At 45.9% G+C, this 526,286-nt stretch overlaps 5 protein-coding genes and 1 long non-coding RNA gene across 18 annotated transcripts; 5 read left to right on the forward strand and 1 right to left on the reverse strand.

The window, feature by feature from the left end:
* Positions 1-23,648: 23,648 nt before the first annotated feature.
* Positions 23,649-90,831, forward strand: LOC142585965 (uncharacterized). Of its 4 annotated transcripts, XM_075697103.1 has the most exons (15): positions 23,649-23,834; positions 36,569-36,712; positions 37,599-37,813; positions 38,626-38,809; positions 48,119-48,217; positions 48,426-48,536; positions 49,478-49,765; positions 51,936-55,724; positions 67,583-67,783; positions 73,036-77,289; positions 78,198-78,406; positions 87,155-87,338; positions 88,011-88,106; positions 90,015-90,125; positions 90,633-90,831. In XM_075697103.1, exons 1-15 carry the CDS (start codon positions 23,750-23,752, stop codon positions 90,719-90,721), a joined length of 10,059 nt encoding a protein of 3,352 aa, XP_075553218.1. In that variant the 5' UTR covers positions 23,649-23,749; the 3' UTR covers positions 90,722-90,831. The 4 variants fall into 4 exon arrangements, with proteins under 4 accessions (XP_075553218.1, XP_075553219.1, XP_075553220.1 ...); XM_075697104.1 differs by lacking the exons at positions 23,649-23,834; positions 36,569-36,712; positions 37,599-37,813; ... (2 more) ...; positions 48,426-48,536; positions 49,478-49,765 and adding an exon at positions 49,797-51,001 and having other exon boundaries at positions 51,936-54,368; positions 54,405-55,724; XM_075697105.1 differs by lacking the exons at positions 23,649-23,834; positions 36,569-36,712; positions 37,599-37,813; ... (2 more) ...; positions 48,426-48,536; positions 49,478-49,765 and adding an exon at positions 49,797-51,001 and having other exon boundaries at positions 51,936-54,089; positions 54,126-55,724.
* LOC142585966 (uncharacterized) lies at positions 64,892-284,238 on the reverse strand. 2 transcript variants are annotated; one of them, XM_075697107.1, is made up of 3 exons: positions 283,601-284,238; positions 69,055-69,152; positions 64,892-65,397 (listed from the first exon to the last, which is right to left on the reverse strand). In XM_075697107.1, the coding sequence occupies exons 1-2, from the start codon at positions 283,974-283,976 to the stop codon at positions 69,100-69,102; spliced, it is 429 nt and encodes a 142-aa protein (XP_075553222.1). In that variant the 5' UTR covers positions 283,977-284,238; the 3' UTR covers positions 64,892-65,397; positions 69,055-69,099. The 2 variants fall into 2 exon arrangements, with proteins under 2 accessions (XP_075553222.1, XP_075553221.1); XM_075697106.1 differs by lacking the exons at positions 64,892-65,397; positions 69,055-69,152 and adding an exon at positions 150,943-151,750.
* LOC142585963 (uncharacterized) lies at positions 176,120-177,797 on the forward strand. The gene is made up of 2 exons (XR_012829164.1): positions 176,120-177,349; positions 177,418-177,797. It is a non-coding gene; the product is annotated as an uncharacterized LOC142585963 (long non-coding RNA).
* Positions 216,464-237,870, forward strand: Hey (Hairy/E(spl)-related with YRPW motif). The gene is made up of 4 exons (XM_075697100.1): positions 216,464-216,623; positions 217,478-217,561; positions 219,086-219,158; positions 236,575-237,870. Exons 1-4 carry the CDS (start codon positions 216,546-216,548, stop codon positions 237,168-237,170), a joined length of 831 nt encoding a protein of 276 aa, XP_075553215.1. The 5' UTR covers positions 216,464-216,545; the 3' UTR covers positions 237,171-237,870.
* Positions 284,239-286,046: 1,808 nt separating the features above from the next.
* On the forward strand, positions 286,047-353,610 carry LOC142585967 (aspartyl/asparaginyl beta-hydroxylase-like). 6 transcript variants are annotated; one of them, XM_075697109.1, is made up of 14 exons: positions 286,049-286,319; positions 286,788-286,990; positions 287,465-287,568; positions 287,750-287,822; positions 291,441-291,701; positions 293,919-294,073; positions 296,707-296,941; positions 299,940-300,076; positions 307,326-307,520; positions 321,498-321,635; positions 332,101-332,230; positions 338,243-338,334; positions 349,097-349,227; positions 352,725-353,610. In XM_075697109.1, exons 2-14 carry the CDS (start codon positions 286,951-286,953, stop codon positions 352,873-352,875), a joined length of 1,842 nt encoding a protein of 613 aa, XP_075553224.1. In that variant the 5' UTR covers positions 286,049-286,319; positions 286,788-286,950; the 3' UTR covers positions 352,876-353,610. The 6 variants fall into 6 exon arrangements, with proteins under 6 accessions (XP_075553226.1, XP_075553227.1, XP_075553228.1 ...); XM_075697108.1 differs by having other exon boundaries at positions 286,811-286,990; XM_075697110.1 differs by lacking the exon at positions 286,049-286,319 and adding an exon at positions 286,373-286,506 and having other exon boundaries at positions 286,811-286,990.
* Positions 353,611-370,474: 16,864 nt separating this feature from the next.
* woc (zinc finger protein without children) lies at positions 370,475-502,648 on the forward strand. 4 transcript variants are annotated; one of them, XM_075697114.1, is made up of 19 exons: positions 370,475-370,611; positions 374,952-375,583; positions 378,007-378,070; positions 378,755-378,846; positions 397,542-397,772; positions 398,524-398,790; positions 404,642-404,839; positions 406,800-407,036; positions 411,374-411,668; positions 412,626-412,798; positions 438,055-438,385; positions 440,021-440,226; positions 457,085-457,178; positions 468,606-468,769; positions 469,568-469,790; positions 473,801-473,923; positions 487,091-487,315; positions 492,464-492,560; positions 501,542-502,648. In XM_075697114.1, exons 1-19 carry the CDS (start codon positions 370,506-370,508, stop codon positions 501,726-501,728), a joined length of 3,945 nt encoding a protein of 1,314 aa, XP_075553229.1. In that variant the 5' UTR covers positions 370,475-370,505; the 3' UTR covers positions 501,729-502,648. The 4 variants fall into 4 exon arrangements, with proteins under 4 accessions (XP_075553229.1, XP_075553230.1, XP_075553233.1 ...); XM_075697115.1 differs by lacking the exon at positions 370,475-370,611 and adding an exon at positions 373,577-373,905; XM_075697118.1 differs by lacking the exon at positions 370,475-370,611 and adding an exon at positions 373,912-373,984.
* The last annotated feature ends 23,638 nt before the right edge of the window (positions 502,649-526,286 follow it).

Raw genomic sequence — 526,286 nt, forward strand, 5'->3', positions numbered from 1 at the left:
GCCTCTTCTGTAAGTGGAACCTGCCAATAACCCCTGACAAGATCTAGGGTGGAAATAAACTGAGCGCTACTAACTTTCTCAAGGCGCTCCTCGATGTTAGGGATCGGATAAATTTGATCCTTAGTGATGGAATTAAGCCTGCGGTAGTCGACGCAAGGACGAGGTTCCTTGCCCGGTACCTCAACTAAAATCAAAGGGGAGGTATAATCACTCTCACCTGCCTCAATAACACCGAGCTGTAGCATTTTCTTTACCTCAGCCTCCATAATATCGCTCTGGCGGGGTGACACCCGATACGCCTTGGATCGTACTGGCTCCGGGGAGGTAAGTTCTATGTCATGAGTAAGGACAGAAGTCCTACCAGGCCTCTCAGAGAACAGACCTTGAAACTCTTGTAAGAGCTGGTGTAGTTCGGTTTTCTGCTCAGGCGACAGCGGTGATCCACTGACTAAGTCACTAATGACTTGGTCAGTGTCTTCCCTGTTCGTCACTGAGCCTAGTCCCGGAAGCTCGACCGGAAGCTCTTCAGGAACGTTTACCATCATGCTCACTACTGCTTCCCTTTGTCTATAAGGTTTGAGCAGATTACAGTGGTAAACTTGCTGTGCTTTCCGCTTTCCTGGCAGACTCACCACGTAGTTAACGTCCGACAGTTTCTGAACAATTCGTGCTGGGCCCTCCCACTGCACGTCTAGTTTGTTGTTTAGCGATGTACGCAATATCATGACCTCATCGCCCACCTCAAAACGACGGGTCCTGGCGGTCCGATCATAATCAACCTTGGCCCTCTGCTGGGCCTTTGCCATTGCTTCACCTGAGAACTCCTGTGCCCTTCTTAAGCGTTCGAGGAGCTTAAGCACGTACTCCACCACGACTGGGTCGTCGCCCCTGCCTTCCCACGATTCTCGAAGCATGCGAAGCGGAGATCGCAGCGAGCGACCGTACACCAGTTCAGCTGGCGAAAACCCCGTAGCCGCATGCGGCGCGGTCCGTAATGCAAACATCACCCCAGGCAGACACAGCTCCCAGTCAGTTTGATGTTCAAAACACAATGCTCTCAACACGCGCTTCATGACGGAGTGGAGCTTCTCAACGGAGTTCGACTGTGGGTGGTACACTGAGCTGTGTAACAGCTTTACCCCACACCTTTCGAGAAAAGTTGTCGTCAAAGCGCTAGTAAACACTGTGCCCTGATCTGATTGGATTTCCGCCGGAAAACCAATTCGCGCAAATATGGACAGTAGTGCATTGACTATCTCAACTGAGCTGAGTTCTTTAAGCGGCACTGCTTCAGGGAACTTTGTCGCTGGGCAGATCACAGTCAAAATGTGTCTGTACCCCGTGGCTGTTACCGGCAGAGGTCCCACTGTATCAATAACGAGCCGTCTAAAAGGCTCCGTAATGATAGGTACCAATCTCAACGGCGCCCTCGATTTGTCCCCTGGTTTGCCCACCCGCTGACAGGTGTCACATGACCTCACGAAGTGGTCTGCGTCCCGAAAACACCCTGGCCAATAGTACTCTTGCAAGAGACGGTCCTTAGTTTTCTTAACTCCTAGGTGTCCGGACCACGAATCCCCGTGCGACAAGCGCAACAGATCCTGACGATAGCATTGAGGCACGATCAGCTGATCGAACTCCACTCCTCTGCGGTCTAGATACTTCCGGTACAGGACTCCACCTCTTTCCACAATACGCGCATTTTTCCTGGCGATACCTTCCTTGACAATGCAGCGTATGTTTTCTAGGCTGCCGTCCTTTTTTTCCTCGGCTATCAAAGCCGACCGGCTGACTTTTAGCAACCTATCAAGTCCGTCTGACGTAGGCGCGATGAGCAAATCTGCAGATAGCTCTTCTAACTTTCCCGCATCGGGAATTTCCTCTCCAGTATCTGGTGCCTTTAACGTTACAGACTCAATTTTATTCAGTTCAGGCGTGCTCTGAATATCAGCTTGCTGCGCCTCTGACCCTTTTTCATTGTTTGATAACGTCGGCCCCGCAACTACCGCCTTTGCAGCGAGCTCCCGAACCTTCGATCTGGTTAAGGCCTGAACGCTAGCCTCACCAAACAAAAGCCCCTTCTCGCGCAGGAGGTGATCGTACCTGTTTGAAAATAGGTACGGGTACTGGGGGGGGCAGCATAGATGACACTGCCGCCTCCGTTTCAAGTGCTCCGAAAGGTCCTTCAATAAGCACTTTTGCTACGGGCAGACACACACTATGAGCTTCCACGGCTTGCTTGATCCATGCGCACTCGCCCGTGAACATATCTGGTTCTACGTAGGAGGGGTGAACTACATCCATCGTAGCTGCGGAATCGCGAAGCACTCGGCACTCTTTCCCGTTCACGAGGAGGTCTCGCATGTAAGGCTCGAGAAGCTTCATGTTCTCGTCAGTGCTGCATATTGACAAAAACACAACTTTTGGTTTTGTTTCCGGACACTGCGCCGAAAAGTGACCCGGCTTCTGGCACGTATAACACAAGCGCGCTTGCCTCATCTCGAACCGTTTTCTGCGTTCGGCTTCGGCTGCCGTTTCCTTTCGTTCGTTTTGCCGCCGTCTCCGCCGTCTCCTTTCATCCGCACTACGTGTGTCGCCCCTTTCTCTCATGGGTGTGAACTTCGGCCTCTCAAACTTCGAGCCAAATTCACCCTTTTGACCGTCCTTAGCTCCGCGAGCCCGACGCGTCACAAACTCCTCGGCTAGCTCAGCGGCTTTAGCCACCGTACAAACGTCTGCCTATCCAAGACCCAGTACCGCACGTTCTCAGGTAACCGACTATAAAACTGTTCCAGCCCGAAGCACTGCAGAACTTTATCGTGGTCACCAAACGCTTTCTCTTCTTTGAGCCACTCCTGCATGTTTGACATAAGCCTGTACGCAAACTCTGTATATGACTCACTTTTGCCTTTCTCATTTTCCCGAAACTTCCGACGGAAAGCCTCCGCTGACAGCCTGTGCTTTTTTAGCAGACTCGATTTCACTTTGTCGAAATCCTCTGCCTCCTCTCTATCCAAGCGAGCGACTACGTCGGCCGCCTCGCCGGGTAACAAAGTGAGCAAGCGCTGTGGCCACGTTTCCCGAGAGAACCCCTGCTTCTCGCACGTTCGCTCAAAGTTAACCAGGAACAAACCAATGTGCTCTCCAAGCTTAAACGGCCGCATCAGGTCAGTCATTTTGAGCAATACTCGTTCTCCTGCACCGTGTGCCTGACTTCCATTACGAGCGCGTTCCATCTCTACCTCAAGACGCTTCATTTCCAAAGCGTGTTGACGGTCACGCTCTTGTTGCTCTCGCTCTTTCTGTTCTTTACGTTCACGCTCTTCTTTTTCTTTCTGTTCTTTTCGTTCACGCTCATCTTTCTCTTTCTGTTCTTTAAGTTCGCGCTCCTGTCTTTTTGACCTCTCCTCAATAGTCTCAAGGCATTCCGACAGCTCGTCATCCTCAGCCTCTAACTCAAGAATAGCCTTTAGCAATTCTGGTTTTCTGAGTTTGTCCGAGACATCCAGACCCAACTCTCTTGCAAGCTCCAACAATTTCGGTTTGCGCAACGACTTCAAATCCATGGCTGCTCTGAATGCTGCTTTCTCTACTGCCTATTATTGTCTTGCCGCAAACTAACCCGGCAGCAACGACAACCACAATTACCAGCTCTGTTTCTGACACTAACAAAAGCCTGGCAAAGCTCAGAAGAAGAAAGTCCCGCACTCACCAAACCTCGCAGCCAAGAATTCAGCGCAGTCGTTCCGCTGCAGGCAACCAGTCATCACACAGGGCTCGTTGCACTGCTCCCGGATGGTCGTTGAGCTGCTCAGCATACAGTCAACTGCATCTCTTCGCTGCTGGCCTCCGTTGTCGCGATCCCACCGCTGCCACCAGTTGTAATCGCACCGCTGGCGCGAGTTGTTGGGAACTCGGCGCTGACGCCCGTTGTTGCACCTGGGTCGCAAGCCCCAAGGGTAGCGTTGGCCTGGCGGCCTGGGGTACAACTGGAAGCATCCGAAGGTCCCGGCAAAGCATGAGTCGACTGGTAACAACAAAACAACTTGTTTATTCTAACATCGCAAAGAGTTGGCGGTCAGGTTGACCGAAGTAGAGAGACGGGAGTGCACGTTACTCAACAGAAGAAATCGGAGCCCTCCTTGGTGTCCGGGGGCAGCTGCTTTTATACTCTCGCAGTTGAGGGCAAGAAGGAACCCCTCTATAGACGAGCACGTGACTGTGCCGCTCGGGCACAATGGGATAAGGTGGCGCAGCGTCGTGTCGGCGCCACTCGGGCACAGTGGGAAGAGAAGGTGGAGCAGCCGTCGTGTCGGCGCCTGTCAGACCCCCTTGCTTCACAGTTGTTGGGAGCTCCTCTCCCCGGCTGCCGCGCTTCGACAAGCGTGGGCACCAATATGCACATACACTCACACACGCACATGAAGACACGTGGCATTGGAACATGCCTGGACGCGCTTGGCAGGGAGGCGTAGCGGCGGCGCCGAACGGGCCAAAATGTCTGCCGCTTTGAACGAAGCCCCGGCGTCCGTTGCATCCGCGCCGGCTATACCGCGCGTCGTAGGCGAAACGTAACAATGTGTTCTTATGAATTTGTGCTCGAAATCAATTCACTAATGTGACCTTATAGTAGTAGTTTCTTTCAGTACTAAGCTGCTGTTTAGGAGCAATCAAACATACGCGACGATCGTAACAGTGTGGGTACTGTTCTGCTACGGTTGAAGTTGTGCTGTTATACTTTGACAACTGTTCAAAGTGTCAGCTGTAGATTATATTGCGTGACTACTTGGTTCAGTGGACGTGGTTTCCACCCATGAATAGAATAGTTTTGGTTAGCAATAACAACATACCTTACACTGTGAATTACATTTGTCTAGCCATGCAACCGTTTACGAACTGCGCGAGCGTCCGAAGCAGTCCGCAGGGTAGATGCTGGATTACAGATATATTTGCTCTATATAGCGCATGGTCCAAGCCTGCGGCATCAACCTTTATAGATCTATAAACGTTGTGCGCCATGACCATGCGAGGTATTATTGCGGCGTTACCCCGTTATCTCTTCTTCTTTCCAAAAAAAAAAGGATGATAACCAATTTTTTTTGTCCGGTTTTGTTCGTCCCGTTCTCGACGACGCACTCATCCGTATTACGGAAATTTTGTCTTGTCAAACAGTCGTCGAATTCTTTTTATGCGATCCTTGCCGGATATTACGGCTTTACAGGGTAGAAAAGGCAATACCCAAGCACATAGCTTACATATGTATCATGCTGATTCACCAACCGCAGTGATCGCCGTGTTGAGCAGCGCCATCGGCCTAAGGAGGCTAGCGTACACATATCATAGTGATTTCAAGTCTACTAGACTTGAAATGCTTGAGAACGATGCCGATGTATCACAAATATTTGACAGTGCCTGGCGCTTAGAAGTTTCGGGGTTGTATCGTATCTTGGGCGCCGAGCGCCACACGTGTCCCGCGCAGGTGCATCGTATGTCAAAACGCATGCACCATGTGCATGCTGTGCAAACAACTTATCCGTTCTTGATAAAAAGACACACCCCTTTCTAAATCCTATATATGTACACATGCGCAATAAATCGGGGTTCTTTCCCCCACTGCCCCGGCCCAGCATGTTTGGTTTCCTAGACGCCACGATACATGGTGTCAGAAGTGAGATTTGGTGGAATCCAGAGTTAGCGTCTAAGCGGGAGAATACAGTTGCACCAGCTAACTCAGCTTCTATATCTTCTCGTTGCGGCATCATGTAGCTCTTTATGCTCTCATTGATTTTGCTAGGGTCAATGCAGAGACGAATTTTCCCGTTCTTTTTTCTAACAATCACCATGGTACTCACCCAGTCAGTAGGCTCGGTGACTTTTGTGATGATTCCGGCGTGCTCCATCCTCTCAAGTTCACCCCGTAATGGTTCTGTCAGGACCAACCGTGGTACCGTGTCGGCATTGGCATTTCTTTAATACGGCAGGAGGTCGTACTTGTGCGTTTACGACGCCCTGCCAAACTTTCCCGAAGTGTTTCTGCTCAAAGACACCACGGCCAAAACAGTGGTTGACGCAACAAGTTCGATCGTTGCTAGACACGGCATTCCCATAGAAGTTTGTTCTGACGACGGCCCTCAATTTTCATGTCGCGAATTCGCGTTGTTCTCACAATTGTACGATTTTAGGCATGTCACGTCTAGCCCGGGATACCCACGTTCTAATGGGTTGGCAGAAAAAGGTGTTCAGATAACTAAGCGTATCCTCAAGAAAACGGCTGAAGCGAAACAAAATTTCTGGTTGGGACTGCTCGCTTTCAGGACCATTCCACTCGAGTGCGGCGCATCGCCCGCTGAGCTGCTGATGGGACGAAGGCTCCGCACAACAATTCCCGACGTTCAAGGCAACCCCAGTCACGAGGTGATCCGGCGCCTTCAGACAGACCACTCTAGGGGATCAATGGCACGCCTGAGCCCTGGAGATACGGTCCGGAACAAGAAAGGTGCATGGGACACGAAAGCGAAGCTTCTCCAGCCTACTGGTTACCCGAGGTCGTATACAGTCGTCGCAGAAGACGGCACTGTTGAGGCGCAACCGGCAGCCCCTGCTACTGACCCGAGAGTCCTTCCGACGCAGCCTACAGGAAGGCGACGACGATGACTTCGAGGGAAACTCGGGCCAAAGAAATTAGTCGGCACCTAGCTACACAGAATGTACAGCCCCGTCTATTCCCTCTGAGCCCTGTGCCCCAATAAGTGTCTCCTCCACACCAGCCCCACGAAGGTCGCTCAGACAACGTCGACTGCCTCAACGTCTGGCCTACGACCAGAACTTCGCGCAAGTGCCTTGAACTAAAGTGCCTGACAATCTTCATTAATGTTCTTTTCCCATTTCTTGTTTTACGAACAAAGGAAGATGTATCGTATCTCAGGCGCCGAGTGCCACACGTGTTCCGCGCAGGCGCATCGTATGTCAAAACGCATGCACCATGTGCATGCTGCGCAAACAACTTATCTGTTCTTGATAAAAAGACACACCCCTTTCTAAATCCTATATGCAATATGTGTGCAATAAATCGGGGTTCTTTCCCCCACTGCCCCGGCCCAGCATGTTTGGCTTCCTAGACGCCACGATACAGGGATTGCCTTAGGTTGGCCGTACACGCGCATGCGCTCTCATGTTTCAGTTCCTACGCGAAGCGATCAGATAGTGAGCGCATTTTCCATTGCCTGGCAATATACAGACACCGGTTCTCTTCGTTGAACTAAAACCGGTGCACCCAAAATAGTTCAGAACACATACAGACACCTCAACTGATGATGCGCGTCACATATTTGCACCCCTAAGAGATATTTCTTCATACTGTAGTTACCGACGCACGACCCTGTATGAACGGACATTGCGTAAATTTCACAAAGTACAAGGTAAAACATCTCCAACCCGTTCCGCAGCAAGCGACAGCAATACAATTTCAAGCAGCGCCGCGCCGGATGGCACAAGCCAGAGAGGAGGAAAGGCTCGCCGCGCGTCCTTTCCTCCTCGCCCGATGAAAAGGATTGTACAGTGGACCCAGAAGTAAAATTTACACTTTCGCTTAACTTACCGGGAGACGTGGAAACATTGTTTCATCTACTCCGGCTAGGTGTTGCCTTCACCAACCGCTTTCTATGTAACACCGGAAATGCAAAATTGTTATGGGCTTGTCGTGAACCACATGATAACATCTCCCACGTGTTATGAATCGTCTGATTTTCGACCAGTAGAGACGAGAACTGCGCGTCAGGGTTAGAGCGCTGGGGAATTGTACGCATTCTCTAGGAACTAACCATGAACTATGGCCTTCAAATCGCAAGGAGGGAATTATGCGGGACGTTAACAAATTGTTACGTTGCCAGAATTTGAAAGGCGAAGGAAATTTTACCTGAGGCTCACTTCATTAATTTTTACTGGGCCGAGCTTATCATGAACAGGGTGCACTCTTCTCACGGACAGGTCCCGTCTTTGAAGGATGCGAGTTCCCTGTTCTTTTGAGTACACTTTAGTCTTCTCAGACGCGTATTCGCAACGCTCAGCGCACACATTTTGGCACCATTTCGTGAAGCTGTGCGGAAGAACAGACGAGAGGAACAAAAGTGGCAGCTTCATGGGACCAATGGCTCTAAGGACCCCAAAGGAAGAATAATGATGGAGGTGCAACATAACCACGCTGCTAGTAACTTAATGAACAGGTTAAATTAGTTTTCTGCACAATTTTCATTAAGCCTTCCGTGATGGTAAGCTGAAATGGCAAACTTTTCATCGCCTTTCGCTATGGTCTTTTCCTGCCAGTGACCGGTGTTAAGTAGATGTTTTATTTTCTCAAGTCACATGAGCAGGCGGCTTAGAATACGAAGAGGCACGAGACGTTCTGACTCGAAAAATAAAAATAAAAAAATAAAGAAAGCAAAACTAGAAGGAAAGCGTGACTTAACCAAAAGGATGCGAACTAGGGATGGTCGCTCTCGTGACATAGTAGGAGGATGCTCGCGAGAAAAACCGCTTCCCACACGGGAACGACACGCGCGAAGACAGAAGTCCATGGGACCGATGCGGGCTTGTAAAAGAAAGCCAAGCACGCACGTACCCGCACCGGTGCTCTGTCCACTCGCGCCGCTAAAGCGAAGCCTCTAAGGGTCCGGCGTCACGATCAGCTTTGGCTAGCGCTTTTTTTTTCTGGTCTTTGCAAACGTGTCGGGCCTGCCGAACGGCGAGTTATGCTTGGCGCGGGGCATGCTCGCATCGGGCCTTTCAGACTCGGGCGATTGAGCACGCCGCATCGCCGTCGCGTCGTCTTCACCGTCTTTCCCAGCGGCGGCAAACCAGTTCATTCCCGGAGTTCCTGTACGCCAAGGACGTGGAAGATTCACCGGCGGCGCGTACTGCGGACGCGCGCCAGCACGTGCGGGCGAGGGAGTCAGTATCGAGATCACGAACACCTTGTAAGAGGGCCGCTCCGTTGGTCTGTCCGCTGGCCACTTTCCAAAAGGGGAGGAGGGGGGGCGCTCGTTTACCTTCTCCGTGTCCGGACTTTTGCCTCTTCTTCGCAAGCTGTTTCTGCTCTTTGTTCGTTCATTGCGTATATCTCCATTCACTCCGTGTACTTATACTACTGGTGACCCCCGCATCATGTCGACGGGACGAAATGTTCACGATTGGTGTTCACGCTGCAGAGCATGTAGCATATTGAATTTTTCTTGGGCATATGTTTGTGTGTGCGGAGGGCACGCACGTTAAGGCAGTGTCTTGTGCAAGTTTGCTTAGAATTTTCAAAGATTAACTCGTAACAAGGCGTGGACTAAATAAAATCACGAAGATACACAAGAAACAGCTTCCGGTCAGTGAGTTCGAAACAGCGTCCTCCGTGCCTGGAGGCCGGATTCCCAAAGCTTATTGTTATTAACGTTGGTTTACCGTCATTGTTGGCGCATTGGCCGTTTAGAACTTGTAGCATGCACACACGTCGTCTAAAACTTGTGAAAAAAGGAGTTCCTGATTTGAATACAGCAAGCGGACTTGCTAACCACTGAGCTATCATGCAACCTGCAAACTCGATAGTTCGTGCGGGGTATGTGGCGTTGCGCAACGCATACTAGGAGAATTACAGCGTCAGGGCATGTACTTCCTATGAAATTGCTGACAGTGCACTCACAGAACCCAAAAATCGGACTTCATGACATGCTGCCCGCTACGGAGTTCCAAGTTGTGCAAAGTGGGGAGCACTTAGGAGTATCCCCCCCCCCCATACACGTCCCAAAGCCACGGGTGTCAAAGTAGCATGAATATGAGCGAAGTAATGATGGCCTTTGAGAACCAGATAGTCCGTTGAGTAAAAGTCACAGAACCGTTCAAACATAAGTCGGCAGGGATCAGCTAACGAGGAGGGCAGTTAACCGTGGCGGATATCAATCACCGCGAAGTTAAAGATAACTACCCAAATTGTCTCAGAATGGTCACAAGTGCTGCCCATGGTGTGTCCATGAACACTGCGTTTTACGCCATAGACGACGGTTAAATTAAATTTAGGGGTATTGCATGCCAAAACCATGACAAGATTATGAGGCGCGACACCGGGCAAAATTTTGACTGTGACAAATTTCTTGTTGGGAATGCTCGTGCAGAGCATACGGCACTTACCATACTTAGCTGAAAAGAGAGAGCGTATTTTAATTTAAACTAACGTTTGATTAAAAGAGGGAACGCTGTCCAAGAAATAAAACATTTAGGAAAAAAAATAAAAGACGTTTCGGCTCCCACACGGGAGCCTTGTTCGCAATCTCTCAGTCTCACAATCTTTTTTAATGTCTCTTCCCGAACAGACGGCATTCGGTCAAACCCTGCATTTCATAAAAAGCGTGATTTCAGCGAAGAAGCTCGGACGGCGTAGTTGGCGTTTTTTCTCTGATGTCTTGACTTACTTAAAAGAACCCCAGCTGAGTTTAATGTGAAGCTTTAACAGCGCGAAACCGTCACGTAATCAGCAGCAGAGACATTTCGACCACTCGCTGCCATAAACCCGTTAGCCACAAATGTCAAGACTATACAACATAATAGGCATGACTTGACGTCAGTGTCCTGTAATGCACTGATAGTGCCTGGCTAGTTTTAGTTGTCCACGACGACACCTCCGGAACGGGAAGCGGACTTCCGGGAAGCGTGGGAACTTCACCTTGAGTGCGTTTATCCTTTAAATGACTGCATCTGCCAGTGTTCCCGCCCTTTACTCAGAACCATCCTTTGAGAAATTTGAATAGATTTATGGAGTTTAACGCCCCACAGAAACGAGTGGGCTGTGGGTGAAGGTATGGGTGAAAACGTATAGTGCAGCTCAGTCCGAGTTAATTCTCCTGTGTGTTTTGGCGTGCGCTTAACACTGGTTATACATGAGCGTTTCTGCCTCCCGCTCGCGTCACCTTTTCTCAGAACGTTCCCGTGATGCAGTTCTTTTGCTGTGTGATGTTACAGCGCCGCGTTTGGTGCCACTAGGAGCACTCAAAAACTTTAGATACGCGTGTTTGCCCTGGAAAAACTAAATTATTCACCGAGGTCATATTTTCTTTTTCTTTATTTCTAACGATTCGCTTCATTGAATTATGAAAAAAGCAGCCCATCGGGCTTGGTGAGTACATGGGAGCAAGTGCATATTCATCTAATTAATTAGCTTATCGAGATATTCGTGGAACAGAACGTAGCAATATATATATTGTTTTACAGATTGCAAAAGTATACGCTCAAATCAGCCGCAACGCCGGCAGGAAATGTTGAAGTTATTGCGTAATAAAGACATAGAGGAAGTCTAGGTGAAGGCAGGGACACACATTCTCTGCGCGGTTATTTGCTGCATGTGTGCAGGAAGTATTAAAAGATGCTAAAAATGTGTGATCAGAGGTCAAAAATAACACGGCGCGTGTCAGACACCTGCCATGTGCATATGACATAATCCCGTTAAGGAACATGATAGATGGCTTAAAACAGACGATCGAGGGCCTGAATCTGCAATATTTATTGGTACATGTTGGAAGATCACTACGCAGCAAATATATTGTTACGGTTAAAACAGTCAGACGTATATTTACAAGATATTTACAATAATTGTAGCAGCTAACAACATGGTAGACAACGCGCGAAGTTCAGAGCGTCGTCTTCTTCCGACCAGGATTAAAACATCTTTTTCGTCAGCGTGTCACATGACCCCCGGCGGTTGAAGCACCGGCTCGGTGCTTGTTAGGCGGTGGGCGAATGATACAATTTAAGATGCGCGACGTGGACCACGTAGGAGCGTTGCTGAGACACGTTTGGCTCAAGAGGGGCGATTTCGTACGCGACGTCAGTTGCTTGACGCAAGACACGGTAACAGCCAGAGTAGCGTGAAAGTGATTTCTCCGAGACGCGAACGCGTCGCGACGGCGATTAAAGGAGAACCAGGGCGCCCGGTGTGTAATGGACGTCACGATGGCGGGCGTCATATAAGCGTCGCTGATTGTCCTGCGACTCCACAAGTCGACGTCGAGCAATATGGCGTGCTTCTTGTGCTTTGAGCATGGCTTCATGGGCGTACTCGGATGTGGAATTCAGACTAGCAGGCAGAACGGTGTCGAAAGGTAGCGTAGGGTCGCGGCCGAACAAGAGGAAGAATGGAGAGAAGCCTGCGGTATCATTCGACCGTTCGTTTGTAGATGGTAAGCAGTCGCAAGTTTGTGTTTAGTCGCGCACGAGTGTAGAATGTCATTGACAACATTAGAAAGAAAGTAACGGCCTCGGTCGGTGAAGAGCTGTCGAGGGGCGCCGTGGTGAAGGATGAAGTTCTCTAGGAGAAAGTCCGCGACATCGGTTGCACAGCTTGTCGGAAGAGCCCGTGTGATTGCATATCGGGTGGCGTAGTCTGTTGCTACAGCAATCCACTTGTTTCCTGAAGCAGACGTAGGAAAAGGGCCTGAAAGATCAACACCTACACGCAAGAATGGTTCTGATGGCACGTCAAGTGGTTGAAGGCGACCAGCAGGGAGTGTGGTCGGCTTTTTGCGTCGTTGACAAAGGTCACACGCAGCGACATAACGGCAGACGTCACGGTATAGACCAGGCCAAAAGAAGCGCCGACGAACGCGGTCATAAGTCCGTGACACGCCAAGGTGACCTGCAGTCGGTGCATCATGAAGCTGGGCGAGAACAGTCTGACGGAGATGCCCAGGCACAACGAAGAGTCGGGCAGGGCCGTCCGGGCGCATGTTAGAGCGGTACAATATACCATCTTGGAGTTCGAACATGCGAAGGGAAGGATCGGGCGTCGTTGAAGTGAGCCGTTGAATAAGGTCTTGTAAGGAGGCGTCCCGACGATGTTCCGCTCCAGTATCGTGAAACGCAGCCAGAGAGAGAACGGTGACAGGTATGCCGGCCGCAGAAACGTCAGGAGGGTCGACAGGATGGCGCGACAAGCAGTCCGCATCTTGATGTAAGCGACCGGTCTTGTATACGACTGAATAGTTTTATTCTTGAAGGCGCAGAGCCCAGCGGCCAAGGCGCCCTGAAGGATCTTTGAGGGACGAAAACCAACACAGAGCGTGGTGATCAGTGATGACTGTGAATTGGCGGCCGTACAAATAGGGGCGGAGTTTACCCACTGCCCAAACGAGAGGCAGACACTCGCGTTCAGTGATGGAATAATTGCGCTCAGCAGAGGAAAGAAGGCGGCTGGCGTAGGCAATAACACGTTCTCGCCCTTGTTGTTTCTGTGCCAAGATAGCGCCAATACCTTGGCCACTGGCATCGGTACGGACTTCTGTTGGGGCTGACGCATCAAAGTGAGCAAGGATGGGCGGGGACGTAAGCAGCCCATCAGCTCGGTGAAAGCACCAGCTTGCTCAGGGCCCCAAATGAATGCAGCGTCTTTCTTTAGGAGCTGACTGAGAGAGCGCGCAACTTTTGCAAAATTTTGGACAAACCGACGGAAGTAGGAGCAAAGGCACAAGAAGCTGTGAACATCCTTGGCACATGTTGGCACGGGAAAGTCTTTCACTGCTCGTATTTTATCGTGATCAGGGCGTACAACAGAAGAATCGACAAGATGCCCGAGCACAGAAATTTCCCGACTACCGAAGTGGAACTTGGACGAACTTAGTTGTAGTCCCGCCTGACGGAAAACAGATAGGATCGTCGATAGGCGTTCGAGGAGTGTCGCAAAAGTCGGCGAAAAAACGATCACGTCGTCCAGGTAACAGAGGCAGATGGACCATTTGAAACCGTGTAGGAGGGCGTCCATCATTCGTTCAAATGTGGGGGGCATTACATAAACCGAAAGGCATCACTTTGAACTGATACCGGCTATCGGGAGTAATAATAGCTGTCTTCTCGCGGTCCATGTCATCGACGGCAATTTGCCAGTAGCCGGAGCGAAAGTCGGTGGACGAAAAATATTGTGCTCCATGCAGGCAATCCAGGGCATCGCCAATGCGTGGTAGCGGATAGACGTCTTTCTTTGTTACCTTTTTGAGGTGTCGATAATCGACACAATATCACCAACTCTTGTCCTTCGTTTTAACTAGTACAACAGGCTATGCCCATAGGCTGCAAGAAGGTTCGATGATGTCTCGAGAAAGCATCTTGTCAACTTCATGTTGGCTGATATGTCGCTCAGTAGGCGAGACGCGGTAGGGTCGCCGATGGATCGGGCTCGCATCACCGCTGTTTATTCGATGTTTTACGAGAGATGTTTGTCCTAGAGGGCGCTCTCCAAGGTTGAATATGTCCCAGTATGAGGCAAGGAGGCAACGTAGTTCTTGAGCACGCTAGGGCGGAAGATCAGGAGCAATCATTTTCGTTAGGGTATTCAAGTCTGAAGGGGCAGGGGGCGAAGCAAGAGTTGAACACGAGGAGCTGTTACAAGTTAAAGGGAAGCTGAAAGGTTTTCCAAAAAAAATGAGTGAAGAGCAGTACGCCGTGGTTTTCAACCTTCTGCATTCGAATATCGTATCGAAATTGAGTGAAAGAAAGCGCAAACATATTTTATTTCGACGAAAAGTGCAGCAGCAGACACGCCAGCTCGCGCGCCTCGTTTCCGCCTCTGATTGGTCGGGCGCCTCGTGACGTCAACAATGGTGTTCATCCGGACCGACTGCTGCCGCTACACACGAAGCACGGTGCAAAGTAGTTTGGTGGTGTTTTGCTGAGACGGTCATGGAAATTTTCGAGAGCTTGCGTTTCTCTGAGGAGTTAGGCGTTAAGTCCAAACTATGCGAGAGCGATCTTGCGCGCGACGGTGATGGGCGATGGTTTCGAGCGACAAAACAGGCCGTCTCTTGAACAAATCGCTCGGTGTTGTCGCTCGTCGCCCGGAAATGCTATGAGCGACTAGCCAATTCTGCGAAACCAAAACTGGATGTACATAACTCAAATACTGCAGTTTGTCGCACGGAACGAGCAACCTATTGAATTTTACACGTGCAAGAATAAGAACCTAGTGCAAGACCTTCAGGAATATTTTATGCTCCTTCTTCAGTAAAATACATCAACTTAAATTGATAAAGCATGCGTCACGCCAGTTTCGGCGCGTATATTGCTGCCCTCATACCGGGAAGTCGTCGCTCAAAGCCGTCGCTCGCGTGGAGTTTGGCTTGCAGACCACGAGTGAACACGACAGCCATCGCCTCGCTTGTAGCGCTGTCGCGTGCAAGATCACTTGTAAGGGGTTTATACTTGTACATACTACGCGTACGTACATACTTGTACATACTACATGTACGAGCCGATTGCGAAGAGCCGGCCTCTCCAAGAAGCAAAAAATGCTGGTGCAAGCACTGCTTTCCACGCGAACGAAGGCGAAGTGTTAGCATCTTCTTGTGTTGGAAATGTTCTTTGGCGAGTATGTTTTTTGCTAAGCTGCATTCAGCGTTCCAGTGAGTACGTTTCCGGGCAAACAACTGTAGTGTAATGTTCCTACATGCCTCCTCGTAGAACGTACGCGGTGATGCGATCTTCAGCATTTGTGCGCTGCCCCAAAGCTGTCGGCAATCTACACAGACGGTTTAAGCGCGGGAGAAGTTTACCGGCTGTTGTAGCACGTGTAGTATAGAACCTTCATCAGCGCGCCATCCGCACGCTACTCGTAACCGGCGAATTCCGTCGGCTACGTGAGATGGTCGGTTTCTTATGCGTGCGAGAGAAGGGGGAGTGCAGCGTCTTGGCGTGAGCAGGCTTTCCAACACATGCAAACTTTACGCTTGCACTGCGTTATGGTAGCTGCATGCAGGCTGTTTCACAACACACGTGCGAATAGAAAATTCGCGGCGCTTGGCGATGAAACCTGCGTCAAGGGTGGGCGATAAACATGCACCTTCCGTTCGGCGTGCTATTTTTTTAGGAGAAACCAAAGCACGCATTATTGATAAACTCCAGTAGTAATCGTCACGGAAGTGGTTAGAGCACGACACTTATTCTTGAGCGCTTGAAGTTGTTTCGCTTCACAGCAGCCTCCCACTTAGCTGAAAGCTTCTTGCCTTGCAGGAACAAATGGAACATCGGAACATTGTCGCGGCCGCTGGTGTTCGTGCAAGCGTAGGCTGCACAGAACGCCGGCATGATCGGCCTACAAGTTCAACTGATGCTGCGCACGTCAACTACCACTCCTATATACACACAAATAAAGGAATGTAGGGTGGAGCGAAGCAGATTAGGACGGCACGCACGCAGAAATAAGCCCGGTCAGGCATGGTCGTGGAGACTGCGAAGGAGCGGAACACCAGTGTTGACGTCACTAAGCCGCGGTTTCCGGTCTCCGCTCGCATCGTCAACGTCAGCAGCAGCGCGCGGCCTTCGACGGGGGGGGCGGAGCTACAGCGCAATTTTAACCGACGATTGCGTCGCTCCTAAGTGAAAAATCCCCCCCCCCCAAATTTTACCTTCATGGTTTATAAGGTTCCCGCATCTGTATATGAGCGTCTTATTGAATTCGACAGACTCTTCAGCTTCCCTTTAAAGCCGAAATGTGGTAGTCTCTGGCTGGCGTTATTTGCGCCAGCGATATTCCGCGCGGGAGTACTTGTGTACAGAGTCCAAAGTTCACAAGCGGAAGGCAAGACGTGTTGTCCGAGATGGTAATGACGGTGTGAGGAAAAGCGAAGTTATGCGAGAGCAGGACATCCGGATTAGGGGATACAATGTAGTCACCGTCTGGTACAGGTGGAACGGGGGAGACACTTATGTAGGTAACGGCACGGTGAGGGAGGCGAATGTGCTCTGTGGAACATAGCCGTATCGGAGCACTATCGGGAGGGTCAATAGCAGCAGGTAGAGCCAGTTGCACAACACCAGCAGAACAGTCTATTAAAGCGGAATGTGTAGACAGAAAGTCAAGGCCCAGGATGAAGTCGTGAGGGCAGTGCTCTAGAACATAAAATAAAACAGAAGTATGATGTCCGGCGACACTCACGCGAGCCGGACACATGCCAATAACGGCTGTTGTTCCAACATCGGCTAATTGGACCACAGGCGACGGGTCAGGAGTGAGGACTTTCTTGAGGCGATTCCGAAACTGAGCATTCTCCACAGATACGTGCGCGCCAGTGTCAATCAGAGCCGTAACAGGTACACCATCTACGTTCACTTTAATGAGGTTCCGATGTGTGGGCAAGGTCAGAAGAGGATTTTTGCCTCGGGTCGGTTTTGCAGCATCACCTCCAGGTGCTGCACCCGTTAGTTTTCCGGAAGGGTGCTCCGGAAGGATCTAGGGGACGGTGATCGGCGATATGGGGGCGATCGGGAGAAGCGGCGACGTGGCGAAGGAGAGCGGCTAGAGCGGGTAGAAAGAAAAGTGTTGCCAGAACTTGCTGGCTGCGTTTACGTGGCGCACCGAGGAGTAGCATGAGGGCCGTGGGATGGGTGGTAGGACCAGGGGGTCGAATTCCACGAAGACCGGCAGTGACGTGAAATATGGCCAATACGGCCACAAGTGAAGCATATGGTCCTGTCGTCTGGAGTACGCCATTCGGCCGGGTTGCGATACCGCGTTGGGGCATTCAGGTTGCGGGTGCGTATGACACTGCTAAACGGAGTGTAGTCAGGCCGATTAACTGAGCAGACGTTGGTCAAGCCAATGTTGGCCAATTCTTGGCGCACGACGGACTGTATCAATGAGATGGTCGCCTGGTAATTGTCGGGGCCATGGGTTGGGGTCGTGACATGAGATGTGGCTTCTATTTCACGTCGGATGACACGGAGGATGTCATCAGATTGAGTGGGTGTGGGCGGACTGCGGGGGTCTTCGCAGGTGGACGTAGCAGCCGTGTTGGAAAGGCGGGGAAATGGCTGTACAATGCGGCGACTCTTGGCTTCTTCAAACCGCCGGCATTCGGTAATGATGGCTTGCACGGTGGAAGAATTCTTGAAAACAAGGAGATGGAAAGCATCATCTGCTATGCCCTTAATGACATGTGCAACCTTATCAGGTTCGGACATCTTCGGATCCGCTTTGCGGCACAGAGCGAGCACGTCCTGAATGTAAGTGAGGTAGGATTCAGTGCCCGTCTGGACACGCGAAGCGAGATCTTTTTGGGCGGCACGCTGACGTCCAACAGGCTTGCCAAACAAATCTTTGAACTTCTGTTTACAAATGTCCCAGCTAGTAAGTTCCTCCTCGCTTGTCTGAAACCAGACGCGTGCCGTGCCCACGAGGTAAAATATCACATTAGCGAGCATGATGGTGTGGTCCCAGTGGTTGCTGGCGCTCACCCGCTCATATAGTTGAAGCCAGTCTTCAACATCAGTGTCGTCGGTGCCAGAAAAGGTTCCTGAGTCGCGGGGTTGTGCTAGAATGACGGTGGGCGTGGGTGCCGACGGGCCCGAAGCATCCTCGCCTTGAGCTGGCATTGTAAATGCAGCCAAGGAGCGCCCGCTTCGTAAATCCGTCTTGATAACGATCCCACAACCTCCACCAAAAATGTTACGGGGTTAAAACAGTCAGACGTATATTTACAAAATATTTACAATAATTGTAGCAGCTGAGAACATGGTAGACAGCGCGCGAAGTTCAGAGCGTCGTCTTCTTCCGACCAGGATTAAAACATCTTCGTCAGCGTGTCACAATATTTAAGTCCCATACAGCCCAACAGGCACGCATCCAGGATATTATTTCGGGGAGACGGGGGACGGGGGAGGGGGGGGGGTCCACTTATGGTAACTCGGTACCTTTACTAGTACAAATGTGAATAATGCCCAACATTCGCCATGAAGACGCGCAAACCCGCAAAATAGAAATGAAGCAAGGTGTATCTCACAGGTACGCCTGTGAGATACACCTCTCCTTTACTTGGCAAACAAGGAACCACATCAGTTGGACTCGCGCAGGAAAGAAGCGCGGGAAGAACACTGTCAAGAACAAGTAAAAAAGCGAAAGTGTAAAATAAAGTTTTCTAGTAGCCTTTCTTGAATTAGCTCTGACAGAATTATAGAGAAATATATATTGTGGAACAATCACAGTTCTTTTGGATCCGTCGTTTACTCTACCAAGTGCCAAAACGGACTCATATTGTTATTTGGAACGTTGCGTAACAATGCGGGGCCGCCAGTCCCGTACAACCGCGTAGAGCGCAGGACGATGCGTGTCTAGACGCACTGTGCCCACCGCGGGAAGTTAGAAAAACACCCACACAAGCACGGCAGAGATGTGGTTACGTCAGGTGGCCCGACTGATAACTTTAGAAGCGTCATTCAGAATACACGGAATTATTCTTCACATCCGGCGGCGTTTTCTCTACTTCCTTTTTAAATAAAAAGACGTTGATCCATAAATACTTTCACAAACGACGGCTAAATTTGTTAATTTTCGCTTTCTATTGCTATTTGGTTGTCTCCTTGGCTCTCTCCCTTAGTTGATCGCTTAATTTCTCAACTCCTTGGACTCTTGATTCCAGTTGCCAATTTTGCACGAAAAGTGCTGTACAATTAGGAAAGAACCAGACGAGGTAACGGGTGACAGTCATATTGCTTATTGGTTTAACGGTTATTGCAGGGTTTGATGATGAACGCTGTTTCGCATAGTTTTATTTTCCACTTTATATCTAACCCATATCACGGGTATATGGTTCCGAGGATCTGCCAGCGTCGCGGCAAGCCGTCACCCGAGGAAATAATGAAGCAAAAGGAAAGTTAAGTTTCGGAGAGGGGTGCGGAACGCCTCCCCCCCCCCCCCCCCTGGATAGGTGCCTGCAGCTCGACCACCATGAGAGGCTTATTATTCGACAGCTTGGTCCAATTGTTGACACCTAGTAGCGGTACATGAAGAGACCTTGTCGCATGATTCATTTTTGCAAATATTGCCTTGTTCACTGTAAACCAAGCAAGTGCATCAATAAATAATAACATCTGTACCACACCTCAGCCACTGTACGGGTCGACGACTAAGCAGTCCACGCAGACTGAAATATTTAGTGGTGTTATAGGCGAAGTCTTGAGCAGTTGCCACGAAATGTACAATGTTTTTCATAAAGGAAAGCTGCAATTTTTAAATGCATGCAATGCGGTGGAGACAATCTGTTTCACCAGAAACACATAAATGGTGGCGGCGGACATGACTGAATGTGTGATAATCACTGTTAAGTAATTAGGCTACCAAAATTTGAAAAAATACTTCTTGGACTACTCTTTTAGTGGCCTCTCGCTATTGCGGAATTGAGGCCGGTCAATGGTCGAGGTATGTACGCTTAGTAGAGATCCTGAAAACCAGCACGACTTTCGAGATTCGTGCTCAAATTCTGTCGCAGAAAACGCTGGGGTTCCGCTCAGCTTTGTTCGGCATTGTTCGAAGGAGGCGTAATGGGCAAATACAAGCTTAAACGCCAGTGCATTTCTCCGCAAGCTTGGGTAGCAATATCTCGTCACTTCTGACATCCTTTAGCATTCTTAATAAGTGTACATACACTCAGCATGGACCTTTGTGAGTTACGCCATTGCATAGCATGCCCTAAAGTAAATAATTAAATGCTTATTAGTCATTTTCAGCATTAAAAATGTAATGAGTGGCTTTTACACATTTACTCAATCCGCAGCTGCTGGTAATCCACTGTCGTAATTAGGTACTTTGCATTATTTCAATTGACCTGTCTTAACAAAATTGCCTTTTTCCTTCTATGCAAGGTTAACAATGATTTCATATGTTCATATAGGTAGCGAAGGACGCGAATTGCCTAATTCACTCTACTGACTGTACTTATGTGATGGGAACGTTAAACTCTTCGGTCTATCAGATTACCCATGAAACAGTAGGCCAACACCAATAGGCGTTAGCTGAAGAATAATCTGAAACTTTTCAGGTCTGTTTGCAGAAATGGCAAAATTATTGCGCCCACTGCTACTGGAACATGCCCGACTGGTTTATCCGAAGCTGCAGTACTATATCTGTGGTATTCTTTTGGGTTTCTTGTGCCATTGTCAACTAGGTTCAGAATATGGCCGGCGCTATTTGGCGCCAATAAAACCCACTAATCAATCATCAACGTTGGGTTTCTTTAATAGCGGTCAACGGCAAACATTTGGTCCGGTCATTGTATGACTGTGGCTGCTTGGTCATTTGAAGGGGCATGTTAGTGGAGCTGCTCAGCGTAGTCATTGAACCGAGGCTGCCAACTTCGTATCGTTTATTTCATTCTTTTATGTTTCTTGAATAAGTGAGAGCGGCGCACCAGGGTCCCCGTTCTGTATTGATTGTTGTGCGCAACACGACTTACAGCGGACAATGATTGGCTCAGACAGGGCGTAGGACGCCCGTCGCTCCAAGGAAGCATTACACCATAGACACCACTCTAAGCAAAATTACAAGTTTTCTCGAATTTCATAACTACTGTAGTGCCAGGTGCTGTTCGGAAGCTGCTCCCTCAGACGGTGTCAGGCTTCTTTCTGTCCCTTGTATGTGTCGCAACAATCAAAAGGCCAAGGTCTGGCTACGCTCTGAGAGAGCGTGGGTGAACGGGGGAATATTAACCCGCTAGGAAGCTTGAAATTATCAAATTGACGGACGATCAGCGATTCCAACATTGATACATCCGAGGCTGCCCTGCCGCCAGTCACCACCATTGAGAGCTGAATCCAAAACCCTCATATTGGGCTCCTGCAGGTAGCAAGTTTTCTTTTTTCCCACTTTCACTTCATTTTTCATAATATATATACATTAAAATTTTTAAAAAGCGCAGTTAATTTCCTCTTGCTTTCCTTCGCCTGTTAGCTTCGTTTGATTCGTACATTTGGTTGATACCAACAAAAAATCGCAAGCCCCTCTGTTTTTCTCGTTCGTTAAATGTCGCGATATGAGCCGCGAATTTTATTCGTAGTGGCGCGACTTGTGCGATCATATTAAGGTGCCTCGATAGCAAACTCGGCGCTGTTATCGAGGCACTCTATATCAGATAACTGACTGCCAGCTCAAGATTACACAGTCCTTCAGTTGGAAAAGTTTGAAATATTTAGTTTACATATGACGGCATCTGTCTTTATATTTCTACAGCACTTGTTATTCAGGTATTTAAGTCGTTTTCTGCAAGATTACATCGCGTCTCTTCAAAGAAACAACGCGATAGCAACTGAGGCTTCGTTCTGTGAGAAAAATGCCGATATAGACATTTTCTCTCGATATCCTTATTCGTCTTTCAACACTTTCTAAATTTCAGACCGGTTTATCGAGCAAAATAATTGACGTGCGTGGAATTCACCTTCCTGTCTTTGCTATATCTCTCTTCTTCCGGTGGTGTCGAAGTCCACCTCCGCATGAAGCGTCACCCTCAGAGTTGTCTGTCCTTCCATTCCATCTTTTTGCCGCTACCACCTCTGTAGGGTAGCAAACTGGAATCCCGTCTGGTTCGTCTTTCTTGTTTATCTCCTCCTCCCCCTCCTTATTAATTGTCACACGCTGCGCAAATCGCCCCGAACACATCAACAGCAGTTACTGTCATATACCTTCTATATTAATTCCAGCGTGTAATGTGCATAAGCACTCACCACTTCTCTTATCACCATCCCTCTTACCCAGTGCAAAGTAGCAGACTATAGAGCGCACTAGCTAAGTTCGACCTCTCTTTCTTTTATATCAATAATTTGTCTACTACTGCAGTATTCTCAGGTACGAGTTACGCGGCCGCACCGGCATTATGTAACCCACGTCTAGTTCGCTTACTGTAAGTACCCATCCATCAGGAGTTATATTCAAGCAAAATGGCCGCTCCCTAGCACAAACGCGTCTCAACGGGCCTGTGATCTATTTCCTGTCATATTCATCGGAGATGAAAGCGTGGCTGGATACACAAAATTTTATTCGGTAATTCGGGGAAATCATCACCGGCAGGCTCATCAGGTGCGCTTATACGGATGTGCTGGAAATTCTTCTGCGATATGCAACACGTCCATTTCCGTGGAATAATCGGCGTTCAGGAACCTCAATCTTCAAGTCCGACCACACGGTCGCTTCGCGTGTGAAACTTCCATCGTGAGCAACGCAAAGGTCCCTCCACCTTATACCCCCTTCCCCAAGAAGGCCTAAATCTTCATATATATATATATATATATATATATATATATATATATATATATATATATATATATATATATATATTATTTTTATTATTATCTCTTTCTTCAGGTTTTCAGCCCCTTAGATAATGTATGTGCCGTGGTTGAGGAACGGGAACAAGAAGCCTGTGAGCATTATTGGATGGCCGCAAGCCTGGCGCCAGCGTTCGTCTCCCAAAACAAGGGGGCCAAGTTCGTCTGGATGTCAGCCTCCGCGTGTGATGGTGGCTTTCAAGCACCCATGTCACTGCATAATTGCATCAGGCAATCCAAGCGCTGTCACCGTCCCTTCGGACAGTGAGAGCCTGCAGGAAGGAATACCGAAGCACCGGCTGGTGCAGCAGCTAAAGGCACCGAGATAGCTGCACCAAACGCCATTTTGCTACCTCGCGCGCTATACGGGCGTTTCGGTGTTGAGACGCGGCAGGTCGCGGAGGACTGGCGAGCGTCGTCCGCGGTTGACGTAACGGCAGCCTTCTTCACCGCCGCGGGGGCCAAGGTCGCGAGCCGAGGAAAGGAGGCGCTTCGCCGCCGGCGTGCTAGCGTTCGTCGCCTATAAAAGCTTAGCGTCCGGCGCGAGCGGGTGCACTGCCGTTTGAAGCCGGGTAGTTCACTCGAGGAGCGGAGGCCTTCCTCAAGACCCACGGGACCAGCGACGAGGAGGACAGGCGCCGCAATGGCGACCGCCAGCGCGGGACTCCGGCCCGCGCTCCGGCTCGGACTATTGCTGCTGCTCTTCTGCTGCCACGCGCACGCCGAAGGTAGGGGCTCGTCCTCAACGACGAACCGGGACCGCCGCCGCTGTACGCCGCTCCACGTGTGGTGCTATGGTTGTGCACGAGTATGGGGCGAAACACAGGCTCGGGCGATCTGAAGATGCGCGTCGACCGAACCCCCTGGTGTGACCCGAAAGTGGAAGCGCGCTTATTCGCTTCTCCTATCGTGAATAACCTGCGTGGCAACGCTTTAATCTGATTAGATTAGGCCAATAGTTATCACTTTCAAATCATCCCAGGCTGAGTCCAGAAGGCACACCGTCTGCTGCGAGGATCGCCGCAGTGGACAGGGCCAGGCTGTTAACATTATCGACGTGAGTCGTGGTTCGTTAGCGCGTGTGGTAATTTTCGCCGACGGGCCGTTTATTTAGGCCACACAAGTGGATAGTTACTTATTTTCATGAGTACACATACATTACAATGCCGTCAGATGGGCTATGCGCCTGTAGCATTCTTTCGAAGTGGCGGCGTTGCAGTGCAGATATGACCAGTAATGGAAAAGGGCTGGAAAGAGAGTAATGTGGACTTGGAACTTATCTTCCAGCACCTAAGATGAGGCGCGAATATGGTCCGCAGCAGAGCCAAGAAATCCTATGGATGTCTTCTCCTGTGCTCCTCAGGTAGTTGGTTTGTGAAGCAATAAGGATTGATTCATAACACAATCGATTCATTGAGAGGAAATCTTAACTAACGGTTAAGTTTGCACACTGCCATCTTCGCTCCGGGCTGCTGCAGGAAGCGAACCCTGCGCACCTACAGCTAGGGTGCTCCTATATAAATACGCGTAAAAGGAGAATTCGTTTTTCTCGGCAACCACGGCACCAAATTTGGCGAGGTTTGTTGGATTTAAAAGAAAAACTTAGTCTAGTGACTGTTTTTCTCGTATTTTTTATCTAAGTCGTAATTTTTTTATTAAATATTGGCAAAAATAAAAAATTTTCCGAAAACGAAACTATCAAGTTTACAAATCTGTAATTAAACAATGAAAAATGATACCGCAATTCTGTGTATTGTATCTAATAGTACATCTAAAGCGGACAAAACTGATATGTTACACATGAATCTCGAGAAATTGAGTAATATGGAAATGCAGCTTTTGCAGAACCCTTGTATGACTTATCGAATTTTTCCGCTTTCAATGGTCTAATGGCTGCCGTTTACAGAACCGCGATATCTGTTCTTGGTGCAGAGCTATTAATTTGTAAACTTCCTGCTTCTATTCTTTTCAAACTTTCGAATTTCTGAAAATTCTTGTAACAAAATTCAATTACTAAATCGAAATTCCGCTTCCAACAGTCACTAGAATTTAACTTTCTCTCTCAAATGCTACAAGTTTCATCAAAATCAGTCAAGGGGTTTTCTCAGAAAAACGTTTTTGCGTTTTACATATATTTGAATAGGCCGCGTCAGAGTTGGGCCCTAGCTAAAGCTTCCTCTTAACGGCCATGCGTAGCGTTTAGTGTATCCAACTTACTAGTGCTAACCATAAGCGTTTTGGACCGCTTTGAAAATAAGCCATATGTGTCATTATGTTAAGTTACATTGCTTTATGTGCGCTTTATAAGCGATGCGTCCGCGTTGATTTCTTTAGGTAGAGACAGAATGACTTGTGAATTGGAGATTTTGGATTCACTCATACCAATGCCCTACAAAAGTGTTAATAAGTGGACGCTTTCTCTTTTTCTCACACAAAATTGAAGCCACGGACTGTCCAACCAGTGAAGACTGTGTATTTCCGTTCACTGCGTGCATAGGCGAGCTAATGTGAAAAGCCCCTCGCTCTTCTCTTTATGTTTCTTCGTGTACGAAGCCACGTTATTACAAGAGAGTAGTTCTGCTAACTACATCGTCAGTAACTGTTCTGAATTTTAGAAGGAACCCGCCGCTGTGGCGCATAAAGTCGGGGATGTGATTACCGCCCGCGGCGGCCGCGATTTGATAAGGTTTCAATGCAAAAAGGGCTCGTGTACTGAGATTAAGACACATGTTAAAGAAACCCTGGTGACCGAAATTAATTTGGAGCCCCCTCTACTACGGCGTCTCTCACAGGCCCAGTCTTACTTTACGACGTTAAATGCCTTGAATAAGTCTACGAACCAACCAACCAATAAATAAATAATAAATAAATAAATTTTAATGGCAATAAATGGAGAGCACAAGTAATCACGGCGCCGCATACGCTGTAAAACGTAAACATAAATGCAGTTGTTCCTTTTTTGTTGTTGTTGTTGTTACTCGCAGCACAACTAATGATAGCAGTGGGCCTGGTAAGATACCCGTATAGAGTGAAATGCAATTGTACGGGTGTAGCGTAACAGCTACTACTGTGCGTATAAAACGGTTCGCTACGTTACACCTGTATAACTATTACGCTCTTTCAACGCTAATTTTCGCATCACTATTAGCTGCAAGTCACTGCACTCAATCATGTCGCACTCGCTTTCGTCTTTACTTCAACGCGCCGTGAAAAATTTGCGAATTCGGGGAACGCGAAAGCGTCGTCAGGTAATTCGGGGCACTTAGGATATCGCTGCGTCACTAACAAGACAACAGCAAGGAATCATTTATGGGCTTTTACCTAAATAAAACGACGGTAATCGGTTTCCGTTGCACTTGTTAGAACGAGGATGAAGATTGCCTAAAGTCCTCCCGCTAGGAATGACATCGCCGTGGGCGGCCGCAAGGCATCGCGCATAAGTGCCCGGTGAGAGTCTAGCTGGTGATGCTGCTTTACCCGAAGTCCATAATGCATGTGACAAACGACAGGCGGGTGAGCGCTGACGAAGAGGCAAAGGACGACGCTGAATGATGAGTTAGAGGCACAATCACGCGCCACGCATTAGCAGAGTAAACAAGGCGGGGCCTATTAAGAAAAGTCGAGCCAATCTGTGCCAGCGCGCGAGGACGAGAGGAAAATGGACGTGAACTCTTCCTTTGGCCTTCTCTGGTCATTGCTGCGCGACGATACGCCGGCCAGTTCTTCTCACTCTTTTTGCGCCGATACCGGGCTTGGGGACGCTGCGTGCCATAACGAAATCGTGCCGCCCGCGCGTCGCTGCGATCGCGCGCGCGAGCTCTGTGGCTGCGAACAGCTCGCGAGAGGATGGATGGGAGCGCGCGCGCGGTGCAAGAGCGGCGTGTGCTTCCGGCGCTCGAGGACGGCCGGTTGCCCCTCTCCGTGTTCGTGCTCCTGCTTCTTTGACCGGCGAAAATAGCCGCGCAAGTAAACTGCAAGACCGAGCGGTGGAGAGAGATAAGCAGCGACCGCCGTATAGCGCGCATCATCGCGCATCCCTGGCACGTCGTCGAGTGTCGCCAAGAGTCTACGGTGGCTGGATCCCGAGCGCCCTTTCGGCGCCAAAATGCAAGCGATGGCGTTAATGCTCGTCCCAGTGAAGGTGCCGCGCGAAAAAATGCCGAGCGAGTCGGGCCTGCCCGTAGCGTATAGGGGGCGTTCTTGCTTAGACTTGGTCGTGTTTTCGTTTTCAACAGGCGCTGTGTGCTAACAGAACTGAACGACAAGAAAAAAAAAAAACGCGTCTCATCCTTCTGCCCAGAAAGTAACCAGATCCGGTTGTCGATATATTTGAACGCGCGCGCAGGCATGTCGGGTCGCAAAGCGCGGTTGCGTGGCGCGCACGATGCGCCTCGTGAAGTCTTTTCATCGCTCGCTTCGCGGGGACATAAAGAAAGCTACGCGAAAGGGATTGCGCAGATAACGTAGTGTGCGCGCCGTAATCCCGCATGGGCGTGAAAAACAAGCCACGACCGCGCGTGCTAAGGGGCAAACCTCGGCGCTTTTCAGCCTGTGCGAGCACGAAGTTGTCCTGCGATATGTATACGACAGGTTGATAAACGACAACGATTACTCGCGATCCCATGTACGCAAACTTCTCTGGAACTAAAAGGTTTAGTATGCTGTATTAGGGTGTAGCGGCGGCTTTGTAGCGTAAAAAAGTATATAGTGGGTACACATTGCGCATACATGAATGCCAAGCAGGCTCGATCTTTTGCTATGGCATCGCTTTGTCGGGAATCTGTTGGGCAGCGTAGAAATACCGCAACGTCTCTATGCGCGACGCGCGTGAGATGGCAGAAAGCTACAGCTGTTAAAACTGTCTTTCTTAGCAGTGTCTACTACGTAGGCAACACTGATTGCAACGGCCTGTTCTTATTCCTGTCAGTTTTTTGCATGACGCCTGTAAGGAAAAAGAAAAATTTCACAGTAATTCCGGCCTCTGATTATGCTATACAGAGTGTGAAGTTGCAAAAGTTGCGGGATACCTTAGCAGGGGGCACCTGATAAGTGCTTAGCGAACCGTTGACCTTCACGAATTAACCTTCACGGAACTTGTTTTACGGAACTTATCAGAACTTATCGCATGAGTGCGTGCGAAGAAAATACTGGTCCTTACAGATTATCTGTCCCGCACTTTACAACTATACCGAGCTAGTCATTGCTTCTCTTTACAAACTTTAAAGCCGTTTACATATTGGAAGAGGACTGCCAGTTGAAAGCCGCCTCATATATACAGCGACTAAGCATGACAAGTGTTTGGCGACGCGTGTTCCTGCCTGTCACTTTATTTAGAACAGTCAAGTTCACAAACTTCGCAAGTGGCAGCTCAGTAAGTGAGCTTTTCGAGTGCAGTCACCCGTAGACTTCGTCACTGCAATACACAGCGCACCCTTCGTGTGTTTTATTTTAGCGTAATCGGGACTATAAGCTTAGTTATTAGTTATTTTATGTTGGTAGCACGCAAAGAATACCGCCGGCTTTTCCACACCATTAAATTGTTGTATACGAATGGGGGATGATGATTGCTGAATGCGTTCAGCTATTTCGAGTTCTCTACCAAACGTATAGCAGTCGCTCATACATAAAAAAGTAATACATCACTTTCCGCATTGTCTGTGATACCTTACAAAAGTCTTGTAGCATTCACATGCACTTTCGCACACGCTTTACGGATGCATATGCGAGGCAATATATTGTGCTTAGAAAAATAAAACTTGGAGCTCCAAGCTTATTGGAAAATTTCGATACGCGATATCCCTGAATGGTAGGCTACTTGCTTGCTTGTCGCTCGCTCGTGCGGCGGGTTCGGATTCGTCTCTCGCACTTCCGTGCTGCGGCAAAAATCACAGCCGACGGCAAATGCAAAAGAAACACAACGCGAACACCAACAGGAAGAGCCAGCCAAAGTCAAACAGCGTAAAGAGCACGGTGATCGGTCCAAACACTGCAGAACCAGTACCGCACGAGACCTTCCACGACGACACAGCATCCGTAATTTCTGTTGTTTCTTCACCGCCCCCCCCCCCGTCACCTTCCTGCGAAGCGTGGCTTGTTCGCGCTAGCGGCGGGTTTGTCGGGTCGGGTCAGCGAGGTCAGAAGTGGGCATTGATGGAGCGTTTATTTCCAGCCCCGACGGTGGTGTTCCCACGCGTCGAGCAGGTAAAACAAGTGTTTGCGTAGAGCTTTGCGCACCATATGCTTGCTCATTTTGTTTTTGTACAGTTTTCTTGTCCCCCTTATCAGGAGCCAGGTGTCTCCGACTAAGTCTGTGGATACGTCCGGCGTTGATGGAAAAGCGTGCTAATTGTGAATGCCATACTCGCGCCCCGCACGTTTCCCGGATAGACAGACTGGCTGTGTGTGCTTCAGCGCGTTCCTGTGGTAGCGCACGACTTATAGTGCATTGGTGCGACACCAGAAAGCACGATTAGCTGCTGAACGACAGAATGCCTGGCACTGGAGATAATGGTGTGGTCTGAATGACTGTGGTTTTCATACAGGTCTGCGTCGCCATAGAAAAAAAAAGGTAGTTCGAGGGGACGCAAATTTTTACTTCTACGGTAAATTGGGCGAGAAATGGTTTAATACCTCGTTTTATTCTTCGATAACTTGATTACGTATTAGTTCATCTGCACCAACTGCAAGCTGGCAAAGTCTTAACGGATTTATTTTCAGAAAGGCGCAAAAATCAAATGAACCAAGCAGGAAAAGACAAACACCTAGAGCTCTTATTACTAAAGAAATATTTGTTTCAGTGCAACCACCTTCGTATATACACTGTAAAGAACAACACAATATTGCTCAATAGGTGATACAAGGCACCTGCTGACATCTCGCACCAGCGTCATCACAAAACTTTTCTTTTGCCCTTGCGTGGCACTTCGTTCTTTCTCTTCTGCGTGCAAATTTTTGTCTGAATTATACGTGCCTAGCCTTTCCATTGACTGGTTCACTGATTGATCGATTGACTGATTGATTGATTCATTGATTGATTTTTGTTTGACGCCCCGAATTATTACATGAGCTGTGAGACACGTTACAGTGGATGGCTACGAATTAATATTGACAATTTGTGCTCCCTATAAATGCACTCAAAATGAAGTGCACGGATGTATTGCATTGCATGCCATCCGGAATATGGCCACCGCCGCAGCAGAGAATCGAACACGTGATCTTCGGGCTCAGCAGCAAAACGCCACAGCCACTGAGAAGGCACTGCTTTGTTCGCACGTAAGACAAACGTCACTCTCACAGCATATGCCTCCAGAATTGCAGCGCACAGCTATCCGCCACAACACCACAACGCGGGCACTATCTGGAAAGCTGTAGCTGGCATCTCAGTTCTCCTTTAAAGCGCCCCTCATCAGATCCTATCGGAAAATTTCATTGTGCATTGACGTTGTAAAGTGCCATCCGTGGTGCGTTCTATCGCAAGAATTGTTCAAAGTTGTTTAGCAATCGCGGAGATAGACGCAAGAGGCTAGCAATCCCCCTAGAAGCACAGCCTCTCTTCCACGAGCCTCGACATCTCTCAATTGCCTTCGTTCATATCGAAGACGAGAGCCCACATCGCGTTTACGTCGGAGCCCCATCTTCTGCTGCTTTTTTGCTCTCTCATTTTTGCTGCGCTACGCATTTCCGCAGGCGATTTTCCGCGCTGCCTGTTTGACGGCTATCCTCACGCTAGGCTGGCGGGGCACGTTCCGCTCAGGCGAGACCGACGACATCGCTTCTGCTAGAGCTCGAGGCTGGATTCTTCGATAACAAGGGCACGCGAGCTTTAAGTTTGCATTTGCAGCAGTTCTTGCGGCGGAAACGCGGTTCTTCCACGGCCAGCCCTCACCGTCTATAGTTTCCACTCCGACAGAGACAGGGAAACAAAGAAAAGGACATGTCCACACGGCAGCAATCTTTCGCGCCTCTGCATTTTATTAAATAAATAGCGAATTCTGCACCAACCAGGTCGAGTCAGATGGATGCGTGGTCACAACCCGCGCATACGCCAGAACCTGAAGTCATCGAACACGGCGTTGTCGTCTTGATGTGATTCCGTATGAGAAGATTCCACATGATCGCGGGTTAGCTTTCGCGGCGGCCGCATTACGACGCAGGCAGCATGCGATAACGTGCGCGCACCGAGATTAGGGAGCACGCTCGAGAACCACTGGCAGCCACCTTAGAGTGAGTTTCCAAAAAAACTATAGGGAACTCTGGCGCTGCGATCGTTGAGCCACCATGGGAATGAGGGGTAATATAGATGGATTTATTTGTTTTTCGTGCTTGGGTCTCCCGACGTTCTTGTGGCTTCGTTTATTGTGTTTTATCTGTGCCGAAATTAGCCTAAATTTGAAAGCAATTAATACTTTTTTAATGCAGAGGGTGATAAGACTCTGCAAGCATGCATAATCGCTGCTAATTTCAGTGGTTCCGCCTGTGCATGCATCATTGGCGTAATGGTTTCAGCATGGCCTCTGTGCTAGAGATCCCGTGCTCGAATCGTGCCGTCGGACAATATTAATAATGTTTACTTTATTGTTCATAATGCATTACTTTCTTAAAAATGATCACTATGAAAAGTCACGGAGCCAGTTAAAGCCCCATGGACGAACTAAGGTAAATCCATTTGCTACCCCTCATTCCCATGCTTTCTGAACTGCCCTGCTTGCAGCTACCGTAGAAACTAGCGTTACATTTCCCTATAATGACTGTATGAAACTCTAAGCAGCCACGGCACCACGGCACCACGGCACCCCGCCACCACAATATCCTTCGAAGGCTTAGCATGACCTTGAGACGCCTAAGTGAATCAATCGTATTGGTTTAAGCAGCATCCTTTTTTGAAGTAAACACGCTTTATCCCTGCTATCGTATGCTTTGAAAACAAGCCAGCATTTTTTAACTGTACCGCTTAGCAACTCAAATTTCGTTTCGAGACCAGATCATCTCGGACAGCGAACGTCTAGTAACTAGCAGACGTAAGTGCCTACTTTTTAAGAGCAGGAAGTGAGACACAGGCGCTCTAATTAAAGAGCCCAACTTTCTCGCATTTTACATAATGTGTATTAAGGCCCATGAGGCCTATCTGAAAGCATGGAGAGGTTATCGTACTTCTAAAATTACGAAGCACTCGTAATTTTTTCATTAGGCATCGCTGAAGTGTTGAGAGCATTATAAATCTGAATCTCGTCTTGAAGTGTATTTAAGCAAATTCGCATTGAGCGTGCAGACATTCCGTTACTGCCTCGCGACAGCGCCTAAATGTAACGGGTTTGATTCCTTATAAGAAAGCTCCCATTTCTTCCGACGAGGCCAAGCTAGCCCCAGCTATTTGAGACGGCGTTTCCATTTCGATGAGCGCACGTCTGGGGTGAGGCGCTGCACGACAGATGTGATCCGTGCCCGTTACGTGCCCTTGAATGCGAATCGTTCGAAGACGTCCTTGACTCAATGAATTGGAACACGTTGATTAGGTCCGAGCAACATTCGAAACATACACGGTCGACCAGGAAAAAAAGAAGAGAAATATAGGGAGCCCCACTAATCCTGCACACTCTGCTGCGGTTGTCCCTCATTGGTAGTCCAGCGGGGTCGAACTCTTGCACAAGCCTGTCGTCCACTCCTAGGCGCTCGCGTCGGCTGGCAAGGTCCAAAGCATGTGAAGATGCTCGACGAGGCGAAGTGAAGAGGACGCATCGAAAAGCACCGTTAGTCTCAGCTCACCGACTGGTCCGACCGCTTTCTTTTTTTGTTCATCGCGCGTTCCCTTCGCCCATCAAGGTCTTCGTGCGGTGCCGGCTATCGCAGGCCAGTGGCGACATTGGGGAGCGTGCCAGCAGGATCCACTGAAGGGGTAATGGAAAAGCCATAATTCTTGCGACGCGCGCCTCTCTCGCGGATGCGCTCGAGCGCCGTCCAAAGGTCAGATTAAGCCGCTGCAGTAATCCAACCTCAAGCCATCCGGAACGAAGCCACGCAATGCTGTGAGAGCGCTACCGGAAGAGCACTTTCCGTGCGTCTCCCCTCGTGCAGCACGATTTCAATCTGGGCATACTTTCAGTTCAAGGAGGACTCTTGTCGGACCGTACCTGTCAGATACTGGGTCTCTTTCTTTTTTCCTGCTTACCTCCTGTCAACTCGTTGCGTGAGGGTCACTTTCTCGGCCTCTTGGAACGTGACACGAAAGTTTCCCACGTTGCGCCTGCTCATCGACATCGCGCCGGTTGTGCGTGCTTGCAAGCTTGCTAGGCGTCAGTAACGTTCGAAGGAAGGCTATAGCATCGGTGTGCATAGGAAGGCGCTGCGCCTCGCACGAGCAGCGTCCACTAGGCGAACGTCTCTAGCACGTTTCAGAGGTGCGCGTAGAAACACTGAGACAGAGGAATAGACTTTCGCGCACTGAAACTTTCTAGCGGCCATCTTCCTTGCGATAATTCTTTAATTCCAACAAACGTCAGGTTCCCAAGCACAGAACACAGGAAATAAGTGATGAAGGGGCAGCTGCATCGGCAGAGTGCAAGGGAACAAATATAAGCCAAGTTCTGTGTGCCTTATTCGCGGTTCTGTTAATATTCAGGCGCCATAAAAGATGGTCCACGAAATGTGCGCCGAGTATTTTCCCATGCTGTAAAATTACATAGTTTATCAGCTAGAAACTGGCTGAGTGTAATATTTTTGGGGAAATTCTTGGTGTATCATTAATGAAGATTAGAAGCACCGGGGTCCTAACACATCGTTATGTTGACTAATATCTTCAACCATTGGCTGTGGTATGTTGTCCGTGACGGGTAAGACAGTTCTCCAACCATCTGCGTACTTTCACAGGGAGATGAAAGTTCCATATTACATACGTTAAACAAAAGTGACCGACCTCATCGAATTCTTTTCGAAACTTTAGCACACAGTCGGTCTCTATGCCGTTGTCGACAGTGTTAGCAATGCCAAAGAGGAGTTTGAGCAGTTTTGTGTCAAAGGGGATACTTGGGGCTTGTTTATGAAACCAAGAAATATTGTTCTCGATACAATGCTTTGCAATATAACTACAAAAATTTGTTCTGATAGTTAGGATGCTCCACGCAAAATAGAATTTATTCGTAAATGTTCTACTTTGTTTTCACATGTTTACGGACTGGTACTACATAGGCAACTTTGCCATTCCATCGTAATTACTTTTATTTCTTATGAACGTGTGAAAAATCGACAGGAAGAGTGACTCATTCAACGTGTGTATTCTTCTAGAACACGTATCGTATCAGGACTTTTTGCTCTGCTGGGATTTAGCTCCCTCAATTCTAATAGCTGGAAGATGTCCTTTCCTTTATGGTCAAATAGCTTCCGAAGGCTTCGTTGTCTGCTGGCAGTCGGAAAACGCCGCAGCACTACTGCTGAGTGAATATTCTAAAAACATTGATTTGAAATATTCATTTAACACGACAGATATATGCGCATCTTCTGAAAAGGTCCAGTCTTTCGTCTTGTGAAGTTTGCCTAAAGTTTGTTTTAAATCTTGTTTACGATTACTCTGAATTTACAAATTGTAGTGCTATCATTTCTAACTTACTATGCCTTATTACCCACCCTTTAAGAAGAAATAATGAAAAAAAGAAGAGTTCGTTTTGTTTTTGTATGAAGACTCAAGGACGGACATTTAATCTATGATTGCTGCACATTTACTGGAAGCAAGAAAATAAGCGCCGTCAGTTCTTAATTATTCCACAAATGTTACACGTAACTCATGGCTCATTTCTTCGGCACTTTGAACCAAACATTGTTTTATAATATAAACTAACAGGCTACGAGCGCATTCCAGTTCAAATGCGGGGCAGAAAAGCACAAATTACGTTGTAACTACGCTGATTATGTACCTATACTTTCCTTCGAAACAGACAAAGACGATTCAGTGGTCAGTAATACCAGGTACACTTACTCCTCAGCCTGTAGTCCCAGCATATATCGAGAAAGCTGGATTTTTCGGAGTCTACCCTTGTCGACTGTAACAAACACTGTGCTAGGTTTAGGACACTAACGGAGCTCAATAAAGTGCTGTGTAATGATGATCGTGTGGAAAACGTGGGCTCCCCACAAATCCATGCCACATCTGAAGGGTTAAAGTCCCCTCATAGCAATGCATTTTCATTTAGTTACACGCACACGTGTTCTCGATTTCAGCATCTATCTGTTTATGCACCTATCTAATTTTGAAGATCTACCGGCGCTGCCCACTGAGCGTCGATGGACGTGCGTATTGTCATGATCGGCGCGCCAGTCGAGTCCGGAGCGTAGCGTGTTCTCTCCGTCCGTGCACTTGGTCGCACGCAATGCCGGGCACCGTGGTGCTCAGCTTGGATGAAAAGCGGCAATGTTGCTGCAAATGCGGCCCTGGCTGCAATGTTAAGAAAAACGAAGCGGAAGTGCATGTTGTTCCTGTACGCACCGAATTCCCAAGGGTAACCAGGGACTGGGTAATACGACAGAGTAATCGTAGCGGGCATCGAGTGGAGGGATTTAGTTGGTCCATCAGTGCACCTTTAGGTTTATTCATACGAGATGCTGGTAGCAGACTTAATAGAGCTGTTTACCGCAGTAAGAGCGCTGTGAAAGCGACTCGGGCCGCAGTCGTTTCCGACGCAGCTACATCGAATGCACGAGCGTCTTTGTTCTGGGCTCCGCACGCAGACTTGTACCACATATATTTGTCCCTGATATCTCACACGCAACAAGAGGGACTATTTATGCAAAAATAACAAATTATGAAAAAACGAATTCCAGTCAAAGTTTGGTCTTCATTTTCTCCAATTAAGATAAATATTTTTCCACCAAATTACAGGAAACAAAGTTTTTGGCAGAACACTTTACCCGTGTAAAGCGACCTCGCGCTGCTCTTTAGTGACTCATTCAATTGTTCGAAAAGTTTTTGGCACAGCCGTATAGATCGATGGATATAAAAGGGAAAAAGGAATTTATTTATTTATTTATTTATTTATTAACTTACTTATTTATTCAGTTTTTGTTTGTTTGTTTGTTTGTTTGTTTGTTTGTTTGTTTGTTTGTTTGTTTGTTTGTTTGTTTATAGATACGGGCGCATCTAAATTCAGCGGCTCCCATGGCTACACCAAAAAATAGCTATAGGGAAGCGCTGATAGGCGTTAGCGTAACCGACCTCGGTTGTCAGGGGACCTGGGAGCTTGAGAGTGGCGAGGGACAGTTGTACGTTTACCCACCAGGTATCTTCAGCAAACGATGCGCTATCGTAGCGTTTGTGGTCGAACTTCTTCTGTCCTGCAGTGTTTCTCCACCTAAACTTCCCTTGCCTTTCCTTGGTCAAGAATTAATGACATTACATGTTTGAGAGCAGCGACAATGTTCTTTGCGTGGATGCTAAAAGCTAAACAAATCTTACCAACGCCCCTTTCTTGCTATGCAGAGCAAGCTGGCGATGCCCTGGTCCGCGAGACCCGAGCTGCAGGCCCATTCCGCGGACTGTACGAGTTCCTTCAGCAACGCGACTCCACCGTCTTCTGCAAGTACCTGCGCAGAGCACAAGTCGAGGATGTCCTCGCGTCGTTACGTGAGTATCGAACTACGCCATCATTATAGATTTCATTGTCATAAATATCAATAATGAAGATAGTTGTTGACGCTCTTCTTGCTGATATCTTGTGAAGGAAACACTGCGAAGAGTTGAAGTTGAAGTTGAAATCGTAGTTGAAATTTATTTGCATCATCACAATGCGGGAATGCTCGAGCAAAAAGTGAAAATCAATTCACTTGAGAAGTGCCCGAGCCCCCAATATACAAGGCATACAAAAAAGGCCGACAATATACATTAACAAGGCATTTTAACTGTTTACCATTGCAGGTCAACCTCTAATGTTATACAATGTAATATAATACGAACAGCTTGACAGTAATTACAAATAAATAAAAATACTAACAGCAGTGGAAAAAAAGTAATGACATCATGGAATGAAGAACCCTCGTATGTTACGTATGCTGCACACCTCCACATGAATGTCCTGGAAAATTAGTCTGTTCAACAGAACTTCAAGTGCATGACGTAACATTGGCCACCCATGCTCAGTACGACAAAATGGCACGTGCCAATATTCTTTACTGCGGAATGGATATACAATGGTTATATATACAATACAATACAATGCAATACAGTACATTATATATATATATATATATATATATATATATATATATATATATATATATATATATATATATATATATATATATATATAATGGTTATATACAAAACAATGGAGTTAGCACGTACGAGCTTGAACGCTTAATAAGCCTGCTTGAATGCCCTGGCATGCAGATCAGGAAATCACTCAGAAAGTAGAGATATTAATAGCGAGAAGTGACGTCAGGCGCACGTTTACTAAACTATGATATGCATAGGCACAGACAGCCATGTTGAAATTCATAATATGCTCATGCAGCGTCGCTCACCATCATTGCACCCAATGACCTGGCGTTCGCTGCGCTGCCACCCAGCGTCATCAAGATGCTGGAGACGGACAGCCGATTCCTTAGGAAGTTCGTGCTTCATCACATAGTGGGCGACTCGGTCCCGAGCCGCAGTCTACGCGGCGACCTCGAGATCACCACTGCGGGCGGCGACAACATCCTCGTGAAGGTCTACGACAATGGAAGGGTTAGTTGAAACGTGAGGGCCAACACTGGCATTCTAATGACGGCAAGAGCCTCGCCAATTCCCAGCCCACAGGTCGCCCCGGCAGCCTGGCTTGTCTAACGACAGAAACGTATTTCCGCCTAATTGATCACTTATGGCATCACACCGGCGCATCTACTTCGCTCGGTGCTCGACGGCTGAAAACCACTACCCGGAAAGTATTTACAACGTACTTTAGGTGTCATGGCCATTTCACGTTGTGGAATAACCAGGATGTTATAATGGCCGATGTCTCTACAGAAGGGGTACTCACTTTAATTAGTTATCAGTGCGGATGCCGTGTGTCGAAAATACAGCGCAATCATAGCGTAGTGAAGGCGCCAACGCAGGACCCCACCACGATGAACATGCTTTAAAAGCGGGTTTAGTAGTTTCCGCTTAAGCGAGAACCACATGGGATCAATAGTGGTCGGGAAGGAATGTCTCAGACTGCAACCAACGTCAGAACTTGCCTTTGTAATTTTTGTAAAGGCGATGAAAAATTGCCCCCTTGTAGGGGAACGTTTGCTCCACCGACATACCTTGGTCAACTACTGTTGATCACATCTAGTATAGTAGTAGTTCATTTAGTATCAGCGAGAAATTTGTTACCTTTGTAGATTTTTTTTCATATGCTGATCACTCATAAGGGATGTAGATACCAGCCCTGCCGCACCATGCAAAGTACCAATCGATGAGAATAAAGCTAATTTTTTTTCGGTTCAAGATGGCAGTAACTGTGCAGAGAAATAAGGTAGCCGGCTTGAATAACGGCTACTTCGCTGTTGCCGCAGACGATTTCCATTGGAGGCGCCAACATCCTGGTGGGCGACGCCTCGTACGAGAACGTCATTGTCCACATCGTGGACCGCGTGCTGTATCCCATTGCCGAGAGCATGCTCGCGCAGACCATTCAGGCTAAGTTTGGATACTTCTACCGCCTGCTCCAGAACAGCGGCTTCACCAGCGTCTTGAACAGTGAGTCCTCATTGCTCAAAACTTTTGATAGGTAGGTTCATGGATTTGGATAGAAATGGAAATGAAAATAAAGGGCTTGCTGCAGGTGCGCACTTGGTACTGCCACGACTGATGGAGATGTTAGCCGTGAACATTCCAGCCACGAACTGAAGCGTCGTGGTTGAGTGTGCGCCTTGGCTTCTAGCCTGCGGTTGCTTTCCAATTTCCTTTATTTTATTCCTCAATATCTCCTATGAAATAACACGCCAATATGACTTCTTGGGCACTTTGTGTTTACATGAAAACATTATCTTTGTAGCGCAAAATTTCCGAAAAGGAGAAACCAGTAAAATGGAAAGACAGACAGAAATACAAGCATCTGTCTCTCTTTCTGTTCTTTCCTTCCACTGATGTTTTCTTTTCAGAATATTTGTGCTATAAAAAAATGGTGCCTTATAGCACACGTTTTTCGCAGGGTTCACCTCACCAAACAGAACTGAACTTTCTCTCTCCCTCCTCCGTTAGCTGGAATGCAGGTAAAGCCGGTTAGTTAATTTCCTTTCCCTTTGTCCTCTTGTAGCTTCAACGCTAGTCAAGGAGGGAAGGTGTTGAAGGTAATGAGAGCAGCATTCCGGGCAAGTTGGTAATCCATTGCTTAAATGATATTGCGCGACATAAAAACGACACGGACGTGAAAGAAGACGACACACCAAGCGCAAACTTTCAACTAAGTTTATTGTGCCACTGCGTCATTTTATACATGGCAGGCAACGTAGATCGCGCATGCGCTGACAAGGAAATGAAGTGCGAAGTCATGTAACATGGTTACGTGTCATGTGACGCCGCGTCCAAGTAACGTAATTCTTTTTCTGTGAGAGCCAGAGACGGGAAGCTTCTCAAAGGATTTCTCAAAGACACGTGCCACCTCCCTCTCCCCTACGTTGGGCGGCGAGTATCGGCCCCTGATGTCTTCCCTCTTTTCACCTGCAAACGGCCGCCATGCAAGCTGCCGAGAATGTTCCGTGAAATCGCGGATTATTGACTGCATATCCGCCGGACAGCGGGCTATATACCCTGCCAGTACTGAGAAATTTGTCTCCCGTGCAGCTGTGTGCCGGTTCGCTTGAAATACAAACACCATAGTGGGACCCGATGGCAATCGCACACAAAAGCATTTCTCGGCCATAGCCGGCTAAGTGGTTTAAAGCTACCGCCATCCTCACGGGCATTCTTAGCAGGCGCACGCGGATGCCAAACATCAAACCGGCTGGGCAGCGTCGCGTCGCCCAATTTCCGTGACCGAGACCGTCGACGGGACATTTTGGAAGTGCATGGGCATTAGAGGTGGCGTTGACCTCAAGCACCCCCCAACTTTCATCTTCCCGCTCGAGTGTTGCCCGCGTCCCCTCTTCGCGGAACCCACATGCGTGCCTCATTTCCGGTTATTGGCCGATACAGCAGGTGTGAGCTCGCCCTGCGCTTTGCTGTAGTCGCCTAAACTGGGCCACAAAATAACAGCAAGGTCAAGTCCCTAATCTCAAACTGACTCAGTTGCTGGACAGCACAAATAAAACTAAAAACGCGATCAGCCTCGGCACTTGGCTATGTCGCAGCTACACGTCTTGAGAGAAATATGCACCTTCAAACTCTCGTCGAACGCCGCGAGCACGCACAGCCTCGAATGCATTACACAAATCGGCTTTTCTACAACGCTGCAGCGCTACAGATGGACATGAGGTGAAGCGAGTCCAACATAATGCGAGTGCAGTGACCCGGCCATACGTGATGGAACGCCCTGATTAAAACAAGAAAATTTAGCATGAGATGCAAAATATCTGATAGAAATACTGCGAAGCTCAATGAAGACGTCAACGGGTGAAGTGTTATACCAAATGCCAGGATCATGGAAACCTCTGCGCGCAAAGGCAAATAACAGAGAAAGCGCAAAAGAAATTCAAGTGCGGAAAAACATCAGTATAAAAATGAAAGCTAACGTGAAAACTCATCTACACCTCGACTCCAAACATAGTATCGCTGCCTTTCACGACCAATATTCACGATGTCATGATAGGTTCTAGTGCTAGTGTCCAGTTACGTAACCCATAATTGTAGCCACAGGCTGTCATTACTCGCAGAGAAGATGCATCGTCGCTCTAGGGCCATGTAGCAACAATATGAACTAGGCTCATGAAAATTTTTATTTTCCTGGTGCATTGAACTGCTAGAAAGTTATACATTTATATATAGCGAAGGGTCATCAGAATGGTACAAGCGCAAATTATCACCTGCTTTCAGAGTTTTGTTAAGGCTGGAACGCTAACCTTGGTGACCTTTTGCATTAGGTTTGGTCAACAAACGGACTTTCAAAACATTAAACTGAGCCGTTTGCTGTTTGCATACGAGTGCCAGCAGCGGAGGAGTGCTATGGATGGCACAGTAGGTACGACATTAATGCTGACCATCAACCGCAAGTTTGGTTGACTGAGATTCGTTTGATAGGTTTTTCTTGAGTAAAAATTTCTGTGAACTGCCCGCACTCGTGCCTTTGTTTTCGGGTTGTCTTTTAGCCTTCATTTGTGACTCTCCAGCGGTTGCTGTGGAACAATTACTTTAACAGAATTCACTGTCCTGGACTCCCATATAACTGTAACTGTAGAAGCATCCAATATCTGCTGATGCTTATGGTGTCAGGACACTTAAAATTGCAAATAAATCACGTCCATGTTCGCGAATGTCAGTGCCGATTCACAGGCCCACTTCTCTTGACTTACAGCATCTACCGGCTAGTCAATACCCAGTACGACAACGGTACCTTTCCAGCTCATACAACTAATTTGTACAATAAAGCTCCCAGTTTTCGATAAAAGCTACACCATAGTGTAAAAAATGTATTCAAATTCCCCGCATTGTCCGAATCGGTGTACGCGAAGCATTGATGCGCCAATACGGCAAAATGGCGCATTGCGACTGCACACGCTGCAGGTTTCAGTGACGCATGCGTATCTTATCCACCCTGGTGGACCTTGCAGAGAAAGCGGAGCATTTGTTCAGCATTGACACCTGTTGAACCACAAGTCACGATGGGCTTGACCTTGTAAAACACGACACCAAACCACAGTACGATGCCAAACGCGCAGCGAATTTCGTAGAAGAACGCGTCCCGCATTTCTATCTTGATTGTCAGCTAAACAAGCGCACGCTCATATTTCATAAGTTGTTGCTATGCGACGCACCTAATGAGCAAAGTGTATCAAAGCACTGCCTTTAACGAGAGAAAACTGTAAAGGTGTTTTCATCATCATTATCACCAGCCTATGTTTATGTCTACTGCAGGACGAAGGCCTCTCCCAGCGATATCCAATTACCCATGGCTGGCGCGAGCTGATCCCAGTTTGCGCCTTCGAATTTCCTAATTTCATCACTCCACGTAATTTTCTACCATTCTCGATTTTGCTCCCCTTCCCTTCGCACCCATTCTGTAACTGTAATGGTCCGCTGGTTATCTGCCCTACGCATTACGTGGCCTTCCCAGCTCCATTTTTACTGCGAAAGCCTCAGGTGGCTCATACTCTCGATGACCTTGAAAAAAACCAGTCCAATTATACAAATCTTTCATCATCGGAAATTGTTCATAACCCTCTAAGCAGGCAAAAAATATAGTGGCTCATACTTCTCGCAATGTAGAGGCTACAAGAACTTATCAAAGTAAAGCGCACGGTGCATATATTTATTGTAATCACGCATACAGTGTACAGAACCGCGGCGTCTAGTCGAGTTTTACAAAAAAAAAACACGTGAGATTCTCAATTGCTCGTACCACCTAAGCAACGCCTCGTACACCCGTAAGCAAACAATAAATGCAATAGCTCATACCCCCGTAAAGCTGAGGCTACAAACGCTCAGCAAAGTGAAGCGAACGGTGCATACATCCATTGTGAACGGTACAGCGGCCCGCGGCCTCCTAGAGCACATTAACGAAGCCTGGGAGAGCTCGCAGTTGCCGAAGGAATGGAAGGACGCCCAGGTCCGCTTGATTCCAAAGCCCGGCAAGGCCCTCACGATAGACAACCATGCGGTCCATCTCCCTCACATCCTGCGTGGGGAAGGTGATGGAGCGCATGGTCCTTCGACGGCTGCAGAAGCACCTTGAAGAAACGGATCAGATGCCAGAGACGATGTACAGCTTCAGACATCTCAGCACCCAAGACGTGATGATCCTACTCCCCGAACTGGTCGTCAAGCCGGCAACGAGGCACGCGCCGCGTGTGATACTCGCCTTCGACCTGAAGGGAGCGTTTGACAACGTGTCCCACGCGAGCGTGTTGCAGAATCTAAACAAAACCCGGTTTGGCCGAAAGACATTCGGCTACATAAAACATTTTCTGTCAAACTGAATGGCGACCATCAGGATAGGGGAGGAGAAGTCGGACCCTGTCGAGCTCGGCGATAGGGGCACCCCTCAGGGATCGGTCTTGTCGCCCCTGCTCTTCAATCTGGCCCTGCTGCCCCTGCCCGATCTACTCAAGCAAACCGAAGGCGTGGACCACGCGTTCTACGCCGACGATATTACGGTGTGGACGGCCCGAGCCAGATCCGGTGCCTGGATAGAGGAAGTCTTGCAGCGGGCGGCAACGACCGTGCACGAGTACGCAAAGTCGTGTGGACTGAGCTGCGCTCCCCAGAAATCAGAGCTGCTCATGATCCAACCGGGAAAATCCAAGAAGGAGCTGCCGCCGAACGTGGTTATCACGATCGCCGGAACGACCATCAAGCCAACACAGCAGATTAGAATTTTCGGCATACTACTTCAGAGCGACGGAAAGGCACAGGCCGCCATCACAAAGATCAAGACTACAACCGAGCAGATACTTGGTATGATTCGGAGGGTATCCAACAGAAACCGAGGCCTTAAAGAAGACGGTGCCATGCGCCTGGTACCCGCGTTCGTCGTGTCGCGGGTTACCTACTCCGCCCCGTATCTCCAGCTGACGAAGGCGAATAGGGACACCCTAAACACGATGCTTCGTAAGGCAACGAAACAAGCACTGGACATGCCCATATACTCGTCCACGCAAAAACTGCTAGACATGGGCGCCCACAACACGGTGGAGGAGCTCATCGAAGCCCACCTGTCTAATCAGAGAATCCGGCTCAGTCACACGGAACATGGACGAGCCGTCCTACGCAAGATAGGATGGCAGATCGAGCCAGTACCCATCAAGACGGCCCTTCCGGAAGACTGGAAAACGATCATTCAGACAAAACCCCTTCCCCGGAACATAACGCCGGGCAAGGACGACGAGAGGCGCACCGCGTGAGCCGAAGCCCTAGCCCGGAAGCTGGAAGAGAACCCCAGGGTCCTCTACACGGACGCCTCGCTCCGAAAACACACTCACTGTGCAGCGGCCGTGGCCCTCGCACTCGCACAGCCGAGCGTGGACACCGCAGTCACCGACTCAAAGACAGCCTACAGAGGCTTCCGCAGGGGGGTAATCTCCTCCGCGACCCGAGCCATTCTAGCCAAGCGCAAGCCTCCGGGAAGAGCCATAGAGCTCGTGTGGGTCCCGGCTCACTCGCAGGTAGCAGGCAACACCATCGCCGACTACCATGCCCGAGAAATGTCAATCCGGGCCGAGCACGAGCCGGAAGAGCTACCGCACCCGGTTACCAGCTTTCGGAACATTACCCGGATGTACCGAGAGGAAAGGTACAGACTTCCAGAACCGCACCCCAAACTCACCCGGCAACAACAGACGATCCTGCGTTGAGCGCAGGCGGGATCGCTTGCGCGTCCCGTACAGATGAACCGCATGTACCCTGCGGAATACGATATGCTCTGTCCTTTTTGCAGGAGAGAAAAGGGCACCCTGCCGCACGTCTTGGCAGAGTCCACAGAACTCAAGACCCCCCTCCTCCCCTTCCCACCAACACCCCCAATCCCCAACCCCTTGAGCGATGGGAGACCTTGTTATCCAGCCCCGCCCTACCGATCCAGCTCGCACTGACAGACAGGGGCCAGGAGGTGCTGGAAACATATGGGTCCCTTAACTAGGGAACCACCCCATCTGGTGCCTGCGTGCACCACGGATTTATTTCGGGCCCAGTAAATGTTGCTTCATCATCATCATCCATTGAAATCCCCCATACAGCACACAGAACAGCATACGTTTCAATCCCCTGTTGAGAGGATGCAACGTAAAGTCGAAGGGAAACGGCTTTGGCGCGAGTCTGACAACGCTATACGAGCCAAAGAAGCTGCACTGCGAAAGCAGCAACGCGACAATGCGAGATGGCTCATTATCAAGTCGGTGCAGCAGTCTACCGCCTTCAGGTGTTACAGGAGTGTAACATGCTGCCGAACTTCCCTTAATGTCAACTAAAATATCGGCTCTCCCCGTTTGCTCTCTGATCCACCACCTCTCTTCCTTTCTCTTAACGTTACGCGTAACATTTTTCATTCCATCGCTCCTTGCGCAGTCCTTGTTCTCGAACTTTGTTAACCTCCCTGTATCTACGCATATGTTAGCACCGGTAGAATGCAATGGTTTGTACCCTTTTCTGTTCAACCACAGTGGTGAGCTCCCTGTCAGGATTCCGTAATCTCTGCGGTATGCGCTACACTCCATTTTTATTGCGATAGTAATTACATGGACACTTCAAGCGCATTTCTGCCGTCGGCGCCGGCGTCACCGTGTGGTTCCATATAAAGTCCACGGGCGACAATACCGTTGCCGGGCGCTACGCTGTGTGGGCAAGTGAAAGCGTGCGAGGGGATCCGACGATCGTAAAGCCCCTTAAACTTCGTAAACTACTGCCACGCTTTAAAGAATGCCGCCTCCTCCTCGCGCGCTCTGGCCGAGGCCGACGCCGCGTCGCTATTGGCCTAATAGCATCACGTGGGCCCTCGCGCCGTGCATCAGCGCCATTTTTGCTCGAGAAGCGTCTACGGAATGGCGAGAAGCGCATGTTGGCGCCGTTGCTATGCTCGAGCAGCGTAGGCGGCGCCACGGTCGAGGAAGGAGCGTGAAAGAGAGAAGAAACGAGGAGTAGTGAAAGCGGAGGAGGAGAGTGTCGTTACTTTACGAACGATCGCGGTTCAATCTCTCCCGAACGAAAGGGACGAATGCGAAGAGGAAGCGCGCTGTGTTGCGCGCGAGGCCGGTGGGAGGGGAGGGAGGGGGGCGGAGTTGTCTCCGGCTGCGCGTCCTTATCTTCAGAGCGATCTGCGTTGCGGGCAGAGTCTAGGTACATCGCCGGCTCGCAGCTTCGTGCGTGCTGTGTGTCGTCGGCGCTTGCTTTGCGTCGAATCGATAGACAGCACGAATGTCACTTCGCTGGCTGTAGATGCCGCGTTTCCTCACGCCAGCGTTTTGACAGCGAGTGTCTGCAGTCATCGAGTGTCATGTGTTCATGTTTGCTGTGCGCGCTGACACCATGCACCATGCTTATTAATTTAGTTAGCAAGCGAATGTTTTAACTTGATACGGCCGATAAAAGTGCTATTCTTGCTTCTGTATTGCTGTCGGCTAATTTTCTATCGCAATCAATGCTTCACCTATCGGGCGAAACTGCGTCTTTTTATTCTTCTGCAAAGTTTTCTGGTCATGATCAGGGTCCTCTTCGACTAATTGGCGTAGATAAACGTACTATGCACACTTTATAGGCTGATTGTCGATCAAAAAATTCTTGCTCCCTTGACGGGCTATTCAACATAACCCTAGTTTTATGCATTTTAATCTCCAACCCTACTATTGCACTTTCTCCGTTAAGAGCCTTAATTATTTGTTGCAATACATCCCCAGTGAAGCTAAACAGGACAATGTCATCTGCAAACCGAAGGTTGTTGAAATATGCACCGTTAATCCTCACGCCTAAGACTTCCCAGTTTAATAGCTTGAAGACTTATAAGCATGCAGTGAATATCATTGGAGAGATTGTGTCTCCTTGCTGGATGCCTTTCTTGATAAGCAATTTTCTACTTTTCTTGTGTAGCAGCAGTATAACTCTGGAAATGGTGTTTTATTCTGCCCTGTTAGGCATGCGTCACACAATCAGGTTCCTCTTGACAGTGTATATGTGCCACTGTAATTGTTGCTACCGTGTCGTGATTACAAGCTTGATTTAATTTAGGGAATAACGTTATAACCTGGTGGTGACATTTAGGGGTTTCATGTGTTTAACATACATTTCTATAGTGCCATCATCATCACTGTATCGTTCAATCTCAGTTTAACATAAAACAATAAATAACATTCGTTAGCCCATCGGATTCTGTACTGGAGCAACCGTGTTTGTTCGAAAGCAACCTTCGGAAATGTCATTTATACATAATCCGGAGTCGGGCCTTCATCAAGAGTAACCGTTGATCACGCTTGATGCAGGCCGGACCTCGGCCGAAACGTCAGTAAAGTCGTCTTATTTTTCTTACGTGCTTCTATTTTTTGAACCATTTCTATGCCGGATTCTGTGAGTGTATGTATCACTGATATATATATATATATATATATATATATATATATATATATATATATATATATATATATATATATATATATATATATATATGCGCTGGCAGTCTCCCCACAGTCGCCGCCTGGGTCCTAAAAAGGGAAAGTGGCACCCCCTGTTCGTCTGCTACGTGTCTGGCGCGGAAGCCACGGCCTTCAGCCCAATATACGGGGTGGCCATTTTACGGCATTTTTCCATATCGCCTATACCATGTGGCATAATTCTTGTCTTTGAGCTGTATTATTCAAAGAGGTGGCCATTGCTAGCAGAATAAGTTGAAACACGTATTTAAATGATTAACGAACGTTCAGTAATTAAAATTATTAATTATTCACTTTACGGCACATATTGTAATTTACAAATGGTAGCTGGTGAGATTGCAAGACGAATCCACTTGAATTGAATTTCCAGGATGACGCCAGTTTTGATATATTATTTCTCGTATATATTGTGGGACAAAATACATGGGCGTTCTAGTTACTCTTATGCTTCAATACATAAAAGAACATTTTGTTAAATAATCAAGTGGAACAACAGTGCATTTTTACTGCGAGTTTGATGGCGCTGGTCTCCAAAATGGTGTCATTCTGGAAATTCATTCCAAGCGAATACGCCTTGCAAGCTTCGAGGATTTATCGATTCAGCGAGGCGCGTCTTGCTCTGACCTATAATTTTGTAACATTTGTTAGGCAATCAGAAAACTTTCGCCGGAAAAGGATAAATAAGTGCGCGTGCCAATATACCCTTCGTGGAAAGCGTGCTATATTGATACATGAAGAGCATATGCTAAACTCTGTGGCTCATTTTTTTTTCTTTTTTTAGGTGACCTGTACACTGTCTTCATTCCAACTCAAGACGCTATCAACAACCTACCAGCGGAAACTTCACAGAAGATCCTATCAAACAATGAGCTTCTGAAGCGTACGTAACAATTTGTGCCAAAAGGCCAACGAGCACTGCCACAGTAGCATCTTTCGCCTTCTTTCATTGATCTTTTGCGATCGCACCGCTAATCTAGAAGTGTTTCTCTTATATTGAGAGGTGCTTAAGTATTCTGTTGTAGCTCACGTTTAATTTATGATGCCCGTGACATGTACGTGACCTGCAATTTCAATATTTGCTTTTGCAGGCGTTCTTTCCCATCATATCGTTCCCGGCCTTCAGTTCAGCGCTGTTCTTAAGGACGGCGCTACACTCACACCACTTGACGGCGAAGTTCTCCGTGTCACTACTCAAGCTGGTGAGACAGTGTCGCTATCGAACTACTGTATACAACGTAAATTGTCACTTTACTATTGTAAAGCGAATGCGCACCGTGAAAGTAAAGCGTTCAACTTTATCAGGATGACCTGAAATAATCCACGAAGAATTTGCTTTTTCAAGTGCTTACGACATTTTGCAATGACCTGCGAACTGTCACGCGCCGAAACAGGTTACTGCTCTGAAACTTCTCGATGTCGCTATTTATCTAATGATAACAGATAAATACAAATGCTACATACACGTGGCCTCCTTCCTCCAAACATAAACGTTGCGTGCTGCAGACTCCTGGAAACCTAGTTATCAGAAGAGGGGTGCAAATTAACAAATACACAGAGCGATGACGCATACTCACGAGGCGCTCATCTTCTTTATAATTCATCTGCGTATGCGTGTCAATTCGCCCCACTCTTCCAACAGTTATATTGCGCCAATTAGCCCAAAAGAAGTACTCCTACAAGCAATGAATCTTGCATATGCTAACTTATCTAATGGCCAATACATATCGTTATTGAGGTAAGAACGTTAACGAGCGTATTATTCTTTCATTCCTACTGAAAAATATGCAAGTGCGTAGAAAGTGCATCTCCATCCAACCCATTTTTTATAGTGTTACTGAAAATTCTGATTGTAAAAATAATGTCGCTGCTTCTCCTTTGAATCTGAATAGCTGACACTTATTCCAGAGAGAACTAGAAACATTGGAATTGTCCTGCGCAAATCCAGGATGAGGGGAGTGAGAAGGGATAAGGGAAAGACAGGGAGACTAACCAGGTTGAGCCCTGTTGAATAATTTGGCAGTACTAAAGGGACCGCAGTGCTAACTACAGAATGTGCTCTGACAAGCACCTTCGCAGCAGTACTTTATTTGAACACGCATATTAGTGTTAGGCGCATACATATATTTTTCTCTTCGCGCAGGACAACTGTTCATCGACGGCGTTCCGTTTGTCAGCAAGGATGACGGTGCCACCAATGGTGTCATTCACATTGTTAACCGGCTGCTGGTGCCACAGAGCGTAATCGAGGACTGTGGTTGCATCGCATCGCATGGCGGAGGAGATGCCCTTTTCACTGGCGGAAAGATCGGCTTCCAGGGACCTACCATCGTCGGCCAGCAGCTTCCGGGTCTCGTCCAGCACGTCGTGGTACCCGGCACAGTGACGCAGACTACGCACATCGTGTCCCCACCCAAGACGGTTGTCCTAGGTCAGCAGCAGCTAGGTGTCTTGGTTAGGCCAGTAACACCCGCGGTACTCTCCCCAAAAGTGCCGCCCTTCGCGTCCGCAGGATTTCATGGGATGCTCTTTCTGCCCAAATTGGGCATTGGCCAGCCCACTAGATCCGGCGCTGAGAAGTTTCCCAGTATTCCGCAGGTATCGTCGCGTTTTTCTCCACCTGCACAGCCACTTAGCCCAGTGCTTCCCCCGGCTGTGCCGTCGCTTACCTTCAATGTAGGCACCGTGCAACCAGGCAAACCCGCTCATTCATTAACTACATCAGGCATCGCTAAACTACCTATTTCGTCGGCTGTATCAAAACTATCGCTTAGTCCGCCGATAGCCGATCGTACTGGTCCTAACGTGCCCAAAGTCGTGCCCGACATTGCTAACGCGCAGCTATCTCAGTCGCGCTCAAGAAATGACGCTGAAGCACCTCGCTTTACATATCAGCCAGGAAAAAAGGTTATCCATGGTGAGAGCATAGGAGAGCCCCTGTTGCACGGAACGACGCTGCCGGTTGCTGCTCCTCCACTCGGAGTCATTCACAGGGTGCCTCCTACACTTCATATCCTTAACCTTCCACCACTCAGACATGCACCACCGATGTTACCAAAGGAGGGCACAGCACTTTTCACAACATCTTTCCAACGCATTAAACCCCTGAGGCACAAGACATCACAGAAAAAAGACGAAATGCCCGGTTCCGTACAAAAGTCTCTAGCCGGAGTTTCAAGAACCAGGGAGTTCCCTGAACACCTCTTAAAGTTGAAGACACCGTTACAAGACCCCCGTGAGGCCCCACCGCTTTCGCCTATATTTAAGACATTCCCACCTTGTGATGACAACTCTTTTTACGACCTCATTCGCCAAGCGCTTCCTCCTACGCATCCCCTGAGAAAACAGGATGTTCCTGAAAGCGTGAATATAGGTCGCGAAAGAGCAAAAGTGCTTTCTATACCACTCGGCATGCCAGAATTCCAAGGAAGTACGCTTTTGGGTGGACCAACCTCAGACATTTCACGATCCAAACAGCCACCACTTGCACCAAGTGCTCAGTACCCATCACCAAGGACACCAGCCCGAACGCCGTACACCCGCGCAGATGATACACAGAGGCCACCAGACACTTTCTCACCAAAGGCACCAGTACTGGAACCTTTTGGAACAAGAAAGACATCCAGCGAAGACTCTAAAGTGTCATCAAGCGCCTCACCTAGCACTGGTGGGTTCACATCAGGCGAAGCTTAAAAACCTCGCTATCTGCAATTCAGCACATAGTATATTACAACCACACTACCATGATATGAAATTTTCGTAACATTATCAAATGCAAAGATGTCATTGCTAGTCAAATTAGGACTGTCATGTCTTCTTGACTACTATAATATAAATATGAATGAAGTAGCTTATTTCCTACCATTATATATTCGACAGCAATCGAATTAACACATAACAGTATCCCTGTCTTTGAAGTAAACAAACAACACTTATTTGGAAATTGCAGTAGTTTGAGAACGTACTGGTTTAGCAAAAAGTATAAATAAGGCACTCACCATACGAGGTGGTACAGACTCTAGCTCAATGCGTGTGCTAGTAACTAAAGATTTGGGCGCTATACAGCGATAGGAAATGGCACATAGAAGAGCATAGAATGGCACTTCACATAGCGCGTGAAGAATCTGCTTTTGGTACTGCAGAGCATTTGTGTCTAAGCTCAGCAGTTTGAAGACATGCACTGATTGCGATAAAAGATTACAAGAGTATCTGATTTTATCTAATTTTGTTGACAATAAGATACACAGGAAATTCCTGCCCGCACATTCCTTTTGGTTTGTTACATGGCTTGGCAGTCATAGAAGTTTCAAACATATAAGTTTTTAGACAAAGACCTAAAATTCACTATATGCAGAAAACACAAGCGAGTTGGTGAAAAAGATCTTCAGAAGATTATTTTGCATATAGCTGGTGCAATCAATAAAACTACACATTAAAACTGTTAATATACAAGGGAAATAATGTAATGCAATAATACAAATTAGGCGATTAATAACAAAATTGCTAACAAATACAAGCATGAACAATATAGTTCTTAGCTTACTTGAATGTCCAACAAAATATTTCGTAATGTGTATCAAACATAATGTGTATCATTTCAGGACCTGGGACTCTTCAAGCACTCCTGCCTGGTCAAGCACCACAGATATCATTCCAAGTTGGAATCCCAGGAGCTCCAAAACAGCCTGGTGTTCCATCATTGCAAGCTGGCCCAAAAGGACCTGGTGGACCTTCTGGCCCCAGTGGGCCGTCTGGACCTTATCGTCCCAGTGGGCCGACTAGGCTAGGAGGACCTAGTGGAGCAACAGGAACAAGTGGTCCATTTGGTCCTAGTGGACCAAGTGGACCTGGAGGACCTAGTGGACCATTAGGCCCAAGTACCCCAGGAGGACCTAAAGGACCAAGTGCACCATTTAGACCTAGTGGATTTGGTGGGCCAAAAACACCAAGTGGGCCATTCGGGCCTAGTGGACCATCCGGCCCAGGAGGACCTAAAGGACCAAGTGGACCATTCGAACCCAGTGGACCTAGAGGCCCGAGTGGACCATATGGGCCTAGTGGACCTAGGGGACCATTGGGCCCAAGTGGCCCAGGGGGACCTAAAGGACCAAGTGCACCATTTGGACCCAGCGGACCAAGTGCATCTGGTAGTCCATTCGGGCCAAGTATTCCTGGTGGGCCAAGTCGGCCAGTTGGACCTACTGGACCAAGTAGACCTGGTGGACCTAATGCACAATTGGGCTTAAGTGGACCAGGAACACCTAAACAACCAAGTGGGCCATTCGGACCCAGTGGACCAGGAGGACCTAAAGGACCTGGTGGACCTAGTGGACCATTCGGACCAAGTGGGCCTAGAGGACCAAGTGGGCCATTCGGACCCAGTGGTCCAGGAGGACCTAAAGGACCTGGTGGGCCTAGTGGACCATACGGACCAAGTGGGCCTAGGGGACCAAGTGTGCCATTCGGACCCAGTGGCTCAAGAGGACCTAAAGGACCTGGTGGACCTAGTGGATCATTCGGACCAAGTGGGCCTAGGGGACCAAGTGGGCCATTCGGACCCAGTGGACCAGGAGGACCTAAAGTACCTGGTGGACCTAGTGGACCTTCCGGACCAAGTGGGCCAGGGGGACCTAGGGGACCAAGTGGGCCATTCGGACCCAGTAGCCCCGGAGGATCTAAAGGACCTGGTGGACCATTCGGACCAAGTGGGCCTAGGGGACCAAGTGGGCCATTCGGACCCAGTGGACCAGGAGGACCTAAAGGACCTGGTGGACCTAGTGGACCATTCGGACCAAGTGGGCCATTCGGACCCAGTGGCCCAGGAGGACCTAAAGGACCTGGTGGGCCTAGTGGACCATTCGGACCAAGTGGGCCTAGGGGACCAAGTGCGCCATTCGGACCCAGTGGCCCAGGTGGACCTAAAGGACCTGGTGGACCTAGTGGATCATTCGGACCAAGTGGGCCAAGGGGCCCAAGTGAGCCATTCGGACCCAGTGGACCAGGAGGACCTAAAGGACCTGGTGGACCTAGTGGACCTTCCGGACCAAGTGGACCAGGGGGACCTAGGGGACCAAGTGGGCCATTCGGACCCAGTAGCCCCGGAGGATCTAAAGGACCTGGTGGACCATTCGGACCAAGTGGGCCAGGGGGACCTAGCGGACCAAGAGGACCAAGTGGGCCATTCGGACCGAGTGGCCTAGGAGGACTTAAAGGACCTGGTGCACCTATTGCACCATTCAAACCAAGCAGCCCAGGGGGTCCTAGCAGACCAAGTGGATCATATGGACCAGGGGGACCTAGTGGACCAAGCGGACCATTTGGACCTAGTGGACCAAGGGGACCAAGTGGGCCATCTGGACCCAGTGTCCCAGGAGGACCTAAAGGACCTGGTGCTCCTAGTGGACCATTCGGACCAATTGGCCCAGGGGGACCTAGTGGACCAAGGGGACCAAGTGGGCCATTCGGACCCAGTGGCCCAGGAGGACCTAAAGGACCTGGTGGTCCTAGTGGACCATTCGGACCAAGTGGCCCAGGGGGACCTAGTGGACCAAGCGGACCTAGTGGACCAAGGGGACCAAGTGGGCCATTCGGACCCAGTGGCCCAGGAGGACCTAAAGGACCTGGTGGTCCTAGTGGACCATTCGGACCAAGTGGCCCAGGGGGACCTAGTGGACCAAGCGGACCTAGTGGACCAAGGGGACCAAGTGGGCCATTCGGACCCAGTGCCCCAGGAGGACCTAAAGGACCTGGTGGTCCTAGTGGACCATTCGGAGCAAGTGGCCCAGGGGGACCTAGTGGACCAAGCGGACCATTTGGACCTAGTGGACCAAGGGGACCAAGTGGGCCTTTCGGACCCAGTGGCCCAGGAGGACCTAAAGGACCTGGTGCTCCTAGTGGACCATTCGGACCCAGTGGCCCAGGAGGACCTAGAGGACCTGGTGGTCCTAGTGGACCAAGCGGACCATTTGGACCAAGGGGACCAACTGGGCCATTCGGACCCAGCGCCCCAGGAGGACCTAAAGGACCTGGTGGTCCTAGTGGACCATTCGGAGTAAGTGGCCCAGGGGGACCTAGTGGACCAAGCGGACCATTTGGACCTAGTGGACCAAGGGGACCAAGTGGGCCTTTCGGGGCCAGTGGCCCAGGAGGACCTAAAGGACCTGGTGGTCCTAGTGGACCATTCGGACCAAGTGGCCCAGGAGGCCCTAGAGGACCAAGTGGACCATTTGGGCCCAGCGGACCAAGTGGGCCATTCGGACCCAGTGGCCCAGGAGGACCTAAAGGACCCGGTGGACCCGTTGGACCAAGTGGGCCAGGGGGACCTAGTGGTCCAGGAGGACCTAGAGGACCTGGTGGGCCTAGTGGACCGGTGGGACCAAGTGCGCCAGGGGGACCTAGTGGACCAAGTGGGCCTAGTGGACCAAGGGGTCCAAGTGGGCCATTCAGACCTAGTGGCCCAGGAGGAGCTAGAGGACCTGGTGAACCTAGAGGACCAAGCCGGCCAGGGGGACCTAGCGGACCATCTAGGCCATTAGGACCTAGTGGACCAAGTGGGCCCTTCCCGAGCGGTCCATCAGGACCCAGAGGCCCAGGTGGACCTAAAGGACCCGGTGGACCCTTTGGACCCAGCGGGCCAGGGGGACCTAGCGGACCAAGTGGGCCCTTCGGACCCAGTAGTCCAGGAGGACCTAAAGGACCTGGTGGACCATTCGGACCAAGTGGGCCAGGGGGACCTACTGGACCAAGAGGACCAAGTGAACCATTTGGGCCTAGTGGCCCTGCAGGACCTAAAGGACCAAGTGGACCATCCGGGCCTGGTGGACCGAAAGGCCCTACAGCTACATTCACCTTTGGATCCAGATTACCTACAGGACCAGCTGGACCTAGCAAACCAAGTTCACCAGGAGGTCTTGGTGGACCAAGTGGGCCATCTGGCTTTGATGGTCCAAAAGGGCCAAGTAAATTAGGGGGACCAGCTATACCAAATGATTTTCTTTTTGGTGGTCCAACTATACCAGGCCTTCCCAAGGTACCGGGCCTCCCGTTACCAAGTGGGCCAAAGGGGCCCTCTGGCCTATCAGGGTCAACAGGTCCTAGTGGGCCAAAGGCTCCAAGTGGATCTAGACCCTCCACAAGGAGACCACCCAGCTATCTGCCACCTCCAGGGGCTGTCCCAGCTGCACCTAGCATTCTGAACGTGCCTCGAGGTCCAACACTTCCTGGTACTACAGGTGTTACCGGTGCACCAAGGTTGCCTTTTGGGACAGGTGCTCCCAGTACTCCACCTCTTCCAGGTGCATCTAAGGGTCCGACATTTGGCTTCTCACGTGGCCCCGCTGGTGTTGGAAAGCTGACTGTTATAAGTGGACTACCTCTTCCAAAGTCACCAGGTGAGTATACGCATAACACTTATAAGTTCATGCGTCCACTCAAGCCTTACACACGTTATAAAATCGTGATTTAAAGGACCTGATGCTTTAGTTAAAGTTAGCACAGCTGCAAAATGATGAACCATAAAACAAATTACAGGGAAGATGTGACAATGAAATATGCGATATTTTTCAGGACAGACCTGGCTTCCTACCGAACATTACAATATTTCGAACTCCAATTACAGTTGTTCAATATTTCAAAAGCTGCTATAATTTCCAAACTTACATAGTGTGTTTCAAATTTTCTTTTAAAAGAAACATCCAAGATTTTTTTTGATGATGTACTTTCTCGAGCACAAAATGCGTTGACTGTGTGACTATTTCGAAACCCCACAACTTCAGTAACACTTTGATTTCCTTAAAGTTGCCCTGGGAAACTTATTTATCAACATCGAGAAATGCATATGACATTAAAGTAAACTTGTTCAGAAATTCTTTGAATCAGAAACTACTTCAGTGCATTGTTATTTGCAATCAAAGGTTGCTTTTGATCCCCTTCACGGTACTCGATCCTCTCAGATATATTCTGGGGTCTACTTGCCAAAACTTCCATCTGATTGTGAGGCACGCCGTAGTAGGGGACTTCCGCTCATTCTTCAATGTCTGGCACTGCGAAGGCAGGTGAAGACTACGGTCGTAGAGTGGTGGCCACAACACTCATCCTATGGAACGTTACTGCGGCGCGCAGTTCCGATTTAATTTTGGATGTTCACGTACATGCTGCTTCCGATTTAGCGCCTACGATGTGCCAAAGTCGGAGGCTATCCTTCAACTTTGGGATAAGTTCACGGTCTCTCATCCGTTGGCTGTGCTACAGTGTGCTAGACAGCTACGCACGGCTGTGTCGCTGCTTCTCTTCTTTTTTGCACCGAGTGACATAACTAGCACATTCGCTTTTGCATTTTTTGTACGACAATCACACAATTTCTGAGGTTCGAACGAAGCGTCGTCATTGTGATCGCTTTTGCGAGTACTTATGCAGTGTGCACATCGGTTAAGCGATGGATGCCGCTCTCCAGACTCGAGTAGAAAATGTTCATAATGTAACGAGCTTCGACCATGATGGCGACACACCTTGAAAGTGTGCAGCTCGGCACCCGGACATTCCAGTCAGATGTTGGCGTTCGGGCCGGCTCGCCATGTACCCAGAGCCACGTCAGCCAAAAACCAATCAAAGCACGTGGTTGTCCTCAGCCAGCTGCAGCAAGCTCAGCTAGCGGGATCGTCCCGGCATCTAGCGGTGGCTGCGGTATCTGCATTACACAGCAGAAGCAGCGCCATGCAGCTGTAGTGGCTAACTGTAGTGCGCAACAGGCTAGGAGTGTGCGCTCGCACTCATGTACTCCAGTGTGGCTACGGTGATCTTGCCCTGCTGGTTGCGGACCGGACTTGTCCTGCACCAGCTTGGTCGACAGATAGTAGCCACATCCAAATTGCGCATTTCGAATTTCTAGCAATACGATACGATGTCTGTGAAGGCATCTAGGCAGGAGAGACGAGGAGTTCATGAGCGCGCACCTTTAAGCGTACGTGGCGTCTGACAAGTTTCGCGAGATTCGAGGCTAATTCAGTGTTTAAACTAGTCGAAATTAGCGGGACCCTACAACTACGACGCCGATAAGCAGTGTGGTCAAAGTTTCATTCTTACGCAGGAGGGGTTGCGGGCGAGTGTGAGAAGACGATAGTCAACTTCTTCCAGGAGTATGTTTTTCCTATCGAAATTTGAAACGCAGATTTATCTTACTTTAGCCACTTAAGTAAACTGCCTCAATAAATACACACAGTAACAGTAGGAAGAAGCGCACTGATCCAAACACGCTTCTTGATTGATATTAGCTATCGGCCAATATGATCGGCCAATATCGGCAATATCGGCTATCGGCCAATATCGGCAGTATGAGAATCGGTCCGATGACGTAAAGGAACAGCCGCCGGCAGCTCCGAAACAAGTGAGCAGAAGGCCTCTACCGAAAAGAGTGTGTTTGAGAAAAGGATGACTGCGCGCTCCACTTTGAGCCCCACGCGTTGCACACAGGTTGAAAATTTGGCACAGATGTTCTCAGCAGTGTATGCTCTTTACAGAATGTGTTTTGCACCATGGCCGACGGGTGGTTGAGGCCTCTTTTAAGTGAAGTTTAGTGAAAAGCAGTTACGAGCCCACTTAGCAGACAGTGCAACTTTTTCAGTATTACTGGAAAAATTCCTGTGAAGCCAACATGTTTTCCTCACAAAAGAATCGGATTATTTATTTGTGCTTGTTAGTAGAAAGGGAGGCAAATTCTGCTGGCATCAGTGCAATTCCTTGCCTCCGCAGTCCAAGCGTGAGTCGTCGTGCTAAAGCCTATGGCATGTATTTAGTAATTGTGGCCACCCACTGCTAATGCGAGTTTGAGGCAGCCCCGCAGGATGTCATTGCGTCAGAAACCGCCCCAATGGCTGACAGATTATCTCCTAAGCGAAGGTTAGATCCTTCAAGTAGTATCCATATTAGTGTACGGTCTGGGCCCTGTTCAACCGCTTCTATCTCTGTCTTTCTTGAATCCTCTGCGGCCGCGGAGTTCACTGCACTCTCAACACTTTGTTAACAAAAGCTATATTTCGTAGCGCAGCCTACAAAACCCACTTTCGATTATATCGTTGAGCCTTATCTGTTTTAGTTTTAGCTTGCGATATTTATTGCCGCTTTTACAATATTACTTTAGTTAACTTTCACCCTTTTGTAAGGTGTCTTTTATTGGTCCTCCATTAGTTAATAAACTATCCCCCGTGGTTGCTTAGTGGCTATGGTGTTGGGCTGCTGAGCACGAGGTCGCGTGATTGAATCCCGGCCACGGCGGCCGCATTTCAATGGGGGCAAAATGCGAAAACACCCGTGTACTTAGATTTAGGTGCAAATTAAAGAACCCGAGGTGGAGTCCCCCACTGCGGCGTGCCTCATAATCAGAAAGTGGTTTTGGCACGTAAAACCTCATAATTTAATTTTTTTAATTAAAACTTATTGTGTATTTCTCCACCCCTACATCACCCCAGGCATTCAGTCCTCATCCTAGATTGGTTGGCTTGTTCTGCATATCCTTGCAAAATTTGGAATCGCACAGATTTTTATTTATACGCGGTTATTGCCTGAGTCACTCCATGATCTCTGTAGGGCGCTGAAATTTTTGCGCTTTTGACAATTTAAAATAAATTATGTGGTTTTACGTTCCAAAGCCACGATTTCATTACGAGGCAGGCCGTAGTGGAGGACACTGTAATGATTTGGATCACAAGGGTTTGTTTAACGTGCGCCTATATCTAAGTACACGGCATTTTTCGCATTTCGCCCTCATAGAAATGCGACTGTCGTGGCCGGGATCCGACCCCACAGCCTCGTGCTTAGCAATTCGACACCATAGCCACTAAGCAACCACGGCGGCTTTCTTTTATTTAAAAACAGTGCAGCTCGTATTTTGACAGGGACAAGGAGGGAGACACGACATGGACGAGCGCTGACTTGCAACTGAAGTTTATTGCTTTTAACGTTTTAACGAGTTTCTTTGTATGCCGTGAGACTCTACCAGTTGCACATCTTCGTATCCCTTACGGTATAGTTTGCCCACAATGTCCTGCACCTGCACTCTCCTATGATCGTGGTGCGGTGAAGTTCAGCCGCCGCTCAGTGTTGGAGAGCCTGGTGCTTACTGTCTCTATCAAGTGACCATAAGCATTCAGCACAATCCAGGACACAGGAGGCTGCTAGTATGCACACGTGGATACAATTAATTAAAAACATATATTTTACTAACATATAAGATTTGAGCCGCTATAAAAATAAGATTATAAGATATATAAAAATAAGATTTGTTGGTACCAACATATACATACATACATACATACATACATACATACATACATACATACATACATACATACATACATACATACATACATACATACATACATACATACATACATACATACATACATACATACATACATACATACATACATACATACATACATACATACATACATACATACATACATACATACATACATACATACATACATACATACATACATACATACATACATACATACATACATACATACATACATACATACATACATACATACATACATACATACATACATACATACATACATACATACATACATACATACATATTCTCTTCCAGTAAAATTCAATGTGGTATTCGTGCCCGCTGAAGCGTATCTTATGCGCGCAGGACATGGAAATTGCTGTAATGTCTACTCAGCACATATACAAGTTATGAAAGAGAGAAGAAAGACGTAGAATTATAAACAAAATAGCATACAATAATAAAAAATACACATGCATGACTCTGATAACACAAGCTATTTCATAAAGTAAGAAATTCGAAAATAATCTGAAGTGAAAAATACGAAGAAACACAATTAAGACAAAGCACAAGAAGCAATAACATTAATGACGCGTCGTTACAGAGTAAAAAGTAGCAAAGCGCAATTATTACACTTCTAATAGACAATAAAGATATCACAGCGTATTTCAATTCTTTTATAGACTTATAAGACAACATTAAAGGCAACTAATTAAAGTGAAAGCGGGCATAAAGATACTTAATTAAGTATGTATTTTAGGAAGCTTGTAATGGCGCATGCTTCTTAAAATTCGCGGTTTAATCTCTACGTGTTTGAATTTACAGGAGAAATAATTTCTTACAACTACTACTAGTATAAATAAATGATGTTGAAAAGGAATTTCAGCAGCCACCATTTTTAAATGGTACTTAAGCACAGTTTTGTAGCATAGAATACGTTTGCCAATAGTTTATGTAAAACTTTGTCAGTTTGTTCAGCTCGTGACTGCGAGTAAGAACCATACACAGTAATAGCGTACCGCAGGATAGATTAACCCAAGGCTCAGTTGACCCAATAAAGTATTACAAAGATTATCGGAGCTGTTGCTTAATTCTATATAATTAAACAAAAGCAGTCGGACATTCTTAAAGCGGGGTGATCACTTGAAAGGTGGTATGCAATAATTGCAGTTAGAGAAGTGATGAACGTGGTTGGGTTCTTTTAGTTCTTCATATGGTATCACATGCACTAGGCTTGTCAATAACGCAGGAAACATTTTAAAAATCCAATTTCAGTTTTCTTGTTACTTTGTTTTTGTTTTTCTTCACAAAGGTATCTTTTTGTAATCACTACTAGCCACAGAGCTTACAAATTTCGCAGATCCAAGGACAATGGTATCGTATGTAAGAATAACATTGTAAATACATGAAAAAATTAGGGTAACACTTTTTTCTGTTTTCACATAGTGCTACTGCCACTATGGCATTCTTTTATTGTGATAGCAATTATATGGACACTCCTGCGCATTTCTGTCGTCGCCGTCGCCGTTAGGTCCTGTCACGGAGCAAGAAACATTTAGGAGTGGAAACTCCGCTGTTTGCGGCGACCAGAAAAAAGTCACAAGCCCGCGGAGCCGTTATCGTGCTGGCGGCGCCTGGCGGCCTGGAAAGAAATTACCGCCGTTGAGAGCGCGCCGAAGCCGCCTGCCCGGGCGCTGCATTTTTTTTTTCGCTGCGGCTTCTGCGACGCGCCGCATGGCACCGCCACTGTATATGGTCCCGTCGGCGCATACAACAATTGTGACCTTATCTGGTCGCCCGCGCTCGCTCGCGCTGACGGGAGTTTCACCTCCTAAATGTCTTACTCCGTGGGTCCTGCGTCCAAGGACGATAAAATCTTCGCCGTATGCTCTATGTGCGAGTGAAAGCGTGCCAGGGTGAGCCGGCGAATCTCGCGCACGCAAGGGAGGAAATCGGGGAGAAAGCTCGCCCTCTTCCGCTGCGCACAAGGCTCCGGGGGTTGGGTAGAGAGGGTTCTACTTCAGGCGAACCGGGCGGACGCGCGCGCCCGCCCGGGCCGCTGTATCTTGAAAGCCTTCTGCAACGGGTACAGAGCCCCCCGCGAGCTGTGTTTTCATGGTTTATTTCGCGTTGATGCCAAACGCAACACGATTTTCTAGTCGCGCGCTGCTGCTTCCTCGCAGTAGCGTTTTGACAGTGAGTTTCCGCCGTCATCTAGTGAGATGTGTTCATCTTTGCTTGTGCGTGCCCGACACCTTGCTTGTTAATTTAGTTAGTGGACCCATGTCTAGATGTTTATACTGACGATAAAACTACTACCCTTACTTCGTATAGCTGTCCACTAATTTGCGATCGCAATCGAGGCTTCTCCTTTCGGGAGAAACTGCGAATTTTTAGTTGATTACTAAACTCCAATTTGCTTATGGATACTTATTGCAGGTCCAAAGATGTAAAAGGCACTAACTGACCTATTCCAAAACTTTAGTTCACATACACTCAGCAGTGTTCAGAAAAACGTACAAATGTGACCTAGGATCGTGTTCTGAGAAAAAATTAAATAAAGTAGTCTCCAGCTGCTTGATTTATGAAAACATCCCAGTATTGCAGTATTTTTCGTGGCAAATATGACTGAAGTCTTTTTATCTCTTTCTGGGGTCATTTCATTACTGTTTTTCTTCGGCTTTCAGTTTGAAGTAGCTTTTTTTACCCTCCGCGAGTCTATCGATAACGTGCACATGGAAACACAAATGACCAGGAGTGACTCCTAGGCGCTGTAGCACGCTTACACTGTAGCAGTTCAATAAAGCTTTTGCTTTCTAGTGTCTTCGCATTATCGTCATGAGGAACACCGAAAACGGTACGAAATAGGTCCTTCACAGACGCGACGTATTATTCGAAGAGCGCGTGCCGCCATAAACGAACAAAACAGCGGCGCACAAGAGCCAGAGAGACCTTCCTAATTACTGTAAAATACACTACATAGAAATAAAAAAAGTCGCAAAACCAAAACTAAAACTTCTGTTAAACACATGTTATTTTTATGTGAGAAAAGCTTGATACCAAGTCCAGGCTTTACGACCGGGCATGCCCACTTTCCGATCGACGCGACAACTAAAACGAATAAAATACGTATTTCCAGTGTTTCGCAAGAACTCATGCACTTATTTCGCTCTCTGGCGCTTATTTCGGGGCACGCTGCGCCATCTAGAGTTGCTGTCGAGAAGCTCGCGCGTGTTCTGCGGGGCGGTACGTGTGGCGCGCCAGTCCGTACGAACACTGAGAGTGGTTTCCTCGTCTGCCGCACACTCAGTATCATGCACCGCTCGGCGACCCAAGTTGGCGACAGGTTTGTTGAAGGGCGGCACATGGCCGCATGCTCAGCCACCCAAGTTCGTCCAACAGTTGGTTTCGAACCCTGTGCAACAGCAGCCCGATGCGCTGCCCGTTCGACCACGGACCACCCAGTGACACAGGTTGGCGGGATTACTGTTAGAGAGAAACATACGTAGCCGCCCAGAACCTCTCGACGCGATACTGTGACATGATGTGCTTCTCGCAAACGAAATGTCTAGCGCTATAGGCAACATGTTTTAGCCGTGTTTACGGAACAGCTGCCCAAAGAATGATGTCCATGAGCTTGCGCAGTGGATCGAAGAGCGTCCGTGGTACAGCCGTTGCTCGTGGATATCTTAGTGAGTAGCATGCTGAAATGGAAACCGTGAACGATCCATTGATTGACTTTAGCCAACCAAAGATGGCGAACCACGACCCTTGATCGCAGAACAGTTTGCTGTTGTTGCTGAGGTAGGCTAGATGGTACTTGTAGCCGTAGCGAAAGATTGCACAGACGTGACGCTGACGTACCGACTCTCGGTTTAGGCACAATGTTTCAGATGAGAACTTCAGTAAATTGAGTATGTTTCTGTGTGCGCACTCTTTCGAACAACGCGACAGAAACATACACAATAATACGCCCACACTAGCCTTGTTTATATTTTCTTGTGAATGTCTCCTTTGCGTCGTTTGAAAGATGCAAACTACCCTTCACTTTTTATTCAATCAACCAATCAACCAACCTTTATTTTCCAAATAAGGGAAACAACTCTTGAAAGAATACTTCATCAGTCACAACTTATTTATTGTTGCTCTTCGATGTCCTTAGTTTACGAGAAGGCATTACTTAGAGGTCACCTCCATTTCCCTATTTCAATACTTCTGAAAAGTTGAAACATTTTAATTCCAGAACCGATGAATGGATTTTAATTACATTTGCTGAGCTTCAGTAAAAAAATAATTATATTGACTGCAGGGATAAACATTTCTATTAAGGGTCTCTTCCCTACAGCAGACGTTTCTGAAAATCGGCATGCTTAAAAAAATTGAAAAGCGTAGTTCACAAATCTAACTCTAGGTAAGCCAGATATCGCAAGTCTGGCAAACTGCATCTGTTAAACGACCTGAAGCGTAGAAATCTGCTAAATAGGAGATTACAACTTACGTGAAATTATTGCAAGGTTTGCGAGAACGTTTCGAAAACCTCAGTCCGAAATTACTAGTATTTTTCGAGGTGAATAATACTTCAATTTTGTTTGCCTTAGATCTCGTAAAAGGTACAGTTTACAATATTGTGACAATTTTTCGAGCTACAGGGTAGTGAACTTGGTGCTCCAGTTGTTTTAATTGCGCAGTTTTCAAAACATTGATTGCCGAAATAAAGTAGTGCTTCCTAGAAATCGGCACATTTTAACTTTTTATAGAATCAAATGCGATGCTGGTGGTGCTCAGAAAAACAATTTCTCTTTTACAAGGTATTTAGGTAGGAGCTCCTGAGCAAAGCTTCCTTAACGCCATAGAAAAAGCTCATTTGGACCAGGCCTGGCCAGGTGTATGGTGGCCAACCTAACATTGGTTGTGCAAAGCTCAGCAATATGTAGTTTGGCGGGGCTTGCAAGTTGACGTCGATCTCGCGTCGATCGACTGCAATGTGCCTGTGTTGCGAAACCTGGTACGGCGAATCCGGCCAGTTTTTTTCGCTTGCATGGCACGAGAAATCTTTGGATGGCTTTGGTTTGTTGAAAATCAGGAGCTTTTGGCCAGAGACCTGGACATTTCGTTTTGATACGCATTTATTCCTAGCGTGGTTACAGACACCGCAGCATGCAATAGCCATTATTATTATTATTATTATTATTATTATTATTATTATTATTATTATTATTATTATTATTATTATTATTATTATACCCTAATGTTAGCCGCGGCACTTAGATCTTCACCAATCTCAAGATCTCAGTGACGGTTCTGGGCTCCAGTTGACGCCATCTGAACTGGAAATACATATTCTATATGCGTGCATAATATGTATGCCGCCAGTGTAGCAAACACACATGAAGGGAGGGAAAATAGGAAGGAGCATGACGCCAGACAGCCAGCCTCGTCAATCCAACCTCCTCCTCTTTGGGCAGGCGCGTCTCCTCTCGTGGTCCGGGTGTTGCTGCGGCAAATGGCGCGGCTGAGCGCAGCTCCGCGCGCCCTATCTTGGAGGTAGTCTGCAGCGGGTGCAAATGTTTTCCGAGCCAAGATGGCTGGTGGCTTCGTGTCAGTGTGTTCTCGCGCGCCTCGTGTTGAAGGGCTGGTAATCAAGTTTCGGAGGCACGTTGAAGCGAGAGTTAGCACAAAGCGTTCGTTCGCCGCTGCTGCCGCTCTTCATAACGTCGGTGTTGTGACAGCGAGTGTCCATGGTCATCGAGCGAGATCTGTCCGTCTGCCTGCGCGCGTGAAAGCGCGTTGGTTAATGTAATTACTTGACGATCATTAGCCGTTCGTTCATTAGCCTTACACATTGCTATCGCTATCAATGCTCTGCCTTTCGGGAGAAACAGCAACTTATTTAAGGATCTATGCAAGGGGGTACATGGACATATTAAATGAGGCATTTGAAAAACTACGTTGATTTATTCTTCAACAAAAGGGCAAGAACTGCATCCAGCGTCATCCCTGCCCTGTTCTATATTATTATCTCAATTTTACTGTTTCTTCGAAGACTTGGAAATGCATCAAATGACAAAAATTGGGAAGCTTGTGGGTATTTGTGTCCATAAATGTGCAAGAAGAATTGAGTGAAAAGAGAGGATTAGCATCACCAATTGAAATATTTGAAAAGCTTTTATATATCATATGAACACAAACACATACGTATTTGTGAAGACACTATAAATTTATTATTCGTAGGTAAATATTTATGCAGTTAATTTACCGCATTCTTTCTCAGAAAATGGGTGTTATGGCTATAGCTACTATAGCTGCTACTACTTATGAGATGCTTCTGACTTTCATCAGTCAAGCCTTAGAACCATGACTTAAAGGGGTCGTCGCTGTGTTCAAAGTAGTTCTAGACAATTTCACGTGTTCAAGAACAATTCCGGATTCGTTTAACCCGGGAAGCCACAACATTCGTGATAAGTATTTGATTAGATGTGAGCGTGCCTTTCGTCATCTCTTATGTTTCATGAAATACACATCTACATACCCGCGTTGTTTTCCTGTATTTCCTACGACACATATTAGGAATGTTGTAAGCCGACGCTGCACAGGATGACAGGATGTCATGAATCAAGTGGTGGGGTTTACTTTGCACAGTAAACTACGTCACTAAGTTCGTGACATCCTGGATATTTTTGTGTTGATTGAACACTTAGAGAATCAGTATAACCTTATTTCAAAATAGCACATATACTGTGCAAGTTAATGAGGAACACAAGATGGAAATGATACATATACAGGGTGATTTATTCTATCGCTAACAGAATTTTTAACCACTCATGACATAAAGCACAATCCTATTTCTTGAGTTAGATTACTCTCAGAGGCAGACACTATTCGCATAAAAAAATGGAAGTCACGTTTTGGCTAATCAATAATTTACGCCAAATATTTCAATTTACAAATAGTAGCCAGTGAGTTTTAAAGACATACTCATCTGGAACAAATTGTTTGGGTGACACCAGTTTCGTGATTGCGTTAGGGAAGTTTGTGACAAAATGCATGTGTTCCGATCTCACCCGCCATGGTTGCTTAGTAGCTATGGTGTTGGGTTGCTAAGCACAAGGTCGCACGATCGAATCCTGGCCACAGCGGCCGCATTTTGATGGGCGCTAAATGCGAACACACCCGCATACTTATTTAGGTGCACCTTAAATAACCCTAGGTGGTCTAATTTATTCCGGAGCCCAGCGCCCCGCCCCCCCCCCCCCCACCGCTACGGCGTGCCTCATAATGAAATGGTAGTTTTGGCACGTAAGACCCCATTATCTTGTGTTCCAATCTCTTTTGTGCTTCAATATATGAAAACATTTTGTTAAAGAAAGTAAGCGGAGCAATTGTGCATTTTTATGGCATGTTTGACTGCGCTTATCTAAAGTCTGGTACTAGTTTCAAAATTATTTCCAAGTAGATGTGCCTTATGAAATCACTGGCTTTATCCGTACGTTGCAACACTTGCAGCAAAAACAATTAGTTGAAAATGTAATGAGTAAAGCTCGTTGCTTAATCAGTCATGCGTATTGATTTACACTGTAGGTAATATATAGTTCTTCAAGTGTTCCAGCTGAATAAGTAGACTTGCGCTAAATACCACAAGAATTTTAAGAAATTCTGCTAACATTAAAATAAAACACCCTGTATAATGTTGTTCCAATATTTTGCTAACATAATAAAAAGAAAAAGAAGTGTCTTTGTATAATGCCGATATTTTACTATTGTTTCAAATACGAAATGAAATATCACATTTGTGTTTGCTTACAAATCACATCATGGATAAAAAAGCAGGATTGTCAATTTTGAAAATTTAGGACTTTAACCATCTGAAACTTCGTTTCAGAGTACATTTTTCTAAATACATTGGAGCTTCGGCAGTAAAACAATATAATTTTGCTTTTCTCCGTCTGTTTGCAGGAGGGACATCTTTGACAATTTTCCCTGGATTACCAGCAGTCACCACTTTTACCAGTGGAGTGACAGGATTCATGCTAGGTGGGCCGGTTGGACCATCCACACCCGGAGGATTTTCATTTGCATTCCCTGCACTGCCAAAAGGACCAAAAGGACCAAGTGGGCCAAGAGGACCAAGTGGACCCGGCGGACCAAGTGGGCCAGGTAATAAGTTAGACTATGTATAATGGTTCACCCCATTATGCATTATACCCAACCATCGCAAGCGTTAATGGTACTACAAGAACTGACACGAGTACCAGGCTTTGTAAACAACCTAGAATACGTGAGATGCGATTGAGGAGGAAGCTTTACTTCAAGAGTTTCTGCCTAGACACACACAGAGAAGAATTAAAAATTGAATTCAGAAACCAGTCTAAAGCTTCTGCGCCCAGTGTAAATACCCGATTTGTTCTATTTTTTCATGACAGAATAATTAAACTTTGAAGAAGCTAAAGCCCACCCAAGATACATTCAGATTTTTTTATGTAGACCGTAATTTCATTATAATAATTGTTGAAAATCGCGAGAATACGAAAACTGAACGATCAAGTGTACAGCTGTTACTCTTCATTAAACAAAGATAGCGCAATCATGTACACTGCAGCTATTTAGACATATAAAGCTGACAATATTGTTGCATTAAACACCATTTTGTAGTATACCATTTATTTTCTGTAACGATTTTGTAAAACACTCGTACACATAACAATTCGTACCCACTTGTGCACATAAGTATTGTTCATGCATCAGATAAGTTAACTGGTGTAGCTTACAGAACTGATATCTGTTTTCGATTCAGATGTGTACACTGAATACCTTAATTTGCTTTAAACTTACCCATTCTCGCCAACTATTGTGAAACGAGACCCTAAATAAAAATTCTTCATACTGTAGGTCCAAAATCAAAATGGGGGGGGGGAGAGGGGCGACAGATGAAGTAGCAGACTTTGGTACAGAAAGTAACAGAGACAAAGCGCAATTTGCCTAGAGCAGCAGCCAGCCACTTCAATAAACGTGCATATATTAAATGAAGCAAGGCTATATATACCACAAACAAATTTCTGTTCATTGCTCTGGAGTAAATATATGGAATGGTGCCTGATACAGTTTAAATGTCTACACCCGAAGGGAATCATTTTGGCACACGGTAACTTAGAATCGCTACAAGCTGTAACTTAACTCCTGAAATGTTCGTATTATTAAGAAATGCACAAAATCTTGTTACGCCACCGTCTAACCTCGATCATTAAGCTCCATTGTCCATCATTTGTCCTTTTCCAGTCCCTGCCCCATTCCTACCACTGAATGTAATACTTTCTTTCCATGCTTCTACGCACATACTATAAACCATACGAGCCCTCTCCCGCTTCTTGAGCTGTTTTCTTATTCTTTTATTCTTATTTTCACTATATTATTGAAAAACTGCCACTTACCCGTCCCAAAGTCGCAAACGTCAGCATGTCTCTTCGACGCCTCCACTACACAGGGTCATGCCACTTCTCTATACGGCAGCGACGACGCCGGCGCCAATCTGCAAAGTTTAACGCCTTTTAAAGGACCGACCCACTTTTATCCACCGCGTCGGCTTCCCACCAACTCGTGTTTTTTCCCAGACTCCATGTCACCATCTCAATACCTTCAAGAAGTTGAGTCACTTTAGCATAAGCTAACGAGGATGAAGGCAAAGGCCTGCACGCACACGAGACATTCATTACGTTACTTGATATTTTCATTCGACTGCCTTGTTACTTCGTATTACTTGTTTTCTCCCACCAAAAATCGTGGGTTCGAGCGCCTTAGTTAAATATACATTAATTAACTGTGCTTCACCCTAATTAACACCAAAGGTCATGGGTTCGACTCATGCCTAAGGTTGAGGGTTCGCCTCCTACCAAAGGTCGTGCGTTCGAGCGCCTTAATGAAGTCTATCTTACTTACTCTGCATTAATTAACTTCTCCTTAATTAACAGCAAAGATAGTGGGTTCGACTCGACCTTGACGATGGCAATTGGCATTCAACTTGGATATATGGCCGCTTTGCCAATATCTCCATGGGTCGTGGGTTTCCAGTGCCTGAATTAAGTTCTCCTTAACACCAAATGCCGTGCGTTCGACTCCCACTAAACGGCATGAATACGATTGCCTTAAATAAGTGTACCTTATTTAACTGTACCTTGATTCACTTCGCCTTAACACATAATGTAGTGGATTCGATTGTCGACCTAACCGATGTAAATTGGAATCTAACTTGAAGATATTGCCGGTTCGCCCATATTCCCAAGTTGGGTCGTGGCTTCGAGTGCCTTAATGAACTTCGCCTTAATTAACACCAAAGCTCGTGAGTTTGACTCCCGCCAAAGGTATAAAGTTCGACTCCCAGGAATGGCCTAGGTTCGACCCGACCTTCACTATGTCAATTGGAACAGAACTTGAATATTTGCAAACTTAACTTACAGCACATACATAGATATAGGGACCAAACGAACGACGTACACAGTGCTTGTCTTCGTCGTTCTTTAGGTCCTTTTGTCCATGTACGCGCTGTAAGTCAAGTTTGCAATAGAATGCCAAATAGCTCCTACCCAAACCCTGCTTGGAGATATTGTCGGTTTGCCCGTATGTCCAAGTTGGTTCGCTTAAACTTTGGTGTCATAACACGGATTATTCGACCCATTAACCATCTAATGCTTGCGCCTTAAAAATGTCACGGCGCACTGCTACTAGGCCACTATAGTCATTCTTTCGACTCATGTCCCTTGGGTTGCTCCCGTGCTGATTGGCTGACCAGACCATTCTTCTAAGCCTACAGACGCACACCGCCTGCGACACCTACTGTTTCTGTCCTTTTTTCTGAAGGCTTCCAGTCCTCTGCCTCCCCAAAAACCTTCGCCCTGCTCTCTCTCTTTTATTCGCCCCCCTCACCGGCTCTCTTCCCCTCGTCATCCAACCCCGTCCTTTCTGAAATGACGCCTAGAAACACGGAATGACAGCGATCATTTTTCTTTCAATCGTTTCCTTTACAGCCAGCCACCGTAGACAACGACTACATTTGACATCACCCTATTAACCCATTAAAGCTAACCCGCCAAAGATGACAAGGCCGCATTTGAGAAAATATATTATCAAATTGAAACGTTGTCCATCCCTCGTGAGGCACTTCATCCATGTAACTCCACAGTGTCACATAGTAGTGACTGTGAATAATACAGCTGTAAAAGTGTGAATGACAAAACTAACTTCTTCTTGGGCGAACTTGTGCCCACAAAAGCAAGTTACACTGCATGCACAGCAATAGCGGCGAACACGGTAGGCGATCGTCGAAATCTGTTCTGCTGGTCAAGCGCGTTGGCTTTTGTACACGAGTCATCGAATGTTCCAGAGTAAAGGCGGAACCGCATGGCGCGATTTCAGGCGCGATTGACGCGCGGATGGTGGGACGCGCGCGTCATTTTGACGCGTGCCCAGTATGTTCCGTCACGAAATCGCGCCGCCGTGTGCTGCTGCTCGGAGTAGAAAAAAAACGCGTCGTGCGGCGCGTCCACCAATCAGAGTTCAGGTAAGTCACGTGGCATTTGGTCACGTGGCATTTTGGTTCTTTTTTTGCCACCAGATGGCCCTGCTCTCTGCGCATCTCGACGGAACCTCCTTGGCGGAATTTTTTTTTTCTCGGCAGAACTAGCGCGCGTCAAGGAAAACGTGTGCTACCGTGATTTCGTTCGCGCATCGTGTTGGTTCGCGCATCGTGTTCACCTAAAATGAACAAAGCAACCTTCAACGAGGCCCTAATAACTAAAGTGGAGAAGCGTCGCGTCTCATCGCTAATACTGGCAAGACAATTTGCTAATAATATTACCAGTGTATGGTGCTCGCTCTCTTCTCAAGCAGGCAGGCCGCACCCACATGTACCTCCTGACCCGCATTTTTTCTTGCTTCAGTATCAGCATCCCCCTTAATAGTAGCAATCGCCTCGGTAGTAAGCGGCCGACCCTCCTTTCTATATGTGAAGTTGTAAACAAGCAGCGGCTCCTCAGCATGCGGAAGGTACATAGTCGCAGTTTCGCACACGATGTTGCTGCTTGAAATTAAGCTTCATAAATACACTTCGGAAAAAAATGTCGCTGTCTAATTACAGTCAGATTATTTTTATTGTTGTGTTCTGTAAGTTTAAGGGCATAATATATATGCGGTAACAGAGACAATGCATGTCGTTGAGAGTTATGTTGTCTGGCAACCCGGAAAACGCGGCGCGAAAGCGCCGCTCCTTTTTTTTCGTACGGGTGCTAGCGCGTCGGCGGCAACGCGGGCGTTTGCCGCCCGTCGCGTTTTTCGCTCGCGAAAAACGCGCCATGCAGTTCAGCGGGGGCTACATGGGGGGTTTTTCTCCTGCGATTATCGCGCGCCAAAAAAGAAACGTGCTGGCGGGACGCCGGCCAGGCTACATGAGGCGTACGAGCGGCGAACGCCGCCGCAGTGTGGCCAGACAAGGCAAAAATATTTTGGCTACCACTAAAGGAACGAACAATGCTTATATGTTGTTTGTTTGTGTTATAATTAATGAATTATGCAATAAATACCCCACTAATATGTCTATACACATTACCAGGTATGTTTAGTATTGTATCGATATTTTTGTGGATGTTCAGCGGAGAGAGTTGGCCGGGAATGTTTCGTCTGGCGACCTTGTGCGACTGAAACGGGTGTGCGGATTGCGCAGAGTTTCAGCGCACGCGCGTGAAGTGTTCAAGGGATGGCAAGGAACGGTGAGACGGCTGGCCGCTCCCGCCGAAAACAGACGGAAGTGACTCCGACAGGCACTTCCGGTAGCGTCAGACGCGTGCGCGCCGCGTCAAAATCTAGCCGGTCCTGATCGGCGGCGGCGGGCGTTTTTCTCGACGCCGGGCGTCAAATCGGCGCCGTGAGGCGAAAATCGCCTCAAAAACGCTCCATGTATTCCGGGCTTTCCAGCTTAATGGGCGGTGCACGCGCGTCTTCCAGAAAGTTCTACACAATTCGCGTCACACATGCAATGATATTACACAAGCTTCGGTGACACCAGAACCACCGATAACATTCGAGAAACTTCTGATACATGCGCGCGCGTCCCGCGCTGAGCGGTAAGCCGTGAAAAGCGCTCGCCCGTAAAAGCCCACGTGTCAATACAGTTGATAGAATTCAACTTTCTCATTTAAATGCAACAATTTTCATTCAAGTCGGTTCAACAGTTGTCTAAGGAGAGCATTTCTGAATTCACATGTGTTTGAATAGGAAAATTTTAGTTAGGCCAGAGGTAAAGCTTCCTAAGACATTTATATCCTTCACATTTTTCAACCTCCATCGTACATGTCTGAATCAACTAAGACTGTAGAATACCTAACATGACATTTTTCTCACTATATATAATATCTCTATTAAAGGTGGACCAAGGGGACCCAGTGGCCCATTCCCAAGTGGGCCATCTGGACCAGGAGGACCAGGCGGACCTGGAGGACCATTTGGGCCTGGTGGATTAAGTCGTCCAAGAGGGCCATCTGGACCAAGTGGGCCATCTGGACCAGGAGGGCCTGAAGGACCTAGTGGGCCAAGAGGACCAGCTGGGCCATTTGGGCCTAGTGGACCAAGACCACCAACTGGACCATTCGGACCTAGTGGATCTGCAGGACCAAGTGGCCGATTCCCCAGTGGGCCGGCTAGACCAACAGGACCTAAAGGACCTGGTGGGCCATCTGGGCCTAGTGTGCCAGGAGGACCATCTGGCCCATCCGGACCTCGAGGACCAAGTGGCCCGTACCCTCCTGGACCTGCAGGACCAAGTGGACCATTCCCGAGTGGGCTATCTGGACCAGGTGGGCCTAAAGGACCAAGTGGCCCAAGAGGACCAACTGGCCCATTTGGGCCTAGTGGACCAAGAGGACCAAGTAGTTCATACCCTGCTGGACCGGCAGGACCAAGTGGGCCATTCCCAAGTGGGCCATCTGGACCAGGAGGGCCTAAAGGACCTAGTGGGCCAGGAGGACCAGCTGGACCATCTGGGCCTAGTGGACCAAGAGGACCAACTGGCCCATTTGGACCTAGTGGACCAAGAGGACCAAGTGGTTCATACCCTGCTGGACCTGCAGGACCAAGTGGGCCATTCCCAAGTGGGCCATCTGGACCAGGAGGGCCTAAAGGACCTAGTGGGCCAAGAGGACCAGCTGGGCCATTTGGGCCTAGTGGCCCAAGAGGACCAACTGGCCCATTTGGGCCTAGTGGACCAAGAGGACCAAGTAGTTCATACCCTGCTGGACCGGCAGGACCAAGTGGGCCATCTGGACCAGGAGGGCCTAAAGGACCTAGTGGGCCAAGAGGACCAGCTGGACCATCTGGGCCTAGTGGACCAAGAGGACCAACTGGCCCATTTGGACCTAGTGGACCAAGAGGACCAAGTGCTTCATACCCTGCTGGACCTGCAGGACCAAGTGGGCCATTCCCAAGTGGGCCATCTGGACCAGGAGGGCCTAAAGGACCTAGTGGGCCAAGAGGACCAGCTGGGCCATTTGGGCCTAGTGGACCAAGAGGACCAACTGGCCCATTTGGACCTAGTGGACCTGCAGGACCAAGTGGCCGATTCCCCAGTGGGCCGGCTGGACTAACAGGACCTAAAGGATCTGGTGGACCATCTGGGCCTAGTGTGCCAGGAGGACCATCTGGCCCATCCGGACCTCGAGGACCAAGTGGTCCATACCCTTCCGGACCTGCAGGACCAAGTGGACCATTCCCGAGTGGTCCTTCTGGACCAGGCGGGCCTAAAGGACCTAGTGGACCAAGAGGACCAAGTAGTTCATACCCTGCTGGACCGGCAGGACCAAGTGGGCCATTCCCAAGTGGGCCATCTGGACCAGGGGGACCTCGAGGACCTAGTGGGCCAAGAGGACCAGCTGGACCATTTGGGCCTAGTGGACCAAGAGGGCCAACTGGGCCATTTGGACCGAGTGGACCAAAAGGACCAAGTGCTTCATATCCTACTGGACCTGCAGGACCAAGTGGCCGATTCCCCAGCGGACCGGTTGGACTAGGAGGACCTAAAGGGCCTGGTGGACCATCTGGGCCACCCGGACCAAGAGGACCAAGTGGACCATTCCCGAGTGGCTTATCTGGACCAGGAGGACTTAGTGGTCCAAGTGGACCAGCTGGGCTATCTGGACCAAGTGGGCCAAGAGGGCCAAGTAGCCCATTCACAAGTGGGACATCTAGACTGGGAGGGCCTAAAGGACCTGGAGGGCCATTCGGACCTAGTACGCCGAGGGGACCAACAGGGCCATCTGGACCAAGTGGTCCATACCCTACTGGATCTGCCGGACCACGTGGACCAGTCCCAGGAGGGCCATCTGGACCAGGAAGACCTAGTGGACCCAGAGGGCCATTTGGGCCTAGCGGATCAAGAGGACCAGCAGGACCAAGTGGGCCATCTGGACTAGGAGGAGCTGGAGGACCAAGAGGACCATCTGGGCCAAGCGGGCCGAAAGGCCCGGGTGGTCCATACCCTACTGGATCTGCAGGACCAAGTGGGCCATTCCCGAGTGGACCAACTGGACCAGGAGGACCTAGTGGACTAAGAGGACCACCTGGCCCATCTGGACAAGGTGGACCGAGAGGACCTGGAGGGCCATACGGTCCTAGTGGGCCAAGAGGACCATCTGGACCAAGTGGGCCAAGAGGACCAGCTGGACCATACCCTACTGGACCTGCAGGACCAAGTGGGCCATTCCCAAGTGGCCCATCTGGACCAAGTGGCCCAAGAGGCCCAGGCGGGCCATCTGGTCCAAGTGGACCAAGAGGACCAGCTGGACCAAGTGGGCCATCGGGACTAGGAGGGCCTGGAGGACCTGGAGGGCCATTCGGTCCTAGCGGGCCGAAAGGACCATCTGGACCAACCGGACCAAGTAGGCCAGGAGGACCAGGTGGTCCATATCCCACTGGACCTGCAGGACCAAGTGGACCATTCCCGAGTGGGCCATCTGGACCAGGAGGCCCTAGTGGTCCTGTAGGGCTGTCCGGACCTAGTGGGACAAGTGGCCCAAGAGGACCAGGTGGGCCATCTGGTCCAAGTGGACCACGAGGGCCAGCTGGACCATCTGGACCAAGTGGGCCATCGGGACTAGGAGGACCTAGAAGACCTGGAGGGCCATTCGGTCCCAGTGGGCCAAAAGCACCATCTGGACCATCCGGACCCAGTGGGCCAAGAGGACCAGGTGGTCCATACCCTACTGGAGCTGCAGGACCAAGTGGGCCATTCCCAAGTGGGCCATCTGGACCTAGTGGTCCAAGAGGACCAGGTGGGCTATCTGGACCAGGTGGGCCAAGAGGACCAGCTGGCTCATCTGGACCAATCGGCCCATCGGGACTTGGAGGACCTAGAGGACCTGGAGGGCCATTTGGTCCTAGTGGGCCAAGAGCACCATCTGGACCATCCGGACCAAGTGGGCCAAGAGGACCAGGTGGTCTATACCCTACAGGAGCTGCAGGACCAGGTGGACCATTCCCAAGTGGGCCATCTGGACCTAGTAGTCCAAGAGGACCAGGTGGGCTATCTGGTCCAAGTGGACCAAGAGGACCAGCTGGGCCAAATGGGCCATCGGGACTAGGAGGACCTAGAGGACCTGGAGGGCCATTCGGTCCTAGTGGGCCAGGAGGACCATCTGGACCATCCGGACCAAGTAGGCCAAGAGGACCAGGAGGTCCATACCCCACTGGACCTGCAGGACCAAGTGTACCATTCCCAAGTGGGCTATCTGGACCTAGTGGTCCAAGAGGACCAGGTGGGCTATCTGGCCCAAGTGGACCAAGAGGACCAGCTGGACCATCTGGACCAGGTGGGCCTTTGGGACTAGGAGGACCTAGAGGACCTGGAGGGCCATTCGGTACTAGTGGGCCAAAAGCACCATCTGGACCTTCCGGACCAAGTGGGCCAAGAGGACCAGGTGGTCCATATCCTACTGGACCTGCAGGACCATTCCTGAGTGGGCCATCTGGACCAGGAGGCCCTAGTGGTCCTGCAGGTCTATTCGGACCTAGTGTACCAAGTGGCCCAGGAGGACCAGCTGGACCATCTGGACCATCTGGACTAGGAGGACCTAGAGGACCTGGAGGCCCATTCGGTCCTAGTATTCCACTTGGACCTAGTGGACCAAGGGGACCAGGAGGTCTTAGTGGACCATTCGGACCAAGTCGACCAAGGGGCCCTGGTGCACCAAGTGGGCCACGAGGGCCTGGTGGTGAAAAGAAACCATCTGCTCCTGTATTGCCACTGACACCGAGCGGCGTTCTACCTGGCACCTCTGGTGTTACAAGCATCCAGTTTGGTGGAAGGTTGGTTGGTATCCCTAAGGTTACTATCGGCCAGCCTCAGACATCTGTTTTGCTTCAACCTGGAGGCCAGGTCACATATGGAAAGACTGAACTTCATATTCAACCTCCTACCACATACGTTATTCCTGGTCAAGTTCTTACACACACAATCGGAACAATCAAGACAGGAGCCATTCCGTCCACTGTGTACAGCATTTCTGGTACTGGGCTTCAACTTCAAGGCAAGCCATTGGACTTCACACTTGTGCTGAAGGAGCTTAAGGCTACACGATACCTGTCTTGGCTGCAGAAAACTGGTGTTCTACAGCTGATCAGTGATGGAGGTAGGGTCGCATTGTTGTGATTGATCTAAGCTTTTAAGAAACAACGCGGAAGTTCCTCGTTATTAGCAGAGGCGTTGCGTTTAGACGCCTCTTTGTGTATTTTAAGCACATCATTTTTATCAAGCATTATTGTATTGCCCTCTCCCCTGTCTTTTCTTTATTTTCATTTCTTAGCCCATTCCCCAGCTTATGGTAGCGAACAGGACACACATCTCCTTTCCTTTCTCTCGTCCTCCTCCTCTTCCCACTCTATATTTGGCAATAACTGTTAAGCGAATTAAAGATGATACACTACAAGATGCTCTATTTTTATTTTTTAGCTTCTTGCTGTAATTAATTTAGATCAGCTGTATAAGTTTTGTATAACAGTTTTTTAATATTCCCTTGGTTTTCATGGTGCACAAGCTAGAGGCTTCACCTCTGAAACGAACATCATTATCAGGCAGAAATGGGTTATTTAGCCATTATATAATGGTCAGTTACTTATAGCTGTGTCCTTTCTCTACCGATGCACTGCCATACCGCTTCTGGATTCGGTGAACTTTCCCATGTGTTAGTCGCAGGTAGGATATGGATGTGACGTAAAATCGTAGCGCTAGCAACGTATGGCTCAAAACGAGGTGCACAGAAAGCACTATTTGTAGATATTGTGTACTCGCTTCGTTTGCACTGTGATGAGTTGTGAACCATGGAGAAAAAAAAACGGCGCAGATCTCATATGAGGTCATATATGTTCCTCTAGTATCTTGGAATTGACGTTCACTTGTAGCGATAACAAATACAACGAGCTGACCTCTCTTAATAGTGAAGTCTGCAGACAGCAGAAAAGTTGAATTTTAGTTGCTTGTGTATAGTAACCACAAATTTGATTATTTTACCCGCATGACCAAATTTCTGTACTGTTGCAGCTGCCTACACGATCTTCGTGCCAAGTGATGATGCCATCGCTCAGATTCGAGGACAGCTACTCTCGAAGCTGGAAGGAGACACTCAGCTTCTTAAGCAGCTTGTCCTGTACCACATTGTTCCTGGCCAGGTCACCATCGACAACGATAGGACCTACACCACGCTTGATGAAGGAAACTTGCTGCGATTTAACAAGTACTTCAATGGAAGGGTAAGTTTTCTATCGAGTAGGTTAGGTCTATGGGTGTGTTATTTGAACCATCGTAATGACTATAAATCCACGCTAAAATCAAGTTGCAGTTCAATTAAATTAAACAGAAAATTACTAGCGATGCATTGAAAGCAACAGCAATGTTTAGTGCTGCGCTCGAGCTCCTCGCATGGTGTTCTAACAATACGCCGAGGCTACATAGCACGACGCAGCACACGAGACAACTGCTGCTGCGCAGCAGGAACAGCTGTCTGTACAACTTTCTGTGGCAATGAAGGGAAAGCTACGGGTGCGTGGCTGCTGCTCATGTTTTACGGCGCCAAGTAGTCCGCCAGTGTTTGACAGTGCTTTTGGTTGCTCGGAACAGACGCTGAATCGACGCAGCGTCACATGCGACGGTTTTGCTTTTGCCCAGGCGCGAAAGGGAGAAGCCGCAAAATAAGTCAACCTTTACACCCAGTGGTGTGTTCTGTCTTATTTAACTGTTCCTAATAAGGCGTTTATGTTTTCTCTTCCCCAGCTTAAGCTCACGTGTATGAAAACACTGGACTCTTTTCAGAAGCGCTCTCACTTGTGCGCGCTTTGCCTCCGTAGCTTTCTCTTCATTGCCTGAGAAGGTTGTCCGCGAGTATTGGCGGCGAGGAGTTACGGAGTCGCCATCTATCGGAAGCGCCTCGCTGGCGTAGTATGAGGGATCACGTGGCGCGCTCCTCATAGGTTTTGATGTCAGCGCTCACTGAAGACACCATGCGCGAGCTCTCCCGGACATTTCTGTAAGTACTTTCGAAACGAGAGAAGTTTTTTACTGTCTAAATAATAATCCTGGCAAAACTGAAATCACAGACTCGTTTACAGACGCTATCTCTTTACCGAATACGTACTAGTGAACGCCACTGCGCGCGGTCGCCGCGATGGAGACTTCCGAACCGGCTTTCTTACGTGAAAGGTGGGTAAACGCTGAGAACAAACTATGTGAAATATGTTCTTATAGTGTTTGAATAACTAAATGCAGCGTAATAGAATGAAGCCTCAATGCAGCAGTCGCACAGATTCGCAGCGACCGACTGCGCGTCTGCATGCTTGTCCGCGCACTGTTTTGCTTTCGCCGCGTGCGCGCTTTCGCACCGTGCCATGAGCTTTAGGCCGCAGAATATGAGCATTTGACAGTATACAAGCAACCATTGTTGCGTGGGCGCTATCAGAGCTGCTCAAAAATAATTTCATTGTAGAGACTTCAACGTGATGTGCCGTCATGATGATTCAATCTTTTTTTTTTCTTCTAAATTCTTGGACGCTTCAATATTATTTCTCGAGTTGAGTCGCACTGTATGTTTATTGGTGTTTTCAGCGTGCGATTTCCCGCTGCTTCTTTTTTGTAATCCAGTGCACAGAATTCCAAACACAAACATGACCATATGCCATGCTTTTTTAATGTGCTTCTTACCGCTCCCTTTCCACTCCAGTGAACTTGTCAGTATATATAGCATCGACAAGTTCATAAACCAAACCGTCATGACATTAGTTGGGCAGCGGATTCGGGCGAGCATCTCAGTGCGCGTTTTCTGAACATCGCAGACCTGGCGCCGTAGCAGAAGTCTTCCTCGCGTCTGTGCTTGCTGCATACCCGAGTTGTAGCCGATTACTATTTGCCGGTTTTATGTTTCGCTAGCCAAGCTTCACGCAGCTTCTTATCCAGCGGCTACGTGTGAATAAGGCTGACACCGGGCTCCGTTGCGTACGTCCGGCACTGCGGCACCGAGCAGTATGCCTACCATGTTGCGCGCCTTCAAAGGCAGCCACTACCTACTGTAGTGCTTTCCAGCGTTGTAAAGGAGACACTCGAAGCGGGAATATCTCGCCACTAAATGAGGACCGCAGCGTACTAGGGAATTTAAACTTGTTTTCAGCTCGCTTCGGCGCTCCCGAAGCAGCCGACGCGTCCGCTATGTCCACGTGATCCCTCCTAGCACGTCACGCCGACGGTGGCGCCAGCTTTTCCAGTGGTGGAGCTCCAGGCCAATAGTCGTGTCACTCTATTAGCGCAATGAGGAACGCCGGCAGCGACGTTACAGGTGTCGCACCTCGAAGGTGCGCGATATGATACCGATAGGACAGCGCTGGCGTTTGTCAGCGCCGAATGAAAGTATTATATTTTGCTTGACGTTTAATGTTCGTTACCCTCCTACCATAGCAACACAACGGTACTCTGTGCAAACACCTCTTTAGGAGGAATGCTAATCTGTGCGCGCGAAACGCTCATGCCAACAGCGGAATCCTGAACGCTGCCCTTGTTCCGACAGTGCTGACTGAGCGTGAAAGTGCGTCCGCTCGGATTAATCATATTTGTAGCCAAACTCACTATGCGTCTCTGGAGGTCTTAAAGGGACACCAGAAGCAACTACTAAGTCGACGTGGACTGTTTAAATACCATTTCAGAATCCTCGCAACGCTTGAAATGACTTAGTTTACGATAAAATTGCATCTGAAGGGTCTGAATGCTTTTTTTCGAAATTCAAATCTCCCGCCGCCCAACAGGAGGAGCGGTGACGTTTCACACGCCATCACCAAGGTCGATTCAAATAGGTCGCGAAGCTTCGGGCGAAAAGCGGTTCAGTACAGATTGTCACCGACATCAGCATGAGGGGTTATGGGAGCAGCGATTGAAGCGCGACTATGTTTGGAGGGAACAAACATTGGGAAAGAAAAACGCGTTTTTTAATTCAAACGAGACACAGTTAGATTCATTCAACGAAAATAAAATTCCTAGTCATTTTTATATATTCGTGACGAGTTAAGAAAATACAAGTTTAATTTTAATATTATTAATAAATGCATTTCTTTTCAGCGCCCATCGCTACAGGGGGCGTTGACGCCACTATCACTCGCAATGCAATGCACGTCTTGAAATGGGCAGAAAGGCGCACTCGTAAAGTTCACCTGTTGAAATACGCCCCCCTCACAGTTTGTGCTTTCTTGCTTGTCGAAGTTTGTCTGAATTTGGTGACGTGGGTAGCTTCATCGCTTCTTAATCTGTTCAGTTAAAAGGAGTGAGTTACGACCGCCAGATAATTGTGTAGTTGTTTTCGTGAGACTGCGCTGGCCGACGGGCTTGGCATCCGACAATAGGATCAACACTATACACCTAAAGCTTTCGTCGGCCTCCAAAGAAAGTATGCTCTGTGCAGGGATGCGATTTCGACAACCGTACGGCTGGCCTCTTCCTGCATCGCTTTCCACGCTGAAAGCTCGAAACGCCCATCAAGTCGAATGGCGGGGCATTTGAATATATAGCTCCAAAGGAAGGACAACAAAACAAATTTCGCGCCTGCGAAAACAAAATGACGTCACTTCTGCTTTTAACGGACATGGCGTCACATTATTTTTTCGTCCGCCGGAAGTGTTCCCACCACATACAGATGGCGCTAAGCCCCATGAACCGCCGATGGACCGCCATGTTTTGAACGTATGGGCTCCTATGAAAGCTTCGCTACCAGGTATATTTACCTTGCCATCACCACCATTTGCTACCGTCGGTGAGTAAAACTCCGCCCGACAGACGTAGCTACCGAGCCAAGACCGAGTGATGACTCAAAGGGAAGCTCATTACTTTTCCAAGCGAGATCAGGATGCCTTATAGAACGCGCCTATAAAGCGAGATATAAGAAGGAAGAACCATGTGCTTGCTGCGGTAAATCTATAGAGGGAAACGATGGACCACGTTTTATTAGAATGTGAAAATATCTGCCCAGCGGTATATTTAGGCACCACTGGCCTCCTTGAAGCCCTTGGGTTCAGCAAGAGCAGGGGGAAAGTAAACATGTCCGCAATAGAGATTAGGCGATCGGAAGATTGGTGGAATAAAAGTAGGGCAACGACAAAAAAAAAACGGAGAAGTAGAAAAACAAAGTTCACAATAGGGGGTCAGAAAATTTGGTTTAGGGAATTCATCGTGCGGTTCTTTTTCTTTTTTTTTTCTTTTTCAACCTAGGTGGGACATTAGGCAGTATAATAGCAAGAGCTGGGTGGCACAACGCACCGCCCCCTTCCAAAGGGGACGCTCATAACATCCATCCATTCGAGTGGTGCACTCGCCGATGCCGATGCTTTTTGGTCAAGTGGCGTAGACCGTTCGCGCTAAGAAACCTCCTCCGTAGTGCCTAGGCAGAGTCATATATTCAAGGAGCAAAAGCCCCCAGATTTCCTCTCTCGCGCCCGCTCTTACTCGCGCCTGCGCACAAACGGCTGGCAATCCCTCAAATGAACGTCTCGTTAGACCGTTCGGGCATCCCGCGACATCACATTGAAGTTGGATTCTCCGTTACTTGCATTTTGTGCGAGTTTTGCGAACCAGAAAAACCAGCGCAGCACTAGGCGATAGCGAAGCTAGTGAAACGCGAAAGCGTAGGCTGCGTGGAGTCGAGCGAAATGAAACCTTTCGACCGCCCGCGTCGTTGTCAAAGGTAACTTCAAGGAGCTTTTTTCTAAAAATATGAAATGGAACTGGACAAGTAGCATTTTATTTCGTCTTATAATACAATACAAGCATGCTCTTTTGCAGCGAATGGCTGAGTACTAGTGACAGAATTTAACTGAGGAGTGCTTTCGTCATCGAGCAAGGGCTTGAATGTCGCGGGGGAGTCTATCCATGTCCTGCATCTTCTTCAATTTCTCGATTATTAAGGCTCTGTTCGCTATAATATTGACGCCTTAGAGATTCTCGAGCACTAGTCTATCACTTTAGCTTGGCTTAATATTTGCCTTCAGTCTCCCTTTAAAACTACTACGCATGCGCCTTTAATGCTATAACAGCACAATGGTGACGGAGCAAACGCGCCTCGAGTGCCCATATAATTGCTATCGCAACAACAACGGAGTAAATATAAATAGAAAAGAACCAACAAAAAAAGTAAATAAGAAGCCATATGCACGCAGCTGACCACCACACAAAGAGATGCGTTCTCACAACAATGTTCTCGTTAAAAACGATTAAGCTTTCCTGGTAAGAAAAATTCAAACGTCACACTATTGTTTATAGCTACACAGGCCCTCAAACGATATTACATCACAAGCGAATTAGCTTTTACATACAACTGCTATGCAAAGCATATCATACACAAATTTATGGAGCATACAAAACTATCATAACTTCATAAGATACCTGTTTCTATTCATTATTATTTTAAAGCGGATTGTAAAATATTGTTTAACGAAGAAATTCCGCGCGTGGCATCGGCCGTGAGTCAATCCTAGACGGTAAAGGCGGTACTTTATCAGAAGAAGCGGCAGCCCAATTACCTTCACGCAATGGCAACTGTCATTTCCAGAGATCGCCAGTCAGCCGTTTCGGAGTGAATTCAGCTCAACTATTATAGAGAGACCCAGGGGGCGACATAGATACTTGGGTAGAATATATCGACTCTGTGTAGTTCAGATGTAAGCAAGTGAAGTGAAAAATATAAGAACATAATAAAACTCCGAATGACATGTGCACTTTTACCCCAAAAAAGTACCATAAAAATCGGCAGTTTCTTTCTGCGAGGAAATGGTAAAGCAACGACATTGGTGCAGAAGTTAACCGTACAATTTGAACAGATCCCTGCAATGATGCGTAGAATAAATGGACAAAAAAGAGGAATGAAAGTGCACTAACTACGTAAGGTTATAGAAGCCCTTATCTCTTCCAGGAATATGTACTATGTACCATACGCTAAGGTAATCAACACGCAACACTAGAAGATAAACATCATAATTAGAAAGTGTGCTAGACTTGCCGTGCGAGTTCTTAAGTTCGCACCAAACCATAAAATTCAAACAACCCGCCTTTTTAACTCACTATAAGACAAAATAGACATGGACAATCAAGCACAAATGCAGAGACTTCGGTCATCTCATCGCAGTCAACGAATACTAAACAGGCTGGGACACGAAACTGCAAAGTTACCCCCACTTCCGCCGACAATACCACCGTCGTATCATTTGCCAAATATAAGAGTAGACCCCATTCCGAAAAACAGGCAACCGGAAAAAATAATTATGGGGTTTTACGTGCCAAAACCGCTTTCTTAATTATGAGGCACGCCGTAATGGAGGACTCCGGAAATTTCGACCACCTGGGGTTCTTTAACGTGCACCTAAACCTAAGTACACGGGTGTTTTCGCATTTCGCTCCCATCGAAATGCGGCTGCCGTGGCCGGGATTCGATCCCGCGACCTCGTGCTCAGCAGCCTAACACCACATTCACTGAGCCACCACGGTGGGTTCAACCGGAAAAGAAACGAACGTGGTGATCAAAAATAAATGTGATGGAGCAGACAGACGATGAAAACATACTACGCAGATGCCAGTCATAACACCGAAGGCAGCAAAGCATTAGTAAGATCTTGATGAGGGCTAGTTGGTTCATACTTAGAACTGAGGTGAAACAGCGCGAAGAAGACGAGTACACAAGGAAACAAATACCACAGACAAGCGCTGTGGAGCATACAGCGCTTGTCTGTGGTATTTGTTTCCTTGTGTCCTCGTCTTTTTCGCGCTGTTTCACCTCAGTTCTAAGCAGCAAAGCAGTGGTAGCGGGTCACGACTCGACGCTTCTTAAAAGTTACTTGAGAGTCCCAACGCCTCAAAATGCGGAATCGCTGGCGACAATGCTGACCATAACGGAAATGGCACATACATTTGACACGATTATGATCCGAACAGACCGCCAAGGCGCTTGCAGAGACATTCAAAATGAGGACCTGCCTCTACACATACGCACAAAGCTTCGCATGTACACGCATGCTCACCCCCTTCTAGACGTACGTATGCAATGCATTTCAGACCATCAAGAATTGTGAGGAACATGAGAGAGCCGAAGATGCAGCGCAAAAAAGAACGCACGCACGCACACAAACACACACACGCGCACACACGCACACACACACACACACACACACACACACACACACACAAATTACTTACACCGTACTATGTGCATTATATTAAGACGGACCCAGACTTTCCCACCTGTAGGCACTGCGAGGACGATCCATCAAATGAGCACAGCTTGTGGGAGTGCCCCACGAACTCCACCTTCAGAAAAACAATACTTTCAAAACAACAAATAGACTACTGTCAGAGTAGCTGGAAAGAGTGGACCACTCCCCTACGAAAGTTCGAAAAATTATGATGGCCGCTTCCGGTGCAGCTCGTCAAGAATGTGCTGGGCTAGGAGGCATGAGCCTACCAGAAGGCCCGGACTGGGGCCTTAGTTCGTTTGGGGATAATGTTATTGCTCTCTTTCTCTCTCTTTCTCTCTCCCTATATCCATGAATTTCGGCATCTCGTCATTCCTTAATGCCATGTGCCTAAGCTGATTCACTTTCTTTACTAGACGAATGGTTGTTCATACTATCCTGAGAGACATTCCTTCTCTTTATTTTGTGGGAGCTGTTCGGGCTATTGAAGCGCTGAATTTGATCGATATGCCAGCTGTCATCAAAAGAAGACGACCCGGTGTGGATTAATAAGCCTGTGCTTGGCGCTGCAGTGGGAAACGAACCCGCTTCACAGGGCACAGATTAAACGCAACCAAGGCTTTTTATTGCTTTAGCAATAATATGGACACGACCCGCAAATTTCCGCCATCGCATTGATGTTACGTTTAACGTACAAGTGCGATAAACCTAATCCCGCGCGCTGTACTTTGGAGGTGTGAGGGAAAGCCTGCGAGGGTGTGCCGAGAAAGAACCGGAACAAGATAAAGTGCACCGCAAAATATGCGTAATTGCCACAAGGCTAAACTTTACAGTTAAAGCCATTGCTCGCTCCTCCAGTGGCAGTGGCCATGTTATGTCGCCCATTTGTCAACATAAATAGGAGACATGGTGGCTTGATGCCCGCCGTTCTCCCGTGCGCCCAATATTTGAAGAAACGTGATGAAGTGCGTGGAAAGGGGGTTAAGCGAGCGGTGACATGTTCGAGAGCGTGCTGCGGCTGGGCGTATAGCGACTTTAGCGCATACGCGGCTCGCGCGCCCTATGTTGCAGCTAATCTGCGGCGGGTGCACAGACAGGCGGGCCGAAATGGCTCGTGGCTTCATGGGCGCCAGCTTTCCGCGCGCCTAGGGTTGGAGGTCGCGTAATCACGCAATTCGGTCATGCGTCGACGCGAGAGGCAGCAGAGAGCGTTCGCTTCTCGCTGCCGACGCTGTTCATCACGCCAGCGTTGTGACAGCGATCGAGTTTTCGTGGTCATTGAGTGTTACGTGCTCATATACGCCTCCGTGTGTGACATCATGCTTATTTATTAATTAATTATCCTTTACTGCAATGTATAGGGCCGATAAAATTCTGAACTTTGGGAGTTGTCTACTACGTTGCTATCGCTATCAATGCTTCGCCTTTCGGGCAGAATTGCGACTTTCTTTCAGACCCTTAAATTGGCGTCTTCGAAACGTTTATTGTCTATCGTTACTGCTTAGAACAGACTTGAGACATCGTTCACTAGCACGATAAAGACATCGGACGAAAGAAAGAATCACACGGGACAGAACGCGAGACTTCAACTCTTAGTTGAAGTCTAGCGTTCTCTCCCGTGTGATTCTTTCTGTCGTTCGATGTATTTTTCGCGCTAGTGAACGATGTCTCAAGTCTGTAATAAGCACCAACTGGCCCAACTGTCTTCTCTCAATATGTTTAGAAACAGTGGTGATGGACCGTAAAGGTTGTTACTTCCAGCGTACAACCAATCATTTACTTCCACTACAGGTTGTAACCGCTTCTGGTGGCGTCATTGGGCCGAAAAAGCAGCAAGGCAACTTCGTGTTCTACACCGTAGACCGTGTTCTTCACCGGCCAGGAGGCAGCATTTTGGACGTTATTCACCAGTCCATTCTGCTCCCGAAGCTGGACGAGGCCATTAAGTTTGCCGGACTCGAGGAGTACCTTTCTGGTAAGTGGGAACTTTTCTAATTCACTGATGCCTGCAATTAAGTTTATGTTGGCCTGTCGAGTCACAAAAGTAATTGAAACAGTCCACGTGTATCTGCAAATTTATACATGTTCTTATAGCGCAGTGTACTTCAATATCTCGCAGCCTTCCAGGTTACTTACCAGCCCGCTACCAGACAGGAACCTTAGCTAAGGAAACCAAACTTAAAGCAAGAACACAATAAGAACAACAGAGACTTCCCTTCAAAAGCTTGCTATGCATAACTAATTTTGTATCATCAGGACGCTAAGTCAGCAGTGCCATCTGTCGTCACTTCTGTTCACCTTAATGAAAACGTTCGTCATATCAGTCGATACCGCAGGCGTCGACCATGGTGTCGACCATCACTGGGAAATCAGGGCCTGGGCAACTTTATCATTTCGCAGCTGAAACACTACCATTGGTAACAAAGTCATGTAGGACACAAAAGAAACGGCGTCCCTCCTGTGTGTTTCAGGCATTCTCCTCCGTTGTTGATATTTGCGAGTATGATGTAACTATGCAGTATACACTTTGACGCCTTCACATTTGCGATGAAGTCTGCGTAAAGTAGCAAGCTTGCGTCTGCTGTGCAGAATATTTCATTGCAGGCATTTAATCTGGCAACCTGTCGTTTTTTTTCTCTTTTCGCAGGCGTCGGACCATACACAATTTTTGCGCCCAGCGATCAGGCTTTTAAGAACGCCGTCGGCATGGAAAACGTGCTGCGCGACAGGGAGGCGCTCAAAGGTACGTGCACCCAGCCCGTCTCACTTTTAACGCTGTGACATGTGTCGCTGATTGCGCCGCCCATTCGCAGTAATGACCGGTAGCGTTAGGCCTATCCATCCACTCCCTTATTTGCATTCGCAAAGTATAGCGAAATTTTCTAATCCATCAATATGCCGTTTCAACCGTCTAACACGTCCTGCCTCCTTCTCTTTACTTTCCTGCATTTCTCTACAAGCTAATGAAAGAATTTTAGTGATCTTTTTACATTTACTACTCTATGCAGGCAAAACCTTCATGATGTTATTGTATTTACTGTTGTTAATTTTATTGCTCTTGATATTGTATTTGCCAATACCGCATTAATGTTCCATATTGCTACGTTGGGCCAATATTCCTTTTATTGTACTGAATGATTTTTTTTCTTCCTACTTCTTTACGAATATGCTAACGTATTTCCTCCCTTACACAATGCATTCTCGAAGGCCTGTGAGGTAGTTGTAAATAAATAAATAAATAAAAATATCATTTTGATTCCACGTACGGTGAGAGTGTGTGGACGCGAAGGTTTCTAGACGTAATGTTCGTGTTAATGATAAATGTGTTAACGTTATGTGATGTCACATTAGTGTAAGCAGAAGAAGATAGATTGTGTTGATAGGAAAGACAGAGAGGTCGACCTGAGCTAGTGCGCTCTAGTATGCTATTCTGTACTGGGGAAGAGGGAATGGGAGTGAAAGTACTGGGATGTGATGCGATGTTAATGTCTTCCATGTGATGACATTGCTTGTGAAATCAGTGCAAGACAATGAATTGGGATGACTTCTGGATATCTCGAACGAAATGAATGACCGTCACTGCTTGACATGTTCGTGCCCACAACAGCTCTCATAATACTCTCGATACGGAAATGCTTTTTGTCTCGCAGTATAGGTAGAATTTCATGCAGGGGTGTGTGTGCCGAAGAGTACGAAATGTAACACTTGACGTACATAACGTGCCTACATCCATTGCAAAGACATGACCAACTGCTCCCATTCTACATGCTCGTAAACGTTATTCGAGGTCTCTCTTTCTCTTTGTTTTTGTCTTTGTTAGATTCCTTCGATTGCAAACCCCTTAATATAGGCAAACATTGGTTAGACTCATGGCCATTGGCTAGTAGGGATTCTAGACTAAAACGTTTAGTTACAGGCAACAAATTTTGTTTACAAAGCGAACAGTCGCACTGAACCACGTGACATCATTTGTGACGTTTACATAAACCAGACACACTACGCAAGTTCTTCCTCTCCAGAATCCTCAACCCTAACGTCACAGTGTTGTTCGGGCAAACGCGCTACGACGTCGTTTCTCTCTCTCCACACCAATGCCTGTACCGCAACTCAAGTATTACGCGACCGCCCCATGGCTGCTGCGTGCACTCAGCGAGGCTCAAACGCCAAATGCGGAGAAAGAGGCAAACTAACTGGATGCACATGCTGCGCCTAAACGACTGTTTTGTAACATTGTCAGCATCGGCCCACTCATGCTTTTAACTGCAGTGCGTCCAAGGTTGACGTTGCTAGCCAGATTACAACCCTTGCGAGACGGAGGCCAAACACAGCGTAATCAGGAAAACAAAACTTCGTTTTAAAAAGGCATTCGTTCTTCATCCTGATCATCACCAAATAAGAGAAATGTGGACCGCGAATTTGTACGCTTTACGACATGGTTGAAGAAAGTAGCAGAAGTTCTAGTTCAATTTTCTTGCTATCGCGCTATTTGACCATTCTACTCGGCTTTAGTGGCAATCCCTTGCAGCACAGGCTCATCCTACCGAAGCACATCTGACAGGCATCGAAGAATGTAGAAAGTGTTGAAAATGAAAATGACGTTTCGAACAGTGCGATTGCAGTACCAGACGTTTGGCAATGCTCCAACTCGCAGCCCTGCTACTCCGACACATTGTGCTGGGAAGCGTGTACAGTGCCGGGGTCCAGGAAAACCAGGTCCTCAAGACGGTCGGAGGCCTCGAGCTCAGGATGAGCATCATCCCAGGTACTTGTTCTCACCCACGCCACTCTCATTTGTTGTACACTTTCTCCTTTGTTATCGTAAGGGCGCCTGAGTTGAGTTCTTAAAACTTTGCCTTTAGACCTGCTTGCTTGAGTTCTTCCTCTGTAGCCACCGCGTTCCAGAAAAGGAATGACCTAACTGCGAAGCCAGCTTTGTGTAGAATGATTTACGTAAACCGCATTTGAAAGAGACGAGTAAGGACCAAGCTACTAGATTCGCATTTCAAATTTCGAATCTGTCAATGTTCACTAATCATGATACACATAAAGCTACTATTTAGAGACAGACCTCGGTATTCAAAGATGCCTGGATAACAGCTCTATTCTGAACTATCTGCTTTGCCCTTGAGTGAAGTCCTTGATTATGATCAGTCCTGGTAATTTACTTACGAGAATCAAATAGAAAAATCCTCATAATCCAGTAACATCGTTGCCCTCCCTTTAGTAGAGATAGAAAATCAATCATTATTTCTTCTTTCTACCTTTTCAGAGTGTATCACAGTGAACGGGGTCAAGGTCAACAATCCGGACAACGTCGCGTCGAATGGTGTCATCCACGTGATTGACCATTTCCTCTAGGCACATCACTTCACCTTAGGGCGACACATGTTTCTGTGTAAAGCTTTCTCTCTCAACTCTGTTGTTAAAATGTTGAATAAATTGTGTGTCGTCGCATGTGTCAGCCACTCTCCACGACTCATGTGTTCTCAATGATCACTTGCTCTCCGTGTCGGGCGTTTACGAACGATTTTTTTCTTCCCGTGAGTTGCCACGATGACATTGTGGGAATGAAATTGTATGCGTAAGCACGGGAGGCCCGCATCACGCAAATACTGCAACAACAAATTATTATTTATTTATTTATTTATTTATTTATTTATTTATTTATTTATTTATTTATTTATTTATACTTTGCCTAGCGGACCACTAAAAAATGCGCCATACTTAGTAAAAAACTTCCGACTTCATGAGTATTCATAGTTGAATGCAGTCTTCCAAATAACACAAAATTAAAGTACGTCCAAATATTTATCCGTAATAAGGAGGACCTGTGGGCCTTACCTATTAAAAATAAGTTACAAACAACTACAAAAGCACCCAGGTCCAGTGCGTTGACGCTACTGAATTCATGCTGAGTGCAGTCAAGTTGAAGTAACACTAGCTTTTGCGTCAACAGGAGCGACAGAAGTTCTTGTGGTACGCGGTGGTGATGCTAAAGGAAAACAGTCGCACTTCCACTGCGCCGAAGCGGCACGAGTGTCTGCGCAGCTCTGACGCCGCAGGACGCGGTAAGCGCTCGAGTCAGTCGCGCAGCGGCCGTCGGGATCCAACGGCAGTGGCTCGCATGGCTCGGAGCCTGGCCTTCCTGTACCTAAACATAGCGCTGTGGTCGCAAATTAATCCCTCCTTCTTACGGCGTCCCAAATATCTCATCGTGCAGTTTCAGGACGTTAACCTTGCCCCCCCCCCCAAAAAAAAAAGTTTTTTTTTAATGAAATATGATAAAAATGAGAGTCCCCCATAGCATTCATGTTCAGTGTGCCGCGGATCTATTAAACAACCATCAAAACGATGGCGCCGGCGAATACGTCCATTGTGCTTCCGAAGTGGTGGCATCGTTCACGATTTTTCCAATCCAGCAAGCGCGTTTTGAGCGAGAGTGATAGCATGACGGAAGTGACAACTCTGTCGAAACCATCTGCTGCACTGAGCACATTTGACATCATGAATGACGTGAGTGCGTTTGTTCAATCCTCGATTGCGGTGTTTCTATTCTCTTTAACTTTTGCCCCCGTTATCATGCGCGCTTCATTGTTCGAGTCATAAGAGCGCCGTTCTCTATGTGCTTACCATACACATTCTTCCAATGACGCAAGCGGTAATCCGGGTACAAGGCACCTATGTCTGTCTCATTTTCCCTTAATAAACACGAAGGAAAAAAAAGTACCTTTTCCAAGAATTGATAGAACTTGTTTAAAGAAAGCTAGTCCGTTTCTCCTGGTTTTGTTGTCTTCAATTTTTGCTGGTGTTATAGGATAGTTATTAGTGACTTTGATGTGCGACGACACATATGTATATGGCCTGAGACATGCATATTTCCCATCTTGCTTCAGCCTGTCAAATGAAGACGATGCGTAATTGTTTGGCGACCTTCTTTGTTTTATTTGCCCTGTAGCGTGCTATAAGAAGAAGAGGCGCTCGAACTTTTTTGTTGCACTTCAAATTTGAGCTTACGGCCAGTTGATGTTCGAGCATAAGCTCAGTATACGCCAGAACTATGCCGTGTCTGCACCATCCCGTTAATCAAAACGGGCAGACAGAAATAATTTCGTTTTGTTCAGAATTTAGAAGAAGCATTCGCATATGGAACAGACGCAGCACCAATCGTGAAATGACACTGTCCTGTACGTAAAAGCTGTAGCCGAGTTTCCCAAGCCTGTTACGAGGGCCTGCCAGAAGGGTGGGATTGCGCATTGTTATCTGAGTGAACAAAGCCTGTTGCAAGCCAAGGTGCACAGGTGTCATGGTGGTCTTCCTCCTCGCTGGAAATAGCATGGCTAAAGCTTCGCCGAAGTCTAACTCTTCCAACTCACGAGGCAAGCCGTGAACATAGCTAATGGCGCGTCTTGAAAAGCTTGCGCTTCAAGGACGCGCGGAAAGCGCACCAAGGTCGCAGGTGTGTACTCTTATACTCCGTCGCATAGTAGAAATAAAATACTGATCACGACATCAGATACATTTCACGACGTCGTTTGTAACATGTTATAAAAGACGCAGGAAGTTCTTTCACCCGAAAACCATGAGAAAACATGAAACGGACTCCCACACACAAAAAAAGCTTAACAAGCAATAAAATTATCACTTCATTTATATTGCGTCTAGAAACGCGGTTTCAGACTTATAAGTCTCAAACATCAGCAGAGACAAAAAAATTGCACTTGGATTTATAGAATTCAGTGGTAGTATGCCTCCCAAAGCTTAGCGTAATTTTTAATGAACCTAATTAAACATAAATTTACGGCTCTCTCAGTTTGTGGTGCTGCTTGTATTCAATAAATATATATTTTTTCTATATATATATGCAGATCCAACGCACACGTTGCAATATATGTATAGGGGAAGCGTTCGTAAGATGGTATGCGGTGCATTAATTGTCGCTACGATTGTCGCAAAATTGGTCACGCAGCGCTCCGCGGAGATCGACGCACCGGGGGCCCGCACTGCGCGCCCTCCGACAGCTGTTCCGCGAGTCTCTGCCAGGAGACTGGGCGCCTCTGACAGAAAAGAACCGCGCCGAAACGAGCCGCGATTCCCGGTCTCAAAGCACGCCCCATTTGGGCTAGGGTCAGAACCCCGTGATTTATACGGTGGGCCATTGGTTCACTTGACCAGAGCGAGGTGGCGCGCTGGGGAAGCAGGAGCGGCACATTCGCCGGAGCCAGGTCGTAGGGGCGGCGCGCACGGGCGAGGAGCGGGCGGACGATGCTAGTCGCAATGCGTGGAGGAATCGCTGTGTACACGGTGCGACATGGACAGAGAAAGAAGGTGCACAGCCCTCTAACATAGTGGCGGAGTTTGTCATGAAAATGCCTTTAAAAATTCACACTTACGAAGTGTGCAACATGATAGACGTATCACTAACGCAATCGAACCATTCCCTTTCTCATATGAAACGTTCCATCGCAGCTTGTTCTTTGATACTCTAAGGTTCTTAAATTGACCAGTACAAATTTTTTTTATAGGCAGGCTTTACAGAGCGTTAGAGAATATAAGCGCCGTCGCTTTTTAATCGCACTCTCAGTTCGTCTTCTGCATCTGTTTCACGTTGCTTACGTGGCGCAAGGTATCATAACGCAGAGTGAACTTAAACACAAAATTCGCCAAGGATGGGCTCCTTCGGTGTGTTCTGCGTCCGATGATGTTTCTACTGGAGCCTGACGCCATACGACAAGGAAGGAAACGAGGCCGCGAAGGTTAAGCCGATGTAGGTGGCCGGACTCCTTGCTACATGTTACGTGACGCCTCAGTCACACGCTGTCATTCCATCTTTCCTGCAGCGGAATGAAATCAACAGATAACCAGTGGTCTATTAGCAATAGCTGGATAAGTATAAGAGGAAGGGAAACGCAGACAGTAGGCGAAGAGATAGCTTGTAATAATTTTGTTTATTTTACCCTCTAGCCAAAGGCATTACAGAAAGAAGTGGGTAAGAAGTAATACAAATAGCACACATCGCCGTCATCAATAATAACGATGAAACATTCGAGTAATGCGTACAATGCTGCCTAGTGCATCGCGAAAACGTTGGCCATCTTTCTTTTTCTTTCTTTCTTTCTTTCTTTTTACGCGCCAAAACCAACTTCTGATTATGAGACACGCCGTAGTGAAGGACTCCGGAAATTTCGACCACCTAGGGTTGTGTAACGTGCACCTAAATCTAAGTACACGGATGGTTTCGCATTTCGCTTCTATCGAAATGCGGCCGCCGTGGCGGGGATTCGATCCCACGACCTCGGCCTTCGCAGCCCAACACCACAGCCACTAAGCAACCACGGTGGGGGTTGACCATCGCAAATATGTCAACGGGAACATTCTTCCACTGATCAGTTGACGTGCGCGGTAGAGGAGAACCGGTACATGCTTTTGTTTCACAGGACGGGACGCCTACGTTATACCGATGATTAATGCGATACGACATGTAATACGGTGATAGAATAAATTCGCTGCGAAGAACATTATGGTGATGTTCTTTATTAAATAAATTCAGGCGGCAACATTTTGGTCGAGCTTCTAAGGACATAAAAAGAAAGGGTGGCTTTCGTGACTTTTATGCTCGCAGTGCGATTATCGTTAGGATAAAAGGAGCAGTTATAATAATAACGAAGTAGTTCTACAGACAGCAGGCCTCTAAAGCGACGCTGCACACCTTTGAGTGACCTCGTAAGCGCGCACCATGGGTGACGAGAATGCACGCGACGGGCAACTGACCCCTCGAACAAGCACCCGTGAACCAATCGTAGCACCGCATATTCTTCCTTGCACCCTATTATCTAAAGCCAATCACTGCACATGATGTCATAACTAATTATCTCTGATGCCGCTGCGCTGCACAAATCCCTGTTGTCACTGATATAGGTTAATGCAAAAGCAGGGCACACGTTAAGTCCACGTCAAGGGCCAATTAAACACGTTTGTACAAAGTGTGGTGACCGCTATACAGCCGCTCCATGGGCGCGCGTGCGCCCTGTCAACACAGCGTTCCGACTTGGGCGGGTCCAGCTTGCCATTTGTCTCCGGAAGAGGGCGCGACAAACGCGCGGAAAACGCGCGCCCTCAGATTCGGCTGTTGGTCCCAACAAGCAGCCAATTCCGCGTCCAATTTTTGGGGCAAAGGGCAGAATAATAGGGCCATTCTACGGGACCCCATACGCGCACTCACCGGGTGCGATAAGTGCACGTTGCGGCCCATAAAGCGGCTCAATCGAATGCTCCGCGGAAGGCGGGGCTATTCAACGACGCCGATCTTTTGTGGTCGCGTAGAGTGCCCACGACTCTTTACCTCAGCTGTTGTGCGCGGCAGCAGATTTACAACAGCTTCACCGAGTAGCTCGTAGAGGACATTTGTGGGGGCATTATGCTCTGTATTTTCACATGTCGTAACTCGACGAAACCAACTGTGGCTGCAAATCGGCAAATAATGCATAGAAAAGAAGAACCCATTTTCATTCCTGGAAGCAAGATATTGGTTTATTTCTGTTTGAACATATCGCCGACGTAACGGCAGCTTGTGTCAACCCGACGTGCAGCAAGGTATCGAGACGCAGATTACCGGCGTCTGAAGAGCCACGGGGTGACAGGAGCATGGCTTTCCTGCACTGTCGCTCTTCTTGCAGGAAAGCCCACTCGCATGCATGGCAAAACAAGAGTTACGCTGCGCTCAGCTTCCTTGAAAGAAATATATTGTGATCGCCGCAAAATAGACGCAAGGTGTGAGGAATGCAATGTGTATAGATGGCAATGTGCGTTGCGAAAGTTTAACATCGAGCCGCGTGCGATTGTCACAATACCGTTTTACATTGCTTGCTTGCTGAATATTTCACACGATAGACACGGGGAATATTTTCGTACCATGAACTTTATTGGCAATGGCAAGCTTATCTCCGAGATGTTTCGGTCAAAAGGGGCAAAGCCGAAACAAATGCTTTATTTGCTAAATTTGGTGCCCAGAAAACCGAGAAAAGAATTTTCCAGATCCAACGCACATGTTGGAACCATGTGAAGCGAAGGGTTTGTGAAACGATTATTATAATGCTACATAACTTAATACGATGCATGCAGTTGTGTTTGTGTTAATCCAATGTAGCGTGTAATCTCGTGCAGTGTTCTCCGCCGCCGCTGCTGCTGCTGCTGCCGCTGGAGCCAACGTTTCGACAAATCCACTTGTCAAAACGTTGGCTCCCGCTTTTGCCCTGTTCTCGTTTTGTTTGTGGCCTAACTACAGTGCAAATTCGCGCTGGTTGGTTGCTTTTGATCATCTAATAACAGCGCGTAAAGCGAAAGACGAACATATAAAAGACATACACAGCGCTGACTACGCACTACGGACACACAGCATGACATTGCAAAGTAACCCTCACCGGAAAGGTTGTGCTGGATATTTGCCAACAGAAGGATCGGATTGTTTCATGGGTGTCTGTGAAGTGAGCCAATGCGGCCAAGACTATGTGTTGATAAATGACGGAGCTACGTGAGAGAGCCATGGTTGCGTGACAGGGTTTTGAGTTCGTGAGTCAAAATGCAGTGTTCCAGTGAAAGGTATTCACTGTAATCTGTTAATTATCGCCTACCGTGAAGACCTTACATGTAATGGAGCTATAAGAAGAAAATTGGCCATCGGCTTCATGGAAAGTGGGGGTGGGAGATTGTGGCGAAGATACCACAGGATTGCGAAGCGTTTTTTCTGAAGAATTTTTTTATCCAGTATAATAGACTACTCTGGCCCGACACAAGTAGGACACAAGCAACTATTGCTAAGCAACGTGCCCAACAATAGCTTGCATCGAAAAATGGTGTCACTGTGGAGTACGTGAGTACTTTCCGAAAGTTTCTGACCCGTATTTATAGCTGGCTTTCTTTATTCGATGACCGGTGGGCTGAACGGGTGTAATTTGTTGGTGTGTTTACTTTTTGGAAGTCACGCCTATAGCTCGAGCTATTCAGTTTGTCTTTTTAAAGGTGCGGCAGGTCCATAAGCAGAAAGCACTTCCTCAACCGCATTTCGCGAAGTTTCGAAATACCTTCGGAGTACAGCGGTCAGAAATACATGCATTGCTTATCATAGACGCATGCACTCCCGTCATCAACTACGCTAGGTGGGATCGGGCGCAAACAAGAGGGAGAATCTACGAGCTGTAGTTCATATTGACGCCAATCTATGCCAGTGCGGCTCCTTATGAGCTTACCTCGTAGCGGCCAATTGCATTAGCCAGCTGTGTTGGAAAAATTATGGAACAAATGGCGCTGGCGAGGCTCGAATGGTTTCTGGAGCAACCTTTAACAACACCTATATGGTCCAGCAGTTTAAACAAGCAGTTTCCGCTTTGCGTTTAGTTTTCCGCTTTTCGCATTTTCCGCCCCCACTGCATCGTGGCCGCAGAGGAAATCGAACCCCGCGACCTTGTACGCAGGATGCCACTGAGCGCCACAGCTGCTCCGGCCGCAAGCCAAACGGTGCACGGAAGGATTTGCCATTTATATGGTACCAAGCCCGCTGGCTCTTAATGAAGCCCTTCGGCTTGGGAACGACGACAAGTTACTCAGTGCTAGGACGCACCTGTCCCAGCTGGCCAGTCTTCGTCAAATTTTCATCAGTCTCTGGGCGGTTTCCGCGTCCTGGCTTGAGGCGATGGGCGCGGAACGTTCCGCAGGCTCGTGCTGCCAGAAGTCTGCAACGGCAAGCTCTTATGAGTCAAGGCACCTGGTCAACCACCAGTGAACGCTCAAGAGAGACTCCTACTCCTGTGGCCATGGATGCAGAGCCTATTGCCGGCCCGTCTGGCCATAGCACTACATTGACAAGTTCCTCAAGGAAACGAGCCACCTGGTCCAGCACCAGCGAAGACACAGAGGTATACTCAATCACAGGTGACGACTCATCTGATGACAGCTTCGCGTCGGTGAGGAGCCGAAGGGCTAAAAGGAGGCTTATCAAGGCGTCGTCACCAGCGAGTACGTCAACCATGCAGGCAGGTAGTGAACGCTGGCTGCACACCATCCTCTTCATGCCAGTGGATTCTTCCGTCAACCTTCGAGTATTGAACAGGCAAGCTCTCTCTGTTTCCTTGAGGGAAAGGCGCCAAACAAAATCAAGGAAGTCCGGTTGAACACACGAAAAAATGTTCTAGCTGTCGACACAACCCGTGGAACCAAGCTGGAGACGCTACGACAAATAACAGATTTGGGCAACATAAAAGTACGACAGGTCATACCTATGGATGGGGCCTGCACTGCAGGTGTGATCTACGATGTTGACTTGGCTATTTCGAACTCGGACCTGCCAATTCTGATCAAACTGGCATACGAAGGAGTGGTCATCACGCACGTATGCTGACTCGGCAACAGCCGTTGTGTGAAGATTGTGTTCAAGGGGGATTCCATCCCTTCGCACGTAAAGGTCGGTCACTTCCGACATGTCGTACGGCGGTTTGTCCTAAAGCCGCTTCAATACCACAAGTGCTTCAAGATCGAGCATGTTAAGGGCGCCTGCCCAAACTCCACAATGTGCCCCCGGTGCGCGGAGTCACGCACGGTAGATGTCTGCCGTGCAAGAAACTTTAGGTGTGGCAACTGTGAAGGCACCCATGAAGCGACATCTAAAGAATACCCTAGAATAAAAAAAGAGTTCGAAGTTCTGACGCAAACGGTCAGGGATTACTCAACCCATAGAGAAGCCCCAGAAAAGATCCGGCGTCGACGTCGTCATCGACGGAAACGCTCAAGACAGGGTGGAGTTCGTGAACCGCTTGCGCCAAGGCCATCATTTTCAAATAGAACGCCCGAGAGCACAAGGAGGCCTCAGGCGGAAAAGGCTGCCCCGTGGAAGAGTGGGCGGCGCTTGCAAGCTCTCAGCCTTCTAAAGAGCCTCCACGCTTGATGCCCCCTTCGAAGCCCGCTTCTGTTGGTGAGGCTTCAACAGTCGACTGCCAAATGATCCCGGTGCTGCGATCCATTGTGAATGTCATCAGGGCCATGCTGACAAGTATTGACACTCCATCTGCTCGAAGTGGACTACAAGTGCTCGACGCGCTGAGCTCCGTCCTAGCAAGCCTTGAGTGAAGCCATGACTGACAATCACTAGTCATTTCGTAAGGAGGTCAGAGAAGCGTCGATCCTTCAGTGGAACGCGAGAGGTCTAAAATATCGCATCGCCGATTTTCGTCAATTTGTTCTCACTAACCGATTTCCAATCATTGTCATCTGTGAACGAAGATTATCCCATCCAATAAGACTATCCGGCTATGAGACAATATTCCCATCAAGCCACATCAAAAGTAGCAAGGTCGTCATGTTTATTCGCCGTGTACTCACTCACGTCGTCCAACCGGATGCCACGTCATGACGACAATCGGTATGTGTGCATGACTGTTAAAAATAGGAGCCACCTCTGCACTCTTGGGGGTGTATCTGTCTCCATCAAGTCGCTTTGACACCAAAAGGCTAGAAGACGTCTTAAAAACACAACCTGGTACATGGCTCGCATGAGCTTCGTCGAGGTGCCGGTTGAGCCACCCGTTAAGCCGCCACCCCCACAGTGAGGGAGGAGTGGTGGCCGCAGTACTCACTGTAGCCGAAATCATGGCCAGGGAAGCGTGAAAGGCATGCGTTGGCGGCTCAGAAGTCAATGACGTCCTGTGGAAGAGATCCATAGCAAGGCAAGCGTGAACTGCTTTCCCTGGCCGCAGGAGACACCCAGGACGGCGTGGTCTCACGAGGACTGTCCTGAAGACTGGTATAACTTAGGTTGCGCATCCTGTTGCCTGCGCCATTGTAAAGAACAGGACAGCCGGCCGTCTGCAGAACGCCTGTTTAACTCTGTTTCCTCGTCCCTCTTCTCGCGCTCGCTGTGCGAGCGCCCAAGGCCAAGTTCACTTGATCTTCATCATATTTATTTATTTATTTATTTATTTATTTCCGTGCAATATAATCGGTGTTTGAATATCGCAGTCATACATTTATTCCTTGAAATTCAACTAATGTGGAATGGGAAGCGAAAAATGACCTTCAGAATTGCTTACGTAAGTTTGCAGGTATAAAATTATTTCGAACGAAATGAGCAACTTTGGCAAAGATCCACTTGCATGTTTGGTGCGCCTTTCAAAATCTTCCTCATCGATCTGGCAGCAACGCGAACGTGGGCGACGGACCACTGGACGAGAGAAGACGACGAGGCGCGCTGTTCACTGTCTAGTCCATTCTTGCGTACCTTAAAGGTGAGTATAGATAAATCAAGGCGCAAATTTATATTTTTATGCTTACAGTAATGTGACCCGTTATAAGCATACTGTAGAGCGCAGTAAGGTTATAAAAGTTGACTATCTTTTTTTTCTGTTTGCAAGGTGAGAGGAAACCATGAGGAGTGTTTCTTGCTCTTGTGGGACATCGAGTGCCTAATTACAACCACGAAAGAAGGAACTTTATATATTCAGATGTGCTCTTTAATGTTGCCCATTAAAGTCATTTTCTGAACTCAGAGAGCTGACACACACACTAACACACAATGCAATGGCGTTGTGGTGTCGTGTTAAAGCACCTGCTTCAGAGCCGTGGGGTTTTTGCTTCGAATCACACGCAAGTTCGTCAGCTTTCTCCTTACTTTATATTCGTTTTGGGGGCTTCGAAGGTGATGTTACAAGTAATCGTCGTGTTACAGGGAAACCCCGATACGTAACTCATGATAGCGCAAGGTAGTAAAATTTAAGGTCTATTCAAGAAAGGAGCAATATAAAAAGTGAGCATGCTGGGGCAGCATGCCGCCGGCGCAGCGAAGGCGATAAATGCGCGTGCGCAATCTAAGTTCAGCCGAACAGGCCGAACGTTGCAGCAGCGCAAGCCAGGCAGGCGCTTGCGGAGCACGCATACGAGTGCCGGGTGTGACTAGTGAGTGAGCGCCCGGCGGTACTGTGAGCCGCAGGTCCACCGACGTCGTCGTGGCTGTGCTGCCACGCTTCGCCGGGACGCGTATTTGGAACATCCAGAAGGGACAACGCATGGCAACCGCAGCACCACGCTATTGGCTGCCGGCTGCGGGGACGCGCCGTGGCGTCATGCCTAACAACGTACTCTCATCGCCAGCGGTTTCGCGTAGCTTGTGGGTCGTGGCCAACGCCGTGGCCAACATTTTGTCGTGGCTGGCACGCAGACGCGGCTACGTGAAACAGGCGTAACTGTGTGCTGGCGCGGTCGCGAGCCGAGGGTGACGCGACTTTCCGTCCCATCCATCGAAGCGCCCTCTCCGCCCTGCCGATTGATAGGAATCGGGACCTACGCCGGTGCGACAGTTTACGCTGCGACGATCGCTGGGTGAAACCAATGCTCGGAACCTGTGAGATGGAGTCGTATTCCACCACTACTAATGATACGCAGCGCGATGCCCTCAAGGGGAAACAAAACGCCCTTGTGGTTACTGTGCTGCTCACGTCATGTTAATGCAATTCGGTATACATGGACACGGCGTGAAAGCACTGAATAGTTTTTTAACGTACGTGCGCTGGCACAAAACGTTATAAACAGTCCCGAAAGAGCCTATGTTGTGTTGGAAGTTCACTCTAGATATCAATAAATGTTGCAGGTATGTGCCAATTTCTTCACCTGATTGCAGAGAACTCTCTCGGGCCGTTATTGCATTTTTATGGCTTCCTCCATGTCCCAATATGCTGAATTTCAACTACATTGAAGTTGTTGCAGATGCGAAATGCCACTTTTATGATGTATTTGGTCCGCCTGTTAAATATAGTTTAAGAAGTTCTGTTCAAAAAGAAATTCCCATCTTTTTATAACTGGGATAAAAAATGTTAGAGGTGGAAAGCTGTTATAATGGCATTGTGCAAGCTAATACTTTAATTTAAGAGGACTGCTTTAAGTGAATTTCTAAAGCATATCAATTTCGCTTGCCTTTTTATGTTTTATAAACTAAAATGTACATCTTTGAAAGGCAGCCTGACCCTCTTTAAATTCGAAACATTGGACACAGATTGGGAACACTGCTTTCCAATACACTTGGTGAAACTGCCTTATCAGAACACCCTAGTACACAATGCAGATCCATTAAGAAGTGACAAGACAGTTTGACAATTTTAATCATTGAAAGACTTAGCGAAACCTTTTTTGGGTTGTTTTTTCTTGCTTTCAGACGCTGCACATTGCCTTTTAAGGCATGTTTTCAGTGTTTCTTTTTTCATGGGGAGGGCGTGTTAACATCTTTTACACCATGTCAATTATGTGGTGCCATAATGTGTTCTTGGATGGAGTCTTGCCCTCTCATTCAGTACAATATAATGTTTTTTGTGTCATAGGCCGTTTTACATTTGAGTATGAGTGTAGCATTTTGCTAAGTTTTGCCTCTGTCACCCAAGCTTGCAAGTTTGCTACCCACTGCTGGTGACATGTGACACATGTGACTTTTGTTCAATAAAAGGAAGTCTGTCAGTTATCCTGTGCACGGGTTGTCTTTTTGAATTACAATTTGTTGCCTATATTAGTTATTTTGTTGCATATAAGATTAGGAATGGCTATCATAGCTGACATCATTTAACCATATTGCACACAATGTGGATATGTACTTGCAATATATGGCCACTATAAATATAAATAGAAGTTAATAATTCAAGAATAGTGCATTTGCATGGTGGGACAGCCATGAATCGTAGCTATAAGGTACCAGTGCTGCAAGTAGCACTGTTTGTGCAGAATATAGTTCAACTCTACTGCATTCAAACATCATTGTTTTTGTCTGCATTTGTATAGCTCCAGTTTCTATGAACAACACACATCTGGTGGAAGAGTGGCTTGCACCTGCAGTTGGGCCCAATGAATAGCCAAATTTCTGCCCGTATTCATGTTATTACCATATTAGTAGAGGCGGTCATTGTTATAGTAGCCTGTTTGCCCAGTGTAGAAGCCACTGCGGGTGTCAGGATCTTGTACACATCTTCGGCTTTGCAGGGGACACAGCATCTGGCACATAGTTTGTCACAGGCCATGTCTTTGGGGCAAGTTCGGTTTACTCACTTGCAAAGGGAGAACCAAGCTTGTTGGATAATAATTAAAACGCCTGTACACTCAGCGGCATTCTTCATTTTGTGTGACATATATGGTTATAGCTACCCTTGCTTTATGAACTTCTTGTCCGGCAGCAGTCCTGCTTTTGAAACACTCGGGATAGCTTTCAGCAAGCTGGACAGGAATAGCACTGAAAAACCAGCAGATGTTAATTGTCGCACTTGTCATGCGAAGCTTCATACAGCATGATGAGGGTGGAAATTAATGAGGGTGTTCCTCAAGGCCTTGTAGCACATGTCATGAGTTTGAAGCAACGTGATGTATAGCACTTTTCTGATCGCATACTATAGGTTCAGCAGGTGTGGCCATGGTTTAAGTGCAGTGCAAGGTCAAGAAAAGAGATATTTATGAGCAGCACCCTGGTAAAGGAGACGCTGGGAAAACTAATGGGAAGCCTGTTGAACATCTAGTTGACCAAGTTGCTGGCTTCATCAGGCAACGTTTGATAAAGAGAAGGAAGTCATCAACACATCAGATTGTTTTTGCATATAGACACTGCTAAGGTTCTCAGGCACGCCAACAAGTCTTAGTGCGCAGGCTATGCATGACCAACTACATATGCCTTCTGTTTGGACAAAGAACTGCTCATTGTAACTGGATGAAGATGGAGTGGACAGAAATAAACGGCATCTCCATTAATCTGGTTTCACTGGAATCAACACTGATTTGTAACTTCGCATCGCCATACTACGCAATACCTTCTTGGGTGACATCAATAAGGACCAGCTTGAAGCAAAGGGTAATAGACATCTTTACAAGCTAAAAATGCATGCATGCATGGAGAGCACTTTGTGTCCAAAAAGTAGGCACTTCCACAGGGGCACTGGAAAAGGAACATATTATTGACAGTGGGCAAAGACAAGCTTCTCTGCTACTATACACCCAGCATTGTTGCCATGTAACGACATCTGAAACAATCCCTCTCAAAGAGGAAATCATCTTTGTGTATCCATAAAGAGGGCAGCAGGCAAAGCTCCTTCAGCAATGATGCCAGCTTCAAAAGTCCCACTTGCACATCCTGAATGCTTCTTTCTTGGGCTTTGCTGGGTGCAAGCATTCTACTGTCCATAAATTGTCATTGAGAGCACTGTTCGTTTGGTTGCAATACAGTTCAGAAGCGATTGCAACAAATTTCCCTTCCTAGTTGGTCTGGAGGCTCACGGTGCTCATGAAGCAACACCATGAGATAAGCAAGGTGACTGGATGCCTTTAAGCCCTTGTTCGTTTATCACACTCTTTTGTTAGTAACAACCATGAGATCTGAAACCAACAAGCTCTAGTTCGGCACTCTAAAGGTTACTGTGGAGGATCCATAATAAAAAGCACAAAACAGAAAACTCAACGGAAAGTATAAGGCACCATTTAACACTTAGTATTGCTGCAGCCCACCCCCTTTTATTTTGTCTGGTCATGCTACATTTTTTTCTACAGATAGGCATGAACTTATCCTGCGTGCAGCTTACTGCAGAGAGCATAGGTGATGTTCCCAATCGGTGTCCGATTTTTATATACACTATGTGCTGGCTCAAAGAGGCTCGAAACACTGCAATGGAAGCTTCTAGTAGAAAAGGTACCTGGAAGAAAAAAAACTGTGCTACAACCACCTTGGCAACATCTTGTCCCCTTAATAAAAATTGTGCTTCCGTATCAACTTCAGCCCTCCAGTTTAGAGTAAGTACCAGTGCACTTATGAACAACGAATCAATTCTCAAAGAGCACATGCAGTCCAGCCAGAAGCATAGGCATGAATCCGCATTGTGCTCCTGCATTAAAGGTGAATAATGCATTACAAAATGGCGAATGTGCCTTAGTAAGCTTCCCGGCAATATGAATTTGTAATGTACAAAGAATTGTCAATAAAGCTTACTAAGAGCACAGATGCACTTGCAAATTATATCACAATTGAAAATAATGAGTAAACCTATGTGCCCTTTCCACTCTTAGTATGCTTTACTGCACGATGCTACACCCCTGTATTGCGGTGTAGCAAGCTACGAAAAAAACGTTGCATAATTGAGCTTTTTAAGATTACCTTTTTTCGGAATACACCTATGTACTGCGGTGAAGCATACTAAAAGTGGAAAGGGGCCACTGTCACTGGACATAAAAAAGAGTTCTTTAATTATACACTCGCGCAACCGCCGCCTCTCAGGTCGCCTGAGTGGACATACTATGCTGGGTGATAGCGGTCCCCTCCCACTTTTAGTATCCTTTTCAGCGCATAACTAAAATGTACTGCGGCGAAGAAGCAGTACATTTGTATTGGGTGAATAAACAGATGGTTTTTACAACAGTACAGAAATAAACGCGCACCATGCATCAATCTACCACATGGAAGAGCGTCGCAACAAAAGGTAGCTGATTAACACAGGCTGTGTAGCCCGCTTATCAGTCGTAAAGGCTATTATGGGAAATTCAAAATTTCAGACACACAGAAATATGTTTATATGTTTACGTTCGTACTCCTTGCGTAATAAGACTGCCAGAACTTCCACAATAGGAAGTAATTTACAACACACAAATGCAAACAACACAGACATATGCCTTGTTTTCAACTCGGTCGTCATGCAAATGACTTTAGCACGGAAAAACGTGAACATGCTGTGTGTTAGCATCGTAAACTTCATACTAGGCAAGGAGCACACCACCATCCCGCGACAGCCGCTAATGAGACCAAACGGGAGCACATATTTGTGAACGTGCAAATGGAGACCCCCAAGCCACTCTGCTCCTCCAACCCCCCCCCCCCCTCTGCACGGCTGCACCACTCGTTTCAAGCACAGCACACCTAATACACTTTCAGCGCTGAACAGTGCATGGGCGGTCGACGCAGTCGAATTTACATGACTTGTAGCGAGCAGCACATCCCCCGATGTCCGTTAAGCAAAGTCGGACACGGCGACGCCACATCGCGGTTCGCAGAACTTCGCTGCCGAGGCGCTAGGCCAGTTCGACATTTCAATTGTCAAGGAAGCACAGGTCACACAACGCAGATTCTGTGCTGCCAGAGCTCACCGAGGCGCAAGTCGCACTGCCGCACCACCACTACTCGCGCCTTTCCGCCAAGTAACACAGAACCTACCACCAACACACAAGCAACGCAAGCACGATCACATAAGCAACGTTGAACAACGCGCGGTCCGTGCGAGCCGGAGAACGAACACGCCACGGCGTCGCTCGGCGCCACCATCATGCCTCCTCAAAAATCCCTAAACGATCCTGTCTCTAGGCACCTAGGATCAGGTCACGTGAGGGATTTTTGTACGACAATTAGACGCACGCGGCCTGCGACCTCTGGAACACGGTGTAGTCTAGTCAGGTCTAGTCAACAGGAGAGCACCGGGAACCAGAGTTATCGCTTGGCGCCGTTGCTAGGAGTGACATCACGACGTCCCGCAGGCTCGTAAGCCAATAGCGTGGTGCTGCGGTTGCCATGCGTTGTACTTTCTGGATATTCCAAATACGCCGCCGGACACCGCGCCGTTCCACGACGGTCGCGACAGGGCGCGTGCGGATCCAGCCGCTCGGCTTCGGCGCTGCAGGGGCGTCGCTCCAGGCGAGCCGACAGCGCCTGCGATGCGCTGCCGCTCGGTCGAACTGGTCGGCGGAAACGTGTATGGAGGGGCTTTAGGTCGAACCTGCCACGCTTCGCCGGTGAGCCGTGTCGCGTGACCTCGTCCGGGTGTCTACCAACCGGGAAAACCGGGAATTCCCGGGGATTTTCAATAGTCTGGAAAAACTCAGGGAAAACTCAGGGAATTTGTGCTTCTATCAGGGAAAATTAGCAGTAATTTTATTGAAAGGGAAAGAAAATCGTGGTAATGCTGGCTTGAGTAGGAGGAGTTACCAGTGTTTAGTCAACGACCGACATTCCGGACTCCCGATAATTTGGACGGCTTCGCGGCACCACCATGTACCCCATAGCAAAAAAGAAAGAAAGAAAAAGGAAGCTAGGCCTTATAGAGCCTACGTATAGTAACGTCTGAAATTTCGGATGCTAGAACCCTTCGCCATCCGATTTTCCAGACTTTTTGCCGTCATGGCAGGTCCGAAACGGCATTAATAAAACCACCACCACCGCCACCGTTTTGATTACCTCGTCGCTGCTCGAACGCTCTCGCACGCAGATCCGCTGGCAGCCGTAGCCACCACCGTCACAACGCTAGGCCTAGCTGCTTCTGCGTTCGCTATTGAGCCTCTTGCCGTTCTGTGCCGTGTTTATCATACAAATAATTCACCGCTATCAGCAATGGCACCGACTCCGCCTTTGTGGTCCTCGCGATTGGCTTCGAAGCTCGGAAAGCACGACGCGTTGCATAATGCCGGTTGCCGAAAGTCAGCTTCGCCTCACTACAGCAATATTACGTGGTGAAGCGTGCGCGAATTATTGAAGTGGGTAGGGGCACAAGCGTGGGTAGGGGCAATTGTCATGGGACACGCGTGCACCCGCTGCCTTTTGTCACAGGATGAGCACCGATAAGTGTACTGGTAGGCCCTCAGAGCTTTTTCTGATGTTCTGCGGCAGTAAAAGACATGCAATGGCGTACCAACTATTTCTAGTGTGTGTGTGTGTGTGTGTGTGCGTGCGGGGGGGAAAGGCAAACCACAGATGGTCTGACCTTTCGTTTTCTCTCTCTCTGTATATATATATATATATATATATATATATTGCCAATTACTATTACAATAAGTGAAATAGCCTGCTTCTGTTTCTAACCGTTTATTCCGCTTTATGTTTATTTAACCGACAGGGACCTATTTATCAATCACACATGGTGAACCATGGTGGCCCGAAAAGTGAGCTGAATTTACATTTATCTCTTGCAACTATATAACATCTGAAGATGATACAGGGGCAAAAGGGAATGAGTGCACCCACAATGGTCTCGGATCGCGCCCAGTAGCAGCAGTACAGCGTACATAAAAAGGCACATTTGCTACAGAGAATTTAAATTATTCGACAAAGAATTTTACTTGCTGTTTAAGTCTATAAAATAAATGTGTGCAGAGTTTAGGTAATAGTACTGTCGAGGTTATAGGCGATGTACAATCAACATGAATTGCTTGCAATATTCACACATTAAAAAAAAGTGGACTCGCCATCTCGGCCCTGCGACAATGGACATCCAGCGAACCTGTTAAAAACCACCACTACAACTGCTGAGGGGGGTATGCAATGCTTTAGCGCTTAATAATGCCCTCCCCACCCTTCCCACACACTCAATTTCCACTAGATTTGATATCTGTTGAGTTCACAGTTATTCCAGGGCAATGGGATAAGATCTTTGTTCGCAAAACGCATTCATAAAGCTCCAAATAGCTTACATACGTAATATACTAAAATATCATAATTAGTTCTCTATCTTCGAAGTTTGCCTTCATATTGGTGATAATGCGCCCTTTATTTTCGCCAAATATAAACAAAATTTATTGTTCAGTTCATGGAGGACATCGCTGAAACAAGGACGGAAGGTGTTATGACACATGAAAATAAGGAAAGAAAAATGACGGCTCATTATTATTTGCGCTTTTTACCGAACCAGGAACGTAAAAATTTTGTCAGACATTGCAGTTACAATGGCCCACCTCCACTTTCCACAAAATATGAGCCTGTTGTAAACTACAGCTATGTCAGGACACCGGGAAGCACAGTTGATAGCGGCCATATCGCACACTCTAATACTTGAATAAGAAAATTTTTACAAAAGCTGTATTTGATCCAACCACTTCCCGCAGGAAGTTTCCATTGGGCACCACCAATTTTCGCTAAATTTGGTCTTGGCGGCTTTTATAGTGATGCCAGAGCAGCGGGCTCAATTCTTCCGCTCTCGTTAGGCACGCTCAAACACACTGGAGTGCTTGCATACGTAATTTATTACGAAAGCCATCTATTTGGAACTTCATCTCCACATCACCCTTTAATTTGTCCTTACACTCACCAAACCTAACGAAGCTGCCTTCTTTAGTTCAGTGAGGATACCAGCCGAAACTGATATATCACGTATGACAAAGTAAGTACAAAAGAATGAGGGTTCAATGATTACTCGTAACGCTTCTCAATAACCCAGAAATATTAAAACTATGCAACACATTCCACTTGAAATGCTGCCTATTCCTTCAAAGTATAAAGTATCTTAAACTCTCTTGGGACAATAGCAGTAGCGTGATAATTTCGAACACTTGTTCACAATTTTTTTATGTTGTATTTGATCAACATGCATTTACCATCGCACATAAACTTGGCGTATTTCTCCTCTTATGCTCGCACAATTTTATCTCAGTTGTTATTGTAATTATGCAAGCGCAGCAGTGTAAGTCTTACACCGCTCGTAAAACAAACTAATAAGGCTATGGACCACTTGCATACCTATTCTACTTGAAGATGTGCATTTAACCGACCCATTTGGAGCGTTGCCTACACCTTATTCATACCATGCCCCTAATTTCCCCTAGAAATAAACAAGATGCCTTGTTTAGCTCACCAAGAACACCGGAGAAACAAACTGCGAATCTCGTAATTTCCCCTTCGGTGACAGCATAACATTTGCGAACGCAACTTATTTTTGCCCTTACTGTGAGGTGGTTACAAGGAATAGACACTGAACATTAGGCTTTCAGTAAATTGCACATTCTGCTGTCTTAAGGTACACCCATTCCACTTCTCAGTGAAATTTATCCCTTCAAACGACCGCTTTCACGAAGGCATTGCCCTCTTTGACGTTTCTTCCAAGAGGGTAATGCCTTCGTGAAAGCGAAGTGGGGGGTTTCGGTAGTAATCGCAAAAGATTATTTCTTCCGTTGTTGTAATGCTTGGGCCCAATAATTAACCTTTACAAGTAATTTGAGCGGGTGATTCAATATATTTATTGAAGAAACGTAGTACGACTCACTTTACAATTAATGAATATTGGTTACTATATATTTACGATGGGTCACTATAAAATTCAGAGGCATTCTCCCACCTTGACTTGACTTCTGTATGGAGTCTCCAGCAAATAGCTAATCTTCGAAAATATTTGCTTCTGTATGCATCTCGTTTTTATTTGTATTTGAGAATGTCTCACTATGAGATTTACACATTTTTTCCAATATATCTTTTTTTTCGCTGTGCATTTTACTAACTCCTCACTTCTGTTTTCTTTTTGAATAAAATAAACACTACCCCTTACTATTCAAGCTGGATTAAGTCGTTTTATTTATTTTGTAGCATGCTTACTAGAGAGTGACACCTTCAGGCGACATGGTGTCAGCCCATCTCTTGACATAAGACAAAGTTCTGTGTCACTCAGGGAATTTGGCAAAGGCATTCAGGGAAAACCTGGAAAGCTCAGGGGATTTGGAAGTGTCAACTTGGTAGACACCCCGTCGTCGTTTCCTTTCTTCCTTTTTTTTGCAATTATGTTTCGGCCGTGAGCCGTTTAGGTTCCAACGTTGTTTCTTCACGTATCATATTACTTTACACCCGTGTAAAGATGCACTTAGAGCTTCAAATGACTGTGTATCAAGTTCATCTTGAGTTTTTAAATAATCAATTCAACGTCAATTTGTAATGAGTACGCTCGACAAAGATTTAATTGACTAAGCTTTGGAACTCGTGAATTGACTCACACTAAATACGAACTTAATTGACAAAAGGTAAAAAATCGTCAATTGAGCCGCACTCGAAAGTTGTTATATTAACAGGATTGTGTTGTGTTGAGTTGCCTGTTAAATTAATCTAAACGTACAAGCGTGCTGTAAAGATTTATTCTTTAATTGCGTAGAAAAGAGACTCCCGTACTAGCACCATACTGTAGTTTGAAACACCATGCCTTTATAAGTCGGTTGAAAAGGTCTTCAGGTATAGGCACAGTCATGCAAGTGCTTTTATGTCGTCACCTTCCAGGGTTTGTTGTATGCTCGTGTGAAGCAATGCATGGTACCGTTAAAGGTTACCTGCGAGAAGTCGTGCTTGCGTACAGAATGTTGCATGTGGGATTTTCTGTGTAGTATCTCGCCAATATTACTAGGAAAAAACTGTATAAGGACCTTATTGACACTATGCTCCCTGTACCGATTTACCGTATGTCAAACCGTGGAGGCCCAGGAGATGTCCTCAAAAGGGTCAAAAGAATGCTAGTACACCCTTCGGTAAAAACATTTTTCTTTAAACTACACACTAACACATTATCATTTAAAACATGGATGTATAACAGGGGTATTTTTGTCCCGTGGTCCATTACCTGCTCCTTGTGCAAGAAACCTGAAACGATAGAGCATGCGTTTCTAGATTGCTGGGGCCCCATATATTTATGGGATGTGCTACAAAGCACTTTAAAGAAAGAGTTACCTTTAGAACCACATGGAATAAGATTCTTACTGGTAGAAACAGAGGCTTTTCCGTATGACGCTATAATGCTCCTGGGCCTCCACAGTTTGTGGATAGCTAGAACGCAGTTCAACAATGCTGATGTCAATTCGCGACCCGCATGTTATCACTTCATTGAATCCGTAGTACGGTTCAGGGATGTCCATCGGGCACTCCCTGAACGACCAACATGGATTGACATGCTAGATAAGCTTGCAGCACTGAAAAAAAATTTAATATTTCGTGGCAACAAAATCCTTGTTGACATGCTTGCTTTTTTGTGTATTGTTCGTGTATGTCAAAGCCGGCAGTAAAGACAAAAAAAAAAGCAGCGCGAGCAATGTTTGTACGTAAATCTGCTTCTTTTTAAATATTTGATTGTGTGTAAAAGTCATATTGCAACCCGAGGCAATGACACTTACCAGGAATTATTGTGATTCGGGGTCACCTCATAGTGTAAATCTAAAAAAGAAAGCTCTGCCTAATTTTTTCTTCTTTCTTGTTTTTTTTTTAAGCGACATCCATTGCAAATGAAGGAATTACGGTCACTGACCAAGTCTGATGAATAATCTGACGTTTCGGAACCGCGTACGGGTTCTTTGTTTACTGAGTTGGACAAGAAATCGTCGTCACTTATATAGCCAGCACGTGACGTAATGAACGTGCGTAAACGGCAGGCATAGTCCCTGGTGTCCGGTTCATTGTAGTTGGCGTTCATTGTAACTCAGCGAGCTGCTGCGGTTTTGTCTAAGCAACACGTATTTTTCTTATGGTGGCAGCCTTTATCAGCAAACGCATGGCACGGCAATGGGAGCGTCAATATCGGTCGCCACGGCCAATCTAGTAATGGAAGCCTTGGAAGGGAAAGTGCTGGCCACATTCAACCCGGCACCTAACGTTTTTTACCGCTACGTGGATGACTGTTTCCGTATTTTGAAGAAACAAGACATCCAACGCTTCCTGGACTGCCTGAACGCCCAAAATGCGCACATACAATTCACTGTGGAACACGAGAGGGACAACTCGTTGCTTTTCTTGGATGTACTGGTTCGTCGGGATGGGGGCGCTCTCGCCTTCTCGGTATACAGGAAGCCTACACACACAGGTCGTTATCTCAAGTTTAATTCTTGTCATCCTGTCGGCCACAAGACATCCGTAGTGTCGTCCCTGATAACACGCGCCGCACGCGTCTGCTCAGGCGACGATGCGCTAAAAAAAGGAATTACGGACGATCCACCGTGAACTAACCCGCAACGGCTACCCTAGTCGTTTCATATGCAGGACCGAGAAGCGGATATTAGAGCCAAGCTCGGAGAACAACACGACAATCCGTGCTCTTGCAGCCATCCCTTAGGTCCAAGGAATCAGCGAGGCACTGTCGCGCGTATTTTCGAAATACGATTTGCGCATTGCCCACATCCCGACCAGCAAGCTCCGGAACCAGCTCATGAATGTGAAAGACAGGTTACCTGTTGAATCATTCCCAGGAGTTGTGTATTAGATACCATGCGCTGATTGCCACAGAGTATATATTGGTGAAACAGGGAAGTTCTCCAGACGCCTCAAGGAACATAAGCTGGAGGTAAGAAATAATAGCCACACGACGAACGCCATTGCCGAGCATGCGCGTGAACATAATCACAAGATTGACTGGGACAATGCCACTGTTGTTGCCGAAGAAAAGAACGTGTCATCCCGACGGCTGCTAGAATCTCTAATCATTCAGTCGAGGCCAGCTACAATGAACCGGACACCAGGGACTATGCCTGCCGTTTACGCACGTTCATTGCGTCACGGGCTGGCTATATAAGTGACGACGATTTCTTGTCCAACTCAGTGAACAAGGAACCCGTACCGGTTCCGAAACGTCACATTATTCATCAGACTTGGTCAGTGACCGTAATTTCTTTATTTCCATGCCTGACCAGACGAACTGTCGTCGAACCCTTGATTACAACCATTGCACTAACACTTCCCCAAAATATGACTTCGGTCATTTGATATGAACTTATTATGGGATGCAATTATAAAATTTGTAAATTGCGAATCTATTATATACCCACCCGCAATTACTGTCTTTAATTACCCGTTCTCCTTCATTAGTATCATTTAGCAAGCAATCGAAGCTATATTTTCTTGACTCTGAAATTGTACTTGAATTTTTGTAGCAGGACTACTTGTTGTTTATTGTAGTAGTATACTGGTTGTAAATTCTGGTACTGTTACTTCTCAGCGCCCACGCTAACAGGCAAAATCCGCTTGTTATTTTTTGCAGTTGTGCACCTACGTGCTGTAGTTAATTTCAGTCCTGTATGTGAATATTTTGTGCCATGAATGCTAATATGGTGCTAGACGCCTATTGGTGTGACTATATAATGACACTTTTTACCACAAGCATCATGATAATCATGTATTATTAAGCAAAATTAAATAAATAAATTAGAAAATTATTACAATTAATGTCAAACATACCGGATGTAACGGTTTCTCGGTAAATAGAGCAAGTGTCACTCCCTCTTCTTTGAGCGAGGCTAGCTTACAAGCTTCTTTTAACTAAACAAGCGTTTAAAGGATATGCAAAAAAATGCTTCAGCTGAAACACAGTGGCCAATCTGCTTTTGAGGCTGCTGAGCACGAGGTCGCGGGATCGAATCCCGGCCACGGCGGCCACATTTCGATGGGGGCGAAATGCGAAAACACCCGTGTACTTAGATTTAGGTGCACGTTAAGAAACCCCAGGTGGTCGAAATTTCCGGAGTCCTCCACTACGGCGTGCCTCATAATCAGAAAGTGGTTTTGGCACGTAAAACCCCATAATTTTTTTTAAAAATCTGCTTTTGAAATTCATTATGAAAATTTTTTGTAAGGACACAACTTTGCCACAATCATGTTATTTGCGGCTGTAATTTGATGCGGTGTTTTGTTAGTGCCGACGATGCGTTTTCGGCCTTTTCACGTATGGAGCCACTTATTTATTTAATATTATTATTCCCGAATGACCGGTACACCTATGCGCCCCTTAAGATATTTATTTTATTGAAAACTTATTCTAGTGCTTTACGAGCTATAAGCACGATATGGTTATGAGGCTCACTGCAGTGCATGGGGGCCCAAACTACGGGTGGATCTTTGTCAACCTGGGGTTCTTTACCGAGCACCCAAGTCTGAGTGCAGGAGCGCTTTCTGCATTTGCGCCCCCGTCGAAATGCGGCCGCCGCTGCTGGGTATCCATCCCGCGACCTGGTGCTTAGCAACACGACGCCATAGCCGTTAACCGCCGCGTCAAGCCCTTCTTATTTATTTCGAAATTCAACCGGTTTCATGCGCTGTGGGCCGATGTATTTCTCGCCCTGGCTATATTTCCAGGTTCACGAGCACCTTTGAGCTGAAGACGCGGTCCCCGCAAAATAAACACCGACAAGTACAAGAAACTACATATCGCAGACGCTGAAGTTGGCCTTGGAAACAAGTTAATATAGTGTGAACTGACGTCAGATTAACCGAATAAGGACGAAACAAAAATGGCTAGTAGCATGGGCACAGGATCACACCAGAAAGCGAAACCAGAAAGCATACATAGGCCGTCATTTCGGCCGTCAGTAACTCTGCCTATTCAAAAACAAACAAGATGAAGAAGAAATTACGTAACTGCGGAACAAACGGGATGCTGCATTTCCCGCGGCGCCAACGCGCATGCGATACGTATCCGCATCTATAGAGCGCAAATAATGCTGAAGTTTATTGGCGACAAACAAGAGGCAAATCGGCGATGGATGAGAGGGGCACGAGCAAGGGCGCGTTCATTTCTTTTCTTTTATTCTGGGGGGAGGGGGGGGCTGTTGGTAGCGTAGGAAGGGAAGCCGGAATTGCGGCAACCCGCTGTAGGTGCTAGAGCGCTTGGCCCCCAATCCTTTTATTCCTTGCCGTTTCGAGTGAATAGCGGGGAGTAACCAAACGAGCCAGACGAAAAAAAAAATATTCAATGCGGTGAATGTAATGTTCCTGCGTTGCACTAGAGTGAGAATGTTGTTCTTAGATTTCCTTGCTTTCGTTTGTTACGTATATTTTATTCTGTTGCAAGTGCCTCAGACATGGCCTGCTCTTTGGGAGAGGGATTGAGTGAACATCTTACCAAAGCACCCGCCCGGTCCCTGCTTTTTGTGTCACCGCGGCAGAAAGGGTAAGCCGGGAGGGAAGGGGGGGGGGGGGAGGAGATTGCCAACGCTTAAGCGCACCGTACACTACGGTTTCGTTTCCGAGCTCATATTCGATTCAGGTTCTGCGTCGCTCCCCTCCCTCCGGCACTCTGCTCTCTATACAGTTATAGCGGGCGTGATTTTTGTTTTAGCAGTGGTCTGCGTGAACACGTTGTCGAGAGAAGTTTAGCGGTTTCTGTTACTTTGCGCCCTCGCTCCTGTCCACATTAATAAGCGGTGACGTTCCCTAGCGGTCATGTACGGTCATGTCTTTGGCCATGCATCACATCGAAAAGCGTGGGCAGTCGCGACTGCTCTCGAAGCGTTTGAAAAACTGGCCACACACGGAACAAGCTGCGCTCCCTTATACGTTTTTTTTTTTTTTCCTTTCTCAGCTTTCTCATTGTCCGCTCATCCCCGCTCTTCTTCCTCGACTGCGGTTCAGCGCGTGCGTGTTTCAGTGCGGCCGGCCATCGCAAACACATCGGCGAACGGCTCCGTCCAGCGGCGTCCATTGCGCAACTCTTGCCGCCATCTGCGGCGGAGTTTAAACGACGGTGGCACGCCTTTTTTTTACACAAGCGAGCGTAAAAATGGCTGCCTCTTTGGCGGGACCGCTTTTGCCCTGAATGGCTCGTAAATTGGGTTTCCGCCTGACCACAATGGCAGCCACGCGACGCCGCCGCCCTGTGATGTCTCTATCGCGTGATGATTGATGATCGCGGGTTCAAGAACGGGCCGGACAGATGGGTGCGGGGCGCGCAGCGGTTACTTTATTTGGGGGCCGCGGCAGGTCCGTTGGCGGCGGCTGCATTCTTTTTGGGAGCCAAAGGGTTGCCCCTGTTTGTGGGCGTGGCCGTTTCGATGGGGACCACCGAGAAATGACTCGGTTCCTGAGGGCTTACGCGTGTGTCTGCTTCTGTATTGAATTAGGTACACACGTGCAGGTCGTAAATAAAAAGGGGCTAGGTGCGCTTGCGCACGCTTCGAGCCGTTTGCTCCCATTGTGGTATTCGTGCCATTTGGCTGACGGTATAGCCTTTTGCACTTGTATTCGTTCTGCGCGGGTTTCATCGGCAGGCGGAACTGCACTCACGACAGCGGCGTTCAAGAAATGCTGCGACAGTCGTAGTAACGATAGTAAAGGGTCTATCTTATGTGCGAAAGTTCTGTTTATTATTATTATTATTATTATTATTATTATTATTATTATTATTATTATTATTATTATTATTATTATTATTATTATTATTATTATTATTATTATTATTATTATTACAACAACTACTGCCTTGTCCTCGACACTCTGAAGGGTGTCCTAAGTGACGATGTCATGGCCGCGCTACGTGAGGACAATGCCCGATTTCGGTGGGATAATGGTCGTCGACCACGCGTGCCACACCGAGGCGGTCTCCGCTCTCCGTGACCGACTCCCCTGTGCTCGCCATCCTGAAGCTTCTCTGCGCGCGCAGTCGCAGCGCAAAGCGCCTTTTAACGAGTGTGTGCGCGGCGGGAGCAGCGAGCGCGTCTCAGCCTGCATCGAGTGTGCACTCTGCTCGCCGTTAGCCAGCTTCCCGTAAGGCGCTGACTGCTGGTGCACCGGACTCCAACGAAACGGCAAATAGGCGACTGCAGACGATGAACGTCGGCTCACCACGTCTCTTGTCGCCCGCGGAAGGTCACCCAACACCGAAATCTCTTTTCGTATCGAAATTCTCGCCATGCACGACAAGTTCGCAACTCGCTGCCCATCTGTATTCTGTAGACTCGACGCCATTGTCTGTTAAGGGGCTGAAGAGGAAATACGATGCGTGTACAACATTCTATGTCGAGGTCTCCAACGACACTTTCAACCGCCTCAGTGATTATTCTCTGTGGCCGAGGTCTTGCTTGTTCAAGCTGTATCATGGTACGCTCCACGACAGCACGATCTTGTGCGAGGAGCAGCAAGTAGAGGAGGCGCTGAAAGACGGAACAATAGGAAAGTACCGTTTCAGCGACGCAGTACACGTATGCATCTTCTATCAAAATGTTCGAAGCCTACGCACCAAAGTCAATAAGGTTTTTTTTTTCAAATATAGGTTCTTCTGCTCTTTCTGTAATAGTTTTAAGTGAAACCTGGCTTTTACCTGAAATAGCAACAACTGTGTATTTTCCTCCTTATTCCTCCTGGAAGTAGTAAGGTGGCGGCGTCCTTATCACTGTTGACAGCGAGATAGCATGTGTCCGTCGCTTGTATCTATAGAGTGCGATCATTAGGTTGTTTGGATTAATGTGGCGAGTTACACGTGTTGGCGTATGAAAAGGTGGCAGCGCAAAAATACATGGACGCAGACGAGACGACAAGGGCGAACACTGAACTTCCAAAAACATTATTGTGAATGATTCACGAATATATACGTGCTGTCCAAGCCAGGCGTTATCATCTGCGAATGCGTAAGTATGCAAACTCTTTGTCTGAAAGCGTGATGCAGGCCATGCCGACACATTTCTCCCCAAGTCTAGAAACCCGTTCAGACTCTGCGATTTCCCGTGTCATACGCGTTTTACTCTTCTTACTCACGGAAGTTCTTTATTCTTTATTCAGTGAGTGCCCCGCTTTGCCAGAGAGGCGTTATAGCAGGGGGCTGGGGGGGGGGGGGGCGGGTTACAGACTTAAATAGAACGCTTCATCTACACAGCACACTTGCGTCTCTTGCAGCCGGTTCCAATCTCTGATAGTCATCACAAAGAAGGAATTGTAAAACATAGTTGTCCTTGCACGGTACCATTTCACTTTGCGTCGGTGATCATTTCTACTGGATATGTAATTGGGTTGATAAAAGTAGTTATTACAAGCAATTCCAGTGTTGCCACGAAAAATACAAAAGAAAAGCTTCAGCGGCAGTTTTTTTCTGCGCAAAGAAAGCGATTCCCAACCCAATTCCGTTTTCATAGCGGTACAGCTGTCTGTCCGCTTGTACCGCCCTAAAACAAGCCGCGCAGCTCTATTCTGAATTTTTTCAAGTTTATCTATAGACCTGGCCTGCACCGGGTCCCATAAAGGGCATGCGTACTCCAAAATCGGCCTAATACAGGTGAGGTAGGCTGTGTTCTTTAAATTCTGGGGTGCCCATCTTAGGTTCCGTTGGATAAAGTTAAGAGCCCTTGCTGCTTTACCAACAACATAATCAATATTGGCATTCCATGAGCAATCATGTGATGAAACAACACCAAGATATTTGCATGTTGGTTCAGTAGTAATCACATACATATTTAGGCTGTAAGCTGTTTCAATTTGTTTCTTTTTTTTTTGGAAACACGCATGTGTACACACACTTTTTTTTTAATTCAACGTCATTTGCTACTTCCGGCACCACCTAGTAATACGATCCAAATCGTCCTGCAAAGAAACGCCGTCACTTGCGTTCCTAATCTGCCGACATAAAACACAATCGTCGGCAAATAAACGCATGCGCGATGAAATACCCACACAAATATCATTAACAAAAATAAGGAATAAGAGCGGTCCAAGGACGGCGCGTTGTGGCACGCCTGACGATACACCAAGATAAGATGAACACCTCCCATTTAAAAGCACGCTTTGACGCCTGTCGAACAAGTAAGTGGTTATCCAAGTTAGTAAATTCTGGTCAAAATTTAGAATCTGCAGTTTGAAGAGGAGAAGAGAGTGCGACACGGTGTCGAAGGCCTGTCGAAAATCTGAAAAGACACAGTCTGTTTGCCCATCCTCGTCAACGTTGGAAGCCAACTCATGAAAAAACTACAAGTTGCGTGGTACATAAAATCCTTTGCGAAAACCGTGCTGCTCATTTATCAGAACATTATTATCTGTAAGATGGGTCAATATGTGCTTAAATATGATATGTTCAACAATTTTACATGGTATCGATGTTAATGAAATGGCCCGGTAATTTGTTACATACTTTTTTGAGCCACATCTTATGAACCGGAACAACATGGCAAATTTTCCAATCATCGGGTAAAGTGCCTGCTGAAAGGGACTTAGTGTAAATTACGTAAAGGTAAAGCGAAATGGGCACAGCACATCGCTTCAGTACACGAGGATAGATACTATCAGGACCAACTGCTTTGGATTCGTCTTGGCTTTCAAGAAGAAAACGTATACCGCGAACACTCAGTTCCACTGGCGGCATATCAGTGGAAACGTGCTTGGGTGCGGTTGGGAAGGAGCGTCATGCTTAGGTAAAAACACGGATTGGAAATACGCATTTAAACATGCGCTTTAGCTTCCTCATCGACTATAACCGTCTCATTAAAATTCAGTTCGCTGACTCCATTATCAGATCCGCACTCCTTGATATAATGCCAGAACGACTTGGGATTAGTTTTCATATCTCTTTTGCTTTTTCCACACTCGATTTATACTGCTCCGTTAATGCTTGTAATTCTTTCGCGTGCTCACTGCTTCCAGTTTTCTTCAATTTATGGAAAACTCGTCGCCTTCTCCTGATTTGAAGTGTTTGCAAGGTCGGGCGAACAGTTCTTCCAAGTCAGACAATGACCTGCCAGAAAGCCTTCAAAATCTTTTACTTCGCGCGCACTCTTCATGTTGTCTGCGCAGCTGTCTGGACAGACATGAGCAGTTCAAGTGGTGAATGGTTGTTGCTCGGTGCACTTTATGTAGCACCTGACGTAACCCCTGCAGCGTTTGGTGTTATCCACGCTAAAGGCCTTACTCGCGTTATTAAGGTTCCTGCGGTCTGCGGGGCTTCCCGATAGACTGTAAGAACGCCGCCCCCCACCACTCTGTAGTGTGCGTGGTTTGGTCGTGCTCGTCTTTATTTCTTTCTATCTCCCCCTTCCGCTCTCTTTCTCTTTTTATCCCCCTTCACCCTTCCCCCCGTGCAGGATAGCCAACCAGAACTGCCTCTGGTTAACCTCCCTGCCTTTCTATGCATCCTTCTTTCTCTCTCTCTGGCACCAATCAAAACCGTTATAATTTCGAATGATAATCACAAATCGCTAATTATCAGAAACTTTAATGTACCCAGAATTTCATGGACCAATAATACTGTCTGATAGAATTCCGTTTACATTTATCAAAAATGTTATTACTTACTTGACTTTATCTCTTAATTCCCTGCAGCAGCTAAACTTCGTTGAGAACTGCTGTGACAATGTTCTACATCTTTGTCTCACAAATCGTGATACTGTTTCCGTCACGCGTAGCAATGCTTATCTAATTGCGCCAAACAAGTTCCACCTTCCTTTAATTCTCTCACTAATGCGGGCACCACAGAAACGCAGCGTCCGCTCCGATGATAACACGAAGCGCACCTTCAACTTTTTCTTACGTTGGCTTTTACCATTATCTTGAAAACACTGACGGGTCATTCCTAGATGGGACAGCTGATTTTTATGAACAGGTTAATTTGTTTGCTAAAGTCATTGAAGACGGCATGCACATATTCATACCTACAGAACCGCCATATGTTAAAGCACTCAAATTGGTTTTCTAAAGAACTAAAAAATGGCAGTAAAACTGCAAGATCGTGCACACAAAAAAGCGGGTAACACAGACCTAGATAAGCGGAAGCTTCATTTTAGGCGCTGTCGTTGCACATTTTATTATAACACTGAGCCCTACAAACATTCAGCGTTTTCAAGCAGCAGGAAGAGCTGCATGGTAGAACGTTGTTTGCGTATCTCTTGCTTTTTTGTAGAATTATACGTGTGCCTCTGAGGCGTCGCTTCTTTATCCCTCGGCGATGGACGTGGACTACCTCGGACGCCTACTAGATTCCGTGACGGTGACCCCGTCAAGAAAGCGGACGGGCCCTCACAGCCATTCTGACAGCGAGGACACCCGTATCCACTAACTGAGCAGCGAGGAGCCCTCTGACGACCACTTCGAACTTGTTGTGAGCCGTGAAACAAAGAGACGTAACACCAGGACCTTTTCGTCGTCGAGCACGTTGAACGAAAGACCACAATGGAGGCCTGTGACCAGCACCATCCTTTTCGCTTATGCTGTGCCTGACGGGAACATAAAACGCCTCAACAGGCAAACTGTTTCGGTGCTGCTGGAAGGATTAGTGCCGAATGAAATTACCGACATCAGAGTCAGAAGACAACAAAGACACCAAGGAAAACATAGGGGAAATTACTTGTACTTACTAATTAAATTTCAGTTAGTAAGTACAAGTAATTCCGTTTGACGTAATAGTTCTGCGGAAGCCCGCAAGGTGGAGGGAAGTAATTAATTAATGGAAATGAGACATCCAGCCAATCGTAGCAATTGCTACAAAGGAAACCCGTACGGCCTCCTTGAAAGAAAAGCTTCGCAGTTGAAGAAAAATTCGTCTTGAGCCGGGACTCGAACCCGGGACCACCATCTTCCCGGGGCAGTCGCTCTACCATCTGAGCTAACGAGGCGGCTAGCAGATGGCCGGACGAAGTCGAACACATCAACAACTCTGAAGCAAAGGCAAGAGTTTGCAAGAGTCAAACTCTTGCTTTTGCTTCAGGCAAAAGTTACAATTTTGCGCATCTGTAGCTGCGCCAATTTGTAATAAGGGGTACGAAGACCCGTAATAAGGGGTGGCATCCGAATTTGGCAGCAACCCCTCAAGATGAAGACAAACAAGCTCTTGCGGAAGCAGTGAGCACCGACGCATTTGCCTTCTGTATAAACGCTAGAACAAAGCTCACTTCAGATTATTTAACTGCGAAAGAAAAAGTGAACCTGAATATGAAACTTCAAGATTATGAGAATTGTGTTCCGACTCCAATTCGAAACTGCGCGAAGCCTGATACCGTTGCTTCGTCTGACAGCGGCGTCAGCCTGATAACTTTCTTAAAGTGCAAGAGGAACAGAACAGACAGCAAAAAAAATAAAAAATTAATGCGTTTGCTTGTAAACGTGACTGAAAGAGGAATAAACAGACCGAATCTTTAACACTTGGCTGTCCGAATATAGACGGTGGCTGTCCGAATATTGTCGTTCAGTATCGCTCGCGTTTAAAGCGTGATGGGCTCATTGAAAAGGCGCGAAAAAAGCGTATATCTGCCACTGAACTCGGTCAATCTGGTCATGCTTCTATTTTCGTAAATGAGCACCTGTGCCCAACACTAAAGAAGCTTCTTGGGCAAGTTGTTGCGCGAAATAAAGACGAACAGTGGAAGTACGCGTGGACTCGGGATGGTAAAATTTTCACGCGGAAAACTGACACGTCACGGTGTTACGACTTTGAGGTGGTCCCGTAGCGCTCGTCACCCGTTTCGTGACAGAGCGTTGGTAGCGAAGACTCCGAGTCAGGCGTCGGTGAGAATAACAAAAGGGACTTTATACACTATATACAGGTCATTATACAGGACATGAAGGGATCGGCACTGGGGCCGAGAGCTCACAGCAAACGCGACTGTTCCCGCACGGCGACGTCCGGCGAAAACGCGTGACACATCTCACTCCAGTCGAGAGCGGCACTCTGCTCCCGGTGGGTCGGCGGATCCGGTTTTCCAGGCGGCGCGCCGCGGCTTATAAGCCCCCAGAAACCATTGTCACTCAAACGGCCCAATACAAAGTGAGCACTCGACGGTCGTCGGAGGGGTCCAACCAGCGACCACGCTGGCCACCCCGTTCAAAACTGGCGGGCGCGGTGACCTCCAGGGAAGGGGAGGTACGGCGCCGGGCTGTCTGGCACTTGGCGACACGTTTGAACATGTTGCCCGCCGATGCTTCTCCGGAGGACACCACTGCCTGACGGCTCAGCATCTTGACTTGTCAAGGGAGAATTAGGGCGCTGTGCCTTTCGGCGCAGCCCCGGGTTTGTCCAAAGGGCGCTCGCAGGAAAATTCTCCATCTTGCAGATTCGGAATCCGGGCTTGTGGTAATGGCACAACAACGGGCACTACGCATATCTGCAGTTCAAGACCTTGATAAAATGGAGTAAAAACTTGCTAGTGTGCCTCGGACGTCGTCCTTACTGCAGCAGTTAAACATGGTTGAAAGACTGTTCACACCAACTGACGTTGGTAAAATATTTTCTAAGAGAAGTAAGTGCACGTCCTCTTTACATCTAAACACGCAATCTGCACGCAATAAGGACGATGATCTCAACGCATTGCTGTCTTCTTTTGGTTTTTTATTTGACATTGTCATGCTGTGCGAAACATGGTATCGCAACGAAGAAGTGTTGCAAATATCAGACTATGTCTCTCATTATCTGAATCGCTGCAATAATAAAGGCGGCGGTGTCCTGTTGCTTACAATGACTAACTTGCATTGCGAATTGTTGAAAGACTTTACTCAAATTACTGCCGACTTTGAAATTTTGACTGTTCTTCATGGTCGCAGCATTTTTTCTGTGGTATATCGCCCACCGGGAGGGAATGTGGTTAATTTTCTTAAATACATCGACAACCTGCTATCCTGGGTTAACGATAACGACTACAGTTTAGTTTTGGGTGGTGATATTAATATTAACATGTTACACGATAGCCCACTTCGCAGAGACACATTGCGGGTACTTGAATCAAATGCTTGCATTAATACAATTACTGCTCCTACTCGTGTTCAAGGTGACTGCCAAAGTTTACTCGATGTTTTCATTACGAATTTTGACACACAAAACATTGAATCGGTCGTAATCACTGCTCACGTCAGTGACCACTTGCCTATCTTTCTATTTGTTAATTCACCTGTGTTGCCCTCGCGTCTTTCTAAAGATCAACACTTCACATTTCAGGATATTAACCCATTCACACTTGAGAAATTTCGCAACGAAATATTGCGCATAAACTGGGAAGCCGTGTGTAACGAAAAAGGCTGTGACAAAGCGTAGGAGTTGTTTTTATAATTTTTTCAGAGCGCTTACAGAAAGTCGTTTAAACGCAAAACAAAAAAGCCAAAAAAGCGAGGAAGCCTTGGATTACTGACAGTACGTTGAAGTTGATCAAACAAAAAGATTCTCTTTTCAAGCAATTCCTAGGCACAAGGGATGCAACAGATTTAGCAGAGTTCAAAAAATTCCGGAATAAAGTTAATGGTACTCTAAGGGCAGCAAAAGCGCAATATTTCGAGAAATTATTTAATGAAGAAACGATAATGCGAACCGATATCACCTGGAAAAAACTAAACAGTTTACTTTGTGTAAACAATCAGACAGAGAATGCAGAAGAGTTAGAAATAAATAATCAGCCGACATCAGGCACGGCATTGGCTGGCGCTTTTAACAATCACTCTGTATCGCTGGTGAATAGTTCCTGCGATCCTCGTTGCACAGAATACGTAAAACCAAAAGCCGTCGAAAGTGCATTCCTAAGCCCCACTAACACTCATGAAATCTACAGCACGTTTCTCAGCCTTCGAAATAGCAAAAGTTGCGATATCGATGATTTGCAGATTCGCCTAGCTAAGCACGTTCTAGACCTAATCTGTCCTGTCTTATAGCACGTGTACAATCTTTCATTGGCGAATGGTATATTTCCACGGCGCATGCAAATAGCGAAGGTAACAGCACTTTTCAAATCTGGCGACAGAAACGAGCTCTCAAATTATAGGCCGATATCGATCCTGCCTATTTTTTCTGAATGTCTCGAGAAATTTATTAATACAAGAGTAACCTCTTTTTGTAAAAAGCACAATGTAGTTACAGATTACCAGTATGGGTTTAGAAAAGGTTGTTCAACAGAAATAGCTTTACTGATGCAAAAAGAGATAATTTTGCGAGGCTTTGAAGACAATTTACTTACTCTCGGTGTATTTATTGATTTTTCGAAGGCTTTTGACACCCTTAATCACAATACTCTACTAACAAAACTTGACATTTATGGCTTTAGGGGAACTTTCCTGAACTTAATCAGAAGTTATTTGCAGTACAGGTATCAGACCGTTGTAGCTAAAAACTGTTCAAAACATTTGCCTATATTCGCTGGAGTTCCTCAAGGAAGCATACTAGGACCACTATTGTTTAACCTGCATATAAATGAAATAACTAATATCAATATCAACGCCCAATTTATCTATGCCGACGACACTAGTTTGTTCATAACTTCTAAGGACGTGAAAGAATTGCTATGTGTTGCTAATGATACACTAGCCCGAATAAACAAGTGAAGCTTATTCAACTCATTAACTATTAATACTACCAAAACAAAAGGCGTGCTTTTTCAGTAAAAAAACAAAAGGCACACTATTGACGGACATCTAAAACAGGTACTTCTTTCATAGACATAGTACCATCGGTTAAAATCTTAGGTGTCATATTCCAAGAGAATATGCTGTGGAATTACCATGTTAACATTATTGCTAATAAACTTGCACGAGTTGTCGGAATACTAATAAGATTACGCTTCCTTTTACTATTAGGAGTGAAGCTCTTACTTTATAATTCTCTTTTCTTATCTCATGTTAACTATTGTCACCTCGTATGGGGCAACACGACTAGCAATAACATCAACACTCTACATTTATTGCAAAAGAAAGCCATCCGTGCAATTTCAAACTCTTCATTCTATGCGCATACTGATCCTCTTTTTGTCAATTAGATATAGCGCCGATAAAATCGGTCTACAATACAATTTTGCTGAAACGCTTTTTTACAGAAAAAAAAGGTAGCACTCATTTTCTCGTGCACTTGTCAAGGCTAACACTAAATACAAGCAGTTTCAGTACGCGTCACAGAGAAACTTCGCATATTACGCACTCAAGAACTAACTACGGGAATCAAATGCTGCGCCATGAACTACCATCTCTACTTAACTCTCTTCATTAATCGCCATACTTATTATCATTTCAATTAGGTGGCCAGACATGCCACTCATATTGGCATTCACGTGAATGCTTAGTGTTTTTATTTGTATTTTGTTCTGATGTATACGTATTCTAAGCTGTAATTGCACAGTGACTTATTTAGTTTTGTATTTCTATGAATGTTACCCGTAAATGAAAAGGGATTCATGATGTCTGCATTTTGTGGTTTTCCTGTTCCTGTTTTTCGTAACTTGTATGACAATACTATTTCTGCATTCATGACAATTTTTTCGCCGCAGTGCGAAGTAACTTTGTATAAATAGTCCCATTTATCCACATATTGTTTATATTTTTATTGTTCTTCCAATAAATCTGTTCATCTTGTACTTGTGCACGCATTGCTACGTGATGCCGAAGAAACCAATAAGGGACACAGACCTAGTCAAGCCGATTTTATGGCTTTTTGTTTGTGCCCCTGCTATCTGTACGTTGTATAGATACAAATAAAGTTCAAAGTTCAAAGTTCAAGCCAGACATACATGATGGAGAGTTCAGTAGAACCGAGCCCTGGCTAATATTTTATGAATATGCTTGCAATTAAAACTACTGGCACAGTGGTGAAAATAAAGTGCAAAAACATGCGACTATTCCTTTCAGGAATAGTGAAGGGTTTGTACGAATTGCGTGTCAACGCTCGCACCAACAAGCCGTGGACGGAGTGGAGGGAAAGCTTTCTCAGCTCTTTTGGCGAGAACAAGGTATTCTTATGGGACAAAGCTATCGCATTCATTTATACAGACCTGTACCTTCACTCAGCTATTTTTATGAGAAAAGGAAATTACTCCAGCTGGCTGACTCAGCCTTGCCTGATGCATCCGTGGTTCCGCTTATCATTCATGGTTTGAGTCTGGGCCTCCAGAAGCAAATACAAGTGAGACGGCTCAAAACGGTTGAAGAACTTTTGCAGAGAATGCGAAACCTCTACCTACAAGACTCGGGACCCCAGCGGCAACCCATGATGCCTGATGCAAGGTGTCCAACTGCCGCACGAGCTGACGAAAGACGTCCTCTTGCAAGCTGGAAGTCTACCGCTACTCCTGTGTCCTTTCCGACTGACCAAAAAGGCTCAAGCCACTGTGAAGAACCAGATGATGTGACCAAAAATTTAATAAAGAGTGCTTCGGCCTCCGCCTGACGACACCAAGAGAAATTGTTTATTTGTCGCATGCAAGCCTCTTCTACATGCCTATTTTTGTTTATGGAAAGGAAAGGAGCTCGTTAGTTGACAGCGGAGCAGGCTTCAGAAATACAAATGCCACTATTGCCGAGGGTCAGAAAGTATAACAGGGACGGCCTGTAGAAGTGCACGGATATGACGGGAGCCGAGATGTTCATGATAAATGGACCTGGGTAACCATATCGTGTCTCGACAACAGTGTTGCTGCGCAGGCGCTAGTACTCAACGGAGTACCCTATGAATTACTTCTTTCACGTTCAGCCACCAGTGCACTTCGCTTTGACATCTACTGGACTGGGGAATTAACCACAGAAAAAAAGTGCCACATTCTCAGCGCTTCTTCAGCTTCGTATTCGAGGAGCCTGCGGAAGCCATCATCAGGTGAAGATGTTAAGATGCCTTACCCGGAATCGCTATGCTTGAAGGGATATCCCAAGGCAACTACCAAGTTTGAGGTACCATTTAAGTTAGGAGATACTACAGTGGTGAGGGAAAAAACATATATGTCACGAGAGAAGGGAATGTAGCTGAAGAACGAGCTTCAAAAGATGTTGGATGCCCAGATCACTCGTCCATCCACGTCTACATTCGCGTCGCCCATCATTATTGCACCGGAGGAAGATGGAAGCCTCAGACTCTGCACGGACTACATGCAAATTAACAAGCAAACAATATGTTCACCATGCACCAACTGGCCCAGCAAACTACTCTACTAAACTACTTTTCTTCTACCTTGGGCTCCTTTCTACATGTTTCCTGTTCTACGGATCCCGCCAGCATTTGCTTTAGTGCCATAGCAGTTTCAACTTGCAAGTCTCGGTCCATCGTTGTCCTGTCCGTTTCTACTTCTTGTGCTCGCGTCCGTACATGCTGGTAACCGTTATCTGCTCACCATGCACCAACTGGCCCAGCAAACTACTCTACTAAAGCAGACAAAGCTTTTTCCTTTTCCCATGCCATGAGCAGACTCTATCATAGACTAGACGAGTGAATGCAGAGTGTTTCCGAGTATTAATTTATGTAAAGGATTTTTGTAAGTTCACCTTACTGAAGAATACAATAAATATTCTGCCTTCATAACGCCCTTTGACATCTATGAGTATAATCGACTCCCGTTTGGATGGAAGAACTCCCTCGTTTGGTTCGAGAAGATGATGAACGGCGTCTTGCGACAGTTCCTTGGGAAGTTTTGTAACGTATGCATCGACGATATAATAATTTACTCTCGGAATGCGGAGGAGCCCTCAGAGCATCTAGCTAGTGTACTTCAAGCACTTAGTGATGCGGAGCTCAAGATTAATGACAAGAAAAGTGAGTCTTTCCAAAGAAAAGTTGTGTTCCTAGGTAAAGTGTTTGATGGCCAAACCAAGACAACAAAGAAGGAATCAGTTGAACGAATCTCAAAAATGCAGACGCCGTATGACCTACATTCTTTGCGAGTATTTGTCGGTTTTTCGGGGCATTTTCGGCCATTCATTAGAGATTATGCGACGAAGACAAATTGCCTCACAGAAATTACATAGAATAAGAAGAAGAACGTAAACTTTATTTTCAAATCAATGAGATTCTAGTCCGGCGTCCTTTTAGTGGGTCTGGGCACCCGCCGCGGACGCAGTTCCAAGACCTTGTCTCGAAGCGGCTTCCTCGGCTCGCTGGACAGCCCAGAGTTGTGCTTTCAGGTTCGAGCTGAGCAGTGCGGTCTTCCAGCGCGAGCGGAGGCTGGCGATAGAAGAGACGGATGTGTCGGCACTGCCCGACTTGTATGTTAAGTCCTGACACTCCCATAACACGTGATTAAGTGTGGCAACCTCGCCACATGATGTGCATCTGTTTGTAGTGTACATGTCTGGACACATGGCGTGCATGAATCTGGCGTTTCTGTAAGAATTCGTTTGTAATTGCCGGAAGTGTACTGCTTGCGTCCTGTCTAACCTAGCTTGAGGGAATGGGTATACGCGTCTTTGTAACTGGTAGTGTGTCGTGATGTCGCAGTACCTGGTCTTACGATCCTCCCACGCCCAGACGTTTGCAGTACCCTGCGGAGGCTCTTCCTCCGATGATGCTCAGTGAGTGAAGCCTCGAGCAGCGTGGTGAGCAATTTAAATGAACAGAGCGTGATTCCGTTTATCAAAACCTTGTGAGCATCATTTCGTCTGATCCGATTCTGACGCTTCGAGACTTCAAGTTACCCTTCGAGCTGAACACCGACGCTTCTTATTACAGCACAGGTGCAGTGCTTCGCCAAAGGGATACAGAAGCCCCACGGAGCCGGCAACAGAAGGTCGTGGGGTATTGTTCGTATACATTTTCGAAAGCACAGCTCTATTACACGACTACTGAGAAAGAGGCTTCGGCAGTCCTATAGTCCGTACGCTATTTCAGACCTTACCTGGATGGCAGGAGCTTCACGCTCATTACCGATCACCAAGCCTTAACTTGTATCCTTCACCTCGCAGACCCTAGAGGAAAAATCGTGAGGTAGGTGAGTGAGCCCACGCAGTTTGTGTTCGTTATCCATCACAGACGTGGTCAACACCTCAAGGATGCCGACACATTTTAGAGACTTTCGGTAACCCGTGATAAGGAAAATATTAGCGCAACTCTGCTGTGGCAGGGAACTAAAGAAATGGAGTTCCACAATGGAAATTTCGTAGTCCCGGAGACCATGGTGCCTGAAATCTTAGAACTTTATCATCAGTCTCCGGGTTCTGGAGGGCACGACGGGTTCTGGCGAACTTATCGCAAGATTTTTCAGCGTTTCCAGTGGAAACAAATGAAAGATGACGTCCAGCGATATGTCCAGTCTTGCCCTCAATGTCAAGTCCACAAAGCAAAGTACCTTCAGAGAACAGACGAGGTAGCCCTACCCTGTTTGAAGTCGTCCACGTGGATTTTGCAGAGTTCAAGAAAAAGGCTACAAGAGTAAGGAAAGCTGCCTTTCCAAATGGCAATAGATCAGTGCACAAGAATAGAGGCTGCACGGTCGGGAAGGGAGGATGCAAATAGTGTGATTTCCCTTTTGAGCCGAGAGATGTTTAAGAATACCAAAATAGTTTACAAAGAAGGCGCGAAATAAAACAACAGACGAAGGAAGGAGACACGAGACAATCACGTAGGCGCCCTAATAACTGAGTGTGACTATTATTCTGTATCTATTATCTGTGACTATTAATGCAATTTCTGTAAGACCACACGTGTCAGCGAACTCGCCACAATTTCCTTCTTTCCTTCCCTCCTCTCTCTCCCTGTGATCTTTGTTTTCCCATTTCCCATTCCCCCGGTGTAGGGTAGCCAACCGGACATTATTCTGGTTAACCTCCCTGCCTTCTACCTTTCTCTTTCCTCCTCCTCTTGATTTAGGAATATATAGCTGCTGTCAAGGATCAAAACAACAAGAAGAAACAGGGCCGTGGCTTCCTTGTGCGATGCATCGCACAAGGAAGCCACGATACAGAATAACTTCTAAGTGTCGCTCCCAAGATACGCCAGTTCGTTTGTCGAAAGAGAAACTGAGGCTTCACTGTCTTGATGTCAAGCGCTTCCAATATCTCCCTTGTCAGTTGGTCATCAGCTCTGTTCAAAATCAGTTCTGTTCAACTGACAAGGGAAATATTGGAAACGCTTGAGATCAACAAGCATGGTATATCAGTGAAGCCTAATATCTCCCTTGTCAGTTGGTCATCAGCTCTGTTCAAAATCAGTTCTGTTCAACTGACAAGGGAAATATTGGAAACGCTTGAGATCAACAAGCGTGGTGTATCAGTGAAGCCTCAGTTTCTCTTTCGACAAAGGAACTGGCGTATCTTGGGAGCGACACTTAGAAGTTATTCTGTATCGTGGCTTCCTTAATTGTGCGATGCAGACGACGGCCCTGTTGCTTCTTGTTGCCATATATTCAGCAGCCATATATTCCTGCGTCAAGAAATAAAACACTCAGTTGTTAGTGTGCCTACGTGGTTGTCTCGTGTCTCCTTCCTTCGTCTGTTGTTTTATTTGGCGCCTTCTTTGTAATCATGTATTACCAACTCCCCCACCAGCACGTGCTCAGTGACTAAAGTAGTAATATCAGACAATGGACCATCATTTGTAAGCCAGTGTCTGCAAGAGTGGGCGAAGGAACGAGTTGTTTTGCGACGCTGCGCGCCCTACCATTCTGCAGGAAATAGCATGGCTGAAATAATCATACGAGACTCGAAACAGTTTATTTCCATGTATCCCATGTTTCACAGGCGGATGAAAGTGCTGCTTGGAGGCCTCTGTAGCTCATCACAATAGGTTGTACAATGCGAGCATCGGCTGTATTCGCAGCATTTGGAACACTACCGGTGCTCTCCGCTGATCAACAGCTCGGTATTACTGACCGCCTGTGATTGCGCGAGAAGCATAAAACTGCTGAAGCAGACTAGCGATGCCGCGAAGATATGAAGAGATATTTCGACCGCCGCCACAACACGCGGATACCTCGTATACAGCTGAACAATTTAGTACTCGTCAGAAAAGGTTTTCTGGGTGCGAAGCAAGTGTACATGGGACCGTATCGCGTGGTGCAAACTGCAGTTCAAAAAGGTGTTCTGAAGATAGTTGGTTATGTCAACGGTGACGGCGTGCTCGATGTTGCAATCATTGAGAACGTATATATCATCCCGATAGGGATGAGTCTTCAAAGAGGGGGAGTGTACGTGGACGCTGTGACGAAATTACAGAGGGTCTGAACGAAGACAACGAAGTGCCGGGGGGTTCGGAATAAAGAAGATGGCTGACACCATAGCCTAGCCCTACTGTTTCCTATTACACAAGTCACAATGAAGTTCAAGGTGTCCCACACAACGACCTCTACGGCAACAGAACTTGTCGCAATACGTGCCGCTGTTAATTACATCGCAAAGTAGAACCTCGAAAGCGATTCGTCTTTTTTTTTTTTTGTGGCTGCAAGGCAGCCCCTCGGAGTCTGCAGTCAGCCTTACAACGCAAGAACCATGAACAACTGCTGTTTGAGACTAAAGAAGTTCTTCATCAATCCCTCATAAACGGACACGACATCATCTTCCAATGGCTTCCGGGGCACGATGGCATCGTCGGAAATGACCTTGCTGATGATGGCTCCCAGTCAGCTCATAATGAAACCCTGGCAGTTCCTATACCCTTATCAAGGACAGACGCTGCGAGGGGTCTTCGCTTACTTGCTCAAACCAAGACTGAAACTTCATGGAACACCTCGATTTTCTCGAACTGCCATCTCCACCGGCTGGATGCTACATTAAAGTTGCAGATTCCATCGCACTTCTGCCGCCGTAAAGTAACATTATTCTGCCGCCTCTGATTAGGTGCGGCTTTTACGAAAGCCTGCTTATTCCCTGTGGGAATGGCCGGTACAGCTATATGTGACGCATGAAAGTGTAAAGAGACGATCGAGCACCTGTCGTCTTTTTATAATGTTTGAATCGAACGCGACATTCTTCGAAGTGAACTAAACCAATTAGACAGCAGACAATTTTCAGAGACAACGGTTCTTGGGCCCAGGCCCCACGCGTCGCGGGCTTACAAAGCGACGCGAGCATTGCTAGGATTCATGAAATCGACTGGCCACAGTGACCGACTGTAGGCGGGAAGGAATGGACAACCACATGTGTTCACACTGAGAGTACGTTTTCCCTCCCATTGCTTTCTTTTCATACCTTAAACCCCTTCCCCTTATGTAGGGTAGCAAGCCGGGCATGCGTCTAGTTGACCTCGCAACTTCCTTCCTTATTTTCCTCCTCCTCCTCCTTGCAACCAGCATGGCACGCAATTCACGATACTACCGAAGCTACGTGCGCTGTCAGTCTTTTAAAAACCCGCCGTGGTTGCTTAGTGGCTATGGTGTTGGGCTGCTAAGCACGAGGTCGCGGGATCAAATCCCATCCACGGCGGCAGCATTTCGATGGGGGCGAAATGCGAAAACACCCGTGTACTTAGATTTAGGTGCACTTTGAAGAAACCCAGGTGGCCCAAATTTCCGGAGTCCCCCACTACGGCGTGCCTCATAATCCGAGAATGGTTTTGGCACGTGAAACCTCATAATTCAATTCTTTAAAGTCTTTTAAGAGAAGCGCCGGAGATGTATGTCTTGTTGATGAAAATGGCGATGTTGTCTCGAACACTGCTTATGACTTTGTAGAACATTTCTGTTCTGTATGTGGTGTAAATGATGCTCCTGCCTCAAGTAACCTTCCTTCTCAGTCTGGTCGGGTGGGTACGCTATCAGTCAATGAAGAACTTGTTTTAAAGTGTATGAAGCACTTCAAACCTTCCCTTTCTTGTTGCGCTCATGGTATCCATCCTGGACTGCTTAAGACGTACGTAAGCATACTTTTCCCTGCTCTCACAAGCATATTGAACAGTTCTCTAAGTCTAGTACATTTCCTAGCGCTTGGAAGGTAGCACGCGCAATGCCAATACATACATCGGGTGCCACAATTGCAGTTACTAACTATCGGTCTATATTTATGTTTTGCACTGCGCCAAAAGTGTTTGAATCTCTATTGAATTCCTTGCTTTCCGTTAGTGCTAATAACATTTTAATAGAGGAACAGCATGTCTTTGTATCAGGGCGCTCCACAATACAGAACTTGGTCCCATTTATTGCCTGTGCTTCCAGTGTGGTAGCTACTAGGGGCCAATCAGACGCTCTTTACTTTGACCTAAGTAAAGCATCCGATGCAGTTTGCCATAAGTTCCGCATTACAGAGCTCACGCAAATTGACATACCCTCTTCCATCACTGCCGTAATATGTAATTACCTAAGCAATAGGTCGTGCTTCGTTGGCATTAATGGGCAGAGCTCTGCTGGTTATGATATTACTAGCGGAGTTCCTCAAGGATCCGTTCCTGGTCCACGTATACCTCCTACTGTTCGAAAAAGGCATTTCGTCAGCGATCCAACACTCTTCATTCTTTCTATATGCGGAGGAATTAAACCTAGTTAAGATTGTCAGCAGTGTTCACGACAGCATTGACTTCTAATTTTTTTTTTCATTTTCGAACTGGTGCAAAGGCATTAAGTTACTCGTAAATGCTTCCAAAACTATGGTATTAAGTTATACGCGGGAAACACACCATGTACAATTTTTATACACCCTTCGGGATGCTCCATTGCCAGTGTCGACGAAATGAAATATCTTGGCGTGTACTTCGACAAACATCGAAGCTTCTCTTCCCACGCTAAATTGGCGAAATAACGCGCCGTTCGTACTCGTGGTATTCGTGGTATCGTATATCTCACGACTTCCACTCCCCTGTAGCTTTTATGAAATTGTATTGTACTGTGGGCCTTCCGCTACTAGAGAATACCTCTGTATTTGGTACGGAACGACCAAATCTAATTCTGCCCTTACTGAACACGTCCAGAATAAATTGATATCTATACTCAAACGGCCGCCTTTGCCATTATAGCGAACATAGTCCAGCCATCTCAAATATACTTCAATTGACACCTATAAAATCAAGACGTATTAAATCCGACATCTGTAAGGTGGTCCATGGCATTATGCATTGTCCAGAACTTCTTGACTATGTGCAATATTCCTTACAACAATGGTGTACCAGCCAGCATTCCGCGTTTTCTGCACGGCGTTGTTGCATTAGGTACTGTCCTATGGCCGACTCCAAACAACATGTGATAAGCATTCTGCCTGCATTGACATATTCCAGAGTTATTTACCTGTGTATTATATATATATATATATATATATAACCATGCTGTATGATTAACCTGCTTTTACGCCCGCGTCCTCATTTTCTGTTTTCCTGTTTCTCTATCTCACATTGTTGTGTCTACCACAATTGTGTTCTCTGTACTTTTCTCATGTATTACTTTTAGCTGTTCAGTAACAGCTGTAGCTGTTCCTGGGCACTATAATAAACGTTTTATTATTATTCTTATTCTTCTTCTTCTTCTTATTATTATTATTATTATTATTATTATTATTATTATTATTATTATTATTATTATTATTATTATTATTATTATTATTATTATTATTATTCTTATTCTTATTATTATTCTTATTATTATTATTATTATTATTCTTATTATTATTATTCTTATTATTATTATTCTTATTATTATTATTATTATTATTATTATTATTATTATTATTAATTTCACATACTGTCCATCACGAGTGTGTTATTGCAAAGGTTTTGGCTTCGCTAAACAAGAGAATTAACTACTTCGTTACAAATGCAATATTTGGGTACAATATACTATAACGAAAAATAATCTGAGAGAATATGAAACCAAACAAGAAAGAAAAAAAACCACCAGGAAACGCATGTGATATAAAACACCTAATGAATATCACAAACAGGATGCACTCATGCGTATAATGGATTATACAAAAAGAACACTCATAGATTAAATTGTTAGGTTATGAAGATCGGTAACAAACCGGAGTATGTAAATCAGAGCTGTAAGGCGAGGAGATGTTTTTCCAGTGAATTAGCAAATGTATCTAATGAGGAACTATTACTAATGGACTCACTCAGTTTATTCCGTTCTCTTATCGCTAAAGGAAAGCTAGAGCTTTCCTTTGTACACCTTCTAGTTTTTTAGTGTATGGGAACCAGATAACATTTGCGTACTCAAGGACTGGCCTGACGAAAGTTTTGTAAGGCACAAGTTTTGTATCGGGTGGTGCTAGTCGGAGGTGCCTTCCAAGAAAGAAAAGGCGTTTCATTGCAGTCGCTGTAACGTTGTTTATATGGGCGTTCCATCTTAAGTCATGCGTGAACGTTAATCCGAGGTACTTGTGTTCATGAACTCGTATTAGTGGCACGTCGTTAACGGTATACATAAAGCTCGAGTTAGTTTTTTTTTTTTTCTGGTGATTGAAAGAACAGCAGATTTCTCAGTATTGATGGGCATCTGCCAGTGGGCACACCAGTTAGATACAGCTTTCAAGTCGTTGTGTAATGTTATGTCGTCATCATGTGAGTTATTATTTCGTTAAAGAATGCAGTCGTCTGCAAATAGCCTAACGTTTCCTGTGATTTTTGCGAGTAATTCATTAATAAAAACTAGAAATAAAAGGGGAGCTAGGACACTTCCTTGGGAGACTCCCGATGTTACCCGGGTTGTCTGGGAAATCTGTCCGTTCACTTTCACAAATTGGATACGGTTAGCAAGATAGTCACAAATCCAGTCAATTATGGGGCCTGTACCAAGTCTTATGAGCTTTTTGTGTGATACCCAATCAAATGCCTTCGATAAATCGAGTAGGATAAGGTCTGTTTGTCTGTGTTGGTCGATATTAAATTATATGTCGTGGGTTAGTTCCAGTAGTCGAGGGATTCTAGAAAGGCCTCTGCGAAAGCCATTTTGATATGGTGATATGATATTCTCCTTTTCTATGAAAACGGTTATATGTTTTAGTACGATACGTTCCACAAGTTTGCACACGGTACTCGTAAGCGAAATTGGCCGAAAGTTGAACGGGTCGTCTTTGCAGCCTGATTTATGTATTGCGACAACTTTTGCAGATTCCCAATCCTTTGGAAGAACAGATGATGATAATGATGTGTTACATATTGTACAAAGGTACTTCGTCGTCCATTACGCGTATCGTTTCAAGAAAGCGTGGGATATTTTATCCGGGCCTGGCCATTTTTTCGTGTCCAGGTTTAGGAGAAGGTTCAGGACTCCGGCCTCTGTGACAGTATGAGGGCTTAGTCTGCTATTGACGGTGACGTCCAATCTGAGGTAGTTTCCCATCGTCAGTTGTGAAGATAGAAGAAAAATAGTTATTTAGTGAATTGGCGCTTTCTTTGTTAGTTTCGGGCGACACTTGGGAATCACTTGATGCCTTAGGTTTAAGGTAGTTCCAGTATTTCCGCGGTGAATTTCTTAGGAATCCTTGAAGTGTGTTTGAGTAAAAGACGCTTGCCTTTACGTTTGGCATGAATGATGTCATGTGAGATCCAGGGATTGTGCTACCTCGTTTTTTTAACTTTAGAAGGTACATACTTGGAAACACAATGAAACAAATTTTTTGAACCTATGCCACAGTGTTTCGATGTTTGTAGTGGGACGTATTGAAAGTGCTTCAAGGGCGGTAAATTTGTTAGATAAGTATTCAATAATACTCGCATCGTCAGCTCTACTGAAGTCCGGGTAAGTGATGCGTGGTTGTGAAGAAAATGTAGTATTCTGAGCAAGTACAGCACATAAAATAATCTTATAATCAGATATTCCATTAATGAATTCAAGATACGTTTGCTCTAACGGGAAATGATGGCTCAAAAAAAACTAAATCAAGTGTGTTGGAAGCAGTTCCTTGGACACGTGTGGAGCTCTGTTACGATTTGGCTGAGATTCAATGAAAGCATGAGCTCAAGAAGCATATCAGCACTTGGTGAGTGATGTTCAAATGTTTGCCAGTTTACATCAGGCAAGTTAAAATCCCCTAGAAATAATAGCCTGGCCCCCAAGACATTATTTTGCGCATGTAAGTACAGTCTTTCCATCACTTCAACCTCACATGAGGGATTTCGATAAATACAGCCGACAACAATATTGCATGCAGAAAATGTTAGTTTACAAAAAATTCCTTCCACTCCTGTGACATCAGATAACACGATATAAGGGATTCCCTTTTTATCAATAAGGCGACGCCACCGCCGCGTGTTCATTCCTCCTTCCGTACGATTACGTAGTTTGGTGGTGTGATTTCAGCGTCCCTGATATCGATTGTTAGAAAAGTCTCAGTTAAAGCAACAAAATCTGGTTCGAAACCAAGAAGTAATGCTTCGAGGAAGTCAGTTTTCTTTAGTATGCTAAGCGCATTAATATTACAGATAGTTATTTCGGACGGAGTCCATTGCGCCGAGAGCGTGTTGTTTGCCTTTCGGCTTCCTGTTTTTTTTTTCTTCTTTTTTGCTCAAAGTATCTGTATGTGGTTGAATTACTATTATTTTTTATGGGGTTTTACGTGCCAAAACCACTTTCTGATTATGAGGCATGCCGTAGTGGAGGACTCCTGAAATTTCGACCGCCTGGGGTTCTTTAACGTGCACCTAAATCTAAGCACACGGGTGTTTTCGCATTACGCCCCCATCGGAATGCGGCCACCGTGGCCGGGATTCGATCCCGCGACCTCGTGCTGAGCAGCCCAACACCATAGCCACTGAGCAACCACGGCGGTTATTATTATTATTATTATTATTATTATTATTATTATTATTATTATTATTATTATTTGGCGCTTAGGAGCTGTTGGCGCTGCTAATTCGCGCAGACGCACTGACATTTAACATATAAATGCGCAAATAATACGTCAAAGATATGAAGAAATCGCGTAAAATCTTAGTAAAGCTGAAACTCCCCTCATTAAATAAGTCGAACATTCAGCCTTACAGCCGTCTCAAATCAACTAAAAAAAAGTAAATGAGAAAGCTTTGCGTTTCTGTGTTCTCCTTGAGTTATTCCAGACCCGACGCACTATATGTGGCCTATATTCGTATCTGCTCCAGCTACTTCGAATAACAGTAGTCGTAATAATCAATAACTGCCCCTTTCTGTACTTTCTTAAACCATGCGCGCACTATAAGAATGCTGTGCCGCCCGGTTTACGAAAACCAACGCAATAAATGTCACCCTCATTTTTAATTACCCGTACGGCTGTCTCTTGACGCTAGTTAAACGGTCAAGCAGCGACGCTGAGGATCTGGCTTCTTGAAGCTCTGCAGCAACTCTGGTCGCGTTTTCTGGTTCTTTATACGGCATCCTGAGATGTTTCTTTTCTCCCTCATTTCCCTCTCCCTGTGCAGCGTAGTCAAATGGAGGCTCTCTCCCGCGCTGCCTGTGTTTTCTCGTCTAGCCTCAGTAATCGTTCGTCATCATCGTGGCGTCACACATCGGACGTGAGTCGCCACGTAGACGCAGAGAAAATTTGGGCTCTATACGTGTTAACACAGATATTGGTCACCTATTGATGCAGGCATTGTAACACTAGATATTTCGATAGTTTTATTCAATATTCGCGCCTTGAGCAGCTCTGGGCCTGTAAATGGAGTGGGAAGAGGTGGTGCCCTGAAGTAAACATTCATGCCCTCCGTGCTCAACTAAAAGTGATTAAGGCGCGCAAATAATGTAAACGTAAGTATACACACCAACGCTGTTTCTATAAGTGGGGTATATGACTTTGTTGCACATGTCGTGGTAGAGGCTACTTCTAGCTGTCATTATTGTGTATTTTTTAAGGCGAAAGCCTTAAATCTATATGTTTCGAGGCCGCGCTGTGAGGTACAGAAAATGTCACGGGACCTAAGGAAGGCCAGAAGTAAAGCAAATCATGTCCAGCCGTGTATAAGAGATGATTAATGATTAGCAAAGTCAATTAATGATTGATTAGGGATTGTACTAAGGTGAATTAAGGTGGATTACATTATATGAAGGTGGATTAAGTCTAATTAAGGTGGATTAATGTTGGTTAGGGTGGATTAAGGTCGAATAAGGTGAATTACGGTCGGTAAAGATGGGTCAAAGATGATTGAGGTGGATTGAGGTCGATTAAGGTAGATTAATTATGGCGGATTAAAGTGGAATTAGGAGGGTTAAGGTGGATTAAGGTGGATTACAGTAGGCTATACAAGGCTTTCACTTTCACGTCTTTTAGGCGATAGCTAAGTACAGCTGGGAATTTTTTAATTGACGCGCAGCAAAATTAATTCACATCTGTTCTCCGGTTGTCGAAAAAGAGTATACATGGCAAAAAGAAAAAGGAAAGCTTGTACAACACATGCCAGCTAACTTGCGCAACACATAAACCAACTACCCAGGGATCTATTCCAGTAAGAAGAGCGTACCTGTGTGTCACATGTATCTGAACAGGTGGAGCAAGCACTAAAGATCGAGTCACAGACATCACTGTCAGGGCGCTCGTGCCCAACACGAACATGCACGCTACCGAGACGCCGCCTGGCTCATCTCTGTGGGAGGCCAGAGATTGCAGGATTTTAGAGAAATGTCATGGCGCAAGTTTACACGCGGCCAAGTAAATCGAATGCGCCACGTTTTGGGGGACGTAGACAGCGCGACTAGCCGGCATAATCAATCTTTAATTTTAACCATAGGGTTCACATTTCTTCCCTGAAAATTTCGCGCGCCCTTATATTTTAGGTAAATTAGGGGCGCGCGAAAATAAAAACTTCTACAGTAACAAAAAAATTGTGTCATTTTACGCGAGCAAGACCAAGTAGATGTTTTAGACAGTACAGTTGAGAAGCCGCCAGTAATCCTTGTTGGTGACATTCAATTAGCTAATTTACCTAACTATATAATTAATTATTGTTATATTATTAATTATAGAATATCAATTATTATTGAAACATCGAACTGGAATTTTTTCAGCAAGATACAATTACTGTTTCATTTTTCTAGCTGAGAAAGGAAGCCCGCAAAACATTAAAAATGACGAGTGATTACACTTCCATCCGCACGACATCCACAGCAAAGAGCAACGCCCTCAAGCACACGCTCACTGGAAAACCTCATTAATAATAATAATAATAATAATAATAATAGGTTGTGTACATTCCACTTTGTTGCGCACTGTCAATCGTGCTCGCCGAAGACCACCCCATCCAAACATACGTTTCTGTGTATTGTCCCAGGACGCATATCCGTTATCTTTCCTGCGTCCCTGATCATCACTCGGCGTTCTTGCCCTCGCAGAGACCTCGTGCAACGTTTTCCAAAGTTATCATCACCCATACAGATGGTCTTCCATTAGGGTACACACCAGCAGCAAGGCCCTCATTGCCCTTGTGGTGTCTCCAGCAGCCTCAGGTGCGCCTAAGTATTCCGGGTTTAAAGAAGAAGGCCAATCACCCAAAAATAGCTCTGAAACAGATGAAGCTGCTATTACTCAATGAAACAGACGGGGATCGAATACACATCTATACCGATGGTTCGGTCTCATCTACCAGTTCTTCAGGGGCGGTTGTCATTGCGGCTACTAAAACCACAATGAAATTCAAACTGTCACAGACTACAACATCAACGGCGGCATAGCTTGCTGCCCTGCGTGCTGCTGTCAAATACCTCCTGCAAAAGACACCTCAGAGATATGGATAATCTTTTGTCACTCTAAGGCAGCACTTCAGAGTCTGCATTTTACCCTATATCACAGGGCTCATGAGCAGCTGACATATGAAACAAGAGAAGACCACCAACAATCTATCGCTAAAGGGCATAAATTTATATTCCAGTGGCTACCTGGACATACCGGCTTTGCTGGTAATGGCCTCGCCGACGAAGCCGCCCGGACTGCCCCACTGGAAGCCCAACCAGTTCCAATCCCCTTATCCAGAACCGACGCTGCAAGAAAGCTTCATATCGTGGCTTAAACTATGACACACAAAGACTGGTATTCTTCATAGACTTGATCCATCCCTCAAGTGCCATTACATGTTTCCCGGTCTGAGGCGACATTATTGTGCCGCCTGTGGCTCGGGGTGGCATTTACGAAGTTCTACTCGTTCCGGATTGGAATGGGGGATACGCCCATGTGCGACACTTGTGGAACTATAGAAACGATTAAACACATCATATGTCTCTGTCCCCAGTACGACGTCGAGCGTGAAGCTCTCCGCACAGCATTGAACCAGCTGGAATCTAGACCATTTTCAGAAATGAAGATCCTTGGACCAAGGCCATACGCGTTGATGGCACAGAAAGCCACGAAAGCGTTGTTGCAGTACCTCAAGTCGACAGGTCTTGGCGACCGTGTGCAGGCTTGGTGCGAACCTTTAACTGTGCGTGAAATTGTGCTCTATCTCTTATGTCTCTCTTCTTTTTTATCCCTACATCCCTACCTCCGGTGCAGGGTAGCAAACCAGACGTGCCTATAGTTAACCTCCCTGTCTTTCCTCTTTCTCTCTCTCTTGTTGCACCCCTCTCGAGCATCGCGATAAGAGTGCTAACGTTGATACGGGTGCCTGGCCGCTGTAGCTTATTTCTAAATAATATGGCTGGCTGAAGAAAAGGGAATTCATTAATTGGGGCCCGTTAATTATGTAATGCCTGCGCCATCCGTTATCGCAGTCTCGATATGGATTTCGGAGGCGCGCCAGAATAAAAATCCATGCGTGCGACTGATTCAGTTTTCTGTCGATGCAGCCCACAGGCTCTGAGAGATGTTGCAGTGTACAGGGGGCTACTAGTTAATTTTGACCGCCTTGAGAATCCAGGCCTTGATTTAGCGAGAATAGACCCTTTAGTTTTGTTCCCCGTGCTTTGTTTTCATTTGCAGATGAACCAAAGTAAATGAAAAGGGAAAGTGTAGTCCAGTTGGCTGTAGCTTGAAGCTAGAAAGGAAACCCATAGGGATTTCTCAGAAAGAATGCTTTTAATTTAAGAAAACATCGCCCTGGCCGGGAATCGAACCCAGCACTAACGTCTTGTTAATACATCCAGCACGATTTCTCTCTCGCCAGCTTGATCATCCCCTTAACATTACCATATCATATTTTTCAACCACTGCAGGTTCACAGCCATTTGTCGCCAGAACCGCAAGAAACTGGAATCAGTTACCTGCCACTACAACGAACATAACTCATCCAACAGCCTTTAAGAATGCGCTATCAAGCTTACTGTAAAAATACTGTGCCATTAGTTATTTCTTGTGTCTACTTTTTTACTTGAAATGTGTAACCTATTCCGTATTAGGCTTTTTCTTTTTCTGTATTGCTTCTGTTTTCTCTTGCTACGTATGCCCGTCCTCTCTGTAATGTATTCCCTGAGGGTACTGCAAATAAATAAATAAATAAATAAATAAATAAATAAATAAATAAGACATCTTTCCGGGGCTGTCACTCTGCCGTCTTATCTTACCAGGAGGCTAGCCGAAAGCAGCGCGAAGGCGTATTAATTGACAACTCAAAGCACAGCGACACTGAATATGGCCAATCAGTTCTGCGGAAGCGGCAAAGTGGAGGAAGGTTCATGAAAGAGAAAGTCGTCATGAACCCGACTGCAGCCCGAACCCGGCACGGGTTTTTCAGAAAGAAAACTCGAAATTCTTTAGCGTAAACAAGAATGGCACAGTACTCGTATGCGGGATTGTTTTTGCGTGTAGCGCCCCCGTTGAAATGCCGCCGCCGCGACCACGAATCGAACTCGATACCTCGTGGAAGACACCTCCCATTGCCTCCCTCGCCAACGACATCCTCCCAGTGAAGTGCACTGGAGCGAAGAAGAGTTGGTGCAACGCCAGAGCCGTGCAGACATCGTGAGTTGAAGTGCGCCAAGGCAATAATTGCATGCCGATGCAGAATTGAGGCCCCGCAGTTCCAGCGACACATCCACGATTCGTTGGATGAATCTGAAACATTTGTTTTATGTCCTAGTCACTGGACAAATGTTGTTCTTGCTGATAACTTATTATGTGTGCGTTTGTGAATATTGTAGGCTTACAACACGAAGCTGTACATAGCTACCCTGCAGGGGGGGTCGATGTCCGTGCGTGTACGCGTCGAAAAAAATTTCGTCTCCAGTTTCTCGCGAATACTCTGTAGCTCTCAATCTAATGTAGATATCTTGGAAAATGTTATACTAAAATTGGCCGCTGAGACGACTCTATCATCACGCCGAGTTTCGACTACGTTTCTTAATTACGTAGTTCACAGTGAAGTCGTAAATATTGTGCAATTCCCGTCTGCCATGCGGCGGTACTTTCACACGGCACTACTTCATAAAATAATAATAATAATAATAATACGCATATATACACAGATGCTTCGATTGAGATAAAACACACCACAGCTTCGCTGCTCGTCCTTCCTCACAGTGTGGAAGGGCTGATGAATTTTTTGATGTCCGGTTTGACTTTAATTCAACGTGGTAAATAATATGTCATTTAGTCCGAAAGGTAACCGCAACATAGCCTTGACAGCGGCGGGACGGACCAGGCTCGTGGTTCTTTAGCGTCCGTGGCCAAGCTTTCGACGCAAGCGCTGCAGCGGGCTGCGAAATGTGGTGTGCACCTATATACAGAACCCCGCGCCATGCTCGCAGTGGCCGGCGCGTTGGCCACACAGCGTGCCTGTATACGTAGCAGCGTGCTTTTCTCGCTGGATGTCTTGTTCGACATCGACACAGCAATGACGCATCGCGGCAAGCACCCATCACGATGGTGAATAACCGAGTGCCTGTCCTCCGAACAGCGTTCTCCGACCAACAAGCACTTTTGAAAGTAGCTGGCGGCTGCCAGCGAGAACTTCACTCAGCGAAAATGCCCTTCTGCGTCTTTACCATCGCTGTAAAGAGTGAAACTGAAGCAAATAAATTAAAATAACGCACAGTTGAGACACACCTGGCTTTCTAACTTCTAATCACATATATATTTTGCTGCCGCATATTCTTTTAGATGTAACTGTAACATCAAAAATCATGCACCACAGTGAAATAACAAGTGGAGCATTAACGCCATTCCGCATCAACACAAACGCGACAGGAAGCTGTACAATATTTTTGTAATAAAATTCACGCTGTGATTCTCCTACCCCCGGTAAACAAACTCGTAAAGCGTTTATATTAGTTTTGTTTCAAACGCTGGGGCTCAGCGCTGTGAGGATGCGATCTGATTATTTGCGACAAACGTCCAAACGAAAAAAAAGGAGAATCAATATGGAATTTTAAAAAGTTATTCGGAATAGAAAAATGGTGAAGGCGCTTTCCACGGCGTGTGCCGTTTCCCGATTTCCCCATATGCGTTGGCACGTGCAGGTCACGTCTTTTTTACGTCAGCATAACGGTGGACGCCACCATCATCATTCTTGGGCCTTCTGCCGCGGTGTAGAGGGGGGTCGTGTATAGGCCTGTCTCTGATCCGTCATCTCAGATTCAATCGCGTGTTAACGAACCGCTGTGCTCAGAACTGAAGATGGATAGCCTTCGCCTCTTTTCCCCACTGAAAACTTGTCCCGAACTTCCTTCTTTCTTTCTCTTTCTTTCTTTCTTTCTTTGTGAGACCCACTTGCTGGCTTGTCGTCCATCCAGACCTGCCTGATGAGATAGCTTTTGTCTTTGCTTGCAAAATTTTTCACAGCTACTTGCATGCCTTGTTTCCAACCTTTTATCTTTCTTTTTTTATGATGATTTTTTCTCGCTGACCCTGCATGCACGCCGCCTGGTCCTCGCCTGGTCTTCGCCCGGTCGCTTTTCGCACCAACGTCTCGCGCGCCTGTCGGCCGCTGCCACGGGTGCTGTCAGATCCATCAAAGCCTGTCGACGAACAGATTCATGCGGCGAACGGCGTTGTTGGTCCCATCACCGGACACTTTCCGCTGCGCTGATCAGAAGACGGAAAGGCTCGAGCCCAACGCCCCTGTCAGGATTCTCTTCCGCTGCCCTTTGCGCGGATGTAGCGTATATTCAGCGTGCGCAGGGCGCAATGCCGGCCGCTACTGTCTGAACAAGGACATGGCGCTCGCTTGACCTGCAGTCACTGGCGGATCCAGAAGAAAGAAGGCGGGAGAGGAGGAAGGGAAGGGGGATAAGCGATTCAGCAGGTACTCCCCCCCCCCTAACCCCCCTGGAACAGGTTCGCTTTTCTGCGCTGGCAAAATTTAATGTGCACACATTTAATGTTTAAGACGTTATTTAACCATATCATCATCATCATCATCAGCCTGGGTGCGTCCACTGCAGGGCAAAGGCCTCTCCCATACTTCTCCAACTACCCCGGTCATGTACTAATTCTGGCCATGTTGTCCCTGCAAACTTCTTAATCTCATCTGCCCACCTAACTTTCTGCCGCCCTCTGCTACGCTTCCCTTCCCTTGGAATCCAGTCCGTAACCCTTAATGACCATCGGTTATCTTCCCTCCTCATTAAATGTCTTGCCCATGTCCATTTATTTTTCTTGATTTCAACTAAGATGTCATTAACTCGCGTTTGTTCCCTCACCCAATCTGCTCTTTTCTTATCCCTTAATGTTACACCCATCATTCTTCTTTCCATAGCTCGTTGCGTCGTCCTCAATTGAAGCAGAACCCTTTTCGTAAACTTCCAGGTTTCTGCCCCATACGTGAGTACTGGTAAGACACAGATCGTTATATACTTTTCTCTTGAGGGATAATGACAACCTGCTGTTCACGATCTGAAAACGCCTGCCAAACGCACCCCAGCCCATTCTTATTCTTATTTATTTTATTAATACTGTAAGCCTTTACAGGCTCTTACAGGAGTGGGAACAACAAAGAAAAACAACAACGAAAAGTACAGATTGCCAGCAAAAAAAAGATCCGAAAATGAAAGAAACGAATGTCCTAAAACAGTACAGACTGTTCCTGTACTGAACAGTACAGGAAAGGGTGCGCGTTATACACTGATTTTGGAATAACTGCAAGCGGCATACACAGTAAAAGCATACACTACAAGAACTGCGGTCAGCATCCACATGAAACATACACTCCGTGCGCAGTCCCCCCCCCTTTTTTTTTTTCCTTTCTACAACGGTGCAACCTGCTGATCAAAAAAATTTTCAATCTTGACAGAAAATGTGATAACAGATTCCGAGGACACAATGTCTTGTGGCAGTTTATTCCATAATTCTATGACTGACGGAAAGAAGGAATACTTGAATGTATTACAGCGGGAGGTATATGGCCTGATACTCTTGTCATGGTTTGTTCTGGCTGAGCGCTGGTATGGTGGTTTTAGGTACTCGTGTTTGCTTATATTAATGCTGTCATGATAAAGAAGGCAGAGAAACTTTAAGGCAGCAACGCGTCGGCGAAGTGACAATGTTTGAATGTTTGCCCGATTGCGTAGTGCGGTTATGCTGACGTCACGTGAATACTGCGAATACACAAACCGGAGAGCTTTATTTTGAATTCCCTCCAGTTGATTAAGAAGGTAGATTTGGTGCGGATTCCAGATAATACTGCCGTATTCAAGGATTGGCCTTACAAGGGCCTTATAACTTGCTAGCCTAACTTTGGAAGGTGTCAGTGCAAGTTTCCTGCGAAGGTATCCCAGCTGCCTATATGCGTTTGTGCACGTCTGTTTAATGTGAACGTCCCATTTTAATGTGTTTGTGATGGTAACACCCAAGTATTTAACTGAGTCGGCTTCTGTTACATGTAATCCCGTTAGATGATATGCAAATTTTAAGGGTACCTTTTTTCGAGTTATATACATGGATGAAGTTTTTGCTACGTTAATTTCCATTCCCCATTCTTGACACCATCTGGCAATGTTAGTTAAGGAGGAGTTAAGTCGAATCTGGTCATTAATCGTCCGTACTGTGGTGTAGATGACGCAGTCATCTGCAAACAGCCTTACTGTTACGTCAGGTTCAACTTGAGAATGAATGTCATTAACAAAAATTAGAAAAAGAATCGGACCCAGCACAGACCCCTGTGGAACACCGGAGTAGACATCTAACTCTTCAGATTCAGTGCCATTTATTTTAACGTACTGGCTGCGGTTAGAGAGATAGGCGGTTATCCAGTGTACTATGTTAGTGTCAATCCCAATATTCTTAAGTCTGTCAATTAATTTTGGATGGGGTACCCTGTCAAATGCTTTGCAAAAGTCTATGAATACTGCGTCAACTTGAAGTCTCGAGTTAATTACTGTAGCAAAGTCATGCGTTATTTCGAGGAGTTCAGTGACGGTAGAAAGAGCTTTGCGAAATCCGTGTTGTTTGGGGTACAGTAGATTGTTATCTTCTAAGTAGGTGGTAATTGCTTTGCTAATAATATGCTCCATCATTTTACAACAAGAACTAGTGAGTGAAATCGGCCTGTAAGTGTTTACCAGTAACTTATTGCCTCCTTTGTGAATCGGAAGGACCTTGGCACGGAGTCAGTCCATCGGCAGGGTGGCTGTTTGAAGTGATGCTACGAAAATTGCATGCAAGAAAGGAGTTCTGTTCTGCGTAACGCCGCAGAAAAGCATTGGAGAGATTGTCAGGACCTGAAGATTTTTTAACATCAATCTGAAGCAATAAATTAAGTATTCCTTCTTGGGTTATGACTACTGCAGACATTGATACCGGAGGATCCGTCACAGTTTCGCTTTCTGTAAGTGTAGGGGTACGTGTAAAAACGGACTGAAAGTATCTGTTGAATGTGAGCTTCATCAGTTATGATTCCATTTACATCGATTTGAGTCACTTGGTTCTCAGGCCTGGACAAGTAGCGCCAAAACTTCTGTGGGTGTTGCGTCATAAAATTTATTAGTGTTGTTGAAAAAAAAACATCCCTTGCCTTCCGTAAAGCAGTTTTTAGCTCACCAGAAAGCCGGCGAATATCTTCAGGATTACGTTTTTTCTTCCGCATCCTTTTCAGTTTTCTTTTTAGGTGGATCACACTACGCGTAATCCATGGGTTTCTGCGTTTTGTACGTTTCAGTCGCGTGGGAACGAACGTTTCCTCACAATGTGTTATGTCTTAGTTTAAGCCATAGAATATTCACTGTACAATAATTTTCAATGGAAAAGGTTTCCAACGCTACTTCAAGGTAGTCGATGATGCTGACGTCGTAAGCTCTATTGTAGTTTTTAACAGCTACACGTGATTCTGGAACTGGTCCGCTAGCGCCGATAGTAACTGTTAGCAGCAGCAGTTTATGATCTGATATGCCCTCTTCGAGTGTGATGTCGGCTGTTAGATGATTAGAGACAAATGCAAGGTCTAGTATTGAAAATGTTTGCCCTTGAATGCGCGTTGGCTCTGTGATAAGCTGAGATAACGAAAAACTAAACGCCATGTTCAAAAGCAGTTCAGAACTACTAACATCTCTGCTGCCGGCGGTCAACGTACTCCAATCAATAGTGGCTAGATTAAAATCACCAGTAAGAATTAGTACGATCTTTCAACCTGCCACAAAGGAAGTCGTGAATTTTCATTATGTAGTCGCCGGACGCGTTTGGTTTCCTATAAATACCGCCTATGAGCACTGGTGAATCGTGGACATATACAGTGCACCACACACTTTCATGATCTGGAATACCTTGCTCTTTTCGAAAAGATAAGCCCTGCCGTACTGCTATAGAGACTCCGCCCCCGCGACTGTCGCAGTCGGAGCGAAGAAGAAGAAAATAAGAGGGAGGAACTATTTCTGAATCATGAATATCAGCATGCAGCCATGTTTCCGTTATGACGACAATGTCAGGAGAGTAAATTAACAAGATATCTTCTAATTGTTGAGTTTTATTAACAATGCTCCTTGCATTAAAACATACTAAAGAAAGTGAATTTACAACTCCTGCTCGTCATGTATTGTCAGCATGCACTGGACTTCCCGGCGTCGTCACGACGTACGCTGTTCAAAGGTAGTCTGCATTTCTGTAGTTCATTCCATACATACAGTTGATCGTTCACTTTAAGCTTATCAAAAAGAAGTGTTACCTTATCACCAGCGTCACGTTCTGCTTTGGAGGACTGCCAAAGTTTCCTGCGTATGTCACGTACTGAGGCTGAGAAGTCTCCCGATATAGATATCGAACAATTTTTCAGCTTTTTGCAGTTACGAAGAACATGTCATTTTTTCTGTGAAATTGTAAAACCTTACAATTACAGGCCTTGTGTTCTTTTTCCCAATACGGTGTACGCGCTCGACTGATCTCGTTTCTACACCGAGTTTGTCTTTGAATACACCGTTGACTACCGCTTGTTCCAGATCTTTACTAGTTTCATCGCTTTTTTCTTCTAACCCATAAATAATAATGTTATTCCTACGGCTTCTGTTTTCCATGTCGTCTATTTTTTTGCTCAGGCTCTGGATATCTTTGCTCATTGCAGTGATGTGCTGTTCGCACTGCTCCAGCTTTTCACGATATTGTTGAAGCGATGTAAGAGTAAATTCAATTTCTGTCAGTCTAGATTGAACGCCTTGCAATCCTTCTAAAGTGTGCTGCGAGGTTTGAATTTCCGTAACCCTTTTTAAGATCTCATCGAGCGTATTTGGGCCTGGATTTTCCTCGATGTCACCACTAAGCAGCAACAGCGAACCAACAACGCGGAAGCACTCGTAAACACAACACAAAATACACTCAGGGCCCGGTAGCACCACAAAACAAATAGCATCACTTTTGTAACACTTAGAAAAAGGACATTTCTTTCTAACCTGTACAAGAAGAAGAAAGTGGTTTTTCATGGCGTCCTTCACGGTGCCACCAAGCCCACTGAAGAGGGCCTGCGCTTGCTGCGGCCTTTTGTACGCTTCGTCCGATGTCGCTGCTGTCACTGGTTGGCCGAAGGGACGGCGCAGGTGCGGCGTGGCGATCGTGCTCGATGCTTGATCCACGTGCGGCAAGGTTGGCGTTGTCAGCCGTGTTGATAGCCCAGTGGGGTGCTGTTCAAGATGATGCAGGATAGCCAGCGTTCCGGAATCATGGTGTCGAACAATCGAAGACCGGTCGCAGTTCCGAGTGGTCCCCGTCACTCCGAGCAGCGTCTGTACAAGAAGAAAGTGGTTTTTCATGGCGTCCTTCACGGTGCCACCAAGCCCACTGAAGAGGGCCTGCGCTTGCTGCGGCCTTTTGTACGCTTCGTCCGATGTCGCTCCTGTCACTGGTTGGCCGAAGGGACGGCGCAGGTGCGGCGTGGCGATCGTGCTCGATGCTTGATCCACGTGCGGCATGGTTGGCGTTGTCAGCCGTGTTGATAGCCCAGTGGGGTGCTGTTCATGATGATGCAGGATAGCCAGCGTTCCGGAATCATGGTGTCGAACAATCGAAGACCGGTCGCAGTTCCGAGTGGTCCCCGTCAGTCCGAGCAGCGTCTGTACAAGAAGAAGAAAGTGGTTTTTCGTGGCGTCCTTCCCGGTGCCACCAAACCCACTTATTATTTCAGTCTCATGATCCGGATCCGCGGTCACTACCTGTCCTAAGTAAATGTATTCCCTTACCCCTTCCAGAGCCTCACTACCTATCGTAAACTGCCGTTCTCTTCCGAGACTGTTACACATTACTTTAGTTTTCTGCAGATTAATGTTGAGACCAACCCTTCGGCTTTGCCTCTCCAGGTCAGTGAGCATTTATTGCAGTTGGTCTCCTGAGTTACTAAGCAAGGCAATATCATCAGCGAATCGCAATTTCCTAAGGTATTCTCCAGTAACTTTTATCCCCAATTCTTCCCACTCCAGGTCTCTGAATACCTCCTGTAAACACGCTGTGAATAGCATTGGAGAGATCGTATCTCCCTGCCTGACGCCTTTCTTTATTGGGATATTGTTGCTTTCTTTATGGAGGACTACGGTGGCTGTGGTGCCGCTATAGATATCTTGCAGTATTTTTACATATGGCTCGTCTACACCCTGATTCCGTAATGCATCCATGACTGCTGAGGTTTCGACTTAATCAAACGCTTTTTCGTAATCAATGAAAGCTATATATATGGGTTGGTTATATTCCGCACATTTCTCTATCACCTGATTGATAGTATGAACATGGTCTATTGTTGAGTAGCCTTTACGGAATCCTGCCCGGTCCTTTGGTTGACGGAAGTCTAAGGTGTTGCTGATTCTATTTGCAATTACCTTAGTAAATACTTTGTCGGCAACGGACAGTAAGCTGATCGGTCTATAATTTTTCAAGTCTTTCGCGTCCCCTTTCTTATGGATTAGAATTATGTTAGCGTTTTTCCAAGATTCCGGTACGCTCGAAGTCATGAGGCATTGCGTATACAGGGTGGCCAGTTTTTCTAGAACAATCTGCCCACCATCCTTCAACAAATCTGCTGTTACCTGATCCTCACCAGCTGCCTTCCCCTTTGCATAGCTCCCAAGGCTTTCTCTACTTCTTCCGGTGTTACTTGTGGGATTTCAAATTCCTCTAGACTATTCTCTCTTCCGTTATCGTCGTGGGTGCCACCAGTACTGTATAAATCTCTATATAACTCCTCAGCCACTTGAACGATCTCATCCATATTAGTAATGATATTGCCGGCTTTGTCTCTTAACGCATACATCTGATTCTTGCCTATTCCTAGTTTCTTCTTCACTGCTTTTAGGCTTCCTCCGTTCCTGAGAGCATGTTCAATTCTATCCATATTATACTTCCTTATGTCAGCTGTCTTACGCTTGTTGATTAACTTGGAAAGTTCTGCCAGTTCTGCCAGGCCGCCATTGGAATCTGAACCGGGCAACGTTTAGCACTAGAACGTTATCTAGTGAGGCGAGCCTAGCAGTGCTATTGGAGGAATTAGAGGGCAGTAAATGGGATATAATAGGGCTCAGTGAAGTTAGGAGGACAAATGAAGCATATACAGTGCTAAAAAGCGGGCACGTGCTGTGCTACCGGGGCATAGCGGAGAGGCGAGAACGAGGAGTCAGATTTTTTATTAGTAAGAATATAGCTGGTAACGTACAGGAATTCTATAGCATTAACGAGAGAGTGGCAGGTCTTGTTGTGAACCTTAATAAGAGGTACAAATTGAAGGTTGTACAGGTGTACGCCCCTACATCCCGTCATGATGACCAGGAAGTCGAAAGCTTCTATGAAGACGTGTAATCGGCGATGGGTAAGGTCAAAACAAAATACACTGTACAGATGGGCGACTTCAATACCAAGGTAGGGAAGAAGCAGGCTGGTGACAAGGTGGTGGGGGAATATGGCATGGGCACTAGGAAAAGCAGGGGAGAGTTATTAGTAGACTTTGCAGAACAGAATAAGATGCGTATAATGAATACTTTCTTCCGCAAGCAGGATAGCTGAAAGTGGACGTGGAGGAGCCCGAATGACGAGACTAGAAATTAAATAGACTTTATACTCTGCGCTAACCCTGGCATCATACAAGATGTGGACATGCTTGGCAACGTGCGCTGCAGTGACCATAGGATGGTAAGAACTCGAATTAGCCTAGACTTGAGGAGGGAACGGAAGAAACTGGTACATAAGAAGCCGATCAATGAGTTAGCGGTAAGAGGGAAAATAGAGGAATTCTGGATCAAGCTACAAAACAGGTATTTGGCTTTAACACAGGAAGAGGACCTTAGTGTTGAAGCAATGAACGACAATCTTGTGGGCGTCATTAAGGAGTCTGCAATAGAAGTCGGTGGCAAATCCGTTAGACAGGATACCAGTAAGCTATTGCAGGAGACGAAAGATCTGATCAAAAAATGCCAATGTATGAAAGCCTCTAACCCTATTTAACCCTATAGTACAATTTATATTTAATTTTTTCATGGCGGCTATGCGCCAGTGGGGATAAGGAAACACCCCTGGGATAAAGGGAGGTGGCATGCCAAAGGGGGTCGACTGAACAATTTATTAAAATTGTGAAACAATCGGTACAAACACAGGTTCGACCCATGCGACACTTACATAACGGTAGAGTACAAAATACATTTCACTACCTAAGGTAGCAATTTTTAGCTGTGCTATGGTCGCTACGCTATGGTCGTTATGCTATATGATTGATTGAATTATTGATTTAATTAGGCGTCCCAAAGCAACACATGGCTACGATAGACGCCGGAGTAGATGGCTTCGCATCAATTCTGTCGGCAGGGAATCGAACCCGCATCCTCATTTTGAGCAGCAGAACGGCATAGACATTGAGCCGTCGCAGCGGGTAATAAGCCAAGAACAGCAGCACCCAAATTTTGCAACATGAACTGCGTTCTCGCTGCTCAATTCCACCAGAATCTTGAAATGGCATGGGGAGAGAGAGATAGAGAAAATGGAAGGAAAGACAAGGAGGCTAGCCGGTGTAAGTACTGGCTGGTTACCCTGTGCAGGGGAAAGGGGCGTAATAGGAATAGAAGGTACTTTTCTTGCCACATTGCAACGGTAACAGCCACAGAGGAGGTGCTTGATCGTCTCCTCGCAGCCACAGTTGTCGCAAGCAGGGCTGTCGGTCATTCCAATGCGGAAGGAATAGAAGTTCGTAAATACCACGCCAAGCCACAGGAGGCACAGAAGTGTTGCTTACGCTCGTGGTATCCCTGGTAGTAGACGAAGCTGGAAATGTGGGTCCAATCTGTGGAGACGTGCGTTGGGGAATTCACTGGTGTTCCGCAGAGTCTGTGTAATCTCGCATGCGAGGGAGCGACGCCTTGTGGATGCATCTGTTCTCCACAGTGGTTTTGATATAATATGGGCACCGTCGTGGGCCGATCGGGCGGCGTCATCTGCGCTGTGATTTTCCAGAAATTCCGCACTCACTGATAGATGATGCTGTGCCCCTTGTCGATTGCGTGACGGTGAAGTAGTCGGATGTCTGTGACTAATTGCACGTTAGGTCTGTGGTTGAGAGGGCACAGCAGACACTGGAGAACTGCCTTTGAGTCACAAACAATGGACCATGACTGTGATGATTCATGACCAATAAACTCCAGAGCAGCACGGATAGCTGCGAGTTCTGCAGCCGTCGATGATGTAATGTGAGACGTCTTGAATTGGATCATGATAGATTTCGCAGGAATTATCACATCTCCAGCTAAACTTTTGGAGGAGACGGAACCGTACGTACATGCAAACGTGGATATGTTCTCTATGCTTCTCTTGTAGGAATGAAAGTACTGTTTATTTGAAAGTGAAAGATGACATCTGTTTTCTTTTTGATACCGGGAATGACAAGAAAGGCTTGGATTGGGTGCAGGCACCACAGCGGTAGAGGTTGTCGAGCTGCAGGCGTGAAGTTTGACTGTTCCACGGTTAGCGGCGATACCCCTGCTAAACGCTGAACGAGGTCGAGCGGCAGAAAGGGAGGCGAGATGATGCGATGGGAGTCAAGCGATGTGCCAACTGATGTGCGTCGACATTAATGTACGTATTCATGGAGTGGTCCTGCGCGATGGCTATTGTTGCTGCCGTGGATGCACACCTGGGAAGGCCAAGGCATATTCGCAGAGCTTGAGCTTGCACAGATTGCAGGGCACGGAGGTTGGTTCTACCGGTCCCACCCTGTACAGGTAAGCTGTAGCGTAGGAGAAACAGGGACAGCGCGTTATAGAGTTGGAGCCTCGCCCTCACAGACTTTACCCCGAGGATGCTGAGGGCATGGGTTTTCATGGCTAGCTTCTTTTCTAAGTAGGACACATGAGGACTCCAGGAGAGGTATCGATCTATTATCACTCCTAAAAAGCGGTGCGTATGCTCGTAGGTGATTGGCTGTCCATTAATTCTGACGACGTACGGTCTCATTGCTTCTCGGCGGACGAGCACCGAAAAAGTCAAGGCGCCAGTGGAGAGCTTTAGCTGAGGGGACTCAAGCCGCACCCATGCCTTGGGGGCCGCAAACTCCATTGCGGACCATTTGCGCTCTTTTGTGCCCGCTTTGGTTTTGTTGTACGCCCGGCAGGTTGCACCCTCCCCCCCCCACCCAGCGCTTATGTCCCCTAAGAATTTTAATGATTCGACACGGCGACGAGAAGAGAGCGTGTTTAGGTTCAAGGAAGAAAGTGTTGAAGAGGGCGAAAAGTCGCGATCCTAACGATGACATATATATCGCCCAGCTTTTTTCTGTATAGCTTCTAGTTTATTAATCTCTAACTGCTTATGCGGGCTCCAAACTACAGATGCATAATCAAGAACAGGGCGTATTAGAGATTTATACATTAGTAACATTGTGTCTTTAGGAGGTCGGGTTAGCGTTCGCCTCAAGTAACCTAATTGTTTTAGTGTTTTACTGCATATGTAATCAATGTGTTTGGACCATGACATGTTATGCGTAAAAATGACACCAAGATACTTATACTCAGAAACCTTATCTACAGCACGGCCATTGAACGAGTAACTGAAAAGGGAGGGGGAAGATTTGTTGCAGAAAGACATCAGAACGGTTTTATTGAAATTAATGTTAATTTTCCAAGTGTTACACCAATCGAAAAACCTAGAAAACGACTCTTGAAGGCGATAATGATCATTAGAAGATTTAACCACTTCATATAGAACGGAGTCATCAGCATAGAGACGGATGTTAGAAGAGCAGTGAAGTGGCAATTCATTTATGTATAATAAAAAAAGAAGCGGCCCAAGGACGGAGCCTCGGGGCACACCTGATGTCACATCAACAGTAGCGGAGTCACTCGAACTGTACGAGACGAATTGGGAGCGAAATGAGAGAAAGCTTAAAATCCAGTTAACTAAATGAGGATTATTCAGTACAGCATTAAGTTTAGCAATAAGTTTAGAATGTAAAACAGTGTCAAATTCCTTCCAGAAATCTATAAAAATGGCATCAACCTGGTTGCCTACATCGAGGTTAAATGAAATGTCATGCGTGAACTCAACTAGCTGCGTTAACGTGCTAAAACCGCGCCTAAACCCATGTTGCATGTTTGACAGTAAATTATTTGATTCCAGAAAGAGCGTGATGTGCTTATGAATGATGTGTTCCAACATTTTGCATGACTGTGACCTCAGTGAAATTGGTCTGTAGTTCGACAAACACTGCTTGTCTCCAGATTTATAAAGAGGGAGCGCTTTGGCTAGCTTCCATGAAGAAGGTACAGTAGAGGATGATAAGGACTTTCTCAATATGACTGACAGATATTTTGATGACTACGACGAATAACGAACAAGGAAAGCGTTGTGTATCCCGTCCGGACCGGTGCATTTCTTAACATCCAGGTTTAATATAAGGTTGAGGATGCCTTCGCAGTTTATCTCAACGTCACTGATTGCTTCAGAAGAAACTATATTGGTAAGTGTCGGGATAAAGTTGTTATCGGAAACAAACACGGATTGGAAATACTTGTTGAAAGCATCGAATATCACCGCCGGGTCGTTGATGGCGTCATTATCTATTCTGAAAGAAGTGGATGAAGCATCGCGAGGTAAAATAGAAGACCAAAATTTTCGTGGGTTAGTTCTTAACAAATTGCGCAGCCGAACGCGAAAAAAGAAATCCTTGGCATTTTGCAACTTAAGATTGAGTTCTTTCTTTTCCTTAACAAATCTATCCAACGCCATGGGATCAGTGCCTCTTCTGGAACGCCTTAACCTTCGAACGCGACGGGACAAATGCAAGATATCACGAGTCATCCATGGAATGTTAGAATTTCTTTTCTTAGTTTTAATGGGCCAAAACGTTCGATACATGATTTGACAAGACGCTCAATGTAATTAGCAAGGCATTTGACGTCCTGGTTGTCTGCAAGTGCACTAAACGTATCGAAATGATGAGATCAGACATCAGTAATGGAGTTGTCGTCCGCACGAGTGAAATCAGGGAAACTAGTAAACGTGTAGGGAGATTTAGAAATTGGAGAGGAGAGTGACACTAAAACGCCTTTATGGTCTGAAATACCATGAATTACCTCGCAAGAAAAGTCACGTTCGGCTAGGTTAGCGCTTAAACAAACTAAGTCAAGGACGGAAGTTAATCTGGTTGCACTAGGAACAACCTGGGTGAGACCAAAGGACAAGGAAATGTTTATTAGTTCTTTACAAATAGCTGTGTCGCGACCGACTGCAGACAATGATGGCCAGTGGATGCCAGGGGCGTTGAAGTCACCCATACAGATAAAACTCGACGAAGTAATGTTGATCTCGCTCATGAAATTTGCAACCGGATGAAGAACGTCAAGAGTAGAGCCGGTGGGACGATATATAACACTAATCACAATACACCGGTTATGAAGGTAAATTTTACACCACACGGATTCTGTTTCTGGAGGAGAAGGCAAGACTGAGAATCGTAGATCCGACCGGATAAGCAGTGCCACGCCACCACCAGTACCACAAATCCTGTCTAAGCGCATGGCAACAAAACTGGGTGGAGTGAACTCAGATTCGTAAATACCATTGTACAGCCAAGTCTCTGTGATGCCGATAACAGGGGGGGAATGAATAGATATAAAGGACAACAAATCAGGAAATTTTTAAACAATACTACGTGCGTTTATATTCAAGACAACAAGGTACTCAAAATGACCAGGATGAATTCAGGAAGTGGATGGAACGGAAGTCAAATGGCCAGACTCAGAAGAAACACGTTGAGCGGGTGCCATTACTGATGAGTTCGAACTGTCATTCCAGTTATAACGAACCTTGTTAATGAAAGCATGATCATATCTCAACTTCACAACAGAACCTCTGTCCCGAAAAGAGGCTGATGCGTCCCAGATTTTTTTCCGAATTAACCGAACCCTAGAAGAGAAATCTTCTTTAATGACGACATTTGAGCCCTTGAGTTTTGAAGCGTTCCTAAGAACCTCGGTTCTGTCGCTGAAGTTAGAAAGTTTTAGAATGACGGGACGAATGTAACCAGTGCGTGCTCTACCGAGCCTGTTGCAGCGCTCAATATGAGGGCAGCTAGTCTTCAGCTGCTCAGTAAACACAGATGAAACTGCAGTCATCAGGGTGGTAGCGTTTTCATCCATTACTTCAGAAATACCGTGTATTATCAGATTGTTTCTACGAGAATGATTTTCAAGACTGTCATTATTTAAGACCAAGTCCGTTACCTTAGTAGTCAAGGCATTTATTTCAGCACGTAAATCACACAGTAAACTAGAGTCTTTAGACATAGGAGTGGATTCTAGTGCATGAACACGTGACTCTAAAACATCAAAGCGACACGCAAGTGACTGTTGAAATGACTTAATTTCCGCAACATCTCGTGCCAACTGAGTCTGCCCCTCCAATAATTTAGAGAACATTTCGGATACCGAAGGGGTCGTTTTTGTCATGGCTATCAAAGGAAGGGCGGCATCATCATTCTCATCCAGAGCGGAACCGGATCCACGCCTAGATTTAGACCGAGGGCCCGGGCCAGGGTTGATTTCCACATCTCCGCTCAAGAGGAGACAACTTGCGCAATAGAACGCATGCGAGCAGCACGATACAAGACGTTGTGGGCAAGGGAGCAGCAGCAGAAAGCGATCATCAGGTCGGATACACTCGGCATCAGAATAGTAACATACCTGCATAAAGAACAAGCAGCGATTAAACATGGTGCCGGTGCCGCTGCAGCCTAGCCATCTGAAGAGTCGATCCACGCGCTGGACATTTATACCGTCGGCTGTTGACGTCACAGACCGAGAGTTGTCGATGATTGGCTGATCAAAGGACCGGACATCGGGGTGACTGGCATGCTGTAGCTTGAAGTGAGACACGCCGAGGTAATCGCATATGGTAGCGATAGAGCAGTTCCTGGGCAAGCACTCAATGACATCCACGTGCTCGACCGCAAAGAGAGCCAAGTCAGACGAAGCAGTTCCAAGCCATGGGATGCCGCAAAGGGGGGGGGGGGGGGGGGGAGGGTGCAACAAGGAAGCCGAAGAACTGCATGAAGAACAAGCAGCGATTAAACATGGTGCCGGTGCCGCTGCAGCCTAGCCCACTCACGCCTAGGTTCTTCGCGGGCTGGTGTCGTGTCCTTGGCAGATTATGCAAAAGTCTGTCTTAGGCTTGAGAATCGCTTACAATCGCGGATGGCATGCGATGTGACTGCGGTTGGTGTCAAAAGAACGACACCAACCAATCTGCAAGAACATCAGCCAGCCGTCTTGTCACTTCTTGACTAATTGTCAGCATAAGTTCGGGTCCGCTTGTTCACATGAAACTGTGTTGGATTTCTTGCGTTTCGTACCCACTGCAAGTCTGCACCTGATAGACCTGCAGAGAATCGCAAACAGAAGATGCTTGCGCTTTTAACGAAAGGGCGAAGGAGATCTCCCGGGCACATGAGCATGTATCATACAGAACCTGCTTTATACGCCAGCGCACAAATTCCGCGTTCTTAGAATTGACACCCGACCCACAGTATCGAAAGTAACTTTAGTGTCAAATAAAAAATTGTTAAGAGTGATTTCCAATGATCACGCTTGCTAAGTGTGACCGTCTCATGTGTGAGAAGCGTTTGGTAGCGAGGGTCTACAAAATCGAAAATTTGTGTCACTCTGCTTTCAAATGACCTATATGAAGATCCACACAATATGAGTTGAGATTATCATTTTTTAATTAATTCAGAGGGGGGAATATTGACCAACAGTAGGTAATATCAAGGTGAAACTTCTCTATTTTGTATATCCCGCCCACAGCATTGATAAATGGGAGCGACGGCATTGGTTCACTGTTCTCTACTTTGTATTTGCCGCCCACAGCACAGTATCGATAAATCGGAGCAACGGCATTTGTTCGCTGTAGTTATGCGTATATAGGCCACGTTGGTTAAAAAAAAAGATACCGAGAAAAGCTAGATTTTCCATGGTTGCTTTGAAATACAATGCAGTTTTTTCCCTATTTTTTTGTGACTCTGCTATTAACTGGTCCCGAGCAGCCACTCAAAATCTGTGACGTCATGACGTCAAATCTGTGAGGCATTATGCAACAAAGTTGGGACGACGCTGTAATTTATTCAACACGGAGAACAAGCTGGCTCTAGGAAAGGATACCCAACAATGGATCACATCATGCCCTCAATAATGTAATTGAGAAATCTTCAGAAATTAACCAGCCTCTCTATACTGCTTTCATAGATTGCAAAAAAAAAAATCCCCGCAGGGTCGTCTGCTCCTGCAGGCGTTTGGTGTGTTGCGACACCACGTACCCGAGCACACGAGGGTTGGACCCTCCCGCGTGTGGCCGTGCGCTGCTTAGCTGTGTCCGGGGAAAAGGGAATCCAGGGAGTTGAGCCGATGCTAAGTGTTCGGACCTTTAAGGCCCCTCGATGGAGGCAACATACCTCTTTGGCCTCCGCTTCACGTATACGGTACCCCTGGGCTGACCCACCCAGGGTAAATAGGCTGGTTGCCTTTTACTGTCCCCCTCTACGAACTTTTTCTTTCCCGTATACTTTGTCAGCTGTCCTGTCTTTTCTTATCTTCTGTTACTTCTACATTTTCGTAGGTGGCTGCGGTTAACCTTGTGTGTATGCCCTTTCTTTGGTATCTTATATTGGGTTATAGCAGCAATGCATGACTGACGTCTGCAGCCTTACAGGTTACGTGCTACAGCGTCCCCTAATTGGGCTCCGTTGTGGGTGGCCGCCATTGCTGCCGAAAATGACCGAAGTATTATGGGAACACCTGCCTTTCCACGTTTATTGATCGTCATCCTCAAAATAGGCGACGCAACGATGGAATTCTAAGCCTCTTATAACCGAAATAAATTTTACCCCGATTTCAAGTTGTGATCATAATCATCATCATCATCATCATCATCATCAGCCTGGTTACGCCCACTGCAGGGTAAAGGCCTCTCCCATACTTCTCCAACAGCCCCGGTCATGTACTAATTGTGGCCATGTCGTCCCTGCAAGCTTCTTAATTTCATCCGCCCACCTAACTTTCTGCCGCCCCCTGCTACGCTTCGCTTCCCTTGGAATCCAGTCCGTAACCCTTAATGACCATCGGTTATCTTCCATCGATTTCCGACCATCGATTTCAGCGACCATCGATTTCAAGTTGTACACATCGAAAAAAACCGAAAAACCAGGTAGAACCATATCCCTATTTCTTGTTGCAAAAGGCTTGATTGATGCCCTTGGTCCAGGTTACAAGGTCTCCAAAATGGCGAGCGGCGACCTCCTGCTTGAGATCTGTGATAAAGAACAGCACAATAAACTAAACAAAATTGTGGCATTCGGAGACATTCCTGTTACCGTTTCACCTCGTCGGTCTATGAATACAGCACGCGGAGTAGTGTCTGATGTAGATCTGATCGACTTGTCCGAGACAGAACTATTAGAGGGCTCGAAAGAGCAAAATGTAACCAACGTACAACGCATCAGCATCAGACGAGAAGATAAGAAAATTCCTGCAAAAAAAAATTTGGGGTTTTACGTGTCAAAACCACTTTCTGATTATGAGGCACGCCGTAGTGGGGACACCGGAAATTTCGTGCACCTAAATCTAAGTACACGGGTGTTTTCGCACTTCGCCCCCATCGAAATGCAGCCACCGTGGCCGGGATTCGATCCCGCCACCTCGTGCTCGGCATCCCAACACCATAGCCACGGCGGGTACTTCCTATAAGGCACCTTATCCAGACCTTTGCCACTTGTAATCTGCCACAAACCATAGAAAGTGGATACACAAAGATACACAAAGAAGACCATACATCCCTAATCCAAGAAGATGCTTCCAATGTAAAAGATTTGGCCACGGATCGCAGAGCTGCCGTGGTGGATTCACATGTGCGAAATTTGTAGTCCAAGGCCACGCCTCAGACAAGTGTGAAGCGACACCTCACTGTGTAAACTGTGATGGTGAACATCTAGCATACTCCGGGTCTTGTCCCAACTGGAAAAACGAAAAGGAAATTATCACTCTAAAAGTACACGAGTGCGTCTCTTTCAAGGAAGCACGTAAAAGGTGCTCACCATTCCATACCACAATGTATGCCGATGCGACGCGTCAGGGGGCAGCGCCACACTGGCCTGCGCCATCTGCCCTGCCCGCGCACAGCGAGCCGCTGGCTGTGGCTTGGACACAATACCAGCACTTTTAGTGCCGAAAAAACCGGCGTGGCTCTCTCGAGCACACAAAACAAACAAAAAACCCATAACGGGGCCAGACGACGGTCCTGTTACCTAAAGTGCACAACTAAACACCTGAACACAGAACATTTCTCATTCTAACAAAATGGCTGTACAAATTATTCATTGGAATGCCCGTGGCATTCTAAACAACTCAGATGACATCAAGGAAACAGTACAAGAGTTTCACCCTAGGCTATTGTGCATTCAGGAAACACACTTGATAACATCAAATGCAAATTTCCTGACACAATACACATTATTCCGCAAGGATCGCGATAATGGCCATGCCGCGAACTGAACTCTGGCTGCCGCTCAGAGTTCAGTTCCTTGCCAACACCTCCACCTTCAAACTAATTTAGAGGCAGTAGCAGTTAGGGCAATTCTATTCGGCTGGCTGGTTACAGTCTGTTCACTCTACGTACCACCTGAATATCGATTGCAACGTAGGGAACTTGAAACGCTTGTCAATCAGCTCACTGAGCCATTCATTTTAACCGGTAAGTTGAACGCCCATAATACGCTGTGGGGCGACTCGGGATGCGATACAAGAGGGCGTACTGTAGAAGACTTTCTTTTATGTACCGGTGCGGTTCTGCTGAATAAAAAAGAACCCACATTTTATAGCACCACACCTAAGTCATATTCTTCAATAGACTTAACCATAGCCTCTCCATCTTTGATGCCGTACCTTGATTGGAAAGTCGTAAAAAACCCTTACGGAAGTGGCCACTTCCCTATTCTCTTAAATTTAACAAAACGAGCTGATTGCCCTCCACAGATTCCCCGATGGAAAACCGACTCGTCGAATTGGGAACTGTTTCAGAAGATTACGTGTTTACAGTGCGATGATTTGGTTTCTTTAAACATAGATGATTCTGGTGGCATATTTGACACATTTTATTATGGACGCCGCTGAAAATGCGTAAAGCAAACTAACGGACTTGCTAATAAGCGTCGTTTACCTTGGTGGAACGACGAATGCAAAGTGGCACGGAAAAAACTAAATAAAGCTTGACGCCTGCTTCGTCACTCTCCAACTGCGGAGAACCTCATTAATTTCCAGAAGGCAAAATCACAGGACAGGAGAACACATTGACGTGCTAAGCGAGAAAGTTGGGAAAGGTACATATGTAGTATCAATTCGTACACGGATGACCGTAACGTGTGGAGCATGGTGAAAAGACTAAAGGACAGGGAAACACAACCGCTTCCTTTAGTAAACGTTCGTTTCGTCCGCGGTAGAATTTACAAACAGGCGTACCATGTCCTCACGCGGTGCCCCCTAAGCAGCTTGGAAACCCTCGTGTAGACCCCCGCTCACGCGGCTGTGCCCGGCAACGCGTCGGCTCACAGTTTGGCTCGAGATCTCGCGCGCCGAGCCTCGTCCGCGGATGCGGACGGCGTGAATGAGGAGGAGAGACACGAGGAACCCTGCGAGACTTATCATGAAATAGCCCATAGGTATCGCTTGAGGCGTCGCGCGCTCCTACCACCGGCCAAGCAACTCGATAAAATGCAAGCGGTCGCTTTAGGCGACTCCACACAAACACATACCCACACCCAAAGTACATTAACAAAATCGCAGGGGGCAAGGAAAGCGACCAATGTAGGCTGTAGGCTCTGTTCACAAGCAGGAACACTCACACACATAATGTGGGAATGCAGCTCGCTCCCATTTTCTCCTCCCCCCGCCAGCAGCGAGACTGACTGGACAGCCTGGCTCAGTTCCGGGGACGTCGACAGACATTTTGAACTGGTGGACTGGGCGGAGCAGACCAAGCAGGCCAAGGGCCTTACTTGAGCCCGATCCCTCAGCCACGTTCCACTTTACCCTTCCCCCTTTCAATAAAGTTTACCATCACCACCACCACCACCACGTCAAAGCGACACCATGAAAGATCAGGCAGATTTCCTGGGCAAGCATTTTCAAAATATTTTAGTGCATCACACTATGCGCCAACTTTCCTAAAGTTGAAGGAACGCATAGAGCGAGAGCGCCTTGAACGAAAGTGCGCAGATAATGAGCCTTACAACCGTCCGTTTAGTCTCGCTGAACTGAAGGCTTCTTTCAGGTCCTGCAGCAACTCAGCTCCAGGTGGTGACCGCATATTGTATGCAATGGTCAAGAATATGCACCCAGAAACATTGAACACACTTGTCACTTTACAACAGCATGCATGCGGGTATCTGGGCATATTCCATCCTCATGGAAAGAAGCCATTGTCATCCCAATTTATAAGCAACTCAAAGACCCCGCATTAGCCAGCAGTTATAGGCCAATAGCACTAACAAGCTGTATGTGTAAGTTATGTGAAAAAATGGTGAATCGGCGTCTAATCTGTTTCCTGGAAAGTAACTGTCTGCTTGATCCCCTTCAATGTGGTTCCGGGGAAGGTAAGTCAACAATAATAATAATAATATTTGGGGTTTTACGTGCCAAAACCACTTTCTGATTATGAGGCACGCCGTAGTGGAGGACTCCGGAAATTTTGACCACCTGGGGTTCTTTAACGTGCACCTAAATCTAAGCACACGGGTGTTTTCGCATTTCGCCCCCATCGAAATGCGGCCGCCGTGGCCGGGATTCGATCCCGCGACCTCGTGCCAGGTAAGTCAACAATAGACCACCTTGTTCGCATTGAGGCAAGCATTAGAGATGCTTATATACACAAACAAGTCTTTCTCTCTGTATTTCCCGACTTGGAGAAAGCCTATGACAGAATATGGCGACTCGGAATCTTCCGACACCTCTCTGCGATGGGCGTACGCGGCAGTATGTTAAACATGATAGCAAACTACTTGTCTAACCGCACTGTCCGTGTTAGAGCGGGCAATGCCCTATCCAGCCGTTTCACTCAAGAAACTGGTGTGCCACAAGGGGGCATGCTTAGTTGCAACCTCTTCATTGTGAAAATAAATTCCCTTCACAAAGCAATTCCATCCTCAATGTTTTATTCAATATATGTGGGTGATGCGCAACTAGTATTTAAGTCTTCTAACCTTGCAATCTGCGAGCGCCAAGTCCAACTCGGACTGAAGAAAGTCTCAAGATGGCCAAATGAAAATGGCTTCAAGCTAAACCCCCTCAAAAGTTCCTGCGTACTTTTTCCTAGAACGAGGAGCTTTTTACAAGATCCTGATATTATGCTGCATGGACAACACATACCACTGCACACTGAACATAAATTTTTAGGCGTAATACTCGACTGAAAACTAAACTTCATTCCTCATATCAAGTATCTGAAAGCTGAATGCTTGAAAATACTGTCACACACAACATGGGGAAGCGACAGGAAATGCCTCATGAAGTTCTTGAGGAGCCATCATGGTTAGACTACGGTATTGCTCTGGTACACCCAGTTCTCTCAAGATGCTGGACTCTGTGCATCATCTTGGTATACTCCTCGTCACCGGTGCCTTTAGGGTGAGTCCGGTTGAAAGCCTCGAATCGAGTGAATGGTCCCTGGATCTGCAGCGTTCATATTCTACTTTTAATTATTTTCTGAAAGTAGATGCTAACGAAAACCATCCTTGTTATCCCACCATAAACGATATGACCTCTGCAACGCTCTTTCATAACAAACCTACAGCCAGAGAGTCATTGTCAATCCGTGTGAGAAAGCTGAGCGAGGATATGGATGTTCCTATTCATGAAAATCGTCTAATGGCTTCTGCCAAGCCATTTCCGCCGTGGCTGTGGCTCATCATTTACTGCGACACGTCATTTGTGGAGGTAACAAAGCGCGCTCCAGAGGCCCACATTCATATGCATTTTCTAAAATTGCAATTTAAATCCTCGTGTCCAGAATATTACACAGACGCGTATAAATCGCATGCTGGCGTGTCGTATGCAGCCGTCGGCCCATTCTTTTCGGAGTCCAATGTTCTTCACCTTCACACAAGCATCTTTACAGCAGAGGCGTATGCACCATGGTCGTCTACGAAACACATCAAACAGATAAAACTACGTAAGGTGGCCATATACGCAGACCCATTAAGCGTTGTAAAAACATTGATGTCATGCTGCAACCACAGAAATTCAGTAATTTCAGACCTTTTCTCTCTCCTCTGTACTATTTACGCCTTTGGCCAACATGTAACGGTGAGATGGGTGCCTGGACACAGATGTATTGAGGGTAACATCCTGGCAGACCGAATTGCAACCTCTTTAGACACGAAAGCTTGCAACATGCCCGTAGCCGTTCCGGTCTGAGATCTAGAGCCATACTTACGGAAAAAACTGAGAACCTTATGGCAGCATAAGTGGGACGCTGAAATTCTTAATAAACTCCACGTAGTTAAGCCACATTTAGGATACTGGCCATCACTGACCAAGTCCAGACGAAGTGATGTCCTATTATGTCATCTCAGAATAGGGCACAATTATGGTACAAATAGTTTTTTGTTGACTGGTGGTGAACGTCCAGTGTGTAGTAGATGTCGGGAGATACTCAGTGTTCAGCATGTCTTCCTAGAATGTTGCGAAACAAGTCGAGAGGAAAAGACACTTCTCCTTAGCATATATTTATTATATACCACTTCACCTGGCACTGTTTCTAGGCGGAGGACCGCTATTTGACATGAAATCCATTTTAGACTTTTTAAACGACGTTGACACGCTCCACGTTTTCTGCCCTAGAAATTCGTAACACGGCCTCTTGCGAGAGGTCACGGTTGTGATGTCAACCTTTGTTATAGCACATGACTCCGGGACCTTGCACTCAAGGGACCCGCTGAGGCTGTTGTGCTACTTGTCATCAACAATGTCCATTTTTATGCATGTAACGCTATTACACCCTTGTTGCACATCATATACTCATAGCATACCCCACTTCAGTCATTCTCATATTTTTAATCCTTATATATTTTAAGCAATTTACAGCTCTCAGTTTTAGGCCTCTATACAGCCCCGTCACATGTGCCATTAGTCCATTGAGTCTCATCGTCACTGCCTTGGTGCTCTTTGGCCACACTTGGCCCTTGCACCATTAAACACTACGTATCATCAGATTGCAAAAATGCGCTCGATTCAGTAGAGGTGCGAGCAGTCATGGAGGCATTGAGTAGTGAAGGAGTAGAGAAAGCATACGTGAATATTCAACAGATATCCATAAAACTTCCACAGTAATCTTAATTCTTCACGAGCAAAGTGGAAACTTAAAAGAAAGGTCAGGCAAGGAGATCTCCAATATTATTAACTGTATGCTTAGAAAAAGTGTTCAAGCTATTAGACTGAGAAGTATTAGGAGTGAGGAATAACGGGGACTGTCTCAGAAGCGTGCAGTTTGCAGGTAAAACTGACTTGTTCAGTAAGGATGGAGATTATTGCGACAAATTACTATAGCAGACAAAATCCAAGATTATGTTTCAAAATTAATATACGGAAAGCTAAAGTAATTTTCTATAGCCTGGCAAGAGAACATAATGTTGAAGACAACTAAATTACATCAAATCAACAAATACATATGCAATAGACAAAAAAAAAACTTCGTTAGAAGACGAGAATTTCAGCTTTGACTGAACCGCAAAAAAGAACTCATCAGGCAGATAATTAAATATTTTTGCCACATAGACACATCGCTGTGCATCACCATATCTAATTAATAAACGAGGAATTTCGGAATGCTTGATGGCCCTCGAAAGTTGTGGGGGTATATGTACGTCTCTTTTAATCGTTAATTCCAGAAATTAGGAAGAACCACTGTTCTTGAATGAATAAAAACTTCAATGAAGAAAAGGCCAATTCCGAAAAAAATTAAGCCCATCCGACACTTTGCACAGCCACACGCAAGACTTTACAAGACGTTTTTTAATAGATTGTCGTGTTTGTCATCGCAGTGAACTGAAAGCGAATGCAGAGATTCCGCATCGTAATACATTCGAGCGCCTCTACAAGAAAATGACCTGTAAACAAAGTAACAATTCTGCCCCGGCTTGTTGTGAACTGCGCCGTGCGTGACTTAAAAATGAAGTGACCTGTATAAAGAATTATTTCGGAGGCATCAAGCACTTCGTTGTATGAAGGCATTCGACTTACGCTGCAGCCGGAGCATGCACCGCGGTTTGCTTTGCTGGTAATGGCGTGAAGCCTTCGACAACGAAGAGAAATCAAGCGACACTCCCAAGTTCACCACGAAGACACGCCAGGTGCCAGAAGACATGCCACGAAGATCCCAGAGACGTGCCAAAAATAAAGCCAGAATACCGCGCATAGTCTATGCATGTACATGAAACAGCGCTGATCCTGCAACAATACTGGGATATTTTATTGGTGCGCTCTCTTTAAACGTGTTCGAAAACATACTGACTGTGTCGACGATTATTGATATTTGCGTTAATACTTCACAAACCCTTGCATTCCACCGTATAGTGTATTTTGCAGGGCGCTCACGTCATTTTCATAACTTAAATTCTTTGTTAAAATTGCCATATCGTCTTATACTGATAGCCAGTATCTTTAGTAAATACTAGTAAAATATCATTCATGCATATATACACAAAGGTAATAGCGTAGATCCCTGTGGAACACCAGCTCTAAGCCGTTATCTCACGGTTTTGTCGGTGATAACTATCCGCGACATTCCACACAAGTAGTTTAGCAGCAGTATGTTGTAAAACGATCATCTGGGGCGCGATCGGAGATATTTTGTTCGATACGCGTTCTGTTCAGTTGCTGCAACGTCACAAAGTTGCAGTATGCAAAATTTGTGGCAGCGGGGCGGAGAGAGCAGCCAATCAGGAAGCGGTGACCTCCCCGGAAGTTTACTTCCGTCGTTTGTCGTCTGCTTGCAAACAGTATACTAAAAAAAACCAAATGTTTCTCGTCTTCCAAATTAATTAAATCTTTATCTAAAAAAATGTATTTTTTCTTCTCAAGCCCAAACACGTCTTCAAATAGTAGTACGTGTGACTACTGCAATTTATAACTATTAGGTTCTTTGCGTCGTCCCTAGGTGGTGTCGCGCACAGCGAGAAGAAAAAAGAAAAAAAAAACGACGGGAAGAGTGGCGCACTTTTCAAGAGGCAGCGACAACATTCCAGTGGCTCGCTGGCACCGATGATGTTGTCGATTTCTCTGTACAACCAACGAATTATTTGTTTCGAGAACCAAAAACGACGCCGGAATTCACTTTCTGCCATTTCTTCAAACGCGTTTCGCACCGCCACCCGCTCTCCTCCTTCCTCTAGAAACGCCAGCGCAACAACCTAAGTTCCCAACGGAAGCGCCATTTTCTCGAATTAAACTATGGATTGGATTCAAACGTGCCATTCCGCAGCCGAAAAGACCGCCTGTTGGATCCAATCCAATCCACCGGACGCGCCATGCGAAGCCGTATGATCGCTCCAAACTTCCCAGCTCCCGTCGGGTTCGGCGCCTAGCAGACGAAATGCTCGGTGGGAGGATGATTGACAGGAGCGTGTCGTCATTTTGACGTCACCAAAAACGTGGCCGCGCCCCGCGGCTGGCGACGTCGGCGCGGAGTAAGCCAATCGCGCGCGCCGGTAACCGAACTAACGCGCTGAACAACTATCTCCGATCGCACCCCTGAATTCCATCAAAAACTTTTTCGCCAGTAGAATACTATGGTTCACTGAGTAAAATAATTTTTTCTACATCTAGAAATATTGCACAAATGATTAAGCTATTGTTAAGTGTGGAATATACTTCACCTTCGAATTCTTAAATTAATGCTACGGTACCTCAAATTGCAACGAAATGAAACTGTCTGTACGATCAAATCGAAAACTTCTTTAAAAACGAAGTCGTGCATTCTTACATAAAAATTTCGAATATCTCGGAAAGTAACGGTAAAGTTCATGCAGTGGCTTCAGATACTAACAGCTCTCACTTTCTCTGAAATAATGGCGGTTTCTTAAAAAAACATTTAGCAAGAAAGTCTAAATGTATGAAAATACGGCAAAGTTTCTTAGCAGAGTGCGAAATGATATGCCGGATATTCCTGGAGGATTAGTTTGCCGAAAACTAAAAATAATCAATTTTTTGGTCAAGAATTGCTAAGCTAAGCAAGGAAGCGTTCGCCGACACAGATTATTTCAACGCGCAATTGTTTTTCTTTTCTGACGAAGCGTTTAATAACGACGCTAATAATCAATCAGTGATTGTTTACACATTTATTAACAACACTGAGGTCTGAGTGCTTGTGCACAGAGAAACAAAAACAAGAAAGTAGAAATGTAAAACAATTACGACTAAAAGTTGTGGGATAAAGGAAATAGAAGGGAAAAAACTGGATAAACGGCTACATAATGAAGAACAATGCAGCAATAGCGCACAATTGAGAGGCATATACAGGAAAGAGTAACTACGAGAAGACAGGAGAGGAGGCCGCTGGGTCATTCCACGTGAAACATCCCAGACCCCAAAAGCGACTATCGCCGATTCTCTTTGAAAAAATTGGGCTTGATTGTTGCTTGCGAATGAGGTTTCACCAAAGCACTTTTCTCGAAAAAAAAAAATGTTCGATGTCGTAAGCGCTCTTTGAAGTTTCCGCGAAGAAGCAAATATTGTGTGGAGGTAATTTTATTAAAATCAAGTGTGAAAGTAGGCACATTGATAAATCTTGTTTCATAATATTCTACTGACGTGGGTCTGTCTTGTGACATCATAGGTGAACACGCTTATGAATTTTTTGCGTTTAATTGGCGCAGTAAAAACGCAAAGATTCTGTGTTCTAAGAATTCTTTTACACAAATATTGTTAATGTTTCAGCCGCAATATCTTTTTCTGTTCTTTCCTGTAGCTATAGTTTAATCTATACTTTTACAAAAAGTACTTTTCCAGAAACTTACTTCTGAAATTGCCAAAAGTCACTTTTTGACGACGCACTTCCTCTGTCAAAGGCTTTGCTGATGTCGCCGCACACACCATCAACTTGCTTGGTTAACGTGGCAAGCGTGGAGACCTGCATCATAAAGCTGTCAAGGCTGGTGATCATTGAATGGCCAGAAATAAATCTGATTTCAAACGAGCTGGTTTCGAACGAGACAGTGACAGTGACAAAAACGAGCTGGTTTCGAACGAGACAGTGACAGTGACAAGAACTTTATTAGAGTGTCCTGAGGAACTTGACTGGGGGGAACCGAAGGCTCCCCGATCAAGTTGGTGGCTCCGCCCACGACGGGACAGGGAGATGGTGACTCTCCGCGACGTCGCGGGCCCTCTGGAAGGCCTGTAGTTGGCTTGGGAAATCCGAGCTCTTCAGCAAGGCGTCCCACTTGGACTTGTTATGAAAGCCGGAGCCCGCGTTGTACGGGCACAGCCAGAGCATGTGGTCGAAGGAGCAGCACGCGTGACCGCATTTGGAGCACGATTGCGGGAAGTTCGGGTCTATCCTACTAAGCGCTCTCGGCGTGAGGTACGATCCCGTCTGTAAAAGCCTGAAAGTAACAGCCTGAGCCCTGTTCAGTTTCGGGCTGGGGGGAGGGAATTTTCTCCTGCTGTGTTTGTAATGGGACGTAATTTCGTGAAAGGTTGTAAGTTTATGAACGAGAATTTTTTTTTACACAGAACAGTAATACACTGTGAATGGCTAATTCGAAAATCTTGGAAATGTCAGAGAGGAGAGAAATCGGCCGATAGCTTTTGTCATCCATTTTGGCGCCGGGTTTAAAGACAAGGAAAACGCGAGTGGTTTTGCAAGCGCGTGGAAAAGTGAAATTATTCAAACAATGATTACATTGACGTTAGCACAGGTACAAACACACTGCCGCAGGCTTTAATAATAGCGGCTGGGATGTCATCTGGTTCACAGGACAAAGATGGCCTCAGACGCCTGAGACATTCGCTGATGAGATTCTCGTCGAAGAGCACCATGCTGGAGATTCCAGCAGAAGAGCGCGGCTGGTGGACGGTGCTGTCGAGTGACTGATTATCTATACACAAAGGAGAGATAAACAGCGGACATAATCAACTGCTTGCACTTCTCCACCACAAGAGTCGAGCAGTGGGATACGACATCCATGTTTGCTGGAGCGCCTACGAAAGTGGTTAGACGAGCTGTTGTCCAGTCACTCCGTGCGAGACTCGTTATCCCACTTGTACAGGTAATTAATTACAGAGGGACCTCAAGAGCGGGCGGAATTCTCCAAAACCACTTTTTAGGCTTCTGGCTTTTCGGTGGTCACGCCCTCTTTACGCTTTAGAGAAGATCCGCAGAGAACGATCTCGGTAAACCAATGGACCTGTTCAACTTTAGTGAAAAACTTGAATAGGCCAACATAGTCACCAGATTTGGAAGCGGGGGAAATAACTCGCAACACCTCAACCGTTATAGCGTATACGGCCAACAAAGACGCAAGTATTTTAAGCAGAGGGAACGGGGGGGCGAAACTTGTCAGGACGAACTGTCAGAGTGTGACACTGATACGTTCCGCAGATTTGACAGGCACAAAGACTAAAATATTACCATATGTCAGTTCTCAGTTCTCAGTTTACAGCTCAGTACAGATACAGTTTACAGTTCTCAATTATGCTGCTGAAGGGAGTTAAAGGCTAGGGAATCTAACAACGAGTAACATTTGTTCGATGGTGATGATGATTATTATTGTCGGTACTATAGCAATATAGTTTAACGTATTTTTAATGCGTGTTGGAGAGGTTGGCATCATGGGTGATGCCTGCTACTGCTTCGCTCTTAGGCTACGGTACATAGTAATGATAGGCCGGTTCAAACAAAAATATAAACAAACGAGATAGAATAATAAAGTAAAATGCAAATAAAAGTCGGAACGCGCTGACGCATGGTTCCCATAAAGTTCAAATTAGCTTATTCTACGCTACAAATAACACAATGAATTTGAAACTCCGTAATCTTAATTGTCATTGCTTCCTGTCTTAATTAACATTCCTTAATATGCTATCGACATATTAAGTTTCCCGTTTGCACACACCCTTAAACACTGAATGCACGCGCGTCTATTCACGCCAGTTGATACAATTCAACAATCACCAAATAGAAACGCAGCATTTAACGACAGTGATTCATTGCTATGCTCATGCCGCCGCGATTGTACGTGTTGTGAATATGGTGGCACGATAAATATAAGTCGTCGCGTGTTTGTTTCTCTGTGCCGTCTGAATTTAGCGCCGATAAATCATGCTTCACTATATATATATATATATATATATATATATATATATATATATATATATATATATATATATATATATATATATATATATATAATGTAGAATTTATATGGCATATCAATTTATGCACACTAATTAAATGCGAGAGAATTAACTGCGTTTGACAGTCGGAGCTCATGTCACCTGCTAATTTTGACTGTGGCATAATATAGAGTTTTAGAATAGGGGCCCCAATAGTTTGGGGCCTAAAAGAGTTTTGCGGTTGTTAGCGTTGGGGCACGCAGGAGTGAAGATTTTTACAATAGGGTTTTGCGTTTGCGCATAGAGTTAGTAGAACAACTCTAGAGGAAAAGCTGGGCCGGAAAAGTGGGAACCTCTAGGGCGCCGCCCTGTTGCTACTGGTCAATGTGGCCAGCGCAATTACTATTAAAAGAGCTGAAAACAAGTACAAGTCACCTTATGTTTTGTCATTTAAAACGCATACCTGATGGCTTTATGAAGGTGGTGCTTTAATATTAAGTTTACAGAAAGGGATCGCTAAGTGTGTGACTTATGTAAATCACGATGTACGCATTCATGCAATAAAGGATGACGCGAATTTCGGTTTCGAATCTGTTTTTTGGATGCGTAGTACTTTCGTACAGTTTAGGTTTCACATGCTATCGCGCGTCGACATCGGACGCTATGGCACACTCGTGCCTTATGTGCCACCGAAGAGCCGAAGTGCTCTGGCATATACCTTCACATGTAAGTAAACGAATGTATCTCCTTGTTGACAATATCACGCGAGTAGGCAGCTCTTGTGGTGCATCACAATCGTTTGAGAAGCGTCACAGTAGAGCATTTTTCTACATGCGGAGCGGTGTTTTTATTTGCAGGTTTCCCATCAGTAAGAAATTGCTGGACAGGCGGACCAGCGCACCGGAATCGTACTGGCGAAGCCACAAGCAACTCAAAGAATCTATTTAATTGTTGCACTTTGAACAATCATGCTTCTACACAGGCCACAGCAGAAAAACAGCCTGATGCCGAGTATTTCTGTGCCACGAAGTAATCAAGAGGCGAGTGCCTAATGCGGACGAAATCAAGTGCATCGAGACTTATAACGACAGAAATCTGAGCTAGTTGGTAAGGATTCGCTATGCAAAACAGAGGTGAGGCATGCAGACAGGACACAAGAGTAGAGAAGTGGGCGGCGCTCGTGTTGTTTGCTTGTAAATACTCTATAGTACTCTCTACTCTATATAATATTTTCCTGTCTGCATGCCTCACCTCCGTTTTGCATAACGAGGGCATCAACCCACATATTAATAGCGTAGGCGTTTTATTAACTGTGCAATATTTTCAACACTTCCTTGCATGCCATTTCATGTGGAATATCTTTTCTGGTCACAAATTTGTGCAGCGAATCTATTTGCATGATCGACTCCGGGCCTGTGGGACCGTTCACTTGCACTTGATGCTGAGTCTTTTACATGTATCCATAAACTGCAGATATGCACATCGGATCCCTGCGAGCATTTTCAAAATTCAATTATTTTAGACAACAGGCACATATGCAACACTGACATAATCCCGAGTACCACTAAGCAGCTGGGACACATATTTGTTGACCATACTCGCAGGTAAAATAAGCAGATCATGTGGACAGCTCCAACTCATTTTCCTTAAATCAGTGTGTACAAAGGGTATGCAAAAATAATTTTTTTCTCGCGCACCAATTATTCTGCTGTATAAGCAAGAGAACCCACCACGTTCGTGTAACGTATCTTGTGCATCACACTAATATGTGCTTTAATTTACCAAGTGAGATGAGTTGCTTTTATGGCTCATTCAGTCAAATCACGCTGCAAGCTGCATTCATCAATCTTCAATTGGATTTTGCAAATGTTTAATGAAACATGTTTCCCTTTTATGCAGATATGCAATGGCAAGCCCTTCCGTTGTTCCAAAGGTAAAATTTAAGCTCTAAATTAAAGAAGACATTTCTAGTCAGAAACAACAAGCAAATATGGTGAATGCAGAGTATCAGAAGCCCAAGGTACAGAAATTATGAGAAGTGTTGAATGATTTTAAGGAAAGAGTCATATTTCAAAATGCAAGACTCTTTAGTGGAGGTCAAGCAAGTCAATGTACGTAGAATACTCTGCAAAATTATGCGCGTGAGGGGATGTCAAACAATGGGTCACGAAATGCGTTGTTTTTCTGCAAAACAAAAGCTGATTGCCATTACATAAGTCACTTTAGTATCATGGGACTGCTGCTTGATAAATTCAGAAATAAACCAAAAAACAAGACACGCCAAAATAAAAAGAACAATTTAATGATGCTTTCTCCACACTGGGATAAATAAAAACAAACACATCGCATCTAATGTGGACATATGAGACGCCTTGTGAAACACTAAAGGAAAAATTCAGTTTCGAACTATGGCACTTGCCGCATAGATGTGGGGGGCCTTGCACTAATAGTGATAGTTACCACTGGATTTAGAAATTGAAAGCATTCATGCAGACAAGGATGATTCTATATATTTTTGGCTACCACTTCAAATGCCTCCACCAAGTGTTACAATGCTGCACGCAGCCATACTAAGGATCTCGCAGCAACACCTGCATGTAAACAGCAGAAGCAGTCAAAGTGCTGGTGTATATTGGACACTATGTTTGAAAACTTTTAGGCAAGAAGAGTGCAAGAAGCAGACATAACAACTGCATTTATTTCCACAATTCCCCATTTGAATGGCCTTTTCTTTTTGCTTAGACAATGCCTACGCCTAGCGATAGCAGCTCCCTCACACAGACTCCGCAAGCCAAGAGGCCGTGGAGGCAAATGCAGGTAAGAGGCAAGAAGCAATAACACTGGTATCGACACTCATCTAATTTCTTTCTTTTTCTTTCGTTCAGGCAGCCAGCACACCTCGAACAGCCACCTTGACTGCAGGTGTGTCAGCCTAGTCGCCAAGGAAACATTTGAGGGAAAGCGACAGGCAATGTGAACAGCCACTTCTCCATGTAAACTATACTCTTTCTCTCGGATGACTCCTACGCCTCGCCACGCCAGCGCACTTGTGCACAAAGATGCCGCAGAGGCACGTGCAGGTCAGAGGCAAGAAGCAGTGGCACTGGTGTCGACATTCACCCAATTTCTTTTTCTTACACTGAGGCAGCCAGCACACCTCGAACAGCCACCTTGACTGCGGGTGTGTCAGTAGATTCCTGTTGTACATATGCTCATAATAAACTTCAGTAAACCTGAACTTGATAATAAACTTGAAGGCAAATGGGACATTGATGCATTGTTTTTTTGAACATTTATTGTACACATACAATATATGTTATACTTTGCAGTGCTACAGAGCGTATTTTGAAGCTTCCCCCTATATTTCGCACCTTTAATTACGTATGTGTTGTGTGGCCCTCAATGCAGTTCATGTTGTAGCAGCTGGTTTGTCTGTGTATCGCACATTGGGTTAAGCTCGTGTTATCCACATACTTCTCTCACATATACAAAATAACGTTCTATGTAGTCCTCAGTGTTACAACAAAAAATGAAAGTAAACAGTCCGATAGTGGAATTCTGTTTATTGCAGTGATTCCTATGACAGTTACTGACAAGTTGACAACTTGAACTGGTCAATCCGTCCATAGCCTCCTCTATTTTTCAAAAATAAAGGAGGCTATCATCCGTCATGACAAGGAATTGTATGTATACATAAAAAAGGGGGTGTATGTGTGTGTGTTTGTAGTGGAGGGTATAGGATTAGCGCGGTACGAAAAGATGTACCAACACCGTCCTTTAGACCCATTCCGTTAAGGTACCGTAAGAAAGCGTATTATGCATAAAGTTCATACAACCAACTCTGATATTACTACACACGCCAGGCGACGCGAGCTACATTTGCCATGACACATTTGCGACTGCACCAGATGCCCTCCATATTATTCTCGTTAATCGTGCTCACTGCACCGAGGCAAAAGAAAGATCATGGGCGCAGGTGCCTTTAAAGTATCTCGACCTTGCGAGGCACTGCTGCGCTTGCCAGGGGAGCTGTACGTGCGAACACTCCCTGGCACACACCTGCCTCGGCGGCCCCAACCTACGTACTGTTCTGCTTCGTGCTTTGATCCCCCCACTGTCCCTTGGGTACCCTGGAGTTCCTGCGCCGCCTGCTTTATTATAATCTCAGGTGCTCTCCTGAGACTTCCGTTTGTCGGTTACATGTGCCCTACAGCTGGATCAGTACTTACAATAATAAAAAAAACCCGATCTATCGTCGCGACGATAGATCACGAAAGCGGCTTTTGCAACATACCGCGCCCGTACGAAGGGAATTACGGAACGCCAACGAGGAATCTGGCCACAGCTTCGAGCTCGTAACCCCCTCGAGTGACACTCCTGCAACAGGCGTGACCGCTGAAAACCGCATACGGCCGGAAACTTCAGCAGGATCATCTCTCGGTTGCATAACTGCCACCTGTACGGCCAACATGGACCACACCCACACCGTCCCGCAACATAGAATAAAGAACCAACCTATAAAGCCCAAACACACAGCTGCACGCACACATCACGACACTACAAGCGAGATGCCATGCTGCTACGCTACTACGGTTCCCGGATTAAAACTGACTACTGTCACCAAGTCTAGCAAGCGTCTCAGGAGCTGGCAACCTCGGCGCGTAGCAACATGGCGGCGCTCTTGCGGTTCCCAATTTCAATGCATGGGCCCTATGGGTAGCTTGTCCTCTGGAGTCAGTATAGTAACTCTATGCGTTTGCGGATAGCGTCTTGCGCTGACAGCGCCACTACGGCTTCGAAGAAAAGCTATTAGAAATAATTAAATAAAATATACCGTTTTATGATAAGAATAGTAATTTTGACTTGCGTGTATCCGCGTTTAATGACAATTTAGAGGTTATTCTGTAAACAGCAAAACAATTTGTTGCGCTTAGTTTTGAGCAAACCAACTTTACGTGCCTTCACCAGCCAAGCTTAGCCGTGTTAGGCCTACGAGCCATAAAATCCACAGTCGAATTCGGAATCAGCGGCGTCTAATGAACCAATCTTCATAACACACGCCAGTAGAGAGAAAGTGATAACCGCAGTCACTTTTCCTAGGTTGCGAACTTCACGCGTTACCACGAATCGAACCCAGTCGGGTGCTAGGTTAGAGCCGTCGCTTCGATGGGTGCCGCCATGTTTGCTGACGCAAAGCTTTTGAGGCCGCTATTTGGGCTCTCGCTAAATCGGTGAAATAGCGTTCCCAACGCAAAACCCAAACGCAGTTTGCGTCTCGCGCATGCGCAGTGGCTTCGACGCTAGAACGCCGCTCGAAGGTCGCGCGTAGTCTCCCGCGGCACGTCGCGCTCACGTTTCTCGGGAGAGGCAGCCGCGGCTCCGGTCGCGCGCGATCACGCCACCTCCGGCGTCCTTGCGGAGCCACTGAACGGCCTCGCCGAGGCCCACGGGTGTCGGCTGGCCCGCGCAACCCGAGCTGTGCGCACGCGGGCGCTCGTCGCGTGGTGCGCAATAACCGCGCGGCTGACGCCGGTGACTCACGCGAGGCACGCGCGTCTTTGGCCGCGCAGTCCTTTCTCGAACGAGCGCCACAGAAAGATCTGGCGCTGTTCAATGCCGGAATCGCCACTATAACTCGATTCAACGGGTTCGGAGGCGGCAAGGTGCGTCACAGTGAATGCGTCTAACAAGTGTACCTGCCCGCTTTCATTAGGAACGTGTGAGCTCCTTAAAAAATAACAAGATCCAAATATTCTGTGCTGCGTGTTCATAAATATCTCGAAACAATCTTAGGATTAAGCTGAAAACATCTTACGACTCGAGCTAATGGCCGTGTTAACGTATATATACTGCGTACCTGTTCGTGCCTTCGGAAGATCGCTTTCTTTAAATCAATGGCGACATATGTTCGGAAGCTGGTCGCCATCATTTACATAATACCTTAAATTATGGTGTGACATCGACAAGTTTCGGGCATTATTTTTCGCGTTTCCCGTGAGAGAAGCTATCGTTGAAATATTCCCATTTGAAGAAACTATTAGTGAAAAAGGCTCCCAAAGTCGGGTATATGCGTTCAGGTCCTTCTATATAAATAAGGCTCATGAATATATAGGTCCGAACGCAGAAATATGCGACAAGCGGTTGTAACAGCGCGTCTACATTCTTTCCTTTTCCTTTCTCCCAGTGCAGGGTAGCCAATGGGGCTCAGTCCTGGTTAACCTCCTCGCCTTTTCTGTATCCTTCTCTCTCTTCTTGAAGACAATGCCTTCTCACGTACGAGTTTGGCGTATCTTGTCTGAGTATCTCGTAAGCATTTCCAGAAAAAATAAACGGCCCTTCCACGCCTCCCGAGCGTCGTAGCGAGCCGCAAGAGGTATCAAAATGTAGGTATCAACGATACAAGAACCGATAATCAGTCGTAGAGTAGATAAAATAAATGGTAAGGGCGTAATTATCACCAGTATAACAGAAAATTAGCTTCATTACACTATACGCCTGTAAAGGGTGCACAGCCGTAGATATGGACATGTTGCGCCAAAGCCGTCGTGCGGCATATCTTTTTTTTAAGAATGGAGTTCGCTTGGATAAGCAGGAGTCACGATAGACAATGATACCTTGAAGGTGGCTTCGGTGGTGACCACATGAAGCGAGAATTTAACGCACAGTATGTAAAACTAACCGTATGGTCTTATTTGGCGCCAGTATAGCCAAAAATTAACCACATTACACCGTGGACTATCTCCGGGGTCAACCCACCTGGCCTCCTGGCCAAAAAAAAAAAAAGAGGGGGGGTCGGACAAATGTCGGCGCTAAAGAAGACAAAGTCTACGTAATTGCATGTGAATGGTCATAGGGACAAGACCAGACATTAGTGAATAATGAACACGCAAAAGAGACAATTATAAAGTAGAGAGCTATCGAATTCTGTCTTTCTGTTTTCCTTGATTTAATGACCGAGTCATTTGAACCACCATATACGTCGACCTTGTTTTCTTTACCGTCGACACTTGGTCGACTCTCTCATTTTTCATTCCTCTTGCGTCTGTCTTTTGTGTGCCTTTTAAAAACCTGCATGAAACGTTACTGACTCGCTCCAGCTCTCTGTCGTTCTACGAAATCGAATGGCATCGGCTTCAATTTTGCTGAAGCTGCAACGCGTGTTTTCTTTCTTTAACCACGACCACGCCTGCCCTGATTGCATCTCCTTCGGACAACGGGCACCACCTCCGCTCGACGGTTGCGCGACAGGAGCTTGCTGTCCAGCATTCCGGCCGGTGGGTCGCACGCACTGAAGGCGCCCACCACGGTGGAGCGGGACCGCGTGCGCCAAGTCCTGACGGGGATCTGGTCCGTTGACGAGTTCCGCTGCCGCAGCTGATATTGATGAAATTCGCTCGATCCTATCACACGACGAGCTTCCAGGGAGATAAATAGAAAGGCGGTGATTTTAACTAGATATAAGTATTCATAGCAAAGCGATCGGGCTTTAGTATTCAGCTGGTGGGAGAGTAAAAGATGAAGAAAGAGAGAGGGCAATAAATTTTTCTTGCACACCTCCTGTAGCGACTCTACTGCAAACTTCACCGCAAGGCAAAAATGAGGCAACTTCCCTCGAAACCTCCACGAAGAGCCACGATGTCAAGCCGACGCGACGCCGGGGATAGGAATGACTTCTAGGGAACGCTACTGAACGTGCCTCCAGAGGCAGCGGCGGCTGGCCAGGGTGTGGCCGGCAACGATGGACAAGCTGTGTAGAGCATCCCGTCGACAGACCGACGTTAGAACACGCTGACGTCCTTGACCCTTGCGTGGTGGTTCTCTTAAGGTATCTCTACTGGTCGCCTCCATCGCCCGAAGCAGAGTCGGGCACATCCGGCGTTCCACGAACTCGGAGGTAGAGGACAAGCGCGCAAGCCGAACGTGTGGCTCGCTCTCGGAGGAGGAAATGGCAGATGCATAGCCACGTGACTACTGCCTACGTACGATGTTTCGCCTCTCCAATGCTGTCGGCGCTGCCGGGAAAACGGGCGCCGGTGGAACGAGCATTCGTCGAGACGACAGCACGCAATGGCCTCAGTTTACGGTGGACCGTTACCACCAGCGGCGACGCTTTGCTGTGATGACGTTGCGGGAAACGCTTCAATCTCGACGACTGCTCCAACGACAGGGCTCGGAGCGCCTCAGAGCGCTCGGAGATGGAGGAGAGCGATCTAAAAGAACCATTAGCAGTGTGTTCAATGGGGCTGGTTGGTTCATCTTTAGAATAAAAACAGGAACAGCGCAACACAGGACGAGCGAGTAACGAGCACAGGACCGAGCCCTGACTAGCGACCACATGCTTTATTTGCAGAAGCAGCATATAAAGACATCATTGAATGTGACATAATGAAGATAAAAAGAAGGATAAGATGTGCTCTTTATTCGCTCGTCCTGTGTTGCGCTGTTCCTGTTTTTATTCGAAAAGAACCAGTCGAACGCGAGGCGCGCACCCTCTTTCAACCAGACGAACATGCCATTAGAAAGAGCAGAGCACGCAAGTATACAAGGATCAGCAGCGCGCGTTCTAGCTGCACTTTGCAGTTGCGACATGACATTTTCAGTGGAATGTTGACGTCATTTTCTTAACACTCCAAGAAGCTTCCACTTCCGTTCATGGATTTTCATTTAGAAAAATTCGTAACATCTTGTTATACTTATTGCCTGAATGTGATTGGTAAGTACAGGCATCACTTACTGCGACCAGAAATCCTTCGCACTTTTCAACAAGGCAGCTCTTCTGTCAGATTAACGCAGCAAACGCATCGAAACTGGCCTGAGCGGAAGATAGACGTGAGGATTCTTCGCATTGCCGGCGATCAAATGCGCGGTCACAGTGTACTTGAATCTTACTCGATTATTTCCGTGGATATTTTTGACACAGCGGTGACCTTTCTTTTGATGAATAGGGTGCAGAGTTCAGGGTTTGCTTCAACGGTCCTTATTATCAAAGTGCATCGCCGCGCGCATTGAAACGAATGTTGCCCTCTTTTCAGAACCAAGAAGCCGGGCCGCATAAAATTTTCACAGGCATTCAAGAAGCAGCAGCATTACGATATTTTCTTAAATACATGTCTTCTTCTTTTACCTGAACAGCTTACTCCCTTAAACAATACGCTATAACACATAACGCAGAAAGAAGACTGGTATCGCAGTTTTTGTGCTCTCCTCACCAACAAGCTCAAACACAAAAGCGAAGTTGTTTTACATGATTCTCTATGTGTTACAGACAGTGTAGTTTTTCGATAAAGCGCAGAATTACGAAAATCGTAATTCCGGGAATGTGAGCTAGAAGTTCTTCAACTTAACGTATTTTGGACGCACACTAGAGAAGCGAGGGAGTAGGAATTAAGCCGAAGTCACCGACCGCCCCATGCTTTATTACCCACGACCATCTACAACAGCCAACAGAATTCCTTGGGACAACAAGAAGTCTACAATGACCATGGCAATGCAGGCACGCATGACTTCTACATATTTTAGCTTTAATCTATACGGCCGCTTCTGCTTACGATTGATCTTACCTAAACAAGTTGTGCTTTCCGCCAGTTGATAAGCAGTTATTGGCCCACCCTTATAATCGGTCATACAGAACTTGACAGACGCAGAATGCTTGTGTGGTTTTTCGCGCTGAAAAGTTAACGGAGAATTTCACGAGGTTGCAAACTTCGCTTTACAGGGCGCTTGTATACCGTGTATGTGTGCGTTAACACCGATAGCCACGCGTTATCAAACAGAGAAGTAGGAAATCCGCCCTGGTAACGGGAGAAAGAAGAGAAAAATCTAGGCTGACTTAGGCGCAACAAAACGAAGGCTTGTCGGCGCGGCACGTTGTCATGAGAACTGGGCCGCGCGCTGGCAGTCACGTCGCTGCACGCAGAGTCCGCGGCCGCCAGCGCTGTTTGAATCGGCGCTAATAGCGAAGCGCCGATAGCGCTGCACCCGAGGAAAGCGGTCACGTGTCTGTGCGCCCTTATGGTAAATAAATGAAATGAATAAACGAAATAAACTATCCTGGAATGCAGATCCTGTGGCGCGAAGTCACGATGGTGCCCCTGCGCATCGCGATGTCCCACAGAGCTCGAGTCGCAGTATGACAAGTCTGGGCGCTCATGCCTGCGCGCGAGGGCGAAGTGACACAAGTGAATGAATTCACGGTGACTACGCACTTCCCAGTCACCATCACTTTGTAGCACAGCGGAAATTACTGCTTTTGTTGCAGCCAGAAGTTCCAACCTTTCACTTTTACTTTCACTTTATTTCCTTAAAGACCCCACTTGGGGGTATTACATAAGGGGTGGGTTGCAAAGAATATGAAATACAAAGAATATCCAAGAAACACTGTTATTAGGCGTAATGCGAGGAAATTGCTTCTATGAAGGCAGGTGAGCTGGGCGTAGAAACGCTGCTGTGCGTACGGCCGTTCCAGTCTGGCTGTTCGAGGGTGAAAAAATGCAAAGGACGTGTGGTCGAGCTACGTTTAAGGAATGTCCTCTGCGCGATGGGATATATGCGTGATGGTGGCAAGACATATGGCGCACGATTAAGTACGCTGTGGTAGAATTTATGAAATATTGATAGGCTGGCAGTTAAACGGCGATGGGAAAGGATTTGTACGCCAGATTCTGCTTTTAACGAAGTTACGCTGATATCGTATGACAAAGCGGAGTGAATGAACCGGATGACACGCTTCTGAAAAGCCTCAAGGACGCTGATGAGGAAATTCTGGCGAGGACTCCAAATGGCCGATGCCTATTTTAGTTTGGGTCGTATTAGTGTCTCAATAGCTTCACATGCTGTAAAGGGCTTTTTCAGTGACGTCCTAAGAGCCCAAGTGATTTGTTAGATGATGAGATCACGTTAGTCACATGCACACACCAGTCGAGATCATTTCAAACGGTAACACCCAAGTACTTATATTATAATTAGTTAGTCTCAGTTTGCTGGCTAGTACTTTCGTATTGAAATACCAAGGGGTTACAACGGCGATAGAATGACATTGCTTTACATTTAGTAGCGTTTAGGACCATTAACCAACGTTGGCACCAATTTTGAATGTTGTTTAATTCTTCCTGGAGAGAGATTTGGTAATTATTGTTAATAACTGAATGACAAATAACACAGTCATCAGCGTACATGCAGATTTTACATGGCACGTATAATGGTAGATCATTAAGAGGAAGCTTTAGCTCGAAGCCAACTCCGACGTGGTCTTTTCAAATACATGTAAAACGCAGAAACGTTCTTGTGAGATAACCTCGGGGCCGATTTTAATGAAATTTGCACCATTTGAGAGAGAAGGATAAATTCTAGTGGCTGTTGGAAGCGGAATTTCGATTTAGGGCTTGAATTTTGTTAAAAGAATTTTCGAAAATTTGAAAGTTCGGAAAGAATAGAAGCACGAAGTTTACAAGTTAATAGCTCTGCATCAAGAACAGAAATCCAAGTTCTGTAAACGGCATCCATTAGATCATTCACAGCGTACAAATCCGAAATGTCAATTCATATTTTACGTGTATTCATTACGTTGTGTGCAAGGGTTGTGCAAATTTAAAGCCGTATTTCCATATTAGTACATTTTTGTAGGCTCATGTGCAACAAAAATAATTTTGTCCGCTTTAGATGTAGTATTAGATGCAATTTATAGAATTGTGATGCCATTTTTATTTGCTGAGTTACACAATTGTAAGCTTGATAGTTTCGTTTTCTGAAAATTTGCGATTTCTGCCAATTTTTAATAAAATATTGAGGACCTAAATCTAAAATGCGAAACCAACGGTCACTAGATTTTAAGTCCTTCTTTTAAATGCAACAAATCTTGTCAAGTTTGGTGCACTGGTTGCCACGAAAAACTAATTTTTCTTTTACATGTACCCGAGCTAAAGCTTCCTCTTAATGTATATTAAAAACAGGAGGGGCCCTAATACAGTGCCCTGAGGTACGCCTGACGTTCTAGGTAGGGGCTCAGAAGTATTTTCATTGACGTGCACCGACTACATGCGATTTGTAAGGAATTGTTCGATCCATGTTAAAACTGTAGGATGTAGATTTAGCCGTGATAGTTTTATGAGAAGTCGTTGATGAACTACTTTGTCGAATGTTTTCGCAAAGTCAAGAAAAATTGCGTCAGTATGTAGGTTAATATCGAGATTTTAGTGTAGGTCATGAAGAAAAATTGCTAATTGTGTTTTGCAAGTTCCTTGCGGAATCCGTGATGGAATTGGTTGAAGAAATTGCTACTATCAAGTAAGTTAATTATGTGGGTGTATATGACCTGTTTCATGATCTTACAGGGCACCGACATGATGGAGATGATGTGGCAGTTCAAAGTAAAGCTTTCTTTTTTTGCCCGATTTGTAGACTGGAACGACATGGCTCACTCTCCACTCTTTCGGAAGATTTCCAGAAGGCAGTGTCTGTGGAAACAACAATGTTAAATACAATGGTGGCATTCACGAGGAAGCGAATGTCTGCTTACGGCGTATCTATTAACGGGCAACTTATACCTTGCAGAAGAAGTCACAGGTTCTTGGGAGTCGTAATTGACAGAGACCTATATTGGACTCCGCACGTGAATTACGTGAAAAAGCGGCTGACTGCTATCTGTCACCTGTTCAGGTTCCTTGCAGGAAAAAGTTGGGGAGTATCTATACACGCTATGTTGCAGCTGTACATGGCGTTGTTCGTTGGTTTCCTGCGATACAGCCTGCCTGCCATATCCAACACCTGCAAGACTAACCTGCGTACGATTCAGAGTATTCAAGCCCAAGCCCTTAAGATATGTCTTGGCTTACCACGCAGTGCATCAACGGCTGAAACCATTGCCCTTGCGCACCATTACCCAACCACAACGCACATTACCGTTGAGACAATGTGTATGCATCTCAGGCATTATGCTAGGACCCCTTCCCACCACTTGGCGAGCCTCACTGCTGCAAGGCCCTGCTCGACATTTAGCGGTAATGTCACTGCACATCGTGCGTCTTTTACTTCAGGGTACGCACCTGCGGCCAAGCCAGAGTTTCCTCCGTGGTGTTTGAGTCGTCCACAAGTACATATAATGATTCCAGGACTACAGAAGAAGACATATATACCAGCCCCTGCTCTAAAACAGCTGAGCTTACTCCTTTTGCATGAGAAGTACAGTAACCACGTGCACATCTATACCGATGGCTCGACTACGTCGTGCAGTTCTGCTGGTGCCGTCGTTATACCAACGCGAGGAATGGCACTGCGCTTCAAGACATCGCATGTCACGACCTCAACGGCGGCAGAACTAACTGCCCTGCGTCGAGCACTGGAATTCATTGAATCTGAAAGAGCTAGAAAATGGGCTGTGTTCTGTGATTCAAAACCGGCATTACAGTGCACGCAGTCAGTTCTCCGACACGGATGCCATGACCAATTGACATATGAAGTCGCGAAACTTTACCATCACGTCCAACAAAACGGTCACGAGGTCGTTTTTCAATGGGTACCTGGCCATTGTGGAATCAGTGGAAATGATTCCGCCGATAATGCTGCTCGCACAGCACATCAAGAAGAGCACAGCGTTCCAATTCCGCTCTCGAGGACAGACGCCGCAAGGCAGCTTCGATACCTGGCATGCAGTCTCACACTGACCGAGTGGAACTCGCCAATCTTACGACTTACACGACTGCATCGACTAAACCCCTCCCTGCAACTCCGACCTCCACTCGGACTTCCTCGACGTGAAGCTACGCTTCTCTGTCGCCTTTGGTTAGGAGTTGCCTTCACAAAGGCATACTCTACGTTAATTGGAATGACTGACAGTGCAGCATGCGAGGTCTGTGGCACCGAAAAAGACATCGACTACCTGCTGTGCCACTGTCCACGATACACACCAGAGAGACAAGAACTTGCCAAAGCTTTCCAAAACCGGGACAATCGGCCGCTTTCTGTGCAGGTGCGGCTGGAACACCGCCTCCATCGCCCGTCGGCCCATAAAGCGGTGAAGGCGCTTTTGTGCTTCTTAAGGACGACGGGCTTGTGTGACCATCTGTGACTATTAATGCAATTTCTGTAAGACCCACACGTCAGCGAACTCACCGCAATTTCCTTCTTTGCTTCCCTCCTCTCTCTCTCCCTGTTACCTTTGTTTACCCTTTCCCATTCCCCCGGTGTAGGGTAGCCAACCGGACGTTATTCTGGTTAACCTCCCTGCCTTCTACTTATCTCTTTCCCTCCTCCAATGTTAAATATGCCGCAGAAATAAATTTAGTGTTTTGTTTTAACTTCGATGTGATTTCGTCGAAACTTGCAAGTGACGAAAGCTTAGTATTAGCTATTATATTTGAAATTCCATGTACCGAGAAAGTGATAGCAGGCATTGTAGGCATAGAAGGGTCAAGAAAGCAAGGTAAGTGTGCGTCGGATTCTTTAGTGAACACTGAAGAAAAGGCAGTATTAAATGTGTTAGCAGTGTCCGCGTCTGATAAGATTTCACCCTGCTCATTCGGTAAGGCGATAGTGCAGGATGGCTGTGGGTTGATGATTGGCCAAATTTTTTTTTGGGGGGGGGGGGGATTTTCACTTATCGCTTTAGCCAAATCGAAGTGAGAGTAAGTATGCTCGCGTGTGCGGACTGCTGCTAGGTTAGGTGCACGCGTTCTGCCTCGCAATACTTGCTCCACGAGTGATCGTTCGGGTTTTGCTCCCCTTAACGAAAAAGGCGCTCTTTCTTATTTCAGTGTTTTCAGATTTTTTGTGAACCATGGTTTATGGCGGTTAGCGTGAATCAGTAAGGTTGGTATGTATTTTTCAGCTAATTAAGCGTGCCAGCTTCTCTGAAAAAGAGACCAGTTTTCTTGAACAGATCGATGTTGAAGAGCCGCTTCAATTTCATCGTAAAATTCTTCTAATTCATTATTTATTGCCGAATAATTGCCTTTATCGTAAAGGCAGATTATATTTTAAGACAATGACGTGGGGACGGGGTTAGGGAGAATGTGGCATGAATTACTTTGTGGTCACTTATTTCGTGAGAGTAACTAATAGACGATAGTGTTTCAGGATTGGAAGACAATATTAGATCTAAAATGTTGGCGTTACCATGTGTGACACGCGTTGGTTTAGTTACCAATTGTGTAAGGTTATAGTTCAAACAGACATTAACGAAGTATTTGTATTCAGTGCTACAGATAGTTATTTGAGTGTTAGACCAATCAATTGTTGGGATAATTGAAATCCCCGAACACTAGAATGTGCGCGTTAGGATACTTTTTCGCTAGTTGGCTTAGGATGTTATTCAGTTTCCTGGGAAAATCAGCAGAACTGTAAGGGGGCCGGTAGGATACACCTACAAGTAGTAGTCCTGGTTTGGTCCGACAGAGTATCCAGAATGTTTCTAAATTCGAGCGTATGTCATTGGTGGAAAACGATAGTTATTTTTAATGGCTATAAAGACGCCTCCACCTCTGTGTCCTTGTCGATCTTTGCGTATTAATTCAAAGTTTGGTAGGTCTTTTAATATTTCAGTATCGGGAACGTTATCTGTGAGTCATGTTCCGGCTAAGTATGAGCAGGTTACTTTCGGATGATGAGACAAGAGTTGATATAGTATCACGTTTTGTAAGTACGCTTGTGTGTTAGTGTAGGTAACTGAAAATGACGGAAATGAACGAGTGGCAGTACCTAAAACCAAGTACCTAAAATTTGAAGCTCATGAGATACTGCATACTCGTCAGAGTTTCCCTAACAACGTTGGGTCGCCTGGCTGTACCTACCAGCCTGCTGATGCGCGATGATGTTCAAAGCAGCGTGGCGTCAAACACGTGACTCCCCCACCTTTCGCGTGCATAACCGATAAAGTGCCACATGGGTGCACAGATGAAATAGCGGTGGCCCTCAGAATATATGCATCCTGTAAAGACGACTCGAATGTTTCACGCAGTGAAACACAAAACAATAAAAAAGGAAGCTAGCGCGACGGGATTTTCCACCACATCGTCCTTTACAAATATTGCCATAGAAGTAACTGTTCTTTCTTTTTTTTCTCTTGACCTTTTGTCGCAGCAGTAGACCTTTTGTTGAGGTGCAATGAATATAATGCACGATTTTTGCAAGGATGCTCCTTCAAGAGCAAACTTATAAGTACATAGCCTTTACACCATAAGTGCACTGCGTGCTGTCAGTTCATATGGGTTTTGCAAGCGGTTATTTACGGCTTTTCTTTACACTTTCTTTAGTGTTTAGCGTATAAAGTTCAAGAACTACGAACAGCAGAGGAGACGCTTGTGTATGTCTCATCTGTTGTTCGTTGTTCTTGAAATTTCTGCGCGAAATGGCGAGAAAAGAGTTCATATTGAGCTGCACATTGTCCGCTCTATTTCTTCACGAGGATAAGAGACCAGCTGCAAACCCTGCAAAAAGCAGCTTTTCTTGTCAACAAAAGGCATATAAGTATATAATTTCAAAGCTGGCGTCTGATAGTGTGCAGCTAAGCCAGGAGCAACCGCTCAGAACCGTATTTGCAGGCGGGGACCACAAGTTGGCTCAACTCCCGGAGTGGGCGAAGATGCACGCCCGCTCTCGCTGTACAAAACGCGTTGCCTTCGTCACCCGCAGTTCATTCAATGCGATAGCAAATTCACAGCAGAAGTTTAGAAATTACAAACAGGAAAAGAAAGCGTCGCAAATGTAGCGCATAGCTCCAAGTGGCAGAAAAATGTTTTCTTGCTGCCAGCACATCAAATAAATAGCTTGTTTGCAGTTATACAGTGAACCAAGTTTCTGTCACAGAACAAGCACGTCAAATTTTTTGTTTAACGTTATGTGTTATGCCGAGTCGTAAATTTGTTTCTCCTCAGAAAACTAATCATCAACCACCCACGTAGACATTGGCTATATTGTGTCAAGGCATCTAAATCCAGGCACACGCAACGAGAATTAAACCAACTCAGTATTTTTCACGGTCCTCTTGATCAACTCAAAGAATTCTTTAGTACGACCTGAAGTCATCAGTCCACAAAAATTACTTTTTACAGTATCAATATAAGCGCGAAATTTTCGATGGTGAAGTTGTAGAGCTTATTGAGAAATATCCAAATGATTTCTTTCCAACAACATGGTTGATCAATCAATCAATGCTTTATTTCATTTTCAGTAAAAGCAGGTGGGACTAATAGTCATGAGAACAGCTTGACAAAAGTGAGAAAGGAGGCAGAGGCCTCCTTTGTTTGTTAAAAAGAGCAGATGACATAGCACACATAACGTATGTTCTGTATGCTCAGCATAAATCAAATATACGCTATGCACATGACACATATATTGGAACTTGTCAAGTGCATTGCGCATCCTTATATAAATTCAAGAACTACTGCGCATGAACTAGTACAAATACAGGGAAAACATACAAGTCACTTAAACATATCCGATAAAAACAACTTGATTTCCTTGTAAGAGTGAGAAAAAGGGCTCAAATGATTCTTCATGCAAACTATTTAGTAATTCCGGAAGGGCATCTGATAAAAACTGCTGGAAGTACAGGGTGCGGCAAAAGATTTCGCACTCAAATAAAACACCATAAGTATGATCGTGGTGCACTGTAATAAAATCACCTTTTTGTTAATTTAGTGTGTTATGTCCTACATACACAAATCAAAGTTTACTGTTCAGAAATTAAGTCTACATATCGCGCGAATGCAAGCCTGAAAGCTCTGATGGTGGCACGGATGCGTAGTCTTCATACAATTATTTCCGTGCGTGCTTTCTTTTTTTTTAATAATGCCCGACGAGGAGTGGTGAAGAGTATAGCAGACTGCTTTTTAATGCGCATACTGCGCCCTGTTCTAAGCGCGGGCTTAGAACAGGGCTGTTCGGGGGCCATGTTGAAGCGAAAATTAAATCAGAAAAATTTTTTGTGCACCATTTTTGCGCCACCGTCGTCATGTGAACTGAGGAGGAATCCTGCGGACACGTCCACTGACGGTTTCCCAAGTGTGATTCCTCCTCCTTCATGAGGACATCAAATGTATAATTTGCGCAGGCCACTTTGGCTCCTTGTCTCAAGAAAACCAGCGGCATTTTACCATCAGAAGTGACTGCCAGCAAAATCATCACATATCAGGGGTGAGAAATTCTCGAGACAATCCTTCCAGTTCTTTTGAGGCTTCCTGTCAATACCCTGGTGGTTTAAAAACTGCCTGATATTGTCTTATCTGTGGAGAGAATGTTGCGATGGCGTGCCGTGCTGCCGAAGCGCAGGTCCCATCATCTTACTCGTATAATCCTGGTCTCTTTCGTGCGCTCGGTGAGTCTATGAGCTTTCTGAATCTTATACTTGTGGGATTTCTCTTTTACAATTCTTCGAGCGGAACATTGGGAAGTTCCTTTCGCTTGGGCTATTTGGCTTTCTTTACAACTATGAAAAACTCTACAAGCTAACTATAGTGCGTGGGAAATCATTTGCCGCACCCTGTAGTTAGCTCGCGGATTTGGTATTTTTCATATTTCTTTATTCCTGCTGAGTGGCATACTTTCCTTCATATGTGTGTTAAGACTGTCATTCTGCTTGATAGCAGATCTATAGCACACTAATAGTCTGTTGTTATATACCTGTTACACGAGATAAATATTATATTTTGTAAGCAGCTCGCTAGGGGGATCGTTATGTATAACAGGGTACATTAGCTATACAGCGTACCACCCTTGTTTCTTCTTTTTCTATTTTGAAGCAGATGTAACTTGGAAATGTTATTAATAACACTTGTACTTCAAACAAGGTAACAATACTAAAGCAGAAAAAGTACCAACTAATTCTATGACGCAACCTTGACTTTTACGAGGAGTCTTAGTCTGCCCACTACGCCGACAGCCGAAGAAACATTGGAACAGAGGTACTCGGCGTGGTTGTTCCACGTTGAGTCCCTCAAAATGAAAGCACCCAGAATTTTAACATTGTCAACAACTTCTATTGTCATTTCCCGTGCTTATACCTAATAATCTTCAGACGTTTATTTCCTCCTTTGGGCGCATATGGGACCACTTTTGTTTTGCTTTAATTAATGGTCGGTCAGTTAGCGTCTCCCCGCTTTTCTTGTATTCGCAAGCGTACAGTTAGCTTTACGTTCGATATCAGCTGCCGACATACCTTTAGCAAAAACACGTATCATCAGCATCAGAAATAAAATTTGCTTCGTCACAGCAGAACACATTGTCATTCACAAAAATTGCATAGAGAAGCGGCCTCAAAATGCTGCCACACGGCACACCAGCACACGGACAGTCCGGAGGACCCGGTACCGCGTACGATGACCGTGCACCGAGTTCTCTGCGCAAAGTACGCTTCCAGCAGTTCATGAGCCCGAATTAGGCTTGGAAAGAAGGATGCATGGCTTATCGAGTCAGAGCCTTAGAAAAATTAACGTTTATGCCCATGACGTGACGGTTCTGAAAGCCTGTATTATCATTTATTTTTGAGCCAGAAGTACTGCTTTTGTAGACATGTTTCTTGAAACCATGTTGAAAGTCATCGAGCACTTTGTGGCGAGTGAGATACGAGGAAATCCTGGCGTGCATTAGTTTCACAGCGAAGCTGTTCTATGCGCACCCTGTGCCGTCGTTGCCGTACTTAGCCGAAGCTGCCATCGTCAGCAAAGCGTCGTCTGCTACTGGCTCCGTTGCCGCTCGTCATTTCGGCGTAGAACTTCACTGCTCTTCTGTCGTCGCAATGGGGAAGCCGCGTTTGCGGGGGCATGCGCCATTGCTTGGAGTTAGAATTTCGAAGCACAAGGTTGTGATTGTGAAATGTAAACGCCGTCAAGAACAAGCAATGCAAGATTCAACATCTCCAGACAAAGCACTGCAAGCGGAGGAGGCACACCAAGCAGCGCAGACAGAAGGGACGATAGCTCAAGATCAAGCGGTAGAAGAGACAACTTGAGACCAAGCAAATGCAACATTACACAGAAAATGAATAAAAAAAACAATCAGGTGGTTTTCATTTCCCGCCAAACCTTGCTCTCATTACTGGCGCGCAAAAAAGGACGGAGCAACTTGCACGCGATAAAAAAGCACGGCAAAACACAGACAGAAACCTTCACGCGCAAAACACACACACACAAACACACACACACACACACACACACACAAACACACACACACACACACACACACACACACACACACACACACACACATATACCACCGGGAGAACCGCAAGAAAAAAAGCACTCCTAAAGCATGCTCACCACGCGAAGCACGCAAAAGCGAAAAGGATCTGAAAGAATGGTGAAACATCTTATACAATACAGACTGCCTGCGAAGCTTGACTTGCATGGTGTAACACTCGGTGTAACCAACAGAGCTTCGCTGTTCGACCATCTTCACGGACTGCAAGGGGCGGTGATTTTTTTTTTCCAGTACATATTGGATAATATTGCCAAGATCGAGATCAAACAATAGTTATTAATGACTTTTTTATCTCTACCCTTGAACACTCGTATAGCTCGAGCTTCTTGCATAGTTTTGTAAATAAATGACTGCCCAAGTTTTAATTCGTGGTTTTAATATGTCGCGGCTTCAAAGAAATCGCATGAGATCTGAAAGAGTATAGCACGTGAATAAGCGCTTGCGTGCAGCAACGTTAGTGCCCTCAAACATTCCACCAACAAATGATTTGCCGCTCTAAAAAAGTGTCCAGATGCGAGTCGTATTGTCAACACGTATCGAAAGAGATCGCAGTGTTTCGGTCCAGTCAGAATGACATTGTATCACTGTTTCATTTTCTCTGTGGGCCGCAGTGACATGTCTGTTTTGGGAGCAGTGGCATAAGGCAAAGGACGCTTCGCTTAAAAAACTGATTGCGTGCTCCTTCGCTGAACTTAGATCGTTCGCGTCGGTGATACGCCAGCGGCAGCCCTGCTCAGAAATCGCGAAGGGAAGAAACGCATAGGGATGGTCGATTGATCCGTTTATTCGATTAACCATTTATAATTTTAGCCTCTAATCGATTGATTGCTTTCGATGCAGGGTTTTTCATCGAATGATTGATTAATCAAAATTTTTGCCGCACACATTAAAAAAAATGTTCTAACACAGTTCTCTACTTTTGTAGGGCCCTACCCAAATGTTAGAGAGGTTGAACCAAGTTTGAAACACAGGTGTATAAACGTATGACAAAGTATAACCTTTAACTTGTTAAAGACTAAATATAGCTCGCATTAGTGACCTTCGAAAAAATATTAACAATATATGCATGTTATAAAATGGTTCTGAGTGCAGAATTAAATAAGATACGTGACACTAGTGAATCCTTGTACAGTATAGTTAAACAAGGAATAAGAACAATGGCAAAAGTGAATCGAACTGTGCAAGAAATATGCAAGAAATTGCGATATATGCAAAGGGGAAATGAAAATTACTGGTTTGGGATTTTAAACCACTTGCTCTTTTCTACAGAGCGAAGGAATGTTAATTCGCTGGCATGTTTGGATGAAACCGACACCTTCTTTCAATGGCCGCACAACGAGCATGCGATAATGGATGCTCGGACACCATTGATTTGCTGGAATCGACTCGATCGTTGTGTCAAATAGGGGCTCCTAACCGGCGCGCACGCTGTGCCGCTGCTTCAGTGGACCGGCAGCGGCACGCCGGTCAGCGACCTGCAGTCGTCGACATAGCGGGCCTTGAATTGCGAGCGCATTTCAAGCCTCCGGGCGGTGTGGTGGCGTGTGGGGGAAAAGGTGGGAAGCGCTCGGCATCGCCAGGAAAAACCTTCGACAGCCGCACAGTCCCTGCTTGTGCTCTGCCATTCCATTCCAAACTTTTCGTGCCACTCCGGTCAACCTCTCGAAAACGGTTAATCGAACAAGCCTAATCGATCAAGTCCATTAAATGAAAGGTGGGCATTCGTGAAGATTAATCGTATTGCGGGATACATTTAATCAACTAACCATTCATCGATATTACGAACCCTAGAAACGCAGCGTAGAACTCTGGACGGGACAACCGGAGAAGCGAGAACAGAATAGAAAGCGCCGGGGAAGAGATAAGGAAGCGGGGCGGAGAGACCAAAGGCCGCCACGGTAGCGCAAGGATCGCCCACGCGCCGCGAGCTCCTCCTGCGGCCTGCGTGCGGCGGCTGCCTGTGTGAACGGCTGCCGCAGCGCGTTCCCAGGACCGGCGCTTTTTTGCTCGCCGCGACCAGAGCAGCGCGCGGCGGAGGGGCCCGCTCTCGCCCAGCACGCCCTCTCGGACGGCGGGGCCAGCCGGATTTAGTCGCACTAAATCCGTGCAGCGCAGCGGGGCCAGTGGGGCGCGCTCAGGCGATCACCAGTGCTCGAACAATGCGACACGGAGTTCCAGGCAGGGCTGATCGAGTATTTCGAATTTGGAGCGTGGTGTGGGAGGTGTTTTCCCAAAGTTCGCAAAACAAGGTGTGTCAACTTTTTTTCCCCCTGAAGCTGGGCGAAGTTTTCATACACTGTACTTCTCCAGCTGTAATGGGCTAAATACTCGCGATAACATAATTTTCTCAAACATTTCAGACATTTAAGACGTGGGGCATGGTATTACTGTCAAGTCACAATTCTTGTTTATGCAGTTCACTTTTAACTCTCCCCAGTGTCCTATGCGCACCGACGTTCTCGCAGAACAGCTGCACTCTATCGCTAATGAAGATAACGAGGAAAAGTCGCATACAATCGTGTCATTTCTTTTGAATGTTGCTCACGTCAATAACAAGCCAAGCTACTTTTTTTTTATATGTAACCAGCGAAAAAGTATATGAGATTGGCACCAGGATATGAAATAGTTATCAAGCCTTCTTGCTGATTCACGATGTTAGTGAAGGGGTGCATATATATAGCTGTAAGAAAACTATGTGGCGGAGAGGTTAGATAGGCTCTGTTCCGTCAAATTACTGATTCCAGCAACTTGTTCGATTCGGTCTCAGAAGCACGTAAATTAAAGTGTAGGCTTGCAAGTAGATTAAGAGGGCAACGCCACCCTGCTGAAACTAGTGTCCCGTCGGAGAGCAGATGTGATAATCGCAAAGGGCCCAGCGTGATGCAAGCGCCAGATTCCACAGAGCTGCACCGTTCTATTCGGGCGGCATAGAGGAGTTGCCTGCTCTCCGGCCCTTTCGGACCACGCAACCACTGCTCGTCCAGGGCACCGCGAAACGGAGCTCTGCTCTCCTCCTCGCCGCTCTTCTCGCAGAAATATATCGGGCACGTGCTAGGCGGACGTGCGTCTGTGTGTTGAGCAGAGGTGTGGGAGAGGGGAGTACAGCCGACCCTCCTCGCACCCCCGTCTCGCCGCAGTGGGGTGCACCCGCACAACTGCTCTTCATCCCTCCTGGATGTGCGCAAACAGCGACCCCCTCGCTTCGCACTACCCGTCCGGGTTGGGCGGACACCTCTGCCAGAGCGACCTGTCCGCCGTGCCCTTTGCCCGCTACTTGGTCTGGGCAGTGACGAGCTCTGTGAGTTAAATGAAGAGCAGCCGCAGCACTCTACAAGCACTCTTGCTTGTGTATGTTATCCCACTTACAATAAATTGGTAACGGTTTTATAACGATATAAGTAATGTTGCGGCTCGAGGTGGCGTATGGGCGAGGAGTCCACCAAGTCCATCGACGAGTACGTCCGGTAGTAGGAATGAAGGAAAAAGGTTTTGTTTTACATTATTTACACTGGCTTAAGATACGAAAGCCCACTCCATGCAGGAGTGTATTAAACGCCTGAGTTCACATCAGGACACGTCAGCACCTCTTCACTACACGAAAGATCTCCGCTTTTAATACCGTCGTCTTTCCAAGGCGACTAGACTAAGGAATCTGATGACTGTTCGCGGCCAATCACAGTCGTCTAGTCGGTCGCAATATCAGGCCCATGATATCGCACCGTTCCGCCGAACTACGCCTCCGATGTTGTACCTTCGCACCCACATATTTAGCAATCTGACTATCCGAGGTCGAAGCCGTTCCCGCGGTAGCATTCGCCATTGGCCCTATTCATCAATTAGTTCAGGTTGCCAGGTCCAGGCAGAGGAGTCTTTCGTTGACCCGTCAACAGTCGGCGTCAACGCTGCGTTGACTTCGGGATAGGCGCTGATGAATGGCTGGGGCTGCCTCGAGATAAACGTCTAATTAATACCTTTGGACATGTTGAGACGTAACAGTAAGGACTTCTTGGCAACATCTTACCAAGATAATGCACGCAAGTACAAATCAGAAATCACAGATGCCGAGAAATGTTTTTTTACCTTTGCAGCCTGGGCATGGCAGGCTGAAATCAAGTGGTACAACCACCGAGCGCCTCTTCGAACAAATATTCTACGTTGCAGTGCTGAGATAAAAGAAATTAAATTGTTTTGCTCATGCCGTGATCTCTAGACTTTTGCTGCGGACTACATTTGCAATCTTGGTGCATCACCAGCTGTGAAGCACCTAGATTAGCTTCAGACAGCAGAGTGACTGCAGCAACGTATCGACGGAGCACTTGCTTTAACTTGACTGATTTGTAGGCGCTTTGCTGCGTGTACAGACAGTGTTTCCTCTATCCCGCTTTCCTCTTTCTGTTCCCCCTTTCCGTTCCCCCAGTGTAGGGTAGCAAACCGGACGTTCGTCTGGTTGACCTCCCTGCCTTCTCTCTCTTTGCTATCTCGCTCTCTCTCTCTCTCTCTACATTTGCCAACAAGCAATGATTATCAAACGCTCTCTGATTTGGAGTTCTGAAGGCCAAAATTGGTGAAACTGACAGGGTTTGCCTGTCTTCCAGCGTTCACATAGTTACACGAAGGAAGCAGTCCGTTCTATCATACGTAAAGACATCTCGGCAATATGCGCAATATCAGAATGGCGGCTCGACGTGATATGGACTGTATAAGCCGCATTACGCCTGTTGCTAGCTGTCCCCGAAGATGTCGAGAGACAGCCGCTCTAAGTGCGGGATATATATACTTAAATTTTGGTAATCTCCAAATGAAGTGCTATTCAATTCGCCGTTTCGTCCGAAAGGCAGAACATCGACAGCGAAATCAAGCAAGACGAGAGCCGGAGGGAAACATGAAAGCAGGACCAGTGCTGACTTGCAACTGAATGTTTATTGAGCCGAAACCGACACATGTATGTATGCGCGCACGTCATTGCAATGTCACGATTATATATACTCGCGGACAACTTTCTGTGGCAATGAAGGGAAGGCTACGGAGGCAGAGCGCGCACAAGTGAGAGCGCTTCTCAAAAGAGCCTTGCGTTTTCACCCACGTTAGTTCAAGCTGGGGAAGAGAAAACATAAGCACCTTATTAGCAACAGTTAAATAAGATAAAACACGCCACTGAATGTGAAAATTTACTTATTTTGCGGCTTTTCCCTTTCGCGTCGGGGCAAACGTGAAACCGTCGCACGTGAAGTTGCGTCGATTCAGCGTCTTTTCCGAGCAACCAAAAGCACTGTCAAATGCCGGCGGACTACCTGGCGCCGTAAAACGTGTGCAGCAGCCACGCGCCCGTAGCTTTCCCTTCATCGCCACAGAAAGTTGCCCGCGAGTATAGTACGACTATTACAAGACGCTCGCACAATCGAGGACGCGCACAGGCAGTGCACGAACGCTGATCGCAACAGGCGCAAGAGCCTTTTCTTAGTCCTTCACTACAGCGGCCCCTGGGAGTGAGCCATCCTGGCGACTTACGGCGCAGGTAGGACCAGGGGGTCATAGTATGGCTTAAGTCGGCTGAAATGAACCGTGCATACCCACGATCTATAAGGTCGTGTGATGGTGTCGCAGGTTCGGCAACGTAGTTGACAGCGGAGGCAGGGTCTATGACGCAGTAGGGGCCATCGTAGCGTGCAAGAAGTTTTGTTGAAAGGTCAGGGCTGTAAGGTGGGACCCAGAATCAAACAACGGAACCAGTCGGAAAACGTGGTGTACGCGTGCCACTGTCATGCCGCAGCTTTTGGCGACCTTGAGCGGTGGTCGTAAGGGTTCGAGCGAGCTGCCTACAGTCCTTTGCGTATATGGCGGCTTCAGACGCGTGCATTCAGAAGCGTTGGGTCGGTATGGCGCAGTGTGTCCATAGTACACGAGGGCTCTCGTCCATACAGCAGGAAAAAAAAGGGCGAAAAGCCAGTGGTATCTTGTGTGGCCGTATTATGGGCATATTTTACGAACGGCAAAACAGTGTCCCAGTTACTGGGGTCCGAGGCGGCGTACATAATCAACATGTCACCAAATGTGCGGTTGAACCTCTCCGGTCAAGCCGTTCGTTTGCAGGTGGATAGGCTGTGTAGACTTGCAGTGAACATGCTGCATACAGCGAGAAGGGCTTGCATTACTTCGGACAGGAAGACACGCCCTTTGTCGCTGAGCAGTTCGCATGGTGTGCCATATGGAAGAACGAAGTTCCTCAAGATAAAAAACGCAACTTCGTGCGCAGAGGCTGCCGGTAGTGCGGCAGTCTCGGCGTAGCGCGTCAAGTGGTCGACCCCTACAATTATCCATCGGTTACCCGAGGAGCTGCAGAGAAGTGGTCCGTATAGGTCTATGCTGACGCGATCGAAAGGCCAAGCTGGACATGGCAGTGGCTGTAGCTCACCAGGAGGGCGCTGTTGAATTTTACGCCGTTGGCACGTCGTGCAAGCGCATACGTACTGGCGCAGGAAGTGATACATGCCGTTACAGTAGAAATGCTGCCTCAGCCGAGTATACGTTTTCAGAACGCCGGCGTGAGGAGCAGCGTGAGGAGTTATGAGGAGCAGTATGAAAATAAGCGCATATGTCAGAACGCATGTGTCGCGTTATCACAAGCAGCCACTTGCAACCATCAGGCAAATAATGCCTGCGGTAAAGGATGACGTTGCCGCGTACAGCAAAGTGAACGACTTGGCGACGAAGTGCTCGAGAAGAGGGTGTGACGCATAGTGGAGGAAATTCAGCATAGTTGAAAGCAGGGGATCCTTACGCTGCTCGTCCGGCATATCAGGGACGTCGATGGGTGACATGGATCGATACGAAGGGCGCAGAGACTGAAGCCACATCGGAAGGTACCGGCGATCCGGAAAGCGCAGTGGCGTCACAGTGCTTCCTGCCCGATCGGTAGACAGCGTGGATCTCGTACTCCTGTAAGCGAAGTAGCCATCGGCCTCGGCGACCTGACGGATCTTTCAGCGAGGACAGCCAGCAAAGGGCGGGGTGTTCGGTGACAATGTCAAGAAGGCGACCATATAGGTATGGACCAAATTGGACGAGAGCCCAAAGAATGGCCAAGCACTCCTTTTCTGTTACAGAGTAGTTGGCTTCTGTCTTCTCTAAAGTGCGGCTCGCATACTGTTACAGTTCGCGTGTAACACCCCGGGCAAAAAGGACGCCCGAAAGACCCTGCTCGACCGAAATGGAGAATGGATTCCTAATTTGCTATGGTTGTCTCGAGTGGCTGCCGGTCTGGCGGGCGCCCCGCAGTGTTTACAGTCCCCTTTGTGTGTGCGCGACCAATGGAGAACCCTTCTCAGAGACTGTGTGACTCTAGGAGAGACTCTTTCCGCGAACTGTCCGACTCTAGGGGAGGCCATTTCCGCGACCAGCGTCGCCTAGAAGAAAGGATCAGCCGTCCATCCCGGACCTGCGGGTTGCCGCCAGAGAAGGCAAACCCGGGCAACGTCGCCTAGGAAAGTGGGAGCAGCCGCCAAGCAGCGAAGGGACTCAGTGCATGTCACGTGACGTTGACGTGAGCAAGATCCCGCCTACGATTTTAGTGGGCCTATTTGAGCGGCCCCGCAATGTACTTTTACAATCATTCATTCTCTTCTTCTATTTCCTTCATCAACCATTGAATAAACAGTACAAGTTTCGCACGACAAATCGTCTCGTCCTTGCCTGATCGCCATGGTCTACAGGACGCCTGCAGCCTGCCGACAACGTCATGCTACCGAGTAGTAACGCCGGTCGAGGTTCAAGAAATAGGTGTCGCAACAATCGCGACGGCGTACTCGTCGTAGCCGTCTTTCCGCTGTGCGAGGACTGTACCAAGTTTGAAGCCGCTGGCGTCTGTGTGTGCCTCTGCAGGCGCTGTGTGATCGCAGTGTCGAAGAATCGGTAGTGAAGTAGGCGGCGTAGTTGCTTGAAGGCTTCATCACGCGAAGGTGACCACGCGGAGATGCCGTCAATTGCTAGTGGTAAGCGAATTGGTCAGTGGTGCCATGATAGTTGCAAAATTGCGCACAAAACGCCGAAAATAAGAGCAGAGTCTGCGGAGCGCTTTAAGAGTGGTCGGCATCGGAAACTCTGCGACCACGCGAAGCTTGGCTGGGTCCGGAAGCATACCGTCCTTCGATACAATGTGTCCCTACATTGTTAACTCGCGAGCAGCAAAACGGCACTTCTTAATGTTGAGTTGGAGGCCGGCAGACGTGAGGCAGGTGAGTATCTCACGCAAGCGAACGAGAAGCACTACACGAGAAAAAAGTCAGAATATTACATGAAGTAAGATCGGTGTAGAGATTTGTGATTGTTGGTACGTCATCTTAAAAGTTTTCCAGTGCATAGCGCAATCAGCACAAGGACGCATAGACGAAACAAGACGTGCACACACAGCGACTGTGTCCTGTTCCTTCTATGCGTCCTCCGTTGTCATCGCGCAAACATGCGATCGCTACACGGACACGTTGCACCGCCAAGACTTTGAGGAACCTCGAACGAGGCTATACAAATAATTTACCAGCAACATGCATCGTAACATTAATCTCCAAGCTGCGTGGGACCTGCGTAACTTTCTTTATCCCATGCGCACGTCCACTCACTGTTTGGTATGAGGCTCTCCAACAAAATAACTAAATAAAGCTTCACCGCATATAGTTAACAAGCATGTCCCGAGTCACCAAAAGTATGCTTTGGTTGATGCGATATAGCAAGCATCGATCGAAAAGGAACAAGGACCGCTGCTAAGCAAGAAAAAAAATGAGAAGGAAACGGAGGTTTTCCGACCCCATCCCAAATTGCTATACTGTAAATGCGCTTAGAATTATGATGCTAGCACCCTTGCAACATACTGGCGCATCCACCTCGGGGACTCATCCTCTGTGTTCCACGCGTGTACTGGGGTCAGACATCGCTTAAGCGACGCCAACGGACAGATATAGACAACGACGGCGCACTTTCAACTGAGGTTTAAGCGAAGCATTCCTAATTGTCCGAGTCGACCCAGTTTTTGCCGTGCATCTGGCCGTTTTCGTTGGACGCTCCCGAAGTTAGTGCAGTCTAAAAATGTGTGCCCCTGCGTATGTGCCCCTTAAGCCACTAGCTAGTGCTCCACTGGGTGCATGCAACTGGGCACGTGCCTCCATTCAGGGAACCTCTTTGACATATATCATACTGACCGCAAATAAAGACGGGGACAGCGGAAGAGAATGGATAGGAAAGATATATGTGATATGCAGTAAACACCAACTAGGCCAAACCGAAGTACTTCTGAACCTCTTTGATGCCAACTTGGGTCAGTGGATATCACAGCAAAAACAAACAGTACTTACGTAGTGACATTTACGTAATTCTTCGCAAAAGTGGCATAGTTATACATGAGCTCAACAACGCACGAAACAAGCTACCGACAACGGGGCATGACGGCAACGTGGGCTCGTTTGTTAGCGGCGCGCACTCGCTGGAGTAGCCCCGGTGGGGACCACCAGGTATGCGCAGTTCGAATCCCACTGCCAGTACACCTATAATTTTTTTTCTGATTCGGCTTCAACAGCAACAACGAACGCTGGGAGCCGTACTTTGTAAGGATCTTTTTTTTCTGAGAATTAATTCATTTCTTGTCAGCCGTACCGACGATTGGGATCCCCGTGATAGCAGCTTCCTGCTACCCGAAGGTGTTAGGGATGGCCGGACGCCAAGGGTGATACGTCATCCCCTTCCCCTCTCATGGTCGTGGCACCGTGGGTGCTACGTCATCCCTTTACCCTCTCTTGGCCGGACCACACGGCGCCGGAGAGGTCATTCACCCGACCTTCTCCCCGGATTCGTCGAAAAGAGGATCGACTTCTCCTTCCCGTGCTCGGTATTGCAGGAGGAGGGGCCCTCTCTCGGTGCCTGTCACGTGTCATCGACGGAAGCAACATCCCGCCCACACTTGTAGAGAGCCTATTTAAGGGGCTCCGAAACGCACTTTTGATAGACTTCATACTTGATACTTCGTACTTCATGCTCTTCTTATTTTCTTTCAACTACCTTTGAATAAACCGTGCAAGTTTCGCACTAGCAAATCGTCTCGCCCCTGCTTGGTCGCCATGGTCTACCGGATGCCTGCAGCCCGCCGACAACGCCACGCTACCCAATAAGTAATGTCGGTCGAGCTTCGATAGGCAGGCGTCGCTACTTCTCGGCAGCAGTACGGTACGCTACCCTGGAGTACGCAACAAAGGGCTGAGAGAATGGAAAGTGAAATAATGAGAATGCGTTTATTTGACATTACATAAATATATTATTGTCATGGTGCTGAGGCGGAAGGTGACGACATGGGTTCCTAAACTAGGCCCGTTTAGTATTATGTGCCATTTGTACACAGGAAGAAGAAGAATGTCAGGAACTTGTACAGTAACATCATTATGCAGGAATAATTACACCGTACAACAAGATAATATAGGTTTTGTAATAACATATCTGCACTAACAGGAAGGTCATACAAAAAAATTATTAAACAATAAGTTTCAAAAGGGGATCAACGATTGATCACCGATAATAGTTTCACAACAGGACGCCACGCTTCTATTGCCTTTGAATATAGGGGAATGAAGCTGTGCTTATGAGCCTAATACATGCTACCTAATAAAAAGAATATATTTAAAACAAAGGAATGCACATACAACAGGGTCAGCACGCGGTTCGATAGTTCACGCTACCACCTCGGCAGAACTGTCTCTTGAATCAACGCGACTCTTAACGCGACACCGCACGCAGTAACAGCGTGGTGTCTCAGAGCTTTACTCCATATATATGATTTAACAAATGAAGTGTTTTCTTTGTTTTTGTCTCTGCTATGACTTTCGAGTCACGATAAAACCTTTCGTTATTCAGTCGGTATCGAGTTGTATCTTTCGTGTACACACTGTGTGCCTTCGAGCAGAACAAGTTCAGTTGATTACACCGCTGAGCACTTTTCTCAAGAACTCGTGGTCTGTCCAATATGGCATAACTAGCATTCATCTTTACGCTGTGCTTGAACGGAGGCTCTTTCTTGGGGCACAGTACAACTGATGTTGTGGAGGTACATGGGCCCTTATAACAGCACGCAACATGACATGTCTTGTTCGCCGGTGTTCACACGCGCAACAAAATCTTTCCATGAGCAGGCATCACGCAGCCGACGTGTACCAGGTGGACAAACTGAGAACTTGACGCGGAAGCGCCGCTGGTCGGTCTACCCTCCTCCTGCTGCGCGTGCGGCCCACATCCGGCGAAGAGTTCTCTACGCGCCATGGGCGCGCGTGCCAGAGGTGAAAAATGACAGCTGCCGTTTTCCTTCGCGGCTTCCCGGAACTCGCTGCTGCCGCTCTGTTAATTTCAAGCTCTGGTGCTCACTTGTCTGCAATCTATTTTTTTTTCACCTTCACTGTGCCGCACACTTGAACGTGCCACCGGAACAGGCGTAATCGGTGTCTTCCTTCCGGCGCCTGTTTCCGATCATTCCGGCAGAAGCTTCAATCAGTGGGGGAATATGGAATAGGCTCTAGGAATAGCAGGGGAGAGTTGTTAGTAGAGTTTGCAGAACAGGATAATATGCGGATAATGAATACCTTCTTCCGCAAGCGGGTTAGCCGAAAGTTGACGTGGAGGAGCCCGAATGGCGAGACTAGAAATGAAATAGACTTCATACTCTGCGCTAACCCTGGCATCATACAAGATGTGGACGTGCTCGGCAAGGTGCGTTGCAATGACCATAGGATGGTAAGAATTCGAATTAGCCTAGACTTGAGGAGGGAACGGAAGAAACTGGTACATAAGAAGCCAACCAATGAGTTAGCGGTAAGAGGGAAACGAGAGGAATTCGGGATCAAGCTACAGAACAAGTATTCGGCTTTACCTCAGGAAGAGGACCTTAGTGTTGAAGCAATGAACGACAATCTTATGGGCATCATTAAGGAGTGTGCAACAGAAGTCGGTGGTAACTCCATTAGACAGGATACCAGTAAGCTATCGCACGAGACGAAAGATCTGATCAAGAAACGCCAATGTATGAAAGCCTGCAGCTAGAATAGAACTGGCAGAACTTTCTAAGTTGATCAACAAGCGTAAAACAGCTGACATAAGGAACTATAACATGGATAGAATTGAACATGCTCTCAGGAACGGAGGAAACCTAAAAGAAGTGAAGAAGAAACTAGGAATAGGCAAGAATCAGATGTAGGCGTTAAGAGACAAAGCCGCCAATATCATTACTAATATGGATGAGATAGCTCAAGTGGCTGAGGAGTTCTATAGAGATTTATACAGTACCAGTAGCACCCACGATGATAATGTGAGAGAGAATAGTCTAGAGGAATTTGAAATCCCACAAGTAACGCCGGAAGAAGTAAAGAACGCCTTGGGAGCTATGCAAAGGGGAAAGGCAGCTGGGGAGGATCAGGTAACAGCAGATTTGTTGAAGGATGGTGGGAACATTGTTCTAGAAAGACTGGCCACCATATATATACAATGCATCATGACCTCGAGTGTGCCGGAATCTTGGAAGAACGCTAACATAATCCTAATCCATAACAAAGGGGACGCCAAAGACTTGAAAAATTATAGACCGATCAGCTTACTGTCCGTTGCCTACAAACTATTTACTAAGGTAATCGCAAATAGAATCAGGAACACCTTAGACTTCTGTCAACCAAAGGAGCAGGCAGGATTCCGTAAAGGCTACTCAACAATGAACCATATTCACACTATCAATCAGGTGATAGGGAAATGTGCAGAATATAACCAACCCTTATATATAGCTTTCATTGATTACGAAAAAGCGTTTGATTCAGTCGAAACCTCAGCAGTCATGGATGCATTACGGAATCAGGGTGTAGACGAGCCATATGTAAAAATACTGAAAGATATCTATAGCGGCTCCACAGCCACCGTAGTCCTCCATAAAGAAAGCAACAAAATCCCAATAAAGAAAGGCGTCAGGCAGGGAGATGCGATCTCTGCAATGCTATTCACAGCGTGTTTGTAGGAGGTATTCAGAGACCTGGAGTGGGAAGAATTGGGGATAAAAGTTAATGGAGAATACCTTAGGAACTTGCGATTCTCTGATGATATTGCCTTGCTTTGTAACTCAGGAGACCAATTGCAATGCATGCTCACTGACCTGGAGAGGCAAAGCCGAAGGATGGGTCTAAAATTAATCTGCAGAAAACTGAAATAATGTTTAACAGTCTCGGAAGAGAACAGCAATTTACGATAGGTAGCGAGGCACTGGAAGTGGTAAGGGAATACACCTACTTAGGGCAGGTAGTGACCTCGGATTCAGACAATGAGACTGAAATAATGCGAAAAATAAGAATGGGTTGGGGTGCGTTTGGCAGGCATTCTCAAATCATTAACAGCAGGTTGCCACTATCCCTCAAGAGAAAAGTATATAACAGCTGTGTCTTACCAGTACTCACGTATGGGGCAGAAACCTGGAAGTTTACGAAAAGGGTTCTGCTTAAATTGAGGACGATGCAACGAGCTATGGAAAGAAGAATGGTGGGTGTAACATTAAGGGATAAGAAAAGAGCAGATTGGGTGAGGGAACAAACGCGAGTTGATGACATCTTCGTTGAAATCAAGAAAAAGAAATGTGCATGGGCAGGACATGTAATGAGGAGGGAAGATCACGGATGGTCATTAAGGGTTACGGACCCTTAAGGGTTACGGACATTAAGGGCTCCAAGAGAAAGGAAGCGTAGCAGGGGGCGGCAGAAAGTTAGGTGGGCTGATGACATTAAGAAGTTTGCAGGGACAACATGGCCACAATTAGTACACAACCGGGGTAGTTGGAGAAGTATGGGAGAGGCCTTTGCCCTGCAGTGGGCGTAACCAGGATGATGATGATGATGATGATGATGATGGTTACTCATAGCAGGTTTCTTTTCCATTGCCGCCACCAATGAGATTGTCTTTTGAGATTGTCTTTGACTTTCAGCTTGACGTTCTTTGTTGCTGTGTTGCTCACCATACAGCTTATTGAGAGCAGCATTCCGGGCCAAATTGGTAATCCATTACTCAAGTATTATTGCGCAGCAGAAAAGGCACGGGCGTAAGAGAATAAGAACACACACCAAGCGCTTCGTGTGTGCTCTTCTCTTGCGTCCGTGCCTTTTTTCTTGCGCAATAATACTCGAGTCACCATACAGGTCGCATACTTGCTCGTAAGCCTCCTAGATCTTTTCCTCCACTGTGAATCAAGGTTTTTCCTGTACAAGTACCTCAACACTTTCCCAGCCCATTTACGTCCATATCCCTAAGTCGTTCTTCATAATCAATTTTACTGCGAGCTTCCCTCGCTTCATAACTAGTCCAGCCCATATCACCCTGCACAGCTTCATTTGTAGTCTTCCCGTGAGCGCCCAATGCGAGGCGACCCGCTGACCTTTGGTTCCCATCGAGTTCTGATCGTACCCCTGATTTTAAGCAAACAACCGCATTTCCAAAAGTAAGTCCTGGAAACATTAAACCTTTCCACATAGCCCGGAGCACCTCGCACCTATTGTATCCCCATACCTAGGGTTGAGGATTGGGCGAGTTGGTATTGCAGTTAGTATTGCCCATAGCGCTCTGTGTTTCATTATGGCCGCATTTCTCTTCCCCTTTGCTGTTATTGTTCTTTCCCGTGTTTCCAGATATATATCGGCTTCGTTGATCCATATACCAAGATGTTTACATTATTTTACCCGAGGTATTTCCAGGCCCTGAATTAACTGTCTGTTCACTGTGTTCATTGAATACCATAACACCAGATTTTTTCAAGGCTAAATTTCAGACCTAAATTGTTGCCTTCCTGTCCACAGATATTAACCAGACGCTTAATTAAAATTAAATCTAAGTTAATCATACAGTCGGTTATAAGCGACACCTAGTTTGTTGCTCTGGAATAATTTTGACCACCTGGAGTCTGTAACGTGCACCCAAATTTAATTAGAAGAGCGTTATTGTATTTCGCCCCGTCAAATGGAAAAAAAAATAAATCTGACCTTTTTTTGTCTTTTTTTTTCGTTTTTTTTTTCTAGAAAGGTTTCTTTCTGCAAAAGCCTTACGAGCTTTCTCTGTAGCTTCATGCTGCTTTCAGGTGGGCGCCCATTTTCTATCTCGCCCTTAAGAGGTTTTATGTGATTAGTACGGTATAAACGATGTGGGCGTAGAATGCTGTGTTTGTCTCTCTGCATGCGAACTAAATAAATGGAAGCAGAAAACTGGAAAGCATGCACAACGGCAAGGAAACAACGGTGGATGGCGCGAGCAGCAGCAAAAAAAAAAAAAAGCGCTTTTCGCCTCGAAAGGCACCGTCCCGCACGCGAACGCACCCCTCTCCCCTTCTCTCCACCGATGGGGCCTCGTGGCTAGCTGGAAACGAATGCACTTCACTCAGCCTTAATAATAGCGTGCACTGCTGTTAAAAGCGACGACTGTCGTCAGCTAAGCAGGACATCAATTCATCCTCGGGCACCTACGGTTCCCGATTGACTGGATGTCCGGCCATTCAAGTCATTGATCATAGTGATTGGTCAGCACACTGGCGTTGGTGGTGCGTTCAGGGAGCTCCGCGAATTCGGGTCCGCTGACAAGAGCTATCTGTGGGGCTCCGCAATGCTGCACGATATTAGTGAGGCCCCACTATAAGCGCCCGTTCTGCACCAGCACTGAGACAGAAGCAGCTTTCCACGCTCAGTTCCGTGCATCCTTGTGAACGCTGAGCGTGTAGAGAAGTCATCCTACTTCTTTTCACAAGGCACAGTGCGGCGCGAAGACAGCTTTAAAGGAGCGGTTATTGCAAACGCTTGCGCAGAAAATTCTTAGGTCAGTTTGGTTATTTCTTCGGTGAAATAAAATGCACGACGTGTGGGGCAAGGTGTGGTAGGCCGTTTCTCTACGCTCGTCCAGCCCGTCGTAGTGGCTTCGCCCTCGCTGCACGCGTTTGAGCGCGCGCGGGGAGAGAGGGGCGGGAGTGGCCACAATAGCGGCGCGCGTTTCCCACGGAAAGCGTGCGGCTGCCGCATGCCGCCCATCGCGTGCGCGCTCCTGCGGCATTTGCCACTCGCGGCGGCAATCACGCACGGAGCGGACGTCCCCGCATTACAGCAGACCGCCAACGTGGAATGGGCGCAGCATCTGGCACACGACGGTGACCCCGGACTTGTATGAGCTTTTCTTCAACTACGAAGCTTTCTTTCAGAAAAATCCGTGTGTATTTCCTTTGTGTCTTCATGCTGAGGTCGAGTGGACGACAATTCTCCCTTTCACGAACCTTCCTGCACCTTGCGTGTTTCCGCAGAACGTGTTTGCCGCAGCTGTTTGCCATACGTTTACCGCCACATTGGCCCAACAAGCATGTGTATGAGTCTTAGTGTGGCGTGCATTTGCAGAACTTAAGTAGTTTGCAGGGGCCGTAACAGCGTCACACAGTAACAGCCAGCGTGGGAAGCACGAAGCAAGAGGAGTTCCGACTGATAGCCGAGTCCAGCCCAAGCTTTTCCTTCCTAGCTTTACGGAACGGCACCTGTAGGTGGCCTTGAAGATTAGCCCTCGCAGAAATTTACGACTCGATGCGCCTCATCTTGGAGAAAATGCAATGTATACCGCCGGAACAAAAGAAAGTAACAATCTGCGCTCATTTGTCGACTGAAGTTCGTGCGCGAGATCAGCACTCGTTTACTGCCACAGCAGCAGGCATATCAGCCGGACACGTTCATCGGGAGCAACCACCACACGCAACGCCGTTCTCGTTCGCTGTACAGTGTTGTCTGTTGTCGCCTCCAAGACGCACGCACAGACACCGTCACTGTCAGCATAACCTGGTAGGTACGGGTTACTAAGCGCCAATGATGCGCGACGTCCCAGTGCTTAGCGCGTCCGGCTCCCAAGTGCGCACCGCATCTGCTCAGAAAATATTGCGGGCACTGCAGGACGGAGTCGGCCAACGCAAGACACGGGTAATTGGAGATTGCTGGCAGGCATGCCATCGCCCAGCAGAGGCAAAACGATAAAGCGATGGCCAGTACGATGCAGCGACTCGGCTGGTTCCGTTCCTTTCTTGTTATGCGCTGTCCACGATCGGTCAACTCTGGTGATAATGTGGACGGACCGCCGTTCGGGCAACTACCGAAGCAAGAGAATTGGAGTAGAAATATTAGACTATTCCGGCCCACATTTTTCTAGCGCCCTCCCTCGATCGGCTCCGCAGAAGGAACAGACATTCTGGATAAACTGTTGCCCCTTTTATGAACTTACTTAATATGTACTGACGGGTTAGTTGGTGATCCATTATTTTGATGAAGCAGTGCACATGGAAAAATAGACGTTCACACAAACATGAATGATGATGACTTACACAGGCGCTGACATGCTTGTGTATGACAGCGCTCGTGTATGTCGTCGTGACTAATTTAATTTGTGCGAATGTCTTTTCTTTCTTTTTTTTCCAAGTACGCTGCTTCACTGAAATCCTTTTCTCAAACGGAATAGTCCTCGTGTCCATCTTGGGCGAGGTAGTTGCGATGTCTGCGACACCACCATCGGCATTGAGCAACTGATTAAAAGCGATAACGCCCGAGTTGATTCACTTTTGTCGCTGCTGTAGATCAACGAATGATATGACATCATGATACCTGTGCTGATATATATATATATATATATATATATATATATATATATATATATATATATATATTGTAATGAAGAAGAAGAGCACAGGAACAAGGCCAGCCAGATCGTCTCTTCCATGCCTGCTGTGCATCCAGTGGGCCAGCCGGATCGCCAGTGCTTGGCACGAGTGTGAGCCGTTAGAGCTACCAGCTGTTCCTGCTCTGCGTCACCTGCCTCCTCGGTTACGAAGAGACGTTACCATCGGAACTGTTCAGTGCACCCATTACAATATATATATATACGATTACTCTTCGGGCGGTACCGTAATATATTGTGACATGCCTCCTACAAAGACGACAGCTGACTCAAAATTCGGAAAATGGTAGCCGTTTTGAGCATATTTTAGATTGACCTTAGCCAATTGGTTCGATAAATATGAGAGTCATTTTGATGTTGTTACGGACGTGCATTCATTTTAAGGCAACTACGACGAAGTAGCTTTGTGAAAATGGCGCCCAGGCCAAAGTGGCGACCTGAATCCTGTGGTAATAAGCCTTTTAAATGCAGATTAACAAAAAAAGAATACAGAAACATGCAAGTTCTTCATTGGAACGTTATTTTCTTGATTGAGAAAATAACATATGTTTAGTCTAGTAAAGGACGAGCGTAGTCTTTGTTGTCAACAATGTTTGCTTGTGAAAGCGATCCGACATGCCCCTGAATCCTCGGACAAGGAGTAGAAGAGCCCGCTTCCCCTCCACTTGGATGAGAGAGTCCAAGTTTTAAATATAAACTACCAGTGAAAGACCCGAAAGGCAACTTATGGCATAATTTATAAAAAATATCACGAGAAAGAGAGAGAGAGAGTAAACATTTATTACGAGAATCAGCGTGAAAGAGTTCTTTCTTCGTCCAAGGTGGGCGGCTCCCTTAGGCCAGAGAGCCTTGGCGATTGCTGCTTCGCGTGCCAGCCCCACCAGCTGATAGTCCAGGCTGCGATCTAAGCCTCCCAGTGTTAACTTCTTGAATGAAATGTTCCCACCACCACCAGCCCCGCGATTCTTCACGGTCCTCTTCGGTTTTCTGTGGCGCCTGCTTAGTTGCTAGCTATTACTTGAGGAAACTCTGTCATTAGTGTTTACTGGAGCTACCTTATATAGGGAGCGTATGTATATACACAGTAACTCTAGTGTCTGCGGGGGCTACTAAATTGGCTGCTCAGTGCGGGTGAGAATGATGCGTTGCACATGGATCTGCTTAATCTTTGTCATTCTGGTTTAAAACGGCTTGGTGGCTTTGCAAATTGATCATTTTCAACAAAATATTGCGTTATTCGCAAACCGCAATGTATATGAATGTGTGCGGAAACTTATTGCCTTCATGCATTTAGAAGGAGTGATTCCTAGAACTTTAAAAAGATAAAGCGTAATCACGCAACGTCTGAAGCCACAATCACGAAAATTGGTCATATCCAAGTACTACCCATAATTTCCGTGGCAGCTGAACGATCGCAGCGCCGAATTCTCTCTGGTAGTTTTTGTAGGGAACTCGATGCCTTGTGTTGGTGCAGCTTAAAGCGCACAACTCACCGAGTGCCGCTGCTCCCTGTGTCCACGCGGTCCCTGCGGAGCGTGGCTGTCAGTGGCTGCTTCAGCACACGCGCGCGCACACACCCCCCTCTCCCTCTCCTCCGCCCAGTGACGCCGCAAATCACGCGGCCGGGTAGAGTCGCGCCTGGCCGTGGGAAAAATTCGGCGGCCTCCCCGCGTGCTCGCGGTGCGAGGAGGACGCGATCGCAGCCGCCGAGGTGTCGTCGTTGCTCGACGCCACAGGTGCCGTCGCCGCATGCGGTCGACGCGTCCCGCCGCGTCTGTCGGCGCGCTCTCGGTCGAGCGCTGCCTTGTGCGACGTCCCGCCACTGCGCTCGCTCGCACGGTTTCGGCGCAGCGCTGCCGAGGATCGCTTGCGCTTCGATCTGTGACCGGGTACAGCGGGACGGCTTCGAACAGACGTTCGCCCCACACGTGACGGCCATGCACCGTCGTCCACTGCTCTTCCGCTGTTTTCATAAAGCTCCTGGTTTCTGTGTGAGCCACCCACTTAAAAACACACTTACCCATTCGGTAGTTATATATTACACCCATTCTCGGGAGTACCGCAGCCGTTCTACCTTTCTAAGCATTAAACCTATTTCAGTTCTTCGAGTTGCGGAGCCCGTCATCAATGACACCCTGCGGATGTCAGATGCTGCGTTTGTCAACAGACATGGCTCGTTCAAAAGACGAGTCTGACGACTGACTCTTCTGCTCCCAAACACCTGTCGAGAAAACGAGCGGCATGCCTAAACGGCATACCTGTACCGGTTTTGTGCAGTTCGGGTGAAGCAGACTGCGCCTGCATCACATTCTAGGCACCTTGCGACTGCTATGACGAAATTCTTGTCACTTAATTTATGAACGAAGACAGCGCTCTTGCCCAAGCGTTGGCACGGGAATTACTCTTTCCCTTTTTTTCGCTATATTTCTTAGCAAGTCTTAATCTTCCAAATAACAATTCGACCTTCGGCTCTTAATAATAATAATATTTGGGGTTTTACGTGCCAAAACCACTTTCTGATTATGAGGCACGCCGTAGTGGAGGACTCCGGAAATTTTGACCACCTGGGGTTCTTTAACGTGCACCTAAATCTAAGCACATGGGTGTTTTCGCATTTCGCCCCCATCGAAATGCGGCCGCCGTGGCCGGGATTCGATCCCGCGACCTCGTGCTCAGCAGCCCAACACCATAGCCACTGAGCAACCACGGCGGGTCTTCGGCTCTTGTCGCACCATGTCATGCCCTAGCAAGTCATGGTAAGTCACAGCAACCGGCACCGTAATTAAGTTCACCATGTGCTGTACTAGTATAATTAAAGTCCGTGGCGAAAACTATAAATGAAGGGACTAATATACGAAAACTGACTTCGCCATGATTGTTGAGCCTTATACAGAAGGAACACTGCTTCAAATGCGTGCTTGGTACTGCAGCCCGCCGCGGCGGTCCTGTGGCAGCCACCACAACTGCAGTTAACAATGCTTGCTATCACCTCCAGTCTTACTTCTGTTCTTTCGTCTTCTGATTTTTATATATACATAAAGGAATAACTTTGTCAGCAGCATCCATGGCCAACGAAGCCATACCCAACACGATTAAGGCAGTCACATTCCCTCTCCATTCCATCCTGGTTGGATTTCGGACGCTGAACGTCAGTCATTAGAGTTCCGGTATAGGACACGGGACAACGGTACCGTTTCGGCTAAATTCGCAGTGCGAATTCCTGCTGTTTGATTGGCTCGCCCGTAGAGATAAAACAAACTTGAAAACTATAGAGGGATCTAATCACTCCTCTCTTTTGCGTCACCCTCTCCTCGGCATCACCTTGCAAGTGATATGCAATCGCCACAATCACTAGCGCTACTACGCACTACAAACGCCACACGGCCCCCTCCCCTGAAGCATCCTCGCGTTCTTACGCCTCCTTCCCCCAGAAATTATCGCCGCGTGCTCCAACTGCGCGCGATACCATCAGCAGCGCTAGCAACGCCCGTGAGAAACCGAAACTAAAATTGCGCGCACCGCGCTCTCTAAGCCGCCGGGATTCTGCCTTCTGTTTTTCTCCTTTTGCCCCCGCGTAATCCGTAGGGCACGCTCGCTAACGGTGCGCTCTCCCTCCTCTCCCAAATCAGCAAGTGCGGGGCCAAGCGGCAGCCTGCCACGCTCCCGGCCATTATGCCGCGGCTACCGAAAACTCTTCCCACGGTGAGCGGCCCTTCCCCGCACACACGGGCCGCGTGGGAAAGCGGCTCCTCCCGGCTCCAGTTTGTGTGCGTGTGGCGGGGGGGGGGGGGGGTCACGTTCTGCAGCGGCCGCTTGCAACGCGTGTCTCCTCGCAGTCGGCAGGCAGCACGCGCGCCATGCGACGACGCATGGCCGACATGATGGACTCGGACCACGACGCCTCGCCGTCCCGAGGGTAAGCGGCGCGGAGTGGCGAGGAGGAGGAGGCGACCGGCGCCCGGACACGTGCCCGCAACCGGGCTGCATTCGGGAGTCGCGCACGCGACCGAGCGGACGTGCAGCGCGCGCGCCTTGCCTCTCCTCCGCCGTCGGACGCCCGCCTGAACGTTGTTGGTGCGCGTGTGCCGCCGCCGACGACATGTTTTCGTTCGGCCATTCCGGGACCAGCTCCGGTTCCGGCAGTTGCCAGCTGCTGACCAGGAAGAAAAGACGAGGCGTGAGTTCCTTCCTCCTAATAATGAGCCGGGACGAGTGTCCTTCGCGACGCTAAACATGGGCTACATCATATACTACACGAAGCCACACTTGAAGCTATGTACTGATAACGTTCAGTTACTCTTCAGTTTCGGTCGATGGGCGCTGCCATCTTTACTACGTTGGACTGCCAGTTTCTTGACTGTTCCACGTGGTGAGAACGAGTTAACTTATTTGTACAACGCCGACCCGCCATAAACACTTTGCGTTGGTAGCGCCCACTTTGCTTAGAAGACAATAAGAACGTGGGTTAATCTAGAGAGTATGATCATGTTGTAAGCGTGAGGAGCTTGTGTGATATGGCGACGAATTATGCAAGTTCATCAGGCATATTTCTCACCAGACGTTGTATAATCTACAGGGCGAGCCATGTGACCACCGAGTACGCAATGCAAACCGGCTCCCAGCTTTGTGTCATGATGGACTAGGGGTGCCTATCATTACATGTCAAGGAACGGAAACGGCCCTGAGCGGCAGAGAATCACAATATGTGGCGATATCAGTGTTCGCAGTAATGTAGGTTGGGGTTGCAGTTCATAGAGTCTGCGCTGGAAATTGGCAGCAACACTGCTATGGCAAGAGCTTTCGCATTGCAACAGACATCTAACTTCGTTCGGAGGACGATTGCGATCATAATCCTCCGATAGCGTCGTACGTTTCCGTATCTTTGCTCCTCGTCGAGCCCCACGAAGCCGCAACGCACTCACGTGCGGTCAGACACAAGATCGCGACTATAGTTCTTCGCGCAGCTGCCAGCTTGGCTTCATTACAGTGACACTCAGTCAAGCCGAGCTGACAAGGTGTTCTTCTCCGCAGATAATCGAGAAGAGGCGGCGTGATCGGATTAACACCTCGCTGACCGAACTTCGTCGGCTCGTACCCACGGCATTCGAAAAGCAGGTAAGAGTTCTCATACAGTTTTTCGGTGCACGTATTATTTCAATTCACTGTGGTGGTGGGGCGACGAGAGATTTCCTTTATCGTAATAAATTGTTGTGTTGGCTCTGAACACTAATCAAGTACATGCAAAGCTCGTAATCGTAAATGTTGACAGTACGCGACATCTCGGAAGAACCTGGGTCCGTATCCAAACATTTATTACGCAAAGAGTGTTCGTAAAAGCAAATGCTAAGCAATCCTGATGCTGGACATATTAGCGAAGGGGGTCGACCAATTGCAAAGACGGACAAAGGAGTGCAGATTTTTGGGCTAGTTGGTTCGTTGCATCAATTGAAGTCATAGCGCTGGATTGACAGGGACATGAAAGACGACAGAACGTGCGCTAAAGGGCTTTGCCCATTCGACCACTGAATATTTTCGATGCCTGGATTTGCGACCAACATTCAGCCGTTCTATTGGAGTTCAGCTACGTCGCGACACCGGCGTCCCATAAACTATTGACGCCGACTGTACACGAACGGCGAACAGTAACATACCGCGAATTGAACACGAAATTTTCGTGCGCACTACTTTGAAGTGCAATAATCTCTTCTTTTTATGTGGTGAACCTTGAACTTTTTTATATCTAGAACTTCTGCCTAGAACTTCTTTTTCATGTGGTAAACATATACAAGGTATGTGTTAACCCTAGTCCGTGTTTGTTTTCGTTCCACGGAATATTTGACAGGTAGATGACATTACTTAATTTCAGCTAGATTACATCCGGTTTCGACAGCATGCAGTATTTGACGAAGAAGGATTCAGAATACCGTAAATGTAAACGTGTAAAATAAGTAATATAAAATGAAGAGTAAATGACACAGCGGATAACGCCGACCTGATTCTAACTACACACAGCACGTATTATAATATGTAGTCTTTGTACATACAGCCTGCAGCAGCTATTCTTGCTGGATCTATAGCGTAGTGGCGAACAAGTGGCACTTTCATCCCCTCCCCTGTGACTCTCTCTTCGGCCAGCGCCTTTAACGTTCGCTACACGGACGTCGGGAAAACAGATGGTGAAATCGTCAAACGTCCTTTGGAGCCTGGTTGGGCAGCTAGTTAAACTCGGGTAGTAATGCCCTTCGCGGAAAACATTTCACTAAATGGCTGACCGTCGCGCGCGGAACGAAGCACGTAAGGGCAAGCACACTTTCGACCGACAACTGCAGTATGCGCGATGGCGAACGTGCTCGTCCCACTAAGAGTCATCCTGGTTTCTGCAGAAACTGGATGAGTTCTGCGTATTAAAATCTTGCTTAAATGACCAAAGTAGCGCAGGATGCCGAATGTGAGAAGACGGCGGGCCATGCGGTCGATTACATTTGCGCGATAAACCTTCGCATTTTCTAAGTCAGTTTGTCAGCGTATTTCTGACACGCAATTATTTATATTGCGGATATTGTGCTCTAGTCGTACGCGGGGCGAAGTGACATGACCGGTACGCTAAGAGCACACATCACGAACTTAACAATCTCGCAGGGATCCGCCAAGCTCGAGAAAGCCGAAATCCTCCAGATGACGGTGGACCACCTTAAGATGCTGCACTCCAAAGGTGAGGATCGTCGTCAGCTTGCCAGTTCTATGCGTCGCATCCTTCTCCGGATTATGTTTGAGAGCTTAGATTAGACGGCTAAACTGCACTTCTTTATAAGAATAACTGCATGCTGCACTTGAAATAATGTAGACGCACCTCAATCTTCAGCAGCAGGTACGTCAAGCACCCGAATGGCGTTTGACGGCAAATAGTCCCTTGTATTTTCTCTCAAGTAGCACAGATAACGCAAATCACGTACAGTGTAACCGTATCTACATTGAGACGTTCAATCAAGCAAGCAATCGGTTTATTTTCCCGGAAATATGAAATGCATAATGAATAATTGATATAAAACGTGCTTTTTGCTTGACGTGGCCCAAAGACACACACACACACACACACACAAACACACACACATATATATATATATATCATGACCTTACAAAGTACATTTAGTTGCACAATATTTACACCAAAGATAACGAAACCGACAATGTAGCTTGGAATAATATTGTGGAAAAATTCCGTGGTGTATGATGCAGAAATCAGCAAAATTTAGGAACTAATTTGCAAACGAAAGGAATAATAGAAATGGAAAATATACACTGTGATCATGTAAGTTTTCAATTAAAGTTGCCAGTGGTATACATAACAGGACCACAAACGCTAGAATACAATAGCAACGCCAAAATGAGAAGCGCAGAGGTTTTGCTAATTCTGGGTTTAATTTAGAGCAGCCACCCGCCGTGGTTGCTTAGTGGCTATGGTGTTGGGCTGCTAAGCACAAGGTCGCGGGATCGAATCCTGGCCACGGCGGCTGCACTTCAATGGGGGCGAAATGCGAAAGCACCCGTGGTACTTAGATTTAGGCGCACATTAAAGAACCCCTGGTGGTCCAAATTATTCCGGAGTCTCCCGCTACGGTGTGCCTCATAATCAAATCGTGGTTTTGACACGTAAAACCCCATAATTTAATTTATACCAGCTTGTGACGTCATGTCGTAAGGCTAGAAAAGTTACTGTTACTTAATTCGAACAAGCCATATCTTGGGTCTCCAGCCTGAACCTTGTGAAAACACAAGGACATGCAAGGCTATGGAACTAAACAGAGGAAATTACAGGATGCCATAGTTAATTTAATATTCATCACGATGGTCTGTGCATAGAATGGATTGTCGAAAGCAGAGGCACTTGCCCCAGAGTGAGTCTATGGACGGTTACTGAAGTCCGTTTATTTCAAGGTTCTGGCAAAGCTTCTGCAGCTTTTTGAGTTGACGAAACATGAGACCACGCTCCCACGATCATCTCGCATGCAAGCAAGTGCAATTACATTAATGCACACCGCATTGAAGGTCCCAAACACTTGCCGACACACTTCGAAGTTCTTTTAACTTCGCTGTTCAATGTTTACGGGGCGACCGAACCCGCGGACCGGTTTTTATGTTCTCCGCTGGCTCAGCATGGCTTAGCACTAATTAATTAACAGAATAAATTCCTGCTCTTGGCTATCATACCACGAGCCGCGTCGTCTTGTAGAATCCGACGCGTCCTTGTTTTCATCCTCAGGGTACAGGCAGCGTCCAAACATATTGACTTTCGTTAATGCCACCATGAGCACACCGGGTTTTTGCTTCGCAGGAACATATCTTGTTCTTTGTGCGTCAAGTTTCAAGCTTATTTTAAAGCAAGCCTTTCTTTGCGTATCATTTCATGGTTTCGCGGGGGTCGGTCAGTCGTTCTCTCTATCTGTCGGTCACTGGTTGAGTTCTCGCCGAGTAAATTCGCATTCATTCTGAAAAAAAAAAAACTAAAGTGCGCCCGGTAAAGGATCGGAACCTCCGCTCCCGTGCGCATAGCGCCGACGCTCCAACCATTAGGCCACAACGGCATGTGCACTTCTCACTTGCCAACACCAATTAGCACTTTCGGATCGTCGTCTCGTGTTGATTATGATGATGATTTTCGTACTATGGCACATGCCCACAGCAGGGGGATTAGCCAAGAAACGGACGGTACATATCGTGCCAACGCCAAGTAGCGCTACGTGTTGACGATTATGATTGCCATACGCACCCACAGTGGGGGTCGGCCAAGAAGCGCGTCTGCGTGTTGATCATGATGATGATTTTCATACTATGGCACATGCCCACAACGGGGATTGGCCAAGAAAGGGACGGTGCATATTGTGCCAACGCCAAGTAGCTCTTTGAAGTGATCGTCGCGTGTTGGTGATCATAATGATTTCCAATATCGTCATGAGACGCAGGAATGAAATGGGCATATCTAAAACATTTCACTAAACTCTTCACGAAATATTTGCTGCACATAGGTTCCAACATGTGCATTGGATCTCCATGGTTTTCTTGTATCAGAGACTTCGAGGCGTACGCAAACAGCAACAGAGGCTTGAAGAGGTCTGGGCCCCCTGTCACATGGCAAGCAGAATTTAGACGCATGAAACCAACCTTTAGACAGGTGTGAACAATAAATTAAACTATCGCATTATTTCTTAACTGAATACACTACATGGACGGTTAGGTGTTCATGAATTCTTGTTTTTTTTACGCATCACGGGGCCAGCGTCAGCGGAATACGTCCTGCTATGTCAGATGTGTCCATCCATTTCTATCGTTCGCGAGCCTGCCTTAAAGGGACACTAAAGGTTACTATTAAGTGAACATGGACTGTTGAAATACCATCCCAGAAACCTCGAAACGCTTGTTTCGTGCCAAGGAGAGACTTATTTTAAGAGAAAATGCGTTCTGAAGCGTCCGCGTACCTCTAGCGCAGTTCAAATCGCCCGCCCTCCCATCGAGGAGTACTGACATCATGGTCTCATAGTGACGTTGCGCCATCGGTGAGTAGAACGGCGTCCGCAGACGGCGCCACGGCTTTTCAGCGCAAAACGCAAACGCGCGGCCAGAAACAGAGCCAAGACAGAGCCGACAGCATAGCGAAAGCGGGAGTATGGTGGCTAGCAGAAGGAGAAACGCGCGACCATAAGCTGGTACTTTATTCTACGACGCGAACTTTGACGCTCGTCGCAATGGACCCTGACAACGACAGATTGGCTCGCGATGCTGGGCTCAACTTCAGCGATTTGAGCACTGACGAGCGCGACGTGCTGCTGAGGGCTCGCGCTGCCGGCGTCGTTGCGTACTACAACGGCGGCCTCGACACCGGCTCTCCGGAGCGGGAAAGCAACGAGGGCTTCCCACCACGACATCACAAGGACGTGGCATTCTCACTGCTTGTTCGAAATGAAAGTTTCGCGAGCCAGCAGAACCCGCACAGCACGACGCGATAACGAAACTACTGAAACTCCAAAGCGTGCGCGGCGCAGAGTCGAGCGAAAACGAAACCTTTCGACCACCCATACTACAGAAGGGTAACGTCAAAATGTTATTTTTTCTTAGAATCGAATAGACGTAGACAAGTAGCATTTTCTTCCGTCTTATAATCGAATGAAATGATACTTTCAATACGAGTAGTTGAGTATTAGTTACACAAATTATGAGGAGTGCTTTCGTCATCGGGCTAGTGCCGGAATGCAGCTGGGGGGTCTCAAATCGTGTCATGCATTTACCTCAATTTCTCGGTTACTAAAGCTCTGTTCGCGATTATATTGACGCCTTAGACGTTCTAGAACATTGCTCTACCACTTTAACTTGACTTTCTGGTAACCTTTAGTGTCCCTTTAAGCGCGGCCTGCTGACGGTACGATGTCACTACTGTCATAAAGACCAATACAACATGTCCTTGCTTCAAGACACCGTACGCGACACTGGTTATGCACGGACGTCATTGAGGCTGCCATATTGTTGTGCAACCACATGGAGAAAAGAAAATACTAGGAGGGAGCGTCACGTAATTCTACTAGCCTCGGCAAGCCAACCTCCTCTGACGCCGACCCTCCCTCTCTCCGAGGCCTTGTGCGCGGTGCCCTTTGGGTAGGAATAGGCCGACATGGTTGCCGGACCATTCGAGATTGTTCGGTACGTGGTAACTATTAGTGGCGCCTGCAGTCACAGGTATGGAGGCACGTAGGAAGTGGTGGTTTTCTGCTACCGCGCATGTCGTTGTTTGCTTCAAATGCGTTGGCTTGAAACGTGTAGAAAGACTGGGGTGCACGGCCCGTTATGGCAGAATTATCAAAACGTCACTTGCGCTTACCAGGGCGGTTAGTGGAGTTGCCAGCGCTCTCGCCTCGAAACCCGTACACAATGCCCGAGCGTGGTCTATCGTTTCGTCAAATCAGCTGTTGTGCACCTTAAACTGCGGTGCGTATTTTCTTGCCAACTTTTGTACCACTCTCTTGCACCTAGGAAGAGACGAGATGTGTTGAGGGATATTTTTGTCGTGTTTCCGCTTAGTAAAAGGTTCTGCTGTGCGTCTTACGTTGTGAGAGAAATAAATAGCATTAGCCTGCACTCTGAACGTCGAAGTCGTCGCCTTTCCTTCCGATTTACGTGCACTATTTTGTAAGATTGTGTGGTGCGGCGTCGTTACGCTGTTGAGGCGCTCCTGTTCTCGCCGGTCTGCAGAGAGGCCGAATACATTGAGCAGAACGACAGCTGAAGAACTGCAGGAATCGGTGGCCAGACACTCCAAGGAGATTGCACTTACTACGGACAATCCGGCAGTGGAACCGTGCCTCTTACACGTGTGGGAAGCGCGCCACAGTCTGCTGAGAAGCTGGCGAAGGCAGCGGGACAACCGTAAGCTAAAAATTCGCATCGCGAAGCTAACGCAGAGCAACTTGCACGACAGAACTGGGACCAGTTCTGTGGCTCCCTCCAAGGAACGCTGGGCACTGCGAAGACGTGGGCTATACTCAGACATCTACTAGATCCAACCCAGAGCAAGATAGAAAGCAAGCACACGGTGAGCCGAGTAATACACAACTTCGGAGGCACACATGATCAGCTATTGTGTGCCTCCGATACATTGGCAAGCCAATATTCGGTGCACGGCCTGCGGATGACTGCTCCGGATTGGAAAACAGCGAGCTCGACTGGGACGTGACACGTTCCGAGCTGACGCGAGCGATCGCAAGACTCACTCGAAACACCACTCCGGGCAAGGACGCAAACACCAACATGTTGCTACGTAACCTGGACGATGCAACTGTGCAGGCAATACTTGGAACTATTGAATATACACCGAAGCAGAGGGACCTTGCCCCCGGAATATAACCATGCTGAGATTACACTGATACCAAAGCCAGGAAAAACGCCCTGCCTGGAGAACCTAACACCCATTTCGCTCACGTCTTGCCTCGGCAAACTGATGGAATGCGTGATCTTAGACAAGCTACAGACGCATATCGAAGAACGTCAACTGATGCCCAACACGATGTTTGGTTTTCAGCCCAACTTGTCAACGCAAGAGGTGCTTCTGCAGCCCAAAGAGGAAGCGCTGAATGCAGCAACACCGTGCTGCCCGAAATCAATTCTTGCACTAGACCTAAAAGGGGCCTTTAACAATGTGCGGCACGAAGCCGTGCTAGCAAACCTCAGTGACATGAATTGCGGCCGAAGAACTTACAACTACTTCAGGGCTTTCCTCACAGATCGTACAGCTACAATAGGACTGTGAAATATGAGGTCACAGCGAGTAGAAACACTTAATAGAGGGGCGCCACAAGGAGCAGTGCTGTCGCCGACACTTTTAAACGTGGCCATGATCAAACTCCCAGCCCAACTCGAGAAAATACCGGGGATCAGACATGCCTTGTATGCAGAGGACATCACGATATGGACGGTCGGAGGTTCCATAGGAGAACAATAAGAGGCACTGCAGGAGGAAATGGACGTCGTAGCAAGACACGCGGAGACATGCAGACTGCAATGCGCGCTGGAGAAGTCGGGGCTTCTTATAATCGAGAAGCGCTCAAGAGGACGATCAACAACCCATGCATCAACCACCTCCCTGCGATTATGTCCTAGAGAAATCCCCAAGGTGGAAAGACTTCGTATCCTCGGCTTACCCCTACGGACGGGGGCGGTGGATACGCCTTACAGAAGTTACAATACACGACCACACAGATCTTGCGCATGATGAAACGACTTACCAGCAGGAAGGGGGGACTCAAGGAACAGGACCTGATTCAACTAGTGCAGGCTCTGGTTGTGAGCCGCATTGCGTACTCGGCACCGTATTTAAATTTCAGCAATGTGGAAGTAGGGGCACTTGACCGGCTGATACGCAAGCCGTATAAGCAAGCGCTCGGTCTGTCAACCGGGACGGCTACTTTTCGCCTCGATGAGACAGGGTTGTACAACAACGCACGGAAAATTCTAAAGGCCCACCTGGTAAACCAGAAGGAAAGGCTACAACGCACGGCAGCGGGACACTGCGTCTTGAAACGTCTTGGATATTCCGTTCGGCAGACCAGCGCACTGACAAAAATCCCAACACGAATACAAGAAACTATGCGCGTCTCACCAATACCCAGAAACATATGCACCCGACCTTCCACATCGGACGGAGACATGCCCGAGCACAGACGCTTGCGAGGAAGTATGAGAACCACTCCAATGTGCTATACGTACACGCGGCCATCACATCAAGAAAGACTGCATTTGTCAGCAGCCTAGTCGACAATCACGGGGGCCGAAATAAATGCGTCGTCGATTTCCAGAGCGAGCGCTGCGGAGGCAAAGGAACTAGCTATAGCGTTAGCCATCACGACGAGACCGCACCGGGAGTGCGTCATAATTCTGACGAACTCTCAGACGGCATGCAGAAATTTTTCCAGGGCCAAGATTTCCAGAGCCGCACATCGTATTCTGATTGGGGTACACCAGCTGCCGCCATACATACAAGTCGTGGGGTCTCTGGGGCATGAGTCCTTACGGGGCAATCAGCAGGCGCACACCGGGAGCCGCGAGAGGGACGCGCCGAGCAGTGCCACCCCGAGCCCGTGCTATTAACCTGCACGCACGTCCTACAACACTATCGCCTTTCACGAAGAACACTACCGCCGCCTAATAATGCTCTGACGCGAGATGAAGCCGTAATATCGCGAAAACTCTAAACAAACACATATTCTCACTCGAGTCTCTACAACGTCATGCACCCTGCTTTGTACTACTATAAATGCCCGCACTGCGATCAATGCGCTACGCTTTACCGCATGGTTAGGGCTTGCGCAAGTACACCACAGCTCACACCCATAACACACTCCACCACACGGCAATCGGAGGCGGCGCTGTCCAGCTCAGACTCGACGAACCAGCTCAACCTGGTCAACCGAGAGAGAAGGGCAGCCAAGGCCGCTGGACTTCTGGACTAAGGGGACCACCCACTGCAGAGCTATCTACGCTCATGTGCTCTTTTCTATAAAGTTTGCTCTCTCTCTCTCTCTCTCGGCTGTGACCGTCTTCGGTTATATGCTGGAAGTTGTTACGTTGTAAGGGAGCGTTCGGCCGCAAAAATTTTTCATGTCGGCTCCATTAAGAACCGAGATAGAAATATTTCAGTGCCGCAAACCCATGATTTCAGGAGGCAAGCTCCCCTGCCAAGCGAGACACTCTCTCCACTCGCCCTGTCTAGCCTCCGCAAGTGAGATTTCTTCCCTGTGTTCTCCCATACGGGACCTTGAGGATCGCGTGACGCATATGTCAGGGGTCCCGCCTTTATTTGTTTTTTTTTCTGCTCGTCTTTTCTTTCTTTTTTTTTTTTTTGCGGCGCGGTGCATTTTCGCTGACGGCGTCGCGCACGAGCTGTTGTGATTGTATCATTTCGCGCAGCGCATGATTTTGCGCGTTGTGCACAAGGACACCCGACTAGCGGTAGAAATCAGTGCTACACTGAGACAGACACAAACGGATCACAGGGCATGGTCCCGCGCCGAAACACGATAGAAAATGACATAGTTTCGGTGTATGCGCGCGCGACTGCACGACGTGGGAACAAGCAGACGAAACGGCAGTACATCTCTCTTGCTGCGGTGCGAAGTAAAACAAAAACACGCAGACATTCGGTTTGTGTGTTTTATTATTTTTATAAGTTTTAGTCGTCTATTCAAGCAACGTATTACACAAATAATAGATGTTGCCTTGAATAATTATCGAAGGCACGTGTCACCACGAACGACGTCACAGCACAAACACCCGTCCATAGGCGCCCTAGTACGTTTACGTCATCCTCCGGCTTGGAGCGCGGCGGCCGAGAGTAGAAGGGAAAATGGCGTTCGGTTTGAAATTTCAGATCTTTCCGCGGTGCGTAGCGATATAATACTTTACAGACACGATCGTTATCCCGCATTGTATGTTCTGCGCTTGTTAGCTCAAAATGTCCAGACCTGGTGAAGGGCCCTTCAAAAATGGGCCGGCACAACCTTAAATATCTTCGAGGTCCCCGGCTCGCCAGTCCATTCTTGGGCACAAGAAAGGATGAATTTTTTTTCCACGGCCGGGAAAGCAGTCGCTGCGGATCCTGGACGCTCGCTTGATCGCCTGCACATGTTTGCGGGGGGCGAAATACGTCATTGTTTCCCAGAAGACTACACCAAACGCGACGAACCGCCGTCGAAAAGGTGGCTTGGTTACCTGCTTGGTGACTTGGCTGTTTGCAGGGTGGAAGGTTTCCTCGTTTCCCTTAAACCGCCCCAAAACGCGACCAGTCGTCCTTGAGGTGGTCCTCGCGGGTTTTTTGGCACAATGCCGGTTACCCGACGCCTTCGTTCGTTACAGCATTGGCGCCTGTCACAAGCGAGCCGCGTCAGCGTAATGTGTGGTGGTATGGTGCGTTACCTGACTGGCATAACGCAGACTCGACGACTTCACACGCTTGAATTTCTTCACCAACCTCGGCGTACGTTTGCCACGCCTCCTATGTGCGCATATTCCGAAACCTCCGCAGCAGATATAACCAAAGCGAGCCAGCTAAATCTACCGCTTGTATATAGCGTGAGGGCCTATTTCCCATCATCCCACTCCTCTAACTTTTTTATGACTAGGCTTCAAGGTTGTCCGCGTACACACAGTGAATAGCTGCTCTCTATCTCGGTCCGCTTATCTCCATCAGCAGGGGGGAAGCTTTGAATACGACAACAAAATGGCCTACGTGAGGTCGTGTGAATGCTTCCTATACAGAGCACAAGCATCGCAGCCCAAGTTGAGGCGGTCATCGTCAGCCGAACTTGGTATTTCTGCGTCACTTGCTCATCACTTCTCTACCCTTGTCAATGCTTCAGTTCACTCGGAACTAATGTGATGTATAGCCCTTTATTTATTCTACATATCACTTGCCCTTGCCAGATCTATCCGTATTTTTTTTTATTTATAAACGTCTATCATGTTCATTTACCTCACTCCTTGTAGTGTTATCTGTTTCCTCTCAAGACTGTTAGCCAGGTTCGTGTAGTATAGTATAGTATAGTATAGTATAGTATAGTATAATAAAAATCCTTGTGCACCTGGTCTGCCTCGAATTACTTGAGAAACTATCAATGAGAGTAGGCCTTGTCAAGAAAATTGTGGTTAAGCCGTTGAGAGTTTTCGCAATTCCTTCTATCCTGTTCGCCTTCATCGGTGAAATCGGCGGGCTCCGTCAGCAGTATGGTGGCTCCACGACTCCGATTTGTGTTATCGTAATATGGCATCCGTTATGTGCGCTTTAATGCGCCCCTCGAAATGCTGCCTAAAATCTGGTCTTTCCACCTCAATGTGACGGTCAGGACTCCTTGTAAGAGTACCGTGAATGGTCACCACAAGTTTCGCGCTTCAGTATTTGGAGGGATACTGAAACAAGAAAACTAAATCAGACTATTGAAATATTATGCGCGATTCTAAAGTAGTGAGCACGTCATGTTTACTAGTAACTGGCAGCGGGCGTTCAGTAGGCCTGTATGCTTTTTCGGTGTGTCGTTGAAGAACAACAGAAACAATGGAAAATGCAACCTGATAATTCTGATCACAGACATTTAAAAACAAAAAGATAACGCAAATTATCGAGATCGCTGTGTAACCTGTGCTGCCATACGCTGGCGTCATCGTGGAGCCCTGTTTTATAAGTTATCTATATGTACGTTCTCTTGCAATTTGTATGGCTTAATCGTTGACTTATTTATTCCCCAACAACAAACTACCACACTCACAAGTACGCTGAACATTCTGCAAAATTAGAGGGTCACTAAAGGAAAATGTTACGCCCAGCTAGATTGAAATATTCGGCATCTGTAATAACGGATTCGTCATTCGTAGCTAGAACAGAACTTTCGTTAGCGAGATTTCTCGTTAGCGAGAAAAAATAGGGAAAATGCGAAATCTAACATTGCAGTGGCGCCACCTGTCTTAGATTATCGTATCTGCCCTGTGACGTCGGGGTTGGTTGATTTAAGGTTTATTCACAGAGAACGCCATGGAGGGAAGTCACGGGGAGATCACATAATCTTGTCTTTCTGGTGCGGGTGGTTCTAACTGGAGCAGCAGTGGGACCTTGGGCGGGAATTTTTGACCCGACAAAGTGCCATATTGGCACCCCGAAAGCGATAATGAACTCCTAGACGAATATTATATTGATCTAGCTCGTCTGAATGTTTTACTTTAGGGCCCCTTTATACTTTCGTGTAGAGGTCCACTCCAAAATTTCAAAAGTTTTCAATTTTACTGCTTCTTGAAAAGTTCTGGAGTTGCTAGGCGCTTGACCGGAACTGTCGCCTGACGACGTGATATCGCCTCGCTTGTCGGATTTCCTGTGCTCCAAGGCTACGAAAAGGGGCAGGGACGCACTTCAAAATACGTGGAATGCTGGAGTCACATGCAGTGACCGGCTGCTGTTGCCACTCGCTTAGCAGCTCAGCTGCTTCCAAACTTTTGTGAGCGCCTGTTGCTAAAAAGGCTTACTTCACCAAGGATATCCCCTACCGACGTGTTCAGTACAGTATGTGGGCTGCCCCTCTGTTTCGACGCGACCTCGCAGCCAGCCAACCCCGCGCATCCCGCTGCCGCGCGGCGCTTTCCCACGCTCGGCCCGTCGAGCAGCGGCTGCACGGCGTGCGCGTTTCGGGTGGCGTCGAACGTGCGTGCTCGACCACTTCCTTGAGAGCGCCGCAACCGCGCCGGCAGAGTCAGATAAAGGCGCCTTTCGATGCGACTCCTTTCGGCGGCGCTCGGTGTCTAATTGGGTCTTCTGGCCGTGCCTCGCTGTACACGACGTGGCGTGCGGATAAAGTAGCCAACGCGGTCTAGGTGACCATTTGTCGCCACCCCGATTCAAAAGGGATGCCGTTAGAAATAGTAGTTATCATCACCACCATCGTTAGCCTCGGCTTTGTCCTGACATTATCCAACCACCGGTGAAGGCTCCCCAGCTGTCGCCATGTATGCTTGCCCAACGAGTTGGTCGACGCCGCAGCGTTTTCCTAGGGGAGCAGCACCGGCATTACGTGGCAGACTTCAGGGCAGGACACAGTAACATTATGTTTTCAGAAAAGCAGTGCCACCAGAACGATGTTCACCAACTAAGCAAGCTCACAAGTTCTATCGCGGGATGTTCGGTTTTGATAGACAGGCGTAGGTTGCATGTTGAGACGTTGGAAGCCGCATGCTTTCGACTGCTCCTTTTCACGATCGATTCATCTGCAAAATTAAGGGCATGCAACAGAATAGCGCACTATCTCGTGCAAACACTGATGCACAACGACAATTGGTGAAAGAAAGGGACTAAAGAAATGACAGAAGGTAAGCAACAACTCAGCAAGAAAAAACGACCCGCTGTTTGTATTCACATGGGACATGACTGTAGTCATGTCTCATGTGAATACAAACAGCATCGCTGTGTTGATCAACGCATTCACGGCAATACTGGTGGAGTGGGTTGCATCACTTTCCCATTAGTGCAGACGCCCTCCTGCCTGGTGTTTAGTGTTCCAAGTTGCTGACGTGTAGCAGAGGGCCTTGTGAAGGTTAAGTGGCACGTCATGGCATGCAAAAGGGTTCTGGTCGCCAGAGCACAAATTACCTAAACCAAAGGTGGGGTAGACCAAAGGCGGGGTATTTGGTACGTTTCACACGCCATGTGACATGTTGCATTGTTAAAGATATAAATTTGTAGGGACATTGCACATGTTTGCAGTTTAGCAACGTATGAACGCTGCGAATGCCTGCGCCACGATGCAGAATGTGTTGCCAGTACGGCTGATAGTTCATCACAAGATGGCGTTGCAAATATCGAAGACGAATCTCTGGTGGTGTTACAAATGGGGAAGTCTGCGTATGAAACAAATCCTCTGCCTGGTGATAGCGGGCACCATGAGTCCACAAGAATCCAACTCTGCTCAGTATCTTCTTTCTTTCTTTCTTTCTTTCTGTCTGTCTGTCTGTCTGTCTGTCTGTCTGTCTGTCTGTCTGTCTGTCTGTCTGTCTGTCTGTCTGTCTGTCTGTCTGTCTGTCTTTCTTTCTTTCTTTCTTTCTTTCTTTCTTTCATTTCTTTCATTTCTTTCATTTCTTTCTGTTAGCTGTTGCATCTTTATCCAGATGCGTTTTGCGTAAATCCGCAAAGAGGAGGAGCTCTTATGAAAGCGAAACTTCCGTAGCAAAAAGGGTGGCCCGTTTGGCTTAATTTTATTAAAGTACAAGCCTGGGCGATTTGGTCGTAGTTCATAACGGCGGTACTGCGTTGCGCGCGAATGTAGGATTGCGTTGCCAAGTAAATCACCGGATACTAAAAATACTACAGTTGAAACTCGGTTCAACGACGTGATGACCAGGCTCCAATTCTTTCGTTAAATCGGGAAGTTTGGAAAATCGAGCAAGGGATATTTCGGTCCTTCGGAATCTAAAATTGTAACTTAGTGGCACCCAAAAGGTACTGCGGCATTGTATTTACTGCTAACCCGGGCCTGCGCGTGTAAAAATGCCGCGAGGGGGGCCAAATACCACCGCCCCTGGCGCCATCTGGTACGTGAGAACGCCAGCGACTGCCGGATCCGTTGTTCCGTGCATGGGCGCGGCGTGCAGCCTCGTCAAAATGAAAGTTAGGGCCGCGACTAGGGAGCCTAGATGTCTTAACACGATAGCGTTAGAGCACACGCTCAAAGAAAAAACCCATCTGCGCCAAATTAGAAAGAAATCACAGCTTTCTTTAACCATTTATTTCTGCAAAAGCTTCGTTAGATCGGGTTTAATGCAAGCTAGTTTCGTTAATTCGGGTTGATAACAACATTGAGCCTTATGGGTACTTGCCGCGGAATGGAAATTTCTTCGTTAGGTCGGGAACTTCGTAAATGGGGTTTCGTTAGATCGAGTTTTAACTGTATATGCATCTCCTTGTTTTTCTGCCTTTCGTAAAGTGCCTGAAGACAGGCGAAAAAGGGTTTCTGGCTTGTCGCACGCACGAGCTTTGGCTTTGAATGGAAAACGCGTGAACGTTCGCACATCGCGGAACTCCAGGTCTGACTCGCTTCAATATGACGCGAGCAAAGCTCGTGGGCTTCAAATATGTGCGTATATGGAAGTAGTATAGACCTGTTTTTTTTTTTTTTTAGGTTCAGTGTTAGGTGCAAATTTGTAATTGTCGATTATACCGAAGCCCGTGGTTCCTTCGGTTGTGTAATCCAGAATTACTCGTCGTGAAGCTTACAGGTATAGACTTATTTGTCAAAAAAATAATAGACAGACGGGCTGCGGGAGTTTGTTGACGACCAAGCCGTATAAGTTTATTGGTTAATAAATGGTTGCGTTAAGGTTTAGATCTGATTAAGGAGCCTCCGCTTGAGGATTGCCCGTTTGCCGATTTTCAACAGCAAAACACCTTGTTAGTTTCTAAATTATTACTTCTTTCCACAGTTGTTAACTCACGCTTGGAATTTTCTTCCTCTTGTGTAAGCCATGCGCACTATTCGTATTACACAAACACTTCAGTGACACAAAGGATGTTTCAAAACGATGTTAACCAGTACAACACTATTGAAAAGATTGTGTTCATCGGTGCATGTTCGCAAACAAGACATCCGCTAATCGTCTCTTTTTGATCCCGCTCTTATTCCTTGCCTGCGTATTCAACGTCCTCTCGCCATCGGGTGCTACCTTTAGAAAGGAAAACTGGGTACATATCGGAGGTTTTGTTATCTGGGAAACCAAAGTTCATGATTTTTCTGGTAAAAGTTACAAACAATTAACACGAGCAATAACTTCTCTTGGACACAAACGTTCTATTTAAAAAAGCGAGATCACTCGCCGGATCATGTAATAGCAAACAAAGCTGCTCACAGATCATGTGACGAACACGTCTCTACAAATCGTCGTTGTGAGGAATTATTATTGCAATAAAAAGAAAGAATATTAACAAAAACAGCAGGAGAAGGGTTTGGTGATCCCTTCTCTACTTTATCCTCTGCACTTTTCTAACAAAATAAAAAGTAAAAATGTACTGCCCACGTGCATCCTTCGCCAGAGATGTCATGCTTTTCCCTATCTTGCAAGTCCTTGTTGATGTGCATTATGCATTGGGAGCATTACTCTATCCTGCTGCAGCTTTCGGATCTATGGGGCCTTTCGTTCTTGTCCGTGATCGTCCTGTTTTCCTGGTTTCCAATATACGTTCTTGCAACAAAATTAATGCAATACCAACTGGACGAATCAGTCACCCTTTGACGGTAAAGTAATTGGGTAAACATGCTCTCAGCTCCACGGCTATCGCTCGCTGTGCAGAGCAACGTCAGCGCTGCGTTAATTCGCTTCCCAGCGCATCCGTCGCTCACATGTGTGCGGTGTGCGGGAAATGCGATGCAATGCATCATTGCCGTAGTCATGCAAACGCGGCTACTAAGAAGCAACAAGCTTTCGTTCACTCAAGGCCGGCAGACGCTGACCTTTTATATATATATATATATATATATATATATATATATATATATATATATATATATATATATATATATATATATATATATATATATATATATATATATATATATAACTCAGGATACCAATTGCAGTGCATGCTCACTGACCTGGAGAGGCCAAGCAGAAGAGTGGGTCTACAAATTAATCTGCAGGAAACTACAGTGATGCTTAACAGTCTCGGAAGAGAACAGCAATTTACACTAGGTAGCGAGGCAGTGGAAGTGGTAAGGGAATACATCTACTTAGGTCAGGTGAGTAGAACTTGCCACAACTTGAAGAAAGTCGCCACAAGGTTTGGTGAGCCAGTTGTTTTCTCGGCACCACGCAAGTTGGCTGGACTGTGTCCGCGCATAAGCCGCGTTGACAAAAAGTCAGGATGCCAGAAAAAGCACACTATACAGTACGTAAAATGTGCGACGGGCGTTATATACGAAACACCGCTAAAATGTGGGAAATCCTACATTGGACAAACGGGGCGATGTGTTAATGACCGGGCCCGGGGGCATGAACGTTCTGTAATCAACAAAGGTTACGCGCATTTACCTGCGCATTGCACGCTTTGCCTGGAAGGAACATGCCAGCCACTACTGCGTGAGATAAAGATACTTGGCAGGAGTGGTGATACGTTAGCAAGAGAACTTTTGGGGGCATATCACATAAAAGTAAGAGGCACGAGTTGTATTAGTGACACGTCTGTTTTTGTATTTGAAAACAAGTTGCAAATGTTGAAAACGTCACTGTAATCGCTCTAGGTAACACTGATGTACGCATGCGTACTTGTTCATTCTCCCTGCCCTGCTGTAAGAATAAAATCAGTTCAAGTTCAGCGCTCATTCTGTCGTTTCGTACTCTTCCTTCTCAAGTCTTTATTTTCCTTTTTTTTGGCGCAACAATGTATTCATTCGGACAGGTAGTGACGGCGGATCCGGATCATGAGACGGAAATAATCAAAAGAATAAGAATGGGCTCGAGTGCGTTTGGCAGGCATTCTCAGATCACGAACAGCAGGTTGCCATTGTCCCTCAAGAGAGAAGTGTATAATAGCTGTCTTACCAGTACTCACCTACGGGACAGAAACCTGGAGGCTTACGAAAAGGGTTCTACCTAAATTGAGGACGACGCAACGAGCTATGGAAAGAAGAATGATGGGTGTAATGTTAAGGGGTAAGAAAAGAGCAGATTGGGTGAGGGAACAAACGCGAGTTAATGACATCTTAGTTGAAATCAAGAAAAAGAAATGGGCATGGGCAGGATATGTAATGAGGAGGGAAGATAACCGATGGTCATTAAGGGTTCCGAACTGGATTCCAAGGGAAGGGAAGCGTAGCAGAGGGCGGCAGAAAGTTAGGTGGGCGGATGAGATTAATAAGTTTGCAGGGACGACATGGCCACAATTAGCGTCAGCCACTCAAACGAAAGTCGGGAAATTATATATATATATATATATATATATATAATTTCCCGACTTTCGTTTGAGTGTTAAACAAAAACGCGGCATGTCCCATATTCGTATATTTTTAAGAATATTAACGCGACAGCGTTAAAGGCCCCGTGTCACAGAAAATCCAGCGCCGACATCCCGCATCCGGCGTCGACCGTCGTGTCGGGAGTAATCATTCCCAATCACGCATTCCCAACCACACATACCCAACCAATGCAGCCACTCCGCGCAGCGCGAAGAAGTTACTGAACTAATATAATTTCTCTAAGTAAAACACGTCATAAAAATGGTAAGGCACGACTTACACACTATACACACAAACATGATAACGTCGGATTGTAATTTGAATATATTGCAAAACATAATTCTGTTACGCGCAAATTCGAACACAAATCCCGCGGTAGCGTTCTCCAGCTGCCGTGTGAGGTCTGTCTTAGTAGGAACGGCGCTCGGTTCTTTGCACACCATAAAAAAAAAGAACCACAAAGCTCACCTTCATGCATAGCGTTCGCCGCCAGCGTTTCCCGGTAAACATTACGGCCACATAAGCTGCAGTTGCCGGGAAGCGCGAGAAGCACTCAGGGATATTTGAATGCTATCACGTTCCACTGTTAAAGGCGAAGCTTAAGCGTCCTCCAAATGTTTGCGATATATTTTGGTCATTTGCTCTCAAGATATAGGCATCGTTGATTAGTTTTGGAGCACCTTCATTTATTACTAACCTTAACAAAAGGGAGATCTTCAGGGAGAAATCGGATTTAACGCGATATTCACACTTCTTTTTCGGGGTGCAAAAAAAAAAATCTGGCATTATCGGCTCTTACCCGAACACGAAGGACTATAGCCCAAGCCAGCACAAAGCCACTGCTACAGAGGCGGGCATTCGCTGACTCAAGGCACCGCACTGTTGTCCATATTGTGTCAATGCGTTCGACATCTATTCGATATGAAAGTGAGGTTACTCCCGTTAGGAAGGAAAACGAGAGGTGAGAGGCAGAGAGATGAACCAGATTAAGTTTCCGCTGCTCTGCACAGGGTGCACAGGGATAACGTCAGCGTTTACGAATTGGTCAGTGCATGCTCGCCAGCAGGCGACACGTTCAGCATTGATTATCGCCTCTTTTTGACGCGCCCGCAGGTGTGGACGCGTTCACGTTCGACCCGCACAAGTTCGCCATGGACTACCACACCATGGGCTTCCGCGAATGCGCCAGCGAGGTGGCACGCTACCTGGTGGCCATCGAAGGCATCGACCTGCAGGACCCGCTCCGGCTGCGCCTCATGAGTCACCTGCAGTGCTACTCGGCCCAGCGAGAGCTGGCCGCCAAGTCGTCCTGCTGGAGTCCGGCGAGTCCCGCGGCTCCTCACTACCCGACGTCCGGCTCCCCCCAGCCGTCTCCGGCCAACGCGGTAGTAGCCGCGGAGCCGTACGCCTCGGGAAACGAGCCCCCGCGGCTCGAGACGAAAGGCTTCCGGCAGCACTTCCCGGCGGCTGCCAGGGCGACGCACATGCCGTCGGCCGCCGCGAACGCCATGCTGCCCGCGGCGACACCGCACGTCCAGGGCCCGCCGGGAAACCAGTACTTTCACGGCGTCGCCGCCGCCCACTTCTCGCCCATGACGCCACCGACGTCGTCCACGACGCCCTCGTACGGCTCGGACCTGTCTCCGCTCTCCTCCGGTTCCGGCGGAGTCAAGCCGTACAGGCCGTGGGGCAGCGAGATCGCCTACTGAACGCGCTCAGTTCCGCGGCGGCTGGACTGCAAACGCTGTCACGATTGCTTTCCACGAAGGCTCTTGTCTCCGAGAGGTCCCTCTGCACCGAGCGCTCAGCTTGGCTTCACGCGAGGGGCCCGGGACGAGTGCACCTTTGTCGAGAAACGCAGGCTCTTGGGACGTCCGTCTCCGCCGTCCACGACAGCCGTGGGAAACTAAACGAGAGCCGTGCAGAACGTTGCCGTGAAACCACCATGCAACGTCTCCAGTGACGCCGCTTCCCTCGGACTTGACAATCGTGCTCTTACTATCATGGGCAACCTCGCTGTTCAAGTGTTGGCGTACAGCAGAGTCATCAGAACGACCTTGTTCACATTCCTGTTTAGCCGGGCGGAAATGTCGAGTATAGCACAACAGTTTGAGCGGCGAGCGAGAGCCTCGAAATTGACCACTCCACTCCTTGCTTATGTGCCGTAAGTGTAAGGCGAAAAACAGTGTCACGGAGGTCACTGCAAGGGCCAAGGCTTTGGTCAGGTCCTGCAGTTCGTGCACCGAGATGTGCGGACTCAACTTCGTCACGCGTGCGAAAATCGTGCGTTGTGTTCTGCTAGTCCACAGAATGTCATGTGTATGTGAACTCGTGCCTTGCGGCAGCAACGCTCGATAGGCAAGTGTCCGCCACTCCCAACGAAAAAAAGAGCGCACACACACACACACACACACATATATATATATATATATATATATATATATATATATATATATATATATATATATATATATATATATATATATATATATATATATATATGAAGAAAGAGAAAGAGAGAGAGAGAGAACAAAGTATTTGAATGTCGCCAGATAAGGGAAGGCAGTAAGGCGAGCTGTTGTCGCGCGAGTGCTTACGCATTCATGGCGCGAAGAGGTTGAAAAAAGCAACGTACTGTGTTTCAGCAGTGCGTGCGAAAATCTTGGTATGGTGACATTCTTTGACACGAGCAATGGAAGAAGCAGAATTGTGGGAACTCTATGCAAGCTTTTTTTTTTGTCCTTCTGATACCTGTGATATATTTATGTTCGAGAAGACACGAACTCGTGCTGAGAGACATATTTGTCTTAAGGGAGTATTCAGGGTGTAATACAGAGCTGCAACTTGCTAGTCAAATGTGTACAAGCTGCAGCGTAAGATCATTGCGTTAAAGCCAATATTTTTTTCAGCATAATATATTCGAGATTTAAGGAAACATAAGTACCAATGCGGTAAGAGTTTGGTGATTCCAACAGTCATGCTAAGCTATACAACGCGTGCAGTGTGTGCGATGTGATGCTAAAATTGTTCAGCCTGTCATGAGAATTAAGTGTATCAGCAATGCTTGATTCGATTACAGACCTGTTTGAGCATGTGCTTGTGGCTCATTTTTGCGGGACCTTCGTAGACGGCCGCCTGTCGCCTTCCTTGCACAGCTTTCGTTCACAGCCGCTGCGTGCTCCGTCTTCAGTGCTGATTTATTTTCCCACGACGCTTGCAGCACTTGTTCAAATAAGAACCGTTTTGCGTATGTATGTCGCTAAGTCTGAGTAATATTGGCACTACGTACGTGCTGGCAGTTTCGCTGTTCCAAACTAAACATCTCGAGTAACACTCTGAAAAATAATTTAGCTCGCAGATGGTAAACTTAAGTACGTAGTGATCAACGCAGAAAGAACATTCAGCAGCAGGTCATTTTCAAGATTGTTAACGTGCGAAACCAAAAGGACGGCCAGGCACCCCTGTTGTGCGAACCACGTAGTACGCTTGCGGCACAATTCACGCTTTCTGGTTGAACTGCCGTACACTGGTAACACCCCTTATACAATCCATGGCGCCAGATTTCACTGCAACTGTCTAAACCGGTGTGGTGCGATTTCATTTGTGTTTTAATGCCGTCGCTGTACTCGCAACATGTTTTGCCTTGCTTATATTAAATTAAATTATGGGGTTTTACGTGCCAGAACCACTTTCTGATTATGAGGCACGCCGTAGTGGAGGACTCCGGAAATTTCGACCACCTGGGGTTCTTTAACGTGCACCTAAATCTAAGCACACGGGTGTTTTCGCATTTCGCCTCCATCGAAATGCGGCCACCGTGGCCGGGATTCGATCCCGCGGCCTCGTGCTCAGCAGCCCAACACCATAGATACTGAGCAACCACGGCGGGTTTGGTTATATGAACAGTGGGGTTTAAAGGCGGTTCGAATGGCGTGGAGATGACGGCAAACCCCTTTTCGCGGCGACGTAACTTCGGAAGCTGGTGGAATGGCGGCGTCAGTGCATTCTTCAGGACTTCCGCAAGGGTCGGTGGAACGTGGCAACCTGCACGCCCGCGTGTTTCCTCGCTCCCTTCCTGAGCTCGAGCCGATACCGAGTAGAGTACGCCGACGGCACCTGCCCGCATGATATTAGTAACGCACTGAAAACGGCTATGCAATATATGTATGTTCTAAATGGTATAACATCTGACAATTAGTGCACGTTACGAAAAACAAGCTGGTATCATCCTTCGTTTCACCGGCTTTACATAAATGCAGCGCTAGCGTGTCGAATTTGTTAGGGCACCACTTAAACTCCACGGTTAACGCGCCTCAACTGTAGCGCGACGCGTGGCAGCTTCGTTCGTCGCATCCTTCCGAGGCTCGTCCCACCGAAGACCGCCCGGGAGCCGTGTCGCCAGCCTTTCCTCGAAGCGACACGCCGACCCCTCCAGTCTCAGTTGGCGTCGTGTGGGCGGTCGCCATTTACATGGATGCGGTGCGCAATGGGAGGCTGATGCAGTACGCGGCGTGGCCTCTAGTATACGAATTTCTCTTGCAGTTCAGTGAACTAAATCGTGCAGGGGTGTTTCCTGGCTGTTTCGTATACCTGTACCGAAATTCATTGCAAGCTGCGTAGCGTGACGTCACAAAGAGGCGTTGGTGCGCTGCCGTCTCTTTGAGCACAGTTAAAAACAAAAGCATGAATTTTTCTGGCCCGAACTTTCTCGGAATGTAAGGTTAATACACGGCCAAATTTTCGGAAGGTACGTCGCAAATATTGTTCAAAGTGGCGAACAGGGAAGTGCCAACGTAGTCTTCTTCAGTTCTTGTCTGAAATACATGCTCATTTGTTTGAAAACATGCAGTATGTCTGTACAGTGTGGTGCGACTTACGAAACAGCAGCCGAATTCAGATTTTCGTTCGTAAGTGCTTTTTGTCAATGGTTGACCGCCTTCGTTAAGTAATATGTGCACCATCATGATTGGATGAAATTTTCTCTTGCGCTGCATTCGTTCCTGAGAGCAAATTGCAGCCAATCCTGGTACTAAATATTATTAGCGAAGGTGGCCAGCCAAGCAGATGGCACGAACGAACGAAAAGCATTTGGTGAATTCTGCCCCAAAAGAGCAGTCACCGAAGAAATGTGTTTTAAAACCTCTGCAATCGTTGTATGTCTCGAATAATGAGCATTCCAATTGTAAAAAACAAAAATATGCTTTCTTCCTCGAAGCTGCACTGACGTGTTTTCATCGTGCACCCTATCATCGGCGTGTTCAACATTGAAGCGCTTTGAAGATACAAAGCACGGATGTTTTCTAAAATAAAATGAAGCACACACTGCGCATGTTCGAAAGGAATAAACAAATCTAGTCTTCTTCTATGCACGCCTGTCTCTGTCGTTTGTCCTTGACCTTGCCGCAAGCACATCGACGTCTGCTCGGCATGCCGTGTTCCCACAGTATGTGGCGCACCATAACCGGATGGACGCTGCGCAATGCGCGCACGCACGAGACTCTATTCTGTTGGAGAATAGAAGAGGGAATGCGAAGAGCGGAAGGTAGACCGGAACAAGAGTCATCTACACGGTTGGCTATGCTAGACACATCGTGAGATAATAATTTACGACCTTAAAAGTGAATAAGGGTGTGAATTGGTCAATAACTCAAACCCGTACACTCTTCTTGGGTGTAAGGGTGCGAATTTACACCGTCATTCACTTTTAAGGGTGCAGAGGGAGGAGGAGGGGATAGAAGTGTGAAATGGAGAAGGCTAATGGAGCCTTCTCCCTTAAGGTATGGGCGCTCCCAGCTCCCTGAAGGCATGGGCGCACAAAGAAGTCCACAAAAATATAATAATAATAATAATAATAATAATAATAATAATAATAATAATAATAATAATAATAATAATAATAATAAGCGCAGTAGTGCCTTCACACACACTCGTGAGCCTATGAATTGCGAGGTCGAAGGCAAGGCAAGAATGGGCAGCAGCCGCGCGCGTATATACGTGTAGGGTATGGTGCCCGCTTTTGCAGCTGCCGCGCTTGACTCGTGTGACGTGTTTTACTTCGGTCGATTCTCGCTACCTGCCTGTCCTTTCATTTTTGCGGCCCTTATTCGCTGCCATTTACATTGGTGTTTGCCGCGTAGCCGTCCATTCGGCGGCAAAGGCTCGCATCATCTGAAAGGACAGCGGGGAAGGGATGCCGACGCGTTAAACCCTATATGCACGAGTAGATCACGCGTCCGCAGCAGCGAAACTGTGAGCGGAGGCCTGGAAACACGAGAGACGCGCGGCGACGTCGCACCGAAGTTCCCGCAGCGGCTTGTGCCGTGCATGTTGACAGCATCTGGTCAGGTCCAGGGAATTGTTATTTGGCAAGGAAGGCGCGTTCTTAGTGAACCAGGCTCAACCAATCGGGTTTCTCTAGAACTATCTGCGCCAGGACGGCTCGAACACAAGAAAGTGAACGTCAAAATCTGCGAGTGACCTGCCGGCGCTGTAGTATCCAAAAATTAAAACGAAAGAGAAATTTGACCCATTTTTTCTTTCACTTTAGTAAACAATCCCTTTTTTTCTGCCAATTGATTAAAACTGTGTTTTAAAAGACTATTCTCTACCAGTCCAACGGGATTTAATGTGTCGAAGGGTCTAGGTTTGGGCTCATTGATACACCATAGCGTAGTTGTCTCGATGATCAGCGCAACAAGATAAGCGGAGAGACCGTCAATTTTCAGTCGTTTTAACACATTTAAAGTAATCGTGGCCCAATAAACGGGTGAAGCGGGGGAGGGGAGATTTCCTCGTGGACGTCGAGTGTGGCGAAACTGATGCTGCTAGCCTGACTGTGAGCTTTCCAAAAGTAACCTCTATTTTCATGCGTTACGCCCGTGGTGCCCTTGATGAACTAAACGAGGCACTTTGCTTATATTTCGTGGAAATAGAGGGCAGATTGTGAGTGATTGTAGGCAGACTTCAAAGGTAAATATAAGGACTTTTCAAATAGCTATAGCTATATGCAAGCGCTCCAGTCTTATAATGGCTTTTCAAGAACGGCGTAGAGTTTAGCTAGCTGCAACGCAAGAAGTGTAACAGCCACTGCGCTTAGTAGCACTTAGCTACGTTTGGGTAGATGTCTCATTTTCCTTTCATCAACAGCTACTTAGATCAATTTCCGTGAAAATAGGGGAAACATTATGGCTGATATACATGGGAAGTTAAGTATGTCGGTGAAGTACAGCTATTGCTAATAACTCATTAGGCCGGATTTGAAAACGTTATATGCAGGCAGTGTTTTAAAGTGCGCGGTTTCAAAAGTACTAAATGTTTTTTTTTCTGCGCGTGATCTTATTATTGATCAGTCGGTTGGAAGGATCTAATTATTATAAACTGCTTATACAGCGAACATATTTCGTTCAACGAAGGTGTTCGTTCTATCCGTGCTCGACTGCATACCAGGTTTAAAACGACGTTGCGATGAGCCGGGAAGTGATCTCCAACACAGACTGCACAACGGGGCCTGCGCCTTGGCGCTGGACAAGCGTCGCGCGAACGCCGCGCTCGTTGGCGGTGCATGAGCGCAACGAGTTTGAGGGCGCGTTGTACCGGGACGTGGGACAGTCCGCCGAGGAAGCTCTTTCGGGCGGTCTCTCTCGCCTCCAAAATAATGGCCAGGCAGTGGCTTTCCCACACTCTCTGACAATGAAGCGCGGCCACAACGGTCGCGATGCGAGCGGAGCGGCAAACTTCCGTGCACGGACGCCGCCCCGTCGAAGCCTCGAAGATGGAAGCGCGGCCGTGCGGCAGCTCGTTTGCACAATTAAAACGGTACCGCGGCGCCGATGTCATTTTTAGGCGCGGAATGCTCCGAGGAACGTCCGGCCAGTCAAAATCGACCAGCCGAACGACGCCGTTCGCGCAGAATATTTTCTGCTCGCGGTATACCCGAATCACCACCCAGCAACCGTGCCCAACCCCGGGAACGCAAAGGGAGTCGACATCACAGTTGGGATATATTTCGGAGGACGTCCCTTATGTTTGTCGCCGCCTATCTTAGGGCCCCAAACCGCAGCCAAAGAACCGAACGGTCGCCAGCCGAAGTGACATGTGCGCGACTCGGAGAAATGTGTTTCGATTGCGCATTTTGGCTCGCAAAAAACTACTCGTGGTTGGGTTAGCTCTCACGAAGGAACCGATGATCACTTTGATTCACGGGCGCAGCGCACGACACGACTTCAGTCCTACGCCACCGTATAATGTATGGTCTAGGCATTCCGGCCGCGCGGACTCCATCTCACCGATTCACACTGGCGCATATCAACTTCAATGTCTGCGGATGACGACCGAATCACGGAGCGCATGTAGCAATTTCCGCGTTCTACACGTTCTTGCGCGAATCGGCAATACTGGCGCTTAATTACGCGATCCGCAATGAAATTGAGCCATTAATCGGTGCACCGCGGGCCGTGGTCATTTTATTCGAAAGCTCATGTGCGTTCGCGATGTACAGGAAGTGCAATGATCAATTCTGCAATTTCATTTTTGAGTGCATGCGGCGACGTATTTTTTATTTCGCGTCACACACGTGCCAAACGGACGCGTCGGGCGGCTTCCCTCGCGCTTTGCGCATCGTCTGCCTTGTTTCTATGCGGGTGCCGCGCGCACGTACGTCCGCCTACAGATCGGGCGCCCTCTCTCGTGCGTCAGCTCGGCGGTGCATGCCACTTGTTCCCGAATGGCCACAGAGAAGCGCGGCCACGTCTTCAGCGAGCACCGAGGTTTGATTGCTCAAAGCGAAGCCGGCCACTCGGCGCTCGCAGGTGGCAAGACTGAACAAAAACATTCCACATGGCCGATAAAATTCTCGGCACTCATGGTGTACGTTTTACCTGTACAGATATATGAAATACAGGCAATATGTTCTCACACATTACTCCTTTGTATATCTTTTTCGATCCACCCACATAACATTTTATTTATATCCCTGCGGTGCCCGTGCGCTGCGCAGCTTTGATCCGAACGGCGCAAGCTCGCGTACAGCGGAAAGCATGACACTTCGCACGGAGAACGCCGATTAGCGTGCAGAAATGCGTGGCGCCGCATTGTTTTGGCGTTAATGCGTCGAAGAAAGTCAGTGTCGCCCGACAGGCGAAGCATTGGTTGCAATAGGAAATTGTTAGACAGCTATACGAAGTAAGGTTAGTCGTTTTATCAGCTGCATAAACTGCAGTAAACATTCGCTTACTAGCTGAAGCACGTTGTCGCGCGCCCACAGGCAAACACGAACACATCGCACTCGAAGACCGCGAACGCCCTCTGTCAGCGCGCTGGTGTCACGAAGAGCGGCAGCAGCGGCGAGCGAATTCGTGCTGCCTCTCGCTTCAACGTCAACTAGGCGCGCGAGAACACAGCGCACCCCACGGCGAGCTTCACCACTGGAAAAGCTGGCGCCGCCGTCGGCGTGACGTGGTACGAGGGATCACGTGGACACAGGGGCCGCGCCAACTAAGCGAGTTGAACATGAAAGTTTAAGTCCCACCTGCGCTGCGGTTATAATTAAGTGGGGAGGAGTGGAGTTCAGCGTTCGTTGTGCGGGCGGCTACATGTAAAGGCGAGGGGGATGCTGGGGATGCGTTTAGGTATGTGTGAGGCCGTCGGAGGGTGATTCGGTGGAGATTCGGCTAAGAGAAAGAAGACCAAAATTGTAAGTTGACTAACTTTCGACTCGTAGTCTGATGCCTGTGTAAATCGTTTCCATTTTATCGCTTGCCTATTCTATCTTAATAAACAGTTAACCCCTTGCAATCAGCGCCGCAGCCTTGCCTACTGTAACGTGACTTTGCGACATCCGCAACACTTTCACGTTTCCCTCACCGACATCGAGGCGAACATCAACTGGAAGTTTTCCCGCTTCTCGTGTCTGCTAGGAAACATTTCAAATCACTGAAATAGGTGGATGCCTCTAAGACGTCCAACATGGTAGGTTATACGGCTCGGTGCCGTAGTGCCGGACGTACGCAACGGAGCCCGGTGTCAGTCTTCCCACGTACCCGCAGGACGAGAAGCAGCGTGAAGCTTGGATCGTAAGAACCGGCAAGAAGCCATCGGCTACAACTATAGGGTGTGCAGCAAGCCCTTCCGGAAAACTTCTGCTACGGCTTCGGGTCCGCGATGTTCAGTGAGTAACAGAAAGTGGGCACTGAGACGCTCGCCCGCGCGCGCGCTGCCAGGCTAACGTCATTAAGCTTTGTTCTATGGACTTGTTGATGCTAGATACTGACAAGTCCACTGAAATGGAAAAGGAACGGTAAGCGCCAGCATGGCACATGCTCATGTTTGTGTTAGTACCAAACAATGAATGTAATGGATTAAGAAAAAGCAGCCGGAAATTGCTCGCTGAGAAGACTGATAAATATACAGTGCGATGCAACTTTGATCAAAAATAATGATATTGAAACGTTCAATAATTTAAACAAAAGAAAAAAATTGAATCGTTGCGACGACACATCCAAAGACGCCGTCTCTAGTTAGACGAAATTATTTTTGAACAGCTCTGATAGCGTCCACGCAACAATGGTTGCTTGTGTACTGTCAAGTGCTCATATGCTGCGACCTGAAGCTCACGGCACGGCGCGAAAACGCGCTTGCAGTGAAAGCGAAACATTGTTCGCGGACATGCGTGCAGATGCCCAATCGCTCGCTGCCAACCCGCGCGATAACCCACCGTGGTTGCTTAATGGCTATGGTCTGCTAAGCATGAGGTTGCGGGATTGAATCGCGGCCACGGCGACCGCGTTTCGACGGGGCGAAATGCATAAACACCCCTGTACTTAGATTTAAGTACACGTTAAACAACACCAGGTGGTCCAAATTTCGGTAGTCTCCCACTACGGCGTGCCTCATTATCGAATTGTGGCTTTGGCACGTAAAACACCATTATTTAATTTTTTTAAACCCATGCGATCCCTGAATTGAGGCTTCATTTTGTTATATTCCATTTGGTTATGCAGACAGCCCATGAATAAGAACATATTTCACATAGTTCGCTCAACGATTGTCGATCTTTCACGCAAGAAGCCGCTTCGGGGGACGGATCGCGGCGACCGCGAGCAGAGAGCATTCACTGTATACCGATTCGGTAAAGAGATAGCATCTATAAACTGTTCTATACATGTGCTTCCTGTTTGCCCAAGATTACTATTTTGACAGTAAAATACTTCCGTCGTTTCGAGAGTACTTATAGAAATATCCAAGAGGGCGCATGCATGGTGTTTTTATTGAGCGCCTATATATATACAGCCAAACCTATGAGGAGCGCGCCGCTTTATATCCCTCCTACTACGCAAGCGAGGCGCTTCCAACAGATTGCGTCTCGTACACAGCGCAGATTGCCTCCAAGATAGCACGCGCGCCTGCACCTGACCTTCGTCACGGTTAAGTAACCCACAGGTAACGTTGCCGGATTGCTTCGGCCTCCCGCTCGGTATCTTCTCGTTGCTGTTGGATTGTTTGGGCTCGGTTGGAACTAACGGCTGGATCGGCGCGCCGATGGCGAGCCCTTTCACGGGCGAGTTCTCGTTGCCGCTCGTCGAACGCTGCCCGCTCCTCCATTTACGTGGCCATCCTATCCGTATTCCGAGACTGAACTGAACGGAAGCGAAGCCGGCGAGGCGCGCGTGCGACACCCTTTCCCTCCCCGACGGAAGCGAAACTGCTCTGATTGGTTGCGCGCGTGACATGAGCGCGCGCCTATGCAGCTGGAATATTTCTTAATAACTCACGCTACGGCGCCGGCGCCGCTGTCAACTCATCAAACCGCCCTTTCCCGCAGCTGTTCTGCTCTCGGAGCAGCTGGGTTTCTTCGCGTGACCACGACAACACCACTTATGAGCCAATATATGCTTCGCTTGAAAAGCGATTCTCGCGCTGGCGCTGTGCCTTTACAAGAACTAAAATTGATGAGCCCGCGTTTGTCATTTATTTATTAAGAATATACGATGCGGTATAGACTTCCCAACCTAGGCTAGGCGGCGCTCGGACGCTGCTGGGCAGCGCCGCTCGCGGGAGTAAATGAAAATGTCGCCAGGCAGCGCAGTCGCGAAGGCGTGTTGTGTACGGGGCCACGGGCTGCGACATAGTTTCTCCCACGCATTTGCACGCACAAACCTGCCCTTCACTGCCGTAAAATTCTACATGTTCCCGGGTCGGCTATAGTGCGCAATAAATAAAGGGGGCAACTAAAGAAAATAAAGCCTGCACCACTGATTTTGCCGGTGTAAAGTCAAGTAATTGAGCTTGTTCGCTTTCGCATGCCATGCAATTTATTTAACGTTTTCACTTGCCAAATGTTTATCTGTGTTGCGCGGTCAGTCGATGGAGCTCTCGCATGTAACTGGGTTCCATTATGAGAGGGAACATTGAGGCTCGTAGCCTCCACGTTGGGTGCCTGGCACCGCAAACCGTCGGCAGGAGTGGCATCTTCGTGCAGGTGCTGCGAGTGGCGTGATGTGACGCGATGTCACTCCATGTTAAAAACGAAAACGAAGAAAGAGGCAAAGGATTCATTAAAGGCTACAAAAAATAAAGCGTGAAGAAACTCGCGTTCAAAGCCGCCTCACAAGTATCAAAAGAGACGAATTTACATCGCGTCGCCCAACACAACGACTGTGACATCCCTGAGGAGTCTAAACCAACTATGAACACGCCGTAGTTGCTTAGTGGCTATGGTGGTGGCCTGCTAAGCACGAGGTCGCGGGATAATTGTGCTTAAATGCAAAAAACAGCGGTTTCTTAAAGGATCAAGTGGAACGCCAATGCACTTTGTCGGACACGTTGAAAATTAATATATCGGAACTGGTGCTGTCCAGAGAATTGGTTCCAGGCGGATAACCGTGCGAACTCAGCGGCTATAATTCATGGGTTGAAATATGTGGCGCAAAGTAAACTCTTAGAAAAATTTACGCCATTTTGGGCTTATCTTGTCCCACAATAATAATCGTCATCTGTCTTGCCCGCGTTTCCTTTCTTTGACGCGGCGAGCCCGGTACTTCCCAGTCACAAACGGCATACGCTTATCAGTGTGACGCAGCATTCTCAACAGGAAAGTAGCGAGCGCCGAGTTTTCAAGAAAGGAAACACAACCAAGGCAGATGATGATTATTGTTGTGGGACAAATAGACACCCCAAAGGGTGCAACCGTCTCAAGATTGCAATTAATTAAATAGTTAATTAGCGTAATTATAGTAATTAATAAATTGAACATTTTGATTTCGCGTAGAATTAATGACCGCCTCATCGGGTAGTTTAGATCAAGGGTTCATATCATCAGCAGCAGCAGCAGCAGCCTGGTTACGCCCACTGCAGGGCAAAGACCTCTCCCATACTTCTCCAACTACCCCGGTCATGTACTAATTGTGGCCATGTTGTACCTGCAAACTTCTTAATCTCATCCGCCCACATAACTTTCTGCCGCCTCCTGCTACGCTTCCCTTCCCTTGGAATCCAGTTCCTCACCCTTAATGGCCATCGGTTATCTTCCCTCCTCGTTACATGTCCTGCCCCCCCCCCCATTTCTTTTTCTTGATTTCAACTTAGATGTCATTAACTCGCGTTTGTTCCCTCACCCAATCTGCTCTTTTCTTATCCCTTAACGTTGCACCTATCATTCTTCTTTCCATATCTCGTTGCGTCGTCCTCAATTTAAGTAGAACCCTTATCGTAAGCCTCCAGGTTTCTGCCCCGTAAGTGAGTACTGGTAAGACACAGCTGTTATACACTTTTCTCTTGTGGGATAATGGCAACCTGCTGTTCGTGATCTGAGAATGCCTGCCAAACGCACCCCAGCCCATTCTTATTCTTCTGATTATTTCAGTCTCATGATCCGGATCCGCGGTCACTACCTGTCCTAAGTAGATGTATTCCCTTACCACTTCCAGTGCCTCGCTACCTATCGTAAATTGCTGTTCTCTTCCGAGACTGTTAAACATTACTTTAGTTTTCTGCAGATTCATTTTAGACCCACCCTTCTGCTTTGCCTCTCCAGGTCAGTGACCATTCATTGCAGTTGGTCCCCTGAGTTACTAAGCAAGGCAATATCATCAGCGAATCGCAAGTTACTAAAGTATTCTCCGCTAACTCTTATCCCCAATTCTTCCCAATCCAGGTCTCTGAATACCTCCTGTAAACACGCGGCGAATAGCATTGGAGAGATCGTATCTCCCTGCCTGACGCCTTTCTTTAGTGGGATTTTGTTGCTTTCTTTATGGAGGACAACGGTGGCTGTGGAGCCACTATAAATATCTTTCAGTATTTTTACATACGGCTCGTCTACGCCCTGATTCCGTAATGCCTCCATGACTGCTGAGGTTTCGAGTGAATCAAACGCTTTCTCGTAATCAATGAAAGCTATATATAAGTGTTAATAAAGGGAAATCAGACATGCACCCGTTCGTAGCAATTGCTACAAGGGAAACCCATACGGGTTCCTCGAAATAAAAGCCTCAGAGTTGAAGAAAAATTCGTCCTGGTCAGGGACTCGAACCCGGGACCACCGCCTTTCCGGGGCAGCCGCTCTACCATCTGAGCTAACCAGGCGGCTAGCAGATGGCAGGGCGAAGTTGAATTTGTCGACAACACACAAAGAAAAGGCAAGTGTTCGACGTAGTAGTCCTGCGGAAACCCGCAAGGTGGAGAGAAGAGGAGAAATTAATAAAGGGAAATCAGACATCCACCCGTTCGTAGCAATTGCTACAAAGGAAACCCATACGGGTTCCTCGAAAGATATAAGGGTTGGTTATATTCCGCACATTTCTCTATCACCTGATTGATAGTGTGAATATGGTCCATTGTTGAGTAGCCTTTACGCAATCCTGCCTGGTCCTTTGGTTGACGGAAGTTTAACGTGATCCTGATTCTATTTGCAGTTACCTTAGTAAATACTTTGTAGGCAACGGACAGTAAGCTGATCGGTCTTTAATTTTTCAAGTCTTTGGCGTCCCCTTTCTTATGGATTAGGATTATGTTAGCGTTCTTCCAAGATTCCGGTACGCTCGAAGTCATGAGGCATTGCGTATATAGGGAGCCGTTTTTCTAGAACAATCTGCCCACCATCTTCAGCAAATCTGCTGTTACCTGATCCTCCCCAGCTTCCTTACCCCTTTGCATAGCTCCCAAGGCTTTCTTTACTTCTTCCAGCGTTACTTGTGGGTTAGAATAGATCAACGGTTAGAATAGTGCGATCTGCCATAAGCAATCCAAAAAATTTGATGCAGCTAAAGAAAAACATCCTTTATATACATATCGTTAAGAACGACCAGCTGCAGTGCAAGTTTGCCACCCAGTTTCAACTATGGCGCCAACATTCCGGGAGCGTCGCCGCCAACTTCTAGCCACTGCGTGACTAAATCGACTTTGTGTCGGGGAACAATATCGGCATCCCCCACTCTCCGTCGCTTCAGCTAGGATGCGTTCGATGAAGCAGGCTTTGTGCTGAAACCGCCACCACCCTCTAGCCTCATCGCCGCTGTGACGGAATGAGTTCGGCGGGCCAACTATTGTTCCCAAACTCCCCAACGCGCTACCCGGAACGCCTCCAAGTTCTATGGGGCCCCTCTGACGTCGGCTCCGGACATTCTAACGTGTGTGCATTTGTGTGTGGGCCGTCCTGCGGGGGGGGGGGGGGGGGGGCTAGTTTGCGATGACGAAACGAACGTTCGCGTCACCTTGTATCGGGAGAGGACCGTGTGTTCTTGTGCTGTTGTGCGGCTGGTCAGGACACTCTCTCTCAAGCAGTCATGTTAGACTGATGTACTTTCCCAAACAGTCATGTTAGACTGGTATAAATACTGTAAATAAACCCATATTCTTCGTTCTCGATGAGAAGCAGTCCTTCCCTTCATCAACGTCCTCAGCGTGGATAATTTGGACGACGGCATCGGCCAGCTACCTTCTAATTCATGCCCGACTCCAACCTTGACAACGGATCACGAGCGATGGGATTGAGCCCCCAATCCAGACAACTGGCTGACAGCGGTGAGATAGACTTTGCGACGTGGTGCTGTGACTGCGGTGAGTGCTTGGTTCTTGCTTTGACTCTCTAGGCTTCATTTTGTGGTTGTTCTGTTTAGAACAGTAGGGAAGCTAGATTGTTGAGTGTTAGCTAGGTTCTGTTTTCCTAGCTAGATTTAGAGAGCAGGATCAAGGCAGTAAAGCAGCAATCATGGAGTTAAGGACACTGCTGAGAGACGAGTTGTTGATTGTTGGTGAGGAACTGGGCCTAGATGTACGCAAGGAAATGCTAAAATCGGAATTATTGCAGCTAATTTTCGAACAGGCCAGTGAGAAAGAAATTGAAATGGGGTTTGAACTTCTGAAAAAGAGGGAGAAACGGAAAAGAGAAAGAGAAGAACGGGAAAGAGAAGAACAAGATAGAGAGGAACGCGATAAAGATCGTGAGTTAAGAAAATTCAACTTGAACTTGAAAGCAAACGTTTGGAGTTGTCTCAAGGAAGTGAAGGCGCTCTGGGACGATCAAGTGAGGCAGAATCGTACCGCATGGACAGGCTATTAAAGCCATTTGAGGTCGGGACCGACATAGGCTTGTTCCTAAGCAATTTTGAAAGGACTTGCGAGAAGATGAACTTCGGCCCGAGTACAAGGCCACAGCGGTTGCTGTCTATGTTGCCGTGTGAGGCGGCGGAAGTAATCGCCAGACTGAGTGCACAGGATGCATATGATTATGCAAAAGTTAAGGCTAGTCTCTTGAAGAAATACCGCCTTTCAGCCGAAGCTTTTCATCAAAGGTTTAGGAGCACAGGCAAGAAAGATAGCGAGGGATATCCGGAGTTTGCATATAGCTTAAAGGCCAACCTAGTCGAGTGGCTTAAAAGCGCGGAAGCGTACGACAGCAGAGACATGATCATTGAATACATGTGTCTAGAGCAGTTTTACAAAACCATCCTCCAAGCTGTGGAACTGTGGGTGCAAGACAGAGGGAATGTAAACACTGTGGAAAGGGCGGCTGAATTAGCCGAAGAGTACGCAACCCGTAGAAAGTTGAACGCCGAGGACGGAAACTTGGACGGTCGAAATGGACCGCGGAAACCATTTCCGTTCAAAAGGGTTGCGCAGACTAGACGACCGGAGCCTGTAGACATGGCGAAAAAGCCCGCAGAAAAGAGCGAGGAGAAATTTAATGGAGAAACCGCACAAAAAGAACAGAAAAGAAAATTCGAATCTTTTAGACCAATTCGCTGTTACAAATGCCACAAACTGGGACATATAGCTGTAAACTGCGGGAAGCCTAGCGTAGTTTTCTCCTACGTGGAGGAAAAAGACGAGAATATGGAACTTTTAAGTCCATATCTTCACGACCTGCAAGTTAATGGCAAACCATGCAGAGTGCTAAGAGACAGTGCCGCCACGATGGACATCGTCCATCCGTCTTACGTGACGGTAGATGACTTCACCGGAGAAGTAGCATGGATAAAACCGGTTGTAGAACACAGCGTGAGTCTGCCCATGGCCAAAGTCAAAATCAGTGGACCATTCGGGGAGCTAGAGACTGAGGCTGCAGTTTCCAAATTTTTGTCACTGCAGTACCCTTACATTTTTTCGAATCGTTCGAATCAGTTACTGCGTGACAAAGGGCTCAAACTGGGAGAGGGCATAGTACAGGCATTGACCCGAGGCCAAGCTCGTAAGATCGCGTCGCTTTCGGCTGAAAATGCACAAGCTCCTCCAGCGGAAGCAGAAAAGTGGATAACTTCAATACCCGAATCCGAGCTAGGCCCGAGGGACAAAAGAACAGTTGAGGAGAGCCTGCCATCTGACCAGCTCAATAAGAGCGTAGCACTAGAGTGTCAAAGTTCTAGCCTGCAGGAAGAGCAAGCTGACGCACTCACAAGCGAGACAGGGTCGTTATTATCACTGGCCTCAAAGAACTTTGATCAGCTCTTACGTGTGGATAGAGAGTCACTGGCAACCGAGCAAAAGAATGATGAGAGCTTAGCTAAATTACATGACACAGCCAAAGAAGGCATTGCTAGGCGCAACGTGACGATACATGAGAGAGGAGGATTGTTGTATCGGCACTACAGAGATCGAAAGGGCAGGATTTTAGATCAGTTAGTCGTACCTACTAAGTATAGGGAGGACCTTTTGAGTCTTTGTCATGGAAATGGGTGGTCCGGCCACCTAAGCATAAACAAATGAAAGGAAAGATTGCTTATGGAATACTACTGGCCTGGCTGTTTCAAAGACGTAGAAAACTTTGTAAGATCATGCGACGCCTGCCAGCATTCTGGTAAACCAGGAGAGACATGGAAAGCTCCACTGAAGGTAGTGCCCTTAATAACAGAGCCTTTCAGACGACTTGTAATAGACACGTTAGGGCCTCTTACAAAAAGAAAATCGGGCTACAGGTATTTGTTTACCATGCTGTGTCCGGCTACAAAGTTTCCAGAAGCAATCCCTCTGAAAGAGCTCAGCACCACCGAAGTAGTAGACGCACTTTTGACAGTATTTGCACGAGTTGGGTTTCCAGCCGAAATTCAGGCAGATCAAGGGTCAGTATTCACGAGCGCACTGACTTCCGCCTTCTTGCAAAAGTGCGGGGTAAAGTTAATACACAGTTCTGTCTATCACCCTCAGTCAAACAGTGTAAAGAGGTGGCATTCGGTGCTTAAGCGAGTTTTGCGTGCGCTCTGTTAGGAGCACAAGGAGAACTGAATGCCGGCAACTTTGTTTGCTTTGCGAACGGTTCCACATGAAGCGACAGGGTTCTAGCCAGCAGAACTAGTGTATGGGAAGACACTCCGCTCTCCACTGAGAATGTTAAGAGAGATGTGGGAGGAAAGAGGAGAGAGTCCAACAGTGGTTGAATACGAGCTAAATTTGCTGGAACGGCTAAGCGCCACCCAACAACTAGTCAGAAAGAACATGGGAGTAGCTCAAAAGAACGCCAAATTCTATTACGACAAGAATGCGAGGCTTCGTACGTTTAACGCCGGAGGCCAGCTAATGATCCTCAAACCTTCAAGAAAGAACAACCTTGAAGTTCACTGGGACAGGCCCGTTAAAGTATTGCACAAACTTTCAGATACTAACTATGCTCTGAAAATGCCCGGTCGCAGGAAGGAAGTGAGGATATATCACTGTAATTTGATGAAGCCGTATGTAGAGCTGAGCGGAGTCGTTAACTATACCATCAAAGAGCAGGATGGCACTAGTACCAAGTTTAAGGAGTATAGGGCGACCTCCAACTCTGAAATCGGCCTAGAAGAAGTAGTAGAACACTCGGTAAGCTCGCACGCTCTAACACCCGAGCAGATAGATGAGCTAAAAGAGGTGTTAGGGGAATATATCGACAGGTTCAGCGATCGGCCAGGTAGAACCGAACTAATAACGCATGAAATAGAGCTGACATCAACCGAATCAATAAGATCACAGCCTTACAGGGTGTCCCCAAGACAGAGAGAGATTATGGAGGCAGAGACACAGCGCATGCTAGAGTTGGGAGTTATTGAGCCCGCTGAGAGTGACTACACGTCACCGCTAATACTGGTAGAAACCCCTAACAAGGACCCTCGTCCGTGTGTTGACTACAGGAAGTTAATTGCCATCACTAGGGATCAGCTGTACCCGATACCCAACATTGAGGAACGAATTCGGCTGTCTACAACTGTCCGTGAGACAGTTGTAGAGCAACATGAAAACCTCCCAATACAGCTTTCTGTTGCTCAATACGTTGAGGCTTCCCTGGATCCTCCCTGGCAATGCTTTCGAAACTTCGACACTTTTTCAAAGTAATTGTCTACACAATGGCTAAAAGCGTATGGCTTGGAGACATCAAGTGCTAGTCATCTTGAACATGTCCTAACTATGGTTTGACATAGCTGTGACTACTTCTAGCCTTCTCAAGCTGTATCAAGCTAACCAGTAGTCAACTTGTGCTTCCTGGGATCTTCGTTAATTGTTGCTTTGGCTTGAAGAAGTCGCTCCCAGTAGGAGAATGAAAAGGCGAAAAAATCGTCCGTAAGTGATTTTCTTGCGTCAACGTCAGAAATGGTCATCGCTTTCGAGCTGAGCCGGATCAGTGCTGGTTTAAATCGTCGGGCAACATTTGGTTGCCGGGTTTTCCGCGCGCTGTCTGAATATGGGGGCGCATCCGCGAACTTGCTGCAAGGTGGTTGGCAAGGCATGACCGAAGGCGTCCTACCTATCGATTTCGACCAACCGAATGCGCGAGCGCTCTAGAGCACTCTAAATCGACCATCGAATGCAAAGGCGTCCACCGAAGGCGTCCTACCTATAGGGTAGGACGCCTTCGGTGGACGCCTTTGCATTCGATGGTCGATTTAGAGTGCTCTAGAGCGCTCGCGCATTCGGTTGGTCGAAATCGAGTGCTCCGAACACATTCGCCTGATCCATTCACAGCGCCGCGCTCCAACTCGAAAGCGCCCCCACCTTCAACGTGAAAGCGCGACCGAGATCCGACAGAAACTCGATCACGTACGTGGCCACCCCGATGTGCTCTGGGTGGAGCAGCTAACTGGAGCAGGCTTTCTCTGGCTCCAATCTCGAGAAACATCGCTGCAAACCCAAATGGCGAGCGGTAAGAACGAGTCGAAGAGTGAGATATTATGGCGGATGAACGTATTTTTCCAGAGATCCGTGGCGGCGACGATATCATAAGTGTTTTGTGCATGCTTTGAGCTTGCTTTTGTTTTTGATTTGCTGATTTGTTTACCCTTCAGATAATATATCGGTAGTTTCTTTCTTTCTCTATCTCTTTTTTAGTGTGCGATGATGAGTTTCGTGTATATTTGGTTTTGCAGGATAGTCAGAGCGCCCTTTCGCGCCCCGTGCTTCAACACGTGCAACCGTGTGGGACGCTAAGCCTTTATAGCAATTAAATAGTAGCTTGGAAGTGGCAAGACTAATAGCTATTAGTGACTGTGTGTGCTTTGGTATCGGGAATATTGCTTTGGTAGGAAAGTGAGAGCGCGGCCGGGTGGTTGAACACGTGCGAACACGTGTCATACCTTAAGTCTGTGCGGCATTGATTGCTTTTAAAACCTTGGTGAGAATCACTTTGCGGCATTTTAAGGATTTAGATTCTGTGCGTATCGTTTTTTGTTAGAAGGCACGTGCTCCGAAAGCTTCGCTATTTGCATTAGAAAAAGCCGTGCAGTACATGGCAAGAAAGCCGGGAAACCGTGCAGTGTGCGGGGGGGGGGGGGGAGGTCCCTCACGGCAGACGAGGGGACGGACGAGAATGGAAAGGGAACCGAGTCAATCGGCATACACTGATGTCAATGCTAGGCTAAAGAAAATGGAGGCTTTCTAGGATTAGCTTGTCAAACAGGTCGAAGAGCTCAAAAAATGCGCTAAATATGAAGGGTGTTGCACGGAAGGTAGTGGAAAAAACTTCAAGCAGCCGACGAAAAGCTGAACAAGGCCGCCATTGTGAACGAGAATGGTTGTGACAATGGAACGCAGTGACAGTGACAATTCCACGCAAGCACGTGGAATGCGTGCAACGTGGGGAGGGGAAAGCTGGAAAGAGCGGCATCTAACTTGTGGCCGCCACACAAAAAAAAGCAGGAGCGCAGGAATCAGTGCCCCTTGTCAAGTCCGAATCACGTCGAAAAGGACAAAGGGAAGCAGGGAGAGGAAGGAGAGGGTGAAATGATGATTATCGACGGCGACTCAAACCTGGCTAGGTGCTCAGAAGCAATTGTGGACAGAGTGAACGGCGATAGAAGAGTGGCGGTAGGGACATTTCCAGGGCGGACACTGAGTTCTGTCATGGAGCGAGCAAAAGCAAAGATCGCAGAAAATGCCCACGTGCGCAACCTTTTCATAGTAGCAGGTGGGCTAAATGACGACGTCCTAAACAGGAAAGGGACAGGACTAGCCCAGCGCTTGGCGAAGGGGGTGGACGACTTGCGCGAGCTGTCTCTCAGATGCAGATCGTGGTGTGCACGGTGCCGGAGGTGCCTGTACGTGACAGTCACGTACAAAAAGCCGTAGTGGCTGCTAATGAGGCGATATGGAAAATGGACCGGGAGAAAGGTTTGAGGTTGTCGAAATAAACAGGGAAGTGAGAAGGTGTGGTGGTTTTGAACGAGACGGGATCAAGTTCAATTACTGGTTTGGACGACAAGTGGGCTGGTGTCTTGCTGGTCGCGCTGTTGCTTTTTTTGAAGCCCACGGGCGCTCAGAAGGCCAGAGTATGTAGTAATGAAGAAGGTCCCTGAGGGGGACCTCATAATAGCATCGCCGTCAATAACAGAAAAAGGAGGATAACAAGAAAGAGAGCTCGCCATGCAATAGGCTACATAAACATGCAGGGTGGCAGAAGAAAGGAAATGTGGGCAGAGATTGAGGAGCCGTTAAATAGTGAACAGATAGGGGTGTATGCGGTTACAGAAATGCGTCTTAGAGCCTCTGAAGAGCCGCCAGTGATTGAGAATTATGTTTGGGAGGAGTGCAACAGAACTAAGTCGGATAAAAAGGGAGGGGTAGCCGGAATGCTCATACATCAGGGAGCCAAATTGAAAAGAGTAAATTCAAAATGTCAAGAGCATCTTTGGTTATCAGGTACAATAAGTGGAAATAAAACTTGGCTAGGCGTAACGTATTTGTGGACCGGAAATAATTGCACAGAGAAGAATCAAGAGTTAGTGGATTGTCTAAGTGCTGATAATAAGGGTTTCGGGAATGATGCCGAAACCATCCTATTAGGTGACATGAATGCCCACATACAGGATTTAGATGGCTATGCCGACAACAACGGGAAGTCAATGCTAGATCTCTGTGAGCAACATAACCTCATTATCGTGAACGCAGAGCCTAAGTGTGTAGGGCGCAGATCACGTGGAAAGTGGGAAACCGGCAATCAACCATTGATTACTGTCTGTTGATAGGAATTCATGATAAGTTGAGAGAAATGGCCACTGACGAGGAAGGGTATAGCAGCATAGGGAGTGACCACAAACGCATCATTTTGAAGAGGGGATATGTAGTTGGGAAAGAGAGCAAGGAACGCAAAATGGTCAGTCCAATTTTGAACACTGAACAAATAACAAATATAGTCACAAGAGTCGAGGAAGAACTTAGCAAATCGCCAAGTAAAAAGAGGGAATATAGTGAGCTTCTAAGTGTAATAACGAGAGAAATACGGAAAGAGAAAGAACATGTTCGTTGGAAAGGAAAAAAGAAACCAAAAAGCTGGTGGAACGCGAAGATACGAGAAGCGATCGCCGAACGACAGAAAGCATCTCGAGAGCACAGGCAAGCAAAAAAAAAAAAAAAAAAAGCGCAGTTGCCGCAGGATGAAGTATAGCCAGTAAATGGGAAATACACCGGGAAAAAAATCTGTGGTTCAAATACTGGTGCAAGCAAAGATAAAAGGTGAAAGCGAACATTGGTTGTCAGAAATACGTGAGAGAAAGAAGGCGCCGCACCTAGAATATTTGGGAACCACATAAAATTATTAGGCAGGAAGTCAACAACAATACAACATATACTAGACGAAGATGGAAACAAACTGGAAGTGGAAACGGCATTAAATTGCATCCGAAAAATAACAGCCGAACGTTTCCAAGGCAATGACGAGGTTGTATTTGAAGAAAAAAGAGCATACAAGAGAACCAGGTAGAAGAGGAGTTGGTGCTGACAAACTTCAACTGGAAGAAAGCCGAAGAGAAAATTCCTTAGCGCACCGCCCCAGGGCTAGACGAGGTTCCCGTTAGGCTGATTAATGAACTAGGACCAAAAGGCCAGGAAGCTCTGCTGAAAGCAGTGAAAGAAACTTTAGAAGATAGACGAATACCAGACAGTTGGCGACAAAGTAGAACGAACTTAATTTATAAAGGTAGGGGGGAGAAAGATAGAATTCAGTCGTATAGACCGCTGACCATTACAACGGTAATATACAGGCTAGCTATGCAGGCAATCAAATTAAAGCTGCCAGCATGGGCAGAGTATAATGGCATTTTGGGAGAACTTCAGAATGGCTTCAGAATAGGTCGCCGTTTAGATGATAACTTATTTGTTGTTAGTGCATTGAAATATCAAGAGTAGAAAGCAGACCGTTATACGTGGCCTTTTTAGACATTACAGGAGCGTATGACAACGTAGACCGCAACATTTTGTGGGATATTCTGGAAAGCGAGGGCTTAAGTGACGATTGTCTACAGCTTTTGCGAGATATTTACCTAGAATACAGCGTTTGCGTTGACTAGGAAGGGATGAGGAGCGAGGAGAAAGTCGATATCAACAAGGGACTGAGGCAGGGGTGCCCTTTATCCCCACTGATGTTTATGATGTACATGGTGAGGATGGAGAAGGCGCTAGAAGGAAGTAATATTGGGTGTCATCTCTCATAGAAACAGGCGGGTACAGTAGTAGAGCAGCAGTTTCCAGGTTTACTTTATGCGGACGAAATTGTGTTGCTAGCTAACAAGCAAAGCGATTTGCAACGTCTGGCTAATATCTATGGACAGGAAGGCGAGAATTAGGTTTGAAATTTAGGGTTAGAAAATCAGGTGTTGTGGTGTTGTGGTATTCTATGAAAATAGTGAGCAGACAGTGGCAATACAGGACCAGGAAATACCTCGGGTAAAAGATTATAGATACCTTGGTATATGGATAAACGAAGCCAATAGATATATGGAAACACAGGAAAACACAATAACAGTGAAGTGGAATAGCAATGCAGCCATAATGAAGCACAGAGCGCTATGGGGATACAATATGTAAGATATGCTCCGAGGTATGTGGAAAGGTGCAATGGTTCCAGGACTTACTTTTGGAAATGCGGTTGTTTGCTTGGAATCAGGGGTACAATCAGGACTTGATGGGAACCAAAGGTCAGTGGGACGCCTCGCATTGGGCGCTCACGGGAAGACTACAAATGAAGCTGTGCAGGGTGATATATGCAGGACAAGTTTTGATGTCAGGGAAGCTCACAGTAAAATTTATTATGAAGAACGACTGAGGAATAGAAGAAAGTAAATGTACTGGGATAGTGTTTAGGTATTTGTACAGGAAAAACATTGATTCACAGTGGAAGAAAATAACTAAGCTTACCAGCAAGTATGTGGCCCGAAGGGTGAGCGACACAGCAACAAAGAACGTCAAGCGGAAAGTCAAAGAGGCTGAAATAATCTCATGGGTGGCATCAATGGAAAAGAAACTTGCCATGAGTAACAGCTTAAGAAAAAAGAAAGAAATCAGGAAAGAAATAGTTTGTGCTAACTCAAAGGGAAGCTCATTACTTTTCGAAGCGATATAGAAGAATGAAGAAGAAGCATGTGCTTGCAGCGGTTAAGCTAGGGAAATGATGGAGCATGTTTTATTAGAATATGAAGATAGCTGCCCAGCGGTCAATTTTATCACCACTGGCCTCCTTGAAGCCCTTGGGTCCAGCGAGAACAGGAGGGAAATAAACAAGAGGCGATAGGAAGATTGTTGAAAGAAAAGCAGGGAAACGACAAAAAACGTATACACACCAAATCAAAGTTCACAATAGGGGGTGAGAAAATTTAGTTATGGCAATTCGTTTCATTATTTTTTATTTATCTTTTTTTTAATCTACGTACATTCTTACACTCTAAATAACGTTTACACCCTTTTGGTTGTATATTTGCCACACAACGATAATCGTCATCTGTCTTGCCCGCATTTCCTTTCTTGAAAACGCTGCGCTCGTTGCCTTCCTGTCGAGAATGCTCTGTCATGCTGATAGCGCGCATGCCGTTCATGACTTGGAAGTACTGGGCTCGCAGCGTTAAAGAAAGTAAATGCGGGCAAGACAGGGGCCCTATAACGTAAAACTATTCCAATGTGTTTCTATACCAATCTCCTGACGTCAAATTTGCGTAACCACCAACGCAAGCACCGGGCGGTGCACCGCAGGGTTGTCTGAACAGACCAATCAAACGCTCTCCTCGTTCATAGGAGGTCACTTTTGTTTGCTTGAAAAACGAATAACATTGCCTACACTGAGCGGCTTGTCTTATGTAATTGGCTGACAAGAGGCGAGGAGAACGCTCAAGTGGAGAGGGATTCGATGGGGCCGAGCCACTGCACTGAAAGTCGATAACCAGATGAAGAGGCTGGTGCCGGCGTCTACGATTGGTCGGCTTTCCCTTACTTAGCTTGCGGTGGCTCGTCGAAAATCGCGCCGGCATGCAACGGAAGCTCAAGAATGACGCTAAAACGGACCCTCAGCAAAGAAGAGTTGGAAAAATGAGGTGGTAAGCGTGCCGAAAGTGCTCGAAAACGTTACACGGCCACGCAAGAAGTTTTATTATACGCAAATACACCCATGCTCTCCGGCAGGTGCGAGTAGCCAGCGTCTGAGCGATCGGCGGCAGCCATCTTCTATTCCTTTCGGAACGGGGCAGCCTGCGGCTATTCCAAAGAAAATTCAGTTTTGTTCGGCATATTAATGCATCTTTATCGCGTACACATCACTTTGACGCGGAGAGTTCTAGCGGTTTTGTGACGTCGCGTGACAGGCAGGTGAAGTGGGTGCAGCCCGAAATCTTTTTACCAATAGCCGAGGGCTAATGGCGAAAAGTGGTCGAATCAGAATCAACTGTTTTTTTTTGTCAAATCATGCATAATCAGTGTGTACACATCATATCAGATGGGGAGGTATCGCGGTTTTCGTGACGTCGCGTGACAGACATGTGAAGTGGGGGTGGTCAAAAAAAGTTTTTGACCAATCGTGGAGGGCTGATAGCAGAATTGGAATAGAAAAGTTTGGAATAGTTTTACGTTATAGCGCCCCAGATGACGATTATTGTTGTGTGGAAAATGTACACCCCAAAGGGTGCAATTGTTTTTAGAGTGTAATCGTCATCTGCCTTGCTTGCGTTTCCTTTCTTGGAAATGCCGCGCCCGCTACTTTCCTGTCGGCAGTGCTATGTCATGCTGATAACGCCTATGCCGTTCGTTACTGGGAAGTACCAGGCTCGCAGCGTTAAAGAAAGGAAATGCGGACAATACAGATGACGTTTATTGCTGTGTGGCAAGATACGACTCAAAGGGTGTAAACTTTTCTGAGAGTGTACACTCTTAAGCAAAATTGCACCCTTTTGCCACACAACGATAATCGTCATCTGCCTTGTCCGCATTTCCTTTCTTTAACGCGGCGAGCCCGGTACTTTCCAGTAACGAACGACATGCCCGTTAATAGAATGACATAGCATTCCCGACAGGAAAGTAGCGGGCGCGGCGTTTTCAAGGAAGGAAACGCAAGCAAGGTAGATGACGATTATCGTTGTGTGGCAGAGATACACCCCAAAGGGTGTAACTTTGTCTACACTCTTAAAGCTGTTGCACCCTTTGAGGTGTATATTTGTCCCACAACAATAATCGTCATCTGCCTTGCTTGCGTTTCCTGAAAACTCGGCGCTCGCTACTTTCCTGTCGGGAATGCTATGTCATGCTGGTAACGCGCATGCCGTTCGTGACTGGGAAGTACCGGTCTCGCAGCGTTAAAGAAAGGAAATGTGGGTAAGACGGATGACGATTATTGTTGTAGGACAAGATAAGCCCCAAAGGGTGTAATTTTTTCTAAGAGTGTGCACTCTAAACACGGTTGCACCCTTTGGGGTGTATGTTTGCCACGGAACAATAATCGTCATCTGTCTTGCTTGTGTTTCCTTTCTTGAAAACGCTGCGCTCGTTACTTTCCTGTCGGGAATGCTATGTCATGCTGATAACGCGCATGCCGTTCTTTACTGGGAAGTACTGCGCTCGCAGCGTTAAAGAAAGAAAATTTGGGCAAGACAGATGACGATTATTGTTCCGTGGCAAATATACACCCCAAAGGGTGCAACTGTTTTTAGAATGTAAGAGTGTGCACACTCTAAAAATGTTTACACCCTTTGGGGTGTATATATTCCACACAACAATAATCGTCATCTGGCTTGCTTGCGTTTCCTTTCTTGAAAACTCCGCGCCCGCTACTTTCCTGTCGGGAATGCTATGTCATGCTATTAACGCGCATGTCGTTCGTTACTGGAAAGTACCGGGCTCGCCGCGTTAAAGAAAGGAAATGCGGACAAGACAGATGACGTATATCGTTGTGTGGCAAGATACAACTCAAAGGGTGTAATTTTCCTTTACACTCTTAGAAAAATTTACACTCTTTGGGGCTTATCTTGTCCCACAACAACAATCGTCATCTGTCTTGCCCACGTTTTCTTTCTCTAACGCTGCGAGCCCGGTACTTCCCAGTCACGAACGGCATGCGCGTTATCAGTGTGACGCAGCATTCTCGACAGGAAAGTAGCGAGCGCCGAGTATTCAGGAAAGGAAGCGCAAGCAAGGCAGATGACGATTATCGTTGTGGGGCAAATATGCACCCCAGAGGGTGCAACCGTTTTAAGAGTGTAGAGTTAAGAGTGTATAATAGCAAGAGCTTGGTGACGCAACCCGCCGCCCCGTTCCAAAGGGAAGGCTCATAAGATCCATCCATTCATCCATTGAATGTACAGTGTCCGCCAGGTTCAAGTGCCCAAAGCTTCGTAGCGTCACAGTATCTCATTAATAAAGTAATCAATCAATTTCAAGACTACCAAAAGATATAATTGATTACTTGTTATTCGTTACGTAAAAATCGGCCTATTTTTGTCGTTTTTCATACCGCTTACGTGTACACAAGTCTACCAACCGCGTTGACATTTGCTTGCGTGTCTAATGCATCGTGGCTCTGATCGTATTTCCGACTCGAGCTTTTCATTGCTGCAATATTGCTTACATTACCTGCACGCCACCGCGCGCGCACACCATCCCGATGCAAACCAGCGAAGGAGGTTGTAGCATACAATAATAATAATAATAATATTTGGGGTTTTACGTGCCAAAACCACTTTCTGATTATGAGGCACGCCGTAGTGGAGGACTCCGGAAATTTTGACCACCTGGGGTTCTTTAACGTGCGCCTAAATCTAAGCACACGGGTGTTTTCGCATTTCGCCCCCATCGAAATGCGGCCGCCGTGGCCGGGATTCGATCCCGCGACCTCGTGCTCAGCAGCCCAACACCATAGCCACTGAGCAACCACGGCGGGTATGTAGCATACAAGGTGATGATTCTGAAGCTTTACGGAATTTTTAAAAATCGCCTGTAGCAGATAGCCCAATTCTTCTCTGTTGAGCTGGATTATTCGAAACACATATTTGGCTAAACAACGAAAATACACTAATTAACTTTCTAATTAATGACATTATGGCACATATTACAATACGAATTATAGCCGGTGAGTTTGTAAGATGCATCCATTTGAAATCAACTTCCAGCATGACACTGCGTGGAGCGCGTAATTAGCCGCACGGCGAACTAGCCCTGGAGATATAGTTGATTACAGGGCCGGATTAAGAAAAATGGGGGCCCTGGCCTAATGCGCATGCAGGCCTCATTTCCCTATACTGACGCTCCCCGCCCCCCCCCCGCCGCTGTCGCCTGCTACGCTTCTGGAAATGCAATGTTTCATTTTAATTCCACCAAAATAAAGAGAACGAAATGCGATCAACGGGATTATTATTATTGTTATTATTATTATAAGGAAAACAACAAAACTTGCTTGAAACGCGTGCTGTTGTAAATACCAACGCATATGTTCACTTTGTGATTAATCTGCATTCTGTTTTCAGCAAAAGCTAGGCTTTGAGGAAAAGTTTAGTGCACTCAAAACAAACAATAACGTAGAAAAGACAACACAGCTCAGAGGTCGATCCTTCTGAAGTTGTGCTATGTTTGCATCACTAAGTTTAATCCCGTGAGGAGACGCATGGTTGTATCCAAAACATTATTTATTAAAATTCAAGCATCAAACTGCAGTAATCGTTATATACGTTGCTATATAAACATGCAATAGAGATATACAATACTTAAGTCAATACAAACACCATAAAAATGCACTAGAATACAGATGAAAATTACCTACTGAAAATTACAAAACATTATTTGAAGATATTTTCGTTAAAGGTAATACCAAGCAAGGACGACACCAAATAAACGTGGGACTATCAAAAACAACAAAAATACAGTTCTTTATAAGCACGCTAAATATCACAAGAAGAACAAACAAGAGACAAACAACGAAGATTTGCATATCTTGAATTGCACTGCTCAGCGTTTCATTGGCAACGTGGAGGCTGGGAGGCGACGCAACGAACTTATTGGAACTATTCATGTACAGCGCAAACAGTCCTCTTTTAAGATGGCATTTTTCGCGCGTTCGCTTTGGCGAAATCAGATATGGTCTGTTCGAAGGATAGATCGCGGAGGAGATCACTTTCAAGGGGCATGATAGCAAGCGAGTTCACGTTGTCGTCACGGAGGCTCGAGCGAAGGCGATTTTTTATCAGCGACAACTTGGAAAACGATCGTTCGGTCTCACAGTTTGCCACGGGTAGGCTTAAGTACATTCGCAAAGCAATAGAAAGGTTCAGAAACACATCAATAAGCTTTCTTTCGTGCAGCAACTTCATTATTCCCAGGGAACTCGTGTCCTGGCACACAGAGTTGTGCAGAAAGTTCGCAAACTGAATGATTTCAGCGGGAAATGCTGGATCCAAATCATTTTTGTAGGTTTTCACCAACTTCTCAACCTGCTGTGCCAGAGCGGCCTCGCTCCCAACTTCTTTCAGCAATTTTAAGAATCCGAACCTTTCGCAGAGTTCAGCGTAAGCAGTCTTTCGCACTCGCAAAGCAGAGCCTAGACTGTCAAGTACGACAGTGTAGGTCTCTACGATAAACTTTTTCTGCCTTGTAGCGCACTGTCGCTTTTTCCGTCCGGGTGCTTGCTCAAAACGATGCGTTTGCCCTCATCCTGATAACATTGATTGGTACTTAGCGTGCGTGCTTTCTCTTCGAAGGTATCAAAGAGAGGTTGCAAAGAATTAACAAAGCCTTCTAGAGAGCTCAGCAGGTCTACAGCAGTTGAAATGTCTAGGCCTGGTTTCTGAAGTGCTACGTTCGTTTTGTCAAAGCGCTCCAAGATTTCACTCCAGAAAATCGCCATGAATGCAGTCTCTAGTTTTGTTATTTTCTTGAAGAGAGAGTGCGCTTAGTTCCTAGTGTCACCGTTTTCTTCCTTGTTCTTTGATGTATCTTCAAGGCAACATAAGACTGCATTGAAATTTTTCAGAATGGCCTTACATGATTCAGCGTGTCTTGACCACCTGGTCTCAGAGAGACTTTTCAAAACAAGCTGCTGGCCAGTTCCGCTCATGCTGTCCAAAAGATACCTCAATCGCTTAGGTGAGGCAGCAAAGAACACATACAGTCTCTGAACTACAGTGAAAAATTTGGCTGCCTCAAGGCAACTGTCAACGCTACACGCGCCAACTAAGTTCTGTGAACTTAGTTTGCGCACACGTACCAGCACACGGGACGTAGACTGCCAATTCGTTCAGGTGTTTGATTTGAGCTTGCAGTCCTTTGTATTTTCCTGACATATTACACGCATTATCATAAGCTTGGCCCCTACAATCATCAACAGAGGTGCCATTGGTCGTCAAGAGGGACATCACGGTATCGAAAAGATACAAGCCGGTATGCGATTCAATTGGAACAAATCCAAGAAAGCGTTCGTGCACATTCCCATTTATATAGTATCGTAAAACAACGGACAGCTGATCAACGTGAGTAAGGTATGGAGTCGAATCAGCAATTACAAGAAGTATTTTGCGCGTTTCACTTCGTCAACGAGACGTTCCTTGACAGCCTTTGCCATATGCTCGATAAATTCATCACAAATGGTTTTTGACAGATACGATGGGTGACCTTTTCCTTTGTTCCCGTAGCGTTTGATGTGCTTCTCTAGAAATGGACCAAACTTGACAATGACCTCAAGCACTCCCATATAATTGTCATTTTTCGGTGAACCAAAAATCTCCTCACTGCCCCTAAACGCTAGGTTGCGCTCAGCTAGATGCTGAACTACAACGACTACGCGCTTCAACACCTCTGTCCAGTAAGCAGTCTCAGTGACAAGATGCTTAACCAGCGCCTTGTCAATTGTGCCACTCAAGTTAGAGCGGGCGAGCCATGCTTCCACGTAGTTCCGCTGCTCGACGCTATTTTCATGTGCGCAAACCTTTTCTTCTGCTCTTTTCCCATCAGAAAAGCCGTGCGTGGTGAAAGCACTGGAGTTGCTTGAAATCGAAAATAGTTTGCACATGAAACAGTAAACGGAACCTTTGGACTCCGAGTACATTAACCAGTGTCGTTCGTACGTCTCCCCATTTAAGCCTTTCGCACGAAAAGATGAGGTGACATATAGCGTTTCTGAGTTTTGTATTGCCTTTCGGAAGACGGAAAATTTTCTGCCCGATTTTGAAAATACAATGGCCCTTTCTCAAGGCATACACTCCGAAAGCTGTCAGTAATAATGTCCAGCCACTTAGCAGGGTCGGAGAATCTCGCAACGTACCTCTTGCTGCGGGGGTGTCTGTGCTTCTCTGTTGCCGCAACGAGAAGCCGTCTCATTCGTCCTCTCGAGGCACACTTTGCGGGTGGGAACATGATTTGAAGCCAAACTAACAGGAAACAAGTGAGTCGGTTCTTGGAGTGTTGTTTCCTGGCGCTCGTCAGTGGAAGGAGGCTCATCGGGGAGATTTGGCACCTGTTGATCAGCAGTAGTAGAAATCGGGCGTGGCGGACCAGACACCTGGAGCTATGTGGCAGGGGCCCAGCCGAGTAGCATAGACGTTGCTGACTCAGGAACAGGACAGGGCTCGGTTAGCGTCGGTTGCTCAGAAATATGGACGACCGAGGTTGGCACCGCTTTCACAAGACGAGATAAAGAAGTGCCCAGAGCTCACTGGTGCTCTGGGCCTCTCGCTGCTACGCATTTTTTACGTTCTTGCCATGTTCGTGAGAGTCATTTCATCAAGGATGAGCAAGATGTTCCCACGACCACCTGAACAAGGTCAGTCGTCTGCTTCATCGCTCATTTTTGAACGGCGTGCCTTTGGAAGCTCGGACCAGCTCGATTCCTGGGAGAGCTCAACGCCAGAAGCCATGGACTCTGACAGCGAGTACACCGTAGTCATGAGCCGCCGTATGAAGATGCGCCGTATGTCGACTGAGGCGACTTCATCGCATCAGAGTGAGCAAGAATCCTTCATGGTTTCTTACGTGCCGCTCTCGACATCGCACAGCATGGACTACCTCAGCAGGCAGTTTCTAACCGAACATTTTGAAAGTGTGACCCCTGGGCAAATTAAGGAGATCAGGATCAACGCTCCCAAGAACATCCTGACAATAGATGTGAAAAATTCTCCAATACTTGAGAATTTAAAGACTATTCTACAGTTAAGCGCAATCCCCGTCCGCTCCTTTATTACTTACGGGAAGGAGACAACAACTGGAGTGATTTCCGACGTGGAGCTTGAAATCAAGCATGCGGACATCAAGAGTCTTTTGAGGTCGTCGGTGCGCATTCTTGAGATTCACCGCTTGGGGCACTCCCGATGTATTAAGGTAATATTTGCTTCATCGACACTACCAGCCTCTGTCAAAGTGGGCTACGTTATACACCGAGTACGACCATTCGTTCCGAGGCCTATCCAGTGCCGGAAATGTCACAAGATAGGACACGTGAGCGCTGTTTGTAGAAGCAAAGCCACCTGCTCGCATTGCGGCGGAGAGCATGATACCACAGACTGTGAGACGTCCTCATTTAAATGTCCCAACTGTACTGGCTCTCACAAAGCGACTTCGACGGAATGCTCCAAGATGAAACAAAAAGTTCTTATTCTTCGAAAAAAGGCAAGAGACCAATCTTCACGTAAAGAGGCTGCTCAATCTGTTCGCCAAAGTGACCAACGCTCGCGACAAAAGCATCACAATACCATTTCAGGAGAACTACCTAGCGTGGCAGAGGTACCACGACCACCTCTGCCTGTGCGTGCATCGAGGACGGTAACGGCGTCTACTGATAATTCAAGGTCGACGAGAGCACGCGGCAAACATTCACCTCCACCGGCTGATACAGACATGCAATGGGCTTTGCTGCCCTCTAGGACCACGGCCATGCCAGCGGGCACTAATGGTCCTCTGCACCATGAAGCCAAGATTATAGGGCCGATGAAACCGGTGACACTACGGGCAAGCAAGGAGATGAACACAATGAGAAGGAGAGTGTACAAAAAATGCTGAAGCACCTAGTAGAGTCCATGCGCGTGATTCTCGGTGGTCTCGAGACTCCGGCCGCTAAAAGTGCCCTACAAGTGCCCGCCGTGCTAGAGCCGCTTATCGCAGCTCTTTATATGCTATAACGATTTTGTTTGGCGCTTGTGCTGTTCACGCAGGGGAGGTCCACACACCAGCTTCGTCCTAGCGCCTCTATTTTTAAGTTCACTTGAATTGGTGACTACAGACTTGAACGAAACCTGATTGTGGCTTCATGGATGACATTTGTGAATGTTTTTCATCAGAGTGTTGAACTTGCTTTCACCTTTGCACATCCCTCTTGCTATGTCATCATCATCCCTCATCACACCTCTATGTCCCCGTTCCCCCTCCCCCTGTGCAGAGTAGCAGGCTAGAGTGCCTTAGCTCAGGACGACCTCTCTGCCTTCTTTCAATTAAATTATCTCTCTCTCTCTTCACAGGATCCAGACAACCAAGATGAGTCAAACCTTGCTTCTTGCCAGGAAACCGTGGTGATGGAGTTGGCGAGTCCTCCACAGAAGCACAGTCGGTACTATTGGGAGATTGACACGGACACTGGGCCGAGCGATCATACTGCTCCGCGGAAGCTGCATTCAGTAGCTACTTTGTCATCTTTGGTTGCTTCTTTTCACGCTCTTCTCTTTCTAACTTCGCCTTTCCTTTAGACGCACCACTTTGATGCTTCCGGCCAAGCATTTTCGCATGAATGAATGCTAATTGTTCATCGGGCACTTCGCCAGTCCGACGCGACCTCAGGTGTCCAACGGCGGCCGTCCCGATGACTGGCGCACGCTGCCTGGATGGTCCGTGGCTGGCCGAGAGTGGTGCGTCCCCGGGAGCTCCTCAGCGGGCGGGCTTATGCAAGTTTAACCGGCGGCTCGGGGCTGAATAGCAGCCCGCGATCAACTTCATTTTATAGACGCGCGCCGCGTCTGTCTGTTACTAGCGCCAAAGCAGGTGGTGGTGGTGGTAACAACTTTATTTCGTCAACAGAAACGATTTGGTCAACTTTAGTGGGCTTCCAGGGTGCGTGAGGTGGCCGTCCGATCAGGTCCTCTAGTGCCACCTGTTATGGTCGTGAGGCCCTGTCTGTCGGCGACCTCCAAAGCCCAGCTGACGGCCTGCAGTTGAGCCGCTGGGTCCGAGCTGGACACCGCATCCTCCCACTCTTGCTCGTTAGAGAGATGCCATTCTCTTTTCGGTTTTAGATTGTCGCAATCGAATAAAATGTTTTAAATCTGCCTTTGTGACCCCGCAGAGCTTACATTCGGGGGTGTAGACTCCTGGGTAGGCCTTGGAGTATATATAGGGGTTGGGGAAGGTGTTAGTTTGTAGCTTCCGCCAGGCCACTTGTTGATGTTTATTAAGGCTTTTGCCCGGCGGCGGGAGCGTCCTTCTGTTGTTTCTGTAATATAATGTGATCTCGTGGTAGGTGGTCAAGGTCTCTCTGGCCGACCTCACAACCGGCTCGCCCACTGCCCGGCTGACGAAACCTCGGGCTAAGTTGTGGGCCGCCTCGTTCCCAGGATGCGACGCGTGGGCCGGAACCCATATGATTCTAATGGGTCTGGCGTTGAAATTTTGCGGTTTTAGGATTTGTTTGGCGGGTTTGTGGACCCTCCCTTTTGCAAAGTATCGAACGGCTGTCTTCGAGTCGCTAAAAATCGTGTTGGCTTTAGTGCTTATAATGGCTAGGGCGATGGCCGCTTCCTCCGCCTCGTGTGCCTTTTTGCTACGCACAGAGGCGGCTGAGATTGGTTTTAGGTCCATGCCCACGACGCCTATCGAAAAGGCATCGTGATCACAGAGCTCTGCAACGTCCGTACAGACTGCCTCCTTATGGTTTGAATATTGCCTGTGGAGGGCTTTGGCTCTCGCCTTCCTCCTTTCTTCGTAGTGTTCGGGATGCATGTTTTTCGGGATTGGATCTATTCTCAGACACTTGTGTATGTCTCTAGGCATTTGCACGGCATCCGTCCCTATGCATTCTTGCCTGATATCCAAGGTCCTTAGCATGTGTCTTCCCGTGGGTGTTTTTGTTAGCCTGTCGTACTTTGCGATTCTGTGCGCCTCGACTAGCTCGGGAAGCGTGTTGTGTATGCCTAACATTAGCAGCCTTTCTGTTGATGTATACTTAGGGAGATGAAGGGCTGCCTTGTACGATTGTCTTTTGAGGCATTCAACCTTGTTCTTTTCCGCTGCCTGAAGTTTGAGATAGGGGAGAGAATATACTATACGGCTGAGCACGAAAGCCTGCAGTAGCCTCCTCAAATCTGTTTCTTTCATTCCCTGGTGTTTGCTAGCTATTCGTCTTATGAGCATGTTGGTTTGTCCAACGCATGCGACTAGTTTGTTTAGTGTAGTTGTGTTTTTCCCGTTGCTTTGAATGTGCATTCCCAGGATTCTCAAGGTTTGTACTTCTGGAACTTTTGTACCATCAACTCTAACATCCAATTGTGCCGGGGGATCGTTTTTCTTAGGTCTGTGTCTGATAACTAGGAGTTCGGATTTTTGTGGCGAGCACGTTAGCCCGACTCTCCTGGCGCATCCGGTCACTATATTCGCTCCCGTCTGTAGCGTGCTCTCAATATCACCTTCGCTTCCCCTGACTGTCCAGAGGGTGATGTCGTCTGCGTAGAGGGCCGACGATAAGTTTGGTATGGCGGCAAGAAGCTTGGCCATGGGTATGAGGGTTATGTTGAACAGAAAGGGTGACAGCACTGACCCCTGCGGTGTGCCTTTGCTTCCTAATTGTAGTGTATCCGACTTGATGCCTCCGAATGTTATTTGAGCCGTTCTGTCGGTTAGAAAAGCCTTGATGTATGAGTATATTCTCTCCCCCACGTTTAAGTCGGAGAGGGCATTCATGATGGCATTGTGGGTGACATTATCGAAGGCTTTGGTGAGGTCCAGTGCCATTATTGCTTTAGTGTTGGTGTTATTCGGTGTGTTTATTACTTCTTCCGAGAGCCTGAGCATTATATCTTGCGTAGACAGGTTGGGCCGGAAGCCTATCATCGTGTGCGGAAAGAGATTGTGCTTGTCCATGTGGTTTTGTAATCTAGATAGCGCCACGTGCTCCAATAGTTTCCCTAAGCATGATGTTAGGGATATGGGTCTGAGGTTGCTTAGTTCGAGTTTCTTGCCTGGCTTGGGTATGAGAGTTACCTTGGCGTGTTTCCACGTCTATGGCAGCCACCCATACTTCCAGCACTTGTTAAAGTACTCTGTGATCCCTTGAATACAGTCCTCGTCTAGATTTCTTAGTATTTTGTTCGTCACCCCATCCTCTCCTGGAGCGGAGGATGTTCTAAGTTTCTGCATGGCCGCCTTTACCTCTGCTACCGTTATGTTTTCGTCAAGTTCAGGGTTGGGGTTGCCGCTGTAGTTGGGAAGCGTCAGGTTTTTCGTTGTGCATAGGTATCGGTTCTGTAATTCCGTTATCATTTCTTCGTCATTAAGTGGGCTTGCATGAATTATGCGTGCTACATCCTTCTGGTGAGCGGCTCTGCTGTTTTCTGGGTCTAAAGATGTCTCAGAAGATGCCATGTGTCTTTGAGCCCCAATTTTCCGCTCATTTGATCACATGTTTGTCCCCATTGTTGTTTAACAAAGTTTTGAGAATGACTTTCGATTTCTCTTTCTAGTTTGGCTATTCTAATTCTAAGTTTTCTGTTGTGTTTTTGTTTCATCCATCTTTTTTGTAAGCTATTATGTGCCTGCCACATGTGTAATAATCTGCTATCAGCGGCTTTGTTTTCGGCTGCTATCTCTATCGTCTTGGTGGTGTGCTCTGCGTCTTTCGATAGTTTGTGAATCAATTCATTTAGGTTTTCAATCTTGTTGCCATCTGCGTTACCATAGAGTTAGTAGAACAACTCTAGAGGAAAAGCTGGGCCGGAAAAGTGGGAACCTCTAGGGCACCGCCCTGTTGCTACTGGTCAATGTGGCCAGCGCAATTACTATTGAAAAAGCTGAAAACAAGTACAGGTCAACTTATGCTTTGTCATCTAAAAACGCATACCTGATGGCTCTATGAAGGTGGTACGTTAATATTAAGTTTACAGAAAGTGATCGCTAAGTCCGTGACTTTGTAAGTCACGATGTACGCATTCATGCAATAAAGGATGACGCGAATTTCGGTTTCGAATCTGTTTTTTGGATGCGTAGTAGTTCCGTACAGTTTAGGTTTCACATGCTATCGCGCGTCGACATCGGACGCTACGGCACACTCGTGCCTTATGTGCCACCGAAGACCCGAAGTGCTCTGGCATATACCTTCACATGTAAATAAACGAATGTATCTCCTTGTTGACAATATCACGCGAGTAGGCAGCTCTTGTGGTGCATCACAATCGTTTGAGAAGCGTCACAGTAGAGCATTTTTCTACATGCGGAGCGGTGTTAATGTAATGATCAGAAGGACCTACTCTAACGACTCTGCACGTTTGGACGAAATCGTCAAAATCGTAGAACGACAGAAAGCTCAGCTAGTTGGTAAGGATTCATAATGCAAAACAGAGGTAAGGCGTGCAGACAGGACACAAGAGTAGAGAAGTGGGCGGCGCTCGTGTTGTTTGCTTGTAAATACTCTACTCTTGTGTCCTGTCTGCACGCCTCACCTCCGTTTTGCATAACGAGTGCATCAACCCACATATTAATAGCGTAGGCGTTTTATTAACTGTGCAATATTTTCAACACTTCCTTGCATGCCATTTCATGTGGAATATCTTTTCTGGTCACAAATTTGTGCAGCGAATCTTTTTGCATGATCGACTCCGGGCCTGTGGGACCGTTCACTTGCACTTGATGCTGAGTCTTTTACATGTATCCATAAACTGCAGATATGCATATCAGATCCCTGCGAGCATTTTCAAAATTCAATTATTCTAGACAACAGGCACATATGCAATACTGACATAATCCCGAGTACCACTAAGCAGCCGGGACACATTTTTGTTGACCATACTCGCAGGTAAAATAAGTGGATTATGTGGACAGCTCCAGCTCATTTTCCTTAAATCAGTGTGTACAAGGGGTATGCAAAAATATTTTTTTTTTCACGCGCACCGATTATTTTGCTGTATAAGCAAGAGAACCCACCACGTTAGTGTAACGTATCTTGTACATCACACTAATATGTGCTTGAGATGAGTTACTTTTATGGCTCATTCACTCATATCACACTGCAAGCTGCATTCATCAATCTTCAATTGGATTTTGCAAATGTTTAATTAAACATGTTTCCCTTTTGTGCAGATATGCAATGGCAAGCCCTTCTGTGTGTTCCAAAGGTAAAATTTAAGCTCTAAATTAAAGGAGACATTTTTAGTCAGAAACAAGCAAAAATGGTGAATGCAGAGTATCAGAAGCCCAAGGTACAGAAATTATGAGAAGTCTCGAATGATTTTAAGGAAGGAGTCGTATTTGAAAATGCAAGACTCTTTAGTGGAGGTCAAGCAAGTCAATATAGGTAGAATACTCTGCAAAATTATGCGAGTGAGGGGATGTCGAACAACGGGTCAGGAAATGCATTGTTTTTCTGCAAAACAAAAGCTGATTGCCATTACATAAGTCATTTTAGCATCATGAGACTGCTGCTTGATAAATTCAGAAATAAACCAAAAAACAAGACAAGCAAAAATAAAAAACAATTTAATGATGCTCTCTCCACACTGGGATAAATAAAAACAAACACATCGCATCTAATGTGGACATATCAGACGCCTTGTGAAACACTAAAGGAAAAATTCAGTTTCGAGCTATGGCACTTGCCGCATAGATTTGGGGGGCCTTGCACTAATAGTGATAATTACCACTGCATTTAGAAATTGAAAGCATCCCTGCAGACAAGGATGATTCTTTATATTTTTGGCTACCACTTCAAATGCCTCCACCAAGTGTTACAATGCTGCACGCAGCCATACTAAGGATCTCGCAGCAACACCCGCATGTAAACAGCAGAAGCAGTCAAAGTGCTGGTGTGTACTGGACACTATGTTTGAAAACTTTTAGGCAAGAAGAGTGCAAGAAGCAGACATAACAACTGCATTTATTTCCACAATTCCCCATTTGAATGGCCTTTTCTTTTTGCTTAGACAATGCCTACGCCTAGCCATAGCAGCTCCCTCACACAGACTCCGCAAGCCAAGAAGCCGTGGAGGCAAATGCAGGTAAGAGGCAAGAAGCAATAGCACTGGTATCGACATTCATCTAATTTCTTTCTTTTTCTTTCGTTTAGGCAGCCAGCACACCTCGAACAGCCACCTTGACTGCGGGTGTGTCACCCTAGTCGCCAAGGAAGCATTTGAGGGAAAGCGACAGGCAATGTGAACAGCCACTTCTCCATGTAAATGATACTCTTTCTCTCGGATGACTCCTACGCCTCGCCACGCCAGCACACTTGTGCACAAAGATGCCGTGGAGGCACGTGCAGGTCAGAGGCAAGAAGCAGTGGCACTGGTGTCGACATTCACCCAATTTCTTTTTCTTACACTGAGGCAGCCAGCACACCTCGAACAGCCACCTTGACTGCGGGTGTGTAAGTAGATTCCTGTTGTACATATGCTCATAATAAACTTCAGTAAACCTGAACTTGATAATAAACTTGAAAGCAAATGGGACATTGATGCATTGTATTTTTGAACATTTATTGTACACATACAGTATATGTTACACTTTGCAGTGCTACAGAGCGTATTTTGAAGCTTCCCCCTATATTTTGCACCTTTAATTACGTGTGTGTTGTGTGGCCCTCAATGCAGTTCATGTTGTAGCAGCTGCTTTGTCTGTGTATCGCACATTGGATTGAGCTCGTGATATCCACATACTTCTCTCACATATACAAAATAAGGTTCTATGTAGTCCTCAGTGTTACAACAAAAAATGAAAGTAAACAATCCGATCGTGGAATTGTGTTTAATACAGTGATTCCTATGACAAGTTGACAACTTGAACTGGTAAATCGGTCCATAGCCTCCTCTATTTTTCAAAAATAAAGGAGGCTATGGATCCTGTCATGGCAAGGAATTGTATGTATACATAAAAAGAGAGGGGTATGTGTTTGTAGTGGGGGGTATAGGATTAGGGCGGTACGAAAAAATGTACCAACACCGTCCTCTAGACCCATTCCGTTAAGGTACCGTAACAAAGCGTATTATGCATAAAGTTCATGCAACCAACTTTGATATTACTGCACACGCCAGGCGACGCGAGCTACATTTGTCATGACGCATTCGCGACTGCACCGGATGCCCTCCATATTATTCTCGTTAATCGTGCACACTGCACCGAGGCAAAAGAAAGGTCATGGGCGCAGGTGCCTTTAAAGTATCTCGACCTTGCGAGGCTCTGCTGCGCGTGCCAGGGGAGCTGTCCGTGCGAACACTCCCTGGCACACACCTGGCTCGGCGGCCCCACCCTACGTTCCGTTCTGCTTCGAGCTTTGATCCCCCCACTGCATCCCTTGGGTGCCCTGGAGTTCCTGCGCCGCCTGCTTTATTATAATCTCAGGTGCTCTCCTGAGACTTCCGTTTGTCGGTTACATGTGCCCTACCAGCTGGATCAGTACTTATAATAATAAAAAAAGCCCGATCTATCGTCGCGACGATAGATCGCTAAAGCGGCTTTTGCAACATACCGCACCCGTGCGAAGAGAATTACGGAATGCCAACGAGGAATCTGACCATAGCTTCGAGCTCGTAACCTCGTCGAGTGACACTCCTGCAACAGGCGTCACCGCTGAAAACCGCATACCGCCGGAAACTTCAACAGGATCATCCCTCGGTTGCATAACTGCCACCTGTACGGCCAACATGGACCACACCCCCACCGTCCCGCAACATAGAATAAAGAACCAAGTTATAAAGCCCAAACACACGGCTGCACGCACACATCACGACAGTACAAGCGAGACGCTGGATGGATGGATGGATGGCGGCTATACCCTTTGTAACGGGCGGCGGCTGGCGCCACCTAGCCTTTTGCTCCCCCTCCTATTTTATTATTATTTTTTTTTTCCTTTCTTTATATCCTTTTTCCTTAACCTAGTTTTCACTCCCCTCCTCCCTCCAAAATAACTATCTAAAACAGTAGAGGAAACATTATCTCCCCGGTTTATGGTATTATCTATCCCTTGACTTCCTCCTCCAATCCTCTAGCCTCCCCTTCGTTACTGCCACTCTTTTCTCGTCTATTTGCCCTCGTTCCCCGGGAAAACCTAATGCCCCTTCCATATCTGCCACTGTTCCCTCTGCCAGGGTCGGGCGAAGGTCTGTGCATCTCAGCACTATATGCTCAGTGGTCTCCATTTCGGCTCCGCAAGCTGTGCGCCGAAGGTCCACGTCTTCAAATTTAGCCCTGCATGTTTTCGTTCTCAAAACCCCCGTCCTAGCTTCGAATAATAGTGAGCTGCCCTGCGAGTTATCAAATAAGAGCTCTCTCTTAATCTCCTGTTTTTGTGACCTATACATTGATAGCGCTGGCTTTCCGAGCATTCTTTCTTCCCACATTTTTTTTCCGTCTCCTTCACCTCCTTTCCCACACTAGAACCACGTTGGGCCCCCTCCCTCGGCTGTAGGTATATATTCCTCAGCTTCCTCGTTCTGAGTGTCCACTTTGTGTTCAAACTTTTCATGTACAGATATTTGTACACTTTTCCTGCCCACCTTTTTTCCTCCAGTGCTGGGAGTCCCTGTTCAAATTTTAGTTTACTTATTGCCTCTCTACCTTCGAATGACGTCCATCCCATGTCCCCCTGCACTCCCTCATTAGGGGTGTTCCCGTGTGCTCCTAAGGCCAACCTGCCTACACTTCTCTGTCTCGTTTCCATGCATGCCTGAACTTCCGATTTCATGCACAGTACTGAATTTCCGAATGTAAGGCCAGGTACCATAACTCCTTTCCATACGCCCCTAACCACCTCGTACCTATTATAGTTCCAAAGTGCCTTGTGTTTCATTACTGCTGAGTTCCTTTTCACTTTTTCAATAATAATTTTTTCCTGTTCTTCCAAGTACTTTTTGCCCTCGTTTAGCCATATGCCCAAATACTTGTATTTTTCAACATGATCAATCTTAGTGCTTTGTATTTCCAATGGTTCCCCCCTTTCTTCATTGTATACTATTATCCCAGACTTCTCTCTACTGAATTGTAGTCCCAATTTTTCCTCCTCCTCTCCACATAGGCTCATTAGTTCCTGTAGCCCTACTCGGGTGTCAGCAAGCAGTACAATATCATCTGCATACATCAGTCCGGCTAGTACTTGAGCTACCTTCTGCCCTTCCAGCATATAGTTTATGTCAGTTCCTATTGTGCTCTGTTCTAGTCTCTTTTCCATTTGGCTCATGTAGATCATAAAGAGCAGAGGCGACAATGGACAGCCCTGCCTGAGACCTCTTCTTATTTTAGCTGGCTTTGTAGTTTCCCCCTCCCATGTTATCTCTACCTCATTATCTGTATAAACTTGTTGTAGGAATTCAATCAACTTTCTATCTAAACCATATTCCCTCAACTGGCTCCATAACTTTTCTCGGTTTACATTATCATAGGCTCCTCTAATGTCTAAAAAAGCTATCCATAGCGGTTTCTTCCTGGCTGTCGCTATCTCTATGCACTGTGTTATAACAAATAAATTATCATCTAGCCTTCTGTTCCTTCTAAATCCATTCTGCAGTTCTCCCAAGATCTCTTCACGTTCTGCCCATTCCTCCATTCTCTTTTTCACCATCTGCATTGCTACTCTATATATGACTGATGTGATAGTTATTGGCCTGTAGGATGTAATGTTGTCCTTGCTTCCCTTACCTTTGTAAACTAATATCATTCTGCTTGATTTCCAGTCCTGTGGAACATCTCCCCCTACTACTATTTGTTCAATAAGTTGTCGTAATGTTAATTTACTTTTCTGGCCTAATATGCTTATCAATTTCATAGGTATGCCATCAGGTCCTGTCGCTGTTCCCACGGGAACCTTGTGTTCAATTCTGTCCCATTCCTTACTTGTCATCTTTCTGTACTCCTCCTCTAATTGTGTCCTGCTGTTGTCATTGTTCTCCATTTCGCTACCCACTGGCTCTGCTAATGCTGCCTCTATTGTTAACCTAATATATTCCTGAGCTTCCTCTCCCTCTACCTTTGTTCCTTCCGGTGTGGTCAGTGAGTGCTGAACCACCCCTGTCTTCTTACTCCGTTGCTTTATGTGTTCCCAAAATTTCTTAGAGGCATTTCTGTCTTTTTTTCGTATCTCTAACATCCACTGTACCCCAACTTTTCCTATCTTGGCTTGAATTAATGCCAATGCTTCTCTTTTCATTGCAAGGTAATCCTCCCATTTTGTCTCCACCTCTTCTGGTGTGGCTCCCCTTTTCTTCGCTGCTCTGTGTTTTCTGCACGCATCTTTGCGTTGCTCTATGGCCTCCTTAACTTCTCGGTCCCACCAGCTTTTCGGTTTATATTTTCCCTGCTTACTTCCTAGTTTCCTAATCTGTCCATTCTCTAGCTCTCGTTTAAAAATACCTATTAACTCGTCGTATGTCCATGCCCTTTGCGGCTGCTTCGATACCATGCTTTCAATGTTTTTGGCCACTTCTTGTAGCTGCCTGTCATTCAATTTGCTCATACCTTTCCTTTCTTTAGTTTCTACCAGTGGTACTGTCCTTCCAAAACTGATTTTGATTCGTTTGTGATCATTCCCCAGGCTTTTTGTACCTTCCTCATCAATTTCCATACATCCCAACCGTTCATACAGCTTGTGGGACATTAGGCAGAAGTCGATTGTCGAGTGGGTGTTATTTCTTTCCCATGTTATTTTCCCGTCGCATTTAATTTCAGTATTAACTATCACAAAATCATGAGCCTCACAAAAATCTACTAACATCTGCCCTGTTGCATCTGTCGCCCCGTCAAAGTATTCCAAATGTGCATTCATGTCCCCTAGGATGATTATCTCCTGTTTCATAGCTAACTCCCTGATGTCCTTGGCCATACATTTGAAATGTTTTGCATTCTCCTCTTTCGACTCATTCCCCGTTTTCAGATAAACAACTCCCAGGATTGTCTCAACATTCCCTACGGTGCCCTTGAGCCACATGTGCTCACTGCAGCTCTCCCTTACCCTTTCCCAGTCCTGTCCCTTCACTAGCGCCCCAAGGCCTCCTCCTCTGCGTTCTTTCCTTTTTCTGTTGCATCCAACCCAGGTGAATCCCGCAATGAATGGTGGCTCTTCCTCATCTCTTAAATGGGTTTCGGCAACTCCATATACCTGAAAATTTTCCGTTTGTAACTGTTCTTCTATTTCGTCCCACTTAATGCGATTTCTTCCCCCCTGCATGTTGATGAACCCCACATTTACTGCCTTCTTCTTCCTCTTCCTCCTCCGTGCTCCTGTCCTGCCCCCCCCCCTCCCCTGTCCTTCATCTTTTACGTTTTGGCTTGCAGGGTCGCCCTGCGTGCCTGCAAAAAAGCCTGAGCCCTACGATCCACCCTCGTTCCTACCTGCCATCCCGCCGGCCGGTGTAGTATAGTGAATGCCATCTCGGCCGAAACGGGGGAAGTTTTTCCCCCCAATCATTCTGTTCACCTCCACCACATCACACTTGAGGGCTCGCCCCAACTCCCTAATCACTACATTTGCCGCCACTACCTGTTCTTCAATGAAAGGGCCCTGTCCCCTGACCTCTGGGACAGTACACAGGGCAATGTGCACCGCCTCAGAGGTCGCCCTTAATTTCGCCACTCCCTCTTGAATTTGTCTGCCCAGCATTCGCCCCCTATTCTTCAGGACGTCATTCACCCCAGCGTGCAAAATTACCAGGTTTCTTCCCTCTCTGTTTTCATTCAGTTTGCTTTTGGCTCTCTCCACCACCGCTTCGAATCGAGCCCCCGGCATGCATTCGACCTTCACTCGTCTGTCATACTGCACTGTTCTGAGGAGTGCTGTTTGCATTCGCGATACGTTGGAGCTTCCAACGACCCAGACCTTTCTGTCTTCAAGCAAATCTTGCCTCACTCCTGTCTCTGTCGGCTGGGTCTTCCCTGCCTCCTCGCCTTCTCTGCCTCCTGTCGTCTCATCCCTCTGTACCTGTGTCTCCCGCGGTCCCCACGTTAACGTGTCCGCCCCCAATTCTGCTCCACTGGGTGATCCTCCTGCTTCCTTTTCCTTCAGTTCCTGCCGTGCCTCCCTCTCAGCTTCTCTCTCTCTCATCTCTTTCAATTGTTTTTCCAATTGCTGCCCTTTCTCTCGCTCCTCACTCCATTTCCGTTCTACAGCCTCCATTCTTGAGGCCCACTCCTTCTCGACCCTTTCCTCAAACTCTGCGCGTTTCGTTTTTTCTTTCTCGAGTTCCTCCTTTGTCCTCGCCATTTCACTCTTTAGCTGCTTCTCCAAATTCTCAATCACCTTACACAGCCTGCACACGAAGCCGTTCCCTTCCGCCTCCGCCACGGTTTTGAATGTCGTTTCATCCAAATAACACCATCATTCACACCTCTCACACTGGACGAGGTCCCCACCTTCCTCCTTGGCTTTTCTAGCCGGCCGTCCCATGAATTCTCTTGTCCTACTGTTCTTTAACAGTGTACAAGCGAGGAAAAAAATTAACTATAATAAAGACCACTGGGAATCTCTAGAAGAATAAAGAGAGCTAGTAAAATAACCAAACAAATAACCAGGGGAGAAAAGAAAAGAAAAGAAAAAAAGGACAAAAAAACACACTTTTAGCCCTAACTATTAAATCTTTAGTCCTAACTGTTATGTGTTGGCCACTTCCTACTTTATCGCCCTACTTTGGCTAAGTGTTCTCCTGGCTTCGAAGTGCTCCAATTCTCTGCAACCTACTTTTCTATGCTGGCCCTATCTCCCTTCAGATTTCCCGCCGCTGCAATTAGAAATAAAAATAGAAATGGAACTTAGCTGTCGGCATCCGTCCGTCTCGGCTCCGTCTCGCTCCGTGCAATTGCAATGTCATGCTGCTACGCTGCTACTGTTGCCGGATTAAAAATGACTACTGTCACCAAGTCTAGCAAGCGTCTCAGGAGCTGGCAACCTCGGCGCGTAGCAACATGGCGGCGCTCTTGCGGTTCCCGATTTCAATGCATAGGCCCTATGAGTAGCTTGTCCTCTAGAGTCAGTATAGTAACTCTATGTGCGTTACCCTGTCTCCTTTCTCTGAATTTATCCCAGTCTACCACTCGTGTCACCCTTCTTCTTTCCTTCTTGAGCGTACTGCTGGGTATAGTGGTCTCTATAATGTAATGGTCGCTCCCTACATTTTCCTTCGTGTTGTGCCATTGTGCGTCTACTATGTTTTTGCATAGGGTCAGGTCAGGGCATGTGTTAGCTTGCACACTGTTCCCTATCCTAGTTGGCACCAGCGGATCTGTCAGGAGCGTGTATCCTTCGTCCTGAACATGTTGCCAGAGGCTAGTACCCTTCTTTACAATTGTTCTGTAACCCCATGCCATGTGTTGTGCGTTCATATCTCCGACTACTATTAGGAGATTCGTTTTACTGATTTTTATGGCTTCGTTCATGGCTTTTATTATGGGGGAGGATTCCGCCTTGGGGCTGCTATATATGTTTAGAATGAAGAGTGGGGCCTCGCTTCTTTTTAGGGGTATGACCTCTATCAGGAGGCAGTCTGCACCGTTCGATTGAATTTCGTGCTCTATTACAGTTAGATTTCTATGGACCAAGAAGGCCGTGAGTGGTTTTTCTTCCTTGCCGTTTTCATATGTTTTATAATCCCGAACCTTTACTTTTTTCTTGGTTTCCTGTAGGGCTATGACATTGGGAATTTACGTAGGCACACGTCGGCACACGTCTAGGCACACGTCGAATAGACTTGGTCTAGGATTTTGATATGCTGTATACTTCCGCGTATTTCCCTGCGCGTTGCATAGAAGGGGTGCTCACGGTAAAGGAGTTGTTAAAAGGATTGATCCTTACTTGGTCGTGTTGCTTGCATGATTTCCCCAAAGTTCACTCCGATGTCCAGGCACAGGGCGTACAGTAGTGTAGTGGCCGTGTGGTCACGGAGCCGAAGTCCGCCTCTCGGCCGGTGTACGATCTTGTAGTCGCTCTCTGGCAGACGCGGGAGCGGCTTCTTTTTATATGGGCGGCGTCTTATCGATGCGTTCACCCCACTGGTCTGGGCGGCCTTGCCCGTGGCGTCCGTCGGTGTCATAGCTGCATCCTGTTGGGCATTGGCGTCCCCATGCTTGGGGCGAGCTCGATCATGGGCTTTGATGGCAGCCTGTATCCATAGGCTTCGGTCTTCATATTCCTCCGGGGAGATTTCTTCTCCGTCTACGGCGTACTCCATCGCGACAGCGTCAGTGACGGCTCGAGGGGCCGGCGGCGACGCCGATAGCGCCTCTAATCGCGCTAGGCCTGAAGTAGGCCCAGCTCGACTAGTTGCGGCCGGTGAACGAAAGTGCCCCTAAGGGGTAAAAAGGGGGTCTTGCGCCTCGAAAATCAGCGGCAGGGTTCCAGGCACTCTCTGTGACTTTGTGGGAGCAGGTCCGGGTCTGCTGGTACAGAAAGTCGCTCGGAAAAGACCAAGAACTCGGGAGCCCATACGGAGCACATCCGCACGACTCAACGCGCCAAGCGTCTCTCTGCGCCAAAGCAGGCGTTCACATAGGCATAGAGTTCCTTGTACAAATTCCCTCCTTCTCTGTACAAACTCACTCCTTCTCCCGTTCCGGTCTCGTCAGCAATCGTCTGTTCTGGGAGGTTCTCGATTTTTCTTTCGCCCCGTCGACGCCGAGCGAGAGAACGAAGGGGAGAGGGCGACTCCTAGAGCGGGCGAAGTTATGCGCCCTCCGTCACCTCTGAGTCATCTTTTTCTACTGCTTTCTGGAAAGTTCGGCGGCCAATCTGACCTACTTTTACCGTCGAGCGCGCGCGAGGGTGCGCAGCCACTAGGCAGGAATGGGCCCCGGAGACAGGCATTTGTGTGCAGCTCTCCAACTTCCCCCTTCGCTCTTCCACAACGCTAGCCCGAACAGTGAACATTCCATGCCCCACGGCACGTGGACAAAAGTACGTGTGACGTCTTCTTTCCTTTCCTGCCTAGACTCTGCCATCAGACTCATCATCATCTGCTATTGGACTCATCCTCCCCCGCCCAAATTACTATCACGGTAAAGAAAAGTCGAATGGGAGGCACCGTTGGGTACTGCACATCGTTTCTGTGAGAAGGACAGCGGCGGAACTATTTGATAGGTGGAGGGTGGCGTGGTGGTGACGAGGGGCAAGGGAGATTAGGTCCTCATCCCACATTACAAGTTTTAGGTGTTTCCCCCTTGCCCCTCCTCTCCAAACAGCACTGGTCAGACGGATTGACAGGAAACCACGAAAACTCTTCCAAGCAAACGCAGCTCGCCAACCTCGCTTCGTAAGAAAGAGGGCCCCGCCGAGGTGGCGGGGGGTTCCTGTTTCTGCAGCTCGACAAGCTCTCCCCAAATAATCATCAGGCTAAACGCATGCTGTTACATTAGGCGGGGGGCCCCGTCTGCTCGTTCTGGTTTTATCGCTCCATACATGTCGATCGAAGTTCCGTTGCCCATGGTTCCATATAATAAGCAGGTTAGAATAAATTGGCCCCCTTCTCCTACTGTCCGAGGTGAGGCCATGGGCTGCAGCCCCCTTAGCCCCCCCCCCTTAATCCAGCGCTGAGTTGATAATAGTGGAGGCTGTTCGACACGGTGTCACTTTGATTCCTGCTGCGGAGTCGAATCTCGGTAGAACAACGTGCGTGCCATACCAGTTCTGATATATTATGTGCCATAGTGTGGGACGAAACGTGGGTGTTCCAGTTACTTTTACGCTTCAATGCTTAAAAGAGCCTTATTGCGCCGAGTTTGATGGCGCATATTTCGATACTGCTGGTCTGATTCTGGAAATTCATTCAACCTGAATACGCCTTGCAATCTCACCGGCTACAATTCATAAATTGCAATATGTGCCGTAAAGTAATTAATTAAGAATTAGTGAATGTTCGTTAATTTGTTGGATATGCGTTTCGTTTCCTCGTACTCGCAATGCCCGCCTTTTCGAATAACTCATCTCAAGGGCTGTAGTTATGTTATGTGCAACAGGCAATGTTTAAGAATTTCGTAAAACTTAAAAATGATCTGCAGAATAACTTCTTCTTGGGCGAGTTTAACATGATCTTAGTAGCACAAAAAAGTCCAAAGAAAGGAAAGACGAGCGCTCTTCTTTCCTTTCCCCTCATTCCTCACACTGCTATCTTTCATTTTCGAGTTTTTGCGCTGCTAAGATAATGTTAGAAATGATCACTCCGGTCTCCTTGAAACCAGCCGATAACTGCTGAGTGGCCTTGGAAATGGCAAGTATGGTTGGCGGAAGTCGGTGTGCCGTCGTCAACACTGGCGTTGTGCTCCGGCTCGTCCGTTTTCCGTCTGTCCCGTTTGAGGATCTGCGGACCGTCCGGAGAAACGCCAGTAACCATTTCTTATTTACTTTTTACGAGCGATTTGCGCCTCAATTATCACAATACTGCCGTCTTAATCAATTTATTTAAGTTTGTTGCTTCGCTCTGTTTGTAAACCGCTTCCTGCGCAAAGAAGTACCGTGCGCGCCGAGATGTCGGACCGCGAAGTTCGTTCCCGCAAGAAGCGCAAAGCAGCGTTGGAGAAAGGTATTTTTAACTAACCTGGCTATTTCTAGCGTCAGATGTCCCGTTGTCAACAGCGCAATTGTATAAAAAGCTTGCTTAAAGACATTTATCATCCAAGGGCTGCAATGGCGTCACAATAACGAAAGTATTTTCCGAAAGATAGTCATTGATTCTGGAAAGTGCCGTTGGGCTGGACCTGTTGCTTGTGGTAAGCTTACGTGCCCGGCAAGGTCGCATCGCTTTTATTTTTGTTTTCATTTTTTTCTAGCGTCAATAGTAGTTTTTAACAAATGGGGACTGTGGAATTTGTTTTACATGCCCAAGTTCACAAATGTTTTCGCGATCGAAAGTACTTCTTAATTCTGACTGGGACATTATTAGCAACCGATTCCCTTCGACAGATGAAATTATAGAATGATCTCATTCTGCCGTTACAACCAAACAATTCAGTATAAGGGAAATGTTCACAAATTTTCTCATTCCGTTTAGTATTATTTCTTTTTTTCACATAGGAACAGCTGACGAAGGTTCCAAGGAAAAGCATAAACCCCAAAAGCACTCGGATTCTGAGCTAGAAGATGACGCATCGGTTACTGAACCAAGCACAACAGCAAGAATTACGTTCTTGGTTGTTTTCGTCGCCCTGGCCATAATGGTTGGAGCTATCTTTTTGGCACTGCAGAGTTCCTCATGTGAGCTGATTTTTATGCGTTTTATGCTGCAGCAGCAGCCTAGCTACTAGCATTTGCTACTCTTATAACCATATGCTGCGCGGAATGTTCTTTATTTCTTTCTGTTGGCAGGTTTGCAAAGCTCAAATGAAAACACATTTTATGATAGGGTATCAAGATTATGCTACTACGCACACTATGAAGTCATTTTGCCTCAGATACTGTCATGACCACACTCTTACTTGGAAGAGTTCACTGAAGCTTGGTTGTTTACACATAACACAAGCATGAAGTGCATTGTATTAACATGCAAGACAGTCGCAGGAAAGGCCGAAGAGAATAGTTAGGTATGCGAAAGCATCACTATAAAAGCAAGGTCCTTCTTGTGAACTAGGTCAGCATAATTTTTATTATTTAGCTGTTTAACCTTATATGACCATAACTTGACAGAATAGTGATTTATGCATGTTGTTAATGTCTTCTACATATTTTCAGCTTTAAATACATTTTATACTGAAGCTGAACTTGAAGCAAATGAGGACTTCATAGTTGCCCAAGAAGAAATGGAAGTTGAAAGCCAGCATTATGCTACTGATGTGGTATGGAACCCTTGTTCCTATTGTCCCCAAGAATGTACAAAACTATATGCATGTCACTCAGGCTGACTTGATTTCCTTTCCTTCATTACATGTACCACTGTCTCTCTGCTACTTTGCTTCACAGTAAATTTTGAATATGCTTTGGCTTGTGTTAATCTCATCTTGTGTTTCCTGTTCATAGGAGGGATCTAGTGAATTAGAGCCAAGTGTCCAAAGTAAGGACCAAAGCATCAACTTGGGAACCTTCAGCATAGGTATGCACATATGAATTTCTTTGTTTTGCAAATCATTCAAAATTCAGCATTTGTCTTGCCTTTATTTATATGATTTTGTTCGTTTTCTTCATTTCTATGCTCTTATATGTCATCTAAGTTCCATGTGAGAACTTTAAAACTATGTACTTTTTTTTCGTCTTACCTACATACACGAGTAGAAGCAGGAGCTAAAGATTATTATGCTGCCTAACAAAGGCACTTGCTCCTTATGCAGGTTTCTTGCGTGTACACTCGTGGACAATTGAAATATAAACAACCTAAGGGTAACTAGAATGTGATATTTCATTTCTTATTTCGCCAACACGTGTAATATAAGCATGATTTTGGCTTTTACACTAGTGTGATGTTTAAGCCATCTTTGGAGACCAGATAAGCAGTGGTGCGGGATCATGTTCTCAAGTTATTACTTGCAAAAGATAGTCTACTTGGCAATTTCTTGTTCACATTTTGTTTGTCCACAATGGTACAAATTAGCATGCGTGCATCACAATGCACTGCTTTTACATTCTGTATATGAGCACAATGTTTTACATTCACATACCGTGAAACCTAAGTGCGAATATAGCGCATAGACACAGTGAAAATGTCAGGCGGCCCATACAATAAAGAAAATGAGCTTATTATGCAGTGCACTAGCCTCGTGCCATGGAAACAGACTTAGTAATGATCTCCTGTCGTAGGTATCGCAACTCTGTCACATCAGCTGGATTGCTTTAAGAGGTGGGCAATACTTGAATGGCAGCATGATGTTGACTAATTAACAAGATACCAGAGGTTAATGTTGTAAATAATTACTTAAGAGCATGTCATAAATGCAAAGTTGAAGCTGAGAAGTAATGAAATAATAACCATTTAGCAGAAATCATGCAGTTTTGAGCAATACATCTTTAATATATGTGGCTAAATGCATTGATGCTGCAGTTAATTCTTACCGCTGTGGAAAATGGAGTGCTGATAAGTGCTAACTGAAACATCAGTATATTTCACCTCAGAATATGAAAGCATATTTCTCGGAACTGGTGCTAAGTCCATTATTTCTGCTAAATGGATATTTACTGGATATTTCTGTATACTGCTTGGCCTCGACTTAGCAACTGAGACATGTGCTCTAGATTAATTACAATATTAATTAGTAACATATTGTTATTAGCTAACATCGCTCTGCAATTCATCTCGAAAGTAATGTTAACTTCTTCAAATAATTAATTTGAGGTGATAGAACTGTAAAGATTTACCATCACGGGAGATCTGTAATAAGCCTGTTTCTATTAAAACCTGGTGCTTACTACTTTCATTCTGAGCTGCGCTGAGTGAAACTAATCACGGAAATTAACACAATAGACACACCGAACAGGACGAGAAGCTCAAGCTGCACAATCAAGCACCTAAGATAGAGCTGGCAAGAAATGTCACCCAAATAAAAAACAGAAAAGTGAGACACCTGCAGATAGTTAATCATTCATTGCACCCGCTCTTTTATCAACATATCTGTCTACTTCCAAGCTATCCGTGTCTTTTAGTTGTCTTTTTAGCCTAGCCATCTGCACATACTCGGAACTGCGGCCCACATAAGGGGGACATTTCATTAACAAGAGGCCATTTCGTAGTATGTGCTTTCTCATCCTGTTTGGTGTGTCTCTTTGTGTTCACTGAGCACAGGTAAAAAAAAGAACATGACTACCAACTAGTCCATTTCCTCGCTTTACTCGACATACTACTTTACCTGTAACAATACTGGTAAACACTTGAGAAATCATTTGAAGTGTCACATATACAAAAGAAGTTTTACATAAAATAGCAAAATTCAAACAAACTTATTGTCGATTGTCATCAAACCTGATTTAACTATGTTGTTTGTGAGTGTATTGTTAAGTTATTGGAAACTTATTTCGGTTTTTCAGTAATGCATGTACATGATACTGTATGTGTTACTAAACATAGCTTTTACTTAATTTTGTTCTCGCAGTCTGTTGATGACAACTGTTACATTTATCATTCGACAGATGTGAAAGAAATCAGCCTCACATTGTTAACCCACTGTGGAAGTGCCAAGTAGTGCAGCTTATTTGCATTTAAAGTTCAATAATTTGTGAAAAGTGGAGTACCTTTAAAATATTCTAAGTGGCCATAATACTGTTAAAATATCTGCAGTACAATTTTATGTAGTATTTTAATTTCTGGTATTTATTTTGTGTGGTTGTACCTTATATTTTATTATGTGCAATACATTAATCTATATACATTAAGGTACCTTGGCCCATCTGCTTCCCATGGTTTATGCTGAATCTAATTGTTAAGTTATTGACAATGGAGAAAAAGCATAAAAAGATCAAAACTTGACATCTCAGCAGTACAATAACATTAAATGGCACTGCTTGACACAATGTATGGCAGAGATGGGTAGGATTATTTACACCAGTCAATTTATGTAGATATGCTCTAAAAGACAAAGTCCTGCATTTATAATTAGTGCTTTGAATTTACCCATCAGGGTGCATCAGTGGCTATGGTGTTGTGCAGCTGCGAACAAGGTTGCAGGTTTGACTCCCGGCTGTGTTGGCCATGTTCCGATGGAGCCAGAATCCATTAATGCTTGTGCGCCATACTTTGGGTGCATGTTATAGAACTGCAAGTGGCCAAAATTAATCCATAGCTCTCCACTAAGGCATCCCTCATAACCCACTGTGCAAATTTGGAACATAAATCCTGCGATTTACCCAATCATAATATAATGGTTTAGATTTATAATATTGGAAATATTCTTTGTATATTTGCTCTGCGCTGGTTTGTGGCCTTAGAAGCAACTGCTGGGTTACCATATTTTATCAGGAATAAGCACCCTGGGAAATAAAAAGAAAACATTAAAAGGAAATGATGCAGTGGCATTTCCCGTATTTGCTCCCCCCTTATGTAATACCCCAAAAGAGGCCTTGAAAGGATGTTGATGATGATGATCTGAATTCATAAATCAGTTTGTAAACTTAGTGAGTAGTTTACTCCATTACCTCTTAGGGTTAATTGTGTAAATAAATGTAACAGCTGCGCTGTGTGAATTTACAGAGACATTCAAAACCTACTACAAATCAGTTTTGACTAGTAAAGTATTTTTGCAAAACTGTTTTTATTCATTGGCTGAACAAAGGTCACTTATTGCTGGAGAAAGCTAAAACCAAACATCGCTTTTTGGAATTTTAGACTAAAGATAATAGTGCTGATACGCCAGCATTATGTGGCGTTCAAAGTATTTTGTTGTACTTGGGCCATTTTAGCACATGAAAAGCTATCTAATTGTGTTTGATAACTTCATAAGGCAATATTGTACTCCTTCTTACCAATAAGAACTTGGCTAGATCTGAGTAGGCACTGTTGAAATCCATGATGTCATGGTGAGTGGGTACGAGATTTGCACTGCAGCATTGCCAGTTATTAGTTTTCGTATCTTTTTTGGCTTACCAAGTGACCTTTTATTGCAAAAGTGGTCGTTGTGCTATTGCAGAAGTGTAATATACTAGTACAACTCAATGTAACATTGCTATTTAATAATTACTGTCGCCTTAAGAAGCAAACAAATTCTTTTTATTATTTTCTTTTGTGCAGATCCCACAGAGCCGTTGCAGGCTCCTGAGAATGCAGCGCTTGGCAGCAGCCAGATAAGCACACCAACGCAGCACTTTGAATCTGTCCCGACCACAGACCACACTGAAGTGCCTGTTGGCCGCACGTCAGAAACAGTGTCATCAACACTTACGGAAACAGATCTGCTAAGCTCTACTGAAATACTGCAGCCTTCAGAGGCTTCAGAGATTAAGCAGGATGAAAGTGACCGGGCGTTGTCCTTAGAGGCAACAAAAGTGTCAGGTAAAGTTGAGGACATGTACTTGCATCTTTTTTTATCAGCTACATAAGGTTGGCCATTATAATCAGTTTCTTTATCTTCCGCTTCATCTCATCATCTATGTGCTTCCTTCTCCTCACCATAGCATTAGGCTTCATCTGACCTCATTTCTATTTGCCTCCAGAATCGATCTTCAGTGCCTTCTTGCAAATGTAGCTGTGGCATGAGAATGACAGTTATGTATAGCAAAACTTTAATATATTGCTTGAAAATTGTCTAAGCGCTAATTCTTCATGCTAGAATCAAAATGTTTCCCTCAACGTTACCAAAGTTAAATTTGTCATCAGCAAAGTTCATTCTGAAACTAAATTTCAGTTACCCTAGCTGCAGTTTATATTCTTACGTGGAGCAGGAATGTGGCTGTTACACTTACATACGGTTTAATGTGCCCAGCAATATTTATGATTCCTGAGTGCACTTTTCATCACACACCTTTGTTTCTTCATTGTATTTTCACCTTTTACAAGTTATTTCTTCAAATAGGCTTTTAGGTTTAATATTGCTGTAGTTTGCCATGACTGTTCCAATGGGAGCTTGACTAGCAGTGTTACTAGGTCAATAATTGTCAGCATGTGTAAAATGGACAAGCTCATATTAAGGAATGAATCTTGAGAACATTAATTTCAGTAAGGCTTGTCTACCTGACGCCACAGGACAGGACACTCAGAAAGGAATCTGTAGCTGAGCAGACATCCTGTCTGCATTAATGCAAGTATGTTGACTAGAACAGAACAACAGAGTACTCCACTACAAGTTTCTTTGAAAACTAGCTGACTGTTATGCTTCTCCAAACCTTGAGCACTCTCATGCTGTCCTAATCAAGAACGATGGCAAACATTGTTGCTTCCTATTTCCACACCAAGAGAAAGAGAAGTGCTCCAATGCCACTTTCAAACTTAACATTGAAGATCAGTAAGCACACTTTGCTTAGTGGAATCTGCCAGCAGAACCATGGGGATATATAAACAAATGCATATTGCTGCAGCTGTGAACAAAAAGGGGAGCCGAGGGCCCCAATTTTGGTTAGTTAGAACCATAAGAAGCGAACAGATAATGAATACATGGAAAGCATAGGGGGAATTTATTTCTTTATTTTATTTACTGATACTATCAGCTCCATGTAGGACAGTCACAAGCTATTATTAAAGGCTGTTATTACTTCACAACAATTATTGTTGTAAAAATAAAGTAAAAGTGGATGAAAAAACTCTTGGTGGAAGCTGTACCCACACCCTCAGCAGCAAAGTATGATGTTGACTGCTGCATGTAAATTGTTTTGAACTTCTTATTTTCTGGGCCAATGAAAATGATATCAAAATGCCTTGCATAATGTAAGTCACTGCTGGTTAGACCTGTGCTATGAAAGTTGCTAACATGCACAAAGTGTCTTAGAAAAACAAACTGCTGAAAGATGAATGCTAATATGTTTAGCTGGGGTGCCATTGAGTGGTCACATAGGGGGTGCTCTATAGTTCTTTTTGACAGAAGTGATTTATATCAGTCAAGTTTCTGACATGGCTGGACATTCTTTAAGTGCTCTGCACATGAAATAGTGACTCATTTTGTTCTTGCATATGCAATATCTTTATAGAGTTTATGCATGGGGTGCACTTTTCTGGACACAATGAAACTTGCAGAAAAATTAAAATGTTTACACCTATTCTACTGCTGTCTATTTTTGTTGTTGGATACATAGAAAACATGTTAAAACTTAATTTTCAGTGAACATGAAGTGGTTAGTACAAGAAATGAAAAAGCTTTATCTTGAACTGTTTATCTCTTTGCGCCATTATTCATTTGCTGTTTAATGTTACCTAGTAATAATGCTGCATTTGAGTGGAGCTCTTGAGTGGTGGTCAGCCTTGTGGAAATCCAAATGCAGCACTTTGTTCTAGAATGCTGCTCTAGCGATAAAAATGTAAAAGCACACTCTCAAAAAAGGAATTGTCGGTGATCCATTTGGTACACTTTACTGTACATTCCCTTTAAAGGTTCAAAAAACAGGCCCCACACAAAGGATGTGACACACATCACACAGCATTGTCTGTGTGGTGTCTGTTTTCATGCCGTTATAAAGAATTTACAGCATTCTCATAACATCAGTCTTAGGTAGTTCACTGACTGCTGGTCATTTAGTACTGTTAGGACAGTCATAGTTGTGCTTGCTTTTATTCCTATAGAGGCTTCTTCACCTCCAGCATCAGAGGTGGCCACATCTACATTGGAAACAATGGCTTTGAATGCAGATCCACTTGAAGAACAGGCTGCTATCACAAATGAGTATGATGCAAGTATTCAGAAGGATCTCCAAGAATCTGAAGAGCTAGTTGAGCAGGTGGGCTTGCCTACAATTCTAGTAACTCAAAAGTAAAACAAAAACGATTTGAAACAGTGCCTTATATATCATAAAGTCATGTGTTATCATTAGCTTCAGGTGTTCAAATTTGCATGTTGGAAAGGCATAGAATATTTACGTCACTTGATGCAATGATGTTACATTTTCATCATAATAACTGTGCATGGTAGGACTTCAACAACGCAAACTGAAATGCAAGAACATCCGTGTACTTAGATTTATGTGAATGTTAAAGAGCCCAAGATGGTCCAAATTATTCCAGTAGTCGCACTACAACGTGCCTCATAATCAGAACATGGTTTTGGCACAAAAAACCCCACAATTAAAAAAAGAATGCACACACACAAACTAAGACAAAAGAGCACACACCAAGCATGTCCCCAACATATGCTGGTGAGATACTGATAGCATTGTCATCTCGTCACATCAGCTATCCTTGTTCTACTATAATTGTGATGAAAACTGCAGCAGAGCTGTGCTGTTTAGGAGTGCACATGCACCAATATCTGAGTGACAATTTTCAGGTATTTGGAGAGGGTTGCCTCTTTGACAAAATTCTTTATATTTTACTTGAATTTTGACTCACCAACTACCCCTCACATTTGTATTCTGAATAGAAAAGTATATATATATATATATATATATATGGCCGATTTTCTTTAACTTGACATTAGTGAATCCAGCCTTTTAGTTTAAACCACGTTCGAAGTATGAAAGGACACTCATGCTCTATGAAGGCATGTTGTAGTGTTTGGGTTACAAGATGTCTACAATTCATATTTTTAATGCCTATTGGTTTTGTAAGTTCCCGCAGGGTTGAATCGGTGCAAGTCAGCTGCCAGCTGCACCACATTTTGTACTTGTGCTATCCTTTACCTAAAGAAAAAAAAAATATGCGAGAACTGTGTGTTATTTAGATGTCTCGGTTCACTGAAGACTAATGTTTCCTTTTCAGGAAGTGGATGATATATTCTGGGACTTGTAGGGAGGGTGGTTGACCCATAGTGTAGGAAAAAAAAATTATTGTGAGGTAATCTTTATTTGGACACATGTTGCTACCATATAGTTCAACTGCCATTCTTGGCTCAATCATATACATGTAGAGGGCAGGCACTATTGAGACTGACCTGGTTTGTCTGCACTTTAGCACTAAGAGGTGCCTTGACACACACATACTGGTATGTAACGGTGCATGATTCTTGAGGGAATTCCTCTTAAAAAGACTCATTTGTGTGTGAGGATGCATCATTAAGCCCCATATTAGAGAAATTTCTCCAAGCGAATGTTTAACCTTTGTTTATGATCTGCACAAAAAAATTTTGGTAACGCACTGCTTTAACCAAACATTAGTCCTGTGCAAGTGCTACTGCATTGCCTGCATTCACTGTGTGCTCATCAAAGGGACTATAAAATGTTAACATAGTTGTATGCAGGCCTGGCAGATTATACTCCTTCTTGCGTTCTTTTTTATTATTGTTGTTAATTTCTCTTCCATTCTCATCATCAGCTGTGTCATCGAGATAATCATGGAACAGCAGCTTCCAAATTGATGGTCAAGGGCAAAAGGTAGAATGGCATAGACTTAGGATATCTGACTGCCGAAATTGTAGACTAGGCACAGATATATCAAGCGAGCAGCAAGCAGACAATGTTCACTGAAACAGTGAATCTTTTTGTGCACCTAGCTAACAAAGGACTTGCATATGCACAGTTTTAGAGCTTGGATTCACAGGCAAAAGTCTGCTCGAGCACATGAAAATGGCTGTATTAGTAGTATGCGCCACTCCTTTAACGTCACTTAGTGCAGACTGTGATAAAAGCTGATTTCATTGGTACCATTTGACTGTCAGATATTTTTTTGCTTTTCATTTTTATTCTTTGAAACTTTGGTGGGGAATATTCAGTTCACTGTGTTTCTGTTTAACTGCTGTAAAAATTGGCATTTAGGCATAGTTAATTGCACAATGACTAAGTCTAACAAACTGTGTGTGGTTACACCAGTCTGCAGTAATTGTAGGTTATAGCGCGACAGCAGCTTCGATTATCTTCACTGTTTTGTGAAAGAGAGAAAACTAGGTCTTCATTCTTCGTTTATGTACTAGTCATTATTTGGAATTTTCAAAAAGTAAATTCTTAATTTTATTTCTCTTTACAAAAATTACAGAAAAAGTTTCATAAGTACGAATCAGCTTTCCTATGAAATTTTCATTGTGTTGTAAAACATCACTATTAAAAACAGTTGTAACGCTCATCTTTGTCCAATCTGAAAGATTGTAATAGCACACGTGATGTATTGCACGTTTCACTATTTAGAATTTAGCCTGCTGTTCTTGTATTTTAAAAATTGCGTTAGCATTGCAGTTGCAAGCTTGTGTTGTGTTACCATATTACCGTGAAATAACTTGTATTTCTGTTTGTTTTTATCTAACCTTAATGTGTTTTTGACCTTACTGATCCCATTTGAAGCCGTATGTGAAATGTGTTTGCATGGAATGTTCAATGCCTGAACTATAACCAAACTTAGTTTTCCCTTAATTGAAGCTTGGCAGGCATGCTGGGGATAGTTCTTTGTAGCCATAACTACACAGTTCTAAGTTAGTCACACCTTTCAGTCCCCTGAAAAGGCTCTTGAGAAGTTTAAGCGGCTCCTCCAAACTCACCCACAAAGTCCCAGAGCCAACTATGGCAAAGCACTGGCCTTGGAGAAGGTTGCTGAACTGAGGAAGAGCAATTCGATCCTGGAACAGAGCATCCAGGCTTATTTGGAGGTGATGAAGTTGCCGAAGGTTCCCAGTGAGTTGTACCTCCGAGCAGGAAACAAAGCTGTGGATCGCATGCGCTTCCGAGGTGAGTGAGCTTGCGGCTGTCTGGGCCACCAGTCAGTTGATTAAGCACTACATATGTGCACAAGAATCAGTGCCTTGTGACCGTTAGATACTTCACTTAATTCAGCACTTAGCCTATCTAAGAAGGGAAGAAAAAATTATGCAGACCCCACGCACTGTGGGAATCGATGTAAGGGGAGCTTTCCTTGCTGGATGCTTTGATTGATGATAATTAGTGGCGATGTTGATGGCTAAGCTTAATTTCTTCAATGTTTAGACTAACACGGGAGTGGTGAGTTGATGTTAAACATTACCTTGCGTGCACCACTACTGTCTGTCTGCGTAGTACACAGAACACACAGGGAGAAGTTTTTGCTTGAGGTGTTGTTGTCCGACATATTTCATAACCTCTGAGAGGGTTGAGCACTGTGATTGCCTCACATGGCACATCGCATCAGGGCAGAAGTAGTGAAGTTGTATTGAATTATAGGGTTGTACGTGCCAAAACCGCAATTGGATTACGAGACACGCCATAGTGACGGACTCTGTATTAATTTTGACAGCGTGATGTTCTTTAACGAGTCCCAAAATCTAAGTGCACATGCATTTTCTATTTTTCCCCCATTGAAATGTGGCTGCCGCAGTTGGGATCAAATCCGTGACCTCTAGAAATGCCATAGCTGCAATGTTACCGCGGCAGGCACAGAAGTCTTGATTTCACGGTTGACCGTTTCCGTAGTGTCACCTGGACTCTGCAGTGCACTTTAATTAATGCGGCTCTGCTTCTACATGCCCTGCGCAGTTTGTCCACTTGACATATTTTCATGGTGTTTATTTTTCAAAAATAGCAGCAACGTACTGTACCATACCTTGAACTTAAGCTTATCCAGTTTTCCCGCAACCGCTGTCATATAGTAGTAGGGTTTCCTTGCCTTCTCACACACTTTACCCCCTCCCTTGTATGGGAGCAGCCTCTTCTTCTCCCTCAACTCTACAGTTATATCTGCGTCCCCTCTGGCCTCCCACGTTAGTAGAAAGGGAAGCGCCGCAGTTTCTGCAATGCTTCTGAGGGGAGTCACAGATAGTTAGAGCTGTCAAGAGGCCAATGTGGCGACGCCCGGGGAGCTCCAGAGGGCATTGTGCACATTCGGGCGCGGTAGGGTGAAAACGAGTTTCTCGCATCGCCTTTCCTCTCTGACTCGCTCCTGTCTGTATACACGCACTCTGAACCACCCGCCGACGCACTGTGCTGGACAGCAGCAGCAGTGGGAAAGTTGAAGGAAGAGGCAAAGAAAGCTTCGCTTTAAAACAATAAATCTTTTAAGGTTTCTAGACGAACTGGGATTGATGCTCTGGCACAATCAGCAACAAAAAGTACTTCGCTGGACACAAACACAAGAAACAAATAAAGTACTGCAGAGAAACATAAAGCTAGATGTTTGCTGCGCTTGACTGCTGTCAGCATTCTTTGTTTAATTGCTGTTTCAGCAGGTTGGCACAACTTAATGCTATTGTATTACATATGTGATGATTACATTTTTTGGTTTCTTTGGCTTTAGAATCACAAGTCTTATTATCAGTGCTTTCTTTTTACCTAATAGAAATAATATGGCGCAAGTGTCGGTCTCAGGTAGCTAAGAAGAGCAGTATTACATTTCCTTAAATTTGTATGTGCAGCAATGGCCATTTAGTGATTTTGTATAAGGGTATATGACATGAAAGCTGGTGCCAGAAGGATATCATAGAAATAAAACATACAGGGTTACAGGTGGGGGCATAAGAACCAGAAGAATCAAATTGAAAAACACAGATCAGCGTTACAATATATCACTTAAAAAAAACAATAGACCACATTAACAGGCCAGGCTTGAAGAAAAATGATCCAAAGTGGCTTTGAAGCAATGTCACCACTGAACTTGCTCTAATACTGTTGTCCATAGGAAGAGCGTGAATATGCTTGAAACATGTATGTATAAAAAAAGGGCTGTTGTTGATAATGCACTGCAATATGAGGAGTGCTCATTGCTATAAATTTTTGCATACTATTCCTGATGCCCCACTCTTCGACATTAGTGTGTTATAAGAGTACTGACATTAAATTTTTGTCTTGCTTTTTTTTTTTGCCTTGTTACATAACTGCCAACATTATAATCATAGTATGAGACCTCAATTCCTTGAACATGCAACTTTTTCTTTTTGAAATAGCTGCTGATTCTGCAATCATACGATAAGGCCTCAATTCTTTAAACTTCCAATGAATCATGAATTATACCATCTAATGCAAGAAATTGAGCACAAAGATAAAATTACCAATAATATCTTTTAATGTGAGCAGCTCAAAACATGCTCCAAATGGCGTGCGGCTTTTTGGCATAAGGTTTGTTCACAAGGCATCCTCTACATGCCACGAAAATTGGGGAAAGTGGTGATAACATGCTATCACTGATGCACGAGTTAGCACATTGGTTTCAGCCAGATTGTGGTCGTTTTGCCTAAAGCTTTAGATAATAGGAAATAGAAGACAAAGTGAGAAGGGGGCTGCTTGTCCTGAAAGAAGTGGTAGCAGAGGATCAAACATATCCCACTTCAAATGTAGAAAACCACACAGTCGAGAGAGAATAGCAGGTGCACCATACGTTCAGCGTTGGCAACACAGTCACTGTAGCTTGTGGCTCCTGCACCAGGCTGACCAATATGTGTGTCAGTGGTTTGTGATGCTGTGTGATCACGACCTGCGACTTTCATGAAATGTAGAGTTGACCTTGCAAACAAACCCTACAACAAGCCGAACTCCATTTTGCGCACATTCTGAACTGGTCACATTAAGAGAGTTAAGAGAGGACATGATTGGACATTTTTTGCGTGTTTAAGGAATTCTGGCACCTTATTGTAGTTATGTGTTGGCAGCTGTCTTATAAAGCAATAAAGCACCATATAAAGATTTTGTGTCAATGCACCTTTAAGATTGTGCACTAGGTCAGATTGTTTTTGTGCAAGCAAGCTTTCTGCATACCTTTCAGGAATTTTTACCAAAGCTATAAAACTGCAGGCGGAAATGAGCAGCAAGTTCCCAGAGAATATTGGAATCAAGAATCAAATGGCAGTTTCTTACCTCATGATTGGGCAAGGAAAGGTTGCTGCCGAGCTGCTTGAACAGGTGTCAAACTTATTTCTTCCTTCTATGAACTCCGTTTCTGCTTATGAAGCAGCAATTATTGTAGATGTGCTGGCTATTGTTTAGTCTCCTTATCTTACTAAAAGAGCTCATTTGTTTAATGCATAGGGTCATCCACTCTTAGTGCAAACACGGTGCAGCGTGGCCACGAACTGATGGGTCACACAGTGCGGCCCTACACTAAAGCTAAGCAGCGCAGGCATACAGGAGCTGTGCAAGGGCTTGGAGGCGGGGCTTCATGTCGTCTGCTACATCCGGGGAGCACGCCGTGCTTTTGCAGACAACACGCGACACGAATCCCCTCCTCCACACCCCTGTGCACCTGTGCCGCTTAGCTTCAATGTGCGGCCATGCACGCTGTCACTTTGCAGACCGCGGCCACACTGCACCATGTTCTTACTAACGACCATATACAAAAGGGAAGTGCTTGTTAGGCATAAAATTGGTCGTGACATCTAATAGTGAAAAATAACTTCTAATACTGACATCATGCTCGAATTTGCAGTTATTCCGTGTTCTGTTCATTAATTTTTATTGTTTGCTTTAATATGGACTGTCCAGAATAACAAGGAGATATGGAGTGTCCAGAGTAACAAGGAGATTGTTATTGGTTTTCAGTTATTCAACTGCAGTATAAGACGATGAGCAAAACGAGAACAAGGTAAAAGCGGGAGCCAACATTTCGACAGGTGGACTTGCCTTTTTTGAAGTATAAGTATCGTGAGGATAGGATTACAGGAAAGAAAAAGAAGCCTTAGTAATGCAAACCACTACCTTTCCTTGGCTCCAAGCATCTTTATGTACCAAGGTTTTATGATTAATTCAAACTTGAATGAGCAATCTTGGTTAATTCAAGCAAATTTAAAGATTTCAATTGACCCACTAAGCTGTAATTTCACTGCAAAACCATTTGATTCATATGTGGTCAAATTCAAAAATTTCATTCCCGAGCTTAGATGTTTGAAATCTGCAGTTTATTTTCATTCAACTAAAGTGCAAGTTATAAAGACACAACTGATACAACTAGAGGTTCTTAAGCACCTGACTGCTATGGGACCCTTTAATTAATACACTATCAAACAAGGTGGCAAAGTTGTGTGGCAATACATTCAACAAAAGAAGTACAGTCACTGATCTATTACACAGACTTGGTGGTGATTGGCTCGAAGTCCATATGATTGGGGACCTGAAACAATGAATTAACCAGAAAATAAGTGTCTTTATTCAACCAGTGGCCAGAAAAGCTTGTCAGAACATTGTTCACTAGAGCGGCAGCTTGAGCTTGTTGGCTTTCGATCCTGGTGTTAACAGCGCAATTAGACGGGGACACGAGATGAAAAGACAACACCACGAGCGCTGCTTGGTGCCGTCTTCTTGTCTCGTGTCCCCGTCTAGTTGCGTTGTTAACACCAAGACGTTGTTGTGAGCACATGCATTTGCACGTGATTAGGTCATTCTGTATTTCAGTGATTTTCATGCCAAAATGAAGCATATTGTAAAAACAAATGAAGAATTCTGTGTGAACAAAACTGGCTGTTTGTTGTTAATTCCCTCCTGAGAATGCCACCAGTAGTATGTTTTGTGTTTTATTTATTTATTTATTTATTTATTTATTTATTTATTTGTTTATTTATTTATTTTATACTTTCAAGGCCTGAAGGCACTACAGAAAGGAGAGGTAACAAATCAAGATGATATGCAGACGTCTGTGATGTGAATGATGTAAGCAGGAAAGTGGTTCCAGTCAACACTTGTGCAGGGTAAAAAAGAATCATGGTACCTGTTTGTTTGGCAGGATGGGACGTCAACTTTATATCTATGGTCAGATTACGATGAAACGTAGAAAGGTGGGGTGATAAGTTGTTTCTTCAGCACTTGGTTACAGTGATAAACCTTGTGGAATAGGCAAAGGCCAGCGCATTTGCGGCGTATTGAAAGATCTGGGAGATTCAGTTTTTTCATACATGTTACACTGGAATTGCGGGAATAGTTAGATAAAATAATACGAGCTGCTCAATGTTGAATTACTTCAAGGGTGAGGGTTAGTGATGCTTGACTGTTATCCTAAATGGCAGATGCGAATTCTAGTTTTGAGTGAACTAGGGTTTTGTAGAGTGTCAGTTATATTTATTTACTCATACTGTTGGCTTATCGGCCGTTACAGGGTGGGTCAAAAGCAGCACTTCAACAATTAGTACAATACATGATATTCCAATAACACATATAGCACAAAAAAAAGAACAAGTCAGTAGCAGTATTTCGGCAATTAGTACAGTACATGAATAAGGCATTACATGAATAGTGTTTGAATAGGCGAACATAAGCGAACAAAAAAGATACATAAGCAAAATATTCTGCACATACTCTGATCAATAAGACTATAAATGCAGTGTTAACAAATGAGTTCATACACCCCTCTGGCGGTGGGGGGGACACATACAAAAAAGTGGTGAGCATATATACGTGCGTGCATCTTTCAATGTAGCTTTAAGTTTTCTCAAATTCTTCTGCACTGATGCTTTCTCGCGTTATCACCGGTAATTCATTCCATTCTTTAATGGTTCTTGGGAAGAAGGACAATGCGTAAGCATTAATGTGCATCTGAGGTATTTGAAAAATATTATATTTGCTTTACCGTAGCGTTCTACCTTGTCGTGCTATCGAATGCTGTTCACTATTGATGTTGAATGTGTTTTTATTGAGAAGAAAAAAGAACTTTAACCTAGCTATGCGCCAGCGTTCAGCGAGCGTAGGCAAGTTCAGCAAACCGAGCATTTCGGAGACAGAATCTGTGCGAGAGTAACGTGATAGAATAAACCTTGCTGCTCGACGTTGAACTCTTTTCAGTCTCTCAATTAACCCTGACTGATAAGGGTCCCAGATTATGCTGGCATATTCTAGCGTGGGTCGAACATTCCTTAAGTAAGCTATTAGTTTTGCTGACTGTGAGCCTAACTGCAATTTCAGTCACAAGAACCAAAGCTTCTTTTCCGCAGTTTCACATATTGTTATAACATGATTCGACTAGCTTAAATTCGTGGATATATGTATGCCTAAGTATTTCAGCACGTCAACCATGGAAAGAACCGAAGAATTCACTGTGTAATTAAAATCAAAAATATGATTTATTTTATTCGTTATGCGCAATACAACAGTTTTACCCTCATTTATTTTCATTTTCCATTTGTCACACCATTTTTCTATAGCCTTAAGAGCGTCACTGAGTAATTTCTGATCTTCCGTGCTATTAATTTCTTTGTATAATAAGCAATTATCGGCGAAATGTCGCACCATGATACCTTCATCGATTGCATAGGAAATGTCATTAATATTTGCGGTGCATTTAATTTTTAATATTAGTTATACAAATATAACTATTTTTAATAGTTATATTTGTATGTTCATGTGTATATGTGTATATTTGTATTTGTTCATGTGTATAACTATTTTTAATAGTTATACACATGAAGTCAAATCTAGCTTCACTTGTACAAGTTAGGATGTGATTTATATGCTTGATTGTTCCTTCTGTAAGAAACAATATGTCGGTGAAACAGGACAATCAATGAACGTCAGATTAAACGGACACCGCACGGACACAGCTAAAAAGCTTCCCAAAGCCGTTGCCGAGCATTTCAACCAACCAGGTCATAACTTTGATGAACTTAAACTCTACATCTTACAGTCAAATTTCCGTTCTGAACGAGAAAGAAAATGCAGAGAATCATACCTTATCCATAAGTTCAAGACATTGCAACCAATAGGCATAAACGTTTCAAAGGGAGCTTTAGAATCTATTCGCTATGCTAAACTTCAAGCTATAGGCAACAACACTTAGTTGGATTTCTTGGCGTTCCCCCCCCCCCCTTTTTTTTTCTTTTCTTTTTTTTCCTTTCCATTCCTCTCCCCCCCTTTTTTTTTCAGCCAGTGTGTCACATGCCTTTGACACTCCGGCTAACAAGCTAACATGCGTGGGTTAAAATACCGGAGTGGCTCTGGCTTTGACCTTGTGCACTGCTTTCCTTTACTCTCAATTCGACATGCTAACACACCTTCCCTTGTTTCCGCACCCTCCCGCCTCACACCCTCTCCCCTTTAGAAGAACCCCACCTATATATACTGTGGCGAGGAAAGCGTACGTCGCCTTGAAGAAGACAAGTCCACTTGTCGAAATGTTGGCTCCTGCATTCACCTTGTTCACGTTTTGCTCATCGTCTTGTTACACCAGAGTGACACATTGTAATGATCCCCTTGCAGCTTATATGAATTATCAGGGTTAGTGATCTTGCAATATGTTACACAATCATCTGCAAACAGATTAATTGATGATGGGACTACACTGTTAGAGAGATCATTAATATAAATCAAGAAGAGCAAAGGCCCCAAGACAGATCCTTGTGGCACGCCAGATGTAACTGGTGACAAAACAAATGGATAGTTATTGGCTGCGACATTTTGAGTTTGATATTAAAGAAACTCTTTAATCTAAGACAGCATATTTGGCTCAATATTAAGCTGATTAAGTTTGTGAATAAGTAGGTTATGACATACGAAGCCGAAAGCTTTGGCAAAGTCTAAAAAGTATACAGTCAATATCAAATTTTTGATCTAAGGCGGCAAACAAATCGTTAGTGAAACAAAGAAGTTGAGTATCACATGAAAACGGTTTTATAAAACCGTGCTGACATGGATAGAAGAATGGGTTACTTTCCAGGAAATCCATAAGACGAGAGTATATTACATGTTCTAAATGTTTGCATGGAATGCTAGTTAATGAGACAGACCCGGTAGTTCTCAGGACAATCCGCATTACCTGATTTATGGAGCGGAATGCCCTTAGCTGTTTTTCTGTCTGTAGGAAGTGATGAGCACTGTAATGACTGAGTGAACAGTTTCAATAGAATAACAGATGAAAATTGTGCCATACATATTAGCATTTTTGAATTAATAAGATCAGGACCTGCAGAAAAATAAATCTTTTAGCATCAATCAAGCGGTTGATACCCACTCAGTCAATTAATATGGAATCCGTAGTATGGAACAAGGAATGGGGAATATTCGGTAAATTGGTAGGATTATTATCACAAGAAATGAGGTAAACACTTCATTTAACACAGTGCAACACAGATTTTCTTCATAATCGCTGCCATCAACATGAACCAACTGAATATAATCGGCTTTCTTGTCGCTAACAATGTTCCAGAATTTGCGTGGATTAGTTAGTAAGAGCAGTGTAACATTGAAACTAGTTTTTTTAGCATTGCTAGTGGCATAAATGTACTCCGCTTCCACATAATCATAAGCATCCCAGCGCTTGGCAAGATTGGTTTGTTTGGCGTATTGGAAAATATGTTTCTTTTTGTTGCGTAGTTGCTTAAGGAATTATTAAACCAGTGCAAGCATGAGTTCTATGAAACTGCCTTTGAGATATATACCAGTTAATGAAATATTATTTATTTTTGTAGAGCTGCCAGTTTTCTTCAACAGAGCATTAATCAAATTTAGTAACGCAGTCGCTGGTGAACATTTCCGGTTCACTAGTAATTCACGGTGTGTCAGCGTGGTTGTAGTCAATGATAACTTTAGATTTTTTTTTTTTTTGAGAGATATGTGCATTCTCAACATAAAATTAATAATCAAGTGATCACTTAAGCCCTGTAGGCAAATCAGTTTCGAAACAAAGTCGGGCAAAGTGGTAAAAATAAGGCCTAGGATGTTAGATGACATGGTAGTGGTACAGTTTTTTTTTTTTTTATTAATACTGTAAGCCTTTACAGGCTCTTACAGGCTCTTACAGGAACAATAAAGAAAACAACAACGAAAAACAGTTGGGTTCATGTGCTAGCTCTAAAGTCCGAACAGAGATTCAGAAATTGTGTATCACCAGATGAGCTTTTTGCCCAGGAAAGAAAAACGAAACCACTTTACTACAAAATATTAGGAAAATTAAGATCCGCCAAAAGAAACAAAGGTGACGTAGGACAACGAAGAGTTAAATTGTTTAGAACATCATGTAAATCATCGCAGAAAGATTTTGGTGCTGTTGGCAGTCTATAACACATGCAAAAAATACAGTTATGATTATCAGCAGCAGCATGTATGCTCAAAAACTCTAAAGCAGGCACTACTGGCACATTCGACAAAGCAAGTTGATCATTCATGGCGATTAGAACACCCACCCTTGCGAGCACGAACATCACAGTCATAGCAGTAGATCTTATAACTTTTTTCACATTATAAAATATCACTGTTTCTTATTTTCGCTGAAAGCCAAGTTTCCAAAAGGGCAATTATGTCTGCTGAGCATGCATCAATACGAGATGATAAAGTTCACTTATTAAGAACACTGCATGCATTGGTGAAAAATATTGCCATTAATTGGTAGTGATCACCTCTCTAACTTTGTCATTCTTAACCTTATGACCACAATCAATGCAGGTTTGTTGTGCACATTTGAAAACACCACTTTCACTTGGTTGCAACGTGCTTCTTTTTGTGTAGCTTTCTTTTCCACATTTAACAGAAGACTGCTGTGATTTACAAGCAGTGGGCCATGAGAGCTTTTAATGATTTTGCTGGCTTTATTTAAACAGAAATGAGAGCTATGCAAATAGTAGCATTGCAAAACATTGGAAAAAAAGTTATATGGTGCCACTGAAACTGAATCTTAGCTTTCCCATAAAGAGGAAAAACTGTTTCCCTGTCTTGCTTTGAGCTATTCATAAATTTATATTGCAACAAAGTAACCATAGTGACACATCATTACAATTCACAAAAGCTGAGCTACAGGACAGCTACCACTGTTCACAGTAAAGATTTGGTTTCGGTGGCCCTTTATGGTTTTCATCCAATGCGCCTGCACAACTCATTTATTTGCTTCTTATTGCTGTACACTTTCTGCCTTCTCTGCTATATGTTCTGAAAAGCAATTACAAAATCATAAAAGCACGAAAAAAAGCAACGTTTTTAGCCATGGTTTGCAGCTGAATAGAAACCATTGTAATGCTAATGCATGCCTGCTTTGTACGTATGTATTAATTTGGCTTCATTTCTAGGTTCATCTGAAAGGAATGCAAAAATAAAAATTTTGTGTGCATCATTTTTTTAAAATAACTAGCTATACTTTTGTCTTCCAATTACGTTTGATATGGTTTTGAACAACTTGAACTTCTGACAATTCATAATTTGAGCCTGTAAGGCCTTGTCTCAGTTTTTGCTCTTGCTCATTCAGGTTTTGAAACAGGACCCAAACAATGGGTTTGCCAAGGTGCACTATGGTTTCATATTGAAGACTGAAAGGAATGACTTGGATAGTGGCATCAAGTATATGAGCGAAGGCATTGCAACCAAGGAGCCAGGGGTCACAGATGGCCGGTTTTACTTGCACCTAGGAGATGCCCTCCAGAGGACCGGACAGAATGATGAGGTGACTTTCAATGAGGTCTTCTTCTTCGAGGGTTCCACTGTGGGGCACTGAGATTAATTCAACGAGCTGCTATTTCCCTCCGTAAACATGTTGCAGTGGGTCACAAAGCATAGTAGAACTCATGTGCTGCAACACGTAACTACGGATTGAACATGAGCAATGGTGCTCTTCACATACAGTATTTAGTCATGCATTGTGATGCACTGTTCTGTTAGGTCTCTATCAAACCAGCAGCTGTGCAATTGTGCTTGTGCCAATGCAGATGCATTATAGATCAAATTTGGCATTACCTGGCTGTGGTTAGTGCTGGTTGGATTACTACAAGAACAGAATCCAACATAATTTCAAGTTGTAGCCATGAAAGTGTTGCTGCGTGGCTACACAATATTGTGCATTAATGTGCTCATCAGTGCTAGCAGTGCATTACTCGTCATTTCCCAGTGGCACACATAGTGAAAGGTGCCCCATAAACCTGTACAATGTCACATTGATTGGAGGCTGCCACAATACTGCTTCTTAAGGGGAGACGCTCCTCGAAAAAACATTTCTTTAATATTTGTACAAGAGATTTGAAGATCCACCCATTTATAGAGCATTTCAAGCCGATTTCACATTTGTCATTAGTTTTTGTGTAGCTGCTGTAGTTTTTGAGTTAAGTCCTACACAATGGCAAAATAGAGTGACTTTGCAGGCACTTTATTGTGTAATAAATTTTTGCAGGATGCTTTGTGCTGTAGCTTATTTAGCTCTTTGTAGACCGCAAAGTGCCGATATCTATTCAAACAGCGTGTGCAATTACTGGAACTATAAAAAAATTCGGACACTTTAGCTAATTTTCTTTTCACAATCACATGAAATTATCCTTGTACACTTTTACTAACAAAATTTGGCATACATGCTCTTGAAGATATGTACAGTGCTATTATCTACTTGAAATTGCAATATCTCCAAGCCGTAAGTTGCAAAAGTACATTTCAGAGAATTGAGAAAAAGATTATTTGAAATGTTCTAATTTTCTTGCATAGTTTCAGCAATTGTACACACTGTTTGACTAGATATCGGCACTTTGCGATCTACAAAGAGCTAAACAAGCAACAGCCTAATGCTTTCTGTGAAAACTTATGACATAAAAAAAGTGCCCCTAAAGATGACTACTATATTTTGCCATTGTGCATCACATAACACTATAACAGCTACAAAAAAAGCAGTGCCATATTTGAAATCTGCATAGAAAACTCTATACTAGACTGAATTTTGAGACCTCTAATACAAATTTTTTTAAAAGTTGTTTCGAGGAGCGTCTCCTCTTAAAGGTGACTGCTATACCAATATTTAAAATCAGTTTAACTGTGTTTGATGCAATAGTCTGCGATTCTGACAAGAAGTAGGTAGCAAGTACTACAAAGAAATTCAGTCATGTTGACAACTTGGCTTCAGCACTTTGTGTCAGCACTTCTCTAAACATTACTGTTGGTCATATTGATTAAGCAATCTTGTATACATGAAAATACTAGGCACATCAAAATTGGCTTTACGCAACTTGTCATCTTGCAGGTTACCTCACATTCCTCTTGTACCTTTATGGTTGTATAATTACTAGACATATTCAAAAGCTTCATTTACTGCACATATACGGTAAAACTTTGGTACAATTCACCATTTGTTTATTCAATATCTCCAGTTCCTTGGTGCAGTAACTTATCAGTTTTACCAAATATCATGAACCCTTAGTACAACTTGAAGTACTGTTAGGTAGTAACTTCTGCAAAAAGGGCTTACTTGAACAGTTGGTACATGTTGAAGCTAAATAGAGTAACTACACATGGGACAGGATGAAAGAGAAGAACAAGCAAAGCGCTTTGTTTATTCTTCTCCTTTGTCCTGTTTTATGCGCTGTTGCACTGTTTAATCATAACTTCTGAACTGAAAGTTCCTTGCCACAGTGCCATGGCATGTATTTGTGGCATCCTCAAGAATTTATGCATTCATTCGTGTGTTCATTTAATAGGTAATCTAGTTACATGAATTATATGAGTTTTAGAAATAGCATAACCAAGCGGCTTTAAAGTACCCAATAGCCTGAACTCCTTTGTATACCCTATATGTTCTTTTATATGTCTGGTAGATAGCACCCCATAACATGAGTCCTCTATTTCTAATAAAGTTGAAGCCGACTATATCGAACCCATTTACATGGCATTATTCTGTATATCGAACAATTTCTGAACACAGTATAGTTACAATGAGTACATATAGCAAAAATTGAGTATATAACAAAAATAGCAGTGACTCCCGATATATCAAACGTCAAGCAGCGCAAAAGTGCCCCCCAGAAGTTTGCTTTCCCTCGCAGCGGCAGGGAAACCCGGCGGCATGGCTCCATCCAACCGCTTTTTTCCTTTTTACTACCTGTGCTTGCTTTTGCTCTAACAGGTAGGCAGCAGAGCGTCATCCTGGCTTGGGTGTGATTGCCACGTCCACCTGATGCAAAGGGTTGGCCACAGCTACATCATCATCATCATCTGATCTCCCTACCGTGACTGCGCTGGGCCGGGCGAGCCATCGACACCCCCCTGCAAAAAATGATCTTTGCCCGCCCGTAGCGCTTGCTCACACAACCAATCAGAGGCTCTCGTGCCCTCGTCGTGCAAGATGGCACAAGTGCGAGTTGTCTCGCTGCTTTTCTAGTTCATTGTGCTTGCACCTTGTGGGCCTTCTCCCGTAGTGCTGCCGTGATAAAGCGGCAGAATTTGCCTTTCGCCATGAAGTGCAAAATCATAATATGAATGAAACACGGCGAGAAGTGAGATGTCCCGGCTGTTTGCAAAATTCCAAGGAGGACTCTCAGCACGATCTTGAAGAATAAGGGGGAGATTAGCGCTATAGCGGACAAACTCGCAACCCAGTGCCCGTGTGCCCGTTGCATATGCACGGCCTTGTACAAGTGTTTCATCCGAAATTGCTTCAGACGTGCCAGCTTCTGCTAGCCCGGTGATGACCGTAAATTCTGATGAGTGCGACAAAGCTGTTGCCGGTGTCGCCGAAGTTTGGAGCGGGCTGTCAGAATTTCCAGAAGCCATTGATTCAATGGTCGACGAGTTTGTGAGTGCAGATGATGGTGCCGCAACCACGGGAGAGCCTGAAACGAGGCCTAAATTGCCGATATCGTACCGAGCACAAGTGAAAGTCGACACAATGAGGAAAGCAACAACAGTCCTTTGCCCACATACTCCGAGGTGATTGGTACACTCGCACTAGTCCAGTGCTTCTGTTTGAATGTGGAAGGTTGCGGCCTCAGCTGCTCCGACTCTTTAGACAATGTGGAGAAGTGCGTGCATCGCAGGCAGCGAAATTGCTCAAGCAGAAGAAAATGCAGGATTATGTCATGCGAAACTAAGCTAGTTTCATCAATAAAATAATTTTGTAAATAGTATGTGCTTTTATGACGTCCACAACTCTTTAGCAGGCTTATATCGAATTATGTTCTGTATCAAACTGATACTAGGTGTTTTTTTGCAAGTTCGATATAGCCGGGTTCGACTGTATTCCCTAATATTTTACAATGTTCACCTTGTTAAGGCAACTTCCGCATTAATCAACTCTTGGCAGATATATGCTGACAACACTTTGACTTGTCGATCTCAGACTGGTGTCTCAGGCAATCACAGTTTGTTGCCTGTGATGTGCTGCAGGGCTGCTGATACTGTGGTGCATGGCTCTTTCGTAAAGGGTAAAGCGGTCCTGAACCACTCTTTATTGAAGTCAAGATGTGCACTTGACGTTATATCAGAAATACCTTGTAGCAAAAAGTACTTCAGTGCGTTTAGCAGAAGCAGAGTTATTGGCAATCGAAGATCGCCTTTTATCCCATTTGCACTGCTGCTGGCCTTTCTTCAGTGCTTTGCTCCCGGCTTTTGTTCAGTGCTTTGCACTGTGAGGGCAGGCGAAGGCTATGGCAGAGCCGTGTGGTACACACAACGCTCCACCTACTGAACACCATCATGGCGCACAGTTCAGCTTTGATTTTGGATGTTCACATAGATGCCACTACTTCAGATTTGGGTTCCTACGACACAACAAACTCAAGGGCTATCACTCAGCTTACGGTTGAGTTCACAGTGTCTCATCCCTTTGCTATGCTACAGTGTACTAGATAGCTATGCGCGGCTGTTCTCATACCGAGTGTCATGAGTCGCACGTTTTATTTACGGCAATCAAACAATTTCCGAATGCCGAACAAACATCCTCTTCATGTTCACTTGTGTGAGTACATCAGCAGCACGTGCATCGGCTAAGCGATAGATGCCACACTCCAGACTCGCATTGAAAGGATTCCTGACATAACGAGCTTCGACCATGATGGTGACACACCTTGAGGGTGCAGCTCGAAAGCACACAACCTGTTCGGCAGATGTTGGCGTTTGGGCCTTGAGTCATGTCACCCACAGATGCCAGTCAGAGCATGCGGCAAGTGCAGCAAGTTCGTCGCGCATTTACACTGTGCTGTAGATGCGGCTACACTCCACTGTAGTGGCTAACTATGGGCACAACAAGGCCGGAGTGCATGCTTGTGATCATGAGCATGCTTGTCCTGCATGAGCTTGACCGAGGGATAGTAGCCACCTCCAAATTGCACATTTTGCGTCATAACTCAATACAGAGTAAAGTCTGCTAGGACATTTAGCCAGGAGCAGCTTGAGTGAGCGCACGCTGGCCAGCTTGCGTGTGGTCTGACCTTAAGTTTCGTGTGGTTCGAGGCTAGTTGAGGTGTTCAAAACTAATTGAAATTAGCGAGACTTGATGGCTACAACACTGATAAGCAGTGTGGCCAAAGTTTCATTTATGCAGCATGAGGGCACAAACGAGCGTTAGCAGATGATGGTTGGCGATAGTACAAGATTCGTACTTCAGGAAGTGCGTAATTCTTATAGAAATTCAAAATGCAGATTTTCGCTTACATCAGCCTGTTTATTAAACTGCATCAATAAAGATACACTTGTTGTAGCGGGTGGCAGAGTGACGGAGACGATCCAAGAGCACGTACTGCACTGTCTTATTTCAGCGACAGCGAACTTGATCTATAGGCTGCTTGCCTATGACATAACATAAAAAGAACGAATCATGTTTGACATGTGTGCACAGCACTTCATATCACTTCTCCCTTTCTTTTAAAACTGCAGTCTTTGCACGGGTCTTCGTTGTCAGGTAGACCTCCGTAAGACCGGCGGACTTGGGGGAGAGAGAGCCTGTTCAGCTGGGAGGGACGTTGGAGGTGTTGTCGAAGGAACAGGCGCAGCGCCACTTGCTTCTGGAGTGGCCAGGCTGCACCGGGCTTCTGGCGTTGACGTGGGCTGATTCTTGTTGTCCGGGCTGGGTTGAAGCGAGTCGGGAGCCTCCGCTTTTGGGGTCACGGGTGACACAGGCACGCGACGGAAAATTTGGTCGAAGTGACGTCTGGCTAGGCCATCTGGAGTGTCGACCGTTACAAGGCGTGAACCCTCTATGCTCTTGACGATGCCTGGACGCCAACGCTTCCCTTGGCCAAAGTTGCGCACCCACACCTGGTCGCCGGACTGGAATCTGGGAGGCTGCGAGTAACTTTGAGGTAGAGAAGGGACGCAAGTATCCAAGCGCGAACGAATTTGGTAGTTCAGTAGCATCTCTGAAGGAGACTTGCCGCACGGTAGTGGGGTACGTCGATAGCCTAGGAGCACTCGCGCTAGTTTTGTTTCGAGATCGTTCACCATCGAGTGCTTAAGAAGGCCATCCTTTATTGTACGGACCGCACACTCTGCGAGACCATTAGATTGTGGGTGGTACGGCGCACTACGTAGATGAGTTATGTTGTTGACAGTCATGAACTGGGAAAACTGCTGACTTGCAAACTGAGGCCCGTTATCTGATACAACTGTTTGCGGCAAGCCAAAACGCGCAAGCAATTCTCGAAGCCGCACAATTGTGACTTCTGTGGTAGCCGACTTGACGAGAAGTGCCTCAATCCATTTTGTATGCGAGTCGACGACTATCAACAGCATGCATCCCTCTATCGGTCCGGCGTAATCAATGTGAAGCCTTGACCATTTGGTTCCCGTTTCTGGCCAACAGATAGGAACCTGTCGATGGGGCATTGGCTGAGCTTGTACACATGAGATGCACGAACGTGCAAGGCTTTCAATCTCACCATCCAACCCAGGCCACCAGAACAGCGTCCGAGCCAGTCTTTTCATCGCAGATGCACCCTGGTGTGACCGATGTAGCTCAGCGAGCATGGAGACTCGCGCTTTGCGGGGTATGACGATGCGATGACCCCAGTAGAGCAGGCCTTCTACGCTTGACAGCTCCAGTCTTCTGCAAAAATAAGGTTGAAGGTGATTGTGACACGGTGACAAGCGTTTAGGCCATCCATTCAGTACAAAGTGCTGCACAACGCTAAGGTTTTTATCTCCATTCGTCAGCGCCCGTATGGCATCCGCTGGCACGAACGAGCTGTCAAGGGTCTCCGAAGACAATACGTATTCTAGTAAGGTGCCCGATCGACAAACGTCTGTTATCGGCACGGGCAAGCGGCTGAGTGCGTCTGCATTGGCGTTTTCCTTGCCGTCCTTGTACTCTATGCGGTAGCTATATTGGCTTAGAAACGGAGCCCATCTCTGAATACGTGCCGACGCCATTGGGGGCACAGGTCGATCTTCTCGTAGAAGTCCCACCAGTGGTTGGTGGTCCGTGACCAATATAAACTCGCGGCGCAGCAGGTAGTCTCGAAACTTTGTTACTCCGAATACCAGTGCGAGCGCTTCCTTCTCGAGCTGAGAATAATTCTTTTCGGCGTGTGTTAACGTGCGTGAACGGAAGGCAATGGGCTTATCCAATTTTCCAATTCGGTGCGAAATTACGGCACCTAAACCCGAAGGTGACGCATCGCATTCCAAACGCACTGGTTGGTTGGGATCAAAATACGTCAGAACAGGCGAACTCAGAAGTGTTTGTTTAGCCTTGAGATATGAATTTTCCTGCGCCGTTCCCCAGTGCCATTTATGCTCTTTTTCAAGCAAAAGATACAACGGCGCCAGCATCGTTGACATGTGTGGCAAGAACCGGTGATAATAAGTCAACAGACCCAAGAAAGAGCGCAGTTCGCTCACATTCGTAGGCCGTGGCGAGTCACGTATTGCTGCTAGGTTCTTCTCAAGCGGATGCAAGCCGTCTTTGTCAATGCGATGGCCCAGGTAGACGATTGAGTCTTTGCGAAAATGGCATTTTTTGGCCTTCAGCTTGATACCATTTTCTTGAAGTCTGCGCAAAACGTCCCGAAGCACCGAGCCATTATCGTCTTGACGTTCCGCTATCAATACATCGTCCAAATACACCTGCACGGCTGGAAGACCGGCCAGGACCGTTTCCATGCGCCGCTGAAAAATCGCGGGAGCCGAGGCAACTCCAAACGGAAGACGGTTATAGCAGAACAACCCCTTGTGAGTGTTTATCACGGCCAACTTCCTCGCCTCCTCATCCAATATGAGTTGGTTATAGGCATCCTTAATGTCCAGTGTTGTGAAAAATGATCCCCCACGTAGTGATGCGAAAATGTCTTCAATGTTTGGTAAAGGGTACTGCTCAGTTATGCACGCAGCATTGATTGTGGTTTTGAAATCGCCGCAGATGCGAAGGGACCCGTCTTTCTTCGATACTGGTACAATTGGCGCCGCCCACTCAGAATGTGTTATGGGCGATAATATGCCTTGCTCTACTAAACGGTCCAGCTCAGTTTCCACTTTTTCACGAAGAGCATAAGGAATTGACCGCGCCTTGTGGAACTTCGGTTGGGCGCCTTCTCAAATGTGGAATTTCACAGGTGGCCCCTGAATGTTTCCAAGTCCTGGCTCAAAAAGGGCAGGAAACTCGGTCCTGAGGCTGTCGGGATCTGCGATGTCGATTGAACCGCAGCGAGAAACCCAGACGGCAAAAGCGAGAACACTTGGATTAAGTCCCTTCTGCAATGGCTGGGACCCGAGCAGCCTGTAACTATCAGAGTGGCAGGTACAGTCTTCCCCGCAAAATGGGCTTCAAGGTGCAGTTCGCCGACAATGGGTAGCTTGCCCAAGTAACAGTTGAGCATGTGTTTGCATTTCGATAAGCGTGGCCAACTCAGACGGTGCTTTAGATACACCTCCTGCGGAATGATAGAAAACGGTGATCCCGTGTCAATAATCATGTTCAAGGGCACGCCATCCCAGCGGATAACTCTGCGGAACGCCTGGAGCAAAGATTTCTTTTCCCATGATTCCTGCAATGTGAAGACTGATGAAATATCGCCTTCCTCTGTTTCGGATGCAGCGCTCTCATAATGAACTGCGTTAGCGACGCCATCGCGCCTACGACCAGCCCGGAGCCCTGACTGGGAGCGGCATTTTCTTGCGAAATGACCAGTCTTCTGACAGCGAAAACACTGCTCCTTTTTGTGCGGACAGTCGCTTGCTTCGTGATCGTAGTTTCCGCAGCGTGCGCACTCAGTATGACTTTGCTTATCTCTGGTGAAGGTCTGATATCAGCGCGATTTACTCACTACAGTGCACACCGCTGCCTCATTATCAGGTCTAGTCATGGCGCTTACTTCCAGTGCGGCTGTCTCTGCCGCTATGGCAATCGTTTCAGCTTGGGCAAGTGTGAGCTCAGTTTTTTCAAGCAGCGTCTGCTGCACCGCCCGATTTCGGATGCCACAAACAATGCGGTCCCGTAACATACAGTCCAAACTGGTGCCGAAGTGACAATTATCCGCAAGCTTGCGTAGCTCAACAATATAGTCCCGGACAGATTCGCTTGCAGCCTGATTCCTTGTAAAGAACTTGTAACTTGTGGCAACCTCATTAGTCTTCGGCGCATAGTGGTTATTTAGGATGGTAAGTGTGTCCTTGTAACTCAGGGCATTTACTTTCTAGGGGGCGCACTGTCCAGCAAGAACGCCTACTGTCTTCGTTGACAGTGTCGAAACCAAGAGCGCCCTTTTCTTATCATCTGTCTTAATATCATTTGCTTCAAAAAATGCCTCCAGTCGAGTCAGGTAAATATCCCACTTATCTTGATTTTCGTCGAAACTTGGGGTACCGAGGTTCGTAGCCAGGGCCATGACCGCTGATGCTCCGTAGACTCGATTACTTTCAGTACCCAGCAGGACTCCCAGCGCTACCGAGACGCCACTGTTCGTGGCGGGGGCTCCACGGGGTGGTCACCCTCGTCGCCACTGTTGTAGCGAGTGGCAGAGTGACGGAGACGATCCAAGAGCACGTACCACACTGTCTTATTTCAGCGACAGCGAACTAGATATATAGGCTGCTTGCCTACGACGTAACATAAAAAGAACGAATCATGTTTGACACGTGTGGCACAGCACTTCATATCAACACTGTAACAGCAGGTAGAAGCGCGCTGATCCAGAGGCCCTGCTTGATTGATGCCAGCTTTTGGCTAAGAGCAGCAGTGTATGGTAATCCACTATATGACAAAATATGGCAGCTCCAAAAAGGGTGAGGAGGAGGCTTCTGTTGGAGAGTGTTTGAGAAAAAGCTGACTGCGCTCTGCTTCCGAGTTCCACGCACCATGCGCAACTGCTAAACTTCGCCAAGATGTTCACAGCAGCGTATGCTATCCGTGGACTGTTTTTTCACCAAGACTGAGTGGTTCAGGGCACCTTTTAGATGACTTGCTGAAGGCATATTTAACACTTATTTAAAATTTATAAATTGAGCAGGCATTAAATCACTTGCACGAGTCACTTTCTTGTTTTACGCATCCCAATTTTCTTCCTTATACCAACTCACCCACATTACCAGTACCACGTCATCATCATCATTCATCATCATTTATTATCCCTTAAGGGCCCTGGATTGGGCATTACATAAGGGGGGGGGGGGTTGAAAAGAGAAGTATTCACATGGTCATATAATTATAAAGCGAAATAAAAAGGCAGACAGGCAAAGTAACATTATACATTGTTATGGAACCGTGGTTGAAGGCAAAGACGGAAAAAAAAGACGAAAATAACACCCATGCAGTTGATCTCCGCATATGTTTGCAATTGAATAAAAAGGTTACAATACAATTCAATATAAAAATTCAATTCAATACAACATTCAATTCAATACAAAAATACAATTCAATACACATATATATACACACAAGTCAAAGCAGAAAATGTGACATATATGTTATGTCCCATATTAAGAAAAGAGCCACAAAGTGAAGTACGCGTTGGATATATGAGAAAAGCGGGAAATGTTTACCGATTACGAGAAAATTTGACAAAGTGAGCCGATATTAGCTGGCTGAATTTTGAGTTGTCACGTTCATTGACTAATGGTTCTGGAATCGAGTTCCATTCTTCAATCGCCAATGGTAAGAAAGACTTATTAAATTTGTTTGTCGAACCAGTTATGCTTTGTACACTCATAGAATTGAAAAGACGACGTGATGTCCATACAGGTGGCACTAAAAGGGAGGTTCTCAGGTCAGGGCGATTATAGTATAGATTTTGAAACAGGCATAGCCGTGAAATCTTCCTTCGATGAGCTAACGATTCAAAATTAATGGATGATTTAATGGCACTAATGCTAACCCGTCTATTATATTCGGAAACAATGAAGCGAGCCGCCCGATTCTGAATGCTTTCAAGTGATTCAATTAGATATTGCTGGTGAGGACTCCATATTGCGCTGGCATATTCAAGTTTCGGCCTAACGTACGCCTCATAGGCGAGTTTTCTGATATAACTGGGGGATAAAAAAAGGGCACGCTTAATGAAACCAAGTGTTTTGGATGTCTCTGCCACTAATTTCGTGATGTGTTCAGACCAGTTGAGTTTGTCGGTGATAACAACACCTAAGTATCGGTACGATTCAACACGTGATATGGCAGTGGAGTTTAACGAGTATGAAAAGTTAAAGGTGGAAAGCTTTCGAGATACTTGCATGCTCTTGCATTTGGATATGTTTAGATTCATCAGCCAGGTGGTGCACCAAGTTTCTATTATATCAAGGTCTTTCTGGAGGAGTCTCTGGTCAGATGTGGTAGTTATGCGACGATAAAGAACGCAATCGTCAGCGAAAAGGCGAATTGTGGAGGAGATATTTGCAGGAAGGTCGTTGATAAAGACTAAAAATAAGAGTGGTCCAAGGACAGAGCCTTGGGGTACGCCTGAAATGACTTTGGAGGGTTTGGAGCGGTAATTGCTGATAACAGTAAACTGGGTGCGGTCTGAGAGGAAACAAGAAATCCATGACAATATTAAGGGATCTAGAGAGAGAGAGGAGAGTTTAGCCATAAGATGTTGATGTGGAACCCGGTCAAAGGCCTTAGAGAAATCCAGGTAGATGATATCAGTTTGAAAAGATGAATCTAAGTTCAGGTGAAGGTCGGTAGTAAACTCGAAAAGCTGGGTATCGCACGAAAATCCAGAGCGGAATCCATGTTGTTTGGTAAAAAGGAAGGAGTTCCTGTCCAGGTGAGAGCAGACTTGTGAGTATATGATGTGTTCCAGCATTTTACAAGCAATACATGTTAATGAAATTGGTCGATAGTTTGATGGATCAGAGCGGTCACCAGCCTTGAAAACCGGGACAACCTTGCTTAATGTCCAGTCATTTGGAATTTCTGAACTTGAAAGTGATTGACTAAAAATTATTTGTAATATCTGGCATGAAATATCTCTTGTACCTTTTAGTATCTTGGTAGTTATGTCATCCGGCCCGGGAGCGCTTGATGGCTTCAAGTTATCAATGAGTTTAGCTATGCCTTCGACTGAAATGGAAATTGGAGGCATCTGGCTGAAATTATGACTGGGATAGCTGGGTACGTTTAGCACTCGTTCCCGAGTAAAAATTGAAGAAAAGTAGGTGTTCATGACATCTGCGCAGAGATCTGCGGTGACGTGCGAGCCATCTTGGTCGTGCAAGATTATATTTTGAGACGAGTTTCGGTTTGGCAACAGGATATTCCAGAACTTTTTAGGGTTATTCCGAATGATGTTATGCAAATCTTTATGGAAAAATTTCTTTTTGGAACTTCTGGGTTATATCGACGTTTGCTTCCTTCATTATGGTGCTGTGCTAAACAGCTTGTGCTTGAATGTCTCACCAAAAAATTTCCCTTTTCACCCATATCCAGAAGTGCATGCAAGTGTGGCAACTGTTTTATTGCACAGCCATATGCATCTTACTTTGTTGTCCACATGCACCCATCTTGTGTTGCCTCAGCTTTTGTTTTCAACATCACTAAATACAATTACCTCTAAATATGAAGAGCCACTTCTCTTTCGTCCTTCCTACAAGATTCGTCAAGTGAACCTGTTACTCTTGTATTAACCCTTTAAGGTTCGATCTTTTTTCGTCATATGCAACCGGCCAGGGTCGGTTATTCTTCTGACGGACCTATTTCGAAAAAGAATTACGGTAATTTTTCTAGGGTGACCATAATATGAAAAAGAAATTGTGTTGGCATATATATACTGTTTATTAATTAATAACAACAATAAAAAAAGGAAATTAACTTATAAGAATTAAAAATTTGATGCATTGTTATACACACAGTTCAAGGCTTAAAAAATGCGCACACAAGAATATTTCGCAACTCTCAAATGTTCCTGCTCTTACACTAATATTTACGTACATGGCGCAATCGAACTGCGTAGGCGAGCGCACTCAATACCGTGTAATTGTGTGCCCATCAAAAAGGCAAAACGTGTGACAAACTTCTGCTAGTCTTCATCTTATCGCCAACCAGAGGCAATTAGTTTTCGCAGGTCTCCAAAAAAGAAAAGAAAATAAAACTTATGCACGGCGGCATCGTTCCTATGCGCACCCCTGTGAGCACTAAACGAGCCAGAAACAGGCGGTCGCCCTTTGAGCAGTTAGTAACGAGATAGCCATCAGTTTTTCGAATGCAAGAAGCCGAAACCGCCCATAGAACAAAACCCAAAACACCGCCCGCCTGCGCGCGCGCCAATGCGCAAGTGGTAGTATATAGACGTGCCGGAGCAAACTAGCTCTAAAACAAACTATGCAACGAAAACCGAGAGAGGGAGACGCGAGAAAAAGATCCCCTGTACTCCCAAGTAGTGGCAGCGCATGGCAGAAAAGAAAAAGGTAGGAAATAGGCGCACTTTTTAAACGTACGGACGGCGCCGTAAATATACGGTATCAACCATTTTGGGCTTGTTCGCGGTGTCGTATATTTACGTCATTGACCCTGAAGGGGTTAAGAGGTTCCATTTTGTGACATGCAATTTTCAGCTGGCAATGCCTGTGCCTGTAAGAACTGCATATCAAGATAGACACGTTTTCTCCAAAATTAGGGTGCACCATTCCCACTACATACACATACCATCTGTATCTGCACTGGTGATTAATGGCTTACTGCATTGACACGTGCATTGCTCCGCTTTGTTTCAGGTTGCATCTTTTGCTGGCTTGTTGAACTAAACACATATGCTTCAATCATGTAAGCAAAGAGCTTAGTATGTATGGTATACTGTATCTTACACCTGCTTTCTGTGTGCAGACAGTGGAGACATGTTTAAAACCTGTGAGGTTTACAATTTCCCTTTGATGGATCTCAAGTGATTTAAGAGCAGTTTGAATTTCTCGGGATTCCCCTGGTTTCCTTCAGCTTCTCATAGCTTTCTCTGGCATTCACTGGTTTCTTTTTAACATTGTTTGGATTGTGCACTTCCTGCCTGAAATTGCTCACAGCAAGACTAAGACACAAGTCATATGCAGTAGTGCCTTGTGTGCCTCTAGGTGAAGTATGCTAACACTTCTCTAAGCCATTCAATAGCGGTGTGCCTCACAGTGTGTGCAGTCAAGTGTACAACAGTCTTTAGGCCCCGATACCTCACATTTTAGCAACATTCTTTGGACACATTCTCTATACTTTGAAAATTCTAGTAATTTGTGATGGAAAGGCTATTACATACAATACTCTTCCCAGGCTCTGAAAGTCTACAAAGAAGGAGTCAAAGAGGGGCTCTTTGCATCTGTTTACCAGCGCTCTCTGTACAGCGTTGATGGGCTGAAAGCTCAGCCATGGTGGGACCCAAAGGAAACGCCATATGCATCAAGCCTAAAGGTATACACCCTTCTCTATACTGGTTACAGTAAGCTTCTGTTGGATTCAGAAGAAAACTGCTGTGTGTTGTATTTTTGTGTCTTATCGTCTAGACATGCTTTTGTCAACTACTATAGATAACTTCAACCCTGCTGCCATCATGTTTAGGCAAATAAGCAGATTTTTTTCTGCCTAATCTGCCGCGCCTACAAATAGTGCGCATATACGGGGGTGCCATATTAAGATTTAGTGAATTCTTAAAATTCGGCTGTGGCAGATAGCATAATTCTAGCCGTTGAGCTGGATTATTCAACGAGGCAGACATTACTTGTACAAGAAATTAAAAAAAATGTTGAACTAATTAACAATAAATCACTAATTAACTTCATAATTAATTACCTTACGGCACATATCGCAATTTACTAATGGTAACCGGTGAATTTTCAAGGTGTATCGTACCACTCGGAATGATTTTCCAGGATGGCACCAGTTTAGAGATACAGTTAAACCTCGATATAACGAAGTAAGTAAAATCGGCAATTTGCTTCACTATATTGAAATTCAACATTTTATGCAAATAAGTGCAGTCACAGTTCAATTTTTCTTACAAGGGGCCACAGAATTTTCCGTATTATCGGACAATCGAAAAAAGCAAATTTGAATGAGAAAACAATTTATTGAGATGAATTTGGGAGTCGCGGACGAATGATACGGTTCATGTCACGTATGTCAACGATATGTTCACATTGGTGGTACGAATTAAGCGACGCCAGCCATGCTTTCGCATGCACTCCACCCCTGCAGCTGATAGCGTCGTCCACACAGCAACGACGTTATCATGAAAAGCGCCGGCAGGGGGGAGCAAATGCTTCATCTGGCTCTCGCTCCAATGAGTCACAGAAACTCAAGATTATGCAACCTCCAATACTAAATGCACGGGAAGATAGCTAACATGATGCCACACCGTCTTGGCATGCCCACTCTTGGCACACGCGGCGAGTACCTCTTGAGCAGGGTGCGTGGCTGCAAATGCGCTCAGCCACGCTTACATCCATGTGCAGCCAAGGCTGAGACGTGCGCCAAAAATCGCGAAGCGCCAACTTGCACCCCCCTCCTCCTCTCACGCACACACTTGATCCCGTTACCGCGAGCAAACTCCCCTCCCCCCCTTCCCTTTTCTCGTGCGGGAAGGCGGCACTCATGAAGCTGCCATCTTTCTTGTCTTACTCTTGAACACTTTTACTTACACCTAAAACACCAAGTGCACGGTCCACAATAGGATCTTATCGCACTTGTACTTCATACATCATGCAGCTCCACTGCGGCGGTCACTCTTATTGCGCCATGCGCGACTTGAGAGGCGTGCTTGCAAGCAGGCGCGTGCAAGTCAATCATTTGACCATCGGTGTCATCCGGGAAATTCATTCCAAGTGAATGCGCCTTGCAACCTCATCGGTTACAATTCGTAAATTGCATTATGTGCTGCTAGGTAACCAAGAAGTGATTATTGATTTTTTTAATTAATTGAACATGTTTTTTGATTTATCGTGCAAGTAATGGCTGCCTCTTCCAATAATCTAGCTCAAGGACTAGAATTATGCCAACTTGAACCTCGTTATAACAAAGTTGATAGGGGAGCTGAAATTACTTCGTTATATGTCTGTTACTTCGTTATATCCATTATTGCCATTTACTGCAATATATGCTTAATGGGGTGGACAATTGTAAACATGGAAATGGAAAAGAAGCCCTTGCGGCCTGCGGAACCACTACACGGCTGCACACGTGATGTAACTTGAATGAAACAACAAAAGAATCTTCAGCATGTGCAACAAACGACTTGGCACTTGACTTGACAGCTTTTAGGCCTGTAGATAGCTGCCTTCGATTCCATTGTGATGGTCTTTCGCATCCGCTTTCCACTTGGATCGTTGCGGTCGAGCAGCACGTGGCATGCCACAACACAGCGCTCCATTGTGTCAAGGAGACAAGCGAACTCATCCGCACCAGCTTGGCTTGGCCGGCTCGCACTCTCGGAGATTGTACCAATGACAATGAAATCTCGAAGGCCACACCCAGCTGCCAGCCCGCACAGTGCAGCGCAGGGAGAAGGAAAAATTAATGCAGGGCCTGGGCGTGACCCCCGAGATTGCTCCAAGGAGATCTCCGAGGCCAGGCCCAGCTGTGACTGCCTCCATGGCACGCTGCACAGTATAAGTGAATGCAATAATCTTTCGCACTACCATGCTTAGCCTCGTGGAGTGTTGCAGCTCACACAGCCACACATGTGCAAGAGACGTCAGTGGAGAAGTGTGATAGTGAGCAGCTGCTTGTGCGCAGGCACACAGCTACATGCAGTTGTGAAGCCCACACCATACGTAAGCTTGCAGACGCATGCAGACTCACGTCCACGCACCCACGCATGCGCAGACAGTGCGGCACGGCTCATACGCGTCAAAGCATAGCGCAATCTTGGTGAACAGCTGCTCTTTGTTATAGCGCGCTTCGGCTGCCTCGCATCAGCGCGCCTGGCTATGGAGCTACGGTGCGGTACATTCAACTCTCAGTGAAGCAAATTTATACCATGCAAGAACGTGCTTAATCTTTCCTTTTTGTGCTGATCTAACAGCTCTAAGTGTACAACAATTACGTTTATAGATATCGAAGCATTTTGAAACACTGTCAATAACAAAGTACGAACTGGCAATTTGCGAGGTATCTGTGAGTGAGCCCAGTGAATGCGCGCATGGAAGCGCGTCTTTGTGAATGCAAACCACCATTCCTCGCGAGGCGTGGCAGACACAAGGCACGTAGACGCAAGCTTGCGCACATCCGCAAGCGTATGTGTGTTCTGGGCTTGAGAAATACTAGTGTTGCTCAACGACATATTCGATGTGGGAACGTGGGTGTTCTTAACTGTCGCAACCAACAAGTGCTGAACCCCTCAGAAAGCGATGTACTTGGTGCGCAACAATCAGGTATTTTTACGTTTCGGAGACAAATCTAGTTTGTTATATCCATTGGCAGGACAATTTCACTTCGTTAAGACGAGGTCTTGAATACAGTACTCCAGCAGTATGGCGAAAAAATTTTTTATGATCGGTAATTCAATATAAGCGACCACTCGAGAAAAGCTAACGCAACTGAGATTTAATTGTGCCACAACTGCGAGGAAGTCAAAATACAATGTATTCAGTGAAGCAAAACTTTATTCACCTCCAAAAAGGCAGTGATCTTTGGCTGTTTCAAGTTCTTACCGGACACGAGCAACCCCTGCTTTAATTTTAATAAGCATTGCATGAGGCCGTGGTCACAGCCCATGCATTCAACTTTATTTCACAGCAGGCATAGGTACTCCATTGTCTGCACCATAGTTGGCACTTGACGTGGCTCTTCGTCCACCATCTCTTTGTCCACGTTGGGGCCACCAACACTGTCAATTAGTATCTCCACATTCATCACTGGGGCGACCATGGGAGCAGCAGCATCAGCCAACACGAATGTCTCGAAGTCGCCTTCTACCTCTTGGCCAGTTATTTTATTAACAGCCTCGCACAGATCGCTGCAAGTCCAGTCATCATCAGGGTGGTCATCGTAGGGGTCGCTGATGACGGCGTGGAAAAAGCTGGCACACGCAAAGCAGTTGGCGACCTCCGAAGGTGCAAGTTGATTCCATAAGAAGTTCAACAAATCGATCGCAACAAGAAAATCAATGTTTTACCTCTTGCGGGCGTCATATGCTGTGAGCATGCGCGGCAAAAGAGCCTTGCGGTATAGCTTTCGGGTGGTCTCATTGATGCCCTGATCCATCGGTTACAGTACCGCGATTGTGTTTGCAGGCAAAAATTCTACAGAGACTGCCTTGAGGTTGTCGACCTTCCCATGGCTCAAACAATTGTCCATTATGAAAAGCGCTTGCCGATTATTTACGTCGAATCGTCTATCCAGAAAGCACACGTAGTCTTCAAAAATAGCAGCAGTCATCTATGCTCGCTTGTTACTCCTGTAAATGCATTCCTTGAGAATATTTGCATTTAGGAAATATTGCGGCTTCTCCACCTTCCCCAGTATCAACAAGGGAAGATTGTCCTCGCCTGTTGCATTGGCACCAAACAGCACCATTGACGTGCTCCTTGCTCTGTTTTCCTCCAGATGAGGATCCGTCAGCGGCAGTGAACATTCAATTCGGTACCATCTTGTAGAAAAATGCAGCCTCATCTACATTGTAGATGTCTTTGTCTTCTGTGAACCTTGTCTTTGTCAAGGTTCACGGCTGCACTTTCGCCAACGATCTACTTTGAGGTCATGCCGTGTCGTTTCTTGAACTGCTCAAGCCAGCCATTGCTGCACTTGAAATCTGTATGGCCCATTTGGAGGGCGAGAGCTTTGGCTTTTGTAGTAAGTGCAGGTCCATGTACGGGGAGATTTGCACTATTCTAATTCTTCAGCCGCTGTAGAAGTGCATCTACCACTTCAAGGTGTTTAAAATCGCGATTCCTCTTTCTCTTTGCCGAGAAGCTCTTGTCAAAGCCATCCACCACAGCTTTCTTGTTTTTCAATACAGTTGATAAAGTAGACGACGGTATGCCAAATTCCTTCGCTACATCAGTTTTCTCCCAGTCCCCTTTTTTCACTTCCTTTATCAGTAGAACTTACTGCTCCAAAGTCGGACATTTTAGCCCAGAGACTGACGGAGCCATTTATTACTGTAGACCACAAAAGCACACGAGAGGCATGCATAACAAAGAACACACAATCACATGGCCTGCAGCACGGATCCAAATGCATGTGCCATTGGCATCAAAGTGACTGAACGCAGCGGGCGATGCAGAAGGCAGAAGCTTCAAAATATCGTTAGGGCATCTTGCTTACTTCGTCAATGCATGCTGGTGATGGCGACGGTTGCAATGGTGGGCTTGGCATTGGCTTCACATGTAGCAGAAGAAAGGCGATCGGTGTTGTGGAGACCAAGAAGCAGGAACCGCAGAAGGGTGTAAGATTGTGCTCGGGAGGGCAGGCCGGAAGAGGGCAGGCCGGAGGAGGGCAGCTTTGGAGGACCAGCGACGTTGAAACTGGTAGCGAGGAGGCGAGGAGTTGACATGAAGGCAAGCGAGAGGAGTGACTGGCATGCAAACGGCTTGCAGGCTGGAGAGGGTATGAGGAGGGGAAGGCAGTGGCCGCTTTTATAGAGGGGGTCCGGAGGTCACGGAAGACTACAAGAGTATCATGCTGGAAAGAGCCGCAAATGCCATGGCTTGAGTCTGAGGTTGTGTTTGTTGTGCTCAAGAAACGATTAGCCGCTCATTGTGAGTATGCAGCACGATCGTGAAAATGGAACGGTTTTGCAGTATGGGCTTTGCATGATCACTGGAAAAAAATTTTCCGAGGTGTGCAGCTGGAAGTTTGCAAAAGGAAAGTTTTTCGGCGTACCATTGTCGACGACACTGTGCTAATTCTATGGTTCAAGTGTCAGTGTTTCCGCAACGTTGCATCCGCGCCATTGACATTAGGAAAAGGAAAAATTCAGTGACCCTACCACGCATTTAGACCAAGTCGGATGGCGCGAATTGAGCATGACCGGCTTGAGAAAATCGCCGGGAAAGCACCAGCTTGCATTGACCTGCCATGTTGACAGCCTGACTCGGCGCTGGCACCGTTGAATTTTTCGTGTTTTTAGCAAGTTATCGGCTGATTTGCATGGTCAAAACTGCAATGAAGCTTAGGACAGTGTTTTATTGCGATGTAGGCCAATTGTGGCAAGCAGCAAGCAAATTTCTAGACTGGCTTCCCCAAGGTCGTCTTCCCGATTTGTTAACGTAGCTCCTTGCATTGAACATGGCATTTCTAATCGGAGGGACACTTTTTTTGCGCTTTTCAGCATGTTTCAGCGCCAGAAGTGCTTTTTAGAGCAGTAAAGCTTAGTTCAGCGAGTGCACTTCATGGAATGCTACGGCGCAAGTCTTCCCGCAGTCTATTGGCCACTTTTCAGCATCCAAGAGGCAGCGATGTTCTGGCATCACAAAGAATCAGGAAACTTTATTTTCGTGTGGATTCTATCACGGGGAACACCAGCGATGTGATTGTGACCAAGATTAACGGTTCGGGCATCGGGCGTGCTGCACCATGGAATTTGACAGCTTCCGTTCGCTCCAGAGTAAAGTCCCTGTTCCAGCCAGGGGTTGCATTCACTGGCACGACAGCTGGCATCTATGTACCTTCGGGAGCCCAACTTTCTTTCAAGTCTCGCCCACTGCCGTTCCCCCTGAATGACAGGGTCACCCAGGAGCTGCAGTGGTTACAGCGAGAGGGCATCCTGATGCCCGTCAAGACATCTGAATGGGCCGCTCCCATCATACCAGTCCTCAAGCGAGATGGCAATATCAGGATCTGCAGGGATTTCAAGGTTACTATCAACCCTGTCACTACCATTGAGAAGTACCTGCTGCCCTGGATTGACGATCTTTGGTCAGCATTGTCCGGGGTACAGAAGTTCACAAAGGTTGACCTCAGAGACACTTACCAGCAGCTGGTGCACACCACACACTAACCGTTTGGCGGGGCTTCAGCCTTAGCCTTTCTTCAGAGTGAGATGGACAACCTCTTCAGGGGCATGAGGCACGTGGCGGTGTACTTAGATGGCATCCTAGTAACCGGCACCGACAACGGGGACCACCTGCAGAACCTGCACAATGTCCTGGCACCGGTCTCGAGCTCAAGCTGGAAAAGTGCATTTTCCTGACCCCCGGTGTTGAGTATGTGGGACACGTCATTTCCCAGGTGGCCTAGCCCTGGCTCCCCGCAAAGTTGATGCTGTGCTCAAGGCGCCTAAGCCCCAGAACAAAAAGGAGCTTCAGAGCTACCTCGGCCTCATCAACTTCTACAGTAGTTTCCTGCCGAACCTGTCGGCGCATCTACAGCCACTCCATCTTCTGCTTCGAGATGTTCAGCAGTGGTCTGGAAGAAGGAGCAGGACCTGGCCTTCCAGCGCAGCAAGGAACTAATCACCAATGCTCCAGTGCTGGTACACTGTGGGAGCTGTCCTGGTGCACCAGGACAAGGATGGCCAGGAACGCCCTGTGTCATTTGCTTCTCAGCAGCTTCATGCTGCAGAGCAACGCTACAGCCACCTGGACAAAAAAGGCTTGGCCCTCATTTCGGGGTCGAGCGCTGTCACTAGTACCGGTGGGGCCAGAAGTTTGGTCACAGACCACAAGCCGCTATTGGGGCTGCTGGCTGCTGACAAGGCGGTTCCCATGCAGGCGTAATCTCAAGTGGTACGCTGGGTCTTGAGGCTGGCTGCCTACAGCTACCAGCTGGTCTTCCATCCGGGAAAGGACCTGGGACCTGCTGATGCCTTGAGCTGCCTGCCCCTGCCAGAGGTGCCTGCTGCTATTCCAGAGCCTGCTGAAGTGTTCATGCTGAAGCACACGTGCCCGGAGGTACTCTCCAGATCTGCGGTATCACAGGTGACCAGCCGGGACCCAGTCCTGTCTCAAGTGGTCAAGGCGGTGTCCCGAGGGGAGGAGTTCGTTCAGCAGGCCTATTGCCACAAGGTCGCCAAGCTGAGCCTGCAGCAGTGCTGCCTACTGTGGGGTTACAGGGTGGTGATCCCACAAAGTCTCCAGTCCAGAGTCCTGCAGTTGCTGCATGCAGGTCATACTGACGTGGAAAAGACAAAGATGGTGGCCCGGTCCCACGTATGGTGGCCTGGCCTGGACCAGGACGTCGCTCACATGGTGCAGAGCTGCCAAGTCTGCCAGGAGCATCAGCAGGCCTCACGTCATGTGGAGACCACCCCATGACCATTCCCACTGAGACCCCTACCCTGGTCCCGCCTGCATGTGGATATTGGGGGGCCCTTCAAGGGCCATTACTTCCTGGTGGTGGTGGATGCCTTCTCAAAGTGGGTGGAGGTTCTACCTGTCACCACTCCATCAGCAGGCGCGACCATTGCGGCGCTACGACAGGTCTTCACCGCCCAGGGGTTGCCGGACGTCATCGTGTCCGACAATGGTCCTGCTTTCGCCAGTGCAGAGTACCTGGCCTGGCTGACGAACGAAATCCATCGGATGATGGTTCCACCATACCACTCTGCTTTAAACGGTGCAGCCGAGCAGGTGGCACAGACCACCAAGGACAAGCTCAAGAAAAGCCAGGCTGGGAATTTTCGAACGCAGGTTGCCCGGTTATTGTTCCAGTACCAGACCACGCCCCACGGTGTCACTGACTGTGCCCCCTGTGAGCTCCTGCTGGGCCGGATGGTCAAGACACCCTTGGACGTCTTGCATCTGGCCCTCTGATCCACAGCACTTCTGAAGTGGCTGAAGCAGAAGTTGGCTACTGACTGAGGGTGCTGTCCCTGACTGAGGGTGCTGTCACTGGAGCTGGGAGCTCCGGTCTTTGCCAGGAACTTCCATCCTGGCCCACCCTGGTCCGCTGGACAGGTAGTACCTCCTGCCAGCGCCTCATTTCTGCTCGTTTGCATGCCGGACGGGACCACATGGCACCGACACGCCGACCATGTTAGGCCTCGCCTTGGGACCTGGCTTGCACCCTCGACTGCCCCTTCAGAAGTCCAGCTCACAGCAGGACCCTCGCTAACCCTGATAGAGCAGTAGTGAAATGCCCAAGAATCTCTCCTTCCCGGCGGCTGTGGTTGTTGAAGCGGAACCACTCCATTAGTGTGGATGGTGCTGGGTTGAAATGCGAGCGCACTGTGGTGAGCAGCACACTCGGCGTCTTAACATGTGGTGTGGCTGACTTGAGGAGGTCGAGCAGGAGACTGAAGCTGCGAGTGCCGCAGCTGGCCAGGAAAATGTCACACTGTTTGGCCTCGTGTGTGCCATTTGCCCGGAAGAACACATGGACTTGCTCCTTGTAGATTGGCTAGGCGGACCTATCTCCCTCGAACGGCTCGAGCCTTCCGTACAGCGGCATGACGGCAGAAACAAAGGGGCGGTGTTTCGCCGCTCAGTGCGGCGTAGGTCGATCTGTGGGCACTCGCCAGTGTCACAATCCGCCTGTGTGCATGAACGAGGGGGGGGGGGAAGGGGGGGGAAGGCACCTCCTGTCAGAGTGATGCTCTGCAGTGTGGTGGTGGTGAACGGTGACTGTTCGTTGAGACTGTGCTCATCAGGTGTTTATTTGATGCGGTGACCAGTGTTGCCCGCCAAACCTGGCGGGCCAACGAAGGTTAGGCCCAAGGGGGCATCATATGCTTGTCACACTCGGCACTCGCTTGGTGCCCATTACTAGGTAGTTATCGGACATGGGTTTGGTACTTCTGTGGCCTGTTCTGTGGCCTGTTCTGTGCCTGCATGAGGCTAATTCGTTGGTGGTATTAATTCAACACTGCACGCGCAAAAGGGTCACCGCCGCTAGGCGGCGGCGATGCCTCCGTTCGCCACTTCGCTCTAAGCGGGTTAAGCTCTTCGTGCGCTTCAAATAATGCGGCTTAAAATGCATGTGTTTGAGTTGGGTCCGGAAGAAATTTCAAATAAAGCGATATTTCGAGTAAAGCAATTTCATTATAACGAGGAATTACTGTACATGAATCTCTAGGGAGATTTCAAGCAGAATTTCATTTACTTTGTTATATCTTATTTTGTTATTTCCCATTGCGTTATAACAAGGTTCGAGTGTATCTGCCACTGACAATTAAAAAAATTCTGTAAAACTTAGAAATTATCATCTTGTAGTGAAATTTAGATTTCGTTTACTATATATGAAATTTCAAGTGCTGCAGTGTGATTTATCTACAAGGCTGTATGAATAATGTTCCTTTCTTTTTTTTAGTGAGACCTCCTTCTTCCATTAGTACACACAATTTAGTAGTTGTAAGCATACCTTTAGCTAAAAGTTGTGCATCCTTGAAATAACATAGACTATTTCATTCCATATTTGAAAGCACTAAATATGAAATTTGCCTTACCTGAAGTAACCAGTACACAGGCTAAGGATAGTATAGAAAATTACTGGTTACTTCAAATGCTCAAATAGAAATGCAAGCCATCTTAAGTATCCATGCTTTTGGAGCTTTTTAATTAAGATAAAGTTCACTTTATGACCTTATTTTGTGATCTCATGTCTGCACTACAGCTACATCACACTATATTGCCGCCCTCATTTACCTGCCACACCATATTGATATGGCATACTTCCTTGCACCAAATTATATAATTGTGCTGGATAGGTGGGAAAATGATGGTTAGAAATGTCATTTCAGGCCGAACAGACTGCAGAGTACCATCATTGACCAATATACACCCAAATTGTCTTTACTGATTTCAGTGTAACCTTGCAGACCCCGTGTTCTACAAACTGTATTACAAAAAAAATTTTAAGGTGAGGTTATCATAGGGGATATTGAACCAAAATAAGCAGAATCACCAGAATTTTTTCTGGTGATGTGAATAAAGTGGGTGCAGACAGAATGAACACAAGCAGGTCGCAAATTTTATGACTGACAATCTCAATCTTGCTGCAGGAGCTGGAAAAGCACTGGATTGACATAAAAAATGAAGCACTTTCTCTAATGACTGACAGAGGTTTTAAACCAGAAGCTGAGAACCTGAGGGACTCTGGAGATTGGAAGCAGTTTGAAATTTTTGCAAGAGGCAAGTACATCTAGGCATTCGGCGCTATGTGCATTCACTAGAAAATGGCTGTATTATCTACTCTTCTTTTTTTTTTTTTTGCTGACTCAAATCATGTTAAACTGAAAATAATGAACCATTTTAAACCACACCCAGCTGTAAAAACAAATCCCTTCATTGTCATTTCGTTTGGTTTTCGTTTTACTGCATCGGTTTTATTGCTATATGTATTGAAATGCATACACTGCAAAATGCCACCATTGCGTGAAATTTTAGTGCTACGGAGCCAGCAATTTAGCTATTAGAGTCATGTAGTACACTTTATTCTCCTGTTTCCAACATTCTGTATTTGTCTTGAACAGTATTTGTGCTGCAGTTGTGGTTGTGTCACATTAATACATGTGACTTCTGGGTGTTAAAAAATTTTAATTCCTGATTACATGCAAGCCCCAAGTTGAACTTGCCTCATACCATGGTTCTCGTTCCTGCTAAAGATTTAGCAGCGGTCATAAATTAGCATAAAATAAGACCAACTTTTCTACCAGCCACTGTTTTATGTGAAAACCAAACTGTAGCCAACATATAATTATGTCATTGGTGGCAGTCATGCACTCGGGCCAGGCAGCCAGCACGGTAGCATTGGCCGGCTGTCTCTCTGCCATTGTGCATCTTGCCATTACGGAGGTGTATGCCAGTGTGGGAAAACTGCCATTTGTCAGCAACGAGCGTCCAGAAAATGGCAGACAGGGAAATGCTGTGCTATGGTGCTGTACATTTGCCATGCAAACTTGTTTATCTGTTGTTGTTTATTTTAATTTTAATTTAGTTATCATTTTTGATCACCTGTGGGCTACGCGGTGGTATATGCGAAGTTCCACCACCATCATCATCATCAGCCTGTTTTATGTCCACTGCAGGACGACTCTCCCTGTGATCTCCAATTAATCCAGTCCTGCACCAAGTGATTCCAACTAGCGCTTGCAAATTTCCTAATTTCATCACTCCACCTTGTCTGCTGTCGTCATCGAATGCGTTTGCCTTCCCTTGGAACCCATTCTGTAACCCTAAAGGTCCAACGGTTATCTAACCGGTGCATTACATGACCTGCCCAGCTCCATTTTTTTCTCTTATTGTCAATTAGAATATCGGCTATACTTATTTGCTCTCTGATCCAAACAGCTCTCTTTCTGTCTCTTAACGTTATGCCTAGCAATCTTCGTTCCATAGGTCTTTGCGCGGTTTTTAACTTGTTCTCAAGCTTCTTTGTCAGTCTCCAAGTCTCTGCCCCATATGGCAGCACTGGTAAAATGCACTGATTGTACACCTTTCTTTTCAATGATAATGGTAAGCTTCCAGTCAGGAGCTGACAATGTTTGCCGCATGCAACCCAACCCATTTTTATTCTTCTATTAATTTCCTTCTCATGATCAAGGTTCCCTGTGATTAATTGACCTAGGTAAACATACTACTTCACAGACTCTAGAGGCTGACTGGGGATCTTGAAGTCTTGTTCCCTTGCCCGGCTATTCATCATTATCTTTGTCTTCTGCATATTAATCTTCAACCCCACTCTCACACTCTCTTTGTCAAGGTCCTCAATCATTTGTTGTTCTTCGTCTGCATTGTTGCCTAATAGAGCAATGTCATCGGCAAACCGAAGGTTGCTGAGATATTCGCCGCCAATCCCTACTCCTAAGCCTTCCCAGTTTAATAGCTTGAATACTTCTTCCAAGCACACAGTGAATAGCATTGGATAGATTGTGTCTCCCTGTCTGACCCCTTTCTTTATAAGTATCTTCCTGCTTTTCTTGCGTAGAATTAAGGTAGCTGTGGAACCTCTGTAGATATTTTCCAAGGTATATACTTAAGCAGTCTGTAGTACTTGACCACATAATGCCTCTATGACTGCTGGTATCTCTACTGAATCAAATGCCTTTTTGTAATCTATGGAAGCCATATAGACTCTCTTCATCGGGCGAGGAGGATAGGGCGCACGAACAGCCTTTCCTCCTTTCTGGCTTGGGCGATGTGGCACAGCGCTGCTTGAAAGTATTGCTGCCACGTGCTGCGGAACGATTTCGAGATGTTTTAAATCTTACTTTGTGAAATTTACACCATGTCCATTCATATGAGGTCGTCAGGGAAGCCTTTCGGTGTATCGGTAACTACAGTAGGCGGAAATATGTCTTGGGGGCGCAAAAATGTTATGCGCTTTATCAGCCGCGGTGTATGCACATTATCAGTCACGGTGTGTGTATGTGTTGTGAACTATTTTGCTTATGTCGATTTTAATTCAACAAAGAAAACCGTTGTCTCTGTATTACCAGCATTAAATGATAAATCAGCTCACTGTCTGATTGCTTGGCGTAGGGAGTAAAACAAAGCATAAGAGCGCATGCTCGTGCAAGGCCAACCTAAGGCAACCACGAAACATCTAGGTGGCAGGCGCTGTCAAATATTTGTGATGCACCGGCATTGTTCTCATGCATTTAAAGTCTAGTAGGCTTGAAATTACTATATGTCTACGCTAGCCTTCCTGCATGAGGCCAATGACGCTGCTCAACACAGTGATCACCGCAGTTGGTGAACCAGCACAATACAAATGTAAGCTGTGCGCTTCGGCATTGCCTTTTTGGCCTGTATACAGCCATAATATATGAGAGGGAGCGCGTAAAAAGAATGCGATGGCTATTTTTGAGGACAAAATTTCCTTAATACGTGTGAGTGCACCATAGAGAATGAAACGAACACAACTGAAAATATAATTCAGTTATCATCCTCTTTCTCGAAAAAGCAAGAGAAAACAGGCTAATGACGCAATACGACCTCTCATAGTCACGCCACACAATGTTTATAGATATATAACCGCTGATGCCGTATGCTTGGACCATGTGGTATATAGAACAAAGATATCCGTAATCCAGCACCTACCACTGCTTAGGATGCTCGCACAGTTCGTAAACAGGCCCTTTGCTGGACAAGCTTAATTCAGATTGTAAGGTACGCTGCTATTACTTGCCAAAACTATTTTATTCATGGACGGAAACCTCATCCATCGAGCCAAGTAGTCACGTAATGTAACCTGCAGAGAACAGTTTGAACGCTTGTCAAAGTATAACATCACAGCTCCTATCGTAGCAGAACGGTACCCACGCTGTTACGATCGTTGCATATGTTTCATGGCTCCTAAACCGCAGCTTAGAAATAGAGGATAATACTGCAATAAGGTCACATTAGTGAATGGAACATTCAGAAATGTACAGTTGATCTCCGAGGCTGATTGTAGGCTCAAATATGCATGCACACATCGCGCTGCGTGTTTCATCCACCTCAACGCCAGCAGAAACTCCGGCCATGACGCCTTAAACCATTCCAGCACGTCTCACAGAATTGTTTACCACGTAGAAGACACTCCTCATACTAAACTGACCGCATGACCGCGAAAACAAACGGCAGAAACTACCACCGAGCGTATACCTGCCATGCAAAACATCGCTTTCACCCAAGCCAGTATGGCGCTGCTCATAGGCGGCGCCACTGCATTCACAATATGGCGGCACCTACGAAAAAATGGTGTATAGACACGCTTATTGTACTCTGCGGATTTCTCAATAACCTGATTAATGACATGGATGTGATCCACTGTAGAGTATCCCTTCCTGAAGCCAGCCTGTTCCCTTGGCTGACTAAAGTCCAGTGTTGCCCTTATTCTATTGGAGATTATTTTGGTAAATATTTTTTTAATACTGGGAGCATAGAGTTTCATATTACTGTAACTAGAGGGTAATCAGGCACTGCGATTGTTCAACCATCATGGGAATGATGGGAAGTACAGGCTACGGATTGGTATTCTGTTGACTGGCAAACTAGTCTACCGGTATTTTTTGGCAGTTTTGGTTTCGCTCCAAGAGCAATTGCTATAATGTGCAGTGGGATGGTGCAACACAATTTCTCCCTGCCTTTGTTATGTTGCTCGAAGTGGCAATGGCGCACTGGGCCAGCGGCTGGGCCGATGTTTGTGTCGCGGTGTGGTGTCAACGCCTTGATGAGAAAGCGACGGCATCGTAAACTTTAAAAGAATGCATTTTGGCCGTTTTGACTTTGGTTTGTTAAGTGTGTTAGGTTGGTGCTGTAGTGTTACAAGAATTATGAAACTTCAGAAGAGCAAAAAGAAGGCACTACTGATACAAGACAGACACCTGTACTTCTAGTGGCTTGACAATCAAATTTGATTGAGGGCTTCATTATGCATTGCTCGTTTATGTGCTCATTGAAATGCGTGTTTCAGAACATTTGAGAACACAAACTTACTTGTCGTAAGAAAGGTTGCTGCTTCCTGGCTGTAGCCTGCTGTAGCAAAACGGGTAAGTGCAAAGCCATGCCATAACAGCTGCTGGCGCACGCTTCGGAAGTATGCTTCATTATATAATATATAATGAAGCATACTCATAGGAGGCCATAAGCGTCCTAGCTAGCAGTGCAGCAGATGTGCTTAATTAAAAGTACTTGAAGGCGTTCAGCAATTGTGACAGCCGATGCAGCCTTTCGAAAGAGGGAGAGAGTTCGCAAGTGCCTGTCGTTTGCGAGAAAAGTCTCGCGTTTGCAGCGAGCAGGCGTCGTAGCAGATGACACTTGTAGCATTCCTCTCAAAGGCGCAACACATTCTCCCACTACAAAATTTTTATTCCCATAAATACTTGATAAGTATTTTTATACAAGTACATGCATGGTTGTTATTGCTGTTGTAAAAATAAATAAGTTATTCTCTGGCGCTAAATCGGGAACAGAATTGCAGAAGAATGCACACCCTCGTGTGCCCTTGTAGTAAGCCATGCTTCATTCACAAAGTCATACAAAGTTTATGTAATGTGTTGTGCATTATATAAGATACTGCAGAAATAAAATTAAGATTTTACAGGATAATAGTTGAGTATAGCTTCGTTTACTGCACCGCAACGCAAGCAAAGGCTGCTAGTCTAAAGATCGAAGTCAATCCGAAGCCTGTACTTCCCATCATTTTCATGTAGGTTGAGGCAACCCTCAGAGCCCCCGTAGACACTAGCACCACATTTCCCTCTAGGGTACTTATTTAGAAACTATATGACTGGGAGTAAGCTAATGGGCCTATAATTTTTCAATTCTTTGAAGTCTCCCTTTTCGTGGATTAGTATAATGTTTGCATTCTTCCAGTTTTCTGGGACCCTTACAGTTGACAGACACTTTGTATAAAGAGCCGCCAGTTTTCCAAGCATTATGTGTCCTCCATCTTTGATTAAACTGACTGTTATTCCATCTTCTCCTGCCACTCTTCCTCATTTCATGTCTTGCAAGGCCCTTCTGACCTCATTGCTATATATAGGAAGAGTTCCTGTATCCTGTTCATTACTGTTTCTAATTGAGGTATCCTGACAAGTCAGTATATAATTATTTCGCTGTTTTTACTATATCTTAGAGATTGCTGATGATATTACCTTGCTTATCTTTCAGTGTATACACCTTGGTTTGTCCTAAGCCAAGTTTCCTTCTCACTGATTTCAGACCACAACCTTAATTAAGCATGGAACGGACTTCCGATATAACAGACCTCTTTGCTGGAATGTCACAGTCGTAATGAATGTTGACTGTACCACGGCAGCTGGATTTTAAAAAAAAAGGTGCAGCCTGCCGCGTCGGGCGGCCTGCAATGGGAGCGACAGTGACAGCCGTAGTTGCATTCTCGGCCACTTGGCTAGGCCGAACAGTGCTAGTTGCGGGAGACAGGACTTGTTGGGCGACGGCGTTCCAAGCGCGTTCCTGATGCATTTTATATGCCTATCCAAGACAAACAGTCCCAGCTGGTGGTGCTGCAGCGGAGGACAGCATTTTCGATGCACGCAACAGGCCGCACTTTTTTTTTTGTATCCAGTGCCCGTGACTGTACTTACAAGGCACCACATCAGATACACATGCATGTTGGCACTGAAAACAGTATATACTCGTACTGGCACGAGAAAACAGTATATACTCAACCAAAAACGTTGTCTCGCCTTTCAGGTAAAAAAATTGAGAGGAACTGCAGATTGGCTCCTAAAACATGTGCACTCATAGGCCAGATACCAGACGCTGCCGGCTGTAAGAGAGGACAGGTAAGTCATGTGCTTCCCCCAAATGTATCGGCCAGGAAAAACGCCATGATGGCAGAACTTGCAACTGAGAGTAAAACTGAGCTTGCAACCTTAGGGTCTACTGGCAAAACATTTTTAATTATATTTTTCTCTTTAAAGTAGTACATAATCACCTCTCAATAATGATGGTACAAAATCTGCATATACGCAATAATTCATATATAGCAGAATTTTCTCATTTTTGGAGACTAGAACGTATGTACAATAGAACCTCATTCATACATTTAAAAAAAAATAAGAAAACACGAGAAAAGACGTACTACCCAGAAAAATGTACAAGCCGAAGTAACTAAAAAATGTTACATACTCAACTCTTGTTGACATCTACGTAATGTGAAGTGTTGTGCAGATCGTTGCGGCATGTGACACCGAAGCACGTCGAGCTAGTGGTGCTGCGGCGACCCGATACGCATTTTGTTGTTTTCCCATTGTGCGGTGTTTTAGGATGGCGACGGGAAACCAAAGCGAAATAGAGCTGGTGGGCTATGCCAGATGCAGCCAAAGAGAAACGTGATGGTCACATCACGCCACCTGCAACAGGGAATGGCGGCGCGTTTGGATTATCACCTACTAAAAGCATGCAGTATGCTACCAATGGCACTACGCACCACACGCTGTAAACAGATAGGTGAAAATGCTTATCGCAATAGGTTTGGCAGCGATAGCTGTGAATGCGGCGCGTGACGACACAGGAAGAGATTTGCTGGTACCGGAACAAGAAACTGTGCGCGCCGTCGTTTTCAAGTGAGACAGGTGGCTTTATACTGTTCTAGATTGTCTGCACCTCACGTCTTTTCTTGTTTACATGGGATCTAGCGGCCAGAAAATGTATCATACGATCACAGTTTGGCAACGTACTGCACATTGGTGCCGAAATACAGTGTTTTCCGGGAACGTATCTACCGGTAAAAAATTTGCGTAAATCTATTGGGTCATTTTTTGTGTCCTCGATTGCAAACGTTGGCGCCGGGAAAACATATGTAACAGGAATGTATCAACGAGGTTCTGCTGTAGTTGATGGCAGTACAACGGCACAAACTGAATAGAAGTTCATGAGCTCTTTTTTATGCAGTGCAATCTACTGCGCAAAAACTGAGAACAAGAAATTTACAGTGACCTGCATTATTATCCTAACAAACTTTAAAGAAGATCTGGTAAATGCCACTGTTTTGTCTTCAATCATATTCAACAAGGTCACAATGCTTGGTCTGCATCACTCAACAAAACAGATAGCATCATTCTTTGCCTGGTTCATCTGCACTTTTACGTGGTGGTAGGTAGTGGAATCTTTCCACATCTCTGCAGCAGCTTCTCTTCCCTGATGACAAGATGCCCATGTGATGGTTCCCCCTCTTCCCTCTCGCCATTTTTTAGAGCGCAGCTCTTAAGCACTCGCTCCTGTGTTGTGTCGGCGTACCTCGGCGGCGCCATTATACCTCGTAACGAAGCAAACGAGCACAGGTGAAAGATTCAAGAGTACACAGGGCACAGCGATAGATGAAAGAAGAGCACACAAGGATGAAAGTGGAGGAAGAATCTACAGGGAAAGCATGAGGTGAGGAGGGAAGTGGAGGAGGAGCAGAGGGGAAACGGCCTGCACATGTGCTGAGTTGCCAGAGGCCACGGCATGTGTGCAATCTTGTCTGCGCTTTCGAGGGAGGCCAGGGTGCCGTGAGGTGTTGAGGGCTACGCTCGTCCGTGGCATCAGTGGATGAGATGAGTCAGCGGTACCAGCCTGTGTGACGTGTATCACTGCTTCTGCAAGGGGCAATGGCAAATGGCTACAAGTAAGGCTCAATGTGATGCTCCCTTGGGTGTTGTCGCCGCTGACACTGGTGGCACGATTTCCCCACGACGAAGGGCCACTCTTCTCATAGATGGAAAGAAAGCGTGAGAAGAAAAGTGTAGTGCCGCGCAAGAGGGGTTGGGCGGCGACGATGGCTACAATATAGCACCAGAGTAGCGTGTGTCCTCTGTAGGGAAACAAAGTGCGATACTCACAGCATTCTCTTCCTAACATAAACCATGTACCCTATAATCATAATACTGACACATGTACTTGTTTATCTTTATCAAGTGACCACATTTCACTGTCTAACAAATGTTATCGCTCAGCGCAGGACATGCCTGCATGTAGTATTGGAAGTTTCTTTAACGTTATCAATGATTATATCCGCTGTCTGTTGTGAGTAAACCTTGCGTAATCTGATTGCATGTATGCGTGATGCGAATTGTGTAGGAATTTCTGGAAGACACGTGGGCACCAGCAATTACTCTGGAACCTTCGATGGCTCGTATATAAATGCTGGTGCGCTTCACCCGTTGATCAGATTTTCACCGATCGCCGACAGTGTTCGCCGCTATCATTGTGCTTTGAGTGTAGCCTGTTATTCTGGGCACAGGTTCACCCAATAAAGAGTTAGTTTTGCCATTCACAGTCTTGCTACTGTGTTCTTGACCATCACTACCACGTGACATCTGATGTGCTGTGCATTCATGTACCGGATGCCCCTGACTAGCCGTGATCAAAGCCCGGACTGTGAAGAAAACACCAACGTTGTCCCGGTCCATCGAGCAAGCCGCATGCTATAAAACACCTGCCCTCAGTACATGGACTTCTACCATGGAAATGCCTGCCCCCGGAACATGGACTTCTACCTGAGACAACCAAGAAGATCGTGGGCAGGTCTACAACCACAATGGCAGCCCCAGTGTCCCCAGGCATGGTGCTGCAACAGCTAAGAGAGCCACCGGCCTTTTGTGGATCACCATTTCAAGACCCAGATAACTGGTTGGAAACATACAAAAGGGTTGCTGCATTCAACAACTAGAACTCCAACGACATGCTGCGGCATGTGTACTTCGCCTTGAAAGATGCCGCCAGGACGTGGTTTGAGAACCAAGAATCGACCCTGACTACATTGGACCTGTTCAGCGGTGGCTTCCTGCAGACCTTCACGAGCGTCCTGTGCAAAGAGTGAGCCCAAGCTCTGCTGAAAACCCGCATGCAGCTGCCAAACAAGAACATCGCAATCTTTGCGGAGGAAATGACTCGCCTCTTCCGCTATGCTGACACCGACATGTCTGAAGAAAAGAAAGATCAGTTCTTGATGCGGGGTGTGAAAGCACAACTATTCGCCGGATTGATATGCAACTCACCCAAGACTGTCGCTGAAATTGTTTCGGAGACCACAACAATCGAGAAAGCATGTGAAATGCGCACCAGGCAGTACAACTGGCCTGCACTGACAACAAACTCCGTCGAAGCTCAAGCGCTATGCGCCGATGACCCGCACGAGATGATCAGAGCGGTCGTACGGGAACAGCTGCAGAATTTGTGCCCAAGGTCGCAGCCCTAGGTGGCCTCGATCCCTGACGTACTTAAAGAAGAGCTTCAGCGGTCACTAAAAGTACCAGAAGTTACAGCATCGCTGCAAACCCAGCCGGAAGTGATGACCTACGTTGCCGCCACCCGTTGTCAAGGTCTGCTTCAGCGACCATGGTGCCAGGGCCCTGTAACGCCTTAATGTCATCGTCCACCGCCATTGCCTAGCGCAGCTACCTGAGGAAGACGGACATTTGGCATACCCCCGACCACCGCCCGCTCTGCTATCACTACAGGGAAACTGGACATGTCTACCGCTGGTGCCCATACCGCGACTTCGGACTACAAGGGTTCGCCGTGAATGCACCCCACCCACAGCAAGGGGAACAGCCACGTGATATCGCTGACTACCTCGCCGTCACTCAGTGGAACCCTCGATGACCATCCGATTCGCCTTCACCAGGGGGCTACCTGTCACCGCAGCGCCGGCTGTGTACTGGAAAATAAAAGCAGCAATCAATGCAGGTGCGGTTGCTGTTCGTCGATATGATGAAGATCCTCCGGTGACGATGAAGATGCTGAAGAAACTCGATAACATAATGACACGCCGCCATCCTGACGAAGCCTGGAAGCAAAGAATGCACTGACCGAAGACCTGACAGCACAACGTACCAGGCGCATTTCAACGCGACATAGCCATGGTTCGATGCCAAGACCTAACTGCAACGCAAGACAAAGAACCACTGACCTTGACCTGCTTCTCGACAGCCACGCAGTCACCACATTAGTAGATGCTGGAGCCAGGTACTCCGTCATGAGTGGACCCAGTGGAAGAAAGTTAAGACTGCGTGGGAAGATCCTCAAATCCAGACAGCTGGATGACACCTGATAACACCGACTGAAATCTGCATGGCCAGAATCAGTGTTAGACCACACCTACCCTGCTACCTTCGTTATCCTCCAACAATGTTCACGAGTCGTCATTCTCGGCATGGATTTCCTGAACCAACATGGCACATTCATCGACCTGAAGTTGAAGTCGATAATTCTGTCGAAAGATCAAGCGATACAGCCAGAGAGCTATCATACTCACCACGTCTTGGGTGTGCTCGAAGATCAAGTGAGCATTCTGCCTCGCTCCAGCATTGTTATTTCTGTCAGCATCGAAACACCCGCAGGCGTAGAAGGTGTCACCAAGGGCGACCAACGTCTACTGCTCGATTGTGATATTTGCGTCACAAGAGGGATCGCTCAACTGCACGAAGGGAAAGTGGAAGTGATGCTTACCAACTTTAGCCAGGAGTTCAAACACATCAGCAAGGGCACGACGATTGCGTACATCGAGCAAATTGTGGAAACCAGCACTGCGTTTGTCCTCTCGGATTCTGTCGCATCTACCTCGACGACCATAGTTCCCTAACCAGACTTCGACATAAATCCAAGTTTCCCCATGAGTAAGCACCAACAGCTCAAAAGTCTTCTCCGAAGATACAAAGACTGCTTTTCAATGTCATTGAAAATTCGACAAACACCAGTTGCAAGACATCTCATAATGTATATAATGTACATCCCATACTTATGTATACTACGCACATGTAATTATCTGTATGTTTACTAATATATAAATAAATTGTGAAATTATGAAATTATAATTATAATAACAGAAGAACTTACTCGACCATTCCGCCAGAGCTCTTACAGAGTTTCAACACAAGAACATGAAGCTATAAGGCAACAAGTCGATGAAATGCTGCGCGACGACATCATCCAGCTGTCGAAAAGCCCACGAGCATATAGTCTTGGTGAAGAAAAAGGACGGAACCTTGCGTTTCTGTGTCGATTATCCTCGATTGAACAAGATCGCAAAGAAGGATGTATACCCCCCTCCCACACATAGACGATGCATTAGATCAGCTCTGCAACGCTAAGTACCCCTCGTCGATGGATTTCAAGACTGGCAGACAGAAATCAACGAGCGGGATCATGAGAAGACTGTCTTCATTACAACGGACGGGCTCCATGATTTCGAGGTCATGCCATTCGGATTGTGCTCGGCACCTGCAACATTGCAACACCTGCAACAACTGCAACACCGGGAATTTCAACAATCACCTTAGGCAGCTTGGGACAGTACTAGAGGCCATCAAGTCATCAGGGCTCATTCTGAAGCTGGAAAAGTGCCGCTTCGCTTATGATAAGCTTCTGTTTCTGGGCCACATCATCAGCAAATCTGGAGTCCGCCCTGATCCGCAGGAGACATCTGCCATCGCTGAATTCCCACAGCCCACTGACAAGAAGGCAGTGCATAGATTCCTTGGCTTGTGTGCCTATTGCAGACGCTTCATCAAGAACTTTTCGCACATCAATGAGCCATTACCTTTTCTCACGAAATCTGATGTCAATTTCAAGTGGGTTGCGCTGCAAGCTGAAGCCTTGCAAGAGCTTAAACAGCAGCTGTAGTCCCCAACAGTGCTCTCCCACTTTAACAAAGGCGCCGACACCAAAGGTGATATCCACACCGACTCAAGTTGCCTAAGCCTCGGCTCCATCCTCGTCCAAATGAGACAAATTTGAAAGTGCTTACGCTAGTTGGTCACTGTCGAAAGTGGAAACCAATTATGCTACAACGGAAAAGGAATGCCTTGCCATCATTTTGGGCTACCACGAAATTCTGCCCCAACCTTTATGGCAGGCCCTTTAAAGTCATAAGCAACCACCACGCCTTGTGTTGGCTGGCAAATTTGAAGGACCTTTCAGGACGCCTCGCACAATGCAGTTTGAGACTCCAGGAATACGACAGAACCATCGTGTACAAATGCGGCTGGAAGCACTCTAATGCCGACTGCCTATCACGCGCCCCACTGACCCGCCGCCGCAAGACAACGAGTATGACGGCACCATCCTAGGAACAATAAGTGTGGAAGACTTTGCTGAACAGCAACGAGCAGACCCAGAGCTAAAAAACTTGGCTGCGCATTTGGAAGGTAACAGCAACGTTGTCCCTAGGCCATTTAGGCAAAGATTGTCTTCGTTCTACCTGCAGAACAACGTCCTCGTAAAGAACTTCTCACCAGTCCTCGCCAACTACTTTCTTTTTGTTCCCTCAGCACTGCATCCAGAAGTACTGCACGCCCTACATGATAATCCGACCGCTGGGCACCTCGGATTCTCTCGGATGGCATCGAGGATGCAGAAAAAGTATTTTGGTTGAGTCCTTTTCAGAAATTTCGACCTATTAACCTCTACCTTCGTGCTTTGGCACAGAAAACTGTACATGCAGAAATCAGGTGTTTGTATGGGCTCTTAAGAGCGTGGCACCAATATTAAGTTTTATTTTTCTTGACGTGGTAGATAGTGCTGTAAACGCGAAACTTCAGGAGGGTGTATCAGTCTTCAGATATGTGGACGATTATTAGATTTTTATTGACAAATCACACGTGTGTCGCACATTAATGAAGACATTGTTGTTTGCTTTGAAAAAGAAGGCATGGGTATAAAATTCACCTCTAAGGTGTCGAGTAACTATAAACTATATTTCCTTGATGTGTGCATGAATTTTGGTGCAGATCATGTTTGCTGGCAGTGCAATCCACGATCTACAAAACCAGTTTTAGAGTTCTTGTTGGGGCACTAAAAAATTGTAAAGCACGGAATAGTTCTGTCATCTTTACGCGCGGCCTGGGAAAAAAGTTGTGTGCACAAGCTGAGCATGAGTTTCCAAATGCAAGTGGAATGTCTTAAGGCGGCAGGTTACCCTATGCTCCTCATCATATCAGTTTGTGAAAAGCTCATGCGCATTGTAAGGCAGGAAATTGCGGGCACCATCCTTCTTCTCAAAATGAAGCAAACAAAAAATTGGCAGTTATTCCCTATGTACATAAAAATTCACATGGCCTAAAAAATGTGGCAAAGTGTTATGGCGTTGGGCGGCACTTTCTGCACCATACAGGCTTAGTCGTATTTCTTCCATTGTGCACAGAAGGGCAAGGGCCATGTCATTGGGTGATAGAAAATGCATCCAGAAACATGTTAATTGTTTTGTTGATTGTGTCTCAGAAGCAGTATACAAGAGTCCCCTAAGCTGTGGTCATATGTACATTGGCCAACCAGGCTGATGTGTCAATTTACGCCTCAGAGAGCACAAAAATTAATTAAACGGCACATCATCCTCTCACCTTGCCTCACATTATAACTCATGTCCGTGTAAATGCATCTTCAAAAACATGCTCATTTTGTTCCATCACCCTAACCAAACCACACGAGAAATCTCGGAAGCCTATGATATCGCTAAGAACACTGCACTGTAAGCCAACCACCCTTATTACTGCATGACAAAGAATTTAGTTTTGTTAATCAATGTTAGCACGTGCCTTGGATGTATGCTTGTTTTGTACCTTGTCTTGACATGTATCGCGCCTCCATTTTTTAACATGTATTTTTTCCATAAGTGCAGTAAGTATCAGTTGTGAGTGAGCGTGTGTGGTGTGTGTTGCTTCTTTTATGTATGTATGTATTTACATACATAAAATTAGAGTAAATTATGTATTTACTCTAATTTAACCCGCACTACTTTTTTTGATAGAACGGGTCCGAGAATTTCGTGCGCTTTAGAATCAAGTACAACCTTAAATCTGCATTACCATATCGCCATCGGCATTTCAAGATTGCCACCTCGTACGTGCTTCGAGCCTAGCTGCCATAGCTTCGTCCATGCGCTGTAGTAAGTGTGCTTAAGTCAGTCAGTCCACCGTTTATCTTCCTGTTTTTTGTGTTTTCTCTATCAACATGGAAGTGCCGACTGCAAAGACATGCCGAGTTCATCATGATGCCGTAACTGAAAGGCAAGCGATCACATGTGCAGAGCAGAGACGGACGGAAATCGGGCCACATCATGGGCATTCGGAGTTCCCGAAACTTGCGTGCGGGACGCGCTAACAGGAGAGGCGTTCTACATCGGTGGCTGCTAGATACGGTGTGGCCGCGCAGCCCCTATTTTGAAAGGGATCTGCGGCAGAGACAAGAGTCCACGCATCTAGGCTCACCCTGCTGTGTTCTCGTCGCTTAGTTTGCGTCGAAGCGAGAGGTCGCACAAAGGTCAATTCTCTCGCTCCTGCTGCCGCACCTCCTCACTCCAGCGTTTAAAGAGCTTCTACGATCATTGAGGGAGACGTGTTCATGCTTGTGTGCGCGTGAAACCATGCTTATTAATTTAGTTAGTAAACAAATGTTTAAAAGTTCATACGGCCGATAAAATTACTATCCTTACTTTTCGTATAGCTGTCTACTAATTTGCTATCATAATCGATGCTTCGCCTTTCATGTGAAACTGCGACTTTTTTATTTATTGCAACTTTAGTGCATTGGGAATGAATCTTTGTTTTTTCCAAATGAGTGAAAGTTGTATTTCTGTATGAAAGAATGAGATGAACAGTACTGTAAAGGACTTTTCTTTCTTTAAGTCATGGCAAACGGGTGCAGGTTACGATCGAGGGCGCATTAGGATCGAGTTAATATGGTATTACTGGCCGTGCCTGACCGCCGACATTCCCCATTACTTCAAGACACGCCGAGACTGTCAGCTATGAAAGACACCACCGACAAGGCCAACGGATTACTACAGATGATTGAGCCTCCTTGCCAGCCATTCCAGCAGATAGGCATGGATTTGTTGGGACCCTTTCCGACGTCAACATATGGAAATAAGTGAATCGTCGTGGCTACCGTCTACCTTACTCGATAGGCCGAAACAAAAACTCTGCCTGAAGATAGTACGGGCGAAGTTGCTAAATTCTTTGTCAAGAACACCCTGCTGCGACATGGTGCCCCAGAAGTCCTCCTCACCGATAGAGGCACGGTCTTCACTGCAGAGCTCACCTAAGCCATTTTGCAATATAGCCAGACAAGCCACAGGAGGACAACTGCCAACTCCCCCCCCCCCCAGACAAATAGTCTTACGGAGTGGCTGAACAAGACCCTCGCCAACAATATTGCAGTGTACATCGATGTCAAGCACAAGATGTGGGATGCCGTCTTGCTGTACGTAACTTTCACTTACAACACAGCGGTACAAGAAAGAGCGCAGATTGGGCCGTTCAAGCTGGTTTACGGAAGGAACCCGATGACAACTCTCTACGCCATGTTGCTGAACATCACGACAAAGAGAATCTTGACATTGCCGCATATCTACAGTGTGCTGAAGAAGCCCGACAGCTCGCCCGCCTGCGCAGAGAATCAGCAGAGGACTGACAGCCAGCACTACAACCTCCGACGACGATACGTGGAGTACCAGCCCGGCAACCGTGTTTGGGTTTGGACCCTAATATGTCGACGAGGTCTTAGTGACAAACTTCTGCGATGCTACTTCGGACTCAGCATCATCTGACGAATTGGCGCACTGGACTATGACGTCGTGTCAGATGGTATTTCACTATCACAGTGGCGCCGCTCATGACCTGAAATAGTACATGTTGTGTGGCTTAAGCCATTCTGCAAGCGCTGACAAATTTGGGGCTTTGTTTCATTGTTACTTTTTCTTTGCTAAACGTGCTTTTGTTTTTTCGCTTTCCTGTTATGTTTGTAGCATCGGGACGATGTTCTTTGAGGAGTGGGTATTGACATGTGTATTCTTTACCTTTATCGTGTGATCGCGTTTCATCGTCTAACAAATGTTATTGCTCGGCACAGCACGTGCCTGCATGCATCAGAAGTTTCTCGAATGTTATCAATGGTTCTATCCACTACCTGTTATCGCCAAACCTTGTGTAATCTGATTGCATGTATGTGCAACACAAATTGTGCAGAACTTTCTGGAAGACACGTATGCACCAGTGATTACACTGGAACCTTCGATGACTCGTGTATAAAAGCCGATGCGCTTGACCAGCTGATCAGATTTACGATGATCACAGACTCTGTTTGCCGCTATCATTGTGCTTTGAGTGTAGCCTGTTTTTCTGGGAACAGGTTCACCCAATAAAGAGTTAGTCTTGCCATTCACAGTTTTGCTACTGTGTTCTTGACCGTTACTACCACATGACAATACAAAATATTGGCGCGCAAAATGGAAATATTTGTAGAGCTGTGTTCAAACTTCGCATTAAGGAGTATCATAATCATCAGCGAACTTTTTCTCCTGTACAAAGATGGCAAGCAATGATTCAGGCCAAAAAATACAAACACAACCTGATAGTTAAATCTGAGCGACAACAAAGCGGCGGTAATCTCAAGATCTTTGTATAAATGTTGCTAGAATAAAAATAAAGGTCATTGTAGTGTAGTGCTCAACTTGATTATCATAACATGACAACACTCTATCTGTGCCATTTGCGTTTAATGTATGCAGCATCCCTGTGTCTCTTCCCCTTGAAGAAGGTGACTAACTTTTGTGTCTCGTTCCAGGCAAAATTTTCAGTCATGCACCCAGGCACCCACGTTTGGGCACATGTGGGGCCAACAAACTGCAGGCTTCGCTCACACCTTGGACTTGTAGTGCCACCGAAAGTTCGCATCCGAGTTGCCAATGAGACAAGGTAGCATAGTGTTGCTGGTATAATTAAAATACAGTAATCCCTCATTATAACAAAAATCACTTTACTTGAAATATTGCTTTATTCGAAATGGCTTCTGCTGCCGCCTAGTGGCGGCGACCCTTTTGCGCATGCAGTGTCAACTTAATACCACCGACGAATTAGTCTCACGCAGGCACAGAACAGGCCACAAAAGTACCAAACCCGCGATGGATAACCGCCTCCTAAAGTGGTACTAAGCGAGTGCCGAGTTCTCCCAGCTGTTTACTGCGCAGTGACCGGAAGCTGTCAAATGCAATGGCACAGAGTGCCTGATGCCTGAACTGTTATTCTCAGTTTACATCACATCACTGGTGTCCCCCATGATAGAATCCACAGGAAAATAAAGTTTTCCTGATGCTTTGTGATGCCAGAAAAGTGGCCAAAAGATCGCAGGCGGACCTGTTGCATTCCATGGGATGCGCTCGATGAGCAAAGTTTTACTGCTCTAAAGAGAACTTCCGGTGCTGAAACATGCCAAAAAGCACAAAAGAAGTGTGCCTATGATTATAAGCGCCATGTTCGATGCAAGGAGCTACATTAACAAATCGGGAACACAACTGTGGGGAAGCCAGTTCAAAAATTTGCTCACCACTCACCATAATTGGCCTGCACCGCAATAAAACACCGCCCCTAGCTTCGTTGCACTTTTGATAGTGGATATTGACCGATAGCTTGCCAAAAACATGAAAAATCCAAGTGTCGCAAGCAGCGAGTCAAACTGTCAACATGGCGGGTCAATGCAAGCTGGTGTTTCCTCGGCGATTTTCTCAAGCCAGTCATTCTCGATTCGCGCCATCTGACTTAAGACAAACAGTCTAAAAAATAAGCACAACAAATACAACCTCAGACTCGAGCCACAGCATTTGCGGTGCTTTCCAGCATGATACTCGGGTAGTCTTCCATGACCTTTGGACCCCCTCTATAAAAGCAGCCACTGCCTTCCCCTCCTCATACCGTCTCCAGTCTGCAAGCCATTTGCACACCAGTCACTCCTCTCACTTTCCTTCATGTCAACTCCTCGCTTCCTCGCTGCCACTTTCAACATCGCTGGTCCTCCAAAGCTGCCCTCTTCCTGCCTGCCCTCTTCCGGCCTGCCCTCCCTATGGGTGTCCTTCCGCGGTTCCTGCTTCTTGGTCTCCACAACTACGATCGCCTTTCTTCCACTACACATGAAGCCGATGCCAAGCCCTCCATTGCAACCATCACCATCACCAGCACACACTGACGAGGTAAGTAAGATGCCATGACGACATTTTAAAGCTTCTGCCTTCTGCATCGCCCGCTGCGTTCAGTCACTTTGATGCCAATGGCATGTGCGTTTGGATCCATGCTGTAGGCCATGTGATTGTGTGTTATTCGAAGTGCTTCGTCAGGTGTGCCTCGTGTGTGCCTTTGTGGTCTACAGTGATAAATGGCCTCGTCAGTCTCCAGGCTAAAGTGTCTGACTTTGGAGCAGCAAGTTTTGCTGATAAAAAATGTGGAAAAAGGCAGCCAGCAGAAAACTGACATCGCGAAGGAATTCGGCATACTGCCAGCTACTTTATCAACTGTACTGAAAAACAAGGAAACTGTGCTGGATGGCTTTGAAAAGAATTTCTCGGCAAAGAGAAAGAGGAATCGCAATTCGAAATACCCCGAAGTGGAAGGTGCACTTCTACAGTGGCTGAAGAATGCCAGGAATGCAAATCTCCCTGTATATGGACCTGCACTTATTACAAAAGCCGAAGCTCTCACCCTCCAAATGGGCCATACAGATTTCAAGTGCAGCAATGGCTGGCTTGAGCAGTTCAAGAAACGACACGGCATGACCTCAAAGTAGATCGTTGGCGAAAGTGCAGCCGTGAACCTTGACAAAGACAAGGTTCACAGAAGACAAAGACATCTACAACGTAGATGAGGCTGCATTTTTCTACAAGATGGTACCGAATTGAATGTTCACTGCCGCTGACGGATCCTCATCCGGAGGAAAACAGAGCAAGGAGCACGTCAACGGTGCTGTTTGGTGCCAATGCAACAGGCGAGGACAATCTTCCCTTGTTGATAGTGGGGAAGGTGGAGAAGCCGCAATATTTCCTAAATGCAACTATTCTCAAGGAATGCATTTACAGGAGTAACAAGCGAGCATAGATGACTGCTGCTATTTTTGAAGACTACATGCGCTTTCTGGATAGATGGTTCGACGTAAATAATCGGCAAGCGCTTTTCATAATTGACAATTGTTTGAGCCATGGGAAGATCGACAACCTCAAGGCAGTCTCTGTAGAATTTTTGCCTGCAAACACAATCGCGGTACTGTAACCGATGGATCAGGGCATCAATGAGACCACCCGAAAGCTATACCGCGAGGCTCTTTTGCCGCGCATGCTCACAGCATATGATGCCAGCAGGAGGTACAAAATTGATTTTCTTGTTGCGATCCATTTGTTGAGCTTTTTATAGAATCAACTTGCACCTTCGGAGGTCGCCAACTGCTTTGGGTGCGCCAGCTTTTTCCGCACCGTCATCAGTGACCCCTACGATGACCACCCTGACGATGACTGGACTTGCAGCAATCTGTACGAGGCTCTTAATAAAATCGCTGGCCAAGATGTAGAAGGCGACTTCGAGACATTCATGTTGGCTGATGCTGCTGCTCCCATGGTTGCCTCAGTGATGAATGCGGAGATACTAATTGACACTGTTGGTGGCCCCAACGAGGACAGAGAGCTGGTGGACAAAGAGCCACGTCAAGTGCCAACTATGGTGCAGACAGTGGAGTACTTACGCCTGCTGCGAAATAAGGTTGAATGCATGGGCAGGGACCATGGCCTCGTGCAATGCTTGGTAAAATTAAAGCAGGGGTTGCTTGCACCCGGTAAGAACTTGAAACAGCCAATGCTAACTGCCTTTTTGCACCTAAATAAAGTTTTGCTTCACTGAATACATTGTATTTTGACTTCCTCGCATTTGTCGCACAATTAAAGTTTGACTGCTTTAGCTTTTCTTGAGTGGTCGCTTTTAATGAATTACCACTTATAAAGAATGTTTTCGCTGTCCCGCTGACTTCATTATAACGAGGGATTACTGTATGTTGAGATGACTTTCAGAGAGGAATTAATTTGACATTTGTTCACATATTTGTTTACATACCATGCCTGTACTGTGTTTTGCACTCTACCAGTTGCAGTGACTCACTGAGTATGGCATACTGCTTCTTGGGTTTGATTTTATTGCCAGGATGGCAACATCCTGGGGGTGACGGAAAGTAAGAATGCTCATGTACGGGGCACTGAGTGCACAATAAAGAGTAACAAGTGGCTGATGGTAATCTGATGCCCCAAATTTCCGCACCTCTGAAAGCCCCAATTTTGCTTCAGGACCTTTAATCCAATTAATCAAGCATATTTCATCAATTCATGTGCACTCTTACATTATGTGCTGGAATCCACTCATACTGTTCAATTTTGTCCTCTCTTCAGGGAATGGAAAGAAGGCAATGTGCTGATGTTTGACGACTCTTTTGAGCATGAAGTTTGGCATGAAGGGGACAGCTTGCGGCTAGTGCTCATCGTTGACTTCTGGCATCCCGATTTGTCAGCCATTCAAAAAGCCAACTTGTCGCCAATCTAGTCTTTATACACTAACCTCTGGCTTTTAACTCTTGTGCTTCAATTCTTAAGGTGGATGAATTTGTTAGCCTTTGTTCGAACATTTCACCTTCCACTTCACAGTGTCTTTGTGTTATATGTAGCCGCTTTTGACTTATTTATTGAAACAAGTTTAGTAAGGATTCCATGCTTCTTGTTCGGTGCTCTCTGGGACTCTGCCAAAGAAAAATAAAAAGGCTGCACCTTCTCTTTTGCATGATGACAAGCTGCTCACAATTCCTTTAGTAGCTGTGCCTGGCAGCATCATAATAGTTTACTGAGCGGGATTGCATTGGTCACGTGCTGCCTTGCCACATTACTGCAACACATTCACTGGGTAATCAGAACACAGTGGCCTTAAAAGTCTTGTTTTCTTGTTGAACTCAAAGGTGTCATTTTTGTTCTCACTCCTGCTTGCACAACGGCCACGGCGGCCGCATTTCGATGGGGGCGAAATGCGAAAACACCCGTGTACTTAGCTTTAGGTGCACGTTAATTTCCGGAGTCCTCCACTACGGAGTGCCTCATAATCAGAAAGTGGTTTTGGCACGTAAAACCCCATAATTTTTTTCCCTGCTTACACAACTAAATATTTGGTTCTTCGAATGCCTTGCTTTCGGCTTTAAGATGTTGTTTACCCATATTTTTATGTATACAAGAGTTTCCTTTATTTAATTTGACTTGCTTCCGATTAAAGAAATAATCTACATTTATTGGACTGCAGTCGCCATTTGTGTGTCTTGAAGGTACAATCTAAAAGGTAAATATCTGAACCTTGGCTACTTCTTTCTTTGTGTGCGTTTTCATTACCCCATTCCACACACTCTGATGGCAAGACCTTGGCAAAAATGTGATGGCATGCAGTTTGCCTCCAAGGGACATTTACTGCAATGCATTTTCATTTCATTCTTTTTTTCAATTATTTACCTTAAAGACCCCACTAGGAGGTATTACATAAGGGGTATATTATATTACATGTGTGCTTGTGGTGAAGCTCGCATAGTAACAGTGATGCCAGAAAGTTAGGAGGCTAGATTTAAAGCTAGAATGAAATAAAACTTCAGCAAATTCGATTAGTCCTGGAGGATAACCGAAAAAATGTATACGTATAGTCCAGTGAGAGTCATAAAAATGTGGAGAGAAGTTTTACCTTTATAAGAAAGTGATAAAGTTCAAGTGATCAATAAAGCTGTCACTAGGCAAAGTGCATGATTATGAAAGTTTTCATAAAAAAGCACTTTTTAAGTACGATGGAAAGACGTGTACCTTATTAAAGTTCTTGTATGTCTAGTAGTAAGGCAACATAGGTAATATCTGACTGTTGCATGAAGAATGACTTTTCCTGCCGTTGCTAATCCGCTGACTCGTTTGCACTCAAACTTCACACGGTGCTGGCTTTCAGGAGTCTGGGTGTTGTTTTGTCTGAATGCAGAAGCACAAAGCCAGCTAGCAGACGTCTACCTTAAAGCTTGATCTAGCTAAGGCCACAGCTAGTAGCTGTCTTTTGTAAGCTGTGCTCTAGACCTAGATCTCTACAAGCCAGCTGATAGCTCAGCTAATACTCCCTTCACTTACGGCTAGTCGCCACCTTAGGAAGCACTGCAGTAGCTTCAGTGTATACATTCAATGTTCAGGCTTGTTTCAGCTTTGCAGGTGCTATAGTTAGCTCTACTTACTATGTTTACAATAATCGAAGGTTTATTTTACATGTCACTGCGAAAGCACAGGAAAGGCAACAACCATAATAAGATTTTCACTGAGACTGTGGTCTGTCTTTTTTGTGTCAAATTAATTCCCAACCAGATAAGCTGTTGTCAAGCCCTTGATTTCATGCCACAGTAATATTGTACAAATGCCAAATTGATAGTCATTTAAAGAAGTAATAAATACAGTGCAACAAAATACTTCTTGACAATACATAGCGCCAATAGTATCCCAATGTTCACAAAAAATTCATTTGCGTTCTATATATTTTAACGCGAAAGCGCTAAGGAGCTCGCGTCGCAGAAAAGCTGTTGTCGTCGGCGTTGGCCGTGAGCGAAAAATGGCGGAGGGCGATTCATAAATAAAAACAACTTGCAGGATGGGCTGGGTGGGAATCGAACCAGAATCTCCAGAGTGTGAGACGGAGACGCTACCACTCAGCCATGAGTTCAATGGTTCAAAGTGGGACAAAAGCGCCTCTAGTGAATGCGGTGTTGCCTTAGAAACGCGCCGTAGAAAGTTATACTGTGGTGTATATCGGTAATTATCAGCATGTAAATTACAGAAGTCGCAGTTAAGTGAGCAGCAAAGTACGTTTCCGCTATATTTCTTCTGCGCTTGGCGCACACGCAGAGCCATCTTGCGGCAAACACAGAAGACCCCCTCCTCGCAATGTACAGCACTGCCCCAACAGGTGGCGCACCACTCGCCCGCTTCTCCCCTTCGTCTCGTTTGAGTGCATTGGGGCCGTGCGGGGTCCGGTGCAAGGATACCCCAATACCCTTGCGTTTAATAAATTTTCTCGCTCTCTCCCCTTCCAACTTCCAGCGTGCATCACTGGAACCCTCGTGTTTAAGCAATGCGGCTCCTCTTTCTGCTCACAGCGCGATTCCTAGGTGCAGCGTCCGATACGGGACGCCTCTGACGTGATCGCTGCGCCGTAGCGCATCTGGTGGGAAAGCGTCCCCTGCGATGTGTGCCGTGCTGCTGGCGACGAGTCATGCATCTGCGTGGTGCTCCCAAGCGAGATAGGGGACGATCCCATCGAGGCGTCAGCCCCATGATCGCGTCCGCCTTCATGGCGCGTCGCGGCCCGGCTGTCTGTGCTGATCACGACATTTGGCTCGCGTAGATCGTTTCTCCCTCTGAGACACCAAGTTCTTTGCTTCATTCCGCTTGCTCAGATGCACGTTTTGTTGCCGCGCCAAACGCTGCGTTACTCGGTGCTCACCGCGTGATTGGTGAATGAGTGGGTGGTGCGAACGGAGTGCGCTAACGCTATTGCGTTCCACTCTTGAAGGCGAAGCTTAAGCATCCTCCAATTCTTTTCTCCCGTGCCTTCCTTTTAAACTGAAAGACAACCATTTTTGCCTAAGCTCATGCAAGTATAAGTATTTCTAGTGATGAGATGGCATCAATACTAACCAACTCTATAGTGTATCAAGTTAGTAATGAAACATTGAAGGTTTTTGTCCAAGTATGACATCTGCTGCTGTGCATGTGTGGCTGAAAAAGTGGCTTTTCATTATGCTCCTTTATTTTTAAGAATTTAAGATACAGCTTAAACAAGGGTAGCAGTTCAGCCTAAGCACACAATGAGTGCGCATAATGTGTTGCGGTCAGCTCATTTCATCCAGCTATTCTCAACGTTCAAGCACCATGGCTGTAAAAGTTCATTTTCAGAGTCAGAAAGCACCATTGTTTAATGATGCTAGTGAATCAGTATTAGCATACTATACCATGCATGCTGGCTATAGCAGTGCACTTCATAAGCGTGTCTATATGAAATATTGCAACAAATGTACGATTCAATTTCCTTTGTTCCACAGGCGATGATTAGGCTCCACTGCATGTGCATCTTATGTGCCAGTAGACTTGCACTGGTATGAAAATGCATGAATCCATATGCAAAAACCACGTATACCATTTCTATGGCCGAATACAGACAATAAATACCACTATCACCTCAGATAAATTACACTCTAAACAGTTGCATGCAGTAGTAATGGCAGCAGAACTGAGTGCAAGTGTGTGAAGAGTGCATAAAGAAGCATGCAGAAAGGCTGTTTCCTGCCTCTACACAGACACAACCTCGCATAATGGCTTATAGATGCTTAAAGGTACTGACAATCGATTTTTAAAGACCTAGTTTTTTATGACGTAACACAACGCTACCCTCAGTAGTGTTTACACCTGCAGTGGTTACTTCCAAAAGCGCGTGAATATTTTGTAAGCAGAATTTTCCGATCTGAGCAGCCTCTAAAAAAGTAAGAATCGCTCCTCCAGCAACCCTGAAAAGTGAGAGCAATGTCGATAGCTCACCTCGTAAATTGTGAAAGCCGCCCATCGTTCTGCTTTCACAGAAGTTAGTGTAACTGTGGTTAACCACCTAAATTTTGACCTTTTCAACCACTTTTGAAAATAAAACCTGGTACAATAAGTTTGTGGTGTTGTACAGATCTTTCTTATATTTGTACCGTGTTTGTCCCCACGTACATGCCTACGTCATGACTGGCTGGAACCCGTCGCCATTCTGTCAATAGACGAGCCTAGCCAACTCATCGAAAATGAAGGTGAAGGCAGCGCCACTTTCGTGCTCACTACAAAGGCGTATCTGCACATTGTAAATCAGAAAAAACTTATAACAGAAGAAAGTGTACTCCATTTCAATACTAATAAAAAGACCAGGAACCGCATACACTAACAGAAGCTCACGCGATAGCCCTCTTATACATCTTCATGTTAATAAAGAGAAAATCATACATTCACCCATTCGTAGCAATTGCTACAAAGGAAACCCATACGGGTTCCTCTAAAGAAAAGCCTCACAGCTGAAGAAAAATTCGTCCTGGTCCGGGACTTGAACCCGGGACCACCGCCTTTCCGGGGCAGCCGCTCTACCATCCGAGCTAACCAAGTGGCTAGCAGATGGTAGGGCGAAGTCGAATTTGTCAACAACTCGAAGCAAAGGCAAGAGTTTGACGTAATAGTTCTGCAGAAACTGCAAGGTAGAGAGAAGCAATTAATAAAGGGAAAATCAGACATCCACCCGTTCGCAGCAATTGCTATGAACGGGTGGATGTCTGATTTTTCCTTTATTCTCTCCACCTCGCGGGTTTCTGCAGAACTATTATGTCATCTTCATGTTATTGCCGCTTGGGGCACCAAAGGTAATTTCCACGACTATTAGAGAAGAATTAAAACTATAAGTGTATGTTTAATTAGAAGAACATGGCTCGTTTTATTTATATAGTTGTACATACTGCAGTCTATACAGACCAAGCAGGTGGGTGTATTTCTGCAAATACTCATTTAAGACAAGAATAATATGTGCTCACTTGCGCCTCTACAATAGGCAATCTTTCCATTAGCGGGGATATCTCAATGCATGTTCCGAGCGGTTGTCCGTCCCTTTAAGGGAGCAGTATAAAATGCAGTTTATTTCTTAAACGCAAATGTGATTCAGTATGGTTGCTATGAATATGACTAATACAGTGGGTCCTTAGTAAATGCAACTTCTTTACAGATAACTTAGAAATCTGAATTATCAATGCAACACAAAAATAAAAACATCTTAGTTAAAATGGTAATTCAAATGTTTAAAAATGGATACACGGAACAATTACCTTTTCTTGAGCGCATCACTAAATGTAGTAGCGCTTATTTTTAAATATAAAGCAAACATTGAAACGAAAGAACAGACTAACACACATACACACACAAACAAACAAAACTGATTTGTGGTGCTTTCAAAAGTTACTGATTAGAATTACAACTGAACTGTAGCTGGCGAACCACAAAGAATTCGTGGGCCCTGAAGCCACGTTTTGATTAGGAGGTCCACAATTTCTGCTAATCAGAAAGGCTTAGTGTTTACCCTGGAGTACTTTGTTGCAATATTCTACATACAACTGGGACTCCCATGCAGAAAGTTGGTCGATGAAATCACAGATACGGAAGTCTCTTCTCCATGCCATCTCAGGGAAAGAGGCAGCTACTTACACTGGGATTGGTGGGCTCAATGGTTTCTGGTATTATGCATGAGTTAAAACAAGACATCAACAGTGTAAAACAAATTGTGCATCAAAATTATTACTCTCTCTTGAAATCTATTAATGTACCTAGGAGAAATTCATTAAGGGAGTAATGACACAAAAATGCGCCCCACTTTTGTGCCGCGTTTAGGTAGTCGCCAAACCCACAATTATGACGTGGAGCCTCAATTTCTTGAATAGCACATAATTATTACATCACATTTTATACAGCTAGGTTCAAATGTACTCTAAGTGCTGCACCATTTTATACGTAAAGCAAGAGACCATTCTCGTCACCGAAACCATAGTTGGAATTCATGCGGTGTAGCAAACAACTCAAGCTCAACATAGTTGGCTCAGTGCAGTAGTTGACGGTGCTGTAATGACCTTGTCACTAAGAGATTCTTCCTGAAATGCAGGAGGAATCTCTCCCCTGCTATCCTGTTGAGTGCTGAACGATCTCTGTTTTTGCAGCATGGTCATAGTGTACGTGTACATGTCAGTTGTGTCTGGTACCATGAGACCGTCACATCGAGTATTGCTGACATGAATAAACTTCTGCTTCACATCCAAAACCAAACTACACTTCACACATGTTTTGAGCTGACACACTAAAAGGTAATATATTAATAATATTTCTGCATTATTAAAACAATTGAGGCTACATTTATTTATTTATTTATTTATTTATTTATTCATATACCCTAAAGGCCCATTCGGGCATTACATAGGAGGGGGGGGGGGAGGCAGTTACAATTACAAACATGTAAAAAAGAACATTGGTAAAATACAGTGACATAATTATATACAGAAAGAATAACATGCGCAAGTAAGCATTCAACGCAGAAATAATCACATATTTAGGAAAATCTTCAACTTGTTAACAAAAACATCATGGTTAATGGCAGATACAATGTTCCTCGGTAGTTTATTCCAATGATATAGTGCCAAAAGTAATGGTGAATGACGATACAGATTAGTGTGAGCAAAAAAGGGTTGCACTTTAAATGGGTGATCAAAACGCTGAAAAATACTATGAGCTCCATGATGTAAGATTCGCGGAACAGGGATTTACTATGATAAAGCGCGTGAAAATGTGATAACAATGTTATTAGTTTGTGGTTTTGAACAGAAGGCAATCAAAGTGATTCCTTGATATCCGTAACACTGTAGTTTCGCGAGTATTTCTTTGTGATATATCTTGCTGCTTTATTTTGTATTGCTTCGATTTGATCGATCAGATAGGTTTGATGCGAATTCCAAATAATGGATGCGTACTCTACCTTTGAACGAACAAGCGTGGTGTATGCTAATAACTTAGTAGCAGAGTTCGCCAAGTATAAGTTACATTTAATGAAGCCGAGTGTTTTGGATGCCTTACTGGTTATGGTATTAATGTGCTCATTCCAAGATAAATCAGAGGATAAATGAACTCCGAGATATTTAAATGCGGATACGTTCTCAACAGGGATTCCCTGAATCATGTAGTAGCTCAATTCCGGGTTATCTGCTGTCATGAACGTCATGGCCTTAGTTTTAGAAATGTTAATTTCCATTTGCCACTGGCAGCACCAAAATGTGAGTTTGTCGAGGTCTACCTGTAATGAGTTCTTGTCTTCAGCATTACCAATTCATCTGTAGATGATACAGTCATCTGCGAATAACCTGATAGTAGAAGATAAATTGTTTCCTATGTCGTTAATATAGATCAGAAACAATATTGGACCCTGGACCAAACCCTGTGGACACTGGATTTTACATGCGAAAGGGAAGATGAGTACCCGTACACGTAGACTGATTGACTTTCGTTGGTTAAAAAATCATCTGTCCAATTTATAACCCTACTGTTTATGTTAAGATTTGTTAGTTTCATTAATTCATTAATAAACGGATGTGCAGAACTTTGTCAAATGTTTTTGCAAAATCAATAAATATAGCATCTATCTGTAGTCCACCATGAATGGCTTCGTGGAGGTCAGTTACCAATTTGAATATTTGAGTTTCACAGGAACGTCCACGAAGGAAACCATGCTGATTGCTAGAGAAGAAATTGTGATCTGTTAGAAATTTCATGACGGTGGATGATATGATGTGCTCTAGTAATTTACAACATATGCTTGTTAGTGAAACGGGCCTGTAGTTTGAGACTAAGGAGGGATCACCAGATTTAAAAATGGGAATCACGTGTGCACTCCTCCAGGCATCAGGCACGCATCCTGTATCAACTGACTGCTGAAAAATAGCAACCAAGATATGTGATATAACTGGTTTTGTAAGCTTTAGCAATTTTGCGCAGATGTCATCTGGTTTGGGTGGCAAATTGTCTGGTAGACGATCTATAGCGGCTTCTACACCTTCGCGAGTGACTATGAGGTCATTCATTGAAGTATTTAAGCTGAAAAAGTTCAGATCTGGTGGCACTGGTTCTTCTGATATGAAAACTGAACAGAAAAAAAGTGTTTAATTCTTCCGCAACATCAGACTGCAGAAGAGGCTCACCGTCTTTCGTTATCGACACAAGGGATGATGACGATGGTTTCGGATTTACTACTTCCCAAAATTTTTTCCAGTTTTTAACATTTGTTATAAGTCATAGTTGTAAAACTTTTCCTTTGCTGCTTCAATTTCTGCTTTGCAAAGTCTTGCCTGTTTGAGATAGCATTCCCAGTCATCGGCAGAGGTCGAATGCTTTGCCTTTGAGTACATTCTTTTCTTCTTATTAATGCACTGCTTAACATGTGTTGTAAACCACGTGTTTTTATTTGTAGCTGTGATCGTAATTCTTGGAATATATCTTTCCTTTAGTTCAGTGAGCGTCCTATGAAAGGTCTGCCAATTTTCGTTTGTATCGCGCTCGGAAAAGGTCATTAAACACTGCGTAGAAAATGTTAGTAGGTCATTATTTAGCGCACGTACATCTCCTCTGTCGTAATCGTATATGGTTTTCTTTGCATTACAAGGTTTTGCATATCTTATGGTATATTCACAGTGGATAACATTGTGGTCACTGATGCAGTCAAGGACGTGTACATGCATACTTTGTGGATCTGTAGTCAGTACAAGATCTAGAACTGAAACACCACGCGTGGGACATGATACCATTTGGCTCAACCTAAACAAAAAAAAGAAGATCAAGAACCTACCTACATTCATGCCTTCTTGCGCCCTCGACGGGTTTGCATGTTGGCCAGTCAATTCCGGGATAGTTAAAGTCGCCTGCAAGTATTAGTTCCGATGATGGATACCTGCTTTGAATAATACTTAAAGAATCATGAAGACATTCAACAAAGTCTTGAAAGTCATTCATTATATACATAGCGTAATTACTGAGTTGATAGCTATACATTCTTGGTATAAAAATGAGACAAGAATTTTATTGTATACTCCTAAAAAAACTAAGTACTCTTTCATCAGCACAAACAATGACAACCTTACCATCATTGCTTTGATGTCAAATTCACATTGGATATTGTAAATTTCAAAAGGGAAAGGTCATTTTCTATACTGACAAATAGCACAACGTAAAACTCCCTTTCCTGAATCTGACACCACTTAAACATCGCAATTTGGCAAGCTAGGGCTCAGAAGTATTTATAACTAAATTAAAAAGCTAGAGGTTCCCCACCAATAAATGCAAGCATAGCTCACTTTCATGTATGCCAGAAAACAAAATAAGAATTCTATGTAATTAAGGTATAAAAGGTTTTTGTTTTAGCCTTGTTTCTTGTCTCAAATTAATTGTCAATGCTTTCTCTCTGCAGCCAAGTTACCCTACATTTCTTCAAGCTCACATTCCATGACAGCTATGAATTGCTTCATCCAAGGTTTTCCTCTTGCAGTGAGAAAGATAGAATGTCATATGGACAGTGATAGCTTACACAGAATTTCAAATATGACCTCCAACTGAAAACAGGTACATACCCCGAAAAAAAAAAAAAAGGATTCATATGCTCGGAACAGGAAAAATGGAACATGATGAAGACTATACTGACTACACACTAGTCTGTGACAATGCTGCAAGCGACACAGCTGTCTTGACAGTCATATGAGATAGTGCAGTGCAGAAACAATTCAGTAAAAACAGAATAAAAGCCAACTGACAGTTAAGGTATATTAAACAATTTTTTTGAAATAAATTGTATGCATTCACCCAAAACAATACACGCAAAAGTTTTTTAAAGTTCACCATGATTTGCAGATAGGCTTTCTACATTTCACACAGAAACAGTGAAACGAGTCACACTGTGTTAAATTTCTTAACCTTGAAATTGCAAGTTTCATTTAGGTAATGTGCAAAGGTATTTTTTTTTTTTTTTTGCCCTCGAAATAGTATGCAGTGCTTGTCGAATTTGTGAACCACTTTACAAGTTAAATTTTCATGAAATGTTGCACATGTGCTATGCTTATGAGCTGCTGCTGATTTTGTTTTACTCCGTTGTGGCTTCTCTTGAAACAGCATCATCGTCTGCTCTTTACTGTCATCATTGTACAAAAGAGCTGCAGGCAGCCCTTACCTTCGGGGGCCGCACTTGTTTGCCAGCTGCCTGCCGTTGGTATTATTTGCATTGCCTTCATGCCTAAAGTGGAGTGGACACACTTCCATGCACTAAATGTGGGGCCGTCAGCAGTCTTTTTCCCGATTTAGGAGGTCACCGAACGGTGTTGAGGCGACTTTCATGCAATATTTTTGTGGCAAACAGTTTTATAACTGCGCAAACAAACGACCACAGAGAGAGAGCACACAAGGACAGGCACAGACTTGCAGCTAATCTTTATTCCAAAAAGACCACATATAATTAGATCTCAGAAGTACACCACTGCGTGTGCTCGGAGAAACCATAATTCATCAAAAACTCTCTGTTCAAGCTACACGCAACCTAACTACGTTCATCAATAAACTTCATCTCATTGTTGTACAGATAAACAGAGGTGTCGCTGACACAATCATCTTGTCTTTTGTCTTTTATCAGCGTGGAGTAACATCTCTACAAAGATGAATGAATGAATGAATCTTTATTTCCCATTGAACATGGAGTAGGGTGAGAAAAAAAAGCCGTAAAGAGACGGCTTGAAAAAACTTGCAACCCCCTGACAATACATGGCAGCGACAGATCAGCAAAACGCGCAATAAAGAAAACTAATAGTAAAAAAGAAAAGACAGTAAAGACATAACTTTGGTGCAGCATGTCAGCACATAAAGAAAACACTGCTGGCAGGTGTACATTGACAAATACGTGAAATCTATAAGGTATGCTGCAAAATTTGTCAACAAAAAAGCAATGGTCATAACGAAAAACAGTATGTCACATACAAGTACCTTGACAAAAGCACGCAAGAACCATTTGTATAAACAGAAGTAATCTACATAAGTAATAGTGCAGCCAAATAAGATTGTCTATCTGATAGACTACCCCAACACTGCAATCTACATAGGAATTGGTGTGCTTTATTCTGAACCTTTGGGACCTATTCGTGCTTCTTCCTATGCGCGAGCATAATCCAGCAAGCTTGCCAGGAGCCAAGAACACCACCTCTACTCCATATCGTTTCGCAATCTTTTTTAAATTGTGGGAAGTCTTGTGAACATAAAGCACAACTTTACGTTTTTTATCTTTGCTTTCCCATGCAGCTTCACTAATATTGTTTTCCGTTTTAGTCATCTGAAGTGCTGGCTCTGCTACTACTAAAGTTACTGATTGCGGGAAACCAGCTTCTTCTAACCTTACAGTCTGTTTGTTAAAGCTTTCCTGAATTTTATGTGTGCATGACTTCTTTAAAGCTGACTTGATGCACTGTGTGGCTATAGCGTGCTACTACTCACCTTCCTACTCATTGCTTGGCATACCCGTATAAGCCTATCCTGAAAGAAGTCAAGATATTGTGCCGGTGCCGAGGTAGCTGAGCAAGAGAGTTACACGAGCCGTATCATATTAGAAAGAAGGGGGATGATTGTGTCAGTGACACCTCAGTTTATCTGTACAACAATGAGATGAGGTTTATTGATGAACTTAGTTAGGTTGCATGTTGCTTGAACAGAAAGTTTTTGGGTGAGTTGGTTTCTCCACGCATGCGCAGTGGTGTATTTCAGAGATGTACTTATGTGGTTTTTGTGGAATAAAGATTAGTTGCAAGTCTTGTGTGCTCTCTCTCTGTGGTCGTTTGCATAGTTATAAAACTGTTTGCTAACATGCACCAACTCACCCAACAAGAAGTTATTGCAAGCTACAGATACTTTTGTGGTTTCGCTTATTTTTCATCTGTAGTCACACCCTGTGAGTGCTAATTACGCGTCATGTTTTAATACAGTGCATGCATAGTGGTGAATATAGCAACGCAACCGCATATCGAGCCGGTAACACGGCTCCTGTTGTAGCCTCAAAGCCAGTACCATATTCAAGTTGCAAAGAGGGGAAAAAAATGCTAACAAACCTCAAGAACAGTTGCAATCTGAAGCAACCTCTGTAAATAACTGCATCAACGCGACAATTAGAAACAACTGACGCTCATGCCATTCAAATCACGCAACATGATTTCCCGTAAGGTAGGAACCCTTAAGTCATACAATAAAATCGCTTACCGAACCGAAATAAAGTGGTGTTGTTGGTGCCGTTCTTGCAAACAAAATCCAAAGTTCTTCACTAGAAAACTCTTATCACTACAAGCAAGTGAACAGCACGAACGGACTGCCGCCACGGCCGCCACCACTGCCGAAAGTTTAAAAATCTGCAAAAAGAGTGCGAAGAGGCACCGCTGCATTTGGTGCCACCACAGGTGCCACCTTCACTATGCTTGAATAAAGCTGTCTAAACTTTTCTCATGCTTACACATTTTCGCTTTAAAACAACTTTAATGCACAGCAATGTTTTTTTAACAAAATTTATTTTATTTTTTTACTCTCTCTTTATGTTCATTTCAAATTGTGTGCCTCCTTTGCGGGCTGCAGGTCGCAGCATGCTATCAGTGTGGCACCAGATTTGAACCGGCGAACGTGCGCGCTTCAACGGATGGATGGAAAAAACTTTAATGAGAAAAGGACCTGCGAGGTTGCCAACACGGGCTCATTCCACCTGGGTATTATGTGCGGTGAGGCATAACCTTTCCACCGGTGCCCGGGCCCGCTGCATTGCCCATAGTTGGTCATGTAGTTCCGAGCTAGTCAGAGCACTTAGCCATCGCTCCTCGAGAAGGTCCGGTTCTATGTTGTCCTCTACATTTATTGATCTGATCTCTGTGCATTTCCATAAGATGTGTGTCACGTCTGCGTGTTCGTGCTTGCAGAGCTTACAGCTCGCGTCTGGGTATTGTCTTGAATTTACTCTGTTTAAATGTGCTGCGTTTCGGAACGTTCTGGTTTGCAACCTCTTCCAATCTGTTTCTTGAGACCTGTCGAGTTTTTTGTGGAGTTGTGGGTATGCTTCTCTTTGTTTCGTATAGTGGGTCAGTAGGTCGTAGTACGTGACCAGTTTGTCTCTGTCATCTTGTATTGCTACTGCTTCGTCGTCGACCCCTCCGTGTTCTCCATCGCCTCCGCCGCAGTCCTCCCCCCTTCCCCGGGGGTTGCGGTGTGTTGGGCCGAAAACATGTGTAGGAAATGTACAAAGAATCGGTTTCCACGCACTCCACTTGTAGTGTTGATTACGCTGCAAAGGGTTTCATATGCCCTATCAACGCTCCCCTGACCTTTTCCAAAGCATGCCAGCAAGTTCCGCGCTTGCAAAATTGACCATGTCGCCCCCCTCATTCACTCTATTTCATTGGCGAGCGCAGCCTCCCCCCCTCCCCTCCAGTTCGTTGAGGTCCTCCTAGATCCTCCTTGGCCATTCCCTCAAAATTTCAACACTTTTTTAAGTAATTGTCTTCACAATGGCTAGAAGCGTATGGCTCAAAGTTTACTAGCCACGCAACTTAACGTATAAAGTAGGATACAACCCAAAGTTGTATCCTATAGTATGATACAACTTAAAGAAACAGCAGTTGGCAACCAAGGCACACAAACTGTGCGGGATTGTGTTATTCTGCCAGCCAATCACAGAAGCAAACAAAATCATCGTTATGTGACCTTTCCAAAATGGTGTCGTACTTAATACCCATAGAGTTTCCTACAAAAATTACTAGAGGCAACTCTGGCGCTAGTGTCTACGGGAGCTGCAATGGGAGCAGTTGTCCCAGAATGGGAATTATGGGAAGTACATGGATTTGCCTGAACTTCGTTCTTTTGGCTTCAAACGGCTTGGTGACTTTGTAAACTCGTCATTTTCAACAGTTTATTGCGTAATAAATAATTAAATAAACATCATTAAAATTGCCCGACGGCACGATTCGAACACAGGGACTCTAGCACAGAAGCCTGATATTGAAACCATTAAGCCACGGACGCATGCATCGACGAGCGAATGAAACGCCCTTATGAATTTATCGCGGGCATGCCAGTGCCTTGAGACGCTTGGCGCATTTCGATTTGGCCACCTGGACAAGCTCAATCGTTGCAATTAATAGCAATTGTACGCGTTCCCGGCGTCTTCTGCACTTCGACGAATATAGATTGCGCTGAAATATATGACAATAAGATTTATATAGCATAATATACAAAGCCACAAGAACGTCTGAATCCACAAGCACGAAGATCAGACAAATCCATGTACTTCCCATCATTCCCGTGGTAGGACGACGACTGCAGCGCCAGAGTTCCCTCTAGTAATTTTTGTAGGAAACTATATGCTTAATATTTCCAGTATAGTGTACTAGATTAGGCGTAGTAGGCCGATGGGGAGGCTTCGGCAATGCGCACGCGTGAAGCAGAAAATCCGGAAAGCCTTTGTGGCCGCGAGGCGGCGTTGAGGAGCCTTTCACCTGGGCTGAAAAAAGCTGAGCATGGTGGCAACTGCCATCACCCCGTTTCAAAGGGGACGCTTCTACCTTCCATCCATCCATCCTGGGGCCCGCCGTGCCACCGCCACGCTCGCGCGTTGGCCTGTCGCCTCCACGCGTCCACGTATTAAAGCTTTACTGGCCGCGAACTTGCGATTTCGCCGTGGCGGTGCTCCGAGGAGGCACATGACGTCACAACGCGCGCCTCGCCACGGATATTTCTGTCGCTCTCTCTCGCTCCCTGCATTCACTACTGCGCATGTGCCACTAGTAGCACCGAGCCACAGGTCCGCCGCTGCGCAGTACCTTTCCTCCTGTGCCGTTTGGTATGACGTCACACCACGTTCCTCGTCGTTGCGCTCGCCTCCGCTCGCTTCGCCAGCTGCGTCGCATTCCTGATAACATGTCGGAGGACTGAAAAGAAGAGCTTGCGTGCGCCGCAACCACAATTGAGGCGGCAGTATGGACGGCAAGAATTATGATAAGCAGGAGGAGGCCTGGAATCGACATCGGAACGAGATGAAGAGGAAACGAATCGCCCAGGAAACAGACGAACAGCGCGCCGAACGAATGGCTAAACGCCGCAACATAGCTAGCTAACCTGGACTTGCAATCAAGATTAACCAAGGCTAACCATGCTATGCCTTAGCTTTCGCTACGTATATCCTGGCATAGCCGAGCTAAGCCACTGCCAATTTTTTATGTTCTGTGTTTTGTGCAAACATTTGTTATTTAGTGTGCAGTTTTTTCTTTGACCGATGAGGTGACATGACGAAGCCTCGTCGGAAGAACTACAGCTTCGCTCCCGGTTGCAGAAGTGTGCAGAACGCGGCGAAGTTGTTTGGTGTCCCAGAGGACGACGAAAGGCGCTGTGTTTGGAATCGGAACATTCACCGTGCCCCTGGAGCTGTGTGTGAGCTACAGTTCGAAGAAAAGTACTTATTTCGAGACTACGTTCACGTCATTGATGTAAATGCAGTGCGGATACCACGTTTTCACCTCGCTTTCACCGGACGCAGAAATTCCCAACTATGATGGTGCTCATGTTCACGCCTCTCTTAATAGTCAGTCTCACGCTGTCATGATCGAAAAGACTGTCTTCATGTTCCGCGGAAGTAGCCGACGTTGTCTGCCCGACGTATATTTGTCGTACGTTATCACAACCACTCTCGCACACAATGGAAGAAACAGGTGCTGCATGACTCTTTTCGCCCTGTTTTACAGTGAAGTTGTCTATGGACGTCAGACTCTGGAGTTTTGCATAGTGTTCCTGTATATGCTGTATAGCATATACAGGAACACTAGTTTTGCATAGAGTTACTGTATATGTGCTACCTGCGGTAGCACATACAGTAACTCTAGTTTTGCAAGACGCGTAGCGCCACCTGCCGTTGCGAAGAAGCAGTAATTGAGTAGTGCGAAGTCCGACTCCCTTGCAGCTAGCGACAGCGAAACAACGATTTAACTAGATTTTGGTACTTTTGCGCATTTAAAGGGACACTAAAGGTTACTATTAAGTCAACGTGGACTGTTGAAATACCATCACAAAAACCTCGAAACGCTTGTTTCGTGCCAAGGAGAGACTTATTTTAAGAGAAAATGCGTTCTGAAGCGTCCGCGTACCTCTAGCGCAGTTCAAATCGCCCGCCCTCCGATCGAGGAGAACTGACATCATGGTCTCATAGTGACGTTGCGCCATCGGTGAGTAGAACGGCGTCCGCAGACGGCGCTACGGCTTTTCTGCGCAAAACGCGAACGCGCGGCCAGAAACAGAGCCAAGACAGAGCCGACAGCCGAGCGAAAGCGGGAGTATGGTGGCTAGCGGAAGGAGAAACGAATTACGTCCCACATTACGTCCCACGGCACACGGAGAGTCCGTTTTCGTTAAACTATAGGCTGCGGCGAGCTCGCAGCGTGGTCGGCGTGGTCTATGAGAAGCGACGAGCCTTTTCGCACTCGCAACAGGGCATAAAAATGTGCGAATCGACGCAAAACTCGGCCTAGAAACGTGCTTCGCCACAGCCAGGGCTCAATACGACCCAAGCTGGCACGACCCAGATGTCGTTTCCCGCACCGCCACCAGGCGCCGCTACTATACCTCAAACTCCAGCGCAAGACGCCCATAAGCTGGTACTTCATTCTATGACGCTAACTTCGACGCTCGTCGCAATGGACCCTGACACCGACAGATTGGCTCGCGATGGTGGGCTCAACTTCAGCGATTTGAGCACCGACGAGCGCGACCTGCTGCTGAGGGCTCGCACTGCCGGCGTCGTTGCGTACTACGACGGCGGCCTCGACACCGGCTCTACGGAGCGGGAAAGCAACGAGGGCTTCCCACGACATCACATGGACGTGGCATTCTCGCTGCTTGTTCCAAATGAAAGTTTCGCGAGCCAGCAGAACCCTCACAGCACGACGCGATAACTAAACTACTGAAACTCCAAAGCGTGCGCGGCGCAGAGTCGAGCGTGCAGAGTCGAGCGAAAACGAAACCTTTCGAACACCCATATTACTGAAGGTTACGTCAAAATGTTATTTTTTCTTAGAATTGAATAGAAGTAGACTAGTAGCATTTTATTCCGTCTTATAATCGAATGAAATGATATTTTTAATACGAGTAGTTGAGTATTAGAAACACAAATTATGAGGAGACCTTTCGTCATCGGGCTAGTACCGGAATGTCGCTGGGGGGTCTCAAATCGTGTCATGCATTTACCTCAATTTCTCGGTTACTAAAGCTCTGTTCGCGATTATATTGACGCCTTAGACGTTCTAGAACATTGCTCTACCACTTTAACTTGAGTTTCTGGTAACCTTTAGTGTCCCTTTAACACCTAGACAGAGATCTATGAATTTTTACGCTAGTCGGACGCGCCGCTGAACTGCCATAAAGCGCTTGCTGGCTCACTCTTCAATCTGATGGCGGAAACGACGGCAACAGCGATAGCTCGTCGCGCTACGAAGAAACCCCGCAATCGACGCTACTGTTGTGTTGTAAATTGCCATGGACGTGAAGGACGGAACAACAACGTTCAGTTTTATCGATTTCCATCGCGATCGTATGAAGTGGGAAGGAGAGAGTGCTGGATACGGGCTGTTCAACCTGTTGGGTAATCGGATTACTTGCATTCCCTACAACACAGCGTCTCGCATGAGAAAGTGCGACAATTTTGTTCTGTAATTGTGTTGAGTAGCCCTGAGGTAGGACCGTGGTTACCAAGCGAAAACTCAAGAATCTGCAGCCGCCAATTCGTTGGTTATACAGAAAAAACAACGTTGCGAACCACCCTGCTTATGTGCCATCGATATCTCCACCTTTTAACAGAAGTCCGCCTCCGCTTGACTCAACAAGTGGAACGGAGAGATTTGGCAGGTCAGCTTAACCAAACATTTTGGTTCGTTTATGAATTCAAAATCCTGTTCTAGAGCATCGTTGTATCGCGAGCTCATTTCAACTTTAGGTATATTGTATGTCCTGCAACGATACAACAAGCACGCTTCGCGATGTGCTGAGCCTGCTCGACTGCGTTTTTCAAATGTGAGCAATAAAGTTGCTGTAGGAGTAGTTGCTACTGGATGAGTAATTGCGAAGTAACGCACGTGTGGAAAGAAAAAAAAATGTCGCGTTTATTTACATTTATTTGTGCGCGCTTGTTGCTCGAAGCGTCTGCGAAAAGTTAAGGTACAAATTAAGGTACAGCGATGCTGTAGCTCCTGCGAGAAAGAAAGATGCAGCGCGTAGGCACTGCAGTAGGAAGCTTACTTTCGTTATGATCGCACGCTGTTTGCTGCCGGCCCTGGAAAAGGCTATGAAAGGATTTACTCTCTCTAAATAATTGCGAGTTAAAACATTACGATAAAATACATAAATTAATATAGGAGATACTTAAGTTTTTTGTTCAGGACATATTCAATGTGAACCAATTTGAAATGCTTAGATTTTTATGCCGATATACTGATGCTCTCTGTACTTGCGACTTGCAGCACGTCGAAATAACACTTGAGACTTTATTTTATATTGTACACGCACTTCGTCCTGCTGAGCTTCCTTTCCGAAGCGTGGACGGGCGGAAGAAGCTTTTCAGGTCCTTGATTTTTAAGAAACCGTGCCTCAACACAAACGAATGAGAAGGGTCCATTGTGGCCTATGCACCTTCGCTAGCGCCAAGGCTGCGATGGGGGCTCCGGTGACGGGTTTTCCCGCAGCGCCGCCTGGGCAGCTGCAGTCTGAGGTCTATGGCTAGGATCCCGGAATTTATTCGTGACGTAACGTCAACCGAAAACTATCATCACCTAGATGGCTCATACCTTCGTAAGGCAGAGGCTATACAAGCACTTACCAAAGTTGAAGCGAACAATGCATACATTCCAGCTCTGGAATCACGCATACAACACACAGAACAGCATACGTTTCAATAAAGAACAAGCTTAAAACAAGCATCCGAACCACGTGCATAATTGATAAGACACTCCTACACCTACATGCAATGCGAAGCACGTAGCTCACTCTGCATACGTTTCCCAGTAAAGATTACCGTTGCGTTAGCTGCCGCGGCGAAGGCAGCTTGACTGTTGTGTACGAAGCAGGGAGTGGCCTGACTACACTTTCGTACGTGCAAGAACAACCCGCCTAGCAAATGATTTGTGCTGCGACACGCATGTATAATGGGACAGCAGCTAGCGTGCATACGAGGCGCGGCGAATTTCTCTTCTCTCTAGCTCACTATTTGTAGGTGCACGAAGTAGCGGCGTAAGCCGCCAAGTCGCAGGCCGTCGAAACATAATGACTAGGTAAAGTGCATGTGAATGTCGCCACGTGAATAATTTCAGTCTACGTTACAACGAGTAATAGTTCCTGTTGTCGTTTACAGCTTCGCTGTCCAACCACCTTTACAGCATGGATTGGAGCCCCCCCCCCCCCCCCCTTTTTTTTTTTAAATTTGTAAATAAAGCACACTCTGTAGAACTAAACCTGTGTGTACGCTGAATGTTTTCTTTTCGGTGCAGGTTCAGATAAGCCACTCGTGCCACCGGCGCGTGCTTGGACTCGCATGTACCAATGAAACTTTTGGAACTTGTGTCCTCGCAAGAAAACAAAACGAAGCAACTCCGTTTCTTTCCCCACTTTATCGCGCTTTTGTATATTAGAAAACGCGGTAGAGCGTATTGAAACGCGCTTTTCCAGCCGGGCGATGAGACATGTATGCATGCATGTAGGTCCCACATGTGCCCATGTGAAAGGCGCAGCAGCGTCGCCTGTACGATTCTGGGAAAACCATAGAGTTTAATATGAAACTCTATGGGGAAAACTGCTTCACCCATGGCCTTCCCATGGCCCACTACCCTAATCTAGTACACTACACTTCCAGTGCGTCTGCTGTTCATGAAGGGTGTTTTCATCGACAGAAGCGATGAAGTGTGCAACAGACATGAAGAAAGCGTGTGGAGTCTGAGCATTTCACTCTTCAAAAGTCCGCGGTACAGTTCATTTCGCTGCTGAGCCAGTTTTACTCATGAAACTTCACTGCCAACTGAAGTGAGCAAAGCAAGCGTTTTATTTCATTTCAATAAAGAATGAGGCTTTAAACACGCCACTATAATAGACGAGTGAAAACGTACGAAATTACGCGCTTATAATTTTATTTTTGTGGTTACGGCCTTATTTAGGTAACATGGAAAGTTTGCAGCCTCGCGGAGGAGCAGTGGCTGCGGTTATGAGGAATACTCCAGATGGAAGAGATCTCAGTGCATCTTTAGCGGTTTAGTGTTTATCTCACATCCAAACATTATTATTATTATTTCTCAAGCTCTGAGCACCCGCAGTCAAGGCCGGTAGGCAGCATGGAAACACGAAAGGTGTGTGGTGATAATATAGTTTCCGTATTATATGTGTCCTGTGATAGTTTAATTTCTGTAGTAATACCTTCTAAATTAATTTGTTGTCCGTGGTTGACAAGTTCATTTTGGCTTTCAGTCAGTGATGACGTCATACACGTTAGCCTTCTACGTCATCAAAGTGCGACGGAACTAGCTCCACCTACTGCCGCTATACCGGATATGGCGTGTAGTAAACGTTTTGATAACTTCAAGACGCGGTTGGCGAGCACTTTGTTTGTGCGTGCACGTTGGTGCGCGAGTGACAGGGTATTTGGTTGGCAAAGTTCAAACACGAGTGGGGTGTGCGAAGTTGTGGTACTTGTGGACTGTTTGCACGAACGGACCGTACTCGCTTGTTTTGAGTCTGAGCCTACTGGAAGCATACAAAAATGTGAACTTACCGGTGCCGGGATTACAAAGTCTGTGTGTGGTGAAAAGGCCTAACTTCGCGCGTTTGTGTTCGGCCGAAAGATATCTCGAAACAAATGAAGTGTGTGCAGTGACAAAATCGCTTCTGTGCTGCATCGGTGAGTTCCGCGCGGGATCACAATTCAATTCGCGAGGCAGTGATCGGTGACAGCGACGCACTCTCGCGACTACATTTTTGTAAGCTGCGAGCTCTGAACGCTGTTTTCTTTTTTCTTTCTTCCTTGCCCTAGTAGTGCATACAGTTATCATTTCTATAAGAAGGGCAAAGTAAAACGAAAGCACAATAAATTGCATATGATAGTTGTGATCTTTCCGCATGCAGGCCGGTAGACCGTTGTACTCGCACCTAATCAAAACGTGGTACGTGGTTGTGAACAAGCTGATATGCACGACTTCACAGCACCAGAAACGAGGCACGGATATACGACAAGCTATAAAATTCTCACGAGCTAGCGCAAACCCTGCAGGCATTTTTCTCTTTGCAAACGACGGAAATGCGCGATGTAGAGTTTCGTAAACGTTTTATTCCCCCCTATCTGCGCTGTTCGCGTGCATTCGCAGTAAAGTCGACATGCACGATGTTGACTCTTGCTACGAACCTGAGTGTCACACCACGCGCACGTGTTTTTGTGAACCCAGTGTCCGCTAAAGCACGTGTGAGTGACGATTTGGGAATCACTAATCTGTCGATTGTTGTTTCAAAGACAACTCCTAACGTGAACGTCACGGCGTGATAACACATCAAGCAATGGTCTTGAGGGGCTGACAGTTCGACAAAATAAAGTGCGTTTCACGAAAACCAAGTCTTCATTTTTTAAAAATATGTGCACGCAGGCATCTGATGTTCACATTTGTTCAGCCCACATATTTCTCATAATGTGTGGCCTGCGCGAGCCATGAGTTGCTGATCGACGATTGAGAAGGAGATTGTAATTATTGTGTAAGTGCAGCTTTTTGAATAGCACGTCATAATTTCGCATCTTTATGATCCTTCCCGGGCCATGCATCTGCTAAAAAAAAAAAAAAAAAACCCCACTGAAGCCCTATGACAGTCAAAAAGCTTTGATCGCGCCTTTATTGCAAATCGTTTCTTAGTGTTTTTCATTTGTTGTCTTTTTTCTATTCTGTTTCTCTTGCTTTTTAGATGACAACATGGATGTAGAAACATGTGAAGCCTTAACTTCCAACGGTGAAATTGTCGACGAATGCATCAAGGATGGAATGAGCAAGCAACCAGATGACAGTGCAGAATCTAAAGCTGACAATGCAGGCTCGTCAGACGTGATATTGAAAAACAGTAGCATAACCAATGGCTGTCCTGACACAAGTGCAATGGGTGAAGAAGTTGATGCTGCAAAGTCTGTGAATGGTACGAGTGACGCCAGTGCCATGGATGAAGGGAGGCTTACAGACAAGCCATCGTCTGAAGGGGATGTTGTTAGTGTTGCAGAGGACAGCTCTAAAGGTAACAGTGAAGGGCTAGAGTGTGGAGACAGCCAGCAGGATTCAACACCTGATGAGGATACTGAAAGAACTGAGCCCTCTGAGCCTAGCGAAGACTTCCAGCTGCCTGATGGGAAAGGGTCAGACTCCGTGAAGAGCAAGGAGACTAATTCAGAAGACTCAACTCCATCCTCTACTCCACGCAGAACTTTGAAAAAGAAGTCTAAAAAGGTCTCCAAGCTCTCCATTATGCATGCCATAGCTGAAAGACTGTCAGGGCAGGCAAAAGGGGACTTCAAGGGTGCTACCAGAACGGAACCAAAAGGTGATGGGGTATGTGTTCTATAACCTATGTTATTGGTGTGGAACGTATATTCGATATCTGCTTGCAAGTGAGTGTGACCTTTCAGTGCTGGCTTCTTCAGATGTGGTTGCGAAAAATCAGTTTAGGCTATGCAGACAAGGCTTTTCTAGACCATTGGCCTGCTGCCTTTTGGCAGTCTTACACCTTAAGCATACCTGCCTACGTTTAAATGTAAAATGCCATATTTCTAGCACTTGTTTACGATTGTCGTATTGACATCAATAATCTTAGATTTTTCATATGTGTTTTGTTTAGGGCTGAACCAATCTCAACAGAGTGCAAGTATATAGGCGTCAAGCGATTTTTCAGAGCCTCACTTTTTGGACCAGCTCAATTCTTCTGACCTATCGACAGGAGCGCCACCAATAAAATGGCAGGCAATATTTTGACTGCAATTTCATGAATATTTCACGAATGAACATCATGAACATTTCTAGTTTTCTCATGCAAATCATTCTCTGATGGGCATATAGAAAAGTGTCCCCAGCAAAAAAGACAGGTAATTTTTCTAATATGTATAAACAGTGTCCGTCATCACTAATAAAATGACTTTAATATTTTTCACAGAATTTAGTATATTTTGGCTACAGCGGTATTATTTCTTGCATTTTAAGGTTGGCAGGTCTGCTATAGCCATTAATAAGGGGGAAATGAGACATCCACTCAAACGTAGCTAAGTGCTACAAAGGAAACCCATACAAGTTCCTCGAAAGAAAAGCCTTGCAGTTGAAGAAAAATTTGTCCTGGTCTGGGACTTGAACCCCAGACCACCGCCTTTCTGGGGCACTTGCTCTACCATCTGAGCTAACCAGGCGGCTAGCAAATGGCAGGGCGAAGTCAAATTTGTCAACAACTTGAGGCAAAGGCACGAGTTTGACGTAATAGTTCTGTGGAAACCCACAAGGTGGATAAAAGTAATTAATAAAGGGAAATGAGACATTCACCCTAAGGTAGTCAAGTGCTACAAAGCTTTGAAGCCCATACAGGTTCCTTGAAAGAAAAGCGAAAGGAAAGAGCGGCTGCCCCATAAAGGCGGTGGTTCCGGGTTTGAGTCCCAGACTAGGACGAATTTTTCTTCAACTGCCACGATTTTCTTTCGAGGAATGCATATGGTTTTCCTTTTGTAGCACTTAGCTACGTTTGGGTGGATGTCTCATTTCCCCTTATTAATTACTTCTCTCCACCTTGCGGGTTTCGGCAGAACTATTACGTCTGCTATAGCTATGTTTTATGAATATATGGCTGAGGAACGCAAGACTCCAATAAGTTGCCTTGTGAACATTTGGTGGTCTTATGGCCATAAAACCACAACAGGCATTTCGTTTGCATGACTGGCCAGTCACGTTTGTTTTGAAAGCTACAATTGTTCCGGTAATCTGAAGTTTTGTTTAGGCAATATGCACGGAAAGTCTTTTGTACACTTTTTCTTCGGATCCATCAAGTGCTCTTAATATTACTGGGATGCAGAAAAAGATACTATTCTGTATAAGCAAGAAGTTGCCCAGGAATTCTGCACAGCTGCCGTGCTTCCAGGAACACTGCAGACTGTCAGCTCCATTTCCTGTTAGTTAAATACTGTGGGGCACAGCAGATTGCAACTGTCATGTTAATAATCACAAGGCACTTAATCTTTGTTATCTCTCGTCACTTTGATGTAATTATTCACGTGGAGGATGCTCATTGCTATAGCAAGCATATTTTCATTGTGGAGTTGCTAATCTATTCTTCCTTTCTTGATAAGCAACAGATGACATGTATTAATAAGCTGGGCAATACAAATGCTGCAGAGAAGTGGCTGGCATCACAATGGGGCATTATACCATTTTTATTATTCCCTGCTTCTCTGCATTACATATTTTCCTAACTAATGGCGACACCAGTCAGGGTTCAAATGAAGACAAGGTGCGAGCTGCATGTGCTGGGCCTTGTATCTTGTGCATGCATTCATCTCGAGAGCCACATCTATGTTTTCCATGTCATAAGACAAGCAAACTGTGCTTGTACATGCTGATTGCAAAAATGACTGTGACACTATTAGCTTGGCAAACTGTCTTGCAGGAAAGCTAGCTTTAGAATTATCAAATGGGTCTGGTGATATAGATCTTAGTTCTTTAGTGTGGCCTTTTCACACAACTGTTGGACTGCTGCTGTTTTGTATGCTGCAATGAAGCCTGGGGTAACTTTACTCACGTTTAATTGTATAATTATTTGTATTCATGTAATCATGTGGCCATGAGTGGCCAAGCAAAGTCACTGTTTTGTTTATGTAGTAGTTCCATTTAAGCAAATTTAGTTCAACGAAATTCTGCTGCACTTTACTGTGTTGCTGCTATCTTGCAAGCCATCTTGAATATCGAACGTTCTTATGCTCTGGCTTCCCATGCATTTGCAGGAATCAAATGCAAGTGACAGTACATCCGAGGCAATGGATGAGAGGTTACCGCAAGACTCTAAAGGTGAGAGTATTTTATTTCACCTGGTACAGTGGTAACAGCTTACTGGACAATAGTGCCTGTTCACTGACATTCTTATTTTAGGGCACGGTTAACAGCATCAAATGTCTTTGTAGGGGCAATAAAGATGCATTTTTGAGTTAGGCTGGATTGTTAAATCACACTTCAGGTATACTTGGAATGGCAGTCTTGGTAAACCAGAAAAAGTGAATATGAAAGGCAAGCTTGAGGATCCCATGCTAGCTCTTTGAGATGTGAGATTTGAACAGTGTGTGCTTTGGATTAGGTTGCATTCTTTATAAACAAGGATTGCACTACATTCTAAAAAAAGCAATAAACTCTCTATAATAAGCTTTGGGACCACTTTGTGAGAAAAAACAGCCTAAACATGCTAAAAAAATATGTGGTGTCATACTGACGCATCAGTGCTGTAGTTTGGGTACAAAATTCAGGAACAGAAACCTTGCTATTCATCATCTCTGCTCAATTGCAAATGATATCTAGTTCATCTGTGTAGGTACCAAGCTGTCAGTGTCATTTTTCCTTTCGTCTAGCATGCATATGTATAAGTTACTTGTTGAGAGATTGCTTTACATTAGATGACCACGTTGTACTGTGGTAGCATAGCCTGGCTTTGTGGTGCCTCTGGCTCGGTGTAGTTGCCTGAACTGTAGTTCTCCTTTACAGATTTTTCTGAAGCAGATCAAAAGCCAGCAAGCCCTGCGAAAGAAAGTGGCTCTTCAAAAAAGCCTGGCAACACATGTGCTGTTTGTTCTGCTGTATGTACCTTGTTTACTTTGTGCTTTTCTTTGGCATTGCAATCTCTTTGGGATGTTCAAAGCATACCAGTGACTTTGCTGACTGACGTTTAAGTTGAGCTTTTATAAATTTCCATTTTGCAGACAATTTAGTGCCTTGTGCTTCCAGTCAGTTTGAATGTGCACATTCACGAGTTGCTTGTCATGTCAGTTTCTTTCCAGCAACTTTCTTGTCATTACAGTGGCACCTAGGCGGCAAAATGTAGGCGCAGGGTGCCTATTTCGTACCTTGTTGCTCCCTGCTTTTAACTCCTCTCTGGACCCGCCGTGGTTGCTCAGTGGCTATGGTGTTAGGCTGGTGAGCATGAGGTCGCGGTATCGAATCCCGGCCACGGCGGCCGCATTTCGATGGGGGCGAAATGTGAAAACACCCGTGTATTTAGATTTAGGTGCATGTTAAAGAACCCCAGGTGGTCAAAATTTCCGGAGTCCTCCACTACGGCGTGCCTAATAATCAGAAAGTGGTTTTGGCACGTAAAACCCCATAATTTAATTTAATATTTAACTCCTCTTTGGAAAGACATGCTGGCTCACTTGCTTACTTCAGGTGCAAAACAGACAGCGCTGTTCCACAGTTAATGACCTGTTCTACCAACAGCAGCTATCCAAAAAGTTTCCTATAGGTTTCATTTAAGGTTGCCAACTCTCAAGTGGACAAAGTCGTGATGGGGAAGTTGGCTGGATACAACCGACCCTGTCAGTCTGTACGATCGACAAAGTTGCACACATCTTTGTTTAGTTTTGCTATATCGATATTTACATAAAGAAAGGCACAGTAGTTAGCTGGCTAACATGGCTACCAATACAGATAGGGTTCATGATCTGTCAGCACAACTAGACATGAACAAAAAAGGAGAGACGATCACAGGCGCTATCAACTGAAGCTTTTATGCAAACATTGTATATTATGTTAGGTCACCAAAGTGGAGAAAAAAAATAAAAAATAAGACCAAGACCTTGTACGACAGCACCATACAGCTCAGGGATGATTAGCACCGATTTATTCCGAGTCTGGTTGTTGCGCTGACAAATCAGGAACACATTCCAGTTCTCCCAGATCTTGCTGCTTGTGCAGCTAGAGTTATTGTGAATGGTTAGAGCATACAGCATAACTAGCACCTAGACAGAAACAAAATGGCTTTTATGTTTATATCAATGCAACAGAATGCAAAAGAGAAAAATGCACAACTGACTTGTCTGGCATTACAAAAAGGAAATTTGGCTAATTGTTTGTTATTCAGTGGAAAAGAAAAACAAAAGTCGGGCCATTTAGCCATCTCGACTGGGTCATGTCAAGGCTTGAAACATTTGCTTAAAAGTGCAGCACTGGCAAGACACTGTGTATGTGTAGCATTGTGTGGGATGGTGCATGTATCTGTCTTGTACCAGGAGAAAAAAATGAGGAATTTACAATTCTGTACATACATATAGTATTGTTTCTAAAATACTGAAGAACTTAAGAAGGTAAATATTAAGTCAAGCTAAAGTGACAGATTAGTGCTCAAGAAACTCTAAGGCGTCATTATTATTATGAACAAAGCCTTAGTAATAGAGAAATTGAGGTAAATGCAGGGCACGATTAGAGACTCCCCCCGAGACATTCAAGTACTTGCCTGATGACGAAGGCGCTCATTTAAATTCTGTCACTAGTGCTCAACCACTGATCATAAAAATATGATTGTATTGCATTATAAGACGAAAGAAAATGCTACTTGTCCAGTTCAATTTCATTTTTCAGGAAAAATAACTCGTTGACGTGCTTACCCTTGGCAACAATGCGGGCGGTCAAAAGGTTTCATTTTTGCTTGACTCTGCGTCGCCCGTGCTTTCAAGTTTCAGTAGTTTCATTATCACTTAGAGAACTGGTATTGCTGGTTCACAAAACTCGCACAAGCTGCAAGTAGTAGAGAATTCCACTTCCATGTGTTGTCGCAGGATAGCCAAATGGTCCATGTCACTTGACCAAAAGCAGCTGCAGTGGCGAATCCACTGCTCTGCCTTGGCTCAGATTCTTCATGGCCTCACATTTGTGTTTTGTTCGAAAAACCATATGCCTTCTGTCGGGTGCTGTTTTACTCACCGAAGGCACAAAGGGCCGTGTTTGTGTATGCAACGCCACCTCTCCCCAGTTGTGTGGTGGGAGATTTGAATTGTGATAAAGGTATTTGGACCTTTCATATGGAATCTGCTTGTAAACTGAGTCTTTTCTTGGCACGAAGCAAGCATTGGGAGGTTTCTGGAATTGTATTCAAACGGTCCACGCCAGCTTAGTATTTGCCTTTAGTGTCCCATTAAAGCAAAGGCATGAGCAGCAAACGCTGGTGGCATTATCTTGTAGCGCTGAGTTCACCATTATTCAATCAGTACTCACACTACTGTAATTACCATGTTCAACTTGACTGCTCTTGTAAAGGCAGTGGCAGCAATAATAATTAATGTGTGGTAGCTCTTTTTTGGCGAGAGCACACATGTAGCACATAAAAAATTGTGTTGTAGTTGAACAAAGCATTGAGAAATATTTCTACAAAGACTGTTTCTGCTGTCCATGTCTCTGGCGTTCCAATATCCTCAAAGTGATAATGGACAGTTGACAACTCTCTAACACTGCACCCAACTCTTTGGTAAAGAACAATGTAAACTTCCTTTAAAATTGTATTGGCAAATGACCATACGGTGTTAAGGGAAGCTCTATCCTTAATGTCTGTCCTCTACCTTAATTGCTCTCCATAAAGGGCCCCTCACCAGGTCACATCTAAATTCTGATTATGCCATATTTTGATGGGGGCGAAATGCAAAAACACCCATGTGCTTAGTTTTAGGTGCACATTAAAGAACCCCAGGTGGTCAAAATTAATCCGGAGTCCCCCCCTACGGCATGCCTCATAATCAGGTTGTGGTTCTGGCACGTAAAACCCCATAATTTAATTTAAATTTTGGTTATATGCTGGAAGTTATGTGCCCTCTAGGGAGTGTTCCACTGCAATAATTTTTCATATTGGTTCATTAATAGCAGAGATAGAAATATTTTAGTGCTGCGAAACCATAATTTCAGGAGGCGTGCATCAATGCCAACACAAACACTCTCACCACTTCAGTGCTACACGAACAGAACACTGAGGCAGACGCAAGGCGATCACAGAGTATGATCATGTGCTGGAACACTATAGAAAATGACATGGTTTCGCTCCCTCCACACCCAACTACACAACATGGGAACAAGCAGCAGAAATGGAAGTACAGTCGGGCACACTTATAACGATACCAGTTTTAACAATATATCAGTTATAACAATGAGAAGCTACTGCACCGTCAACTTTTGTGTGTTTTGCATGGTGAAATAACCTGCATACTACAATGCCCCGATGCCGCATTATCGGTTAGAACGGTGAAGTCTGGCTGCTCGGTGTCCGAGCCGAAAAGTAGTGAAATGGGAAATCCTTGAAAAGAAAAAAGGAAAACTACAAATTCGAGCCACTGCATGATGGCCCGCTGCTCGAACGGCTGCTGTGCGCTCATTTTCCAGCCTTCTCTGTGCGCCTCTCTCTCGTCGCCCTTCCACCTCTCCGAACACGAATGGGCTGTGCCCATATCTCTATGCCGTGCCACCCTCCGAAACACGAATGGACCATGTCAACTGCGCTGCTCGCATCTTGCTTGCTGGCTTCTCATTCGGCGCAGTTCTGCAAACAGCATAATCGCCTGTGTTCGTCTTTGTCGGTTGCATCGAAATCGTTCCTGGCCACGTGGTTTCTCAGCCTCTTTTGACTCGCCACCAAAACGGAAGATGACTGCCCCACCTGATGATAATTAGCAATGCATGACATGTTGCCGGTCAAAAGAAAGCGCATGGCTATAGATTTGGAAACTAGTGCTTTTAACCAATGAGGTGATCGTCGCGAATGTGCTTGCATTGGATAGTGACAGCAACAGTGATGACCCGATAGGACAGGCTGCCTCAACGTTGTCCTCACAGGAGACTCGGCAGATGATTCAGTCCCTCTGGGGCTTCATTTTCGTGAAGAACCTTCCGCTGCACTACGTGGAGCACCTGAATACCATGGAGAAGGATGTTGGAAAGGCTGACGGACATAGAGTTTTCTCATGCACTGCAATGCGACGTACGTGGCGAGATGCTTGTGGCGATCTCGCCTCAGCGTTTCTTCTGGATTTCTCAAGCTGACAGGCTGCCGTAGCAGCCTCCTCGCATTTTTTAAAAGGCCCCTTTTGGGCCCACCAAAGCGCTGCCTCAGCGATGCTCGCATATCGCTTGCCATTCAGGACCCCTCTTTGTAGTTATAGCAGTGTCAGTACTTAACGCCAACAGCCACGGCTTGTTACATGGGATCAGAGCGTCCAGGAAGCAGTTAAACGAGTGAGCACTATCAGCAGCCGGATGGAGGAAGGTGGTGGGGAGGGGCAATGACCTCCCCGCCATTATAGTTTGCCAAGATCAGCTATGCCATCTCCCTATTTTGATTTTATCATGCAACCCGGTTTTAACAATTATCAGTTATAATAATGGAATTTTCATGGCATTTGAATATTGTTATAAGTGAGTTTGACTGTACATCTCTCTTGCTACAGTACAAAGTACAACAAAAACACACAGGTATCCGGTTCGCACTTTTTATTATTTCTCTAAACTTTAATTCGTGTATTGAAGCAACAGATTAAACAAGTAACTGATGGTGCCTTTAATAATTCTTGAATTTGCGTGTCACTATGAGCGACGTCACACCATTGCCATGTACGTAGGCGCTGTTGCGTACTCTAGAGTAGCGTTTCGTATTGCTGCCAAGAAGTAGCGGCGCCTGCCTATCAAAGCTCGACCGATGTTACTTATTGGGTAGCGTGGCGTTGTCGGCAGGCTGCCGGCATCCGGTAGACCATGGCGACCAAGCAAGGGCGAGACGATTTCTAGTGCGAAACTTGCACGGTTTATTCAAAGGTAGATGAAAGAAAATGAAAAGAGCATGAAGTGATTAAAAGTACATTTCGGAGCCCCTTAAATAGGCTCTCTAGAATCGTGGGCGGGTCTTGCTTCCGTCGATGTCACGTGGCCGGCACAGAAAGAGGACCCCTCCTCCTCTGGTTATACCGAGAAGGAAGAAGTCCCGCCTCCCGGAATTGTAGACGTCTGTCCACCTCTTCTGCGCTTTGCGAGTTCGTGGAAGTTCTCCTCTAGGTCGAATTTGAGGAAAGGGCCTCTCTAAACTCGCACACACATACACATAAAAGAGGCTGTACACTGCGGGGCTTCCGACAGACAGGTAGACACTCGAAATGGTCATGGCGAATTAAGAAGTCGCGCTTCATTTTGACGAGGCCTGGTGGAAGAAGGTTGGGTGAGAGAAAGTTCTTTTTGCGCGAGGTGCGGGACGCCAACCATCGCAGGAGAAGTCACGCCTCATTTCGACGAAGCCTGGTGGAAGAAAGTCCTTTCGCCACATGGTGTCAGACGCCAACCCTAACAGCATCTCCGGCGGGGGAGGAAGATCCCGACGTGTAGGGACCAGCAGCCGCTGTACGAAGGATCGGCGTTTCGGTAGCAGAATTCCCCTTAGAGGTGACGAACCCTTAGTTTGTAGCAGGTAGATTCCTGGGAGTGGTCATCAGTCCTCGTGGCACTCTCGTGACTCTTCTCCCTGGTCTGGTCCGGTGAAATCGGTCTTGCAAGCAGGTCTCGTAACTTTTCGTCTCCTGCGTGGGCAAGCAATCACCCCAGAACAGTGCCGGACCCACAAAGCAGCGAGCACAAGGCCACCCTCCCCCAAGACATACCCGGCTTTAAAAACAAAGAAAACCCGCTACACCTTTCGCATTCCTTACTTGCGTCCTCCTCCTCCCCCCCCCCCGAACACTAAAAACAGCCATTTCTTAAAAGCGTTAAGACGTGGTTATTAAGAGCAGCTAACGATCAGCTTCACTTCGGAAAAACGTATGAACGAATGTAAAAATGCCACGGAAACCCGGATGAGCATGAGGCTTTCGTAACTCTAGGGGCAACGACTCAAACCATCGGCATTGCTGTTAAACTTACCCTTCTTGTAGCAAATATTGAAGCTGTACTGTTGAAGAGCCAAGCTCCAGCGCAAAAGACGACCGTTTTTCGTAGACATGGACTGTAGCCATGTGAGGGGACAGTGGTCAGTCTCTATGGTGAACCTTGAACCAGCGATATAGCAAGCTAGCTTCTGCACCGCCCATACTACGCAGGCGCATTCTTTTTTTGATGCACTGTATGCTTCCTCACGAACTGAAAGCTTTCTACTGGCGTACAGTATAGGGTGTTTGTTCTCGTCATCTCTTTTGACAGAGCACCACCCCCATACCCCTGTCACTGGCATCACACTGAAGAATGAATGGCTTAGAGTAGTCGGGCGCGTTCAACACTGGCTGACTCATTAATGCTTTCTTCAGCATACTAAACGCCTTTTCTTTTGCATCATCCCACTTTACCGTTAGTGGTTCTGTTTTTCTGAGAGCATCCGTTAACCCTTTGAGGGCCGAATTATTTTGAAAAAAACTTTCCCAGGTGGTCAAATTACTTTATTGCGGATCTTGAATGTACAAAATATATAAAGTCGGGAATAAATAGTAAAAAATAATTAGGAACAGTATTTTGGTGTCGGCATCACTCAGAACTGCAAAATGTTCAGTAGTATTTCCGAGTGTGGTACTCCTTGAAACACGGGTCTATGCACAGCGCCTTATCGCAGTCTGCACACCTAAAATGCGTGTCTGTTCTCTTGGAGAGAGGAGTTGTGTTGGCGGACACATGGCATCTCTGCGTGCGACCTCTGCCTTGGGCAGAGGTCTGAGGAACCATTGCGCGCGTTGTCGCAGAGAGCGAGAATACCTCGTGAGCGGTGGTGATAAACAAGCTAAGAGCAGCGCCAATCAAGATAGAAATCAACTTCCACCACCCTGCAAGAGAGTGCCGACAAAGAAAAAAATGACGTTTCGCGCGCCTCCGTTGCGATCACGCGGCGAAACCGAAACCGCCAAATTGGCGTTGCCGCAGTCTGAGCGACGCGCTGTAGCTAGCAATCAGTTTATCTCCCCAAGAAGGTAGCACCAATTTCAAACGCATCTTGTAAATGCTAAGAGGTGGCAGCACCTCCCGGTGAGCACGCATCGTCATTATGGCGCGAAATTTCAAATGGAGGGTCGGAACCGTACCCGTACGGCAAAGACCTTGCGGGACAGAAAACCGCTGCCGTACATGTACGGCGAAAACCTTCAAAGGGTTAAAGGACTCGCCATCTCGGAATACCACGGGATATATCTTTGGTAATAACCTGCCAAGCCAAGGAATGATCTGATGTCCCGCTTGGTGTGTGGTTGCGGGAAGTTGTCTATTGCGGTCAGTTTAACCTCGGAAGGTCGACGATGACCTTGCCCTATTACATGACCTAGATAAGCTACCTCTGCGTGCCCTAATTGGCATTTGGGAGCCTTAACAGTTTAGTTGGCCTCTTGTAGACGACACAGCACGGTTTGCAGGTGTTGCATATGGTTGGGCATTGATGAAAAAAAGATTGCTATGTCATTGAGATACGGAAGTGCAAAGTCCTCCATTCCTCGTAGCACCGGGTCTATAAGGCTAGAGAAGCAATACGGCGCATTCTTCAATCCAAAGCTCAGGACTTTCGGACGAAAGGTTCCCATCGGGGAAATAAACGCCGCAAGCCTGCTTGCCCTGTTGGTCAACAGAACCTGCCAATACCCTCTGACTAAATCGAGCGTAGAGATGAAATTAGCACTACTCACCTCCTCAAGCCTTTCCTCGATATGCGGTATTGGATAAGTCTGGTCCTTCGTGATTAAATTGAGCCTGCGGTAGTCGATACATGGTGCGGCTGTTTTCCTGGGACCTCAACCAAGATAAGAGGCGAGGTATAATCACTCTCTCCTGGCTCGATTACACCTAGCTCTAACATCTTGTTTATTTCAGCGGTCATGACTTCACGTTGACGAGGCGAAACGCAATAAGCTTTTGAACGAACTGGGTCTGACGGGTCTGACGAGGTTAACTCGATATCGTGAACGATCGCAGTGGTCCTGCACGGTGTGTCTGAAAATACGTCTTTAAATTCAAACACGAGTTCTCTCAGTTCGGCCCTTTGATTGGGATTCAACTCCGCCTATTCTACTAATTTGTCAAGTGTTCTACCTGTAAAGAATAAACTAGTGTTATCTGCAAACATGGTTATTGTGGGTTTTCTTTCTAGTTCCGTATTGTCCTTCACATATAGGAGGAAAAGTAATGGGCCTAATTTCGAACCTTGCGGGACACCTAGTTTAATGTCAAGCTGTTTTGAAGAACCACAGTCTATTTTAACGAACTCACGCCGAAACAATAAGTAGCTCTTGATAAAGTCTAATGTGATACCACGAATTCCATATCAATCTCATTTTATAGTTAACCTTTCGTGGTCAACGGAATCAAAAGCTTTCCGCAGAGCGAGAAATATTCCTAAGGTGAAGAGCTGATCTTCAAAATTTCTAATTATTTGCTGCTTGACGGCAAGAAGAAATCGTCTCGTGAATTTCTTTTGCCTCCATCACGGCTGTTAACTCTGGAAAGTCGACAGGCATCTCTTCAGGTTGGTTATTCAACAAGGGTTTCGGGATCATTATCTTTTCCCCAACTTTAAAGCATCGCATGTGAGCTGTCCTGTCATAGTAATGCTCAGCATTGCTTCATGCCTTACGCGTTTCCTGCTCAGCGATCACTGTGGCAGGGCTTATGTTCAATAACTTTCTGCATTGTGCCTTGCGAGACATTTCAGGTTCCGGCGCTTGCCTGACCTCTTCCTTAGCTGGTGCACTTTCCACATTATCTCCTATAGGGCTGTCCTGTCTGGTGCTGGCTGACGAATCCTCCCTCAAACCTGTTTCCTTCACCACTGGACATTCGTACGCTGCCTTGGCCGTGAGCTCCCTTGCCTTGGAACGAGTTATGGCTTGCACTGTTCCCTCTCTAAACCCGATTCCCTTGCGTCGTAGCAAATCCTCTGATTTGTTAGAAAACAAATACGGATACTGCGGCGGGAGATGTGCTGAGACGGCAGCTTCAGTGTCCAGTACTCCAAAAGGTCCTTTGATATGAATCTTGGCCACAGGGAGACAAACACTGGAGGCCTCTATGGCTTGCCTTATTGAAGCACATTCTCCCGTGAACTGGCCTTCCTCTACCTACGACGGATGCACCACGTCCATTGTGGCTGCCGAGTCGTGAAGCACTCTAGACGGTTTGCCGTTTACCGCGAGGTCTCAAATGTATGATTCTAGCAAGTTCAGATTTTCCTCGTTACTAGTTAGTGACATCAACACTAGTTTGGGATTTTTGCATCCCACAGAGATATGCCCCGTTTGCTGGCAGTTGTAGCAAACTATTGGTTTCTTGGCCTCGAAAGCTTTTTTTCTTTTGCCTTTCTGCCCTCTGTTCGGGTGACTCCTTTTCTCCCTCGCTTTCCTCGTCACTAGTTTTCACCGAATCTGACCTTTCCATTGTTTTATGCCGACATGACTTTGATCATCGCTTTGGCTTGTCGGGTCTGTATTTATTCATCTCCTTCTTAAGAATTTCGTTGCCTTCATCCGCACGGCGAGTTACGTACTCCTCAGCGAGATCGACCGCTCTCGTAACAGTGTTTATGCCTGGCCTATCCTGAACCCAATGCTTGATGTTTACTGGCAGCCGGCGGTAGAACTGTTCTAAAGCAACGCACTGCATTGTCTTTTCGGCGTGGCCGAGTGCACCCTCTTCTCTGAGCGATTCCTTCAGGTTTACCTCCAAGGTGTATGTAAAATCTGAATATGACTCACTTTTGGTCTTCTCAACTTCTCTGAACTTTCGCCTGAATGCTTCTGCTGATAATCTGTACTTTTTAAGCAGATTTGCTTTGACTTCATCGAAGTCCTCTGCTTCTTCTTTCCCCATGCGAGCAATGATGTCAGCTACCTCACATGGCAGTAACGTAAGCAAGCGTTGTGGCCACGTGTTTCTTGCGAATTCTACCTTTTCACACGTGCGCTCAAACTGTACCAGAAAAAGACCTATGTCCCCTCCTACTGCATAGGGGGCCATCAAGTTTGTCATTCTGCGCTCGCTTTCACGTGCGTCTGTGCTAGGTCTTTCACTATTTTGGGCTTTCAGAAGCTCAATCTCTAGGCGCTTCATTTCGAGTGCGTCGCGTGCAACACGGTCGTGCTCTTCCTTGGCCTCACGTGCGGCACGCTCGCGCTCTTCTTTTTCCTCTAGGCGCTTGTCGGCGGGCTGCAGGCATCCGGTAGACCATGGCGACCAAGCGAGGGCGAGATGATTTCTAGTGCGAAACCTGCACGGTTTATTCAAAGGTAGATGAAAGAAAATGAGAAGAGCATGAAGTGATTAAAAGTACATTTCGGAGCCCCTTAAATAGGCTCTCTAGAATCGTGGGCGGGATCTTGCTTTCGTCGATGTCACGTGACTGGCACAGAAAGAGGGCCCCTCCTCCTCTGGTTATACTGGGCCTGCTGAAAGGAAGAAGTCGTCCAACCTCCCGGAATCGTAGACGTCCGTCCGCCTCTTCTGCGCTTTGCGGGTTCATGAAAGTTCTCTTGTAGGTCCAGTTCGAGGAAAGGGCCTCTCTAAACTCGCACACACACACACAAAAGAGGCTGTACACTGCGGGGCTTCCGGCAGACAGGTAGACACTCGAAATGGTCATGGTGAATTAAGAAGTCGCGCTTCATTTTGACGAGGCCTGGTGGAAGAAGGTTGGGTGAGAGAAAGTTCTTTTTGCGCGAGGTGCGGGACGCCAACCATCGCAGAAGTCACGCCTCATTTCGACGAAGCCTGGTGGAAGAAAGTCCTTTCGCCACGTGGTGTCAGACGCCAACCCTAACAGCACACTTGCGTGATTTATGTTGACTCTCTGGCTGGGAGCACAGTGCCCAAGAGGGAAGGGCAAGCGGCATTTGGTTTGAAATTTAAGCTCTTTTTGCAGCATGTAGGAATGTAATACTTAGCAGACACTATTGTTAGTGTGCATTGTATGCAGTCTGCTTGTCAGCTCAGTATGGCTAGACCTGGTGAGGCTTTTTGTGCATAGCAAGAAAACATTGCCAATCTCTTAACAAGGCTCCTGTGAATATGTGAGCCAAGTATTGTCATACTGCATGTAGGAGGGAATTTGTAACCTTGTGTCAAAGGCAGTGAAAGATCTCTTGCTCTCTCCTTCTCATGGTCGTGATGCAGCAGCATCACAAGCAGCTGGACCCACAACAGCACTTGGCTGATTTCGTTATTGTGAGAACATTCTCAATGAAATAATTATCGCACATTTAAGTTAAATAAATGAAAAATATATACATATGTGTCTGGAACCTCAAAAATACAGAAAAAACATTTCATTGTCACTACCGGTCTCGAATCACAGCTGCGCATTGCTGTACCTGCTGCATGTGGCCTCCAAGATTGAAAGTGTAGCGTAGTTACTGCAGCTGCCATGGGCCGTTTTGTGTTCAATCCTTGGACGGGGCCTACAGGGCATTGCTCCATTGCGCCGACTTGCCGTTTCCCCTGCGTAGCTCACTGCGCGCTAGTCGAAATTAAAGAAGAAAGAAAGCCACTAATCTGTTCGATAACTTCATCTAACTTTGCTTGTGCTTGAAGGATTCGAAAAATTGTTGCAGCAGGAGATTAACGAGGCGACGTAATTTAATAGTGATGTCATTCTTTGATTAGTTCGAAAAATGTTTCAGGGCCCCTTTAACCTCTTTCATCTTATTTCTCACCCCCTTTGCTTCCTACATGATGCCTGGTGTTTCTTTGCAGTGCATCTCTGTTTTAAAGAATCGTAAATATTTCTTGTCTCCTCGTTTCATTTTTTGCTGGCAATCAAATTACCAATGAATGAATACCATTAAGATGAACATTTGCACACTTTCTTGAAAGCAATAGTCAACAGGAAGCTAGTAATATTGCCCTTTTGTGTGATGTTGGCTGTGTGGCAGAGAAGGCCCAAAATACATGAAGTGGCATCACTGTGAAAGGGAGAGATGTGCAAAGATGCAGAGCACTTGAATTTAGCCTTAGCTTTTTCCTTACTGGGTCCAGAAATATAAATTTAATTGACAACTTTCTGACATCATTTTAAACATTACCGTCGGAGTGCTCTTATGAGCAATGCCATGCACCCTATGAAATGAAGGCTGCACTAAACTTTTGGTCAGATTGGACCATTCTCGGCACATTTGGGTGTCTTGAAAAATGAAACTTCAGCAGAAGGTATCGCTAAAACAGGCATCCAGTACTCCTAGAAGTTACCCAATCAAATAATGCAGAATTCGTGCTTTGATCGACTTGGGCACATTACCTTTGAATGAGAGCAGCCGGGAAAACCTAGGAGCTTCTCTTGAGTGGTCTGATTCTAGCATTTATGTTCTAGCATTTATGTTGACTTGGCAATGCTTCGAACATCCAGCTCTTGCTTAGGAGAGCATATTGTTCTGCATATGGTGTGTGAATACTATCAAGAACAAGTTCATTTTTCCCTGCAATGGGCTTCTTTTCTCCAATAGCGTTTTGACAGTATAAGTAACATTATGAGAAAGCCTTCCCATTGTGTAGATTCTTCACTCTCACAAAAGCATGCAGTGGCTTTTGAACCGACCTTCCGCAGAAGTTTGAATAGCAGTCTGATCTATTCCTTTTTGAACACCGCCCACGAGCCGCTCCTAATCATTAATGTACAATCATCTGAAACACTGCAAATTTGTGTACAATGAAGTACAAATAGTGTACAAAAGCACAAGAAGGCTCCAGTGTCAATTCAAGGAGCATTAGAACCAGCTTTCATACAAAGTTAATTGCAACGCTGCTGCAAAGTGTTCAAGTTGCTCTAGTGCCCATGATGCAATGTCAAAAGAATGTCCAAAGGTCAGGGATGAAATCAGTATTCTGAAGATGGTTAAAGACACACATCGAAGCAGTAAGAGCTGTCTGCCACTGCAGACACTGTTCATGACACCGGCGGGAACGCAGTGCTCCTCACATAGAAGAATCGACAACTCAAGCCCAGCCTCCACCACTACCTCATCTGCTATTGCCTACCAGGAATGAAGAAACACATGCCTTCTACGAAAATGCAAGGCCCCAAACACATAGAAGGCTCAGTGGCCTTCATTACCATGAAGGCCTGCGAGAACGCCCTTATGTACCGCTCCGACACATAATAAAGAGAATGAAAGGTGGATGATATTGTCATCAATAGTATGCTGAAAAATTTGATGCGCTCATTATACAGGATTCTTTCCAGCCTAAATGCCCTGGCTACTGAGGCTACCGCTCAGCTACTTGGAAGTGTTAGAACTGCTTCCAGTGGTTTTTCTCTAAGTGAGTATGGCTATGATGGTGGAAGAATGGATGCATTAATCGCTTGTGCCCTGAAATGCTTGAGGTCTGCCTAGTCATTTGTCGGATTTCCGACAGTGGGCATTTAAGCACCAATTTGCAGTTATTGTTATCTGTGAGCCCAATATGCATTTTTCTTTCCACATTTCTGCATATGGCCAGATGTGGTCTCATAATGACCAAACTTCAAGCAAAGTGTTAGTTTGTATACGTCACAATCTGGTATACTTCAGACATGATGTCCCATCGCATACTACTAATGATTACATATGCCTTACCATAAAACACAAATCGCACACATTCTCAGTGATTGGAGGAGACGTCCATCCAAAAGTGAAGATTGATTACTTGCGACTGATGCCTGTGCTGCAAGCATTGCACGGTCTGCATATTGTGATTGGTGACTAATGCACACCATCCCCTGTGGAGTAGCACTGTGATGAATTCTCGTCGCAGAAATATGTCCAACTTTGTGTGCAGTTGGCAACTAAGTGTGCTCAATGACTGGTCTCCTACACTTGTTTGTGGCATGTCCTACAGCAGTTGTCTTGACCTAACGTATGTATCAAGGAGCCTTCTGTTCAGCATGCCAGTTGACAGATGTAGAGACTTGGGATAGTGACTACCTCCCAACTTGCATTCTGTTTAGCTGGCCCCGCTGCTCAGTCTCACGTTGCATATTTCAAACAGACTGGATTTTATTTAAGATGTCTGTCAATACCGGCTGTCAGTGCATGACATCTCCATCTGAAATTGAGGACATCATTGCTTCTACCCTGCAGGACAAAACCAGACAAGTTGATGTACCAAGGCCCAGATTATGAGTTCACAAACAATATGAGGCCCTTTGTGTAATCTGTCGCCATGTGGAATGGCAATACAAAATGACAAAGTCACACTCAGACCTTTCGAACAGTCGCCGAGCTCAATGACATGTTCTTTGACATTTAAACAAGCTAGATAGACCGCGTTGGAGGACATTCTGTGGATCCTTAGACCCAAGACAACCTCTGTCTAAAATCTGGCGGGTCATGCGATGTCCTTAGGCAATTTCACAACAAAGACACTCATTCCGTGTCGTGGCTCTACATCAACGCCAGACCGAATTGGAGGTAGCCGAGGACTACTGTAAACTTGTCGGGACATATCGGGGACAAGTCTAATACAATGACTTCATCTCTTGTCACCATAGCGCCCCCGCCACCTGATAAGTGACTCGAAGTAGCTGCAAGAGCTTGATACTGCTATTTCTGTTCCTGACGCTCATCGGCACCAGGACCTGACGGATTCATATATGCTGCACTGTGCCACCTTGGCACAGAAGCACGACGGTATCCTTTGATCTTTTTATAATACCGTGTGGAAGTCGGGAAATATTCCAGGTAGTTGGAAATGCAGTCTCATTGTAGCATTGCTTAAAACAGGGAAGTGCCCTAGGGAGCTTTCCTCCTACAGACCGATCACCTTAGTCAGCACCAATTAGTAAAGTAATGGAAAGAATGGTCTTAGTCAAGGGTGGAGTGGTTCCTCGAGAGCAATAATTGGTTTCTTGGTTTTATGACTGTATTCAGAAGAGGCTGTTCTTCCATTTACGGTGTTGTCGACTTGATTTCCACTGTTGAACAGGAAAGAAGTCGCTGCCGGTTAGTTGGAGTTGTTTTTTTGGATATTAAGGGCACATATGACAACATACTCCATTATGCAATCCTTGATGCGCCTGAGGATGTAGAAGTCTGTGGCCAACTATATGCACGGATCTCAGTGGCCGCACCGCGTAGGTGTTGACAAGTGATGGCGATACTGGCCAGTACAATACAGTACAGTACAGTACATGGTGTTCCACAAGGGGGCACTTTCAGTCCAACTCTCTTCAACGTTCTGTTGATTGGCCTTGCACCTGAAGTTCCAAACACAGTGAAGACTAGCGCATGTGCGGATGACATATGCACATGCGCATCTGAAGCCACCCATTCCCAAATGCATGCTAGGCTTCTATGTGCAGTGACTGATGCTGTAGTATCTGCAGCATCAGGGCCACCAGCTCTTGACAGAAAAATGTTCCATGATTGCATTCACACAGAAACGAATGACCGTGTATGCCATAATTGTTAACAGAACAGCGGAACTTGCAGTAGCACACCACAGATTCCTTGGTTAGTCGTAGAACGGAGACTACCTTGGTCAAGACACACAGCTGCACTGAAGTCAAAGCTGAGGAGTTTCCTTCAAATCCTTCGTGTCGCTGCAGGAACATGATGGGGCCCCTCGGAGTCGTCATTACTCCAACTGTGCCAAGCACTATTTGTAGGGTATATACGGTACATCATGCCAGTGCTCTCAAGCATGGGACTTAGCTGTGAGTGCACGGTGGACAGCATTCAAGCTCAAGCGTTGCACACATGTTTGGGCCTACTACGGTGCACTTAAACCAATAGAACAATAGCAGAAACTCGTTCCTGTGCCATTGGTATATACTTGCTTTGTGAGCCTCTTTGAGTGTACCTTTGTGTGTTGACCCATCACAGGCACCATCCTTTGCCATCACTCCCTGCCACCCACCTAGGTTGCAGCTTTTGAAGGGCTATATTAGAATCGGAATCAGAAACAGTTTTTATTTTCCTCAAGGAAAAATAGACCCCAGACAAAAAGCTGCTCTTTGAGCAGCTTGACAAGGCCTGGGGCCCTACAGGCAGTGGCAACAGCCGCAAAACAGCAGTGTATGTCGTACACCCGTACAAGGAAAAAAAAAAAATCTGAATCAGAATATTCTACCATCAAAATTTCTTCTCGCCTGTATTCCGAGAATGCCTTCACGGGTCCTGCCTAAACTTTTCGTTAGTTGTAGATACCTGGAATTGTAGAAAGTCATCCGTTCCATCCATGGACCTCAAGCAACTGACCCTGTTCTACATTTATGCAAAGTAGGTGATACTGTGCATTTAGATACTGGTAGATCTGTCACACCATATGCCTCTACAGCAGCCTTTGTTATCCCACATATGATCATCGCTCGGCAGTTTAAACTAGAGAGAGAGAGAGAGAAAAACATTTATTCGGACCATCGAGGTGGTTGCTCTGGAGGTCGAGTGGGTGGTGTCCTCATTCCAGGACTCCACTGGCCATGGCTGCGCGACGTACTTGCTGGACGAGAGCTTCTTGTCCCGCCAGGGTATCGCCGGTCAGCTGTACCTCCCACCGCTCAAATGACGTGCTAGGAGTCTTTAAGTGTTGACCATAGGTTAAGACCAACTGCCGCAGAATTCGTTGCAACCCAGGAGGCACTTCGATTTCTCTCTGAGGAGCCTTCTTGCGCATGGACGATATTCTGCAATTCCAAGCCAGCTCTTCAAAACATTGACTGCGTCCTCAGACGGGGCCAGTGTTATTCAATAGCTCTAGAAATTACAGAGCTGCTCGACCATGCAAACAGAAATGGCCACGATATCACCTTTCAGTGGATACCTGCATGCTGTGGCGTGATAAAGACAGGCAGATGCCGAAGAGAAAGCTGCTTTAAATAATGCTTCTGAAGTATTCATTGTGTTCTCACAAACAGGCACAAATGCCTTACTTCATTGCATAATATGCAACTCTACACTGGAAGCACTGGAACCAGCCAGATCGACGACACAAGCGAGTGCATAAATGGGACCCAGAAATGAAATTCTGTATGCCTCACAAGCTCAGAAGAAGCCAAACGAGCATGGTGCACCGGATTCGATTTGTGTCGCATTCACCAAATGTTATAGACATCTCGTAGGTTGCAGTGATATTAGCCCAAACTGTGAATACTGTCAGGTGCCAGAAACACTTGATCACATATTTTGCGTTTGTACGAAGTACATGCAAGAACAGAGACTGGTCTCTTCCATTGCAAACGTCAATGAGAAGTTATCAGACGTTTCTTTTTGGTCCTTGGCCTAATGCAAACAGTGCAGCCTTGATTACAAGTGCCGCCATAGCCTTTCTAAAAGCCACTGGACTAGACTCGCGTCTTCAGAGATGCCACAATGTTGTGAACTTGTATTTATGCACCTCCTCCTCATATCATCATCATAATCATCGGCCCTTTTTCTCCCTGTCCCCTTTCCTTTCCTCAGTGTGGAGTAGCAGGCCAGAGCAAGCTATAGCTCAGGCTGACCTCTGCCTTTTTGTAAATAAAATTTTCTCTCTCTGTCTCTCTTCTTACAGAGATAAGCACAATAATTGAGTATGAGCAGGCTTGTGGATCTCCGAACAATGACACTTATTGCTTCGAGAACCTGAAGAATTCTGAAGAATAAAGATAATAATTACATACTTACGGAATAAGCTGACTATCGTCTGCTAATGCTTGGCCGCGGCCACCTGCGTATGAATTGAACTGTAGCCACTCTGCTTATTGGTGTTGTAGCTGTTGAGTCCCGCTAATTAGGACTCGTTTTGAACACTCCACTAGCCTTGAACCACATGAAATTTGTGGCCAGACCATGCGCACGCTTGCCAATGCGCATTCACTCTTGGCCACTCCTAGTTGTACACCTTGGCAGACCTTGTTTTGTATTGAGCATATTGTAGCACTTCAGTATGTGTAAGTTGGATGCAGCTACTATCCATCAGTCAAGCTGCTGCAGGACAAAGCTGGCCCGTACCACGTAGCATGGCCAGACTAAAGCATATGAGCATGAGTGTGCGCTCAAGCCCCATCGTGCACAAATAAAATGCTGCAGTCTACCACGTAGCGTAGATGCTGCCGCTGCCACGAGGTGCCGCGATGAGTCTGCTGACTGAGCGCACTGCGGCTTGCTGAGGGAGGACAACTGCGTTTGGTGCTTCATAGATGCCATAATCAGAAGTAGTGGTGCCTACGTGAAGATCCAAAATCAAATTTGAATTGCGCACCACAGTGACCTTCAGTAGGCGGAGCGTTGTGGCACTAGCCATTGTGGCACTAGCGTTGTGGTAGGAGCGGGTATGTAAAATGAAAATGGAGAAAATATACAGCAGCGACATTGATGCTGACAGCATATATCGAAAAGAAATTGAGTCACCAAGGGTACACTGCGCTGCAGTGTAACCTTGTGCCTGACTTTCTGCATTTGTTGAAGCTGGGGACCATGCAGACTTTTCATCATGTCATACATAGTAATACAAGCTTGGAAACTCTTTCACTTGCTCTCTATACAGTTCTAATCTGCAGGGCTTGGTAGGTAGTTTCCAGCTTGTGTGCTGTTGTGCCTTCTACATCATAGAAATGAGCCTCTCTCAACAGGTGAAAGGCCTCCGCTACCAGGTGCTTTACCAGGGCAAGACACAGTTCCTCTGCTCAGATGTTTGTTTCAAGACTTTTCGGAGCAAGCAGAAGCTGGCCCCAAAGAAACCAGCAGAGCGTGACCGGTGCGCTGTGTGCCAGAAAGAACACACTGACTGCACAGGCTACTACTCGTCTTTTGGACCTTGCAAACCACTTTGTTCTGCTGATTGCCTGGAGAAGCACCAAAAGGTAAACTGACTTTTGGAAAGAAAGTTTTTCAATCATTTGATAATGTGCTCTAATTGAAATTTATTTGCAACCACTTGTGATACCCAAATCTTTAGGCACATGAGCAGCTTCAAAAACCATGACTCGCATAATCACATCACTGCGTATAGCTTCATTTGTTTAGTTTGTAATGAGGTCTGTGGTTCTAGACGCCAAAGGTCGGTGCACATGAGTTAACCTGTTTTATTCTAACCTATTCAAGACAGGTTCATGGGATGAGAGAGACGAAGTAATCAACAGCAGGGAAGTAAGGGATGTCTCATGCTAGAGCCTGAGATACTTTGTTTGACTGCTGTTTAGGGGTGTGCGAATATCGTAAAATTTCGAATAACGAATTGAATAATGTTCTATTTTATCTGCTTCTGAAACTATTCAATTCGTATTCGATTCGGTCTCAAAAATCATTATTCGCACACCCCTACTGTTGATTATTTTATGTTAAGTGTCAAAGCAACCTTGTAAGTCGGAGTAACTAGCCAGGAAACAGAGTCACAGAGTTCAGTTGCGACTGTGATGAGGGAAATTGACAATGGAAAAGAAAAAGAAACAGTGGGGCTATGGTTAATAGAGACGTCATGTGCCCAACAGACACAAACAGAAGACAAATACTGTATGCGTCTTTTGTGCTTGTCACTCTTCACTTGCATTCATCTTGTACCACCAAGAATTTCTCAACAGTATGCACAATGCCAATGCAATTCAATGCTTTCAGTTGCAGCGCCCTAAGAGGATATGTGCACAATGCCAGCAGTGTGTGGAAGCCACCGAGCAGAAGCCAACGTTTCTTGTCTGGGAGACCATGGAGTTCTGTGCTGAGGAATGTCTGCGCAAGTACCAGAGTGCCAACGGCTCACACTGCTCTCACTGTCGGTCGACCGTCAACCAGCTATCGCTGGGAAAGTACTGTGTGCGTTTTGGCGCCGATATCCGGCAGTTTTGCTCGGGCAAGTGCCTTGAGGAATTCAAGAGGGGCCTCAAGGTATGTGCCCTTGGTTCTAATTATTCATTACGCTTGGCCCTAACAGGTTTCTTTGACTGCTTTTCATTTCAATGAGCTGATTTTCTACCAGATGGTTGGACTGCAGTACAAACTTCCCAACCATTGAGCTTCCACAGGAGCCATCCTTTTGTACACATTTGTTGGGTATTTGTGTATGTGTGCTGCCATGTCACCCAAATATAATGCGTGCCTTCTTTCAGAGAAAATGGGTCTGAAAATTGCCCTTACGTTACCAAGACCGCAGCATCGGTGAATGCCATCAAATGAAGCATCGATGGCGACAGCTTGTTTTTGTTAAGGTTGCTGTATCTGGAGCAGTATGCTCAGTCAGTCACTTCCAGAGATACTACATATCAGTTTTGAGAGATATTGTGTGACTCCGCACCGGAGCCATCAAATGTGTTTCTGTTGCTACGCCTAACCCGCTATCTGCACACGGTGTCAGGAACGGTGTCGGTCACATACTTCGAAAAGTCCAATGCAGAGTCGCATAAAATCTCACAAAAGTGATAGTGGTCTATCACTGGTCTCTCTCTGATAGTGGTCGATAGTGGTCTTGTGGCCAGTGAAGCTTAAATGGCACTGACAGAACACCACATTCATTATGAAAGGTCATTAAAAGAAAATCTTGTGAAGCAGGGGTGGGAATACTGTGCCAATTGCATCATTTTGATACTCAAGCAAATCGCTGCACCAAATTGCACCTAAAGCAGAAAAATGACCAAAATTGTGCCATGCTGCACCACAACAGCTTTGGCAGGCATCGGCAAAAGATCACTGGTGTGGTGCAAGGCGTTGTGTTGTTGGTCTTGGAGTGCATGTAAAAGTAACTTTTGTATTCAGGCCACTGTAGGCACGTTTGTTTGCCCCCAATTAAGCCATATGAATAAAAGTAAAGGTAGTAACATTCCTTTATTTTGCTGCCCGAGCCAGTGGGGGCAGGTGAGCAAGTCACATAGTTGTGCTGGCGCCTTTTCCATGGAAACGTGTGTGCGCTGCTGGTTGCACCTTTCGTCTAGTCTTCTTTTTTTTTTCTTTTTTCTCACGCCAGCGCCATGGCAGTTGCTCTTGATCGCAGTGTGCAGCCCTATGATTGCAGTGATCACAAGTCCTGACATTGCACTGATCACATTGCTGTGTAGCGTGATTGTCACGATCAGAAAGTGCAGACTGAGAGGGTGATTAGCACGGGAAGGCATGTGTGATGAAAGGACTCGGAAAAGGAGAGGCCAAGAAAAACAACTGCAAGGATGTTTCAAACTTGATTATTTGAATGGAAAATAAATTTACGTAGGAACTCCCTAATGGGGCGGTTACTTTGTCCTCTGCCAAGAATTCTTAACATGGGGAAGAGGAATGTCGCTCCCTTTAGCTTATTGAAGGGTCAATGTGAACTCCAGATGTCTAGGTGTTTCTAGTGAATCTAGTGAGTGGCAAAGCATTGTCAGTCGTGCAGAATTAGGGTTTGCGCTACCTGGCATTGTCACATTACTCGGAAATATCTGAATAAACCGCTGTGGCGTTCACTAGCCCTAGCTTCACAACTTCTGTTGGAAGATACCTCCAGTCACTTCACCAGTACTTAATACAAAAATAGTATGAAAAATTCATTTAGGCTCAACTTTAATACTTAGGTAAGCACTTGGGCAAGATTTTAATAGTTCATAGCAGCGTTTTGCGTAGCGCATAAATGGCTTTAGGAAAACTACAGAGTGAGTTAGAGTGTGCACTCTTTCTCCTCTGTACTTTTTCTAAAGCTATTCATGCACTGTGCAAAACACCGTCTTTAAAGGGACTGACAACTGGCCAGAATGTGTTACGAGACGTTGATGGAAATGAAATTCCCTAGATTTATAGTGATAGAATCCAGCATGCTGTTCGGGATTTAAGTAGGAAATATAATTTTAAAATGACAAAGAGAGTCAGAAAAACCAGTAAGTGGTGAGGCCTCGCGGTGAAATCTTGATACTTTGAAAGGAAGTCAAGAGATCACTGTATGTAAGTTGACTGTCATTAAGGAAAGACAGTATAATTGTTGCTTAAGATTGCAGTTAGTATATTATTAGACACTTGCACTTTATTCTATGTGTATTGCGAAGAAAGTCCATGCTAACGAGTGGTGCTCGCATCGTCCCACATGCATGGTGGCGTACATGCTGTCGTACGCGCACGAATATAGCACAAGTTTGCAAGTACCCAGAGTTCTATGATCTCCCTGTGATACAAGATACCATCGACGAGTTCTGCCGTAAATGGGTGCGTTTTTTACTTTCGTGTCGGCGCCTCTGTCACACTCTACCGACGCCGAGCGCTGCGTCGACTGTCAGCAGATTGTCAGTGTCGGTACAATGTGACAAAGTCGCCGACAGTTGGCAGACCGAAATCGGTGTCAGGTCGGCCTAATGTGAGTGAGTAGTCAGCATTCTCCAGGCGCGCTGCTTGTGGCGAAGGACGGTGGTCTATCGTGCAAGTCGGATTCGGCGCTGAAGCATGATGTTCGTGTGTTACTTCATAAGGATCTAAATTCTGAGCACACATGCGAGCTAAAACCCTATGTTCCATCTTGCTCAGTTATTCAAAAGACGAGATCCGAAATAAGAAGCGCACGCTTGGCTACAGCAACACGAACCATGTACAGTGAAACCTCGTTAAACCGTAGTTGGCCGGAGCTCGGGAAAAATACGTACTAAACGGTAGTACTGTTTAACCGAATAGCATGAGATCGCCCACTTACCTGTCGAAAACGGAACTCGGAGAGAGTGCGATGAAAGGGGAAGAAACATGCAGTATTTATTCACTTCGCGCGACAAAAGCGTTATTTTCGTTTGATGCCGCGGCGGCCTAGCACGCCGACGACAGCGGCCTCAAACTTACTGAAGCTGCATGCCAGCTTTTCAGCCAGCCCCCTCTTCTCGGCAAACACTCGCATGGCACATTCCTCGTTGGCGTTACGTATTCACCGTGCACATGCGCAGTAGTGCTGCAGAAGTCCCGGGGGCGCCTTTTTCATTACGGGTGCCGGAGTTTGGAATAATTTTCATTTGGAATAGAGTTACGTTATCGCGCCCCTATTGTCGTCGCGACGATTGCATTCATGAGGCTGACGCAACGTGCAGCTTATGCCACTGTCGGGCCTGAATCGCCCGTGCTATCGCTTTCCGTGTCGTCCTCGTCACTGTCGCTAGTCGACACTTTGGCAACAACAGAGGCAACAATGGCGAAAAGTCGAACCTCGTAGCCGACATATCTTCGCGGTCGCAGCAGCGCTGCCGAGCAACTTCTTCGCATTCCAAATGCCACACACTGTAGTCAACAGCAGATCCCTGTTGCTTGTCAGTGCCGACTTCTTCGTCTCACGTTCGATAACACGGACAATGTCTAATTTTTCTTCTATGCTGAGCACCCGGCGTCTTTTTTTATCCAAGCTTCGGAACGACGCGAGTCCTCGCTTGCACGACGCCATAACGCTCTCTGGCACCGCGTCGAAATGATGTTGATGTTGATGTGTTTTCATGCGCAAACGCACAGGGCGCTTGGAGGCCGTTGTTCCGATATCTGAGGTGTGTTGTTCTGCCGGGCCGCCCGATGGAGACGGCGCAGCGCCGTGTTTGCGCGACGAAAAGTTCAAACGCTACGTTTTAACCGATGCGTACGCAGTAAGCTGGTACGGTTTATGCGGATACGAAACACATTATGTTCAATGGCCGCTGAGTCGGGGATTTGACTTTACTACTTTTAAAATGAAACTACTGTTTAAGTGGGTACGGTTTAACGAGGTTTTACTGTATCATAGTAAAAGCGTCGTTTCGTTTTAGATGCGCTTGGTTTTGTTTTTAGTCAAATACCAAAGCACTTGGACAGGAAACTGCGAAAAGCACTTAGGTATTATGGCAGAAATACTTTAACACTTTGGAAAAGATTAATCGTAGGAACATAGGCTTGATAAACAAAGTAATACTTTCTCGTACCTACGGCCGCACTTGTCGTCTGCCTCCCACTAGTGCCGGCATATAATAGCTATCGCGCTCACCTATCACAGTTTTCCGCCTGCTTCCAGTGAATGACTTCATCCGCTTTGCAGATAGAAAAATTCTGATAAAAAATGTTCCATGGCGTTTTCCGCATTACTACTTCATGATTAGATGCTCTGGCTGGCAAGCGTTCCATTGCACTAAAGAAAGTGGGTACCATGAAAATTGGTTGTCAGCCCCTTTAACACTTGTTTAATGCTTCAGAATGTAAGGTGTTGTAATTGTTACCCCACTTTAATTAAAATTTGCATGCTACAGACTGCCCCAAATTAGGATTTGTCTGCTACAGTGTGCGCCAGAATGAAATTTCATCTGCTCCATTGCTACAAAATGACTTGAGGTATTCCCACCCCTGGTGAAGGTAACTATTGACGCGTGTACTTATCTTTATCGGGCTACCATGTTTCGCCGCCTAACAAATGTTATCGCACAGTGCAGGACGCGCCTGCATGTAAAAGAAGTTTCTGGAATGTTATCGATGGTTCCGTCCGCTGTCTTTCACCGCAACTTGTGTAATCTGATTGCATATATGCGCGACGCGAATAGTGTAGAACTTTGTGGAAGACACACGGGTCCGAGCGGTTAATCTGGAACATTCGACGACTGATCTATAAAAGCCGACATGCTTGACCCGCTGATCAGATTTTCGCCGATCGCCGACCGTGTTCGCCGCTATCGTTGTGCTATAAGTGTAGCCTGTTTTTGTGGGCACAGGTTCGCCCAATAAAAGTTAGTTTTGTCTTTCACAGTATTTGCTACTGTGTTCTTCAACGTCACCACCATGTGACACTATTCTTTCTTTTTTTTATGAATGTGGGGCATGGTAGCATTGAGGTGTACTTTTATTTTATTACTTCACCTGCAAAAATTTGGTGCGCATTTAATCGGGTAAATACGGTAGATATGTCCCTAGGAGTGTTAGCCATGTTGCATATTGAACATGTCATGTTGAACATGCAATTAATAACGCTAATCTCATGCTTACATTTCTACGCTGAAATTTTTCATCCGTTCTCTCCGATTTAAAGAATAAATTGTACATAACTCTTGTTAGGTCAAAATTAGAATATGTTATGCTTGCTCTATTTGGGATCCATCTAGCTCCGCATTAATCACTGCCCTTGAATCCATTCAGAGCCGCGCTGCTCGATATGTGCTCTCTAATTACTCTAGCGTTGCTTCAATGAAAGCTTATTTAGGTCTACTGATGCTTAATTCATGCTGCAAATGCTTCTGTTTAAACCTCTATCACAAAATTTTTTACACTAACCCAACACTTAAAAATGATCTTTTCCTTCCCCCAGATTGCGTCTTCTCATGAATTGATCATAAACTCATAAATTCTGTTATGCTGCACTAACACTTGCCGTGCCTCTTTTTTGCCGCAAACAAGCAGTGACTGGAACCGCCTTCCCGCCTCTGTCGCTGCAGCCGAAGACCTTGCTGCCTTCAAAGTTGCGATTAACAATTTATTGTTAGAACACTTCTCTCTGTAATGCCCTCGGGCCCTGAGAGTATGAAAACAAATAATTAAATATTAATAAATGCCACTCACGACCATGGTGGCGAATGTGTAACATCCTTTCATCTGGATTCGAGTGCAAGACGACGTTAGCCCTGTTAAAAAACCTCTTACCTGCAATGTAAAAAGCAAGGAAGAGGTTCTTTTTTCTTTTCCTGTTTCTCTTTAGACTGCATGGCTGTTTCTACATTCTGTAAGTCCCCTTGTTGTCCAAAAAGCTGTTCATTGACTGCAATGAGTTTGGTCTGCAGCAGTCCCCCTAAACCTTCATGTGCAGGTGTGCTGCCTGTGTCAGAAGGACCTGACCAAACAGGTGGAAGGCTTCCTGGCGCCTGTCGGAGAGAAAGGTCACTTCAAGGACTTCTGCAGTCAGGAATGCCTTGAGCGGTATGAGCGTATGAATGCATTCAATGCGGGCAACCTGGTGGCTCACAAGTGCTCGGCATGCAGCACTGAATCGACCACCAAGTACCAGGTGGGTGCTTTGCAAGTGTCTTTCTTTTAGTAATGCTGTGTGGAACAGCTGCAAAGCTGCAGGGACATGACAAGATGCTCACCCACAGCTGTCATGGCTAACATTTGTACATCACATCAAGAAGAGAGTTTGTGTGTATATTTTATACTAATCACCTTAAACTAGTCTCAAAGTTTTGATAGTCTTTGTGCCAGCGGAATGCTCGTTATTGCAGTACACTATCTTTAAGACAAGTATGAAGACACCTTGTAAGTATTTTTGCTTACCCTAAGTCCAGCTTACAGCCTCAATTTCAAGGGAGACTGCAAGGAAACTGTTCAACTCATTAGAGAATTGATCACAAATATGTAGGTATATGTTGAAGGGAAGCCTGCAATGTTGAGGCTGAAAACATAGCCTTGAGCATTTTCATAATGAATGAAGCCACCTTTCCTGATAGAATATGTACTGTACAAGTGAAGAGCTATTTTGGAGGTTGTAAATAATTATTGGAAAAGGTGCTAATGATGTGAGCCTGGTTGGTTCAGCATAGAACACATTCTGAGCTCTTGTTTCAGTTGTCATGTGTGGGCTGGATCATAAGTGCACTGAACGTAACATACTGTATAGAGAGACACAGTGTAAAGGTAAACCAGCACTTCTTATTGTTCACTTTTTTGGTGTGTCACTTGCTGTGCTTAAAGATGCCCTCCAGCACTATTTTGGCTGTAAAGTATCTTGCCTCATTATCTTGTTTCATATGTTGCTTCATCTATTGTTTCAATATATTGCTTCATATATGTTGCAAAACACCCATTTGAAACCCGCCAAAAGAGCATTTAACTTGTGTCATATTCTGTCTATGCCTTTCGAACCTCTTCCTTCTGCTTTACACACCTACCTGTCCTGCATTGCCTATGACATACAGTCAGTTCGGTGAACTGCTTTCATTATCAGGTGCTGATTAGGATTCAGCAGCTTTCCTGTGTAAGTTCAGGCTGAAATTATTGCATTGTGATATACAGTGGACTCTCATTACAACGGACCCTGATAATCCGGAAAAACACTGTGCGTTTTATCCGAAATCCGTAATATCAGAAACCCCTCACTTCCGAAACATTGGTCACTATGTGTAACAAAGCTATTGCAAAGAGTATGTGACGAACATCTAAAGTAAGAAATAAGTAAAAAAAAGTTGCACTTTCACCAGAGAGGTGAAGCATTGATTGCAATAGTAATTTCGTAGACAGCTATGTGAAGTAAGGATAGTAGTTTTATTGGCCTTATAGAGTTGTAAACATTCGCTTACTAACTAAATTAACAAGCACGGTGTCACGGAAAGTTGCTGTGAAAACATTGGAGTGAGGAAGTGCAGTAGAAGCAGCGAGCGAATTGACCTTCATGCTGTCGCTCGCTTCAACGTGAACTAGATGTCGAAAGCACGGCGCATACAAAGCTACCGGCACTGGGCATACTTTGGCCACATCGCAGGTCGCTTTCAAGATACGGCACATGCGCGGCCGTGCCATAAGCAGCAGCTGCCAGAGTAAAACCGCCCCCCCTCCCTCGCTACCCCCCCCCCCCCCGATGTGTGTCATGCGCGAAAGAAGACGGCGCGCTGCCGCCCCGCCTTCCTCCCTCACGCATGCAATATTGAGCCGCGATTGTCAGCTGGTCCTCGCAAGTCAGTTTATCAGCCCATGTAGACACAGCAAGAGTCAGTTTTATCTCCCAATTTTGGCAAAAATTGTCACTAATTTCGTCCACTGTAGCCGATAGTCCATTGGAGTGCGGTCTGTTAAATGCGAACTTCGTTGCATTAATAAGATAGGTAGAGCAAACTAAGGTTGACATATGGTTCGATACATCCGAAAGTCTGTTGTATGCGGGTCCATTGTAACGTGTGTAGGCTGTATTTTGTTTCCATAAACTAAAGTCATTGGAGGGACTGTCTTATAGAATATTGTCTGCTTGCTTGCAGGTGGACTACAGTGATGCATCCCATCGTCTGTGCAGTGATGCCTGTGTGTCAAAGTTTCGTTATGCAAATAAAATCAAGATGGTTGTTTGTGAAAACTGCCATAAGTTGTATGACAACACAGACGACAAGTCCAGTTCTCTGTACTATGACAACGTCTGCCTGCAGTTCTGCACTAAAGCCTGTGTGAACCTGTTTGTGCTGTCTCACAGGAAGATAGTACCCTGTGCGTGGTGCAAGGTGAGTTTCAAGGCTGTTACAGCTTCTGTACTCTACCTTTCTTACAAAATTTCCATCCATGGTGTGCTTATTAACCCTTTGAGGGTCGATTTTTTTTGCCATATGCGATCGCCCAGGGTCGATTTTTTTTATTGCAGATTCCAATTCTTCTTAGGGACCTATTTCTAAAAAAATTTACCGCAGTTTTTCTACGGTGGCTGTAAAGTGAGAAAAATATATTTTACGTTGGTATATATGTACTCTTCATTTATAAATAACAACAATAAAAAGAAATAAACTTATAAGAATTAAAAAATTTGAGGCGTTGTTATACACATAGTTCAACGCCTTGAATGTGCGCACGCGAGAATATTTCGCAAGACTCAAATTTTCCTGCTCGTACACTAATATCGAATATGTGCATCCATAGCGTAATCGAACTGCGTAGGTGCACACACTCAAGAAAATTGTGTGGTTGTGTGCCCGTCAAAAAAGCACAATTTGTGACAGACTTCCGCTAATCTTCATCTTATCGCCAACCAGAGGTGTTTTCGTGAGTCAAAAATAAAAGCAGCGAAAACGCATGCATGGCGGCATCCTTCCTATGCGCACCGCTGGGAGCACCAAACAAGCGAGAAAAAGGCGGTTGCCCTTTGAGCGATTAGTAACGAGATAGCCATCAGTTTTGCAAGCGCAAGAAGCCGAAACCGCCCGCAGAACTAAATCTGAACTGCCGCTCGCCTGCACGCGAATGGTAATATATAGATGCGCAGGAGCAACCTAGTGCTAAAACAAACCATGCAATGACAACCGAGAGAGGGAGGCACGCGAAAAAAATTCCCTGTATTCTCACATAGTGGCAGCACATGACAGAAAAGAAAAAGTTACGAAATTGGCGCGCTTTTTAAACGTACGGACGGCGCCGTAAATATACGGCATCGACCATTTTCGGACTTGTTCGCGGCGCCGTATATTTACGTCATTGACCCTCAAAGGGTTAAAACACTTTCAACACAGACGTCTGGTGGCATTCCCTGTCAGTACAGGATTTTGTCTTGTATGCAACAGCAAATAACATTTGAAAAGTTGTAATGCCACCACATCTAAGCTGTACAAATCCAGACAGGATTATTCCTTGACGCTAGAGTTCAGTTGAGCTCTGAGTAGCCTGCAGTATTTAATGAATTGTAGCACCATCATTTAGCCACAGGAGTTGCAACCTACAAACCCATTTGTTGGTACTGTTGAACAGCTAGCACTACTACGAAATTCTGTTGCATTGATGTTTATTAAGACCTGTATCACAGGCTCCTAGAACAGTCCAGCATGGTAGGCTCTTGCCAGTAAGCATTTATGAATGCAGTCGAATCTCGTTAATTCAAACTCTCTTAATTCGAACTTACGGTTTATTCGAACAGACGTTGCGGTCCCGTCAAAGTTCTGTGTATTCCTATGCGTAAAAATGCCCGGTAATTCGAATGCGCAAGCATTTGCAACGGTTAATTTGAATGTTCAACACTCTGACAATGTTCTCAGCTAGGTGCCAGATCATGCGGTGGTGCCCCCCCCCCCCCCCCATCAGCATTACTCTGGCCCCGCTACAGAGGAAAAACTTAAGAGACCCTCAACGCCGTGCGCATGGTTCCGTATAAAGTCCAAGGGTGATGACACCGTCACCGTGGGCCCTACACTGTATATGCGAGAGGAGCCAGCAATTGCGGATCAATCTCGCCCACGCGAGAGAGACGGAGCGGGGAGGAAGTGTGACGTCTCCTGTCATGCATGAGGCATCCAACGTTGCGAGGCACCGGGGGGAAAGTGGGGGGGGGAGGGGTGTGCTCTACTCCGGCTGCAACTGCACATGTGACGGCTGCGCGCTGTCGTGCGGCAGTATCTTGAGAGCCATCTGCGTTGGGGGCAGTCTTAAGTGCATCGGTGGCTTGTAGCTTTGTGCATGCTGTGTGTTCTCAGCGCTCGCTTTTCGCTAAAGCAATAGACAGCATGAATGCCACTTCACTCGCTGCTGCTGCCGCATTTTCTCACACCAGTGTTTCAAAGGCAAGTTTCCACGGTCATCGAGTGAGATGCGTTCATGTTTGCGTGTGCACGCGTGACACCACTGTTTGTTAATTTAGTTAGTATGCCTATGTTTACAAGTTTATATGGACGATAAAACTACTATCCTAGCTCTGTAAGCTGTCCACTAATTTGTTAGGGCAATCAATGCTTCGCTTTTCGAGCGAAACGGCAACTTTTTTTTACAATGTTGAGTCTAAATCGAGATGTTCTGATGGAAAGGTTGTCGGAGACAGTGTGCCACATCCGATTCTGCACAACAAGATGGACAGGATGTAAAGGCAACACCCAACACCTCATTATCCTTATTTCTTGCATGCGGCAACACCGCAACAGAAGGGATCGCACCAACATGATTATGATCAGTGGCAACAACTGCCATCTTCATAAGACATGATGCGTTAAAAACGCAGGACGAAGAACGTAAATGCAACGCTGATCTGTCAGCAGACGAAGGAAAAAGCCTGCGAACACGCAGAGGGCAGCAGCGGCGGAGGCCCAGTCTGGCTTTGGCGGCTCCACCGTGACAGTCTTAGGTGGCAGTAAGGGTGCTTAGTGTGGCTGGGGTAAATGGCGCTATCCATCAAGCTGGCAAGAAAGCGAATCCGCTTCTTTCCCACCCCATCACCCAGCTGCGCTCCCCTTGCCCTGCCTTTTAACTCCCTTGTAACTCCCTCACCTTTGATGGTCCCCGTACGCACGTGCCTCCGCGCCAGCTTAAGCTGAAGTTTCTTTTTCTGCCATTATCGGGAAGCAAGCGTCGACTGGCACAGGCAGTTTCATGGTCATCGCTCGCTCTGTGCTTATGCGCTGCAATATTTCACGACTCGCATCCTTTATGCATCGTGCTATGGTTCACAAGTACTTCAAGAAAGGTCCTCTTTTTAATTCAAACAAATTTTCTGGTCCCTTTGAGTTCGAATTATCGAGATTCGACTATAATTTCAACACTAATTGGGAATTCCAATCACTGTCATGTGCAGTCAAGATCATGTTGAGAGTTACGCTTCCATGCGTACCGCACATACTGCTAGTGGCCACCATCAAGTGGTGCCTTGCCTATGTCATCACGGTCTGTCAATGCTAGGTTGCCACTAAGGTTACAGTAGGATAGTGTGTCACGAGGCCAAGTTCACTACAACATTGTGACATTTGACTTTATCACAATGACACGGCACGATGACACTCGACACAATGTGCATTTTTTGTGTCATCGTCAAGGTGCTCATAAACTCGTTTCTAGTCAAAATTTTTGTGTTTCGATTGGCATTGGTGCATTCAGTAGCATTCAGTGGCATGGGTGTGCCCAGGGTGCATTCCGCACCAGCAGCATACAAGACAGCAGTCCAAGAATGACGGAAAGCCCAGAAGTAAAGCTTTACACCAAGTAAAGCAATTGTGTATAACATTGTCGTTATATTTCTAAAAAAATTGCGTTTGGTGACTGGCTGTCCAACTTTGCCACTGCACAATGTTCTAGGGTGGGCATGAAAGTATCCTCGTTTGCAGCTTGTGCAAAAATGAATGGGCAAAAGACTGTGCACTATCAGGTTTTGTTACCATTGCTCCACAATAGTAATCTTATCGCCTTCAGGGGCCACTTAATTCTGTCTGTTCAAAATACAGTTATACACTTTCATTGCATCTTCATCATCATTAAAGAGCAGTAGAACAGGCTTATGATCTTGAATTTTCCATCTAGTTCTGATGTGTCCAGAAATGCTTTCTATCCTTAACTATCACAGATGCTTGAGGTGCGAAAGTGATATCAGCTATTTCACGTAAATGTTGTTTGGGCAACAGCAGGCCACTTAAGAAATCTGCCTAATGCAAATCATTACTCAAAAACAAGGAGAGAACCCGCTACATTACAGCATGCTGTGTAGAGTTTGCCTTTATATGAGAACACTCTTTATTTAAACAAAAGCTGCATAGGCAGCTGCTTTAGAGTTTTGAGCCCCCATTTGCATGGCACCCAACAGTAATGTTGACATTGCTGTGTAGGGTACAATGATACACAATGCCACTGCAGGCATGCAGTCATCTGTTTCGTAACTCTTTTGACTAACACATCATTAATTTTAGAGTACAGGTTCAATCAGACGTGTCTTAAGGTGTTTGTGGTGTATTACAGAAGTTGTCTTCATTAGTACTTCTCACTTTTAGCCATTTTCTTGGCATGTAAAGTTGTACACCCAGCACATGAAGGTGTCATTGTGTTATTCATTAGGTGTTGTGCAAGTGTAGTGCATGTGGTGAGAGGTCTCTCTGTCGTCTCACAGGTGAAGAAGTACAACTTTGACATGATCGAGCGAGTGGAGTCGGCCACAACCAGTCACCTCTTCTGCTCACTGAACTGTGTGAATCTGTTTCGTGTAAACCAGAATGCATCGTCATCACGCATCATTCGCTGCGACTTTTGTTTCAAGATGTTGCCTGCTCAGTACCACCTCACCATGAGTGACGCTTCCATACGCAACTTCTGCTGCTACAAATGTGTCATCACATTCCAAAACCAGTTCAAGAACCTGCCTCTACTGACCACCACATCGCCCACTGTTGCCCAGCCTACAGTAGGTGAGCAGTGCATACTGGCTCTTGTTGGAGTCTGCTTGTTCATAGAAAATGCGTAGTTCTTCAGAAATTGACAGCTTTTTACCTTTATGTTAGTTTGAATTGGCTCAGAAGAAGGTGCAGAGGTACTAGGAACCACTAAAGGAGCATTCTTAAGCACACAATTTTCATTTGCTTTTGTTTTCACTCTTTAGCTTTATTGAGGTCCAGTGTTCATGGTCATTACTGTCAACTCACACCAATTCAAAATGATTTTTCTTTGAATTGTCTAAAGTTTAATGCCACATCACAGGGGCATTTCAAAAGCCTATAGTCTATTTACATGATGATGCAAAGTAGGTGCTGTTATATATATAGCTGCAATGGTGGTTTTGTCAATAACTTGCCGAGTCTACGAAGTTGGGCAGAGCTCTATAAAAATCTTAAGAGGCCTTTGAGGCAGGCTGTGCTGTAAACGACGCATTCAGAGAAAAATAACAAGTGGCCATTTACCCTGTAAAAATAACGTATTCTCTTGGCATTGACAATGAACATCACTCACGCACCATGACACAAACGTTGCAGCCAGCACCCTCAACATTGTCACAACACTCAAATAGATCTGAGCAGTGAAAATTGTGCAAATGCAGCTATAATGTAACTAAATATATTACTGTGACCTACAAGGGAACTTGCCTGATGAGGACAAGTCTCCTTTCTAAACTATAATTGTTTGTTTTTCTTCAGCTCTTGTCAACAGACTAAATAAGAGTGGTGGGATTGACTTGTACATTCTAGTTCAGTATGTTTGTGGCAATACTAGCTGCTAGGGTAATACGTATGGAGGCATCCATGGTCTGCCAATTTGGACAGCGTTTGAGCTGCCTTTTGGCTGCCAGATGTCCACCAGGATGCTCGTTGGTCATGTTTTGTCTTTAGCACACCACCGTGTGGCAATGTGAGACAATTGTATTGTTGCAGGCAAGAGCCAGACTACCACTGAGACAGGCAGCACGACCACGCCTGTGATTACCAACATACGTTCACTGGCCCCGGTGCCAGTCGTCCCCACTTCTATGCAGGCAGCTTCCGAGATTAGCACTTCGGCAGCAAATGCAGTACGGACACCACCTGCTCTTACGGCCATGCCAAAGGTGGGACACTTCTTGAATTAATTAACCCCTGCATTCATCTTGTACCAAGTTACATTGGAAGAGAGAGTTTTTCTGTCCCTATGTATGACACAATATACTGATTGTATTGTATAAATAGGTATGCCTGGTATACTTAACTCTTTTGGCTAAACTGCGAGCTCGTTTGCTCTCAGATTTTGTGCAGAGGAGCACTTTTGCCAGCCTTCATAGAAGTGCTGAGGAACCCCCTCCCCAAGCCTCAGGTCTAGGTGTATGGATAATGTATAAGTCAGCTGGGTATGTGCAGTGTATCGGATCAAAAAATTAAAGCACTATCACAGAATCTCATTTCTTTAAATGGATAATCAGTGCATGGCATTATGCCTTTTAGGGTCAGTCTGAAGTTGCCTGCTGTACGGTCGATCCTTGATCACAGATCTTGCAGCTGCAAATGTTATTAAAGAAAAAATGTCGTTACATTCAGGCCTCTGGTCAGGCACATACCCAGGATATACTTTTTTTGGGGGGGGGGGGTGAGGGGGGGGGTACCTTCACTAGTACAGATTTGAATAATGCCCACCATTCGCTCTAAAGACATGTAAACCCGCAAGAGAGAAATGAAAAATTTGGAGGACGCTTAAACTTCGCCTTTAAGAGTGGAACGCAATAGCATTCATAGACCCCCGACTACTTTTCATGCTTCCTGGCAACTGCAGCTTATGTAATCGTAACGTTTACCAGAAAACGCTGATGTCGAATGCTATGCATGAAGGCAATCCTTCTGGTAGAAACGCGGCCTTTTGCGTGGGTCGATCTCCTGTTATTGTTTTGCACTTATAATAGTTCAGTCTGAGAAGAGCTAACATAAAAGGTATGAGCTGTCAGCATTTTTCTTTCGTTACATTTGTTTGTGGGCTGCCATTTTCAAAATTCTGAGGAATAACTTTGTAAAGAATGAAAGACAAGGTATGAGCAACTTTGGTGGTAGATGAGTGGTTAGGTATGCGTGGTATTTTTGCCGAAGCGATGTTCGATGCTGGATCTTTTGCAACACGGGGCCCTTAATGCTATTGCGTTAAAAGGTGCACCTCACAGGTATGCTGCGAAATACTGTACATCGCTCCTTTACTTGGAAAACAAGGAGCCACTTCAAATGGGCTCGCGCAGAAAAGAAGCGCAGGAAGAAAACTGCCATGAACAAGTAAACAAGCGAAAGTGTAAAATAAAGATTTCTGGTAGCGTTCCTTGAATTAGATATGGAAGAATTATAGAGAAATATATATTTGCAGAACAATCACAGTTCTTTTCGATCCCTCGTTTACTGCTTTACCAAGTGCCAAAACCGACTTGTATTGTTATTTGGGAAGTTGCATAACGATGCGTGGCCACTAATCCCATACAACCGTGTAGAGTGCAGGATGCTTGCGGTTCTAGACGTGCTGCACCCACCACGGAAGGTTAGAAAAACACCCACATAAGCACAGCATAGAAGTGGCTACGTCGGGCGGCTCAACTGATAACTGTAGAAGCGCCATTGAAAACACACGGAATTATTCTCCACTTCAGGCGGCATTTTCTCTACTTCCTTTTTAAATAAAAAGATGGTCCAGAAATATTTTTTGCAAACAACTGCTAAATTTGGAAATTTTCGCTTTTTATTTCTGTTTGGCTATTGCCTCTGCTCTCTCATTTAGTAGATAGCTTAATTTCTCAACTCCTTGCAGCTCTTGTTTCCATTTGCCAGTTTTGCTCGAAAAGTGCTGTACAATTAGGGAAAAACCAGACAAGGTAATTGGTGACAGTCATATTGCTTATGGATTTAACGGTTATTGCAGCGTTTGGTGATAGACTCTGTTTTGCATTATATTATTTTCCACCTTGTCTAACCCATATTGTGAGTATATGGTTCTGAGGATCTGCCTGTATCACAATGAGCTGTCACTCGAGGAAATAATGAAGCAAAAGGAAAAGTTAAATGCAACTGCTGTTTTCTCCAGCCGCAGCTTGTTCCACAAGCATACAGACCAGCTGACTATGAACCGAATCCCTTTCCTGGTCCCTGGATCAGTCTAAACAAAGAAGGTTGGAACTAATGAAGCAACAGTGACGCGCATGACCGTTGAATAGATGGTGACAGCTGAACGCATCTTGATTTAATCGCACGGGCACCGAATCGATGAGAAAACTGGCCTTCACACCCCTGGAGATGCCAATAACTACTGCCATTCAAAAAGAGTGGAAAAGGCAGCAAAATGTTGTGCTGAATAGCTGTCATCTCAAGATTGATTTGGCAGCGCTTTAGGAATGTGTGGGAGGAGTGGTGGTCTGGGGGCGGAGGGGGGGGATGTATGCTGCTTAATTTCCCCGGGAAGGCCTTGGCCGCTCCCTGGATACATGCCTGCCTCTGGTGGTACAATGAAATTCATTCTTCACGCTCCTATTGATTATCAGCGTTGTGAATAGACACGAGTACAATTCTACAAAAATTTAAATTTTAATTATGTCAGCAAGATGTTAGGCTTGTGTTATTAGTAAGCTAGACAGATATAACCAAAGCAATGTGGCTGCAGCATGAGCATGAGTGATTAGTGTTACTGCATTAAACTGCCCAAAATAAAGAAAGGGGCTGACAGATGGAATAGCACACTGAGGTATAAAGTTCGTAAGCAGGGATAAGGTGCCTCAGAAAGGCTGGCCAACGTTTCGATAGGAGGTCCTATCTTCGTCAAAGGCGGCCTCATCATCCTCGGGCATGTTAGTTTTAAACGGTTAGTGCAGTGACATCACGTGCGGGTGTTGTCGCTTGCGGCTGGTTTTAAAGGGAGAGACTTCAGAGGAAACGAGCGCTGTCGTCCGACGTCTGTGAGCTTTGTTCACAAGAAGGGGGGACAAGAGCCGAAGAGTGGGAGCGCGGGGAGAAAAGAAAAGAAAAAGAAAGGCACAGAGAGAAAAAAAAAAACAGAAAAAAAAAGGGGGAGAAACCAGGGCGACACCAAGACAGAATAAAGGGAGTAAGAAAGAACAAGAAAGAGAGAAACATTTTTTAAAAGAAAGACGGGGGCTTGGGAGCGCGTTGAGGACACGGGAGGTTAGGAAGAATTCAGGGGTATCGTTGGCGGCATGTTCTTGTGGCATTAGAAGAGACGGTCAGGTGGTCAGTGCGCGAGTAACACAAAATAATAAAAAAGGAAACATGAGTTGAAAGAGTGACTTGAGTAACATAGTAGCAATACGTCCAAATTTCGGACATGCTTGATATTTCGGACGTCTTCGCGGCACCGCCACGAGCCCCATAGAATTAATGTATAAGGACATCTGAAGTAAATGAACCGCCCGCCGTCCAATTTTCCGGACTTTCTGACACGACGGAAGGTCCATTGGCTCCTCGCACAGCGCCCTTGCGAAGGAAATCGACTTGCAGCAGAAGCATATCACCGCTTTAAACCACAACTAGCCGAATCTAGCCGTCACACACCGATTTGGTCTGGCCACGCTGGCTATGTTCATTGCCGCAAATGACCGCACTTCCACCTCCGGCGGAGTTTCCGGAGTGGCGCTATTTCGTTTGTTTGCGCAGGCCACGTTTTGGCTAGCGTGGTGCGTGGTTGTGCTGTTGTGTCAAGTGTGCTCTGCGACGCTCGTCAGCAAACTCCACTGTTCGCAACTTGAGGATTTCGCTTGCCTTCGATGGCCCCACTTCGTCTTCGTCGTCCTCGCCGATGGCATCGAAGCGCAGAAAGCAGTACCGTACCCACAGAAATAACTTTTGACAAGTTTGTTGACGCTGACAACGAGCTCAACTTCTGCGCAGAACTGACTGACGAGGGAATAGTCCGTCAGGTTGTGGGGGATTCAGAGGACTCCGACGTTGAAAATGAGGAGCCAATGCCTGCGCCGCCTACAAGCGCCGAGTTGACGCGAGTACTGTTGACTCTTTCATCGGTGTACAGTGCTGACATGACCCCTGCTCAGATCAAGGCGAATATGATCGCATGCAACCGGAACGCCGTCCAAACAACGATCAACGAGTTCTTCAAGCCACTGCAGCAATAACACTGGCTGCCCGACTATGCACATGTACATGTACATAATAAACCGGCAGTAGGCTGCATACAGCGTTTTTGAATGCCTCTTTTTATAGCACGTTCATTGATGCTTTGGCAGGGTTTCGGAAGTGTGGTACTTCGCCCTTTACCTCTAGATCCGAGAAAAAAAGAAAAAAGGTGCGTTTTTTTGCATGCATTCATTTTTTCGGACGTTTTTACGTTCCCTAGAGGGTCCGAAAAATCGGTCGTTGACTGTACTACAAACAAATTTCCGTTCCCCTCGCGAAAGGAAGTATACGGAATCGTACTTCATACACAAGTTTAATTGCCTACACCAGACGGGAATTAATTTAGCATGCGGCAACTTAGAATCTTTAAAAGCGCTAACTTAAATCTGAAATTCTCATATCATCAACCAAGACACAAAACACATTATCCCACCAGCTAACCTTAATTCTTAACCTCACCTACTCTTCCATTTGGAAAAATTTTTTCCTGCCTACTACTCGATTTAATATACCCTTTCAAGTTTTTACGCCTATATCAACTGTACGAACCCATTCTCCCATGTACACTTGCCCCCGCCCGCTTCTGCGCACGTCACCCTCCTGTTTCTTATTCCGGTTTCGGTTCCCCCTCTCTTTTCCCTTCTTTTTTCTTTATATGTTTTTTGAAACCCCCTCACCAACACATTCCGAAGTCAATATGCCTTTTTCAGTGCCTCAACCCAGGGTATCGCCATTTCTGGATGCCGCCGTAACGACACCTACGCTGAGCGACTGGGGCAATGCTCCTTGAAAGACCATGCCACTGCCTTTCAGTCACCCCATACATTGCACTGCAGACTCCTCGTCGCCATCTTAACTACTTCAAAATTACTCGACGTATTGCTGCTACGTTACTCAAGTCACTCTTTCAACTCATGTTTCCTTTTTTATTATTTTGTGTTACTCGCGCACTGACCGACTGACCGTTTCTTCTAATGCCACAAGAACATGCCGCCAACGATACCCCTAAATGCTTTCTAACCTCCCGCATCCCCAATGCGCTCCCAGGCCCGTCTTTCTTTAAATTTTTTTTCCTCTTTGTTGTTCTTTGTCACTCCCTTTCTTTTCCGTTTTTTTTTCTCTGTGTCTTTCTTTTCTTTTCTCCCCGCGCTCCCACTCTTCGGCTCTTGTCCCCCCTTCTTGTGAACGAAGCTCACAGATGTCGGACGACAGCGCTCGTTTCCTCTGAAGTCTCTCCCTTTAAAACCAGCCGCGAGCGACAACACCCGCACGTGACGTCACTGCACTAACCGTTTACAGTCGCCGACCGTTTATTCGGATCTCACGGGGACTGCGGAAATGTCAGAATAAACAGGTGTCCGAAAAAGCAGATTAAAACAAAAAATGAAATCCTTTATTTCCACGCACTTATTCGGGCTCGGTAGTAGGCTTGAAGAAATCTTGAATGCGCCGTTGCACGCTGTTCCGTTTACGCGCAATCAGATAAGCCTGAATCTCTGAGAGGGTCGTACGGCTGAAAGCACAGTCACTGTTTGTGCACGCTCCGCATGCGACGGCAGCGTAGCACATGGTGCGTCATCATACGGTGGTGCAGCAGAAACCTGACGAATGATCTCACTGTCGTCGATTTCTGCGCATGTCAGTACAGCAGTGTCAGCACCTGTGAAACTGTCAAATGAGACGGTGTCCGGAATCGCAATGAAACCACTGCGCAGGCCTCGGCAGAACATTTTCCACGTCAGTAGGGATCACATTGGAAGGCGACAAATCTTAGGCCTCCTGGCACCCGCTTGCCGGCATTCCCCAGTGAAGTCCACGCGGGCACTGTCGGCGCCATTAGATACTTGATGTGATGTTTCCGTACGCCGCGTTGGATCACCGAAACCTCGACACAGCACACAAAGCAAACACCACCATGCCGACACCAGTCGCACAAATGAAAAACGTGGCCTGCTCGCAGCGTTGTGCGCGAACACGTGCGCAAAGAAACAAATCAGCTGCTGGATTGTTTTGACATGGCTTACTAAGCTGAAACCGGAACTGCTGTAGAGCCACTCTATCGAACCAGGCAGAAACGATGATGATGAGCGGGGATTTCCAGTAGCGCCACTTCGTGGGGCAGCAAGGAGGCTCTGTTCAAAACAAAAATGGCGTTCAGCAAGTTGAACTATGCGCCGGTCATAGTCGGTGCATAATGCTCTCTATCGAGTTGGCTCAAGGAGTGTCTGAAAAATCAGACGAGAGATTGCAACGTGTCCGAACTTTCGGCAGTTGTTATACATTATGGTCTATGGGGAAAATGGCGGTGCCGCGAAGCCGACCGAATAATCGGGCATGTCCGAATTTTTGGAGTCCGGAAAATCGGTCGGCGACCGTAAAACTAACATGCCCGAGGATGACGAGGCCGCCTTTGACGAAGATAGGTACTCCTATCGAAACGTTGGCCAGCCTTTCTGAGGCACCTCATCCCTGTTTACAAACTTTATACCACAGTGTGCATTAAACTGTGTTTCTTTTTTAATGAATTCCACTATAATTATTATTCTATCAAGTGATCTTGTGTTCAGCTTTCATGTATTATTCACTACATTTTTGTTTCTGTCTTTGCATAAAGTCTGCTCATATGCGTGAGTTCTTGTGGTTTTTGCAAATAATCACTCAAATATTATTAATAATCACTAGAAGGCTGGGGGCGGCTCATTGCTTTAAAGAGAAAATTGTGGTATGCCTAGTCACAAAAAGCTTAGGTCATTGTATTATTATTATTATTATTATTATTATTATTATTATTATTATGATTATCATTGCACACAATGTAACATATGCCGGCACAAGTTCTGATGAGCACTTATACTTGGTGATAGCTTCAATACAAGCTCCGTCTGCAAGTCTGCATTGTCATTCCCTCTGTGTCTCTGCACTACAAAACATAGTATTGGGGGAGGACACTGATGTTGAATGAAGTTCACCTCCACTGTGGTATCATGGAAATGAGCAAGGCTGACATATCTTCAAATTCTCTTTGTGGTAACCTTGCAGCTATCATGTGACCATTCTTGGTACACTCTTGTCACCTAGTTGTACAGTGCAGAAGAAAGAGAGGCTTAAGCTGGAACATTAATTGGCCATCTAGAATTGAAACAAAAAGCTGTTGACTCATGTTGAACTGTGTTTTATAGTGACAGCAACATAGTATGATCACTGTATGGGCTCAGGATCTTTAATAATTGACATGGCAGTCAGATGTTCTGTGCATACAACACATACCCTATTACAGTAGACACCACAAGGTACAATGGACAGGCAGCCAAAATGTTGTGATGCTATAGAATCAGTATAGAATCAAGTATAGAATCACGGCACGTCTTAGCACTCATGCACTGTCTTTGCACCACAAAACACGATATATCATTATCATTACTTGCGAGTAGTTCATCAACACGGGTGCCGTGACGGTTGTTGTGGATGCGTTGTGGAGCAGTCGGAAATCTTCAGCACCCCTTGGAGAGGTGCTGAAGATTTTGGCATCTTCGGCACCTCTTGGAGGACCTTTGACGTAGGCGTCCACTTTTTCTGCTGTCAGTGCCGCACGACTGCCTGACCGATAACTGGCAGCAGGAGAGGCAGACAGCAGGCCAGCAGAACACCAGGCTGCTGCTGTCGAATGACTAGTGGCTAGCCAGCCACTCACTTTTCAAACACTGCAGGTTGCTCAAACATCAGACCACCGTATCTGTCGCCAGGTATCTCCTAGGCCACCATGGCCCCGATCACCACAGGCCACCAGTAGGGTTGGTAATATTGATGAATGATTAGATGATTAAAGGTATCCCCCAAAGTGAGTAATCTTCAATGATGTCCAGCTTTCATTTAATCGACTTAATCTATTAGACACGTTCAGTTGATTGTTTTCTAGAGTTTGACAGGAGTGGTGCGAAAATTTTGAATGGCGGAGCACGAGCGATGACTGTGCAGCTGTGGTAGAGTGATTGTTTTTGCGAGTTCCAAGTGAAGCCACGCTGAGCATTTCCCTTCTCATCTCCCCATGCCGCCTGAAGCGGAAGGCTTGAAATGTCCTCTCAATTCAAGACATACCATAGCCACCGAGTCGTTGATCGTCGTGGCACTCCCAGTCCACTAAAGACGTGGCACAGCATTTGCGCAGGTTTGGGCCATGTACTTGACATAGTTATGAAGTTCATGTTGTTTCCAGCAAACCTATAGCTTCTGAGCGTCTATTCTCGCATGCTAGTTGTGTGGTCATTGAAAGAAGGTGTTTGTTTCACCCAAACGTCCCAGCCAATTGACATTCCTTCGCTCTATAGAAAAGAGCATGTGGTTTAAAATCCTAAAGCAGTGATTTTCTTTTCACCTGTACGTATTGCCATTTCTTATATATTTTAGTTGGCCTTTGCCTATCACTTTTGCCATTTTTCTTATTTCTTGTTTAACTGCACTGTACAGGGATTTACTAGTGCCATGTATGTTGTTTAATTCTGCTGTAAGTACCATTTTATAACATATATTGTTTATCTTTTCATAGGCCACTAGTGCCAACTATATTTAGTCTTTAACAAATTAAAGATTATTCTTTATCAAACTTTATACACTTTTATTTCTACTTGGTTACACCTCTAAGATGATAGAATCAATCAGGTGATAGAAAAATGTGCGGAATATAACCAACCCTTATATATAGCTTTCATTGATTACGAAAAAGCGTTTGATTCAGTCGAAACCTCAGCAGTCATGGAGGCATTGCGGAATCAGGGTGTAGACGAGCTGTATGTAAAAATACTGAAAGATATCTATAGCGGCTCAACAGCCACCGTAGTCCTCCATAAAGAAAGCAACAAAATCTCAATAAAGAAAGGCGTCAGGCAGGGAGATAAGATCTCTCCAATGCTATTCACCGCATGTTTACAGGAGGTATTCAGAGACCTGGATTGGGAAGAATTGGGGATAAGAGTTAATGGAGAATACCTTAGTAACTTGCGATTCACTGATGATATTGCCTTGCTTAGTAACTCAGGGGGCCAATTGCAATGCATGCTCACTGACCTGGAGAGGCAAAGCCGAAGGGTGGGTCTAAATATTAATCTGCAGAAAACTAAAGTAATGTTTAACAGTCTCGGAAGAAAACAGCAGTTTACGATAGGTAGTGAGCCACTGGAAGTGGTAAGGGAATACATCTACTTAGGACAGGTAGTGACTGCGGATCCAGATCATGAGACTGAAATAATCAGAGGAATAAGAATGGGCTGGGGTGCGTTTGGCAGGAATTCTCAGATCATGAACTGTAGGTTGCCATTATCCCTCAAGAGAAATGTTTATAACCAGCTGTGTCTTACCTGTACTCACGTACGGGGCAAAAACCTGGAGGCTTACAAAAAGGGTTAGACGCAACGAGCTATGGAAAGAAGAATGATAGGTGTAACGTTAAGGGATAAGAAAAGAGCAGATTGGGTGAGGGAACAAACGCAAGTTAATCACATCTTTGTCGAAATCAAAAAGAAATGGGGGGCCATGGGCAGGACACGTAATGAGGAGGGAAGATAACCGATGGTCATTAAAGTTACGGAATGGATTCCAAGGGAAGGAAAGCGTAGCAGAGGGCTGCAGAAAGTTAGGTGGGCGGATGAGATTAAGAAGTTTGCAGGGACAACATGGCCACAATTAGTACATAACCGGGGTAGTTGGAGAAGTATGGGAGAGGCCTTTGCCCTGCAGTGGGCGTAACCAGGCTGATGATGATGATGATGACACCTCCCAAACTTAACATAGGGTCCTGCAAAAGTAGATAACTGTGTTTCAACCTCTTTAAGGTGCCTGGCAAAAATTTTGATTAGTCAATTAATTGATGAAAAACACTGAATTGAAAGCGATTAAACAATTAAAGGCTAAAATGATAAATTATTAATCGTTAATCGAATAAAAACATTAATTGACCACTCCTAGCCATCAGGTCCTCGGGTCAAAGGGCTGCACCAAGTCGCTTTTACAGCAGGCTGGCTGCCAGTACAGTGTACTAGAAGGGGCAACGCAGCGGACGGCACTCTCCGCGTGGCTCCGGCGACGTCGGCAGTAGCGGCGGCGCTGCAATCAACGACTATTGAAAAACAGCCAACGAAGCGTTTGCATCCACTGCTATGCACCTATATGCTTGGTGAGCGCAGGACATATTGTTCTGATTTTTGCCCGAAGGACATTGTTTAGTTGGTCTATATTCTCTGCTTACTATCAGAAAACAAAATTCTTGTTTTTTGCCACAGATCCAAAAGCGGTTTGTGAAATTAGTTTAGCATGTCTGTCCTCCTGCTGAAACCTAGCCACGCTGTGGAGAACAGGGGCACTTTTGATCATAATTGAGTCCCATCCAGATTAACTTTTTCAGCACAAGAGAAAATTATCACTACTATACGTTCGGCAATCAGGATAGAGTTTCACTTACAGAGCTTGAGGGCGCAGATGACAGTCTATACGAGCACAAGTGAATAGATTCAGATCGTACATAATCGCAATCGAGTGACCACAGTACAGGGGAATTATACGTAGCTAGTCCTCGCAAGTTCAAAAGTGTAATTTAAGCTGTTACGTAGCACGTTCATTCTCTCCTTTCAACAGTGCATTATAGGTGATGCCTGGGATGAAAACAGAAACTGTGTTAATGAATAATGTCGAACAGCCAGACTTGTTGCTCCTGACATGAACAGGAATGCTCACGGATTGAAGTCACATACACCTACAGAAGCCATTTATTCTGGAAAAGTCACTGAAATTCAGCTGTAGAAATCAATCATGTCGTGCCCCCAAAGTAAACACGAATGCGCAGGAAGAGAGGACTAGCGCAAGAATTATCCCGGAAGCCACATGGCAGCTTTGCTGAAATGGCAAAGCAGTTAATTCTTGTATTTATGATGACCATGCTTTGGTGGGCGGTTTAACCCTTTGAGGGTCAATTTTTTTCACCATATGCGACCACCCAGGGTCGATTTCTTGTATTGCAAATTCCGATTCTTCTTAGGAGATTATTTCGAAAAAAAAATTACCGTAATTGTTCTAGGGTGACTGTGAAGTTAGAAAAAAAAAATTTTGCGTCCGTATATATGGGGTGCAATCGGAGATGGTTGTTCGGTGCATTCGTTCACTTACCGGCGAGCGTGATTGGCCTACTCCGCGCCGACGTCGCCAGCCGCGAGGCGCGGCCACGTTATTGGTGACGTCAAAATGACAACACGCTCCTGTCAGTCATCCTCCCACCGAGCATTTCGTCTGCTAGGTGCCGAACCCGACGGGAGCTGGAAAGTTTGGAGCGATCGCATGGCTTCGCATGGCGTGTCTGGTAGATTGGATTGGATCCAACCAGCGGCTGCGGCCGGGCACGTTTAGATCCAATCCATAGTTTAATTCGAGAAAATGGCGCTACCTTTGGGAACTTAGGTTGTTGCGCTGGCGTTTCTAGAGGAAGGAGGAGAGCGGGTGGCGGTGCGAAACGCGTTTGAAGAAATAGCAGAAAGTGAATTTCGGCATCGTTTTTGTTTCTCGAAACAAATAATTCGTTGGTTGTACAGCGAAATCGACCCCATCATCAGTGCCAGCGAGCCACTGGAATGTTGTCACTGCCTCTTGAAAAGTGCGCCACTCTTTCTGTTGTTTCTTTTTCTTTTTTCTTCTCGCTGTGCGTGACACCACCTAAAGACGACGCAAAGAAACTAATAGTTATAAATTGCAGTAGTTACACATACTACTATTTGAAGATGTGTTTGGGCTTGAGAAGAAAAAATACATTTTTTTAGATAAAGATTTCATTCATTTGGAAGACAAGAAACATTTCGTTTTGTAATATACTGTCTGCAAGCAGACGACAAACGACAGAAGTAAACTTCCGGGGAGGTCACCACTTCCTGATTGGCTGCTTTCTCCGCCCCATTGTCACAAATTTTGCATACTGCCACTTAGTGACGTTGCAGCAACAGAACAGAACGCGTATCCAACAAAATATCTCCCATCGCGCCCATGCACTCTTCATTCATGAATAACAGCAATAAAAAATGAAATAAACTTATCAGAATCAAAAATTTGATGCATTTTTATGCACATAGTTCAAGGCTTTGAAAATTCGCACATGAGAATATTTCGCAAGCCTCAAATTTTCCTGCTCTTACACTAATACGTACGTCCATAGCGTAATCGAACTGCTTAGGAGCGCGCACTTAAGAAAAGAAAACTGTTTGGTTGTGTGCCCATCAAAAAAAAGCAACACGTGTGACAAACTTCCGCTAATCTTTATCTCATCGCCAACCAGCGGGGCAGTTAGTTTTCGCGAGTCTGAAAAAAAAAAAAAAGAAAAGAAACGGAAACGCATGCACGGCGGCATCCTTCCTATGCGCACACCTGTTAGCACTAAATGAGCGAGAAACAAGCGGTCGCCATTTGTGCTATTAGGAATGAGTTAGACATCAGTTTCGCAGGTGCAAAAAGGCGAAACCGCCCGCAAAGCAAGATCCAAACAGCCGCGCGCATGCCAATGCGCCAGTGGTACTATATAGATGCACGGGAGCAAACTAGCACTAAAACAAACCATGCAAAGAAACCCGAGAGAGGAAGGCGCATGAAAATATTTCCCTGTATCCCCACATAGTGGCAGCACATGACAGAAAAGAAAAAGTTAGGAAATTGGCGCGCTTTTTAAACGAAAGACGGCGCTGTAAATATACGGCATCAACCATTTTCAGACTTGTTCGCGGTGCCATATATTTACGTCATTGACCGTCAAAGGGTTAATGGCCTAGTGAAAACACTTCGTCCATAGGCCGTACAGATCATGTCCCAATGTCCATGCACCGTTTCAGATACAAATAGGATATCTGCTGGACGTCAGTCTCGGATATCCTATTACGAATGTCCTAAGGATATCTCACATGGACCTGTTCCTGATATTCTACCATGAACGTCCCTAGGTTATATCCCACATGGACCTTTTTTTTACATGCACAGGAGTATTTGTCTTCCAATTGAAGCTATGTCTCATGAGTTTCCTCGTAACAGAATTATGTTTTCTCGCATGTTCAAATTACAATCCAAAGCTATCATGTCTGCAGCTCGTGTTTACATCATAATAGGAATTTTCTGATGCAATTTACTTTGAAAACTTCAATTAGTTTAACAAGGCAATTGCGCTTGGCAGGAGGCTTTGAAGAATGAGGAGTATACCACACTTCTGCACATGTGCGTGCATGCGTAACGTGTACATAATTTATCTGTTCTTGGTGCATGGGTGCTCTGCCCATTGCATCTATTACACAATGTGTGATGTGACCGTGATTTACATTATGGCGAACATGTGCAAAAGGCCCTGGCATGCGTCCGTAAAATGTACGCAACACTTCCACATAATGTCCCTCGCGGACATGTAACGGATGTCTGCAGGAAACGGGAAGTGTGGCCAAACGGTCATGTGTGGGACGTTCGCAGGACGTATTTGATGCATCCCTATGATATCGATGTCCTCGTAGTGGATGTCCATAGGATATCTGTAGGACTCCATTGTTGTCACTGCAAAAGTACAGCATTTAACAAAATGGGCACAAGCTCATGGTCCATGTAATCTGTAACTAAGTGCTCGAAATACAGGTATCACAGAGTATGGGGACACACACAAGAGCCGGTGCGGTGCAGAATGTTGCTATCTCGAATAGTTTTCCACACTTAATGCAATGACAGCATTAATTACTCTGGTAATGGGCACAAGAAAAAATGAACTGCATTACAAAAGTCCCGCTGCTTGCTTTGCTTCAGCAAATCTTAAACCCCGTAACAACGAAAGTAAGTTTAAATTAAGCAGTTACATTGTAAGGTTGTTCTCTCCTTGGCACACCTTTCAACAGCTAGCACATTAAGTGATGCCTTCAATTTAGTTCAATTCAAGTTTATTACATATATTAGGAATGATACATAGTTGTGCATATTCAGAAGGAGGTCCCGGGACCTCCTGTGCAAGTAAAGCGAGTAAAACTACAATGTAAGAAAGCAAAAGAAATGAAAGAGAGTATGTATATATACATTACAAAAGAAAAATACATATATAAGTGCATCAATAACGTTCACTGGTAGATGGATTATTTATCGTTCAAAAATGGAAATTGTTTCAGGTTTTTCTTAAATATTTGCAGGGAAGATACAGATTTCATATGAGTGTGTAAACTGTTCCAAAATGTTATTGAAGAAAAGAGCGATGTGGATCTACCATAATTAGTATGCATACTAGGCAAGAGCAAGTTATGCTGGGTAGCAAAGCGAGTAGAATTAGGATGGAAGAGTGCATTTTGTGGGAAAATGTCTAAAGTGAAGCCATGGTTATAAATTTTAAAGAATTTAATGCCTATGTTATAAAAATAAAGGCTGGACAAAGGCAAAATATTAAGATCAACAAATATGGGAAAGGAAGGTGAAAACCATGGGGCGATCTTAATAATGCAAACTGCTTGTTTCTGGAGTTTGATAAATGGGGAGAGGTGAATGGAGTATGTATGACCCCATGATGAGATACAGTAGTTTATGTGGTTGTATGTAAAGGCATAATGTAGTGTTGTAAGTACATGGAGATGGATGTAGAATCTGGTTTTGAGGACGGCACATATGCCAGGAGATATTCTAATGCAGACTGATGAAATGTGTTTATGAAACTGAAGATGGGTGTCAACAATGACTTTGAGAAAAGTAACATGATCAGATGAAGTAAGAGCCTGGTTGTTGATGAAAAGACAAAAAGACATATTTTTTCTGTTTGGTCAATGCAAAAGCAAAAAGATGATTTATAAAGGCTAATTAATAGCCAGTTTGCTGCTCACCACTGCACAAGAGAATTTAATATGATTGCAAATTCGAAATTAAAACATTAAGGTCAGGGCTGTGAGCAATGATGGTGGTATCATCTGCATATAAAATACACTTAGAGTGAGAAAGGCAAGAAGACAAGTCATTAATATTGTGAAGTGAAGTGAATATTGTGACGGTGAAGAAAGAAGCAATACGGTGAAACACAAAACTAGCTTTTATTGGGCGAACCTGTGCCCACAAAAACAGGCTACACTTATAGCACAACGATAGCGGCGAACACGGTCGGCGATCGTCGGAAATCTGATCAGCGGGTCAAGCGCGTCGGCTTTTATAGAGCAGTCGTCGAATGTTCCAGACTAATCGTTCGGACCCGCGTGCCTTCCACAATGTTCTACACCATTCGCGTTACGCGATGGAATCAGATAACACAAGGTTCGGCGACAACAGACAGCCGGGTAGAAGCATCGATAACTTTCCAGAAACGTTGGATACATGCAGGCGCGTCCCTCGCTGTGCGATTACATTTGTTAAGCGGCGAAACGTGGTCGCCCGATAAAGATAAGTACACGTGTCAATACCCCCCTCTTAAAAAGCATCGTCCCGATGCTACAAATATAAGAGAGCGAAACACAAAAAGACACTTCTTAAACATAAGTAACAACAAAAAGAAATAAAGTCCAAAGGTCAGTTACGCGAAGCCACAAAGTTCATTAACGCTGGTAGTAGGGCTTGAGTCGCACAACGTGGACTATTTCAGGCCGTGAGCGGCGCCGCTGTGATAGCGAAATACCGTCTGGCACGACCTCATAGTCCAGTGCGCCAATATGTCGGATGATCTTGTACGGTCCGAAATAGCGACGCAAAAGCTTCTCGCTCAGTCCTCGTCGGCGTATAGGGGTCCAAACCCAAACACGGTCACCGGGCTGGTACTCCACGAAGCGTCGTCGGAGGTTGTAGTGTCGGCTGTCGGTCCTCTGCTGGTTCTTAATTCGCAGGCGGGCGAGCTGTCGGGCTTCTTCGGCGCACTGGAGGTAGGTACGGACGTCAAGGTTCTCTTCGTCAGTGACGTGAGGCAGCATGGCGTCGAGCGTCGTCGTCGGGTTCGTGCCGTAGACCAGCTTGAACGGCGTGATCTGTGTTGTTTCTTGTACCGCCGTGTTATAAGCGAATGTTACGTACGGCAGGACGGCATCCCAGGTCTTGTGTTCGACGTCGACGTACATCGCTAGCATGTCGGCGAGGGTCTTATTCAGCCGCTCCGTAAGACAATTCGTCTGCGGGTGGTAAGCCGTTGTCCTCCTGTGCCTTGTCTGACTGTATTTCAGAATGGCTTGGGTGAGCTCCGCTGTAAAGGCCGTTCCTCGGTCGGTGATGAGGACTTCTGGGGCGCCATGTCGCAACAGGATGTTTTCGACAAAGAATTTCGCCACTTCGGCTGCGCTACCTTTCGGCAGTGCTTTTGTTTCAGCGAAGCGGGTGAGGTAGTCCGTCACCACGACGATCCACTTATTTCCGGTTATTGACGTTGGAAAGGGTCCCAGCAAGTCCATCCCGATCTGCTGGAATGGTCGGCAAGGAGGCTCGATTGGCTGTAGTAATCCGGCTGGCCTTGTCGGCGGTGTCTTGCGTCGCTGACAGTCTCGGCATGTTCTGACATAACGGGTGACGTCGGCGGTCAGGCGCGGCCAATAATACTTTTCTTGTATCCTCGATAGTGTCTGGGAAAATCCGAGGTGTCCAGCGGTCGGATCGTCATGTAGGGCGTGCAATACTTCTGGACGAAGTCCTGACGGGACAACAAGAAGGTAATTGGCGCGGACTGGTGAGAAGTTCTTCTTCACGAGTAGACTGTCTTGAAGCGTGAAGGAAGATAATCCGTGCTTAAATGCCCTGGGGACAACGTCGGTGTGCCCTTCCAAATAATCGACGAGGCCTTCAAGTTCCGGGTCCGCTCGTTGTTCGTCGAAGTCTTCCGCGCTTATTATTCCAAGGAAGGCGTCGTCATCCTCGTCATCTTGCGGCGGTGGGTCAATGGGGGCGCGTGATAGGCAATCGGCGTCTGAGTATTTTCGTCCGGACTTGTATGTTACAGTGATGTCGTATTCTTGTAGTCTGAGGCTCCACCGTGCCAGCCGTCCTGAGGGATCCTTTAAATTCGCTAGCCAACACAAGGCGTGATGGTCGCTGACGACTTTGAATGGCCTGCCATATAGGTAAGGGCGAAATTTCGCTGTAGCTCAAACGATGGCGAGGCATTCCTTTTCGGTTGTAGAATAATTGCCTTCCGCTTTTGACAACGACCGGCTGGCGTAAGCTATCACGTGTTCATGTCCATCTTTTCTCTGGGCCAGGACGGCGCCGAGGCCTAGGCTACTGGGGTCAGTGTGGATTTCGGTATCGGCGTGCTCGTCGAAGTGCGCAAGTACGGGCGGCGACTGCATGCGTCGTTTGAGTTCTTAAAATGCGTCGGCTTGCGGCGTTTCCCACTTGAACTCGACGTCACATTTAGTTAGCTGCGTCAGCGGCTCAGCGATGCGTGAAAAGTTCTTGACAAATCGCCTGTAGTAGGCACACATGCCAAGAAATCTACGCACTGCCTTCTTGTCGATGGGCTGTGGGAACTTTGCTATGGCAGCTGTCTTCTGCGGGTCGGGGCGGACTCCAGATTTGCTGATGACGTGGCCTAAAAATAGAAGCTCCTCGTAAGCGAAGCGGCACTTCTCCGGCTTCAGAGTAAGTCCTGATGACCTGATGGCCTCTAGTACTGTTGCCAGCCGCCTAAGGTGAACGTCGAAATTTCCGGCGAAGACGACGACGTCATCCAAGTATATGAGACAGGTCTGCCACTTCAATCCTGCTAAAACCGTGTCCATCACGCGCTGGAACGTTGCAGGCGTCGAGCACAGTCCGAATGGCATAACCTTGAACTCGTAGAGGCCGTCTGGGGTGATGAAGGCGGTCTTTTCGCGATCTCTTTCGTCGACTTCTATTTGCCAATAGCCAGACTTGAGGTCCATGGACGAGAAGTATTTAGCGTTGCAGAGCTGATCCAATGCGTTGTCTATCCGTGGGAGGGGGTATATGTCCTTCTTCGTGATCTTGTTCAGACGATGATAATCGACACAGAAACGTAGGGTTCCGTCCTTTTTCTTTACCAGAACAACAGGGGATGCCCACGGGCTTTTCGACGGCTGGATGATGTCGTCGCGCAGCATTTCGTCGACTTGTTCTCTTATAGCTTCACGCCGAAACTCGGTAAGGGCTCTGACGGAGTGGTCGAGCGCATTCCTCGGTGATTATGCGATGCTTGGCGACTGGTGTTTGTCGAATCCTCGATGACGTCGAAAAGCAGCCTTTGTATCGTCGGAGCGGACTTCTGAGCTGCTGTTGCTTAATCATAGGGAGATTTGGATTAATGTCGTAGTCTGGTTCGGGAACCATGGTCGTCGGGGTAGATGCGGCGGAATCCGAGAGGACAAACGCATTACTTGTTTCCAGAATTTCCTCGATGTACGCGATCGTCGTGCCCTTGTTGATGTGCTTGAACTCCTGGCTGAAGTTTGTCAGCAACACTTCAGTTTTCCCTCCATGCAGTCGAGCGATCCCTCTTGCGACGCAAATTTCACGGTCTAGCAGTAGACGTTGGTCGACTTCGATGACGCCTTCTACGTCAGCGGGTGTTTCGGTGCTGACCGAAATAACAATGCTGCAGCGAGGCGGGATGCTCACTTGATCTTCGAGCACACTCAAGGCATGGTGACTACGAGGGCTCTCCGGCGGCATTGCTTTATCTTCCGACAGCGTTACTGACTTCGACTTCAGGTTGATGATTGCGCCGTGTTGGTCCAGGAAGTCCATACCGAGAATGACGTCTCGTGAACAGTGTTGGAGGATAACGAAGGTGGCAGGGTAAGTCCGGTCATGAATGGTTATTCTTGCCGTGCAGATCCCAGTCGGCGTGATGAGGTGTCCTCCAGCGGTGCGAATCTGAGGGCCTTCCCATGCGGTCTTAACTTTCTTCAACTGGGCGGCGATGTGTCCACTCATTACGGAGTAATCGGCCCCTGTGTCGACTAAGGCAGTGACTGCGTGGCCGTCGAGAAGCACGTCGAGGTCGGTTGTTCTTTGTCTGGCATTGCAGTTAGGTCTTGGCGTTGGATCACGGCTGCGTCGTGTTGAACTGAAGTTGGAACGTCGCGTCGTCAAGTCGTCTTTCGTCAGTGTAGTTTTGGCTTCCAGACTTCGTCGGGACAGCGGCGTGTCGTTATGTCGTCGAGATGGTCTCTTCGTCGTCTTCGTCGGCGGCGGAGGATCTTCGTCAGTTCGACGAACAGCAACCGCACCTCCATCGGTTGCTGCTTTTAGTTTTCCGGGTATGGGCTCGCAGAGCAGCCCCGGGCTGGGCCAGTGTATGGACGGCGCTGCGGCGACAGGTAGCGGCCTGGTGACGGCGAACGGGACGGTCGTCGAGAGTTCCACTGAGTGGCGGCTAGGTAATCGGCAATGTCACGTGGGCGCTCCCCAAGCTGTGGTCGTGGCGCGTTGACGGCGAACCCTCTCAGTCCCATGTCGCGGTATGGGCATCGGCGGTACACATGGCCGGCTTCTCCGCAGTGATAGCAGAGCGGGCGGTGGTCGGGGGCTCGCCAAATGTCCGTCTTCCTCGCATAGGTGCGCTGGGCGAAGGGTGGGCGCGCTGGCGGTGGCGGCGGCGGCGGACGACGGAATTGCGGTGTTGCAGGACCTTGGCGCGGTCGCGCAGGGGGGCCTTGACGGCGGGCGACGGCGGCGGCGTAGGTCATTGCTTTCGGCTGCGGTGGTTCTGGTTGGACCTCAGGAACTCCAAGGGATCGGTGCACCTCTTCTTTCACGATGTTGGCGATAGAGGCCACTTGAAGCTGCGACGAAGGCAAGACCTTGCGCAGTTCTTCGCGCACAATGGCCCTGATGGTCTCGCGCAGATCGTCTGTGGCCAGTGATTGAATTCCTGCGTAGTGGGTAGAGCTTGTGCGGCGGTTGAATTGCCGGTTCCGCATTTCGAGTGTCTTCTCAATGCCGGTGGCCTCGCGAAGGAACTCTGCTACGGTCGTCGGTGGGCTTCGTACCATTGCGCCGAAAAGTTCTTCCTTCACACCACGCATGAGTAGGCGTACTTTCTTTTCCTCGGCCATATGCGGGTCGGCGTGGCGGAACAGACGGCTCATTTCTTCCGTAAAGATGGCAACGTTCTCATTTGGTAGCTGCACTCGGGTGTCCAGCATAGCTTCGGCCCTTTCCTTGCGCACGACACTTGTAAAGGTGCGCAGGAAGGCGCTACGGAACAGGTCCCACGTTGTCAAGGTCGACTCCCTGTTCTCAAACCAAGTTCTGGCGGCGTCTTCTAAGGCGAAGTAGACATGCCGCAGCTTGTCGTCGGGGTCCCAGTTGTTGAATGTCGCGATCCGTTCGTAGGTTTCCAGCCATGATTCTGGGTCTTCGAATGTTGAACCGCGGAACGTTGGAGGCTCCCTGGGCTGCTGCAGCCCGATGGGGGACGCTGGGGCTGCCATTGGGGATTCCTTGGCCACAATCTTCTTGGTCTTCTCAGGTAAAAGTCCGTGCTCCGGGGCAGCTGTTGGAAGACGGCAGCTTGCTCGATGTTCCGGGATGGCGCTGATGTTGTCTTTGCGGTCTGGGCTTGGATTACGGCTTGTCGGGGGCGTCCGGTACACGGACGTAAAGCACCTCCACCAGATGTCACGTGGTAGTGACGGTGAAGAAAGAAGCAATACGGTGAAACACAAAACTAGCTTTTATTGGGCGAACCTGTGCCCACAAAAACAGGCTACACTTATAGCACAACGATAGCGGCGAACACGGTCGGCGATCGTCGGAAATCTGATCAGCGGGTCAAGCGCGTCGGCTTTTATAGAGCAGTCGTCGAATGTTCCAGACTAATCGTTCGGACCCGCGTGCCTTCCACAATGTTCTACACCATTCGCGTTACGCGATGGAATCAGATAACACAAGGTTCGGCGACAACAGACAGCCGGGTAGAAGCATCGATAACTTTCCAGAAACGTCGGATACATGCAGGCGCGTCCCTCGCTGTGCGATTACATTTGTTAAGCGGCGAAACGTGGTCGCCCGATAAAGATAAGTACACGTGTCAATATATGTTAAGAAAAGGGGTCCTAAAGTAGATTCTTGGGGAACACCTTTAATAATATATGAGGGACTAGAAAAACAATCGTCAACAACAACAAGCTGCCGTCTATTAGATAAAAAGCTTTTCAGCAGTATTAGCGGTGGCCCAACAATACCGCAACACTCAAGCTTTAAAAAAAGGATGTTATGGTCAATAGAATCAAAAGCTCTAGAAAAATCTATAAACACAGAAGCTGAAATGTCACTGTGATCAATGTGAGATTTAATTTTATGCGTGAAACATGCGATGGCAGCGTCAGTAGACAATCCTGAGGGGAATCCAAACTGATATGATGTTAGTATGTTAAATTTCGTGTAGTCTTGTTTCAATCAATTTCTCTAGAACTTTGTCAAGGAAGGGAAGGTCAGAAATTGGATGGCAATTTTCAGATAAAGATTTGACACCTTTCTTCCAGGCAGGTATGATCTTCGCAACCTTGAGTCAGGAAAGACACCAGAACTAAAGTGAAGGTAAATATGCAGCTTAACATGGGTGAGATTGCAGAACAAATTAATTTGATTTGTTTTGCAGGGATGTCCAGACCAGGGCCAGTTGATTTTGAATCTCAAATGATGGATTCAATTTCTCAGGGTTTGTGGGTTGAAGAAAAAAAAGATTGTGGCTTACAGGTGAAGGAAGGAGAAAAATCAGGACTGTCAAGGAGGGTAATATGTGCCGAAAAGTAATCACTGAAGGCATTAGCTATCTCATTCAGTGATGTCATTCATGGTTGCACTATTTTATAGATGGTGATGTAATTGTCACTTCATGTGACTCAGACTTATTTAAGAACTCATTTACCAACTGCTATTTCCTTCTAGTATTATTACTGCATTGTTGAATTTGATCTTCATAATAGCGTGCTTTGCATCTTTAAGAAGTGTGGATAAAGTATTTGAATAATGCTTACATCGTGCTTTGAGCTGTGTGTTGAAAGGCTGGTGCTTTGTTTTGTTTTTTGTGGAGGTTGTCCTTTCTTATACAACATAACAGAGAAGTTGATATCCAGGGGAAAGGGGAGCGTGATAACGTCGCTATGAGGACAGTACGGTAGTGCATGATCTCACGGCAGTATAGTCTACGCTCATTGCAACAGACCCGTGTGCAACAGACTTTTGGATATAACGGATATTTCAGCCTTAGTTTGTTCTACCTATTTTATTAATGCAACGAAGTTCGCTTTTAATGGACTGCGCTACAAAGGACTATTGGCTACAGTGGACAAAATTAGTGGCAATTTTCGTTAAAATCGGGTGTATAAAACGAACTTTTGCCGTGTCGACAAGGGCTGACAACTGCCTTGTGACGGTCAGCTGACGATCGCGGCTCAATATCTTACGCGTGAGGGAGGGACAAAAGCGGGGTGGAAGCACGCCATCTTTTGCGTGCGAAGCACAGACGTGGCTGCTGTTAATGGCGTGGCCACATGGGCGCCGTATCTTGAAAGCGATCAGCGATGTAAACAAAGTGCACGCTACTGCGGGCGCTGTATATTGAAAGCGATCTGCAATGTGGACAAAGTGCGCGCCAGCGCGGGCACCGTATCTTGAAAGCGATCAGCGATGTGGACAAAGTGCATGTCATCGCGGTCGTGCCGTATCTTGAAAGCGATCTGCAATGTGGACAAAGTGCGCGCCAGCGTGGGCACCGTATCTTGAAAGCGATCAGCGATGTGGACAAAGTGCATGCCATCGCGGGCGTGCCGTATCTTGAAAGCGATCTGCAATGTGGACAAAGTGCGCGCCAGCGCGGGCACCGTATCTTGAAAGCGATCAGCGATGTGGACAAAGTGCATGCCATCGCGGGCGTGCCGTATCTTGAAAGCGATCTGCAATGTGGACAAAGAGCGCGCCAGCGTGGGCACCGTATCTTGAAAGCGATCAGTGATGTGGACAAAGTGCATGCCATCGCGGGGTGCCGTATCTTGAAAGCTATCTGCAATGTGGACAAGGTGCGCGCCAGCGCGGGCACCTTATCTTGAAAGCGATCAGCGATGTGTACAAAGTGCATGCTACCGCGGGCGCCGTATATTGAAAGCGATCTGCAATGTGGACAAAGTGCGCGCCAGCGTGGGCACCGTATCTTGAAAGCGATCAGCGATGTGGACAAAGTGCATGCTATCGCGGGCGTGCCGTATCTTGAAAGTGGTCTGCGATGTGGACAAAGCGCATGACACCGTGGGCGCTGTATCTTGAAAGCAATCTGCGATGTGGACAAAGTGCACGCCACCGCGGGTGCCATATCTTGAAAGTGATCTGCGATGTGAACAAAGTGTGCGCCCGCACGGTCATTATCTTCAAAGCAATCTGCGATGCGGACAAAGTGCGCCCAGTGCCAGTAGCTTCGTGTGCTGTGCTTTCGACGTTTACTTCTCGTTGAAGCGAGGGACAGCATGAAGGTCAATTCGCCCGCTGCTGCTGTCACGCTTATCTTGCTTAATTTGCTATCGCAATCGATGCTTTGCCTTTCAGGTGAAACTGCGATTTTATTTTGTTTGTTTTTTATTTTGGGTGTTCGTCACTCACTCTTTGCAATAAAGTTGTTTGACATCATCTTGAAAGTTTTAGAAGTGAGGCGTCTCAGATATTGCGGACTTCGGATAAAACGGATGTTTTTGTCGGGTTTTCAGGGTCCGTTGTAACGAGAATCGACTGTATTAATAATGTGGGTAAGTTTGGTTAATGCAACATCAGGATCTAGAGCTTCAAGAACTGGCAACCAGTCTGCATCTTCAATAATTTTAGTGTATTTAATGTTATCAAAATAGGTTCTGAAGTGCAATTAATTTACTTGGGAAATAGATTTGACAGTGTACAGAAGTATAGGGCAATGGTCCGTAATATTAGTTTCGATAACACCAACTTGAGTGGGCACGGTGAAATTAGAGATCACATGTTCAATTAAAGACTGTGAACCTCTGTTCGGATAGCGTGTAGGGTCAGTTATAAGACAGTGGTAGCCATAGCTATAGATGCAGGTGAGGTAGTCTTTAGTCACAGCGTGAGAATCTTCTAATAAGTTTATGTTAGTATCACCTAGAATTAGAACATTTTTCTTTTCACTAGACAGTCGATGTAGTATGACTGAAAGTTCGGTGAGAAAGCTGGAAGAATCAGGCGAATGAGTGTTGGAACAGACGACTTTGCGATTGTTGTTAGTTATGGCAAGTGTATCAAATTCTGCCCAAACGGACTCGCACTTAGCGAAGTTCAGAGTTGAGTCATGTTGTCTCGTGAATGATAAACCATTTAACACGTAGATGGCAGAGCCTCCACATGAATCACCATCGCGATGGCAATACTTGCATGAATAACCTGATAGACCATAAAGGTCTTTATTTTCAGCTGAAAGCCACATTTCAGATAGACCAATAATCGAAAATGGACAGTCAAAAGAGCCCAGGAAGGCTGAAATCTTGGTATAATTTTTATGCAAACTGCGGGTGTTCACATGAATTGCAAAAAAAAAATAGAGACAAATAAAAACTGCACAGACGAAGAATGTTACACAGTTTCAGCCGGCCTAACTGCTGTTTATGCGAGCTGAAAAGCCACGCAACAGGCCCTGCATGCAAGAGTGAGTGATTTCAGCACCGCCGCTCCATTCGCCACTGCTGGCATCAGGTGCCTTTATGCACCGCTGCCTCCATGCACTGCACTGCCCTTTTCTAGTTCACTGTACTGCCGGTACGCAGTGTGAGCAGCAAAGCAAGAGCGACACACCAGCCACCAGGTCCGCACGGCACCAGGACACCTTGTAGTCGAAAGCCCTGTCTCGAACCACAGGTCAGCTAGCTGCCGTCCGAGTTGTTCAGTGATCTCTCTCTCGAGCCCATGTGATTCTTCCTCGTGTCATGGGTACACAATCCACATCATCACACAGAGCTGTATCACATCACAGATTCTGCCCCTCATATGTGCATAGTTGATAGTTTCCAGAGGCGTTCTTTTCCGTACCTTAGAATATACTGCAGTCTTTGCAGAGCATATAAAATCTATGGGCAAGAACCTCACTGCCTGTGACGAGACCTTATTGTTTGCATTAAGAAAGAACCAGCAAAAACAAAGACGCACACAGGAAACATACACAGGATTGTATGTTTCCTGAGTGCGTCTTTTTTTGTATGGTTTTTTCCTTATACAATGCACCAACTAGCCCAACAATGTTAAGCATTTCTACATAATTCTTTCCAAACAGGTGGTGAGCGCTTCAGTGCTTACGCCTTCAAACAGTTCCACAGATGCGTCGCCCAAAGTTGTGACACGAGCACCAAGCATTGCTGTTTCAACCACTGCAACATCCGTGACTTTGCCTGTACCTGTTGTCACAACAACCAACACCCTGGCCTTGACTGTTCCCTCAACCAAGGATGCAACCACTGTGGCAGCTGGGCAATCTGAGCGGGAGGTGATAATCCAACTGCCGTTTCCCAAGCTGCTTCGCAATAAATCGGTGCTGTGTCGGCCCCAGATGGTCACCAAGGCTGCATTCTGTCGGCCTGTACCCTGCCACAAGGAAATACAGACCGGTGAGCGCTGATGCAGAACAAATGATCACTGTGCTTTTAGATAAATCGATGAACGCTCTAAGCACGATTTCTTCTAATGCGTTTGCATTTTTTGAGTACTTCACACACTTTACGGGGGCTATCTGTCTGTCTGTCTGTCCGTCCGTCTGTCCATCCGTCTGTCTTGTTTGTTTGTTTGTTTGTTTGTTTGTTTGTTTCGTTGTCTCAAACCACTCTCCCGCCTACCTGGGTCACTGGGTAGTCCATGGTCGAAAGGCAGCACGTCGGGATGCTGTGTGGAGGGAACAGGGTTCGAAACCAACCGTTGGACCAACTTGAGTCGCTGAGTATGTGACAATGTGTACATACATGCCACTCTTCAGTGAACCTGTTTCATGCCGACATTGGTCACTGTAGATGCAGGACTGGGTAGGTACTGCTCTTGAATGAAACTCATTGATGCCGACTTGAAGTGCTGGGCATGTGCCACTCGGTCTGTTCTGGTCTACAGTGACCCTCTTTGATGTCAGTTTGGGTAACTAGGTATGTGCCACTGGGAATGTGCTGCTCTGCAGTGACGAAAAGATCCTTTAAGTTTCTCTATTGCTGGGCAGAATGGAACGCACATCACGTGGGTTCCTCAAGGACAGCAACCTGACGCTTTAGCAGGCTGCACCACAACTTCACTGGATATGTGCCACTTGTGAATGAACGTCTCTCACACCAGTGCTTTAGTGAGTTGCGCCATGAATGCACTAGGTATCTGCCACTCCAATGAAGCTCTCGCCAATTTGGGTCCCTTGGGTATGTGCCACTAAATGTGCTGCAAGCAAGGGAACAATTCTCAGCATTTGCACGCACCAGCACAACATATGTCTCATCTCGGAGGCCACGTGTGGACTTTTTGGCAGTGCCCCTAGATGGCACAGTGCTTTAGAAAGATGCGAGAGAGGGGGGCACCTGGCAGCCACATGACTAATTTCTCAGCATTTGCATGTACTGGCGCACCATGCATTTCGAAGGCAACACGCAGGCTTCGTGGTGGTGCTGCTAGATGGCGCCAAGTGTTTTTAGAGAAGCGTGAGAGAGGAGTCCTGCTGCAGTACATGCATCATACATAACTTGTTTCGATGGTGGCAGTGCATTGTGTCACTATATCGATTCATTACTAAATGCATTACCATTGGCAGTCATCGTGAGATGTATTCTGCCGAATTTTTAGAACATTTAACCAGCAGATCTTATAGAGGCCATATGTCACCTTGAAAAAGACAGGTCCACTTGTTAAAACGTTGGCTCCTGCTTTTACCTTGTTCTCGCTTTGCTCATCATTTTGAATTTCCATCTCCCACCTTCCCTGTGTTTTCACAGGCCATATTATCATTTTGTGCATTATCATTTCGTGCCTGCATAAAGCTCTGTATGGGGTTGTCATGGGTGTTAGTTGTAAGCATTCTTCTTTGTACATTTGCGTTATTTAATGCTTTTCACCTGAGCAGTAATGTAACGGTACGTGACTTACTGTGATACACATATTCCCATTAGGCACGGCATGTACATGAAAGTTGTTTTTGCTGAATGGGTTCATGCTGAGAAGCTACATAAATGTCCAATCACCTTTTTCTGCAACATTTGGTGCGTCTCTTGTTTATGCAGACATGCAAACCCAGACTGGTTCAGAGGGTGGTCCAGCACGGCTCATACCTGTTCCTGTGCCAATCTATGTGCCAGCTCCCATGCACATGTTCTCCTATGCTGTACCATCACCACTGCCCATCCCCATTCCGGTGCCTGTGCCCATTTTCCTGCCTACAACAAAAGACACCACGGAACAGATCCTGGAGACTCTCAAAGAATTCAGGGTACGCCTTCGGGGTGCGCCTTCAGGGTGTGCTTGTACTACATCGGGGTCATGCGCCAAAAGCAAGTGTAGGTGTATTGTACAGTAAAGCCTCGTTATTTAAAAAAAAAATCTGATAATTTGGACTCGCCTTCTGGTCCTGGTGAGCTCGTGCATTACTTAATAGAATCAAACGCTCGTTAATTCGGATGTATTTGACTCCACACCACTTAATTTGACAGCTTTCAGAGCTCGGTGAGTGCTGCAAATGTACAACGCAAAGGAATCAAAACAGCGTTAGTGTGCAACTGAAATGGAGTGGCAGAGTCTGCATCATCATCATAGTCATTAGCGGAAATTGTATGTGAACGACGAGAACACTAGAAAGCGTTGTGCCTTTACAGCCTTTGTTGTTGCATTTACCACCACGTGTAATACTGTATTGGTCGCGTGCCTTCATAATGGTGTAGGCCCCATACATGATCGGATCGATAGTGACCATGGGTTTTGCCCACAGCGGCTGCAGCAAACAGTAGTTTTGTTTTAACTCTGTGTGTGTGTCAGCCGAGTGCCTTTAAAGCTGTAGCGGCAGTTTCATCTGCAGTGGTTGCGGCAAACAGTAGTTTCATTTGGAATCACCGCAGTGGCTGCACGCACAATGTTAAAAACACAGCGGAAGCTTTTGAGGATGAAGAGCACTGGCCACATTACGATCGGTGGACAATCTGTTGGCAACCAGCTCACTCGTGAAAAAATAATCAGGATGTGCACGTCACAGTGAAAGCGCGTCTCGGATAAAGACGCGCTGCGACGGAAGTCACGAGGCCTTCATCGCTGCAACTAATCAGTCATGAGATGACGTGAATTGCAGATTCCGCACTGCTTTTGTATATAGGAACAAGATGTGCTGATTCATTCAGTAAATAAAAGCGTGTTGATGTAGTATGCATTTGTTTATTGTTTTCTTTATACCCTTGGTAATTCAACATTCCGTTAATTCTGACATTTTTTCCGGTCCTTTGAAATCCGAATTAACGAGGTTTTGCTGTAGCTAATTTTAGTTATGCCCAGCAAGTGCTAAAATAGCTGTATGCAAATATCCAAATTATCATAGAGTAGACTTCTGGTAATTCAACTCCAGTTAACTTGGTTTTTCAGTTACTTCTATCCCAACCAAAGCTCCTGGCTAGTGCGCTACATTTTTATGGGCCATGACTTTTGTTGTTTAGATAATTAAATTGGCCCTCACCAGATACCGTATTTACTCAATTATTGACACTGGGCAGTCGTTGTGCGCTGCCACTGGCACACTTGCGAACAGCGCCACTATGGCGAAATTGCAAAACATGGGGTGACGTGTAGCAGAATACACAATGATCATGGCACTGCCCATGCTCCTTTGTTGCGGCTTTCAGGGCCTCGTAAACTTGTAAACGATTTGTAGGACCACTAACTTGGGAAAGGGAAGACATTTGTATGAGGCAGGGCATGGCTACGATCTTCGTGAACAGCAGGAAGAAAACACGATTACATTATTGGGAAGTGTATTCCACAGACAAAGCTCGCAGTGCCAAGCTACGATGTAGTCCTGGAAGTAAGTATACCTCCTCAGCACTCCATGTTTATTTATATTTTACGACATTTCGTGTATATATGAACATATTCTTGTAGCTCAACAAAGCAAGGAGCACGAAATGAGTAAAATCTTCCTACAAAGCCGGGGTCAAGGGCCACCTTTGCAATTGATGAAGAGGGAGCGGAGTCATGCGCAAGCAGAAATCAGAGCTGGAAGCCGAAAGCAGAAAGGTTTAACTGAAAGGGAAAAGGCTCTCTGCATGCGATAATGGTATGCTGGGACGGTATTCCGCACAAACGTGCTTACGGTGATTGACTGTTGTGCAGTTTCAGCCAGGTGCTTAGCTTTATTTTCAACAAAGGGCCTGAAGGTATGTCAGCACAATCGCGAACATTTGTGAAGTGTATGGTGACAGGATCCCGTAATGTATATTTTCAAGTGCGTCGAATATACGTCAAATTAATGCGAAGAAAGATTTGCACAACGCCACATTCCACAAGGCAGTGTGCTACTTTCGCAACAAAGTTGTGATAGTCTCCCCAGAATTCTACGTTGCATCAATGAATAAACTCGTTTGTGGCAACTTGTGTAGCCACTAAGGATCTTAAAGGTACAGCTAAGATTTGTTGTTCTTAGCGTGATAAGCATCAGTAAGCTCAGGCGATGACGGTGTTGCAAATTCTAGTAGTCCTTTATTTAAGTCATACAAAGGACGCAAACAGCCTTTAGTGTAATAACGCACTGCTAATTCTTGAAATCACGAAATAAAAGAGTGGAGCCCCGGTTCGTCCCCCGGTATTGCAACGACCCGGGTTTTACGATGGATTAGCACAGTCCCGGCGAAGTCCCCATAGAAGCAATGCATTAAAAACCCCGGTTATGCGACGCAATTTTATGCCCGACTCGTGTTATAGGACGACCCTCGCGAAGCGCGTTCATTTCTCTCTCTCTCTCCCTCCCCCCCCCCCCCCCCAGCAGCCACCCGCGACGCTCGCTGTGCTGAAATAGCGCCTTCTCCACAATCACTTTCTCCCTCTCTTCTCGGCGACGTCGCCTATCGTCACGCTGGGGAGGCGTTTCTCTCCTTCCAGTTTCCCAGTAGCAGATCGCCGACAATGTAGCGTGGAGAGGCCTAGGTTTATCGCACGTGTTCTTCGTCGTAATCCTAACGACCAGCGTTCAGCGGAGGTTTTGAGTTGTGTGCAGCAACGTGACGCACGATGTCCCGAAAGCGGACAATTCTGTTGCTCGGCGATAAGCTGAATATTATCAAGGAAGTAGAAAAGCAGCATGGAGCCACGAAAACCAGCATTGCCCAGGACCATAAGATACCCGAATCTTCGCCATCATTAAGTGCGTCAAGCAAGGGTACCGGAAGCACTTAGTGCAGCATCGGCTGGCGGCTATGGAGCGCAGCAAGTCGGAAAAAAAATATCACTGTGCTCGACACGATGCATTTTAATGCCAGTTTGTGGAACGCAGTGTCGCGAAGCACAATCGCTAACTCGTTCAAACACTGTGGCTTTAAGCGAGAGACTGCCTCCTCTGCTGGGGACGCAACAACCTTGTTGCCGCTCAAGGTTGATGCAGGCTTCGCCGATGACGATTTCGAAGGTTTAAACCTCACCACGACCTTCGTCGAGTACGTGGAGGCCGACGACAACGTTGCGACCTGCGGTGAGGTGTCGCTGGATGGCGCCATTGAGGAGGCTTTGCCTAGTGCCGACACTGCTGCGACATTGGACGAGGGCAATGACGCCGCCACAGATGCCATGCCTGTGCCTACCACGTTTGCCAAGGTGCTACGGCACATAGACGGCATCCGGAACTTCATCTGTTCATGCGACGCTGCAGAGGACCTCCTTTTAGATGTTGCCCAACTCGAGCGAAAGCTCTTGGTTCATTTTTAATTTTTTTATTTAATAATACTGCAGGCCAATACTTTGGCCCAAGCAGGAGGGGCATATCACAAACAAGAAAAGACAGAAAAGCATATACAATGCAACATGAAATGAACATAATGCACTAAAGAAGCACAAATGATAACGTCAACATCGCTAACTTGCACAAAAATGATTTTGCAATGCAGCCATGAAATCTTTAGACGGAAATACACTAATGGGAAGTAAATTCCAATCGTTCACCGTTCGAGGGAAAAAACTGTACTTGTAAGCGTTTGTTTTCGCGAAGATCGGTGCAAGCAAATACTCATGACTGTGTCGTGTTCTCCTCGTAGAAGGCCGACATATGGAAGCTGGTAGCGTCATATTATTTTTTCCAGAAAGAGTGTTATGTAGTAGTACAAGACGATTAATTTTTCTGCGTATTTCGAGTCTCTGTATTCTATTTTGTAACATTATTGAGGACGGCGAATCCTTCCTGGCATATTTCCCGTAAATAAATCTCACTGCTTTTCTCTGTACTCGCTCAAGTTCTTTTGTGTCTTTCATGGTATGCGGGTCCCAGAGTTCGGAAGCATATTCTAATTTTGATCTCACTATTGCATTGTAGGCTAACATTTTAGCCCTTACAGGCGCGTTTTTAAGCTTTCTTTTTATGAACCACAATTTTTTTAGCGCAGCTGAGCAAACATCCGAGATATGAGTTGACCATGTAAGCTTATTGTTGAGGGTAACGCCAAGGTATTTGTATTTGTCGACTTCGAGGACAGTTCTATTTCCAAGTTGGTACGGAAAAATGCTAGCTGATTTTTTTCTTGTTACGCGTAAAAGTACAGTTTTTTCCGCATTGAGCTCCATTCCCCAATTGGAACACCAGTCAGTGATTTCTGCAAGGCATCTTTGCAGCACAAAATGATCGTCATAGGACACAATTTCCTTGGAGATAACACAATCATCCGCGTATAACCGTATGGACACATTACCAGGAATAACATCAATCAAGTCATTAATATAGATTAAAAATAACAGTGGTCCTAGTACACTGCCCTGAGGGACTCCTGAGGTGACCTGACGTGCACTGGAAGTACAATTCCTAATATCAACAAACTGTTCTCTGTTTTTGAGATAAGCACATATCCACTGTATGATACCAAATGGGAGTCCAATTTTATCTAATTTATGTGATAGCTTTGCATGGGGAACTTTATCAAAAGCTTTGCTGAAGTCCAGAAAGAGCACATCTATTTGTCCAGATAAATCAAGTATGCGGGATAGCTCATGTACGGTTGTTACGAGTTGAGTTACAGTGGAGAGTCCTTTCCTGAAACCATGCTGAAAAGGTGATAGTATGCTATGATCTTTCAAAAACTCTTGTATAAAACCAGCGACAATATGTTCCAATAGCTTACAACACGAGCTAGTAATAGATATAGGACGGTAATTTGAAACAGATTGGCGGTCTCCTTTCTTGTGTACCGGCACAACACGTGCTTTACTCCAGACTGATGGTATTGCACCTAATTTTAAGGATAACTGGAAAAGATTAGAAATGAATTCAGATAATTGCTCAGAATATCGCCTCAAGAAAGCATTAGGAATGTTATCGGGCCCAGCTGACTTCTTAATATTTATATTTAGAAGCAATGCCAGGACACCTTCGCGAGTGATTAAAATATTATCTACCGATGGGCTACTTGCACTGGAAAGTTCACACTGATCACATTCTGTAAACACACTTTGAAAATATACATTGAGGTATTCAGCAATGCAGTGCGCATCCTCTATTTCAATTCCGTTGACGTTAATGTTTTGTATCTGTTGTTTTCTCTGGCTTAGATGCAGCCAGAACTTTTTAGGATCGCTAGAAATAAATTCTTCAAGATTCAAGCTGTAGAACTCATCTCTAGCCGAATTTACCTTTCGTAGTAAGTCTTGTTTCAGCTGCGTAATCTGCGGGGTTTTAGCTTTGTTCCTCTTTCTCAGCCTTTTTATTTTACGCTTGGTCTGAATAATATCTCGATTTATCCAAGGATTTAGGCGCTGTTTTCGAACTACTTTTAAAGGGACAAAGTGCTCCGTACAGTACTTTACAGTCTCCTCAAAACGTTGCCATGAAAGTTCAACATTATTTTCGATTATACCAAGTTGTGTATCTAAATAATCTATAATCGCAACAATCTATAATATAATGTAATCTATAATATAATATAATATAATATAATATATAATATAATATAATAATATAATAATAATATATAATATATAATATATATAATATAATATAATCTATAATCGCAACAAGGTCCAAAAGAAACTTAGACTTTTTTTAAAGTTCGCGCCGGCTGGCGGGAATCGCGGCAGTGGGCAGTGGAGTGCCCGTGAAGGTTTGTTTGAATAAAGCATGACTGGTACTGGTACTGCAGCATTAATTCTTATCGCATTTACTTTTTTGGTAATTTGAGTTTCCGAGCTCTGCAGAGTATGTTCGTAGTTTACGTTGAAGTTTCTCGTAAATCCGCCGTGCGAAATAAGTAGTATTTTTATAGGCATAATTTAGGTTCAGATTTTACGACGGCCGCATTTTACGACGCTTTTTCGCAGTCCCGAGAAAGTCGTACAATAGGGGTTCCACTGTAGTTATTCTTCATGGCTGTTCATGATACAAGCATAGCTTGCCACCAACCAATGTGCTAAGCAGCAGATGAAAAAGAGCGAAGAGGAATAAACATACGCGACTGTGAAATGGATGTACGTGACTGTTTGGCGGTTGTGAAGTCGCTGCTTGCAGTAGTCTTGCCAGGTGAAAGTGGCAAGAAAGGTTTGCCGCTACCGACAAGCAGCAACTGAGCAACAATAACAAAAATAAATAACTACATTAAAAAAAAAAGTTGACATCCTTAAGCTAAAAGCACAATTTCTTCATAACCGTTCTGAGGCCTAACTGCAGTGAAAAGATTTTTATAATGAGCTTCAAATATGGTTGTTATTTGCAACGTTTCTGTATATACGGAACCACCAGGCTCAAATTGTGAATGTTGACCACAAGCTGTATTTGTGGTATTAATCTTTGACTTCAAATTGTTAAGATGCCTCTGGTATGATTTCGGCTTATTTTGGCATTTGTGAAGGCCAAACGTTGTACATTTTAGGCATCTTCAACACTGACTGTTTATTTATAACGTATTTAATGCTTACAGTCACTTATAAGTGCTTTTTTTGTCATAAAAAAGAGCACTCAGCCGCGATTCCAAGCGAGGTACTACTCGTGCATTCTCTCATGACTGGGCAGGAATCTACCTACAGTATTCACTATTTTAATTAGATGAAGCAGCAACAAAGTATAAGTCTCTACAGACAACGGCCGAGTATGCCGTTAAATCAGCACAGAAGCATGACGTTTCACACGGCACCCATGTTATAATACATGCACTACAAATAACGACATTTTTATTAATGGTTTGCTTAGTGACATAAGTTTATGGCACATTTTTGTACAAAAGAGTCTACTGAGAACTACGTATAAGTGACAAAGGAAGCAACACGAGTTTTACGTCTGTTTCTTAGAGAACCTAAGGAAAAAGCGATCAGCTGTTCGGCACAAAGTTGTGCTTTTCTGCTTCGGGTTAGTTGACGTTTGAGTAAATGCGTGGATCAGAGTTTAGGCTTTTGCATACTTGTAACTGCGAAATGTATGAGCAGCAGCTTAGCAAATCACTCAAGCAAATCGCTAGCACTTTATGCTTCACCGCATTGCATAGTTGCAGTGCGGCGAGGTGAACTTGGAAACGCATGCAAACAAATAACAGTAAAAGGGTAGCGATCGCCGCCAGCAAGGCTTTCAAGCTTTTAAATTTGACGCTTGCACAATATTTAGCATTGTGCCCTCATTTTTGTGAACTACATGAAAACGTTTAGCCATTAAACCTCGGACGACTACTACGTTTGCTCTACGGTACAACTGTACAAGTGATCAGCTTAAAACCCACATTGTCCCATTGTAGTGATGGGGAAGAACCATACAGTATCAAAACAGCAAGCCATGAACTTTTTATTGGGAGAACTAGTGCCTAGAAAAACAACACTCAAAGCACAATAGCAACGAGCACAATCACTGGCCGTCGAAATCTGTTCATACATTCCAGCCTAATTTGCAGGCGTTCCAGAATGTGCACCACAATTCGACAAGATCCGCGACAAGGTTAAAAAATGTTCCAATACTTGTAGGCACATCTTCTGCTGAGTGACAGCTTTATTAATAAGCTGTGAAAAACGGTCACTGCAAAGAGATTCACAATGTAACGTATCAGTATCGTAGTAGTTCCTCCATGCGAGACTTGTCAATTAAATTCAAACAGTTAGCTGGGAGGCTCCTTATACACAGCCGGCAAAATTATGGGATTGTAGGTCGGTCTGCACGGCTTATCAAGCTTGTGATTACCGATGAAGTGGTGGCTACAAACGTGTGCGCCCACGGGAATCCCAGTCACCAGTGCCACCACACCTGGAAAGCATGAAAGCATGAAGCAGGGGAAGCTTAAAGATAGCATCTTTGAGGCGAATGCTAATTCTTACTAAACAACATAATCTGGCTGGACGTGTGCGCTTGCCTATGCCTATGAACCAAGCGGATCCACGTTTGATGCGGTGCTCACAAAAGTGGGTGCACACAGGGAATCTGTGTGGGCCTTGCGCAAGATGCACAAGGAAAGAAAAAAAAAGGACAGAACAGAGTGCAGTGCCTGCCCACTGAAAAAGAGGGCAGGACACTGCGCTCTGTCCTGTTCTTTTTTGTTTTCTTGTGCATCTTGCCTAGCATGTTAATTTATGGATGAGAAAAGCAAAAAAAAAAGGGACAGGACAGAGCACAGTGCCTGTCCACTGAAAAAGAGGACAGAACACTGCACTCTGCTCTGTTCTCTTTTTCTTGCGCATCTTGCACAGCTTGTTTATAATTCAAGTATGAACCAACTAATTCGCAACGACTTTTGGGCTGCCCTCGGCAGAGTTTCTAGTGAAAACAGCCGTCTGCAATGTAGGCTTACCATATTTAATTAATTCTAATATTCATATTTTTTCAAGAAAATTGATTCTCAAAATTGCCTGTGTGCTACAACGGGATACATGGATACATCAAGAAAGCCGAATTTGCAGCATTGTTGACTCTAACAGCCTACTGTCAGGGACAGTGCCATTTCTGTTGTAATCACAAGATGGTGACAGAGCAAATTTTTGTGCAGTTCCGCGACAACATTGTGCTACTTTCATTAAGAATGCTCATTCAAAAGAGGTTATTTATTTTACTTACTAGCAGCAACCGAGCAACATCACATGTTCACAGTGTGCCAGAGTCTTGTGTTGTGTGATGAACCGGTAATGTGTTTCCGAGAACCAAGGTGCGGTAGTCTAGGTGTGGACCACCATCCCCCTCGCAATGGTTGTAGAGTCATTCAAGAAAGGTAGAATATCAAATGTAGTGAAGTACATGGAGAATGACATGTTGTAGTCCATAGCACTAAAGAGCTGTGTAAGAGGGATGACAATGGACATTATGTTTTGATAAATTTTCATTCTTTGAAGGTAAACTCTTCAAGTTTCATCATTTCTGATTGCCAAAACTAAAGGAATGCAGCATCTTTTAATTATAAAATTGTGGGTGCATAAGATATGGGTGCACATTGTTTTCTACTCTGACTAAAACTGGGTGTGAATTAAGCTTGGAGGTGCATCTGAATCGGGTAACTACTGCCAAATAAAGCATTGCTGTGTTTCAACATTTCTTCTGCCTCTTTTATTTGACACCCCAAATAATTCAGCTCATTGCAACTGAAAATCCCATCAAAGTCAAGTTAACGGAAGTCGACTGTAATATGCTCAAAGCACTTTGTTTAATAGACTGTGTTTGGAAAAGCCAGTTCCACCTGTGGGGCCAGAGGAATTATAGGAATTTTGAGGGTCAATTTCCGGTTTTTGTATTCCAGTAGAGTGGATTTTTTGCCACTGAGCCAGGCGGGGAAACATTAAAGGAAACACATGGTACAATCTGGCATCCTATTTGATGCGTGGTCTGTACGCTCCAGCTTAACCCTTTGGGGGTCAATGACATAAATATACGAAAGAGTCCAAAATGGTCGATGCCATATATTTTTTTACGGTGCCGTCTGTACATTTAAAGCGCGCCAATTTCTTAACTTTTTCTTTTCTGTCATGTGCTGCCACTATGTGGAAATACAGGGAATTTTTTTCTCGTGCCTCCCTTTCTCGGTTTTTGTTGCACGGTTTGTTTTAGAGCTAGTTTGCTCCGGCGTGCCTATATACTACCGCACGTGTGGGCGGGCGGCGGTCTGGGTTTTGTTCCGTGGGCGGTTCCGGCTTCTTGTGCTCACAAAACTGATGGCTACCTCATTACTAATCGCTCAAAGGGCGACCGCCTGTTTCTCGCTCGTTTAGTGCTCACAGGGGTGCGCATAGGAAGGATGCCGCCGTGCATGCGTTTCCTTTTGTTTTCTTTTTTTGGAGACTCGCGAAAACTAATTGCCTCTGGTTGGCGATAAGATGAATATTAGCAGAAGTTTGTCACATGTTTTGCTTTTTTGACGGGCACGCAAACACCGTTTTCTTGAGTGCCCTCACCTACGTAGTTCGATTACGCTATGGACGCAAATATTAGTGTAAGAGCAGGAACATTTGACACTTGCGAAATATTCTCGTGTGCGCATTGTCTAAGCCTTATGTGTATAACAATGCACCGAGCTTTAATTCTCATAAGTTTATTTCCTTCTTTTATTGTTGTTATTCATGAACAAACAGTACATATATACCAACGCAAAATATTTTTTTCTCACTTTACGGTCACCCTAGAAAAATTATGGCAAATTTTTCTAAGTAGGCCCCTCAGAAAAATTGGGATCTTGAATTTAAAAAAAAATAAATCCTGGGAGGTCGCACACGGTGAAAAAAGTCGACCCTCAAAGGGTTAAAAAGCAAACACCCATTTGGGACACATGGGACAGACATGTGAATGAGCGAACATCGAGTAGGCTCCACCCAGATCTGGCGACCTCTTTCATCTACGCTTGGAATGTTACCTTGTCAACAAGTACAAAACAAACATTTTGGCATGACCCTGCTTCGTTTCAGAATAAATGCATGCTTGTGCATGCGACACTGACAACGGTGCGCCTTGCACTGACAGCTGCTGATAGGGTCGGTAGGCATAACTCACTGGACACTGCAGTCACGGTCGATGGCATATGGAATTCAGGTTGAGTTCATTAGAGCACTTATTTTTGCCAAAACGATTAACATTTGTACAATTAAGTAGCATGCAAATCAATACTATTGATTTTCTTTTTGTGCCATCGGTGTGAAGGGCAAAAATGCAAACAAAGCGAGCCACCTCTCGGAGACGTTCAGGGAGTGCTGCCCTCCTGCCCCTGCATCACAGCTTCTGATCTGTCCCCTGGTTTAGTGCCGGGGTTGCTGCTTTGCTGAACAAGTGCTCTTCGTACATGGCTTTGTCCTTTGAGGTAATGCAGTAGATGCTCTTTAAATGGAACCTCAAGGGACCAGGGAAATTGGTTCCGTTTATCGGGAGTTCGATTTACTGAGAGGCAAAGCTGAATAAAATTGCATAAATACAAAGCCAACCAACCATGAGGATGGTGTTCTGTTAAAGAGGCAGTTTCGTTTAAGCAATTTCTCTTTATCGAGATTCCACTGTGTTTCGTGTTTGAAGCAAATTGTACTAATTTTTGTGCTGCTGTGAATGGTGATAGAGGCAAAGGGGCGAACGGCTTGGCCGGGGTAATCAGAAAAGGGACAACGCAGCCGCTTCATGTTGTCCCTTTCTTCAAGTCTCATGTTTTGTTTGTGGTAACTTCCCAAAATCATGAATCACCAACTGGCCTACACCCACACTCTGCTATGATATATATATATATATATATATATATATATATATATATATATATATATATATATATATACCTTTATTCATAAAAACAAGTGGTACAAAGTGCCAAGGCATTAGGAAAAAAGTTGCTACAAAAGCAACTTGACTGGTCCTAATAACCAGAGGGTCCAAAAGGCAGCAGACAGCAAGGAGCGAGAAAAAAGAAAAAAAAAGAAGAAAATGAAAGGAAAAGAGGAACAACGAAAATGGAGAAAGGAAAGAGTAATGGCATGTAGTACATAGATCTCACTTAAACAATTTGCTGCACACATGAAACAGCTCTGTACTATTGTACGAAGTCAAGCTTTGTTTAACATGCAGCTTTATGTTGGCGGATTTTGATGCAACTTTTTATTGAAAAAGCCTTGCAAAGAAGTCCAACAACAGAGTAAAACTTGCCCCTCATTCTAATAGCAAGCTTCCGAGCTCCCTTTGCCACTGTACGCCATCAGCACCAGCTGAGAAATTAAAATAGGTGGAAAGGTGCTCCTGCTGTGCTGCACCTATGTGCCGCTTGATGATGCTCACCACTTCTTAAAAGGTGTCTATTGGATCAGTCTGTGATGCACTGCTACTATTCAATGTAATCAAATTTGTTGACATTTCTAAATTGCCAACAGTGCATTTGAGACCTTTTGACTACGGTAATTAACCGACCCTGCCTATCCAAATGGCAGACAAAGGCTCGGAAGTGCACACTGTTTTTGCATTGCACTAATATTCTTCAGATATGCTGGAATGCAGCTTTTGCTATACCGGCTTCACTTGCACATGGGCACTTATACAGGGTGTCCCACATAACTTGAGCCAAGAATTTAAATATGAAAGGCATGTTGGAAGCGAATTTAACTGAATGCATACTATTCGCAATAGCCTATAGCAACTCAGACAATTCTTTGTTTTCCCCATGACTCACTAATTAAGTTTAGTTCTCCAACTTTTTAATTATTTGCTGAGGATCCCAAGTATGGTGCGCAGATTTGTAGAGCACCTTCAGAAACCACCAATCAAGTTGTTTCCTTTATGATACGTCTTACGTAGTCCATTTTTTCCGGGTTGCAAGGAAAGCCTGCGAAATGTGAAAAAGGCCAAGTGACGGAGCGCTTACGCAGTGGTATCGTGCTGTTCTCAAGCGTGTGAGGAGCAGCCAGGAGTCTGCACACGCTGACAAACGGACGTGTACTGGGACCTTAAGTTTCGCGTGGTTCGAGGCTAGCTGAGTGTTCAAAACAAGTAGAAATTGGTGAGACCCGACAGCTATGACACCAATAAGAAGGGTGGCCAAACTTTAATTCCTACACAGGCGACCGTGGCCGAGCATGAGCAGGCAATAGCCAGCTTTTTCCAGAAGTACATAATTATTATAGAAATACGAAAGCACATTTTTGCTTACTTCAGTCTGTTTATCAAACTCCATCGATAAATGTATGCAGTAACAGTAAGAAAAAGAGCACTGATCCAAACATCCTTCTTGATAGATGTCAGCTATTAGCCAACAGCAGTTGCGTATGGGAATCTACACCCACAAACACCCAGAATAGTGTAAGGAGCAATCTTCTCTCGGAAAGAGAGCGTTTGAGAAAAAGGTTAATTCATACTCTGCTTGCAAGCTCCACGTGCTGCGCACTACTGCAAAATTTGGCTGAGATGTTCACAGCAGTTTATGCTACCCGCAAGCTGTTCTTTCACCTAGCGTGAGGGGTGTTCAGGATGCCTTTAAAGGCTCTGCTCTGTATGGGACACACAATGAAACAAGTGCTAGCTAAAGATCCTCACCATAACGAATATATGGGGGATCCTCCATTTGCGGATTCTATGTTTATGAAATTCAGGGCGGTAGGTGTAAAACTAAGGTGTTAGTATTTCTAGAAACGAAAACTGGGGAGAGATCAGGGTTTTGTTTTCTGGCAGCCCTAAGATTGCGATTTTTCTGGTAACTTCTACAAACGATTAACACAAGCAATGGTCTTCTTTTGCACTTGCACACAATCATTTTATTTAAACAAGCAAAATCGTTCACAGGAATATATCATGGCAAAGAGAGCTGCTTGCAAATAATTTGATGAACTCATCTCCACTAATTCTCGTTCTCAGGCATTATTAATATATTTAAATTAAACCACGTTAACAAAAACTACAAATATAGAGAAGGGTTTGATGCTCTCTTCCTTACTTTGTTCTCTGCAATGTTAACAAAGTACAGTAAGACCTCATTAATTTGACCCCGTTAATTAGGAAAATCTGATAATTCGGTCTCGTCCTCTGGCATATGCAATACTTAATGGCATCAAACTCTGATTAATTTGGATGTATTTGGTTGCACACTGGTTAATTTGGACAACCCTCAGAGCGTGGCCAGCACAGAGAGCCGCAAATGTGTGACATAAAAGAGCAAAAGCAGCGCTCGCATCTGATCGAAACAAAGTGGTGGAGTCTGCATCGCCATTTATCAGTTGAAAACGACAGGAACACTGAAACGCTTTGTGTTTGTCTTTATAGCCTTTATTCTTGTTTTTGCTGCTGCGCATCACACTGTGTTGGACACATGCCTCTAAAAATGAGTAGTAGCCATCTGTGATCCTGTCAGTAGCGATCACGGTTCTGTCTACCACGGTTGCATTTAATAATGGCTTCGTTTTGACTCGTTGCGCGCATTGGCTGCGTCTTTCACAACTGCACAGTCATCATCCGTGATCATGCTGATCGCTACTGAGGTTTTGTTCGTAGCGGTTTTAGCAAGCAGTAGTTTTGTTATGGCATAGTGTTTGTTAACTGCGTGCCGTCAAAACTGCATTGTCAATATTTGTGATCGCGGTGTCGATAGTGACCACAGATTCTTCTGCAGCAGATGTGGCAAACTGTAATTTCATTTTGACTCAGTGTGTGTTGGCTGCGTGCCTTCAGAATTACGTGGTCACCATCCATCCATGATTGCATTGATAGGGACTACAGTTTCGTCCGCACTAGTTGTGGTGAGCACTAGTCTTGTTTTGGCTCAGTGCAATGCGTAAGTACAGTCTGCAGAAAAATTAATCTGCAGAAAACTAAAGTAATGTTTAACGGTCTCGGAAGAGAACAGCCATTTACGATAGGTAGCGAGGCACTGGAAGTGATGAGGGAATACATCTACTTAGGGCAGATAGTGACCGCGGATCCGGATCATGAAACTGAAATAATCAGAAGAATAAGAATGGGCTGGGGTGCGTTTGGCAGGCGTTCTCAAATCATGAACAGCAGGTTACCATTATCCCTCAAGAGAAAAGTGTATAACAGCTGTGTCTTACCAGTACTCATGTACGGGGCAAAACCTGGAGGCTTACGAATAGGGTTCTACTTAAATTGAGGATGACGCAACGAGCTATGGAAAGAAGAATGATGGGTGTAAAGTTAAGGGATAAGAAAAGAGCAGATTGGGTGAGGGAACAAATGCGAATTAATGACATCTTAGTTGAAATCAAGAAAAAGAAATGGGGGCCATGGGCAGGACATGTAATGAGGAGGGAAGATAACCGATTGTCATTAAGGGTTACGGAGACTGGATTCCGAGGGAAGGGAAGCGTAGCAGGGGCGGCAGAAAGTAAGGTGGGCGGATGAGATTAAGAAGTTCGCAGGGACAACATTACCACAATTAGTACATGACCGGGGTAGTTGGAGAAGTATGGGAGAGGCCTTTGCCCTGCAGTGGGCGTAACCAGGCTGATGATGATGATGAATGCGTAAGTGATACTGTAGCCCGCACGCTAGCATCAGATCTGCTGGCTACATTACGATAGATGAATGATCTGATGCAACCAGCTGCAATAGCAAAAAGCATGTCTCAGATGAAGACACTGGTATTCCGCCACAGCTGAAATGTGAAAGAAGCCAAAAGGCCTTCGCCACTGTGACCACTAATAAATCACGAGGTGACAAGAATTGCAGCTCCCGCACCACTTTTGTGAAAAAACATTATTATGTCTGATGGTTGGGAGCATTCCTGTGAACAATACTGGCGGGGGGGGGGGGGCTGGGGGATGACAATCTCTCAGGTTTTTAGTCATTGTCTGTTGTCATATTTTACTGGTTCCCAATATACACTCTTCCAGCAAAATCAATGTAATACCAGCTATACAAATTAGCGACCCTTCTCTGAGTGTAATGGTAGTTGGGGGAACATCCTCTCCACGTCGCAGCTACCGTTAATTTGCTGCATTAGTTCACTTCCTAGTGCGTTACCTTGGCATTACCATGGCATATAACTATGGCACAGCATCGCTCTACTACGCTCTCACTTGGTTTGCAACAATGCAAAGCCCTCTTCTGAGCTGAATGCTCAACTGTTTGCAAAGTGTCCCTGAGTAATTGGAGAAAGCCCTCTTCTGAGCTGAATGCTCAGCTGTTCCCAAAGTAGTCCTGAGTAATTGGAGAAGCTGTGTGACCAAAATGTTCTCAGCTGTTGGCTGTGCTCACAGCTCAAAGATGAAGTCTTCAAACGCTCCAAGCTGAGCATGGCACTCTGAATGAGTTGGTGAACATGTTTTGAGCACTATATTTTGACTAGCCAAATGTAAAACATGCTGCCAGAGCACTGTATACTGTTTGATACGTAGAGCACAGCATTGAAATTTACCCTGGGTCACAAATGCCAATCCACTGAGCACTCAATGTGCTGAGAAGCAAAACTCAAGGTGTGTACATGAAGATAGCTAAAATTGTTGCATTTAACTTGCAGCTGTGGAAAGCTGTTGAAATATTGTTTTTAAAAGATTAGGAGGTTTAATCCCAGGTCGTGAACTAAATTAAGATAAGTGACAGAATGTGAGCAATCAAGTATCGTGAAGAGAGTCATGTCTTTCCAGTAGTCAAGCTCTCCACATTCTTTCATAACAATACTTCATAAGTTTACTTGCACTAATATTTTGGTTGTGCTGCTGTGTTTAAAATTTTTCTTTCAGAATACAAGTGGTGAAGAGAGGAATGGTGCAAAATCTTTGCTCTGTGACGAATTTGCATTTTCTTGAAGATCTGCTTCATAAAGTATTTGTTATTAACATCTGTATATGAATATGTTTAAAAAGTATTCAATTCATGCTGAAATTCTTTTTATGCTTATATACCATATTTAGACACCTCAGTAGCTAATGTGAATGTTTTCACATTGTTGTGCTTGGTTATGACTTGGGGTTCAGGTTATTGTGAAGGACCAGACTGACCTGTACAATTGTTTTTGTTTTGTTTGCAAACACCTATGACAACTTTGTGTTTGGTAGGTGGTAACATGGGTTGAGCTATTGGTACATTATTTTATCATGTGCACTTTGTCCTATTGAGAAAGTCTGACTGAAGATGTTTTATACATTCTATTTTACATATACACATATTACCACAACATTATTGTTTATTGTTTTCTGTTGTGTTAGCTAATTAATTTTTTTTGTGGTGTCAAAGTTTTCCTACTGTTGTACATTTACAGGAACAAATGAAAAATGACAAATTTGATGAAGTCCTGCTTGCCATTGCCCGCTCCATGGCAGAATCATCAATGAAGCCGTCTTCGGAAAGCAAAGGTAAATGTGCAGTAGGGGCTTAGTGACACAATCAATGGTCAATACAAATTTCATGGTGGTGTAAATGCCTAACACTCCCTAGCTGAAATGCAATGTTCAAGATTTTTTATAGATCTCAACACACCATTGTGGATGTTACAAGTCCACAAGCAGTGCCTGCTGCCATTGGCATGGTGAAAAAGTCCTGGCACCTTTGGGTTTACTGCCATTGTGATGAGACATGCTGCAATGTAGTCAGCCTATTTGCTGTTATTGAGGTGCTTCACACCACTTGACTGTGTCACCACTCATAGGCGCCGACTACAGGAGGGCTCCGGGGCTTGAGCCCTCTCTGGAGCTTTCCGGGGAGAAGGCGCTCTGCTCCCTACCCACCCCGCACACGGACCTTAAGTGTCATTACCAGAATTTTGTCACCCGCATCACTTGTGGCTTCTTTTGGCTTACCTCAACCCTTTCACCTAAAATTTTATTGTGGTTAAAAGCTTACTGTATGATTGTTAGTGTGAATGTGCACGGTATTTAATTCATAACTTCGCTTCATTTCCGCAAATCCTGACAGCACGAGGACAAGCACATTAAAATAACCAGCGGCGCTTGCCTCATCCTCTCACTTCAACATTGTTTTAAATTTCCACTGTAAACACCATGCACACACACAGCATATTTAAATATATGCACAGGAGAAAGCTTATTCTATCTTTGAATGAGTAGGAGGTAGCCAATTAACAATTATTTCTAAAGGTATGGATAGCCTATGTCTAGAGAATAAATACGTTGCTGTATGTTCATCATCATCATCATCAGCCTGGTTACGCCCACTGCAGGGCAAAGGCCTCTCCCATACTTCTCCAACTACCCCGGTCATGTACTAATTGTGGCCACGTTGTCCCTGCAAACTTCTTTATCTCATCCGCCCACCTAACTTTCTGCCGTCCCCTGCTACGCTTCCCTTCCCTTGGAATCCAGTCCGTAACCCTTAATGACCATCGGTTATCTTCCTTCCTCATTACATGTCCTGCCGATGCCCATTTCTTTTTCTTGGTTTCAACTAAGATGTCATCAACTCGCGTTTGTTCCCTCACCCGATCTGCTCTTTTCTTATCCTTTAAGGGGGGATAAGAAAATGTGGCTTTGAAAATCAACTTCCTTATTTCTTCATGGATTTTGATGAAAATTGGCACAAATGTTTAGAATGTCTCCCGGATGCTTCTCTAAAAGTTTCAGAGTGATATCTTGAGAACATTTTCTTCAATTTAATTAAGCAGAATTTTTCTCCCTCTAACTTTCTACAGAGCCCGGGAAACTTAAAAAACATGATAGAAGGCTTGTTAAGTATTGACTGCATAGCTAAATGCGTGCTGAAGGTCGTGACAATCTTGCTTTTTGTTTTTGCAGCACAAATTTTCAAAGAGCCGTATTTTATGTTACCTTCGCATCAAGCGTACTTTCGGGGTAGATGAATAGCCATATCGTAAACTTACAAAGGGTCAAGATAAGAAAGCGAGAATGTCACGACCTGCATTGTAGCCCAAGGAACGCGACAAAAAAAAAAGAAAAAAAAAAGAATGGAGTCAAAATATGTTAAACGGTAACAAAGAAATCAGCTCTAGAAACTGAGCAGAAAGGCAGGAAAACAGTTTTGAGAAAACGACTCTCAAAGTTTCACCTTCTCCTCAGTTCTCTAAAAGGCACCAAATGTGTAGTATTTTGGGTGTTTTGTGATGTGGGGCTTCTTGTACATGTGGCCTCTGGTCTGGTGCGCTTCCCCCTCCCCCCTTTTCTTTTTATAGGGCATTCATTGCTGCTATTGCTCTACAAAGAGCATGGTGCCTAAGTTTCAAACGAAGTGACGTGCAGAACTCTGTGTGGGCATGAATATAGTTCCAGTGTACATTCAGGCAGCCTCTACCCGCAGGCTGCGCGATTGATAGCAATCTCCAGTACAAACAGTGAGGCATTTTTTTTTTCTTTTGGTAGAATTGACCATGTTACTGAATGAAGGCTCTGAGTGTCAGCAGCCTCCCAAGTCATCTTTATTTGACAATGGCTGTAGAACTTAGGATTAGAAAGCCAGTGATAGATTTGCAGCTGCTAGGTGCTTTCCAGAATTGTACTTTTGTATGATGCCTCAATCACTTGTGCAGCCAGGTGGCTGTGCCAGCCCAAGGGGCCTAGTGAACATAGCTTATGATTAGGTTCTCTTTATGAAGGAGTGGTATGATACATATTGTTACAAGCTATTGTGACAATATGATAATAGAGTGAATGTGCAATATGCTTAATTGCAGGTCCGAGTGCCGATGTGCGAAATGCCCAGCCGCAGATACAAAGAGCTGACGCACGATGTGCTTAGTTGCACGGTTCGAGGTGCCGACGCGCGAAGTACCTAGCCGCGCAGTCCGAGGTGCCGATGCGCGAAATGCTAGTTGCGAGCTCGAGGAGTAGACCCTCGATGCGTTTATTCGCGCAGTCCGAGGTGCAGACGCTCGAAATTCCTAGTTGTGGGCTCAGGGAGTCGACACTCGATGCGCTTATTCACGCAGTCCGAGGAGCCGACGCGCGAAATGCTTAGGCGAGGGTCCGAGAAGTCCGTGCGTGATGAGCTTAATTGCCGAGTCTGAGACTCCCTAGGCGCGAAATGCTTAGCCGCGTGCCCGAGGATTGCATGCGCGATGTGCTTCGTCATGAATTCCGAAACACTGAGTGCTGAAAGGCTTAGCCGCATGTCTGAGGATTCTGCGCGTGAACCTTGGTCACGAAATCTGCGTCGCCGAGGCTCGGAATGTTTAGCCACGAGTCTGACATGTCCACAAGCATAGGGATCGGCCAAGCTGCTGCAATGTCTGCGTAGCACCCGTTTTGACACGTCGAGATTACGGGGAGTGGAGATGTCCAGACTTGCGAGGTGCAAAGAGCCGAGCAGACGACGCGAGTGCTGGACCAATGGAGAACCGCGCTAGAGTCACGTGGTGGGCGCGGCCACTCGCAGACTCTGGCCTGACCTTCAATCATTTGCTTTTGTGCGCTTGTTTCTGTATGGAGGAGATAGCTGAAGCAGTAAATTTGAAGACAGAGATGCGCTTTCCAACGAGACCAAGATGGCGGCGCTCAGTCGCACTGTTCCGGAGATATTGTGGCTTGAAAAACGCTGTTCTTTCTTGATTTCCGCGAGATTTTTCGCCACCTTGGCTGATAAAACGAATTTTTTAGAGCACTTCTAAGTGGTTTACAGTGATTATATTTGGGTATCAGATAGAAAAGGGGTTATACAAACTGAAAATGTGATTTTCAAAAAATCAATTTTTTTGGCAATATTTCGCGATGCGAAAGCCGCGTCCCCCCTTAACGTTACACCCATCATTCTTCTTTCCATGGCTGTATGTTCACCTCGCTTCAAATTGCTTTGTGTGCTTCTTTTACCCTGAAAAAACAAAAAACAAAAAAACTGCGGACTTCAATGACCCCTTCAGCAGTCTTTTGTCAATGGCATGTGAAGTGCACATGAATGATGCATGTCTTAGTATTGCCTCTCTTTCCAGTAAGCAATGCTAACGGTTCGTGAAAAAAGAAGTCTTCTAATAATTATTAAGGATGGAAACATTGTCACTTGGATGCAGAGGTCATAAATATATACAGGGTGTCCCAATTAACTATTATGCACTAAGATTTAAAAAAATAGACAATGCATTACCCGAAGAAAATCTAGTGCATATTGTTTCCAGTACACTGGAGTAGCCACCAGTAATTTCTTTGTTTCTGAGATTTAATTGGGTAACTGTAATTACCTAACTTGAGACATACTGTCCTAATTATCAAAGTGTCAACGAGGCACTTGTAGGCAGCCAAGGGACATCTAAGTACAAATTTTTTCTGACTGATAAATAAACACTGCAAAATGTGAAAAATACCATGTAACTGCACTCCCAACCACATCATAAAGCAGTGCCCTTGAACGGGCTCCCTCTGAGCTAGTCGGAACGAAATAAAGAAAATAAAGAAAAAAAAACATTCTGATCAAGCTAGTTCCTTACCTGCCGTGCCTCGGCTGAAGTAACATGTCACGTTTGGTGTGTCAAGATACTCTACACAGTTGCCTACTGTCCCGTGCCTGCTACTTTATGCCACCTGGCGTCAGCCCAGTACCCTCACAGGTGTTAGTTGGAAACAAGCTATGATAGCTGTTGTCTTAGCTTAGATAAAGCGCACGGATGGCCGTTTTTTTCCTTTCCTCTTTTTTTTTGCCACAAAACCTATCGCCAAAAATGCACATTGACAATGTCAGTGCAAAGGTTTCAAAGGTGCGTTTTGTTTCATCCCAGTCACCGTGTCTTTCTCTAATGAGCAGAAGGAAACCATGATCCTTGCCTTGGGAGCTGCAAATGGCAACAAGAGGAAGGCAGCAAATATATATCAGTCATGGAAGTGTGGCGGTAGATAAAATGCACCGACTATGGTCAGAAATTATTAAAACCTGAGACAAACCGGCAGCTTCAGGAAACAGCGACGTAAGATTCGATCTATGAGTCCTAGCCTACGCACGGATGTTCTAGCATTTATGGCCTCAAACCCTCATGCTAGCATGTTCCCAAGTACAAATTTCCAAGTCATCAGTTTGGAGGATTCTAAATGACTCGGCCTTTCACCCGTACCCCCTTAACCATCACCAATGCTCGGAAGATAGGGACCTGCAGAATCATATAGATTTCTCTAATGGGGTCTTCACAAAATCCGATGAGTCACTGGACTTCTTGAGCCGCATCATGTGCACAGATGAAGCCAATTTTTGCAAGAACGGGCAGGTGAATTTGCATAATGCATACTATTGGAGTGACTCCAATCCACAATGGGTAAAGCACACTTGGCACCAGAACAAGTGGTCGTTCAATGTGTGGTTCGGAATTTACAGCGATGCTATATTCGGTCCATCTTCTTCGATCACACACTGACTGGACAGCATTACATGAACGTATCCTTGAAGAAGTGATGCGGCCTTGAGAGACGTATAATAAGTGTGACGTAGAAATGAGAGGGAGGAATAGCTGCAATGCCGCGAAACCTGATGTTGGTGCTCCTTCCGTACCATTATTAAGATGATGCGGCCTCTTCGCGTTTGCGACGGGCAAAGCAGTTGCTTTCAGTCAGCTTATTTTAGGGCATTGCTTTATGCTGCGGGTGGGAGCGTGGTCATGTGGTATTTTTCATATTTCGCGGGGTTTCTTTACCAGTCAGAAAAAAATTTTACGCAATTAGTACGTTGCTGAAAGCACCGCAGTTAGGTGTCATTTGGGGGTGCCTACAAATGCCTCATTGACACTATGATAATCAGGGCACTACTTCTCGAGTTATGTAATTGCAATTACCTAATTAAGTCTCAGTAACGAAATATTTACTGGCCGCTACTCCACTGTGCCGGAAGCAATATGCTCTAGGTTTTCTTCGAGTAACACAATTGCTCCTTTCTTTTAAGTCTTGCTGCGTGGTAGTTGGCACACCCTCTATAATTCACTCAGTAACCAAAATGAGGCCAAGCCAGATTCATTTGAAATCAGAATCATCAGCAGTCGTGTGCGGTAGCACTTATACTCGGACTCACAGAAAAGAAAGGGAGGGAGAGAGAGAGCCTGCAGTTTCTTCGGATGGGCAAAACAGTATTAGTGATAACGTAGTATACGACAATTACATGAAGGAAGAGTACACCATTGAGAGACGCCAAAGTCTTGGTGGTGCGAGAGGACTCAGGCTGTGAAATTGAACCGTCTCCTACTATGAGGTCTTGTAAATACTCATGTAAGGCCATCACTTCAGTGAACAATTCTTCGAGGTCATGCAAAGTTCCTTCAAGTGCAACTGTTATTAAAGGTTATATATATACATATATATATATATATATATATATATATATATATATATATATATATATAGTCATATCTTAAGAAGGCAACAAACACTGACACCAAGGACAAAGGGGAAATTACTTGTGCTTAATAAATGAAATAAGGAAACGATAAATTAATGGAAATGAAAGTGGATGAAAAAACAACTTGCTGTAGGTGGGAACCAAACCCACAACCTTCGCATTTCGCGTGCGACGCTCTACCAATTGAGCTACCGCGGCGCTGTTTTCCCATCCACTTTCTTAGGTATTTATGTGTCCTAGTTGAACCCTGGCAGTGTTAGCCAGCACCACCACTCACAGACCTTGGCGGTATATATATATATATATATATGTGTGTGTGTGTGTGTGTGTGTGTGTGTGCAACTGTTATTAAATGTTTTATATATGGGGTTTAGAAATTTGGTCAGCCCCCCCCCCCCGGGAAAAATGAAAACCTTCCGCCTATGTCACCACTCATTGGTGCCTTAGGGTCATGGCTCAGCCTGATTATTTGAAACACCATTCTGTTCAAATCACCTTCTCTGACCTTTCCTACATCTCTTGTTTTCCATTCGTTGTCAATGCCGCAGTTGCTACACTGCACAATCTGATTTTACTGCGTTCTGTAAGCATCGATCTGCAGAAACCTCCACATTGTAATGCCAATGAAACAGATACATGCTCAATAATTAATCCAGTTTACGGGCACCATGTAAATCCATGCTAGTGACAACAACCATCATAGCTGTAGTGAATGGCATCATACAGGAACTTAAACACTGTATAATCTGGCCATTCTTAGGCATGCTGTGACATTTGAGGATGTTTAGGAAAGCACATCAGTTCAATTTCACAGCTTCCAAATGTATGTGCTATTTGACTGCGCATCAAATTTTAGATAACACAAAATGCCTTATGCGGCACTTCAGGCCATGTGCATTGTCACAAATACAGCAGAACCTCGTTCATACATTTTGGAAAAATATTTGAGGAAGGATGTAGTAAGAGGGAAAATGTAGCCGACATCTACGTAATGCAAAGCATTGCGTGAACTTTTGCTGTATGAAAGACCGGTGCGTGCCGAGCTGGGGCAGCCCAAGATGTACGTTGTAGTTTTTGTGGGTTTGGATAGCTTGCGTTCACACTCCTCGAATTAGGCCTCAGTCAGCAGTGTCTTCAAGTAGGAAAAATATTGGTGGGAAATTTTGATGTGCCTCCTCGGCGAGATTTGTTGCAGCATGAAACACCGATGCGCATCCGGTTGCTGGGCCTGTGCAACCCGAGACGCACTTGGTCATTTCCTTATTGTTTTAGTTTCAGTTTTCAGTTTCCCTGAGCCAGCAAAGGGAAACTGAAAGGAAATTGAGCTGATGAGTGATACAGTGCCATCAGAGTGAGCCATGATGCTCACTTCGCACCGCCTGGAGCAGGGAGGGGCCGTGCGTTTGGGCTATTGCCTATAAAAAGCGTGCAGTATATGCTTCCAACGGCACTATGCCACACGCTGTCAAACAGATAGGTGAAGACGCTTATTGCAATAGGGTTGGGGGCGACAGCTGTGAATGCGACATGCAACGACCTGCAAGGAGATTTGCTGGCACTGGAAGAGAAAACTGAGTGCATTCCGCAATTTTCACGCGATACAGATGAGCGAGTACTGCAGAGAAGCTAGCATGGCAAGTGCCTACTACTCTCAATCGCGATCGTGTGGGCATAGAGCATTTTCATGGCTGGAAAATGTATTCTATGTCCACAGTTTGGCGATTTGCTGAGCGTTGGTGCAGAAAGATCGTTATTTCCAGGAATATATTAACCGGTAAAAAAGAAGCGTGACTGTTTAAGCCATATTCTCTATTCTCAATTGTGAACATTGGTGCCGGGAAATCGTACAGAACAGGATTGTATCAATGAGATTCTACTGTATAGTAGATAAGGTTGTCCCAGCTCGCATTGTTGTCCACATCCTCAGTTTGATGGCTGAGGCGACATCGCAGATGTCTGGGCACCGCTTCACCACTAAACTAATAATGAAGAGGCCTTGGTCGTCACCGCATCTCATCTTTTATTAACTTCTTCACCATCTAGTTTAGCAAAGCTCAGAAAAAAAAGTTAGTTGAGTTACCGTGTTCACTTAGAAAGTTATATGCAGCCTAACCCACAGCAAAGATATGTGAGAATTCAAGCTTCACTGATAGTACAGGCAATATTTTGCACTGTTGTATTCAAAAGTTGCATTCAACCTTGGCAAGAAGGCTAGGTCTCACCACACGGCACTTTTAAAGCTGCGGTAGCAATCAAGCCAGCACTGAGGCTCACACGTGTTTGTGTAATTTCAACCAGAGATCAACTGCAGACAGCCTTCTAGGGAGTTTGTTTGTGCACTTACTGAGCGGAATAGAGAAGCATTTTGGCAGAAACTACCCAAATAATGTTTTGCAGTGTGACCTAAACCACTGGCTATGTACAGTCAGTGATACAAGCTGTGCAAATTTTTCAACTATGCAGAAGGAAATTGTGAAATGGTTGGCTACAGTGAAATGTAATTATATTCCGCATTTATCAGATTCTTGATGTGCCCCCGAATCTAACACGCGCCCACTTTCCGTGGGCTTAAAGGGCCCCTCACCAGGCCCCATAGCGAATATTGGTTATATGCTGGAAGTTGTTATGTGTCCTCTAGGGAGCGTTTTGCCACAAAAATTTTTCAAATCAGCTCATTAATAGTCGAGATAGAAATATTTCAGTGCCGCGAACCCATGATTTCAGCAGGCGGGCCACTGTGAAGCATGACGCTCTCTACACTCGCCCTATCTAGCCTACGCAAGCGAAATTCCTTCCCTGCGTTCTCCCATACCGGACCTTAAAGATTTCGTGACGCATACGTCACAGGCACCGCCTTTTTTTTTCTTTCTCCTTGCTTCTTCTTCTTTTTTTGGTGCTACACACTTCCGCCTACGTCATCGCGCACGGGGTGTTGTCTCATTCGCGCAGTGCACGATTTTGAGCACCGTGCACAAGGAAACGTGACTAGCGGTATAATTCAGTGCTACACGAATACCGAGGCAGAACAAGCGAATCGCAGAGCATGATCACACGCTGGAACACGGTAGAAAATGGCATAGTTTCGGTACCTGCGCACGTGACCACATGACCGTGGGAACAAGCAGACAAAGCGGAAGTACATCTGTCTTGCTTTGGTGCAAAGTAAAACAGAAAACACCCAGACATTCCGTTTGTGTGTTTTATTATTTCTCTAAACGTCAATTCATCAATTCAAGCAACAGATCGCACAGATAACAGATGTTGTCTTGAATAATTCTCGAAGTCACGGGTCACCACAAGCGACATCACACTGTGGACACGACTACGTAGGCGCAGGGGCACGACTACGTCACCGTCTGGCTTGGAGTGCGGCGGCCGCGAGGAGAAGGAAAATGGTGTTCTGTTTGAAATTTCACATCTTTCCGCAGCGCATAGCGATGTAATACTTTGCAGACATGATCATTATCGTGCAATGTATGCTCTGCGCTTGTTAGCTCAAAATGGCCAAACCTGGTGAGGAGCCCGTTAAAATAAGAAAATAAAAGTGAACCTGAGTGCACCTGAATACCAGTGTCACAGGCCCCATTTGATCGCAGTTGAGTTCAATCTGGATTGAAATTGTCGACCGTGTTTGGCTCCCTCCTGACCACACGTTTGCGACCAGAAAAAACGAGAAATGCAGATATTACCTACAGAGATGAAATAAAAGCTTTAAAGGGACACTAAAGTTGATGTGGACTGTTAAAATACCATTGCAGGAACCTCACAGCGCTTGTTCCGTGTCAAGAAAAGACTGCTTTATGAGAAAATTGCATCTGAAGGGTTCGCATACCTTTAGCTTAATTCAAATCGCCTGTGCCCGAGCTGGGAGTGGTGACATTGCATATGCCGTCACCGCCCTTTACTGCCATTGGTGAGTAAAACGGCACCTAACAGATGGTGATACGACTTTCTGTGCAAAATGCAAATGCGTGGCCGTGGAGAAACTGAGCCACGGTAGAGTGTTGGATTTGCCGCTGCAGCTGCTTGTGATTGCCAGTGGCATGGGTCGTTTGGGAATCCCACAACATCACATAGATGTAGCATTCTGGGCTGCTTGCAATTTGTATGAGTTTCGCAAGCCACGAAACTAGTGCAGCCCAACACTGTAACGAAAGTACTGAAACGCGAAAGTGCAGGCAGCACAAAGTGGAGAAAATTAAACCCTTTGATTGCCCACTTTGTTGTCAGCAGTTCAAGAGTCAATGTGTTCCTTTTTTCTAAAGATCAAATAGAACCTGACAAGTAGCAGTTTCTTTCGTCTTATAATGCAATAGAATTATTTTTTTATTATGAGTGGTTGAGTTATAGTGACATAATTATTATGAGGAGCACCTTTGTCATTGAGGTAGTACTTGAATGTCCCGGGGGGGTCTCTAATTATAAGCTGCATTTACCTCAGTTTCTTGATTACTAAAGGTATATTCGCGATAATATCGATATCTTAGACATTCTCGAACACTACTCTATCACTTTAACTAGACTCAACATTTGCCTTTAGTGTCCCTTTAATTAGCTTTCATAATGAAAGCAGCACATCACCATTTCTCAATGATTAGCCATAGATATAAAGCATGCAAGGGTGTTATTCTCAAGCGATAATTTTAGATACTTCTACCACTTAATGAGAGACTGCATTGTACTTGTAGAACTATGCGGCTGAGAGCATTCCTGGCATTGTTTGCATATAGCAAGCTTGGCATAGCGTCAGAAATGCTGGCAGCTGATTATGCCGATATGTTTGGTGCTGAGCAGTGCTAAATTTTGCGAAAGTGATGGGCCACAAATAACACTCTAGATAGTAGCTGAGCACAAAATGAACCAATAGCAACCTTTCCGAAAACGCTCCGTCACCATTTTTGTGACGGCAGTGATGCTGCCTCTGATGGCTCTGAAGGCAGGTTGTTGCCGACACCGCAGGCGCGGTTTTTATTTCGTATGTAACACACAGGCAATTTTCGAACCCATTTTCTTGCCAAAAATGGTGTGCGTCAGATTTCAGTAAATACAGTGCTGCCACACTCTAGTACCTCATTGTGCAGAAGTGTATTGATGCTTTCTGCGCTGACGACACTGAACAACAATTACTGTTTTTTCTCTCTCTCATTACTTTTCAAATTTTAGACTGCCTGATTACGCAGGCATTTTTGTGGCCTACGCCATGTCAAAAACATTAGTCAGGGGTGTGCTAGGCCTTTTCAATCACATATAATTTTGAATGAATACCTTTCTGCTGCCTCTCTGTGAACTTCAGTTGACTGCGATGGCACAAATTTTGGATGATGTGAATATTATAAGCTACCCCATAATATTTATATAATAATTTCTTTTGTATAGATTTGTTTCTGCTTCTGTCTGCATAGTTTCTTCTGTACATGCCTGATTTTTTTTTTTGTAACACAATGAAAAATATTTTGCTGTGAGTGCATTCTTGGAGAAACACAAAGTTTGATCGACTTTTGCTTCTTTAGCTTCAGATGAACCCTCTTGTGGGAAGCCTGAGAAAAGGGCCGCATCTGATGAAGCTGATGTGGATCTCTCAAATAAAAAGATGCGAACGTCAGAGGATGAAATGGAGACATCTGACTGCATCCCAGTTACAGCAGAGGCAGTGAAAACCCACGAGTCATTGGATGTAAGCATATATGATGTGACTTTTCTAGCGTTGTTGTTATGATTTCGCCTGCTGTTGTTAAAGCTTAGAGGGCAGAAATGTGTACTAGCAGGGGCGCATAGTTCTTAAGTTCATTAATTTTTGCGGCCTGTTGGGCAGCCTCATGTTGTTTGCCTTATTTTGCTGCTGTTGCAGCCCTTGACACCAGTGTTAGTTCATAGTGATTGTCAATGTTGATCGCACCTGCCGTTCTAATTCACAGTGTTGAGTATTCCCAACTTTATTGAATCCAAACGCTAAGTGTGGACTTTGCTGGTACAGCACTTCTCCCAAGTTCTAGCAGCAACCATTAGAATGCCCCACAGCAGCATATCCACTATGCCAGTCAATGGCAGTGAATGTGTTGGTTGCCTGACAAACCTGATGAATAACTGGGTCGGCACTAGGGAAGCAGATAATCTATTTGGCACTCGCCTGCATCGAGGATGCATCATTTTTAGAGACTATGATAATTGACTATATTTTGAGTTTATCACTCTGAATACCCATAATTATTTGAATGTGTTGTATTTTTATTCTTTATTGTACCGGCCCCTCTGTAACGCGCTTCTTGGCCCTGAGGGTAATATAAATAAACAAATAAGCATACTGGTAATCTTGAGAGTCAAACACTGGCCTTGCACTTTGTTGATAGACAAGGCCAATGAAAGTAAGCTTTTTTACTTGTGCTGTTGAACATTTTATGCCAAACGTATTGTATACCAAGAATAGTGCCATAGGGGGTGTAGTTTATCCTTGCTCCCTTCTGGCTATGTGCAGTCAGCCGCAGCTGTGAAAGCCTGGCAGGATTGGGTGCAGAAAAAGAATGCCGAGCTTGAGAAAAGTTCCCTCTCAGGCAAGCGGCAGCTCAAGCTCTTCAAGACAAACCTGCTGGGCATGACTCCTGAGGAGCTCAACTACGCCCTTTGCCTCTTCATCAAGGAAGTGCGGCTGCGTGATGGCACGACTCCCTCCCCATGCTGCATCTACCTCCAGTGCCTTGGTAAGCGTGACCATGGCCGCCTGGATCGGCGCACGCCTGGTTGCTACGGCCGTCCCATTCAGATGGAGGGGCGTAATTGCGGAAAGGAGCATCACGACAATGCTGCGCGTGCCTCCGACCCCTTGACTCCCTTGCTATGGCTGTGCGCTAGATGATTGCTCTATAACTAAGAAACCGCGAAAAGTTCTGCTTAACTAAAAGGCACACAACAGTACAAATCGCCCCTGTCGGTATTTTTTTTCTTCTTTGCGCTCCTGCCTTTGTCGGGATGATGCTGTCTGAAGCAAGCTGCAGTCTTGTATCTGTGCATGCTGAGCTGCTGATGTTTATTTCATTTTGTTCATCAAGAGGCAGACTTCCTGCACGAAGCATCAAGCTGCTTACGTGAGTTGACAGCCACGGACAGACAGCGTCTTTCAGCAACTTTCTGAGAAATCTGTATGTACATACTTGCATGCCATGTTTGTATTTATGGTGAAATTGCCAGCTTTACACATTCACAAAGCATACAATAATTCACTTGCAATGGCAAACTCATAGCCCCTGCGCACTCGTGGTGCTCTCTTCAAATGCGCAGAACTTTCCGGCTTAGTGGCTTATTCAGTAATTTTTTGTGGTAAGTTGCTCTATCTGTAACGACTGCGCCAATGTTTGACAGTAGGGGCTTAATTTGTTTGTAACTATTGAAGAAGTCACTGATGTGTGTTCTTTTGCCTGGCAAGTAAAAAGGAGGGCAGCTCTTCGTTATAGGAACTGCACACAGTGATCGTTCCCACTACCAACTTTTGCCGTTTTTGTTTTTGTTGTTTTAGTATCTGTGACTACATATAGCTCTGGTAGCCAGGAAAAACACGGGGGACAGTGGTCCACTTCAGGCGGCCATGTCTTGGCCGACTCCCAACAGGATTAATTAATTAATTATGGGGCTTTACATGCCAAAACCACTTTCTGATTATGAGGCACGCCGTAGTGGAGGACTCCGGAAATTTCGACCACCTGGGGTTCTTTAATGTGCACCTAAATCTAAGTGCACAGTTGTTTTCGCATTTCGCCCCCATCGAAATGCAGCCGCCGTGGCAGGGATTCAATCCCGCAACCTCGTGCTCAGCAGCCCAACACCATAGCCACTGAGCAACCACGGCGGGTTCCCAACAGGAGTCGGTGCCCAAGAACTGTAGTGAGCAGATGGCGCTACTGGTGGACTTGTCATTGGGAAATAAATTTTTCCTGGATAATGTTTTAAGCTACGTTTCCTGGAGAGTTTCATCCACTGAGAACTTGTGAAAGCTTAGACCAAGCGTTTTCTTGGTGCTTGACTTGCAGCACGGCATGCGGCAGTACGGCATGTTTCTGAAAAATTAGTAAATACAGCAGCAACAGTTCCAAGGAACAGACATAATTCGAGGCTTAAAGGGAAAGCCACTTCAGCACCACTGATGTATCGCGAGAACTTCACAATATAAAGGTGGTGTGCATGCAAGGGCCCCTAATAATTAATTTTGCCGGTACAGCAGGCCAGAAAAAATGTACTGCAATATTATTACTGTTGACTCTCGTTACAACGGACCCTGATAATCTGACAAGAAACATCCTTTTTATTTGAAGTCCGTAATATCCGAAATGCCTCACTTCTGAAACTTTTGTCGCGATGTCTAACAACTTTATTGCAAAGAGTGAGTGACAAACGTCCAAAATGAAAAAAATTATCAAAAAGTCGCAGTTTCGCCCGAAAGGTGAAGCACCGATTGCGATCATAAATTACGCAAGATAAGCACGGCAGCACCAGCGAGCGAACTGACCTTCGTGCTCTTTCTTGCTTAAACGCGAACTGAACGTCGAAAGCACAGCACATACGAAGGTGTTGGCACTGGGCGCACTTTGTCCACATAGCAAATCACTTTGAAGAAGAGGCCCGCACGGGCGCACACTTTGTCCACATCACAGGTCTCTTTCAAGATACAGTGCCGGCACGACCCTCTTCTTCGCTGTCACGTTTGTGGTCACAGTTGCTGTGCTCTACTGCCACTAGAGTTCAAGCCATATCATTATGTTAGAGGGTTTGTCGACAGAGAAACTCGCAAAGATTGCACGGAAGGCAAATGTGTAGCACGAGGAATATTATTGCCATTGCATAAAATGTCCAAGGCATTATCACAAGTTATTTTTCTTAAAGCCCCCCAAAAATCTTCCTGAATTCATTCATCTACAAGTTGTCTAAGGTGACAGTATTATAAGCAAAATTAACTTTCTACATTCCAAGCTATACTTCAAAACATTGGCCTCATTAGTGAATTTCGTCACGCTGCTATCAGCTTGTGCAGTGACATAAACTTGGTTCATAATTGCACACTTGTAAGAGACAGTGCATTTCTCTCTCAATCCAGTGGCCAAGGCTTGTGAAACGCGACATTGTAGAGAAATCAATCACTTACGGCAAGTGTCTGCAAGAGTGTTGTCTATCTTCTTCCTCCTAAGGGGTGATGCAGATGCGTTCTGGGGCCTGGCAACAGCTGCGGCTTGGTTGCGTTTCACTAAGCATTGGCCAAATGTTTCAGAGCTTCTTTGTTGACAGATTTCTCAGCTACTGCAGTATTTTTCTTCACTATATCTGCTGTGCGGTGGACAGTGTTTAAGGGGAGATGCTACTTGAAAAAAAAATTTTTTTCATACAAGAGATTTAAAAATACTGCCATTTTGTAGTGTTTGTTATGTAAATATAAAATATGTCATTACTTTTTTTGTAGCTGCTATGTTCTTTTAGTTATGCCCTACTGCAAAATATGGTGATCTTTGTATGCACTTCCTTGTGTGTAAGATTTTCACAAAAAACGTCGTGCATTAGCTTATTTAGCTCTTTGTAGACCGCAAAGCGATGATATCTATCCAAACAGCATTTACAATTACTAGAACTATGAAAAAAAAAAGTGGGATGCTTTAAAAAATTTTTTTTCACGACCCCAAGAAATATAACCATAGACTTTTGCAACTAGTACTGAGAGAGATTGCAATTTCAAGTAGACATCAGCATTCTACATATATTGAAGTGTATGTACGCCAAATTTCATTAGTATAGGATAATTATAAGGGCACTAGGTTATTCTCATGGAATTGTGAAAAAAATTTGAAGAGTACCAATCATTTCTTGCTTAGTTCCACTGATTGTACATGCTGTTAAGATAGATATCAGCACTTTGCAGTCTACAAAGAGCTAAATAAGCTACAGCGCAATGCTTTTTGTGAAAATTTAATACAAAAGAATGTGCCCGCAAAGATCACTGTATTTTTCTGTTGTGTAGGACATAATTCAAGAAATGTAGCAGCAAGACAAAAACTAATGACATCTTTGAAATCTGCGTGAAAAACTCTAATTGGCTCAATTTTCATACCTCTTCTAGAAATGATTTTTTTTTTCAGTAGCATCTTTGAGCTGAACATGAAGGGACTTCAGGAGCTTTATCAACCTTTAAGCGCAACAGAAGTGCACTGAATCTATGGAAATTTGAAATTAGGTCCCATAAACTATTCAGTTGTATGAGATTCTGGCATAGCAGATATTGTCCTGAGGCTCCACTGTATTTTGCTGTTTGCCGTTCTGGAGCCATAGCCATATTACATTGAATATATATAGATGGCAACAAGAAGTGGCACATTTGTTGCTATAACTGCTGTCTCACTGTGAATGGATTTTCTATGAGTGGGCTAAACTATCTGCACTCATGAATTTAACTCTGCATGTTGCAGTTGATTCTTGCTAATACAATGCTCCTCAATACGTTTTTGATGGGTATAATGTTGCTGAGCCTGGTACCTGTGATGCGGATGGCTTTGTTTGCATAATAGCATGTTCCCTGGCTACATCATACTGCTGCAGTCCTGTGAGAAATGTATTGAAGGGGCCTTGTTGTAGTTGTGTTGGTTTGGCTGCATACAGGATATTTAGCCTTGCAAGCTGGGTGCTGCTCATCTGTACATCTGTAGATGCTAAACATTGTATTTTTTATCTTTTGCAGGAATACAACAGTACCTACATGAGCAAGGGCGCCAAGATAACATCTTTGCTGATCCTCAGTATGAAATGTTCACCGGCTGCTTCCATGGCATTTTCAGCCAAGCTCATGACCTAAGTGGACATTGTGAGTAGGCCTGAAGGCCACCTTTGAATCAAATGGGTCTGGCCTTCTTGTTTAGCACGTATTGACTAGGTTGGATATCAGCACAAAGGGATAATGCCACTCAGTTTTATGACATTACAAAGTGATGCTCAGTGATATGTGGATATGTGGTTAATGTGTAAATGGTAGTTAAGTGGTATCTACAGATGCCTTCTTTTTGGAAAACTGGAATTGCTACTTCACAGACAATTGAGCACACTCAGGAGGGATTGCGTTCTGTATACAAGTTTCTACTCATGAGCTAAAACTAAAGCTAATTTTCATAGCTATATTTTCAAAAATTATGGTATGAGGCACTGTTCCAGTTTTATCTCTGTGTCCACAATAGGCAAAGACCCACTTCCCTACGGTATAAAGACTGTACCATGCGCCATCATGCTTTTTGTCAGGTGGCACAGCCATGTAAAGCTATGCCTTTTAAGAGTTGGAGTCGGGCATGTAACAAAGGGTAGGTTGGCCCATGCCGTCGTCCGACTCATCCATGCTATGGACATGGTTGAAAAGAGAAATGTGTTCTCATCGAGAACGAGGAGTACTGGGTTTATTTACAATATCTACATGAAGAGTGGAGAACGTTACATCTCATCTGTCTAGCATGACTGAAGTGAAGCCCACCAAGGAGCCCCAATCGTTCGCTTAAGTCCCCTCTGTCCTCCCTTGGTCCCTAGGCGAGGGAAGTCTGCCGCATCCCCCCCCCCTTCATCCATTCAGAGCACCCAAAGTCGATGAAGGACTTGCGTTGAGGGTGAGGGTTCACACAATCACTACCGTACTTTTTTTCACTGAACACACAGGAAGGAGGAGTGCTTCGTAGAAGGGGATTGCCACGCTTTACATAAGCTGGCACATCTTGGTTCCTGGGATGACCCTGCAGTTAGCTGGAATGCCTGTCAAACGACCGTGGCGGTTACTGGAGTCCATGAGGGAATGCCTTAGAACACCCTTTTCCAGGAGTTTTCTTGCTCCCTTTGGTCCGTGAAGGCAACAGTGAACCAGCAAACAATACTTGGTCCGCCAAACGTGTCTCGCCTTGCGGGGACCGCATGTCTGTCCAAGGGTGACGCATTGTTAGCTTCCCGAAGCGATTTGTCGCAGTGGGGCAGCAGAGGTTAGAAAGTCGCTACCCCCGCTGACCGATCGTAACAGCCTGTAGACTCGAGGATCAGAGGCTCAGGAAGCCTATAACAAGTGCTTTCCGGGCAAAATAAAAAAGCACTCACACAAGGCAAAGAAACATTGGATTACTTCAGAGTGATTCAAATTTATAAAAAGTAAAAATGCACTTTACGAGCACTTTTTAAAATCTAGGAACAAGGAAAAAGGAGACTTTGAGACATTCTGAAAACACAGAAATACTACAAATTCTCTCTTAAGGGAAAGCGAACTTAAATATTTCAGTAATCTGTTTGACCTTGAAGGAACCAAAACATCTGAAGCCGCCTGGAAAAGGTTAAACAGGTTGCTTAATCCATGCTCAGACGGCAGCACATACCTGACTAAAATTACCATAGACGAACGAACCCTTACTGGTGATGACCTTGCCGGGGCCTTTCATAAATTCTTTACCTCCATTGGAGAGAGCCCACATTAACATAATTTTGTGCGATTCGTGGGCACACATATTAGTGAAAGTGCATTTCTCATTCTGGTCACTACAAAGGACGTTACGGCTGATTTTCTGTCCCTAAGGAACAGCAGGTGTGGTGACACGGATGGCCTAGAAATTCGGCCAATCAAACATGCTATTCACATTGCAGCCCCTGTTTTAGAGTATATCATTGATTTAATCTTCTCATTAAGCATTTTTTTCCTAGGCGTTTTCAGATAGGGAATGTTTGCATTATTTTCAAGGGTGGCACAAAAATAACATCAAATTACAGACCTATTTCAATTCTGCTTGTATTTTCTAAAGTAATTAAAAAAAGAACACGTAAAAGAATGGTGTCATTCTTAACCAAGCACCACCCTATGACACCTTTTCGATTTGGTTTCACAATGCAGCGTTCAGCAGAAACTGGTCTACTATTGCAAAAACAAATCATATTTGATGCATTCAGAAAGGAAATATATGCCCTTAGAATTTTTTTTTACTTCTCAAAAGCATTCGATCGAATTAACCACATTGCATTAATTAAAGAACTGGACCACGATGGATTCTGGGGTAACTTCCTGACTCTCATAAAATCCTATTTGCAGTACCGGCAGCAAAAAGTTGAAATTAACAGCTACACATCTAGTTTTAAATAATTATCACATGGCGTGCCACAAGGCAGCATCCTGGGCCCGCTACTTTTAGAGCGTAGCTGTTAGGTGTCCGTTTCCACTTTGAGCGTTTGTGTGCCTCAGTGTCCCTCGCCTCCCTCGGCGTAACTGAGCAACGAGCACAGTGTAGGATGAAAGAGGGAATGTGAAGCGCAGCAGGTGATGAAAGACAGCAACAGCGAAAAGAGGAGGCTAGCGGAAAAGGAGAGTATGGCGAAAGGAATGAGGAGAAAACCGTAGTGCCGCGCAAGACGGGCTTGTGTCGACTGCCGCTACAAGATGGCGCCAGAGTAGTGCGCCATCAACTGTTCGTTGATGGCATGCAGTGAGTGCAGTGAGTGCGCCGACCGATACCATATGTAGAAAGAAAGCACTGCATGAGTGGAGGTCTTTCTGCGGCGGCCGCTGTTAATCGTGCCCACGTATCACCACGCGCTTGCCTCTCACGATCTCTCGATTAGCGAGGTAATCACACTACACTTTCCATGCCAGCCAATATATCGCGAAACAAAAACATGTACAGTAGACTCCCTTTAAGATGAACTCCAAGGGACCGTGAAAAGTTGTTTGTCTTATCAGAAGGTCATCTTAGCAGAATAATAATTGACATGGCCAGGTGCATCCAAATATTTTACTTCTTAATGGTAAATGAAGTAGACTTGCAACGGTGGAAAAATGACTTAAAAAGCATTTATTTAGCTGAGCTTCATAGAAAACTGTCTCCTAGTGGTACTGTTGCTTGGTTTCATTGAGTCCATGACGGATGTTTGTCGCTTCTGTGCAAACCAGCGAGTGGCCACAAATGACGTCATCTCACCTAATGACCTTGAAAATCCTTCTGCGCCTTCATGATGCTGGAAAAAGTTCACTAGGGAGTGCAAGCAGGCATCTGCCACCTTACAGGTCATCGGGGCAGGCTCCGAGCTAGTGGAAATACGAAGGAGTGCGCTGAGCATATGGCAAAGCAACGCCACCTAGAGGAAAGCCTAGGTGACATTGAGCAAAGTGGGGAACGAGAAACGAGGCAAAGTGTCACGGAGGAGGAAGGTAGGCGGAGGTGCGGTGTGTTGACCTCCTCTGCCAGTTGTTACAGGTTTTGTTTGCGATACGGACGTACTGGGTTTGCCTCGTGATAACATCGTCCTCATGAGCTGTACGCTGTGTGTGGGAGTGAAAGCGTGCGACGGTGAGCCGACGATGGTGGCTCAATCTCACGTGCGCAAAGGAGGAAATGGCGGTGGGGAAGTGCGCCTTCTTCCGTTGTGCGCATGGCACCAGGGGAAGGGAGGGAGGGGGGGCATTGTACTTTGGCCGTGCACAGCCGTGCGTGCTTTATTTGAAAGCGATCTGCTTAGGGGGAACAGTCTAAGTGGGCCGATGGCTTGTAGCTTTGCGTTCATTGTGTTCTCACCGCGCAGTTTGCGTTGAAGTGATAGACAGCACGGAGGTCACTTCACTCGCTGCTGCTGCCACGATTTCTCACGGCAGCGTTTTGACAGAGAAATTTCCGCGGTCATCGAGTTTGATGTGTCCATGCTTGTTAATTTTGTTAGTAAGTGAATGTTTACAAGGGGGAGTTCTACTCCGGCAGCTGCTGCATATGACGTGGCCGCGCAAGCCCTGTATTGAACACCATCTGCGATGCAGACAGTGTAGGCATCTAGGTGCACTGAGGGCCGATAGCTCCGTGTGCACTATAGCACCCATACACTTTTGCATCAGCCGCGTTCACAAAATGAAACGTCACTGAAACATTTAAAGCGCAGCTTTTTTTGCCTTTTTCTTCGACTTTCCCACTGCTGCTGCTGCTGTGGGCTGTTGCGGCTATGTATGTATGTCGTCGTTAGCGGCATGCTGTCCGGCATGCCGCTAACGCCGGCCACGTCGGGACGTGGTTGAGACATGGCCATGTCACAAAAACATAAAAGGCATGCGCTGTTCGTATTCTGTTTCATGAAATTTGTTTATGAGCTGTCGTACTCAAAATTCCGAGGAAAACTTTGTAATGAATCTAAGACATGGTATGCGCCACGTGGAGGGCCTGCACAGTTGTGGTTCAGAATGATTATTCGCCAAGCGACGCCTGCGGCGTTGACACTGGATTTTCTGTGACACGGGGTCCTTAACGCTATCGCATTATTACATGACAGGAGTGTGGCACAAAAGAAGGATGACCAGAGAAGCTCGTGTCAAGATTTGTGCTGCGTCGCATCTGCACAATGCACTCTGGACACCTGACTATGCGTGGCCCCTCACAAATGCTTTGCAGGAGCTGCCGCACTTGCCTCCAGGCTCATCCGAAACAGCAACGACAGTAGAGGGAAGAGGTGGGGAAATGTTAGCGAGGGAATAGATAGAGAGGGACAGAGAGATAGGAGGCAGTTTTGTGAGCTACAATGCTACAACCCAGAATGGTGCCGATGCGTGCACTTGGTGCTGACGAGACGAAGGCTCGCATAAAGCGTCGAGTGGAGCAAAAACAACAAACAAAAGCGGAGCAGGCAAGGTAACATTTCACATCCCATCACGTCTATCGTATGCCGTCGATATATCACTGCCAAATAACATCAGTGAACGCAAAGAGCAGACAAAGCTTCGCTTACATCGATTCCCACAGTGCATGGGATTTGCCTATACGGTATTAACTCACATAATGATCGCACTTTTTTGTCAGAAAAATTGACGCAAATTCAGGGGTGCGATCACTACGCTGGTTAAATTTCCTGCGAAAAAAAAAAAAAGAACTTTTTTTTCGTCCCGCGTTTGGTACGGGATGCGTGTGCGGGACAACAAAACAAAAATGGCGGCCGGCGCAGCAAGCCGAACGCGATTTTTTTTTTCTTCTCGTGAGTACATTACGTGCATTGAAACAGTTTCTTCCGTATCAGTGATGGATAATATCGTTAATATCGGCAAGTTTGCGGCAATAACGTAGCCATGTCCACTTTGAGGGGACAGAAACAGATGGGCGCGCTTAGCTGCCAGTGACAGAAACGCATGGCCGGCGTGCTGCGGAAACTGCGGTATCTGTCTTCACTACTATCCTAACACGGCACGTTTCTGCTAAGGGCGGCCGAATATCTTAGCCGTGTTACAAGCGTCGGCGTATGAATAGGGTACACTTTTAACGTATCAGTGTAAACGTGGCTACTGTCATTGCCACGCGCGATTTGTTGCGTGCTGACGTGTGCAGATGAAAATAATCAAAAGGCGCCTTTTTTGTTTTTGTTGACCATAACCATTATGAAGCCTACCCATAATAAAGGCAAGTTTGGTTGTACCTCTTTTTGTAATGGAAGTGCGGAAAGTGATGAAAGTAATGAAATGAGGCATCTACTTAAGAATGTTTGGTGCGTGCAGACCACTTGGCTTGTCTTCAAGGGTCGTTCGCGTAGCATTCGACAGATGGTAAGCTCGATCATTATTAGCTAGACATGGCACCCGACATATCGCTGCGGCAAGTTCGGGGTGCGATCATTACACGGGAAATAAAAAAAAGCGAATTTTGACGACCAAATTCAGGGGTGCGATCATTACGCGAGTGCGATCATTATGCGAGTAAATACGATATTTTATTTTAGTTTTTCCTCTTGTTCTCGGCTCTGTCCAAGGGCGATGTGCGCCGCAGGCCTCAAGCAGGGTGCCTCGATTCACATGCCCCCGAGCGCAGCGCATCGGGGCACCCTAGCTTCCAGGATCAGTACTGGTCGCGCTCACTTCGAATGTTCGTCTTAACCGAAGAGTATGTCTGAGACGGTTCGTTTTAAGTGGACTTTTTTTTTCATTGAGTCTATGGAAAACCAAGCAAACGTTCCCTTGTTATTCGTTATAACCGAGAATTTGGTTTAACTGAGTTCGTTTTAATGAGAGTTCAACGTATAGAGCTGTGCTTAAATTTTGCATTAGGGATTATCGTAATCATTGGTGAATTTTTAAGATCGTTACGTTAATGATTTAGTAAGCGTTGATAAAGATACAACTTTTATTATTTACACAGATGATACAAGCTTATTTTTTAAGCACTGTGATCTGTATAAACTTGTAAACAGAGCAAGCAGTGTATTGAAATTACTGAACACATGGAGCATAAGCAATTCGTTAATTATGAATGCCTCCAAAACAATATCTGTCCCTTTCGTCCCAAAAATTAGGCCGTAAACAGCAATGTAGCCCTAACGATTGGCTCAGAAACTATTAAAATTGAACCTCTGGTGAAAACTTTGGGAGTAATTGCTAATAATATGCTGTGGAGCAACCAGGCTGAACTTTTTTACGCTAAACTTTCTCATACCGTAGGTGTCTTATCGGCATCTGTGTTTTCTTTTGTTGCAAGGAATTAAACGCCTCGTATATAATTCTTTTTTTTTTTATCTACACTGAGTTATTGGGATCTGGTATGGAGCACCACAACAGAAAAGAACTTTGCTAGGATATATAAACTGCAGAAAAAAGCTGTGTTTATAATTACTGGTGTTCCATGTGATGCACACGCTAAACCCATTTTCGATTCCCTTAATTTACAACCAATGCCTGAAATTTATAATTCCTTTTTATTGAAGCAATATCATGCTTGGTGAAAAAAGGATGATTCTTTTCTGATTGAGCTAGCACATTTAACACTATACACATGCCCATGCAGCATACTAGCCACTGATGCTTGAGAAATCCCCTTCCTCACGTACCAACTATGTTCGCCAAATGATGAGCTATTTACTGCCACTAACTCTATACACTGTTCCACAATAAATCCATAATTTCATTCTTTTCTACAAACATCCTTCTTTTTTTTTCTTCCATTTCGCGTACAATTTACGTGTGTTTAAAGTGCACTAGATATTGGATGCACTCACTAATATGTTTGAAATTGTATATGACCCATGATTTTCATGAACTCCTCCGTTGCTGCTGATACAGTGCAGTCCACTTATAACAATACCACATATAACGATATATCGGTTATAATGATGGGTCGACACGAGAGTGTCATTTTATGCATTAGGTCTATGGGGAAAAAAACTATTTATAACAATAGGTTATTCACCGCATATCGGATATAACGATCAAAATTTTGCCGTCCGGATTACTTTTTCCGTGCAAAATAATCGCAACATTTGCGTTGCTTAGTTCCCTGAAACGAACGATGTCGAGACAAGGCGATGTTTACCTCCGTAAGTTTGTATCTGCCGCCATTACCAGCCTGCACGTCCCGTGCCGCCCGCGCACTGGAGAGTACTTGAGTAGGCGCAGCGCGCCACAAGATGACGCTAGCTGCTTCATGCGTGTCGGCCACAGTCGCTCCGAAAGAGAGAGAAAGAAAAAATGGCTGTGGCTTAGCTAAGGTTAAGCCCAGGATGCGAAGCATACTAGCCTTTATTTTAACGCGACAGCGTTAAGGAGCTTGTGTCGCAGAAAAGCCAGTGTCGTCGGCGTCGGCTCAGGCGTGCGTCGCTTGCTCAGGCGCACATTTCGTTGTCGCGCCGAACGCTGCGTTGCTCGACGCTCACCGCGTCCGATGCGGGGCGCGTAGTTGCTGCGCCGTAGCCCATTGTCTTACACCCCTTGGCGGGTCGACGGGAACGCTGTTGCGTTCCACTCTTGAAGGCGAAGCTTAAGCGTCCGCTTTGCAGCTGTTATGACGTCATATGGTAGCTACGCGGCCATGCGCGGCGCAGCAAGGAAGAGCGTGGTTGTGCGGCTAGTATGCTTCGCATAAAAAAAAAGCGACAAGCAAAGCGGTGACGTGGCGCCCGTCCCGCACTCAGTCTCTCTCTCTCGCGATAGCAGGCTGATGCCACCGAAGCAGCGTGCAACCAATGGTACAACCCAGTTCGAAGATGGCGCCAACAAAGCGTAAAGCTGTGTCGCTTGACATGAAGATGGATATTTTGCAGGGCTCTCGACGCGGCTTCAAGGTGAGCGCCCTCGTGAAGAAGTATGAGCTCGCCCAGTCGACGATATCAACCATCTTGAAAGCCGGGAGCACTGCGATTGTGAAGGCAGGAGCTATCAGCGGCCATGCCGATCAGCGGAAAAGGGTTAGAGACCCTTTGTACGCCGATGTTGAAGAGGCGCTTTACCAATGGTTCATCACAACCCACGCGCACAATGTGCCTATTAGTGGGCCAATACTTGCCACCAAAGCGAAAAACTTCTTTTCTTCTGGGACGCCCAAATTTTGAGCCTGGGGGAGGCTTTATTCAGCGCTTTAAAGAGCGGCACGGAATCGTTTACAAAAACGTGGTAGGGGAAGCGGCGTCTTTGGACACAGAGGCAAAGCAGCAGTGGCTGCAGACAAAGCTGCCCTGCGTGCTGGAGTGCTACGCGGAGAAGGACATATATAATTGCGATGAAACTGCTCTGTTTTTTCAAATGTTGCCGTCGAAGACTCACGCTCTTAAAGGAGATCAATGCCCCGACGGGAAGCACTCAAAACTTAGGGTGACCGTGTTGCTGTGCGTTAGCATGGACGGGAGCCATCGTCTCTAGCCTTTCATGATCGGGCGATCAAAGAAGCTCAACGTGCTGTAAGAATCAGCACATCCTGGTTCGCTATCGCAGCAATAAGAAGGCGTGGATGACCCGCGACCTGTTCGAAGAATGGCTGCTCAAGTTCGACAGTTTAATTGAAGGCCAAGGAAGAAAAGTAGTGTTGGCTACTTGACAACTGTAGCGCACACAGCGTTAACCCGAAGCCAACATCTGTCGAATTGATGTTTCTGCCTCCGAATACTATGGCAGGCCTTCAGCCGTTAGACGCCGGCGTAATCGCCAACTTTAAAGTCCTGTATCGGCGGCGCATGCTGGAGTGGCTAATTTTAGCCATTGACCGCGCAGCTCCTGGCACGTCGTGTCATGCAGACGGGCCCCCTGACCTGAAGATCAGCCTTTTTAAAGCCATGCGCTTCGTTTATGGTGCATGGTATGAAGTAAAGCAGTGAACCATATACAACTGCTTCGAAAAGGTGGGCTTTGTGCGTCGGGACGAACTTCCCCAACCCACTGAGACCAACACAGTGGAAGCCGCCGACATAACCGAGCTCTGGGAGCTCGTTCCTACTGGTGACACAGGTGGTGCATCGACGGAGTTTTTGACTGCAGACAGTGCTGCCTCGTTCTGTGATGAGGTCACTGTCGAGGTGATCGCCGAAGATGTGCTGTCTCGACAGACAGCAAAGTTATGCGACGGTGGCGACGGCAGCAGCTACAGTGACAACGTGATTGACAGTGGTTCCTTGACCCTGACCACGATGTCCACGCAAAGTGCACTGTCGTCGATCAACTCCTTAATTGATTTTATGCATGCTAAAGGATTGCCGCCAGTGTTCGAGCAGCAGCTGGAATCCATGCACACCGCGGTTGGGAAGCTGAAGCCGCCGCAAAAGCAAGTGCAGATTTCATACTATTTCGGCGGGCCTAACCCTTGACACGGTCATTGGAGCTAGAAATAAAGTTTGTTTTTCACAGCCTACTTTCTACATCATCTATTCTTTAGAGCAAGTAGCAAATTCGAGTTCGGGGCTGCAAAGGTATGTGCCGCGTTGTTTTCTTTTTATTTCTTTAACTGCAGTCCAGATATAGCGATCATCAGTTATAACGATCATATTTTTTGTCTTTCTCGATATCGTTATAAGTGGGCTGCACTGTATGTGTTAAAAGGGGTGAAAGCCTTATTAGGCCTTAATGGCTTTTTGCTTTCACCCCAGAGCATCTCTGTTGTGACTGTTGTATTGTCACCTTTGATGAAATACAGTCAAACCTACTTACGATACCGGCTATAACAGTGAGAAGCTGCTGCACCGTCAACTTCTGTATGTTTTCTATGGGGAAATAACTCGCTTACTACAATGCCCCCATGCTACATTATTGGTTATAACGATGAAGTCTGGCTGTAAGGTATCGATGCTGAAAGGTAACGGAATTCTAAATCCTTGAAAAGAAGAATGAAAAAGTGAAATGCGAGCCACTGCACAATAGCCTGCCACCCCAACTGCCGCCACGGGCTTCTCTACATCGCCAGCCTCGCAAGCATCTCTCTCATTGCCCTTCCATCCCTCCGAACACGAATGGGCTGCACCCATAGGTCTATGCCTTGCCACTTTCGGACGGAAACACGAATGGACTGCACCTACTGCACTGACAATGCTGCCGGCACTGCTCCCAGATTGCTTGCTAGGCCCTGATTCTGGGCAATTTGCTAATAGAGTAAGTCGCTCGTGCTTGTCTTTGTTTGTGCGTCGAAATCATTCCTGGCCACATCTTTTCTCATTCTCATTTGCCTCGCCGCCGAAATGGAAGATGGCTGATTTGCCTGCTGATCATTGGCAATGCACGCCGTTGCCGATGAAAAGAAAGCGCTAGGCTATAGATTTGGAAATGAAGTGCTTCTAACCAATGAGGTGAGCGTCGCGAACGTGCTTGCAACAGTGACGGCAGCGCTGATGTGGTAGGGCAGGCTGCCTCAACATTGTCCCCGTGGGAGGCCCTGCAGGGGCCACCAAAGCGATGCCTTGGCAGAGCTTGTATGTCACTTGCTGCCTGTCCTCTTTGCAGTTCTTATAGCAGTGCCATTCTGGAACGCCGACGGCTGTGGCTTGTTAACAACACACGACTGGAGCGTGCAGGAAGTAGAGTTAAACATTTAAACGAGTCAACACAATCAGAAGCCGGATGGAGGAAGGTGGTGGGGAGAAGTGGCCTCCTCGCTATTATAGTTATGGCAGAACAGCTCTGCCATCCCCCATTTTTATTATTTTTTTTTCACGCAACCCGGTTATAACATTTCCTGGTTATAACAACGGAATTTTTGTGACACTTGAATATCGTTATAAGTGGGTTCAACCGTAAACTGAATCTGGAAGTATTGTGGTTGTGGGGGCAGAAACCGAGGCTCACTTCATCTACACAAGCTTTGGTTTGTCGCTTGATCTACACAAGCTTTGGTTTGTTATTGTGAAACCAAGGCTTATTTTCCTGTATTAGAGGGGGCTGGGGGTCGGCCCTTGGGGCTGGGAGCAGGCAATGTTTCCCTGCAATGGAATCTGTGAGGGTGCTTGCTCTCAATGCTCCCTAGGTTCTGCAGCCCCTGCAGAGGACTAATTGCTTGGATGTTGTGATAGTATGATGTGGGCCCAGGCCTCAAACACACAGGGATGGCACAATGAACACAGAGAGGCTTTAATGACACGGGGACAGGACTAGGGTAACATACACGATAACACATACGGTTCACTTCACGAGTGTCTGTTGCTTAAGTAGTTAAGCACAGTGTCCATGGAGGAAGGCGTCTGACTGCGTGTCGGTATCACACGCAGTCACGTGCGTGTGACTGCGTCAGCTGCGGCACGAAGAGACGCAACGATGAATCAGGAGCAGCGGGTGGCAAAGGGGCTGGAGGCCGGGGTGGATTCCCGGCACACGACGAGCCACTCGCATAACAGCTGTGTCGGGACATCTGCCCGCCACAGGGTAGTCCGTTTGGAAGGCTTAGCTGCACCGGAACACGCCAGCATCGGATGCTCGCCCAGAAGTGGAGCAGGCCGGTTAAAGCCCAAGGACCGCCCAGCCTGTTCTGCCAGCACACCCAGGAACACTGGCCTTGGGTGGACGAACTGCTTGGCTCGTTCGGCACGGAAGGCCAGCCCAGGCAGCTCAGGCAGTTCGCATGGCTGCTGCCTCAGCCCAGACACAGGCCCTTTTCTTCCTCTTCATCCGTCGCCGCCCCACAGCAGTCACGCGCATTCGGCCGCGCCATTCAAATAGTCCAAACTCCTATCACAGATGTACAAAAGGTCTTTATGGCTTGAAAATGATTATCTGCTGAGCCTTCACAGGTATACCTTTTCATTGGCAGTGTGCACCTTTTACGATGATTCATATTGAGAAAACTGGCACAAACAAAGCGAGACAGTGGCTGAAGTAAAGCAAGTTAGTTTTAGCTCTCTTTCTGTGTCTTTAATTCATCCACTGATTTCCTTTGCTTCCACCTGTCAAGAAGTGTTTTCCCTGTGGCTTACCTGCTTCGTTGGGTGTGGCTGTACAGGCTTCATTGCTATACATGTTTCATTTTTGTGAAAAGATATGAAAGTACTAGTTCACAACTGTCTGTACACCCCATTTTCAAGATGATGGCCCACATGCTTAGAAAATCTTCGAAAATGTAGATATGCTTTGTTTTGAGGACCACTTACAAGCACTGTACAACATATTTGCCTGATCTCTTATTCTTTATACTTTATTTACTGAAGGCAGCATTTATGCTCTAGCAAATGATCTGATGTTGTTAACTGATCAGTTCATGCATTCATTGGTCCATCACACTTTGGATTAGGCACAATGTTGTGGAAAAAAAAAGATATATCTAGCCTGAGGCTAAGCAAACAGTCATACTTCTTAAAGCCCACACTCTAACCACTGTGCCAAAGCCATATCATGCAAAGGAACAGACAATATTTGCACTGGGTGCTGTCAAATGCTGATGAGTCTCTATTGTGCCCATCTCATGCATATAGAGAACTTGCTAAGTGGATTTCACTTGCATGTCGTACTTGCCACTAGATGTCACTTAGGATAGAGTGCATCTGCTGCTGAATGCTATGTACATGTTTCTTCAGACTGGGGAAGCCTCTTTGCATAGTCCAGGAGATTCTATGAGCTCTTTAAGGGGCATTGAAGTTCTCTCAAAGTTTTCCGGGAGTGCCAAATGCTTCTCAGGACAACACAAAAAACTCTTAAGAGTATTGTGGAGCTGGAGGCTTTTATCTGCTGTTCGCAGATTCACTGGAGCCTGCTTGTGTGTTTTTCCCTCTGTCTTGAGAAAGAATATGGTGGTTACAGCTCTGAATATGGTGCTCTACTGTTCCGCTGCAGCTCGGGAGCACATTCGGGAGGAAGTTCTGTGGCAGGCCAAGCAGCTTGGTGACCACTCGCCCGTGGTGCTGTTAAACACACTCATGTACTTCAATGTCAAGTACTTCCGGCTGCACACGGTTGATCAGCACCTTCAGCTGTCTCTGGCAGATGTTTCTGAGCAGGAGCAGGAGACGCCTGAGGGGCAGCCAGTGAAAATACTCAGGTCCACAGCAGTATGTCAAGGTGAGCCTTTTTGCAATATCCTGTTTTCACAGGAAGCTCTGACTTCAGGCATACTGTGGTTTCTCTATTCTTATATAGATAACTGTTGAACTGTTCTGAATGAAATTTGTTGAATTTAAGAAAAGAAGCTAAAGTCTGTCAACTACAGGAAGCAAAATTTTGATTATTGCCACAACTAAAAAATAGCAAAAATAGGTATCGCAGTTGTGTAAACTGCATCTGTCTAAGCATCTGAAGTGAACAAATGTTATACGTAGACCTTTTACACCACCATACCTGTGGGCGTCGCCATATTTGGTCAGGTGATGGCGCCCGCTTTTGAGCGCCTTCTGTTCGGCATTTGTTTGCTTGCTTACAATGGCCACGGCGGCTGCAGGCACGGCTTAGATAGCGGCTATTTCGGCCACAACTGTGAGCAGTGAGTGGGCAGATTACTCAAAACTATGGCTACAGAGGCAGTGTAAATGTACGCACGTTTCATTTATCCGTTTCACCTCCACTGTAATCTTATTGTGTACGAGCTTACCGACTGTAGGTAATGATATGTAGCTGCCTAATACGAGCAGCCCTTTATATTTTTTTTATTCACGTACGCTTAAGTCCCTTTACAGACACTACATTAGGGAATTGGAAAAAAAATAAAAGCACCAAAGTAATTCTAATTTTATAATGGTAGATTTTTAAGGCTATCACAGCTGTGTGCCTTAACTGCGGTTTTAAATTGAAATGCAGCATTAAAAAATGACAGGGTCTCTTAAGAACTCTCTTAAGAGGTGAACGGCGAAAGCCTACTATTCCTCCTCTTATCATTCGCCTCTTTCTCCTTGCCTCTTTTCTTTCTCTTCTTTCTTTTAGTCATTACTGCTCACTACTAAGCATTTTTACTTATTTGTAATCAATTGTGGTCATTACAAGCCGTCGTTGACATGTTGGTCATATCATAGTCATTAGTAGTCATTACAAGTCATTTCAGTCATTATTAGTAATTACTGGTCATTACTAAGCATCTTTAGTCATTTCTAATCAATTGTAGTCATTACAATTCATCATTAGGCATATTGGTCATTTTGTAGTCATTACTAGTAATTACAAGTCATTTCAGTCATTATTAGTCATTATTGTTCACTAGTAAGCATTTCTAGTCATTTGTAATCAATTGTGGTCATTACAAGCTGTCATTAGACATATTGGTCATTTAGTAGTCATTTTATCTGTATTTTTATTTATTTCATACTGCAGATCTAGTTCAGGTCCAAGCAGGGTGGTTAAACACAGTAATACAATGCATTAATCAATCAAGCAGGGTGGTAAGACGCAACAGTAATACAATGAATCAGTCAATTGAAACAGGCAACAGCGAGGTATTCTAGTCTGTTATAGTTAGGGAAAAAAAAGAATACTTGAATACATCCGTCCGTGCAAAATAAGGTGTTAGTGAATTCGGATGATAGTCTCAAGTGAGCCTAGACGTTGAACTAGACAGATAGGATGGAGGATTAATTGAAATCTCCATTAAAAAGCATGTAAAGAAATCGAATTCTTAAGTTTTTTCTTCGCTGCTCAAGGATTTCGATGCCATTATCACGCATTATTTGTGAGGAGGAATCATATCGAGAGAATTTTGAATATATAAATCGCACGGCTTTCTTCTGTACCCTTTCGAGACATTTAATATTTTGTTTAGTAAACGGGTCCCAAACAACACATGCATATTGAAGTTTTGGTCTAATTAATGAATAATAAGCAAGCAGTTTTACGTTAGGTGGGGAATTTTTAAGTTTATGTCGAAAAAAAATATAATTTAAGCAAGGCCGAAGAATAGATATTATCAAGGTGTAAATTCCATGATAAATTGTGACACCCAGGTACTTATATTTTTTTTCTTCCTGCAAAGGCAACGAACCTAATGTGTAACTAAAGGTTAGTGGAGCTTTATGACGAGTGAAGCAAAGAAAGACCATCTTTTCAGCGTTAAGCCGCATTCCCCACATTTTGCACCAATCAATAATGCCAACTGGAGAAGTATTCAAATAAATTTAATCATTTGTTGCAGTGATTTCTCTAAAAATCATGCAGTCATCCGCAAACAACCTAATTTGCACACTTGAATGGATTAGAGTAGTAATATAATTTATGTAAAGTAAGAAGAGCAGTGGCCCTAGGACACTTCCTTGAGGAAATCCCGAGTTGACCAGAAGACAGCCAGACTGTTGCTCATTAATTTCCACGAACTGGTGGCGATTTGTTAGATAGTTTGTTATCCATGCTATCAATATTTCTGGGGGCTCAAGATGTCTAAGTTTCAGTATTAGTTTGTCATGTGGAACTGTATTGAAGGTTTTGCTAAAATCAAGAAATACAGCATCAATTTGACCATTTTTATCAAGGCATGAGGTGAGCGAATGAATTACGGTCACAGGCTGTGTAACTGTTGAATAGCCTTTTCTAAATCTGTGTTGAAAATTAGACAGTATTGAATGTTTATCTAGAAATTCATTAATCTGATTGGCAACAACATGTTCAATTAGTTTACGACATGAGGATGTCAATGATATTGGACGGTGATTTTCTAACAATGAACAGTCGCCCTTCTTGAACACGGATACAACTCTGGCTATCTTCCAGTCATCTGATAATTTTCCAGGAAGTAACGAAGCACGAAATATAGTAAGAAAGAACCTTGCAATAGTTTCAGCATAGCGTTTCAAAAAAATGTTTGGAAGGTTGTCAGGACCACATGAAGATTTAGTTTTAAGTTAACTAGCATCGAAACTACGCCAGTGTATGAAATAAAATTTGCTTCGGATGGGTGAAACGTTTTGTCCTTGGATGAACTAATGCCAGAATTAGAAAATACACTATGGAAATAATAATTGAAATGACTCGCAATATCCCTGTGATCGGTAATGATTGATCCATCGATGCAGATTTGTGCTACTGGCTTCTTTTTTTCGCTCAAGTAATACCAGAACTTTTCGGGTTGTTCAACAATAAAGTTTGGTAGTACTGTATTGAAGTAGTGTTCCTTTGAGGTCCGTACTGCACGCGCAAGGTTTTCTTTCATTTCTTTTAACTCGATCAAGTTGTAATCGTGTTTTCTTTAATAACCTTTTTATCTTGCGAGTCATGTGGATAATTTCACGTGTCATCCACGGTGTTTGTTTGCAGACTAGTTTGTATTTATCAGGCACAAATTTATCAATACAGAACTGACATGTTTTTAAAACAGCGCCAAAGTGCTATCACATCACTGTGATTAAAGTCGGTGAGGCATGTTTCCATATGTTCTATTATGGCTGCATCATTTGTGCGTGAGTAGTCCTTGAAGGAATGCTTCACAGGTTTCTCAGATGGGGTGGAAGAGACTATGGATACACTGATACTGACAAGTAGGCGATCAGATATACCTTCTGCAACTGCAACTGTATATTCAGTTAGCACTCTGGGCAAAAATATCAGATCAAGTACAGATTTGCAAGGTCCTTGCACACGTGCTGGCTCCTGAACAACTTGAATTAGGTCATGCGTTAGCATTATGTTAAGCATGCTGTTTAAATGTTTACTGTTCCGTGGAAGTACTTGCAAATGCTCCCAAATGATGTCAGGTAAGTTTAGGTCACCTACAAGTAACAATTTGTTTGACTGGAATTGGGACATGCTTTCTTGTAGCTTGACTAAATACTCAGGCGGTGACTAGATACTCATTTGTAGTCATTACAAGTCATTAGTAGTCATTTGAGTAATTACTACTAATTACTAGACATTTCTAGTCATTTCTAATCTACTGTGGTCATTACAAGCCATCGTTAGACATATTGGTCATTTTGTAGTCATTAGTAGTCATTGCAAGTCAATAGTAATCATTATTAATCATTACTAGTCATTATTAACCTCTACCAATCTCTATTATAATGTTATCATTCACTAACTGTCACTATCAATCATTTGTCATTCTTTAATCTGTCTTCATATGGCGTGATGATGCTTCGGCAGACACTCCGGTCGTGAGGTCTGCTGACACAAACTTCACCATGAGCCTAGAAAGGCCCTAATAAAAAAGGGAATTGAAAGCGTATAAAGAAGTAACTTGCCACTGATGGGAGCCAAAGCCACATCTTTTGCACTATGTGTGCCATGCTCTACGAACATATATTTGTAAAATTATGCAATTCACATAGGATTGGCACATTGGTTTGCCGGCTCTGGGCCCGCCTCAAGAGAAAGCTTTAGCGCAAGTGCTCCTGTCTAAATAGATGGGAAAGGAGAACTTAATGAGACTTGCTGCATTTAATAGAAAATGTTAAAATCTAGTGACTGTAGCAAGCAGAGTTATTATTTAAGCTGTCAGTTTTTAAGTAAAATTTGTTGGAAATCACAAATTTTCCAAAGAGAAATCTAAACTAGCAATTTTACAACCTTGTAACTCAGCCAAAAAAGTGATGTCACAGTTCTGTAAGTTGCATCTAATAGTACATCCAAAACAGACAAATTTGATATATTATTCACAGCTCTTAAATAAACCACTAATATGTGAACAAGACTTTTACAAAACTCTCGTAAAATTGTAATCAAGTCATGGAAGATATAAGTTTATATGTAAAATTTGTCCGCATTGAATGTTCTAATGGATGCAGTTGCAGAAAGATGCAGAATGGCGGTTTATGTTCTTGGTGCAGAGTTGCAAACTTGTACACTTCGTACTTCTATTCTTTTTCAACTTACAAATTTTTGGCAAATGTAACGATGTTTAGATCCTAAATTGAAATTACATTTCCGACAATCACTAGAATTTAAATTTCTCTCTCAGGCGCAGCCAGTTTTATTCAAGTTGGTCCAGGGGTTGTTTCATGAAACTTTTTCTGTGTTTTGCATGTATTTGAATAGGCAGCATCGAAGCTGGCCTTGAGCTAAAGCTAGGAAGCTTTAGCTCAGGGCCTTTCAGGAGGTGAGCAGTCTACGATGAAGCTGATTCTGCAGCTCAGAATAAGTGACGCAGTTTTGTATATTGAAAACTGATGGAGTGTTTCCTTTCATGTCGGTGCAGTGTGTATTTTGTGTATTATGACTAAAGGCAAACTTTGGAAATAAAAAATAGAAGTATGTTGCGCTCTCCTAAGTTTGCAAATTTATACTCTATTTCTTTTGCAGAAGAAGGAAGTGAACATAGGTATTTTGATCAACCGCAAAATCTGGAAAACCCACAGAGATGCCCAGTGAAACTTTATGAACTCTATCTGTCTAAATGGTGAGTAACTTTACGGATGTTGACCATATAAGGCATAAATAGGAATGCCAATATTGGGTGGGAAACTTCATAGTATGTAGTTAGAGCCCATTAAATGTCTGAAGGCCATTTGGAGCTCTCTTTTGTAGTGTCAGGCAAATCTAATGTTACAATTTATATTATGAAGAGGATTGTATACACAGGGAGATGCTCTCCTCTTTTTACGGCCATGGTCTTTGCAACACTATGGAGAGTAGGAATCACAACATAGAGAGAACAGGAGTTTAAAGGATGCTATTTCTTCAGCCACTTCAGTCACCCTCTGAATAAAGGACCGAGTCGGTCCCCAAAACATCGGGAACTTCTTATCCTTGGCTGGAGCAGTTTTCGCTTCCAATGTCTTCACGATGCATATTTTGCGAAAAAATTGTGTGGTTCCTTTGTGTTTTCTTTGAAAGTGTGCTTACTCAGTTCCAATGCTTACACTTTCATCAGAACAGACAGACAGGGCAGCAAGACTGCTTGTGGTAGCTCCTTCGTTACTCAAGTGCAGGGTGACAACTTATTCTGTTCATGGTTCCTGTAAAGTTTCCTTTTGCGGGAGTCAGTCATTGTAGCAACTGCATGTTCATCAAGGAGCGCGATGTGGTAGTCTTGGAAGCATAAGACATAAAAAGTGAATAAAAAAACAACCAAGCAAGTTTCTCAGCATGCAGTGTGTGAAGAGAGAAAAAAAAAAACACAATTTCTTGTGTGGTAACCTTCCTGGGTGCCTCTACAGTAATATATGTGATTGTAATCTTTTGCTCCAACGCAATCCCATCTCCTTGTTTGTTTTCTGTGTTTGCCCATCAGATTATGTGGTGGATGTGGTTTTACTTGGCACCGCTTCCTCCTTGCTATACAGTCAAACCCGGCTATATCGAACTCGCAAAAAAACGCCTATCAGGTCAATATAGAGCATAATTCGATATAAGCCTGCTGAAGAATTGGATGTTATAAAAGCAAATACCATTTATAAAATCATTTTATTGATGAAACTAGCTTAGTTTCCCATGATATAGTCCTGTATTTTCTTCTGCTTGGGCATTTTCGCTCCCTGTGACGCGTACACTTCTCCACATTGTCAAAGGAGTCGGAGCAGCTGAAGCCGCAACCTTCTGCGTTCGCGCAGAAGCACCAGACTAGTGCGAATGCACCAATCACTTCGGAGGGTGTGGGCAAAGCACCGTCGTTGCTTTCCTCATTGTGCCCACTTTCACTTGTGCTCGGTCCGGTGTCGGCAATGTAGTCTTCGTTTTCGCGCTCTCCCGTGGTCATGACACCATCATCTGCACTCGCAAACTCGTCGACCATTGATTCATCAACAGCTTCCGAAAATTCCGACAGCTTGCTCCAAACTTCGGCAACACCATGGACTAATGTGGTAAAGCTTCAGGACTGTTGGCACTTTGGTCTCCGGGACGTAAATTTTGCCATTGTTCACTTCTATTTCCTGCGTGCCTTCCCAAAGCTGGAACAGGTTTATATTTCTAGTTGGGGCTTCATGCGGCACGTGGAGTCGAGATAGGGCATCAGTATCTTGATGTTTCTGTCCCGGGCGATGTATGACGTCAAAACTGAATTGTTGTACTTCGCTAACCCATCGAGCTATTCTGCCCTTCAGCTTCGATAGCTCTAACAGGTACATCAACGCCTGGCTGTCTGTGAACAGCTTATAGTGGTTGCCTTCCAGGTAGCTTCTGAAATATTTTATTTATTTATTTTTTATTTATTTTATTTTATTAATACTGTAAGCCTTTACAGGCTCTTACAGGAGTGGGAACAACAAAGAAAAACAACAACGAAAAGTACAGATTGCCAGCAAAAAAAAGATCCGAAAATGAAAGAAACGAAAGTCCTAAAACAGTACAGACTGTTCCTGTACTAAACAGTACAGGAAAGGGTGCGCGTTATACACTGATTTTGGAATAACTGCAAGCGGCATACACAGTAAAAGCATACACTACAAGAACTGCGGTCAGCATCCACATGAAACATACACTCCGTGCGCAGTCCCCCCCCCCCCCCTTTTTTTTTTTCCTTTCTACAACGGCGCAACCTGCTGATCAAAAAAATTTTCAATCTTGACAGAAAATGTGATAACAGATTCCGAGGACACAATGTCTTGTGGCAGTTTATTCCATAATTCTATGACTGACAGAAAGAAGGAATACTTGAATGTATTACAGCGGGAGGTATATGGCCTGATACTCTTGTCATGGTTTGTTCTGGCTGAGCGCTGGTATGGTGGTTTTAGGTACTCGTGGTTGCTTATATTAATGCTGTCATGATAAAGAAGGTAGAGAAACTTTAAGGCAGCAACGCGTCGGCGAAGTGACAATGTTTGAATGTTTGCCCGATTGCGTAGTGCGGTTATGCTGACGTCAGGTGAATACTGCGAATACACAAACCGGAGAGCTTTATTTTGAATTCCCTCCAGTTGATTAAGAAGGTAGATTTGGTGCGGATTCCAGATAATGCTGCCGTATTCAAGGATTGGCCTTACAAGGGCCTTATAACTTGCTAGCCTAACTTTGGAAGGTGCCAGTGCAAGTTTCCTGCGAAGGTATCCCAGCTGCCTATATGCTTTTGTGCACGTCTGTTTAATGTGAACGTCCCATTTTAATGTGTTTGTGATGGTAACACCCAAGTATTTAACTGAGTCGGCTTCTGTTACATGTAATCCCGTTAGATGATATGCAAGGCTAACACCACCGCCAGTGCTTCCTTTTCCGTAGTTGCATAATTTTCTTGTGTCTTCGTAAAAGTGGAAGAGTAGTAACCGACGCTCAGCTCCTTTCCTTGGTGCTTTGTAGCATCACGTTGGTAGAGTATGGCGTCTACTCCATAATAAGATGCGCCGGTATAGAGCTCAAAGGGCAGCTTGAAGTCGGAGAGCATTAATACAGTGTCCAATGAAATGATGCGGACAAGCTCAGTGTAGCTATTCTCACACTCTTCTGACCACATAAATGGCACGCCCTTTTGAGTCAATGCGGTGAGGCATTTGGTTTACTGGCACAGTCTCTTATGAATGCATGGAAATGGCCCGCCAGTCCCAAAAACACTCGGAGGGAATGAACATCATATGGTTCCACCATTTTCTTGATGCATTGAACACTCTCTCCCTCGGTGCTTTTCGTTTCACCATCAAACACCCTTCCGAGGAAAACCACCTTATTGCAAAAAAACTCACTTTTCTTCAGGTTAATTTTAATTCGTGTGGCGCTTAGTGCCTCAAGCACTATACACAAATGTTCCTCAAGGTTTTCCCATGTCCTGGAGAGACAATGATATCCCAGGGTGTCTACCAACCGGGAAAACCGGGAAAACCGGGAAAACCGGGAATTCTCAGGGATTTCGAGTAGTCTGGAAAAAGTCAGGGAAAACTCAGGGAATTTGGGCCTCTATCAGGGAAAATTAGCGGCAATATTATTGGAAGGGTCGAAAGTCGCGGTAATGCTGGCTCGAGCAAGAGACAGGAATCGCAATGAATCGTCTTTGACGCCCTGTCGTCGGCTGGATGAGTTGCCAGTGTGCAGTCAACGACCGACTTTCCGGATTCCTGATAATTTGGACGTCTTCGCGGCACCGCCACGTACTCCATAGAGTCAACGTATCAGAACGTGTGAAATTTCGGACGCAAGAACCCTTCGCCGTCCCGATTTTCCAGACGTTCTGCCTTGACCGCAGGTCCGAAACGGCAATAATCAAAGGCACCACCGCTGCCGTTTTGATTACTTCGCCACCTCGAACCGGCACTCTCGCACGCAGATCCGCTGGCAGTCGTTGCCACCACTGCGGCAACGCTAGGCCTAGCTGCTTCGACGTTCGCTATGAAGCTTCTTGCCGTTGGGTGCCGAGTTTTTCATTGAAAGAATTAGCTGCTGTCAGCAATGACACGGACTCCGCTTTTGCGGTCCTCGCGATTGGCTTAGAAACATAGAAAACACGGTGCGTTGCATAATGCCGGGTCCCGAAAGTCAGCTTCGCCTCTGTCCAGAAATGTTACATGGTGAACCATACGCAAAATATTTCAGTGAAGCATAACAAGCGTGGGAAGGGGTATTGCCACGGAAAACAGTATGTATTCCTTAATTACAGTAGAACCCCGCTGTTACGTTCCTCACTGCTGCGTTTTCCCGGCTGCTACGTCATTTTCATCCGGTCCCGGCACAGCTTCCATAAGATCCAATGTATAAGGAACCCCGCTGTTACGTCGTAGCTGTGAAAACATTCCCGCATGATGCGTCGCAACCCGAAGCCGCCTCGGCTAAAGTAGGCAACGCTCTCCAACCGCCATTTTGGCTTTTGACGAGTTTTGACCGGGCTTGGCTTGGCTATGGAACTGGCTGCAAGAAGCCGCACGCCAGTTTGAGAGACCGCCACTAGATGGCCATTCGTGAAAAATGCTCTCACTATCATCACTGTGATTACGGTCACCGCATGGTTTGTTGGACGGGTCGACTCACGGAGGAAGGAAACTCTGGAGAGGCTCTCACATCACGCTTTGTGAAGCTATAGCTAAAGGGAAGCCGGATGTTGGCGTTGCTCATGGCGTTGCTCCGCCTATCGGGCCAGCTCTCCTCTCTTGTTTACATTTCTCGCAAAACCACGCCGCGCTGCGCGCAACCCGGCTGCTCGGACGCGCGCTGCGCCGCAATACTAAACAATCGTTAGCATGATTACGCCAAAGAGGGCAAAATTTCCCGCGGATATTCCTTCGTCCGTTGCCATTGCCGTGGCGCGGTGACGACGAGGAGCACGAGCCGCATTATGCCGGGGAGTTGCCAAATCCTAGCTTTGGAAAAGCCGTCGCGGCTCTGGACCTCCGCAGGTACGTCGCACCTCACAGCGACGCTGACAGCAATGCGGCCTTCCAGGCTATTGAGAAACGTGTGCGAAAGAAACGGCAAGCAACCATTCTAGACTTTTTAAAGTTCTAAGCGCACTCTGTGGAAATAAATTGTCTATAGTTGAAGCTGCACTTTTTTCATTCATTTTCGGAGCTTTCCTCACTGTTGCGTTTTCCCGGCTGTTACGTTTTTTTTCCTCGGTCCGGTGAAAAACGTATGAACGGGGTTCCACTGTATACACACGTGCACCTGGTATTTCCTGTCACAGTACGAGTGCCGCATGCCTAATATGTGTACCGACAGTCCTTCAGAGCGTTTTCGAACGTGCCTGTGGCGGTTTGAGCCCCAAGGGCAGTAAATGGCACGCATTTATTATTTTCCAACTGGCCGATTTTTCGAACGTTTTCGCGACCCCTAGGGAGTTCTAAAAATCGGCCGTGGACTGTGCAACTGACCAAGATGCTTCAAATGGTCATTGGGGCGAACTAGTGGTAGAAGGAGGACAAGAACAGAAATGATGTTCGCATTGAGGAATAAACGGGAAAGGAAGCTTGCTGCCGCCGTTTTGAAGGAGCTTGAGCTCAAAAAACAAAGTTTTGGCTGATGCCGAGATGCAGGTGTCCCGCATCCAAACCAAAATAAACTCTTTAAAGCAGTGAAACACAACACTCAGGCGTCGTGCGCGGGCTGAGAGTATGTCAGGACAGTTGAGGTTGACTTACGAGCGGTTGAGAGAGAATCTCAATTGTGACAGAGTTCGGGCCTCATACCACTGAGCTTGCTATCAGTTGATAGAAATAGCTCATATTCGAATATATTTGCTTCTGTGTGCGTCTCCTTTTTATTCGTATTTGTGAATGTCCGACTTATTCGCAATTTTTTTGGAGGACACTTTATTTGCTGTGCATATTACTAACCCCTACCTTCTATTCTCTTTTTGAATAACATAAACACTACTCCTTAGTATTCAAATTGGATTAAGTCGCTTTTTAATTTTTTTCATGTGCTTACTCGAGAGTGACAGCATCAGGCGATATGGTTTCAGCCCGTCTTGACATAAAACATAGTTCTGCATCACTCAGGGAAATGGGCAAAGGCACTCAGGGAAAACCTGGAAAACTCAGGGAATTTGGAAATGTCAACTTGGTAGACACCTTGTATCCACATATACATTGCAAAATTTTCCAATGAATTTGCTCAGCGTTTTGTTCATCATCTTTTGGAACCACGACCCAGAATTCTTCCAGCCAAATGGTAACCGATTATACTCATAGATGTCGAATGGCATGACAAATGCCATAAACTTCTTAGTCTCTTCTTTCAGTGGTACTTGCGAGTACCCCTTGCATAAGTCTATACGTGAGAACCATTTGCATCCTCCAGTCTCGTCAATGATGTCATCTGATCGGTCTGCTTGTTTATCATTCGGTAATCAGTGCACAGTCGGAATGATCCATCTTCCTTTAGTACAATGGTAATAGGGGAAGCAAAACAGGATGTTGATGGCCTAATGATCCCTGCTTCTAACATACCTTGAAGTTGTTGTCTTAGCCATACTTTCTTTTCATGACTGATACAATAGATGGCTTTTTTTCTGACGACTGCTGTCGCGCAGCAAGTACTTCACCTCAATTGTGATTGTGGCTTCGCGATATGGCCCAACGCAGATTAACTCGGGGAACTTCAGTGGCACGTCTTCTGTGCATGATGGCTTTCGTTCGTCGGGTTTTTCCGTCAAACACATATCTTGCTCAGGTTTTTCAATTGTCACCTCGTCATTCCATAGTATGTTGATCTTCATATTCTTCATGTCACGTCGTGATAAAAGAAAGGCGAAGTTCACCGCTGACACGACGAGCGCTTCCACCTTGAACGTGTGACCTTCAAGCTACAGAGCTGCCGTTGTCCATTTATGTTAATCCCGAGATGAACCATCGTAGCTACACACACGAATAGGCTTTCTGGATATGATGGTTGTTGACTCCACTATAGTTTCATTAATTAGGCTCATGGAAGCACCAGTGTCAATTAATGCTGACATGTTTCGGTTGTTTACAAGCATCGGCACTGTCAGAATGCCTGATTTAACAAGGAACACCGTTTCTTCACCGTATTGGTGAGATTCTGTAGTGCCTGCACTTTTGTAGGTATGGCTGGTTGTGAAGTACCGAGCCTCGCCTGTATTTGTCGCTTGGTCTAGAGTTGTGACTCTTGTTTCTTTTGATGGCACATTAAAATCTGTCGTCATGACATGCGCCAGTGACTGAAGCAGTTGGTCTATTGTGCTTGGCGACCTAGCTAGAACTTGTTCCTGGCACTCTCTTGTCATACCGTGTATAACGAGGGCAATAATTGACAATTCTGGAAGTTTCGGCACGGCTGTACAAATTAAATGCCAACATGTACTCTCTGATGTTTATTGCTTTCTTTCTGTAGAATATGGCGTTATTCCAAAGTTACACAGGAATCTTTTTGAATGCTCGAGAGAAACTCTCCTTCCACTCATTCCATGGTTCATGTAACTGCGCACTTAACCGAAGATCATACCATTTCCATGCGTTGCCACACAGAAATGCCTGCAAGTTCTGTGTGCGATCCGAGTCACTCAACCATTGGTTCCTGGAGCAAGCATAATCATAAAAATGAAGCCAGGTATGTACACCGGATGAATTGCCATCAAATATGTCTGGTTTTTCGAAAGGCTGTTCCCTCTTGTTTTCAGATCTTGACAGTGTAACAAAAAGAACTACCAGCTGCTGCTGTTGCTTCATCTAGCATTTCCGAAGGTCAAGCAGTACGTTCAGAACAGTTATATCACTGTCTGGAGGCGTTACAGCTAGCTGAGTTTCATGATGAGTCCTTTAAAACAAATTTCAGACTCGTCTTGTTCATTGGAGGCAGGAACGGTCCCTTTAGTGACAGTGTCATCAGCCATAAACCCAGAGGCACTTGGAACGCTCCATAGAACATCAGGCCTGGTGACATCCTCCAGCGGCCTGGCATGTTGTTCGTCACTTTCTTTGTAGCCTTCCATGGTGGTTCGTCCTTCATTGAACGCGACATTCATCTTCTCCACAGGTGCCCGTTTTCGACCGCGCCAGTGTAAAGATTTCACTAGGGTACTGCCGGTAGAACCCATTTATTGCTACATTTCTCCGGCTAACCTCGTCGTCTTCTTCACTTTTTCATTATCCCGCTGGCGATGTGAATCGTCACATTCTTCAAGGTCGTGCTGAGAGTGCTGGTCGGAATCTTGCACGCTGCAGGGACATCAGACTTCTCACCGAGTTCGACCCGATTTATAATTTCTAGCTTCACGACGAAAGGCGAATTCTGCTGCTCCATCACAGCAACACTGTGGGAGAAGGCCCACAAGGCACAAACATAATGTACCAGAAAAACAGCGAGACAACTCGCACGTCTGCCAGCTTGCACCACAAGGGCACAAGAGCCTCTGATTGGCTGTCTGAGCAAGCGCTGTGGGTGGGCCAGGATCATTTTTTGCAGGGGGGTGTCGACGGCTCACCCGAGGCAGTGTGGTTACGATAGTGAGAGCAATTGGATGGAGCCGCACCGCCGAGTTTCATCGCCACCGCGAGGGGAAGCCAACTTCTGGGGGCACTTTCCCACATCTTGATGTTCGATATATCGGGAGTCGCTGCTATTTCTTTCCATATAAGCTTAATTTTTGCTATATGTACTCATTGTAACTATACCGTGTTCAGAAATTGTTTGATATATAGAACAATTCGATGTAAACGGGTTCGATATAGTCGGGTTCGACTATATACCCATTTCCTACTTTGCAGTTGTGCTTTTCTGCATTGCACATATGCCCTGGCAGTAAGAGTTATTGTTGCTATTAAGTGCAGCCTGTGCATACTGGTGCCTGTCTGTTGCACAAGGATTCATCATATTAGAGCTACATGATCATTTTCTATTTTATACGGCTCACAAACTGTGGAAATGTGTGCTGATTGCATAACTGACTGGTGGGGGGGGGGCAGCACCATTAGTTTGGCAAACTGCGCCTTCCGTGTGAATATATGTTGGCACTCTTCTTGTGTCAGGCCAGCTTGTTCACTGGCAACCATTTCGTTGCAGCCCAGACACTGTCAAGTCTCAGCAGGGGACCTACTACATGTTGCCAGAGCGAACTTGCAATGCTGAAAGTGCGGTCTGGTATTCCTGCAGCCCCTTGGGAAAGGATACCATATCACGTATGCTGACGAGGTTCAGTATAGTTGAAGAAGTGAAGGACGTCTCGAGCAAACTGATCTGTCCAGCCTGACGAGCCTCTTCATCATCGGAACATTGCATAGGCCGCAGCGCGTGGATTGTGGACATGACTTCACCTCTCCTTGTTCTATTTTTCAGCTGTCTTCATTTTGTGTTTCTCATAGATTGTTGTCATGTTGCTCATGTGGGAATAGAGCTCTGCGCAATCATCTTTATGGTATGATCTTCAGCAACTGGAACATGCAATGTTGCACAGCTGAACTGCCAAGTGTTCTGATGTTGTGCAACACAATAGTGTTATACATACTAGACTTCTGAACATAAAACTTGTTCAATTGCCACAATCTTCTTGGTTACATATTGCATGCCTGCTGTAGTTCACGTGTGGGATCTGCTACAAATGTTTAGTATGTGTCTTCGCCTCTTACTGTTGATTAAATTCCCCATTGTGTATGGCAAAAATAGCATCTGGTTTTTATTAGGGCCATGATGCTTGCTTTAGGGGTCAAGTAACAGCAACCCTTGTAAATATTCTTTGCGTGTTGGCTTCAAGACTGTTATCAAAAAGCTTGAAATAACGTGTATTTCTTATGCTAAAGATCTGGAATGTTATGCTCAATCTTTCTAGGTTTTGTAGTTGCAGAGAAAAAGGCAAAACAAAATATTGTAACTACTACTTGCTCAGTTATCTTTAGTGCCTGAATCTTTATGTGAAAGTTACCTTGCTAGAACTCCATAGGATGAAGCTGGTGTGTAAAAGGGTGGGGGGTGGACGTGAAGTAGTGTAAGAATTCTCTAAGTAGTGTTGCAGCCATCTAGAATACAACTAAAAGTATTATATTACTGGCATTAAAAACATGCTGCGCAATCTCTCAATAATTTTTTACAATTTGTTTGTTAAGCCTGCTAATTAATAGGTTAGGAGCAGTGATTAAGTGCTGCAAAAAGTGCACCATGGAAAATTTGCTGCTATCTGCTGTGCCAGATTGTTGTTTATTGCAGATATTGCACCACACCGCACCGGCATGCACCTTCTCCGAATAGTTGAGCAGACAAAGAAAAAAAAAAACAGTGGTAAAAATATTATTTGTTGCTTTTCACAACACGCCTTTGGTACGAAGAATGCACCTAATTGTGCTCTGTGTTGTGCTTCGTTGAAATACAGACTCAACCTAAAATAATGCGATAGTCGTGTCCACAGGGGCACTTCAGTTTCTCTTGTCGCTGGCCCGTCGGGCAGTCTGATGTGCATCATGCGTCGTCGCGAAGTGTGCAGCACGCATGGTTTTGCTAGTTTGGGGCTTCCTGCCTACACCATTCCGTCCATTGAGCACACAAGTATGTAGTATAGGTGAGTTTGTGGTAGTTCCAGGTGGATTGCCCGTGGAGCCGATCTCCGCTAATGCGGCTGCCAATTTAACCCATGTGCGTGATCTCATGTCTGGTTGCTGAAGAGGTCTCTGGTATGAACATATTGTTACGGAGCAGTGGGGCATAGTCATAATATGACTGAACAAAGACGATGATTTGCCGAGAAAAGCGTGTGGCTGGTTTAGGCAGCCATCTTGTGCATGCAGCATTGCTGAAACTTGTATATATGCTTGTAAATACACCTACGCTTCACTAATTCTGCCCCATGGCATTTTGGTGGCATACAGACTTGAGCATTTCACGACAGCTTGCCGCCTGCCATTGTGCTGAGTGGCCAGCACTGACTTTTGCATCATGGCCATGTGCTGATTGGCCTAACCAGTGCTGCTTCATCAAGATGCTGCAGTGAAAGTTGCGGTTTGGTGCAAAATCGATGAAAATCCCTTAGTAGCTGCCATATGGCATTCTGAAAGTAATCGCTTAAACAAAAGCGGGGGTTAGGGCAACAACCTGAATGGCGGCTACATTGTTTTTAACTGTTGTGCCCGCGCTGTTATTATACGTTATCATTATTATACGTTGGAAGGGGCTTCGGGGCCCGAGCCCCTTCCAAAGTTTTCCGGGCAATGCCAAAGCCCCTCCCCCCCCCCCCCCCTCACACACACCTAAAGTGGCATTACCATAGCTTTGTTACCCACATCATTTGAAGTTTCTTTGACCTTCCCCGACCTTTTCACTTGAAATTTTACTGGGGCTAATAGCTTACCCAGGGTGTCTACCAACCGGGAAAACCGGGAATTCTCGGGGATTTTGAGTAGTCTTGAAAAACTCAGGGAAAACTCAGGGAATTTGTGCTTCTGTCAGGGAAAATTAGCTGTAATTTTATTGAAAGGGTCAAAAGTCGAGGTAATGCTGGCTCAAGTAACAGACAGGAATCGTAATGAATCGTCTTTGACGCCCTGTCGTCGGCTGGAGGAGTTGCCAGCGTAGTCATCGACCGACTTTCCGGATTCCCGATAATTTGGATGGCTTCGCGGCACCACCACGTACCCCATTTTTTCGGACGTAAGAACTCTTCGCCGTCCGATTTTCAGGAAGTTTTGCCGTGACCGCAGGTACGAAATGGCATTAATCAAATCCACCACCGTTGCCAGTGTGGTTACCTTGCCGCCTCCAACCGGCGCTCTCGCATGCAGATCCGCTGGCAGCCGTAGCCACCACAGCGGTGTTGTGACTTTGAGGTGGTCCCGTAGCGCTCGTCACCCGTTTCGTGGCAGAGCGTTGCCAGCGCTCTAATTGGTAGCGAAGACTCTGAGTCAGGCGTCGGTGAGAATAACAAAAGGGACTTTATACACTATATACAGGTCAGTATACAGGACAAGATCGGATCGGCACGCGGGCCGAGAGCTAACGGCAAACGCGACTGTTCTCGCACGGCGACGTCCGGCGAGACTCCAACGTATAACACATCTCACTCCACTCGAGAGCGGCATTCGTCTCACGGTGGTTCGGTGAATCCGGTTCTCCAGGCGGCGGCGTTGGGGCTTATAAAGCCTCGAGAAACAATTGTCACTCAAACGGCCCAATGCAAAGCCAGCACTCGACGGTCGTCCGAGAGGTCCAACCAGCGACCGCGCTGGCCACCCGCTTCGATTTTGCCACGCGCGGTGACCTCCAGGGGAAAGGAAATACGGCGCCGGGCTGTCTAGCACTTTGTTGCACGTTTGGACATGTCGCTCGCCGATGCTCCTCCATAGGACGCCACTGCCTGGTGGCGCAGCATCTTGACTTGTCAAGGGAGCGTTAGGGCGTTGTGCCTTTCGGCGCAGCCCCGGGTTTGTCCAAAGGGCGTTCGCAGGATAAATTGTGCATCTTGTAGATTCGGAATCCGGGCTGGATGTATGGGCACAACAGCGAAAACGCTAGGCCTAGCTGCTTCGACGTTCGTTATGAAGCTTGCCATTGGATGCCGTGTTTTTTATTGAAAGAATTCGCTGCTGTCAGCAATGACATGGACTCCGCCTTTGTGGTCCTCGCGATTGGCTTAGAAGCTTGGAAAGCACGATGCGTTACATAATGCCGGTTCCCAAAAGTCAGCTTCGCCTCCGTACACAAATGTTACCTGGTAAAGCATATGCAAAGGTATTGCAGTGAAGCGTAACAAGCGTGGGAAGGGGCTATTGCCATGGGACACAGTATGTACTCCTTAATTTTACACGCGTGCACCCGGTATTTCCTGTCGCAGTACGAGCACCGATATGCCTAATACGTGTACCAGCAGGCCTTCGGAGCGTTTTTGAATGTGCCTGTGGCCGTTTGAGCCGGTAAGGGTAGTAAATGACATGCATTTGTTTTTTCCAACTGGCCGATCTTTCTGACGTTTTCGCGGCCCCTAGGGAGTTCGAAAAATTGGACGTGGACTGTGCAACTGACCAAGAAGATGCTTCAAATGGTCCGTGAGGTGAACGAGTGGCGGAAGGACAAGAACAGAAAGGACCTATGCATTGATGAACGAACGGGAAAGGGAGTGTGTCGGCGCTTCTTTCAAGGAGCTTGGGCTCAAAAAACAGAATGTTGTCTGACGCCGAGAGGCAGGTGTTCCTGATCCAGACCAAAATAAACTGCAAAGCAGTGGAACACAACACTGAGGCGTCGTGCGCGGGCTGAGAGTATGTCAGGACAGTTGAGGTTCACTTACGAGCTGTTGAGAGAAAATCTCAATTGTGACAAAGTTTGGGCCTCGTACCAATGAGCTTGCTATCAGTTGATAGAAATAGCTCATATTCGAAAATATTAGCTTCTGTATGCATCTTCTTTTTATTCGTATTTGAGAATGTCCGACTCGATTTGCAATTTTTTCCGAAGACATTTTATTTGCTGTGCATTTTACTAACCCCTCCCATCTATTTTCTTTTTGAATAACATAAATACTACTCCTTAGTATTCAAATTGGACTAAGTCATTTTTCTTTGAATTTTTCGTATGCTTACTAGAGTGACAGCATCGGGCGATATGGTTTCAACCCGTCTTGACATAAAACATAGTTCTGCATCACTCAGGGAAAACCTGGAAAACTCGGGGAATTTGAAAATGTCAACTTGGTAGACACCCTGTACACTGCATCATTGCTGGCGTGGACATGCACGACCTTTAATTCATACTTTCGGTTTATTTCTGCAAATCCTGTCAATAGAAGAATGCGCATTAGAAGCACTAGCGGCGGCTGCCTCATCCACATTTTCTCACCTAAACATTGTTTTAAATTTCCACTGTGAACAAGATGCACATACACACAGGGCAAAGTTTATGATATTTTTGAAAGAGATAGAGGTGGCCAATTAAAAATTATTTCTGAAGGTATGGATAGCCTATACCTAGAGAATGAACAGTTCAACACGCTTCAAATTGCTTTGCATTTTTTTGACCATGAAGAAAACCTATAGACTTCAGTGACCCCTTCGACAGAGTCTTTTATCAATGGCATGTGAAATGCATGTGAACATTTTTAGGGATACAGACATTGTCACTTGCATGCAAAGGTAATAAATATATACAGAGTGTCGAAATTAACTATAACACAGCAAGATTTAAAAAAAAGAGCAATGCGTTACTTGAAGCAAACCTAGTGCGTATGGTTTCCAGTACTGTGGAGTAGCTGCCAGTAATATTTTCATTACTGAGATTTAATTATGTAATTGTAATTAATTAGATATCTAACTCGAGACATACTATCCTAATTATCAAAGTGTCACTGAGGCATTTGAAAGCACAGCCAAGGGACATCTAACTGTGGTATTTTCAGCATGTCCTAATTGCATACAATTTCTTTTTCCGACTCGTAAGCCCCGCGTAATATGGAGAATACCACGTGACTGCGCTCCCACCTGGATCGTAAAGCAGCACCCTCGAACAGGCTCCCTCTGAGTTATCTAGAACAAGGTAAAGGAAATAAAGAAAAACATAATGATCGAGCTATGCCTTATCTGCCGCACCCCGGCCGAAGTAACACGTCGCATTTGGTGTTGGAAACACGCTGTGATAGCTGTTGTCTTAGCGTAGATAAAGTGCACGGATGTTTCTTTGTTTGTTCTTTTCCACAAAACCTATCATCACAAAAGCGAATTGACGTCAGTGCAAAAGTTTAAAGGTGCGTTTTGTTTCGTCCCAGTTGCCATGTCTTTCTGTAATGAGCAGAAGGTGAACATGATCCTTCCCTTGGGATCTGCAAATAGCAGCAAGAGGAAGGCCGCAAATATATATACTGTATATCAGTCATGGAAGTGTGGCGGTAGACCAAACGCATCGACCGTTATCAGAAATGATGAAAACGTAAGACAAACCAGCAGCTTCAAGAAACAGTGGTGGAGGACTCCATCTTTGAGTTCTAGCCTACGCACGGATGTTCTAGCAATTATGACCTCAAACCGTCATGCTAGCGTATGGGACGTGGCCGTCCAGGTACCTATTTCCAAGTCACCAATTTGGAGGATTCAAAATGATGGCATTTCACCCGTACCACCTTAACCAGCACCAATGCTTAGAAGATATGGACCAGTAGAATCGTATAGATTTCTCGAATTGTGTACTCACAAAAGCCAATGAGTCCCTGGACATTTTGAGCAACTTAATGTGCGCAGATGAAGCCAATTTTCGCAGAAACGTCTAGGTAAGTTTGCATAATGCACACTACTGGAGGGACTCTAATCTACAATGGGTAAAGCGCAATCAGCACCAGTATCGGTGGTCCCTCAATGTGTGGTTTGGAATTTATGCCGTTGCCATGATTGGTCCCATCTACTTTGATCACGCACTGACTGGACAGCGTTACGTGAACGAAATCTTTGAAGGAGTGGTGGATGAGTTTCTCAGCGAAGTTCCACCGTCACGCCTTCCACTTATATGGTATCAGTAAAATGGGATACCCGCACACAGCAGCAGCCGAGCACGAAACTGGCTGGATGCGACATTTCATGTGCATTAGATTGGAAGGCATGGGCCTGTAAATTGGACGGCTGGGTCACCTGACTTCTTTCCACTCGATTTCTTTCTTTGGGGTTATGTGAAAGATCATGTTTACATGATCCAGATGGACGTCAGATTAGTTCAAGGCAAGGATAACGGATGTCTGCCGTAGAATTCTGGCGTCGGTCATAAAGAAAGCCACTGAAGATGTGATAAAATGCACACAGTACTGCGTAGCTGCAAAAGGAGACCTATTCGGACACGTCCTTTAGGCTGGTGTTCATTTCATAATTCGTTTGATAATAAGGGCACACTCAAATATGATGGGCTTTTTTTCATGTTTTTGTTTTTGTGCAGACATCCTGACTGCCAATTGGGCCCATTTAGAAGTGGTATATTTACTTTCTTGAAGGCATAAGTTTTGTCTTTTCTCTACACGTTGGTCACTTCCCGGTATGTTTATTTCGCTTTTATTTTTTGACACGAACCTGTTTTTGCACCACATATACACTTTCCTGAAATATAAAACGGTCACATTAACTTGGCTTTGGTCCGAAGCAAGTTTCCGGTGCAAACTATAGCTTCATGTGCACTCTTTCGATGCGGTGCAAGCAAAGCCGGAATTTTGAAACATTCTATGCCTAATACATTGCTCTTGGCATGTCGTGCGTGGTCAGAGCGGCGCTTCGGCCGCGTTATCAAGGGGATTTTGTTATCAATGTGATCAGTCGGCCTTGAGAGACGGATAATAAGTGTGACGTAGAAATGAGACGAGGGAATAGCTGCGAAGCCGCGAAACCTGCTGTTGGCGCTCCTTTCGTACCATTATCAAAGTGATGCGCTGTCTCTTCGGGTTTGCGACTGGCAAAGCAGTTGCTTTCTATCAGCTTATTTGAGGGCGCTGCATTGTGATACGGGTGGGAGTACACTCACGTAATATTTTTCATACTTCGTCAGGTTTCCTTGCCAGTCAGAAAAAATTGAATGCAATTAGTACGTTGCTGAAAACACCGCACGCAGTTAGATGTCATTTTGGGGTGCCTACACATGCCCCATTGACACTGAAAATTGGGACAGTACTTCTCAAGTTAGATAATTAATTGCAATTACTGAATTAGATCTCAGTAACGAAAGAATTACTGGTGGCTACTCCACTGTACTGGAAACAATATGCACTAGGTTTTCTTCGAGTAACGCAACTGCTCTTTTTTTTTAAGTCTTGGTTCATGATAGTTGGGGAACACGGTATTTTACTCAGTAACCGAAATGAGGCCAAGCCGGATTCACTCGAAATCGGAATCAACATGCGGGCGCAGCAGCGCTTATACTCGGACTCGCAGAAAAAAAGAAGAGAGACAGAGAGAGGTTGCAGTTTCGCCGGAAAGGTGAAGCAGTATTCGTGATAGTCAAGCATGCGACCATTACACGAAGGAAGATTACACCACCGAGAGGACTCGGGCTGTGAAATTGAACTGGCTCCTACTATGGGTCTTGTATATACTTGTATAATGCCACCGAAAAATGAAAACTCTCCGCCTATGGCTGTAGGTATTAAACTTGTGGATCTGAGTTTAGCAGATAAAATGCTTCAATGTAAAACATTTAGTACATGAAACGGACAATGAAGCCAAGGACAGCTTGGGGGAATTAACTCTTTACGGAAATTCAGAATTAACTTTGCATTAGGGTTAAGTATGAATTTATCGTCATCTTCTTATATATAATTAGAAATATGGAACAGCAAGTTGAAAAAAAAAAAATACTTGTATACTAGTGTAATACATAATCAATGCGTTTTTGAGAAAATATCAGCTTATATGGTGTCTTTTTTTTGTTTGTTAACTGCATGCAGAGCTTCCTCTTTGCACCATCGCAGTAAGTTACTGCTCTGATGCATTGCTTCCTTGCTCCAAACAGCAAAATTTTCTGCTCTGAAAGCATACATTCCTACTCCAAAAGCTTCAAAAAATACCTGAGTGCCGCATCCATGATTAGGAGTGAACCAGTCCAGAAGCACAGAGTGAACGAGTACAGAACAAGAACAAGAAGCATGAGCCGATATAAACGCACAAGAAATTGGTTGATTCTTGCCTGCACTTCAAGCAGGGGAAAAATACACGAAAGATAAAACATACACTGCGATGTGTTCATTCTGAAAAATGGCAGGAAGACTGATGCATGCAAGCCTTTCGAATACAGACAGAGGTGCAAAAACCTCCAAATATTAATTGGCAAGTCTGAAACAGAAAAAGAAAAAAACAAATATTAACAGTAAAATCAATTTCATTGTATTATAGGGCTCCAGAACAGTGGGAAGTTAGTTTTCGAGGTCTTGCTCTATGTACTGCTCCGTTCAAACATCTATAATAATACGATATTGTTTTGCACTTTATTTATTAATTTCTTTCTCTGTGAACAGAAAGGTTTTATATAATTGCTTGAACGTCCACTTCGTCAATGTGATTGCCCTGAAGAGCAGTGCACTTTTTCCAGCGGTGTGAGAGTCTTGCTGGGCCCTTCTGGAACCACTTGCTTGGAGTGCTGCACATCCATGCCCGGACAATGCCTTGCAGTCCCTGTATGTGAGCAAAATGCTGACCATATGTGGGTACGGAGGTCTTTTCATGGTTCGGAACAGGTGAATGTCACTGTAGAGTCAAAGGCAAGTCCCATGGACGCCTCCATTCTGGAGAATGTTACGTGCCTTTCCTCCATAATCATGCCTTCCACCTACGTGATGTTGGGCGGCGTTGTCACAGTCAGTGGCCGTGCAGGACTGGTCCCTTTCGTCGTTGACATGCAGGCCGCTTTCCAGCCATCCACCCAGTTGTAGATGGATCTTTGGGAGGCTGCCTGCTCGCCACACATTGCCACAAGTCGCTGGGGAATCTCCACAATGTTCATGCCCTTCTTCCTCAAGAACCACGGCATCCAGCACTGCCCTTGTTGGTCGCTTTCCATGCTGTCCGCTCGGCTATACTGACGCTCGCGGGGAACATGTGTACTGGCAACCACAAAATGGATGCTTCTGGCACGTTCTGCTGTTTGGTACTGAAACAAACTCCAGCCGGTGGAGACGGCAGTTGGAGAATATCGGGGCGTTTCATGAAGTTTCAGTCTTCGTTTGAGCAAGTAAACAAAGACCCCTCGCAACGTCTGTCCTTGATAAAGGTATAGGAATTGTCGGCGTTTCTTAAGGCCTGACCGGGCTGGAAGCAAGAGTCCCCAGCAAGAGGTCCCCAGATTTCGAAAAAATATCCAGCAAAAGTTCCCAGATTTTTCTCTGGGGATCTTCTGGCTCTGGCAAATATGATAAAGAAGGTCTCGTGAGGCAAGTGCAGAGGCTTTTTGGTTTTACTTCGTCATTTATGCCAGGGGGCATACGTAGTGTTTCGTTTTTCCGCTCCTTGTTCATTTGGTCCGTCTTCCTCTGCATTACAAATACCCACGTTACTTGCGTTCTGAGCTGCCGGTGCACTGATGGGTGGATGGATGCTATGAGCGTCCCCTCTGAAACAAGAGTTGCGGATAGCACTACCCAGCTCTTGCGCCACCAACCTCTGCTCTGTGGGATACCAACCCCTAGCTGCGGTGATCATCCTGTTATGTCGATCGTTATCGTGATTGGCGGCAGACCGCATATTTGTTGAGTGGGGGGGAAGGGCGACCGTCAAACCGCGAATAGTATGACCTCTCCCCCTCTCTTCCTCTCTCTCTCTCTCCCTCTCTCTCTACATATATATATATATATATATAGAGAGAGAGAGCTTTATTGAGGGCTCCGCCATTTTGCGATCGCAGTGCCGTCTATCGTGCGGCGCCATGCTGGTATGTGGGATCGCGCTAGTGTGCGCATGGCGTACGTGTTGACGACGAGTGGCATGTTTTCGCGTTTTCCCGAGAAGTGTGGACAAGTTGTTTAGATTTCAAAACTTTGCATGTCGTCACTGAGCTTTTACCTTCGATGTAGCTGCAATATCGAACGGCTACGGGCCTAGAGGCGCTTCCGCAGCTCTCCCCATGATTGAAATAGGAGGCGAGGGAAGTATGAACATTGTCGATGCGTAACCTATACATGTAACGTGTTGTTATTGTATGTCTAGGCTTGAACTATATTAAGGTAGCACTCGGGCGACAACAATCATATATGTCATGCGGTGTGCCGCACCAGCTCTCATTCCAATCCAGATAACTGTGAAGCTTCGAGGAAGCACGTCTCGCTATAGTTGGATACAACTCAAGTCTGCAGTGAAGCCCCGCCCACGCGCTCATAACCGCCAGCCACTGTTCCTTGGCGAGGCTGCAAATAGTTAGTACTTCAATCTTTCCCTGCTACCTAAATTAGGTGATAACCACAAAAATAAAATTGTAAGGGTGTAATTTTCTACGTTTTCACTTGTCTATTATAGTGGAACAGTGAAAGCCTAATTCTTTACTGAACTGAAATAAAAGGCATGCTTCGCTGCAACTATTTATTGTCAAGTTTCACTTCATTTGGCAGTGAAGTTTCATGAGTAAAATGGGGTTAACAGTGAGATAAACTGTACTGCGGACTTTTGGAAAGTGAAATGCTGAGACTCCATACACTTTGCCCATGCCTGTTGCACAAGTTTCTTAAAGTACCCCCACTACCGCTATCTTTCGTCGAGCTCAAAGAACGCATCAGTGCTGCAGTGCAGACAATTGACAGGACTATGCTAGAAAATATCGAATTAGCTCAACTATCGTCTGGACGTGTGTCAGGTCACCAAAGGAGCACACATTGAGCATTTGTAGAGGCAGCATAGACTTGGTGAGATTGTGGTTCTCTTCGTATATCTTTCACGTGTGTACGTGTAATACCTTTGAAAATATTTATTTATTTATTTATTTATTTATTTATTTATACAATGCTGCAGGCCCAAATGGGGGCCCAAGCAGGAGGGGCAGAATACGTAAATATTTGCATATGCACGTATATATATATATATATATACATACACACATGAAAAGGAAATACAAAAGCAATGCAACATTGCAAATATCGAAAAAACAAAAATGGGAGCGACGACTAATAAGATTAAGAGAAGGTACGCTGAAGGAAGAACAGTATCACACGCATATATGAGCACTTGCAACCACTGTCAAGAGAGAGAAAAAAAAGAACAAGTACCAGAAGTTGAACGAGCAACCATTGCAAAATACTGAAAATAATAGAATAAGGAAGATGTGGAAAGTACCAAACAAGATTCACGTGTAAAAAATAAATAAAAATAACACAGTAACAAGGCTTTCCGACATGGCAATACCCCTAGTATTAAAGACACATGCGTTCAATAGAATCGGTGTTTGTCAATTGTGATAATGGCAGCCTGTTCCAATCTGTTACAGTTCGCCGGAAGAAAAACTTAGAGGTTAGTTCGGATGTTATAAGGTGTTAAAGAGTCAGCGTGACAATGCCGTGTTCGGCGCGCTGTTAGTGGTTTAACATAAGCCTGTGGGTGGAGGGACGAACAGTTGTTTTTAAGCAAGAAAAGAAATTTCAGTAGTATTTTCCTGCGTAGTTGTAGCGTTTGAATATTATGTTAATTCATTAAGCTAGTAGGAGAGTCACTCAGTCTATATTTAGAAAAAATAAACCTGACAGCTAGCTTTACGTTGGACCATATCTAAAACGTTAATGTTAATTTTCTTATAGGGATCCCACGCAATGCATGCATATTCTAGTTTCGGTCGGATGAGTGAAGTGTAAGCCAGTAATCTAGTACCAGAGGGAGCGTGCTTTAGTTTGTGCCTGATGAGACAAAGCTTCCTGAAAGACGAGTTACATACGTTCGAAATGTGGCTATTCCAGCTGAGGTCACTGGTTATTGTGATTCCAAGATATTTATACTGGCTGACTTGGGTCAGCGGTTCAGAGTCGAGGTTATAGACAAACGACATTTTTTTTTGTTATGGACATGTAAACAGTTTTTTCTCTGTTCAATTCCATGCCCCACCGACTGCACCAGGAAAGAATGTTTTGAAGGTCAAAGTTAAGCATTAATTGATCTTTGTGGCAAGTAACCTCGTTACACAATCGTCAGCAAATAGTCTAACTTGAACAGGATGAGAAATTTCGGTAGTGGTGTAGTTTATGTATATTAGAAATAGTAAAGGTCTTAGCACGCTACCTTGAGGTACTCCAGAGGTTACTGAAAGTTCGTTAGAAGATTATAACTATAAATTGAAACAAACTGCTTGCGATTAGACAGATAAGCCGCCACCCAGTTAATAATATAGGCTGGAAGGTCTATCGACTGTAGTTTTTCTGTAAGTTTATTGTGAGGAACAAGGTGAAATGCTTTCTAAAAGTCTAAAAATATTACGTCAATTTGGCTTGACTTGTCAAGAGCACTTGCAAAGTTGTGAATAATTGTGGTTAATTGTGTCACAGTAGAGAAACCCTTCCGGAAACCATGCTGATGAGGAGACAGTACGTTGTTGTCACTTAGGAATTTGGTTATTTCATTAGCTATAATATGTTCGATTAACTTGCAACATGATGAAGTTATGATATCGAACGATAACTAGTTACTAGGGTTCTGTCACCTTTTTTCGGTATGGGAACGACACATTCAGTTAGCCAGTCTATAGGAAGATTAGCCGAAGATAACGAGGAACGGAAGATGACAACACGAAAAGGGGCTGACGCTCCAGCGTATCTGCGCGGAAAGGCGTTCAGTGTATTGTCTGGTCCTGGAGATGATTTATCTCTGAGGTTGGGGAGCATCGACACTACACCCGGTTGCAAAACAATGTCAGAGGTGGAGTTACATGACATGCGGTTAAGGTTTATACCACCATTGAAATTTGAAAAAACACTCTGAAAATAATTATTGAAGTGCTCCGCGATACGCCCTTAAATATGGCCTTTTCAAGGCGAATTAATCATTTATGCTAGCCATGCATATATATATATATATATATATATATATATATATATATATATATATATATATATATATATATATATATATATATATATACAGGGTGTTTCAGCAAACACTTTCAAAAATCTTTAAAAGTTGCATGGGGTGGTTATCACAATTCTAGTTCATGAGCTGGTATACTCGAAGCGGCAGACAATACTTGCACAAAGAAATTGATATATATATATATATATATATATATATATATATATATATATATATATATATATATATATATATAATATACGGGTAGACGGCTTTACTAGCGGCGGTAGCTCGATACAGGGCCTCACGCTATGTGATGGTCGCGGCATGAAGAGAACACGCCGCTGACGCATTGATAAGCGTTGCAGAGCCTTGTATGAGGCGACTATGAGAGAATGCAGCCGTATATCTTTCAATGGTTGCTTGTAGGCGCCTGAGTAGCGGCGTGCGAGTGCGCATCTATTTCGTATTTCGCGGGCTTTTGTTTTTTCTTGGGAAAAAACGACCAGGACCACTTTAGCACGAAATAAATGCTTGATTCGGAGGTTATTTAAGGTGCCCTACAACTTTGTTATTGATATGTTTGCGATTCAAGCAATGTTCACTAATTAAAGGTAATTAATGAATACTTCGTAATGAAATATATGCTGGCCGTAAGTACTATATGCACTACGGCTACTGATATATGCTATATGACTACGGCTACTATATGCAGTTGGTACGATTTCTCTAGAGCTCTTGGGTATCTTTGAAATCTTAGTCCAAGTTAGCTGGGACACCCTGTATATACAATACTCATTCACGCAAACAAATACTTTTCTAGAGCTTTAAGAAAGCTAGAGGACTGGAAAATGACTCCGGAAGACAGTTTCAATCGGAAACGGTCCTCGGGACAGAAATGTGTTAGAACGTTTAGCTTCTTGCAAAAATTTGTTTTAGCAAATTATTTCCAGTGGGGCGTGTTCGTCTAGGCGATAGCTGTGGGATTGTGGGATGTGTGTGTATTGTGGGATGCGGTATGTTTAGTTTATGTGTTAAAAGGTTATGCGTGAACAACAAACGGGACATTTTCCTGCGTACTTGAAGTAATGGGATGTGATTGGTTTTCTTTAGTGTCGTATGGTGAATCTAATATTTTGCATTTGTTATAAATGAACGTAATCGCTTGTCTTCGCACCATCTCAAGCTGGTAAATGCCCTCCTTTTTTTTCGTCAACTGATCAATCTTGCAACCTAGAAAAGTCCAAAATTTTTAGGGATCACTTCTGATCAATTCGGGCAGCGTCGTGCCAAAATAACGGGACTTTGCAAGTTTCTCTTTTAGCACCCGGAACTGTTGAAGGCAACATAATTTTTTCCCCTCCTACATTGGTTCAGTTTGCGTTTCATTTGAATAATTTGGCGACTTATCCAAGGATTGCGACGATTAATACAGATCTTTCTAAGGGCAACAAAATGTTTCCCTTAGATTGGAACGCAGGAATTATTCCAAGTTGCGCGGTTTATCGAATTATCCAACGAGAAGAGATTTCATGAAACGAAGTACAGTACTGTATTGCACAGGCATAGTTAACCAGGGTGTCTACCGACCGGGAAAACCGGGAATTCTCAGTGATATTGAGTAGTCTGGAAAAACTCAGGGAAAACTCAGGGAATTCGTGCTTCTATCAGGGAAAATTAGCTGTAATTTCATTGAAAGGGAACGAAAGTCGCGGTAATGCTGCCTTGAGTAACAGACAGGAATCATAACGAATCGTCTTTGATGCCCCATCATCGGCTGGAGGAGTTCCCAGTGTGCAGTGAACGACCGACTTTTCGGATAGCTTCGCGGTACCACCACGTACCCCCTAGAGTCAATGTATCAGAACGTCTGAAATTTCGGACGCAAGAACCCTTCGCCGTACGATTTTTCTGAGTTTCCTGCCGGGACAACCGGTCCGAAACGGCATTCATCAAAGCCACCACCGCGGCCGTTTCGATTACCTCGCCGCCGCGAACCGGCGCTCTCGCATGCAGATCCTGCGGCAACGCTAGGCCTAGCTGCTTCGACGTTCACTATTAAGCTTCTTGCTGTTGGGTGCAGTGTTTTTCATTGAATGAATTCGCCGCTATCAGCAATGGCACCGACTCCGCATTTGTTGTCCTCACGATTGGCTTCGAAGCTCGGAAGAAACGATGGGTTGCGTAATGCCAGTTCCCGAAAGTCAGCTTCGCCTCTGTACAGAAATGTTACTTCGTGAAGCATACGCAAAAGTATTGCGGGGAAGCTCAACAAGCGTGTGAAGGGACTATTGCCACGGGACACAGCATGTATTCCTTAATTATACACGCGTGCACCCGGTATCTCCTCTCACAGTCCGCGCACCGATATGACTAATACGTGTACTGACAGGCCTTCAGAGCTTTTTAGAATGTGCCCGTGGCGGTTTGAGTCCTTTAAGGGCAGTAAAAGACATGCATTCTTTTCCAACTGGCCGATTTTTCAGACGTTTCCTCGGCCCCTGAGGAGTTCGAGAAATCGGACGTTGACTGTACAACTGACCAAAAAAGATCCTTCAAACAGTCCGTGGGGCAAACGACCGGCAGAAGGAGGGCGAGAACAGAAAGAACCTACGCATTGAGGAATGAACAGGAAAGGAAGCGTGCTGCCACCGTTTTGAAGGAGCTTGGGCTCAAAAAACAAAGTGTTGGCTGATGCCGAAATGCAGTTGTCCCTCATCCACACCAAAATAAACTCTTTAAAGCAGTGAAACACAACACTGGGGCATCGTGCGCGTGCTGAGAGTATGTCAGGACAGTTGAAGTTGACTTGCAAGCTGTTGAGAGAGAATCTCAATTGGGACAAAGTTCGGGCCTCATACCACTAAGCTTGCTATCAGCTGATCGAAATAGCTCATACTCGAAAATATTTGCTTCTTTATGCATCTCCTTTTTATTCGTATTTGAGAATGTCCGACTCTATTTGCAATTTTTTCGGAAACATTTTATTTGCTGTGCATTTTACTATCCCCTCCCTTCTGTTCGTTTTTTAAAGATTTTTTTCACATTCTTACTAGATAAAAGGAAGAGGTCTGGACACCGACCAAAAATGGTTTAAAATAGTTATTTACGTTTCGGCTCCCTCACGGGAGCCTTGTTCACAATGAAATAAGCGGCAGAGCTGGCGCCCCTAAATTTTTATGTGCGTCTCAAAACATGATTAAGGCACCTGGCATACATGGGCGGCAGATTGCCTTCGTTGCGATTAAGAGTGCGCCGTGGTTTGGATGATTAGGGACTCAAGGTAAAGACGCGAAGAATGATTTCGTTCCTTGGCAATCACACGAGATTTCTCCCAGTTATGTGATGTGTCTGCGCACTGTTCGGCCAAGGCATTCGATGCAACGTGTCGTTTCTGGACGTCATTAATGTGTTGCTTAAGTCTTGTTTTGAAGTTGCCGGTTTCACCGACGTAGACATACCGACAGTCCGCACACGGAATGACATACACCACGCCTGGGAACTTGTCCTTTTCCAAAGGGTCTTTCACATGCACGAGCTCGTGTCTAAAGGCTCAACCAGACGTACGCGTTCCAATGCGTCCGCACACGCCGCGCTGACTCGACGTTGCGTGGCGCCCGACGGAGGAAGAGGGCGCGCACCCAAACGATGCACGAGTTGCCGCGCGTAGCCGCGCGTCTCGTCGCGGCGGCGCAGTGTTGCTAGCTTGCCATGTTCAAGGCAGTCTAGCCTTCGCTTAACGGCCTCGTTAAGCAATGTGTTACATATTAGACAGTTTTAGTTTAGCGTCAGCAACTACAGCGTACGCTATACGCTATAATATAGCGTACGCTAAGCAGCGCACGTTTTCTACAATTTTAGTTGACCGGCGATATCTTCGAATCTCAGAGGCCATATGCCGTTGTTGCGGCTATTTCGCGCCATTAGCGACAGGTGGCGTTGACATCTCGAACGTTTCTTTCGTTAGGCTTCGACTCGTTCGAAACGAGAAGCGATCTCGAAAACACCACGAGGTTATCCATAATACTCTGTCGTCGAAGCGGCCTGAGACTAAGCGAAAGCCGTTTACACAGTCATTTGCTACGAACGAAGTGCATTTTACAAAAGCAACGCCAAATTCAATTCGAAGCGGGCAGCCGGGACCGCCGCCATGTTTCCCGCAAGGTTGCCTGAACGTCGCGCGAAGAGTCGTTCCGGAAGTGACGTTGGCTTGCCGTGGTCATGTGAGGTGTGTCATGCTACTGACGCGAGCGGCAGCTTCCGGCGCGGGCGCAAAAATTCTAGCGGTTGTAGGTCTCCACGCCGCCGCGCGCCGACACGCGAAACAGCCTCCGCGCCTGACGCCGTACGCGCCCAGGCGTGGTGCGGCGCGTGCGGGCGCATTGGAACGCGTACGTCTGGTTGAGCCTTAAGTTTCCGGGAGGGCACGTGCGCAGCCTGCACGTCATATGACCGCAGGACGCGTGCAAGAGTCTCGCTTATGCCGGGGACGTACGGAATCGAAACCCGTCTTTTGGGGGGTCCAGGCAGGGTGGGTACTGTGCGAGCCAGCTGGCGCCCTACTGAGTCAATGACGTACTCAGGGTATCCACAAGCCATTAATTCCCTCCGCACAAGTGCATTGTCCGCCATGTGGTCTTCCGCTGTTGTGCACACGTTTTTTGCCCGACGAAGAAGAGAGCCGACAACAGACCTCTTTTGCGAAGCAGGGTGCGCCGATTTGTAGTTTAGGTAGCGGTCCGTGTGAGTGTGCTTCCTAAACACCTTGAAAAACAGGTTTGGCCCTTCTCGCTGCACAAGGGTGTCCAGGAACGGCAGTTGCCCTTCAGATTCCACTTCAACGGTGAACTTGATTGCTGCTTGTATATTGTTTAGGTGAGCCGTGAAAGGGTCAAGGTTTTTCCTTTGCAAAACACTGAAACAGTCGTCGACATATCTGAGGAAGACTTTAGGTGCCGGTGTAAACGAGGACAACGCTTGAGCTTCGATAGCCTCCATTGTTAGGTTAGCTACTGTGACGGAAATCGACGCACCCATTGCTGCTCCGTGTACTTGTGGCCTTGTGCGGTGGCTGCTGAAAACTGCCTGCGGGGAATTTTAAAGCGGTGAGTCATGCTTCGCTAGGCACACAAGCGGTGAGCGACATAAGTCGAAAGGTACTTTCCGAGAGTTTGTGTTTTGGCCGATCGAGCAATATGAGGCCATAAAACTAACTACTGCTTTTGTTAAATTTGCAAGATGATCTGATTAATAATTGATCACGTGAATGATGTATATTAATTAGAACTAACGCACTAGTTATTTCCTACGTATCTACATGACATGAAGTATCAATGTCGTTTTATATGTCCTGTCAAATGCCATCATTGGCAATGTGGGAACAAGCGACTATTCAGGCCGAGAAAACGCCAGCCATTCACTGTGGTGCTCTCGCGCTGCGTGTCAGAGCAAAAGAAAAAAAAAAACGTTAAGCTATTTAGGAATTTATTCAGGGTTGATTTGTGTACGTCATAAAAAAGTGACTGACGACGGGATGCACAAGCGGGGAGATAAGGGGCTGCGAACTGCCATAGGAGGCTTCCTCGGCAGAACGGGTTTACCGATAATTTGGTCAATGTGCACGCACCTTACGGAAAGCGTAAACCACAAGTATTTAAAGAAAGAAAAAAAACACCCAGAGCCGTTCCACTCTTTGAACCTGGATGACCAGCGTAGCTGTGTACAGTATATGGTGATAAATATGTTGATAATAAGTATTATAAAGGAGATTTATTGGGGCTCGTAGCGACCGCCGGTTCTAGGATGCACCGAGCAGTTCCCGAGCTCGAGCCTCTGCTGCGCGCTTGATCTGCTGACTCTGTGAGCACGTTCGTTATCTTCCTTACAATGGCCCTGCGGAAATAAAGGAGCCATCCTGGCGACTTAGTTTTTTGGAAGGACGGTAGAATGGTGATACGGCTTGAGACACTGAACGTGAACGACTTCGCGGTTACGACGTCGCATGTCGGACGGCGGCGTTAGCGGCTCAACCAGGTAATTAACGGGTGATGTTCTCTCGAGAACGCGGTATGGCCCGTCGTACTTCGGAAGGAGTTTTGATGCTAGCCCAGGCGTGCGGTGTGGCACTAACAACCAGACGAGAGCGCCCGGGAGAAAAGTGGGAGTCCAGTTCTGAACATCGTGAACGGCTTTTTGACGGTTCTGGTCGTCCGAGGTGAATCGGCGGGCCAGCTGGCGACATTCCTCGGCGTGTCTGGCGGCTCCCGAGATCGGCAGGCATACGGATGGGTCCGGCCGGTAGGGCAGAATGGTGTCGATTGTATGCGAAGGATGACGGCCGTAAAGAAGGTAAAAGGGTGAGAATCCAGTAGTGGCCTGAGTCGCGCTGTTGTAGGCGTAGGTGACAAACGGAAAAGCTAGGTCCAAATTAGAGTGATCAGGTGAGACATACATGGCGAGCATGTCACCAAGAGTTCGATTAAAGCGTTCCGTGGTACCGTTAGTTAGTGGGTGATAAGCAGTGCATTTACGATGAATAGCGCATTCAGCAAGCAGTTGTTCGATGACTTCAGATAAGAAGGCGCGGCCTCTGTCGCTTAAAAGTTCAAATGGACCTCCATGACGAAGGAGAAAAAAGCGAAGTAGGAAATTGGCGACTTCCTGCACTGTAGCATTTGGTAGAGCAGCAGTCTTAGCATAACGGGTCATGTGGTCTACCGCAACGATTATCCACCTGTTGCCGGTAGGAGTCAACGGAAGTGGCCGTAGAGATCTATGCCCACGCGATCAAAGGGTCGGGATGGGCATTTTAAAGGCTGGAGTTCACCGGCGGAGTTGTGCGGTGGCGCTTTGCGGCGTTGGCACTCATGACAAGAGCGAACTTTCGAACGAAATTGTACATTCCCCGCCAGTAATAGCGGTGTCGAAGTCTTTCGTAGGTCTTGAAAACTCCCGCGTGGCCACACTGAGGGTCGACGTGGAACGAGGAGCAGAGCTCTGATCGCAAGATTCTCGGAATGACGAGTAACCAGGGGCGTCCCTCTGGGGTATAGTTGCGTCGATATAGTAGCTGGTCTCGAATCGCAAAATGAGGAACTTGGCGCCGAAGCGTACGCGACGCCGGAACTTTCGACGTATCCGAGAGAAGGACGAGCAGAGATTCAGTCCAGGGATCATTACGCTGTGCAGTAGCGATGGTGTCAACGTCCAGAGAGGATAATGTGCACTCGCAGGAGGAGTCGTGACTGGCCTTCGGAGGAAACGGCGATCGGGATAACGCGTCAGCGTTGGAGTGCTTTCGCCCGGGACGGTAAACAACGCGGATGTAATATTCTTGGATTCGCAATGCCCAGTGGGCAAGGCGGCCCGATGGATCTTTGAGCGTCGACAGCCAACATAGTGCGTGGTGGTCGGTCACTACGTCAAACGATCGGCCGTATAAATATGGGCGAAACTTGCCAAGCACACGCACAATGGCCAAACACTCCTTTTCTCTAACGTTGCAATTGGTCTCCGCCTTGGTTAACGTGCGACTCGCGTATGCGACGACGTATTCTGTGTGGCCAGGTTGACGCTGTGCCAACACAGCGCCAAGGCCTACACCGCTTGCATCGGTATGGATTTCGGTTGGCGCTTGAGGGTCAAAATGGCGAAGAATGGGTGGCGTCGTGAGAAGACGGCGCAAGGTTGTGAAGGCGTCGTCACACGCTGGAGACCATGATGAGAGATCTCTAGCCCCACCAAGGAGCTGCGTGAGAGGCTATATAATTCACGCAAAGTTTCGAACGAATCGCCGGAAGAAGAGCAGAGGCCGATAAAACTGCGTAGCTCTTTCATAGTGGTAGGTTTTGGGAACGCAGTAACAGCACGTAGCATCTCGGGATCCGGGCGAATGCCCTCCTTTGACACGACATGGCCTAATATTGTGAGCTGATGAACTGCAAATCGACACTTCTTCAGGTTAAGTTGCAACCCGGCGTTGGTCATGCAAGTGAGTACGTGCTGGAGGCGGAGCAGGTGCGTTGCGAAATCAGGGGCGAACACCACAATGTCGTCAAGATAGCAAAGACAGATTTTCCATTTGAGGCCACGCAGACCATTATCCATCTTTCTTTCGAACGTAGCAGGTGCGTTGCAAAGTCCGAAAGGCATGACGGTGAATTCATACAAGCCGTCTGGTGTAACAAAGGCAGTTTTCGGGCGATCGGCCTCTGCCATCGGAACCTGCCAGTAACCTGACCGCGAATCCAGCGAAGAAAAGAACTCGGCTCCCTGCAAACAGTCCAGAGCATCATCTATGCGTGGTAATGGGTAGACGTCCTTCAGGGTAATCTTGTTCAACCGTCGAAAATCAACACAGAAGCGGACGGAACCATCTTTTTTTTTGTGACGAGGACCACGGGAGAGGCCCATGGGCTTTGGGAAGGTTGAATGACGCCTCGACGGAGCATGTCATCGACCTGGTCTGCAATGACGCGACGTTCCGTAGCGGACACGCGATATGGTCTTTGTCGCAGCAGTGAGTGAGAGCCAGTGTCGATGTAATGCTCGACCGTCGATGCACGGCCAAGAGATGTTTGCGCAACGTCGAAAGAACGGCGGAAGTGCTGAAGGATTGCGAGAAGTTGAGATCGCTGCGAATGCGTCAGATCTTCGGCGATTAAAGGGACACTAAAGGTTACCAGAAACTCAAGTTAAAGTGGTAGAGCAATGTTCTAGAACGTCTAAGGCGTCAATATAATCGCGAACAGAGCTTTAGTAACCGAGAAATTGAGGTAAATGCATGACACGATTTGAGACCCCCCAGCGACATTCCGGTACTAGCCCGATGACGAAAGGTCTCCTCATAATTTGTGTTACTAATACTCAACTACTCGTATTAAAAATATCATTTCATTCGATTATAAGCCGGAAAAAATGCTACTTGTCTACGTCTATTCTATTCTAGGAAAAAATAACATTTTGACGTTACCCTTCAGTAATATGGGTGTTCGAAAGGTTTCGTTTTCGCTCGACTCTGCGCCGCGCACGCTTTGGAGTTTCAGTAGTTTCGTTATCGCGTCGTGCTGTGAGGGTTCTGCTCGCGAAACTTGCATTTGGAACAAGCAGCGAGAATGCCACGTCCATGTGATGTCGTGGGAAGCCCTCGTTGCTCTCCCGCTCCGGAGAGCCGGTGTCGAGGCCGCCGTCGTAGTACGCAACGACGCCGGCAGTGCGAGCCCTCAGAAGCAGGTCGCGCTCGTCGGTGCTCAAATCGCTGAAGTTGAGCCCACCATCGCGAGCCAATCTGTCGGTGTCAGGGTCCATTGCGACGAGCGTCGAAGTTAGCGTCATAGAATGAAGTACCAGCTTACGGGCGTCTTGCGCTGGAGTGTGAGGTATAGTAGCGGCGCCTGGTGGCGGTGCGGGAAACGACATCTGGGTCGTGCCAGCTTGGGTCGTATTGAGCCCTGGCTGTGGCGAAGCACGTTTCTAGGCCGAGTTTTGCGTCGATTCGCACATTTTTATGCCCTGTTGCGAGTGCGAAAAGGCTCGTCGCTTCTCATAGACCACGCCGACCACGCTGCGAGCTCGCTGCAGCCTATAGTTTAACGAAAACGGACTCTCCGTGTGCCGTGGGACGTAACGTGGGACGTAATTCGTTTCTCCTTCCGCTAGCCACCATACTCCCGCTTTCGCTCTGCTGTCGGCTCTGTCTTGGCTCTGTTTCTGGCCGCGCGTTCGCGTTTTGCGCAGAAAAGCCGTAGCGCCGTCTGCGGACGCCGTTCTACTCACCGATGGCGCAACGTCACTATGAGACCATGATGTCAGTTCTCCTCGATCGGAGGGCGGGCGATTTGAACTGCGCTAGAGGTACGCGGACGCTTCAGAACGCATTTTCTCTTAAAATAAGTCTCTCCTTGGCACGAAACAAGCGTTTCGAGGTTTCTGGGATGGTATTTCAACAGTCCACGTTGACTTAATAGTAATCTTTAGTGTCCCTTTAATGGGCTGAACACACCAGTCCATGTTGTGTCGGGTACGGAGAGGGCACTCAGTTCAGGGACGGCAGTAGAAGGCACTTCGTCGAGGACGGAGACAATTCGTGCGGAATCGACCGACTCGACGTAACCAAGGCATTCGCGGCGGAGCAGTGATAGCGGCGATGAAAGATGATTGTAAATGGGCATCGTGCTGACACCGGCGGCAAGGTCAAGAGCTGCAAAGGGCAAAGGAAGCGCTTTTCGGGTAACAGAGTGATGATAGGGCATGAAGAAGACCGTCCCGTCGGATATGGTACTACAGAAGACTGGTACGAATGCTGAAGAGCACGGGGGAATACAGGTGTCTTCTTTCACGACAGTTTTAGCGGCAGGATGAGCATCGACGGAGGCTAGGTCACCAAGGTGGAAAAGTTCAATCTCAGCCCGAGCGCAATTGATGATGGCATTGTGGCGTGAGAGAAAATCCCATCGTAGAATAACGGCGTGGGAGCACGATGAAAGAACGATGAATTCAATCGTGTACAAAACGTCCTGTATGGTCACACGGGCAGTACAAGCAGCGGTAGGGCAAATGGGTTCAGCACTCGCCGTGCGAAGCGACAATCCAGAGAGACGTCGTCACTTTACGAAGCGAACGGCAAAACCTGGCATTCATAACTGAAATAGCGGCACCGGTATCGACTGTAGCGACATCTTCGATAAACAAATCAATGACATTGACAAGTATAAAGGAGGAGGACTTCGGCACGGCGACACATGCGCAGTTCTTGCCTCAGGAACTGCGTCGTCTAGTTTGCCTCTTTGTTAGAGACGGGTCGTCGACGCATAGGGGAAAGCGATCGGCGACGTGGGGAGGGGGATCGGAGGCGTTCGAACCGAGGACGGCGATCAGTCTGGGAGCTGGTGATGGGTCGAAGGGTCCGTAAGGCGCATCTGAATCAGGCGGCACATAGGGCGCTCGGCGATCGTCATCGAACGCCTGCGATCGGCGGCGGCAGAATCTTGCGACATGACCGGGATACCTACATGCGAAGCATATAGGGCGATTGTCCGGCGTACGCCACGGGTTAGCGACGGCAGTGGTGGTCCAACGAACGGGAGGGCGGTGCACAGGCTGCTGGAAGCGACGCACAGGCACAGTGCGAGGGGCCATTGCAGCAACCGTAGCATAAGTGACTGGTGTATTCACGACATCCTGCTGGTGAACAGCCGGCAGCGTTTCCGCGACCTCTTCATGGATCACGTTACGGAGATGAGACGGCAAAGTGCTGGCAGACTCCCGAGGGACGGACACCAGAGATAGCTGTCGTGCGACTTCTTCGCGCACGAAATCCTTGATTTGGGCTATCAGGGAGGCTT

Source organism: Dermacentor variabilis, chromosome 6 (assembly GCF_050947875.1).
Source record: "Dermacentor variabilis isolate Ectoservices chromosome 6, ASM5094787v1, whole genome shotgun sequence".
Lineage (NCBI taxonomy): Eukaryota > Metazoa > Arthropoda > Arachnida > Ixodida > Ixodidae > Dermacentor > Dermacentor variabilis.

Coding starts and splice junctions, on each gene's coding strand:
- LOC142585965 (XM_075697102.1), top strand. CDS start 49,858: ATGCTCTTTCTGCCCAAATTGGGCATTGGCCAGCCCACTAGATCCGGC. Junction 51,002..51,935: donor AAGCGCCTCACCTAGCACTG/GTGGGTTCACAT, acceptor GTATCATTTCAG/GACCTGGGACTCTTCAAGCA. Junction 90,126..90,632: donor CAGGATGAGCATCATCCCAG/GTACTTGTTCTC, acceptor CTACCTTTTCAG/AGTGTATCACAGTGAACGGG.
- Hey (XM_075697100.1), top strand. CDS start 216,546: ATGTTTTCGTTCGGCCATTCCGGGACCAGCTCCGGTTCCGGCAGTTGC. Junction 216,624..217,477: donor CCAGGAAGAAAAGACGAGGC/GTGAGTTCCTTC, acceptor TCTTCTCCGCAG/ATAATCGAGAAGAGGCGGCG. Junction 219,159..236,574: donor TAAGATGCTGCACTCCAAAG/GTGAGGATCGTC, acceptor ACGCGCCCGCAG/GTGTGGACGCGTTCACGTTC.
- LOC142585966 (XM_075697106.1), bottom strand. CDS start 283,976: ATGGAGTACGCCGTAGACGGAGAAGAAATCTCCCCGGAGGAATATGAA. Junction 151,751..283,600: donor CATGCAAGCAACACGACCAA/GTAAGGATCAAT, acceptor CTTCTTGTACAG/ACGCTGCTCGGACTGACGGG.
- LOC142585967 (XM_075697108.1), top strand. CDS start 286,265: ATGTCGGACCGCGAAGTTCGTTCCCGCAAGAAGCGCAAAGCAGCGTTG. Junction 300,077..307,325: donor CTGCCGAGCTGCTTGAACAG/GTGTCAAACTTA, acceptor TTGCTCATTCAG/GTTTTGAAACAGGACCCAAA. Junction 321,636..332,100: donor CATATGCATCAAGCCTAAAG/GTATACACCCTT, acceptor ATCTTGCTGCAG/GAGCTGGAAAAGCACTGGAT.
- woc (XM_075697114.1), top strand. CDS start 370,506: ATGGACGTGAAGGACGGAACAACAACGTTCAGTTTTATCGATTTCCAT. Junction 438,386..440,020: donor CCACAAGGAAATACAGACCG/GTGAGCGCTGAT, acceptor TTGTTTATGCAG/ACATGCAAACCCAGACTGGT. Junction 473,924..487,090: donor TCATGACCTAAGTGGACATT/GTGAGTAGGCCT, acceptor GTTCCGCTGCAG/CTCGGGAGCACATTCGGGAG.